The sequence below is a fragment of the Bos grunniens genome, chromosome 12 (assembly GCF_055505025.1).
Source record: "Bos grunniens cultivar Pamir isolate PY7600 chromosome 12, Bosgru_T2T1.0, whole genome shotgun sequence".
Lineage (NCBI taxonomy): Eukaryota > Metazoa > Chordata > Mammalia > Artiodactyla > Bovidae > Bos > Bos grunniens.
The window spans coordinates 20,102,703-20,630,698 of record NC_141176.1 but is presented as its reverse complement, the minus strand read 5'-3'; the positions used below and the strand labels follow the sequence as shown (position 1 = coordinate 20,630,698).

Below are 527,996 nucleotides of genomic sequence, written 5' to 3'. Positions count from 1 at the left end.
ACACCTATGGAAAAAAGGGCAAGCGTAATTGGACGAACCTTATCATCAGTCAGATGGCATCTGTGGAGCTTTGACCTGGAGCTTAGAGCCCTTCTGAGTGGTTGGTTCTTCTTTAGATTTTCACTGCACCTGAGCCCTATTTCAAGAAAAATAGCAAAAATCATGTAAACAGCTAATTTGGCTGATATAAAAAATTCAGACTTCTTAAATATAGAATTTCAAGTTTTATTCCAAATCCCCAGCATAATGCATACGTTACGCTCCCAGGCCATTGGGGAAGGGCACTGGGGTTGCCCTGGAAAGCTGCATGTCTGCCTCAGGCAGAGCCCTGAACTGAGGGCAGGGATGTGAGGTCAGTCCCAGCTCTGGTTTTCCTCAGCTGTTCTCCTGAGTCTGGCCCCTTCCTCAGTCCAGGTTTCTTCTAAAATTGAGGGATGTGGAGATAGATAAACTAAGAAAGTGGGTTTTAGCACAAATGAATAAAAAATACATTTATTTATGTAACAAGTGTTCTAGCTGGAGCCTGTGTGCTGTGCTCACTCAGTCATGTCCGACTCTTTACAATCTTACGGACTGTAGCCCTCCAGGCTCCTCTGTCCAGGGGATTCTATAGGCAAGAATACTGGATTGGGTTGGAATGCCCTCCTCCAGGGGATCTTCCTGACCTAAGGATTAAACCCAAGTTTCCAGCATTGCAGGAGGATTCTTTACTGTCTGAGCCACCCCTTCCTCATTCCAGGTTTCATCTAAAATTGAGGGGTGTGAAGATAAACTAAGAAAGTGGGTTTTAGCAAGGAGATCAAATCAGTTCTAAAGGAAATCAGTCCTGAATATTCACTGGCAGGACTGGTGCTGAAGCTGAAAGTCCAATATTTTGTCCACCTGATGCAAAGAACTGAGTCATTAGAAAAGACCCTGATGCTGGGAAAGATTGAAGGCGTGAGGAAAATGGGACAACAGGATTAGATGGTTGGATGGCATCACTGACTCAATGGACATGAGTTTGAGTAAACTCTGGGAGTTGGTGATGGACAGGGAGGCCTGGCGTGCTGCAGTCCATGGGGTCGCAAAGAGTCAGACACTGAGCGACTGAACTGAACTGAATAAAAAATACATGCATTTATGTAACAAAGGTTCTAGTTTGAGCCTAGCCTGATATATTTTACGGCATACCTGAACATACTTGGCAGGCGGGTAGGAAGAGTCTAGTTGCATGAGGATAGAACTCTCTTGGGAGATAAACCCATTTTAGAAAGCCAAGCACATGCTTGGTTCACAACCAGATCTCTAGCCCTGGAGAACAGAGAAGGCATGGAGCACACACTACCGTTCACAGCATCTTGGCCCAGCCCTCATGAACTGGAGGTTGAATTCTAGGAAAAATTCAGAGACATTGGAATACAAACTTCTCAGAAGACCCCTTAAATCAGTTAAGTATTTTCAACTACAGGGAATTAAAATCCCTGACTCAGGTTGGCATAAACACTAAGAAAATTTCTTTGTATAACTAGATCCCAAAGGCAGGACTTCCTTGGTGGCTCAGACAGTAAAGAATCTGCCTGCAATGCAGAAGACCCAGGTTCCATCCCTGGGTCAAGAAGATCCCCTGGAGAAGGGAATGGCAACCCACCCCAGTATTCTTGCTTGGAGCATTCCATGGACAGAGGCAGGTTACAGTCCATGGGGTCACAAAAGAGTCAATACGACTGGGCGACTGACACTTTCACAAAGGTAAAGCATAATCACTTTCATCCTAGGACTGGTTCTCTCCGTGCTCACAATTTGGCTGCCAGTGGCAGTGGGAGCTATGCACTTCCTGGTTTAGACTGAAGCATGAAATATTAATAGGAGTCCTTCTTTCTTCCTTGCCTATATCACCTCAGATCATATGCCCATCCTTGGCCCAGTGACAGTGGCTGGGGGACTGCCATTGACTTGAATGAATCTGGGTTTATCCTTGGTGATCTAGGTGGTCATTAAATCCCGAGATGTGTGAAAGGGAGAGTGTTTTGGTTCTTTAAGGTACTAATGAATATTCTGCAGGCAGTGGACATTTTGCGTGACTCTGATCCAGTGTCTGGGGAGATGGAGCACAGAGAACAACTCCTAAGTGGGTGAAAAAACTTACTGTTAGGGTCCCAGAACACAAGGGTGTTGACAAGTGTGGGTGTCTGTGATAGCTTTGTAAGACTCGAAAGGCCATATCTTCCTCAAATGTCCATATGTAGTTTTGGGAATTTTGGGTGGTTAACATTCTTTAATATGAATCGACTTTCTCATTCACTGCTATTTATTTGGGCAGAAATTACGTGTTCCATGCAGCTGGAAGGAAGGTGCCTACATGAAGTTATCAACTATCCATGAAGACTGGAGACTATACCAAAATGTACAAATGATGGCTGGAATTTGAGATGAGTGAAAATTCAAGAAGTACATTTGGACAGGCCTCTGGGGAACTGGCTAAAGCAAAGAATGGAAGATATTTATAACAACAGTTCTTCCTTGATTCATAGTATAATTATACTTCACATCATGAATCCAGCTTATTTCTTGATAGGTGGATTTGAACTACAGAAATTCTAGCTCAGCTTTAACCTCTGCTGATGGCATCATTTTAATGTTAATGCCTATTGTTATATCTTCTTTTCTTTACCAGCAAGACCTCCTTGAGCTTATTAGAAGAGCTGTGTTCTCTACCTCTTTCAAAGCATCTACTTTGCATGTAAACAGGGAGCTTGGCTGTGGTGTAACTGAATTTCTAGGCACAGAAGTGTGGTTTCCTGATAAAGAAAACGAAACTCTGTCTTGAGTCCTTATGAATCCGACATGCACGCTAACTTCTTTTTTAAACTGTACATCAGACACACACCGAACAATCCTATTCTATTCCAAAGGGAAAAAGAGTTGAACTTATGCTACATGCCTGTAAGGCATTTTAAAGTTAATCGGGCCCTTTGGGTCTAATTTAATTTGTGTAAGATTGCTGTTGATGATTAGAATAGCTATTTAAGATTTTTGTTAACATTCTATTACGTGGACTTAATGGAAATACTCCAAAGGCAGTCTGTTCGCTTTCCCCTGTCAAATTCAGGTTACAGAGCCTTCACAGATGTTGTAAGTAGACATCAATATGAAAAGGGGATAGAATACAAATTAAAATCACAAGTGTACTTAAACTGCCAACGTTGAGCTTTGGTTAAAAACATCTGTCACATAAAAGCAAACATTCAGAGCTATTGTGTCTTGTAACAATTGTCTTTATTTTTCATATCTTTGGCATTTTCACCATTTAGTGTTACTGCTCCCTTTGGAATTTTTCTTATGAATGATGGCTTTCTTTAACATCACTGATTTCTCTACACAAACAGCATTTGTAAGGCTTTGGTACCAAAACTACAAGGCGAGTGAATCCTAAGTATGGCTGGAATCCCCAGGGTCTCATAGAATCGAAAAAGTCCATGGACTGCTGCAAAGCCCTTGAATAAAGTGGGTGTATTTAGCTTGTTCGGGCCATATTAAACCAAAGGAGCGCTTTGATTTCCCCTACAAAATTGTTTTTCATCATTTACATTTACATCATGTACATCATGTACACCTACCATTCTTACAGACATTAAATGACCACGAGAAACACTTCAGTCCAGTTCTCCCTTTAGTACAATCAAGGACACTTCAGGATGTTCTTAAGACTCCTGTTGCTTGTTATCATCAAACATTTTTTTTTTCAGATTAAAGATTTCATTTCTCATATTCCTTTGTCCCATAGCCTTAAGTTTTTTATTCTGTTTGCATTTTCTGTTATTTAGGCCTTGTGTTTGAAAACCACAGCCCTTCTAATTCATCTTCTATTCTTGCTTTTCTCTTTCGTCTCCTAGACTTCCTCTCCCCTCCTTTACTCTTTCTCCTTTTATAGAATAAGAGATACTAAGAAGGGGGATACGTGTCACATGAACTGCCTCTGAGCATCCACTTACCATCAGGAAGAGCAGGAGACTGTGAGCAAATCCCCAGCACCTCTTCCACTGTCCAGGAACACTCCTGGCTTCTCCAGTGGTGGGTGAGGCTGGGTGCTGTGCAGGGCAGCACAGATGCCAAAGACTGCAGGAAAATAATTTGAAAATAACTGTCACTCATTGAGTGAGGAGCGGTTGTACCAAGATGCTAATCTTTACTTATTTTTGATTTAAGCTTAATGATGATAGGCTATAATATTTCAATCTATACATTACAGTCAGGTGTATCTGCCTGCTCTAACGATTAAGGACTTTAAAACCTTTGTGGAAAGCATTACCTTGATAGGTATTTGGCTGTAGGCTTACCCTAAGTACTCTTATCCTAAAATGATTTTTTTAAAGTGTATTTATTCATAAGGTAGAACATAACATTAAGAGTATCCCTACACCTTATTTTAGAAAAGGAATCTCTGTTTTATAGTATTTTATTAAATGGATAATTGACACTCAGATGTGGAACTGCCAGGTTGTAGGTTACGTGTGCCTTCAAATTTATTGTTGTAGTTGTTGTTTAGTCGCTAAGTCATGTCTGACTCTTTGTGACCCCATGGACTGTGGCCTACCGGGCTCCTCTGTCCGTGGGATTCTCTAGGCAAGAGTACAGAGTGGGTTGCCAGTTCCTTCTCCAGGGATTGAACCCATGTCTCCTGGAGTGGCAGGGCAATTTTTAGTTACTGAGCCACTGGCAGCAGTAAATTTTTCAAAGTTAATCACTTTGCAATTCACTCTTTTTAAGAGTTCTTTTTCTCTCATGTCCTTATCAACATTCTGTGTAGTTAGATTCAAATATTTTCCTTGCCAAGCCAGTGAGTGTAAGGGACCGTCTCAATATTTCTTCATTTTTAAGTTCTCTGATTATTGGTGAGACTAACTATCTTTTCACATGCTTACTGGCTATTCAAGTTTATTCTTCTATAAATTGCCTATTCACATTCTTTGCCCAGTTTTTCTATTTTCACTTTTAATTATGGATTTCTTGGAATTCTTTACATAACAGTAGTTGTCTGCTGTGTGCTATGCAAATATCCTTCCATGTGTGTGGCTTTTCTACTTTGTATAAGGTATTGTATGAGGATTTTTTAAAGTTTAAGATATTTAAGTTTATTTTTTTTATAGTTTATGTTATTGAATCTTATATAGTAATAACTATATTACAATACCATAAAGATATTATTTTCTATTTTTTTCCAAACTTTTACAATATTGCATTTTTTTTTAATTTAGGTTTTTCATCTATCTGAGCCGCCAAATTTCCCAAGACTACTAATTATAATGCTGCTTCTGTCATATGCCAAATGTCTACATCTAAGTTAAGTTAGTAGGCTTCTCTTTCCTTGGTATCCTGAGGTTTCACGGTGATGTGTCTAACTATGGTCCTCCGACTTTCATTCAAGAGTGAGGGCAAAATAGACTTTCAGAGCAACAAAGCCTGAGAAATCGACTAGGTCCTTGTTGTAAGAGCTACTGAATTATGTTCTTCAGGAAGCAGAATACTGAAACCAGATGAGAGAATTGGGAGGTAAGAAGCAATACATCTTTGCTTTATTTGGCAAAGGTGCAAATAAAACAAAACAAGCTCTGACTACCAAACAGTAATCATTATACATGTTGGCTATTCTAAGGGTTATTTAACAGCCAGTTTCTTCTTAACTGTATCATAAAAGGGAAGAAAGGGAAAGGCAGAGAAAAATCACAAAAACAGTATATAGAAGATGGAAGAGTTTTGAGATATCTGTGCAGTTAAGAACAGTTTTATGCTTTCCTCTCTTTTTTACACTACGTTAATTAGTGAAAAAATCATGTATTTTTGAAAATGTTGATAATTTGCAGATTTTTTAGTTTGAAATAGTAGGTACAATAGTACTTGAATAGTACTTAGTTTGAAAAGCATCTTACAATGTTATTTTAAGCTTTAGAAAGTAAGTAAATTTCCAAAAGCTAGGAGAAACACAAGTATCCATCAATGGGTGAATGGATAAACAAAATATGGTATATACACATAATAGAGTATTTTTCAGTTTTTAAAAAGGAAATTCTGACATATGTTACAACATGGATAAACTTTGAGGACATTATGCCAAGTAAAATAAGCCACTCCTTAAAAGACAAATACTGTGTAATTCCACTTGCGCAAGGTACCTAGAGTAATCAAATCCATAGAGACAGAACGTAAGTGGTGTTGCCAGCGATGCAGGGGGAGGAAACGGGAGTTTTGTTTAATAAATACAGACTTCCAGTTTCACAAAAGATGAAACAGTTCTGGAAATGGGTGGTAATGATGGTTGCGCAACAACATAAATGTACTTAATGCCACTGAAATGTACACTTGAAACTGGTGACGACGGTAACATTTATATGTGTATTTTAAGACAAAAAATAATGCAAAGAAACAAGTAAAATTATCTATCTGTTTTATATGTGTTCAGGGGTGATAGTATTTCTGAGACAGGAGTCAATTGCTTTTTCAAGCTTCTAACACACCAAGTTCAGTCTGGTGGGGTCATGGGTCATACCTTATTCACCTCTCACAGTGCCAAATCTGATCAGTCCCTACTCAATTGTTAGGAATCAATTTTCCTAACACCTCAAGAATCTTTTCCCCTCTCTCAATTAGCACTCCAAGACTCAGGTCAAGACCTATCATTTCTTACTTAAATTAACACAATAAAATTGTAACCAGTCTGCCTGTTACCATCTATTTTCCATATTTCAAGCTGAGGGATTTTCCAAAAGTATGTATCTGTTTAAAAAAAGAAGGAGGGGAAAAAAAAATAATGGATGAGGAGAAGACAGTGATTAAACAATGTGACATAAGGCAGAAACCTTGAAAAAAGTAAGAATATACAGCCTGAGAAACAGCTGACAGGAGAGAGAGAATAAGTTGTGGAGACAGAAGCCTTATGACCAGAGGTTAAGAATAAAATGAAGAAAGTAAAATGAAATTACCTGTCTGCCTAGAATTCTCTCTATCTGTCTGCCTGGCAGACATTTAGTCTTTGAAGACCAAATAAACGACATCTCTTCTGCAAAGCCTTCCTTAACAGCTTCAGGAAAAGTTTCGAGTTTCTCTTTCCCCACATCAGAGTCCCTTGTCCATGCTTTTACTACGGATTGTGCTTGCTCAGTCAGTCAGTCGTGTCCAGCTCTTTGTGACCCCCATAGGCTTAGCCAGTCTCCTCTGTCTATGAACATTTCCAGGCAAGAATACTGGAGAGGGTAACCATTTTCTTTCACAGGGATCTTCCCGACCCAGAGATCAAACCCGCATCTCCTGCATTGCAGGCAGATTCTTTATCACTGGGCTACCGGGTATGAGATTTATTAAATCCTTTTAATTATTTTTTCATCACTTTCTATAACTAGACTGAGCCCTTGGAAATAGATATTATTTTCTATTTATCTTTGTATTCCCAGATCCTAGCAAGATATGAACAACATAGTGTGGGATGAATGAATGAGTGGTGTTGAAAACATCTATAACTTAAATGATCTTAATCTAATTAATTCTTCTCCCACTCAGTGGAAAGCTACTGAGTCCACTGAGAATCTATCTCCCTGACCACCCTGAGGAAAATGGTCATGATGTATTGATATAATACCCACGCATAAGTCTCATCTTGTATTTGCATGATAGTCATAATTAATGCCCCCACTCCAGTACTCTTGCCTGGAAAATCCGATGGACAGAGGAGCCTGGTAGGCTGCAGTCCATGGGGTCGCTAAGAGTTGGACACGACTGGGCGACTTCACTTTCACTTTTCACTTTCCTGCATTGGAGAAGGAAACGGCAACCCACTCCAGTGTTCTTGCCTGGAGAATCCCAGGGACGGGGGAGCCTGGTGGGCTGCCATCTATGGGGTCGCACAGAGTCGGACACGACTGAAGTGACTTAGCAGCAGCTGCAGCAGCATAATTAATGCATAACACACAGCCTGTAGCCAGCTGTAGATCAACTAATTCTGCCCGGAGCCAGCCATAGATCAACACATTTTGTGCACAACTTATAATTTCTTGTCGAGAGTCTAATTTCAGCTCCTCTGCTCCCACCTTTTTATTCAAGCCAAACTCAACTGGCTACCTGTTCTTGTAAATAAAGTTTTACTAAAACACAGCCATGCTCACTTATTTACCTATTGTTTATGGCTATTTTCAGGCTGCAAAGGCAGAGTTGTTGGGTAGTTGCAGCAAAAATTGGATAGTCTGCTTAGTCTAAAACATTCACAGTCTGGACTTTTAGGGAAAACATTTGCCAACACTGATTTAGTTGATAGGCTAAAAATGTAAGTAAACATGATTTCATGTCTTATGTTAGGTGACTGGTATAATCTTTTGGTTTAAGCTCTTATTATTTATGCAAATTGTCTCTACCATGACATACATTTTTCCACTTTTCATAGTCTCAACTATTTAAGTAAAAGAAATGAATGCACTAACACACAATTCAGGATGTTTCTATTTTTAGGTTAGCTCTTCACCCACTGTTCTTCTCTATCATACACACATGATGCTCTGAAAATTGTAGATGAAAATTCATTTTAACTTGAATTACTAACTTCTGTTAAATTATACTGTACTGCTATATTAAGTGAGCATTATTATCCACATTAAATCTGTCACCAGTGAAAAAATTACACACAGAGAAGACTGTAATCCCCTTATTAGACTGAGGCCCCAGGGTGAGCCTGAAAATGCATAGAGGCCCTGAATACTTGGCTTTCCTTGTGGAGCTCTGACTCTGCTGAAAGATGTCTAGAAACTGATGTAGTCAGGCGGTTCGCTGTTGGCTACACATCTGTACAGAACTCAGAAGCATTGTTTATTCCAGCAGAGATCTGGAATAAATTATCCTTAATAATTTGGCTCCTGAAATAGCTGTTTCAAATGTTAGACTATGTGAACTTGAATATCATGGGAGTGCTCACATCTAAATTATGATCCTTCTATTGTTCCCAAAGTCTGCTAGGATCTTAACTGTCTTGGGACTTTTATCCCTGTATCACAAGGCCCTGATATATATCTCAGCAGTGTTTAATGGTTTTAACAATATTGTGTGTGTGTGTGCACTGCTGATATACATATTAATAATGTCTGTAAGCTTCAGCAATGTTTAGGATAGATAGATTAATATAGATATAGATACATACTGAAACCATGTTGATAGATGAAAGATTCAATATTAAGATGTCAGCTGTCTCCAACTGATCTATAGATTCATGACAATCTCAGTAGAAGCCTCAAAAGGGCTTTCTGTAGGAAATAAGAATCTAAAATAATCAAATTAAATGTGATAAATACGAACAAAGTTGGAAGATTAACACTACCTAATTTCAAAACCGAGTATAAAGCTCCATTAATCAAAATGATACAGTTTTGGCATAAAGATAGACAAAGAGATGATAACACAGATTAGATACTCCAATAATAGACTCTCACATAGATGAACAACTGAGTTTTAGCAGAGGTGCAAAAGCAATTCAGTGGAGAAAGGATAGTATCTGCAACAATAGTGGAACAGGGCTGGAACAATCAGACATCTGTATTTTTTAAAAAAGAACTTTGATTCACACCTCACATCATATATACAAATTAACTCAAAATGAATCACATACATAAATGTAAAATTATAAATCTTCTGGGAAAAAAATAGGAGAAAATCTTTGTTACCTGTTACATTACATCAGCATTTACAAAGATCTTAGCTGCAATACCAAAAGCATAATGCAAAAAAATTTAAAAATTGTAAGTTGCACTACATCAAAACAAAAAACTTCTGCTCCTGGAGAGACACTGTTAAGCCACAGACTAGGAAAAAATATAAAGTGTATATCTGATAAAGGACTTGTATCCAGAATATATACAAAACTTTTAAAACACAGTGGTAAGGGCAGAAACAATCCAATTAAAAACTGAGCAAAATATTTGAACACTTTACCAAAGAACATACACATATGGCAAATAAGCACATGAAAAGATGTTTTTACATCTTCTGGAAACACAAATTAAAACCATAGTGAAGTAACAATTATTAGAACGGCTAAAATTAAAAAGACTGATTGTACCAGTGTTGGAAAGGATGTGGAAAAAGTGCAACTACTCATATATTGCTGGTAGGAAAGGAAAATGGCCCAATCACGGCAGAAAACTTCTCATGGTTTCTTAAAAATGTAAAACATACATTTACCTTATGACTCATTCATTCTACTCTGTGATGGTTAACTTTATGTGTCAACTTGATAGGGTCACTGGGAGCCCAGATATTTGGTCAAATATTATTCTGGGTGTATCGGTGAAGGTGTTTCTGGATGAGATAAATGTTTGAATCAGTACAGTAAAGCAGATTGCCCTCTCTGTTAAGGGTAGGCCTCACCCAATCAGTTGAGGACCTGAATAGAACTAAACGACGGAGGAAGGATGAATTCACTCTCTCTGTCTAGCTGTCTTTGAGCTAGAACATTAGTCTTCTCCTGCCCTTAGACTTGGACTCAGACTGGAATTTACACCATAGGCTCTTCTGGTTCTCAGACTTTTGAACTCACACTGAAACTATACCAATAGTTCTTTTGGGTCTCCAGCTGACTAACTGCAGATTTTAGGAATTCTCAGCCCTCACAGTCAAGGAAGCCAATTCCTTATAGTAAATCCTTTCTGTCTCTCTATCTACCTCTATATATATCTATCTATGTAATATCTATATAGATATTTATTACATATATTCTCTTGGTTCCTTTTCTCCAGAGAACCCAGACTAATACACACTCCCAGGTGTTTAGCCAAGAAAAATGAAAATGTTATGTCTACACAAATACTATGTACAAATGATAAAAGCAGATTTATCTGTAATAGTAAAAAAAACTAGAAATAAGTCAAATATTTTCAGGTGAATATATAAACAGCATTTCTTATATATATGCAATTAAATACTACAGCAGTAAAAAAGGAACTCTTTCTATACACACCACATGGATGAATCTCAAAACCATATTGATAAGCAAAATAAGCAAAAGACTAAAGACTAAATACTATATAATTCCATTTACATAAAGTCCTAAAATAAGATAACAAAAATTGACTAATGGAGGGAGTGTTGAACTGTAAAGTGACATGACCAAACTTCTGCGGGTGATGGGAATGTCTTATGTTCTGATTATGGTGCCAGTTTAACAGAGAGGTGCATCTGTCAAATTCATTAAACTGTACATTTCAAATGGATGTAGTTTACTGTATCAGATCAGATCAGATCAGATCAGTCGCTCAGTTGTGTCCAACTCTTTGCGACCCCATCAATCGCAGCACACCAGGCCTCCCTGTCCATCACCAACTCCCAGAGTTCACTGTGACTCACGTCCATCGAGTCAGTGATGACATCCAGCCATCTCATCCTCTGTCGTCCCCTTCTCCTCCTGCCCCCAATCCCTCCCAGCATCAGAGTCTTTTCCAATGAGTCAACTCTTCGCATGAGATGGCCAAAGTACTGGAGTTTCAGCTTTAGCATCATTCCTTCCAAAGAACACCCAGGGCTGATCTCCTTCAGAATGGGCTGGTTGGATCTCCTTGCAGTCCAAGGGACTCTCAAGAGTCTTCTCCAACACCACAGTTCAAAAGCATCAATTCTTTGATGCTCAGCTTTCTTCACAGTCCAACTCTCACATCCATACATGACCACAGGAAAAACCATAGCCTTGACTAGACGGACCTTTGTTGGCAAAGTAATGTCTCTGCTTTTGAATATGTTATCTAGGTTGGTCATAACTTTCCTTCCAAGGAGTAAGCATCTTTTAATTTCATGGCTGCAGTCACCATCTGCAGTGATTTTGGAGCCCAGAAAAATAAAGTCGGACACTGTTTCCACTGTTTCCCCATCTATTTCCCATGAAGTGATGGGACCGGATGCCATGATCTTTGTTTTCTGAATATTGAGCTTTAAGCCAACTTTTTCACTCTCCTCTTTCACTTTCATCAAGAGGCTTTTGAGTTCCTCTTCACTTTCTGCCATAAGGGTGGTGTCATCTGCATATCTGAGGTTATTGAGATTTCTCCTGGCAATCTTGATTCCAGCTTGTGTTTCTTCCAGTCCAGCGTTTCTCATGATGTATTCTGCATATAAGTTAAATAACCAGAGTTACAATATACAGCCTTGACGTACTCCTTTTCATATTTGGAACCAGTCTGTTGTTCCATGTCCAGTTCTAACTGTTGCTTCCTGACCTGCATACAAATTTCTCAAGAGGCAGATCAGGTGGTCTGGTATTCCCATCTCTTTCAGAATTTTCCACAGTTTATTGTGATCCAACAGTCAAAGGCTTTGGCATAGTCAATAAAGCAGAAATAGATGTTTTTCTAGAACTCTCTTACTTTTTCCATGATCCAGCAGATGTTGGCAATTTGATCTCTGATTCCTCTGCCTTTTCTAAAACCAGCTTGAACATCAGGAGGTTCACAGTTCACATATTGCTGAAGCCTGGCTTGGAGAATTTTGAGCATTACTTTACTAGCATGTGAGATGAGTGCAATTGTGTGGTAGTTTGAGCATTCTTTGGCATTGCCTTTCTTTGGGATTGGAATGAAAACTGACCTTTTCCAGTCCTGTGGCCACTGCTGAGTTTCTCAAATTTGCTGGCATATTGAGTGCAGCACTTTCACAGCATCATCTTTCAGGATTTTGAATAGCTCAACTGAAATTCTATCACCTCCACTAGCTTTGTTCATAGTGATGCTAAGGCCCACTTGACTTCACATTCCAGGATGTCTGGCTATAGGTTAGTGATCACACCATCGTGATTATCTGAGTCGTGAAGATCTTTTTTGTATAGTTCTTCTGTGTATTCTTGCCATCCCTTCTTAATATCTTCTGCTTCTGTTAGGTGCATACCATTTCTGTTCTTTATTGAGCCCATCTTTGCATGAAATGTTCCTTTGGTATCTCTGATTTTCTTTTTTTTTTTTTCTCTTACTTTCTTTTTTTTTTTTTATTTTATTTTTAAACTTTACAAATTGTATTAGTTTTGCCAAATATCAGAATGAATCTGACACAGGTATACATGTGTTCCCCATCCTGAACCCTCTTCCCTCCTCCCTCCCCATACCATCCCTCTGGGTCATCCCAGTGCACTAGCCCCAAGCATCCAGTATCGTGCATCAAACCTGGACTGGCAACTCGTTTCATAGATGATATTATACATGTTTCAATGCCATTCTCCCAAATCTTCCACCCTCTCCCTCTGCAACAGAGTCCATAAGACTGTTCTATACATCAGTGTCTCTTTTGCTGTCTCGTACACAGGGTTATTGTTAGCATCTTTCTAAATTCCTTATATATGCGTTAGTATACTGTATTGGTGTTTTTCTTTCTGTCTTATTTCACTCTGTATAACAGGCTCCAGTTTCATCCACCTCATTAGAACTGATCCAAATGTATTCTTTTTAATGGCTGAGTAATACTCCATTCTGTATATGTACCACAGCTTTCTTATCCATTCATCTGCTGATGGACATCTAGGTTGCTTCCATGTCCTGGCTATTATAAACAGTGCTGCGATGAACATTGGGGTACATGTGTCTCTTTCCCTTCTGATTTCCTCAGTGTGTATGCCCAGCAGTGGGATTGCTGGATCATAAGGCAGTTCTATTTCCAGTTTTTCAAGGAATGTCCATACTGTTCTCCATAGTGGGTGTACTAGTTTGCATTCCCACCAGCAGTGTAAGAGGGTTCCCTTTTCTCCACACCCTCTCCAGCATTTATTGCTTGTAGACTTTTGGACGCAGCCATTCTGACTGGTGTGAAATGGTACCTCATAGTGGTTTTGATTTGCATTTCTCTGATAATGAGTGATGTTGAGCATCTTTTCATGTGTTTGTTAGCCATCTGTATGTCTTCTTTGGAGAAATGTGTATTTAGTTCTTTGGCCCATTTTTTGATTGGGTCATTTATTTTTCTGGAGTTGAGCTGTAGGAGTTGCTTGTATATTTTTGAGATTAGTTGTTTGTCAGTTGCTTCATTTGCTATTATTTTCTCCCATTCTGAAGGCTGCCTTTTCACCTTGCTAATAGTTTCCTTTGATGTGCAGAAGCTTTTAAGGTTAATTAGGTCCCATTTGTTTATTTTTGCTTTTATTTCCAATATTTTGGGAGGTGGGTCATAGAGGATCCTGCTGTGATGTATGTCAGAGAGTGTTTTGCCTATGTTCTCCTCTAGGAGTTTTATAGTTTCTGGTCTTACGTTTAGATCTTTAATCCATTTTGAGTTTATTTTTGTATATGGTGTTAGAAAGTGGTCTAGTTTCATTCTTTTACAAGTGGTTGACCAGATTTCCCAGCACCACTTGTTAAAGAGATTGTCTTTAATCCATTGTATATTCTTGCCTCCTTTGTCAAAGATAAGGTGTCCATAGGTGCCTGGATTTATCTCTGGGCTTTCTATTTTGTTCCATTGATCTATATTTCTGTCTTTGTGCCAGTACCATACTGTCTTGATAACTGTGGCTTTGTAGTAGAGCCTGAAGTCAGGTAGGTTGATTCCTCCAGTTCCATTCTTCTTTCTCAAGATCGCTTTGGCTATTCGAGGTTTTTTGTATTTCCATACAAATTGTGAAATTATTTGTTCTAGCTCTGTGAAGAATACCGTTGGTAGCTTGATAGGGATTGCATTGAATCTATAAATTGCTTTGGGTAGTATACTCATTTTCACTATATTGATTCTTCCAATCCATGAACATGGTATATTTCTCCATCTATTAGTGTCCTCTTTGATTTCTTTCACCAGTGTTTTATAGTTTTCTATGTATAGGTCTTTAGTTTCTTTAGGTAGATATATTCCTAAGTATTTTATTTTTTCCGTTGCAATGGTGAATGGAATTGTTTCCTTAATTTCTCTTTCAGTTTTCTCATTATTAGTGTATAGGAATGCAAGGGATTTCTGTGTGTTGATTTTATATCCTGCAACTTTACTATAATCATTGATTAGTTCTAGTAATTTTCTGGTGGAGTCTTTAGGGTTTTCTATGTAGAGGATCATGTCATCTGCAAATAGTGAGAGTTTTACTTCTTCTTTTCCAATTTGGATTCCTTTTATTTCTTTTTCTGCTCTGATCGCTGTGGCCAAAACTTCCAAAACTATGTTGAACAGTAATGGTGAAAATGGGCACCCTTGTCTTGTTCCTGACTTTAGAGGGAATGCTTTCAGTGTTTCACCATTGAGGATAATATTTGCTGTGGGTTTGTCATATATAGCTTTTATTATGTTGAGGTATGTTCCTTCTATTCCTGCTTTCTGGAGAGTTTTTATCATAAATGGATGTTGAATTTTGTCAAAGGCTTTCTCTGCATCTATTGAGATAATCATATGGTTTTTATTTTTCAATTTGTTAATGTGGTGTACTACATTGATTGATTTGTGGATATTGAAGAATCCTTGCATCCCTGGGATAAAGCCCACTTGGTCATGGTGTATGATCTTTTTAATGTGTTGTTGGATTCTGATTGCTAGAATTTTGTTAAGGATTTTTGCATCTATGTTCATCAGTGATATTGGCCTGTAGTTTTCTTTTTTTGTGGGATCTTTGTCAGGTTTTGGTATTAGGGTGATGGTGGCCTCATAGAATGAGTTTGGAAGTTTACCTTCCTCTGCAATTTTCTGGAAGAGTTTGAGCAGGATAGGTGTTAGCTCTTCTCTAAATTTTTGGTAGAATTCAGCTGTGAAGCCGTCTGGACCTAGGCTTTTGTTTGCTGGAAGATTTTTGATTACAGTTTCAATTTCCGTGCTTGTGATGGGTCTGTTAAGATTTTCTATTTCTTCCTGGTCCAGTTTTGGAAAGTTGTACTTTTCTAAGAATTTGTCCATTTCTTCCACGTTGTCCATTTTCTTGGCATATAATTGTTGATAGTAGTCTCTTATGATCCTTTGTATTTCTGTGTTGTCTGTTGTGATCTCTCCATTTTCATTTATAATTTTATTGATTTGATTTTTCTCCCTTTGTTTCTTGATGAGTCTGGCTAATGGTTTGTCAATTTTATTTATCCTTTCAAAGAACCAGCTTTTGGCTTTGTTGATTTTTGCTATGGTCTCTTTTGTTTCTTTTGCATTTATTTCTGCTCTAATTTTTAAGATTTCTTTCCTTCTACTAACCCTGGAGTTCTTCATTTCTTCCTTTTCTAGTTGCTTTAGGTGTAGAGTTAGGTTATTTATTTGACTTTTTTCTTGTTTCTTGAGGTATGCCTGTATTGCTATGAACTTTCCCCTTAGGACTGCTTTTACAGTGTCCCACAGGTTTTGGGTTGTTGTGTTTTCATTTTCATTAGTTTCTATGCAAATTTTGATTTCTTTTTTGATTTCTTCTGTGATTTGTTGGTTATTCAGCAGCATGTTGTTCAGCCTCCATATGTTGGAATTTTTAATAGTTTTTCTCCTGTAATTGAGATCTAATCTTACTGCATTGTGGTCAGAAAAGATGCTTGGAATGATTTCTATGTTTTTGAATTTACCAAGGCTAGCTTTATGGCCCAGGATGTGATCTATCCTGGAGAAGGTTTCATGTGCACCTGAGAAAAAGGTGAAATTCATTGTTTTGGGATGAAATGTCCTATAGATATCAATTAGGTCTAACTGGTCTATTGTATCATTTAAAGTTTGTGTTTCCTTGTTAATTTTCTGTTTAGTTAATCTATCCATAGGTGTGAGTGGGGTATTAAAGTCTCCCACTATTATTGTGTTATTGTTAATTTCTCCTTTCATACTTGTTAGCATTTGTCTTACATACTGTGGTGCTCCCGTGTTGGGTACATATATATTTATAATTGTTATATCTTCTTCTTGGATTGATCCTTTGATCATTATGTAGTGACCATCTTTGTCTCTTTTCACAGCCTTTGTTTTAAAGTCTATTTTATCTGATATGAGTATTGCTACTCCTGCTTTCTTTTGGTCCCTATTTGCATGGAAAATCTTTTTCCAGCCCTTCACTTTCAGTCTGTATGTGTCCCCTGTTTTGAGGTGGGTCTCTTATAGACAACATATGTAGGGGTCTTGTTTTTGTATCCATTCAGCCAGTCTTTGTCTTTTGGTTGGGGCATTCAACCCATTTACGTTTAAGGTAATTACTGATAAGTATGACCCCTTTGCCATTTACTTTATTGTTTTGGGTTTGAATTTATACACCGTTTTTGTGTTTCCTGTCTAGAGAATATTCTTTAGTATTTGTTGGAGAGCTGGTTTGGTGGTGCAGAATTCTCTCAGCTTTTGCTTGTCTGAAAAGCTTTTGATTTCTCCTTCATACTTGAATGAGATCCTTGCTGGGTACAATAATCTGGGCTGTAGGTTATTTTCTTTCATCATTTTAAGTATGTCTTGCCATTCCCTCTTGGCTTGAAGAGTTTCTATTGAAAGATCAGCTGTTATCCTTATGGGAATTCCCTTGTGTGTTATTTGTTGTTTTTCCCTTGCTGCTTTTAATCTTTGTTCTTTGTGTTTGATCTTTGTTAATTTGATTAACATGTGTCTTGGGGTGTTTTGCCTTGGGTTTATCCTGTTTGGGACTCTCTAGGTTTCTTGGACTTGGGTGATTATTTCCTTCCCCATTTTAGGGAAGTTTTCAACTATTATCTCCTCAAGTATTTTCTCATGGTCTTTCTTTTTGTCTTCTTCTTCTGGGACCCCTATGATTCGAATGTTGTAGTGTTTAATATTGTCCTGGAGGTCTCTGAGATTGTCCTCATTTCTTTTAATTCGTTTTTCTTTTATCCTCTCTGATTCATTTATTTCTGCCATTCTATCTTCTAATTCACTAATCCTATCTTCTGCCTCTGTTATTCTACTATTTGTTGCCTCCAGAGTGTTTTTAATTTCATTTATTGCATTATTCATTATATATTGACTCTTTTTTATTTCTTCTAGGTCCTTGTTAAACCTTTCTTGCATCTTCTCAATCCTTGTCTCCAGGCTATTTATCTGTGATTCCATTTTGATTTCAAGATTTTGGATCAATTTCACTATCATTATTCAGAATTCTTTATCAGGTAGATTCCCTATCTCTTCCTCTTTTGTTTGGTTTGGTGGGCATTTATCCTGTTCCTTTATCTGCTGGGTATTCCTCTGTCTCTTCATCTTGTTTAAATTGCTGATTTTGGGGTGTCCTTTCTGTATTCTGGCAGTTTGTGGAGTTCTCTTTATTGTGGCGTTTCCTCGCTGTGTGTGGGTTTGTACAGGTGGCTTGTCAAGGTTTCCTGGTTAGGGAAGCTTGTGTTGGTGTTCTGGTGGTGGAGCTGTATTTTTTCTCTCTGGAGTGCAATGAAGTGTCCAGTAATGAGTTATGAGATGTCTATGGTTTTGGGGTGACTTTGGTAGCCTGTGTCTTTAAGCTCAGGGCTGTGTTCCTTTGTTGCTGGAGAATTTGCTTGGTATGTTTTGCCCTGGAACTTGTTGGCCCTTGTATGGTGCTTGGTTTCAGTGTCGGTATGGAGGCGTTTGATGAGCTCCTGTCAATTAATGTTCCTTGGTATCAGGAGTTCCCTGGAGTCAGGGTTTGGATTTAAGCCTCCTGCTTCCAGTTATTGGTCTTATTTTTACAGTAGTTTCAAAACTTCTCCTTCTATACAGCACCATTGATAAAACATCTACGTTAAAGATGAAAAGTTTCTCTACTGTGAGGGTCACCCAGAGAGGTTCACAGTGTTACATGGAGAAGAGAAGAGGGAGGAGGGAGTTAGAGGTGACCCGAATGAGATGAGGTGGAATCAACAGTGGAGAGAGTGGGCTAGCCAGTAATCACTTCCTTATGTGCACTCCACAACTGGACCACTCAGAGATGTTCACGGAGTTATACAGAGAAGAGAAGAAGGAGGAAGGAGACAGAGGTGGCCAGAAGGATAAAAGGGGGGAATGAAAAGGAGGAAGACAGATCCAGCCAGTAATCAGTTCCCTAAGTGTTCTCCACCGTCTGGAACACACAGAAATTCACAGAGTTGGGTAGAATAGAGAGGGGTTATGGAGGAGACACATGCGACCTGGTGGAGAAAAAGGAGAGTCCAAAGGGAGAGAGAGCAATTAAGCCAGTAATCTCGTTCCCTAGTGAAAAATGGGTACTGAAGATTGGGTTCTTAAAGGTACAAAATTGGTAACAAATACATAAAAGCAAAAATTAAAAATCTAGAGTTTGGAATTTTAAAAATACGATGTTAAAGAAAAGAAGAAGGAAAAGAAAGAGAAAAAACAAACAAACAAAAACAAACAAGGTCACGAAAATTATAAAGAAAATATAGGTACAAAATTGAGAACTAATACCAAAAAGCAAAAGTCAAAAATCTAGAGTAGAGTTTGGAATTTCAAAAATACAGTGTTAAAAAAAAGAAGAAAAAAAGAAAGAGAGAAAAAACAAAAACAAACAATGTCACAAAAATTATAAAGAAAATACAGGTACAAAATTGATATCAAATACCAAAAAGCATAAATTAAAAATCTAGAGTAGAGTTTGGAATTTCACATATACAATGTTATATAAAAGAAGAAGAGAAAGAAACAGAGAAAAAAAAAGTCACAGAAATTATAAAAAAACTATAGGTACAAAATTGATAACAAATACCAAAAAGCTAAAATTAAAAATCTAGAGTAGAGTTTGGAATTTCAAAAGTACAATGTTAAAGAAAAGAAGAAGAAAAAAAAAAAAGGTCAAAAAATTATAAAATATATATATATATATGAAGTTTGCTGAAGAAAAAAAAATAGTTTTTTTTTTTTTGCAAAGCAATAGGTTATAAAAGTGAAAATTAAAGGAATAATAGAGGACTTAAATTTTTTTAAAAAAATTAAAAAAAAAAAAGAATGATCGTAAAAATAGTAAAAATATATCGAGGACTTTCTCTGGCTTTGTTGTGACTATTGTGGGTTCAGCTCATTTTTGGCTAGTTCCTTGGTCCGACTTTTATTTCTCAAGATCTATAGGCCCCTTCCTATGTAGTCGGTAGTAATCACAGGGTTTTAATCTATTGCCTGTAGCTTCCAAGGCGGTTCCCTCTGTTATAGCTTCTTCTGTTTGCTGGTCTCTTCAGTGTCTGGTTTGCACCCTGACACAAAGGGGACGGTGGAGGACACTTTTTTTTTTTTCTTTGTAGGCTCACTTGTTCAGTCGCGCTGTGGGGAGGGAGGGAGGGATGCTGCAAACAAGTAACGCTGGCGTGTGCTCGCAGTGCCTCAGCCACACTGGGTCTGCCCCCGCTCATGGGGCATGTAGCCTCCCTGCCCACACTGCTCAGGCTCTAGGTTGCTTCACTGGGAACCATCCGTGGCCGGCCCTGGGCTGCCTGCACCTCCCATGTCCAAGCCGCTCAGGTTCAGGCACTCGGGTAGTCCTCAGAGGCGCACACTCGGTTGGGCCTGCGTTTTGTGCCCTTCCCAGGTCCGAGCAGCTCAGGTGATGAGGTGTTTAGCGAGCGCGATTGCTGCGACTTATCGCCTCCCTGCCGCTGGGTTATCTAGGTGTACAACCAGCGCACCTTCTCAGGCAGATGTTGACCATCCAGACCCCCAAGAAGTTTTAGTTAGTAAAGAAGCCTGCTTACAGTTTTATAGATAATGTCTCTCTGGGGCTGCAATTGCCCTCTTCCGGCTCTGGCTGCGTGTCACCGGAGGGGGAAGGTCTGCAGCCGGCTATCTCTGTTCAGTCCTTTGTTCCATGCGCGGGCCTGGAGGTGTCTTAGGTTAGGGCTGACTTTTCGCGTGATAGATATCCCACAGTCTGGTTTGCTAGCCCAGATTATTTCGCTCAGATAGTGCTCAGGGTATTCAGGCCAGGTCCTTACTCTAAGCGATGCAGCCCCCGCTTGCTAATGGCGTGTGCAGGCGTCTGCGCTGCTTCTCCGCTGGGGGAGTTACCGTAGGGCTCGCAATCTGTGAGTTTTAATTGTTTATTTATTTTTTCTCCCTGTTATGTTGCCCTCTGTGCTTCCAAAGCTCGGCACAGATTCGGCAGTGAGAAGGTTTCCTGATGTTTGGAAACTTCTCTCTTTTTAAGACTCCCTTCCCGGGATGGAACTCTGTCCCTCCCTCTTTTGTCTCTTTTTTTTGTCTTTTATATTTTTTCCTACCTCCTTTCGAAGACTTGGGTTGCTTTTCTGGGTGCCTGATGTCCTCTGCCGGCATTCAAAAGTTGTTTTGTGGAATTTACTCGGCTTTTAAATGCTCTTTTGATGAATTTGTGGGGGAGAAAGTGTTCTCCCCGTCCTACTCCTCTGCCATCTTGGCTCCTCCCCCACTGGTATCTCTGATTTTCTTGAAGAGATCTCTAGTCTTTCCCATTCTGTTGTTTTAGTAACTTAATTTTCAATGAAGTCATTTTTAATTTGGATAATGCTTTTATCATTATGCAAGGGCATAGAAAATGGTTTGGACATTTGTATAGGAAAACAGACTGGGCACTTTACCTTTTTACTCTATACAGTTTCAGATTTTAAAAATGTACTATAAAATATATTTATTATAAGTATTAAAATATAAAATAAGAATGAATAGTTTTATAACAAAATTGGGGGAAGTACAGAAAACTTAAAAAAAATTACAGATTATCCATAATCTCATCACTCAGAAAGAGCCTTCTTAACATTTTGGTTCAATTTAAACTAGAATCATGTGTGTATATTCTTGGGAGCATGGCTGCACAGATGCACATAAAATTGAGCTCATTCTGCATGTAATTTTTGCATTCTCCTTTTTTTATTGAATATTATATCATAAGCATTTCCAAATGTCTTTAACTATTGTTTGAAAACATCATTTTTATGGAAGCGGAGTGTTCCACTATATGGAAGCACCATAATTTATTTAACCAATTCCTTATTGTTGAGTATGTGGATTATTTCTCATTTTATTATAAATAATGCCCCATAAATATATGTTAATCTGTTAGGCATCTCTGTTTATTGTCTCAAAATAGATTCATGGAGGCAGAATTATTATATCTAAAGCCATAAAGACACTCCTTACTTTGCATGGTTCTGCTATGAATGAGTTTCAGTTAAACATGGCACCATGCAAGGAGACGGCTGCCTATACTTGTAAGGGTACTGATGCACAAAGCCACATCACTTTTCCAAAAATTCTACCAGTTTACATTTCTACCATCAACCCATGTTATGACCCAGGCAAACCTGGATAACACCACTTATATAAATCTTTGGTAATTTGAGAAGCAAAAGCGTAGTATCTAATTTGTAATTTCTTTTTCTTTCATTATTGGAATGGCTTAACTTCTGTCATATGCTTATTAATCATTTGTATTTCTCCTTTTGTGAACTGCTTTAAATTTGGAAGCAAAATGCTCTGCAAGGGCAAAATGAAATTTTAAAATAAATTTTATATCTCTATAATAATCCCTCTACTCTCTATAAAACCTTCAAATCTTCATACTCACCATAGCATAATATTAAAAACATATCTTGTATGGTATCAACAAGAATTAAAGCAGGGACTAAATAATCCAAAGCAAACAAATACTGCCATAATAGAAATAAGTGAAAAAGAAATGTAAATCTCAATATCTTCCTTCAGTTTAATCTCAAAGCTTTCAACTCCATAAGGTTTGGGTGGACTCAGAATTCTAAATCAAACTATTCCTTAGACATAATTTTCCATTTCCTATGAAAATAAGCTACACTGTGTTTCATGCTATAGTTGTTGGAAATACACGTTTTAGGCTAATCAGTTCAGTTCAGTTAGTTCAGTCGCTCAGTCATGTCTGACTCTTTGTGACCCCATGAATCGCAGCACGCCAGGCCTCCCTGTCCATCACCAACTCCCGGAGTTCACTCAGACTCACGTTCATAGAGTCAGTGATGCCATCCAGCCATCTCATCCTCTGTCGTCCCCTTCTCCTCCTGCCCCCAATCCCTCCCAGCTTCAGAGTCTTTTCCAATGAGTCAACTCTTCGCATGAGGTGGCCAAAGTATTGGAGTTTCACCTTTAGCATCATTCCTTCCAAAGAAATCCCAGGGCTGATCTCCTTCAAATGGACTGGTTGGAGCTCCTTGCAGTCCAAGGGACTCTCAAGAGTCTTCTCCAACACCACAGTTCAAAGGCATCAGTTCTTCGGCGCTCAGCCTTCTTCACAGTCCAACTCTCACATCCATACATGACCACAGGAAAAACCATAGCCTTGACTAGACGGACCTTTGTTGGCAAAGTAATGTCTCTGCTTTTGAATATGCTATCTAGGTTGGTCATAACTTTCCTTCCAAGGAGTAAGCGTCTTTTAATTTCATGGCTGCAGTCACCATCTGCAGTGATTTTGGAGCCCAGAAAAATAAAGTCTGACACTGTTTCCCCATCTATTTCCCATGAAGTGATGGGACAGGATGCCATGATCTTCGTTTTCTGAATGTTGAGCTTTAAGCCAACTTTTTCACTCTCCTCTTTCACTTTCATCAAGAGGCTTTTGAGTTCCTCTTCACTTTCTGCCATAAGGGTGGTGTCATCTGCATATCTGAGGTTATTGAGATTTCTCCTGGCAATCTTGATTCCAGCTTGTGTTTCTTCCAGTCCAGCGTTTCTCATGATGTATTCTGCATATAAGTTAAATAACCAGGGTGACAATATACAGCCTTGACGTACTCCTTTTCCTATTTGGAACCAGTCTGTTTTTCCATGTCCAGTTCTAACTGTTGCTTCCTGACCTGCATACAGATTTCTCAAGAGGCAGGTCAGGTGGTCTGGTATTTCCATCTCTCAGAATTTTCCACAGTTTATTGTGATCCACACAGTCAAAGGCTTTGGCATAGTCAATAAAGCAGAAATAGATGTTTTTCTGGAACTCTCTTACTTTTTCCATGATCCAGTGGATGCTAGCAATTTGATCTCTGCCTTTTCTAAAACCAGCTTGAACATCTGGAAGTTCACGGTTCACGTATTGCTGAAGCCTGGCTTGGAGAATTTTGAGCATTACTTTACTAGCATGTGAGATGAGTGCAATTGTGCAGTAGTTTGAGCATTCTTTGGCATTGCCTTTCTTTGGGATTGGAATGAAAACTGACCTTTTCCAGTCCTGTGGCCACTGCGGAGTCTTCCAAATTTGCTGGCATATTGAGTGCAGCACTTTCACAGCATCATCTTTCAGGATTAGGCTAATAGTGTAACTATTAAATAGTCAGTCCTCCTTCCTAGGTGGCGCTAGTGGTAAAGAATCCGCCTGTCAATGCAGGAGATGGGGTTGGGGGGAGGGGGTTTTGGTTTGAACCTTGGGCTGAGAAGATCTCCTGGAGGAGGAAATGGCAACACACTCCAGTATTCTTGCCTGGAGAATTCCATGGACAGAGGAGCCTGGTGGGCTACAGTCCATGGGATTGCAGAGTCAGACATAACTGAAGTGACGTAGCAGCAGCAGCAAGACGAGTAAGAGGGAACCCTTAAAACTGCTGGCTTTGGGGATGGGATGCAATTATGATACCGTCAATGCTCCTTATCTGTGGGTTCTTCATCTACAGATTCAACCAACTATAGGTCAAAAATATCTAGAAAAAAAATTCCAGAAAGTTCCAAAAAGCAAAACTTGAATTTGCCACACTCTGGCAACTATTCACATGGCATCTACATTGTATTTACAATTATTTATATAGCATTTACATGGTAGTAGGTATTTTACATAATCTAGAGATGATTTAAGATATATGAGAGGGTGTGTGTACATTATATGCAAATACCACACCACTGTACATGGAGCATCTGTGGACAACTGCATGTAACTTTTCACTGTTAATGTAATAAAGGCCTGTTTGAACTTGTGAAATTTGTCATTAAGGAAGCATCTGAAGCACATCTGTCAAGATAATAAACAGATAAAATCAAGACAAAATGGTCTTCCAGCATGAGGGGTCAGCACAGGGTCAGGTGTGCAGTAGATAAGACACTTAATTCATTACATTAAGAGTAAATGCTGACCAAATAAATACTATTCCCACTTTGTTAGGATTTCTTTTTCATTTACAAAGCGACAAATTTACATATAATGCACAGGACTCCAATGTTCAGTTGAATAAGTTCTGACAATTACTTACTCCTGTGTTATCACCATCTGAAACAAATTGTAGAATATTACTATCACCCCAGACAGTGCTGACCCTCTCCAATTAATCATCCATCCCAAATCCAGAGGCAACCAATTCCTGGTTCTAATCACCATAGTTACTTATTTATTTATTTATTTACTGTTCACCAGCTTCATATAAATGGAATCAACAGTGTGCATTCTTTTGTACAGAAATTATTTTGTTCAATATAATATTTTTAAGATTCACTCATGTTTCTATGAGTATCATTCATTACTTTTTTTTGCTGAGTATACATTGTATTGGGCATCTCTGTGGCTCAGTGGCAAAGAATCTGCTAGCCAAACAGGAGACACAGGTTCGATCCCTGGCTTGGGAAGATTCCCTGAAGAAGGAAATGGCAACCCACTCCAGTATTCTTGCTTGGGAAATTCCATGGACAGAGGCGCCTAGTGGGCTATAGTCTATGGGGTCACAAAAAGAATCAGACACAATTTAGCAACTGAACAACAACAATATACTGTATTACTGTAGGGATATACTGCAATTTGTTTTTCCATTCTCCTCTTGACAGACATTAGGTTATTTTTCCAACTAGGGCCATCACGGATAAGGCTGCTATGAACATTATTGCACAAGTCTTTTTGTAAACCTAGTTTTCATTTTTCTTAGGTAAACTCCTACAAGTGGAATTGCTGGGTTATGGTGAAAATGTAAGTTTAACTTTATAAGAAGTTTCCAAACACATCTCCAAGCTGGTTATGCCATTTTATACCCACACCAGAAGTACATGAGAGTTCTTGTTGCTTCACAGTCTAGCCAACACTTACTGTCAGTCCTTTTTATTTTTGCCAGACTAGTGGGCATATAGGGTGTCTCACTGTGTTTGTTTGTGTTTGATGGGGATATAAAGTGTACTTAATTTTGATGATTTTATAAACAATGTAATCACCATGTATAACAACATATAAAACATTTCTATTAACCCCAGAAATTTCCCTGTACCCCTTTCAATTAGTTCTCTCCTTTCACACAGATAACTATTTTCTGACTTCTATTATCACAGCTTAGTTTTGGCTGTGCTAATAATTGACATTCAAGCTAGGCTTCAACAGTACGTGAACTGAGAACTTCCAGATGTACAACCTGGATTTAGAAAAGGCAGAGGAACCAGAGATCAAACTGCCAATAGCCGCTGGATCACAGAAAAAGCAAGAGAATTCCAGAAAAACATCTACTTCTGCTTCATTGACTACGCTAAAGCCTTTGTTTGGATCACAACAAACTGGAAAATTCTTATAAGAGATGGGAATAACAGACCACTTACTGCCTCCTGAGAAACCTGTATGCAGGTCAAGAAGCAACAGTTAGAATGGACATGAAACACAGGACTGGTTCAAAATTGGGAAAGGAATAAATCAAGGCTGTATATTGTCATCCTGCTTATTTAACTTATATGCCGAGTACATCATGGGAAATGCCAGCCTGGATGAAGCACAAGCTGGAATCAAGATTGCTGGGAGAAATATCAACAACCTCAGATATGACCAAATACCAACAACCACATATGACACCACCCTAATGGCAGAAAGCAAAGAGGAAATAAAGAACCTCTTGAGGAAGGTGGAAGAGGAGAGTGAAAAAGTTGGCTTAAGACTCAGTATTCAAAAAACTAAGATCATGGTATCCAGTCCCATTGCTTCATGGTAAATGAGGAAAAAAATGGAAACAATGACAGATTTTCTTTTCTTGGGCTCCAAAATCACTGCAGATGGTGACTGCAGCCAAGATATTAAAAGATGTTTGCTCCTTGGAAGAAAAGCTATGACAAACCTAGACAGCATATTAAAAAGCAGAGACATCACTTTGCCAACAAAAGTCCATATAGTCAAAGCAATGGTTTTTCCAGTAGTCATGTACAGATTTGAGTTGGACCATAAAGAAGGCTGAGTACTGAAGAATTGTGATTTTGAATTGTGGTGCTGGAAAAGACTCTCGAGAGTCCCTTGGACAGAGAGGAGATCAAATCAGTAATCGTAAAGGAAATCAACCCTGACTATTCATTGGAAGGACTGATGCTAAAGCTGAAGCTCCAATACTTTGACCACCAATGTGAAGAGCCGATTCGTTGGAAAAGATCCTGATGCTGGGAAAGAGTGAGGGCAGGAGGAGAAGGGGATGACAGAGGATGAGGTGGTTGGATGGCATCACTGACTCAATGGACATGAGTTTGAGCAAGCTCTGAGAGATGGTGAAGGACAGGGGAGTCTGGCGTGCTGCAGTCCACTGGGTCGCAAAGAGTTGCACATGACTTAGAGACTGAACTGAATGATTAAAATGAATGGAATCATATAGTGTATTATCTATTTCTGTGTAAAACATTGCCACAAACTTAGCAGCCTAAATGCCACATCTTTATTTTCTCGAAGTTTCTATAGATCAGAAATCCGGCACGGCATGGCTTAATTCTCTGCCCGTGATCTCACAAGGCCAAAATCAAGCATTGGCTGAGGGGAGGGTCTCAGCTGGGGTTTCAAGGTCATCTTCTAAGCACTAATTGTTGGAAGAATCCATTTCTTTCTCACACATTCCACATGGCCTTCTCCAGATCCTCAAACTAATGTGAGTTCTTCTCAAGCTTCAGTAACTCTCACTTCCCCTTCAGCCTCTGCTTTCAAGGATTCACATGATTAAGTGGAGCCCCCACCCCCCAGAATAATCCTGAATAATCTATTTTAACTGACAACCTCCATCACATCTTCAAAGTCTCTTTTGCTATGTCATGTAACATATTTACAGGAATAACAGCATGACCAAAGTCATGAGGCCAAAATTTTGCTACCTGCAGTAAAGATTCTTTTTCTTTTTTCATTCACTTAATGCAGTCTATTTAGTATCTGTAAGTTTCAGGCTTGTTTTGCTATTATCAATCATTTTAAGTGTTTTTCTTGGAAAACACTCTACTCTATGAATATATGATCATTTGTTTATCTACTTTCCTATTTGACTGACATGTGTGTTTTTCCAGTTTTCGGCTATTCTGAGTAAGAATCGTATGCATATTGTTTTGCAAGTCCTTTAGTTAACATATGTTCGAACGTCTCTTGCTAAGTACCTAGGAATGTAATTGCTGAGTCATAGGGGACATGTATGTTTAATTTTATAAGAAGCTGCCAAATACTTCTCCACGTTGCCTGTGCCCCGCCAGCGACGTGTGAGTTTCAATTGCTCCACGTCCTCCCTACATTTCTTGTCATCAGTCTTCTTTTTTTAAAGCCACTCTACTGACTGAAATTGCAGCACACTGTGGTTTTAATTCGTCTCTTCAGATAACTAATGATGTGCAGCTACTTTTCCTGTTTGTTGACTATTCATATGCCTTCTTTTGTGAAATGTCTATACAAATTTTGTGCTCATTTAAAACCAGGATTTTTTTTTCAATTATCAATTTGTGTATATTAAGATATAGTCTTTGTCAGATGTTAATATTTATTGCAAATATTTTCTCCAGTTTGTGATTTGGCAAATCATTTTCTCAATAAAATTACATTTATTAAAAAGATTTCCATTTCCCCCATTCATTGATTTTTGGCAAAAATTATCTGGATAGATCAGTTCAGTTCAGTTTAGTCACTCAGTTGTGTCCGACTCTTTGCGACCCATGGACTGCAGCACGCTAGGCCTCCCTGTCCATCACCAACTCCCAGAGTTTACTCAAACTCATGTCCATTGAGTCGGTGATGTCATCCCACCATCTCATCCTCTGTTGTCCCCTTCTCCTCCTGCCTTCAGTCTTGCCCAGCATCAGGGTCTTTTCAAATGAGTCAGCTCTTCGCATCAGGTGGCCCAAGTATTGGAGTTTCAGCTTCAACATCAGTCCTTCCAATGAATATTAGGACTGATTTCCTTTAGGATAGACTGGTTGGATCTCCTTGCATCCAAGGGACTCTCAAGAGTCGTCTCCAATACCACAGTTCAAAAGCATCAAATCTTTTGCACTCAGCTTTCTTTATAGTCCAACTCTCACATCCATACATGACTACTGGAAAAACCATAGCCTTGACTAGACAGACCTTATCTGGATAGATAGATAGATAAAGTCCTTTAGCTCCATTCTTCTTTTTCAGAATAACTCTCATTATTCTAAATCTTTTACAAGTATTCTACCACCATTTGTTGAAATGATTTTCTTTTCCTATTAAATTGCCTTATCATTTTCTTCAAAAATTGATTGACATTTCTGGACTCTGTTTCATTGATCTATTTGTTTTGCTTATTCCAGCAACAGACTATCTTGATTACTATGGTTTATAAAAAGTCTTGAAACCAACTTTGTTCTCCTTCAAGTTCTTTTGACTATTTTCGGCCTTTGCATTTCCATATGAATTTTATTGTCAGTTTGTCATCTTACACCAAAAAGCCTTCTGAAATTCTGAATGAGATAACGTTGAATCTGTATATCCATTTAGGAAGAATTGACATCTTAAAATTGAATGTGTCTAATCAATGAACATGGAGTATCTCTGTATTTATTTCAATCTTTAATTTCTCTCAGCAATTTCTTATTATTTTCAGCATACAAGTATTGTGCATATTTTGTCATATGTATCCCTATTTCTTACATTTTGATGTGTTATAAATGGAACTTCTTTAAAGTTTCAATTTCGAATTTTTTTGTTTTTTAATATTGAGCTCCTGCAAACATGCTATGTTTGTTAGTTCCAGTGATTTTCTAAAATAAATTCTCATTGGATTTTCTACATAAATAATCACGTTGAATGCAGAAAAAGGTAGTTTTTCTTTTCCATCTGGATGCCTAATTTATTTTTCTTTTCTTTTTTCCACTGGCTAGAATCTGCTAGAACAAAGTTGAATAAAAATGGTGATGGTGAATATTCTTTCCTTGTCCTAAATCTCAGGAGAAAAGCATTCAGTCTTTTACCGTTTGTATGGTATAGCTGTATGGTTTCCAAAGTTGTGCATTTCCAGATCGGGGAAGTTTCTTTCCATTTCTAGTTTGCAGCAAGTTTTTATGAGGAAGAGATGCTGTGTTTTGTCAAATGCCTTTCTGTATCTATAGATATGATGACATCGTTTCTCTTTTTCAGTGTGTTTCACTGATTAATTTTCAAATATTAAATCAATCTTGTATTCCTGAATAAATCTTAATTGACCATGATGTAGTAAATTTTTATATATTGTTGGATTCAATTTGCTAAAATTTTATCAGCATTTTGGGGGCTTGTTTTTGAAGGACACAGGTCTATAGTTTTCCTTTATTGTCTTTTGCAGGTTTTGATGTTAGGATAATACTAACACCACTCTTTTCTCATGTATGTTATCAGAGAATACTGAACAGAGTTCCCTGGGCTCTACAGTAGGTCTTTGCTGGTTCTCTTGTATATAGTAGTGTGTCTTCATCCCAAGTTCCTGATTTATCACTCCCCCTGACTCTTCCCCTTTGGTAACCATAAATTTGTTTTCAATATCTGTAAGTCTGTTTCTGTTTTGCAAATAAGTTAATTTGTATGTCTTTTTAAAAAATTCAATCCCACCTATGATATTCCACCCTTGGCTTTCTCTGTCTTTCACTTCACTTACTATGATCATCTCTAGGTCTATCCATGTTGCTGCAAAGGGCATTATTTCATTCTTCTTTAAGGCCAAGTAATATTCCATATATATATATGTATGACATCCTTTTTTCCATTTCTCTGTTGATGGACATTTAGGTTGCTTCCATGTCTTGGCTATTGTAAACTGTGCTTCAGTGAACACTGGGGTGCATGTATCCTTTCAGATTATGTAATTTTCTCTGGATATATGCTCAGGAGTGGGATTGCTGGATCGTACTGTATTTCTATTTTTAGTTTTTAAGGAAGTCCCATTCTATTCTTCATAGTGGTTGTACCCTGAATGCTGATTTCATCTGCATTTTCCTGATAACCATTGAGGTTCATTATCTTTTCATATATCCATTGGACCATTGATTTTCTGTATATCCTTTGCCTATATTTAATTAAAATCTCTCTTAAAAAAGTTTATAATTATTCTTTATATATTCATATATTAATCCTCTGCCTGTATCTTATGTTTCAAAATATTTTCTGCACTTGTTTTTAAATGTTATTTATGATGTCTTTCATCAAATTTATATTTAATAAATTTAAATATTTAAATTTTTAATATTTCAATATTTTATGTAATAAAATCTATCCAGTTTTTCCTTTATGATGTACACATATCATATTGTGTTTAGAAATGCCTTTCCCACTCAATAAACATTCAAATAGTATTTTCTAACTAAAGCATTTAGCATTTTATTATTTATGCTTGCATATGAAGTTGGAACAGATCTAACTTTGTTTTTATCCAAATGGATGATAGCCAGTTGCATACCATTACCTTCACTGATATGACATAAATGAAATTATACTTATATATAGATTATGCTTCTAGTGTGTATACACACACACACACACACACACACACATACACTGTTTTGACTATTGATCTACATGTCCATTTTCAGTACCGTTATCACACTTTTAAAATTAGTATAGCTTATGCCACATTTTGATATGTGGCAGAGAAAGTTCCTCCTAATTGTTGCCATTTGAAAAATTTCTTGACTATCTTGATGCTTTCTCTTCTAGGTCAACTTGAGAAGATCAATTTGGGAATGAGCTTGCTTAGTTTCATAAAGATTATGTTGAGGTTTTACTGGAATTACATTGGGTTTCTAGATTAACTTAGAGAAAATTGATAGTTTACAAATATGGACTGTTTAATCAGAAAGAGAATATTTTTCGCCATTTATTTACATCTTCTTTTATAGTTTGAGGTAATTTTGTTTTACATGGGGTTTTAATCATAAGTCTTGAAAATGTCTGCTGCTGTTGCTAAGTCGCTTCAGTCGTGTCCGACTCTGTGCGACCCCATAGACGGCAGCCCACCAGGCTCCCCCGTCCCTGGGATTCTCCAGGCAAGAACACTGGAGTGGGTTGCCATTTCCTTCTCCAATGCAGGAAAGTGAAAAGTGAAAGTGACCTTGCTCAGTCGTGTCCGACTCTTAGCAACCCCATGGACTGCAGCCTACCAGGCTCCTCCGTCCATGGGATTTTCCAGGCAAGAGTACTGGAGTGGGTTGCCATTGCCTTCTGTTTAGTATATTTCCAGCTATTTTATATGCTTGTTGTTATTAAGAATTGGGCCATTTTCCCCCTGACATTTCTAATCGTCCATTGTGGTGCATAGGAAAGTGAATCAGGTTTTATATGTTTTCTATATATGTATATAAAGTCAATTCTTCTTTCTTCGTATAGTTTTTCTGTTAATTTTTTAAAATTCTTTAGGTAGATGTTTTTATCATCTATTAGAGCCCAATCTGTTAGCTTCCATACTACATTACTTTCCCTTCCCCTATGAGTGTTAAATTTGGGAATTTAAAATATTAGCATGGACATTTATGGGAGCTAAAAAAGTTTTAATTTAAAACATAGTGTAAATTTCAGTAAATAAGAGATTTTACCCTGATGCTGGGAAAGATTGAGGGCAGGAGGAGAACGGGGTGACAGAGTATGAAATGCTTGGATGGCATCATCGACTCAATGGACATGAGTCTGAGCAAACTCCGGGAGACAGTGAAGGATAGAGAAGCCTGGCGTGCTGCAGTCCATGGGGTCGCAAAGAATCAGACACGACTAAGCAACTGAGCAACAACAACAAGAACAGAGAGATTTCAAGGTATACTTCTTGCCCATTATAGGTATTTTATATTTTACCCTGGCTTTGGAATAACAGTCATTAAACTTAAAAAAAAATAAGGCATTGTTAAACAGAATTGTGTATTAAAATAATATTCACCTAACATTTTAGATTTTATTCTTAGCTAAAAAGTAGGACATTAAGAATTCCTTTAATGTTTCTTTAACAAATTATCTACCATTATCTAAGAAAGAGGCATCAAAGGCTACAATTTAAGCTTCTGAGGAAGCTTAGATATATGAACAGGGCATTAAGGATCCTATTGAATGCGGTTTCAATTTTCAAATGGGAAGCACAGACCAAATAAAATTTACATGTAGTTTTTTTTGAACAAATACTTGGAAATTTGATCACTTCTATGGAATATTTGAACTTTATGTTCAGATTAGCATCTATAAGAGCCCACTTGCTAATTAACAGGGAGCAGTCAGAGAACCATATGATAAGAATTGAAAAACAGTCTTTACACTAAAAGATGTAATGTCATATTTTTATGTAAACATACATCTTAAAAGTATTTTATCTTTTTCCTCCAAGGAAAAATATGGGTCATTTCAATCATGGTCAGCAGGTCTTTGTTTTTAAGTGATTTTTACCTGATTTCAACTTTTCAGACCATTCTCAATAATACTTTGAAACAAAATGATTAAAATAACCAAACAAAGCAAGCAGCTCTGTTGGCCTCTCTTGTTTTCCTAGCACAGACAGCCAGTGTGGGAAGGCACTAATCCAGCTCTCTAAACTGGATTTAGTTCTCCCTTGCTGCACCCAGGGTTTAAGAGCTGGAGACTGAAAAAAAGAGTTGGAGACCAAATTGAATCTCCCAGTATGAAGTTTTGACTTCATGGAAACACAGGCATAGTGATCTTGTAGAGAAAACTAACAAAAAAACATGGGGCTCCGAATCCCCTCTCTCCGTCCCCTTTTTTATTATAATTACTATAGGAAAGGGATCACTGGAAAAATAGAAAGAAGAGAGGAGAAAATGAGAGGGTGGCTAAAACCCCAGTGTCTGTTCAACCATGAAGCCTGACAGAAAAGACATTGGAGTAGATAATTTCTTAGAGAAAAAATGCATAAGGGTATGAGGATGAACGTAAGGAAAGGGATAGGGAAGATTAAATTTTTAAAAATATATCAATTCAAGTCAAGCATTTTTCCCCTCATTGCATTAAAAGGGTACTACCAGAGCTTGAAAATAAGGGTGATCATGAAGAATGATGAGGGTGGTGACATTTTTTTTCCATTAAGATGAAAGAATCTGGAATTAAAAAAAGAACCTAGAATTTAGTCCGATTTAAGCACTCCCCATGTTTATCCCTTCTCGGTTATTACTACTTCTCCCCCAGTTTCAGTATTACAAGTCACATCTACACATATAATTGAAATATTGGGTTGGCCAAAAAGTCTGTTTGAGTTTTTCCATTACATCTTACAGAAAAACCCAAATGAACTTTTTGGCCAAGCCAATAGTTCAGGAACTAAAGCACGTTTTAATTCTTCCCACAAAGAGAAAGGATATTCTTCAGGGGTGACATCTTATAATCAGAAATACAGAGGAAAGCACAGCAGGGTGGTCTTGTTGGAATCAGGTGCAAGCAGCAGGAAAATCCATGATCGTCCTCTTACCCTTAAGCAGGAAACCATCTATTGAAAGCACAAGAATTAAGAAAAGTTATATTGACCCTTTTAAAATCCACTTTTGAATTTATTTTTTGCCAACATCAAGAAATTCTTCCTGGACATAAACTTATTAAGACAGAACCAAGTAAAACAATGTATGTGTCCAGAAGGAATGGCATTCTGTGTTTTCTATATTGAGGAGGTGAATTTCATATCAGATTATGTCAGCACAAGCAGGTGGGGTTCAACATTTTTGACTTCTCTTTTCCCTCCTTTTGCTAGACTTCCCTATTTTTCTACACTTAGTTTTACTAAGCTTCACTTAGTTTCACCAGCTTAACAGGGCCTGGGCAGGTAGCACATATAAGACGTCCTGAAAACACATTGCCCTGTGTAAACAATTGTTTTTGGCAACTCAGAGGTTTCGTGGCAGGACTGCATTTTTTTTTGAAAATCAAATGTTTAGGCCAAAGTTAGAATCGCATGTGCATTTTTATGACTTGGCATATTCAAACATTACAATTGTGTGTTTAAAAAGGGAATTTGATCTTTTTTGCTCTTTCTTCTTTGGGCTCCCATTTTTTCCCTAGTTCCATTGTTTTCTCTTTTATAGTACATTTTCATATCTTGGTATATCGCTAAAGCATCTGTTTCTCCTCAATCATGATTTTCATTCAAGAATAATAACTCTTTGGTCTCTTTTGGACATGTTTTGTTTTGCCCCCACATATGAACTCCACTGGAGTGTGTTGAAGGTTAACGGCCCCATTTCTGGAATTTTCTTGGATCCCTTTTGGAGAAAACTGCCAAAGTATATAAGGAGGGCTCAGATGTATCTGGGCTCTGCCAAGGCCTTTGAGAAAGGCTCCACATAGCTGCACCTTCTTCCAGCTCCCTTCTGTTCTCACTGTGCCTGGCTTCCTCATACTTCCACATAAGGGATCATATCTGTTGTTCATGTGGAAAAAGAACCTTTGTAATAAAATAAGCATCAGAATACTCATTTACCTAACAACCCTTGACCTTGTCTATTAATGGGTAGAAAAATGCTTATTACTTCACTGAGTTTTTCTATTCTGTTCCCTTTTCCATCCCACATTATCGTGAGTCATAAGTGTCTCCACTAGTCATTTTCCAATGCTCTTGTCAGTCTTTAGGAACGACCAGAGTTGTTCAGATTATCTTTTCCCACAACTGTTGAGGTACTAGAGAGATGAGGTAAATGAATCAGCATTGCTGGAAATGGCTGGAGGGAGCTTTTAGCAGGGTTTTGCCCAAGAAACACTGGATCCTAGGATCACTCCATAATATAGTTCAAGCAGTTTGCTTCAGTTGTGACTTTCTGCTGCAAGAGGCAGTAAACTCAATCTAAAGCAAATTAAAGCAAAAAGAGATTTCAGTGGTTTGTATAACTGAAAAAAAAGTGCTGGGGCATGTAGCTGCAATCTAATTAAACATTGCTTCTTCCCATCTCCTCCCCCACCCCCGCCCCCCGCTGCTAAGTCGTTTCAATCATGTCGGACTCTGTGCCACCCCATGGACTATAGCCCGCCAGGCTCCTCTGTCCATGGGATTTTCCAGGCAAGAATACTGGAGTGCGTTGCCATGCCCTTCTCCAGGGGATCTTCCCAACCCAGAGATTGAACCCATGTCTCTTATGTCTCCTGCATTGGCAGGAGGGCCTTGTTTTTTTTTTTTTTTTTTTACCACTAGTGCCACCTGGGAAGCCTCCCATGAAATTAAAAGACACTTGCTCCTTGGGAGAAAAGCTATGACAAATCTAGACAGCACAGATATTAAAAAGCAGAGACATTACTTTGCCGACAGAGGTCCCTATAGTCAAAGCCAAGGTTTTTCCAGTAATCATATATGGATGTGTGAGTTGGACCATAAAGAAGGCTGAGTGCCAAAGAATTAATGCTTTTAAACTGTGGCGTTGGAGAAGACTCTTGAGAGTTCCTCGGACTGTAAGGAGACCCAACCAGTCCATCCTAAAGGACTGAATATTCACTGGAAGGGCTAATGCTGAAGCTGAAGCTCTAATACTTTGGCTACCTGATGCGAAGAGACAACTCATTAAAAAAGACCCTGATGCTGGGCAAGATTGAAGGCAGGAGGAGAAGGGGATGACAGTGGTTGAGATTGTTGGATGGTATCACTGGCTTAATGGACAAGAGTCTGAGGAAGTTCCAGTAGATGGTAAAGGACAGGGAAGTCTGGTGTTTTGCAGTCCATGGGTTTGCAAAGAGTTGGACATGACTGAGCAACACAACAATTAACTGAAAAGCTCAGAGATGGGCCTCTCTTCTTATGCAGCACAATATGGGGCTCAGATGGTGTTATAAGACCACAAGTCTCTCTCTCCAGATCTCTTGACTTTGCTCTCTTTAGTGTTGCTCATTCACAGGCAGACTCTCTCCTCAGACTCACAAGATGGTTGCAGAAGCTCCACAAATTACATCTTGGCTTCACATCCGCAAGGGGTCACTGCAGTCAGCCACTTGATATTAGGAGTGCCAGCCTCATAAAGCTGGATTTCCAGAGTTTCGGGAAAGAGGAGGACCCCTGGATATCTGACACGAAGATTACTCAACCCTGGAGCCATCCTATCTTAAGACTTGTGATCTGAGACAGTAACTTATGGATTAAACTATTTTATATGGAGCTTTCTTATTGCAGGGGGATTCATCTTTTTTGCTGTTTCATCGTTTGGCCTGGACTTTATTCTAGTTTCATTACTCTCTCTCATGTGGTCCATTCAGCTAAAAGCATTCTAAATGATACCGTCATTGGCTCCTGTCACGTCATGTGCCCAGTCCGGACCATTCACAGTGGGGACTCGGACTGATGTGTGATTGGCCTCCGCCTAGATGCTCCAGCCCACTTGTATGGAATGGGTTCATCCCACCTGATGACATGGACTGAACCTAGAGGAGAAAGACTAGCCACTGGGAAATTAGGGTATGGCTTATATAAAACAGTGAAGTAGATACTGTGAAGCAAAAATACCAGGTGTCCAGTCCTTCATCCTTTTGGATGTGACTTTTATTGTCCAGTGGCCTTAACTTGTTTGAACAGTGAGTAGGGACTGTGTAATTAGATACCTGGTCTGGTAGCCCAGCATATATAACTTTGGAAGTGTTTTAGATCAAAGGTAGATCTGCTCTGCTATGGACTCACCTCAATAGTTTATGGATCCTTTTCCTCAGTTGGGGCCTCATATCATCAGCCATTTCAAGGTCATGGCAAAGGAAAAGGTGTCATGGCCTTTTCCTTTCCAAAGACAGACAAAGCTTTGAATTTCTAGATAATCCAGTGCTCTCTAATGGATACCGGAAAACATCGGCAGCTCATGAAGCCTCATGTATCATCCTATGCCAGGCCCATGGTTTTCTGGTCCCATCTCTCTTAGCTCTGGCAGTTCCGTTGGTGTTATGGCTCTCAGAGTCAGCCTGGTATCTTGAACGGTGGGGCCTCAGGTCAGTCTCCACTGGGTGATTTCAATTCTGCAGTTGGCTGGAATTCCATCTGTCAAGAAGCTTTCACAGTCAGTCATTTGATAGTGGAACAGTGGGATTTCTTGCGTATCTGGAAAGAGGAGCACCCCTGGAGACCTGACATGCTCTGTGAAAATTAGGGGTTAGTTTTTGCTATTCCCAGTTAGTCTCTGGGAACTAATGTAGTTCAATGTTAGAGGATTAAAAAAAAACACAAAAAACATAAAGAATTTCTCTCTTTTTCATTGTGAACTTAAGTAACTTCAAGAGAATCTAATCAATTTTAAACTATTTACCTCCCTCTAAAGTAATTTCCTCTCTGTCAATGCACAGACATGCATTTTCACTGAGTTATAATTAGTGTGAACATACTTGTTTTTGTTTAAGAAAGGTTTTCTTTACCTTGGCATTCAGATTTGTTTTCATAGGCGAAGAAAATACTGAGAATGAGAAGGAACCTTAACTGGAGAGTTGGGAGGATTATATGGGGTCATATTATCCCAGAGTTAAAGAGACCTTCAAGGACCCCCAATCCCTCCCTGTATCTCTGATGACCACACTTCTAGATTAATGGACTCCCTGGAGAAACTTTCCCATACAAGGGCCTCCCCGGATCTTACTTCACAGCCTCAAAGATGGACTTTCCCTTCTAAAGGAAGAATGAAACCCCATCCTTTGGGTCTGCTAGGGTCTACTTGTCTGCCATGAGCCTGCACCCTTGTCCCATTTTACTTGGTTGTGGGGTTATCTAAAATTTAGATTCTAAACTGTTTCCCATGCAAGAAAAGAGTGGAAACCACTCTGCTCTGCGACAGTCCTCCCTACCAGTCCCTTCAAATGTCTTTTTTTTTTTTAAAGTGTAATCACACACCAATAGTTTCCAATTTATCAAAGCATAAATTTGCCAGTCCTTTTTCCTAAGTCAAGGAAGTAGCTGAAGTTAGGTTTAATTAAAACCAGCAACTATTTGTACAGCTGTCCCGGGTTCATGGCTGGTAAAAGGATTTAGCTCCAAACTCTGCTGCCTAAGTCCTTCGGGAGTTTCACAAAAAAACATTGAGGCTCCTCATCTAGGCAGTGCCAAGCCCTTGCTTCCCCAGTTGCTATGCGAGCAGGCCTGGCTGCGCCCTGAGGCAACTTTGCCCTTGGCAGTCAGGCCCTCCCAGCACAAGGGGCCTGAGAAGATACACAGTCCCTTTCTTCTGTGTTTGGGGATAGGGGCCTTGAAGGCCACTCCACGAAGTCCCTGAAAATTCCCCTAGGGTTGTGAAAGGGCGGGAGGGGGATCACGCACCGTCTTGGTTTCGTGAGCTTTTCTCTGGTCCTGCACACTTTTCGTTTTCTGGTGGGTCTTTAACTCGTGCACCCCAATCCCAGCCCCAAAAGGATCTCAGGTAGGCCTTCTTCAAAGGAGACGGGGGCAGGATATCCCTGGATAGATGCCTCCGCATAAAACGGCAGGTTGTCCCAGCCAAGCCCTGGAGAGGAGGCGGAACCAGCGCGCAGCATCTGGCCGGTTTTCAAGTGCACGGTGGTGGGGAGCAGGACTTCAGGCAGTCTCGAGTCAGAACAAGCCCATTAGGACTCGAACCGAATGCTGGGGCCAGCGCGGGTCGCTGACCTCGGGCGCGAGGTGGGGCCGGCCCCACATGCCGAGAGGCCGGGAGGCGGAGGAGCGGCGGGCTGGGAAAATGACCCTAGCGACCCCACGCGCCCCCGCCTCCATCGCTCGCGGCTGCACCTGCCCGGGTGGAGCTCAACGAGCAGGCGGCAGAGGCGAGGGCCTGCCCCGCGCCCTTAGAGGCTTCCACCGGCCATCAGATGGTGGCTCTGCACACCCTTCAGCTGCTGCAGCAGGAGTAGGGCTCGGGGGACCGTCCGGGCGCCCCCGGGAGCCCGCATGACCTAGACCACGTGCCCACCGCCCCAGCGTGTTGTTCAGGCCCAGGGCTGGCAGGGCCCAGGAGAGGGCGCGAAGAGGAGGGCGGGAGCCGGGGGATCAGGAATCTGGGGTCCGAGGACGCAGGCGAGCTCCGCCGAGGTGGAAGCTGTGCGAGGTGCCGAAGGGGGCGCGGAACTGCTGCCCTTCCCCGGGGGCCGCGGGCCCTGCACTCTGGCTCGGATGGCGACGTGCAGCGCGCTGGCCCTCGGAGCTGGTCAGAGTGGAGCAGACAGAGGCTCCTGGGCCCCCTCCAGCAGGAGCGGTCCTTCCCTATCCGCCTGAAGGTGAGCCTGGCTTCCGGCATCCATCCCCCTGCGGCGGCTCAGGGTGGAGAGGGGATTGGCGGACACGAGGCTGGGCCACAGGATCCAGAGTGGAGCCTCCCTCAGTGATCCAGCCCTCGGAGTGGGAAGGAGGAAGGTGGTGCTCGGGGGAGTGGGCAATCGGGGCCCACCTGACTGCAGCACGGAGACACCGAAAGGCTTTGCCAAAACCTTCCTCTGGGACGCCTCCCTCGCTCACATGAATCAGCTTCCAGCTCCAGTTCGAGGCCCTTTTCACACGTGCAGTGGAGGACGGCTCCTCCTGCTCTCTTTCCAAATTAATAACCGCTCCCCTACAGCCTCAAATACACGTATTCCGTTCCCTCTGCCGTTTGTATGACGAAATCACCTACATGTATTTGAAGTTCCTTCACACTTATGAATCGCAGTTATTTTTGCATAAATCCAATTGCTCAGGGGGCCTTACAGAGTCAACCTAAATTCTCATAAAGTAGCACCAGAGTGGCGTGGGTGCTGGGTGTTGAAGCGTGAATACTCAGGCTAAACTCCTGCTAAGTCGCGCTGCTCATATTTGAAGGGCACAGGTTTCCTCTTAAGGTACCAAACTGTGTTAGCCAACTTAGGCAGAGAGCAGAGTGGCCTGCCTCCCAGGCTGCGTGGGAGCGGGGAAATCTAGGGGTCTGGAATCCAGTCTTGGCCTTGCTGTTAACTCTCCTAATTTGTTTAAGGTCACAGATCTCTTTTAGACCCTCTGGCCTTCCAGTTTTGATCCCTAATATTGCTTCATTCATTCTCTGGGGAGTCTAGTGGAGGGACATGGGGGAGGGGTGATGAAGAAAGGGCATTTTTCAAGAGTTGATGTTCTTGCTCTACATGCCAACGTTTGGAAAACATTGATATACATTAGGTTGAACTTTATGCTCTTAGAAGATTGATTTAAAATCAAATATAATAAAGCATAGCATATACCCGAATAAATATTGTCACCCTAGACTAGGGTTTCTCAACTTTCACACTGCTAACGTTTTGGACAGGATGATTCTTTGTATGTGTGTTTGGGGGTGGAGGGGGGGTGTCCTGGGCATTCTCTGCCTCTACCCAGTAGATACCAGCAGCATACCCTCCCCACCAGTGGACAGAACCAAATATTGCTGAAGTGTGTGTGCTGGGAGGGAAAACGAGATCACCTCCATATGCAAATCACTGCTTCATTCTAAAAAGTTTTTAAAAACGAAGCTGCATTTCACCAATGCTCTTGAGGTAAGATGCACCTTTTTTGGTACCACTGAGAAATAACAATAATAATAATAAAAACCCTACCAATTAAACTGGGACACACTATCAAATATAAGACATATCCTCACTTCAGAGATTTTTGAAATGTGAAAAAACATGCATCTTAGAATTAATGAAACATGAAGTACTCTGTCATGCCGGGAACCTATACAGGGCACAGGTGGGTTGACAAAAGGAAAAGCTGAGTGATCAGTTTTACATTAGGTGATCCAGGAAGGCTTCTTGGAGGAGGTAACCATTTTTTTTTTTTTTTTAAAGAATGTTTACTCTCCAAGCATTAAAGGGAAAAAACATTTCTGAGGAGCTGTGGGGTTTCAGGCCCAGAAGCAATGAAAGGACCTAGGGCTTTGGGGGAACTAAAATTAGTTCAGTATGGCAGAAGGCAAAAAAAAAAAAAAGGTTGCTGGAGAGTTAGGGGTCAGATGCAAAAGGCCTCTGGGTCACGCTGAGGACCTTGAATTATCTTGCAGGCAAAAAGGCAGCTGTTGAAATGACTGAAGTGAGGACCCTGATAAATCACAGAGGCAAGGTCAGGCCAGAAACCATTGTCGGAGGACCTGACCCAGCTTAACAGCAAGGCCGCCCTCTGCTCTGGACTACAGCTCATGCCACTTGAGGTTAACACAGCTGCCACTTCTACTTGGTAATCCTTTTAACCCTCTCTACTTGACTTTTTGTCCTAAACATTTTCTATTCTCTGCAAACTTTCTTCATCCAAACCCCAGCCCTCTCACTCCTTTTCTGAGAAAATTGAGGCCATCTGACACAAATATCTTTCATTTTACCTAAAAGATTTCATTTCCAATTATCTTCTTTTTTGCCTCTAATAAAGAAAAACTGTGTGGTTCCCACCCTTCCCCACCCCCCAAATAAATTCTTTCTCTTAAGTGCTGGAGCAAATCTTTCCTCTACCCCTGGAGTTTTTTCTTTCAATTCTCTCCTCTCACCTTGTATTTTCCAATGCATTCCCTCTGCCAGTTCTCTTGATCCATAAATATGCTCAAATCTTCCCTCACTCACCCAACCCCTGGAGTCCTGGTCCCTTTCTTCTCCATCGCAAGCAAACATGCAGACTTCTGGGTTCATGCTGCCAGTGTTTTTAGAGGCATCCAGAGTCCTCATTAGGAACAAGGGATCTCAACTTGCTTGCAAACTGGACTCTGCTGTTCACATTCAGGGGAATAATGAGTTTCAGGGCTCCTGAGAACAGCCAGTGCTTTCAGAAGAGAGAGAAGTGGTTTCTCTGGATGATTTGTCTCCTGGCTAGCATCTTGCTTGGTTTATTGTTGGAGAGAAGGCGGTATCTCAGTTTGGATTGTAGGGTAACGATTACAAAGCACTTAGACTCAAGGACATAGCAGTCTGTCTTTCCGGGGGGGCTGGTTATACAGACTTGGCATCATCATTGCTAGTGTTGACTCAAGTGATTTGGATGCCTGTCTTCTATATTTTTAAATTAAGACCATGCAGGTTGATTCTGTACACCAGAATGGCTTCAGGAGGATTTGTGCTAAAGGAAACAACACTTGTGTGTCACTTAAAAGTGTGTGGAAATTTCCCCAACATCAGATCCATCCCACAGTGTTACTTGCCACAGAGAGGAGGAGGATGAACAGCACAGTGATCTGGTCCCATGGAGCATTTCAGATCTGCTCTGCTGCTTCCTGCTGTAGACTCTTGGCCAAGTCATTTAGCCTTCTTGTGCTTCAGTCTCCTCACCTGTAAAGTGGGAACAGTGGTATTTGACCTATAAAGATTATTGAGATAATGCATATAAAGTCTTAGCTACTGGCTGCTCATGGTAAACTGCGATACTTTTGAACTTTTACTAGTGTTATTATTGACAGACTGATGCCTCAATCTTCTTTAGTAGTCTTTATTGACTATTGATTATTGTATTTCATTCTTGATATTGATGGATCTGACTTATAAACTCTGTATTTACTTTTCTGAGGTTGTTGACAAAAACAGTTAGAATGACCCAAAGACATTTCTAGGAAGTGACTTTCCAGAGGTCAGCATTAGTCCATGGCCAATGACTGACTGAGAGGTGTGACCACCGGGTAACTCGCCTATCAAACCACCAGAATTAAGGGACTGAAATTTCCAGGCATGAAAGGAGAGAAACCCGCACCACAATAATAATACATATCCTTATAGTAGTTTACTCTTTTCTTAGAGAAGCCAGCACTTCATATTCCTTTTGAGTATTTTGTTGTTGTTGTTTAGTCACTAAGTCATGTCCAACTCTTTGCAACCCCATGGACTGTATAGTCCAACAGGCTCCTCTGTCCATGGGATTCTCCAGGCAAGAATACTGGAGTGGGTTGCCATTTCCTCCTCTGGGGGGATTCTCCCGATCCAGGGAGCGAACCTACATCTCCTGCATTGGCAGGTGGATTCTTTACTGCTGAGAGACCAGGGAAGAAATCATCAAACTCATGTGAAAAAACAAAACAAAACATGAAGTGAGTCTTTTCATGGTGGATGAAAAAATGCTTAACAAAACTGAGTCTTGTTAAATTTGGTGGAGAAGATGGAGTTAACCAGTTTAATAAAAATTTACTATGGAAAAAAAAATTTACTATGGGAGGAAACTGAGGCTCAGAGGAATTTAGAGCTTTGCTCAAGAAGTGGTAGCCCATGATTCAAACGTGGCTTTGTCTGACTCTTTCGATTGATACCAGTCACAGTGCTGGACTTCCCTGGTGGCTCAGATTATGAAGTGTGTGCCTGCAATTCGAGAGACCCGGCTTCAATCCCTGGGTCAGGAAGATCTCCTGAAGAAGGAAATGGCAACCCACTCCAGTATTCTTGCCTGGAAAATCCCATGGATGGAGGAGCCTGGTAGGCAGTCTGTGGGGTCGCAAAGAGTTGGACATGACTGAGCGACTTCACTCTCACTTTCTTTTCACAGTGCTAGCTCATGGGGGTGTGGTGAACATCACACAGAAATCAAGTACATGAGTGTGCACAGTTGAGAGGGCATGGTCGTACCTGCCGTGCATCTGCACACAGCTTGGGTCACAACAGTCAGGCTGTAACTAAGTATCTTAGCTTGGGTTGCCATAACAAAATGCCACAGACTGGGTGGCTTAAACTATAGCCATTTATTTTCTCACTGTTCTGGAGGTTGGGAAGTTTAAGAGCAAGTTTGGTTTCAGGGACGTTTCTCTTCCTGGCTTGTAGATGGCCACCTTCTCACTGTGTCGTCGTGTGGTCTTTCCTCTGGGCGAAGGGCAAGATATCTCGTATGTCTCTTCCTATCCTTGTAAGGACACTAATCCTACTGGAGAAGGGGTATGGCCTAGTTTAACTTTAATTATCTTCCTAAAGATCTTATCTCTGAATAGAGTCAAACTGCAAGTTAGTTTTTCAACACATGAATTTTGGTGAAATACAGTTCAGTCCATAACACTGAATGACTTGTGTCTCCTTAAATCATGGTCACCTTTGTTGTTGTTTGGTCACTAAGTCGTGTCTGACTCTTTGGAACCCCATGGACTGTAGCCCACCAGGCTCCTCTGTCTGTAGGATTCTCCAGGAGAGAATACTAGAGCAGGCTGCCGTTTCCTTCTCCAGGGGATCTTCCCAGACCAGGGATCGAACCTGTGTTTCCTGCATTGCAGAAGGATTCTTTACCACTGAGCCACTAGGGAAGTTCTCATGGTTACCTTACATAGTGACAAAAAGCCCAGAGAATTGTGGGAAATCATTATCAAACTAGTAATACTAGCAAAGAGGCTTTAATACTGTCCATCCAAAGGGAGCATAGAAATGTGTGGAGCACCAGAAGGAAGCCAGTCTAGGATTTTAAAAACTGCTAAAAGTGACCAACCCATAGAGACCGTTAACTCAGCCAATCATGAAATCACTCTAATTGAGTTTTGTCTATCTTCCTTTGATAGTTGAAGACATTTATGGTTTCCAAGAGTTCTGTTCTGAAGCAAGTTTCATGGAAACTATGGTTGATGCCAGCTTTTGGAGGCAGAAAAACTTCCCTGCCTGCCTTTGCTCACTTGCCTATGAGCTCAACTTGCCTATGAATTCAACTAATTCTGGTACCAATAATTTCATCACGTTCAGTGGTTTGAGCTGGTTTTCTCATTCCACAGAGCAAGAGTAGTGGTTGTAAAACCGTTGGCTTTGGCTTCACAGTAATTGCTAAGGCTCTTTGCAAATTCTGTGTGAATATTGAGTTACTCAGAGGAAGACATTGATGATGAATGCTTTTTTCCCCTGTAAATATTGGTTAATAAAGCCAGTTTCTGCAAATTTGAGAATGGCGTCTTTACAAATTTCTAATATTCCAATTGAATAAGTAAATTCTCATGGTTATATTATTAGTAGCCATGGCCAGGGGAGTGCTCTTTATTTGGGACAAAATTGCATGTCTATGTCAGGAAAGGCTCAGTAGCAGCCCTAGAAGTAGCTTTGTTGTGGCTTTGTCTTTCCTTATAAGGTGAATGATGTGAAAACCAGGATGTAAAATCTTTCCGAAATCAACATTTGGGGAAAGATATTGCAAGATGGCCCTAAAACAAAACTAAATGCTTAAATGTGTAATGTCGTGTGGAAATGCGGCTGTGCTTCATTTTACGATTTTGGGGTTTGCCTTGTGAGCACACTTGAATCGAGTGCTTGTATCCATCACAAAGTGCTTTTCACTGGACTTTCCTAATGAAAATGGTACTGTACCCAAAGCAAATGCATAAGGAACCATAGTCACTTGTGAGCGTTTACACTGGGTACACCACAAGTAAAAATGTTTAATTTCCTGAGGACGATAGACTTTTTATGGTGACTGGCAGATACCGTGGTTCTTCATTGGGTGTTTTATTAATACGCAGTTCGTATCTACTTGAGATTGACCTTGAGTTTAGGCAACTGGTGACTGTTCTGGGCCCTGTGAATTTGTGGTTTAAAGCCAGATACCAATGAACGAGGAGCAGCTGGGGCAATTTGTAGTATACTGTTCCTGATAGTGTGGTTTTCATAACATCCCTCTAAAATAGAGAAACAACAGTCCCATTTTACATGCGTATCCAATGTGGAGTACTCTGATGGGTCCAGGGGAGGGGTCCGTGTTCCCCTGTAGGGCCAGCCCCTGGGCAGCTTTAGTGGAGAGTGGTCGGCTGTCCAGGCCAAAGTTCACTAAGGTCAGGCCTTATCACAGACAGCTGGGGAGAAGCTCTTTCATTAATACTCTTTGCAGAAGATGCTAGGCATTGGGGAGAGTGGGAGGGAGAATGTGAGAAGAAACAAGCTTGTGGAGACCATTATAAGAGCAAGTAGCTCAAGACAGGACTGTTTTGGAAAGAACCAACTTATCTTAAAGCCAGAGGTGAAGGGAATATGAATTGATTTATAGTTTATGAAGATCTAGACATGATTTTGAAGGTGATGTGGTGGGGGGGTAAAAAAACCTTTGTGTATTGTTTAAAAGTTATCTGTATTATAGAACCTATAAAGTCATTTTTTATTTTTGACTTTATTATCCATTGGTGTTGGTTTCAGAAAACAAGCTTTGAAACTGACTCCTGTTGCCAGATTCCTTTTGCTTTCAAGCCTTTGGTTTTGATGGGAGTGTTTATTTTCAGTAAAAAGCTAAAAAGGAGCTTAGCTTTTCTTCCCTTTCTGGACTTTGCAGGTGCATTTTCAGTTGTTCAAAGGTTCCAGACGTGTGCATTCTTAATAAACACAGTGTATGATGCAGAGAAGCACACGTGGGGTGGATTTTGTAAGAGACCTCCCTGACACTGGGTGGGAGAGAACAGAGCAGAGGAAGGGAGAGCTCTGGCCAGGAGGTCTCTGATTAGCTAGGAGTTGGCTTTACATGGGCCGTGGAAGCTTCCATGCCTTGAATCCTTTCCAGATAACCAAGCCGTCTCAAATATGTTGCAGAGAAGAGGGCAGGACCAACGGGACAGTCTTCAGTTTGGATATGAGCACCGCCAATTTGAGCTTCGTAACGCTTAGTTAACCTTAAGAAAAACAGCATGAATATAGCCAGAAAAGAAACATGTAACAGTTCACAAGGAGACATTTTTGTTCCTCCCTTAAAGCTAGTTGGGTGCTCTTAGCTGGCTTCCACGGTGTCCCTGTTCACCCCACAGTGGCATCTGCAGCTCTGTCCCTCCCATTCACTGGTCCGTCTCCAGCACTGGATGGCGAGCTCTGCTCTCTGTCGCCCTGGCATCTGGCCCAGGCTCTGATGTGGGGTGAGTCTTTGATGAACACTTGAGTTTTGAGAGAGAGGTAAATTTCAGCTCTGCCACTTAGTTGCTGTGTGATTTAGGGATGTCATTTAATTTCTCCAAGCAGCATTTCTTTTCATCTCTAATTCCTGGATGATTGTGAGGGCTGAGTGAAATATGGCGTATAAGGAGCCTCACTTGGAGCCTGGCGCCTAATAGGTGCTCAGGCTCATAGGCTTGACCAGTGTTCTTCAAATGCTGGTTTGCCATGCTCAGAAGTTCCAGGGACTTGACTGGCATTCAAGGCTTTCTGCACCAGCTTATTCTGAATAGGTAACATGATGCTCTGTTGTTTTTTCAGACTGATCTCCTCCCAGTCCCAGGCCCAACTTGGCTCCAGGTTTTCGCTGCTATTGAAACTGAGCAGGACACTACAGTCCTTGCCTCCACCCCCCACCGGCCCCTGACCTATGTTTGCCTTTTGTCTATGGAAAATTTTAGTCAAAGAATAAATTTAATCAGAGAAATGAGAAACATGGAAACAAAGAAAAAAGAGTCAAAAAAAAAAAAAAAGAAAAAAGAGTCAAAGGAGACTAAATGATAATAATGTAGTTATTAACAATAGTCAAGGACCTTTAGTTCTTTCTCAAGGGCTATAGATAATATTCTGAGCCATATCCTGTGAGCTGTCTCATAGATACTAAAACACGAGGTGGACAAGTTAACTACATGATGACCAGACTGTACTCAGGACATGAGCTGCCACAATTCCGAGAACTGACTGCAAAAAATGGGAACAAGTGGACTCTGGAACTGAAGAATAACTGTACCTAGATAACCAACATAATGCTGGTCAGACCCCTGATGACCAATTTGAAGATGACTGTCAGAGCTGACTGTGCTGTTCCTGCATGTAGCCCCCTCCCCACTTCTATCTATAAAAGCTGCACGCTGGTTGCCAATGCGGAGGGGTGGCGGAGGGGGAGTCGACCTTCCAGATGTCTGCCACCCTCCCCACCCCAGTTGCCGGCCTCTGAAATAAAGCAGACTTTCCTTCCCACCAGTCTGGCCTGTTTATTGGCTTTTGAGCAGTAAGCAGCCAGACCACACACCTTTCAGTAACAGTATCATTCATTCTAATTCTGGCCATGTCTTTCCTCTATGAGTCAAATACTGCTTTCCCCAACACCGTCTCTCTTATAGCAACTGTACAGTCCTTCTCACCTACCATTTCGCTGATACCTCATCCAAATTTCCACTCCCTTCTACAAAGGCTGGCAGTAACCTGATAGTCTCAACCACTATTTTTTTTTTAATTGTAGTAGGAAGAAAAAAAAACAAAGCGAAATTTACTGTTTTAAGGGTAGTGTTAAGTACATTCACATTTTTGTTCAGACAATCTTCATAGCTTTTTCGTCTTGCGCATCTTGCAAATTTTGGGCAATCACACATCAGGTATGCTATTGAAAGCATTTCCCCACAGAATGAACTGTGTACAATGTTTAGATCATGAGTCTATAAATGTCTGTTCTTCTGTAGGACTGGGTTTTTATGTGTTTTTTTTTTTTTTTTTTTACCATATCCCTCACTCATCACATTTCATTGGACACTGGGAGATATGCCGTATGTGTGTGATTCCTTCTACTAAGTTATAAGCTCTTTAGAGGTCAAGTGCCGTGTCTTATTGCCTTTTATCCAGTGTAGTAATAAGTCATGTATTAGAGGCTAGGTACACATTTGAAATAAATTTAACAGATTTATTAACAGGCAAACAGACTGAGGCCATTGTCCCAGTAGATTAGTTGAGTCATGAGAGATTATCTCAACTCATTTTAAAATGTAAGTGCTGGCCATCGATTTGGACCACTGTAGCAATCAATACATTTCATATCCAAAATCTGAGATTACACAAGGCTTTAGATGTTCCAAAACCTGCTTTTTGATTGCTCAGCCACCATCGTGTTCTAATTCTGGCAAAGTACTCAAAGCACCGTGTAGGATATTACGTCATTTCTGGAAGCACCTGGGACTTGCTAAATAAAAGCTGCTGGGAGGATGCCTTCTGTCATTGAGTGGAAAGCACCATAAGTGAAATCATCACCGATATTGATCATGTGAGTTTCTACTGAAAACCCATGTGCCATTTTATATGCTGTGTCTTTAAGGCTGTCACTGGTGCCCCTGCCTTCTGCAGGAGAGGTTGGGTTGGAGGTCATGGTTGTTGGATCCATAGTTGGCCTTCAGACCTTCCAGAAAGGAAGGGAAGCAACCACCTGTTTTATTTTTCCCTTCCTTGGCTTAAGAGTCCCATGGAAAGCCTATTCCTATTAATTTGTTTTCTTTGACTGTTAATATATTTGAGAAAGGATTAAATGGAAATACTGTACTAAAATAGTAAAATAAAGAGACTTTGCAAAGCTCGCCAGAGATCTGAAGTTTACCTAGGGCCTCAGGGACCAGTATAGCTCAGCAGTGGAATTTTATTGTATGTATAATTTTCCCTAAAGATGCCTTCTTTGATTCTTTACAGTAAATGTGAAATTGGCTTCAGATTTTCAGCCTACAAATATGTTTTTAAAGGCATTTTAATCTTCTCTGGGTGATGAATGCCTTTGCAGACTGGGTAATAGGCACACGTCAGCACACATTTTGGTGGTTCCTTTTATTTTAAATTTCCTTTTGCACGTTGTCTTTGATCCTTCCACTTTGTACTTAGAGTTGGATTACTTCTATAAAGCAACTGGACAATTTCCCTTGATGTGGATCTTGGGAAAGCAGTCCAGAGTCATTTTTTCCCTCTGCTTTCTCATTTCCAAGCAACATGCTCCAGCAATATAGGTTACTCCAAAACCTGTGGGACAGATTATCTACAGGGCCCCTTAATACCTTCTGAGCAGAAAATAAATAAGCAACACACAAAGGCAGGGAAACAAGAATGCTTTAAGGAGAAAAGCATTCTAGAAGGGTGGTAACCTGTGAATACTCCTGAAGGTGACTATGCTGTGTTAGCCCACACGGAGTCCTGCTGCTGTTGTCTGCTGAATGGAATGAATGGACGTTTGTTTTGTTTCTTGGAGAATGTTTTCTAGTAAACACTTTGCCAGAAACCCAGGTTCTTCTCACCCAACAGAAAGAGTTTTTATTAGGGAGAAGAATAGCTTCCCTTTTCACACAGAATTAGGGGGAAAAAAAAAAAAAACTAGCTCCTTGTCAAACTTTGTTCAACTTTTAGGTTTTTTTTTTTTTTTTCATTATCTGTTTCTCTTAAGTTATTGCCTTGAATGCATAGCTCATGGATTTTCATTGGTTAAGTGGTTATTCTTTACTTCTGTAAGCATTTAAGTCTATGCTTTTATCATCAGAGCTACATCCCACAAATTGTAATATGTTATTTCCATAATTGTTCAGTATGAAAAGGAGTAAATCAAGGCTATATATTATCAACCTGCTTATTTAACTTTTATGTAGAGTACATCACGCTAATTGCTGGGCTAGATGACTCACAAGCTGGAATCAAGATTGCCAGAAGAAATATCAACAACCTCAGATACGCAGATGATACCACTATAATGGCAGGAAGCAATGAGGAACTAAACTGCCTCTTGATGAAGGTGAAAGAGCAGAGTGAAAAAGCTGGCTTAACACTCAACATTCAAGAAACTAAGATCATGGCATTTGGTCCCATCACTTCATGACAAATAAATGGGGAAACAATGGAAACAGTGACAGACTATTTTCTTTGGCTCCAAAATCACTGCGGATGGTGACTGCAGCCATGAAATTAGAAGACACTTGCTCCTTGGAAGAAAAGCTATGACCAACCTAGATTGCACATTAAGAAACAGAGACATCACTTTACCAACAAAGGTCCATCTAGTCAAAACTATGGTTTTTCCAATAATCATGTACAGATGTGAGAGCAGAACTATAAAGGAGGCTGAAGGCCCAAGACTTGATGTTTTGAACTGTGGTGCTGGAGAAGACTCCTGAGAGTCCCTTGGACAGCAAGGAGATCAAACCAGTCAATCCTAAAGGAAATCAACCCTGAATATTCATTGGAAAGATTGATGCTGAAGCTTCAATATTTTGGCCATCGATGTGAAGAGCCAATTCAATGGAAAAGACTCTGATGCTGGGAAAAATTGAGGGCAAGAGGAGAAGTGGGCAACAGAGGATGAGATGGTTGGTTGGCATCACTGACTCAATGCACGTGAGTTTGTGCAAGACTCTGGGAGACAGTGAAGGACAGGGAAGCCTGGCATGCTGAAGTGCATGGGGTTGCAAAGAATTGGACAGGACTTAGCAACTGAAGAACAACAACAAATAGAGCATTTTAAAGTTTCAATTATTTTTTTCACTGACCCATGAGTTATTTAGAAGTGGATTTTTAAGTCATACTTGTTTGGGGAAGGTTATCTATATTATTGGTTTCTCATTTTTTTCCTTTCTGATTTGAATGATATAACCTTTGATATTAATTGAGATTTTTTTGTGTGTGGCATTACCATAAAGTCATAGGGCTTCTCTCATAGCTCAGTTGGTAAAGAATCTGCCTGCAATGCAGGAAACCCTGGTTCAATTCCTGGATTGGGAAGATCCCTTGGAGAAGAGAAAGGCTACCCACTCCAGTAGCTCAGATGGTGGCTCAGATGGTAAAGCGTCTGTCTACAATGTGAGAGACCTGGGTTCGATCCCTGGGTTGGGAAGATTCCCTGGAGAAGGAAATGGCAACCCACTCCAGTACTCTTGCCCTGAAAATCCCATGGATGGAGGAGCTTGAAGCAGGCTACTATCCATGGGGTCGCAAAGAGCTGGGCACGACTGAGTGACTTCACTTTCACCCACTCCAGTCTTCTGGCCTGGAGAATTCCATGGACTGTATAGTCCATGGGGTCTCAAAGAGTCGGACACAACTGAGCGACTTTCACTTTCATCTTTCATAAGTAATCCATAGATGTTTGAGAATAACATATATTTGCTTGTCTCCATTAGACCAAGCTTATGATTAGAAAAGATTTTCAGTCTTTTCTCTCTAGGCTGATTGTCCTGTTGTCTGATCAGTTTCTGAGAAAGATGAGTTAAAATTAGTCTTTATGTCTGTGGATTGAGTGTAAGGTGAGGTTATCATATTAGACACACACAAATACAAAACTGTCTTCTTGGGCAATAGTCCATGTTGCAGTTTATTTTATCCCTAAAAATGATTTTTCCGGATTTATTTTTACTTTGCTTGATATATATTTAGTATCCCTTTCAATCTTGGATGTTTTTAGTTTTAAATGTTTTGCTTGTAGCATTCAGATAAAATTTGAATATCCAACCTGGGAACCACTGTATTTCAAAAAGTGACTTATTTGGTGCTTTTTCATTTGGAGTATAGGTGATTTGCTGTGTTGCTCCAATCTCTGCTGTACAGCAAAACGACTCCATTTTACACATACATACATTCTTTTCTATATTCTTTTCCATTATGGTTTATCACAGGATGTTGAATGCAGTTCCCTGAGCTCTACAGTAGGACCTTGTTGTTTATCCATCCTATATATAATGGTTTGCGTCTACCTACCCCAAACCCCCAGACCATCATTCTACCCTGCCGCCCACAACCCTGGCAGCCATGAGTCTCTTCCCTACGTCTGAGTCTGCTTCTGTTTTGTAGATAGGTTTATTTGTGCCACATTTTAGTTTCTATTCATCTTGCTTTATGTTTGAATCCTTTATTTCTCCGTTTTTACCTTCTATCAGTAGGATCAATAAAGTTTCGATATATCTTTTCCCTCTGCTGACTCTGAAATATTATGTACTATTTCTATACTTGAAAAAAATTTGTATACCACAGAAGGTTTCCCATGGACAGAAACTCCAGCACTGTTATCTTCTGGACATGGTTGAAGTCTGCTGCAGCCACAGGAAAGGGGCCTCAAAGCCTGGGATGCTTTACTCGGTCTGGGAAGGGGCATCTGAACACTACTGCTCCATCCTGCGTGGCACCACTTTTCTGGCCTCGTATTTCTCTCCTTTTAACAATGATCCTTACATTTCTCACAGGCATACTTAACAAGCCTAAAACTGATCACCTTTGCCACTTTTGTCTTCAATGATGCAATGCCTTAGAACGCCACCGCATCCTACATGGGACTGCACCTCAGTGTTTTACAACCGTCTTGCTTTCGTGAAACCCAAGTTGTTAAAATTTTTGTTTTGATTAACCAAATCTTTAGATTTATGCTGTGTTTGTAAGTTTCTTTGTTCACTGTTGCGCCTTACATCTCTTTCTCTGAATTTCCTCTTTCTGAATTATATCTTTAAGAAGACCTGACAGTGAATGTCTACTGTGATAATTCCTTTTGTGCTTTGAAATGAATGCACGTTTATTTTGCCTTGAGATTTAAATGGTAGTTCAGTGGAATTAAAAAAAAATCTTGGTGGACAGTTATTTGAAGATTTGTTATCTTCAATTGTTGTGGCTTAGAAGTTGGCTGGAACTTAGCTGTTTGGTTATCCAGACTGAGTGCCATCTTTTTCCTATATGGTTGCTTTTAAGAGCAGTTTTACCTTAATGAGTTTAGATTTGCATCTCATTTACCTTTTTCTGCTCAAAGCTTGTTTTGTTTCCCGAATCTTAGGATTCACATTTTGAATCAATTTGGGATAATTTTTATCCATTATTCTCTTTGACCACTGCTTCTCTCTCGTTCTTTCTTCTCTCTCCTGAAAATGTATTTGTCATACTTTGTCATTCTGTCATCTATGTCAGTTAACTTCTCATATTTCCCAAGTCTTTATTTTGTATTCTGGATAATTTTCTCAAACTTATCATCCACTTTACTAATCTTCTCCTCAGCTGTGTTTATTAATGTGTTTCCCATTGAGTTTTTTAATTTGTCGTGATAGTTGTCATTTCCAGAAGTGGGATTAGTTTCTTTTTCAACCTTGTTTTTTTCTTGGGAGTTTTTTCTGACTTTTTTCTTTTATATCTTTAACCGTGATACATATATTTTGTAATTTATACCTGAAATTCTTGGAGTCTAATTCTGCCCTGCATTATATATACTATATCAGGGTGGACTGTACTTTAAATTTCATATTCTAAGTTTGTCTTCAATAGATTTTCTGGCAGTACTATTGTGGGGCATGGGTTGTGAACAGGTTTCTGTGGAATAGGCTTTTGTTTGCTTTTGCCATGTGTCCATGGATATTTCAGACCAGTTCCAATTTTTAAATTAACTTCTTGGCATGAGTGCTCTACGAACATGTATATGGTATAGAGGGCAACTCCAAACGGGAACTACTGTGTGTACAGGTCTGCCGTTGCACATTCATAAGGACAACTTTACCTTCTACCCCAAACCCAGCTCAAGAGAGACCAACTTTCTCTTCTTGATAGGTATTGGCATGCAGCTAAAGTAATTTGCCTTTCTTTTATAATTGGCCCTTGGAAGTTTCCATTACTCCCTTGCAAGCTCAGAAAGGATGTTTGTTCTACTGCTTAGAATTTAGTAGCAAGACCGTATAGGGAAACTGTATGTGCCAAGTGACAGAACCAGAAGTCTGGGCGGAGTCGTTTTCATGTACATTTGAATCTTGAAGGATAGGGTTAGAGGTGCTCGCCCTCCAAGCAGTCAGAAATCTGTGTATAATTTTATAGCTGGCCCTCCAGCTCCAGGGTTCCAAATCCATGGGTTCAACTAACTATGGATAGTGTGAAAGTGTTAGTCGCTCAGCCATGGCAACCCCATGGACTGTGGCCTGCCAGGCTTCTCTGTCCATGGAATTCTCCAGGCAAGAATACTAGAGTGGGTAGCCATTCCCTTCTCCAGAGGCCCTTTCTGACCCAGGGTCGAATGTGGGTCTCCTGCATTACAGGCAGACTTTTACTGTCTGAACCTCTAGTACTGTAGTTCATATTTATTGGAAAAAATCTGCATATAAATGTATCTGTGCAGTTCAATCTTGTGCTGTTTGAGTCAACTGTATTTAAAATAAAACATATAGTCAACATTATCTCTGATGGGGAATAATTTCCGTGTACCGTTTACATGCAATGGATTTTAGAATGTGAAATATTTGAAAATTAAAGATCTATTTAATTAGTTCATTCTTTAAAACTACTTGTGAACTCTTTCTAGATTTGCATCAAATATTTCTTGGGACCATGTTCATTAAATACCAAATCCTGTTTTTGGAATCTTGAAGATAATAATTGTGGAATAAAAGGAACAGAGTCTATCTGTGTATTCATCAAAGCTCTTTTAAGAACAAATAAGAGAAATTCACTCCAGTATTCTTGCCTGGAGAATCCCATGGACAGAGGAGCCTGGCAGGCTACAGTCCAGAGAGTTGCAAAGAGTTGGACATGACTAAAGCAACTTAGCACACATGAGAAATTCAACTCCAAATGGCTTAAGTAGAAAGAAATATTTATTGATTCAGATAGCTAAAAAATCCTGGGATTTATTGTCCAAGCACAGATAGATTGACATGCTCAGAAAATGTAATTGAAGTCAGTCTCTTTTAATCTCTTGTTTCTACTTTTTTTTTTTAATGTGTTGGCTTTATTTTCATTTGAATTCTCTCCTTATGGTAGCAAGATGTTTTCCAACAGCTCCAGTTAAATAGAAATTCTCTTTCCCAGTTGAGCAATCTCCTGGGACTGTGGCTTGCTGATCCATCTTAGGTCATCTGCCCATCCCTGGTCAATCGAAGTGGCTGAGGGATGATGTGCTCTGATTGACCTTGCCCCTGGAGTTGTGGAGTAGGGTTAGCTTTGGTCAAACTATGTGGGCTGAGAATGGAGGAAAATGATGCTCTGAGAAGAAAATTGAGATTCTGTTATCAGAAAAGATGGGAGTGAAAACTGTCCTCTGTAACCTAATTGCTTGTTTGTGTTTGCTCTTCACTTCAGGACAGTGTTGAGTTTAGAAACATCTGCAGTCATTTGGCTGTACAAACTGAAGGACAGCAGTTTGACAGAGATTTGAATGCTGCCCATCAGTGTTTGAAAACAATAATCAAGAAGCTGACTCAGTCACTTGCTAATATTCCTTATGATGCCCACATGGTAGCCTGTGCTTCCTGGAGACAGATCTTACAGAATCTCCCCAACATATGAGTGTTCAAGATGCTGGAATTAAAACAACAGTGAGCACTGCTTAGAGAACTGGATACCTTAGTTCCCGAGTAAATCAGCAGACAGTGGATGCTTTTATTCCAGTGAGGAGACACTTGATAGCATACATAGCAATCTGACCAGCGGCATTTGTGCCCTTTGGAATTACTGCATGTTGGTGAAAATTTTTTAAAGCAGTAGTTCACATTTTTAAGTGTGCTAACACGTGTGCTGACTTTTTGATTGAAATACATTCCACTTTGTGGAGCTAATTAGATTATATATGTATATACACTTATGAATCTATATTAAATATTAATTTTAATTGAATGACATCTTTAATCTATATTCGTATTAATGGAGGCCTATGAGGTTTAATGGGGCTTCCCTGATAGCTCAGTGGTAAAGAATTCACCTGCAATGCAGGAGACGCAGTACACACAGGTTCGATCCCTGGGTCAGGAAGATCCCTGGAGAAGGAAATGTCAACCCACTCCAGTATTCTTGCCTGAAGAATCCCAAGGACAGAGGAGCCTGGCAGGCTATAGTCCATGGGGTCCCAAAGAGTTGGACACGACTGAAGTGACTGAGCACACATGGGGTTTAATATAGTTATTTGTATGATTAAAGCGCCATGGTTCTTAACATTATTTTGAATAAACTGAATGTTTGATAATTGATATGTCCTACTTACTGAACACTTCATTTTATGTTATGAAAATGATCTTTGAAAGTTGTAGGACTACAAACACATGTGTCAGTAATTGAGTTCCAATCCTGGCATGAATAACTTGCTGTCGGGCAGGGGAGAGCTGCTTCTAAAACTTGTGCTTTCATATACTGGTTTCTAAATTTGAAACGATAATGAGCTATGACGTACCGAGACGATATAGCATGTAAATACAAAGTACAGTATTATTAAAGTCTCATGTGAAAACATCTAGCTCCTCGTGCTCTTCCTAAACATTCCCATTGAAGCAGGAAATTCTGGTGAAAAAAAGGAGGGAGTGGATATACTAGCAAGTTTCCCTAAACATTTAGACCTAGGAAAAAAGAGTGACTTTTTTTGCAACAACAATGATCTGTACATGTGTTGCCGTTGCTGTTTAGTCGCTCAGTCGTGTCCGACTCTTTGCGACCCCGTGGACCGTAGCCCTCAGGCTCCTCTGTCCGTGGGATTCCCCAGGCAAGAGTACTGGAGTGGGTTGCCATTTCGTTCTCCAGGGATCTTCCCAACCCAGGGATGGAACCAGCATCTCCTGCTTGGCGTTGAGTCACCTGGGAAGCCCCCTGCATGTGCTTAGGGAAAACTAAGTTTTCCATTTTTTAATGGTGACTGTATTGAGAACAAAAGTAAATTGAAATGCTGCTTTTCTCTTCAAGTTTTAGCAGAAACGGCTTTAGATTAAAAAAAAAAAGAGTGTAATGTATACATGTAACTTATTTTCTGAAGGAATTGTAAACTGGGTTTGTATGGTAAGACTATATCTAGCCCCTCTGCCCGTGGTGTTTCTCAGGCAAGAATACTGGAGTGGGTTGTCATTTCCTTCTCCAGGGGATCTTCCCAACCCAGGGATCAAACCTGGGTCTCCTGCATTGCTGGCAGATTCTTTACCGTCTGAGCCACTAGGGAAGCCCCGTTTAAAAAATTAGGTGATAGTAATAATCAGAGCCTTCACAGGGTGAGCTGCCGGTTGACATCTGGGTTTTGGACTCCTCGTCCCCAGAACTGTGAGAATACAGTTTTGCTGCTCTAAAGCTCCCAGTTTGTAATAACTTGTTGCAGCAGTCATAAGAAATGAATACACCTGCCTTTCTCCACTGGCGTATAAGCGCCTGGATGTCGTGCATGGCGATATCTCCAGTGCTGCACAAGCCTGGTACGGAGCAGCAGCCCCGTAAATGTCTGATGAATGAAGACATACAAGTCACGTGGTTAGTCCTCTCAGCTGCTTTGTTTGTGCTTTCATGGAGGAGTTTGATTTCTCCAGAAATCCCCCAAGTCTTATGCATCTTTTGGTAAATATCTAAATTCAAAGAAAAAAGTTAAAATGAGGTGAAAGTTGCTCAGTCGTGTCTGACTCTTTGTGACCCCATAGACTGTAGCCCACCACACTCCTCTGTCCATGGAATTCTCCAGGCAAGAATACTGGAGTGGAAAGCCATTCCCTTCTCCAGGGGATTTTCCCCACCCAGGGATTGAACCCAGGCAGATTCCTTACTATCTGAGAAAAAAGTTAAAAGGACAGTATTAACGGTTAAAACAATCAGCACATTTTGATCAGGTGTTGAGTTTAAAAATTATGCAGCTATCATTAAATAAATGGTTAATAACTATGATGATCACCATTAATAACTATGATGGCATCACGGATTCAATGGACATGAACTTGGGCAAACTCTGGAAGATAGTGAAGGACAGGGAAGCCTGGAGTGCTGCAGTCCATAAGGTTGTGAAGAGTCAGACATGACGTGGTGACTGAACAACAAAAGAACAACCAGGATGATCATCTTAATAGTGACTGGGCCAGCCTAGGACACTCAGAAGAGTAGGGTCTTTACCCTAAAGCTGCATAAAAGTGCCTTTAAAGGCACATTTTAAAACTTTATTATTGTGGACTATTTTCTTCTACAGCCATGGCACCATCATCATGCTTAATAGAAGTTTCTACATTTTTGTGGTTCCGGCAAAATTTGGGGGACACTTGGCCATCTTGGAGCCAGGCTCTGTGTGTGTGTGTGTGTGTGTGTGTGTGTGTCTCATTTCATACCATATAGCACCTTGAACAAGAGTGACACTTGCATCAGGACTGTTTGAGGGTATCTTCATAATACTGAGAAAAATTTGAGTCATCTGATAATTTCTTTGTTGGATTTCCTTAGATACTGAACCCTCCCATTCCCCTGGACTCTTATGTTTGTATGCTCTTTAGCAATAGATTTCTGGAAGCATATTTGCTTGTGGAATAATAATAGGGGCCATGTTGAGGACTTTAAGCAGAGCTGGGCAGACAAGTGACAAGGTCATACCTGCAATGCTTTCTCTTGTCCCTAGATACTCTCCTCACTCTTTTCTTTGCTTTTCTGGAAGCTCTGCCAGGTACCAGATTGGCCTGATCCTACAGCGTTTTGACCACACGCCTTATGCTCGTACAGAAGCTATCTTCATGTTCCTCTGGCTGTGTTTTTTTTCTTTGGCCTCCTCAGGATCAGTTCTCTTCTCTCATTTAACTGCTCTTACTCTTCTTATAGCTTCTCCCCAAAGTGGGTTAGTTTCCTTGGTTTAAATGAAGGCCACTAAAGAGTAGGAAATCATTCAGTTACTTGCTCTGTGCAGAACGCAAGACTATAAGAATCACATCTTTCACGTCCAAAGAGTCTCTGAAACAGTTGGCCCCATTCTCCATTGTTCCTCATGTTCTGATTCCAGATACTTATGCAGTAAATCTATGTCAGAGGAGTGTCAGTTCTGTGGATTCACGAGTTCCAAGACACATTAAATTCAGCATAACTTTGAATAAGAGGTATTCTGCATAATCTGGGTATCCGCATCAAGGATCCCAGTGTTCCTTTCTACAGCCAAAAAATTACCACCGTCCTGGTTTCACTTAGCTCACATCAGAACCGAAAGTCGAGGCTGTTGAAGTCCTGGTGTATGTTACCAGAGAGCTTGCTTCTATCTGATGCCTTCTGTGCTGCTGCGCTCAATGGAAGTGATATTTAAAGTTGAGCCCTGGTTTATAAATTTCTATTCTTATAGACAAGTTCATACTTACTCCACACTTACAGTCATAAATCAGGAGACACTTTCAAGGTTGACAGGAATCTTTCCCAGGACAGAAGTAACACTAATTTGTTCCTCTTGCCTGGATAAAGACTTCGTTATCATTATGGCTTCATTTTCTTTTTCCTTAAGGAAGCATTATGAAATGTCTGTGGAGTGTAGAGGGTATCTGATGGAAAAATAAATTCACAGGGATCTGAGAAACATGTGGCCAAAGACAGTGTTGGCTTAAGTTGTTACAGAGAGAAGAGATGAGGTTACATAAATGCCCTTCCCTTTCCTGCCTGTGTAATCTAGTTCTAGATGTAATGGAGGCATATAGGGGCGCAGCACATGCTTAGAACGTGTGTGTGTGTGTGTGTGTGTGTGTGTGTGTGTGTCTGGGCCAGAGGAAGGGAGGTCAGGGGAGGAAGAATACCTGGGCCTGGTGTTATAAGCCTAAACACAAAGAAATCAGTGGGGTAATTTGGAAGATGAAGAAGTCATCAAATGAATTTGATTGGTTTATTGATTTGATCAAATCCCTTTCGTGCCGTTTGATTATCTGCATATAGTTGATGTGACAGCTATTTTATACACAGTCTCACTGTCCTCAAAATCTGTCTCCATCTCCTCTCACCTCTCAGCCTCTCGCTAGGTCTTGGACCATCATGCATAGATTTTGAGGTCAAAGGAACTCATAAAGTTATTAACTGTATAATGTTTTGTATCTAAACATTCTCATATATAACTAAAGTTAAGAGCTATTGGTCTTTGATTCTTGTCTCTCGATTTTTCTTGGGTTTCCTTGCCTCTCTTAGAGTCCCAGTTAAATAATTGTTAGACATCTATTTCCTGTGTAACTCAGAATTGAACTAAATGTGTATATAGTAGGAAGACTGTTTACACTCACATAGGGTGAATAGTCATACTTAGAATGTGAATAAAGCTCTTCTATCCATTTTCCTGTCTGCTGGCAATTTTGATCGTAGGACAAAAAGAATAAGATAAACCTTGTTGATGCAATTTTCTTCACACTTTTGTTTGATTAAAATTAAATAGTTGATACAATACCTATACTACCCTATATTATGAAATTCTATGCTTTTTTTGGTAGCTTCAAGAATATTTCCTGTTTTGAAATTAAATTTTTGAATTTTCCATTAAAAAGGTAGCTTTGCTGTTTTTCAAGTATCAGGAGTGCTTAAGTTAATAGGGCTGGAATTACTGCCATGAGAATGTTGTTCTGCTCCTGTTCCCAGGTCTTGCTTCTTCTGGAAGAAATATTGCAATGTCAAGTCACAAACATTCACAAACTTAGGTGCAGCCTAAGGAAATGGCAACCCACTCCAGTATTCTTGCCTGGAGTATCCCATGGATGGAGGAGCCTTGTGGGCTACAGTCCATGGGGTCGCAAAGGGTCGGACACAACTGAGCGACTTCACTTTCTCTTTCTAAGTGGGTCCATGGGCTTATTTACTTCAAATTTAGCCAAAGGATCAATAAATATACATTCTTATCTAACTTGGGCCTAACTCTAGTGCAAATCACCATCTAGTCTAGATGCAAGAGACAATGGGTCCATTGTTTCCAGGTGTTTTGATGACTGAACGGCTCAATAGTTGATCTAATTAGTATGGAAATTATAGGAAGAGAGTTGACAACAAATCCAATCAATTTAGCAGGAGTGTGTGTGTGCGTGTGTGTGTGCGTGATTTCCTGTATCAATAAACATGTGATTTCCAAGTGTCCCCTCACACTTTTCTTTACCCATTTCAGTAGTTTAATATCAATAGGTTGAAAAGATCTTTGAGTGGAGGTATTTTTCTATTAACAATGCGTGCAGGCTAAGTTGCTTCACTCGTGTCCGACTCTTCACAACCATATGGACTGTAGTGCGCCAGGATCCTTTGTCCCTGGGATTCTTCAGGCAAGAATAGTGGAGTGGGTTACCATACCCTCCTCCAGGTGACCTTCCCGACCCAGGGATTGAACCCATATCTCTTGTGGCTCCTGCAGTTCAGGTGGATTCTTTACCACTGAGCCACCAGGGAAGCCCTCTATTAATAATGAGAGTGAAAGTGAAGTCGCTCAGTTGTGTTGACTCTTTGCGACCCCATGGACTGTAGCCTACCACGTTCCTCCGTCCATGGGATTTTTCAGGCAAGGGTACTACAGTGGGTATCCATAAAAACAAGAAATTCCAGGATGACACCCACTGAAAGTAATGATTACATACCTAACATGTTCCTAAATGGGATTTTTGAGTACTAGTTATCACATCATAATTTTCCAGAGGTCTTTTCATTAAAGGTTTTAAAACTGTTCATTGCAAATAAATGAGTTTCTGGGAAAATGAAGGTGGGCCTTGGTAAAGCAGTAAAACTAGTGAAGAATAGAGTTTGCCAAGTAAAATGCTCAGGGGCTTTTATATGTATCCCAATAACTTGTTACATATGCATCTACTTATTTTTAACCTTTTATTTTAAAATAATTATAAATTAATATATTATTCAAAGACTGTAGATTCATATAGGAAGTTGCTAAATATATTGCACGGGGTCTCATAAACTCTTCACTCAGTTTTCCCCATGGTGAAATCTTATATGACTATAGAAAAACTATGTCATGCTATAATTCCAGATTTTGTGATGCTTACAATGTTTTCCAATTTTTTGGTAACATTCTTAACATTCTCTCTTCCTAAATAATACTTTTTGGCTTAAAAAAATAGCAAAAGCAGGAAACTGACATTGGTACTGTAACCAGTACCAGATTACAAACATTATTCAGTTTTTATCAGTCTCTACATGTACTGTCGTGTCCAGTAGTAGTTAGTAGTCCTATGGAATTTGATTCTAAGTAGAGATTTCTGTAACCACTACAGTCAAAACAGAACTGTTCCAAGACCTGTACTCTGAAAACTATAAGACACTGTAAGAGGAAAGAAATCATGACACAAACATATGGAAAGATATATCATGTTCTTAGATCGTAAGAATCAATATTGTCAAAATGATTATACTACCCAAGGTGATCAACAGATTCAATGCAATCCCTATCAAATTACCAATGCCATTTTCTGCAGATCTAGAACAAAAATCTTCAAGTTTGTGTGGAAACATAAAAGATCCCAAATAGCCAAAGCTATCTCGAGAAACAAAAATGGAGCTCTAGGAATCAGGCTCCCTGATTTCAGACTATACTATAAGGCATAGTAATCAAAACGATGTTGCACTGGCACAAAGATGGACTTACAGTGGAATAGGACAGAAAGCTCAGAAATAAACCCCTGAGCCTATGGTCAATTATGGCATCCAGTCCCATCACTTCATGGCAAACAGAAGGGGGAAAAGTGGGAATAGTGACAGATTTTATTTCCTTGGGCTCCAAAATCACTGTGGATGGTGACTGCAGCCAAAAAATTAAAAGACACTTGCTCCTTGGAAGAAAAGCTATGACAAACCTAGACAATGTATTAAAAAACAGAGACATTACTTTGCCAACAAAGGTCTGTATAGTCAAAGCTACAGTTTTTCCACTAGTCATGTATGGATGTGAGAGTTGGAGCATAAAGAAGGCTGAGCATCAAAGAATTGATGTTTTTGAACTGTGTAGTTGAAGAAGACTCCTGAGAGTCCCTTGGACAGCAAGGAGATCAAACCAATCAATCCTAAAGGAAATCAACCCTGAATATTCATTGGAAGGACTGATGCTGAAGCAGAAGCTCCAATATTTTGTCCACCTGATGCAAAGAGCTGACTCTGGAAAAGACCCAGATGCTGGGGAAAATTGAGAGTGACAGGAAAAGGGGGCAACAGATGATGAGATGGTTGGATGGCATCATTGACTCAATGGACATGAGTTTGAGCAAACTCACAGAGATAGTGAAGGACAGGAAAGCCTCACATGCTGCAGTCCATTGGGTTGCAAAGAGTTGGACATGAGCAACTGAACAACAATGGTCATTCATTTCATGACAAAGGAGGCAAGAATATACAATGGAAAAAAAAGCAGTCTCTTCGATAAGTCATGCTGGGAAAACTGGACAGCTGCATGTACAAGAAAGAAATGAGAATTCTCTAATACCATGCACAAAAATAAATGCAAAATGGACTAAAGACCTAAATGTAAGACTGGATACTATAAAACATAAATTGCAGCAATATCTTTTTGGATCTTAGAGTAATAAAAATAAAAACAAAAATAAACAAATGGGACCTCGTTAAACTTATAAGCTTTTGCACAGCAAAGGAAACTATAAACAAAATGAAAAGATAACCCACAGAATGGGGAAAACATTTGCAAACAATGCAAGGGATTAATCTCCAAAATGTGCAATCAGCTCATGCAACTCTAAAGCAAAAAACAACCCAATCAAAAAATGAACAGAAGATCTAAGCAGACATTTCTCCAAAGAAGACATACAGACGGTCAAAAAACACATGAAAAGATGTTCAGTGTCACTACTGTTAGAGAAATGCAAACCCAAACTACAAGGGGGTATCATTTCACACTGCTCAGAATGGCCATCATCAAAAAGTCTATAAAGAATAAATGCTGGAGAGGGTGCGGAGAAAAGGGAACCCTCCTACACTGTTGGTGGGGATGTAAATTGACACAGCCAGTATGGAGAACAGTATGGAGGCTCCTTAAAAACTAAAAACAGATCTACCATGTGATCCAGCAATCCCACTCCTGGGCATGTATCTGGAGAAAATTACCCTCAGAAAATATACATGCACCCCAATGTTTATTGCACCACTGTTTACAATAGCCAAGACATGGAAGCAACCTAAATGCCTGTTGACAGAGGAACAGATAAAGAAAATGTGATACATATATACAGTGGAATATTACTCAGTCATAAAAAGAATGAATAATGCCATTTGTAGCAACATGAGTGGGCCTAGAGGTTTTTGTACTAAGTGAAGTTAAGTCAGAGGAAGATAAATATCATATGTTATCACTTGTATGTGGAATCTAGAGAAATGATACAAATGAACGTATTTACAAAATAGAGTCACAGACTTAAAAAACAAACTATGGTTACCAAAAGGGAGTTTGGGATTAATATATATACACTACTGAACTGAACTGAACTATATACAAAATAATCAGCAAGGACATTTCGTTTAGTACAGGGAATTATACTTAATGTTCTGTAATAACCTATATGGGAAAATGATCTGAAAAAAATAGACTTAAGTCATAAATCACTTTCCTGTACATCTAAAACTAACACAACATTGTAAATCAAATGTACTCCAATAAAAAAAGACAAACCGTTGCATTACTCCAATGAACATGCCAATAAACATTCACTTATATGAAAAAAATAACATAATTTATATGACTAAATTAAAGTTCAATTTACTTGCAGGAACTATATTAGTTCTCAAAAATATATATATGGATGGACAGATGGATGGATAGATGGTCTGGTTGCTTGGCGCTCCACTAATATTGGTCTGTTTAACCAAAGACTAGATTGGTTTGTAGAGGAGAGCTAAGGACTCATGGAGTCAACTTCTATTTGTTTCTTTTTCTTGTCTTCAAAATTCATTTTCTAAATAAAAGAGTTTTGTGAAACCCATTCAATGTTCATATCTGGACATTCTGCCAAGTTGATAAGCTCTTGGTGACAAAAATGACCGCCATGAAAATCTTCATCAAAATCATCAAAGTAAGAGCATTCTCTTACTTTGGGTTGACAGAATGAAATTTCCACATGTGAACTCTTTTCTTAAATCCATATGACAAAATCAAGAGGTAAATATTTCCAAATGCGCCTCTGTCCCTTTAAATGAATGCATTTATTTTCACTTCACAACAGACCCCTTCAAATATTATAGTGGTGACAGTGACCTCACTCAAATAGATGCAGAGCCAGTCTTCTCCCTTTCTAATGCATTTTTCTGTATCTTAAACTAGACTGTAAAATATTGCTCATTTGGTCTTCTATCAGGTGTAGATGTTTGCTAATTTAAAAACTTTCCATGTTGAAGTTTAATTTAAATATATATTGCTTAAAATGTCACTTTTGTGTTCTTTTTGTCATTCTAGACATTAAATATAGAAGTTCAAGGTCTTTAATATAAACTGTTCATTTCAAAGATCAAAATATGACATTTGCTATTTCATTTTAAAATTGGTAAGAACACATTTATAGAAAGAAATATCTCCTAGAAATTCTATTTCAAGCTAATTAGAGAGAAAATTGGTATTATTCATATAAAAAAAGTAAATCATGGAAAATAAATAGAACTTATACAAAGTAATGCATATCTCATAAGATGGCTGAGCCATAAAACACAGCACTTCTTTGTTTTACCATGTAATTTCAGGATCTCGTCAATATTTAAATTAAGACCTCTATCATTTACCCCAAAGTGTTTATATATTCTTATGCTGGATAAAAATTATGGAGACTTTTCAGTTGTTAACGTGGATAAAGAAATGGCCAGCCACTCTAGTATTATTCCCTGGAGAATTCCATGGAGAGAGGAGCCTGGTGGGCTATAAGTCCATAGGGTTGTAAAGAGTCAGAGACTATTGACTAACTAACAGTTGTTAAAGGGAATATATTTAAACTCAGAGTTATCCTCCTTTCCAAGGCTTGCAGCAATTTTGGTCAAACTCAGACGTATCAGTATAAGTACATTTCACATGACATAGCTATCATACCACCGATCTGAAGAGTTCTGATAGCTGTAGATTACTCTGAGAATAAAAGAGTTCATTTAGTTTTTCATCTTTTAGAGAATTTGGCTTGTCACTTGCAATAGGTTGAATCAAACTTTGAACAGAAGTTTTAAGGTATATATATATATATATTTTCTCATTCATTCTACAGCTTTTGCTATGTTCAAGATTTTTCTCCATTACTTTAAATATCTACTTATCTATGAACTAGAGTTACACATGTAAAACTACATACAACTATTCACGTATATCAACAAGCCACATACACCCTCAATCCCAACTGTGACTGATGGAAAAGCATTTGTTTTTAATTCTGCAGGCTGAAGTTTATGCCTTTCTGCTGAACTGGCTGATTGCAGTGTCCTGTAATAGACCTTAGGTCCTTCATAACTGCTTTTCTTGTGCTCAGAAGTAAACTGTTTATCTCACCATGGCCTTTCTTGTTCTTTACCCTACATCTTTTGTTTTTTTTTATTTAGTCATTAAGTCGTGTCTGACTCTTTTGTGACCCCACAGACTGTAGCCCAACATGTTGGCTCCTCTGTCCATGGGATTCTCCAGGTGAAAATACTGGAGTGGATTGCCATTTCCTGATCCAAGGATTAAACCCATGTCTCCTGTGTCTCCTGCATTGGCAGGTGGATTCTTTACCACTGCGCCACCTACATCTCTATGTACAGACAAAAACTCATCTTTGAAAACATCATCTATGTGTATACACCCAAATAGATTTTCTAGAGTTCTAGCATAGAGTCAGTAGCTGTGAGGGGCAGGAAGGATGTTGAACCCCACTATCCTGTGGCTTCACCAGGAGCTTCTCAGAGCAGGTGGGCCCATCCAGCCCAAGGGGTGTGCCTCAGGCCTGAGTTCCTGCAACCCGCTAACCCCTGCCCTCCTCCAGATCATCAGGCCAGTTTCACATTCATTTATTTACATCAATTTTCAAATGGCAATTCTATTGAAAATAGGGTTCCACTACTGAAAACAAAAGTGAAAAAACAACAACACACAAATACCGTAAAGAAATGAATAAAAAGCAAACCAAAAAACAGATAAACACCATTGTTTTTTGATCTTACAGATTTTTTAAACACAAGGCCAGAGAATCTGGGCAACTCTTCTGCAGGTACAGAGACCAATCCAGTTCTCCCGACTCTTCATTCAGCCTTCCTGCTGTTAAGCCTCATGGCTAAAACACAGGCTGTTGGAGAAGCTAGTCTTTCTCTACTTGGCTTGGGGCTACCAGGCCCTGTGGCTCAGATGAAGGGCTGATGAAAGGTGAGAGGGGCATTAACGCTCAGCTCCCTGGAGGGGGTCCATTTTCTCCATGGGCCTGACCACAGAGATGCCTGCCAGGAGCTTTTCACAGGTGAGCAGATTTCCCTCTCAGAAATGCCAGTTGTTACAATCCTTTCTGGGATAGAAGATTCCAGCCAATGATAAGCATTGCTGTTAAAGAGGAAGGAGTCTACAGAAAAGAGAGAGGTTATGAGGCTCCAGTCAGGACCACCATGGGTCCATAGAGGCCCAAGGACACTCTGTTAGAGGTCTGATAGGGCCACTCCCTCCCTCGATGGTCTTCCTCCGGGAACCTCTCTGGTTGCTTCCCTTTCTAAATGCTTTCTCTGGGTTCTTGACATTCAGTTTCTGCCTGCATTCTTCTATTAATAAGCTGCTTTTTTTCCTGTTTAGAAGCCCCCTATAAAGCACTGATGGAGAAGGCAATGGCACCCCACTCCAGTACTCTTGCCTGGAGAATCCCATGGACAGAGGAGCCTGGTAGGCTGTAGGTCCATGGGGTCGCTAAGAGTCGGACACGACTGAGCGATTTCACTTTCACTTTCATGCACTGGAGAAGTAAATGGCAACCCACTCCAGTGTTCTTGCCCGGAGAATCCCAAGGACGGAGGAGCCTTGTGGGCTGCTGTCTATGGGGTCACACAGAGTCGGACACGACTGAGCGACTTAGCAGCAGCAGCAGCATAAAGCACCGAAATTGCAGAATTTGTTTATTGGGGTCACAGCAAGTTTCTGGGGCCCTGACAAATAAAAGCACGGCTCTTCCTGGAAGGTGTTTCCAGCTTGCACACCAGTCACAGACACACACACACACACACACACACACACACACACGTATACATTTTCCTGCATGAAACCACCAGGAAGTCTATGTGTTTTCATTGGTACTGCACGATGTCTTGAAAATTTTCAGAACCCTTTCTATAATACAGTAACACTACTTTAAAAAAATTAATTTCTAGGGTCAAGGTCATTAAAAAGAAAACATCATTAAGCTCTTTGAAACTCCACAGGGCTTTAAAGATTTAAGACTCTTGCGGTGTTTAATGTAAGTTTTGCCAAACTTTTAAATAAACTAAAAAATTCACAACAGTTGATTCCCCCCCAGGCCCCTTTAGAACACTTACAGATTGCTGAGATATAGGTCGTGATGGATGACTGTGAAGGGCTATGCACAGACAGCGTGCAACCAGACACCTCCTCTTTCTACAGTTCTTGGCACCAGAAGTTCTCTGTGGTCTTTTCCCTAATGGAGTGATTTCCAAATGCCAGTTGTGGGCCAGGGCCAGTTGTTGACATAGTCTTCAACTTCGGTAGTGAGACAAGAAGGACCAAGAAAAGAGACTGAACTGTCTCATATAGCTAAATGTATGGCTGGCTCTGTCTTCTATTTTCAGATTTTTATTTTTGCTTTTCTTGCCTCTCTCTTTTTTCTAAATGTTCATTTTTTACAAAAAGTGAGGCCCATGGATGACAGACATATTCTGTTTGGTTTAAAGGACCTTTCTCTTTATAAAATTAAAAGATGGAAACTCTGTATTGGTTTTAAAACCAATTTTACCTCTCCGAGAAATTTAAAGTCAGGAAAACATTGCTGTAAGGCTGGGTCAGACCCTAAGACGAGGAGTGAATGCCTGCAACCACTGAAATTCTTCAAAGAATGTGAATTTTATTTTATTTTTTTGAAGAACGTCTTTTCCAGAAAGTATAGAGAATAAGGATGGTAAATGGTCCCTCACCCTCTTTTCCCAGCACTTAAAGCAATTTAGATGGTCTGAATGCAGGATCGTTCTGAAATGTGAGACATGAAAGCTGCCTCCGTTGAACTGTTCTAGTGCCTGCTGTCTCAAAGGACCAGGCAGGATGACACCGTGTCACTAACAGAGTCCCCGATGTGCTTACTTTATCCTGACAAATATGAGACATTTTCTTCTTGTAGCGAACAAACATTGTTTATGCAGCTGTGATTCCTTAAATGAAAACGGACTTTCAAGCCTGATGTATCTTTGTTTCGAAGACATTTTTAAAGGAGAGCTCTTTCCTGCATTTGTGGAGGGAGTACTTTTCGAGGCAGACTCTGCCTAATTAGGAACAATCTCATGCATTCGATCGGAAAGGAAGAAAGAAAAAAAAAAAGTCTGGCCCTGTTAAGTGTTTCCATCTTGGGTTAGAGGCCTCGTGTAAAGCAGCTTCTTCCCTGGCCCGAATGGCCTTCGCTGTGGAGACTGAAGGTAAGACCAAATGCCTGCCCAATAGATCTAGAACAAACTCTCAGGAAATCTCAGCCCCTCAGGCAGTTGAATTCCTACTCCTCTGAGACCGGCTGAGATTATTTTCTGACTTCATTTAACTAGCCAGATGATAGCTTGACTGATAGGGTCATTATGTCCAGAGCAAAGTAATTTTAGAACGAAAATTATGCAATAGGTTAGACCACAGCTCAATTTTTATCACCCCAAATGCATACAGTGTCCCCATATGATTGCCTCTGGGCTAAGGCTGAAAGAACTGTTTAGTCCCAAGGCAGCTATAATTTCTGGAATAGATTGAGTGAAACCTCTCTCTCTGTCTCTCTCTTTTTTTTCCTACTTAAACACATGGAAATGAATTTCTTAGGTTTTAGTTTTTAAATATCTGGTACAAGGTAAAAACTGCAGTGATTAATATTTCCTATGGGGCCAGTGGTTGGTGAGGAAAAGTCGCCAAGCTTTATCTGACAGTTCATCAAGTTGCTATTATCATTTTCATGGTTGGGTCAGTCACGTAGACAAGCTTCATAACAGTAAATTGCCTGGGAAACTGGGAATTGATCCAATTTTTAAAAAGTCTTCAACACAAAGATTTTTGCTAAAGTGCCTTCTAATTTAAAATGTACCCCAGGACACCACAGTAGTTCCCTTTATGGCTTCTTTATTCCTCTGGTTATTGCCCTTGACTTTTCTATTTTTCTTTGGAAATGAAGAAAGATTTTTAATTCCATGATTTTATAGAAAAAGTGCAATTTGCAAGAATATCAACAATTTCTCATTTGAAGATGTAATGCTATTCCTGGTTGCTGGAGCTTAACTTTTGATTCCTAAACCCAGTTTTTAAATCAGTCATCCTTTTCACCCTTACCTACACCGAGACTGACTCCCCTTCCTGGAGTTCCTGTCTCACTTTTTGGTTCTCTACCTAGTCAACAGCAAGAGAACAGAAGAAACCTTGCATCAGGGTCTCCTGTCCATTCATCACTCTACACATGAATAGTGGGTGTCTACTATATGCCACACATTGCTTTAGGTATTGGAGACACAGTCGGGTACAAGATAGATATGGAACTGTTTTCACAGCAATTACATGCAAGTGCGTTTCTTCCAAAAGACTCTCTCCTTGCATGAATTCCCCATGAAGTATCATTAATAAATACTTCATTAAAGTTTGCAGAGGGGCTTCCCTGGTGGCTCACTGGTAAGCAATCCGCCTACCAATGCAGGAGACGTGGGTTCAGTCCCTGGGTTGGGAAGATCCCCTGGAGAACGAAACAGGAACCCACTTCAGTATTCTTGCTTGGGAAACGGGGACAGAGGAGCCTCGTGGGCTGAAGTCCATGGGGTCACGAAAGAGTCAGATGTGGCTCAGAGATTAAACAATAGCAACAACAAAGTCTGCCGAAACAGACTACTCTTAAAAATAAAAGGCAGAGAAGCAGACAGAAATAAAATACTGAATAGTATTTTATTTGAAAAAGTTTTTGTCTCTCTGTCCATGGGATTTCCCCAGGTAAGAATACTGGAGTGGGTAGTCTTTCCTTTCTCCAGGGGGTTTTCCCGACCCAGGAAATGAACCCAGGTCTCCTGCATTGCAGGCAGATTCTTTACCATCTGAGCCACCAGAGAAGCTTCCTATTGAATTGTATAAATGTAACTAAAATTTCACTTCATTTTAAAAATTAAATTTATAAGTAAAAATGAAATTAAATTTAGGGAAGATATTTGGACACAATGGCTTTGGAAAATATGCAAATATATTAAAGTTCTAAAAAATTGTTATAATTTAAAAATAAGCCCAGTATGTAACTAAATAAGACTTAGATAGCAGTAAAATTTGAGGGTGAAGTTGGGAAGTGTTTTAAAGCATATTATTTCCATCTCTTTTTTAATATATTTATAGCAGGTTTTTAAACTTCCGAAGTTTATCACTTTGAACTGTCCCATATGAGTCAGGATTTAGGACAACAGAAAATATAAAATTATAAAATTTCTCTTACATATTTATATATTTAAAGATTTTAAATATGTGTTTATGTTTTCCACTGAGAACTAAATCATACCTAAAGAGAATTATAAAACTCATACAAACAATTAAAAAGAAAATGTCTAGATGTATTTAGGACAAAGACAACTAGTAAGCTAGGATCTCTCTTCAATGACCAAAACAGCCAGCCAAAGAGGCAAACGAAAAACAATTTCTTGGAATACCATCTGAGGAATTCTAATTTTAATATGCAGAGCAAATTCAGCATTTTCTCATTCACTTCTCAGGAAAACCACCCCAAAACAGAAAGGAAAACAGGGAAAATAGTAATACAAAGCTTATCCTTTGTAAAACTAGGAAATAACAGAGACCCCAAAACGAAAAATGAGAAAGTCGTCTTCCAAAATCAGAGAGGGTCAAACAAGGACACAAGAGGCCCCACAAAGAAGATGCCCGTGGGCGCTGAGATGAGAAAAAGTTGTAAGAGTCTTCAGTGACACATATTGAAATGTAAACCCAACTTTTTACAACGAGAGCCAGCGAACTTTTTCTTAAACAGCCAGATTGTAAATATTTTAGGTTTTGTAGACAATACGGTCTCTCTTGAAGCTACTCAACTCTGCCATCATAAAGCAATATGTGAACAAATGAACATGGCTGTGTTTTAGCAAAACTTTATTTATTAAAACAAGGAGCTGTCCTGTAGTTTATTGATCCTTATAGTAGGATTTCCTATACAGATCCTATAGACAGAATTTCCTCCTATATAGTCATATGGAGAAGGAATTGACAACCTACTCCAGTATTCTTGCCTGGACATCCCATGGACAGATGAGCCTGGTGGGCTACAGTCCATAGGGTTGCCAAGAGTTGGACACGCCAAAGCAACTGAGTACCCATGGACGCTCAATATATTACCTACTCAAAATTTATATGAAATATTTAAATATATTAAAGGGCATTGAAGCAACAACGATATCCATTGAGACTATTTCACTCAACTTTTTATATCTATTGCAAATGTATCTTTTAAAACTTCTGCTTAAAATTCATCTTGACATAGTGGTGTTAAGGCAACATCCTGTTCCAAATGCAGGCACCAACCCAAGTAACACAGGTTTGCTCTCCTAAAGTTTTGGTTTTGGCTCTGGTTTTCTTAGCAGTCAGGAACACCTGTTATATTATTTGCTTAGACCTTTCTGACCTCTGTTCAGTGGGACCAAATGGCAGTTATTTCCAAATCAGATTCTCCTCTTCCAATTGCTCCCTTACTGTAAGCTCCTGAGTGGGAGGCCTCCGTTAGCCTTCCATCAGCATCAGCAAGAGCCTCAGTGTCTGAGGGGCTGCTCTGAACTTAAAGGATGTACTATAAATATTTCCAGACATATTTCCAGGAAAAATAGTGGGCTTGCACGTTTTCAGGGTCTAGAGATCCCCTTGTTGACTTTGCCTTCCATCTTTCCAGAAAACCATGGCTGGCTGGTTCCAAACCCTGATGACCCCCGTGAGGAGAATTACAGCCCAAACTTGGGGGCACTGATCTCACTGCATCCTGGCAGATAATGAAGGCATTGATAACATGGTACCTGGCACAAGGTGAGTCTAGGTAAGTTTATTGTACTATCGAAAATGGGGTACCAATGCCAAAGTGAGTTTATAGCATTTAAAAGATAATAATAAATGAGTTGGAAACTCTGTGTGTGAGTATGCTTAGCTGTGTTCAACTCTTGGCGACCCCAAGGACTGTAGCCTACCAAGCTCCTCTGTCCATGGGATTTTCCAGGCAAGAATTCTGGAGCGAGTTGCCATTTCCTTCTCCAGGGGCTCTTCTCAACTCAAGGATTGAATTGGCTTCTCTTGGGTCTCCTGCACTGGCAGATGGATTCTTTACCACTGAGCCACCTGCAAAGCCCATACTGGAAACTGAGAAGTTATTAGTATCACCAGGGGAATAGATGGATCTAGATTTCTCGGATCGCTGTGAACGGAACCTTGACCGTCCACATCTGGCAAGCAAAACAGTGCGGCATCCTGCTTGGTGTGTGGCAGTGCAGGGGCCTCGAGGCAATTCAAGGTCTGTGGTCCCAAGATTCAATGTTGTTGGGCCAGAAGTTTTCAGAATTTGCACATGTAACCCCATGAGGTAGGTCCATACTCATTGAAAATTTCAATCACCATTGAAACGCTAGCATATGCAAGCGAGGGCCAGAGGGCCCAACCTGTGAAAATGTGCAAGGCCTGGAGAGAAAGGGATTAGGTATTTCTACGCCAACCAGTGGAGGTCAGTGTTGAGTCACTGATCTCCCGTGCTAACTGCATACAGAAGTTACCACAGTAGACAAGCAGAAGTTACCTTGCTCCTAGAAGAAAGAGAAAGGACACTCCAAGATGAAAACTGTGGGGCCGAGACACGTTGAAGTGTAAAGAGCAGCTCTGTGCTGCTGAAGGACGATTGCCGGGCGTAGCCTCACGCTTGGGAGCTGCCTAGTGACAAGCTGTGTGGAGGGCTGAGCGTGTACCCAGAGCTGGCCCTGTCTTTTAAACTGACTGCTTCCTGGAAGCTCTCTCAGCTGAGACATTCTGGGATCCCAAGAGAGTATGCTGATCTCTTCATTATCTCAGTAAGTTTTTAAAAACTAGGAGAGGCTGGAAGTTGCTTCCCAAGGGTAAACTTGCAGGCAACATGTTTCTTAGGGTCATGATCCTTATTTCTGTAGTTTAAAAAGCCTTCTCAAACATTCCTGCCAAACAGGGAGTCCAGCCCATTGCTGGCTCGCTCGTGGTCACTCTCTGGGTGGGCCACCCTGATTAATCTCTAGACATTGCCCAAGGAGAAATTGAGAGTATGAGGGAGGAGCCTGGGGTGGTGTGCTCCAAAACGAATCCACTAACCTCGGAGGCGAGGTTGGGGGGGGGTGGCAAAAAACTCCAAGAGGCCACTGATACTCTTGTGTCTCTTCACCTCACCTCTCTTAATGGCCGCGCGTTTTATCCCCATCATTTGAGAATTTGAGGAACTGAGTGGAGTATTTATTCAAATCAAATACTCAAGCCCTTGGAGTTTCATTCAGCACAATCATTTTGGTTGTCATTATTAAAGTGATTGGCTGCACTGGAGGCCAGGCAGAAGTTTCGGTGTGCAGGAAAGCCCCTTTATGTGGGTTTAACATCCATGTAGGTAGTGGGTATACCTTCAGATGCTTCTTTTTCTTCATCAAAGGGCCGCTAAGGACGATGGACAGAAGCTCTCTCTGTTCATGCCTGGGGTGTTGTAGCAATGAGTTACTCACAGTTCCCTATCTGGGTGCTCTTTATTCCTCGGAGAGGGTGATTCCTGCACAAAGGTCCGACAAGCAAAGGGCAGTTTTTGAAATGGCAGCGGAAGGAGTGCTTTTTCTGATTTGGTATCCTTCTTTACATGCCTGTATTTTTATTTTTAAAGACTTTCAGTTTCTTTTTTTACGGCCAACCAGGGCTGAACACTGGTGATAGATATTTCTCTTCTGATGTCGTTTCCATGTCCTTTAATCAGCAGAAGCTGCCCCTGTTCTTTTCCCACCGCAGTCTTCCAAGCGCCTACGCCTTTGTTCCTGCTACTTTCTGTCTGCCGCACTCCTTGGTTTGTGTTCTCTGCCACCTACAGCCCCCAAGGTAGCCAGCCATCTCTCCAGAACGGTGAAATTCCATTCATTCTTCAGACCTTCAAATGTCACCTCTTGCATAAGGCCTTCACTGTCCCTGCCCAGCCTTTTTTTTTCCCTCCAGGTAAAATTAAATCATTCCCTGCTCATCCTCCCCCTCAAAGAGTGTTAGGGGCATTTTGATAGTGTATACACACATATGTGTGGACAAACAGCTAAATAAAAAAAACTTAAGCAATGCAGGAGAGAGATCATCAAACCCCCCTGTTGCTGCCATTGGGAGAATGAAGACAATGCAGCACAGGCAGTAATCACAGAGTCAAAGTGAAAGTCGCTCAGTCGTGTCCAACTCTTTGTGACCCCATGGACTATACAGTCCCTGGAATTCTCCCGACCAGAATACTGGAGTGGGTAGCCTCATCTCCAGGGGATCTTTCCAACCCAGGGATCAAACCTAGGTCTCCCGCATTGCAGGCAGATTCTTTACCAGCTGAGCTGCAAGGGAAGAGGAAATGACTCCAAAGAAGTGGAGAAATGAGGAGACAGTTTTTCTAGATCGTTTCTAAACAGAATTTTCAACTGCTGTCCCCAAACCAGCGGGGCCTATAATACCACTCCCCTCCATAATAGTGCAGAGAAGATGAGACAGTTTGGAGTAGTCATTTTATGGAGCCCATTTTAGAGGAGACCAAAATCATCTTAAGTTTCTGCCTTTGCCCAGATGTGTGCAGTTTCAACCAGGAACGGGAATAGCCAGCGCTACAGAAATGTAGTTGTTAAAGAATCTCATGTTTGGAATCTAAACTGTCACGTCAGAACAGCTTTTTAAAATTGCAGACAGAGTTCTCTGTAGTTAATAAAATCACTCTGGGAGTAACTAATCTGACCAGTCTTCCAGGTTAAGCTGGGACACAGACAAAGTGAAATAGAGAAGAGCATCAGCAAACAGCACAGAACCGTGAAACTGAATACACGAATCCAGACAGGGACAAGGTGTGTTACCCAGCCGTTTGCGGTGCAGATTTTATCAGTGCATTAGAGAAGAGGGGCATTGAGTGAATCCAGGCAGCAGTTATCTCTGTGTAATTTGGAGGCTGGAGGACACGTATGTGTGCGTGCAGAATAGAACAGTATCGTTACATCTTGGCCCATCTGCTGCCTCACTCCCAACCAGACAAAGCTCATTGTTTGTGGTTTTACTGACTCAGGGAGAGGATGTGTTAACCAAAAGCAGAGAAAGGGAAGCCTCGTCTGGCTTTTGAGTTTCCAAAACCAAAGCCCGGGAAAAAAAAAAGCAGCGAAGGTGAAAAGTAGAGCTTCTGACTTCCTCAGCTTGGGTGAAAGAGAAGAGTTGGAGGGGAAATAGAGCGCTTCCACAAGGGGTGTGTTTTTCTGCAGGCGTGGGTAAGGTCGGACAGATGCCCACGCAGGTGTGTGGGATCATGAGTAAGGGCTTTCCCAGCGTCCTGGCAGCAGGAAGACTCCAGAGAAGCAACAGTGGGGCTTTGACAGTCCCAGGGAGTCACTAGTACTCTCATGTAGGGAATGACTGGTAACACTGTCCTGCTTACAAGTTCTGTCATGACTTGGAGGAGAGATGGGACCTAGAGAGCCTCAGAGTTTTTCATGCCTTGGTGCAGCCTGGGAGCTGCTGAATAATTTCTCAGGGGCTCAAGAATGGCCCACACCTACATAAGGAGGCTCCAGGCTGGATGAAGCCCTGCACGCATGATTGAGGGGCTGTGGGCTGAGACCCTGATAGATGGTGGCTATCACAGCGGAAGCCAGCATTATCAGGGGATGATGAAGAACCAGACATCCTCTGAGAGTCCTGGCATTGCCTGGGACCCCTTCGCCCACTCCACCCTGTCTCAAACTTAGGTGGAATCAGGATTTCCCAGGTTTCAGTTTATGCCCAATTTGGCCAAAAGGGCACTCAATTTTAAAACTAAGGTGAGTAATCCATTTATTTTTGGCACAGAGGTTGCAGTGAGTTTTGTGAATTTTGGTGTTTCAGACAATTCCTTCATTCTTCGCCCACCCCTCTGTTACACCATGAACTCCATGAACACCATGAAGTCATCGTCATTTTCCAAAGCCGAAAACAGCGTGACCCAGAAGTGGGGCTGGGACACAGGAGGCTCTCCTAGGCAGGAATAAACACTCACGAAACATTGACCAAATGAGTTCAAGAATGTTCCCAATGGGAGGGGACCGTGGTTCATTCTTACAACTCTCTTGTGTGCCCCCCTTAGATTCTGGCAGATTTGGGGGTACAATCAGGGTTCATTCAGTGAGGGAATGAAATAGTAATAACAACAAAACAGTAATAACAAGAAAGAAAAATGTGCCATCAGAGGGATGTTCAGTGTCCTCGGCATTTTCCAAACGGAAGTGAATTTGCATCTCTGACTGTTTTCCATAGTTATGTGTCTAGAGATCTGAGCAAGACAAACCCCTTAAATCTTTTCATTATCTTTTCCTGCCCTGAGAGTAAATAATTGCTACTGAATCCAAGTCCTAAGAAAACACACAAATGCTTTTTAGATATGACTAAGAAGAAAGGAACACCTACTCTTTTTCCATCGCCCATTCCTACTTCAAAATGCTTTCTGATTCTCTTATTAAAATGCAAAAACTTGCAAAGAAAAAACTGTTTCTTTAAGTATCGCTCAGTGAGTAAAGCCTTAAAAGCATGATACAAAGTCCCTGTGTCTGGAGCCTGTATTATATTAGCATACTTCAGAAAAGGATTAGATGTCTCTCAGTATTGACTTTGGCTGAGTTTCCTCCCTCATGGTCCCCCCGCTACCATGACCGAGTTTCCTGCCCTGGACTCCTGGTGGGGATTCTAACCACGGAGCCCCAGTTCCTGGGAGGAGGATTTGAACGCCAACTGCTTCTCTGGGGCTGAACCCAGAATCTAAACCTACTCTCTGGACCCACATCGCCACCTGCTTGTCCCAGAACAACCAACTCCATCCAGTGAACTCCATGTGCAAGTCCTACATCCTCTCAAACCTGATCACGAACCAAGTCTATTTCAAAACCCTTAACGGATCCCCATTTTCAACTGCAGAACTCTCCTTCTGCTTGTCTGAAGCACATTCTGTCTAGAGTGTTAGTCAGGCTGAGCTAACTGCTTTAACAACCCATCCCGAATTTGTAGCTACTTAACGTGCAGGATTCTGCTTCTTGCTCACAACACAGTTCAATGCATGCCAGAAGGGGTGTGGGGGCTCTCCTCCAGGTAGTCTCTCAGGGACCTGTTTTCCTTCTGTCTGGTGACTGCTCTGCTCTTTATAGACGTCATCATCCAACCAGAGGATGGTGGAAGGGCAAGGATTGGACATAGGAGGTTCTCCTAGGCAGATACTTCTCACTTCTGCTCAGTCTACCGACCAGAACTCGGTTATATAACCACCCACAAATGGAAGGTGTGACTGATTAACTTCCACCACCAAAGATACATAATTCCTAAAACTTTTAGGTCAAAAGTGTCTATTTATGCATAAGACAGATTGCTGTTGTTGTTCAGTCACTAAGTCATGTCTGACTCTTTGTGACCCCATCCACTATAGCCTACCAGGCTCCTCCGTCCATGGAGTCAGTTGCCATTTCCTTCTCCAGGAAGGCAAATTATACCACCCTAAGTAGATCGGACTTTATTTTGTTGGGCTCCAAAGTCACTGCAGATGGTGACTGCAGCCATGAAATTAAAAGATGCTTACTCCTTGGAAGAAAAGTTATGACCAACCTAGATAGCATATTGAAAAGCAGAGACATTATTTTGCCAACAAAGGTCCGTCTAGTCAAGGCTATGGTTTTTCCAGTGGTCATGTATGGATGTGAGAGTTGGACTGTGAAGAAGGCTGAGCGCTGAAGAATTGATGCTTTTGAACTGTGGTGTTGGAGAAGACTCTTGAGAGTCCCTTGGACTGCAAGGAGATCCAACCAGTCCATTCTGAAGGAGATCAGCCCTGGGATTTCTTTGGAAGGAATGATGCTAAAGCTGAAACTCCAGTACTTTGGCCACCTCATGCGAAGAGTTGACTCATTGGAAAAGACTCTGATGCTGGGAGGGATTGGGGGCAGGAGGAGAAGGGGACGACAGAGGATGAGATGGCTGGATGGCATCACTGACTCAATGGACATGAGTCTGAGTGAACTCCAGGAGATGGTGATGGACAGGGAGGCCTGGTGTGCTGTGATTCATGGGGTCACAAAGAGTCGGACACGACTGAGCAACTTAACTGAACTGAACTGAACTGAAGTAGATCAGGCAAAAGTGATCTAGCCCCACTCTTATTTGCAGTCATATTTTTTTCTAAATACAAGAACTGAAATACAAGTGAACAGAGATCAATCGATTTCCAGCTTATGTACCTGATCTCAATTCTGTAGACTGCTTTAAAATAATTTCATTTTTTGTGAGGGTTAACATGGCACCCCACTCCAGTACTTTTGCCTGGAAAATCCCATGGATGGAGGAGCCTGGAAGGCTGCAGTCCATGGGATCGCTGAGGGTCAGATATGACTGAACGTCTTCACTTTCACTTTTTACTTGCATGCATTGGAGAAGGAAATGGCAACCCACTCCAGTGTTCTTGCCTGGAGAATCCCAGGGACGGGGGAGCCTGGTGGGCTGCCGTCCGTGGGGTCACACAGAGTTGGACACGACTGAAGTGACTTAGCAGCAGCAGAAACATTTTAGATTGCTGATAGAAACTTTTAAACTGCTGAAAGAATATTTAAATAACATTTGCTATCTATTAATGAATTCAGTAGGAACCCAAATATGTGTAACACACATGTAGTATTGAATGGTTCAGAAAGGAGACTATAAATACTTTATCATTTGAGTTGAAAAATACTGAACAGGACAAATGCCATGTTCCTTCCCAATCTAGCCTGAGCTCACTCCTTCAGCATCATTTTTATCGTTCTCTTCTAAGGAATCGAACTGAGAACTGGAACAAGGATAACAGAGGTGAGGGGCCACATTCCACTCTCCATTTCCTGTGAAGCTGCATTTGTTGACTGAGACAGCAGGCAAGCGCCTGGCCAGCAGTGAATGACCATGGTGGCATAGCCTGGCTTCAAGGTAAATTTGCTTCTTTGAAGTTACTGTGGGCCCTAGTCTCACAGCCAGGGACTACAGAGAGAAGGACACTAAATGCCAGGAGGATCTGTTTGGTTTAAGAAATGTAGAACCCATTGACCACAGGCTGATTTGCTTAGGTCAGCTTCCTCTAGGAAAGCATGTGTAGATCTCCTGTAGATGATACAAGCTAGCCCATCTCTAGCTTTTGGTTAATCTTTTAGCTAATGGTGAGTCACAAAGCAAGCCAAGGACATCACAGCTTGGGACCATTTTGCATGGTCTATTTTTTTTTTTTTTTATAAAAGCACGAAAGATCAGATTTGTTTTTAATAAAAGAAGAATTAAGTTAGGCAGTGATCACACATTCCCAGTGCTCTGGGTTTGATCTGACAGTTATCTATGAAGAGATCAAATTAATGGAACAAAGTAAGATCTTCCAAGGTTAGTAAGAAATTCCCAGATAAATTCTGTTCCCTCATATGGGAATCAGTGTGGCAAAAGAACAAGAGTCTTCTTGTCCATTCCAGACAAACTCTGGTGTTTTCTATTTTGGGATCTCCTTTGAAACAGGAAGACCCTTCACCTGGATATAGAAACTTCATTTCCTCATGCTGTGGGAGTGGCTCAGATTCCAGCCAAAGTGTGTCCTATAACCTGAGATCCATTCCTCTCTGCCAGTGTCTACCTCTCTGCTGTGGTATAAATAAAATTCCTACATAAGGGAAGCCTTAAGAAATTAAGAAATACCAAGATGACATTTCTTCAAGGATGTTTCAAAAAAACAACAGAAAAAAGTCCCGAGATTTAAATGGCTACGTTATTTCCTGATTCTGTTCTTCACTGCCTGGAATCTTCATTTAAGGAGGTGACAAAAATCTGATGCAGGTCACTGGCATTATATAAGCAAAAATAACTGGATTTTTTTTTCACTTGAAGTGAGCTACAGCACTCGCTCCCCCAAACCTCCTTTGTGGGAAGAGTCTGGAACCTTTTACATAAATAACGATCAATTTCAGTGCTACCTTTTGTTCTCAGAGCTCTCCACCCTTAAGGCCAGGCTAGGAAATTGTCAATTGCTCCTAAAAGAGCTGACCACGTAATCAGACTGTATCTGGAGAAAATATGAAGGCCAATCTCTTTATGGCTAGATTCACATCTCTTTCAAAATTTTCCACAGTTTATTGTGATCCACACAGTCAAAGGCTTTGGCATAGTCAATATTAGGGTTAAATAGCACAGGTGTAAGCTGTAGTAGAGGGTCTATGTAGTTGTGACAAACTTCTAGAATGTTAACACATACTAGAAGAGAAAGTAATAGGATGGTTTAATACTGAAGCCAGATTGTGGGTGACAGAATACTTGTCAGAGATCATGTCAGCCTAGCTTTCATCAAATAGTTTTACTGTGTTTCATAAGAAGTGTTGGCATTAGATTCTGCTTGTTGATAAACTGTCTTCCGTTATTAGAACCCGGGTGGAACTACTGTTTAAACAGGATCTACAACTTCTAGGGCCCAGGAAGAAATGTGAGCTTCGTTTCAGGAAGGCTGCCTCCAACCCTCCCTTCCTTCCTTTGGGTTGCCTGTATTGACTACGTGATGCATTACCCAAAGGTACCTGCTCCATCGCTTATACTAGCTACATGCCAGCCAGGGGAGGGTTCCCCAGGAAGCCAGGGGAGCTTGTGGTTTAGGACTCTCCCATATAAGGGGCATCCCACTCCAGTATTCTTGCCTTGAAAATTCCATAGACAGAGGAGGCTGGCAGGTTGCAGTCCATGGGGTTGCAAAGAGTTGAACATGACTCAGCACAAGCTCTAGCACCAAGACCCTGGGAGGAGAAATGTGTTCACATGGTCCATATGTTTCAGTAAAATTTGCAAAAGACACATATTTTATTGCAACCAGTTAAGACTGCTGTCTGTTTCTGATCTCACTTCTCCCTATTGTCCAGTTGTGTTAGAGTGTCTGAGGACATTTTAGGGAATAAAGGGCACCTGCATTGGGAATTTCTTTATTTTGGGTTTAATGAGGTATATACATGACATACAGTCATTTCTTCGTATAATTATTGGGCTAATACATTTTGTGTGTAGAGATATCTTCCAGAAACAGAAATACAGGCATATCTCAAAGCTATTTCAGGCTTGGGTCCAAGCCACTGCAATGTTTTGATGTGTGTGTGTGTGTGTGTGTGTGTGTGTGTACGTGTGCTCAGTTGCTGATGCTATCTAACCATCTCATCCTCTGATGCCCTCTTCTCCTTTGGTGCATATATAAGTCATATTCACACTATACTTTAGTCTATTAAATGTCTAGTAGCAAGGCAATGGCACCCCACTCCAGTACTCTTGCCTGGAAAATCCCATGGACGGAGGAGCCTGGTAGGCTGCAGTCCATGGGGTCACTGAGGGTCGGACACGACTGAGCGACTTCACTTTCACTTTTCACTTTCATGCATTGGAGAAGGAAATGGCAACCCACTCCAGTGTTCTTGCCTGGAGAATCCCAGGGACGGGGGAGCCTGGTGGGCTGCCGTCTATGGGGTCGCACAGAGTCGGACATGACTAAAGTGACTTAGCAGCAGCAGCAGCAGCATGTCTAAAAAGCACTGGTACCTACTTTAGTTAAAAAATACTTTATTGCTAGACAGTGCTAATTATCATTTGAACCTTCAAAGAGCCATAGTAGTAATAGCAAAGGTCACTGATCACATATCACCATAACAAATATAACAATAATGAAAAGGTTTGAAATATTGCCAGAATTATCTACTGTGACACAGAGACACACAGTGAGCAAATGCTGTTGAAAAAATGGCACCAAAAGACTTGCTCAATGCAGGGTTGCCACAAACCTTCAGTTTATAGAAAACACAATATTTGCAAATTTTAATAAAGTAGAGTTTAATAAAATGAGGTATGCCTGTAATAGGCAGATTCTTGGATTACTTGATAAGTCAATGAAAAAAGTAAATCATTCATATGATTTATTGAACACACTGAAAAATGTTTTCATTTCCTGCTGATCTAACATAAAATATTGACTTCAATGAAGAAAACAGGAAACTCATATTCACCACTACAATATACGATATATGATTCTCTGGCTAATGAATGTTATCAGTTTAAAGAATATCTAGGATTAGTCATTGTGCTAGAAAAGTCAAAATAACCTTAAATCCTGCAGCTCATATATGAAAGAAACTTGATAGAGATTTCCCCACATTTGACAACAGTTCTAAAAAGACAAGATGTAAAACATTGCCAATGAGAAATTGTGAAGCTGAAAGTTTTCAGCTAGAAAGCAGAGATTGAAATTGAATCTTCTGTCCATTCTCTCTGCAGAAAATGGTAATACAATATCATCGTCAGAAGAAAAGTGGGTCAAAGACCAGCCAAGAAAATGTGAAAAACATGTAAAGGTGTCAGGCTATTAATGAATCAAAACATGTTTCTAGACTTTGCAATGTTTCTGACACTTGTCAGATCTTTAAAATTGTCATTTGCTGTAGTTTCTTTTCTCATTCTAAATAAATATTTTTTTCACACAAAATGGTATTCATAATTTTGTAATTATTTTTCATAAAGAGAGCCCTCCAATTGTGTAAACTTTCAGCTCTACAAAACTTGAATCCACCCCTGCAACTGGCCTGTGGGGAGATGATAGGGAGTGTCAGATGTTCCTGGAGTCGAGTGTTCCTGGAATTCTAAGAACAAGTACACACACTCACTGGCACACACACATGTATCTTACTTCACCCTGTCCAACCACTCCCCAGGTAGCCCTGGAGTTGCCTCTTCTGGAGATGCAGGGCTCACTGCCCACATCCCCTGACCCCATGTGGTCACCTCCTCTGGGGCTTGGAGTGGCGTCAGAGCCCTGGGCAGGTGCTGAATGTGTCAGTGGGAGACAGTGTAGGTGGTCCCGGGTGTAGGCACAGCCCTGCCTGGCCCTTCAAATGATTCAGGAAGAGCCCAGCCACGCCCAGGGCTGTATCTAGGCAACAGTGCGTGCGTGCGTGCTCAGGCGTTGAGTCCTGCCGATTCTTTGCGACCCCATGGGCTGCAGCAGGAAATCTCCGCAATCCTGACGGCAGCATGCTGCTGCTGCTGCTAAGTCGCTTCAGTCGTATCCGACTCTGTGCGACCCCATAGACGGCAGCCCATCAGGTTGCTCTGTCCCTGGGATTCTCCAGGCAAGAATACTGGAATGGGTTGCCATTTCCTTCTCCTGACGGCACTCATAGGCTGATTTAATAAGGAGTGTGATTCATGGAATCCAGGTTGGGTACAGTTATGGTGAATTTTACCCCGAAACCCCAGAATCTCTCATCGACTCTCCTTTCGTGTCCTTACATGTCCCTCCCCTCTCCCACTCCTCTCCCCGTCACAGGCACTGTCCAGAGTCACCATTTCAGATGGAGGAGGGGTAGTCCTGGTTGTTCCTTCCAGAATGCCAGGGAACCTAGAGACAAAATCCATGGCTGACCTCTACAGGGAGCCTCTCTAGCTGCTACGGCCTCCTCCGTAAAGGGGGTTAATGATAGTGTCCATCTCTCTGGCAGAGTCCTCTCCATCCCCTCACTAGCAAGCCTGTGACCCCGGGCCAACCACACCAGCCTAACCATCATGGCCTGGCCATCCACACTCCCTGCCATTCCAAATTTCCCTGAAATGAGCTTCCTCCTCACTCGTGTTTGGGAGACCAGGAATTTCTCCAAGCTCTCTCTGAACACCAAGATGGTGAGACTTCATGGTAAATACCTCGTAGATAACAAGAAAAAGCAAGTGTCTTCTTAAACAGGGAGCCTTATTTTGGTTCACACTAGATCCTTGTGGGTCTAAGAGGGAATCTCAAAGTCCACATTGTGTCATGAAAACAATAAGAAAAGATCTGAAAGAAAAAAAAAAAACTTCCCTCCCTCACAACTCCTACTCTTTCCCCTCTTCAGATCTTGTCTTTTTTTTTCCCCCAAGAAAACAAGGTAGAAGGTATTAATGGTAATGGACACACAAATAGTCATGCGAATAGATAACTTTGGGAAACAGAGATTTGTGGAAATACTTGCTGTTTCGTTCTGAGATGTCTCAATTTAACTGATCTGTACTTTAACATTATGAAAAATTTTACACAGGTGACATATTTTGAAATATCAGAAATGGCCAGTAATTTATCTCAGTGGGTTTCAGTTTTCTCAGCTATAATATGGAGAGATAGAACAAAATGATCTCCAAGATCATTGTTTAGGGCTAACATACTATGTGTTAAGGACACTGTTGGTCGCTCAGTCGTGTCCGACTCTTTGACCCCATGGACTGTAGCCTGCCAGGTTCCTATGTCTGTGAAATTCTCCAGGCGAGAACACCGGGGTGGGTAGCCATCCCTTCCTCCAGGGCGTATGTCCGACGCAGGGACTGAACTCAGGTCCCCTGCGTTGCAGGCAGATTCTTTACCACCCGAGCCACCAGGATTCCATACTAATGATGCTAGCAGTATTTTGCTATATAGTTAACACTTCTTTTGCTTTATATTTGGTAAGTGCTGTGGGCTCAGCAGGCATTGATTTAAGCAGCAACAGGGCATGTAATTCAGAAAAGCACTCTTCTGTGAGAAACAACTGTTTCTTGAAAGTGTGAATGAAAGTATATTTTTAAATGAATCAACGTCTATTTTATATGTATACCATGGAGTTTTCTGCCTTCAGGAACCTCATGATGAAGCTCTTAGCAGACCTTATTTATCTAGTATGTCAAGTTTAATTTTCTTAAAGAAGGAATAGGCACACTGGGAGTTTGCCCTACGCCGAATCTCCCTTTCCAAGGGTTGCATTGAGGCACAAAGAGGTTAAATGGGGTTGCTATGAAGTAAAGGCAGCGGCGGGACCAAGGCAAGAATTCTGAACACCCTAGGTTCCCACACCTGACCCCAGCATCACAAGTGTCATTCTCGGGTTAATTCTTTCCAAGAATGAATGGGTTAACGTGCGACCCATGATGGCCAACCACTGATCGCGCTGAGCTCCGAGACACCGAGCACCCTCTGGGCAACATTTCACGGAAAGCAGACAGCCTTCTGGATGCTGTTGTCATATTGTGACGAGGCTCTGTCTGTTTGGCAATACATCGACACTCCAGATGTATGTTTCCCCAAATTAAAACCATTTATTTACAGACATACAAAGGAAAAATAAGCCTCACTCTGCCGCAGACTTCTGAGTAGCTAGCTACTCTCTTCTTTGATACACCCCAGGCTCTCCTTCTCTATTTACGGCTGGAAATAAGGCCCAGTTGGCGGAGTGGCTGTCTCCACAAATCCCGGGAGTGTTTGGTGGAGGGTGTCCCCCAGGACGCAGGACATCTGCTTCCTCATCTTCTTCCCTGTGCTTTGACCTTCAGCGAAAACCCTAATGAACAGCATCAGATCGCCCTTCTTCACATGACTTGCACCAGGAACAGGAGGCGAGTCTGTAGTATGACTAGGAGTCTGCACCCAGTGTTTCTTATCATGCCCATGTGTCATTTCCACATCTGAAAACCCATGCTAGGGTTCTTCACCTTACTTTCCTCTCAGGAAGTAGGTCTTCCCTTATAATATGTTCACTTCCCGACCCCTTGGAAAATGATACAGTTCTGCTCTGGCTTTCACTCCAGGAAACAGAACAGCATGGTAGGTCGTAGTCCTGAGTCCTAAGCAATGTGTTAGAGCTGAAGAGGGGAAAGCAGACGGACAGTGGAGTCTCAAGATTTGAAGAGTGTACTTGACAATGAAAGTCTATCAAATGCTTAAATGCTAGGAGTTGCTTTTCTTGCCTTTATGTTTTTTCTTTCTCAGCTCTAGTATTATTTTTCATTGCTTTCTCTCTCTCTCACACACACAAACAGGAAGGGCCTCGGGCTCTAGTATATATGGGAGATGTCCTGGGCTAGCCTGAAATTATGCACACAGCCTGGGATTGATCAAGAAGTGTAGACTCTGCACCTTGATAGAAGGGGAAATAGGTTTTCTAAGCATCCAGTGAGGCTCTGCCCCAGGAAAAGTGTTGGAGTCTCGGCAGATGAATATTTACTACCAGAGACGGTGTGTGCACTGGACCAGAGGCGGGAAGTAAGAGGTGAAGTCAAATAGTTGAGAGGCCTCTAAGGATGTGACACATCCTGGCAGGGAGTCCCTGTGAGTCCTGAGAATGGCGCAAGGGTAGAGGTGGGGCGGGGGCTGTCCTCTGAGCTTTGGGAAGGTTTCACAGCAGAGATTGCTCTGAGTGTGTCTGTGAAGGGTGGCTCCGGCTTTGTGAGGGCGAGCAGGAGCAGTGGGTGTGGGTGGTGGAGGGGGGCCAGGCGGTCCCTTGTCAACAGGGTATGAGGGTTACAGAGCCAGGTGGGGGACACGGGGGTGGAGATGGTCTGCTGAGAACAGATGGTGGGAAGTCACCCAGGGAGCAGATCACTGCTAAAGGTTGAGGGGCAGGGGAGTGACAGGATTGGACCCATGTTCTAGGCAGCAGGTTCTGGTGGCGGCTGTACAGGATGAAGGGAGGGCAGAGAAACAGCAGGAGGGAGAAGCCCCGTGAGGAACCTGCTTCGACACTCTGCACACCAGACGTCAGAGTGAATGGTGAGGAGGTGGCCGTTTCCAGGCTTCTCGAGGGATCTGATGGCCCTGTGGATGTGGCAGCTGAGGGCTTGGCCTTTGAGTCTCTGTTTGCGCCCCCCTCCATGCTCCATTTCACTCCCACCCCTAGTGCTAATTTTCAGTGTTAATTACAACAGCTATTGCTATTCATTTCTCTTCTGCTCTAACAGTGGGAAGTCTCTCCTGGTGAAGGGAGGGTAATGCTGTTAGGAGTAGCATTTTTGATTTTTGCTCTAAATGCTTTCTGGGTATTATTATTAAGTGGACCTGACTTAACTGTGCAAACTCAGAGTCAAATCTATTTTAATAGCATTTGCAAAGTAAAGGCCAGGTGCTGTTTTAAGGACTTCACATGTATTAACTCATCTAATCTTCACAACAATCCAATAACACAAGTAATGTCGGAAAAATTATCCAAAATTTAGCATGAAGGCAAGAAAGTGGATGACACATCCTTTCAGTGTAAGAGGGTGAAGGCCACCCAAGGATTTTCTCAAGGAATGTCTTTGGTTTGCCTTGCTGCTTAATCCTAAATCAAGTTCTCAGACTTAAGGAAGCCACCTGTTAATTTGAAGACTTTGATTAAGAGATTTAAAAATAATTTCTCATTAGGGAAACACATAACCCCAATAATTTATGGTATGTTGAATATTAACCAGGTGATATCTAACCCAACAATCTTATTCTCTAATGCATTTTCAGTTGCTCAGCCATGTCCGACTCTTTGAGACTCATGGACTGTAGCCCACCAGGTTCCTCTGTCCATGGGATTCTCCAGGAAAGCATACTGGAGTGGGCTGCCATCTCCTTCTCCAGGGGATCTTTCCCACCGAGGGTTCAAACCTGTTTCTTCAGCTGGTTTTCTTCCAGAACTCTGGGCCATGGAATTCATATTTGTAAATCTGGACATGCAAATATGTTATATGAAGGTTCCCTTCTGCCAAATTTTCATCATCCACGGTCTGATTCAAAATCACCTCATGGCTTCCTTTAGTTTCCACACCCTGTTCTCATCTTAACACGGATTCTTTATGCTAGAATCTTTCCAAGCAATTATAACAGGTGGTTTCCTTCCATTTTGGCTGTCAGTATGTTCTACAGCTGTTCTACCCGCGTCTCTTCCTTTATATGACAAAATCATAGAATAAAAGGACCATGATAACTTTGGCACACCTGTAATACTGACTCTCTGTTCCATGAGAAATTCAGCAAGTACTAAATGTTGCTGATAAATGTTCTGCTCTTGAAGAAAAAAACTTCTTCCCTCTGCATTTGGTAGTATTAAGCCAGAAAATTCACCTGCATCCCAGAAAGGAAGGAAGTGATACTCTAGGCATGTTCCCCAGAAAGTCTGCCTATCAGTGATGAAGTTGCCTCATTTGCCATTTAATTTTGCAGCCTCTCAATCCTTTAAGCTGCCTTACGTGATTGTTTCTATAGTTGGCAGTGGGGCTGTGATGACAATTCCCTGCCCCAATTTCTGCATTCCAGTTTCCAGTGGGTTATGTTAATTCCAGCATCTATTACCATATTTGGCTTCTAAAACAGCAAAACTCTGCGAAGAAGAAACTTTTCTCATCTCCTCCGCATCCCCCCCCCAAAAAAAAAACCCCAATAAAATTTAAGGAAATGATAACATTATGCTAGCTGCTATTATTATTAACTGTCACATCTTCTGATTTGAGCTAAAATGCTTCAAGATGTTAAATGACTGAAATACTGGTGAGTGTCCAGCCTCATTCCTGGTTCCTGGTGCATCCATCTCTGGATCTCACTTATTTAACTCAAGGTGCCTGTTGAATTTGGGTTTCCTCCAAATGACTCAGTATCATGGTTATGCGACTCTTCAGCTTGAATCAGCGAGGAGGAATGTTGACACAGGCCACCTGGTAGGGGACCCCGGGCAAACGTAAGAGTCACGGCACTTGTGCAGCGAACAACATAAACTGAGGGGTCATTCCTGTTACTCCTATACCTGGCCCGAGCAGAAGCACAATCACGTTTAATCTGGAGAACAAGGAGTCCTCCACTAGGGAAGTGCTAATTTGTGCATCTGGATACTGCCAGTTTCAGGTTGGTGACTGACAGCTCTAGGGAGGAACAGTTTACCTGGATCTGAGGGACAGGTAGGAATCTGAATCGCTTACTTTCACAAAATGCTTAACTGTTTACACAGACCCAGAGCGGGGATAACTTGGCAGGGATCCAGGGAAGGAGGCTGAAGGGCTAGACTGATCCCTACTACTACTGCAGATCAGAGAAAGGAGACCCCGACAATTCAAATGGCTTGTCTGAGGTCATTTCGAGGGAGAGGTGGCAGATCAGGGATGGGGGTCCAGGCTGTCACGTGCAATAGTGATGTCATATCCTTGTAAGCATCTCCAGGGCTGGCTGCCATTTGTGCCTATAGGAATATGTGCTTGACAATAAATGCTGGAGAGGGTGTGGAGAAAAGGGAACCCTCTTACACTGTTGGTGGGAATACAAACTAGTACAGCCACTATGGAGAACAGTGTGGAGATTCCTTAAAAAACTGGAAATAAGAACTGCCATATGACCTAGCAATCCCACTGCTGGGCATACACACCAAGGAAACCAGAATTGAAAGAGTCACATGTACCCCAATGTTCATCGCAGCACTGTTTATAATAGCCAGGACATGGAAGCAACCTAGATGTCCATCAGCAAACCAATGGATAAGAAAGTTGTGGTACATATACACAATGGAGTATTACTCAGCCATTAAAGATAATACATTTGAATCAGTTCTAATGAGGTGGATGAAACTGGAGCTGATTATACAGAGTGAAGTAAACCAGAAAGAAAAACACCAATACAGTATAATAATGCATATATATGGAATTTAGAAAGATGGTAATGATAGCCCTGTATGCGAGACAGCAAAAGAGACACAGATGTATAGAACAGTCTTTTGGACCCTGTGGGAGACGGCGAGGGTGGGATGATTTGGGAGAATGGCATTGAAACATGTATATTATCATATGTGAAATGAATCGCCAGTCCAGGTTTGATGCATGATACAGGATGCTCAGGGCTGGTGCACTGGGATGACCCAGAGGGATGGGATAGGGAGGGAGGAGGGAGGGGGGTTCAGGATGGGGAACACATGTATACCCGTGTCAGATTCATGTCAATGTATGGCAAAACCAATACAATATTGTAAAGTAATTCGCCTCCAATTAAAATAAATAAATTTATATTAAAAATAATAAAAAATAAATATTCTGGCAAGGAGAGTATATATGAAAAAAAAAAAAAGGGAATATGTGCTTGAACACTCCTCCATAGTGAAAAATGCTTCATGGAAGGAAATGCCCATTACTTAGTGGGGGCACGAATGTCTGTCTTGAAGAAAATGTGCTTCCAAATTCCCATCTCATCTCCTCCTTTGAGATGGAAACAATTTGAGGGAGACGTGTGAAGGTGTGAAGTGGGCTCCCCAGGAGAATCAATAACAGCTGAATTAAGGCAGTATGCAATTGGAATTCCAGTATGTTTGACTTCCATGCGCAATGCCTGGCTGCATTTTTCCATCACTCCTCAGGGGCCTCTGAGGAGCTGTGAAAAGCACCTGGTCTCTAGGGACCAATATCCTGAAGTCAGCAGTAAGGAAAAATCCTTCTTTAATGTGTCTTGAAATGAACTCATGATTGGACCAGAAATATACCTTCACTCAACATGAGTACATCAATAACCCAAAAACCAGAGGTGCTTCCAAAGCACTTCAAGTGGGTGTTTGATTAACATCTCATAACCCATGGCAGCTCCGGAGCACACTTGGAAATTCTCTGCATCCTAGTTGAACAGAAACCCGTGAGCAAAAAGGAATGGCTTTCTGAAGCTGAAGCTGGAGCTTATGGCTTTGCAGACAGTCTTTACAGCAGGGGGTGGCAACTTCTGAAAAACGGTGGGTGGTAGTTTTACGGTCCTTTTTCTGGCAGAAGCGGTCCCAGCACAGGCGTAGGGGTCCTGGCATGTCTGCACACATGCTCACTTGCACACAGGATGGGCCAGCATTGGGAGGGCCCTATGGCGGGGGTCAGGGAGGCGGCCAGAAGGGATGGATTTGGGTCTGTGGGCACCTACCAAGTGTCTGCTACTGGAGTATATGTCAGATTACTCCCTACAGCTCACCAGTACTTCTCCAGCATTTTTTGGTAGAGTTTGGCACGCACCTATTTTCTTTCTTACCTTCCTGTCGCCTGTTTGTGGCAGACACTATTGGCTGTCAGTCCATCAGCTGAACCATTTTCTTTTGCTTCCGTGCTAAGTTGTTTCGGTTGTGTCCAACTCTTTGTGAGCCCAAGACTGAAGCCCATCAGGCTCCTCTGTCAATGGGATTCTCCAGGCAAGAATACTTGAATGGGTCTCCATGCCCTTCTCCAGGGGATCTTCCCAACGCAGGGATCGAACCTGTGTCTCTTACATCTCCTTCACTGGCAGGTGGGTTTTTTACCACTCGCACCATCTGAGAAGCCCTACAGTGTAGTCCCCTTCCCCTAAGAGGCTTCCATTAAGGTAGGTGAGGCCCTTCACTACACCAGGGAGAGAAACTTTATTGGTCTAAATGAATCATAGTGATCTCACTCCATTACTACTGCATGAAAAGGCACAGTGACTATGACTTAGAGTGCAGTGGTGTGGGCACCAGTGAGGCCAGAGGGTGGGGTACGTGTAACGAAGAGATGACATAGCTTGGAAAGATAGATTATCATCAAGTTATGGGGTGCTTTGAACGACAGGCCAAGAAGTTTAAATTTTGTTCAGTGTCATTGTTTGAGTTCAGATAGTTTATTTGGGAGGTGATCATAGAGGGTCACAATGGAAGAAGTGAGGGAATGAGACAGGGAAAGGAGAGAAGCCAATGAAACATTTGTTCAGTTTAGTCACTCAGTTGTGTCCGACTCTTTGCGACCCCATGAATCGCAGCACGCCAGGCCTCTCTGTCCATCACCAACTCCCGGAGTTTACCCAGACTCACGTCCATTGAGTCAGTGATGCCATCCAGCCATCTCATCTTCTGTTGTCCCCTTCTCCCTCTGCCCCCAATCCTTCCCAGCATCAGGGTCTTTTCCAATGAGTCAACTCTTCGCATGAGGTGGCCATGTATTGGAGTTTCAGCTTTAGCATCATTTCTTCCAAAGAAATCCCAGGGCTGATCTCCTTCACAATGGACTGGTTGGATCTCCTTGTAGTCCAAGGGACTCTCAAGAGTCTTCTCCAACACCACAGTTCAAAAGCATCAATTCTTCGGCGCTCAGCCTTCTTCACAGTCCAACTCTCACATCCATACAGACCACAGGAAAAACCATAGCCTTGACTAGACGAACCTTTGTTGGCAAAGTAATGTCTCTGCTTTTGAATATGCTATCTAGGTTGGTCATAACTTTCCTTCCAAGGAGTAAGCGTCTTTTAATTTCATGGCTGCGATCACCATCTGCAGTGATTTTGGAGTCCAAAAAAATAAAGTCTGACACTGTTTCCACTGTTTCCCCATCTATTTCCCATGAAGTGATGGGACCGGATGCCATGATCTTCGTTTTCTGAATGTTGAGCTTTAAGCCAACTTTTTCACTCTCCTCTTTCACTTTCATCAAGAGGCTTTTGAGTTCCTCTTCACTTTCTGCCATAAGGGTGGTGTCATCTGCATATCTGAGGTTATTGAGATTTCTCCCGGCAATCTTGATTCCAGCTTGTGTTTCTTCCAGTCCAGCGTTTCTCATGATGTACTCTGCATATAAGTTAAATAAGCAGGGTGACAATATACAGTCTTGACGTACTCCTTTTCCTATTTGGAACCAGTCTGTTGTTCATGTCCAGTTCTAACTGTTGCTTCCTGACCTGCATACAAATTTCTCAAGAGGCAGATCAGGTGGTCTGGTATGCCCATTTCTTTCAGAATTTTCCACAGTTTATTGTGATCCACACAGTCAAAGGCTTTGGCATAGTCAATAAAGCAGAAATAGATGTTTTTCTGGAACTCTCTTGCTTTTTCCATGATCCAGCGGATGTTGGCAATTTGATCTCTGGTTCCTCTGCCTTTTCTAAAACCAGCTTGAACATCAGGAAGTTTATGGTTCAACTATTGCTGAAGCCTGGCTTGGAGAATTTTGAGCATTACTTTACTAGCGTGTGAGATGAGTGCAATCGTGCGGTAGTTTGAGCATTCTTTGGCATTGCCTTTCTTAGGGATTGGAATGAAAACTGACCTTTTCCAGTCCTGTGGCCACTGCTGAGTTTTCCAAATTCGCTGGCATATTGACTGCAGCACTTTCACAGCATCATCTTTCAGGATTTGAAATAGCTCAACTGGAATTCCTTCACCTCCACTAGCTTTGTTCGTAGTGATGCTTTCTAAGGCCCACTTGACTTCACATTCCAGGATGTCTGGCTGTAGGTGAGTGATCACACCATCGTGATTATCTGGGTCATGAAGATCTTTTTTGTACAGTTCTTCTGTGTATTCTTGCCACCTCTTCTTAATATCTTCTGCTTCTGTTAGGTCCATACCATTTCTGTCCTTTATCGAGCCCATCTTTGCATGAAATGTTCCCTTGGTATCTCTCATTTTCTTGAAGAGATCTCTAGTCTTTCCCATTCTGTTGTTTTCCTCTATTTCTTTGCATTGATCGCTGAAGAAGGCTTTCTTATCGCTTCTTGCTATTCTTTGGAACTCTGCATTCAGATGCTTATATCTTTCCTTTGCTCCTTTGCTTTTTGCTTCTCTTCTTTTCACAGCTATTTGTAAGGCCTCCCCAGACAGCCATTTTGCTTTTTTGCATTTCTTTTCTATGGGAATGGTCTTGATCCCTGTCTCCTGTACAATGTCATGAACCTCATTCCATAGTTCATCAGGCACTCTATCAATCAGATCTAGGCCCTTAAATCTATTTCTCACTTCCACTGTATAATCATAAGGGATTTGATTTGGGTCATACCTGAATGGTCTAGTGGTTTTCCCTACTTTCTTCAATTTAAGTCTGAATTTGGCAACAAGGAATTCATGATCTGAGCCACAGTCGGCTCCTGGTCTTGTTTTTGCTGACTGTATAGAGCTTCTCCATCTTTAGCTGCAAAGAATATAATCAATCTGATTTTGGTGTTGACCATCTGGTGATGTCCATGGGTAGAGTCTTCTCTTGTGTTGTTGGAAGAGGGTGTTTGTTATGACCAGTGCATTTTCTTGGCAAAACTCTATTAGTCTTTGCCCTGCTTCATTCCGTATTCCAAGGCCAAATTTGCCTGTTACTCCAGGTGTTTCTTGATTTCCTACTTTTGCATTCCAGTCCCCTGTAATAAAAAGGACATCTTTTTTGGGTGTTAGTTCTAAAAGGTCTTGTAGATCTTCATAGAACCGTTCAACTTCAGCTTCTTCAGCGTTACTGGTTGGGGCATAGACTTGGATTACCGTGATATTGAATGGTTTGCCTTGGAAACGAACAGAGATCATTCTGTCGTTTTTGAGATTGCATCCAAGTACTGCATTTCGGACTCTTTTGTTGACCATGATGGCTACTCCATTTCTTCTGAGGGATTCCTGCCCGCAGTAGTAGATATAATGGTCATCTGAGTTAAATTCACCCATTCCAGTCCATTTCAGTTCGCTGAGTCCTAGAATGTCGACATTCACTCTTGCCATGTCTTGTTTGACCACTTCCAATTTGTCTTGATTCATGGACCTGACATTCCAGGTTCCTATGCAATATTGCTCTTTACAGCATCGGACCTTGCTTCTATCACCAGTCACATCCACAGCTGGGTATTGTTTTTGCTTTGGCTCCATCCCTTCATTCTTTCTGGAGTTATTTCTCCACTGATCTCCAGTAGCATATTGGGCACCTACTGACCTGGGGAGTTTCTCTTTCAGTATCCTATCATTTTGCCTTTTCATACTGTTCATGGGGTTCTCAAAGCAAGAATACTGAAGTGGTTTGCCATTCCCTTCTCCAGTGGACCACATTCTGTCAGATCTCTCCACCATGACCCGCTCATCTTGGGTTGCCCCACAGGCATGGCTTAGTTTCACTGAGTTAGACAAGGCTGTGGTCCTAGTGTGATTAGATTGACTAGTTTTCTGTGATTATGGTTTCAGTGTGTCTGGCCTCTGATGCCCTCTTGCAACACCTTCCATCTTACTTGGGTTTCTCTTATCTTGGGCGTGGGGTTAGTGAGTGATTTACCACTGTGGGCACTGGGCTCTCTGAGAAACTGAGCCCTACTAAAGAGAGAGAAGACTGAGGCATTCAGCCAATAGCTCCCAAATCACATTGGTGAGAGTTGCCTTCAAGGGTTTTGACTTTTCTCAGCTTCTAGATTATACCTTTAGTAGAACAAGCTCCTGTAATGGTGGAAACACTTCTAGGAAGAAAAGAGGATGCTGAGGACTCTGAGGTGAAAAACTGTCTTGGGACTGTACTCCAGAGTTGCACGTAGACTTGGGAGGTGAGGAGACGTGGGCCTGGGGAACGAATGGCATCCTTTACACCTGGTAACTCATGGGAAACAGAAAAGTTTTTGAATTGGCAAGGGACATGATTAGAAGTTGCTTTGAAAATATTTTTTTCTGGATACAGTATATATAACAGGTGGGAGTTCACATTTTATTAAAAAAAAAAAAAACAGTTTTCGAATCCTGTGCAATATGCCAGGAGTATACTGCTACTGCTAAGTCGCTTCAGTCGTGTTCGACTCTGTGCGACCCCACAGACGGCAGCCCACCAGGCTCCCCCGTCCCTGGGATTCTCCAGGCAAGAACACTGGAGTGGGTTGCCATTTCCTTCTCCAATGCATGAAAGTGAAAAGTGAAAGTGAAGTCGCTCAGTCCTGTCCGACCCTCAGCGATCCCATGGACTGCAGCCCACCAGGCTCCTCCATCCATGGGATTTTCCAGGCAAGAGTGGGTTGCCATTGCCTTCTCTGGCCAGGAGTATGGTAAGGGCTAAATCTTTTGCCCTCTAGAGGCTCCCTGTCTGGAAATCAGTGCTATTGCTGTCAGAAGATGAGGAAGCTGTACTCAAGTGAGATAATGCAGAAGTTAATTAAATCTGTGGCAGGAAATGATAGAAAGGAGACAGTGGATATGAGAGACACTGCAGAAATAAAGAGGACTCAGTAGCTAGTTGGTGAAAAGAATTGAGAGTGAGAAAGGATTCATGGATACATGGAGTTTTGACACCTATGACAGAATTTTGGACGTTAGGGAGAAGAGCCATTTTGGAAGATAGCATGGAAGCTGGGAAAAGGATTACCATGGGCAGTATATATACAGGCCTGATTTCCATTAACCATTAATTAATAAGTATTTTTAGAGAATCTACTGAATCTCAGGAACCTCACTGGTCACTATAGTGAAATCTAGTTACAAAGACCTGTGAAACGTGATTTATGTCTTCAATGGGCTTATAGGTTCTTTGTGAAGAAAATGAACATTCAGGTATGCAAAGAGCTCATGGGAACATCTCTCAGAGGAGGGAAAGAGTGGTAAGGAAGGTATAAGATGATATTTGAATAAAGTTTAAAAAAATTATAGATGATATGCTTTTATTCTAGAAGGCAAACCCTATGTATATAAATACAACCATAGTTTGGATGTATATGTAAAAGGACTTACCAAAAGTTAAAAAAGAGTACTAATATCTAAAAGAGCCTTAAAGTGTAATGGACACCAGGCATCAAATTTTAAAATTTTCTGACCCCTAATATAAAATCTTTACATCCAATCCATTATTTATCCTCAAAATATCTGTATGTATAGAGATTCCTTAAAAAACTAGTAATAAAACTACTGTATGACCCAGCAATCCTATTACTTGGCATATACTCTAAGAAAACCACAATTTAAAAAGACATACATACCCCAATGTCCATTGCAGTGCAATTTACAATAGCCAGGACATGGAAGTAACCTAGATGTCCATTGACTGATAAATGCATAAAGAAGTTGTAGTACCTATTTACAATGGAATATTACTCAGCGGAACCAATTTAGTGAGATGGATAAACCTACAGCCTGTCATACAAAGTGAAGTAAGTCAGAAAAAGAAAAACAAATATTGTATATTAATACATATATATGGAATCTAGAAAAAACAGTACTGATGAACCTGTTTGCAGGGCAGGAATAGCATGCAGATGTAGGGAATGCACTTGTGGACGCAGAGGGGGAAGGAGAGGGTGGGATGAATCGAGAGTAGCATCGATATATAAAACTACCATGTGTAAGATAGTTAGTGGAACCTGCTGTAAGCACGGGGAGCTCAGCTCTGCTCTGTGATGACCCCGAGGGGTGGGATGGTGGGTGGTGGGAAGGAGGTTTAAGAAGGAGAGGCTATATGCATACATATGGCTGATTCACATTGTAAAGCAATTATCCTCCAACTAAAAATAAAATTTTTTAAAATCTATTCATGTGGTGGAGGCCAATACAATATTGTGAAACAGTTATCCTCCAATTAAAAAAATTTAACTCTATACATAAAAGAATTTTGTACAATTTTTCACTTATTCTATTTTAACCTAGGCAAATGTGTTAAAATTATCACAATGTCCTAGTTATATGAGCTGAGACTAAAGGACGAATAGGTGTTTTTCGGGTAAGGCTCGGTATGACCCAGATCATGGCTGCTGTTGTGTGCCATTTATACTTTATCCTACTGGTCATGAGAAGTTACAGAAAGGGCTCTAAGTAGAAGAACGTCCCAATCAAATGTGTGTCTAGGAAGATTGGTGAGGCAGTGATGGTGGGATCAGGGATCCAGGGAAGGAGGCAGGAAGACCATTTGAAGATGCTCTAGGGCAGTGATTTTCAAGATGTCTGGGAATCCTGGAAGTCCCAAGACCTCCCTGGAAGTCGGGGAGGTCCTCGTGGCAATATTAAGGTGGCATTTCCTGATGGTCCAGTGGTTAAGAATCCGCCTTGCAATGAAAGGGACATTGATTTGATCCCTAGTCTAGGAAGATCCCACGTGCCACTGGGCAACTAAGCCATGAGGTACAGCTACCGACCCTGGCATGCCTGGAGCCCTTGCTCCGCAACCAGAAGCCACAACAATGAGAAGCCCACGAACTGCAGCTAGAGAGTAGTCCCTGCTCGTTGCAACTAGAGAAAGCCTGCACACAGCGAGGAAGACACAGAGCAGCCAAAAATAAAAAAATAAACACATAGATAAAAATCGTTTAAAAAGATGGTATTTGTCTTGATTTTCGTTCTGTCACTGCTGCACAGAGGAGTTGTCCAGAAGCTAAATGATGTGTGATGACAATTTCTTCGCAATTGCTAAGATACGCTTTTTCATTCTGGTGTTTTAAACACTTGTTTCTTATTTTTAATTAATTTCTAAAGTGGCTTATAGACAACATTGTAAATATTGTTCAGTATACTCCATGTAAACAAAACTTTGAGATCCTCAAAGTTTTAAGGACCACTGCTTTATAGATATTTATTGATTTGATTTGGAAAAATTGCCAAGGGGTTTTCAGTAAGGAATACAGGAAGAATTGCCCCAATAATATGGGTGAGAAAACTAAGGCAGATAAGCCAGAGAATTGACAAAACCAAGGAACAGCCAGAAAGGGGGATGGGCTAAGAACATATTTGAAGAAAGCCAGTTTTGGGTGCTGTATGAGTCAGGGTTCTCCATAGAAATGGAACCAAGAGAATGAGAGGGGGTCGGGAGAATTCTCCCTTACTCAAGTCTTTATGATTTACTCAAGTCTTCCTCAGATTGGGCAAGGCCCACCCCCACCGGGGAGACAAATGTGCTTTACTCAGTCACTGATTCACATGTTCATCTTATCTAGAAATATCCTCACAGACACACACAGAATAATGTTTAACCAAGTGTGGGGACACTCTGTGGCCCAGGCAAGTTGACACATAAAATTAACCATCATAGGTGCTAACCCTGGGTAGGAGAAATGAGGACCCATCAGTAAGAAAACGAAAGATTGGAGTGGAGAGGAAGACAAGGCACTGTGTTTACTGACTCCCTGGCTAGTCTCTGCTTGGCCATAAACTCTCACTGCTCCTTCTGCAGACCCACAGATTCCACTTTCATGAGATCAACCAGACGTCTTCTTGTCCTCCCTCTGCTCTGTGGCTCATCCCATTGCTGCAAGAATCCTTTGGCAAAAGGACCCATGCTAATTTCTACCTTCTGCACAGAGTTTACTCATCTCGGCCATCATGAAGAATCAAGATGGTATTCTCTGCTGACCCCAAACCCACATAAGACCTGTAACTGCATCCTTAACAGATGCAAGGAACACACATATTTCTCCAGAAATGTAGTAAATCTCAAAGCTTGTTTTATGAGGGAATCCTAAATGGTAATCCAATTCCCACATGATAATGTGTTGCAAATTACTAGTAAATGCTCTTTTTGGTAATCTGCAAACAAATGCTTGCTCTCAACAAGTGAGTCACTAGTGAGAAGAGAAAATGACCCTTCACATTTGAGAATGTTGTCAAATACAGGTTTTAAATCAAAAGGTCGTTGATGCAATCCATTTGGTGGGCTCAGTTCACTGGTCCACACGGAGCAAATATCTGTGGGGTACAGACACTGCTACCCGAGGGTGATGCCAACAGAGTGATTCTTTATCCCCAAGATTTACGACTAGGTCATCCTCTCCTGAGAGGCCCAGAGAGGCTCTGGGTCTCCACTAGGGCTGTACACCCAAGTCTGTCATCTTGAAGACCCTGACTCCTAACCCCTCTCCTATCTGTCCATCAAAATTTGCCAAGACCTTGGGCTTTTGCAGGGAAGGGCTTGCTACCATAAACACACACTCATGTTTTATATACAAATGGCATACTGTAGTAATCGTCAAATTGTGTTCTATAGAACATACTAGTTCCAAAAGATTAGGAAAAAATATTTCCTGGTAACATAACTTTATGGCAAAAACCACCACAATATTGTAAAGTAATTAGCCTCCAATTAAAATTAAAAAAAAAAGATACACATGCAAATAAATGGATAGACTAGAAAGCTAAACAAACAAACAAACAAACCCTCTCTTAGAATAACGTTAGCATTTTAAAAGCTCTGAAAAAACTTTCCACTAAGACAGCAGTTCAGCTTAAACTAATTCAAGCTGGCAGATACTGTGGGTTGACTCACTCACCTCCTGTCCCCACCATTCCAACTTCCCTTATGGTGTGTGCACCTCCCTCTTCTGAAAATTATACTTCCCAGAACACTTTTGGAGGTTGGATGCAGGCACATGACCTAGATGGGGCCAGTCAGATGTGTGCCCAGGGCTACCTCCTAGAGGAAGTCAGTACATTAGGGGAACACTGCGTCTCTTGACAAGAACAGTGCTGTGGGCATCTAGTATTCCCGAGGGGATGTGGTGGTGGGCCCGGTGTCCACTCTCAGGCAGTGGTTTTTCTTCCAGAAAGGTGCTGTGGTGAGGTCGGACATTGTTCTTTGCCTATTGCTGGCCCTAGCTGTGTTATTTTTGGCTGAGTAACATACAAGTCTGGCCTCCCAGAGTATACTACTACTACTACTACTACTACTAACAACAACCATAATAGCAATAACTTGCTACTTAAGCTAGCTAGAGTGAATCCAGGTTGCAATTAAACTCTGACTCCTACAACCACAAACACTAATGACTACTTAAGGATATCCATTAAAACTAGTGGTTCAAGGAAAACAAGTTTGGAGATGCTATTCTTCAAACTGAAATTCTAAGCCTCACTTTAAGTGAATAAGAAACGCTAAGGGTGGGGATTTCAGGTGCTTTGCCTGGCAACGTCTGTCATAAGGATGGGGAATGGTGGCTCCATATGGGACCACGTTATCTGCCGTCTCTGGACAAGAAGCTCAGGAGGGACTTGAAGCTCACGAGGTACTTCCTAAACCTACAATTTCATGAAAACATTGGCCAGACTAAGCATATGTTCTTTATCTGACATCCTGCTAGGTCCTTATGTGGAAATACACATCAGTAAATGGCTTGATTTCCCAGGGGACTAACAAGAGGCTAGAGATTTATGTGTGAAATCATTAGGGGCCATAAAATGATATAAAATTAAGTGCAACTTTTGAGGTTTACTATATCCAACTTATTAAAGGCATAAATCTTAAAACAATTTTTCCATTATTTTTAGAATTTCCTCCTCTAAATTAGTGGCTCATAAGCCAAATTTCGTCCATAGGTATGTTTTCTTTTGCCCACACAAGCCTTTGTTTAAATGAATTAGTTGACAGCATTTGCAAAAGTAGGAGATTTTTACCTTAAAAGTTAAAAGAAGTGGCAACTAAGAGCAGAGATAATTATGCTATTCTCTGATATGTGTGTGTGTGCACTCAGTCGCTCAGTCATGCCCAACTCTTTGCAACCCCATGGGCTGCAGCTTGCCAGGTTCCTTGGTCCTTGGAATTTTCCAGGCGAGAGGACTGGAGTGGGTGGCCATTTCCTATGCCAGGAGATCTTCCCGACCCAGGGATGGAACCTGTGTCTCCTGTGTCTCCTGCACTGGCAGGTGGACTCTTTACCACGAGCACAGCCATGAAGACTAATTTCTGTTTGTTTTTTAATTCCTAAAATTATTCTTCACAAGGGACATTGGCTATCTAGTTAGTTTTTCTAATATTTTAAGTTCTCCCAAAGCAACTGTGCCCTTGAAAGAAGCACATTAGATTAAGAGCAGATGATCCATTGTTAGCTTAATAGACACGTGATCCATCATATTTATGGGATATAAAATGAGGAAGCAGCAGCAGATAGATGAAGAAATCAGAGATGGAGGTTAAGAATTTAGACGTCACTTGGTCTTTCTGGAAGGGATGTGCCCAGCTAGCAAAAGGCAGGTCTGGATGTAGAATGCCTGTGTTGTGACTGCAGGCACAGTGTTCTGTATACATTATCCTGTTCCTTCTAGTCAAAGCGAACACGTGGGATGGAGAAGACTAGAAGGGTGAAGGTAGGTCTATGCAGATGAGAGATGCTGCACAGACTAAAGATCCCTCCTTGCCCAAAACTTCATGCCACCTCATTGCTTCTTAGGGACACCTTCAATCAAACGTCTAATTCTTTCCTGCCATAAGAGGAAGAGACTACTGTAAAGAGAGGGTTATGTGCTTGAATTTAAAAAGGCTCCCTACAAGAAGAAATTGTTTGCACATAAAAACCTGATAGAGTCCTGTTAGTCCCACAGTTGCAAACTTTAATATTTTTTTGTACTTGCGAAAGTAAAACAGGTCAGTTTTAGATCTCAGGTGTGGCAAGCTCCAGAGCATTTATTCCATCTCAAAGGGGAGTCAGTACTTAGCGGGACCTTCCATTTCCAGGTGAGAATGTGGCCCAGTAATGGACAAGCTTCACAATTTTCAAGAGAATGTGGGAATCTGACTTTTTGGTGAGATGTCCCAACTGAAAAACAAACAAGAAAATTTGTAAGTCACCAGTTTGCAACCTCTGTTTAGGATCTTCACTTGATGAGGTTATTTATGAAAAAATAGAGAAATAATACAAACTCTTCTTTAACAAAACAGCTTAAATAAAATGCTAAAAGTCGTGTTTAAATACATAGTTAACCTCTTTAAAGAGTAAGATAAATCCCTAAAGTAGTGAGGCTCAGAAGGGAAAGAATCTGCCAGCAAGGCAGGGGATCCAGGTTCAGTCTCGGGATCAGGAAGATCCTCTGGAGGAGGGAATGGCAACCGACTCCAGTATTCTTGCCTGGAGAATCCCATGGACAGAGGAGTTTGGTGGGTTACAGTCCATGGGGTCACAAAGAGTGGGATACGACTGAGTGGCCAGCAGTTCACTTCTAGAGTACTGAGCCTGTGAGCTGACAGTGTACCTCCCCTGGGTCTGGGGATACTTCTCAGTCTTAGGAACTAAGGTGATTGAGTTTTATTTTATTTTATTCTTTACTGGGGAAAACAGAAATAACATAAAATTTACCATCTTAACCATCTTTTAAGTGCACAATTCAACAGCGTTAAGTACATTCACACTTTGTGCATCCACCACCATCATCCATTTCTAGAACTTTTTCATCCCAAACTGAGACTCTGCACTCCCCACACCTCCCTCCCTCAAGGCCCTGGCAACCACCATTCTACTTTCTGACTCTATAAGTCTGAGTACTCTGCATACCTCATGTAAGTGGAATCATACAATATTTGTTCTTTTGTGACTGGCTTATTTCACTTAGTATAACATCTTTAGGGTTCATCTGTATTACAGCATGTATCAGAGTTTTATCCCCTTTTTTGAGACTGAATAATATTATATATTTACATGAATTTATTTTCTATATAATAATCCCATTTTATTTATAGTTTATATGTAAGTATACTTATATACATATAAAACCACATTTTGTTAACCCACACACTCACTCATCAATGGACATTTGGATTGTTTCCACATTTTGGTTATTGTGAATATTGTTGCTATGAATGAATATGAGTGTACAAGTTTTACCTCAATTCCCTGCTTTCAATTCTTTGGGGTATATACCCAGCATCGGGATTGCTTGGTCAAATAGTAAGCCTGTTTTTAATTTCTGAGGAAATGCCATCCTATTTCCCACAGTGGCTGCACAATTTTATATTCCCACCAGCAGTGCATAAGAGTCCCAGTTCCTCCACATGCATGTGAACACCTTCGTATTCTGTTTTTTTTTTTTTTTTTTTTAAATTATAGCTACTGTCATGGATGTGAAATGAAGGGGCTTGAGTTTTGTGGAGAACTATAAACATATCATAGGTCTGTCTAGTCAAGGCTATGGTTTTTCCAGTGGTCATGTATGGATGTGAGAGTTGGACTGTGAAGAAATCTGAGTGCTGAAGAATTGATGCTTTTGAACTGTGGTGTTGGAGAAGACTCCTAAGAGTCCCTTGGACTGCAAGGAGATCCAACCAGTCCATTCTAAAGGAGATCAGCCCTGGGTGTTCACTGGAAGGAATGATGCTGAAGCTGAAACTCCAGTACTTTGGCCACTTCATGAGAAGAGTTGACTCATTGGAAAAGACCCTGATGCTGGGAGGGATTGCGGGCAGGAGAAGGGGACGACAGAGGATGAGATAGCTGGATGGCAACACTGACTCAATGGACGTGAGTTTGAGTGAACTCTGGGAGTTGGTGATGGACAGGGAGGCCTGGCGTGCTGCAGTTCATGGGGTTGCAAAGAATCGGACACGACTGAGCGATTGAACTGAACTGATAAACATATCTGGGGCTTCCCTGGTGGCTCAGCGTAAAGAATCTGCCTGCCAATGCAGAAGACACAGATTCAATCCCTGGGTCGGGAAGATCCCCTGAAGAAGAAAATGGCAACCCACCCTAGTACTCTTGCCTGGGAAATCCCATGGACAGAGGAGCCCAGTGGGCTAGAGTCCATGGGGTCGAAAACAGCTGGACACGACTGAGCGACTGGGCATCAGCACAGATAAATATACCTACCCATCAGCATAAGGAGTTGTCAAGGAAAATTATCTATTTCAATCTGGACTCTGGTTGGAAAAAAGTTTGCCAAGGTACAGGAACCGTGACATTAAGAAATTAGCTGAAAACTGTATCCAGGCCCCTAATAGAACCAGAAGATCTGGCAATTCAATGTAAAACCTCTCGGCAGGGCTATACCCTTCACCAAGGATCACAGATCATCTCCACAGCTAAAACTCGGCTGAACATAAACTTGAAATCCAAATATGAGTCAAAAACTCAAATATATAATGATACAATCCACCATGAGTAGAAGTCAATTGACCAAATAAGTAATTTGATTTGATCCTGCAGAATATAGAGATAATACAGTTCTCAGATAGAGGCTATAAAGTAAGTATGGTTGAAATGACAAGGAACTTAAGAAGGAATTAAAAACATAAGAAAAGAACAGAGCCCTTGGGGAAAAAAATAGGCTGATGTGAAAAAGATAAAATTTCTATAAATGAAAAACACAGTCACTGAAATTAAAATCTCAATTGACAGATTAAATAGCCACTGAAACAAAGCCAGAGAGAAATTTAATGCATGGAAAGATATATGTGATGAAATTATCCAGACCATAACACAAAGGGGAAACAGATGAAAATTACGAAAAAAAAAGAGTAATGGCACAGTGGAATGTTTGGCTCCTCTCCTGCCAATAACAATTATAAAAGTGGGGGGCGGGGAGAACAAACAACTGGGAGTTAAACAAAAGCTGGCAGAAACTGGAGCGGATTCGATCCTCACTGAGTGAGATCAACATTTCCCTGCTTTTTCGCCCTACCTAAGGGTACCCCCTGGAGAAGGAAATGGCAACCCACTCCGGTATTCTTGCCTGGAGAATCCTGTGGACAGAGGAGCCTGGTGGGCTGCCGTCTATGGGGTCGCACTGAGTTGGACACGACTGAAACGACTTAGCAGCAGCAGCAGCAGCAAGGGTACTCCCAGGTCCATCAGTGGGGCAGGTGAAGCTGAAGCACAGTGGCAGGCTTTCAGCCATAGAACATAGGACTGAGGAATGAGGAGGAGTTCGGGACTGCCAGAGAGGCTTAAAATTGAGAAGGGTGGGGAATTCTAGGGAAGCCCCCAAGTCTGTGTAGACACTCAAGTCACACCTTCAGAGGATTCCTAAACTGCATATGCATGGGATGAGTCTCCAAGATGCTCTGGGAGAAACAACAGCAAGAAAGTTGAAAAAACTGAGCAGAGGTTTCAGCAGCTGCCTGTTACAGACACTGGAATTCAAATCCCGCCAAGTTAAGCAGATCTGAAAAATATGCCTCAAGCTTTTAAAATTTAAAACCCAAAGGCATACCCTAGGACTTGGGACTAAATAATTCACCCTATGGCAGTCACAAAACTGAAACAGAATCACCCTTACAAAGCCTAAATGCAAACTCCAAAAATCAAGGTTCTCTGCCAGTAATTTAACTGCCTTCTAAAACAAGTCAACATTCTTCAGAAAGAAAAGAATTCAAAGTATCTACAAAGTTTCACCCACAATGTCTCAAAGTGAAAAGTGTTAGTTGCTCAGTGGTTTCTGACTCTGCAACCCCCTGGACTCTAGCCCGTCAGGCTTCTCTGTCAATGGAATTCCCCAGGCAAGAATACTGGAGTGGGTTGCCATTTGCTTCTCCAGGGAATCTTCCCAACCCAGGGATCAAACCTGGGTTGCCCGCATTTCAGGCAGATTTTTTTTACCATCTGAGCCACCATACATATTATAAAATAGGGATGGGGGAGCCTGGTGGGCTACTGTCTATGGGGTCACACAGAGTCAGACATGACTGAAGCGACTTAGCAGCAGCAGCAGCAGCATGGAAAGATACTGGAAAATATGACACATAGTCAAGAGAAAAGTCAATTATAGAAAGAGACCCATAGGCCAACCAGATGTTGAAATTAACAGATAAGGATTTTAACATAATTATGGTAAATATGTTAATGAATTTATAGGAATGCATGGGTATGATGGATGAAAAGGTAGGGAATTGTCAGGTTTGATATGTAAATTGAAAAAAGAATCAAATTTAAATCCAGGAACTGAAAAACCCAGTATCTGGAAATATTCATTTCCCATGACTGACGGGAGAATAAACACAGCCAGTGAAAGGAGCAGTGACAGTCAGTAGGTCACCAGAAATGGAAAATAGGTCACTAGGCAGGCCAATGGAAGTTAGCTAAGCTGAAAGTCAGAGAGAAAAAGACTTTTTGACACTGAGCTGTAGGACTGTCACTAGAAGACTAAGATGTATGTAAGGAGAGGAGAGAGTAAATGGAGCAGGAAATATTGCAACTATATTATTGAAATCATTCTAAATTTGATTCAAAACAGTAGTCCTGACATTTATGAAGCTCAACAAACCCCAAGTAGGATAAGTGCAAATAAAGACATAACTAATCGCATTACAGTCAAACTGTGGAAAACCAAAGACTAAGAGAAAATATTAAAAGCATCTGAAGAAAGAAGACATACTACATAAGGGAGAATAATTCTATGAATTATGCCTACTTCTCATAAGAAAAAAAAAAGAGCTAGAAGACATGGTATAATCAACATGATAAAAAAAACACACTGCTGACTCAAAATTCTATACATAGAACAAAAAAGAAAAAAAATTCATGCAAGTGAAATAAAGAGATTTTTATGTGAATCAAAGCGGAAAGAATTTGTCGCCAGCAGACCCATAGTGTAAGAAATCCTCAAAGATGTTCTTCTTCCAGTTGAAGAAAACTACTAATAGGCAGAAATTCACATATATTGGAGGAAATGAAGAACATTAAAATGATAAACACTTGAGCAAATCTACTCTAGTGGTAAAGAGCCCGCCTGCCAGTGCAAGAGACATAGGAGATGTGGGTTCAGTCCCTGGGTTGGGAAGGTTCCCCTGAGGAGGGCATTGGCAACCTACTCCAGTATTTTGGCCTGGAGCATCCCATGGATGGAGGAAACTGGTGGGCTTGAGTCAATAGGGTCTTAAAGAGAGAGACACTACTGAAGTGACTTAGCACGCAAAAGAGACACAGGGCTTTGTCAACATGAACATCTGTCCTTCAAAACACACCATTAGGAAAATAAAAGCAAGTTGCAGAAAGGCAGAAAGCATTTACCCCCACGGCACCTGCACACACAGTCCTTGCTTCCACCTCTGGAAGGATAGCTTGGAGCCAGGGTCTCGGGAACGGGCAGGGGAGAAACAACAGGAGGTCTTCTTGCAGGAGCTCCCTCTCCCACTCTTCAAGCCAGACAGCAAAGAGATCAAACCTGTTAATCCTAAAGGAAATCAACCCTGAATATTCATTGGAAGGATTGATGCTGAAGCAGAAATTCCAATAATTTGGCCACCTGATGCAGAGTCAACCCTTAGGAAAAGACCCCGATGCTGGGAAAGATTGAAGGTAGGAGGAGAAAGGGACGGCAGAGGATGAGATGGTTGGACTTCATCATTAACTCAATGGACATGAGTTTGAGCAAACTCTAGGAGATAATAAAGGACAGGGAAGCCTGGCATGCTGCAGTCCATGGGGTCAAAAAGAGTCAGACATGACTGAGTGACTGAACAACAAAGCCAGAGTCAAGGGTGTGCCTTCTGTACATTTGGTTCCCGCTTCTGGCTTTCAGGCTGTCTTGTATCCAGGTTAGTGGACACGGGAGGAAAAATGGGAAGCTCATCACCAGTTCAGGGGTACATATATTGAATTCTCTGGTCTTCTATCCTAGCCTGCCTGGCGTTTTTCAGAGTCCTCAAATACCTGGTCCGGGTTTTAGAGCTGCATTCAGAGAGTCAGAGGGGCGGAGAGTGCTTACCCATCTTATCCAGAATCAACACTCATGACTTAAGTTCTGAGCATGTTAAACTGAGGTAGTTGTGGGATAGTTCCAGGTGGATGTCACTGTCTGGAGCTTTGAAGCAAGATCCGGACTAAAGACATTGCAGTCCTCAGTCTGACTCCCAGTCACACCAATCAGAGAGGGTGTGTAGGATTAGAGCCTTCTGAGAAAGCCTGGGAATCTTCCTGATTCCAGAAAGAGGAGCCAATGCAAAGAGTCAGACAGATCAGAGGAAATGCAGGATGTGGGTGTCAGGTCTCCACTCAACTCTCTCTTGAGCTGCGCATGCCGGCCGTGCTGGTCACACGTTTCTGGTGCTTTGTCTATCTGTGTCAGAATCACCTGACATGGAAGGGGTAGGAGTGGGTTGGGGCTAAAAGCGTTGATTTCCAGACCACACTCCTTCACATTTATTTCATTGAAATTATAGATGTTGGGGGGCTTTGCAGGTGGTGCTAGTGGTAAAGAAACCACTTGCCAACCCGGGAGATGTAAGAGACTCAGATTTGATTCCTGGGTCGAGAAGATCCCCTGGAGAAGGGAATACCCACTCTAGTATTCTTGCCTGGAGGATCCCATGGACAGAGGGGCCTGGTGGGCTACGGTTTATAGGGTCGCTGCAAAGAGTCAGACACGACTGCAGTGACTTAGCACACATGCATAGATATTGGGGCTTGCCTGCCTGAGTTTTTAACCAGCTTTCCAGGGATTTCTCAGGAACAGAGACTCACTGTCCTAGACCTAAAGAGTGTGTGAACCCCTTCACTCATCACCAGCATAGGAGAGGGTGCTAAAAATGTGGAAAGCTGTGAGCAAAGAAGGAAACAGTAATGAGAAAGGAAAAGAGAGATTCCCCAAGTCTGGGAAGTGATATGAGAAGAAAAGGAGGAGGAGATTGTCCTTTTATTTTCATTATTCCAGACCCAAGGCTGAAATCCTTGGAGCAGTTGAGTGGGGTTCATCTTGAGAGTTTCATGTTTAAAGCCCATTAAAAGCCCAGCACAGGCCTGCAGGGCTCCAGGCAGACAGAGGGGACCTCGAGCCGTCCAGCTGCTCAGAATATGCTGGTGACCATGACAAGCAATGAGCAATTTGGCTGACACTGTGCTTTTTTAAACAGCATCCAGCCATAATGCGACTAGTCTTGTTACTTTTGCAGGATTCAATCAGCGAAGGTTAACTGGTCCATTTTATGCCAAATCCAGTAGTCACGTTTTATGCTGTGCTGCTCTCGCCAGACAACATCTGTCTGGATGGGGGAACGAAACTCGCTGAGATGTAGACTCACACCTCTCCCCGCTTCTCCCCCAGCCTCCCTGCTAAACAGTACATTTAAGAAATCTTTTAGAAAAGTCTGAAAGCTAATGTCAATAGAAACCACATTAGAAGAAAGGGAATTCATCACAATAAGCGCTTAGAAAAAAAGCACTTGACCCCTTTTGAGCCTCCTAATAGTCAATGCAATGCCAGGTTTTCTTGGCCTTCTCATGGTTTCTTCCCAACCTTGACTCTTGCCTGTGAGAGCCTCAGCCATCATGACCAGGTCTCTGCCTTTGTTCCTTTAACACACCTCATCCTTCCGTATTCCTAAGTAGTGAATGCATTAACTTTAGGAAGAATATTGCATCCCATCCACTTTGCATCCCATCCACTTAGGTAGACCACTTTGGGAGACTGTCTCATGCCCTGAGGGCTGAAGAGATTTGACCAAAGTCCCCTCCGAAAGCAACATTTGCCAGATCTCCTATGGAACAATGAGCAAACGTTATAGATAACAACTGTGCCCCAAATTACTGAGGTTTTAAATTCACATACATGTATTTCCAGTAACACATGAAGCCACTTGATTTACTTGAATCCATTATTTTTTGACTCACTGCACTCTCATCACCAGTTCACATGTTTCTGAATAATCTAGCCCCTCCGGCCATCCGGAGATTTCACTGATTGATAGTTCACCACTCCTGGCACTAGAAGGGAGAGGACAAAATTCAGGCTGGCATTATTTTCCCTTCTGAAAGCAGCTCTCGTAAAAGCTGAGCTTCTCCTGAAACTATATTACTTTTCAGGAAGAAAGAAAGTAGGAGAAGGAAACCAACATTTTCAATCCCCTTCTGTATACTACCCAGCTTCTGTTAACTCATTCAGTTCTCATAAAAACACTGTACGGGGGACTTCCCTGGTGATCCAGTGGCTAAGATTCCACACCCCCAATGCAGGGGGCCCGGGTTTGATCCCTGGCTGGGGAACTGTGCCGCAATTAAGAGTTTGCATGCCATAACTAAAGATCCTGCGTACCGCAGCTAAGACCTGGTGCAGTCAAGTAAATAAATAAAAATAAATATTTAAAAAAACCCACTGTAAGCGAGGAGATATTATCTTATACTACAGATAAAGTAATGAGGGCTCAGAGATGTTAGGTAACTTGTTGACACCCACACAGTTAGCCAGTGGTGATGTTAGGATTCAAACTGAAGGCTTGCCAAGTCCACGTGCTTTCCAGCACACGACTCTGTTTACAGAGCTTGACTCTCACTGCGGGACTGTGAGCGCAGTCTGCACTGAATTCTGTATATAGTGACCAGTCCCAGACAACGCTCCATCCACTTTCGCCTCTCTCCTCTGGCGTTCCAGCCTTACCATTCCTCCCTTTCTTATTTGGCTGTCAGCAGCAACACCTCACACTGGTACAACGCTTTACAGACATTTATCAGGTACTTGCACACACATCATCTCAAGTCCTCACAGCAACCCCAGGAAGCAGTATTATTGCTCACGGTTTATAGATGTGAAATCTGGGCTCTGGAGTAGTGATGGGAGTGTCTCTTTGTCAGAAAGCAAGCAAATGTCAGCTGGTTCCAGAAGAAATGTGGGCCATGGGCCAGGTTACTGGGCAGCCCGTAGGGCAGATTAGGGAGTTCAGATTGCTGAAAGGCAGGGAAAAGGGAATGGGGCTGGGAGGGTAGAATGGCCAGTTGAGCATTTCAGTACAGAGGGTGAATTCTGTTCTCTGGGAATTGCAGGTCTATTTCTCATTTTGCTGTTTAGGGCCCTCATATAATTCTCTAGCTCCTGACTCTGGAAATTCTTCCTTTACTCAAAGAATTGCTTTTCTTTTGATGTTTATCTCCTGAAAGCAGAACTCATTTTCTTCTTCCATCTGCACATGTATAATTTCTTATGCAGGCCCTCACCATGTCTTACATAAATAAATGCAACCGCCTTCTGACTTGTCTCCCTGTTTTCAGCCAGCTCCCTCTACCTACCGGTTTACACTAGACTGATTTTCCTTACATGAAATTTTAGTCATGTTATTTATCTACTTAACATCTGTCAGTGCCTCCCAATTAGCTCTCGGACTAAATCCAGAATCCTAATGGCTTCTCATCCTTCCCAGACCATTTCACAGCAGTACTGAACTGCTGTTTGCTCTCAGGCTTCTTGGCATCTTTACCCATCATTGTCCTGCCTGCAGGCAGCTCTCTCTTCTCTCCCCAGTTAACTACCACAAATACGGATGCCTCCTCACCTTCCCTGGTGGTTCAGTGGGTAAAGAATCTACCTGCAATGTGGGAGACCAGTGTTCAATCCATGGGTTGGGAAGATCCCCTGGAGAAGGGAACAGCTACCCACACTCCAGTATTCTGGCCTGGAGAATTCCATGGACTGTACAGACACGACTGAACAACTTTCACTTTCCCACCTCCCTAGCAGCGTCTTCTGTCCTGCTTCCCAGGCTCCCATGAGTGTGTGCTTGTTGGCTGTAGGTCCCTCTTGCCCCACCAGACTAAGACATATTTGTGGGAGGGTCTTTACCTTTTCGCCTATGATTCTATTGCCAAACCGAATGTCCCATCCTGGTTGGGATCTTTCCAAGTATATGGAAAGATATATATATCTGTAACGATGGGGAGGCAGCTGATGTGTTTTTTTTTTTTTTTTTTAGCACATAAAATACATAGGACCAAGCTCTGTAGTGTGAGAATGTTTTTATTTGCTTGTTTGTTTTTTGGGTGGTAGGCAGAAGGGTTCCGTTCTTAAACCATCTTGGTAGCATCTTCCATCTTTATCCCCTACCTTCAAGATAAATGGGGCTCCTCTGGTGGCTCAGAGGGTAAAGAATCTGCCTGCAATGTGGGAGACCCAGGTTCAATCCCTGGGTTGGGAAGATCCCCTGGAGAAGGACATGGCAACCAACTCCAGTATTTTTGCCTGGAGAATCCCATGGACAGAAGAGCCTAATGGGCTACAGTCCATGGGGTTGCAAAGAATCAGACACAACTGAGCAGCTCACATTTTCCCTTTCAAGATGAATACACCTTATTACACTTCTGTTTAACACTGTAATACTCATAAATCTTTATGAAAAGAATGCAGGTTTACATCAAGTTCAAAGGTATTTGAATTAGATGAAGACATTTGTGTGTCTTAAGAGTCAAAGAGATGCAAATTAGGGCTTCCTTGGTGGCTCAGTGGTAAAGAATCCACCTGCCAATGCAGGAGTCGCAGGTTCAATCCCTGATCCGGGAAGATCCAACATGCCTCAGAGCAGCTAAGCACGGTTGCCACAACTATTAAGCCTGTGCTTTAGAGCCTGGGGAGCCGCAAGTACTGAGCCCTCTTGCCTCAACTGTTGAAGCCCATGTACCTAGAACCTATCTTCCACAATAAGAGAAATCACCACAATGAGAAGCTTGTGCATTGCAACCAGAGAAAAGCCCACTCAGCAACGAAGACAGCACAGCCAAATACATAAACAAAATTACTTTTTAAAAAAAAGAAATGTAAATTCTAAATAGGTAACTGAGCAGTCAGGACAGGCAACAATCCATCTCTGCCCTACTCCATGAATGCTCTGTGGACATGGGCATGGATGGATATGGCTGTATGGACAGCATGGACACAGGCTATGTGGGTTTTGAGGGTGACAGGACTGTTTTTTCATTATAATGCTCCAATTACAGGCATGAATTCATAAACTAAGCATCCTTGCTAAAACCGCCAGTTGTGATTCAGTCTCAGAAAGTAAATCCCCAAATACCTTTTATTGCACAGCCAGAAAGAAGCCCCTGGGAAGACACAGAACTAAGTATAGGAATCTTTTAAAGAATTAAAATTGTATCATTCATATTTTCACATTAAGAAATCTCTATTTAATATTTATGTCAGATAGGAGTGGCCAGAGTAGGGCTGTTTCCTCCATTCTTCGTTTTCTTGTGAAGGTGCCCTGGAAGCAGATGGCCTGGCTGGTGTAGCTCCTAGATCGGGGCGGGCTCCGCTCTCCACCCGAAGGGGAAGTATCTGGACTGTGTTGTGAGAGACCATAGAAGAGAGATGGTTTTTCACTGTGACTCTCACATATCTTTGCTCCCAATAGATATGCCCCCTCAGCCCCTTCTAGCACATGTTAATCTTCACCCCTTTTGATAAAATATCCAAATGCCCAAACCATGGCTGTTAATATACATACGCAGAAGAGAGAATAAAATTCTCTCTTCTGAAAACTCTCCTTGATACAACTATTCCTGAAACTGACTGAATAGTGGCAGATCGCTTCTTGCTAAAGCCTGTGAAACATTTTGCCCTCCTTCTCTAAGTTAGAAATCCCATTTGGAAAATCCTGTGTGCTTGGATTTTTGAATAAAGACTTCTGCTGGAATTTCTCTGGTGGTCCAGTGGTTAAGACTCTATGCTTCTAACGCAGGGATACAGGGGGGCATGGGTTCGATCTCTGGTCAGGGAACTAAGATCCCACACTCTGGGTGGTGAAGGCCAAAAAAACAAATCTGCTAATGGTGTCTGGTTGATTTTTTTCTCATTGTGTTATCCACCAAGATCTCACATTTCATTTGTTATCATAGCCTAACATATACTAACATGTTTACTGAACCTATAAAAAATATTGGAACATTTTATTGAACTTAATATTGATCACATTTTAAAACTTGCTTGATTAGATTCATGGGAAATACGTAGATGCATGAAGACGTTTGTCATCAGACATTTCAAGTATACTTAAAAATACATACATTAATAAACAAAAACATTCAAAGGTGTTTAATTACTTTGGTTTATAAAATGAGACCATGTATTAATCAAGGGAACCTTAACAATCATTGTTAAAACCTGTAGTCTTACAAATAAAATAATGTGATTTATATAGGATGTATCCAAAAGCTTAAAGAGGAATTGTATTTTTAATATAACTTTAATAAATCTAATATTGCTTTTTGGAAACCAGCCTAAACTCTGAAAGGCCTTTTCTGTGTATAAGATGTATACTTGAGGATACTGAAAAGGCTTCATACTTTTGCTGTGATTTGCTGTGGGAGAAGGTGGAGTTGACACCGACTGACGTCCCACATTGCAGTCACCACCCAAGCGATAGTGAGATCTCAGAGAGAAAGTGTCCAAGGGACAGAAAGCAGAGTAAAGAGACAGTGCAGGAAACAGAGAACCTGCAGGAGAGGCTCCAGGAGAGAGGCTCTTGCTTTGGATGAAGCACCAGAGAGACTCAAAGAGAAATCATGGGAAGCTAGACTGTCAGAGAGCCCTCCTAAGCGCCCAGCACACCGTGACTGTGTTACAGTGAAACTTCAGTGTGAAGGGCACAGGCCACCTGTTTTCCCCTCTTACTTCCTTACAGATGCTGACGTTTCCCCACTGTGAAAAAAATGGACACACGGAGAGACACCCGAGACGAGCTGACGGGCTGCAGGCTATTTTCATTACCTTCTGTCCTGTCCTGATCCTTTTAAGATAAAGGCTACATAACAATAAGACTTACATGTGCATGGCACTTTACAATGTACATAGTGCTTTATAAAATCCCCAGACCTCATCCCTTTAACCTTCACTGTAGACCTCTGAGGGTTTCCCAGATGGCGCAGTGATAAAGTATCTGCCTGCCAATGCAGGAGATGTAAGAGACTTGGGTTTGATCCCTGGGTCGGGAAGATCCCCTGGAGGAGGGCATGGCAACCCACTCCAGTATTCTTGCCTGGAAAATCCCATGGACAGAGGAGCCTTGTGGACTGCAGTGCACGGGGTTGCAAAGAGCTGGACACAACTGAAGTGACTTAGTGCGTAAATACAACAGAGTATAATGGAGATTAAGTTATAAGAAGACTATGGTATCTGTCCTGAACATTCTCTCCTGCTCACCCTCATCACTCACTCTGCAGGAAGCTAGCTGCCATGTTTTTAGTCAGCCCTGTGGAGAGGTTTGTGTGGCAGGGAACTAACGGAGATCTTTAACTAATGGCCAGTAGGAAAGAGACCTAACTGCCTACACGCAATTGAGGCCTGACAACCACCAGACAAGTGGGCTTGGAACTTGACCCTCTCCAGTGGGGTCTGCAGATGAGACCCCAGCCTCAGTGACAGCCTGAATGCAGCCTCATGAAAGCACTTGAACCAAAGGCTCCCTGACTCTCAGAACTGTGAAAAAATAAGAGTTGTTTTAAACTGCTGAGTTTGGGGCAATTTGTTATGCTGCAATACAAGGGTGAAATAAGGATAAAAGAAATCATAGTTAGCTGCTTAGTTTCTCACTTTGACCAATGTGTATTACAGTGTTGAAGATGAACCTTGGAAAGATTCCCCTGCCTCGCCCCCACCACTGGAATAATATTTATTTATTTTTACTTGGCAAAAAGTCAAGTACTACATTTTAAAACACAAAATCTAAAATAATCAAACACATTACCCATCACAGAAGAGAGTCCAGCAACAGCACAAAATAGCCTACTTAAGAATTTCTTTTTTAAAAAAAATAAAGTGGGTCTAAAATGAGTCCTGTGAGAACTAAGAAATCTACAGCTTGTAGTTTTATAACAGAAAAAAAAATAAAACAATTGAAAGATTGGTTGCATCCGGCATTTTGCTTAATTCCCTTGATGTCTTCCCTCCGCATCAGCCCCCATCACAACGGAGAAGACACTTGTATTCAGTCTCCTCACTTACACCCAGAACAGAGGGGGACAACTAGGATTTTATCTTTTATCGCCATTAACAATAGGGTTGCAAGTCACAAACTTGAAAAACTTCATTTATCCCCTTAAATGTGTTGCTCATCCCTAACTGTGGTTAAGAATACATCTTGATAATGAGGAAAAACACTTGAGAACCAAGCCAGGCATAAATTACTTCAGCAACTTATCCTATTTGGGTGCAAAGTCTAGAACTGTTTGAAGGCATGGTGAGATTGGTATTTTTCCATGTGAACCACTGTCTGGGCCAGGGTACCACTGTTCTTTCCAGGGGATCATCCCCCACATCGGTCAGACCTCAAGGAGCTCCTGTACTTTTGCTGACATCACATTGTTTATTTGAAGGGATAGGCTCTGCACAAGGCATGAAAGTTCCTGTTTTATAATCATTTCTAGAAAGAGAAATACTTCCATGTTCTACCTCCCACCCACCCAGCCTGTGATCAAGTTCAACCTGAAAGATGGAGGTTTAGAGGAAAATGGAAGTTGCCTCCTGTGTGACAAGAATAGCAAACTGCAGCCAGAAGGAAACAGAGCTGCCCTAAAGGCTGAGTTTAGAAAGTAAAGTTCTGTGGAGGTTTTGCAGGTGGGGAAATTCCAAAGTGTCATGAAGCCTAAATAAGAGAGCTGTGATCAAGCTGCATGTCTATCAATGAACGCCATATCTATCAATGAATGTCATATTAAACAAGAAGACATCATGAGAAGCTGTGACCAATGCAGGTTCATTGAATTGAAGGTTCTTAGGTGGCTCAGATGGTAAAGAATCTCCTGCAATTTGAGAGGCCTGGATTCGATCCTGGGGTTGGGAAGTTCTCCTGGAGAAGGGAATGGCCACCCACTCCAGTATTTTTCTCTGGAGAATTCAGTGGACAGAGGAGCCTGGTGAAGTACAGTCCATGGGGCCCCAAAGAGTCAGACATGACTCAGCAACTAACACTTTTATGACTAAAGCACAGCTCGTCTTTATCTGGGTGCTGGGTTAGAAATCCAATGAGTCCCTCCACCCCTGCTTTTTATGTTGCTAATTTCTTTTAAGACAAGCATTTAGATGGACGTGCCTGAATAAATGAGACTTTCAGAGCCTCAAAAAGCATGCACAATCAGCATACTGAGGTATTTCTCAATATCTCCTTTTTTCCTTTCTTCTTTTTCTCTCTTCTCTCTCTTTTTCTCCTTCACTTCCTCCTCCCATTCCTTCTTCTTTTTGCCTTCTATTTCTCTCCCCTCCATTTTCCCCTTCAAAACATTTACTACTGCCCGGCACCAGCCTTCTTTTGTTTTATGGGGATGCAAACAAAAGATGAGGGTGGAGCCCAGAGGAGGGACGGTCACAAGAGAACACTGCCTCTCTTGTGAGTCCTTCGTCTTTCATTGCACTAAAAACCACACTTATCCTACTTTTTTAATGTAGAGGCTCATTATTTCTAGACATGGACTTCAACATTTATTTTCTCCTCTAATAGTGTCAAACAATAGACTCATGTCCCTTTGTCATCAAGGAGAGAACATGTACATTTTCCAAAAGTATAACTTGGTTATGATCCAGGGTGGCTTTTAAATATAGAAGTGCTATCGGGGTCCTGTTGTGTAAAAAGAGATTTCAAGAGAACTGTCCTGGCCAGCTATGAAATGTGTGATCGATTTCTGAAAAACCTATACAAAAAAAAGTTGAAGGAGACCATGTAAGAGGTAAAAGAAATAAATTGAATACACATGTGCAATCATTATTCATATGAGCATTCTCTGTATGACTTCATAACACAGCTGTATACACACAAAAAAATTCTTTGCCTCTTCCTATTGGAGTCTTATTAATTTCTGTTTAATGAAATACAAATGTTTGCATGCTTCATTTTGAGGAGCACGGTCTAGTTGGGTGTTTGTTAGGCGCTGGCCAGAGTGGCTGTGCCCACCTAATACAAATGTCTGTAGGCCTTTCAAAGCCTTTTGACAGAGCATCTTTTGAGCATGCCAGTTGCCATGGTCACCAGTGTGCTGATTTGCAAGGAAAATTGGAAGCCATGCTCATTACGTCAAAAACGACATTGGGGGATAAAGGGAGCATGTTTGCCTCAAGAGTTGGCAATTGGGGTTTGTTAGCTTCCCCGCCCACACACTTCCATCAAACAATGTCTCATTCAACTGCATAAGTCAAAGTTTACAACTCTCATCTTTCCAACTGGAACAGGCCTGGGAAGTGCGAACGGAAAATTATTGCTCACAGAATCACAGCACAGGCTTGCAGGCTGAGTGGTAATGGGGACTTACAAGGACAGTAGAAAGGGAGATGGATGGGTGGCGGAGGGGGAGGTGAGGACAAGCTGTGTTCAGTGACCCGCCGGCACCAACTAGATGCTTGACCTGACTTGTGACATACTGAGGTTTTCTTCATCTGTAAAATGAAGTGGGCGAGAGAGCGCTTCCAGCGGGTGCTTCTCAGCCTCCAGATTGTGATTCTAAAACGCACTCTCAATACACTCATGTGGTATGCCCAGGCATATACATACAGCTGTATTTATTTCTTAATGTTTGTTGGTTGAGAGCATAAACGGATGCCTCACATCCCTATGTGAGGTGTATAGACAAAACCAACCTTATCCCTTAATGCAATAGCCCAACCTGCCAACAGACAGCATAACTACAGTCGTTGGAGAATTAACCGCAGAAAGCATTAATCATCATGATTACTTTTCTTTTTTCTTAGAAACAACAACTGTCACTCAGTTTGGAATAATCGAAATGCCATCTATAATGTATTCTGATTTTTATTATCATTTTCTTTGGGCTACATTACTTGAACACTTATGTCTGGGGGCAGTTGTAAGGTTTATATTCCACAAGTAGATGCTTACATATATTACACATAAACACTTAATGTAAATATTATTAAATATTTAATGTAAATATTTGTATTTATATTGCTGAGTATCCATTGTGCTGAATGCTTTCATGTCAGAACAGGCTAGGTAATTCTCCTAATGTCTTGCAGCTAAGTGGCAAATCTATAGATCCTTTTGAAGTCAAAATTCATTCTTTTCCTGTCTACTAGGTGCCCTTTTCTTTTTCCTGCCAATCATCACTGGAAGGTCCTTGAAATCAGGGTGGAAGCAGACAGATTTACTTGTAAAGGGATAAATCCAGTGGAAAATTTGGTGGGCCTAAATAGAATTTTTCTAGAAAAAGTAAAATTACACTGATTAAAGTGCTATATGTATCTATGTGTGTAATACTGAAAAGTGACTAATACCTCGAGAGGGAAGGACATGAGAAAAGGCTAATACTTTTTCTATTTCATTAACTAAGTGAATTATTTAAATAAAACTACTGAATTTTCTAAAGCTTGCACATTGTATCAGGAAGCCAAATTTATCCACTGACCGCATGATGGAAGAATAAAGCCACATTATATTAATAGCTGATTTGCAGGCAAAAGAAGGCAAGGTGAGGTGAACAGAGTCTCTGCTTGACCTGAGCTGTGTGACTATTATTTGAGCCTTTGGAGAGTTAATTTTCTTTCATTGTGGGATTATTTAAGCATCAAATGAGTTAATGGATATGAAACTGGATTGTAAAATGAAATAATCAGTGTTAACTGCTATTAAATAAACAAATATTCACTTTTCTGTTTTAATAAACACTTACAGAGCTGTGTGTGCCAGGTACTAGTCCAAGGGCCTGAATCTCCTACAGACCTTCAGAGGCATCTGCTGTTACAGTCTATGCTGTACAAACAAGGAAAATGAAGCCTGCAGATCACTTTATGGAGCATAGTTCTCTATGGCCTTGGTATAGAAGACTGTTACTAAGCTGTACACTACTGGCAAAGGGGAGAAGTGGTTTCCAGAATGTTACCTTCAGGGTCACTAAGTGGAGGACGGAAGGGTGGGTTTACAGCCCAAAGACAATACTTTAACAACAAGTCAGCTATTAGGCTACGTGGCCTTTTCAAGCCACAAGGCTCTTTCAACTTTCTATTGTCAGAAGTGAAGAACCTTGCTCATTTTCGTAGCCCCAGAAACTACCACAGCACCAAGAACACAGTAAGCGATGAGAAACATCTGCTGTAATGGAAAACGAATGAACCTAGAGAAGAGAATCCTAGAAGAGAAGAGCTATGCTTGTGTTTACTGCTTTGTTTTCCACTCACCTGGGATGCTAATTCCATTTTAATTTTAGTTGCTCTCAATATGAATTTCCTGCTCAAAACCTCATTCATTAGAGTTGTTTCCATTTACCAGGCACTTGTGTTAAGGGTTCAACATACTTTTTATTCTTTACAGACATGCTGCAAATTAAAGTATCCTTATTCCCATGTTACAGATGAGAAGACTGAGGCTTGGAGGTTAAGAAATAAGCTCAAGGTCAGACAGCCGGTAAATAGTAGAACCAGGATTTAAAACTTAGATCCGTTTCAAGAAGCCCCGCTCTCAACCACAAATCTCAGTTTTTCATGCGGGATGTCCACTGTTTTAAAAGACCCTCACTGGGCCTCTCTCAGCCTTCTTTTCTGTCTTACCTGCCCTGTCAGCAAACCTTCTCGGGCCTCAAGGGTCTGTCCAGTAGAATCTGTCAATTTCCTTGCATAACCCAGTTTTCCTTTGTACTAACTTCCTGTCCTTTCTCTTCCCTCCTTCTCTCTTTTAAACACATTTCAGCCATAGAAACATTTAAAAGGGAAGAAATAATTAGACCCTATGGAAAACAACTGAACTGGTTACTTTGTGGCCCTTTAGGCGGGAAATCTTTGCTACCTTTGACGCAATGGAGGGGCGCATCCTTGACGACTCTGAACCTCCAAACACAGGTTCTGCCTGCGCTGGGGTTCTTCTCACCCCAGAAGGCTTTCACGGTCTCAACTGACGGTTGGCAAACTGGAGCCCATGTGTTGCCTGTTTCTATAGGAACTAGTTCATCAGGACACAGCTTGATTCATTCTTTCACCTACCATCTGTGGCTGCTTTCACACACAGCAGAGGTGACTCGTTGCAATCTGTCAATGACCCACAAAGTCCGGTATTTCCTCTATGGCCCTTTACAGAAAGTTTACTGGCCCCTGGTCCATACAGACCAGTGACTAAATTATCTCCTGCCCACCTCATCAGGGTTTGCGGCTGCTCCATCTCTGTGCCTTGGGGTTGGGAGTTTCTATTCAGTCATCACCACGTACGGAAAATAGGCTGCAAAACCATACTAAATACGAACTCTAGACTTTGAATCCTGAGTGTGGCTTCCTGTGTTAGCCTTAAAATGGTGTTCCCTTCTCCAAGAAATACATATTCCTTGGGCAGGCTGAAAGTGTTGTCTGATCTTTAAAGGACCTGGGGTGATTATTTAAGTCATTTTAGGGTTTCTTTAAACTTTAAAAAGAAAAAAAAAACCCAAAAACCAGCCAGGGCCAAAGTCTTCAGTTTCAAAGAGAACAATAAACTTTCCACCAAATGCTTTTACACACACACAAAGGGCAACTCATTTTTAATCTAGCTCTTTAATCTTGCTCTTCTATCTACTGTTGTATTTTTTCCCAGATGATCTAAAAATACAAATATATCTATATACTACTATTTGTGTTCTAAAATTTTAAAAATCCATTGTACTTTAAATTGGAGAAGGCAGTGGCACCCCACTCCAGTACTCTTGCCTGGAAAAATCCCATGGACAGAGGAGCCTGGTAGGCTGTAGTCCTTGGGGTCGCTAAGAGTCGGACACGACTGAGCGACTTCACTTTCCCTTTTCACTTTCATGCATTGGAGAAGGAAATGGCAACCCACTTCAGTGTTCTTGCCTGGAGAATCCCAGGGACGGGGGAGCCTGGTAGGCTGCCGTGTATGGGGTCGCACAGAGTCGGACACGACTGAAGCGACTTAGCAGCAGCAACAGCAGGACTTTAAATTCCCTAACTATCTCACAAAAGGATAAGCATTGTTTTTACCCATTTTACCAATGGAGAAAATTGAGATTCTGAGAAAATAAGTATATTTTAAGTATTAATATATACTTATTAGTATACTTCTTTGAACATCAAAGACAAAGTAAATATTCCTTAAATTCACTTAACTAACTGGATGTTCTCATGAAATTGTGTGGAAAGTAAACAACTGTATGTGAGATCCTGATTTCTATAGGAAGCCTAAGAGATGTCCTAGTTCTCAGGCAGCAAATAAATTTCAACCCATGTGTAGTCTCCAGTTAATTGGTAGTGACTGCCTGGTACACTGAGTTGCAAAGGATTCTGTGCGTCATTATCAATGTCTGTTCTGTCTGTGAAGGGAGCAGCCAAAACTCTATTAGTCAAATAACATAACTTTGCACACACAAGGGATTTAAAATTCAGATTTACTCCCAGAAAAATCTCAGAGAAGATTGAGAAAAATAAGTCCATGGTTTGTAAATCTTTGTGCGGACATGGATTTGAAATAACTTCTTTAATTCCTTTATAGGAATATTGCCTTCAGGATTCCAGATGCTGAGAGAAGGGTTTACCATTACATTATTATGGTTTGAGGTTGTTGTATGAACTGCTCTAGAGTCCATCCTTTCCCTATCCGTGCATCATTAAAATGGAACGTACCAAGGGATCAATAAATGGAAGCCTAAATAGTGCAGGAAAAATTGTGTGAGCACCTTTGGGAATAAAGATCTTTGTACATTTTTAAGCTCTTTTAGGAACATTTAAATTGCTAAGTGCATCTTTGTGTTCCAGCCAGGACTAAAAAAACGGTGCAGAAATCAACAAGAAATCAGTGTGGTCTCAATAACAAGGCAGAATTCACCTCCCTACACTTTCTCTCTCAACTCATGCTCCACATTCGCCACTTGCTGATTTAATAAGGCATTTAGAATCATTTCTTTGGGAAGCTTCACATGCCCTGAAGAAAGAGTCTAGTGTCACTATGTATCTAAGCATTTGGCCAAAAAAGACTAGGTGGGATTGGGTTACACTAATGAGCGGGAATTCCCAGGGACCTGATCATATCTCAGTTTTGATCTTTTTGGAGTTGTGAGATACAGTAGAAAAGAAACAATTCCCAGAAACTCTAATTAGAGACAGGGCTGGTGAGACGTTTTCAGGTTTTCCCCCAAATGCCTCTAAATCTACCTGCTTTGTACAAAATGTAATTTATGTCTGGTTCCTAGTCAGAACAAGCACAGGAACTTCTTGAGGATTGACTTTTTAAAATTCCCTTTTAAAACAACCTCAGAAAGTACCCAACACCCAGGTCTTGGCATCTCTTCTCATTCCGTCTCATTCTGGAATTTGGCTCAAGGTTCTACCTCTCTTTGTATGTTATTTCCCTCCATCTCCGTTCCATCACTTGGTGCTAAAGTCCTACCTTTCATTTATTCATAGAGTCACCTAATGAGTCATTCAATTCTATTCACTCAACAAAGATTTGTTGGAACAAGTCAAATATGGTTCCAAACCACACTATCTGAGAATCTAGAACACATTCAAATTTACATAAGACATGGTGTAATTACAGCTGTGTTCTGTATCTTACAGGAGAAAGGCAGGCCACTCAGCCTGTGAGATCAGGGAAGGCTTAGTGGAGACAGCAACCTTTTATCTTAGCCCTGAAGAATGAAGAGAATTGGTCTAGGTGAAGTTGGAAGTGGGAGGAAGCGAGGAAAAAAGGGAAGAGCATTCCATGAAGAAGGCACTGCCTAGGTAAGACCACAAGGCCAGGAGGGACATGATGCAGAAGAAGAGCAGGCCAGTGAAGCCAGAGTCTTATAGAGTGTGTTATCTTTGGAGGCAGGCTTACTGGGCCATGCCCAAGATGAGGAGAGAAAAGGAGAAAGGGCCCAGATCATGGAGGATCTTTGTAGGTCATGTTAAGGATTTTGGACTTGAGTTTATGAACTATGGAAGGACGCCAAATGAGTTTAAAGAGGGAGCAAAGTACACCTCAGACCCTACTTCTAAGAAGCTTTCCCATTTTCCTCCAGCAACTGTATTAGAAACATCTAAGTGTGGATCTGTCTCCACTACACTATGATCGCCTTGTAGGCCAGAATTACGACTTTCTCATTCTTGTATAATTTGCAGTGTAACTAGCAAGATAATGTGAAAAGAGTTTGCTGGCGTGGAAGGAGCTTTGGAATCAGGCAGATCTGGCTCTGATCCCTGTCACTGTGCTTTTCCAACTGTGTGACACTAACCATGTACCCGGGACGTACGCGGGGGAGGACCCACAATGGGTACAGGCAGTAAGGGGGTGCTTTGCTGTCGAGAATTTAAAAACAATAATAAACCCAACTGAAAGTCAATCTGCTTTTTATTACCACCATGTGCTGGCAATCCTAAACAATGTCAGTGATAAAATATTCCTCCCTGGAAGAATCTTTTGTAGGCCTAGGTTCTAAACAATTGCTGCGGTTACCATGATCATGAGGCTTTTGATTCCCAACATTTTATTATGAAAAATGTTAGATATATAGAAAAGTTGAAATAATTTTACAGAGAAAATTCACCGTTTAGATTCTAAAATTAATGTGTTACATCACTTCATCTATCTACCTATCAATCCTTCTATTTATCAATCAATTCTTGGATACATTTCAGTGTAAGATGCATTCCTGAGTACATTACCCGCTAAATATTTCAGTATGAGCATCATAAACCAGAGTTATTACATATTTAAAAGAGTTTACCATTTGTTTAAAGCTATTTTTTTTCTAGAGGTAAAATTCACATAGCATAAAATCCATAAATCCTAAAGGTGCTATTTGATGAGTTTTGACAAATGTATACACCCATGTAACCCAAACCGCCAACAAGATACAGAAAATGATTATTATCCCAACCATTCTGTTATGCCTCTTCCCAGGAAACCCTTCCCCATCTCTCCAGAGGAAACCTCTGTTCTGATTTTCTTCACGACGGATTAGTTTTGCCTATTACAGAACTCCATACAAATGGAATCATAAAGAGCTACTCTTGTCCAAGGCTTCTTTCTCTCACCACAACGTTTCAAATTCAACCGCCTTATTGCATTTACCTGTAGTTTTTCTGGTATCTGTTGTTTTTCTGAGCGACCCATTCAGTAACGTTTCTTTGTATGGATATTCCACAGTTTATTCTCCTGTGTATGGACGCCGAGGTTGTTTCCTGGGTTATGGCTGTTAGAAGCAAAAGTTGCCATTCATTTTTGTGTACAAGTTGTTTTAGGGATTCATATTTTCATCTTTCTTGGAAAATGCCCACTAGTAGTGTAAACATGTTTTGGTTTATTAGAAATGGCAAGACCTTTGTCCAAAGTGGCTGTGCCCTTTGTACCTCTTCACTGTCTCATGTCTCGCCGACAGGCTACAGGAATGCTTGCTGCTCCATATGCTTGCCAACATTTGCTGTTTTCAGAAGTGTTGCTGATTTTAGTTTCTAATGAGTTAGCAGAAGTATTGTGGCTCTAATGTGAATCTACCTTATGATTAATGATGCTTAATATGTTTTCATGTGCTTATTGGGTCTTCATATATCTTCCGTGAGGTGCCTAGGCACATCCTTTACCCATTTTAATGGGGTTGTTTGTCTATTTTATTACCATGGAGAAGATAAATATCCTTCCTGTACATTAATACTTTCTCAGACGTACATTAGAAAATATTTTCTACTAGTCTGTGGCAGGCCTATTCATTTTCACTCTTTAAAATAATATATTATTTATATATATTATATTAATATAGTATAACTATATTATGGATATATTATAATATAATTAATATAATAATTAATGTATTGATAATTATATTATATATATTTCCTTCTGTATATTATATTTATCTGGCTGTGCCAGGTCTTAGCTGTGGCACGCAGGATCTTTCATGTTTGTTGTGGCATGTGAGGACCTTAGTTCCCTGACCAGGGATAAAACCTGAGCCCCCTGCATCAGAAGGTGGGGTCTTAATCACTTATGCCTCAGGGAACTCCCCTTCCTTCATTTTTGATATTAATAATTTGTGTTCTCTGCCTCTCACTTTCCGCCTCTCTCTCTCGCCCCTCCTCAGCTACTAATCAATTTTGTTGGTATTTTCCAATTTTTGGCTTTGTTAAATTTCACTGTTGTCTGTTTTTTTAATGTTCTGGTTTCTGCTTTTATCTTTATTATTTTCTTTCTTCTTTTGGGTTTATTCTGCTCTTATTTTCTCTTTTTGTGAAGTAGAATCTTAGGCGACCATTAGCCTTTTTATCCAACCAATATTAGACCACTCTTCTTTGGTAACATAAATATTTAAAGCTATGAATTTTCCTCTAAAAACTGCTTTAGATGCATTTCACAATTTCAACACATCTTTATCATTCAGATGTAGGTATTTCCTAATTTTTCCTACAATTTATTTTCTGATTCATAAATCAACTTCCAATAATTTGGGGGTTTTCAAGAAATATCATTGTTATTGACCTCTAATTTCTAATTTTAATTCCATAGTAATAAAAAACATATTCTACATGATTTGAAAATATTTACCTCATTGAGACTTGTTTTATGGCCAAAGAGATGGTCTCTCTTGGTAAACATGTGCCCTTGAAAGAAATGTCTATTCTATTTTAAATAATGTGCTCTATAAATATCAATTAGGTCAAGATGATAATGTTATTCATATCTTTTATGTCTTCACTGAACTATTTTGTCTAACTAGTCTATCAATGTCTGGGAAAAGCATGTTAAACTCTGCAACTATTCTTGTGGGGTTGTCTCATTTTTCCTTTGAATTCTGTCGTTGTTTGTTCCATGTATTTTGAAGCTCTGTTTTCAGACACAGGCATACACATATCTAAACATCCTACAGATCAGCTGGATAGTTTGCATTATGAAACATCCCTCTTTACTTTCGTAACTCTTTTTCTTGAAATCTACTTTACATAGCTACTTCAGCTACTTAGTAACTTTAGCATAGCCATCTAGCTTTCCTAGGCTTACTGTTTGCATGGAATTTGTTTTCCTATCTACTTACTTTCAGTCTACCTGTGTCTTTAGATGATGTAAATTTTATCTCTTATAGATAGAGTTGTCATATTCTTTGTATTTATCCTGGTTAGAGTTTATTGAACTTCTTCAATTTGTAAAATTCTCTTTCACAAAGGTTTAGCATTTTTGCACATTGTTTTTTCAGATAACTGTTTTATCCCCTTATTTTCTATCTTTCTGGAGTTCCAATGATATGTCATTGGAACTTTTAATTTGGACCACACGTTCCTGAGACATTGTTGCTTTTGTTTTGCTGTTCATCTTTTTCTTTCTCTTCTTTTATCTTTTCCGTTCTTTAGGTCAGGGGAACCCCAACCTTTGGGCTGAGGAGCAGTACCTCTTGTCAGATCAGCAGTGACATTAGGTTAGAAATAAAGTGTGCAATAAACATAATGCACTTGAATCATCCGGAAACCATCACCCCCCTTCCTTGTCCATGGAAAAATTGTCTTCCATGAAAACTGTCTCTGGTGCCAAAGAGGTTGAGGACTGCTGCTTTAGACTGAATAATTTTGATCTATCTTCAGGTTCACAGATTTGTTTTAAATGTGAAGTTTTTTTTCCCCATAAATAGACCATATTTTGGGTATGTTTTGGTTACCAAAGGAAATGAAGTGACTGGCTTTTATTTATTTTTGACAGAGCCTAGAAAATAGAACTGGAGAAGGCAGTGGCACTCCACTCCAGAACTCTTGCCTGGAAAATCCCATGGACAGAGGAGCCTGGTAGCCTGCAGTCCATGGGGTCGCTAAGAGTCGGACACGACTGAGCGACTCACTTTCACTTTTCACTTTCATGCATTGGAGAAGGAAATGGAAACCCACTCCAGTGTTCTTGCCTGGAGAATCCCAGGGACGGGGGAGCCTAGTCGGCTGCCGTCTATGGGGTCGCACAGAGTCCGACACGACTGAAGTGACTTAGCAGCAGCAGAAAATATAACTGGCGATTAAATTTGTGGGACCTAGTGTAAAATGAAAATGTGAATAATTTCCTGGCTCAAAAATTATTAAGAATTTCAAGACAGTCACAGAGAGCACTAAACTGAGCATGACCCTCCCGGAGCATAGCGCTCTGTGTAACTGTCCGAGTTACATGTCAGGGAGGCTGGTGTGTAGGGAGGCTTGTATGGTAATGGTAGAGTTCAGAACGTCTAGCCAGATATTTCAGAATCTGATCCTGACACCCACTACTTGCTACCTTGTTGATTTTGAGCAGGGTACGTTTTCTCTCCAAGCTTTAGTGTTTTCATCTGCAGAAGGATTTTTCCTACGTTTGCTGTCAGGCATAAATGATAGCTATGTATTATGCTTAGTACAATGTATGATATTATATATAATAAGGTCAAAAAAGAAGTTATTATTATTGTTTTGTCCTGTGGGCCTTATTGGAAGAATAATGTGGAAGGAAAGTTGCTACATAAGAAAGAGAATGCCTTTATTGTTATCAGCTGAAGACTGGAAGACACAAAATGTGTGCTTGAGTGCAGGGAAACGGGATGGAGTTGAGGTGGGTGTGCACCCCTTAGTGAGTGGGAAGGAGCAGGTGGGGAGATAAATTCCCTGTACCAGTCTCTGGGTGGCACTATTAGCCAGGAGAACTTGGTATATTCTAAGTGCACAGGTGAGGTGGGTGTTTTAAAGGATGGGGCAAAGGAAGGCTGGAGCAGAGAAAACAAAGTGCAAGTACATGTTCATGCGCAGCAGAACTTCTGAAACTCTCCAGAACACTAAAGAGTACACTGAGCGCCTCCCAACTTCCTAGGTAGAGATATGAGGACGTTTCCTTTATCGAGGTAGAAATATGAGGACATTTGGTTGATGTCTAATAAGCTAAAACTTTGGTTCACAATCTGGCTATAAATTAGAATCAGCTGTGGTACTTTAAAGACTTTTGATGCTCTGACTCCATCCAGGAGATTCTGCTTTATTCGTTCTAGGGTGAGGCCTGGGCATCATCAGTGTCTTTTAAAAGCTTCTCAGATGATGCAAATGTGCAGACATGGTTGAACCACTAATCTAAAACAAGGCATGCTGTTAAGATCTTGCCTTTGTATTTCTCCATGGGGAAAGGAGAGGATGGCCATTTTCTGTGTGTGTGTGTGTGTGTGTGTGTGTGTGTGTGTGTGTACGTGTGTGTGTGTGATGGGTAACCAGGTGATTAAACAGCAGTGACGCACACACAAGTGGAAACCATTCTACATGACTTGTGGGTGATGCTTTCCACACTCAAGCGAGTGACACTTTCATCTGCTCCACAGCTGTATCTGCACTGGAAGTTTCATCTGCCACCCTCTGAGGCCTTTACATAAGTTACTGTGCATAACTTGGTTAAACAATGTCTGGCAAGTGCTAAGAGCTCAGAAAGTGTTAGCTATGGCTGTCACTGAAACTATTTTGTTAGGTCAACTAATCAAATTAAGTTGAAATTAATGAAAAGGAGTCAGAGACATTTAACAGAGTGTAATCATCTTTACTTTAGGTGGTTCAACCTCATTTTTCAAGTTTTGTATGTCATTGTAAACACCTTTTTTTTTTAAAGGCAGTACAATAAGGGGTCACATCATAGAGATCACTAAACCCATGAAAGATGAATTACGAAAAGGAAAGTCCATCCTACTGTTGTAGAAATGGGTACCTGAGGTATGGAATAACATTTCCGGTGATGGTATCACATCTGGGTTTAAAAATGACTGTGCTGTCAAACTTGGGGGGGCAGAGAGACAGCATGTTTGGGAAAATTGTTGAAAAACTAAAAGAGATTTCTAGTGACAGCACACTCACTGACAGCCAAGATACACATGACACATTTGAATCAAACTGCTTCATGAAGTGTCAGCTGCTGCTGCTAAGTTGCTTTAGTTGTGTCCAACTCTTTGCGATTCCATGGACTGTAGCCCATCAGGCTCCTCTGTCCATGGGATTCTCTTGGCAAGAAAACTGGAGTGGGTTGCCATGTACTCCTCCAGGGGACCTTCCTGACCCAGGTGTTAGGGGAAGCACACTGATTGAAATCTTCCACCCTGGCCAGGCACCATAGTAACTATTTGCATAAGTTGTTTTACGACAGGAGGTCCTGGTAAGGAACATGGAACTAATAAGCCTCCACCAACCAGAGGAGTTCGGGAAAGGTCAAAAGGAGACACCACCTGTCCGACCACCTCCCAGAATCCTTCTCTCTGGCATCCATCTTGGCTGAACAAGGCGTGCACCACCAGGAAGGACTCTGAGTCAGAATGATTGGCTAAAGACAACCCGGAAACTAATCCCATCACTATAAAACCCGAGACTGCAAGCCATGTGACAGAGGCATTCTCCTGGGTTCCCTTACCCTACTGCTCTCCACCCGGGTGCCCTTTCCCAATAAAATCTCTTGCTTTGTCAGCACATGTGTCTCCTCGGACAATTCATTTCCGAGTGTTAGACAAGAGCCCAGTTTCGGGCCCTGGAAGGGGTCTCCCTTCCTGCAACACAGGGATTGAACTCAAGTCTCCTCTGGCTCCTGCATCGAAGGCAAATTCTTTACCACTGAGCCACCAGGGAAGCCATGAAATGCCAGAGTAGAGCAGTATTTCCAGATCAGAGTGAATATTATTTTCTCTTTAGTTTTATGCCATTCATATACATATATGGAAATTAATAAATTAAATATTGTAAGTAGATTTTTAAGTATTTCACTTAGATGCCTAAAAGTTTATATGTTCAAGTTGGCAGACATTTTTCCCCTTAATTTTGGAAAATGGACATTGGCTTTGTAATTGGAAATAAGTTGTGTTTAGATATGCAGACAATTTGGGAAAGGGCAGCCTGCAATGCTGGAGCCCCTGCTTCGATCCCTAGATCAGGAAGATCTGAGAAGGAAATGACAACCTGCTGTGGTATTCTTGCCTGGGAAATCCCACGGATAGAGGAGCCTGGTGGGCTACAGTCCACAGGGTCGCAAAGAGTTGGACATGACTTAGTGACTAAACCAGAAACATTATGTGAGGAAAGCCCAAGTAGGTAGATGAGGCAAGCACAAATAACTTCCCCTTCTTCTATTTATGATTCTCAGCAATTATCACTGCACTATTTTAGGATAAGAAAGTGCTCATAAGCCGCTGAATTGTGAACTTGCCCAGGCTTGTTCTTGGGCTAGTGAGGTTTTTAGAGGAAAGTGGAGGTATTGCAGTTGCCACAGCAACCCCAACAATACAGGCTCTGATATGTCCAACACCTCCCCGGGGCGGGGGAGGAAAATGCTATCACGGTAGAGGGAGATTTTGCACTTTTACTATTTTTAAGTACAATATTATTGTTTTATTTAATTTGTAAATTGACCCATCTCCAATTCCAGCTACCTACTACTGCCTCAGACACACACAGCCCTCTTCATTGCTTCATCCCGTCAATCTAATTTTCCCCAAAGACGATTAAAAGAATTTTGGTTGAGGACGCAGCTATTACATGAACCAGATGCCCTTTCTGCATCCTGGTTTGTGGCCATAACCGTGTAAAATGCTTCTCCAGCCTGCTTGCAACAGAAACACAGAACTTCCAAATGCCTCCTTCACTTTCAGAGAGTATCTTAACTTTTATGTGCAACTAAATACTTGCCAGGATGCAGACCCCTCAGCAAAATCTGGCGGAGGCATGGTCCTTCCAGTCTGCTGCTGCTGCTAAGTCACTTCAGTCGTGTCCAACTCTTTGCAACCCCATTGACGGCAGCCCACCAGGCTCCCCCATCCCTGGGATTCTCCAGGCAAGAATATGGAGTGGGTTGCCATTTCCTTCTCCAATGCATGAAAGTGAAAAGTGAAAGTGAAGTCGCTCAGTCGAGTCCGACTCTTAGCAACCCCATGGACTGCAGCCTACCAGGCTCCTCCCTCCATGGAATTTTCCAGGCAAGAGTACTGGAGTGGGGTGCCATTGCCTTCTCCGCCTTCCAGTCTACTTATCCTATATTTTCCTGTTACCCGTTCAGACAAACTCCTAAAGCTCAAGGAGAAATTCTGAAGCGTATTCAAACATGTTTAACCAAATCAAGCCCTCTCAGCTTTCCAAATTACAGATGAAAGGACTGTCCTCCTCTTCTCATTTTAAATACTCTCCCTCCTACAGCTCCTCCCCCAATTCTTCTGTTAGGGGAAGCACACTGACTGAAACCGCCCGCCCTGGCCAGGCACCATAATAACCATTTGCATGAGTTGTTTTAGGACGGATGTCCTAATGTCCTAATGAACGTGGAGCTAATAAGCCACCACCAACCAGAAGAGTTTGGGAAAGGTCAAAAGGAGACACCACCTGTCCGACCACCTCCCAGAATCCTTCTCTCTGGCATCCATCTTGGCTGAACAAGGCGTGCACCACCAAGAAGGACTCTGGGTCAGAATGATTGGCTAAAGACAACCTGAAAACTAATCTCATTACCTTAAAACCCAAGACTGCAAGCTATGTGGCAAAGCAGTTCTCCTGGGTTCCCTTACCCTACTGCTCTCCACCCAGGAACTCCTTTCCCAATAAAATCTCTTGTTTTGTTAGCACACGTGTCTCCTCGGACAATTCATTTCTGAGTGTTAGACAAGGGCCCACTGTCGGGCCCTAAAAGGGGCCCCTTCCTGCAACACTTCTGTTAGTAGTAAGGAGAGGAAAGAGTGCAGAAGGGGTACCTTTCAGTCTTGATAGAACGTGGAGATGAACAGATGTCATGATTTTTACATTTTAGCCATAGCACTTATAAGAAGTACCTGACATTTGTGAAAAAAATTAAATAACAGATGTTTATGGATTCGTGAATGTACTAAACAATGACAAAGTTATTAGCAAATGAATCTGAGAAAACAAACACTTTTCCATTTTGTAATCTCTGGGGCAGGCAAAGGAAGAAGTGGGAAGGTCGATACAGTTGATTCTGGGTATGCGCTTATGTTACCCTTTCCCAAAGAGAATTCCATGGAGATTTAGTACTGTTTAGCCTCCTTAAAAAAAAAAAAAAACACACACAAAACTTAAGGATTTTCTTAGAAAATACTTTTGGAGAATGTTGCAGGCTTTATGTCCTTCTTGGACAGCTACTACGCACATCAACTTATAAAAGCCTCTGAAAAGTTCTGTGGTAAGAAAACCTATTAAACTTTGTTTAACCCCGTGTTTACATTCTAGATTCTAGAACTCATTTGAGCATAGAAACCTCTTTTGCACACAACTCCTGTTAACATCCCACAGGACCAATATTTCCTAGAATATACCTAGGGAACTGCAATTTTAGTCTATTACATTTCTCATTTCTCTTTAAAATAACTAGTTTCTTATCTGTAATTGGAAAAAGATGCATTTTCCTGTTTTTTTTTTTTTTCCTCCCAAAGCCCAGGCTAATGTGATTCCTTTCCAGTTCAAGGACTGGCTTCTTCCCATCTCCTGAGAAGGATGCCTTTTTGTGGCCAGATCTACTTAAAGGTTGATGATATGGCCCTGCCATGGGCTTGCCAGGTGGCACTAGTGGTAAAGAACCCGCCTGCCAACACAGGAGATGTAGAAGATGCAGGTTTGATCCCTGCATCGGGAAGATCCCCTGAAGGAGGGCCTGGCAACCCACTCCAGTATTCTTACTGGGAGAATCCCACAGAGGAGCCTTGTGGTCTGTAGTCCACGGGGTCACAAAGAGTTGGACATGACTGAGAGACTTAGCATGATGCATGGCCCGGCCAGGTACCAACGGGTGCAGCCTCAGGTACACTTTGAAGACCCACTCTTAAAGCAGGTCCCAGGCCATATATGCATGCATCTCACTTGGGAGCTTGTTAGAAATGCAGAACCTCAGGCTCCACAACAGACCTACAGAAAGAGAATCTTCATTTTAACAAGATTCCCAAGTGATTACTAGCACCTTAAAGTTTAAAGAGCTTGGTGCAAAGCACACGGCAGTGAGCAAAGCTCAGAGGGCTTGAAGCTGGGAGAAGAGCCCTGGTCCTGGAAGAAAGTGGACCAGAGCCAGCTTTGACACTGAGTTAATTAACTGGACCCTAAGGTAGAGGATCACTCTACACATTTTCAGGGTAGGGTTGCTGTAGGGGTGAAACTGGAGAAAAGTCAAGGGAGTCACTTCAAATGTTTTCAGATAAGTGAAAGGAGAATTGGCTGAGGGAATTGAGGCCAGCAGACACAGGAGTCCTGGGGGGTGCTGGGAGCCCAAGCCTCACAAGGGAGTCTGCCAAGAACATCGAAACAGCTCTTCATGGTGTGGAACCCCAGAACAGTTGGGCATTAGTGTCTCTAATGCCCACTTCTAAAAGTGCTCTAATGGGCACTTCTCCCAGGTGAACAACTCAGTGGAAAAGAAAATACTGACTCCATGCAGATGCGAATTCAGGCCTCATCCCAGCCTACCTCCAAATTGACTCAGTATCTAGGTGAAGCTTTCGTTGGGGCTCTCCAGGCGGTGCTAGCGGTAAAGAATCTGCCTGCCAGTGCAGGTAGACGTAAGAGATGTGGATCCCTGGGTCAGGAAGATCCCCCGGAGGAGGGCTCAGCGACCCAATCCAGTATTCTTGCCTGGAGAATCCCATGGACAGAGGAGCCTGGCGGGCTGCCATCCACAGGGTTGCAAAGAGTCCAACACAACTGAAACAGCTGAGCACAACACAGAGAGTTAGGAAACAAGTTCAAGGTCACAGCCCTCTCTAGGAACTGCTGCCTAGACTCACAGGTACTCAGCCCACCCCGTGGCTCACCACCCCTGCCTGGAGAAATAAAAGGCCCAGTCAGAAGACTTGGAACGATGACATCCACACACGAAAGGGCCTCACATGTGATCCATGAATCTAACCACAGATGGGAAAACCTGAAGCTTTAAGAAAGCCTCTTGACCTATTTTTTCAAACATTTTGGATTTGGGCAAAAACTTTTGTGATTCAAAAATGCAATTTTTACCCTTAATTTAAACCCTTGTGTATTTTCAAGGGAAATTTAAGTAAAAAAACATGTCTTTCTAATGGAAGCCTCTGCTGTATACAAAGAGGGAGGAGGAGGCTGGCTGATTCCCAGATAGATTCGGGAAAAGCTGTTGGAGAGGTGATTGTCTTTGGATGAGAAGGTGGGTGGGGGTGTGAGGAGAGTAGGAAAAGGGATGGGAACCTTGCCCAGGGGAATGGTAAAAGGAGGCAAATAAGAGAGTGCTGAGCTGGGGAAGGTGAGCTGGGCTGGGACCTCACAAGTTTAAAATACCTATAGCTGATTCATGTTGATGTATGGCAGAAGCCAACACAATATTGTAAAGCAATTATCCTTCAATTGAAAGTAAATACATTTTTTTAGAAAAACACCTCAGAGGCCAGCACGGCCACGTCACCTAATCGCAGGTCACAGGACAGGAGTGAGGCGCGTGCTGGCCATCAGGCTGCTTGCTGACTGTTTTTCGGTTCCCTCTCCTACAAGACAATGGGATCACACAGTGTTGATCTTTCTGTCTTCTGTTTGTTGTTTTTACTTGCTGTTAATTCTTCCTCCCTTCATATTTGTCTTAAACCCACTGTGATGAGGCTTCTTTCCCCACCACTGCACTAAACCTGCTCTTTCAAAGACTTCTACTTAGTCCAAGCCAGTGCTCAAGTCCGGGCCCTCATCTTACCTGAGCAATCAGCAGCTTTTGGCATAATTGCTCATTCCCTCTGTCTCAAAACTCCTTTTTTTTTTTTGCCTTGGAAATACCATTCTCTCTTGGTTTTCCTTCTCTGGCTAGATCTACCTTCACTCTTGACTCTCTTGATTGGTCCTTTCCCGTCTTCTCAGTTACGTGCTCCTTATATTCCTAACTTGTAGGAAGCCTCAGTGCTCCAGTGCCCACTAGTTCAGACCTTGAATTTCCCCTCACTCTCGAAGAAGATTACCCAGTGCCATGGCTCAAAATAAACACCATGTGCTGATGAGCACGTTGATTTGTCTCGTCCCGACCCATCTTCTGAACCCCAGACTGCCTGCACAGCATCTCTTCTCAGATGCCTGAAGGCATCTCAAACTCAGGAAGACCCAGCTCCCGATTCTGCATCCCACAAGCACAACCACAGCTATCATAATACAGACGCTAGGCACTCCTCCCATAGTCTTCCTATTTGAATATGTGGCAACTCCATCCTTCCAGTTGTTCAGGTCCCAAATAAATTATGATTATCCTCAGCTCTAGTCTTTCTCCCACATCACATCCAGTTCATCTTCAAGCCCTACAGGCCCAACCTTTAAAATGTATCTAGAATCTGACTTCTTACCTCCTTCACCCCCTCCATCCCTTTATTTACTATGATCTTTTGCTGGATTATGTCAATAGTCTCCAAACCAATAGTCTTCTTGTCCTTTCTCCCGCCACAAAATGCTGTCTCATGCAGGAGTCAGAGATCCTTGTTAAACACAAATCAAAGTCTATCATTTTCCTCCTTGAAACTCTGAATGTTTCTGGTATCGTCATAAAAGTCAAATTCTTTATTATGGCCTCCAAAGCTGCACATGACCTGGCCCTTGGCTGCTTCTCTGACTTTATTTCCTCCCACTCTTTCCCACATATTGTGACTTCAGTGACCAGGGCCTCTTTACTGTTCTTGGATAATCCAAACACTCACCCTGCTCAGAGTCTTTGCACCTGCTATTCCTTCTGCCTGAACTGTTCTTCCCTTAGAAAATGGATTGGTAAGCTCCCCACCTCCTTGGGTCTCTTCTTCTTCTTGGAAAAGGCCTCTCACAATCACAGCACAGAAAATAGGAACCCTTGTTTCTTTCTTTAACCAGCCTTGTTAACCAACTGACAGGATCTGTTAGTTTTCTGTCTCCTCCCTCTCAGCTATAAGTACTTCCTTTTTTTCTCTCTCTCTCTTTAATTACAGCGTTGTCTTGAATAAGCTCACTCTACTGTGCCTTGTCTTACTCTCATTTTGGGTCTCCTTTGCTGTGCTGGGTCAGTCCCATCCGGCTCATGCTACTGGGTGGCAGGGCTTAGGGCATATTCTGCATTGTCACGCAGTAAAGGGCGAGTGACGTGCTCTTTGCTGGAAGCATGGTAATGCACAGAAATGAAGAATGAAAGAGAAAGAAAGGCTTAGGTCCTGCTGGCTTTCCCCCTTCACCCACTGATCTCCCTGGGTTACGGATCTGTCTTCTTGCAGTAGGACAATTTTATTTGTTACTTTATCTGGAAGACTCAGAAGAGTGTCAAGAGTATAGTTGAGGTTCCTGGTGTATGTTTGGTGAATGAACAAATGCTGAAGAGTGAGTGTATTTTAAGCCTTTTCCATCTGATATTAATCTCTTTCAAAATTTGTGTTTCTTTTCTAGTGGTTTTGGAAACAGTGACCGTACTATTGGATACTGCATTCTTCTTGTAAATTATGGTGCCTCCCACACTAGTTGGTACTTCCCATCCCTGAACTTCCTAGTGTTGCTTTGCAGGGATTGGCTCACATCTCGTTTCCTTTGCAGATACTTGGTGCTCAGATTGGTCAGCTCTGCTGATTTGTCCATCAGCTCTCCATCTTTCAAAAATTTGCTGCTATTCCTTGTCTGCTCTTGTCTCTTCTTTCATTCTCTTTGTGATTTTATATTGCTTTTATTCCTTTCATTTCATTTTAGTGACATCTTGGCAATAACATAAATAACATGTATACAGTAAATAAATAACATAATTTTATCTGTCCATATGAGTTACAAATATTATTATTTTCCCAGTGTATAACTTGCATTTTGCTTTCTCCTATGGTGGTCTTTAATGGTCTGTATAGTCAAAGCTATGTTTTTTTTCCTGTAGTCATGTATTGATGTGGGAGTTGGACCATGAAGAAGGCTGAACGCTGAAGAATTGATGCTTTCAAACTGTGGTGCTGGAGAAGACTCTTGAGAGTCCCTTGGACAGCAAGGAGATCAAACCCATCAATCTTAAAGGAAATAAACCCTGAATATTCACTGGAAGGACTGATACTGAAGCTAAAGCGTCAATACTTTGGCCACCTGATGTGAAGAACTGACTCATTGAAAAAGCCCCTGATGCTGGGAAAGATAGAAGGCCAGAGGAGAAGGGGACGACAGACGATGAGATGGTTGGATGGCATTACTGGCTCAATGGACATGAGTTTGAGCAAGCTCCGGGAGATAGTGAATGACAGGGAAGGCTGCCATGAAGCAGTTCATGATGTTGCAAAGAGCTGAACATGATTTAGTGACTGAACAACATGGTGGTCTTTAATACACAAAAGTGCAAAATTTATATACAGCCAATCTATGAAGTTTTTCTTTCAAAGTTCCTGCCTTTGGTATTATGTTACTTAGAAAAGGCTTCCCTATCCTGATTCATACAGTAATTTGCTCTTTCCTCCCCCCCCCCCCCGCCCCCAACTACCCCCCACCTTTTTAGGGAGTTACTTTTCATAATTTTAAAAAACTCCTCCTGTCAAATCAAGGTGTCTCTAGATAGGACTGCAACCAGCTCGTCTCCTTCTTTGTTAACAAATGAGTGTGGGAATAGCTCTATATGATTAAAGGTGAATTCGTTTAGGGCAGATATGGAAACAGAATTTATTTTAAACATCAAAACTTTCTAATGATCCAGGATGACCTGGTGCCGGACCCATAACGATAACGGCGTGTACCTCCGCACAGCTCGCCCGCCGCACTGCAGTGGCGCCCTCACACTCACCATCACAGTCGGTTCCCACAGTCCCGAGACGTCAGGCGCCAGAAGACAAAGCACCGGACCTGACTCACTCCAAGGATCTTTCCAGGCTAATTTTTTCCTGATTTCATCAAGTTTGCCAAAGTCCCAATTTTAATGACCTTACCAAGTCTGGCTGACTTACAAAGAAGGAAAGGAAGAAAGGAAAACAGAAAAACACACAGAAAGATGTTTGAGGCTAAACGCTCTGAATTGTGCCTACTGCACGAAGTGAGAATGAGAAGAATTTAATTTTCTGGTCTGCTTGTTCTAGCATGCTTCTCTAGGTTTGTCATCAACTCTGAGGGGACACAGAGAATATAAAAGATATTCTAATTCAAGTGACTGTGTTCAGTTCATTCCATTCTCCTTATAAAACTGTCTGCTGTAAAGTCCTTTCTAATGTGGAAGAGTTTTAACTTGCTAAATAAACCACATATTAATTCCCATTAACGCTGAACCATGGTAGCATGTTCGCCCGATCCTTGTAACACATGGAAACCCACAAGCATGACTCAAAACTGAGAGGACTTCACCTAGATTCGCACACTTAACAGATCTTAAACGTTGCTTTCTGTTCAAGCTAGGACCCAAATAATCACCCACACATATCAGCTGCTACGTTATTCTCTAAACTTGCCCACACAGAACTCTCTTTTATCTAGTTAATGTACCTTTAAAGTTACCCCATTAAGAAAGAGTATCTGAATTTTTGTTGATTGAACCCTTACTGAAAATCCCTATAGTTCAAAGCTGGAGAAGACTTTCCACTTCTGCCAACTGAAAATTTATTCAAGAGGTCAAGACTTTGGCTACATGCAGGTAAATTTCCACTATCAGAAATGTCATCTGTTGTAATAAATCCCTTAAATCACCAAAAATAAAACATAAAGCTGGCTAGTGTCCCGACAGTCTGGTTTATCACATAGGGACTTTCCAAGAGAAATGATTCATTCTAATAGATAACATTATAACTTGGTCCCCTACAGTAAGAAAGATGAGGGTCTTCCACACTGGAAGTGATATTTCAGAAGCTTTTCCACTAATTTATTATTATAAGAGTCAAAGTAAAAGTCACCAGCTGGTTGCTGATGTCTATTATTTCCGCAGTTTGTTGGCAAGGGGACGGGTCTGAGCATTCCCAAGTATATATGCTCATTCCTATTTCCTTTCACTAAATTCTTTAATGGGAAGAGCTCACAGTGAGGCAGTAAAAATTTCTCTTAATTTTGCGCACATTTTTGCCCCCCGTTCTCCTCCTTCCCATCCAGCCTGGGAACCTTCACTTGGGTGTGCAGTGGATTCTTATTCACAGTCACACTCACGGTAAGTTCTTGAGTTATTTTCCAATCAAAATCATAAATGGGAAATTTTTAAAATATCTTTTTAATTTTTTAATTGAAGTTTAATTGCTTTACAGAATTTTGTGGCTTTCTGTCATACATCAACAAGAATCAACCATAGGTACATCCATGTCCCCTCCCTCCCAGACCTCCCTCCCATTTCCTTCCCCATCCCACCCTTCGGGCCATCACAGAGCCCCTGTTTGAGTCATATATGGGAAATTTTATACACCAATTAAGTTATTAAGTTTCTTTGCTTTTGCTGAAATTATAGCAACCCTAGCGGGAACACGCATTATCTCACAGTAGCACTTTTATGAATAAAAGAGAGGAAAATATTCTTACATATGAATGGAGGGTGAAAGAGGAAGCCTTTCAAATAAAGCATCATAGAGAACAAATGTATGGACACCAAGGGGGGAGTGTGGGGGTTTAAACTGGGAGATTGGGACTGACATACATACACTACTATGTATAAGATAGAGAACACATGAGAACCTACTGTGTAGCACAGGGAACTCTACTCAGTGCTCTGTGGTGACCTGAACGAGAAGGAAATCCAAAAAGAGGGGATAATGTATACACACAGCGGATTCACCCTGCTGTACAGGGGGGACTAACACAACATCGTAAAGCAGCTATGAAAAGTGAAAGTGCTGGTTGCTGAGTCGTGTCCGACTCTTTGCGACCCCATGGACTGTAGCCCTCCAGGCTCCCCTGTCCATGGAAGTCTCCAGGCAAGAATACTGGAGTGGGTTGCCATTCCTTTCTTCAGGGGGTCTTCCCGACCCAGGAATTAAACCCAGAAATTAATCTTCTGCACTGTAGGTGGATTCTCTACCGTCTGAGTTAACTATCTCCAATACAAATTTAAAAAAATCAAGTATCCATTTGGGAAGACAGAAAGCAGCAGAAGCAATGCTTAGTGTCAAACAGAATCACGGATTCAAAGAACAATCTTGTAAAAAATATGTCCCAGATCCTAAATGTCCTTGGTTGTAAATGCAAGCTTTGTTTCATTGGCATCTCACTAGTTAGTAGATTATCTTCTTCAGTGAAAAGCCTCCTCGTTCTCTTATCCACCAGTCTGCAGAGACTGGACTCTACATTCAATCCTTTGCCAGACTTACAGCCTTCATCTTTGAGCTTGTTGTTTTCTATCTATTTTCTTCTTTCAGTTCCCATGGCCATCAGATGATTCCACTGTCCCAAAGCCTTTCCTTGGAAAGTGCCTCTGTATTAAATTTTTGACTGAATTTATTTACTAATTATTTATTCTCATGGGACAATCCAAAATTGACCATTTTTCCTCACTGAGATAAAATGAATGTTGTCTTTAAATTAGGACCTTTTTTTTTTTTAAAGCTAAAATATATGCTACATTTAAATTGGGCTTCACTGGTGGCGCAGGGGTAAAGAATCTGCCTGCCAATGCAGGAGATGCAAGAGATGCAGGTTCGATCCCTGGGTTGGGAGGATCCCCTGGAGAAGGGAACGGCAACTCACTCCAGTATTCTTGCCTGGGAAATCCCATGGGCAGAGGAGCCTGGTGGGCTAGAGTCCCTGGGGTCACAAAGAGTCAGACACGACTGAGAGACTGAGCAAGAATGCATGCACACCTAAATTGATGCTTCTCAAATTTTCACGTTCCAGACTTGTGGACATGGGGTGGGGGCAAGGGGGGCTGGGATGAATTGAGAGAGGAGCACTGACATATATAAATAGCTAGTGGGAGCCTTCTGTAGAGCACAGGGAGCTCAGCTCAGGGCTCTGTGACCACCAAGGCGGGGGGAATGGGGGGCATGGTGGGAGGGAGGTTCAAGGGGAAGGGCATACATGTACACATATAGTTGATCATGTTGTGGTAGAACAGAAACTAACAGAGCATTGTAAAGCAATCAACTCTAATTAAGAAATAAATTAAAGAAAATTTCATGTTTATAGAAATCACCTGGGGATCTTGTGAAACTAGAGTTTTTGATTTGGAAGGTCCTGGGAGAGGGCCTGGGAGTCTGCACTGAGAATGAGCTCCCTGATTTTGCTGTCTGGGAACCACACTCTGAGGATCTAGCTTCTAAATGGTCCCATAGTCCCCACAACAGCATCAATAACTCCTTAACATCACTGGCAATTTCTCTATGGGATAATTTTTCTAAGTTTTGTTTTCATTTTGCCTGCTTCCTAAGTGTCATTCTGGGTGCTTAATTTATAATAGAATAGGGGAATTGATGCAGCTACATTAAAACAAAAAGGGAGACATACTGTCTGCCTGCCTTGGGCATTCCTGTTAGCAGGAGTCTTCATGTTTAACAGCTTCACTATCAGGTTCTCAGTCTTGGCGTTAGGGCTAGGTGTTACAGCTTCCCATAAAGCATTCTGCTTTGTGGACTCACTGCTCCTCATCATAAAATGAGGAGTATTAATAAATTCAAAAAGAAAGGTCCATAGTCTAATGAGATTTCAAGCTATTTGTTATTCAATGAACTTAATACCATGAAGATTAGAATAACTCCAATCTGCAAAATGCACTTAATAGTCTGGGAACATCAGCAACTGCAAAGCAGGTTACATGATATAATGAGTGCAGTTGCCTTTTTCCAGATCTGTTTGTTTCCTTGCCCTCTCTGGTCTGCTTCTGGCTCCACTCACCTTTTCCACTGGTTTACCAGATGATTCATCAGCTTTCTGGCATTCCTACTTAGCATTTGTGTCCAACATCCTAGCAAAATCCAATAAAGTTTCTAATATCCAGTATCCCGTTAGCTATGTCCTTGTGTATAGCTAATTCACCAGAGGTTACTGGTCATAAGGATGACCTCAAGAGAAAGGGCATTACCACTTTCTGAACACTACTATGTGCCAAGTTCTGTGCTGATTGTATTTAATCCTGAAGCATTACAGAGCCGAAAAAGTCCTTTACAGAAAGATTAGATTATACCCCATTTGTTATTAAGAATAAACATATCTCCTTTCTTAAGTTCCTCAAATTATTGTTAAATTTTGTTTCAATGCATGATGTATACATATGGTATTGATTCAAAAGATATAAAAAAGGAATAGAGTGAAAAATAAGTCTCTCTCTTCCCCACCACTCAAGTCTCTACCTGAAGGCAACTACTGTTACAAGTTTCTTATGTGTCCTTCCAGAAACAGTCCATTAAGCATAGACTATTATACAATGGATTATTAATAGTCCATTTAGCAATCTTCAGTTCAGTTCAGTCACTCAGTCGTGTCTGACTCTTTGCAACCCCATGAATCGCAGCACGCCAGGCCTCCCTGTCCATCACCAACTCCCGGAGTTCACTCAGACTCACGTCCATCGAGTCAGTGAGGTCATCCAGCCATCTCATCCTCTGTCATCCCCTTCTCCTCCTTCCCACAATCCCTCCCAGCATCAGAGTCTTTTCCAATGAGTCAACTCTTCACATGAGGTGGCCAAAGTACTGGAGTTTCAGCTTTAGCATCATTCCTTCCAAAGAAATCCCAGGGCTGATCTCCTTTAGGATGGACTGGTTGGATCTCCTTGCAGTCCAAGGGACTCTCAAGAGTCTTCTCCAACAACACAGTTCAAAAGCATCAATTCTTTGGTGCTCAGCTTTCTTCACAGTCCAACTCTCACATCCATACAGACCACTGGAAAAACCATAGCCTTGACTAGACGGACCTTTGTTGGCAAAGTAATGTCTCTGCTTTTGAATATGCTATCTAGGTTGGTCATAACTTTCCTTCCAAGGAGTAAGCATCTTTTAATTTCATGGCTTAGCAATCTTAGATTTCCTTAAAAAGGTATTACCTATTATGGCATATATAGAAATCCTATAGATTAAAATTTAGAAATGTGCTTTCATGGCATTATGACATTTAATTCTCCTTAAAATACCATGAGATGGGCAGTCAAACATTCCTGTTAAACAATTTACACAGAAAGAAACTGAAGCTCACAGAGGTGAAATGATCTGCCCATGTGTATATAGTTAGTAAAAGACCTAATTCTAGAACAATTAGTCTAATGCTTGTTCCATTACACCACAGAAAAAGTAGCCAAAGGATCACAGATCAAAAAATAGCCTTCTTGACTAATTAAAATACTCTGTCATTTCTCAGAGAATTTATTATGTTTAGTACAGTAGCAACAAAGTATTATTTCACATAAATAATATATCACATAAAAACTCAGTATTTTGGCTTTGCAATTGAAATTGATAAAGTATAACCAAAGATTTTAATTCAACAAGGGTCTGAGTTCCTGTTAATGGAGATATGTGGTTCTTCCCTTGAGATGGCTTTAAAGCAGACCTTAAAGGTTGCTAGAGAAGGGCTGGGTAATTTATGTAACTATCTGTTAAACAAGAGCAAGCAGAAAGCAACATTATTCTTTGCTGCAACTGACTGATGAAACTGTTTTCCGTTTTGGGGATCCTAGGCAGATCCATAACTTTTATGTGACTATCAGGTATTAACAAATACTTTTGTGTTTTGAGATGCTGAAATTTCAGTCCAGTCTGATAGACAAGCTTCAATTGCTTACTCAGTTTGAAGTGTCCTCCCTCCTCCAGCTCAGCCCTGCCTTAGGAGACCACTGTGGATGAAGGGGGCATGGGCAGGCGCACGTCTCCCCACTCCTTGCTTTCCCACTCCTCTTGATTCTTTTGCTGCTTTTGGATCCTCCAGTACTGTAACCAAGAACTTCCAGATGTACAAGCTGGGTTTAGAAAAGGCACAGGAACCAGAGATCAAATTGCCAACATCCACTGGATCATAGAAAAAGCAAGAGAATTCCAGGAAAACATCTACTTCTGCTTCATTGACTATACTAAAGCCTTTGACCATGTGGATCACAACAAACTGTGGGAAATTCTTAAAGAGATGGGAATCCCAGACCACCTTACCTGCCTCCTGAGAAATCTGTATGCAGATCAAGATGCAACAGTTAGAACTGGAAATGGAAAAATAGACTGGTTCCAAACTGGAAAAGGAATATGTTAAGGCTGTATATTGTCACCCTGCTTATTTAACTTGTATGCAGAGTACATCATGCGAAATGCCGCTGAATGAAGCACAAGCTGGAATCAAGATTGCTGGGAGAAATATCAATAACCTCATATATACAGACAACACCACCCTTATGGGAGAAAGAGAAGAGGAACTAAAGAACCTCTTGATGAAGGCGAAAGAGGAGAGTGAAAAAGCTGGCTTAAAACTCAACATTCAGAAAACGAAGATCATGGCATCTAGTCCCATCACTTCATGGCAAATAGATGGGGAAACAATGGAAATAGTAACAAACTTTATTTTCTTGGGCTCCAAAATCACTGCAGATGGTGACTGCAGCCTTGAAATTAAAAGATGCTTACTCCTTGGAAGAAAATTTATGACAAACCTAGACAGCATATTAAAAAGCAGAGACATACTTTGCTGACAAAGGTCATCTAATCAAAGCTATGGTTTTTTCAGTAGTCATGCATGGATGTGAGAGTTCAACCATAAAGAAGGCTGAATGCTGAAGAATTGATGCTTTCAAACTGTGGTGTTAGAGACGACTCTTCAGAGTCCCTTGAACTGCAAGGAGATCAAACCAGTCAATCCTAAAGGAAATCAATCCTGAATATTCATTGGCAGGTCTGATGCTGAAATGGAAGCTCCGATACTTCGGCCACTTGATGCGAAGAGCTGACTCATTAGAAAAGACCCTGATTCTTAGAAAGATTGAAGGCAGGAGGAGAAGGGGACGACAGAGGACGAGATGGTTGGGTTACATCACTGACATGAATTTAAACAAGCTCCAGGAGATGGTGAAGGACAGGGAAGCCTGGCATGCTGCAGTCCATGGGGTTGCAAAGAGTTAGACACAACTGAGTGACTGAACAACAAGCATTGGAACAACAGTGGGAAGGAAAGGCAAGGTTTTCATCTGAGGGAGTTTTCTGGATGTGGCTTTATCTGAAGGCTGGTGCTTTCTCTAATAAGGCACCTTTAGCATTCCTCAGAAACATCTCCACTGGGCCCTGGGGAACTCCCAGCATGGTTTCCTAGTACATGTGTCTTCTCTGGGTTTCCCAGGTGGCTCTAGTAGTAAAGAACCTGCCTGCCAATGCAAGAGACAAAAGAGACATTGTTTTGATCCCTGGGTCGGGAAGATCCCCTGAAGGAGGGCATGGCAACCCACTCCAGTATTCTTGCCTAGAGAATCCCATGGACAGAGGAGCCAGATGGGCTACAGTCCATGGGGTCACAAAGAGTTGGACACGACTGAGTGACTTAGCAGGCACACACACGTGTCTTCTCCAACTGGCTGCTGTTACTTCCCCTTAGCCCCTGGCTTCCTGTGATTCACCTCTAACTTCATTCTGCTGGGTACCTGTGGCTCCTGATGGTTCTCTTGGGGAATGCTCCAGTTCAAGGTTACCAAGTCCAGATCTCTTCCCCGGAGGCTTCACAGGGCACAAGCCATATGACCAGCAGATATGCAACAGCGGAAGTACAGTTGACTCCATCAATTGGTCCCTTTCTCACTCGGCTGCCACATGCTGCTCTGTTTAGCTTCTGAGCCTCTGAGTTTTTCAGGTCCCACTCTCTATGTCATAGGCGGAATAATATCCCCCCGAAAGATGTCCAAACCCTAATCCCCAAAACCTGTGAATAGTTTACACTATGTGGCAATGGGGATTCTGCAGATGTGATTAAGGTTATGAATTTTAAGATGAGATTATCCTGGATTATCAGAGGGGCTCAGTATTATTACATGAGCTTTTAAAAGCAGAGAACATTTCCTGGCTGAAGTCAGAGAGATATGGCACCATGAGGAGGATTCCATGTGTTCTGGCTGGCTCTGTGATATAGGGGCCCTTGTGCAAGTGTTCTTGCCTGGAGAATCCCAGGGACGGGGAAGCCTGGTGGGCTGCCATCTATGGGGTCACACAGGGCCGGACACGACTGAAGCAACTTAGCAGCAGCAGCAGCAGCAGTGCAAGAACCAGAGAGCAGCCCTGGGAGCCAAGGGTGGTCCCCAGCTGACAACCAGCAAGGAAACAGGGACCTAAGTCCAGCAGCCGAATGGAACTAAATTTGGCCAACAATCTGAATGAGCCTGGACACAGATTCTCCCCTAGAGCCTCCTGAAGAGAAGACAGTGCAGCCAACACCTTGACTTCAGCCTGTGCATGCTTGCGTGCATGCTAAGTTGCTCCAGTTGTGTCTGACTCTATGAGACCCCGTGGACTGCAGCCCACCAGGCTCCTCTGTCCATGGGGATTCTCTAGGCAAGAATACTGGTGTAGGTTGCTATGCCCTCCTCCAGGGGACCTTACTGACCCCAGGGATTGAATCTGCATCTCTTAAGTCTCCTGAATTGGCAGGGTTCTTTACCACAGCAGCACCTGGGAAGCCCTGATTTTAGCCTAGTAAGGCACAGAGCAGACAATCCAGCCGAGTCCTCTGAACTTCTGACCTACAGAACTGTGAGACAATAAATGTGTGTATTAGTCACTCAGCAGTGTCTGACTCTTTGTGACCCCATGAACTGTAGCCCGCCAGGCTCCTCTGTCCATGAGATTCTCCAGGCAAGAATTCTAGAGTGGGTTGTCATTTCCTCTTCCAGGGGATTTTCCTGACTCAGGGATTGAACCCAGGTCTCCTGCATTGCAGGCAGATTCTTTACCATCGGAGCCACCAGGGGTTCTATTGTTGTGTTGTGTTAAGCTGTTAAATTTGTGATAATTTGTTATAGCAGCCATAGGAAATGAATACACCCTAGGTAGATCCATTCTTCGAGTTTCTGAAGTCCCCTCTCACTTGCTTAAGATGAAAAACACCAGGAAAATAGAGGAAACATTTCAGCAACCTAAAAATTGTCTCTGATGAAATCCATGCTTTCCATATTAATTCATAGGCCTCTCCTTAAATATACATACTTGAGGTTATGGGACAGGCTAAGTGTTCCTGGACCCATTTTCGGTCACCCCTGCACAAGTTACGTCTCTTCAGAATAGATGGGTATTTAACAATATTCATTCTTAGCTCTAGGGCCTCAGCTAACACTGAGACAACAGGAAAGTTTTGTTTTAGCATCATGTTACATGTATATATCAGGAGAGTTGCCTTCCTCCTCAGGTTCAATGGTCTTGAAACATGTTGGATAGACTGGGGTTGCTCTGATAAAGACGAATAACAGGAGAGGGAGATGAGATCCCAGAGAGGTCACTGTCAAGATGGGATGAGAGACAAGAAAAAAAAGAACCAACGTTGCCCAACATGTGAGTTAGTGTGGAGGAAACAAGGCTTCTAGCCCTAGACTTGGGGATTGGTGAAACCCTAGGTAGATGCAGCAGTCGGAGGAGACGGGGGAGGGCTTGGTGATTCTGGATGAGGGATGGCTCCCAGGTAAGCACCATTTCTATGTCTTCCCACAGGAGTCTCTGCCAGAATGGAATGAACTGGGGCTATGTAACTGAGCGTGTAGTGCTAAGTTGCCTCAGTCATGTCCAACTCTTTGTGACCCCACGGACTGCAGCCCACCAGGCTCCTCTGTCTGTGAGATTCTCCAGGCACGAACACTGAAGTGGGTTGCCATTCTCTTCTCCAGGGGATCGTCCCGAACCAGGGACTGAACCTGAATCTGTTACTTGTCCCGCACTGGCAGGCAGGTTCTGCACCACGAGTACCGCCTGTAGCTTGAGTTAGTACAAGTTGACCCTTTCTTTCCTCTCTGAGTTTTGTGACTGCACAGCTTGAATGTCCAGCAGAACATGGGGAGGAGGGAAGCGGGGGACAGAGTGGCAGTTCTGTGACAGAACCCATGGTCTGCTTGTGGGCAGGGGGGTAGGACCCTGCTGTCCAGAACTAAAGACCGTGCACTGAGAACAAGCTGAGTTGTTTCACATCTGCAGATAGATGTGTATCTGAGGAGGAGGACAACAATCTCATAGTTTCTGTCCCGTTCCACTGCCCTTAAAAATCATTTTGGAGCTTTGATTTCGCAGACTCTAACCATCTAGTCAAGCGTCCTCTGTTTGGCCAATTGATACCTTTTCATTGAATGTGCTAGGCTCTGGCCTCAACTCTGGAAGTTGGCTATGTTTGCAATGCTGCTGCTGTTTAGGAACTGGGAGATCATGGATAGACCCCTCTTCCTAACAAGAACTCGCTTATTCTATATAGAGTGAAGGTCAACTGTAGGGTAATTTCTAGCATCCTATTTCCTTTCCATACTAATTTCAGGAAGAAAAAGATGAATATAAAGTATAAGAAAAAAGGTTAACATATAGAAAAGTCTTCCTTGTGGGTTGTTTCAGCTGAAACACCTCGAAGTAGGACCATACTGTGTATATTTTATGTTTCTCATTTAATTATCTATAATGGACAGCCAAGAGATGCTTATGATCCATAACCCCAGCACCCAAAGCCATTCTTGACATATAGTGTTGTTGCTGCTGCTACTGCTAAGTCGCTTCAGTCATGTCCAATTCTGTGCGACCCCATAGAGGGCAGCCCACTAGGCTCCTCTGTTCCTGGGATTCTCCAGGCAAGAATACTGGAGTGGGTTGCCATTTCCTTCTCCAATGCATGAAAGTGAAAAGTGAAAGTGAAGTCGCTCAGTCGTATCCGACTCTTAGCGACCCCATGGACAGCAGCCCACCAGGCTCCTCCGTCCATGGGATTTTCCAGGCCAGAGTACTGGAGTGGGGTGCCATTGTCTTCTCCGGACATATAGTGTACTGCCTAATAAATATTTGTTGAATCAATGAATATGGAAAAATGCAAACCAAGCATTTGAAATATTGTGCTACATTTCTTTTAGCTCCACCTCCACACCAATGAGTGCGGGAGGTCACTGGAAGAGTGTTAGGGTCATCATGAGTTTCATGTTTCAACAGCCAGTGCCAAATTCTTAAGGCCAGATGGGACGAGATGAGATGTTAAAACCGCTTCTTATTACCACTCTGTTGGCCTCGATTGCCTCAGTATTATTCTCCAACTGCTTTGTCTCTGTGGATCTCTGACTCCTTATTACCTCCAATTGGAACACACCACAAATCACTCTGCCTTCTTTATCCTCTCTCACCTCCAAGTAATCTTGTCATCTTGCTCCAGTTAGAGCTGCTTGCATTAAGAAGATCATGGCAAATTCTCTCTCTACCCCTGTTTGTCCTTCAGGAAAATTATCCTGTGGATAAGTGGATGTTACAGACACTTTTCAGAACGTATTTTGTCTGAATTTTTTTCTGTCTTTCCACATTCTTCTAAGCCAGTTACCTTTACATTGGAGTGGAATTAAATTCAAGGAGATAGAGGTTCTGAGTTTCCTCCTTTGACCAGATGGAAATCGTTACATTAGAATGCTGATGACTGCAAAACCTTGGACATATTGTTTTCACAATTAGGAAATGGCAAACACGAAGCGCTCCAGCCCAGAGCCAGCATGCAAGTTCAGCTTCCATTTGCTGCTATAAATTTTGTTCTTGTTGCTGCCAGTGAACACCAACTGTTCAAGAGAAATAGTAAATCCAAATGTGCCTTTGGATGAGAGTAAAAAAAAAAAAAAATAGATGCTGCATAAATGCTGATGCAAAAGGATTTTTTTTTTTTTTTAACACACTAAACCAGGGAAGGGAAAGAAATGGGGAGAGAAAGTTGAACTGAAAGTGCTAAAAAAGATCTTGAGGAAATGTTGATTCCACATATGGTTTAAACTTCAAGGAGAAAAATGCAGAAGGAGCATATCAACCTTCGGGTGGGCATGTCAACCTTTGAGCACTATAGGTATCCCACAAAAGGCATACACAAGTTGTGTAAATCAAGGGGAAGAAAAACCCCCAAATTTACTCAAGGCTGAACCAGCACATGCCCCCTTTGTTACTTGCTAATGATCAATCTAACAGTTAAAAGCCAAAGCCAGAAGCAAGTGCAGTCTGTTATGCAAGAACTTCAGCGACTTCCTATCGCACAGATTTACTTTAAGGCTAATCGACAGATGTCTGTACTCAGGTCTCCCTCCAGTTTAACTTAATATGCAACTGAATTATGACTCAAAGAGATAGTTTCAGAGATTTGATTTTCTGAATTTTAACCTTTTTTTAATGTTTAATGTTATGATTTTTATTTTTTATTTATTATTGTTTTTTATATAGATTTATTTATTTTAATTGGAGGCTAATTACTTTACAATGTTGTATTGGTTTTGCCATACATCAACATGAATCCGCCATGGGTGTCCACATGTTCCCCATCCTGAACCCCCCTCCCACCTCCCTCCCCATACCATCCCTCTGGATCATCCCAGTGCACCAGCCCCAAGCGTCCTGTATCATGCATTGAACCTGGACTGGCGATTCGTTTCATATATGATACTATATATGTTTCAATGCCATTCTCACAAATCATCCCACCCTCTCCTTCTCCCACAGAATCCAAAAGACTCTTGTATACATCTGTGTCTCTTTTGCTGTCTCGCAGAATTTTAACTTTGGATTACCTAAATTTATGACGGGTTTCTCGTCTCCTTTGCCCCACCATTTTTCTGTGATGCTGAAGAAAATGTGTGAACTTTGGAGTTAGCTGACTTGAGTCCTTGATACTAGGTCTGATCCTTACATACCCTGACCCTACTTTCTCACGTGCAAAACAGTGCTCGCAACCACTGGGTCGCTGTGAAGATTAAATGAGATGCTACATGTTAAATGCCTGGCACAAGCCTTGACCATAAAAGATCCTTAATAACGACACCAGTTCCATACCCCAGATTAGACTTTGCAAACAAACAATTTGAAAAACAGAGCATTAAAACAAATTCCGTAGCATGATGAGGCTCCAGGCCAAGAACCAAGCAGTAAAGATGTTCCAAACCAGAACATTTCAGCATCGGAGAATGGCTAGAAGGGCTTATCTTCATGGCTAAAACAAGCAGTTTAATGTAAAACAGTCTTTCTTTCTTTTTTTTTTAATTCTTCATATTCTTATGGAAGGAAAAGCATTTCCGAATAATGGTTAAAATCTGTCCTTTGTAGATCTGAAAACGTGGACAAGTTTCATACTGAGGTCAAGTTCTACTGAAAGTGTTAGATGGCTATAGGAGGACCAGAAGCAGCTGTCAAAAATAAAGTGGACGATGGTATCTTGAATGCCTTCATGTGAGGCCAAAGCTAAGTGAGAGTTTGACTTATTTTTGTCATTGAATTAATTTATGTATCTGGTTTAACTGGTCAAATTATTTTTGCTTAAATGTTCACATATTTCAGTGTTGTATTGATACAGTTACTGCTTTCAAGAGTGAAGAAAATGCCAACAGTGGCAAATACATGTGTTCAGAGGAAGAGAAATTGTTCATTTCCAAACCTCAGATTTAGAGCAATTTTTATATACATAGGAAAGTGTTGGTTTCTCCTTATGGCTACTTCTGAACATGTGTAAATTATCAGAGTCTGTGTGCATTTATTTCCATTAAAAAAAAAATAATAATACCAGCAGAGACACAGCTAAGCCAAGTTGAGCCTTGCTGGTTAGGTTTGTGGAAACATAGGCCAACTCAGGGCAAGGCAAGCTCATGAGATAGGAAGTATAAAATAGTAATAAATAGCTTTGGAAACCTTTTACTTTGGAAGAGACATCCCAATAACATCCTGCATTAACAGATGAGAAGAGACACACATGTGTGCTGTGAACGACACAGTAAGTAAAACCAAAAGGCTCACTCTGAGGGTCAAATTCAACTTGGGTTGCAACTTTAATGAAGGAAACAGTGGTTTTGATTCAGAAAAGCCCAGGGTTGGAAGGGAGATATTAAGCCTAACATCTCATCCGTCTGATGCCTGGATCTCCTTTACTCTGTTCTGGCAGAAAGATCATACAGTTGATACTGGAAATGAGCAGCTTGCTCCGTTAGAGTTGGCTCTTGTATCTTTGAATTAAAGTCCCGTTTCTATCTTTGAATAAGAAAATGTTTTCTTCTTTTGGATCAAGGCCTGTTTCTATGAAATTTCCACTCATTCTTCCTATTTCTGTCACTCAGGGTCACACCCAAGCAGAATCCCACTTGCAGAGGCAAACGTTGCAAACATTCCATTACAAACATTAAGGCAAGAGTCACAGATTAGCCTGCAGGGTAATTTTAAATAATTAGAAATCAGCTTTTGATATTTAAAACTTGGAAAATTACCTATCAAAATCCTTTGATTTTGGGAGCTCCTTTGAAACTTTGGGAGCTCCGGAAGCAATGAGCACACATGATAATGGACTGAATTGAGTAGCTCGTAGTGCTGCCTTTAGACAGGGGATGTGCTGGCCTGTTCACTACAGGCTTCATCACTCCCTACTGTCTTGCACTGAGCCTGCTTTCCTCATTTTATGATGCTTGCCTGGCCCCTGAGACCAGTCAAGATTGTAGTTCATACTCTGTCCTCTATAACCAGCGTCCCTCACCTCCCAGATGTATCTGATGCCTGATGATCTGAGGAGGAGCTGATGAAATAACAGAAATAAAGCGCAAACTTAATGTAATGCACTTGAATCTTCCCAAAGCCATCCCCGCCAACGCCCAATATATGGAAATATAGTCTTCCATGAAACTGGCCCTTGGTGACTAATAAGTTGGGGACCACTGCCTTATAAGCCTTCTTGGCTTCAAAAGATTTATCTTCAGTTCTCTCTTTTTTCGCTTTGCAGGAGGAACTTCAGGCATGCTTGAAACATAAGCCTGCTGAGTGTTGCCACATGGAAAATTGACATTTGATTTGTCCAGTCTCACAATCAATCGTCAGTAATGAGCCAGTAACATAGCTAGAAACCTTCAAATCATGTAGGTAAGGTACGAATGGGAGGTGGAGGGAAGAGATTCCGAAAAAGGCTAGAGAATGTGGAGTACAGCCCGTCACGCCGGCTGGAGCCCTAACTCTAGCTGGTGTTCTTTCCTGCTGTGATTCCTCGTGAGAACTCAGGCACTCTGGACACCAGTACATACAATCAAGACCACGCTGTGTGGTTTTCTGTTTTGTTCAACTGCCTCTATGCTGTTCTGTCAACAGCATCACAATCCTCCGTGTTCTGGAAAGGCGAAGAGCGCTTCGTTTTGAATCCCAGCGCCTCCAACAACTACCTGAGAGACCTTGGGAAAGTGACTTAACATCTCTTGAGTTTCCGTTTCTCCACCTGGAAAATAAGGCTAGTAATAGGTTGATCCTACTTATAGAAGTATTGTGAGAAATGCCAGAGACAAAGTACATACAGCGCATATACGGAAGTCCCCTGGGTCACATTTATCAGTCAATAAATGTTGGCTACTAATTGCTCTTCAGATATCATTCCTCCAGGTTGTAGCAGACTGCTCCCGTAGCTCCACAACCTCTCCCACGTGTGTGCATGCTGCATCAGCTTCGAGTAATTGCTAGCATTTGTGATTCTTGCCTGAGGGTTCTCTCTGACACTCATTTTTTTCTGTCCCTATGCATCCATGGCAAGCTGGCAGTGCTAGGGAGTTAACAGCCCTTCTCTCTCCCAATAATAGATGGGAGTTGGTGGACCAATACCCCAGCTTCCTCATCATTCAGAAGGCATAAACCTCAGTAGTGGGTCCTGTGTGGTCTATCAGAGTTCCTTCAGTGGATTTAGCTCCAGTTGCTCTAGTTATTATAACTTGTTTGACGATGTTGGCAGCCTTGCTGTGCCTGTCTCATCTCTCCACTTTCTTACCAATACTTCCTGGGGTCAACTCCATGCTAAACTACTTGTGTTCAGAAACTTATTTCAGCATTTGCTTCTCGGGGAACACGAGCTTAGGTCATTGGTATGAGCAGAGGTCCCAAGGAGCAGGTCATGAGGCTGGATTCTGGAACCACCTCATTTAAACGGATCCCAGTGCTGGTGGTAAATGGTGTGCTGATAAGCCCCAGTATACAGTAGCATTAAGGATACATTTGGATGGGCTACAGATGGAAGGAGGGCTCCCCTGGTGGCTCAGGTGGTAAAGAATCTGCCTGCCCATGCAAGGGATGTGAGTTCGTTCCTTGGATGAGGAAGATCCCCTGGAGGAGGAAACGGCAACCCACTCCGGTATTCTTACCTGGAGAATCCCGTGGACAGGGGAGCCTGGCGGGCTGCAGTCCATGGGATCACAAAGAGTCGGACACAACTTAGCGACTGAACAACAACAGATGGACAGTGATAACTCTCATGTACAGTAGTAGCAATGATGGATCTGAATGGGTTAGAGATGAACCGGCTTGTGTAACATCAAGGGCATTTAAAGATATTCGAGCGCTTACAGAGTGTCTGATTTGCATAGTACTCCTATGATGAGTCCAATGGACTCATTTCCCAGGGAAAGAATTATAACATCTGGTACATCATGGTATCAGCTGGTTCTGTATACACAATATCACTTCAATACAGCCAGTCTGATAGGAATTGGAACGCCTTTTTTAAGAGCTTCTCTGGTGGCTCAGACGGCTGTAATGCGGGAGGCCCAGATTCGATCCCTGGGTTGGAAAGATCCCCTGGAGAAGGAAATGACAATCCACTCCAGTATTCTTGCCTGGGAAATCCCATGGATGGAGAAGCCTGGTAGGCTACAGTCCATGTAATTGCAAAGAGTCGGACATGACTGAGCGACTTCACTTTCACTTTCTTTACACTTTTTAAGGGTGCAACTCAGGTACCAGCCTGAGGATGGTGCCTGTAGGATGTGAGTATGCTGTTTGAAATGTAGTACATAGCGTGAGTCAACAAACCCTCAACAGGAAGAATCTGTGGGGCTGGGAACCAAGAGGTGGAAGTAGGGCATGGCTCCTGATACTACCCTTCTTTGATCCTCTTGGGGAATTTTGCTTTATGACCCACAATGTTAGGGTCCGCTGGGCGAGAGCTTCTGGTTTCCAGTGGGACTTGGCAAGTCTTCTGCCAGGACACAGTATTTGGGGGGGCATTATGTTAACCCTGGGCTTCCCTGATGGCTCAAGTGGTAAAGAATCCGCCTGCAGTCCAGGAGACACAGAAGACACGGTTTCAATCCCTGGGTTGGGAGGATTTCCTGGAGGGGCCCTAAAATGATGGCTGTCGTTTGTATTCTGAGTTCCTCATGCCGGTAGAGAGTAGCAAGCAAAGAAAGAAGCTACCTTGTTACCATGATGAGATAGGCCTCTTGCTATACCATGAAGGCACAAGGGAGGCATCCCTGGATCTTAGCGGGATTTACTGGTGCTGCCATACCCAGTAATAACTGAATGGGCAAATGCAGAAAGCTTGTGCTGGTTGTTTTAGAATAAGATTCGGATTGTCTCTTTGGGTCCTTGAGGTGAGGTAATTCAAGGGTCTCAGGCTCTACAGATGTGAATGTCTTGGATCATGACTATCACTTATGACCTAAGGACCAGCTGTTGTGTAGGGGCTACAGCTTAGCTCACTAACCCCTCTGTTGTAATTCTCTTCCCTTTTGCTTTTATCTTTTTGACGCTCTGCACAGCTTGTGGGATCTTAGTTTCCCAACCAGAGATTGGATCCGGGCTTTATTCTAAGTGTTTTGTGCATAGTAACTGATTAAGTACTTCCAACTGCCTCACAATGTAGCGTTACTGCTGTCCCTCCCGTACAAAGGAGGAAACCGAGGCACAGAGAGCCTTGAATTACGTGGCATCCCAGTGGTCTCACTCCAGGTCCTGTGACTTTCTTCTTTTCTACTATTTACTTCTGACAACAACTCTAACTGGAGAAGGATTGACTTGAATTGCTTAAATTGCAATGTATTATATTCTTCTCCATGTGTCATGTGTATGTGTTGTATCCGTGTATTTCTTAGGGAAATTCTTAAGCAAAAGACTTCAGTTTGGTCTGGAGCTGGCTTGCTGTAGTAGGGCACACAACCAGATATCAGGAGGCTTAATGAATAGCAACACTTGCTATTTCCTGGCTTTATCACTTCGAGAAAAGCCAGCTTTGAGGGTTTATTTACTCATCTGTGAAAGAAGTCAGTTGGCCGGTCACCTTTGGCTTTCTTTCTCCTTTTCTTTCTTCCCTGGACAGTATATGGTTCTGTGATTTCCAAAACTTTTAAAAGGTCCTCAGAAAACAACCATTATAAATCTTGACCTTCCTTTACAGTGAAATAAACCTTGACCTTCCTTTACAGTAAGGAGGCGTTCAGGATTGATAGAAACACAGCGGTTTTACCTTCCAATGGGACTGAAGCTTTAGAAAGAAAGGCACCCCACCAACCCACAAACACACACGCCTAGTACGAGCGCCAGTATCTGCCATAAAGCCAAGTCTCAACTGAGGGTAAATTCTTGGTTGTTAAGCGGGGCGTGGGTATCTAGACTAGACCCCTGATCGCTCTCCACGGGTATCTGGGAGAGGTCATGGCTTCCTTCGGGCTGTTCCTGTGTGGTGAGTTAGCAATCACACATGCATGCGTGCTCAGTCACTTCAGTCGTGTCTGACTCTTTGCAAACTATGGACTGTAGGCCTTCAGGCTCCTCTGTCTATGGGATTCTCCAGGCAAGAATGCCGGAGCGGGTTGCCATGCCCTCCTCCAGGGGATCTTCCCAACCCAGGGATTGAACCCACATCCCTTATGTCTCCTGCATTGGAAGGTGGGTTCTTTACCACCAGTGCCACCTGGGAAGCCCAGTAATCATACTGAGTGGCTTTTAAGCAATGAGAAAAATTTGTTTTGATAATTTCTGAAAGTTAACCACTCCTTTATTTAGTACGTGACTTGTTTTGACCAAAAGTTCCCCAAAGGCAGCCTTCTAAGCTGCCATTGACCTCTGAGGGGACAGCCAGAGAGACAGCCTGTATGTGCAGGCCCAGGCAGTCTATTCAGTCTGATGTTGATCATCTTATAATCATCCCCCTGATAATCAATTCTCCTATCAATTCAGAGATTCTGACTCCAGGCGGGGGGCTTGGAATACTCAGCCTGAGGCCAATCAACTCAGAGAAACTGCTTCCTGAAAATATCTTTTTTCATAGGAAACAGGAGGTTAGATGCACGACCTGGTTACTCAAAGAGTAAGTCTTTGCTACCCTTGCTGATGTAGAGAGTGGCAGTGGAGGCATCCTCAGCACTTAACATCTACAAATTATAAAAAAAAATCATCAAAAAATCAATTGCTGTTTCTAGAAGTCTCCAAACAGTGCTTTATATGTCTCACAAGCCTGAAGACGACACGAACTGTATACCTTCTGCTATTTTCTTCCAGCAGCCCTTGCTCATAACCATAGCTTGTATAGCTTCAGATGTGGTGAAACTGTTGGCTGTGTTGATGGGACCATCTAGAATATACTAATGTTCATACAGGGCTACTCTCTCCAAGAGCCCAAATCCACTGGTCCTCAGGGAGCCAGAGGAGTGCTGGTTCCCTGGAGGGTGGGAGAAGTGCCTCTCTGCCCAGCACTGCCCTTGATTACAAGGACCCCACAGTAGGACCAGGGAGCCCGAGGACCTCCAAGCCTCTCATGAGGAAACCTCAGTCACTTTCCAGCCTCAACTGTTCTCTCGGCAATCATCAACTGAATACAAGGGATCCTGGGGGAAATAGATAACTTGCTCTTTCCATTCACTCAGTTTCTCCTTCCCATCGTAGAAAATAAAAAACAGGAATAATCTCCTTCTTCCTGCAGTCAAAACAGGCTTCAATGCCATGAACTTATGCAAATAGATAAGGAATGGTGAAATCCATCCTGGTCTGGGTTCAACCACCCCACCCCCAAATCCCAGAAAATTGGAAGAGAGTGGATTTTCAGAGACTTCCTAGTTCAGGTAAAACCCAGAGAGGAAAGACTCCTGTCTACCATCACACAGGTCTTGCTCACAAACATAATATTGTCATAACAGATCAGTGCTGGATTTTAAAAAGCTAGTTTATCAGCCCGCTATCCCAACTGAAATCTTTTTCGTTCATGAACACATCTCTTTGCACCTGGTTCTCTCTCATTAGGACTTAACATTTTTTGTGGACAGGAGAAGACCTAAGGCAGGGCTCCAAGATTCTTAAAAAGGTCAAATGCTTCCTTCCTCTCAGGGGGTCAGCTAACATGTAGGGTTCAGTTGTTTGACTGGACTCAATGAAAACTAAACAAATTTTTAGGACATCCAGGAGGAGCAAGTAAGTGTAGTGAAATTCACTTGGCTTAATCTACAAATGCCTTTTTAAAAATAACATGAGGTTATTTTGCTTCTTAGTATGAAAGAAATACATATTCATCAGAAGAGACTTAGAAAATGTAGAAAAAAAATATTCACAAATCCATTACCAAGAGGCAATAATTGTTAGCATTTGGGCATATTGACCCTTCCAGTCTCTCTCTCCATATATTTCCAAAGGGGGATCCAAGTTCAATGCTTGAAACAGGGCACTCAAAGCTGGTGCACTGGGACAACCCTGAGGGATGGGATGGGGAGGGAAGTGGTAGGGGGGTTCAGCATGGGAGACCCATGTACACCCATGGCTGATTCATGTCAATGTATGGCAAAAACCACCACAATATTGTAAAGTAATTAGCCTCCAATTAAAATAAATTAATTAATTTAAAAAATAAAAAATAATATGGGAATTAAAAAAAAAGAGGGATCATGCCATACTCTTTTTGTTATCTGACTTAAAAAAAAAACCTTACTACATGGATATATTCCCAGAGCATTAAATATTCTTTCATAGATGGATAATATTCCATTGCATGGATGCACCAAGGCTTATTTAATATTTCCACACTCAGTCCTTCCACTGCCAGAAGTCTTGGTGGGCATTAGGTTATTTCCAACTTCTTTGAATTTTGTGGCTGATAATTCTCTTTGAGGAAAATCATTTATGATTCTTTCCTTAGGATAAATTCCTAGAAATGATGCTGGGTCAAGGAGTACTAAAATGTGTAAAGCTTTTGGCTCCAAATGTCTCTTCTGACAATAGTCTTAACTGAAAAGACTAATAAAAGATGAGCCCACTTGGCCTGGCCTCTCTTGGTGGTCAGATCCAAGGCTTTAACCACACACCTACTGATTTATGATGTAAAAGATTCTGTACTTTGCTTTCCTAGCTCCCTCTTTTTTTTTTTTATTGGAGAATAGTTGCTTTACAATGTTGTGCTAGTTTCTGCTGTACAGCAAAGTGAATCTTATATATATATATCTCCCCTCCGTTTTGGATTTCCTTCCCATTTAGGTCACCACAGAGCACTGAATTCCCTGTGCTACACAGTAGGTTCTCATTAGCTAACTCTTTTATACATAGTAATGAATATATGTCAGTCCCAATCTCCCGATTCATCCCACCTTCCCTTCCACATTTGGTGTCCACATGTTTGCCCTCCATGTCTGTGTTTCTACTTCTGCTTTGCAAATAGGTTCATCTGTACTATTCCTCTAGATTCTGCATAAACGCATTGATATACAATATTTCTTTTTCTCTTTCTGACTTAATTCACTGTGTATGAGTCTCCAGATCCATCCATGTCTTTGCAAATGAAACAATTTTGTTCCTTTTTATGGCTGAGTAATATTCCATCGTATATATGTGCCATATCTTCTTCATCCATTCCTGTTGATGGACATTTAGGTTGCTTCCATGTCCTGGCTACTGTTAGTAGTGCTGTAGTGAATATTGGGGTGCGTGTATCTTTTGGAATTATGGTTTTTCTGCTGGTTTATGATCCAGGAGTGGGATTGATGAGTCATGTGGCAGTTCTGGGCTTCCCAAGTGGCACTAGTGGTAAAGAACCTGCTGCCAATTCAGACCACAGGGTCGCAAAGAGTCAGACATGACTGAGTGACTGAACTGAACTGAAGAGACTCAGGTTCAATCCCTGAGTCGGGAAGATCCCCTGGAGGAGGGCATGGCAACCCACTCCAGCCTTCTTGCCTGGAGAATCCCATGGACAGAGGAGCCTGGCGGGCTACAGTCCACGGGGTCACACAAAGTCAGACCTGACTGAAGCGGCTGAGCACACACTCACACATGGTAGTTCTATTTTCAGTTTTTTAAGGAGCCTCCACACTGTTCTCCCACTGGCTGTGTCAATTTACATTCTCACCAGTGTGTTAAGACAGCTCCCTCTCTTCATGCCCTCTCCAGCATTTATTGTTTGTAGATTTTTTGATTACTGCCGTTCTGAGCTTGGTGAGGTGATACCTCATTGTAGTTTTGATTTGCGTTTCTCTCCCTCTTTTTTTAAGTCAGATTTTGTGTGTGTGTGGTATAATTTACATACAGCAAAATTCACTCTGTTTTTGGTGCAGTTTTATGAATTCTGAAAAACACATACAGTTGTATAAGCACCAGCACAATCAAGACACAGAACATTTCATCACCCAAAAGTTCCCTCTTGGACCTTCGTGTTCACTCCTTTGTATGGTTCACACCTTACCCCTAGCTCCTGGCAACCACTCCCCTGTCCCCATAGTTTTTCTTTTTCCGGCATGTTAAGTGGAATTACAGAGCAGGTAGCTTTGTAATTCTAATTTTTTCGCTTGGCGTAATGCACTTGAATATCCACGTTCTCTATCGCTAGCTCTTTTCTTTCTATTCCACTGGACCTACATTTCAGTTGTTTATATATTCACCAGGTGGTGGTGATTTGGATTCTTTCTAGTTTTTGGAGATTATGAAAAAAGTTGATAGAAACATTCACATATAGCTTTTGGTGTGGGCATGTATTTTTATTTATCTTGGGTGAACACCCAAATGCTCAGTCCCATAAGTGACATTTAACTGTACAAGGCACTACTAAGCAGTTTTCCAAAGAGGCTGCACTGTTTTGTATGAGTGCTCCCGTTGCTCCATATTCTCATCAGTTCTCAGTCTTGGTTTTTAAATTTTCGTGGTCAAATAGAAGTGTGTTAGAACCTTATTGCAGTTTTAAAATCTCATTTCCCCAATGAATAATAATGTTGAGTATATTTTCATTCATTCCTTTGCTATCTTTTTTAACGTCTTTGGAGAAATGCCCAAATCTTTTCCCATTTTTTGCTGGAGTTGTTTCTTATTATTGTTTGTCAGAATTTTCAATATATTCTGGATACAAGTCTTTTGTAATAAATTTACTTTGCAAATATTTTCCCCCAGTCTTTGGCTTGCTTATTCATTTCCTTTTCTTAACAGTGTCTTTCAGAGTTTTTAATTTTGACAAAGTGCTGCCTATTTTGTTTCTTTCATACTTCATCATTCTGTGTCACAGCTGAGAAATCTTTCCCTTATCTTTGGTTGCAAAGACATTTTTCCTCTATTTTCCTCTAGAACTTTCATATTGTTAGGTTTTATATGTGGGTATATGTTTCATTTTGAATTGACTTTTGCATATATAATTTTTGAAAGGTATGGATCATGGAACATAATTTTACACATGGATGTCCAAATTGCAGCACAATCTGTTGAAAAACTATATCTATTGAATTCCTTGGTTCTTTTGTTTTTGAAGATTATGAACAGACTTGCATGTATTTGTATATTTGCTAAGGATTTTATTTTATCCCATTGGTTTACATGTTATCCTTTCATTGATACACACACTTGATTACTGTAGGTTTATTTAAGTCTTGAATTCAATTTTGTTTTTTTTCAAAATTGTTTTCATGGCAGTTTCCTTTGCTTTCCTTTATAAATTTTAGCATTATCTTGGGGATTTCTATAAAAACACCTTGCTGGATTTTTGATGAGATTACACTGAATCTACAGATCAGTTTGAGAAGGGTTGACATTTTAAGAACGTTGAATCTTTCTGGCCATCTTTTGACGCCAAATCATTTCTTCTACCTTGAATTATGAGACCAGCCTCCCAAATCATACTTTTCTTGTAAAATTTGGCCTCATGATTGGATCTGCACTGGATATTAGCTATTGGAAGACTATTCATAGTGACTTTAACCCTATAGGGCATAGAACTACCTGCTATATTGAAATTATGGATCAAAGTTTTTACCCCTTTAATCAAGTTGTCCCAGTCATTCTAGTAAAGAGCATCCTAGATCATCTGACAGCAAACCGACCCCTAGATAAGTGAACATTCACATCTAAGATCAGAATAACCAACTCTCTAGTCAACCACTCCAAATGTAGGAGCTATAAATTCTTATTTTATGCCATTGAAATTTTGTTTTTGTTTATTACACAGCATCATTGTGGCAGCAGACAGTTGACACATCTGAAAAATGTACAGGTTCGTTAAACTCTTTACAAACAGCATCATGCAATAACTTACCAGGGTTGGGACATTAATCAAATGTAGCTAGTTTCATGGGTTAATCATGAAACTTGCCTTTTCACCTTCATTCTCAATACCAAGTATTAAAAAACAACAAAAAATTATCACAAGAGAAATTCTGATAAGTCCTTATCACCACTTCCAACCCCTGAGTCAAGTAAAACTATGAGACTATGGAGAATTCACTTTGTCTTTATTTTTAATTATAAGGAGTTTATTATTATTTTAACCTTTTTAGTAAATGATTGAGCACCCTGACTGTGATGTGGAGATGAATCTAAAGGAACCAGTCAGAAGAAAGATAAGCATCCAAAAATGATTAATCAACTTTTTTTTTTAAAATCAAAGTTCTTAGAACTATTTGCTGAATTGTGTGTTTTATTTTTAATAGTTATTCTTTGAGGTAGGAATGCCATGGCATAGAGATAAGAGCCATAACATTTAAGACATGTTTATGAAGTTAAAACCACTAACTTGGCTGCAGTTGAAATGCATTCAGCTCCTTCCCACTGTGCTCGGAGTCTTCCCAAAGGCTGGGCTGGCAAGGGTTCCTGCTACTGCTGCCTCTTCCCCAGCTGGCACTGTGGGCTGTGAGACAAATGTAGGCATTTAACCCACATTAAAGTGCATTTAGAAGTACTAGAATTCGTGTTTATCAGGGCTTTGACATCAAACACATTTCTAACCAGTGGGGTGTGTTTAGATCTTGACAACAGAATGACCTTGTGCAGCTTCAATTCCAGGGTCTTTTGGTAGTGCCAAAGAGAAGACAGACACCCACAGTCATGCTGCTGTCAACGGCAATATCCTTGTAAGGGGGGCCGCCAGGGCCCTAGGAAAGAACCTTGCCTCAGCCTATCCGCCCTTGGGAAAGCTCAAGGTGGGCTGGGGTACTTTAGACTTGGGCCCCTAGAAGCGTCTCATTTGCTTTATTTTTTGTTCATTCACCCCTACTTGGTATCCTTGATGGCTTTGTTATTTACCTAAAAATTGCATTGCCACTTTATAAATGAAATAGACTTTGAGAAAATCAAATTTGTTTTAAATTAAGTTCTCTGGGGGAAAAATAGGAAGCACTAGTTTCTGAAGCCAGTCTGGGCTATGCTCATAATTCAAAGGAGGTAGGCAAAATGTCAGAGCTTGGGAAGTATTCTTAAAAGTAGGACATGTCTAGGTTGATAATATCTACTAGTGTGTTTACATGAAATGGATAAATCAAAGCACATTCAGTAAAAATGCTAGGAAACAGATGGTGCAATGGAGTCATATACACTTGGGTTCAAATCTCTTCTTTACCCCCAACCAGCTGTGGAATGGAGTCTCAGTTTCCTCAAGTCTAAAATGGAGATAGAAAAATGGTACTAATAACCCTATTTGCAGGGCAGGAATAGAGATGCAGACAGAGAGCAGACTTGTGGACGTGGCGACTGGGGAAGAAAGGGTGGGACAAACCGAGAGAGTGCACTGACGTATATACACCACTGTGTGTAAACGAGAGGGCACGGCCGCAAAGAACCCACCTGCCATGCAAGCAGACGCGAGAATCACGGGTTTGATCCCTGGGTGGGGAAGATCCCCTGGAGAAGGAAATGGCAACCCACTCCATATTCTTGCCTGAAAATTCCATGGACAGAGGAGCCCAGTGGGCTACAGTCCACAGGGTCACAAAGAGTCAGACGAAACGGAGCGGCTGAGCACACACAGGATGTAAACTGGAATAGCTAATGGGATCCTACTGTGCAGCGCAGGGATTTCAGCTCAGTGCTCTGTGATGACCCAAAGGAGTGGGACACGCAGCTGGGTGGGAGGGAGGCTCCAGAGCAGAGGATACATGTATGCACACAGCTGATTCCCGTTGTCATACAGCAGAAACTAACACAACATTATAAAGCAGTTGTCCTCCAATTAAAAAATAAACAACAAACTAATTAATTAAAAAAGGAAATTGGGATATAAAAGAACTTATTTCAAAGGGTTGTAATAAATTTTAAAATAGTGTAAAGAGAGTGGTTGCCGCTAGCTGCAATTAGTGCTCAAAAAACTCAGTAAACTGTATTAACAGTACTGTTAGTATTTTGCCATTATTTCTAGTGAAAATGATTATTGTGCAATATTGTATCAAAAATAACCAGACTAAAAATTTAGATCTGCAGTATAATTGATACTATGCTAAAAATAATAGGAAAAACGTTGGAAATACACCAAAATGTTATTGTATGAATTAGGATAGTGGGATGATCGGTGGTTTCCTTTCCTATTTTGTAATTTTTCTGCTATATATTTATATTACATATGATTAAAAATACTTAAAAATAATAAGGATTATTTCACTGATGCACAATATCACTTATGTATTATTCTTTTAAGTATGAGCTTCCCTGGTAGCTCAGATAATAAACAACCTGCCTGCAATGCTGGATACCTGGGTTCAATCCCTGGATTGGGAAGATCCCCTGGAGAAGGGAATGGCAACTCACTCCAGTATTCTTGCCTGGAGAATCCCATGGACGGAGGAGCCTGATGGGCTACAGTCCACGGAGTCCCAAAAAGTTGGACACGACTGAGCGACTAACACACACACATGAAGTAGTTTAAGCTGACCTCAATCATGAAGAAACAAGTATACAAAATAGGACAGTGGGATATTCTGGAAGACAAATTCCTTGAAATATTCAGAAAAATATAAGTCATTAAAAAAAAAAAAAAAAAAACAAAGGCAAGACAAATGAGAAACAAAATGTGTGAATCTTGACTGGATCCCGGATCCAATATGAAAGTCAGTTTGGGAAAAAATGGGAAATTTAAATAAGGCTTGCATCAATTCAGTTCAGTTTAGTTCAGTTGCTCAGTTGTGTCTGACTCTTTGCGACCCCATGAATCACAGCATGCCAGGCCCCCCTGTCCATCACCAACTCCCGGAATTTACCCAAACTCACGTCCATTGAGTCGGTGATGCCATCCAGCCATCTCATCCTCTGTCATCCCTTTTTCCTCCTGCCCCCAATCCCTCCCAGCATCAGAGTCTTTTCCAATGAGTCAGCTCTTCGCATGAGGTGGCCAAAGTATTGGAGTTTCAGCTTTAGCATCAGTCCTTCCAATGAACACCCAGGACTGATCTCCTTTAGGATGGACTGGTTGGATCTCCTTGCAGTCCAAGGGACTCTCAAGAGTCTTCTCCAACACCACAGTTCAAAAGCATCAATTCTTTGGTGCTCAGCTTTCTTCACAGTCCAACTCTCACATTCATACATGACCACTGGAAAAACCATAGCCTTGACTAGACGGACCTTTGTTGGCAAAGTAATGTCTCTGCTTTTCAATATGCTATCTAGATTGGACATAACTTTTCTTCCAAGGAGTAAGTGTCTTTTAATTTCATGGCTGCAGTCACCATCTGCAGTGATTTTGGAGCCCAGAAAAATAAAGTCTGACACTGTTTCCACTGTTTCCCCATCTATTTCCCATGAAGTGATGGGACCAGATGCCATGATCTTTGTTTTCTGAATGTTTAGCTTTAAGCCAACATTTTTACTCTCCTCTTTCACTTTCATCAAGAGGCTTTTGAGTTCCTCTTCACTTTCTGCCATAAGGGTGGTGTCACCTGCATATCTGAGGTTATTGATATTTCTCCCAGCAATCTTGATTCCAGCTTGTGTTTCTTCCAGCCCAGTGTTTCTCATGATGTACTCTGCATATAAGTTAAATAAGCAGGGTGACAATATACAGCCTTGACGTACTCCTTTTCCTATTTGGAACCAGTCTGTTGTTCCATGTCCAGTTCTAACTGTTGCTTCCTGACCTGCATATAGGTTTCTCAAGAGGCAGGTCAGGTGGTCTGGCATTCCCATCTGTTTCAGAATTTTCCACAGTTTATTGTGATCCACACAGTCAAGGGCTTTGGCATAGTCAATAAAGCAGAAATAGGTGTTTTTCTGGAACTTTCTTGCTTTTTTGATGATGCAGCAGATGTTGGCAATTTGATCTTTGGTTCCTCTGCCTTTTCTAAAACCAGCTTGAACATCTGGAAGTTCATGGTTCATATATTGCTGAAGCCTGGCTTGGAGAATTTTGAGCATTACTTTACTAGTGTGTGAGATGAGTGCAATTGTGCGGTAGTTTGAGCATTCTTTGGCATTGCCTTTCTTTGGGATTGGAATGAAAACTGACCTTTTCTATAGTAAACTATATATGCTAATGTTTCTTGACTGTAATAAAGAAACTGTCTTTATGTTGTAGAATACCCTTATTCCTAGGAAAGCCATGCAGAAGTGTTTATGAGTGACATTATAATATTGTATTTGCACATCTATGAATCTTTCTATGAGAGAAATAAAGCAAATACCAAAAAAGTAAATTATAATACTAGTATTTCAAAGCTACAAGAAAACATGGGGTTTAATCTAAATTATATATAGAGAAATCAATAAGTTAAAGGTTGGGATGAACAAGATTAAACCCACAGACAGACAGAATAGCCTAAATATCATTAACCAAGTTGTATATTTTCCAAATATATAGAACAGGCTTATGGACTCTGTGGGAGAGGGAGAGGGTGGGAAGATTTGGGAGAATGGCATTGAAACATGTTAAATGTCATGTATGAAACGAGATGCCAGTCCAGGTTCAATGCACGATGCTGGATGCTTGGGGCTGGTGCACTGGGACGACCCAGAGGGATGGTATGGGGAGGGAGGAGGGAGGAGGGTTCAGGATGGGGAACACACGTATAATTTTTTAAAATTAAAATTGAAAAAAAAAAAAAAAAAGTTCTACTGCCTGAAGTCTCCTGTCATTGAGAGAAATAGGATGAGGTTTTTAGACATTATATTATTATTGCATTCGCTCAGTCGTGTCCAATTCTTTGCGACCCCATGGACTGTAGACTATCAGGCTCCTTCGTCCATGGGATTTTCCAGGCAAGAGTGCTGGAGTGGATTGCCATTTCCTTCTCCAGGGGATCTTCCCGACCCAGGAATCAAACCTGGGTCTCCCACATTGCAGGCAGACGCTTTACCGTCTGAGCCACCAGGGAAGGTAGAACTATTAATAATATTAACTACGGCCTAAAAGTTTGTAAGTGATTTTACTTCTGTTAAGTGCTTTGGGTCTCATAAGAAGTCAATTGGAAATGACTGTGTAGTCTTATGATATACTGTCACTGATTTATTTTACACAGATTTATTTCCTGCTTCTGCAAGTAATTCCCAGAGGACCAAAACAATGTCATTCAAATATATATGTATCTATACTTATATATTTTATTCCCTGGTTGCCTGAAATGCTTATCACTGAGTTCTGATTTTGGACACTTCTCTCTGTTGCTTATTTGTTCTTTCTTTTAAAAGAAATTTTATTGACATAAAATTAATTCATATCCTGTTAATTTCTGCCATGCAGCAAAATGGTTCAGCTCTACATATGTGTTCTTTCTCATATTCTTCTCTGTTATGGTTTATCTCAGGGTTTTGAACATAGTCCCCTGTCCTGTACATAGAACCTTGTTTTCACTATTGCTTCTTTGACTGAGCAGGTAACACAAAGATGCTAAGATGAGGTCCAGCTCTAAGAAATGTGCAGTCTCTTGGGAGACTAACCTGTACCTGAGCAATTAGGATTACTTGTTATGATGGAGATTAGCACAGAGTGCAAGAGGTGTCTAATACCAGGGTAGGGACCGGAAAGGGACAAAGAGGGCTTCCCTGGTAGCTCAGATAGTAAAGAATCTACCTGCAATGCACCCGGATTCAATCCCTGAATTGGGAAGATTCCCTGGAGAAGGAAATGGCAACCCACTCCAGTATTCTCGCCTGGGAAATCCCATAGATAGAGGAGACTGGCGGGCTATAGTCTATGGGGTCACAAAGAGTTGGACATGACTGAGCAACTAACACTTCCACTTCCAAGAGGACAAAGAACTGCAGTCTGAGGGCATGACCTCTTCCCTGGAGCTGAGTGGGCTCCTGAAAAAAGTGGCTGCCATTCCTGAATCAGGAAACACGGGTGGAGAAGCGCCCTTCCCTCATTACCTTGGTGTCCCAGTGAGGTGACCGCGTGCACAGCAGCCACCGGACTTGCAGTCCCCTAGATTTTCCTGTCAGCTCCCAAGGTCATTTGTGCAGACAGGATGGGAGTGCCAATACACGTATCCCTAAGTAGTAATTAATGTCTTAGAAGGACCAACAAGGACAGGAAATTGCTTGAGCTACAAGCAAGAATAAGAAGAGAAGGATTGGGAAGACTTCCTCTCCACCCCCCATTCCCAACAGCTGGTATAGGGTGAAAAATTAGAATGAAACCGCTGAAATATCCTTCCAGTTATCCCCCACCTCATAGCATTCCACAGGAGGAATGGCTGAAGAATTTCAAAGGATCAATGTGGGCACTCCAAACAATTCAATGATTTTATCATTTCAGAGCAAAGTGCCCGTTTTGAATATGCTTATTATGAATTGTTTATAGACCATTTCCAGCAATTATCCTTCAGTGGGCTTTCAGCTCCACGGCCTGAGTACATCGTAAACACTCCAGCATGTTTCTAACGTCGGTATCTGTATACTCCAGACTTCAAAGAACTGAGCATTGTTGACCTGGGGCTGCTCTGTTCAGTTTCTTTATAACATGCGAAATCATTCTGAGCCCACCCAGACTGAAAGAGCCACTTGGTAGAATTCTGATGTTTGAACCTAATGAACAAAAATAGTGATATACAGGGACAAGTATCCGTTTACCATAGGAATTCATAATGAGAATGAAAGTCACAATGATTGCTTACAATCTACACTTGTTTACAAATTTTACAGTTCTCCAAAACCAACTGATATCACCTACAGATGCTGACATATACTGTTTCCAGTGGATGACAAGAGCAGACACCAAAAAGCCTGTCCTATGCACGTGTCTAGGAAATGAAAACACCATCTGATTTGCCAGCAAAAGAGGGTTTACCCTTCCCACTCTGGCATGCACGCCAATGGTGTCTCCCATCCGAGGAAGGACCTGGTGCAGAATGGACTTAGGGAGGATTTGGAATAAAGCAAAATTCATTAAACATGTGCCCTTGCCAGTGGAACTGCAAAATGCAGACATGAAGAGTCTGTGACAAATCTCTGAAATAGATGACAAAACCTTGAGTCGCTCTTTGGAAAATCATTTTGGTAAATAACAAAATCTTGGAGGGGAGTGGGTCAATTAGGCAAATGATTTAAAATCATTTTGAAGATAGGGCTGGTGAGTAAGATTAACATAAACGTGGAAGAAGGCATATTCTAGGCCAGAAATGAAATGTACTGGGAGGTATGTGTGTGTGTGTGCATGAGAGAGAGAGAATGAAACTGTGAAAGCATGAGAAAATGGAAAGTGAGCCCCCTACACAACCCTATAATCCCATCTTGACTCTAAATTCAATGCTGGAAAAAGGAGTGCTAAAAATACTTGGAGTAATGATGGTATCAGAAAAAAGATCTTAAATCTTCAAAGAGATAACTCAGAAGAATTACAGGCAGTGCTAGTTAGATGCGCAGATTCTGGGCTATTTGTTTAAATAATGAATCTTCATATGTCTATTATAGATCTGTGGAAATAAACAAAGACTACCCAAAGGGGAACACACTGGCTATTTATTCAGCTTTTTACAGACGGAGCCAGCCCTCATCACTAGCCTTTGGCAGAGATTCATAGGCAGGCAGAGGAGTTGGAAAGCTTTAGTGAAAAAAAAGAGAAGGTTTCAGGCATGCTGATTGGAGGTTGCTGGGGAACCTGGAGGTGGGCTTACTAGAAGCAGGGCATATTACAGGATGCGTTTTGGGAACATGTTAGATTTTCTCTGATTGGTTGTTATTTGTAAATGAATGACAAAAAATAGGGAAGCTGACGGTCATTGGCCAGGTTCTTCATTTTGAGCCAACTGCTGCAGAGTTGGTGGGTCAGAGTTCTTCTGGGCATGTGTGGGTTGCACGGTCTATTTGCATGTTCCCTGGGCTGAGGCAGATCTCCAAAATCGGTTTTGGGGGCCTGGAGATGTCCGTTTTCCTTAAATTCTTCCATTACTCACCCATTTATGCTTGAAGCAGTGGGTATCACCTGAAAAGCCTTTGGAGGGTACACCATAGTCTAGGGAATTTCAACAGCTAGTCCTTCCACGGGAGAAGGCAATGGCACCCCACTCCAGTACTCTTGCCTGGAAAATCCCATATACGGAGGAGCCTGGTAGGCTGCAGTCCATGGGGTTGCAAAGAGTCGGACAGGACTGAGCGACTTCACTTTCACTTTTCACTTTCATGCATTGGAGAAGGAAATGGCAACCCACTCCAGTGTTCTTGCCTGGAGAATCCCAGGGACTGGGGAGCCTGGTGGGCTGCCGTGTATGGGGTCGCACAGAGTTGGACACGACTGAAGCGACTTAGCAGCAGCAGCAGCAGCAGCAGTCTTTCCACTCTGTTCACCTTATGCTTTGACCTCATAGCTGCCTGTTCTGGGCTAATCCTCTTGATTGCCCTGTCAAAGTCTCCTGACTAGGAGCCTTGATTCTGACATGGTCAGAGGAAACATGGGGTAGATTTTTTCACCCCCAGCTCCCATCTCTGACCAGGCTTGGACTAGCCCTCCAGAAGCTCACCCAATGGATTTCCCAACCCATCCGTCCAGGAGGAACATCAGATAGGGATGTTTCATAAAGCAAAATGAAAACCCTACGGCTATCCAGACTGTTACTTAAGATACAGTACATGATTGAAAAATCAACTTTTAAAATATAAAGTCCACGGAGATAAAAACTGGGAGCCCACTTACAAAAAGCAAAGAAGGAAATGAACTGGAGTCTGGGGGACCATTCAGGACCACCACAGAACTGCCTTTTGGCTGTGGCCATCAGAAACATCAACTCCACGCTTTGTCTGTTTTCTCTAATGCCAGCAAACTCAAATCCGTAGAGCACTTGTAACTGTTTTTAAGTCACATGTAAACTTCCTAATCAAAAGCCAGTCTGCCAAACCCAGGAGTGGAGATTCCCAAGGCTGGGATGAGAAAAAGGAATGTGGTTCTTGAGGCTTCCCTGTTCGGGGCCCCATCGGTCCTTCTCTCCACTCAGCTCTCGGATGTTACACTGCTTCCCTTCGAAGTTTCATATTGTTTTTTAAAATGGTTATCACTTACAAGCAAGTCCCCATGCTGTCTGGGGCCCAGCTACTCTCAAGACTTGTTGACATCTCATTCCCTGTGATAAACTCTCCCACGGAGGATGGAAAGGTAATTTTGCTTTTCCTTTCAAAAGGAATAAACAGAACAAAGGAGAAGAGGAAAAGGAAGACAGGACTGAGCGAGCCCCCTTTGCAGAGTGCTTAGTCATCAGAATGCCTCCAGCCAGATGACTCCATTAACGGCCCCAAATTCCTAGTATTCTTGGGAGTCATTTTACAGCTGAATTCTGTCTTCTCCTTCTTTGCAGAAACCTAGTTCCTGGATGGTTTTACAACTGAGGGCAATGTTAATCCATGCTCTAGTTTCTCCCATGATAGTTTACAGAGAAAATGGATCTACACGGGGCTTGTGAAGGTCTCTCCTCACCAGAGGCTTCTGCGGAGCCCAGACTGTGGATCTGCCATCTGAGGAAAGTGACAAGGAGCAAAGGGGCCTAGAAGAGTCACTGACATTGACTGCTTCTTTAAAAAAAAAAATAAGTAGAATCTGAATCAAATTGTCTAAGAGTGAAAGGAGAAGTAGAAGTGAAAACAGGGCAAGCTAGGAAAATAAAGTTCTGTATAAAGCTGTTTTCACTGGGGCTTCCTAGGTAGCGCTAGTAGTAAAGAACCTGCATGCCAATGCAGGAGACGTAAGAGACTCGGGTTTGAGCCCTGTGTCGGGAAGATCCCCCGGAGTGGGCATGGCAACCCGCTCGGGTATTCTTGCCCAAAGAATCCCATAGACAGAGGAGCCTGGCGGGCTACAGTCCACGGGGGTTGCAAAGAGTTAGACATGACTGAAGTGACTTAGCCCGCACGCATAACGTTGTTTTCATTAGTGAATATAACTCACGGGTAAGCTCCATTTGAAGGTCCAAGGTTGCAGGCTGCTGCACACACACAGCACAGAGCTCTCCGCACAGCGATGCTGCGTGTCGAAGGCCTGGTCCTGCATGAGCACTGAGGCCCTGGGTTTGGGGTCTGCGGTGCAGTGGGGTGGGGTGGGAAGGCTCATGCAGGAGCACATGCCTCCTTCTGGCACTGCTCTTGTCCCGAGGCTCCTGACACAGCAAAGGAACGGGATAAAATAATTGAGTTTTTAACATTTATCTGTCTATATCACTAGTAAAAACTCTGTAAATAGATTTCTTTAGCTCTGCTCAGCTATCGACTTCCCAGGCATTTCTCACCTCCCAGTTCTACCACCAACTGATGATTCATACTGGGATCAGTTGTTCCAATAGGGGCTGTAAAATGGTGATTCTTTAAAAAGGCTGATCCTATCATTCCTCCATCTAAATGGTAATCTTCTATAAAAATTGTTTTTTCCTTTCTAAAAAACTATTTTTAACATGGGTTTCCTTCGTGACTTTCAGGTCATCTTGGGCTATTTTTTTTTTTTTTTAACCATTTGCCACGAGATAGTAAAATAAAAATTTTAACATGCTACACATTCAAGTCAATGTTTCTACCTATCCCTATCTCTTCACATCTTTTTACTTTTTCTTTTTCTTTTTAATCTAAGGCACAGTGCTGGTTGCTTTCATGGTGTTATAATTTAATACTCATTCATCAAACGCATATTTATTTAGTGTTTACTATGTGTGTTGAAATGCAGCAGTGAACAGATAAAAACCCTGACCTCATAAGCTTTATTCAGGAGGAGAAAAGCAGATAAGAAAAAATGAGTACAATATATGTATGTTAAGCTGTGATAAGAGGTATGGAGAAAAATAAAGTAGGGAAGGAGAAAAGAAGTTAAGCCAGGGAAGGAGGAGAGTTTGAAATTGTGAATAGAATTGATAGGATCTCTGAGAAGAAGATATTTGAGTAAGACCCTAAGAGTTAAGGACCCAACCCATGCCAGCATCTGAGGACGAGCACTCCAGGTAGGAGAAACAGCATATACAAAGGCCCTGGGGCCAGCATGGGCCTAGCCTGCTGCTGCTGCTGCTAAGTCGCTTCAGTTGTGTCCAACTCTGCACAACCCCATAGACAGAAGCCCACCAGGCTCCCCCGTCTCTGGGATTCTCCAGGCAAGAATACTGGAGTGGGTTGCCATTTCCTTCTCCAGTGCATAAAAGTGAAAAGTGAAAGTGAAGTCGCTCAGTCGTGTCCGAGTCTTAGCGACCCCATGGACTGCAGCCTACCAGGCTCCTGCGTCCATGGGATTTGCCAGGCAAGAGTGCTGGAGTGGGGTGCCATTGCCTCCTCCTATGTAAGCAATAATGAGAAGGCCAGCATGGCTAGTGGGGAGCTTGATAGGGAAAGAGATCACAGAGGAGGATGGAGCAGAAGACACTGTAAGATCTTTTTTTTTTTTTTTTAAACTTTACATAATTGTATTAGTTTTGCCAAATATCAAAATGAATCCATCACAGGTATACATGTGCTCCCCATCCTGAACCCTCCTCCCTCCTCCCTCCCCATACCATCCCTCTGGGTCGTCCCAGTGTACTAGCCCCAAGCATCCAGTATCATGCATTGAACCTGGACTGGCATCTCGTTTCATACATGATATTTTACATGTTTCAATGCCATTCTTCCAAATCTTCCCACCCTCTCCCTCTCCCACAGAGTCCATAAGACTGTTCCATAGATCTTTCTTATGGGACACTGTCAGGATTCTAGGCTTCACTTGGAGTGATATGGGCAGCCTTTGGAGGATTTTGAGTAGATGAGTGACATCATGTGACTTAGCTGTCAAATATCCCAAGACTCAAAGAGAAGCCTGTTACTACCCTCTTGTTAAACAAGAAGGAATCAAGACTCACGGAGGTTGATAAGTGATATGCTCCTGGTCACCTAATAAGGAGTAAAACCATGATTCAATCTGGACGTTCACGATCAGTTTATAAAATAAAGCAGAGCAACAGACTTTATTATTAAAGAGCGTATTGGGATTGGGGGGCTGTTATCTGTGCTGAGGGATGGCACAGCTCCCCAGCCTGTGGGCCTCTGAAGACTTATTCTGCATTCTCTTCTCCGTTTGGCAACAAATGCTAAGATGCTTAGCATCAGGGCAAAGCTCCGCTATTAATCTCGCCTTTTCTCACTGAGGCTTCTCATGTTTCCAAAACATGACATTTCTAAAATCGTGAGGGCAATAAACTTACGGCCATAGAACATGTCTCTTAAGAAGACAGTTTCATGAGCTGCAAAAAGTAATCATGGTTTGTCAAGTCAGCAAATCTCTCCCCTTAGACCTTCCAATAGCCACTAATGCCTTTTTTGGAGAAAGCATGCTTTTGTTCTTTTCCTTCTCAAAGCTGTTGATGGCAGAGAACTATTTTTTTACCAGAGGATCCTGCATGTCAGCCCTGACCACTTGGGGTGAAAGGAGAATTTTTCTCAACAATTTCTTCTTGGCCTCTCACTTGAGAAGTGGGAAGCTATTGACCAAAGAATTGTTACAGCAGTTGGAAGATGGTAAATTCCATAGAATAATCCAAGGATAGTCCAGTTTTCCCAATAATCAAGTGACAATCTTGGTTAAAGAAATTTCTTTTTTGCAATTTTTTCTGCATTGTACTAGTTGAGAAGAATCAGCTTGCTGGCATAATTAATACAAAGATAATCATGTTCCTCTGCTCTCTTTTTAAAAGAAGAATTACATAAATACATATGTGTGTGTCAGCTGCTTCAGTTGTAACCAACTCTTTGCCACCACATGGACTGTAGCCTACCAAGGTTGTCCATCCATGGAATTCTCCAGGCAAGAATACTGGAGTGGGCTGCCATTCCCTTCTCCAGGGGATATATAAGCAATGCCATATTTAACAGTGTACTGAAAACGTAAGCATACTTTTTGTACTCAAATTATATAAATCTGAACGTAATTTGTATCCATTATTGAATCTTCAGTGCTGAGTGTTTTGGCTGGAGCAAGAATCCTTTATAAGCAGGGGAAGGGTCATGTTCTGTCATTTAGGTATATAATAAGAGATTATGGATCCCAGCTGCCTGCTTTGCCAAAATACCCATTTGGATGAGGGGCATGACCACGTGGCTCATGCCAGCATAGCCTGTTCCATACTCAGAGCCAAGATTATGAATTGTGCTCACACAAGATCTTACTGGAGGCTCATAATGAGCTCAGGGAGTGGCCATGATACCTTCTTTCTTACAAGCAGGGAAACGGGCTCAGAAAAGTAAGTGTCTTCTCTGAGGATGCTTAGCAGATAAAAGGTAGACTTGGGATTTCAACCCAGGGCTTCCAAGTCTAAAGCCCAAGGACTTTGGATATCATGCAGTGTCCGTGTGGCATTGCTACAGCTCTGGTCTAAAAAGCAAACTCCCACCATACCCTATGATCCTTTTCAGGATCTTATGGTTATTGATGATGACCAAGCACCAGCTGTGGATTCAGTAGCCTGCCCAAATACTTCACATGCCTGGAATGGTGTCCAGGGCTAACTCCCTGAAGAGACTAGCGAATTGAAAGTATCAGTTGGAGTCTATTTAAGGGACTCTAAGAGGTTTCAGTCTTAATGACTTAACCATTCTTTCAGTGATAAAGGTTTTCTATCAAGCTGCTTCTGTGCAGCAGAGCTTTAATCATTTTCTTGAAGTATTCTAGGAGGCAAAAAGGGTTCAGTGATCAAAAGAGTTTATTTTACATTCCCTATTATATTCTAATCTTGAAAATTCACAATGTACCTGGCAATACTCTGGGAATTCTACAGTAATAAACAGACAAAATTTTAATTTTGTTTAGCACACAATTTCCTCACCATCTTTGAACATAGTTTTTGTTTGACTATAATCTGTTAATATTTCAGAAAAATCTAGTTTCATGGAATATGTTTTATATAGTCTTCCAGAGTTCCCCCACTAGAATACAGCAACTTTAGAGGTTTGTTTGTTTTTTCTTATTTACTGCTTGAGTGCTAAACTTCTAGAATAGTGCCTGCCATATAGAAAATGATCATTAAATATCATTTGAGTAAATTTATAGATCCTTTTCCTTAATTTTAGCTTTAGTCTTCTAATGTTCTAAATAAACTCACTATATGAAAATATTTCATAATTAATCATGTAATGTCAATTGATCAAAGACCACACTGATGAAAACATTTATGCCAAATGAAATCTCTAAAAGTGTCTATGTGAAATGAATGAAGTGTCTAAATTGTTTTCTATATTGCTTATAATATTAAGATCATTAGTAGCTCAGTTGTTTCTGACTCTTTTGCAACCCCATGGACTGTAGCCTGCCAGGCTCCTCTGTCCATGGAATTCTCCAGGCAACAATATTGGAGTGGGTTGCCATTTCCTTCTACAGGGGATCTTCCTGACCCGGGGATCAAACCAGGGTTTCCCACGTTGCAGGCAGATTCTTTACTGTCTGAGCCACCAAAACGTAATGGCCATAGTATACTAGCTATAGATCAAGTTAAAATACTAAGCTAAGTATTTTTCATGTGGTAAGTTGACAAGACACCGATATTTTTGGAAGAAAAGTAAAAACTTTTATCATTCTGATACCCAGAACACAGACGCCAAGTATCTTTATATTGAAAACAGCTGTTTGACTGGCTATTTTTCATACATCTTCCAAATACTGGGTGCAGGGAGGACTCCGTCACTACAGACCTTTCAGGGAAAGGAAAATGGTAATAAGTTTCCCCTTCCTTGAATGGGTGTTGTGAGAATTCAGACTGTTTTCAGAGAAAATAGCTTAGACTACACAGTACCAAAATCTGGTTGATTCAACCTCATAAGCAAGGGGTATTTTTAAGTCAGTGATATTTTAGAATTTTAGAGTAAACGCAGACCTCAGACATTATTCAGCTCAATGCCTTCATTTGATGAATGAGTAAAGAGACTCAACATAATTGAGTGACTTTTCCCGACTTATGTAGCTTGAATGAATGGTGCTGGCAATTACTACATTCTGTAGTAGGTTCCAAGACGTTTTTCTCCACAATACTGCAGTCTTTCTTACTGAGGCCTTTCTGAAAACTGTCATGCAGATTAGCCCCCAAGTATTAAGAAAGTGCTTGAGATGAGAGATTCAAAAATGAGAGAATCCTAAAGACTATGTGATGTCACTCTCTTATTTTCCAGTTGAAAAACTGCAGAGATCAAGTATGGACAGCTGGAATAATTACCCAGTGAATTTAGGATTCTTTAGAGCAGCACTTTCTAGAAGAACTTTTTTGCAATGACAAAAATGTCTAAAATGGTAGCTTGAAATATGGCTTGTGCAACTCAAAACTTGAGTTGTCAATTTTAATTTTAATATAAGTACAGATGGCTAGTGGGTGCCACGTTGGACAGCTCGGCTTTAGAAGGCTAGTCTAGATAAACTAAATTCACGGGGCTTGTTGAATCATCCTCCACTAGGATTTGGTCACACTTGCACTACCAAAATATATCACTTGCTATAGCATTGTGTTATATACATTCTGTAAATACCAGGGGTTCAACATGAGAAACTGAAAAGAAAAAGCACCTCCATTTTTGATTATACAAGTAACACTAGATCCAACAGAAAAGTTATCACAAACAGTCCTGTTGCTTTGTATAACCTATCTGTTCTGTAATCCTGGTAAGGAAGGTAAAACATGAGAATGTATACTTGCTATCTATAATACTCCTGTGTCTTTTTATTTTTGAACTGTTCAGATAATTTCTAAAATGAATACAAATTATTTACTGCTGAGGATAACCTCTAAATAATCTGTGAAGGCCAATCTCTTGGCTCCTTTCTTGTGGAGACATGCACTAATTACATCATTAAGAAAATAGGCCAGGGAGTTTTGCTTTCTTCTGCCATGTATTGTCTTAGATGCTAACTGAAACATCTCAACTTGCCCACCAGCTAGCTGTGCCCTGCATCCAATAAGTTTCAATCAGCTATCAGAAAAAGAGGAGCATTGTTGAACAAAAAGCTGTATGCGATATTTAGATTTACAAATTAATAGAGTATAAAGGTCTCCTCAGAAGCTTTCATGCTTCTGTCTGAAAGACTGGCTCCTTCAAATGATACCATTGATTACCAACATCAGACAGAGGGCCAAAAAGAAGTCAGGCAGTAGACACTCAGAAAACTAATTCAAAGAGGGGGTGGTGCTAACTCCATGGCCTGTTAGTGCGTAATGGGCTCAAAAGGCTAACACTCGGTCTCCTCATACGCTTTACCAGACAATTAGGCTTTTTTGTCCTGTTGAAGTCTGGCCTCGAAGACTTGTTTTTCGACATCTGTCTTCCAAGAGAAAACAAAAAAGTTTTAACCAGATGAAATTGGCCTACGTGAATATTTCTCCAGTTTTGGAGTAGCTGAATCCTCTCTTTGAAAAATAGCCTTCGTGCCTGCAGAAGCCAAGTCCTTCACTTGCCACATTGATAGCAAGAGAAAGTCAGTACAGATGGAACCTGGAATTTCAAGATTTGTCCTATTGTGCAATTTTGTCTAAGACTCTCTGCTTAGAGAAGGCCACAAGCTTGGAATCAGAAAGGAAGCTGCAGACTTTATCTCTAGAGAATTTGCAGTGAAAACTGTCTGGGTAGAACTCTGACCACAAAGAAGATGAGGAGACCAGATGAGTCCCCTGGGCCCCCTGAGCACGGAAAAATGTTTATGGACACTTTTTTTATTTTTTTGATATACATGAAAGACACCAAAGCAAATTGTAACACAGCTTTTAAAAGTTGAGACACTCTTTGATGTGACTCATTCATTCAAGGAAAAGAGAAAATCTTACCATACAGAAATTATAAAAAAAAAAAAATCTTTGTCACATTAATTTTGATTCAAATCAAGATCCCTAATGTTAAGATAAATATTTTGTGTTTGCGTGTGTCAGCTGTATTTTAAATCAGTAGATTAATATGAATATCTGAAAACTAACATGTTAAATCTTTCAGTTCAGATCTCCAGGTATTCCAGCAGAGTATTATTTTCCCTAATGAAGCAAAGGAGAAGATACATACTTGACTATTTTACTGACTTGTGAATACGGATCATTACTTCTAACGATCAGGCAGAAAATAGCATCTTGGTTCAATGTAATGCCACATGGTATACAATAACAAGCTGCTTTGAAATGTAATTACTTTTATAGAAATATAATCCTTTCACATTTTGTTTTGTTGACAAATATACAAGGCAGCTGCCAGAGGAGTGTCGATGGAACACGTCTCTCAGAAGCATATGCTTCACTTCAGCCAAAAAGAAAAAACTTGATCAATGTGTATGTGTGTATCATGAAACACTTAATCAGAAAGATATACAGATCTTTCTTTTCCATAATCACGAGACCTGAGATTTTCTCGAGGGAAATGTTCCAACATGAGAAAGAAAATACAGAGTTCAAAAAGCCCATGTTTTCAATTTGCTGCCACATGGTTTAAATTATCTATGTATTTATTAAGGGTGCTAAATAGGCAGCTTAATTTAGGGAGAGGGGTCATTCAAGTTGAGAAAAATCATGTTTAATCCCTTAGCTCACTACAGGTTGATTATGTTTTTTAATGCATACAGTCTCAGCTAACAAAATTCCCCATGATAAGAAGGTCCCCTGTCTGCTTCTAAATTTGTCGGCTGCCAATAACAATGGAAACTTGTTAAGCTCCTGGCTCAAGGCCCAGCCTCTCTGGGTATCTTTCAGAATTAGGGATTCGTCAGTTACTTTCTCTTTATGTTGCCAATGCGCTTGCCTTCAATTTTGGGGTCGCCCTCTCTGCTTCCAGCACACCGTGCGTTTGTTGCATTACTACAGTGGGAACAAATGGGCCAGGGCATCACGGTTCCTTTCCTTGTGGGCTAAGTCTGCTTTCCAGGAGGAAAGTTAGATGTCAGGGGCTGGAAAGGTGAACACTACCGGATATCTGATGACCTTACACAGTCCTAATGTTTTTAGGCACCACAATGGAATAGTTATGGTTTTCAGAAAGCATCCTTATGTTTTAGAAATACAACACAAAACATTTTAGATGAAATTACATAATGTCTGTAATTTGTTTCCAAATAATGTGGGATGAGAAAGGAGTTGGGGATACAAATGAAATAAGACTGGCCATGAGTTGATAATTGTTGAAAGCAGTTGATGGGTACATAGAAGTTCATTAGATCATTATGTTATTTTGTATGTGTGGTTGATACTCTCCATAGTACAAACTAAAACAAAACAGCAGAAAAGAAAAAAGTGAAGGGAAAAAAAAAAAAGATCCTCAAATAGCCCCTTTCTGGACTCTCAACAAATCTTAAGAAAACAAGGTGAGAATTAAAGAAGGCTTGAAAACCTGACTTTCCACCTTTGTTCAGCATTCATGAAATGGATTTGCTGCTCTGTGCTTTGCCCTAAGTGTTCAATGATTCAGTGCTTTGCACTATATGATTCTCTCTCTTCTATCAAATATTGCTGGGGAGGACCCAAAGGCTGAGAAATTCTCTAAAAGGCTTGGAGCATGGCTAGCTGAGAAATTCTTCTCTAAAAGGCTTGGAGCATGGCTGGGGTTTATCAACCTCGCTCCTTGGATCTCTGACCTCCACATCCTATATTCACAGTGCTGAAACGCCCTGGGTCGTTTCGCCTTGGCCCCCAAACACAGCACAGACTCCCTGTGTGGATCTGGCTCCAGATGCACACAGCCAGCCTTCAAGCTCCACCTATTTTTATTTTCAAGCCGTGAGGCCAGACAATGGCAGGAAGCGTTTCTCCCACTGACCCCGCAGCTGCCTTCCTTCCTCCTCGGCTTGTTTGCTGTAGCTTTGGTTGTTGTATTCCTCCCCATGTACTAAAAGCAGCCCCTTTCTCACTTCCTGAGACTCTGGGCCATGTCCTTCCCTGCCTTGAGTGGTTACTTTGACCACCAGAGCATGGACCCCATTTAACCAGTGTCAGACCTGGGTGACAGCCCTAGGCATGCGCTTAGTGGTCTTGGGCCCCATTCCAAAGGCAAGAGGCACTCTACCTTCCTTAGGGCAGCTCCTGCAAGCCTCATCTTGGCGAATTATTCCTCCTCTTAGGGGATATTGTGGACTTCAGATTTTGACATTAAAAGTTCCTACAAAGTGTTCTGCATCCCAGTGCAACACCCTCCTCCTTGGTTTTGCCTGTGGCACCTCTTCCCAGGTGGTGCTAGTGATAAAGAACCTGCCTGCCAATACGGGAGACATAAGAGATGTGGGCTCAATCCTTTGGTTGGGAAGATCCCCCGGAGGAGGGTATGGCAAACTACCCCAGTATGCTTGCCTGGGAAATCCCATGGACAGAGGAGCCTGGTGGGCTACAGTCCATGGGGTCCCACAGAGTCAGACACAACTGAAGTGACTTAGCAAGCATGCACCTCTACCCAACCACCTCCAACAGAGGTTCCTGGGGAAAACTGAAGAGAAATATAAGAACAAATCATTACGAAGGATCAACAGACAAAACAGTAGATCAAGCCTCAGCAGAGGAAATCACTCATGTCCTGTACCAGAATCTCCTGTGCTCAAGCACTTCTTATATTTGACATTACATTTCACTTTGTTCTTGAGGGTACTAAGAGGTTGAATATGAAAAAAACTGGTCTGGGAATAATGACACTTGACTTAGCCCTAAACAGCCACTAGCCAGCATCCTGCCAGCTATCTGACTTTGGATGTGCTTTATTTCATTCATTTATCCAACATCAAGCACCTACTATGAGCCAACCTGAGCTTTCCTGGTGGCTTAGTCAGTAAAGAATCTGCCTGCAATGCAGGAGACCTGGGTATGATTCCTGGGTTGAGCAGATCCCTTGGAGGAGGGCGTGGCAACCCACTCCAGTGTTCTTGCCTGGAGAATTTCATGGAGAGAGGAGCCTGGTGGGCTGCAGTCCATGGGGTCGCAGAGAGTCGGACACCACTGAGCGACTAAGCACAGTACATGAGCCAGCTAAGGACTAGGCACTGTAGAGCAACACAGACAGGTAAGAAATGAGCTCTGTTTTTAAGAAGTCGATGGGAAATCAGACCCATAAATAAAATATTATAAGACACACAAGAGTAGACGTACAGAGTGCAAGGGTGTAAGGCTTCCCTGGTGGCTCAGACAGTAAAGAATCTGCTTCCAATGCAGGAGACCCAGGTTTGATCCCAGAGTCAGGAAGATCCCCTGGAAAAGGGAATGGCTACCCACTCTCTTGCCTGGAGAATTCCAGGGACAGAGGAGCCTGGTTCGGGCTACAGTCCATGGGGTCGCAAAGAGTCGACATGACTGAGTGAACAAGGTCCAGGGGTCTCCAAGAAGGGAATGGTCTACTTTACCTGGATCATAGAGGGGAGGATGATCAGCAAGGACTTCCTGAACCTCAGTCTTCCTGTTATCATAAGAAAGCGGGACTAGAGTATCTTTAATCATTCTAAAACTGTAAGTATCTCTGAATTTATGTAACTGGGGGAACGAGGTGCAGAAGCATTGGTGACTTGCCCATAGTCCTACAAAGCGTTTGTGGCTAGGCCAAGGATAGGACAGGAGCTTTAAGATTGCTGGCTCAGTGCTCCTTCTTCTAGGCACTAAGTCTCCGTGCTGAGTTGCCTTGCAACGTTAATTAATTCAAATATGTCTGCTTATTTCATCCAAAACAAGACTTGAAAAATTACCAGTGGTTCTCAGCTTGAACCTGATTTTGAATGAAGGGAAAGAACTGTTCTGCAAACTCTCCATTTTCCTTGTAACACATGACAAGCACTCGGGCTCTTTGCAGAGGTCCCTCATGGTAAAAACAAAACAAAACGTAGTGCTCATTCCAATAAACTTGCAGTCAACCCTAGCCCAGAAGCAAAATCCCATGCAGAGAATATAACCCCTTGTTCCTCACAAATCTAAAAGAGAGAGAGATTTGTGAGTAGCACTTTCAGCTGTGCGAATAGACCATTGTTCGTGAGGCTTCTCGTTGAAAATTCTGCTTTAGAACTTTTTTTTTCCCCCACTGACACCCTAAATTTTTTCCTTGTGTACCTATCAATAGCAGAAAGGAGGGTTCAAAAACAGAAAGGAAATGCAGAGAATGAGAGGCACAGAGTGGCAAAGTCAGGGAGAGGGGGAGAAAGAGAGAGGAAAAATGCACCGTGAAGTTCAAATGAACCTGGAGCTAATGACATCTGCACTTTGCCAACTCCAGTTCGTTCATACTCTATAAAAATGCCACATTTAGGAGTGTAATGAACCTTGATTCCTTGTCAGATTAGCAAAGGTTTCGCTATCTGACTCTCACGTTTCTAATGCTTACATCTTGAAGGCTCAGAGTTGAGCAAGACAGGGATCGTAGACGAAAGGCCCCAGGACACAAACCCTTCTGGATTGCTTTTCTGGATTCTAAGACCCCAGGTGGAAGTGCGGCTGACTGCTACCTGTGTTTCCAAATCTCTTCTCCCACCTTTAGCTGAGCACTTGGCTATCCAGGCAACGACTTCATTTTCTATCCTTTCTTGCGGCTACATGAAACCGGTGACTGGGTCCGTACAAACAGGATCCGGTCTGAACTGGTGTGCGCCATGCTTGGATCTTGCTTTAAGATAATTAGGTGGGCACGCCCCCAGATGACTTCCTCCTACTCATCCTCTGCAAAACAATGAGAATGGAGTAGTCCCTTCAAATCCAGAAACGGAAGCCATGGGTTAAGAATGTCAGAGTCTCCTCACTGGCCCTGAATCATTCTTGTCTGAGCAATAAAGTGAGAGAGCAATAAATTTCCATCTTATTTACACCACAGTACTGCGGGTCTTCTTTGTTACAGCACCTTACCTCCTCCCTAAGGATCCCACTGTTTGAGATCCAGGACCAGCCTATAGATCTATCTGTGCTTTCTCAGGGACATAGTTCCACTTAGGCATTGAGAGTGGGCAAAGCAGAACCGAGCCAGTTTCAGAGAAGTTACCACATGAAGTATTCATTTTTAGATATCTGCCTAAGGAAATTCCAAAATCAGAAAAAAATCAACATGGCATGTATTCTTTATGAAACTAAGAACTGAACTTGATCACCCTGAACAACAACAGGGCGGTAATGAGTTAAGATATAGGCCATCTACCTAACACTTTATCTTATTCCAGAAAGGACATAAAGTATAACCAGTGAGGAGGGACATGTTTCTGTAGAATGTGCTTGTGTATGTATATGTATGTGGGGGTGGGGGTGGTTCTGTGTGTAGGAGTGTGTGTGTGTGTGTGTGTGTGTGTGTAGGGAGAGACTCTGCATTTTTGTCAAGCTCTCCATTATTTCGATATACAAGCAGGTTTGAGAACCACTATTTTAGACCCACACTTCTATTCTAAAGGCAAGGGAAATGAGGCTTCTATAGAACCCACATTCATCATCTTAGTCTAAGACTGAATATCAGATGTATGCAAGAAAGGCTCACTGAATGAATAAAAAAGATGCATGCCAGTTCTCAGGACTTCTGAATCTTCCCTAATCACTAATGTTGATCATGCAAAATTCCAAAAGTGTTGCTCAAAGTACCTGAGATCTAAACCAGTGGTTTTCAATATACCCAAGAATCGTGTATAGGACTTATTTTTTAAATGCATGCGCCTCCTCCAGAGGGTCCTTTTGAGTAAGTTTAGAGTGGGAAGCAAGAATCTGCATTTTTATCAGCGCTCTGGGCAATTCTCTTCCAGGAACATCTTTTGAGAAACACTGCATCCAAATCATGGGCACAAGGTAACTCGGCACCATTAGTTTGAAAGGAGCTCTACTATCAATCAAAATGGATCACTGACATGGATAGATGTGATCACGTTATTCATTAAAATGTTGTCCAAAACTGAACCAAGAGTAAAGAGTGTACGAAGCCTCCTCAACTGATATTATGGCTGAAGTTTCCAATGGATGCTTGTGCTTCTACCACTCACCATATAGACTCTGTCATTACGGCAGTCAAGGCAGAAGACGTCAATAGAAAATGTAAGTCAAAGCAGGTAGCTCTAGCCAGACATTCTAGTGAAAGGGGAAAATTACCAAATAATTGGTTTTTCAAGGTGAATTTATTCCTGTACCTATCCCGCAAACAGGATGAAGATAGGAAAACATTGATGCAATGGTGGTATAAGATTATGCTGTGTCAAACATGACTCATGCTGGATCAAAAGTCAAAACAGGAAGGAAACAGGAGTAAAAATAAACCTCCGAAATAAAGTAAGTTCATAGTAAGAGTCAGTGTTCTTAGTAACAAAGAAATCAAATGTTTAGATGTAATGTTGTCACTCCGTTCTGGTTTTCTTATATGTATCTGCTTGAAAATCTTTATAAACTTAGAAAAAGAGGCTTTTTGTTTCTTGCTGTCTGCTGGCATGAAAAATATAGGTGTTTTTTCCCCATATAACAGGAAAATGAGCTACTGACTCTGATTCCAGGTCTTATCTGACATTCGTATCACAAACCACAGGGGGAGTCAGCGAGGACTGGGGGTGTCAGCACTCCACAGACAGCGCCATCCGTGGCCCCGAGGGGCCTTCACAGTGATTAGTCTGCAGGGGTGACGAGAAGCGGTACCACCACCCGAATCCTGTGGCAGGGCCAGCGGCCCACAAGGAGCACAGCCACGTCCAGACGTGTGTGTCGTGTGCACTGTGGGCCTTAAGGTTGCCGGAGATCCCTGTCAGAGTATTGGGAAACTTCTCCCCAGGGGTCAGAGCCACGAGTGATATTTCCAAGAGACACTCATAGTTTTCAGTTTCTGCTGAATCTATCTTGCATTTCATGTAGTAGGCGGTCCTGCCTCACACCTGGACTGAACTCTGCCAGAATTCTTGGAAAAGAATACTCCTCAACCAACATTGCTGAGATTGGCACCATGATCTATAATACAGAAGGAGGAAGCAGTTTCTTTTCACTGTCTCCTGTGGTGGCTTGTCTACCGCCTCGTCTCCCAGCTCCACCATCCCCATAGGTCACCCGTGGGCCTGTCCATCAAACCATGGGGTGGGCAGTCCGGAGGGGGCTGGGCCCTGCCACTTCTCCTTCTTCCTTCTCACAATGCTGAGCCCCATCCTCCTTCCCTACACACCACGAAAATCAAAGGAATGGAACGAAAGCAGGTGACACACCCAAGGCAGATGTGATGAACTCACGTTCTGGAGTCACACGGCCCTGAATTCCAGTCCCAGGGATTGGAACTGCCAGTCCCTGGATTGCCACTCCCTGAGCAGCTTATTTTAACTCGATGAGCATCAGTTTCCTCACAAACCCCGAGATTAAAGCAAGCCAATGCCCTCAAGGCATTCAGTAAGGTTCTAGCAAGCTCTCAAGGCTGAACTCTCAGGAAAAGGGAGTAACAGCAACAATCACGGGACTAGCTCTCAAGATGGATGTGGATGAAGTGTGTTATCGTGTCATCTCTCAGGCTTTCCGCAAAGGAAAGAGCATGGGAAATTCTTATTCCCTGGGGCTGTATATCAAACCAGTGCTTGGTAAGCAGAATTCTAGATACTTACAGACCCACTGGGCCTACAGAACAGACCCCTGGCTTTGTTGTAGCACCTCGTTGTCTTTCAGACTCTTCCACTGCAATGACGGCTCTCTGCAGAATGATGCATTATTTGTGTTTTTGTTTGTTTTTAAATTTATTTTTAATTGAAGGATAATCGCTTTACAATATCGCTTTGGTTTCTGCCATACATCAACACCATTATTCAGTTTTTAACATTGTCTATGTAGTCACTCGTTTAAGGGGGCAAAGACCAGCCGGCAGTCCTGGACTTTCCTGCAAGGCCCCACGAGGCTCTCTGTCCCCTGGCCATCTAAGGAGTCACCAGTGACGTCAGCCGGAGAGCTGCCACCGCTCACAACCCCAGGCTGCTGAAATGAAGTGTCTCCATTTTCTCCGCCTTGGCTGCAGTTGGAAAATTTGGAGTCTCTGGGGGTGGGGAGTGTAGGGGAAGGACACAGTGGAGAATGGGAGCCTTTGGAAGGTGGGGGCCATGGCACCAGCGATTCATGTCTCTTCGACTTGCTGTAGACACTGCGGGCATTGTTTGAAATCACATAGAAATTGTCCTACACGGCCCTCCATCTTACTAGCTGCTCAGCCACTTTGTCACATTAATCATTCAAACTGACGTGAGTAAATAATACCACATGTGGCCGTGATGACAGTCGTCTTCATAATGTATTCATCTCAAGGTACTCATGGGTTTTGCTAAAACAGTGTCAGTGAATGTCTTTAGAAAACTGCCCTCAGAATAGCCAGCTGTCTTTATGCCGTGTGACATCTTGGAGACTTACGTTGGGACAGGCTGAGAGCTGGTGAGATGGGTGAGTTGCACTCTCAGCCTCGTGATGACATCGGGCTCTGATAAGACACAGATTAACATTTGTAACACCTGGAGTCCCCAAACTGTATGCATTTCACACACACAGACATACACACACACACGCTGCCCCAATCCCAACTGCGTCTCGTCACTAGGATTTTTGTACAACTTATCGAGAAATCTTTGTTGACATTAGACGTGATCTTCCGAACGAGCATATCCTTCTTTCTCATCCTTTCCCTCTTAAGATATTGAGCACACGGTTTGTGTCTAGCTTCGTGCTAGATGTGAAAGATTCCACAAAGGAAGGCACAGTCCTGGCCCTTGGGAACTAGAGGTCAGCAGGGTCTGCAGGGATGACACACGGAGAGAGCAGAGCCACACCGTGCAACAAGCACATTAGGTTCAAAGCCCAGACGAACATCATGTGCGAATAGCTGAAAATGTTTAGCTGTCTTTATGGGGCAGGGTCATAATGCCCATGGAAATAAGTAGTCTCAAAAGATGTAGGTTATAGAAAGCAGGGGGAAGTGTGGCTGGGATCAAAGAGTGCTGGCTATCAGATGCAACGAAGGCACAACGCCAGTGGCCAGTGGGTCTGGGACCCTGAGCAGAAGACAAAGGCAGCTCAGGGTTGGGCAAACACATGCATCAGAATAAGAACATCCCACAGAAATCAACAGGTTTGATACATTTAAGGTCAAAATAATCCTACCCAGCTGAATCCTCAGGAATTTGGTTGGGGCAAAGTTTAGGAAAGTATTCCCAAATCTTGACTGACAGAATCACCTGGAAACATTTTCTATTTTTTAACATTCTATAACATTTTCATACCTCAGATCTGCTGAATCAGTATCACATCAGAGGCCTCGGGAATCTATTTTTTAAAAGCCAGAAATTTACCTTGAAGCCACGCTGCAGAGTGACCACGCTGACTCTCCTGAGACATCGAGCTATCCTGTAAGAGCTGACTGGGGGAGGAGTGAGCTGCAGCCCAGCCAAGCTTCAGCCCAGGCATGCCTACTGTCAGAAGAGAAAAGCCTTTGAGGCATTAACACTCTGGTGAGAATCGTTCCTGTCTGCTCCCTCAAGAGTAATATGAGAAAGAGAGAGACCTGGCCTCAGCAGTGGTGGACAGTCAGGCACTGAGTCATATAGGCAAAGGGGATGGTATAAGTTTGAAAGTACAAGTGTTAGTTGCCCAGTCGTGGCTGACTCTTTGTGACCCCATGTAGCCCGTCAGGCTCCACCGTCCATGGAATTCTCCAGGCAAGAATACTAGAGTGGGTAGCCATTCTCTTCTCCAGAGGATCTTCCTGATCCAGGAATCGAACCCAGATCTCCTGCATTGCAGGAGGATTCCTTTCCATCTGAACCATCAGGGAAGCCCACCGTAGGTTTAAGGACTCTCCAAGTTGGAAGAGGCCATCTAGGTTATGCCCCCAGTGAAAGTCCACTCAACAACAAACCTGCTCCATAACCGCTCAGTCTTTGTTCAAACACTTCCAGAGACAGGAAGCTCACTACCTACAGAGGAAGCTTGTTCCATTGTGTTACAGTTCTTGCTGATTCAGAGGAAAACAGGAAGAACTCATCGAACATTTTGCAACTTCTCCCTGCTCTTCCTGCTGGTAGTTTGAAGAACATACCTAATTTCTCTTCAAATATTTGAAATCTCCTATTGGACACCCCAAACCTTTTTTCTCAAGCCAAACTCCCAGACCTTTCTACCACTCCTTTTATAACAGGTTTTGAGATCTTTCTGGAGCTTTCTAGATGCCATGACGTTCTAAAACCAGCTCATTCTCTCTATCAGTTCAGTTCAGTTCAGTCGCTCAGTCGTGTCCAACTCTTTTCAACCCCATGAATCCCAGCACGCCAGGCCTCCCTGTCCATCACCAACTCCCGGAGTTCACTCAGACTCACGTCCATCGAGTCAGTGATGCCATCCAGCCATCTCATCCTCTGTCGTCCCCTTCTCCTCTTGCCCCCAATCCCTCCCAGCATCAGAGTCTTTTCCAATGAGTCAATTCTTCCCATGAGGTGGCCAAAGTACTGGAGTTTCAGCTTTAGCATCATTCCTTCCAAAGAAATCCCAGGGATGATCTCCTTCAGAATGGACTGGTTAGATCTCCTTGCAGTCCAAGGGACTCTCAAGAGTCTTCTCCAATACCACAGTTCAAAAGCATCAATTCTTTGGTGCTCAGCCTTCTTCACAGTCCAACTCTCACATCCATACATGACCACAGGAAAAACTATAGCCTTGACTAGATGGACCTTCGTTGGCAAAGTAATGTCTCTGCTTTTGAATATGCTATCTAGGTTGGTCATAACTTTCCTTCCAAGGAGTAAGCGTCTTTTAATTTCATGGCTGCAGTCACCATCTGCAGTGATTTTGGAGCCCCAAAATATAAAGTTTGACACTGTTTTCACTGTTTCCCCATCTATTTCCCATGAAATGGTGGGACCGGATGCCATGATTTTCGTTTTCTGAATGTTGAGCTTTAAGCCAACTTTTTCACTCTCCACTTTCACTTTCATCAAGAGGCTTTTTAGTTCCTCTTCACTTTCTGCCATAAGGGTGGTGTCATCTGAATATCTGAGGTTATTGATATTTCTCCCGGCAATCTTGATTCCAGCTTGTGTAACCAACACATGCACAGGGCCTCTCTTGCCCATACCCAGCCCTTGATTGCAAAGACCAGAACGTCTCCCAGGGTAACCTGGGCAACGCCTCTCAGGTGGTGGAGAAACTCCCATCCCCCTCCTCAATCTTGTCCAGATCCTTTGGGGGAGGGGCCTGAGTTCTTGGTGCCTCCTGCCATCATGATTACAGCAGATGCGTGGCATAAACCTCTCTTTCTCCCCAGAAGGGCTGTGAGCCTTTTCTTACCAGAGTGCTGAAGGGATCAGACTCTGTTTCTCAGTCCAGGATTGTGGCCGTTCGGAAAAGAAAAAGGAGCCGGATAAATAAATCTAGTGACTGCTTTCCTACTCTGGGCTCTGCAGCAAGCATTAGGGTTTGGAATCCTCCACCAGCAGCACTCTGAGTCTGTATGCTGCCCACTCCCTGGTGACCCTCAGTTGTGCACGCAGGGCGGAGCTGCAGGACAGGGCTTGGCTTCAGAGCTGGAACAGGGCGGTGACTGGCAGTGACATGGGAGTGAGCAAAGACATCGTCATGAGCCACAGCCCAGGTTCCTGACACTGGCTTTCTGAAAACAAGGAGCTGGACCCATCTCTCTCTTGTCCCTTTCCTCACTCCCTGGCCCCCAAGCAGCATCAGACCTATTTGAACACAGAATCTGAGGGGACTCAGACTTAACAGCATGCTTTTTGCACATGGCACAATGAATCTGTATCACTCCAGAGGCAGGGACCCTGATCGGCTAGTCACACAGATCACCACGTCAAGGGTAAGAGCATTCCAAGACAGAGAACAAACAAGTGCAAAGGCTGTGGAGCAAGAGAATTCATGGTTTGTTTCAGGAACGATGCCGAGGCCAGGAGAGAGTGAACAAAGAGTACTGTGATGAAGCAGAGAGAAACAAAGAGCTGTGATATGAGGATCTTCTGGATCATCACAAGGACTTTGGCTGCCATCTGGGTAAAGCAGGAGCCACTGGAGAGTTTAAGAAAGGGGTGACACCCTCTGACTTATGTTTAATGAGCTTCCTCTGGCTGCCACCTTGAGATGGGGGCAGAAGCAAGAAGGCTTCTGAAATGATCTATGGAGAAACAATGGCAGCCTGGACTGGAGTAGCAATGGGAAGTGGTGGAGAGCAGTGGGGTCCTGGGATAGCAGATGGCAAAGCCCTCGGGATTTGCTAATGGAGTGAATGTGGAATGATGGCTTTGCTGACAGAGTGAAGGTGGAGGGTGTCAGAGGAGGGAAGGGGGACTCAGAGGTTTGGCCCTGAGCAAATGGGAGGGGGAGCTGCCGTGGACAGAGTGTGAGAGGGCTGACAGCAAGAGGAGCGGGTCTGCAGGGTGGGAGGTCAGGCACTTGGCAGTCCAGCTGGTTCCGGCTCCGTCATGGACAGACCCCAGGTAGAGGACGCGCTCTGCCGTCCCTGAGCCTGAGTTTCTTCTCTGCCTCCTTCCCGGCTTAATCTCCTCCACGTTCATATCCCTAGGGCCAGCTGGTGATGCTGGGGATTCTAAAAGCACTGAAATCAAGACCCTGCTCTATCCTTGATGTGCTACTTCACAAGGCAAGAAATTGGGCCAAGCGAACATTTTAGCAATGTTTTCAATTAAAAGAATGGAAAAGCTTCTGTTTGTTTAAGATTTCACAATGAGGCCCTGTTTCATAAGTCTAAAAACTCAATTCAAGGACTCTGTTTTTTCCCGTCAGCCACTAGCTGGGCATGGATGACCACTCCTCTCACTTGGGTTGCCTTTATAGTTACTGAGCATCTTCACACTGCCTTCATCTAAAACATTATTTGATTTTCAACCAAATATCTAATTTATGGTTGAGGAAACTGAGGCTTGCAGAACTCAGGCCACTCAAAGAAAGTCACTTAGTCAGAAATTCAGCACAGGCAGAATTTTAATTCAAATATTCAGACTCCAAATGTAATTTCTCATATTCTATTGTACACACTATCCTTTTTTTCCATATGTCCTGAGTTCAGTTGGATTTGTGAAGTAGCAGTAAGACTTTTAAGACAGAACTTTATACAATTCCTCATGTGGAGGGGTACCTTTGCTTATGTCAGCTGTACCCCCAAAGCCTCAGGTTTTCTGTGACTCCAGCCAGAAACTGTGATTCACCTGGTTCAAAGGAACGTGGATTGATTCCCGTGAATAAAAGAGAGATTAAAAACGCAACCTAAATAATCTCCTTTGTAAGGAGCCTTTGTGCTATATCTTAACAAGACTCACCAAACTTGTGATGAAGAATCATGACTGGTCAGAACAGTATTGAGTAGAGTTCCTTGTGCTATTCAGTAGGTTCTTATTAGTTATCTATTTTATGCATAGCAGTTTGTATATGTCAATCCCAATCTCCAAATTAATCCCTCCTCCCTTTGAGCTTTATGGGGAAATAATCTTTAAAAGGGTGGATATATGCATATGTATGACATTACTTTGCTGACAAAGGTCTGTCTATGGATTTTCAAAGCTATGGTTTTTCCAGTAGTCAAATGTGGATGTGAGAGTTGGACTATAAAGAAAGCTGAGGGGGGATGATTTGGGAGAATGGCATTAAAACATGTATAATATCATAAATAAAATAAAAAGTGAAAGTGGAAAAAAAAATAAAGAAAGCTGAGTGCCAAAGAATTGATGCTTTTGAACTGTGATGTTGGAGAAGACTCTTGAGAATCCCTTGGACTGCAAGAAGATCCAACCAGTCCATCCTAAAGGAAATCAGTCCTGAATATTCATTGGAAGGACTGATGCTGAAGCTGAAACTTTAATACTTTGGCCACCTCATCCAAAGAACTGACTCACTGGAAGAGACCCTGACGCTGGGAACGATTGAAGGTGGGAGGAGAACGAGACAACAGAGGATGAGATGGGTGGATGGCAACACTGACTCAATGGACATGAGTTTGAGTAAACTCTGGGAGTTGGTGATGGTCAGGGAGGCCTGGCATGCTGCAGTCCATGGGGTCGCAAAGAGTCGGACATGACTGAGCGACTGAACTGATATGTATATGTATAACAGATTCACTTTGCTGAACAGCAGAAGCTAATACAACATTGTAAATCAACTATACTCCAATAAAAATTAGTTTAAAAAGAGAATCATGGCTGGGAGCCCTTCTCCCCAAAACCTTCCTGCCATCTCCTAGAACTCTCTTCCATTTCCATGTGACCAAAGCGGAACAAATCCCCCCTTCTCTTCTTCTTTTCAGGATTCTCTTCTGTTCTCCACATATTGGTGGGATGGGGGAATAATGTCCTCTTATGAAAAATTGGTGTTCAGTGGAGAAAAACAAAGTTGGCCAAGTGTGACAATGAAAGGAAAGGAGGCTCCCACTTTTGTCCCCTCCTGATTGGGTAAGACGCCCTCACCACAAATTGCCTGGTTCACTTTCTTTTTTGTCTTTTCCAGAGATCTTGAACTCACACCTTTTGGGCAAACCCTAGATAGCCTTGGGAAGCATCCTGAGTGTTGGTGACATGGGAGAGGCAGGCTGTGAGCCCTCTACCCGTGGTGTGACTGTGCCCAGGCCCCGCCAGGCAGTTTTTGTAAAGGCACTTTTGCTCAAAACGTACTGCTGCTGCTGCTGCTGCTGCGTCACTTCAGTCGTGTCCGACTCTGTGCGACCCCATAGACGGCAGCCCACCAGGCTCCCCCGTCCCTGGGATTCTCCAGGCAAGAACACTGGAGTGGGTTGCCATTTCCTTTTCCACAAAACGTACTACGAATGTTTAAAAAACAACGAGGGTTAGAAATAACAAAAGGCAGATGTTGGCTTGTTTTGTGCGAAACAGAATTAGAAAAATAAGATGCTCATGGGCCCTGCAAGTGTAATTTAAGACAGAAATACCAAAGGTTGGCTTCCAGCCCTGTTGGTACCCAAGACACCCCCTGGACTTGGATCAGGAGCCATGCGATGCAAAACACTGCACCAGTCAACCCATCTGGGGGCACGGGAGGGAGCAAATTAATACTTCTCCAAATTTATTCCATGGTAGTCACATCTGCAGGAACTGTGGGACACAGGGATCATTTTGAAGATGAAATCAACTTAACAACTGTTTTCTTCTGTTGTCTAATGGACAAATTATACCTGTGGGGAAAGTTCCAGGCTTCCCCTTTCCCCTTAGCAGTCTCCTCCTGGGCAGGGTAATATAGCAGAAAATAACACTGAACATGGGGTCAGAACCTGCCCCTGCTCCCTCCTTGCTAGCTGTTGATACTGGAGAAGCATCTTGGCAACATCTGTGGGGAATGGGGAAATTGGGAAACTGATCACTAAAAACTCATTTAATTTCCACCAACTCCATGCTTCTCACTTCTTCCCAGGTCATTTCATCTGCCTTTATTTATTTTGCTAAGGTTTTCTTTCTCCTCCATGAGAAGGATAGACAAAAGAAAATGGGAGAAAACCTTGTAATTGTTCAGTTTTGAATTGTCTCATGTTAAGCACTCAGATTTCTCAGGACGCTTTTGTAAAAAGCAATTTAGCAAACTTCCTTGGGATTCAACATGGTGTTTTCTACTTATTGAGATAAAGAAAAAAATTTTCTTGACCTGACCTCTTGCACATTGATAGATACATATAATTTAGTAGGACTACATTGGAAAATTGTATGAATTGGTATCAAATTACATCTTCTCTTGGTTATCTAGGATGTGGAGCTAATCTCAATACTAATTTCCCTCAATATTCTGGAATCTGTAGCATTATATTCAATCCCTCTAAGCAACTGACACTTTGAGGCTCTGCCTCCCTCGGTCAACGATGGTTAGTCCTAGGAAAGAGCTACTTTTCGCCTTTAAAATTGGAAACAAACTGCAGTTGGCAAGAGCACCGGGGCAGGTGGGCACTAGTTCCCTTTACTTCATCTTCACCCCAAGGGAAAATGGGAAAATTCATGAGACAAGTTATGTTATTTATTTGCTTAAGAACTTCCCTTCTGCCATTCCCTCCATATGGTTTACGTTTTCCCTCTGAATTGGTGCTTTCACAGTACAAAACGGTCTTTGTTGAGAGGCAGTAACAGGTGTGTTGTGAGACAGGGAGCGAGTGAGAGAATGGGAGAAAATGTGCATCTGTGTGTGAGAACACGGAGGGCTGAGTGTGAGTTTTGTGTGTGCAGGTGTCCACGCAGTCTAAGGCACGGAGACCCAGTGTGCTCAGGGAATTCCTTTGGAGAATAGAGTCACGTAATATTTAAGAGCTCTTGGCTGAGATATCTATGCACCATCTGTGAACATCCCTTCCAGAGAGATGCTGTAAAACCACCTTGGATTCTTAAGACAGACGAAGCAAATGCATTTCAGCAAAAGTTCTGATGAAACTAGCTCAGCGATACTCACCCTGTCTTGCTCTTCTCTCTAAACAGCATCATAGACAACATGTGGGCTTCAGGCCAGACAGACTGGATTAGCGTTTCAGCCAGGTATTCCTCAGTGTGGGGATGTTGGGGGATTTACTAAACTTCCCCAAGTTCCTTTTTAAAAAAAGAAAAAAAACACAACAACACATAAATATTGGATCACAATGCCCAAAGTCCTGGTGTAGCTGAGGGAATTCAGTGCCTGGACATGGTGGTCACTCAGTAAATGTTGGTTCTTTTCCCATAAACACAATTCTCAACTCAGATTGAACAGAGATGGGAAAAATGCTTCCCATATGTTCAGGTAGGTCACTGACAAGGTCCAAATTGCCTTCTAATTTGCCAACCAAGGTTTTGACCTCTTGTCCTTTGGCATGATAAAGATGCGTGAGATGTTGCAGCTGCACGCTTCTGCTTTAAGCTCATCTTCTCCACAGAACACTGGAGTGACTGTGCACTGCCTTTAAGACACAAAAGCTCGCCTCCTGCCCTGCTTTCAGCGGACCCTGACCTCCAAGCTGTTTCCATGGGGATGGCATTGGAGCTGTGGCCAGCCTCTCAGGTCTATCTGGACTGACTCCCATCATGTCCAGTGGCACATGAATGGACTGCTGCCCAGGAGATGCTCCATGCAGTGGGACCTCACATGACAGACACAGCTTTTGGGGAAATATAAAACCATGACCCTTTGTTTCATCAGCCCCATAGAGCAAGCAGCTCAGTTAGACTGGTTGAGAAGGAAGACTGACTTGCTCCCTGCTTTTCACCAGACACCACAGTATTGAGGAAAGAGAATGGACTTAGGAGTCAGAGGAAAGTTCAAATCCCACAGCTGCCACTGTGACACGAAAGCAAAACAAAATAACACAAAACACCAATTTAACTCCCCAGTTTCTGTTTCCAGTTTTCTACACGGTGATCTCCAACACATCAAATCGCTATTCCTGAATCCATCCGGAAGTCACCTTAGGCCATGGCTGGCACAAAGTAAATCATCAGTGAATATCAAATGTCCTTCACAAAGCTTTCAAGCCCACGTGACAGAGAATTGTTCTACGCACATATTTGAACAATTTGTTACTTGCCTTTTGGCAGTGATTAGCCAGCTCCAAAGGAGAAACCAGTCTGTGTTGACAATTAGGGGAGCAAAGATGTTGAGGTAGAAGCAAGTTTTCTCTCTGCTCCAAGAAATAATAATTATCAGCCATCACATGCTGGACAGCTTCTAAGATGTATCCGTGTTGGATACTGCAAATCAGTTCCTCTGCACAGTTCACCCCAATCTGGGCATGACTTCCAGTAGTTTAGTGCTTGCAAGGCTAGCTACTCCTTTCCCCAGGTCCCTTACAGTTAGCACTTCACATGTAATGTAGACGGCAGGAATAGATGCACCACATCTTAGATTTTATATCAAGTTTATGGTATCTTAGACTTGACTTCCTGAAAACTGATTCCTGTGCAAAGAATGGGCTTCCCTGATGGCCCAGGTGGTAAAGCATCTGCCTGAAATGCGGGAGACCTGGGTTCAACCCCTGGGTTTGGGAAGATGCCCTGGAGGAGGGCATGGCAACCCACTCCAGTATTCTTGCCTGGAGAATCCATGGACAGAGGAGCCTGGCAGGCTACAGCCCATGAGGTTGCAAAGAGTCAGACATGACTGAGTGCCTAAGCACACAGGCAAAGATCTGCATACAGAAGATTTATTAGGGACTGTCTTTGGGAACAACACCTAGAAGGAAAAGAGGGAAGCAGGAACAGACTGAGTTTAGAGAAACTGAACTGCGATGTAGTTGCAAAGCAGACTTCAGTCAACCCCACGAGTGCTCCGCACTGGGAAGGCCATTCAGAGGTGTCCTCAGCTGAGGTGGAAGAGACTAGTATGCTGTATCCTGCATCTATCTTAAAACACGTTCATTTATTTGGTTGCATCTGGTCTCAGCTGCGGCACTCGGGATCTTCATTGCAGCACGTGGGATCTTTTGTTGTGGCACATATGACTCTCCAGTTGTGGTGTAGGGGCTCAGCTGCCCTACGGCATGTGGGATCTTAGTTCCCCAACCAGGGATCAAACCCAAGTACCCTGCATTGCAAGGCAGAGTCTTAACTGCTAGAGCACCAGGGAAGGCTATACCCTGTATATATTAGTCAATGGACATAGGCTGCCCTTTCCCCTCCCCTCAACCCAGGGACAAGGCATACCTGGGGCAAGGTGGCTCCTAATGGTCAGGAGTGATTTTCAAAGATGGGCATAGTCATCAGCAGTCAACTCTCTGGACTGCTGGGAGAATGAGCGCCTAGGTCCTGAAGAGGAAATATGGACAGCCCAGCACAGACCCCTAATGTTCACTACTGAGCACCCACTGCACTGCTCAGACCGACTTGCTTATACTACATCTACCTCATCTGCAAACAGCTTCTTGGGAATTTTGGCTGGCATCATTTTCAGGGAAAACTTATGAAACAGCTTGATCTAATGAACTACAGTCTTCATGAATGCAGCTGGTTTTAAGGTCACAGCAGATGCTCATGGTCTTCTTCTCTATTGCTCCTTCTATATTCCCTTTCCTCCTAGCTATCATGTCCACTGCTCTAGAAGCTTCACTGGTATGGTGACCAGATCCCACCGCCCCCCCCACCCCGCCCCCGTGAAGGTCTGGGTCCCTGGTCAGCATATTCTTTTCAGGCTGTGACTACCGCACTTGTCATCAAAATTGCACAGGGTCAAACAAAAACATGCCAACTCCAGTTAATCATCAGGACGCCAGAACTGCAGTGTGTTGCGTTTTGTGTGTAACAGCTGCCTATCTTTTCCCGGTGATCAAGGCCAATTGTTCCTACCTGCGTGATGACTCCTTTCCTTGAAATGCTGGTCTTTGGGCACAATGAGCCATAGTGCTTAAAGGTGAAGGGATAGAAAGCACAGATTCCCCCAAATGGGTCCCTGGGGGTGTGAAAATTTGGGCTACTCGTATTTCTACCACTTAGTTCCTAGGCACGTGCATTCTGCCTTCTGGGGGCACAGCCCTGTATATTGTTGGTTGGTTCTGAGAATATTCTGTCCTCATCTGAGACAGCATCTCACCTGTGGATGAAGTCTGGCCTTTCCCTCTTCTGTCAGCTGGCAGGAGGGGACTTACCATGTGGCCCTGTGTGTGCTCCAAGAGACACCAGAGCAAGAGGGGTGGATGACACACGGACTGGGTCACTCACTTGTGCAACTAACCTGTGCCAGCCCCAGGTGCCCCGCTTCTATCTTACGATAGATTACTGTTGGGCCACCAACCGTATAACTCGGTGGATCTGATAGATGGACAGCTCTGCTCGGATGACCACTTCACTCCCATGGTGAGGGCCAAGTCGTTTTTCAAATGAAATATAATTTTATGCTGCAGATATCAAGTGCCTTGCTAGGTGCCTGTGTTATGATTCCTCGTAAGGACGAATTTGCCATCAACTCCACAGGACATCTGTTTTTCTACCACAGATGTCTCTATTGGGGTACCCTAGCGATTTCACTTTCACTTTTCACTTTCCTGCATTGGAGAAGGAAATGGCAACCCACTCCAGTATTCTTGCCTGGAGAATCCCAGGGACAGAGGAGCCTAGTGGGCTGCCGTCTATGGGGTCGCACAGAGTCGGACACGACTGAAGCGACTTAGCAGCAGCAGCAGTATCGCCAAGGGGGTTGGGCTGCTTGTCCAGAAGCCTGGGCCTGCTGCACATCCCTCTACTGTTCTGCCCTTCCTGCTCCTTCTCTACCTGTCCCAGCAAGAAGGGCCTACTTGTCACCTGATGCACAGCCTGGAAAAATATTCCCAAGTGTGGAATTTGCTGTACTCAGAACCCGAAGAGGTCTATCACACTTATATATCCTTCTTAGTGAGGGGAAGTACAAGATATAATACCCATCATCTACTTTGGAATCGATGCCCTGGCATGCCCAGGCCCTAAAAACTATACTGATATGGGGCCTCTGAACTTCAAAGGGTTACCTCCTATCCCCTGAAGCTCATAGACCAACCAAAACTCCCAAAGCATTTCTGTTGGCATTTATCTCTGTCACTGGCCCCAAGATGTGATGTTATTTTTTAATTTACAAACTTGGCAGGAAGAGGGAGACAGTTTCAAAGCCTCCATTTGTCATTCCCCACTCTGGTAGCTCTAAACTCCAGGCCAAGAAACCAGTGTGGAAGATTTGCCAACTGCTATGTATGTCCATGTCCACTAGTTCTCAAAATATTTGAGTAATTTCCTTTCCCTAGTGGATAGTCACCCAAACATGTGGCTATAGATCCCTTTGGGGAGGAGCTGGGAGAATCATTACCATATACAAGTACCTTGGTGCTCTGGGATCCTTTGTACTAGTGACCCAGCTTCTCCCAGTCAGTGGATTCCAGATACGAGGATCAGCTCAGTCTGCTGCTGCTGCTAAGTCACTTCAGTTGTGCCCGACTCTGTGTGACCCCATAGATGGCAGCCCACCAGGCTCCCTGTCCCTGGGATTCTCCAGGCAAGAACACTGGAGTGGGTTGCCATTGCCTTCTCCACAGCTCAGTCTAGGAACTACCTATTGGGGGTTGCTGCTCTTAGTCTCCTAACCATTCTTTTTTTTTTTTTTTTTTAATTTCTTTTGATTGATAGATTGAGAAATACCCTCTTCAGCTGCCTATCTATCTCTCTTGTCCCAGGAATGCCATGTTCTAGTCATCATTCCCATGGCTCTCTAGGAGTCAGGGTCTCTGGCTGCCACTTAGACCTTGTTTTTCATTGTGCAATAATTGTACCCGATTATTGTAATGAACAATAATTTAATAATTTTGATGGGAAGAAGAAGCTACATTGAGATACAAAAGCAAAAGAGACGTCTGCTGATTCTATAAGATGCTCTGTAACCAGGATGACTCTTCAGAGTTGTCCCTAACTGAAGCGAGGAAGCTGGGTCTTTGCAGCCCTGCAGCAACCATTCAATGGCGTGGAAAGCATTCCTCCGGCTAGGCGTGGTTTTTATGGCCAAGGGAAATTCTTAGTGGTGAGTTGCAGCCAACATTCCTGGCGTATCCAGGGCTATGCTTCAGGACCACACCTTAGAGCTTAAAGGTGTTTGAGTGGCACTATAGTATTCTCTACACTAGGGAGAGATGTAGATGACAAAGCATCTATTTTGCTTGTGTGGACCATGGTGACAGCTGTATGATTCTGGAGCCGGGAGTTATAGTAGCAGTTGGCTGACTCTTCAGCTTTTGATCATGTCAGAGGTGGCAGCTCCCTTGACTTTCTAGTTCTGCAACGTTGTTTTGAGACACATCCTGGAAATTGTGACCAAAGTCTATTTCTTCAGCCCTCACACTGAGTATGTGAACTTTCAGCACCTCTAAATAAATTTCTTCCAGCTTAAACTAGTTAGAATAGATTGTATGTTCTCAACTAAGAACCCTGAACAAAGTTGGTATTTGATAGCCAGCATCCGTTCTGGTTAGATGGTGCCATGATGTATTGGTCATTGTATAAACTGAAAATTACATAAAACTTCACCAGGAGAGTCAGGTTTCTAGATTAAAGGCAAAGTAGCTAACATATGCTGTGTGCTGAACTTCCCAAGACCTACAGCTCTCTGTGGCTGTTGACTGACATAAGGTCAGTGCTCAGTTGCAGACATTGTGTGCTTATATTACTTTGCTAGTTAGGCCTGCAAGAAAGGGACATGAACAGATGACTTTGGGGAAAAGCCTCTATGTTGAGGTTTTATGGAATTGTGGTATAATAAGTGATGACTCTCAGTAGCTACAGGTGCTCAGGGTCTTGGTGCTTCAGGAAACAAGGACAGTTGGCCAGTGTCATTCAGTATGCAGTCTGAACTTGAAAGTCTTGGCTATCTCATACCTTGGCATTTACTCTTTTCCAAAAGGCGTTTTTGTTGGATTGGTATACCTCCATCCCAACAGCAACTGGTATTATTGGAGAAAATTTCTCACCAAGCCTTTGTAAAGGCAGCTGTCTTCTCACACGCCTAGTACACATAGGTTTACTCTTGGTTTCTCTATTGATTCCTGGTTCAGCCCGCTAGAGACAGGGTATCGAGTCATTCATAGAAAAAACGGAGTGCTACTTCACTTTAAAATGTAGCAATCCTTAAGGGGGTTGGTAAGTGGGGTTTTGTTCAGCCCTAATGCAGCTATTCCAGTGCTGAATCCTCCCAGAATATGACTTACGAGACTTTGAGCTCCAAAGGAAAGCTGCTGCTTTCCTTTCCTTCTCTACAGCCCTTTGTATAAATCCGTCCCTTTTCTGATAGCCTTAGATAAACTTAGAGTAAAGTACTTTGTGCTTCCACGATGGCTCAGCAGTAAAGAATCTGCCTGCAATGCAGGAGACTTGCAGGAGACATGGGTTCGATCCCTGGGTTGGGAAGACCCACTGTGGTAGGAAATAGCAACCCACTCCAGTATTCTTGCCTGGAACATCCCATAGATAGAGGAACCTGGTGGGCTACAGTCCAATGGGTGGCAAAGAGTTGGACATGACTGAGCAACTAAAACAACACAAATGTGTTTATAGACAGGCAGATTGATAAACATGCACACGTTCGAAGGTATAGCCTGCAGAGTTCTGCATACATACCTACTGAAGCACAAGAGGATAAAACGCATCCATTTTCTCAAATAATAAAAGCTCATATAACACTTGTAACAGTGTTTTCCAAATGTACCCAAGGGTAAGTTTGAAAAGTTACCTTGATTTTTTGTTAGACTTTCAAGTGCTCAGATCCACTGAATCAGAGTTGCTAGGACCAAGTCCTGAAAAGCTGTGCATTCAATAAGTGCCCAAGGTGATTCTTATCAGAAAAGACTTAGGAAGCCAATCTCTTCACTATCGCCGCTTCTCTGGCCGGTCCTATAAATGGCCTGCAGTTGTCGTCACCCACCTCAGGGTAACAGATGGACCCCTTGCATGGGTGAACCAATTGGATGTGCAGAAAGCAATTGTTAAACAGATCTTGATATTCAAAACAACCAAGGGAACTAATATCAATGTGGTCTTTTTTTAAAAAAAATAAAGTGATGAGATAACCCTAGGCAAACAGACCAAAGGCAAGTGTGCTGAAATCTGACCACTTTATGAAATAATATACTGAACAGAATTAATCTATTATGTTTTCCTTTCATCCAGGATTCTTAGAAATCTGTCTTTTTTTTTTTTCCCCCAATAAGAAATAATCCTGTAGAACATGCACTAAATTCTGGGCTGTGTTCTTTGTTGTAAACTCAGAGAGAAGTGTAGCTGGGCAGCAATGAAGACTATATTACACAATTACTTAAATATGAGTCTTCAGCAAAGATGAAATGACTTGAGGCTTTTCAATGAACACAGCTTTAAGCTCAGTAAATAGTGGCTTATATCAAATTTGTTTATTACCATGGGTAATTTGTTCTTAACATAGACATATTTTACACTTGAAGTAATGTTTCACTAGAACTCCATAAAGCAACTGTGTAATTGATAATAAATATGTCACTACTGGTAAGTAATTAATTCATATGAAGTTAGTTAAAACCATGCGAGCACTGCCTAGAGTACAGAAAAAGAATGCATAACTAAAGTAGTTATAGTCAAATAACAGATGGTATAAAGAAGTCAATAAAAACAAATAAAGATGTGGACAAAGTGTGTGCTTGTGTGTATGTGTGTGTGTGTAATCATGCTTAGCAAGCACTTGTAACACACCTGATATCATGCCTGACCCTTCTCTCAGAACTTTTCAGGGAAGTATTGAATTCAGTTATTATAGATGAGGAAACTGGAGATCTGAAATTTTAAGTCGTTTGTTGTATGATATACAGTGAAATAGCAATGGAAACGAGGTACTGTTAATTAGCGATGAAAAAGAGTGCAGAAAGCAATTGTAGGTGTACAGGCATGCTTTTTCTACCTCTGTTTAGTGTAGTGTTACTCAAGCATGAGTTTCAGGATTAGATATACCTTGTTTGGGGCTTCCCCAGTGGCTCGGCAGTAAAGAATATGTCTGCAATGCAGGAGCCACAGGAGATGTGGGTTCAATCCCTGGGTCAGGAAGATCCCAGGGAGGAGGGCATGGCAACCCACTCCAGTATTCTTGCTTGGAGAATCCCATGGACAGAGGCGCCTGGAGGGTTACATTCCATAGGATCACAAAGAGCTGGACATGACTGAGCACAGGCACATACATTCTTTGTGTCCTGGATGAGCAAACCTCTAGGTATATGACCTTGGTAAGATGACCTGGTATCTCTTGGTCTTAAAAACAATAGCATCTACTACATAGAACTATTGTGAGGATTAAATGGGAAAACACATGGGTAAAGATAGTATCATGCCTGGCACATATCAAGCTCTAAGCAAAATTAGTTAATTATATGATATCGCCAGGAAAATCAGCACAGAGTAAATAATTACTCAACAGAGTAGGAACTGAACATTATTTTCATTTACAGTGAGACAGATATTTTCTCTATATTATTCAGCTATGTATGGACTGAATTTAATCAAAACTAACTGAACACAGACTTCAGATTTCTGAGGCAGTCTTATTTTCATGAAATTTGACTTTTGAAAACTATGTTTCATTTAATTTAACTCAATAACCATTATTTAAGCACCTGTGTCAGTTCCTTTCTTCAGTGACCTCACAGTCCTAATGACTGGCTATAAGATGGTAGAAGGACAGAAGAGCAAGAAATGGGAGGTTTATTGAAGGAGAAAAAGTGGAACTTCAGACTGACAGAATATCTCAGAAGACCTAGTCCTACCTTTAAAACAGCAAACAGCTCCTAGTGAGCCTTACAAACTGATGGAAGAGACAGATAACAGGCAGATTGTTGTATGAATCTGCCTGCCAATGCAGGAGACACAAGAGACACAAGTTGAATCCCTGGGTCGGGAAGAGACCCTGGAGGAGGAAATGGCAGCCCACTCCAGTATTCTTGCCTGGAAAACCTCACGGACAGAGGAGTCTAGTGGGCTACAGTCCATGGGGTCCCAAAGAGTCAGATATTACTGAGCACACGCACAGCAGCACTCTATGAGGTCAGGGATGTAACCTGTTTAACTTGCTGTATGATGAGCATCTTACGTGTGCTATTTGATTATGACAGTATGTCTGCGTAACAAGTATATGAAGAGGTAACACTTAAAACAAGATACAAAGGGTGAATAAAGGAGTGGGTCAAGGAATGGTGATAAACACAAGAGCTGAATGTAAGAGAGAACACTGGTCTGGCTCCATCAGGCTGGTTGGTATATGGGCTTGGGGGCCAGTAGGTAGGCCACACAGATTTGAAGGAATCAATTCACGAAGAATGTTGCATGCACTTAATGCTCTGTGCTGTGGTATGTTACTGCAGCTGCCCATCAGAATAATCTGGGAAGTTTTTCGAAATGACTGATGGAGTACTGCATACCAATTAGCCTGTTTAGGTCCCACCCTTTTATTGAGAAAATACAAAACTGAACAAAATGTATTTTAAAAATGTGTTTAAACATCTGAAACTACCAAGAGGGTAAGAATTTGGAGGGCCAAGATCCAGATGAGAAGGAAATCCAGGAGTCATGATCAGACATTTGGGGCAATTTTTTCCCTCAAGAGGATTGACTGCCAGTTTCAAAATCAGTGCCCGAGAGATTGAAAAGTTAGGGGGTTTCCAGTAGTTTCACAGGGCTGGGGGTTGGGGGTGGTGAAAATTGGAGTTTGAAGCCCACCAAGATGGAGTATAGCTGGTATATACCCTTGGATTTCATTTGGGACCCTCAAAATTGACACACTAAGAATAAGGATGGCCTGGAAATAAATCAGACCTCATAAGAATTGGAGCTTCAATTTGATCATCTCATTCCTTAATTGGACAATGGTGAGCTTATCCTAGCTTGCTGCTGCTGCTGCTGCTAAGTCACTTCAGTCGCGTTCAACTCTGTGCGACCCCAGAGACAGCAGCCCACCAGGCTCCCCCATCCCTGGGATTCTCCAGGCAAAAACACTGGAGTGGGTTGTCATTTCCTTCTCCAATGCATGAAAGTGAAAAGTGAAAGTGAAGTCGCTCAGTCGTGTCCGACTCTTCGTGACCCCATGGACTGCAGCCTACCAGGCTCCTCCGTCCACGGAATTTTCCAGGCAGGAGTACTGGAGTGGGGTGCCGTTGCCTTCTCTGTATCCTAGCCTAGTTGTCTCTTAAAAACAAAAGGAAATTCTCTCTGGTCAAAATAACATTAGAATATAATCCAGGAACTTATATAACATCTACAGTGCCCCACACACAATGTCCAACATGCGATCAAAAGTAACAAGGCTTCCAAAAAATGAAAATCTGGACTGAACATCATGAAAAAAATCAGCCACTATAAACAGATTCACAAAAAATAGCTATTATAAAGTCATGTTTGAAATAGAGATAGACTTTTAATAACCACAGTTAATATTTTTGAGGAATTAAATAAGAGGGAGAATTTCAGCCAGAATGGAAGTTGTAACAAATATGAAAATGAAAAAAAATAAACAACAACTGCAATTAAGATATCAATTAACAGACTTAACAGAAGAGTCAAAACACAGATAATGAAAAATAGGAGAAAATATCTAGCTGGGCGTGTAGAGAAACAGAAGTAGACGAAATAGATAAAAGAACCTAATACAAGGTTAACAAGTCTAAAATTCAATTAACTTGAACCCCAGAAGTAGAAAAGAAAAAGTCTTAGAAGAAGTGATATTTGAGGAGATAATGGTTGTGAATTTTTTTCTTAAATGATCAAAGACACCAAGCCACTGAACCATATATGAAGTTCAGCTAACCCCAGAAAGGATAAACACACAAGCAAATCATATATAAGCACATAATAATAAAACTTCCGAAAACCAAAGACAAAAGAAACAAACTCTTAAAGAGGTACGAGAAAAATGACGTATTACCTTCAAAGGCTCAATAATAAGACTGCTGACTTCTCACAACGTGAAGATTATAAACCAAAACCCAGCAGAACATCTTCAAAGTTCTTAAAAGAGCAGTTTATAAATTATATATTTTGTGAAAATATTCTTCAAAAATTAAAGGATTATATTGAGTTGGCCAAAAAGTTAGTTCAGATATCTCCATGACATCACATGGAAAAACTCAAGCAAACTCTTTTGGTCAAGCCAATACTTGTAAGAACCTTGTAATATGTTATGTTAGATCAATGCTCCAGCGACAATGAGATGCCACTATGAACATACTGCTGCTGCTGCTGCTAAGTCGCTTCAGTCGTGTCCGACTCTGTGCGACCCCATAGACGGCATCCGACTAGGCTCCCCGCCCCTGGGATTCTCCAGGCAGGAACACTGGAGTGGGTTGCCATTTCCTTTTCCAATGCATGAAAGTGAAAAGTGAAAGTGAAGTCGCTCAGTCGTGTCCAACTCTTAGCGACCCCACGGACTGCAGCCTACCAGGCTCCTCCGCCCATGGGATTTTCCAGGCAAGAGTACTGGAGTGGGGTGCCATTGCCTTCTCTGATGAACACACTAGAACATCTAAAATTTAAAAGCTGACCAAAATGAATGTTAGCAAGGATGAAGAGTAACTAGAACGTCTATATATTACTTGTCAGGATGCAAAAAAATTGCCACTTTAAAACAATTGACAATTTCTTATAAAGTATAACATACTTCTTGTGTGAACCAATAATCTCACTCCTAGGTTTGTACCCAAGACAAAGAAAAACTAATATTCATATAAAAAATCTATATGTTAATATTTATAATGACTTTATTCATAATCACCCCAAACAGAAAAAAGCTCAAATGTCAATCAACAGGTGAATGGATAAACAAAGGGTGGCGTATGCATTCATACAAGAGAATATTACTTAGGAATGAAAAGGAACTGCTGATACGACACAGACTGATCTCAGATGCATTATGTTCAGTGAAAGAGACTAAACTCAAAAGACTACAATCTACATTCAGAAACAGACAATACTATAGGAGCAGAAAACTTATCAGTCACTGCCAGGGTCTGGCAGTGGCATAAAAGGGTGCAAACATAGTAGGCAGGTAATGGTCAAGCTGTCCAAATAAAAACTCTGATTTGTAGCATTTGCCAATTACTCTGGTGGAAATATTCCCACTATTGCCAACTTTAACCTCCCAAAGTGATGACAAAGTGATGAACGTGGAGTTAGGAAGAGATGCAAAAGAACACAGTATTATACGGTATTTCCACCACACAGATAAAACAGATATAAACAACTTCAGTCACAGGTAATAGTACAATGTCAAATAACTAGGAATCAACAAGTTTTTAGGCTCCCTGGTAGCTCAGACAGTAAAGAATCTACCTGCAATGCAGGTGACCAGGGTTTGATCTCTGGGTTGGGAAGATCCCCTGGAGAAGGGAATGGCAACCCACTCCAGTATTCTTGCCTGGAGAATTCCATGGACAGAGGAGCCTGGCTGGCTATAGTCTATGGCGTCACAAAGAGTCGGACACTACTGAGCGACTACACACACACGAGCTTTTAGTACTTACTACCTTCTAAAAAGTATAATTATATCAGTTATAAGTATATGTAATTTAATTTTAAATAATAGCTGTTTTTAACTAAGGCTTCAAAAATTCCTTAAAGTTTAACAGTCTTCTGGCTTCAACACATCACGAGGCACAAGGGAAGTGTCTGAGGTGACAGAAGTATTCTGTACCTTGATTTTGGTGGTGGTGTACAACTGTAGGCATCTGTCAAAACCTACAGACCTATATACTTAAAAGCTTTCATTTTATTGTGTATAAATTGTAGCTCAAAAAAAAACCTAGTCACAAAATTTGCATATCTCCTTTGACTGATCAATATCAGTTCTGGATATCTATCCCTAGTTATATTCCAACATGTCCACCACTGATTTTAATAACAAAAATTGGAATTAACCTGAAATTTACAGTTGGATAATGAATAACAGTGTCATATATCCAGCAAGATATTTCATATTTCAAGAGATATTACATGAGAATTTCCCTAGCAGCTAGAAAATGTGAGGCACAAAAAAGTAGTTGCTTCTGGAAAGTGGCTGAGGGATAGAAGTTAACCGAGACTTACCTATGTGCACACCTTGTAAAATTTTCTGTGTGCATATATTCCTTTTTCAAGAGATAAAGGGACCCTAAGTTGGTTTAATCAGAATGAAATTCAGATATTTTCAAACAAACAAACTAGATAATTTACAACCGACACAGCTTTGCTAATATTTAAATGCCTTCAGATATAGCCTCAAGCTTTGCTCCCCACTGTGTGGATGGAGAAGTGGAGGCCCAGAGACTGAAAATTTTTCTCAAAGGCACACAATAGTAGAAAATGCACACTTTAGCTTTGCTACACTACTTTTCTGGCAAGTTCAGGGAGGGCCTGGGATTTCTCTGCAGAGCAGGGGGTATACCTGAAGTCGAGGTAAGCTAGCACTTCCCTGAGAGGGAGCTTGTAAACAAGAAAAACAAAGAGTCAAGGATAGAACCCTGGAGATGTTGATACTTAGGAAGAGAAAGAGGAGGCTGACAAGAACACAGAGGAGAAATGATCAGAAAGAGACCATATAACTTAATGTGATCTATTGTGAAAAATTGGGCTTTTGCTTAAAAATGTGGGCTATTGCTTAACATTGTTTCAAAGAGGGTGGCAGAGGATGAGATGGTTAGATGGCATCACCGACTCAATGGACATGAACTTGAGCAAACTCTGGGAGTAGTGGAGGACAGGGAAGCCTGGCGTGCTGCAGTCCGTGGGGTCACAAAGAGTCTGGTGCAACTTAGCAATTGAACAACAGTTGCTTAAAATGGAAGAAAACACATTTGTGAGGGAAAAGTCACTAAATTTATTCTCTGTTCCTTGAACTATATTTTTCAGACCTTGCCCTGATTTTTAAAGAGAAAAGATGTTCACCATGCCAGTGGGCACATGCATGTTGGAGTGTGTTGACCAAATACCATGCTTAGGATTCTGGCTTGTCTATGCTCTTCTATTGAACAGTTAGAACTGTCCTGTCCCCTTCTTGTCTTTCAGCCAGCAGAACAATTCCCCGTTGTGTGGGGACTTAATTTCCTTGGACACTTTGGACTGGAGTTGTGAAGAAATGGGTTTAAACCATTGCCTCTTCTTCTCTCTGTTCAGTGGTGGGAAAGAAAGAAAAGCGATAGTACCTCCCTGACCCCCAAATAAAAGGAAACCAGTAATACGGTGCGCGGAAGGAAGCCGGAGCACGGAAATCAGGAACAGGTGGGCCTAACGCGGTACGATTACACGTGTTCTTTCAGAAGGACAAATCAGAACCGTTCAAGAGAAGGCCGCAGCGACGCACAAACTCCCAAACCTCTGGACTTGCCAGCTGGAGAAACAGATTGCGCTGGGAGAACTTAAGAGTCACTGGAGAGTGTTTAGTTCTCCAAGTGAGTAGCAGAACTGTGCTAATGAGGTCTTTAACACCTGTACTCCAACCAGCCGCGGAGTCTAAGCAGAACCAGGTGGGACAGCCAACAGCTTAGAGGTGGCCAAGGGGAACTCAGAAACTGAAAAAAACCCCACTCTTCCTGGCTGGTAGGATGCCGATGACATTTGTTGTCCTTTTTTATGCTTTGTTTTTTTCTCTTTTCCACATATCCCTCAAATGAGGAAAAGAATGTTACTTTGTAAAACAAAACATGGCTTTCAATTTATCTTTCCCAGTTATGCATTCCCTCCTGGCTTGATTTTGTCTAGAGCATGTAGCGGTTCAGGCACTATAGATGCAGCTCTGATTCTGCCACTTGTCAACTCCAGGAAGTCTTCATACAGACAGCGGCAGGTGGCTAGTGCAGAGGAGATGGGATGGGGAAGGAGAAAATATCCTTCCAGGATGTCCCTCTTTGGCATGCTTTGTCGTTTTCTGGGCTCTGTGGGCTTGAAGAAGACTTCTTTTAAGTACTCTACATCCTTCCCTCTCCTCCCCTGCAAACACTCCCTGTCTGTTCTTGCCTTTCTTCCCCACTCAGGTTTTGACAACACAAACCATGCTAATTGGGAAAATGAGACACAAAATATAAACTTCTTAATCTGGGTAAGTAGCTGAAAACTAGAAAAGACAAGACTTCAGATAAACTGGTTAGGAAAATCAAACTTAGAACCAAAGCAAATGTGAGGCTTACCGCCTTGAATCTAAACCTTGCATTCTGTACCGTGTGGGTCCTACAGGGAGAGGCAGGGAAGAACCATGCCAGTCCCTGTGGAGCAGCCTTGGGGGCTAATGACCCACCTGGGCACAGGTAGAACGGCAGGAGGGTGGACATTGCAGGCCATGCCCTCTGCAAATGTGGTCTGATCAGTTTCAAACTCTGACCAATCAGATCAGTGACTCCTGTAATGGCCAGTGTCAAGAGGTCACCAAGTGGGTATAGCCTGAGTGCCTTTTCATGGGCTTTGGCTGGTGGGCAGGGGGTGAAGAATGAGGAAAGCGATTTTCTTGCCTTCTTTTCTCCTTTCCCAATAAAGACTGGAATCCATTTAGAGTCCCCTATCACTGGATTCTTTAGCCCAGTTGGTTAAAATTTTTTCTCAAATCAAATCATTTTAATTAAAAAAATATAGATGATGCAGATCTTTATGAAACTTCTGCACTCCTTTCAGCTCCAAATCTATTGAAACCTGCTGTACACTGTGTTCTATCTGCCACTTTTCAACAAAATAGGAAAGGTATCTCATGGTATGATTACATTTGGTAAGAGCTGTGCATGGTGAGGAAGACAAAGTGAAGGTGAAGTCGCTCAGTCGTGTCCGACTCTTTACGACCCCATGGACTGTATCCTACCAGGCTCCTCCGTCCATGGGATTTTCCAGGCAAGAGTGCTGGAGTGGATTGCCATTTCCTTCTCCAGGGTATCTTCCTGACCCAGGAATCAAACCCGGGTCTCCCGCATTACAGGCAGACACTTTACCGTCTGAGCCACCAGGGAAGCCTGGTGTAACTTGAGTATAACAGGTTACAATTCTTTGGGTTATTGGAAGTTTAATCAAGACTCCCAGATGTTATGGTAAATTAATAACTTATGATTAAGTTTCTCTTGGCAATTAATGTCAGCTTTTAAATCAGTGTTTGTTACATTCATGTCACATTTACATTAAGTAATGAAATATTTGTTTATTGCACAATGTTCTTATGAATGCTCACAGCACCCTCATTAATTATAAAGCATTGCTCTGGAATACGGAGATACGTGTGTTCACGGTGCAAGTCTGCAATGCCTGTCTGGCCAAATGTTCACACACAGTGCACACTAGAAAAGCAGGTGCGGAGGGCACAGCATTGCACGCACTCTAATTGAGCAGAGGTGGTTTTCACCCTCAAACGAATTGGACTGATGAACTCACAGGAAACACTGATTAGTTGGAACTGGGGGAATTTTTTTCCTAGTTATTCCTGGGATTTGTTCCATGAAAGTATTTTTTGGAATTGGCAGAAAAACCAATTCGTACAAAAATAAATGTCCTTTCTTTAACTGAAAGAACTAGGAAACTTCTTAATGCCTAATGTTAAAAAAGCATAAGAAAGCAAGAAGGTGTTATGTTTCTTCCACACTGAACTAAGTAATTTCAGCTGTGGTTTGAGATGAGCCACCAAGGCCATTATGATATTGAGATAATTGAAATAACAGCAAACCTTCTGCTGAGGACAAAGTGAACCTGCGGTGTTTAGATGATCTTTGTGATGGATATACTGCTCGAGACTTTAAAAATCTACTATCTTGCCCCCAATACATGATCTTTTCCCTAATTCTGAAGAAAGTGACACACAAAAGCAGAGTGTCCCTCAGTGAATGAGCGACAGAACTCAGTCTAGTACGGGGCTCTTCACTCTTGGACAAAGGCTCTGCTGCACTAAGCCGGTGGTTTACAAAATCTTTGGGGCCACAGAAATCTGTCTTCAATGACATCTCATCAGGAAGCCTAATATTTAAAACAGAGTGCAGCTGGTGGATAATTCCAAGCCAGTTTCAGTGCCTCCATCAATTTTCAAAGTTCTTGCCAGGTTGCAAGAATTTCTAAGAAAACTGATATTTCCCTACTTCATCTCCAAGAAATGGAATTCAAAGGACTTCTGAAAGCATCTTCATCTAATGGTTTCATCACTACTGATGGACAGAACCATCACCAGGCAGGTAAACACCACATACACTTCAGCAGAACCTGAACAAGGGGAGCTAGTACTGATACACACAACACACTGATGCTAGTGAATGGTAACAACTTCCATGCAGCCTGTATTACCTTCTACCTGGACACGTCCATCCATTTCTCTAAGTACTGGCCTTGCATTCTGGACCATGCAGGAAAATATCCAAAGGGAAGCCTAGTGGAATCCCTCAAGATTCCCATCTCCTGATAGTTAACACATCCTTTCTCAGACTCAAGAAAAGAAGAAATCCAGTATATACCAGCAGCTACTGAGGGCAAGGCATTTTTACCCAGATGATTTTCGTATTTCACTTGACCTTGTGAGACATGTAATTTTGTTCTCATTTTACCAAGGAGGAAATCAAGACTCAGAGCAGCTTCACAAACTGCTCAGACAACTCTGTTGAGAGTTGGGATTTTTTTTTTTTAATTTTTTTTAATTTTATTTATTTTTTTTATTATTTTTTTTTCTAATTTTATTTTATTTTTAAACTTTACATAATTGTATTAGTTTTGCCAAATATCAAAATGAATCCGCCACAGGTATACATGTGTTCCCCATCCCGAACCCTCCTCCCTCCTCCCTCCCCATACCATCCCTCTGGGCCGTCCCAGTGAGAGTTGGGATTTAGATCTGGATGAATCAAATTCCAAAGCCCATGTTCCTCCCACCACCCCATCTCTGAGTCTCTCATTGCTGATGTCTCTGATCAAGTCCAGAAACAATACGCTGCTGGGCACGGGCTTTGTATTACTAGGTACCCTTTTTATTATAAAAGCCAGATCTCCTCAGTTAGCAGACTACATGCATTTTGAGAATATAGCATAGAGAAGAGATTCCTCGGTCTAATTCCCTCCTTCCAAATGATAACACTGCAAAACATTTCAACCTATATTTATGGGACATGTTATAGTATTTATCAACTTGAGAGACACTGAAGGGCAGCACTAACAACCAAAGCTTTCTAAAACATCTCTTTCTATTCTATTACAGGATGGTCTGTATTCATAAGATCTATGGGTCTGTTAGCTCGAATTTTGTTTGCTTAGAAGAAACAGTTACTCAGGTTGATAACACAACTGCCATTCATGTACAGAGTGATTCTTTGACAGAAGAGGAGTACACATTTCTAAATACACTCATTGACTTTGCTATTCTTGAGTTTTCATGGCTATGGATGATTCTCTGCAAACATACCAGAGCTGTAATTTCTGAATGCACCAATGATGAATATCCCCTTACTGAATAACTCTTCCTGGAAGAGTTCCTAGAATTATATATCATTCAGTATTACAATATGAAGGGCAGTTGCCCATACAAAAAGAGATACAATCATCTTTTTTCATTACCTGTAATTCTTTTGATCCATTTTCTTCTCTGCTCCCTCCTCTGTAAGTAATCTTAAGAGACAGGAAATCTGGGCTATTTTTTAGAGAATAATCACTTTTCCCCTCCAAGTTTTAACTTGCACTTGGCATTAAGTGACAATAGAGGATTGGTATCAAATAATAAGCCTGGAGAATATCTATACACACACACACAGAGAAGTTTGAATTTTAAAACAGATAATTTCCTCTTTATCTGAAAGCAGAGTTTCTTTAGTTGGAAGAAAAAAATCTGAATTTGCTCCACTCAACATTTTCTCCTCCTGTCTTAGCTCCAGCTACTGTAACAAATTACCCCATGCTTTAAACAATAAATATTTATTTCTTACCGTTCTGGAGGCTGGGAAATCTGAGATCAAGGTGGTAGCAGATTCCGTGTCTGGTGAGAGCGCTCTTCTTGGTTTGTGCATATCTTTCTCCTTGCTGTATCTGCTGGAGAGAAGGGGAGGACTCTGGTCTCTTCTTCTTCTTTAAGGACATCAATCCCATCATGGGGGCTCAACCCTTATGACCTCATCTTACCCGAATTACTCCCAAAGGCCCTACCTCCAAGGCTCATCATACTGTGGGGGGAGTGTGTGTGTGTGTGTGTTAAAGCTTCAGCATATGAACTGGGGGGATCAAACATTCAATCCATAGCATCTCCCTTCTCCCTCTCCACTTTTCACCTCATGCCCACACCGGACTCTGCAAAGCCAAATATAGAAGCCTCTATCTGCCCCGCTGACGCTTCTTTCTTGAGGACACTCCCTGTATAACAAGGTAATTTCCCCTTTTCCGTTTGTTCTCTACACATAGCTTTGATGAACCAAACCAACCACCCCCACACCCCACACCAAGCTCTAGAACAGTTCCCCTTCAAGACAATTGAATTCTGTAGGTCCCCCAGTGGCCAGGGGAGGGGAGAGAAGAAAATTTGTAATAACAACAGATTTTTCATTTTTGAAAGGCCCCTTTTAGTTGCTAAAATATTTTATATTCCCTGTAAGGAAAAAAATAGTTCAGTGAACATTCTCACTAAATTGGAAAATAATTTTCAACATTACAAATGAATTTGTGTTCATTTAACTTAAATTCAGTTCAGTTCAGTCACTCAGTCATGTCCAACTCTTTGCGACCCCATGAATCCCAGCATGCCAGGCCTCCCTGTCCATCACCATCTCCTGGAGTTCACTCAAACTCATGTCCATCGAGTCGGTGATGCCATCCAGCCATCTCATCCTCTGTCGTCCCCTTCTCCTCCTGCCCCCAATCCCTCCCAGCATCAGAGTCTTTTCCAATGAGTCAACTCTTCACATGAGGTGGCCAAAGTACTGGAGTTTCAGCTTTAGCATCATTCCTTCCAAAGAACACCCAGGACTGATCTCCTTTAGGATGGACTGGTTGGATCTCCTTGTAGTCCAAGGGACTCTCAAGAGTCTTCTCCAACACCACAGTTCAAAAGCATCAATTCTTTGGTGCTCAGCTTTCTTCACAGTCCAACTCTCACATCCATACATGACCACTGGAAAAACCATAGCCTTGACTAGATGGACCTTTGTTGGCAAAGTAATGTCTCTGCTTTTGAATATGCTATCTAGGTTGGTCATAACTTTCCTTCCAAGGAGTAAGTGTCTTTTAATTTCACGGCTGCAATCACCATCTGCAGTGATTTTGGAGCCCCCCAAAATAAGGTTTGCCACTGTTTCCACTGTTTCCCCATCTATTCATTTAATGTAGGACCAATAAATTAAGGATATGTTTCTGAAACAAACTTTGGCTTTTAAAAGCTTGTAAAAGCCTAATTATTTGGGGATGCCAGTGCAGAGACGTGGGTTTGATCCCTGGGTCGGGAAGATCCCCTGGAGGAGGAAATGGCAATCCGCTCCACTATTCTTGCCTGAAGAATTCCATGGACAGAGGAGCCTGGAGGGCTACAGTCCATGGGGTCACCAAGAATTGGACACGACTGAGCACACACAAAACAAGCTGCAACTCTACAGCCAGAGATTGCTAATTCGAATGTCTTGTGATATTTCAGAAAAGGGCTGTGCTTTGAAGACCATCAGCAACAGAAAAAGTAAAAAACAAAACAAAAACCACTGGCTAGATCAGAATGATGAGCAGCCACCTGCATGAAGGTCACTTAAAGCAACAAGGTCTGACTCAAAGTATAGGAGGGTGTTTCCAGGTCCTACACGAGTCTTCCCCTCTCTGTAGCTCCAGCCCTTAAGCAAGTCTGCCAGACCTGGAGCTGTCCAGAGGGAAGGCTGTCCCTGTCTGCTTGGACCCTGGACACTCAGAGGACAGACAACCTCTTTGAGGCCTCCAATCTGTATAGTGGCAGATTACACAGCTGATCTCAGGGGGGATGTTTGTAACAAGCAAACTGTTACTAAAAATAGTTAGAAGATACCAAATTTTTCAATGATAAACATAAAAACAGTAAGACTTCATCCCAAGTTACCCCTCCTAAAACACTTTGGTCCACTTGCACTCTAAGACACTCTCCTGAGCAGGGGAGAATGTGGTGGGGCTTCAGCAGAGCTTCAGCAGACCTGCAGAGCTGCACTTCACTCCTGGTCTGTTTTATCGATGCAGCAGCCTGCAGTCTGCACCCGTGGGAGTAAGTCATTCCCCATCACAGGTGGTGGCAGAAGAAAAGATGGAAACTGCCAGGTGATAAGACGCCCAGATGTCTGCCCTCTCTCCACACGGTGACTCTGCATGGCTGAGGTTTCTGCTATGAGGCCACAAATACTTGTGTGGTAAGAAGCAGCTAAAACCCAAGGAAAGTTTACCCCCTAACTTCTACCACTTAATTCCCCTAGAGAGTTTTAGTGGAAATGTAATCAGATTAAGCTGAGGTTCTAAAGGAAATTATAGGTGGCCATGTTGCCAACTGGGAATTTACACACCAGTTTGGAGTGGCCTTTTGGATCTGTCCCTGAGCTATTTTTCTACTGAATACTCTTGTTATAGGAACAGCTCACCTTATCTGAAGAAGAAATGATAGTGTATTATTGTCCTGACAGAGAATAGCTACTTAAAGTCTCTTATAGCCACTCTTCTTGTAAAACAAGTAATTCTATACTGCTTTAACCTTTCTATTTGTTTATTGATTTGGAATATCGTGCATTTCATTGGCTTAAAGCAGAGCATCTCCATATTGTAAACCAACCCATGAAATCTACAGTTTATTGCACATTTTGTAAGAAGTGAAAATTTTCATGCCCTTTACTCAATGAGATGAACATGTCTTCATTTGAAATAAACACCGAATCTAAGGCAAAAATGAGACTGAAGATGATGGACCTGGACATCTAGCCTGATCTTTGTTTTGTCGTAGAGGAGTGGCTGCGGGAGAAGGTCTCACTGGTGCTGACTCAGAGAGTTTTGACACCTCCAGTGGTATGACTGCAGTTCATGTGGAAATCCATTTGCAGGTAGATCCTGCTTCACTCCACAAAGACGGCATTCTCTGCCCCAAAAAGCAGCTTCCCCTCTGGTGGTCATGGAAGCCTCTACAAACACACGTTGCTGACCAGAAGTTTCGTCCTGCAGGGTGAAGCTAGCCCCACTTATAGCTGCTGAGTCCTGGGACCTACTCCACGGGCAGGAAGATTGATCATGAGGTAGTTTATTTAGTCAGAGAATCACGGGTGAGTCAGGAGACAAGGAAATTCAGAAACCAAAGTCAGAAGTGATTGTGCATAGAAGAGGAAACCAGCTGCACCTGGCAGTCTGCTACCAAATCAGAAAGGGCTGTAATGGAAAACGGATGCGTTTATAGAAAATCCGTCTCCCGTCCTCCCCTGGCCAGAGCTGCTGCCCTCTTCACAGGGAGTCAGCGTATTAAGTTTGGCAGCTCTAGTAGAGCTTGCCATGCCAGGGAGGTTATTAAAACTGAACTGAAATGGTTTCATAACTCGGACTGGAAACAAGAGTGAGGAAAATGCTAACACCAAAGTGACAGACCAGAACGAAATGGAGCTAGATTCGTAGGCTCTCTGGCTTATGTTTCAGGAGGCTCCACGTGTTAAAATAGGCTGAAAAGTTAGCTAAATAAAACAAAGTGCCAAGCGAGACATTTAACACCCTTGAGAGGGGGCTTACCAATGAGAGAATTCCATGATTTGCTATGTTGACCGAGAACTGTACTGATGGGAGTCTGAAGACAAGAATAATTATAACCACATCCCCTAAAATATCTGTCACATGTGAGGGACTTCTCCCTTCCCCAGTGCGCCTCACTGATTTGAAGGATCTCAAAGATATTTTCTGGTTCTCAGGGATAGAGAGTACCAGAGATTGAAAAAGCAGATGAGTGATGTGTTTTACCGTCACATATTACAGTCATTAAGAGTGTAGGCCAACAACTTCTTGGAAGGACATACTAATTTCAGAATTATACAATTTAAAACACTTGCTAAAATTGTGGAGGGTCTGATGTTAGCAGAGTCGTAGTTCAGGAGAGCCATCAATGGGCTATACTTATTTTTCCAGGTGGTCTTATGTGTGTCCAAATAAAAGTTATTTCTGAAAAAATATCAGCTATCATTTCTGGGAGGACCTAAGTTGAGGAGCAGCAAACAGCTTTCATGTTTGAAGCCAAAAGAATGTTTTTAGGCCCATTGAAAAGGCTGGTTACAGGCTTTATCCATAAGAATATATGGTAAGACCAACTCATGCCAGTGCAATTCAGAGGAGTGAAAAGCCTGGGTCTATAATACCAGTGCCCATGACCAAAAATGGTGGAAAGAATTTTAATGAAGAAGATAGGGAATGTCAGAACAAATGGTTAAACTCTAATTTTCCTTGGGGCTTTTAGGACATTTCCGTGACTATTTTTGTTCATTTCAAAAATAGGCATTTCTTATATTGACTTCCTTTTCCATGAGTTTTTATTTGCCTCTCATTCAATAGCAAATTGGTGGCTCCACCTTCAAAATATATCCAGATTCAAATATTTATCAGCACAACAACCCTATGGTGGTCAAGTACGATCACATCTCACCTGGATTATTGGAGTAGTCCCTTATCAGGTCTCCCTTTACCCACCCTGTCCTCCCTGTGGTCATTTCTTAATGCAGCATCCAGAGTGATTCACAGACATAGAGGAGCTCTGTTCAAAAACTCACCAATGGGAGAGGATTTGGGGAAGATGGTAGAGTAGGAATCACCAAAAATCTGTTTCCCTATCTAGACAACAATTGCAGTGGAAGAACTTGTCTGATGTAACTATTTTGTAACCCTGGAGTCTATTTAAGTCTTTCAACTTCCATGGGAAGGCTTGAACAGTAAATTATGGTTAATTCTGATCAGCTTCAGTTCATGCTACAGTACCATCCTCCCCTGCCCACAGCTGTATGACAGGCAGCTGTGCATGGGTTTCTGGAGCAGCTTGCACACAGCTTGTAGGAGCCAGGGTGGGCAAAATGCATCCTGTCTGCCAAATATCAAGCATCTGTTCTCTAATTGCTGTTTCTGATCACAGAGATGCAAAGAGGAGAGATCCGTTGTTGCTATATCTCAAGAGGGTTGCAAGCCCTCTTCCCCTTTGGCTAAAGTAACTTGTAGGGGATTTAAAGGACTGGAACACATCCCCCCTCATTATTCTCTTCTGTTAACTTTTGGAAGTCAAACATTAAGGCTAGGATATTAAAAAACAATATCATATATGGGGAAAATTAGGAAGTAACTATACATAACGAGGGAAAGGCATAGGCTCAGAAAAGACCTGAGATGATCTTAAGTTTATACCAGGATGATCCTTGGCATAGAGACAGACTACAACAGTTGAAAACAAAACAAAACAAAACGAAAAAAACAGAAACCATAGCAAACCCCAGCAAACCCAGGAGAAAGGAGACATTATAGCTTACAGAGTTCCAACATAATTTTATTCAAATGTCTATTTTCCAACAAAAGCTCAAAAAGCATACAAAAACAAGAAAGTATGATCCATTCAAGAGAAAGAAATAAGTCAAGACAAACTGTCCTTGAAACTGATAGCAGTTGTACTAGACAAAGACTTTGAATTAATCATCTTAAGGATGTTCAAAGGTTGAAAGGGAGATGTAGAGAAAGTCAAGAAAAGGATGTGTGAAAAATGAAATATCAGTAAAGAGGTAGAAAACCTAAAAATAAACCAAAAAGAAAACTGGAACTGTAAAGTACAATACCTGAAACAAAACTTTCATTAGAGGGATTCAAAAGCAGATTTAATCAGTCAGAAGAAAGAATGGGTGAAGTTGAAGATAGGACAAGCAAGGAGAAGAAAACTGTTGAGTCTGAAGAGTAGAAAGAAAAGGGAGTGAAAAAACAGTGAACAGAGCCCAGGGGATCTGTGGAACTCTATCATGTGGACCTAAATGTGCCCTCTAGGAGTCCCAGAAGGAGAAGAGAGAGGGTAAAGTGCAGAGAATATTGGAAAAAAGAATAGCTAAAAACTTCCCAAATTTAATTAAAGACGTGAATTTAAACGCTACAGGAATTTGATGAACTTCAGGTAAGATGAACTCGAAGAAATCCACAGAGACACATTATAATCAAATAGAGAGAATTTTGAAGGCAGCAAGAGAGAAGCAACTCATCACATGAAGTGATCCTCAGTAAGATAATCAGGTTTCTCATCAGAAACTTTGGAGGAAGGCAGTAGGCTGATACATTAAAAATATCAAAGCAAAAAAGCTCTCAACCAAGAATCCTATATCCAGCAAAACTGCCCTTAAAGAGCAGAGGAACGAACATATTCCCAGATAAATAAAAGCTGATAAAGTTCATTACCAGTAGACCTGCCCTGAAGGAAATGCTCAAGGGAATCCTGCAGGGTTAAACAAAAGGACATTAGAAAGACTAGAAACTGTATGAAGAAATAAATGTCTCCATAATGAAAATAATTGTAAACACATGAGTAATTACAAAAGCTGATATTACTGTAACCACTGTAACAATGGTGTGTGCGAAGTCCATTTTATGTTTTCTACATGATTCAAGAGACTTGGATTTTTAAAAAAATTATTAGTCTAAAAACTAGTACTATTGAACATTGATTTGTAACCCCACATTTTGTTCTCTACGTAATTTTAGACATTAATGCATTTAAAAGATTTATTAAATTATGTTTTGTGCATACATATATAAAGATGTAATCTTGTGACACCAACAACTGAAAGGAGTGGGGACACAGTTGTAAAGGAGTAGGGGTATTGCATGTTAAAAATTATTAAACTATTAAACTATTACTGTGTTAAAAAACTATTGTTGAAGTTAAGCTGGTATAAATTCAAATTGGAGTGTTATAACTTTAGGATGTTAAATGTATTCCCCAAACTGAACAGAAAATAGCTGTGTATATACAGAAAAGGAAGAAAGGAATTATTTCACTATAAAAAAAATCAAGTAAATCCAAAAGAAGACAGTAATGCAGAAAATGAGGGAAAAAAGCTAGAAGGCAAGTAGCAAATGACAGAAGTGAGGGTTTCCTTATCAGTAATTAATTTACATGGAAATAGATTAAACTCTTCAGTTAGAAAATAGAGATTGGCAGAATGGATAAAAAAATATGATTCAACTATGTTCTGTCTGCAGGAGTTTCAGCTTAAATACAAAAACACAAATTAGATTGAAAGTGAGAGGACAGAAAAAGATATTCCATGCAAATAGTAACCAAAAGACAGCAGGAGTGGCTATACTAATGTCAGATAAAATAGACCTTAACCGAAAAAGTTTTCAAAAAACAAAAATATAGATCAATGGAACAAAATAGAAAGCCCAGAGATAAATCCATGCACATATGGACACCTTATCTTTGACAAAGGAGGCAAGAATATACAATGGATTAAAGACAATCTCTTTAACAAGTGGTGCTGGGAAATCTGGTCAACCACTTGTAAAAGAATGAAACTAGAACACTTTCTAACACCATACACAAAAATAAACTCAAAATGGATTAAAGATCTAAACGTAAGACCAGAAACTATAAAACTCCTAGAGGAGAACATAGGCAAAACACTCTCTGACATACATCACAGCAGGATCCTCTATGACCCACCTCCCAGAATATCGGAAATAAAAGCAAAAATAAACAAATGGGACCTAATTAACCTTAAAAGCTTCTGCACATCAAAGGAAACTATTAGCAAGGTGAAAAGGCAGCCTTCAGAATGGGAGAAAATAATAGCAAATGAAGCAACTGACAAACAACTTATCTCAAAAATATACAAGCAACTCCTACAGCTCAACTCCAGAAAAATAAATGACCCAATCAAAAAATGGGCCAAAGAACTAAATAGACATTTCTCCAAAGAAGACATACAGATGGCTAACAAACACATGAAAAGATGCTCAACATCACTCATTATCAGAGAAATGCAAATCAAAACCACTATGAGGTACCATTTCACACCAGTCAGAATGGCTGCGATCCAAAAGTCTACAAATAATAAATGCTGGAGAGGGTGTGGAGAAAAGGGAACCCTCTTACACTGTTGGTGGGAATGCAAACTAGTACAGCCACTATGGAGAACAGTGTGGAGATTCCTTAAAAAACTGGAAATAGAACTGCCTTATGATCCAGCAATCCCACTGCTGGGCATACACACTGAGGAAACCAGAAGGGAAAGAGACACGTGTACCCCAATGTTCATCGCAGCACTGTTTATAATAGCCAGGACATGGAAGCAACCTAGATGTCCATCAGCAGATGAATGGATAAGAAAGCAGTGGTACATATACACAATGGAGTATTACTCAGCCATTAAAAAGAATACATTTGAATCAGTTCTAATGAGGTGGATGAAACTGGAGCCTATTATACAGAGTGAAGTAAGGCAGAAAGAAAAACACCAACACAGTATACTAACGCATATATATGGAATTTAGAAAGATGGTAACAATAACCCTGTGTACGAGACAGCAAAAGAGACACTGATGTATAGAACAGTCTTATGGACTCTGTGGGAGAGGGAGAGGGTGGGAAGATTTGGGAGAATGGCATTGAAACATGTAAAATATCATGTATGAAATGAGATGCCAGTCCAGGATCGATGCAGGATACTGGATGCTTGGGGCTAGTGCACTGGGACGACCCAGAGGGATGGTATGGGGAGGGAGGAGGGAGGAGGGTTCAGGATGGGGAACACACGTATACCTGAGGCGGATTCATTTTGATATTTGACAAAACTAATACAATTATGTAAAGTTTAAAAATAAAAAAAATTTAAAAAATGACATTTTTATATTAATAAAAGTTTCAGTACAACAAAAAATGACAATTGCAAACACTTACGCATCTAATAACAGACTAGCAAAATATATGAAGTGAAAACTGAAAGAATGAAAGGAGAAATATCACTACAATAATAGTTGGGGACTTACCCTACTTTCAACAATGGATAGAAAAACTAGACAGAAAATAGTTATCTTTAACTATTACCAATAAACCAACTAGATCTAACAGGCATATACAGAATACTCTATCCAATAACAACAGCATACCCTTTCTTCTCAAGGGACATGGGACATTTTCCAGGACAGACCATAGGTTAGGCCACACATTAAGTCTCAACAGGTTTACAAAGACAAATATGTGAACTTTCCAGTTGTACTTCTTCTGTTGTTCATTTCAAACTTCATCCCATTGTGGTCAAAGAAGATACTTTATATATCTGTCTTAGGGTTAGGGTAGAACTTTTGGCCAACCCAATACTTAGGAATTGACTTAACCAAGGAGGTGAAAGACTCATATAACAAACTACAAAACATTTCTGAAAAAAATTAAAGACATAAATAACTGGAGACATATTCTATGTTTATGGATTGAAAGACAGTATTGTTAAGATTTCAATACTACCCAAAGTCAGATACAGATTCAGTGAAATCCCTATCAAAATCCCAATGATATTTTTGCAGAAATTGAAAAACCCATCCTAACATTCATATGGAATCTCAATAGCCAAAATAAACTTGAGAAAGAACAAAGCTGGAGAACTCACACTTCCTCTTTTCAAAACTTACTACAAAGCTCAAGTAAGCAAAACAATGTGGTACTGGCATAAAGACACACATAAATATCAATTAAACAGAATAGAGAGCTCTCACTTGTATTGTCAAATGATTTCCGATAAGGCTGCCAAGACTATTCAATGCGGAAAGGACAGTCTTTTCAACAAAAGGCACTGGGAAAACTGGATATCCACATACCAGAAAATGAAGTTGGATCCTTATCTAACACCAGTATACAAAAAATTACTCAAAGTTGATCAAAGACTTAAGTGGAAATCCTAAACGATAAAACTCTTAGAAGAAAACATATAGCAAAACTTAAAGACACTGAACTTGGAAATGATGTCTTAGACGTGACACCAAAAGCAAGATGACAAAAGAAAAAGCGGACTTCATGAATATTAAAAAATATTGTGCACCAAAAGACACTATTAGAAACTTTCCTGGTGGTCCAGTGGTTAAGAATCTGTCTTGCAATGCAGGAGACATGGATTCGATCTCTGGTTGGTGAACTGAGATGCCACATGCTTTGGGGCAACTGAGAGCACATACCAGTAGAGAGCCAGTGCAGCACAATGAAGAGCCTGCATGCCACAACTAAGATCCGATGCAGCCAAACAAATGTTTTACAAAGACACTATTAACAAAGTAAAAAGGCAACCCACAAGATGTGAGAAAATACTTGCAAATCATATATCTGATAAGGGACTAATATCCAGAATATACAGAAAACCCAAAAACTGAACAATAACAAAAATTTCAAGAATAGGAAAAGATAAAGACTTGAATAGACAGATACTCTTTGAAGAAAAAAGATATACAAATGACCAATAAGAGTATGAATAGCCTCTCAGCATCAGCAATGCTGCTGCTGCTGCTAAGTCGCTTCAGTCGTGTCCAACCCTGTGCGACCCCATAGACGGCAGCCCAGCAGGCTCCCCTGTCCCTGGGATTCTCCAGGCAAGAACACTGGAGTGGGTTGCCATTTCCTTCTCCAATGCATGAAAGTGAACAGTGAAAGTGAAGTAGCTCAGTCGTGTCCGACTCTTAGCGACCCCATGGACTGCAGCCTACCAGGCTCCTCCATCCATGGGATTTTCCAGGCAAGAGTACTGGAGTGGGGTGCCATCGCCTTCTCCAATGCTTAGGGAAACGCAAACCTAAAGTACAATGAGATACCACCTCACATTCATTATGATGGTTTCTATCAAAAACAGAAAATAACAAATGCTGGTGAGAATATGGAGAATTTGCAGCCCTTTGCACTATTGGTGGTACAGACACGATGGAAAACAATATGGCTATTCCTCAAAAATTAAAAATAGAATTACCATATGTTGCAGCAATTTTGGGTATATGCCCAAAATAATCGAAAGTAGAGTCTGTACACGCATGTACACCCATATTCATAGCAGCATTACTCACAATAGTGGAAGCAACTCTGGAGTCCATAGACAGATGACTAGATATCTGATATATACATACAATGGAATATTGCTTAAAGAGGTAGGAAGTTCTGACGCGTGCTACCATATGGATGAACCTTAAGTATATTATGCTACATGAAATAAGCCAGTCACAGAAAGACAAATACTGTATATTTCCACTTACAGGAGATACTTAGACTAGTCAAAGTCATAGAAACAGAAAGTACAGTGGTGGTGTCAGGAGTCTGAGGCGGGAGGAGAACGAGGAGTCAGTGTTTAGTGGGTACAGAGTTTCAGTTTTACAATATGAAAAGCGTTACAGAGATGGATTGTGGTTTTAGTCGTACAATATGATGAATGTATTTAATACCGCTGAACTGTACGTTTAAAATTTGTTAAGATGGTAGATGTTAAATGATATGTATTTACCACAATAAAAATTACTTTTAGAAGCTTCTCTGTTGACTATACTTCACTCAGGGTAAAAGTCATCAAGACCCCACATCAGCGAGTCTCATCTCACATGGGTATCTAAGTCATCTAAGGAACTTTAAATTCTACACGTGCCTGTGCTACCTCTAACAGTTACGTGTGAATTGGTCCAGGGTAGGATCCAGGCAGAATCCGGTTCCTGTCCAACCTCGTTTCCTACTACTTTCCCTCTCTCACTGCAGGTGCACTAGCCTCTGAACGCACTTCCTCCTGCAGCCTCACGTGTCTCTCACATGCCTTTCCTCCTGTGTCACTCCTCCTTGAGCTGACACTCAGTAAGTATCTGTTAAATGAATACATTATTCTAATTCATGCAACATGGTAAGGTGTGACTGATTTTGGATGTCTGCCCCACTGATATATATACTCTTTCCCTTGGGCATTTAAAAATTTTCAGCCTTTTTTAGAAATGGATCCACTGCCTAAATTGAGAGAATTGGAATGAATACTGCCCTGTCCTCACCATTTTTATTTATTTTATTTTTATTTTTATTTTTTTTTATAAATTTTAATTTTTATTTAATTAGTATACATGTGTCCTCACCATTTTTAGAGTTGAAGAGACCCTGCTAGGCTATTTCTACCCAGTGCATTGTTTTAGAAACCATGATGAGAGGAAAGAGCAACCTCATGACAGCTGACCACAGCTAGGGATTTTCTTTAGGGTCTCATTCATATTGATTTTCCACTGTATCCCATAAGATGTCCGTGAATGATAAATATAGAAAAGTTTTCTTTAAAATGTTTATTGGAGTATAATTGATTTACAACATTGTGTTAGAAAAGTTTTAAATCACAGACCTTGGAAACACGCATCCTGATTCCCATAGCCCGGAGAACCCTCAGCAGCTACGTACTCCAATGGCAAGGGTTCCCTAGACTGAGAAGCATTGTATTACCTACTTCCCTAATTGAACCTGAAAGCACGTAAGACCCAAAGGGCCAATGATTTAATTAAGATCGCACAGTTAAATCCTGGAATTAAAACTGGAATTTGGCCCCCAGCCTTTGGGTGCAAGGCTTTCCCTGTGTGCCTATTCTCTGTCCACAAGCACATGCAAAGTCCTTATCCCATTAAATACTCCACACCACCTCCCAATGTCTGATTTCACATTATTGCATGAAATCAACAGCAAGGAGGGTGACACTAAGGAAATTACCTATAAGCTTTTCAAGCAAATATGCATTTGCTGATGATGTGTTGGAATTTCTGTAGAAACATTCAGCAAGAAATCAAGTTATCTATTAATAAAATGCTCAGTAGGGTGACAGTCATGAAGTAGGGCTTGTCAACCAACAGTGGACACACTGGAGGCAAAATTCTGATCTTCAATGGGAGAATGAGAAATATTGTGGCAATATTTGAATCAAGGACTCTTTTGCTGCATTTAAATCAGTGAAGGAGCACTTGATTGATTTCAGAAGAGAGCTGTCCATAGTTCATGATAAGGGAGAAAAGCAAGTGGAGTCATGTACGTAGTATACCAACTTTAATTAATCAAGTAACAACCCTCTGTGTATATTTACGTGAGTGTGGAAAAAGTTATGGGGATATACACAGCAACTGCTAACACCGGTTTTCATAGGCATATGGAAATGAAGGAAGCCCAGGGAAGGTTATTCACTTTCTCTTAAGGCAAGGTCTAGGCCCCTTTCTCCTCAAGCAAGTTATTCTATTTTGAGTTCCAAAAAGTTGGGTGAAAATCATCCATCAGTGAAAAATCAAAGCATTTTAGCTGCTTGTTTTGAAGAAGAACAGTAATTTCATTAGGTGGACAGAGATACAAAGAAAAAGTCAAGAAGATATTAATTGTCATGAATGAAGAGATCTAAATCCCCACCTGCTGACGGAGTCAGCTCCCACTGAGAGAAATTGGTGGTGGTGGCGGGGAGAGGAACAGAAAAACACAGAGCCAATGGGGAGTTAACAAGACTCTATCCAGAAAGAAAAGTAATTCAGGTAAAATCAAATGAGAACCCTAACTGCAATTTAGAGATGGCAGTGCAATAGTGCGTCCAAATTTAAGGACTAGATGAGATGATTTTGAGTGGGAGCTTTCTGTCCAGGCCCACAAACACCCACAGACAACAGTGACTTGGAAAAATCTCAAAGAAACAGGTCTGACAATGACTATGAATAAACAGCGGGGGAGAAACACTGTCTTATCTTCTGAAGGGATGTGTCAAAGCTACCTTCAGGTTTTCTAAGAAAATGTATAAAAGTTATAATACTGAGGTTAAGATTCTTTCATTCTTTCACAAATATTATTAAACACTGACTAATGACCAGTCAGTATTCCATGCGCAGCGATACAGTGGTGACTAAGACAAAACTCTTGGCTTCCAAGAGTGACCATTCTAGTTCAGGATACTGATAATAAGCAAACAAATAACATGACAGGTGAAAAAAAGAGATGCTATGGGGCACAAAGTCAGGCTAAAGGAATAGTAGTGGATAGGTTCCACTTTAAACAAAATGGCCAGGAAGGATCCTCTGATTAACTTAGAGCAGAGGCATGAATAAACTGAGAAAGTAAGTCATGTGAAGCTTTGGGGAATAGGGTTGAGGGCAAAGGAAACAGGAAGCACAAAGGCCGGAGAGGACCAGATTGGTGTGTGAGGAGTAGCAAGCAGGCTCGTGTGGCTGCAGAAGACTAACCGAGGTGCAGCGTCATAGGAGATTAGGAGTGGCCTCTAGGCCAGAGGAAGGAATTTAGACTTATTTTGAATGTGGTGGGAAGCCACAGGAGGGCTTTGACGAAATAGTAACAGAATGTGAGTTACATTTTAAAAAGATCATTCTGGTTATAGTATGAAGGACAAATTGTAGCGGAATATAAAGGAGCTGGCAGAATTGGTGGGAAGGCTTTTGCTTTGGTTCATAGTGGCTTTAATTAAAGTGGTGAGAGACTGCTCCACTTCTTCCCAGAGCTTTGCATGCTAACAGGTGATAGAAAAGGTTTTGCCACTTTTTTTCTGGAACAGGCAGTGTCTGCTCATTTTATACTTGCTTAACCAAGGGGTATTCACCCAGAGACTCCATGAAGAAAAAAGCAGATTGAACTCAAAGTGATTTTTTCTTACTTTTCCTAGATTGGAAAGCAGCCAGCAACTTCACTGTCGAAACATTTCTTTACTCGGGCTTCAAAATCACTGCAAATGGTGACTGCAACCATGAAATTAAAAGACACTGGCTCCTTGGAAGAAAAGCTATGACAAACTTAGACAGCATATTAAAAAGCAGAGACATCACTTTGCTGACAAAGGTTCATACTGCCAAAGCTATAGTTTTTCTGATGGTCATGTATGGATGTGAGAGTTGGACCATAAGGAAGGTTGAACGATGAAGAATTGATGCTTTTGGACTGTGGTGCTGGAGAAGATTCTTGAGCGTCCTTTGGACAGCAAGGATATCAAGTCAGTCAATCCTAAAGGAAATCGACTCTGGACATTCATTGGAAGGACTGATGCTGAAGCTGAAGCTCCAATACTTTGGCCACCTAATGCGAAGAACTGACTCATTGGAAAAGACCACGATCCTCAGAAAGATTGAGAGCAGGAGGAAAAGGGGCGACAGAGGATGAGATGGTTGGATAGCATCACCAACTCAATGTACATGAGTTTGAGCAAGCTCCAGGAGATAGTGTGACGGACAGGGAAGCCTGATGTGCTGCAGTCGAAAAGAGTCAGACCTGACTTAGTGACTGAACAACAAAAACACAGACTCACGCAGTGCCACATCACACTCACACAGTGTCCATCACACACTCTAGAGCCAGCTGGAAGGGAAACCCAGAAAGAGGACAGCAGGAGGCAGAGAGAGGTGCTGGGTCCCCCTCATCCCCAGATTGTAAAACTGCAAGACTTCTGTGCAGTCTTAATTCTTAGAGAATTGACATTTCATTTTATTAAGAGGTTATGGTACAGCTTACATATCTTTTTTCAGAAATGAGAGAAGAGCATTAATTTTACTCCTTACCCTTGCCTTGTTTTCTCCAAATACACCTGTATAGTTAGTGAATTGCAAAATAATCACATAGACCCAATAGGGAATTGAAGTCATAAAAGAATAATTTAGAAAATAATTATATTTGCACTGTAATTTTTTCCAAATTCTTCTTATTCTGATTTCGCCAATATATCTAGAGTTGTACTGTTTTAATTAGGCAATAGGATCCATCCTAGGTGATTGATCTAGGAAGTGGATTGTGAATCTGTCTTTTTTTAAGTAGCACATTTATTGTATTACACCTGCCAGGTTAAAAGTTCAGAGGGGTAACCTTACAACAGAGGGACCCCTGAGCTGGGAGTGTGGGTCATAAACCCAGTCCTACAACTGGGAAAAGTACTTTAAACTCTTTCCCACTTGCTCATCTATAAATTAGAATAACAATCTGTCCTACCTACTCCACAGAGTTGGATAAATTTTCTGACCGCAAGTCAAGATGGAAACTCCTAGATGAGGGAGAGAAAGGAAAGTGCTAAAGGGGAATTTTCTGCAATTCCAGAAAATGAGCGAGGCTAAGTGCGTAAAAAGTTGAATGGAAGTGATGAAGACACTAGAAATACTGCTGGAGAAGTAGGACACCCAATGGGCAGGACAACAAGACACTTGTTTTTTAAGACAGAATATGCTCAGAGGTTAAAGCATCTGCCTGCAATGCGGGAGACCTGGGTTCGATCCCTGGGTTGGGAAGATCCCCTGGAGAAGGAAATGGCAATCCACTCCAGTATTCTTGCCTGGAGAATCCCATGGATGGAGGAGCCTGGTGGGCTACAGTCCACAGGGTTGCAAAGAGTCGGACGCGACTGAGTGACTTCACTTTCAGTTTCATGCTTCTTTTTGGTCCTAACTGGCTGTTTCAACTTCATCAGAATAAAAAACAAAAAGTCTCAAACTCTTAGAAACTCCAACAGTTCATAAACTCTGTCCCATATGGTCCTACATCCTTCTCCAGAGATTATCACTGGTATCTGTTTGGGACGATCCTTCTAGAATATCCCTAGGCAGTTACAATAGTATGTGTATGTATAACTAAATTAAACATCTTAAACTTTACTGCAGGAATACAGACATTTTAAGTAAATTGTTTTAATAATCTAAAACCACACTAAGATTTCTGGGATATCCTAAATCTTTTAAAACGATTTTAACTCTGAATTTTGGTTATTTCCATGGCAACCGACTCCAGTATGCTTGCCCGGAGAATTCTGTGGACAGAGGAGCTTGGCGGGGTACGGTCCATGGGGTTGTGAACAGTCAGACACAACTAAGCGACTAACACTTTCACTTTCCATCATTTTAATTATAAGAACATATTAAGTACATATTCATGACCATCAACATTTTAATTATAATTTTCCTCAAGTTGATTATTTTCTCTAACTTGAATTCTATTACCTATTTTTAATATATGATAAATTGTCTATACAATGCAGTTATATTTTCATATTTTGCATTTATGTTAGAAAGTTACTGGGATCTGCTGCTGCTGCTAAGTCGCTTCGGTCGTGTCCGACTCTGTGCGACCCCATAGATGGCAGCCCACCAGGCCCCCCCCCCCCACCCCCCCATCCTGGGATTCTCCAGGCAAGAACACTGGAGTGGGTTGCCATTTCAGAGTTAATTACTTTCCTTTTGCCTTTTTACCTTTTCAAGGTTTTGTTCATTGATTACTTTTTGATCTATTGTATTTAATATTTTTGACAAAGTGAATTTTGTTCTGTATCTTTATTTTTATAAAATCCAACTTTCCTGTGTCAAGCTTTGCATATCCAAAATTTACCAAGATTTTACTTTTCCTATCCATATTTGGCAACAAAAAATTTCATGTCATGCAATTTTGACCTTTGTCAATGCTGTTCTCTATTGATTCTTTTCATCAGCAATGTTTGTTATGAATTGAATGATTACTGACTGCGTTTGATTTTCAGATCATCCATAAGTGTAAGCAATTCCCTCTCCCTCGAGTTTCAGAATGGCTCAGTTGCTTGAATTATTCTGTTGTGTAGCTCATCCTATCTTACTTTTCATCTCCTTGCATACCATTGTGGGCCACAGAGCAAGCAGTGAAGTTACAAAGACATTTGAAATGCCCTGAGCTGCTACAGGAAAGAAGCAGCAGCAATGACCTGAATGCATGCATAAAAAGAAATAACTGGGCATCTCTACATGCTGGCTGGTTGGTATATGAGGCTACAGTGAATCCAGAACCGTCCTATCTACTGCCATCTCCCCTGGAGGCACTAACGTGAAGTTTAGGCTGGCATCTGGGACCAACTTATCCATCAGACACAGCAGTCTCTGTGCTAAGGCCGCAATACTTTAAGGACCTAGAAGAATGCTTTAAATTCTTTTACAATCCGATGGGAGAAATAAACTTTTAGGTTGAACAAAAGGTTGATATATAGTACTGATATATTCTTCTTTATACCAATGCAGTGATAAAATATAAATCTTAAAAAATAAATTTAAAACATACTTTAAAAATATAATTTAAATTTAATGGAAGGGAGAAAGAAACCTGCAAAAATGAAAGCTCCTGGAGCCGAAGTCAAAATGTTGGCCTGCTGGCCTGTGTGCAGCCATGCTAAGTCGCTTCAGTCGTGTCTGACTCTTTGTGACCCTATGGACTGTAACCCTCCAGGCTCCTCTGTCCATGGGATTCTCCAGGCAAGAATGCTGGAGTGGGTTGCCATGCCCTCCTCCAGGGGATCTTCCAGAGAGCGAAACTTAGTCTCTGATGTCTCCTGAATTGGGAGGGAGGTTCTTTACCACTAGGGCCAACTGGGAAGCCTGGCCTCTTGGCATAAGGGCATCAAATTGATACAGCAGAACACACCACCCACCTAAAGAGTATAAGAGGGCTCTTGGGAACAAACATTTTATAATATGATAAAAACAAAGCTTACTTATTTAAAATTACTCAATATTAACATAGCCAGTATTTTCTCATTTCTCTTCCAAGGGAAGAAAGCTCAAGTACTGGACTGGTTTAAGGTCAGATCCCTGGCTCCCCTGGCTCTGGTTGTCCCTACCACAGCTGGTCACTATATCCCATGTGTCTGGGTCTAGCTTTGAACAGAGAAGCCCTAGAAGACCCATGTCTGACCAGCTGGGTCATGCTCAGAGACACCATGGTTTACAGGGATCTATCACTAGGTAGATCCTCTGGGTTCCTTGACTTCACCTTTGTATCTGAGCGCCTGACACACGGACTCAGTCAATACTGAGAGACTCGCCTTCACTGCTCTAGTAGGAGGGGAAGCTGTACACACAGTTAACAGTTGTACCTGGGACTTCTTTGGAGGTCCAGTGGTTAGGACTTCACACTGCCAACGCAGAGGTGATCCCTGGTCAGGAAACGAGATCCCACATGCTGTGCGGTGTGGCCAAGATTAAAAAATCACAAACATAAAAATAGTTGTACCAATTGTTTCAGAAGAAGAATTTTCTCTAATCAAATTCTGGTAAGAATAAAATGTGAGAGAACAAGATGGCGGAGGAGTAGGTGGACATGGAGTACATCTCTCTCCACAGATACATCAGGAATACACCTTCAGACACAGAAGTGCACGCAGAACACCAGCTGAGAGCGGACAGGAGTACCTGACCAGAGGAAAAGACCCACACAAAACTGGGTAGAATGAAGGAACTAGAGGGAAAAACAGGAGTGTTAGTAGGACTGGGCCTGCCCTAGGCAGGTGGGGGAACTGAAGCAGGGGTCCGATCCCCACACTGGGGCAACTGTCTGAGTCAGAGGAGAAACATTTAAGGCTAGTGAAACAGCTGATCTGTGGCAGTCTAAATGGAATGAGACTCAGACAGTCCTTGCTGCAGCCATACATACCCCAGACAGGGAAGTAGATCCCCTGGAAGGCGCAGAGGCTGGGAACTGGAGTTTAGGGATTGTGGAGCAATCCCGGGGTGAGGGCTGCTGTTGACTGAAGAGAGACGGATTGAGGGGATGTGTGGGAGGAGACTGTGGTGGGAAATGCCTGTGGAGGAAAGCCTGGCAGCCATGGAAGCAGGGCCATATTGCTGTCACAGGTACGGGGTGGAGCCATCACCATAGCCTCTCTCCCCCCACACGCCAGAATCCGCAGCTGAACAATAGAGAGGCTGGTCCATCAAATGCCTGATGCACTGAACTACAGACTAGGACCCCACCCAGGGTGCCCCTTTCAGTGCCTGACGCTCAGATCTGTAAAGTAGGACCTCATCCAGGGTGCCCCTTTAAGTGACTGATGCGCCAAAGTACAGAGTAGGACCCCACGCAGGGTGCCTCTTTAAGTGCCTGACGTGCCAAACAACAGAAAAGGACCCCAGGCAAGGGAGCCCTCTAAGTCCCTGAATGGGTGGAGCTACGGAGAAAGACTGGCCAAAGAGGCCTTCTGATCACCAGCTACGAGATGCTTGAAAAAAGACTCTGATAGGGCCATAACTCCTGCGGCAGAGGCAGTCTGTGTCCCTGCACACTTGGTGCCACCAGGGTCTCCACAAGTCAAGCAGCTGCACTACCTTCACCATCAGCTCTCACTGGGGCAGAGCTGCCACAGGCAAAAGAAGTCTTGCGACTTTGCGCGCAGGGTCACTTCAGTAGTGTCTGACTCTCTGGGACCCTGTGGACTGTGGCTTGCCAGGCTTCTCTGTCAGGGAGGGGTTCTCCAGGCAAGAACACTGGAGTGCGTTGGCCAATACTGGTTGCCATACCCTTCTGCTGCTGCTGCTGCTAAGTTGCTTCAGTTGTGTCCAACTCTGTGCAACCCCATAGATGGCAGCTCACCAGGCTTCCCCATCCTGCTGCCTTGGCCACCAACTCCCCTGAGTATCTGGTGCTGCCAGAACCCCTGCGACCCATATACCATCTCCATACCTGGCCCTCACAGGGGCAAACCCAAGTCCTCCAGGGCACCCTCAGGAGTAAACCCCAGTGGACGACCCACATGTAGAGGTGGAAATAAAATCACAATTGAAACCCAGGGGCAGTGTGGCTAAGGAAGAAGACCCAAAACCTTCCCACCAGCAGTACAAGCTGCAGGTTAAATCTACACGATCAACTAGGCAGAATCTGTGTCTATGGAATATATAAAAAGGTCATTGAGAGCTGCCACAAAAGAAAGCACACTAGTTCTAATAGATGTGGGCATTGGAGGCAAGAGCACAGAGGAGTAGGACCTGGGTAGGAAGAATCAATATTGTGAAAATGACTATACTACAAAATGCAATCTACAGATTCAGTGTGATCCCTATCAAATTACCAAAGGCATTTTTCACAGAACTAGAACAAAAAATTTCACAATTCATATGAAAACACAAAAGATCCAGAATAGCCAAAGCAGTCTTGAGAAAGAAAAAAGGAGCTGGAGGAGTCAACCTTCCTGACTTCAGATTATACTACAAAATTACAGTCATCAAGACAGTATGGTGCTGGCACAAAAACAGAAATATAGACCAATGGAACAAGATAGAAAGCCCAGAGATAAACCCATGCACCTATAGGTACCTTATTTTTGACAAAGGAGGCAAGAATATAGGAGAAGGCAGTGGCACCCCACTCCAGCACTCTTGCCTGGAAAATCCCATGGACGGAGGAGCCTGGTGGGCTGCAGTCCACGGGGTCGCTAAGAGTCGGGCAAGACTCAGCGACTTCATTTTCACTTTCACTTTCATGCATTGGAGAAGGAAATGGCAATCCACTCCAGTGTTCTTGCCTAGAGAATCCCAGGGACGGAGGAGCCTCGTGGGCTGCCGTCTATGGGGTCGAACAGAGTCAGACATGACTGAATCGACTTAGCTTAGCAGGCAAGAATATAAGTGGGGGAAAGAGAGTCTCTTCAATAAATGGTGCTGGTAAAACTGGACAGCTACATGTAAAAGAATGAAATTAGAACACTTCCTAACACCACACACAAAGATAACTCAAAATGGATTAAAGACCTAAATGTAAGACCAGAAATTATAAAACTCTTAGAGGAAAACATAGGAAGAACACTTGACATAAATCAAAGCAAGATCTTCTATGACCCACCTCCTACAGTAATGGAAATAAAAACAAAAGTAAACCAGTGGGACCTGATTAAACTTAAAAGAAAGGAAATCATAAGTAAGGTGAAAAGACAACCCTCAGAATGGGAGAAAATAATAGCAAATGAAACAACTGACAAAGGATTAATTTCCAAAATACACAAGCAGCTCATACAACTAAATGCCAGAAAAACAAACAACCCAATCAAAAAGTGGGGAAAAGACCTAAACAGACATTTCTCCAAAGAAGACATACAGATGGCTAACAAACACATGAACAGATGCTCAACATCGCTCATTATTAGAGCAATGCAAATCAAAACCACAATGAGCTATCATCTCACACTGGTCAGAATGGCCATCATCAAAAAGTTTACAAACAATAAATGTTCGAGAGGATGTAGAGAAAAGGGAATGCTCTTGCACTGTTGGTGGGAATGTAAATTGATACAGCCACTATGGAAGCCGGTATGGAGATTCCTTAAAAAACTAGGAATAAAACCACCATATGACCCAGCAATCCCAGTCCTGGCATACACCCTGAGGCAAACAAAATTGAAAAAGACACACATGTGTATCCCATTGTTCATTGCAGCACTATTTACAATAGCTAGAACATGGAAGCAACCTAGATGTCCATCGACAGATGAATGGATAAAAAAGTTGTGGTACATATACAGAATGGAATATACACAATGGAATATTACTCAGCCATAAAAAGGAACTCATTTGAGTCGGTTCCAATGAGGTGGATGAACCTAGAACCTATTATACAGAGTGAAGTGAGTCAGAGAAAGATAAATATCATATCCCAATGCACATGTATGGAATTTAGAAAAATGGTACTGAAGAATTTATTTACAGGGCAGCAATGGAGAAACAGACATAGAGAATAGACTTATGGACATGGGGAGAGGAGAGGAGAGGGTGAGATGTATGGAAAGAGTAATATGGAAACTTACATTACCATATGTAAATTAGACAGCCAACAGGAATTTGCTGTATGGCTCAGGAAACTCAAACAGGGGCTCTGTATCAACCTAGAGGGGTGGGATGGGGAGGGAGATGGGAGGGAGTTTCCAAAGGGAGGAGATATATGTGTACCTATGGCTGACTCATGTTGAGGTTTGACAGAAAACAAAAAAAAAAATTCTGTAAAGCAATTATCCTTCAATAAAAAAAATAAATTAAAAAGAAAAAAAATAAAAATGTGATTTCTTCAGAGGAAATATAAGGTACTTTCCTCTCATTATTTTTCTGTTGTTGGTTCATACCTTCCCTTCCCACCCCCTTTCCTCTCTGGCACTTCTTCTCCCCTTCCATGAAGTCAGGCATCTGGAAACAATTTTTAGGGACATCAGAGCCCAGTGGGAATATGCTCTTTGCCTTCTGGGGTAGGTTATTCCTGTTTCTTATAATTTCTGTCCTAAACCAAAGGATCTGAGGTTGACAATTTCTGCCCATATCTTCCAGCAACAACAGTTCCATTATTCTGCCCCCGCTTTGTTCTCTTCTTTTAAGGGCACAAGCTCTGAGTTCCCACCAATTTCAGGCCTGCTTGGACCTTCTGAGGCGATGGCTAAAAGCAGTCCCCATACAATTAACTTTGCCAACGTACTCGCATTCTTTCCATGACAATGTCATTAAAGACATTCCAACTGCTTAAGACTCCCCTGTTCTTCTAAATAATTTTATAACATAGATGTCACCTCAAAGTTATTCACACTAGTCTTTGACTACATCATGACATGGCAATTTGACCTTTTCTTTCTCTAGTTGGAACTGGGAGCTTTGTCTTGTTCAATAAATAAATATGTAGCTTTCCTTATAGGCAAGTGGTATCGAGACAGGGTGAGAGGGGTTATACTGTGATTATGGAACTGTTTGCTTTTGAATCAAGATCAAATGGCTAATTTGGACGTACTATAGATTTGCAACCTGATACTGAGATACCCACAGAAGTGCTTTGGAGTTTATACATCTGCACTTCTCAACAGAGGATGCGGTTAAACAACACTTCCAAAATAAGACAAAGGGTGCTTTACAGTAAGAACGTGGAGGAATGAAACCCTTGCCCGCAGTCAGTTATAATGAAAACCAGGGCAGCAGGTTTAGAAAATAATATGGGAAGTCCTCAAAAAAAAATTTTTTTAAACCCTAAAACAACTAGGTGATCTAGCAATCCCACTTATGGATATTTATCAAAAAGAGCTGAAATCAGGACACAGGAGTATTAGGACTCCTGTGTTCACTACAGCACTGTTCACAATAACCAGGATGTGGAAACATCCTAATTGCCAGTCAACAGATGAATTTGGTATTTATATACAATGGTATATTACTCAGCCTTAAAAAAAGGAAATCCTGCCAGATATGACAACATGGATGAACCTTGAAGACATAAAATACATGAAATAAACCAGTCACAGAAGGATAAATACGGCATGATTCTACTTATAAAAGGTATTTAAAACAGACAAACTCAGGGAATCAAAGAGTGGAATGGTGGTTGCCAGGGGCTGAGGAGAGGAGGAAATGAGGAGTTACCATGAGGCTCACAAGCCAGAGCATTCAGTTAAGCAAGATAAACAGGCTCCAGAGACCTACTCTAAAACATTGTATCCTGATCAACATGCTGGAGAGTTTGGAGAAAAGGAAACCCTCTTGCCCTGTTGGTGGGACTGTAAATTAATACAGCCACTATGGAGAACAATATGGAGGTTCCTTAAAAAACTAAAATATAACTACCATGTAACCCCAGCAATCCCACTAGTGGGCATGTACCCTGATAAAACCATAATTCAAAAAGACATATGTACCTCAGTGTTCATTGCAGCACTATTTACAGTAGCCAGGACATGGAAATAACCTAAGTGTCCATTGACAGATGAATGGATAAAGATGTGATACATTTATAAATGGAATACTGGCTTGGGACTTACTGGCATTCCAGTGGTTAAGACTCTGAGCTTCCACTGCAGATGAAGTGAAAGTTGCTCAGTCATGTTCGAATCTTTGTGACCCCATGGATTATATGGTCCATGGAATTCTCCAGACCAGAATACTGGACTGGGTATCTCCAGGGGATCTTCCCAACCTAGGGATCGAACTGAGGTCTGAGGTCTCCTGCATTGCAGGCAGATTCTTTACCAGCTAAGCCACAAGGAAGCCCAAGAATCCTGGAGTGGGTAGCCTATCCCTTCTCCAGTGGATCTTCCTGATCCAGGTATTGAACCAGGGTCTCCTGCATTGCAGGCAGATTCTTTACCAACTGAGCTATCAGGGAAGCCCATAGCTTCAGTGAAATCACTGAATTAACTCTCAACTCTTCACATCAAAACATTAAAATCAAAGTGTGGTTAACCACTTGACATTTCAGCAATATGATTACACATGCTGACTCGGCCACAAAAAGGAACAAAATTGGGTCATTTGTGGAGATGCGGATGGATCTAGAGTCTGTCATACAGAGTGAAGTAAGTCAGAAAGAGAAAAAACAAATACTCTATATTAATGCACGTATATGGAATCTAGAAAAATAGTACAGATGAACCTAGTCCCAGAGCAGGAATAGAGGGGCAGATATGGAGCACAGATACGTGGACACAAGGTGGGAAGGAGCGAGCAGGCTGAGTTGGGAGATTAGGTTTGACATATACAAACTTGCACGTATAAACTAGATAGGTCGTGGGAACCTGCAGTGTAGTATAGGAGCTCAGCTTGGTGCTCTATGATGACCTAGATGGTGGGATGGTGGGGTGGGATGGGAGGGAGGTCCAAGAGGGAGGGGATATATGTATACATAGAGCTGATTCACTTTGTTGTACAGTAGAAACTAACAGAATTTCGTAAGGCAATTATACTCCAAAATTTAAAATTAAAAAAAAAAAATGGTGTAGTCATAGCAGCTTATACTGGAAAGAACAAACTGAAATCACTTTCCCTCAGAAGTAGCTGTGTAAGAGAAAGCACTCCAGATTTTATGGACTTCTGCTGCAGCCCATTCAGTACAATTACTATCCCCTTGTGACAAGACAGTGTTTTAATGTGTCAACAGCTATGGTCTATTTCGAGTATTCCCTGTTAACCCATGACCCTGCCCCATTTAGCCATATAGATACGGATAATCTATTGCCCACAAAGGTCACAGCTGATTGCAGAAAACAGAAATTAAATGTTAATTCTTAGCTTTTAGCCTCAAAATCTGAGGTCCAGATGTGAGACAAGAGTTGAAAGATTACATGAGCAGACAGAGCAAGTTTTCTGCCCACTGGATACTAGATACAATTTCCTTGGGTGAGAGGAAGAACAAAGAATAAAAGGAAAGCAATACTAAGAGAGTTTAATAAGGGATATTTCATGCAGTCCGTTTTCTCCTGAGGTCAAAATCTACAAGGAGAACATTGGAACTGTTGGCCAATTGGAGGACAGGAGAGTGGAGGACATCTTGTCTTGTTTCTGGAGTGAATCCTAGAAGAGCAGTAGGGTGCAGAGCTCCTCCTCCCCTAGGGGGACAGAGCAGCGCTAGATTAGACTGGGCAGTTCAGTGGGTCTGGGCAGTGGGTGCTCAGACAGCTTTAGTGGTGAAGAAGAGCATCCAAGGGAGCTGGGCTCGGTGAGAGGCAGGGGACCTGAAGGAGCAAGTGAGATGCACAATGATCTGATTGGACTTTGGCCAGAGACCAGATGAGGGACTAGAGCTCTTACATATGTATATCTGCCAATGTCTGGACACCAATATGGCTAAAGCATACAGTAGCAGATTCCCCATGGATAGAAGGCAAACAAGACTAGACACTTCACCTGTGCTCTCCCAATGCCCCGATATCTTAAGGCACCCAGACTTTGAATACAGTTCCAGTGAGAAGGAGGAAAAGAAGTCAACAAGTCTACCATGAATTGACTTAGAAAATCCTTAAATGAAACATAGAAGTGTAAAATGACTGAGATTAAATTTCACCTTTTAGGCAAAGTAAAAGCTTGGGGCTAAATTTCCTTTGAAAATAATTATTGTCTTGTGAGACATTCTTTACCAGGAATGTATGCATCCTCTAGGAAAATGGGATGCTCTTCCTTGGAGAAAGAGGAATTGCAGAAAAAATAAATATAGAAGCATTATTATAGCTCAAACAAAAGATGCAGAAAAACACTCAGTTCTCAAAATTCAGTTCTTAGACTGAAATGAGTATCAATAGAGAGGTCAGAAGTAATAAACTGTTTTTGTGCAGCTCTGTCATTGCTTAATTAATATTCACCCTTAAAGATATTTTTTGAGGTAGTAGAAAATTAAAAAAGTTAAATTCTAGACTAAAATTTTCTTTGTTCAAATCCTGGCTCATCTCCTTTAAATTTATGACATTAAAAACTTAATCTCATCAATAATCTCTCTCTTTTTAGTATGAAAATTTTTTTAAATCTGCAAGAACAGATATAATAGTAGAGGATCCCCATGTACCTCACTTAACTTCAACAATTATTAACTTAGCCAATCTTATTTCATTTATGTTGTAATCCATTCCTCCACCCCACAGCATATTATTTTGAAGCATAGCCTGGAAAACATATCATTTTATTTGAAAATTTCAGTATATATCTTTAAAATATAAAGATTCTTTTAAAACAAATAAAACCAGGCTACTATTATCACATTTAAAAATTTTAAATAATTCTTCAACATCATCAACTATATAATCAGTTTTTAAATTTATAATTATCTCAAAATTTTAATTTTTTTTTGTTTATTGTTTGGAGTCATTTTCCAGATAATGTCCTTACACTGCAATTGGTTATGTATCTCTTAAGTCTCTTTTAATTTTTACATCTGCTTTCAACTTTTTTTTCCCATGCAATTTCTGACTGAAGAAAACTGGACACTTATCCTGTAGAATTTCCCACAGCTTGCATTGTGTTGACTGAATTCTTGGATATTGTTTAACATGGCCCTGTGTCCTCTGGGTTTCCTGTAATTAGATCTAGAATTCTTCTCGGGTGGTGTTAGTGCTTCCAACAGGTTGCATATAATATTTGGTTGTCTCTCTTTCGGTGAAATTAGAAGCTGTTTATGCTCAAGGCCTAAGTTCATTAGGGGTTGCAAATTAGTAATATTCTAATTTTTATCTTCTTCATGTATTAGCAAAGAGTCTGGGACAAAGAAGCTGCTTGTTAAAAGCTACCTTCTGTCACAGCACTTACACAGGCTGTGCTGAGTTAGTTAACTCAGCACAACTCAACATCAACTCAGAGAAATATCCATATACTGGGGGTAAGCCATGTTAAAGAAAGAAAATGGGAGCAGAAATATATTACTTAGGGTTCATGATACAGTGGCTATACACTTCACGGTGTGTGTGCAATTTATTTTTTTCAAATTCAAACCATCAGAACTGTCCAACCTTTCAACAAAAGAAGGCTATGCAGTTGGATGTGAGAACTGTTTCTCGAAACGTCTTGAAATGTTTGGGTTTGGCTCCTGAGAAGCCTTTGTTTACTCTGAGCCTCCTGTCCTATTGCATATTTGTATTGTGGCAAGAGGAAGAAATTTCATACAAAAATTGAAAATGCGTGAAATCTTGTGCATTGAATGGGATCTCCAAGATTCCTGACAAAATGATGTGATCTCTTCTAGAATTCATTAAAGAGCGGGTTACAGAAGAGAGCTACATTAGTCCTCTCAAAGTAGGTATTCATCTGAGTCATCTAGTGTTGATGGCTCTAGTGAGCCCCCATGTTTGTGATGTACATAAAGGAGAAACAGATCAAAGAAGTTTTGCTCTGTGAACCATTGCAAACAACTACAAAGGAATTGATGAGTTCAGTCTTGTCAGTGCCTGCCTTTTGAATGCACAAGTTAATGCTTGACACATGTGAATCTATTTGTACTTCTGGTATCCCCGATACCTGAACAAAAATATCAAGAGCTGCTGCCTTTGTAAAGAAAGTAGACCTTCACCATTATCACACATAATACTGCATGAGGGTGATTTCACTACAAAGAATGTTCCCCCAAATATTGAAGGCTGGTTTGAACATTGCGGTGAACACCATAAATTTCATCAGAGACTATGCTTCAATCTTCTCCCTGACTCCAGGTTTTGACAAAGTAATTGGGACCAAGTACAGTGTGCAGAAATGAGGTGACTTTTCAAGGACCACGTGCTTACTTGATTTTTTCCCCTCAATCAGATATTACTTTCTTACCATTTACTTACATGTAAACACAGATGAAAGGAAACAATATAAAACCTGAGTAGTACGTGCACTGATGCTGGGAAAGACTGAGGGCGGGAGGAGAAAGGGGCGACAGAGGATGAGATGGTCGGATGGCGTCACCAATTCAAGGGACATGACCTTGGGCAAACTCCAGCAGATGGCGAGGGTAGAAAAGCCCAGAGAGCTGCAGACCACGAGGCTGCAGTCGGACATGACTTGGCAACTGAACAACAACAGAAGTGTGTGCGTACGCCAAGATATAAGAAGAGGGTAATTATTCGATACTAGGTGAAGATCCCTGGAAGAGAGAATCTGGACAGTGTCTCCAAGTCACAGCTGGCTTTAGCTCTGCCAGCAAGGCACCCAGTTCCTTCCAGAGAAGTGAGGAGGCAGAGTGTTGAGTGAGTCAGGAAAGCACAGACTCATGACAGCTTATTCATCCAACAGACTGTCATGTGGGTCAAGTGCTAGATATCCAGCAAGAAAATGGGAGGGGGCTATCTGTAGTTTCCAAGCTTCTGTGGTTTCCAAGAGCAGAAACACAGCCTAGAGGTGAGAAGGACAAACAGATACAGGACAGAAGAGGAGGACAGACATTTCATCAGCGCACAGCCAAGGCAGGCCAAGTACAGAAAAGAACCCAGGAGTTCTGACCCCTGATTCCAAAGTTAGTACAATGGTAGGTCCACCTTGCTGATGACAGCCTCACCTTGCCTGCTTCCTAAGTCAGGCTGCTCCAATTGGCTATTGGCAGGGTCTTAATACCTAAGGAAATAAGCCTGCTTGTTTGAAACTGAGGCAGTAATTCAAGTAAAGAATTTTAAAATAGTTTATTCTCTTATAATACATGGTAAGTGCAATTAAATTCTAAATAAATTTCACACACCCAAATAAGGAATTGTGGCTTCTCTGGTGCCTCAGATGGTAAAGAATCTGCTTGCAATGTGGGAGACCCAGGTTCAATCCCTGGGTCAGGAAGATCCCCTGGGGAGGGCATGGCTGCCCACTCCAGTATTCTTGCCTGGAGAATTCCAAGGATAGAGGAGCCTGGTGGGCTACAGTCCATGGGGTGCCAAAGAGTCGGACATGACTGAGTGACTAACACAAATAAAGAACTAGGATGAACACAGTACAGCAGTTGTGCATGCGTATTAGGAAATTTCTAGTTTAGAAAAAGGACATTGACGAGATTAATTTTATTCTTGCTTTTTTTTTTTTTTTGCAGGAAAGAAGAGAAGCTTAGTAAATGAAATAGTAAACCCAGCAGGTGACATAACAACTCACTGACATGAGATGAGTGATGCCTTTATCCATGCTTTGTCCATGGGAGATTCTGCTCTTTCTGTTTGGCTTTTAAATTTCTGGATAGGAGAGTTTATTGGAGAAAGGGAAAGATATACCCAAATGAATGCAGAGTTACAGAGAATAGCAAAGAGAGATAAGAAGGCCTTCTTAAATGAATGATGCAAAGAAATAGATGAAAATAATATAATGGGAAAGACTAGAGATCTCTTCAAGAAAATTGGAGATATCAAGGGAACAGTTCATGCAAGGATGTGCTTGATAAAGGACAGAAACAGGACCTAAGAGAAGCAGAAGAGATTAAGAAGAAGTGGCAAGAATACAAAAAAAAAAAAAAAAAAGTTATACAAGAAATGTCTTAATGACATGGATAATCACAACAGTGTGGTCTCTCACCTAGAACCAGACATCCTGGAGTGAGAAGTCAAGTTGGCCTTAGGAAGCATCACTACAAACAAAGCTAGTGGAGGTGATGGAATTCCAGCTGAGCTCTTTAAAATCCTAAAAGATGATGCTGTTAAAGTGCTGCACTCACTGTGTCAGCAAACTTGGAAAACTCAGCAGTGGCCACAGAACTGGAAAAGGTCAGTGTTCATTCCAATCCCAAAGAAGTGCAATGCCAAAGAATGTTAAAACTACTACACAATTGTGCTCATTTCACACGCTAGCAAGTTTATACTCAAAATCCTTCAGGCTACAATAGTTCATGAATTGAGAACTTCCAGATATTCAATCTGGATTTAGAAAAGGCAGAGGAACCAGAGATAAAATTGCCAACATTCGTTGCATCATGGAGAAAGCAAGGGAATTAAAAAAAAAAATCTACTTCTGCTTCACTGACTATGCTAAAGTGTTTGACTGTGTGGATTACAACAAACTGTGGAAAATTCTTACAGAGCCCATTTTATTTGTGTCCTGAGAAACTTGTGGATCAAGAAGCAACAGTTAGAACTGGACATGGAACAATGGACTGGTTCAAAATTAGGAAAGGAGTACAAGGCTGTATACTGTCACCCTGCTTATTTAATTTCTATGTAGAGTATTTCTTGCAAAATACTGGGCTGGATGAATCACAATCTGGAATGAAGACTGCTGGGAGACATATCAACAACCTCAGATATGCAGATAATACCACTCAAATGGTAAAAGTGAAGAGGACCTAAAGAGTCTTTTGATGAGGGTGAAAGGAGAGAGTGAAAACAGCTGGCTTGAAATTAAACATTAAAAAAACTAAGACCATGGCATCTGGTCCCATCACTTCATGGCAAATAGAAGGGGGAAAAGTGGAAGTAGTGACAGATTTTACTTTATGGGGCTCCAAAATCACTGTAGACAGTTACTGCAGCCATGAAATTAAAAGACACTTGGAAAGAAAGCTATGACAAACCTAGACAGCATATTAAAAAGCAAAGACATCACTCTGGCCACAAAGGTCCATATAGTCAAAGCTATACTGGCTTTTCAAGTAGTCATATACAGATGTGAGTGTTGGACCATAAAGAAGGCTAAGAATTGATGCTTTTGAATTGTGGTACCGGAGAAGACTCTTGAGAGTCCCTTGGACATCAAGGAGATCAAATCAGTCAATCCTAAAGGAAATCAACCCTGCATATTCTTTGGGAGGACTGATGCTGAAGCTCCAGCTCCAGCTCCAGTACTTTGGCCACTTGATGCAAAGAGCCAACTTACTGGAAAAGATCTGATGCTGGGAAAGATCAAAGGCAATAGGAGAAGGCGGTGACAGAGGATGAGATGGTCAGATAGTATCATCAACTCAATGGACATGAGTTTGGGCAAACTCCCAGGAGACAGTGGAGGACAGAGGAGTTTAGCATGCTGCAGTCCATGGGGTTGCAAAGAGTTGGACACAACTTAGTGACTGAACAACAACAGAGTTTATTGTTGCCTATTTTTATCATTAATTTATATTTTTTTACATTAAGCTAGGAGAATATATTCCATTCAACACATTTTCAACATGTGGGATTTATTGAGGATTCCTTTATCATAGTTTCTTTAAATATTGTAGTTAAAAAGAAAATGCATTTTTCATTTTGGTGACATAATTAGAAAAACAGATTGTGTCTACTGCTTACATCTATCTTATTAATTCTGTTGTTTAAGCCCAGTTTATTCTCATTTTTTTTTTCCTATTCTCATGGGATGAGAGAATAAATGCTCCTCTATCAGCAAGTTCTTCCTAAGTTCTCTTTATATTTCCAGTAGCACTTGCTTTATGACTTTTGATGCTTTGATATTTGATACATGAAGATTCATGAAAATTAGAGCTTCATTATGTATTATATCCTTTTTCATTGTAAGATATCCTTCTTTATCTTTAATAATTTTGCATAATTCACCCTGAACTAACACAGTATTAGGAACCCTGCTTCTTTTGCTGCATTTCCCTGGCATGATTTTAGCAGCTTCTGTCTGAGAATAGCATATATTTGGACTGTGCTTTGTAATCTGATTTTAGAATTTTTTCTTTCAATAGGTTTATACTTGATGTGAGAGAAATGTTAGGTTCCATCATCCTTCACTGCATTTTTCCTTTGCAATGTTGCACACACACAAATTAAAGACATGCACATATATATTTTTTCCTACATGGTCCTTGATTTCTTTATTGTGTGCGCATTTTCATTCTGATCATTCTAAAGGTTTATAGTCTGTTCTAAGATCTTTTAGTTGTTACTTTGTAAGTTTACATATTATTATCATATTTTAAAATACTTAAATAGAACCTGATGAGTCACTGCTACAAAAGATGAGACGTGGGACTTTCCTGGTGGACCAGTGGCTAAGATTCTGAGCTTATGCACAGGACCTGGGTTCAATCCCTAGTCAAGGAACTATAAGAATTTCACATGCTGCAATTAAGACCCACTGCAGCCAAATAAAAACTTTTTAAAAAAAAAAATGATGAGACAATTACTACACTTACACCTACTCCATCTTGCCTATCCTACACTGCCCAATTTTGGTTTATTATAATATTATCATCATTAACATTGCTGGCTGTTACCTTTGTACTTTTAAATAATACACTGACACCTGTCACTTGGTTTATCATTTTAAATGGTAAGTTTGGAGACTGCTATAAAAGATGAGGAAACCATGCTTCCACTGCTTTTCCCTCTATCTCTCATTCTTGGTTTGTTTCACAATTACTAGTGCCTTACTGCTATTATCATTATTTCTACATTATACTATATTCTGTAATCATAATTCCTACAGTTGCTTAAACTTATGCCTTTTCCCCCCAATCTTTTATTTTATTGAAGTATGGCTGACTTACAATGTCATGCTAGTTTCAGGTATATATAGCACAGTGATTCAGTTATATATATATATTATATATAAAATATATATATATAAAAATATATTCTTTATATATATTATATATATAATATATATATATATCTTTATATATATTATATATATAAACATATAAATATATATATATTCTTTTTTAGATTACCTTCCTTAATAAATTATTATAAAATATTGAGAATAGTTCCCTGTGCTATACAGTAGGCCTTTGCTGGTTATCTATTTTATATATATTACTGTGTGTGTTCATCTCAGCCTCCTAATTGATCCGTCCTGCCACTCTCCTGTTTGGTAACCATAAGTGTTTTGATGTCTGCGAGTCTATTTCCATTTTGTGAATGAGCTCACTTGTACCTCTTTTTTCTAGATTCCACATATAAATGATATCATACGGTATTTGACATTTGTTTCTGTCTGACTTACTTCGCTTAGTATGATCATCTCTAGGTCCCTCCATGTTGCTGCAAATGGCATTATTTCATTCTTTTTTATGGCTGACTAATATTCCATTGTATATATACTACATCTTCTTTATCCTTTCATCTGTCAATGAACATTAGGGCTGCTTCCATGTCTTCGATTTACTGTTTGCTCTCTTTACCACCGTAGCTATTCCATTCATCTCTTGATTGACATCTTCCAGTAATTTTTTTTTTTAAATAAAGGATACAGAAGTTCTTTTTTCCTGGCCCTTTTGCATGCCTGGAAATATGAAACAACAACTTGACTAGGTAAAAAATTTCTTGGGTCACACATTTTCTGAGAACTTGGCAACATTTTTTCATCACCTTCAAGCAGTTAATATTGCTAAGAAAAATCCTATAACCAAAGTTATATTTTCCCTCTTATTTCTGTTTGATGTTTTTTTAAGGCCTAGATTCTTTCCTTTATCTTTGAAGTCCAGGAGCCTTGCTAAGCCATGTTTCAGTGTTGATTTTGCTGATCCTTCTTTTTTCTTATTTCCTGGAACAGCTGGGCCTATTTCAAACTATGGATTTAGGCCTTACTTATTTAAGGAAATATTTACTCTGTTATATCTGAATATTTTTTCTGTTTCCTTTATTAGAGACAAGATTTGTAGGAAAGTTGAAATTCTTTTTCCTGCTTCCCATATCCATAATTTTCTCAATAATCATTTCAAATATTTAAATATTCTTTCTCATTTATTTTTTTTTCCAAATCTACTCTTTATTTCTTTCTAAGGAGTTTCTCTTTTTAAAAATCACTTCTGTAATTTAACTATTTCTTACTTGAGCCAGTATAGCTCTTCTTTGAATTATTATTCAGAATAGCCATATTTAAACATTTTTAATGGAAAAATGTTCCTCTACCATTTGTATCTATAATTGGTCTAATTTTCTGGAATGTTAACCTGCCTTTTGCCAAATCCCTCTCATCCATTTATTGATTTTTCTCAGTATATTTGTATCATGGGCCATACAAACTTTTTTGCATTAATACTCATATTTCTATGAGATTTCTCATTAATTTATATGGACTATTCTTACACAGGTGAACTATTTTCTAAAATATGATAAGGCAGAGAGTACAGAGAAGTGAGCTAGGTCACTCATCCACTTGGATTTCTCTCTGCCCTGTAGCTTTGCCTCCCACCCAACAGGAAGTAGTAGGCTTGGCTAGCTTGATGGTCAACAGGGAGGCACTCAGCATTCCTCTCCCTTCAGCTGCAAGACCATCGCCCACTCTCCTGTGCTGCCTTTTAGCCAAGATAGCATGTTTCTTCACTTCCTCTTTAAGCTCTGAGTCCTCTCACGTGACGCGGGGACACCTCCAAATTCACCTTCGTAGACACAGATGTCACCCTTCACGGAAACCGATGGTTTCTCTCCTGAGAATTCTTGGCCCACTTCAGGCAGGCTCTGTGTTACCTGAACTCTGAGAGTCCTGCCTTTCCTTTCAGCCTCCGCTCTAAACCAAACCCAACCCGACTGCGTTAATCAGGAGTTGGGCTGTTTTCAAGTTTCATGTATATTTTCCTTTCTAACTTTCAAGAACTATTTGAGTCGTGCTCAGTGGATTTCAAAAAGAAAAGTGGGACCAGACGCCTTGACTCTGCCATCCCACTGAACACCTTGATGTGGCCAAAGAATGGCTTTGGATCTGTTTCTTTGAAAATTAGATTTCACAAATAATATGATCTGATGAAAGATGATCTCATGGAAACATGGGTCATGGCTGAATGCAAATAGAGTTACAGACAATAAAGTTTGAAAATCTCCAATATGTTCAAACCAGTCCCATTTCCACATCTTACAACAGTATCAGAGGGCCCATCTGCTGGTGTGACCTGGGGTTTTTATCGTACCTCTTTATAGACCTTAAAACAAGGCATGTGACTAGAAAGAGCTCCTTATTGCTGAATATCACTGACCAAATCTCTTCTTGGAGAGTCAGTGAGTTAGTAAGCTTTTTAAAGTTTACAGTTGTATAACTGCTTATGCATTCTCAAGCATTTTCTAATGAGTTAATTAAATTGTATTCTTTTTTAGCCTATATTACCTATGGTATTTTTATTGTGATAAAATATACATAGCCTCCACCAGTCTCACTCTTTTTGAGTGTATAATCCAGTGGTATGAAGTATATTCACATTATTGTGTAGTCACTGCCACTATTCATCTCCAGAACTTTCCATCATCCAGAAATGCAACTGAACCCATTAAACACCAACCTCTCCCTCCCCATTCTCCTCCCCTCAAACCCTGGTAACTATTTAATATAGTTTTTAATCGAAAGAACTAACCTTAACAATTGTTCCTCTTGCTATATTATTGAAAATATAAGGGATGCAGACTGTAATAAACATTAAGACTTGCTGTGTTAGGTAGAGGCACGGCACTCAACCTTGGGAGATGACATCTACCGCTTCCTCTGTGTGGCTCACTCAGTCTCTCTGTAAGTATGCTCTAGAGCAGCAGCAGCAGCAGAGAAGTATTACTCTTTTTTTGAGTTTGCAAATTCTCTCTCTTTTTTTTCAAATTGCAGCATAATTCCTTTACAATGCTGTGTTAGTTTCTGCTGTACCACAAAGTGAATCAACTGTATGTATACACATATCTCCTTCCTCTTGAGCTTGCTCTCACTCCCCCATCCCACCTCTCTAGGTCATCACAGGTCGCTGAGCTGAGCTCCCTGTGCTACACCACAGCTTCCCACTAGCTAGCTACTTTACGAGTGGTAGCGTATGTATGTCCCACCTTCTCCTTCCCTCCCTGCATCCACAAATCTATTCTCTGCATCTGCATCTCTGTTCCTGCAAATAGGTTCATCAGTACCATTTTCTAGACTCCATATACATGCATTAATAGATGATGTTTGTTTTCCTCTTTCTGACTTACTTCACTCTGTATGACAGACTCTATGTTCATCCATATCACTACAAATGACCCATTTTCATTCCTTTTTATGGCTGAGTAATATTCCATTGCATACATGTACCACATCTTCTTTATCCATTCATCTGTTGATGGACATTGCATTATCCTCAGTTTACAGATGAGAAAACTGAGGTAGCGCAAGATTAGGTGACTTGTCCAAAGTAACGACGTGTCTGGGCCTGGAATCTAGGCACTAGGATCACAAAGGCAAAGCCTACACAAAACAAGCCAAGAGGGTTTAAGCGCTAAACACTATGGTCCTGAATTTAGGCATTGTCTTGCCTTGGCCATTTTTCGGAAAATGTTCTCTTCAAGATCACTCCATGAACAATCAGTGACCAAAATCCACGGGCCTCCCTAGGCTCTCATTTTCCTCTGTCTCTCTGATGCTTTTGAAACTCTTAAGCAAACCTTCTTTCTTCAAATTCTCTCCTCACTCAGCACCAGCAGAGTAAGTTGAGAAGCATCATTGCAGTAGAGAAACTTGAAACATGCAGTGGGTGATAAGAAAAACCGGAGAGCCCTGAGCAAGGGAGCAACAGGCTGAAAGTGGTCCCTTAGGAAGGTCAGCCTGTAGGGCCTTCACCAGGGAGGCTTGGCTGGGTGAGATGAGGAGCTGCTCTAGGAAAGATCAACGAGGCAGCTGTTATAGAGATCTGGACATGGTCATGACTGAACTCCAAGAAATGTTTATGCTCTAAGGGAGTTGATTCTAGACTGTACCATTAGAATACTCAGGATGTGATTTTAAAAAATCCTCATGAAACTCATTGCTCTTGTATTTCAGGGGAACGTGGAGGTCTATGGAGAACATGGTTTTTCTGATTACTCAATGTTCCTTTGTCCGGTTCCACAGGAAAATGCCTCTCAACTCTTGCTTGTCCTAAGCAATTTTATTGTGAGCTATCAACTCTGAGTCCCACAAATGTGAATGTGTCTTCTTTATAATGTCTGCTAGAAAACGCAAAAGGAAACGGGAGGCTCATGAAACTTCACAGCAGGTGTTCTGCGTCCTCACCCAGTCTTGGCTCCATCTGTCTTTTCTACTTGTATTCACCCTTTTGCCATATTTTCTCACTTATTGTGGAATTAATTTGTTTCACTGTCCCTATGTATTTTTGAAAGATCCTCTCTCTAAGTGGTTTCTAGAATAAGGAAGGGGAGAAAAAACAAGAGAAATGAAATTTAAAAAGAAAGAATATAATCCAAGCAAGTCAACGCTAAGAAGACAAATGAAATTTAAAAGGAAAGAATGTAACCCAAGCAAGTCAACTCTAAGAAGACATTTTTGAGACAAGTGAGAAAACTGGAAAATAAATGGGTATTAGATTATTAAAGTTGCTTCAGTTGTGTCTGACTCCTTGTGACCCTGTGGACTGTACCCTGCAAGGCTCCTCTGTTCATGGGATTCTCCAGGCAGGAATACCGGAGTGGGTTGCCATGCCCTCCTCCAGGGGATCTTCCCAACCCAGGATGGAACTCGTGTCTCCTGCACAGCAGGCAGATTCTTTAGCCACTGAGCCACCCAGGAAGCCCTAGTAAGGGATTATTATTAATTTTCTTCGTAAGGCATGGTATTGTAGTTATCTTTTTAAAGTCCTTATCTGTAAGTAATTCATAATGAACTATTTATAAGTGGAATATATAAGCATCTAGGATTTGCTTTAAATTACTCCAGGAGGAAAAAAAAGAGTGGATGGGAATCAGGGGAGAAAAATATTTAAACTTTTTTTTTTTAATGTGGGAGACTGCAATACAATGGCACTTCTTACAGCAATGTTTTTGAGAAAAGTCTTGGATATTCTTAGAGAGTCACTGTACACAGCTCGTTACCTGATTTGTGGGGAGGATTTTGCTAAACCTTTCCCAGATGCATGAATGGTCTGTTCACAGTGAAAGCAAATGTGTTTGATTCACATGATGCTTACTGAAGTCAACAGAGGGCCCTAGATTTTAGATTTTAGTGAGAAAAACAGAAAGGAAAGGAATAGATCTTCATTAAACACTTAATTTATTCTAGGTCCCATGCTCAGGGTCTTCACATGCATTATCTCAGTTTTTGCATCAGCCTGGTTGGAGGAGTATTCCCTCCGTCCTCTCTGGGTTTTCTCTGCTCCTCTCTCCTGAATGGATGTGTGGTAACTGGGTGGATCACTGAACTGGGAAATTTATCATCTTGTTTGCAAGGGACATGTAAGGAACTGATTACTGACTCCTGCTTCTGACCTGTTGGAAGCCATCATGGTTGGAAGTTAGGGAGCTCATTTCCCCTCAAACCCAAGAGAAAGACGACACCGCACCTTTGGGGCACAGAGAACAACACCTGAAACTGGGGCTGGCGCTTGAAGCTCATTCTCTCTGCCCCTCACCATAGCCTTAGAAGGAGATACGAATACTCCTCTGTACCTGCGAACAAAGGCCACGGAGGGCACATAACCTGCCCAAGGCACCGCAGCCAGTTAACAGCGCAGCCAGTGCATAAATAAAGCTCTGACGACCCCAAACCTCCTTTCTTTTCAAGATGCAAAGGCTTCTGGAATGTTCATTCTCATCATCTGTAAAATGGGTTGAATAATAACTTCTTTGTCTACCTAATAGGAAGGCAGAGAGTGTCAAGATAAAGCAGCATTTATTATCACTAAAATGACAAGCATAGGGATAAGTGCAGCAATAGTTGTCTAATGCTTCACCTTTTTTCACAGCACTTCTACATGTATCCTCTGTAAGGCAAGACAATGCTCTGTGGCCCACAAAAGGTATCCTACTGGTCACTGTCATTGTGATTCTTATACACCTTTATGTGGGGAGAGAAAATTCCCTCCTGGGCCTTTTAGGGAAGCAATATAATGCGAAGGTCAAGGGCACCAGCTGTGGAGCCAGATTCTGCCCTGACTGCCTGGGTGAATCTGAATATCAGCTACTTAACCTCTCTCTGACAGACAAATATAGAGCCTCCCTTATGGGGTGGTTTGAGATTAAATGAGACATTGCATATGGAGCCCATAGGAAGAACTCAGTAGATGTTAGCAATAATTATGGGGACGCTCAATAGCACTGCTGGGTTTTCCGAGAGGTGAGACATTCATCTCCAGCCATCTCAGTTTCCTCCTCCTTTCTGCTCTTCCCCAACTCCAGCTACAGCTCACAGATCTTGTCTTTGTTCCTTTTCAATTTGGTGGCAATTGCAAGCCAACAGATCGTTTTTGAAAGCGATAACTTAGTGATTACCAAGTAAGAGTTTGCCACTTTCGTATGTTAAGCAGATAGAATTGTTCACCTCCCCTATGTCCATTAAAAAGTGATGTATTTTTATATATTATTTTTCTGGACAGCAAAAATGCACATTTTCCTGTCTGACTCCATCAATCATTTTGTTGCTGAACTGATGAGATCCCCGCTGGGGAGCTGAGTGGTGATTTACTCTGCACCAGTGTATCCAGCTTGGTCTCCAATACGTCTACTGAGGATACTCGTGTCTACTAATCTGGAAAGGGATTTTGGCTCAATTTTGAGGAATTATTATCTATGAGGGATTGAATTAATAGAAGAACAAATTGTGGGGGACTGAGACAAAAATTCCAGAAAGTAAAGCAAGATTCATGGAGTAAATACTTACTAGGTCTTCAGTGCTGACTCTCATGAAGTGTCTCTTGATTGAGAATAGAGCACTGTTCCCTGCTTTTCTCTAGAGAGAGCATGGGGACAAGGTTGAATATTATCTAGAAATAGTTTTTTAAACATGTCAAAGGTTCAGTGAAATCCTCAAATGGGTCAAGGGATACATCTGGCCCAGTGTCCTTTGTGGAAGAACTGAAGGGAGGCCAGTGACCTTGCACAAGAAAATGGGAGATGTTGGGGGGCAGCAGTCAGGCGAGCATTCTCAGCAAATGAGCAAAGAGAAAAATTAAGAGGAGAGGTAAAGGAGCCAAGGGATTTTTATCGCCAGGAATGCCAGTCATTGTTGCAATATAAATCCCCTCCAGTTCCCCAAACATTCAGGAAAGTCTTACATAATGTTCCTAAGTGGGTTTTTGTTTTTGGAGGAAACCATGGGAAAGGATGCATTTAATACTGGAGCCAATGGCAAAGGCAGAGACTAAGCAACAACCATGAGACAGAACAGAAAACAAGATACAGTGAAGACTGGACATAGGAGTTAAGTGTGGTCATGCAATGTACACCCTTTGGACACTTATGTAAACCTTGGTGTGGACGTAGGAGTCTTCACAAGGTTTGAAATAGGGATAATCTACCCTTCAGGAACACACGTCACCAGAAAACGTCAACGTTGTTTTTCAGTCGCTCAGTTGTGTGCAACTCTTTGCGACCCCATGGACTGCAGCATGCAGGCTTCTCTGCCTTTCACTATCTCCCGGAGTTTGCTCAGACTCATGTCCATTGGGTCAGTGATGCCATCCAACCATCTCATCCTCTGTTGCCCCCTTCTCCTCCTGCCCTCCGTTTTTCCCAGCATCGGGGTCTTTTCCAATGAGTCAGCTCTTCGCATCAGATGCAACGTCTATGTCGTAACACCTGAAGTGGAAAAAAACCTGCTTATTGAAAATTTCACTGAAGCTTTGACATTCCTTGTACAACAATTTCCAGATGATGTTCACCCTTTCCCTCCTCACTAGTGGTCACCTAAACCAGCTTGTGCTTTTCCACAATGGGGAAGAAAGTACTCACCCAGTAGTAGCGGGAATGCTGATAATGACTGGAGAGTGTTTACGTAAATCATCAAATGATTTTAGCACTGTTGATTTTTCCATAAGCCTTCTTAATCATAAATAAGAAACCTGAGATGCAAAGAAGAAAAAAAAAATGTCAGATTTACTCTGAAAAGAAACAAAGACACTTCAATAAAAGGAAACAATGGGATTTCTAAAGTAACCTTAGAAACTCACAGAGCTGCCATCAAAAGTCCTTGATGAATTGTTCGAGTTGGATGTGAGTTCTGTGTGGGGAAAGGTCAAAAGGATAGTTTGTGTTAAAGCCTGCCCTGGACTGATTTTGACAGCTGCTGGCAAAGCTCTACGGTCGGCTGGGAGTTAACTCACTGGATCCCACCTGCTGCTGGGGTCCAGTGAGCAATGGAGGAGAAGGCAGGCAGGGATGGACCTCAAACACTAAAGTGCAAAAAGACTCGGTCTCTAACCTGGACACTCTTGGGCTGAGCATGTGATGTGGAGAGAACAAATGACTTTATGCTGCCACAGGTAATGACTACAAAATTTCAGCCCTTGAAAATGGAAAAGTCTATACGATTTCCAAGTATTTTTTAAATTAGATTATTATAACTGGTTAAAGTTATTTTCCATATGGTAATCTTATTAGTTAAAAAAAATCTGGAAAGGTTGTCTTGGGTTTCCTTACACATTACACAGCTTATGTTTTATAGCTGTGAGGTCATAGCTGTGAAATATCCCCCTTTGACAACTTGACTATGATGTATGCTGTTATATTTCAGTAGCTCAGGGTGATTTTTCAGCTGGATGAAAAGTTCATTCCATTCCATCACTGCTGATATCATCTTCATTTCCATTTCACCCATGAAACGCAAAATGCCAGAGATTTGGAGACACCATTTGGGACCAGTTGCAAAAGTAGAGATTGATAAGATGGTAAGAGAAATAAAGAACACAAGCACTCCATATAACCCAATACTAATAATTAAAATGTCTTGCATTAGTTATGGTTGGCTCAACTCTTTGATAGGGTAAGATAAGAATCTCAGTTATATGCAGAACTTGAAGGAGCTGCTGCTGCTATTGGAAATACAAAGGTTGGCTCATATCCCCCCTTCCTCATGCTTTTGCTGCAGCGTCTACAGTACCAGCACAGTTGGCCTCCAATCTTAATTTGCCAAGATATCCACAGAGAATCACAGTGGAGCTTCCTGGCAAGCAGTGAACATTTTAGGAAATATATAAGAGAAGATGGCAGTTGGCAAATACCACTGGAAAATCTGTTCATATTTACGTGTCTAGTGAAATCTATGGCTTGAGGTAACCTCAAATTACTCTTTTGAACCAGAGAAAAAGAAATACATGCACAGATAGTTATTGTGACTTCATTTATAATAGTGAAAAAATGAAGACAGTCCCATGGGGGTTAGATTAAATAAATGGTTAAATACATTATGCTATAGTTATATAATAAACTATTGCACAGCTATAAATGCATGCCTTAGAAGAATATCTACTGAAAAAAGGAAATGCTTGTCATATACTATATTATGTAAGAAAGTTATTGTATTTCATGAAAGTCACTCAATCGTGTCTGGATCTTTGTGAGTCCATGGACTGTAGCCCACCAGGCTCCTCTGTCCATGGGATTCTCCAGGAAAGAATACTGGAATGGGTTGCCATGCCCTCCTCCAGGGGATCTTCCTGACCTAGGGGTCAAACCTGGTCTCCTGCATTGCAGGCAGATTCGTTACAGTCTGAGCCACTGAAAGTTGTTTACAAAACTACATACAATTAAAATCCAAATGTGAGATATACATATATCGATGAAGCTATACTAAAAACAATTCTTTATAATCATCCAAAAGGTTTACAACAAACACTTAAGAAAATGTAAAATGCTAAATGCATAATCTTTCCTTCTGATTTGATGCATTTTAAAATGTATATCAAGTCTGAACTTTCAAGTTTTAGAAAGCTGATCACAAAAGGTGGAATTTTCCTTTAATCAAGATTAACAGAAAATCACCAGGAGAAGAGAAACATTAATCAGCAGCCCTACTGGCCACACTATAACCAAAGAAGCACTCACCACTGGTGTCATTGCCAGTCACATCAAACAATATCTGGGTCTCTCTTTTAAATGGCAGGGGCTTTTGTTTGTTTCTCCCCTTCTTAGAACTCAGGGAATTAAACTTTTTGAGAAAGGCACACATTCTAGAGTACTTTCTATAAATATAAAAATCTAGCTCCAGCAGGAAGGAAATAGGCCCCCCCTTGGCTTAAACCTCTAATTGATTATCATATGTTTCTTGGGAGGTTCTGGTGTTCTGGGTGAGAACTTTCACAACGACGGCATACGAGATTCCAGTTAAGTCAGGCAGCTCATTGACTTGAAGGGTAATTATCCAGCTTCTCCATCATCTCAGGTCTGGCTGCTCTTCGTTCTGCCCCTTCAAGCTACTGGCAAATTTAGCTCCACCACAGGATGGGAACCCAGTGAAAGAAGCCCAGTGACGGTGACGCACGGCAGGCACTAAGGGTCTGAATCAGTCTGTGGTGGTGAGCGTAGACGCTCCCTATGGATTAGGTTAGAAAGGAGTCATGTCTGGATGTGAGAGTTGGACTGGAAAGAAAGCTGAGCGCTGAAGAATTGATGCTTTTGAACTGTGGTGTTGGAGAAGACTCTTGAGAGTCCCTTGGACTGCAAGATCAAACCAGTCCATCCTAAAAGAAATCAGTCCTGAATATTCATTGGAAGGACTGATGCTGAAGCTGAAACTCCAATTCTTTGGCCACCTCATGCGAAGAACTGATTCCTTGGAAAAAAACTCTAATGCTGGGAAAGATTGAAGGCGGGAGGAAAAGGGGACAACAGAAGATGAGATGGCTAGATGGCATCACCGACTCAATGGACATGAGTTTGAGCAAGCTCCGGGAGTTGGTGATGGACAGGGAAGCCTGGCGTGCTGCCGTCCATGGGGTCGCAAAGAGTCAGACACGACTGAGCAACTGAACTGAGTGACTGAAGAAAGGGCTGGACTAAAGAACAACAGGTCCTTCCAAGAAGTCAATCAGGGGTGTTCTCAGACAGAGGAGAAGAATCCCAACAACACTGCCTTCACTTCTGGGGTTTATGCAGGTCCACATGTTCCTCTAATCCTGGAGTCAGGCCTTAGGTATAATTGACGTGAGATGGCCTAATAGATTTAACATTCTTTAATGGAGAGAACTGCTCCAGGCAAAAGGAATAGTTTGCTGACTACGCACTGTGTGCTAGGTGGTAAGGAGCGGACAAGAAAGGTAGTTTTATTGTCCTCATGAGAAGGACAACACAAATCTAGTCTGATCTGCATTTCCATGGGGGCCCTTCCATCTCTTCTGGATCCCCAACTCCCAGGGCTGCCTCTCCAATCTCCCCTCGAGTCTGAACACCGTGAAGTGTGGCCCATGCACCCGAGCTCTCTTCTTTATCTTCCTCCATTAAAAGCTCCAAAGCAGCTTCCTCTGTAGTACTCATGCTGGACGACAAATCTGGGCAACAGTCTGATGACTAAGAGGTATTTAAGAGCTTTTATTGGTGACAAAACAGAAACCCAAAGAGTTTGAACTACTAGCTGGATAGCTCATAATGGCGCAGATGAGACCCCATGACTCTTATTACTTGTGTGGTACTTCTATGGCTTCCCAGGTGGCTCAGCGGTAAAGAATCTGCCTACCAAGCAGGAAACACAGCAGATGCCAGTTCAGTTCCTGGGTTGGGAAGATCCTCTGGAGAAGGGCATGGCAACCCACTCCAGTAGTCTTGCCTGGGAAATCCCATGGACAGAGGAGTCTGGTGAGCTACAGTCCATGGGGTTGCAAAGAGTCGGACACGACTGAAGTGACTAAACCACCACCTCCACCTCTTCTGCCATATGGCCTTAACACAAAGAACTCAATGAAACCCAGAATTTTAGCCCAAAGGAATGAGTTATTTCCTAAGATAAATTCTCAGGCATTTAGATTCCCACATGAAAAAGAGATTTTTGGATTAATGGACTTTCTGGGCTTTTATTACACCATCTAATCCTACCCTACCTATACTTAAGACTAAACTTGGCAAATAAGAATTTAGAATTTGCTTTTAGGCACAAAACCTGTGCATAGTAAATTGAATGACTTATTAATAAAAGAGAGGGAGCATGTGGTGATGAAAGGGAATGGAGCTAACAGTTCAGTCTTCTACTTTCTCCCAACTGTGTGCCTTCGGGCATGAAACCAAGGTAGACTAGCTTTGCTGTGAAAGAAGGAGAGCTAAGGCCAATTTCAAGCACAGAATGTGAATTTTATCCAGTAACACCTTATTGTTCGCACTCAATCAGATGTGAGTACCCAAGGGTGCAGGGTTGGGGCCAGCTCTGCACCTGCAGAGGTAGAAGTCTTGCAGCTCTTAGCACCCTTATTTTCACAGGGAGGCATCTTACAGTACCATCCTCATCCTCATGGGCTCTCCCCTCCCTGGCCTTTCATTCTTTGGATCTGGAAGTTTCTGTCTTTGCCATATATGCAAGTAGCTCAGACTCCTGGTTGAAACCCTTTTCTATTAGACCTAAACATCCACAGATGGGTACAGTAAAACAGTCTGTGTCTGTTCTCCTGTAAGATGTTGGCTTTTACTGATTTTCCACAGCCTCCTTTGGGGGCTTCCCTGGTGGTTCAGATGGTAAAAGAATTCACCTGCAATGCAGGAGACCTGGGTTCGATCCCTAAGTCAGAAAGATCCCCTGGAGAAGGGAATAGCAACCCACTCCAGTACCCTTGCCTGGAAAATTCCATGAACAGAGGAAGCTGGCAGGCTACAGTCCATGGGGTCGCAAAGAGTCGGACACAACTGAGCGACTAAGCATGTACGCATGCAGCCTCCCTTGGTTGGCTTCTACCATTTTGGGTGGATACTATTTATGTACCATTTTATTCCTTTATAAAATACATTGCAGTAAGTCGCTAGAGCTTATTTTTCTGATTAAAAAAGTAATAAACAATAACTACAGGAAAGTTGGAAAACAGAGAAGAGAATGAAGAAAAATAATAATTTCCTATAATTGCATCTTCCAGAGAATACCACGGTTAATCTTCTGCTGTCTTTCTTTTCAGTCTATTTTTCTCTGGATATAGCATACAATTAATTTTAGTTGGAATACACTTTTATACCCATGTTACCACACACGGATTTAGGGACATTCATTCACACAATGTTTTTGGTTACTTTAGACCAATATTTAAAGCTACTGCAGTAATTTCCTGAATATATACAGAGGGGTGTAAAATCAAACTTTGGAAAACAGCATAACCTCCCTGAATCTCAGGTTCTTCATCAATAAACAGAAGGTAAACAATGCTGATCTGCAAGATCCCAAGATGATTCTTTTTTAAAAATAAAATATGAACTTGGAGGAATATCTTCCCTCCCTTGATTCTGCCACAAGAACCACAACCTCAAACACCAAGTTTCTACCAAATGCTTCCAAGAACAACAATTTGGGGCCTATTGTAAATACGGACCCAATGTGACCTAAGAAACCAAAACTGGCACAATTTTGCTCTCAGCAAGTAAAGAATGAGTAGATCCAGACAAGTGAACCATGGTTCTAAAGAAAGTAATTCATGTTAGATGTCATATATTGCATCTTTCTGGGGCATCAATTTCACTTTTTCATTTAAGGACAATAGCTAGAGGGTAGCAGAGCTTAGGTTTCCTTTGAAGGAGGAATTTTCCTCTAGAAGGATGCACTTCCATATTGTCAGTGGTTTTTTGGTTTTTCTGTTTTCCTTACTTCAGTAATCCTTCTTCTGATGACTACCCTTGTTTCAGTTGGATTCCTGACTTTCTGTTCTCCTCATTCAGTATTTTATTATTTTTATTTACACTATCTCCCACCTCAACCTTGCTTTGTCTTTTTGTCTTACTTTAAAAGGGCTTCCCTGGTGGTTTAGATGGTAAAGAATCTGCCTGCAATGGGAGAGACCCAGGTTCAATCCCTGGGTTGGGAAGATCCCCCAGAGAAGGGAATGACAACTCACTCCAGTATTCTTGCCTGGATAATCCCATGGACAGAGGAGCCTGGCGGGCTACAGTCCATGAGGTCGCAAAGAGTTGGACATGACTGAAGTGACTTAGCACACGTGCACGCAGGGGAAGATTATGTGAAAGAAAATGACGGATAGATTCATCTCTAGGTCCCAAGACTGACACTAAATGAAGGTAGATCAGATGGGACCCAAATCTTTCCACCACTAGGAGAATTCTTTGATAAAAAACCATTTGCAAAAACCAAACAAACAAAAAATAAATAAAGCAAGACACAGACTTCATACTCTACACAAGACAGAACTCAAAATTGATCAAATACCTAAATGTAAAATAAAAACCTTTTTTTTAAAATGAGAAGATATGCTCATAATACAAAACTTTTAAATTTCTAAAATAAAACAGGAACAAATCTGCATGGCCTTGGATTTGGTGTTGAGTTTTTGCATATAACACCAAAAACATGAATCATGAAATGAAACATGGATATGTTAGACTTATTGAAATTAAAATCTTTTGCTCTGTAAAAGACACTGTTAGGAAAATCAAAAGTTAAGCCACAGACTGATAAAGGACTTATATCCAAAATACCCAAAGAACTCTTAAAACTCAACAATAGGAAGACAAACAACCCAATTTTAAAATGACCCAAAGATCTGAAACAGATGCTTCACCAAAGCAGACGACAGAGAGTAAACAACGATATGAAAAGAGACCCAACATCATTTGTCTTTCAGTTCAGTTCAGTCGCTCAGTCGTGTCCGACTCTTTGCGACCCCATGAATCGCAGCACGCCAGGCCTCCCCGTCCATCACCAACTCCCGGAGTTCACTCAGACTCACGTCCATCAAGTCGGTGATGCCATCCAGCCATCTCATCCTCTGTCGTCCCCTTCTCCTCCTGCCCCCAATCCCTCCCAACATCAGAGTCTTTTCCAATGAGTTAACTCTTCGCATGAGGTAGCCAAAGTACTGGAGTTTCAGCTTTAGCATCATTCCTTCCAAAGAAATCCCAGGGCTGATCTCCTTCAGAATGGACTGGTTGGATCTCCTTGCAGTCCAAGGGACTCTCAAGAGTCTTCTCCAACACCACAGTTCAAAAGCATCAATTCTTTGGTGTTCAGCCTTCTCCACAGTCCAACTCTCACATCCATACATGACCACAGGAAAAACCATAGCCTTGACTAGACGGACCTTTGTTGGCAAAGTAATGTCTCTGCTTTTGAATATGCTATCTAGGTTGGTCATAACTTTTCTTCCAAGGAGTAAGCGTCTTTTAATTTGTCTTTAGGTAACTGCAATTTAAAACGACCCAGAGGGATGGTATGGGGAGGGAGGAGGGAGGAGGGTTCAGGATGGGGAACACATGTATACCTGTGGCAGATTCATTTTGATATATGGCAAAACCAGTACAATATTGTAAAGTTAAAAAATAAAATAAAATATATAAATAAAAGCAAAAAAAATAAATAAAAATTAAAAAAAATAAAACAACAAGCTACCACTCACATCAGAATGACTAAAATCCAAACAACTGACCATACCAATTGTTGGTGAGAATACTGAGCCATAGAAACTTTGATTCCTTACTGGGGGGAATGCAAACTGTTGTTAACTACTTCAGCAGACAGTTTGGGAGCTTCTCACAAAGGGAACACAGTCTTACCATGTAACCTACCAATGTGCTCCTAAGTATTTACCCAGTGAATCTGAAAGCTTACTTCACACAAAAAGCCTACACACACACACACAAATAAAAAATCACATTTATTTCATGAAACAGGTAACAGATGAGCACATAAGACTACTTTGGGAGCAAAAGAGGGTGAAAGTGAGATAGAGAAGTAGGAAGAGTGGGACTACAGGATCCAGCCCCAGGAAAAGAACTCAGGGCATCACCCGGGGCATGCATGGCCAAGAGGAGAAAACAGGAACAAGCTCCCAGGGTGGTACCAGAAGGGCATGAAGGTACCTGCTAAGGTGAGGAGAAAAAGAGTAGAGAATGAAAAAAAAAAAACGTCCCTCGCTTAGTCTTGTCAGACTCTTTGTGGACTGTAGCCCACTTGACTCCTCTGTCCATGGAAGTCTCCAGTCAAGAATACTGGAGTGGGTAGCCACTCCTTCTCCAGGGGATCTTCCTGACCGAGGGATCAAGCCCAGGTCTCCTACACTGGCAGGCAGATTCTTTATCATCTGAGCCACGTCTCAAAATTCTTCCAGACTGACCTTGTTCTGTGAAATGACCTCTCTTCTTTAGAGCCCGTCTCTGTTATCAAAAGACCAGAAACACTGAGCTCTTTTAAGAAAAATGACCACAGTCACATTTTCTTGGAAACATAGTTTAGATTTGTTCCTTTCAGAGCCAGAATATTGTTTAAACGACAGGATGGGATGTACTTTCACCCCTTTCCTTAATCTATACATTTCTACCTCTTGGGAGCCAGATGCTAAATTGTTTCCAGCCAGTTAATAATGGTTGTGGTAGTGAAATTCCCAGGGGACCCAAAGAAGGAAACCTGCCTGCATTTCCAGGGCTCTGTTCCATGTGTTGGCTGCTAGGTGGATGTGGATTAGTCAAATAAAGGGAGGAAATAAGGCATGGAAGTCAATCAGTTCACTGTATAACCCAAGTGGGCAATCCCCCAGGTTACAACCTCCTCATCAACATGCTTTGCACTTTCCACCATCGTGCCTGTAAATGCTTGCAATTTGCAGTCACTTTTAGTTTAACTGCAAAGGTCAGACTGAGTCAAATGACAAGATGATTGCCTCAAGAGAGCATTCTGTGTAGTACCATTGATTATATTTCTGTTTATTCGGTCATTGAGGCTATCATCAAGCACCCTTCAAGGACCTGGTTGATGGGAAGTGACTGTGCTAGGTACTGCAGAAGGTACAAAGATGAGTTAGTCAACAGTTTGGCCTCAAGGAAGCTCTCAGAATAAGACTTAAGACAAAGAGAACTATTACATGATGTCCCTTATATGTGGAATCTAAAAAAAAATGATACAAATGAACTTACAAAACAGAAACAGACTCACAGACTTAGAGAATGAATTTATGGTTATCAAGGGTGAAGGACAGAGAAGGCAATGGCACCCCACTCCAGTACTCTTGCCTGGAAAATCCCACGGATGGAGGAGCCTAGTAGGCTGCAGTCCATGGGGTTGCTAAGGGTCGGACACGACTGAGCGACTTCACTTGCACTTTTCACTTTCATGCATTGGAGAGGGAAATGGCAACCCACTCCAGTGTTCTTGCCTGGAGAATCCCAGGGACGGGGGAGCCTGGTGGGCTGCCGTCTATGGGGTCGCACAGAGTCAGACACGACTGAAGCAACTTATCAGGGTGAAGGATGGGGGAAAGGGATAGTTAGGGAGTTCGGGATGGACATGTACACACTGCTACATTTAAAACAGACAACAAGGACTTACTGTCTAGCACATGGAACTCCTTGCGCAATGCTACACGGCCACTTGGAGGGAGGGGAGTTCGGGGGAGAATGGATACATGTATACATATGGCTGAGCCCCTCTGCTGTCCGCCTGAAACTGTCACAACAATGTTAACTGGCTGTGCACGCATGTGTGCTAAGTTGCTTCAGTCGTGTCCCATTTTTTGTGACCCTATGGACTGTAATCCCCACCAGGCTCCTCTGTCCATGGGATTCTCTAGGCAAGAACACTTGAATGAGTTGCCATGCCCTCCTCCAGAGGATCCTCCCAACCCAGGGATCGAACCCATGTTTCTTATGTCTCTGTCATTGAGAGGTGAGTTCCTTACTACCAGCGCCACCTGGGAAGCCCTGTTAACCACCTATACTCCATACAAAAGAAAATGTTTCAAAAAAAAAAAAAAAAAACAGATGAGACATGAATATGTATAAATGCAACAACCTAACATATTTCACTTTTAGGTTAGCTGAAAGTGAAAGTCACTCAGTAGTGTCCAATTCTTTGTGACCCCCATGCTCTATCCAGTCCATGGAATTCTCCAGGCCAGAATCCTGGAGTGGGTAGCCTTTCCCTTCTCCAGGGGATCTTCCCAATCCAGGGATCGAACCCAAGTCTCCTGCATTGCAGGCGGATTCTTTACCAGCTGAGCCAGAAGAGGAAGGAGGGGTAGGTAGTAATAATACCTGTCATTTATTGACCCCTCCACCTTGTGCCATGCATTCTTGCTGATCATCCCAACCACCTTGCCAAGCATGTCATACACATTTCATAGAGAGGAAAGCTCAAACTCAGAGAAGTTACCTGCTTAGTAAGAGACAGAGCCAGGTTTTGAACTCTAAAGCATGTGCTCTTAACACAGCAACACAGTGACTCTGAGCCATCTAGCTCCCGTGAGAGGATCAGGTGAAGTTCAAGTGTCATGGGGGACCAAAAGAGGGAGACAGACTCCAGCTGGAGGAAGTGGGAAGATGTGTGTCTAGACTGCGCCTTGAAGGAATGAGATCAAACCAGTCAATCCTAAAGGAAATCAACCCAGAATATTCACTGGAAGGACTGAAGCTGAAGCTGAAGCTCCAAACCTTCAGCCACCTGATGTGAAGAGCTGACTCATTTGAAAATACCCTGATGCTAGGAAAGACTGAAGGCAGGAGAAGGCGGTGGCAGAGAATGAGATGATTGAATAGTATTACTGACTCAGTGGACGTGAGTTTGAGCACACTCCACGAGATAGTGAAGGACAGGGAAGCCTGGCGTGCTGCAGTCCATGGGGTCGAAAAGAGGCAGACACGACTAAATGATGAACTGAACTGAATTGTTTAGTCATTAAGTTGCGCCTTCCTCTTTTCGACTAAACTGAACTGAACTGCAAACGCGGTGGCGGCAGCGGCTGCGATGATGCACAAGTGCAGCCGAGAGGAGCTACCCCACGCCCGAGGTCAGGGGCGGCGGCTGAGGGGAGTGAGAGGAGCGACCCCATGTCCAAGGTAAGGAGCAGCAGCTGCACTTTGCTGGAGCAGCTGTGAAGAGATACCCCATGTCCAAGGTAAGAGAAACCCAAGTAAGATGGTAAGCACTGAGACAGGGCATCAGAGGACAGACAGACTGAAACCACAATCACAGACAATTAGCCAATCAGATCACATGGCCCACAGCCTTGTCTAACTCAATGAAACTAAGCCATGCTGTGTGGGGCCACCCAAGAGGGATGGGTCATGGTGGAGAGGTCTGACAGAATGTGGTCCACTGGAGAAGGCAATGGCAAACCACTTCAGTATTCTTGCCTTGAGAACCCCATGAACAGTATGAAAAGGCAAAATGATAGGATACTGAAAGAGGAACTCCCCAGGTCAGTAGGTGCCCAATATGCTACTGGAGACCAGTGGAGAAATAACTCCAGAAAGAATAAAGGGATGGAGCCAAAGCAAAAACAATACCCAGCTGTGGATGTGACTGGTGATAGAAGCAAGGTCCGATGCTGTAAAGAGCAATATTGCATAGGAGCCTGGAATATCAGGTCCATGAATCAAGGCAAATTGGAAGTAGTCAAACAAGAGATGGCAAGACATCTAGGACTGGAGCTGATTCTAGGAATCAGCTAACTAAAATGGACTGGAATGGGTGAATTTAACTCAGATGACCATTATATCTACTACTGTGGGCAGGAATCCCTTAGAAGAAATGGATAAGCCATCATGATCAACAGAAGAGTCCGAAATGCAGTACTTGGATGCAATCTCAAAAATGACAGAATGATCTCTGTTCATTTCCAAGGCAAACCATTCAATATCATGGTAATCTAAGTCTATGCCCCCAACCAATAACACTGAAGAAGCTGAAGTTGAACAGTTCTATGAAGACCTACAAGACCTTCTAGAACTAACACCCCAAAAAGATGTCCTTTTCATTATAGGGGACTGGAATGCAAAAGTAGGAAGTCAAGAAATACCTGGAGTAACAGGCAAATTTGACCTTGGAGTACAGAATGAAGCAGGGCAAAGGTTAATAGAGTTCTGCCAAGAGAATGCACTGGTCATAGCAAACACCCTCTTCCAACAACACAAGAGAAGACTCTACCCATGGACATCACCAGATGGCCAACACTGAATTCAGGTTGATTATATTCTGTGCAGCCAAAGATGTAGAAGCTCTATACAGTCAGCAAAAACAAGACCAGGAGTTGACTGTGGCTCAGATCATGAACCCCTTATTGCCAAATTCAGACTGAAATTGAAGAAAGTGGAGAAAAACACTAGGCCATTCAGATATGACCTAAATCAAATCCCTTATGACTATACAGTGGAAGTGAGAAATAGATTTAAGGGACTACATATGATAGAGTACCTGATGAACTATGGACAGAGGTTCGTGACATTGTACAGGAGACAAGAATCAAGACCATCCCCAAGAAAAAGAAATGCAAAAAAGGAAAATGGCTGTCTGAGGAGGCCTTACAAATAGCTGTGAAAAGAAGGGAAGCAAAAAGCAAAGGAGAAAAGGAAAGATATACCCATTTGAATGCAGAGTTCCAAAGAACAGCAAGGAGAGATAAGAAAGCCTTCCTCAGCAATCAATGCAAAGAAATAGAGGAAAACAACAGAATGGGAAAGACTAGAGATCTCTTCAAGAAAATTAGAGATACCAAGGGAACAACTCATGGAAAGACTGGCTCAATAAAGGACAGAAATGGTAGGGACCTAACAGAAGCAGAGGATATTAAGAAGAGGTGGCAAGAATATACAGAAGAACTGTACAAAAAAGATCTTCACGACCAAGATAATCACGATGGTGTGATCACTCACCTAGAGCCAGACATCCTGGAATCTGAAGTCAAGTGGGTCTTAGGAAGCATCACTACGAACAAAACTAGTGGAGGTGATGGGATTCCAGTTGAGCTTTTTCAAATCCTGAAAGATGATGCTGTGAAAGTGCTGCACTCAATATGCCAGCGAATTTGGAAAACTCAGCAGTGGCCACAGGACTGGAAAAGGTCAGTTTTCATTCCAATCCCTAAGAAAGGCAATGCCAAAGAATGCTCAAACTACCACACAATTGCACTCATCTCACACGCTAGTAAAGTAATGCTCAAAATTCTCCAAGCCCGGCTTCAGCAATATGTGAACTGTGAACTTCCAGATGTTCAAGCTGGATTTAGAAAAGGCAGAGGAACCAGAGATCAAATTGCCAACATCCGCTGGATCATCGAAAAAGCAAGAGAGTTCCAGAAAAACATCTATTTCTGCTTTACTGACTATGCCAAAACCTTTGACTGTGTGGATCACAATAAACTGTGGAAAATTCTTCAAGAGATGAGAATACCAGACCACCTGACCTGCCTCTTGAGAAATGTGTATGCAGGTCAGGAAGCAACAGTTTGAACCGGACATGGAACACCAGACTGGTTTCAAACAGGAAAAGGAGCACGTCAAGGCTGTATATTGTCACCCTGCTTATTTAACTTCTATGCAGAGTACATCATGAGAAACACTGGGCTGGAGGAAGCACATGCTGGAATCAAGATTGCCAGGAGAAATATCAATAACCTCAGATATGCAGATGACATCACCCTTATGGCAGAAAGTGAAGAAGAACTAAAGAGCCTCTTGATGAAAGTGAAAGAGGAGAGTGAAAAAGTTGGCTTAAAGCTCAACATTCAGAAAACTAAGATCATGGCATCCGGTTCCATCACTTCATGGGAAATAAATGGGGAAACAGTGGAAACAGTGTCAGACTTTATTTTTCTGGGCTCCAAAATCACTGCAGATGGTGACTGCAGCCATGAAATTAAAAAATGCTTACTCCTTGGAAGGAAAGTTATGACCAACCTAGACAGCATATTGAAAAGCAGAGACATTACTTTGTCAACAAAGGTCCATCTAGTCAAGGCTATGGTTTTTCCAGTGGTCATGTAGGGATATGAGAGTTGGACTGTAAAGAAAGCTGAGCACAGAAGAATTGATGTTTTTGAACTGTGGTGTTGGAGAAGACTCTTGAGAGTTCCTTGGCCTGCAAGGAGATCCAACCTGTCCATCCTAAAGGAGATCAGTCCTGGATGTTTATTGGAAGGGCTGATGTTGAAGCTGAAACTCCAATACTTTGGCCACTGATGCGAAGACCTGAGTCATTTGAAAAGACCCTGATGCTGGGAAAGATTGAAGGCAGGAGGAGAAAGGGACAGCAGAGGATGAAATGGTTGGATGGCATCACTGACTCAATGGGCGTGGGTTTGGGTGGACTCCAGGAGTTGGTGATGGACAGGGAGGCCTGGTGTGCTGCAGTTCATGGGGTCGGAAAGAGTCAGACACGACTGAGAGACTGAACTGAGGATAAGGGAGAGGGAGTGAACAGATGGGGCAGGAAGATGTGCTGGAGAGAGAGAAGCCTGGAGAAAATTAATCCTTGGGAAAAGCCTAGGACCTGCCTGGGGAGGGAGGGGTTACCTTGGGTACTGGAGGTAGAGTGATGAGGAAGCTGCAGAGGTAAGAGGGGCAAGTGAGGTGAGCCTGGACTAGCAGACCAGGATTTGAGAATACTGAGGGGAAAAAAAGGCAATGAGAAGTCATTGACGATTTTTGAGAAGGGGCGTGACCCAATCGAAGCCAGTTTCAGGAGATGGGGGCCGTGCAAGAGGAGATGGGGAGAGCAGGATGAAGTCACAGCCCCTTTGCAGGGCAGGTAGGTCAGTGCTGCGGAGGGAGGGAATGAGCCGCTGCAAAGGCATTTACGGAACTAGAATCCACTGAAGTCAATCACCAAAACGAGTGGCAACAGGAGGGGATAGAAATCCAACGGCACTTTTGTGTCTGCATAACCCCGAAGATAACAGATACTAAATCGCCTCTAAACTGCATCACTGACACTTTGCTGAAGTGTTGGTTCTCAGATCGTTTTGACATGTGGGCAATTTAAACAGGCCCCAATATGCTATTTAATCTCCATACTCTTGCTTCCTATAAAAAGAAAAAAAAAATTTAACGTGGCTACTTTTATGAGACTTAATGAAAAGACACACACCTCTAAAAAGTTAATTCATGCCCAAAGCCAAGGACTTGGACACTGAAACGCCTTAAATAAAGTAGACAGTGTGCCAGCTAGGGACCACCTGAGAATCCCAGGATGACCCCACAAAAGAGCCCTCGGTATTATTTACCCCAGGGAGTGGAGGTTAGTTACTCTTAACTAGAATCCATTTAATAATTGTGATTGGGCACCACTGTGCACTTCATTCTGTGCTCAAAGCTGAGGACAGCCTTTCCTGACCAATTTTCTCTTCATCTATTTCAGCCCCCCAGCCTTCTCTCTGAAGCCTCCTGCCCCACCTCTTTCCAACACATCTTTCAAATAGGACAGGGACTTCCCTGGTGGTCCAGTGCTTAAGAATCTGCTTCCAATGTAGGAGGAGATGCAGGTTCGACCCCTGGTTGGGGAACTAACATTCCCACATGGTGTGGAGCAACTAAGCCTCTGTGCCAGAACTACTGAAACTGCAAGCTCAACTACCGAGCCCTTGAGCCTCAGTGAAAGATCCTGCATGCTGCACCAAAACCCAATGCAGCCAGATAAGTAAATAAACATTAAAACAAACAAAAATGGGACAAAGTGCCGTTGCCCACTTTATTCAAGCCAAACAGACTTAATCTGGCGAACTCAGGCCTTCACCAACCAATGGCTTCCAGGTATTATTATCTCCCATCCACTCTCTTATGTGTATTTATGACACTGATCTTGGGAGCCCTGTGTTCCTATTTTATGTCTTCCTAGGCTTTCTATTGCCTGCACGAGCCCACAATGTCCACAGTAGAGCCAAGCAGGGCTACAAGTCTGGCAGAACCCCTCACTGGAGTTCAGTTTGTGCAGCCCCGTCCTGATTTAATCTGCAATCCAATTGGCTACTTAGCCTCCCCGAGCCCTTATCAACGTTTTAGATTTCAATGTGCCTTTTCTAGGCTGCATATCTGTGTTTTCAATTATGTCACCCTAGGTGAATTACCCTTCCATTGTTCAAGGTCAAACGTCCAGTTGTTATTTCCTGCCCACGCAGCTAGTCCCTTTCCCCTCCATCCCTTTGGGGCAGTTTCTCAATTGTCACTGCTGTTCCCAGATCCTATCTCTATCAGGTTTCATCTGTAAATTTAATCATGAAGCCATGCCCCATTTGGCTTCTTTCATTCCATGGTACAAGTGTTTATTATGCATCCATGCTCCGCGAGGCACCCTGGGCTCCAAAGATATACTAGACATGCAGTTTTGCAGCTGTATAAAAATGAAGTCCCTCAGAGGAACTAGGTGGGCCTGCGTTCATTCACACTGCTGAGTATCCTCATCTGATCAGTATACCCTCTGAAGATGTACTCAGATTTCTACCCACAGAAGACTATTCCTGTGAGCACAAGCATGTAAGAAATGGTTGTTAAAGTAGAAAGGGGAAGCAGAAGCAGAAAGGCCAAGTCAGAACAGTTCTAGAAAACAGTCACTAACTCAACTCTTTGAAAAGAACCCTCCCCTGCCTCCCCACCCCAGGTTCAGTCAGGGCCCAGACGCACGTTCACCTTTGCAGGTGCAGATTCTGAGCTAGGCTCTGCCGAAGGCATAGCTTTGGCTCCCCTGCTCACACCTGGGGTCCCACTGCCTGAGTTCAGCTTTTCCCCTCTTTTCCCCACACACTGCCTGCCTTACCCCTTCTACAGAGGGGAGCATCCCTAAGTGTATCTTTGGAGGGGGCAAGGCACCTCTCTATCTTGAAACATTCAGAGGCAGCATGCATGTCCAGCCACACAGCTCACCTGTCACTTCTCCCAAACTACTAAAATGAAGCCTTTCCAGACCCTTCCATTTTGACCTTTCCATCTAATTCCAGACAAATTTGAAGGCCCTGGTAACCCTTTGCTTACAGTTTGTGTGTTAGTTGCTCAGTCGTGTCTGACTCTTTGCAACCCCGTGGACTGTAGCCTGCTAGACTCCTCTGTCCATGGGATTTTCCAGGCAAGAATACTGGAATGGGTTACCATTTCCTTCTCCAGGAGACCTTCCTGACTCAGGAATTAAACCCAGGTCTCCTGCATCACAGGCAAATTTTTTACCATCTGAGCCACCAGGGAAGCCCCTTGCTTATCACTTAATTCATGCAGGCTGTCTGCCTGTCCAGCTGTCTGCCTTGTGGGCAGAAAGTGGGAGCAGGACCTACTTGTATATTAGTTATCTTTGTGTCTTCTCCTTACCCAGCACATTCAAGTGTTTACTAAATGACTCCTCAAACAAACAAATATTAAAGAATATAAATGATCTTTTCAGACAAAGTTTTTGTCTCATTAACCAATTCCTTTCACTGAGTCACTGGCTTTCAATCTGTTTTTAATGAGCAGATTTCAAATGAAGTCTTGTTTGGAAGACCCAGCTCCCCCGTATATGAAGTGCTAACAGTGGAGCTCTTCTTGTTCACATAAAATGGAGAACCCCACCCCAACCCCTGGGAGGCCTCACACCACCTATTTCCCCACCAAGCTAAAATTTTCATTCCTCTTCTCTCCACGTATATACATTTTTCACTTCTTTCAAGGCCCAGGCCAAGTCTTTCTTCCCTCATGAGGACTTCTTTCTGATCATCTTATCTGTGGTGGGTGTTGCTTGTTTCTGAACTCCTGGGGGCTCTATTGTCTGTCCCACTCTTCTGGCATGTATTTAGTTTGTACCAATGAACATTCACTGGGGCTTGCTCAAGGTCAAGGGAGGTACTTTAAATACATTATCCCATTTAATCCTCGGGGCAACCCTGTGAGGTAGATGCTAAAATTATCCCCAATTTACTGATGATCTAACACTTGTCGGCTCATAGAAAAAGCAAAAGAGTTCCAGAAAAACATCTACTTCTGCTTTATTGACTATGCCAAAGCCTTGGACTGTGTGGATCACAACAAACTGTGGAAAATTCCCAAAGACACAGGAATACTAGACCACTTGACCTTCCTCCTGAGAAATCTGTATGCAGGTCAAGAAGCAACAGTTAGAACTGAACATGGAGCTACAGACTGGTTCCAAATCCAGAAAGGAGTATGTCAAGGCTGTATATTGTAACCCTGTTTATTTAACTTGTATGCAGAGTACATCACGAGAAATGCTGGGCTGGATGAAGCACAAGCTGGAATCAGGATTGCCAGGAGAAATATCAACAGTCTCAGATATGCAGATGACACTAACCTTATGGCAGAAAGCGAAGAACTAAAGAGCCTCTTGATGAAAGTGAAAGAGGAGAGAGAAAAAGTTGGCTTAAAACTCAACATTCAGAAAACTAAGATCATGGCATCTGGTCCCATCACTTCATGGCAAATAGATGGGGAAACAGTGGAAACAGAGACAGACTTTATTTTGGGGGGCTCCAAAATCACTGCAGATGGTGACTGCAGCCATGAAATTCAAAGACGCTTGCTAGATAGCATATTAAAAAGCAGAGACATTACTTTGCCAACAAAAGTCCATTTAGTTCAAAGCTATGGTTTTTCCAGTAGTCATGTATGAATGTGAGAGTTGGACTATGAAGAAAGCTGAGCGCCAAGGAATTTTGAACTGTGGTGTTGGAGAAGACTCTTGAGAGTTCCCTGGACTGCAAGGGTATCCAACCAGTCAATCCTAAAGGAAATCAGTACTGAATATTCATTGGAAGGACTGATGCTGAAGCGGAAACTCCAATACTTTGGCCACCTGATGTGAAGACCTGACTCACTTGAAAAGACTTCCCTGGTGGCTCAGATGGTAAAGCATCTGCCTACAATGCAGGAGACATGGGATCAATCCCTAGGTCAGGAAGATCCCCTGGAGAAGGAAATGGCAACCCACTCCAGTACTCTTGCCTGGAAAATCCCATGGACGGAGGAATGTGGTAGGCTACAGTCCATGGCGTAATAAAGAGTCAGACACGACTGAGAGACTTCACTTTCTTTTTTTTTCTTTGACGCTGGGAAAGACTGAAGGCAGGAGGAGAAGGGGATGACAGAGGATGAGATGGTTGGATGGCACCACCAACTCAATGGACATGAGTTTGAGCAAGTTCTGGGAGTTGGTGATGGACAGGGAAGCCTGGTGTGCTGCAGTACATGGGGTCACAAAGAGTCGGACACAACTGAGCTACTGAACTGAACTACTGATGAGGAAATAGGAGCTCAGAGAAGTTTAACAGTCTGCCAAAGTCACACAGCTATTCACTAGCAGAGCTAGGATTTAAACCATGAGCTACCTGATTTACTGTTTACCGTTTTCATGTGCCATTATTTTCCCTCTCCAGCTAGGTTGTAAGCCGAAGTGTATCTCTACTTCTTTCTCTCCCTGCCCCATCCTTAACATAGTGTTTTGCCCAGAGGAAGAGTGTACTTAATAAATGTTCAGGGCTTTCTTTGTTTCCCACTATACACTGCATAGTTCTTCACCTCTTCCTCCTCTTCAATCCGTCTGGGTAGAGGCCAGCTTCAGAACAGGCTACGGTCTTCATTCCTAAAGGGACCTTCTATTTCTGAAGACAGGTTTTCACTGCTGAAAATATTAGCCATGTCTTCCAAAGGCTGGAAGCTAAGCGAGAATTTCACAGGAGGAGAAAAACAACAGTGATCTCAAATGGAGTAGGGAGGCTCAAGGAAGGAAGTCAAAGGAACCCTTGAACAGCTCCAGGGAGAGGGGAAGGTGGAGAGGAGAGAGAGATTATTTAGATTTTTACCACTTGGGATGCTATCCCCAATTTAACTTTTGGACTAAATCTTAAAAACAGCCACGTAGTAAACGCCCTGCTCTCCATGAACTCTAACCTCTCTGCCTGTTTGGATGTCACTGAGAAAGGCTACATTTTGTGCACAGCAGCCCCCAGGGGAGGCCCAGTGGCCCAGGTGGGGTGATTGATTGGGGAAAGCCCCAGGGGCACTCCCTGCCGCCCCCTCCCTGCACCTGGCGGTGAATAAACAGAGGCCTGCCTTCTGCAGGGGCCCCTTCCTGACCGCCCCCAGCCCTTCTCGGGCCTCACCCCTCGGGCCCTCTTACTTGAAAATTAACCACAGGCTTAAAGTGAAAGAGAAAACGATGACTACATGAGCCCAAACCATACAAGTTGAACTACATGATGAGCAGAAAACAAATAGAGCCCTAATGAAATAGGCACCTCTGTAGACTAATATTAGGATCGACTGCCTTTTAATTTCAGTTTTATGTGTTTACTACAGCCTGTGTAACCATATCGTTGAAATGTCAAGTGGTTAACCACATTTTGATTTTAATGTTTTGATTTGAAGAGTTAAAGTCAATGATTTCACTGAAGCCATGGGCTTCCCTCATAGCTCAGTTGGTAAAGAATCCAGCTGCAATGCAGGAGACCCCAGTTCAATTCCTGGGTTGGGAAGATCTGCTGGAGAAGGGATAGGCTACCCACTCCAGTATTCTGGCCTGGAGAATTCCATGGACTGTATAGTCTATGGGATCGCAAACACAAACACACCACATGCATGTATGTATGTATATATGTGTGTGTGTGTATATATATACACACATATATATATAGTGTATAAATGTGTACGTGTATATATATATATATATGGAATGGAATACTACTCAGCCAAAGAAAGGAATGAAACAATGCCATTTCCAGCAACTTGGATGAACTAGACATTATCATTCTAACTGAAGTAAGTCAGACAGAGAAAGACAAATATCATGATATTGCTTAAATGTGGAATATAAAAAAATGATGCAAATGAACTTATTTACAAAACAGAAATAGACTCAGACATAGAAAACAAATTTATGGTACCAAAGGGAAAGTGAGGGAGGGATAAATTAGAGTTTGGGATTAAAATATATATTATACTATATGTAAAATAGACAACCAACAAGGACCTACTGTATAGGACACAGAACTATACTCAATATCTTGTAATAACCTATAATGGAAGAGAATGTAAAACAGAGAATATATAAATATTTGTCTTTGTGTATAACAATCACTTTGCTGTATACCTGAAGGTAACACAGCATTGTAAATCAACTATATTCCAAAATTATTAAAAAATTTTAATTTGTGAAATTGTGAATTGTATCAGAAAGTGTTCATTTTCTTTATATATATAAAAAACCCAACAACTCAATAAGAAAAATTCCAATAATCCAACATAAAAAATTGAGCATAACAGATGGATAGTTCATAAGAAAGGAACTAAATATGGCTCTATGTATTTAGTATGCAATATTTACTGTTATTCAAATGAGAAAAAATGAAAAAGAATAATTCTATGTTGGGGAAGATGGGAAACTAGGCTGATGGAGGTAAAAGGTATATAACCTCTATGGAGGACAACTTAACCACATCTGTCAAAACTGCACATGCGTTTATTCTTTGACCCAGCAATCACAATTCTAAGAATTTCTCCTACATATATTACTTTACACATGTGAAATGACATATGTACAAAGTTATTTACTGTAACACTGTAATAGCAAAAAGTATTTTAAAAATCTGAGTGGCGGGCAACAGGGGACCAGTTAAATGAATTATGGTACAGCTCCACAATTCTTTATCTGAAACCCTAGGGTTTGATGTGGTTTGCATGTCTGAATGTTTTGAAATTCAGAAAGCTAATACAGTGTGGGTACAGTGTAGCTATATATTATGTAACACTCTAGAGGGTTCTAAGGCAACACTCAGTAATCAAATCCATTAATATTTCTGTGGAGAAACTATGAATATTCATACAAAGTGGGAGAAATACAACTCATGTCAACTCAAGTTATGTTTCTCCACCAAATGAGTTTGCCACAATCTTAGGAAAACTTTTGGCTTCAAGCTTTTTTTTAAGTTAGAAATTACAGATAGGAGATTGTAAGCATGCTATCCATACAATGGAATACCATAAAGTTGAAGATAAATGAAAACACAGTTTCTGCATTCAATAATCTCTATATACTAAGTCAAAATAAATAAATTAATTAATAACCCATGGTGTACCAAACGGAGGGACAGAGTAAAAAATACACAGGAGTTTCCCCTTAGCTGTAGGGAATATGTTCCAAGACCCCCAGTGGATGCTTGAAACTGCAGAATGCAAAATCCTATATATACTGTTTTTCTCTATACACGCACACCTATGAAAACGTTTAATTTGTAAATTGGGTATAGTAAGAGATTAACAATAACTAATAATAAAAATAGAACAATTATAAGAATCAGATCAGATCAGTCGCTCAGTCGTGTCCGACTCTTTGCGACCCCATGAATCGCAGCTTGCCAGGCCTCCCTGTCCACACCAACTCCCGGAGTTCATTCAGACTCACGTCCATCGAGTCAGTGATGCCATCCAGCCATCTCATCCTCTGTCGTCCCCTTCTCCTCCTGCCCCCAAGCCCTCCCAGCATCAGAGTCTTTTCCAATGAGTCAACTCTTCGCATGAGGTGGCCAAAGTACTGGAGTTTCAGCTTTAGCATCATTACTTCCAAAGAAATCCCTAAATCTCCTTTAGAATGGACTGGTTGGAAAGTTATGTGAATGAGGTCACTATGTGTCTCAAAACATCGTATTGCACAAATGTAATGCCTTTTCCATCTAACTAAGCCCTTCTCACACAGTGTGGCAGCAGTTCTTGCCATCTGAGATGTGGCAGTAAAACTAGCATAAATTTCTTTTCCATTCTTCACTGTTTCAGAAATAGATTTGATCTTAATATAGGTCTAAGCAACCTCAGCATAAGATTTTTTTTTTTCCTTTCCTTAATCAGTCAAGAACTTTCACCTCTGCATTTAAAGGAAGCACTTTACAGCTTCTCTTTGGCATTTCCAAATTTCCAGCATCACTACTCCTGTGCTTTGGGGCTATTATTAAGTGAAATGATGGTTACTTGAACACAAGCATTGTAATACCAAGACAGTTGATTTAATAACCTAGACAGTTACTAAGTGACTAATAGTCAGGATATGCTGGACAAAAGGATGATTCACATCCCAGGTGGGCCAGAGGGTAGGAGCAAGATTTCATCACACCACTCAGAACGGCATGCAATTTAGAACTTAAGAATTGTTCATTTCTGGAATTTTCCATTTAATATTTTCGGACCTCTGTTGACCCTGAGTAATTGAAACCACAGAAAGTGAAACCGCGGATAAGGGGGTCTATTGTATGCACTTGCTTATGTAAGCCAAAGATGGCTCTGAAAAGACTACATTCACTTCTGGAGAGAGAAACCAAGGGGAGTTTAGAAACTATGAGTAGGAGACAGACTTCATCGAGTTTGTTTTACATATCTTTCCTATGTAAATTATTACCAAATCAGAGCAATTAAAAAAGTTACATTTTAATTGCTAAATGTAATGTACACACGGATTACCAATGCACAGTATTACCAAAAGATAAAGACTTTATTCTTGTATGGAAATTCCTCAAGGTATGCCAAGTATTAAGTACCAGGTACGGGTCAGGCACTAAGCTCAGATGGTAAAGAATCCACCTGCAATGCAGGAGACCTGGGTTTGATCCCTGGGTTGGGGAAATCCCCTGGAGGAGGGCATGGCAACCAACTCCAGTATTCTTGCCTGGAGAATCCCCATGGACAGAGGAGCCTGGCAGGCTGCAGTCCATGGGGTTACAAAGAGTCGGACACGACTAAGTGACTAAGCACAGCACAGCACACAGGGGCCAGGCACTAAGCTAGGTGCATTGCCCAGACTATAGCTGGTCCCGTGAGGTAGGCCTGAATATCCTCATTTTAGAGAGAAGGAAACTAAGTTTCAGTTAGCACCATATAACAGTAAGTGGAGAACTGGGACTCATACCCAAAGTGGCCTGAGCCTGAGTTCTATGGTGTAAAAGAACATTGGGAAATGAGAAGTAGATGGCCATCTATTGAGAACACATGTGGAATTTATGACTAGACAATGATTCTTTTCTTCAGCACAATATTTGGGACATTTGAAATCCTGCTCTGTTCTGACTCCTCTGGGCATTGTTAATGATAAGGCACCAATGAAGCCTGCAGAGCAAGGGGTCTGTGCCCTGGGTATGGCTGGGGGAGGGCGACTTCTCCATCATAAAGAGCTAAAGCTCTGTGGGGTCCAGTGTAGACATGTCTGACTACACAGACAAGTTGTCTGGTCAAAGAATGCACTGTTCTTTCTCCAGATTGCTCCTTAGCACTGGCTGGGGATGAAGGGGGCAGAAAGGTGCTATGGACTGAATGTTCTTGTCCCCTCAAATTCAGATGTTGAAATCCCAATGCCCAGCATGATGGTATATGGAGATGGGGTCTGTGAGAGATGATTAGGTTTAGATGAGGTTACGAGAATGAACCACTCACAATGAGATTCACGCCATTATGAGATGAGACGTGAGCTTGTTTCCTCTCCTTGCTCTTCACCATGTGAGGTGAATCAAGAAGATGCCATCTATAAACCAGCTAGTGAGTCCTCACCAGAGACCGGATTTGCTGGCATCTTGACCTTGGACTTCCCAACCTCCAGAACCGTGAGAAATAACTGTTATTTATTTCTGCCTGTTACGGCAGCCCAAGTTGACTCTGTCTCTGGAAAGAATCACTTCTGGTCTCAAGGACTATGTATTTGAAGGCACAGTTCGCTATTCATCAAAACTGATCAATGCCAACTGGATTTATCTTTTCAGTCATTTTTCCCTTTGTTCTGTGATTGAAATAAGCAAAGGAGATAGAACAGTGTAGACACTTTCCTCACGATCAAGTACCTCTGGACCCACTAATGTGAAAAAACTGACAGAACCAGTATCAGCTCCAAAACACGCAGGGTCTCTCTCTCCCCAGGGGACTTTCCTGGTGGCTCAGATGGTAAAGAATACACCCGCAAAGCAAGAGAGCCCGGTTCGATTCCTGGTTGGGAAAGATCCCATGGAGGAGGAAACAGCAACCCATTCTAGTATTCTTTTTTTTTTTTTTTTTTCCATTCTAGTATTCTTGCCCAGAGAATCCCATGGATAGAGGAATCTGGTGGGCTACAGTCCATGGGGTTGCAAAGAATCTGCAACTAACACTTTCATTTTCTCCCTTCCCAGAACCTCAACATACCCTGTATATCTCCCCATCTCGTGTCCCCACCCTTCAGGAACAGGAACCAGGTGGGAAAATTAAGCTGACCACTAGTCAATGACTGCAAAAGAATTAAAGAAGTAGTGAAATGTAACAACTGACATTTCTTTGATGCTGGACTTCTCTGGTGACCAACCATCCCTGTTCTGGGACTGTCTCAGTTTTAGTACTGAAAGTTCTAAGTCCTGGAAGACCCATCAGTACTGGGCAAATCAGGATCACCGCTCACCTTGCCTAGGTTTCAATCCCAGTTCTACCACTTCTTAGCTATGTGACCTTGAGCAAGGTACTTAGTTACTCTGTGTTTCGGTTTTTCCCTGCTGAAGATGCAGAGAATAATAGTACACGCCCCAAAGGATTGCTATGAAGATTAAATGGATATTTATAAGGTGCTTAGAACAGTGCCTGGTAAGAGCTGTGTGTTTGTTAAACAAAAGAAAAGTATGTCTTTTGTGACATGAGATGGGGAGATATACAGGGTGTGTTGAGGTTCTGGGAAGGGAGAAAATGAAAGTGTTAGTTGCAGACTCTTTGCAACCCCATGAACTGTAACCCACCAGGTTCCTCTATCCATGGGATTCGCTGTGTAAGAATGCTAGAGTGGGTTGCCATTTCCTTTGTTGAGATTCTTTGTCACTGTTCTCAACCAGAGTATGCAACAGGCATTGAGCACACTTAAACTACATGAATGTGTTGGTAAACAGAAGCAAGAGGATTCAAAAACTTTCACCAAGACAGTTACTAGGTGAGTGAATATGTTCTAAAGCCAGGACAAGAGACCAGCATTCCCTCTGCCCCAACTCAGCCCACCCTTCTGATCCTTGTGGTTCCCACCTTTTTGCTTCACTGATTGCACATAGTAGGCTCATAGTAAATACTTACTACGTGAATGCACTCAGACAGACCTATCCAGGGTCACTGGAAGGAGTTTGTATTTTCACTTTCTCTTATTTATTTACAGAGTAGTTTAGCTAATGCTAAGGTTGCCAGCATACTGCTTACCTGTGATGAGATTTCCTGACACTATAAAATGAATCAGTTACTTCAAAGAGAGAAGGGTCTTCTTTGGCAGTGACTTATGGTCCTGAATCTGTGGGTAGCCTGAACACAAAAATGCATGCATAAAAGGGTGAGCGCTCTGGACACTTGAAGACTTGAGAGTCTATAGCATGGCTTGGAAGGCTGCTTCTGAGAAGTTTCCGCAGGGCATGCACACATACGCTCAGTCACTTCCTTGCATGCCTGTGCAAACCTGCCTGCCTTCTGGGGGCCTACCAGGACATGTGGGTTCCACTCCAGCTGAGTCTCGAGTTGACAGCACGGCCCGTGGCCGAACCACAGACCTCAAGACGCACAAACTGTGAAAGTCTCCACTCCTGCACTGCTTAACCAGCAGCATATGTTTTTTTGGCTAAAAGGTGTTTAAATGAAATCATTTTTTCCATATTACTTTGAAAAGTTTATTTCATCAGCATGAAGATGTTTAATAATTCTATTTGGGGGTTTTACAAAAAAAAGAAAGAAATCATCATTTTGAAGATGTGGCTTTTTGATTCAATTTTAGAGAAAAGAGGATAGTGATATTTAACCCTTTCTTAGAAGGATGCAAATGACTTGGACTTTAGGTGAACAATGCTTTGGGAATCAAACAGCCCCAATGTCTGTGCCAAACAGAGAAAGGAACCCTGGTTCCATACAGACCTGTACTGGTGTAAAGTGACATGTTTGGTTCAGTCTGAGTGATGACTGTAATAAAATAGAGCAGCCCACCAGCCCACCACCCTATCATCCGTCAGCTTTGCAAGATGACTCATGTGCCTGCCACCAGGAGAGTGTGTGCCAATGACATCTCCCCACGGCTGGCAGATTCTGGAACTATCACAGCTCTTTCCCCAAAAAGCTACATTCCCTTGAAGTGGCAAATACTTGGATGGAAATGTTCTAGGAAGCCCTGGAAGGCTGGGCTGGGGAATTCAGCCCCTAACCTCACTTTTTATTCAACAGAAAGCAACTCTCTCTGACAGTTTCCAGCACGAGCAACAAAATCAGACCACTCCGAGCTGCCATCCTGAACAGGCCTGCTCTTGACACATGTTGTAGCAGGCGCAGGACAGGGAATATTAAAGGAGGCTTGCTCCGTATGGGTCTAGATATTTAAAAGTGATACGTGCTCTTCTTTATGGGATCTTCCCAACCCAGGGTTCAAACCCAGGTCTCCCACATTGCAGGCAGATTCTTTACCATCTGAGCCACCAGGGAAGCCCACAGCAAGCACACAAACTGTTAAAATGTGTCTACTCCTCCATCTTAATAAATAGACCTAGAAGACCTAGTACACATTTGAATTCAGAGTCCCCAGGACACAGGCGCTTAGGGAAAGCTGGACCCTGTCACCCAGCTCCCAGCCTGTGACCCAACCTACTGCCCTTTCCTGGCCTGGTTCTGCTCAACATCACAGAGAGCTGACAGCCCAGCCCTTGCCTCCAAGCTCTGCCCTCAGTGCTCACACAGCCCCCCACCTCAAGGCCAGGTAACAGATTGCACACTGGCCCTGGAAGGATGCTTGGGCGGTTGCGCAGCCATCAGGGGTCCCGGATCCCAGTTCTCTAGGGGCTGTCTAGAAGATGGGGTGCAGGCTCTGAACAGACTCATGGGCCCCATGTCTGGAGGGCAGTTGTGGGCAGAGGAGAGCCCAGAGGAGCCCTCTCAAGACCAGGGCCCAGGCCTCATCATCCCTGAAGAGCAGATAGATGGCACATCAGGGTAACAGGCAGGAAAAATGAAGTACCAGGCCAGGACCGCTCAGTGCCTTGATGCAGGAGCAACTTCTGATTCCATGAACTGGGGGGAGGTGGGGCTGTGGGGGGAAAGGGGCACCAAAGGGTCTGAGTGATGCTCCACTCCAGGGGTGTGGGTGAAAGAAGGGGAACGTTTCACTCTCACAAGATGAATCAGGGTCAACAGTTTAGGACTTGGCATGGGCTGAATGTTTTTTAATCTCTGGAGATATCCCCTGTCTTTCACAAGCGTGATGTCAAAGCAAGGTCAGACATTAAAGTAACCACAAGGATCCTAAAAATATGTTCTTCATAGCTGCAGGACTTTGAAGAGCTTTTCTTTTTAAATGAAGGAGTAGGGGTGGGGGTGGCATCTTAATCAAGCGGTCTCTACAAGTCTTAATGGTTTTCAGGTTTTCTCAAGATCTTTCTATAAAACCAAAGGGCAAAGATGAATTTTAAAAAATTTAAGCACATATGGGAGAAAAACAGTGCAAGAATCCTGAGGTTTGGTTAAGGAAAAAGAAAAAAAAATCAAGAACAGAGACGCAGAAAATCAAGCTGATGACAGCAAATGAAGCACTGACTGAACCGATGCAGAAAAGGTGAGCTTGTGTGCGGCCTCTTGAGATTGTGCACTGCGAGGCAACCGCTGTCTTTAGTCCACACTTTTGTTTCAAGAAATTCAAATTCTAACAGCATCAAATTCTGTTTGCCAACATCAGACTCTGCCTGTGTTCTACACGGCAACTTGTATTTCTTCACAACTTCTTCCCTTCGTGGGAGAATCACAAAAGACCTGTCCTTTTTCTTTTCTCTGTGTGCTTCATCTTGTTCCCATATTCAAAAGGGTCATAAGACTGTGGGGGACAGGTTACTCTGAAAATGAGGTACCTCCAGACGTGGATGTAGAGGTTAACACAGTATGAAAAGGAACTCAGTGGCCAAGAATTGAGGGAAGAAGTAAAAATTGCTTTTGTCACCAGTAAGAAATTTTAGACTTCTAGAGGTTTAATAACACGTCATAAAACAAGAGCGGAAGCCAGAAAGAGCTGCAGACCCCCAAGTACCCAAAACTGCTCCAGGCACCAGGGTTCAAGCGCAACTCCACTACCATTATCCCTGCACAGAGCAGAACCCCGAAGCACAAGAAGACAATGATACACAAAGGAACTATGAAGAGAGGCATGAAAATAATTACGGGTTGGAAGGCTTTACTCCAAAGGCTTAACTCTATATAACCTGGCCAAGAGATCACACTGCTAAACGGAAATATGATAGTGGTGGATATGAAACAAGCATTCAAAGGGCATAAACAAAGGCTTAGGCTACTCCAAGGAAAATATAAATCCAGTGATGTGATGGAAAATAGAGGCTCACTTTGAGGGCAATTACTATATTGGGAAGATCTATTAATCTGCTGACAGTTTCTCAAAGAAAGTGATGGCAGTCTGCTAATTTGCCTCATTTGAAACCAGTCTGTACGAGGAGCTGGAAAATATATCTCAAGGAGCAGCACTGTGTAGCAGGGAAGGGGTGGGTTGCCTTCATAAATCTTGTTCATTTTTCATCTTGATAATTTTTCTCTCCAGTTCGCTCCCTTTCTTTTCTCCATTCTTTTGCCAAGCCCCCCTCAGATCCCATAAAATCCTCTTCTATGGAAAACTCTTTCTAGGATAAGGGAGGAAGGTGCTGACTGATGGCTTAGGAGTATGAGTGGGGACAACTGTTCTGCATCTCCCAGGGACTTATTAAGCCAATCAGAGGGGTTTTCATCCCAGGTTGCCCTTTGCAGACCTGGCTTCCCTGCAACCTCACTGCGTGGTTCGTGTGTGCGTGCTATGTCACTTCAGTCATGCCTGACTCTCTGTGACATCATGGACTGTAGCCCACCAGGCTCCTCTGTCCATGGGATTCTCCAGGCAAGAAAACTGGAGTGGGTTGGCACGCCCTCCTCCGGGGAATCTTCCTGACCCAAGGATAGAACCCGAGTCTTGTCTTTTAAGTTTCCTGCATTGCAAGGTGGGTTCTTTACTACTACTGCTACCTGACTAAGCCCTAAAGATGCCAACTCTTAAAATCAGGAGTTCAGGCCCCAGTTCAAAGGGTGGCGATGACCCAGGTGAGCTGAGAGACTTTTCCAGCTCCAGTAAGGAGACTAAGCAAGTCTCTCACCCCTTTCCAGCAGGAGAATGGCAATTTCCTTAATGCTTTTTCAAGGGCTTTCATTTCTATCCAAATAGCTTCTCATGCTGCCAAGTGAAAGGAGAGGTGTCACTATGGTCCAAACTGTAACCAAGCAGTATAGTCTTATGTGAATCCAAATGAAAGAGAACTTTGCTGCAAAGTCCCACTAGCAAGCCACTTTTTCCAGATGTCAGAAAACCTGAGGTCTATGTGAAGAAAAACTCTGTGTTCTGGACCTTTCCTCTGCTATATCTGTGGAAGGAGGCAGATGAAGTTCCCATAAGAAAATGTTTGCTCCAGCTCATCAACTCATGCTGCTCTGGGCTCTAAGGATGTCCCCAGCAGCCCTTGATTTAGTATTTTAGAAACACACTATTGTGTGAGAGGTGAAATTGTCCTGGGGAAAACAGGACTTGGACCCTGGGTTTTATTTACTGAAATAAAGATTGCAGAAATAGATAGGGATGGAGAAAAATGGTTTTGAAGTATGTTCCTCATTATAACCGTGTTCAGTTCAGTTCAGTTCAGTCGCTCAGTCGTGTCCAACTCTTTGCGACCCCATGAATCGCAGCACGCCAGGCCCCCCGTCCATCACCAACTCCCGGAGTTCACTCAAACTCATGTCCGTTGAGTCAGTGATGCCATCCAGCCATCTCATCCTCTGTGGTCCCCTTCTCCTCCTGCCCCCAAATCCCTCCCAGCATCAGAGTCTTTTCCAATGAGTCAGCTCTTCACATGAGGTGGCCAAAGTATTGGAGTTTCAGCTTTAGCATCAGTCCTTCCAAAGAATACCCAGGACTGATCTCCTTTAAAATGGACTGGTTGGATCTCCTTGCAATCCAAGGGACTCTCAAGAGTCTTCTCCAACACCACAGTTCAAAAGCATCAATTCTTTGGCGCTCAGCTTTCTTCACAGTCCAACTCTCACATTCATACATGACCAATGGAAAAACCATAGCCTTGAGTAGATGGACCTTTGTTGACAAAGTAACGTCTCTGCTTTTCAATATGCTGTCTAGGTTGGTCATAACTTTCCTTCCAAGGAGTAAGCATCTTTAATTTCATGGCTGCAGTCACCATCTGCACTGATTTTGGAGCCCAGAAAAATAAAGTCTGACACTGTTTCCACTGTTTCCCCATCTACTTCCCATGAAGTGATGGGACCAGATGCCATGACCTTCGTTTTCTGAACGTTGAGCTTTATGCCAACTTTTTCACTCTCCACTTTCACTTTCATCAAGAGGCTTTTTAGTTCTTCTTCACTTTCTGCCATAAGGGTGGTGTCATCTGCATATCTGAGGTTATTGATATTTCTCCTGGCAATCTTGATTCCAGCTTGTGTTTCTTCCAATCCAGTGTTTCTCATGATGTACTCTGCATAGAAGTTAAATAAGCAGGGTGACAATATACATCCTTGACGTACTCCTTTTCCTATTTGGAACCAGTCTGGTGTTCCATGTCCAGTTCTCACTGTTGCTTCCTGACCTGCATATAGGTTTCTCAAGCGGCAGGTCAGGTGGTCTGGTATGCCCATCTCTTTCAGAATTTTCCACAGTTTATTGTGATCCACACAGTCAAAGGCTTTGGCATAGTCAATAAGGCAGAAATAGATGTTTTTCTGGAACTCTCTTGCTTTTTTGATGATCCAGCGGATGTTGGCAATTTGATCTCTGGTTCCTCTGCCTTTTCTAAAACCAGCTTGAACATCTGAAGTTCACGGTTCACGTATTGCTGAAGCCTGGTTTGGAGAATTTTGAGGATTACTTTACTAGCATGTGAGATGAGTGCAATAACCCTGTTGCCAGCACTTAAAATAAAGTAAAGTGAAGTGAAGTGAAGTCGCACAGTCATGTCCAACTCTTTGCGACCCCATGGACTGTAGCCTACCAGGCTCCTCCATCCACGGGATTTTCCAGGCAAGAATACTGGAGTGGGTTACCATTTCCATCTCCAGGAGATCTTCCTGACCCAGGGATTGAACCTGGGTCTCCTGCACTGTAGGCAGATGCTTTACTGTCTGAGCCACCAGAGAAGTCACCTAAATAAAAGGGGGAGTTTAAAGAAGAAAAGCCCTGCTCTGAGTCCCAGGGGAGCAATACTGTCTTCGGGATATCTGCTGATGCAGCTAATGCAGACTCAAGTCGAAGTGAGTGCTCTGTGGCTTCACAGAAGCAGAAGCAATCTTTCAACTAAGGAACAGTCACACTGTGTGCAAATAAAACCACATTAGGCTGTGCTGACGTTTACTTCTGAAGAATCTAGCTTAGTTTTTCCCACATTGAGGAAGCTCCTAATATAAATGAAGAAAACTCAAGGAATGAATTCCATGCTTGCCATCCTTCTGGAGTTCTGAAGTCTTCCAATAGACTGTGTGTGTGCACGGGTACCGTCACGTCCAGCTCTTTGTGGTCCCATGGGCTGTAGCCCGCCAGGCTCCTCTGTCCATGGGGATTTCCCAGGCAAGAATACTGACGTGCGTTGCCATTTCCTTCTTCAGGGGATCTTCTTGACCCAGGGATCAAGCTCACATCTCTTGTGTCTCCTGCGTTGGCAGGCAGGTTCTTTACCAGCTGAACCACAAGGGGAGCCCTCAAACAGATTAGGGGCACCCTGTTTTTTAGAAATAAACTAGCTTATGGATAATCTAGCTTCCTCTGTGATATCTCTGAAGATTCAGGGGTAGGGAGCTTGGGTCTTGGTGCAACTTCCAGCTTGGATTTTCTGCTCCTGAATTCCCTCTCTCTTGTCTGTTTCTTACCCCTGAAGTGGGCTGGCCCTTTTCTGCATGACATACCCCTATATTGGACATCCTCCCCTTTCATCTCTCCCCAGAGAGGCAGACTCTTACTGAAAGTTTGGGTTTATGAGGACAGATGATGAGCAACTGCAACAAAAAATACTGTACAGAAAACAATTTAAAATTAGACATCCTGAAATCAAGGTGTCAGCAACTGCAAGGTTGGAAGGGGTCTTAAAGACTATTTAGTCCAGTGGTCCTCAACTCTTAATAGAACAAATGCCTTATTTTTAAACAAATGTTTTCTAACCTCTCATTTAATATTCTAAAATTAACTCCATAGATAACATAATTTACCTGCACACATAATTTTAAAATAATTAATATCTTTCTATAATTATAATATAAAGTAAAATTAAAAGAAAATAATTTATAGTTTTAAAAGACACACAATTTACTACATAAATTTACTACCTAGAAGACAAAGTCAGATGACTACATCAGGAAAAAATGAGGTTTTGAAACTGGCAAAAACAGTGTGTAGATTACTAACTGCCTTAGCACACTTTCTGGGATATATCTATCTTTCAGCCATTGCCTTTGAGCTAACAACTCTGTACACTAATAAATAAATGGCAACACTGCACATGGTTCTTGTCCCTAGAAAGGTAAAATGTGTCTAGTAGAGTGCAACTGATTATTTCCCTTGGATACTGATCAGGTTGTACCTATTTGTCTTTTTATAAATTTATCTCAGCATTCTATTATGGCTCAGACAGTAGAGAATCTGCCTGCAATACAGGGGGCCCAGGTTTGATCCCAAGGTCGGGAAGATTCCCTCAAGAAGGGGATGGCAACCCACTCCAGTATTCTTGCCTGGAGAATTCCAAGGACAGAGGAGCTTGGCAGGCTACAGTCCATGGGGACTCAAAGAGTCAGACACAGTTGAATGACTTTCATTTTCAGCATTCTATTAATTGATACGTTAAATAAGAATCTTTGACACAGGCTGGGTTAATCAGAGTTCTCCAGAGAACAGAACTAATAGGATATATATATAAATATATATGAGAGACTTATTATAGGAATTGGCTCACATGATCATGGAAACCAACAGTCCCTGGATCTGAAGCTGGAGAACTAAGAAGGCTGGTGAACCGTGAAAGTTGGTAGTATAGTTCAGTCCAAGTCCAAAGATCTGAGAATGGTGGGGGTGTAGGGGGTGAGGTGGGGATCTGAGAATGGTCGGGGTGTAGGGGGTGAGGTGGGGATCTGAGAATGGTGGGGGTGTAGGGGGTGAGGTGGGGATCTGAGAATGGTGGGGGTGTGGGGGGTGAGGTGGGGATCTGAGAATGGTGGGGGTGTGGGGGGTGAGGTGGGGATCTGAGAATGGTGGGGGTGTGGGGGGTGAGGTGGGGATCTGAGAATGGTGGGGGTGTGGGGGGTGAGGTGGGGATCTGAGAATGGTGGGGGTGTAGGGGGTGAGGTGGGGATCTGAGAATGGTGGGGGTGTGGGGGGTGAGGTGGGGATCTGAGAATGGTGGGGGTGTGGGGGTGAGGTGGGGATCTGAGAATGGTGGGGGTGTGGGGGGTGAGGTGGGGATCTGAGAATGGTGGGGGTGTGGGGGGTGAGGTGGGGATCTGAGAATGGTGGGGGTGTGGGGGTGAGGTGGGGATCTGAGAATGGTGGGAGTGTGGGGGTGAGGTGGGGTGAGCAAAGTCCTAGTCTATGTCCATGCCCAAATGCCTAAGACTCAGAAGTAGTAATGTTCCAGAGTTCCCAGGGCAGGGGAAGCTGGATGTGCCAGTTCAAGCAGAGGAAGCATATTTGCCATTCCTCATATTCTATTTAGACTCGCAGTCATTGGACTGAATGATACTCTCCTGCATTGTGAGAGTGATCTTTTTCACTCATTTCACAAGTTCAAATCTTGTGCTAATCTCCTCCCCAAACACCCTCAACAGACACATCCAGAAATAATGTTTTACCAGTTATCTGGACATCCCTTACCCTAGCCAAGGTTAAATTAACCATCACACAGGCTCATTTTACAGCTGAATGAAAGTCACAGTTATGAGCACTTTCAAAAATTATCCTTCAACATAACTATATCTAGAATGACTACAAATATGGCAGTTAGAAAATCAGACTGGTTGATGAAGACTGAAATACAAGGTTAAATATTACCATCGGTGGTGCCATTTTCCAAAATAGTGAACATAACGAGTGCTGAATGAAACAAAGCACTGTCTTCCCTCAATAAGGACCATTCTTGGAAAAGTCTTATTTTCACTGAAACTATGAAGAAGTATTTGTGTGTGTGTGTGTGTGTGTGTGTACAAATATTTTAGTTTAGGTTCTAAGTTTAGATAATTACATATATTTGAGTTAGATTTTGGATGGATAATTATTAACAGGGTTACCACCTACTTGGTCTAGTGGTTTTCCCTACTTTCTTCAATTTAAGTCAGAATTTGGTAATAAGGAGTTCATGATCTGAACCACAGTCAGCTCCTGGTCTTGTTTTTGTTGACTGTATAGAGCTTCTCCATCTCTGGCTGCAAAGAATATAATCAATCTGATTTCGGTGTTGACCATCTGGTGATGTCCATGTGTAGACTCTTCTCTTGTGTTGTTGGAAGAGGGTGTTTGCTATGACCAGTGCATTTTCTTGACAAAACTCTATTAGTCTTTGCCCTGCTTCATTCCGTATTCCAAGGCCAAATTTGCCTGTTACTCCAGGTGTTTCTTGACTTCCTACTTTTGCATTCCAGTCCCCTGTAATGAAAAGGACATCTTTTGGGGGTGTTAGTTCAGGTATGACCTAAATCAAATCTCTTATGATTATACAGTGGAAGTGAGAAATAGATTTAAGGGCCTAGATCTGATAGATAGAGTGCCTGATGAACTATGGACTGAGGTTCGTGACATTGTACAGGAGACAGGGATCAAGACCATCTCCATGGAAAAGAAATGCCAAAAAGCAAAATGGCTGTCTGGGGAGGCCTTACAAATAGCTGTGAAAAGAAGAGAAGCGAAAAGCAAAGGAGAAAAGGGAAGATATAAGCATCTGAATGCAAAGTTCCAAAGAATAGCAAGAAGAGATAAGAAAGTCTTCCTCAGTGATCAATGCAAAGAAATAGAGGAAAACAACAGAATGGGAAAGACTAGAGATCTCTTCAAGAAAATTAGAAATACCAAGGGAACATTTCATGCAAAGATGGGCTCAATAAAGGACAGAAATGGTATGGACCTAACAGAAGCAGAAGATATTAAGAAGAGGTGGCAAGAATACACAGAAGAACTGTACGAAAAAAGATCTTCACGACCAAGATAATCACAATGGTGTGATCACTCACCTAGAGCCAGACATCCTGGAATGTGAAGTCAAGTGGGCCTTAGAAAGCATCACTACAAACAAAGCTAGTGGAGGTGATGGAATTCCAGTTGAGCTATTTCAAATCCTGAAGGATGATGCTGTGAAAGTGCTGCACTCAATAAGCCAGCAAATTTGAAAAACTCAGCAGTGGCCACAGGACTGGAAAAGTTCAGTTTTCATTCCAATCCCAAAGAAAGGCAATGCCAAAGAATGCTCAAACTACCGCACAATTGTACTTATCTCACACGCTAGTAAGGGAATGCTCAAACTTCTCCAAACCAGGCTTCAGCAATATGTGAACCGTGAAATTCCAGATGTTCAAGCTGGTTTTAGAAAAGGCAGAGGAACCAGAGATCAAATTGCCAACATCTGCTGGATCGTGGAAAAAGCAAGAGAGTTCCAGAAAAACATCTATTTCTGCCTTATTGACTATGCCAAAGCCTTTGACTGTGTGGATCACAATAAACTGGAAAATTCTGAAAGAGATGGGAATACCAGACCACCTGACCTGCCTCTTGAGAAATCTGTATGCAGGTCAGGAAGCAACAGTGAGAACTGGACATGGAACACCAGACTGGTTCCAAATAGGAAAAGGAGTACATCAAGGCTGTATATTGTCACCCTGCTTATTTAACTTCTATGCAGAGTACATCATGAGAAACGCTGGACTGGAAGAAACACAAGCTGGAATCAAGATTGCCAGGAGAAATATCAATAACCTCAGATATGCAGATGACATCACCCTTATGGCAGAAAGTGAAGAAGAACTCAAAAGCCTCTTGATGAAAGTGAAAGAGGAGAGTGAAATAGTTGGCTTAAAGCTCAACATTCAGAAAACGAAGGTCATGGCATCTGGTCCCATCACTTCATGGGAAATAGATGGGGAAACAGTGGAAACAGTGTCAGACTTTATTTTTGGGGGCTCCAAAATCACTGCAGATGGTGACTGCAGCCATGAAATTAAAAGACGCTTACTCCTTGGAAGGAAAGTTATGACCAACCTGGATAGCATATTCAAAAGCAGAGACATAGTCAAGGCTACGGTTTTTCCAGTAGTCATGTATGGATGTGAGAGTTGGACTGTGAAGAAGGCTGAGCACCAAAGAATTGATGCTTTTGAACTGTGGTGTTGGAGAAGACTCTTGAGAGTCCCTTGGACTGCAAGGAGATCCAACCAGTCCATTCTGAAGGAGACCAGCCCTGGGATTTCTTTGTAAAGAATGATGCTAAAGCTGAAACTCCAATACTTTGGCCACCTCATGCGAAGAGTTGACCCATTGGAAAAGACTCTGATGCTGGGAGGGATTAGGGGCAGGAGGAGAAGGGGACGACAGAGGATGAGATGGCTGGATGGCATCACTGACTCGATGGACGTGAGTCTGAGTGAACTCCGGGAGTTGGTGATGGACAGGGGGGCCTGGTGTGCTGCGATTCATGGGGTCGCAAAGAGTCGGACACGACTGAGCGACTGAACTGAACCACCTACTTGAATATCTGAGCTGTTAGGAAGCTGTGTGACCATGAGATCACTTTTCCGTGTGCAGGATTGTTCTGGGTATAACCAGGCCACTTAACCTCCCAGACCTCCACCATGAGCCACTAGTTTACCCCAATTACTGCAACAACCAAAAACACACCCAAAGTTCTAAAATTCATCATAGAGGGTACTGCTCCTGTTAAGAACTACTGCTGCTGCTGCTGCTGCTAAGTTGCTTCAGTCGTGTCCGACTCTGTGCGACCCCACAGACGGCAGCCCATCAGGCTCCTCGGTCCATGGGATTTTCCAGGCAAGAGTACTGGAGTGGGGTGCCATTGCCTTCTCCGTAAGAACTACTAATCTAGTCCAAATACACCTCTCTGGTTCTTAAATCTCTGTATGATCCTAAGCACATGTTCAGTAAATATTTGCTGAATAAATAAAATCTGAATGAAGGAAAGTATGGAATGGTTGAATATTAAAGACTGTGGAGAGTAGTTAATTATGAATAAACAGATACCTTTTATAGAGATAGTTTCTTAAGGCATTCATGCACTTAAAATATTTTTTATGGATTCTTAGAATATTCACTTCTTTCCTGAATTAGCAGAAACTTTACAAGTGAAACAGGGAACTGTTAATACTAAAGAGTTATAACTGCATACCCAAACCTTGAGGGAACATTATTTATCCCTGATTTCTGCCTCTTTCTTTTCAACTGTTTTGGCATAGCCCTCCGTCATAACCTATATTGCGAACTTCCCTGACTTCAGCATTCACTCCTGCAAACAGCACTGAAAATCACCTGTCCCTCTTCTAAAGGATCCCACAAGAATTCCAGCTGCCTTCTGCACAATATTAAAACTCTTCTCACAGCCATCAAGACCTTCCATGAGTGAATTCTTCCCATACAAGCCCTGGCTTCTACTCTGTGCCCTGTTCTGGCAACGTTGGCCACTCTTCTGCCTCTCTGCCATCATGATGTCTTGCTCCCTCCTACATTCAAATTACTGCTTTGAGAAACATCATTTCTATGGATTCTTCCTACATGACACACAAAAGGTCACATATCATATGATTTCATTTATATGAAATAGGAAAAATAGGGAACTCCATGGAGGTACAAAGCAGATTAACAATTGCTGGGGGCTGGCCAGAGGAAAAAAGAGTGACTGCTTAGAGGTTACAAGGTTTCTTTTTGGTGTCATAGAAATAATTTGGACCACCAGGGGCTAAAACTCTGCACTCCCAAAGCAGGGGGCCTGAGTTCCATCCCTGGTCAGGGAACTAGATCTCACGTGTCTCAGCTAAAAATCCTGTGTTAATACCTGGCACAGCCAAATAAATAAATATTTAAAAAATAATAATTTAGAATTAGATATAGGCAATGGTCACACAACACGTGAAGGTACTAAATGCCACTGAATTGTACACCCTAATTATTAATTTTATGTTCATGTGAATTTAATGTTAATTTTTAAATTTACAAAATCATAGATCCATATGAGATACAGTGATTTATCAACACAGATTTGGAATAATGGCTGGAGAAGAGTTATTTATGTACTTGTTTGTTGAATCAGCTCACACGGTATCCAAGTGCCACCTCTTCCTGTTCAAAGTTCAGAAACTATCTTTTTAGGTTTTTTATTGCCAATTATGCCCATACTGCTAACTTCATGTATTCCATCATGAGATTAAAAAAAAAAAAATAGCTGTATTGCTGTTACTTACAAGACCATGGATCTTCAGAGCCTGTATGTACTGAAACATTACAGCTCTTGCCCTTGCATTTATTTGATGCTGATTACATCGTAGCCATGTGAATCCTGGTTTCTAATGACTTTTTTTCCAAGGTTGTTCTTGGCTCATGAATGATGACCACAAATACAAGTCTTACCCAGAATAGGTAGGCTAATGTGGACAATACTTTGTTTTCTGGTTGTATTAAACTTACTGTTCAGAATTTTGTAGAATAAGCATAAAAACCACCCATTTTTAAACCATGTCTTCTGTATTTCTTAACTTGGAATCTCTGCTTTTCTGCAATGTGAACTTTTTCAATGTTGGCTACATCCTGTTTTTCACAGACTATCAATGCTGCTGCTGCTGCTAAGTCACTTCAGTCGTGTCCGACTCTGTGCAACCCCATAGACGGCAGCCCACCAGGCTCCCCTGTCCCTGGGATTCTCCAGGCAAGAACACTGGAGTGGGTTGCCATTTCCTCCTCCAATGCATGAAAGTGAAAAGTGAAAGGGAAGTCGCTCAGTTGTGTCCGACTCTTAGCGACCCCATGGACTACAGCCTACCAGGCTCCTCCATCCATGGGATTCTCCAGGCAAGAGTACTGGAGTGGGGTGCCATTGCCTTCTCCGCACACTATCAATAGTGAGGATAAAAAGAGCCTGTGGGCAGTGTTAATCTCATTTACACAAGACATGTTTGCCTTCTCCCTGGGCACCTAAAGGCTGACCTGGGAGAGTATGCTGTCACTACATCAAGCAGACTCTGGAAGAGAGGACCTTTATTGGTAGGGCCACTTGTCACTGAGGCATGATAGTCTTGGAAGCTTTAAAAGAGAAAGGTTCGGGTGGTTACTTAAGTCTAAGAAGGGGCAGCTATGGGGCAAGTATGGCCCTCTCTGCTCTCTGTGAAGCAGTCTTCTCTGCTTTCCTTATGAAAGGAGGGATCTGCACACATCCACTTCTGTAGCTTAATAGTTTTCTTCCAGAGGAAGAAATGGCAACCCACTCCAGTATTCTTGCTGGGAAAATGCCATGGACAGAGGAGCCTGGCGGGCTACAGTTCATAGGGTTGCGAGAGTCAGACACAACTGAGCAACTAAACACACACACCTGTCTCTTTAAATTGTAAATCCACCAAGCAAGATCAAATTCTGAATTTCTAGAAACACTATCTTGGGGTTCAACCAAATTTGAGTTTTGGTTTTCAAATGAATGCAAGTTTTTGCAAAAAACAAAGTGGCTATTTCCAAAGTGAGAGACCCTGGTGACTAAAGACCTGCTCCCTTCTCATCAAGACAACATTCACACTTGCCTACTGTCTTTCAAACTTAGAAAGAAACAGTAATTTTTTTTTGAACACCTCTAGTGGGATGTGTTCTAAGGAGAACATGAAATGCAAAATATTCTATAACTGTTTGTCATTATTTTTGTTAGGAGTAGAGTCAGTATTATAATTTAGAAACTTGTGTGCAAATCAGTAGCTTTTTAAATGTCTAACAGAAGAGTCTAGCTAAGGAAAAAAGTTTTGGTTGAATATTGGAAAATGTGCTTAAAAGGTGACGTCTAGAATTATCACAATTGCTGTAAAGCATTTAAATTGTCTAAGTAGTATAAGGCATTGCTATCTGAGACATACTAGTGCAGATTATAAAAGGCAAATGTAAGCAAAGTGTATATATTCTTGTGCCCCCAATATTTCCTTCTTTGTATTTCTTAATGGTATAGAGTAAGACTGAGCACAGCCTGAGAGACACAGCCTTGATGACACAGCTAAAATTGCCAAGCCTTGGTATAGTAATCTAGTATTTTTAGCCATGGCCAGTAAGGACCCCATCAGCCACTTGCCTGACGGTAGCTGGCTCACCTGACGCAAGCCTCCTAGAGATCAACCTAGATGATGTATTCAGTTTACCCATTTTCCTAGAGGCTTAACAAGATATCTCTCCCAAACTCAGAGAACAGGAATCCTAAGATGAAACGCCGTCAAAACCGGAACTAGGGCCCGGGACTGGTCGCAGTGCCAGCCTCCTGCTTCCGTCCTCACGCTACAGCATCCACCCAGGAGCACTTCACTGCCTTGCGGAGTGCACACAGCTGCAGCTGCGGAGCACACAGCTTTCTGACTGGAAAACTGATGTTTCAAGTCAACCGGATAGAAACAGAAGTGAAAAACATCTTTCACAACAACATTCTGCTGTCATCTCGGGTGTGGAAAAATGCTTCATCAGAGGCCATAGGGGATGACTAGTTTCTCCCCCACCCACCCCGCCACCCCCGAATGCATAGCATCTCAGCATGAGGCTACACCATGAATATGCTTTCCGGAGGCTCTTCCTGCAGCCCTAAGCATCTTCCTCTCCCCTACACTGGCTGGGAGGAGTTAGAAACGCTTTTCTAGAAAATACAGGGCTAAGACTGGGAGGAGACGCGGAAGGCCACCCTCACCTGACGGAACTAGGAGCAGTTCGTCAGTTTTCTGCCTTTCTTCTTATTGACTTAGGGCTGTTTGAAATGTATTCTGGAAATTTCCTCTTCAATCAGGGGGCAGGGAAGCAGTTTGAGAGATTCCAAGAAAAATGTTCACTTATAGGTTTCACCCACATTAAGAACCAAGAGGCTTGCTGACTGGAAATCAGGGCCATGGGAATGGCCTACACCTTGAACAGCAGCGAAGACTCCATGTGCACGCGTGCTAAGTTGCTTCAGTCATGTCCAACTCTTTGTGACACTATAGACGGTAGCCCATCAGGCTCTTCTATCCGTGGGATTCTCCAGGCAAGAATACTGGGGTGGGTTGCCATGCCCTCCTCCAGGGGATCTTCCCCACCCAGGGATCGAACCTGCATCTCCTGTGACTCCTGCATTAAGGCGCATTCTTTACTGCTGAGCCACCAGGGAAGCCCCAAAGACTCCATAGTCATGGCATTTAAGATATACCCAGTGACCATCATTCTTTGGTTTCTGTGACTCTGACAATCTTCCCCAAGAGTGTTTTCATAAATCTTAATCATGAGGAAATATGAAGACTTGTTGACAAGTGAGAGAAGAGGAATCTCATTTTGACATGGGAATTCCCCTCCAAAAGTATGAACCCAAGGCAGTTGAGTTCCTCTATGTTATAAAACAACTGCAAATAGATGCTATCAGCTGGAAATCCAGAATTTATTTTGGAAAAAACGTATCTTTAGCTTCAGCAGCTCATCTAGAGAATGTCTAGCCTTTGAAAGCTCTGACCTATAAATCTGTGATATATCAAACAATCTTAGTGTGTAAAAAATAAGATTATAATTACAAAATGTAGTAGTCTTTGTGAAGGAGCTGTTCACTCACTCATTTATTCTATCAATGCATTTACTATTAAATTTCTACCATGTGCCAGATACAGGAACAGGAGCTGGAAATATGGTGGTGAAGACAATGGACACAGTCCTTTGTCTTGAGAGAGATATTAAACAAATAATGACACAAGTAACTATAGAATTACAATTGTGAAAAGTCCAAGGAGCTATTTAAAAACTAAAAATAGAGTTACCATATGATTCAGCAATCCACTCCTGGGCATGTATCTGGTGGAGATACACTCAGCCATTAAAAAGAATGGAATAACGCCATTTGTAGTAACATGGATGGACCTGGAGATCATCATGCTAAGTGAAGTAAGTCAGACAGAGAGAGACAGATATCATATGATACTGCTTATATGGAGAATCTAAAACAAATGATACAAATGAACTTATTTATGAAACAGACCTATAAGATACAGAGAACAAATTTATGGTCATTGAGGGTAAAGGTGGTGGGGGAGGGATAAACGGACAGTTTCAGACTGACAGTTTGAGACTGACATTTACACACTGCTATATTTAAAATAAAATGCCTTTACATGAAAAAATAAAATAAGATAAAGTAAAAATAAGATCAGGGACTAACACTCCAGACAAGTTTAGGGAGGCCTTCTGGCAGGGGGAACAGATATTTATAGTTATTTAAGTTGAACCCTTGAAAGATAAGAAAGAGGTAGCTAGCTTCCCCTTAAATATCTGTTTTTTATTTTCTGAGAAGTCTTTGGCATTTATTTTAATGCTATTTTTCCTTTATCTCCACCAAAATAGTCACTCAATTAAAAAGGTCCAAGCTGGCAATTGGTTGAAGGTGGCAAAACTTTTCCTTCGAGCTATCCCATCATGACTCTAAATTATCCAGACCCTAATTCAACTTCCCAAGTCTAAGCTAGTCCCCATTCCATGCTTATTATCATGAAGGAAATGAAACTGACCTCAGAACTCCAGCCACTACTGTTGACTCAAACAGGCTCATTAATCACACTAAGTCACTCACCTGTTTAGAAACCTTTCCAGGCTACTTAGAGTAGCACGTCCCCTATGTCTGTCAGTAATTTTTCAGCTTCACAGTGATTTCAGTGTTCTCCATGAGACACAGTGTGAGAAATAGTTTACTCAAGTATGATTATTTTATTTGGGTAGAGATCAACAAGAGCTAGAAAAAAGACTACTTTACAGTCAATGATGCATGTCTCAAGGTCTAGAGATGGCTCCCTTTTGGGATATATTTTGCAGAGATTTCCATAATGTGCATCATAGATGGTTTTGTCCTCCTTGCCTCTTGTTTATTACTTCTTTGAAGAGATGATGGCACTGTATTATTTCACCAGTCATCTCGAATCTCCAAGTGCCTTGTTTCAATCAGTCAAAAAAAATCAGTTTTGCATAATCAAGTGACACTGTCTATATCGAAGACATTATTTCTAGGCTAGTTTATGGATCTCCTGTGAGTTTCCACATGTGTGTAGATTAGATCTCTATGTGGACTATCGGAGAAAGACTGAATTCATCACCAATGTTCACATGTTAGCTTCAAGTCTGAGAAATTCACAGCAAGCTTCCCCACTTCCTCCATGTAATGGGACTGTTTTGGTCCATTGAGAACACTCTCCCTGTTCATGTGTCCCCAGCATTAATGCAGCAAAATTCACAGTCACACACAAACTCCCATTCTTCTGCACTTTTCTCAGGCTCATGGTCGTAGCAATCCACCCTTCTGAGATTCAAGTCGGAGCCAGGGCAGGGACCAACAGTATAAGGCTCCCCAAATCCTCTAACCCAGTCCTTGAGGTAATAAAAGGAAACACGTCTCCTAACGGGCCAGCTCCAAGGGTCTCTAAGAATATAAAAAGCAAAGAGATTTCTCCATCCTTGCCCCAGGTTGTGCGTCTTTATCACCCTCCCAGTTGTGAGGTTCTAAAGCAGCCTCTTCCATTTTGGTGGTATTTAGTTTACTTTGTCCAGCATTTCAGAGGCGTCTCCCGCCTCTGTCCTCTGTCTGAAGAAGAGAAACTCGGCAGAAATAACAGGATTTATTTGTCCTCGGTTGACCTCCAAGGAAACTGGGACAGTGAGAGGCTAAGAAGGCAAGGTCTCTCAATAGCACACCAGTGGTCAAAGCTGGCTTTCGGTGGCACCTCTCCAAGCAGCCCAAATCAGTGTCAAACCACCAGCACATGCAGCCTTTCCAAGATGCTCTGAGTGTTTATTCAGCCACTAAGTGTTCTGCCCAAAGTGGACTCCACCCAATGGTGAGCTAAGGCAAATCAAACACTCATTCACACAGTGCGGAGTGACATGCCCACCCAGCACAGGCTCTGAGGCCTGCAAAGCCTCACTGCAGCTGGCTCCAGGCTCACAGGTGTCAGGCATCTGGCCAAGCAAGGCAGTAATCTCTGGGGCTGGGCAGGAGGAGATGTTTGCATAGGGCACCCCCTCACCCACCGCCCCCTCCCGCCCCTGCCATCCCCAGAGCAACAGGGAGGGACACTGCGTGTTGTGGGAAGAGGATTGGGTTCAAGTCCCATTGAAAAAACTTTGGACCCCAATTCAGCCTCTTTCTATCTGTGCAACCTTGAGCAAGTTCTTTAACAGAACCAGGACTCAGTTTACCCATCTGTAAAATGAACATAATGATAATACTGTCTCAGAGGGTTATTGTGAGGATCACAGAAGAACCTGGTAGAGTCTGGCCATGTAATAGGCGTGTATGCTAAGTCATATCCAACTCTTTTTCGACTCCATGGATGGTAGCCTGCTAGGCTCCTCCGTCCGTGGAATTTTCCAGGCAAGAATATCAGATTCAGTTGCCATTTTCTCCTCCAGGGCATCTTCCCAACCCAGGGATCAAACCTGCGTTTCTTGCATCTCCCACATTGGCAGGAGGATTCTTTACCACTGGTGCCACCTGGGAAGCCTATATAGTAGGAGGGCAAATAATATGATAGTGAGAAGCAAAAAGGCTCCCCCCAAACAGGGACAAGATTTTGTTTGTACTGGAGCTGGTGTGGTAGGGATTCCTTGGTCTCAGGTTTGATCTTGAGACCCTGGTGGGCTGTACACACAGCCAGATGTATAGTGTTGTAGGAAGGCCAGCCTGGTGGACAGAAGCCCATCTGTCCCATCTCTGTTTGTAATCTGTTCTGTGGCCTTGAATAATTCATCTACTTCTCTGAGTCTCACTTAGTTTTTTATAAAATGGGATTGTGCTGTTAATCTTTAAAGTTTGGGCTTTGAATTATTCCCTTGTCACTTACTAGTTTTGTAACTTTTATTTTTTTAGTTATTTTTTTTCTTTAGTTACTTGGCTATGCTGGGTCTTAGTTGTGGCACTCAGGATCTTTTAAGTTGCCGCGTGCAAACTCTTCACTGTGGCATGTGGGACCTAGTTCCCAGACCAGGGATTGAACCCTGGGACCCCTGCACTGGGAATGTGGAGTCTTAGCCACTGGACCACCAGGAAGTTCCAGTTATGTAACTTTTAGAAATAACTTCCCAAGAGCCTGTTTCTTCTCAAAGTGCCTGTGGCTGAGGGGCTCAGCACAGCCACAGACAGCTACCTAGAATCTTAATCATTATCTCTCGTAAAGGCAACACACAAGTCTTCACGAGAGATTTAGTCCAAAATCCACCATCTATAGGATACCCTCTCCTCTACATTTAAACCAGTTATGATCTCCACTATAGGCACCCAAGGGTGCGAGATCCTTAACTTTGAGCAAAGACTCCATTACAGTGGTAAACAGCATTTACTATGAAGTAAGAAAACTTCTTAGAAATATTTTCAACCCCAAGCATGAAAACAATTAAGAGTTTTCATAATGACAGAGTTAATTAGAAAATCAAATGTTGGAACTTCGCCTTCTCTAGCCTTCCCAGGTGTCCAGAGCTTCAACCGAGCAAACAGCAAGGGCTACCTTCCCCCGTGCTCCTAGGAACTTTTCTATGCTCCCCCACATGAGTAGTACAGCCTAGCAGTCTATTTTATAACTTCCACATTCACAATTCTCATGAAAAACCCCAAAAGGGCCCACGTATGGAGCCAATGGAAGAGCAAAGAAAACTCTTCCAAAAGCCAAGTATTTATGCTACTGAAACTGCTGCTCCAATCTTGGTTTATACTTAAACGTATATGGGAAACATTGAATAACATTATCTTTCCTACAGGACTGTGGCTTCTTCCTACACACTTTTCTGCCACAGAATTCAGCTAAAAACAATACATGATGTCATCTCAATAACTTGCCGATTAAAACCTCCCTTAAAAAAATGACATCCATCACACCCAGGAGGCCACCTACTCAGTCGGTCTCCAAATTAATGTTTATATTTTTATCTTTAGGCATCAGAGAGGCTGAGAACTTTTTCTGCAGTGCTGGCATACTCACCTATATGAGTAGGCATCTCAGCCTGAAGAAAAAAGGCTAATCAAATGCATAAGCATGTTCATATTTGCTGTTTATGCATATATCTAGAAACATCTGGTCCTGCTTTTTCTGAGACATTCTTCTCGGGTGTTAGAATTTGTAGTTATTTTGATAGAGAATCATTGGAATACATACCTCCCTACACATCTTACAGTAAAGTTTTCCATAGAACACCAGGATTAAGTGTCTGTCTTTTGCAGGAAAAGAACATCATGTGTTTACTTTTTTCAATATCCTTTGATGGATGTTTCAACCAGCATCTGTAAAAATTCTCCCTGGTACTTCCTTAGATCACAGAAAGTGTTATTAAAGCTACATATGCTATTCTGCTGTGTATCTCTAATGCCTAGAACTAGTGGGCACTCAATAAACATTTTTTGGATAAGAATGTCGATTATATTATAAAACAGAGAGAAAAGCACAGATGGGGAGCCATTAAGTCATAGATGGGGAAGAGATCGTGAACAGGGAGTGTATAATTTTTCTTTGAGTCATAAGAAAAGAATAAAGACAAGAAGGTAGTCATACATGGGAGTGAAGCAGATCTGCCAAGGAACAAAATGAAATGCTTCTTAATTGTTTGGGGAATACACACATACCACACAGTCAGGCTGGTGAAAAGCCAAGTTCACAGTCAGGGTTTCCCTCATTCCAATATTTCTTCCTAACAGTGTGAGACTCACTGACTTACATAAATCTTCCCATGTTTGTGTCATTACTGAGGACACAGTGAGGACAGGAGGATTATGGGAGCTTATTTTCACATTGTGGTAAAACTTATCTGGACTCAAATGTTCCCTCCCCCATTTCCTTCCCATCTATCCTATCAAATGTCTATTCAATTCTTTCCCCTGATAGTCCTGACCTTTTTTTTTTTCCCTTCCGATGCAGAGCTCTACAAGAAGTATGGAACACACGTACACCGGTGGTGGATTCAGGTCAATGTAAGGCAAAACCAATACAGTATTGTAATTAGCCTCCAATAAAAATAGATAAATTTATATTAATAAAAAGGAAGTATGAGCACTTAGAAATAAAAAGCTTTTAAGATGTATTATTTTCTACCACCTTTTCCCACCTCCACACTTCCATAAGTTTGTGGTTTTTACATGACCTGAAATAAAACTGCACGGCACACTGGAAGGAGAGCGTATGTCTGGTGTTAGGGAGAAACCACAAAATGCTCAGAATTTCAGCGTGATCCAAATCGAATCGTATGTCCCAAATCATGTGCATTCCACAGTCTCTTGAAGTGTAGCAGCCATGGTCAAACAAGGTTCTTTGTTTACCATTCAGGTAACCAGAGCCTGAGAACAGCTTCTCAGATCATTAAAATATATATTGCAGATTTAACATTTTGTATATGTTATATGTCATGTACATTATACACGTGTATACATTCAATACACTCATTCAACAGCATTCGCCCAACACGTATTTATTGGCTGTTCTGTGCCATGTACTGTGATAAGCGGCAGGAAAACCATGGTAAATGAAACAAAGGCTCAGCTCTCACAAAGCATATGGTCTATCAGAGGGCGTATTTGATAAACAAGTAAACACATAAAAAATACATCATATGCCATTTGGCAGTAAATGTCAGGGCTTCCTAGGTGGCACTAGTGGTAAAGAATCTGCCTGCAATGCACGAGAACCAGGTTTGATTCCTGAGTCAGGAAGATCCCCTGGAGGAGGGCATGGCAACCCACTCCAGTATTCCTGCCTGGAGAATCCCATGGATGAGGAGCCTGGTGGGCTACAGTCCATAGGGAAACACAGAGTCAGACATGACTGAAGCAACTTAGCATGCATGCACATGCATGCCTCAAAGAACAGTTAAGAGGGATAAAGAGATAGTGATGACTGTTCTTTTAGGGAAGGAGGTCAGGGAAAGCCTCTATAATGAGGTGACCTTGAACTAGAGGCCTGAATGAATGAGGACTTAAGCTAACAGGTACATAGGGTGGGGGCAGAGGTGGGGGGCAGGGGAGAAAGTTCCAGACAAGAGATCAAGAAATGCACAGGCTATGAAATGCGAGCCAATGTGGGTATTTCAGAAATGACAGGCATGGAGTGTGTGAAGTGGCAGCTAGTGCTGAGCTTGTGAGCACTTGGCCAATTTAAGGTAGGCATGTTTAGTCCATCTTTGGGTGGCTTTCATCACATACAAAAGCAAAGCTAATGTTTTGGACATTAGTTAAGGACTAACGGCAAATGTTTAAAAACTTTAAGAGAAACTGAGAAATTTAGACTTCTGCATGAGATCTAATGCTTTCATGCTGTTTCAAATTTTTGAAATATTCTGTGAGCCAGTATCAATTCATTCAGTTCAGTCACTCAGTCATGTCCAATTCTTTGAGACCCCATAGACTGCAGTACACCAGGCTTCCCTGCCTATCACCAACACCCAGACTTACTCAAACTCATGTCCATTGAGTCAGTGATGCCATCCAACCATCTCATCCTCTGTCGTCCCTATCTCCTCCTGCCTTCAATCATTCCCAGCATCAGGGTCTTTTCAAATGAGTCAGTTCTTCGCATCAGGGGGCCAAAGTATTGGAGTTTCAGCTTCAGCATCAGTCCTTCCAATGAATATCAGGACTGATCTCCTTTAGGATGGACTGGTTGGATCTCCTTGCAGTCCAAGGGACTCTCAAGAGTCTTCTCCAACATCACAGTTCAAAAGCATAAATTCTTTGGCGTTCATCTTTCTTTATAGTCCAACTCTCACATCCATACATGACTACTGGAAAAACCAAAGCTTTGACCAGACGGGCCTTTGTTGACAAAGTAACGTCTCTGCTTTTTAATATGATGAGCCTATATATGTGTGTATGTACACAAGACAAATCTAGTCTACAGACAACAATTTGTGAACTTTGCTTTAGATAAACAGAATTAATTGATGTGTTTAAATGTCAGGTCTTTGTACCCTACTTTTGGCCACCAAATTAAAAAAACAAAATACTGGTGTCAAGTCCAAGCTAGAGCTCTATTTATCATTCTGTTTATATCACCACATTTCACTCTTGTCACATTCTGTTAGAGCTGTGTGGCTCTCCATCTTCCTAACTTAAATTTAAAATTTCCTGAAGATGCTCTCTTATTTGACTTATGGTTCTTAGTACCCAGAAGTTACCTATATTTCAAGTGCTATATAAATGTTTCTACAATGAAGTTACTAAGATAATAAATCTGAATGAATCTTCTGAATGAAGACAATTTGACTGAGATAACTGATAATGCTTATAGTTACAAATATAATAGTCACAAATAGAAAAATAAAGTCAGAAGAGGAAAAATATTTTAAATGCTTCAAAAATCAGTGTAGGAATGTAAGAATTACATTGTAACAATCACAATTAAAATATCAAGAAGATGCAGTACCACTTGATAGAGTATTAGAGTCATGAGCAAGCACTAGAGAATCCCTGAATTATCACTCAATCGTAGCAAGAAGGACACCACCACAAATGATCATAATATATTTATGATGCTTCCTCCACAGAACAGAACAGGGCATGTGTTGACCAATCCAAATTAAGAATGTTTTAAAATAAAGGGGCCTCCGTGGTGGTTCAATGGCTAAGACTTCACACTCCCAATGCAGGAGGTATGGGTTTGATCCCTGGTCAGGAAATTAGCCCGCATTCTGCAACTAAGAGTTTGCATGCTGCAACTAAAGAGCCCACATGTCACAACTAAGATCCAGCACAGACAAATAAATAAATAACTGAAAAAAATAAATAACATAAAATAAAAGGTCTGTTCCTTTTAGGTGTTCTCTCTCCCTATACGGGCTGGTGGAGCATTGTTTCCGTTCAAGACTGAAGCACAGATGCATATGGAAAGCTAATGCAGCCACCATATTGCATTGCATTTGGCAGCTTCCATTCATATATGTGATCTCATTTGAGTCTTTCAATTACCCTTTAAGACCAGACAGATATTACTATTCCCATAAATACAGGAGAAAACAAGCTCAGAGAAACTAACTCATTATTTCATTGTTACCTCATGCCAGAGCCCATACTAGATACAGCCTGTTGTTCAGTTGCTCAGTCGTGTCTGACTCTTTGAGACACCATGGATTGTAGCCCACCAGGTCCCTCTGTCCATGGGATTTTTCAGGCAAGAATACTGAAGTGAATTGCCATTTCCTCCTCCAGGGGATCTTCCTGACCCAGGGATCGAACCTAGGTCTCCAGCATTGCAGGCATTTTCTTTACCACAGAGCCATCGGAGAAGCATTAGATACAGTTAGAACTTTCCAAATCCAGGGCCAGTAGTCTTTCTACTATATCATGTTTCTTTTTTTACGTATTTAAAGGTTAAGAAATAGACATCTCTTCTAATAAAATTTTAAAATTGAGCGTGAGTCATTTTCCACCATTAAAACTCAGCCTCATATTCCCAAATTTTTCCATATTATTAGGGATTTTATAAGTTTGTGACACTCCTGACATCAATATTCTGAGTCAGATAAAATGAAATGCATTCTGATATTTCTCAGAGGAAGGAGAGTGTCTCACATGATTAGGAATTGTATGATAAATTAGGAACTATATCCAAGGCATTGATTTAGTCTTTGCTATTTTAGATTTGGCTGGAAATAGAAGTAGAAAACTAAATGATTCTGGTCATGGTGTTAAACTAAAACATAAGCATCAAATCATGATTCTTTGTAATGAATGACTTGTAATTTTATGCCAAATGCAAAGCACAGTTTATCAAACTATTATAAATTCTAGCTACTATGTATGATAATGCATATAAGCACAGGAAATAAAATTAAGGGCTAAAGAATAAAGAATCTATTTCTTAATGAAAATTGCCTTATCACTGTAACGTCTTAAAACCAAACATGTACCTAGCTTAAAAGTTTCACCTGAAAATATTCTTGACCCTACTAAACTGTAGAAAATTAGGGAGTCATAATGTAAAAGACTGAATATTGTTACCAAATTGTGAGATTATATATAGCACTATTTTAGTAAATATAAATGCAACCTCTATATATTGGTTTAAGAAAAATAAGACTTTAAACCATTAAATCTAGAAAATGGAGAATAACACAGAAGAAAAGCTATAAACAATGTGATGGCATTTTCAAAAATGCTATTGGAAAGAACATCGTATTATTTACCCACATCAGCTTAACCAGAATTATGAGGTTAAGGCTATATATAATTTACCCCTAAGAAAAAGTAATCATATAGTGAAAATGATAGGTATTTTGGTAGCAATTCAAAGTAGGGTAATTGGTACCAAAAATTATATGGTAATTTTAAAATAAGAAAAACTTGTTGGAGTATAGGTAAAGAAGACAAAGGGTGTTTATTTGAATTTGCAGCCAGAAAATATGCTGTCTTGGCAGGCCTTAGAAATAGTTCCCTCCAAAATAACTAGAACACTGGAGAAGCTCTTTCATTCCTACAAGCCTCAGTTTCCATATTTGCAGCCTAAGAACAATAATATAAATCCTAATTATTTCATACGGATTGTATGAGGAGAAAATGAGTTTAAAACTGAATTAATAGGCAAACATGATTGTTATTTTTGTTACTAACTTATGTATCATTAGTAGCATTTGCTAAGATAATGTGGCAGCCATTATGACATTCTTAATAAAATAAAAAAGGAAAATCAGTGTCTACTCCACTGAATATTTTTGGTTGCCATCCAGAATCCATTCGTCTCTTTCCCCATTCATGTAAATACTCTGATTATTTCTCATCATTCTGACCACAATAATTAGCATAAAGATGACTTCATAACTTGAAATACAGATGAGCACAAACAATCAGAATTAATGATATATGATGAGATATTTACTGAGACTTCAGCAGGGGGTTGCAAAGAGTCAGACATGACTGAGCGACTGAACTGAATCTGACAAAAAGAGAAACAAAAACATTTTTGAAACCTTAGTAATTAGAAATCACAAAGCCCTTCCATTTCATCTTTGACTTAGCAGTCAAGTTATCAAAACAAATAATTTAGAAAATAATTTAAGAAATAATCTTAGAAATCAAAACTTAGATATAGCTAAAACTGAAAATAACAAGGAAATCAGTACAAATGGAAGATAAAAAATCAATAAATTAATAACCATGGAAATCTGTTGTTTGAAATCAATACAGAACATAAAATTCTGGCAAATTTTCTAAGAAAACAGAAGTAAACAAATAAATCTGAAGATAATAAAAATACAGAAGAAATTCAACTATGGATTATCTTAATAAACACTTCAGAAAACAAGAAAATTTTATCAGTAGAACAAATATTTTCAGAAGCCCTTTAAACATAGAAAGCACAAAGGAAGGAACTAATGGAAGTAAACCACTCTGTCATTATACATGAGAAGATTTTACATAAGTTGGAAGTGGGTCTAGAAGACTTCAAATGCAGAGCAATGTATGTAAGGAACGGTATCTAGAAGATGAATTTGCTAATCACTACTTCAGCAATACGTGAACCGTGAATTTCCAGATGTTTAAGCTGACTTTAGAAAAGGCAGAGGAACCAGAGATCAAATCGCCAACACCTGCTGGATCATTGAGAAAGCAAGAGAGTTCCAGAAAAACATCTATTTCTGCTTTATTGACTATGCCAAAGCCTTCGACTGTGTGGATCACAATAAACTGTGGAAAATTCTTGGAGAGATGGGAATACCAGAGCACCTGACCTGCCTCTTGAGAAACCTGTATGCAGGTCAGGAAGCAACAGTTAGAACTGGACATGGAACAATAGACTGGTTCCAAATAGGAAAAGGAGTACATCAAGGCTGTATATTGTCACCCTGCTTATTTAACTTCTGTGCAGAGTACATCATGAGAAACACTGGGCTGGAAGAAGCACAAGCTGGAATCAAGACTGCTGGGAGAAATATCAGTAACCTCAGATATGCAGATGACACCACCCTTATGGCAGAAAGTGAAGAGGAACTAAAAAACCTCTTGATGAAAGTGAAAGAGGAGAGTGAAAAAGTTGGCTTAAAGCTCAACATTCAGAAAACGAAGATCATGGCATCTGGTCCCATCACTTCATGGGAAATAGATGGGGAAACAGTGGAAACAGTGTCAGACTTTATTTTTTTGGACTCCAAAATCACTGCAGATGGCGATTGCAGCCATGAAATTAAAAGACACTTACTCCTTGGAAGGAAAGTTATGACCAACCTAGATAGCATATTGAAAAGCAGAGACATTACTTTGCCAACAAAGGTCCGTCTAGTCAAGGCTATGGTTTTTCCTGTGGTCATGTATGGATGTGAGAGTTGACTGTGAAGAAAGCTGAGCGCTGAAGAATTGATGCTTTTGAACTGTGGTGTTGGAGAAGACTCTTGAGAGTCCCTTAGACTGCAAGGAGATCCAACGAGTCCATTCTAAAGGAGATCAGTCCTGGGTGTTCTTTAGAAGGACTGATGCTGAAGGTGAAACTCCAATACTTTAGCCACCTCATGTGAAGAGTTGACTCATTGGAAAAGACTCTGATGCTGGGAGGGATTGGGGGCAGGAAGAGAAGGGGACAAGAGAGGATGAGATGGCTTGACGGCATCACTGACTCTATGGACGTGAGTCTGAGTGAACTCCGGGAGTTGGTGATGGACAGGGAGGCCTGGTGTGCTGTGGTTCATGGGGTCGCAAAGAGTCGGACACGACTGAGCGACTGAACTGAACTGAACTGAATGTCTTAGAGATTAAAAAAATACAGTATTTGAAGTGAGAATTTTACTGAATGAGATAAACAGATAAGACATTACAAAAGAAAAAGTCAATCGACTTAAAGGCACTACAACAGAATTTATCCAAAACAAAACACTAAGAGATATGAGGTTGAAAATAAAATCACTGGAGCTTTAGTGGCCTCTGAAGTAATATCAAGTAGTCTGATATCTTGCAATTGTAGTCTCAGAAAAAATGAAAATAATAATGGCTGAAATTTTTCCAAATTTCACTAAAACTTTAAGCCCCTTGATGCAAGAAACACAATAAATCCCAAATACATACACAGACACATTCATAAGACACTCAAGGCATATAATAGTCAAATTGCTAAAAATCAGTGATAAAGAGAAGGGAGGGGATATATGTATACCTATGGCTGATTCATGTTGAGGTTTGACAAAAAAGAGCAAAATTCTGTAAAGCAATTATCCTTCAGTAAAAAAATTAATTAAGTTTTAAAACAGAGAAAACATCTTAAATGCAAACAAAAAATAAAAATCTTATGCAGAGGAACAAAAATAATACACAAATTCTCATGAGAAACTATGCAAGTCAGAAGACAATGGAATTACATTTTTAAAGAGATGGGGGGAAAGAGCTATACAATTCCAATAATGCTACCAACAGTAAAAAACAGTCTTCAAAATGAAGGTGAAATAAAAACTTTTTGAAACAAAGTTGAGAATGGAAAATTATTAAGCCATAAAAAAGAAGACAAACTTGCCATTTGTGATAGTATGGATAGGCCTTGAAGACATTATGCTAAGTGAAATAAGTCAGAGGAAAATACTATATGATATCACTTATGTGGAATCTGGAAAAAAAGAAAAAAACAGTAACAACAAAAAACCCCAAAATCAAATTCACTGATACAGAAAACAGACTGGTGGTGCCATAAGCAAGGGATGGGAGGCCAGTGAAATGGGTGAAGGCAGCCAAAATATACAGACTCCCAATTATAAAATAAATTATGGAAGTGTAATATATAGCATGGTAACTATATTTAATTATACTCTATTGTATATTTGAAAATTGCTAAGAGAGTAAATCTTAGCATTTATCACAAGAAAAATAATTTGTAATTACATGTAGTGATAGATGTTAACTAGATTTATTGTGGTGATCATTACCCACCATATACAAGTAGTGAATAATATTGTATACCTGAAACTAATATAATGTTTTACATCAATTATATTTTAATTTTATAAAGTTAGTTCCTTGAAAATATGAATTCGATGAGACCCGAGCTAAACTAATCATTATTGACCACAACAAAATGATTGAAGTCACAAAATACCGATATCAGGAATGAGAGCAAAGGCATTACTACAGACCATTCAGACACTAAAAACGAGGTACGTGCACAGTATGAATTACATTAGAACAATAAATTGGACAACTTTAATGAACTTAAGAAATTCCTTGCAAATTACAAATTGCCAAAACTGCCAGAATAAATAGAAAACCACAGTGAGATACCCACTACATACCCATGGGACTAACTAAAATTTTTTTAAAAACTGACAATACCAAATGTTAGAATATTTTGGAGGAACTGGAACTCTTGTATACCTCTGGTATGAAAATCATACAGTTGTTTAGAAAAAATCTTGGCAATTTCTTATAAAATTATATAGACACTTACCACTTATCCAGCAACTCCGTTTCTAAAGTATTTATATAATAGAAATGAAAACACAGGTGCACACAAATAATCATGCAACCTAAATTAATAATTTTCCAAAACTGGAAAGAATACAAACGTCCACCAGCTGAATGAATAAACAAACTATAATTTATACAGATAAAAGAATACTACCCATAAATAAAAGGAATAATCTATGATCCCATTAACAACATGGAAAAATCTTTTTTAAAAAATTTATTATTGGGTGAGAAAAAAATCTGGACACAAAAGAGTACATGCTGTATGAATGCATTTAAATGAAATTCTATAAAAGGCAAATATAATCTACAGTGACAGAAAGCAGATTAGTGGTTGCCTGGGTCAGGAGTGGAGGGATTGACTGGGAAGTGGCACTGGGGAACTTTGGGGCATGTATAAATGTTCTCTACTTCAGTTATGGTGTGGTTTCACAGACATATAAGTTTGTCAAAACTCATCAAAATGAACATTCAAAATGGGTACATTTTATGGTATATAAATTATACCTCAATAAAGTTGATTTTGTAAAAGATTTTAAGATACCCTATTTCCCCTTTCAGAAATAGAATTCGAGCTAAACTCTTTGAGAGAATTATTCATATCAGTTTTCTCTTATTTCCCTCCTTCTATTTCCTTCTATGTCTGCTCGAGTCAGGCTTTTACTTACACCACCCTAATAAAATTGGCTTCCCTAGTAGCTCAGATAGTAACACGTCTGTCTGCAATGCAGGAGACCAGGGTTCAGTCCCTGGGTTGGGAAGATTCCCTGGAGAAGGAAATGGCAACCCACTCCAGTATTCTTGTCTAGAGAATTTCATGGACAGAGGAGCCTAACAGGTTACAGTTCACGGGGTTGCAAAGATTACTCTGATCAGAATCATCAGTAACTTTCCCTTTGTTAAGTCCTTTTGCAAAACCAATTCTTTCTTATATGACCCATCATTCCACATGACTGATCATTCCATCTTCTTGAGAGACTTTATCTTCTAGTATATCACATTTCGAACTTCCCTGGTGACTCAGCGGTAAAGAATCTGCCTGCCAATGCAGGAGAATGGGTACAATCTATAGGGCTGCGAAGAGTCAGACACTATTGAAGCAAGTCAGCACACACACACAACATACTTGAAGAAAAAACCAAAATCTTCTAGCTTTAAGTCCATTTGATTGCAATCACATTGTCAGTTCACAGCAAGTTTCAATCAATGGGTTCTTATCCATCAGTGCATGTCTCTCAATGGACATCTGTTTTTCTTTTTTACCTAAACTTTACCACTGGTGAGTTAAAAACTCAGCTCTGGTGACTGGATTTATAACTATCAACCAGAAAATATCTCTACTGGTTAAATAAAATCTTTCTAAGAAAATACAAGAGCAACAAAAATTGATTAATAAGCACAATTAATCCAAGCTGGTATGAACCTTCCATGAACATAAATCTAAGTTCTGCAAATTATCCCAATGACTCATTTTACAGGAAAATGTGCTGTAGTCTCAGAACCTAAATACTCTTAGACTTTTCCTGAATTAATTTCCCTTTTGTACAAGACAGGCTCAGTTAAAAGTAGCTACAAAAATGTTATTAAATGGCTTGACCAATTATTCTACTTAGATACCCTGAAAAGCCTAGTTCATAAGATATTTTCATTATTGAATAATTTTTTTAGAGTGTTAATGGTTTTGAAAATGTACCATGTAAAAAATAAGGACAGGCCCTTTCAACTCTTGATTACTAAATTTGAGACCCTGTGAAAATGGAACTCAATATGAGCCCTATTTAAAATGTCCATATTTATGGTGTATTTTATCCTGGGAACAAGGCCTAAGCCAGAGACATTTTGAACTCATCAAATATGTAAATTGTTTTTCAAACACTTTGGGGTTACCACAAAACCTAAATTGTTTTTAGCCAACCAAGCACTTTCTCCCTTCAGTTTCAAAAGCCAATTGTATTTTTTTTTATTCAAGAAAATCTAATTCAGATGTTACTGATTCACTTGCACTTAAATAATTAAAATGCTATTTTGCAAGAACTGATTGGTGTGCAAGAAAGCTCTTGAGTCTCTTGTCTAAACCTCTTTGAGTCTGTTTGCTGAAAAACAGGAAATCTTGCTTTGCCAAGAGTAAACCAACTGCAGTGGCACACTTGGGGTGAAAGTCTGATTTCAGTGCAGATCCAAAGCCATCGTTTGGAAATGGGTGGATCACGCTGAAGCATCTCCTTCTGTCCTTTCCATCTCCCAAAGGCTTTGCTGAAAACCAGCTTCTGAGCCCACGTAAATTTCCACCTCTAGATGCTGAGAACAGAGAAGCAAGACCCAGAGGCCTTTATCAGGAACACAGCTAGGAGTTCTAAGGCTTGTAATACTTCTTTTTAAAGCTTGTCTTGCTCTATCTGATTTCCAAATATCATCAGTAAGATAGTTTTTCAAGCTTGGATCTATTGAATGATGAAAGTAAATGTGTGTTTTCCCCAGGAAGCTATAGTTCTCCACCAAGATTTACTTTCTATTTTTGTGGGGGGGTGGAAGTAGTGAGTTACTCCTATCAACATCTTCTTGATCAATGTAAGGATACTGTAGATTATCTGGATGACAACACTGGAGTAAATAACCATTATACATATACAGTTTTGATTGAGATCACTGTCTGATTGTATGAGTTAGTTCTATTACTGTTTCAAACACTCCCTACTCATGAGTAAGCCACTGTTTACCTCCTGCTCTGCGTACCTTCTTTCAATCTGACACTTTGATTGTGAGGATTCACTGAAGTAGAACCCATGATGAGAACCTGGTACACTGGAAGCATTCCATAAATAGTAGGTAATATTACTTTGGAGACTTTCATACAACACGTGAACACGCAACAGAATATAGCTGCTGCCACTTCTTAAAGTGGACCCATTAAAAATAGTCTGTATCGAGTTATTGCACCTAAGTGCAATGTAATAAGCCCAGATCCTATCTGTTTCCTGAGCTGCATTAGCAGGTAATAAGAATGCCTCCCCTTGCCATTTTGGCTACAGAATTCAGAAGGTATCCTGTGGCCCTTAGCAAATTCTCACCTCCATCCAGACTCACAGCTGGTTTAAGGGAAATCCAAACCTACAGCTGCTGGCAATGAATATTACCGGTGTTGATGTGAAAGGGGTGTCACAACACCTGTGCCATAATCCAGAATAATGTTGAGTATTCTGTTTTCAAGGAAAAAACAATCCTCCACTCCTGAAGGTCTCTTTCCAGCTCCTAGGTAAACATGCCAGCCTCAAAGAAGTCTGGGGTTTCATCATTAGGATACTAAGAGAGCACCATTGACCAAGGGCAAGTGGACACAGACAAGAAGAAGCCATTTATCAGGATTCCATCAGTTGATGCAACTGAACAAACATGTGTTGAGTGCCTACTTTGTGCTCACTGGGCTCAGTGCCATTGCAGACAGAAAACAATGCGACCAGACTCTGTACCTGTCTTCAAGTTTAGTGGGCTCAGGAAAGAGCAGATTAGAAAGAAATACAAACAACTGAGAATGCAGGAAGTATATGTAAAAGACGACAAGACACATAAAATGGTCCAAGGTAGCATAAAAGAAAATGGAAGTAAAGAGGAGATGACATTTTAAACGCATATAGAAATGGTAAGATTTAAAGATAACTGTGAAGGATAATGGAGAAGGCAATGGCACCCCACTCCAGTACTCTTGCCTGGAAAATCCCATGGGCGGAGGAGCCTGGTGGGCTGCAGTCCATGGGTTCCCTGAGGGTCGGACACGACTGAGCGACTTCACTTTCACTTTTCACTTTCATGCATTGGAGAAGGAAATGGCAACCCACTCCAGTACTCTTGCCTGGAGAATCCCAGGGACGGGGGAGCCTGGTGAGCTGCCGTCTATGGGGTCGCACAGAGTCGGACACGACTGAAGCGACTTAGCAGCAGCAGCAGTGAAGGATAATGGGGCTTCCCTGGTGGCTCAGCAACAAAGAATCGCCTGCAGTGCAGTAGCTGCAGGAGAGTCATGTTTGATCCCGGGGTCAGGAAGATCCCCTGGAGGAGGGCATGGCAACCCACTGCAGTATTCTTGCCTGGAGAATCCCATGGACAGCGGAGCATGGCGGGCTACAGTCCATAGGGTTGTAAAAAGTTGGAACAACTGAAGCGACTTAGCACACACGCATGCACGTGAAGGATAATACAATTAGTAACAAATTTGTCTGTTTCTTACATCAGTTTCTTTGTTAAGGGTTCAAGCAGCATTTTTGTCTCCTCATCTCTCAGATCCCAGAGCACAATAACACTGATTAATGTTGAATAAGTGATGGAGTAATTAATAGAGTGCTTAAACTTAATTTATACTTGGAAGATGACAATAAAGGTCGAATCACTGAATGAGTCAATGAGTACAACTTTCCAAATTAATTTTGGGGAGAAGATGACACCACCTACATTCCTCATTTACTTGGTAGGAAAACTGAAGTCCAGAGAGCTGCCTGATGGGCCTGGCCCAGCTCACAGGGTTGGACAGAAAAGAGCTAGGTCTGGAACCCAAGTCTTCTGACTTTCAGGGATCTTGCCACTCATTCCAGGAGTTATCACTTTGTATTAATTGAATTCAAATGCATTTCTGCTAAGTAAAGGCTAATTCAAATTTTTATTGTTCTGTCTGGCAAAATGGAGCTTAACTGTGTCAATTCCTTTATGCCCACGGTTGAAGGCAGGTTGGTTTCTCCATAACACCATGGCAGGAGCAATTACTCCTTACAGAAACCAAATCTAGACAAAAGTCCTCCACAACCCATTGCACATCCTGCTGGATCAGGCCTCATCGGAAGAGGCTGGCATTTAGCTTCAGGGCATTGAGGGCACCCTGCCCCTGCTCCACAGAGCCACAGCACAAGAGTGCAGGTTGGAGTGGTGGGGGAGCAGGGGGCGAAGCTCAGGGTCACTGAAAGGTTGTTTTGTGTTATTGCCTTTTATTTCTTTCTTTCTTTTTTTTTTTTTTACAAGGGATATCCACATTTCAAAACAAAAGAATAAGACTTCTGGTAGATTTCCTCAAAGGCAACCACTGAGAGATTTGCCAAAGCCATTGCCCCAGGGGTTAGTTTAGATAAACAAGGGCACTGGGAAGCTGTGTAATCTAAACTTTTCCCTCTGGCCCATGCCAGCATTTTAGCTGCCAAGGAGTAGATGTGCTTTCTGCTTCCAAAAATAAAAAGTGATTATACTCTTGCTACCCAAGCCCACCCTTGGCCACTCCACGGACCATCACAAAGAGATGATGAAGGATGCACTTTGTGGTATTGTTTTTGGAAAGCTCTTGTTCAAAAAACTCTTGAGGGTGTGCTGTCATGGGGGTGCTGGCATCCCTGGGCAGGCAGTGGGCACCTACTGGAGCCCCTGGGAGTGACTCTTCTGCCAGGGACACATGGCTTCCATTAGCCAAGAGCTCACTGGTTTTCTGACCTGGAATTCTCTCTCATTGTTGTTTATATCTGATGCTTCTCTAGGCTGGACATGAAGGTAGGAAAGGAAAACTGGGTAACTTTTTTTTTTTTTTTAATTTACCATGTGTATTTTTCTTTTGTAAATTTGTCAGTTCATTTTTCTACCAGTCCATACATTTTTTTTTGATTCATAACAGTTCTTTACATCTTAAGGATACTGTTGTTATTCTGTAGTCACTAAGTCATGCTCAACTCTTTTGTGACCCCATGGACTGTAGTCTGCAGGCTCCTCTGTCCATGAGATTTCTCAGGCAAGAATACTGGAGTAGGTTGCCATTTCCTTCTGCAGGGGATCTTCCTGACCTAGGAATTGAATCCGAGTCTCCTGCATTGGCAGATGGATCCTTTATTGCTGAGCCATCAGGCAAGTCTCTTAAGGATATTACTTCTTCATCTTACATATATGTTGTAAATATTTTTCCCAGCTTGTAACTTGAAACCTTTGAGTTATATTTTACACAAAATGCATAGATCTTAAGTGTATAAAAATCAGGTAAATATTAAAGAGAAAGTATATCCTAGGTTACTATCATAAAGGACTTAGAAATTTCATCTTTCTTCTGAAATTATTGTATATATGAGCAGATCTGAACCTCATTTCAGGCCATTCTTCGCTCCTCACAGACGTCTACAACCTTCTTCCTACTCAGAGTGAAAAGTGTCCCACTTTGCCTGGAACTTTACTGGTTTTAGAACTGGAAATCCTTCAAAGGCCCACATGTTAGGAATGTCCTCATACTAGTAATGAACATAGACTTGAATGGGAGAAACGGGAATATTAGGCCACCTCTACTCCTGCAGGCATCATTTAGAATTCACCAAGGAGGTAAGAATACCTTCTTCAAGACTGGAAGTTAAAGAATAAGTATAATATGGGGGGGGTCTTAATTAATAGTCTATTGTGAAAAATTTTAAGTAAGAATCTTGCACTTGGTGTGACTCAAGCAATAAATACTTAAATACTTGATTCTTTCTGATTTCTTTTCATCATGACTTTAATGTTTCCAAAGTTAGTTGTGTTCTAATGTAAGGATATCAGTGAAGTGCTACCTAGTCCAGCATCCATTATCCTGTGAAAAAATCAATTTCACTTGAAATCAATGATTATGTTTTATGGAGGACCTTGCCTGAGGGTTTACAATCATATCCCCTGTGAGGGCCAGTGCAAGAAACAAAACATTTAATAAATGTCTGTTGAATCAGTGAATGAATGAGTGAACAAATTAATGCACCAGCAAAATAATTTTTATGTACTTAAGGAACATATATTTATGAGAAGACATGAGAAAAATATGGCATCATATGCAATATAGAGTTTACTTATTTAATTGAAACACCCTTTTACAAGGATATATTATAAATTCTGTGAGCATATATTATAGTCCCCCATATCATAAAAACTGAATTCAGCATATAAATTAATCTATCATTATAAGTAATTATACATACTGCCTTTAAAAATACTGTTTGTTTTTCTAAAACATCAGGACTACCTTTATTGTTTTGACTTCTATAAAACTCCCACTTATTGTGAAAATTCAATTAATACTTTAAGAAAAAGTAGAAAATAAAGTTACTTTCCACCCCTTAGTGGTAGCAATTATTAACAACTCTCACGTGCTCATTGATTTTTCTGTGCACTTATGAACATATGTATATAAAAATACATATCTGTTTAATATGAATGTAATATACCATTATGTATATCTTTCCATGTCAAAACATAGATCTAACATGTCTTTATGGATGACTGCATGATATTCCATTATTAAAAAAGTGATTTTAACATATAGATTTTAGTAAGAATAAAAATTCTCAAAATTTGAAGCTCTAGGGAAAAAGAATTAATAATAACTTTAGAAGATCATTTCTCAGCAAATGAGTTAAAAGCCCCATGATTTGATGACCAGTAATATCGTTCATTTCCAAAAGAAACCAAGCCCTAGTATGGGTTGGGGGCAGTATCTGCAGAGCTAAGCTTGGCAATGCTCTAAAAATGTCCATTGCTTCTAGAATACCAGGAAGGCCTATTGGTCATGATTCATTCCCAATAAGACACAAATGAGAGTGAGACCACATGAGCCTCCATGCCATTCACTGGCCAGATAAAACCAGGTACTCTTATGATTTCTACTTGCTAAGTTGCTGGCATGAATCTACCTGGAAAGGAAGCAAACAGATTCTATTCATCCTCGTCAATAGGTATTTATTTAGCTATACCCCAATGTGCTTCTGGGCCCTGGCACAGTAAATTGAATGAATCAGGTCTTTCTGTTTGCAATTCAATAAACCTGCTTTCTAGGGATCCAAAATGTTGCCATCAAGATTGACTCTATTAACTAGTGGTTACTAGAGGGGAGGTTGGAGAAGGCGATGGCACCCCACTCCAGTACTCTTACCTGGAAAATCCCATGGATGGAGGAGCCTGGTGGGCTGCAGTCCATGGAGTCACGGAGAGTCAGACATGACTGAGCGACTTCACTTTCACTTTTCACTTTCATGCATTGGAGAAGGAAATGGCAACCTACTCCAGTGTTCTTGCCTGGAGAATCCCAGGGATGAGGGAGCCTGGTGGGCTGCCGTCTATGGGGTCGCACAGAGTCAGACATGACTGAAGCGACTTAGCAGCAGCAGCAGCAGAGGGGAGGTAGGGAGGGGCAAAATAAAAGTGAGGGAGTAAGGGTCAAACTATAGATGTAAAAGGCACAAGGATGCATTGTACAACACGATGACTATAGCCAGTATTTTGCAATAATTGAAAATGGAAAGTAACCTTTAAATTGTATAAAAGTAAAACAACTTTTAAAAAAGATTAACTCTATTAATCATGAGTCAAAAACAGGAGTCTCCAAGACGTTCATTGTAACCTGTTCAATAATAATCAGAAACAAAAATGAAAAAAACTTATAAACTTTCAACAGTATGAAATTGGTTAAGTAGCCATCATGTAGTCAATTTAAAAAATTGTTATAGGGTATCTGCTGCTGCTGCTGCTAAGTCACTTCAGTCGTGTCCGATTCTGTGTGACCCCATAGACGGCAGCCCACCAGGCTCCCCCATCCCTGGGATTCTCCAGACAAGAACACTGGAGTGGGTTGCCATTTCCTTCTCCAATGCATGAAAGTGAAAAGTGAAAGTGAAGTTGCTCAGTCGTGTCCAACTCTTTGAGACCCCATGGACTGCAGCCCACCAGGCTCCCCTGTTCATGGGACTTTCCAGGTAAGAGTACTGGAGTGGGGTGCCATTGCCTTCTCCATAGACTATCTAGTGCACGAGAATAATTCAAGATACACCAAATGAAAAGAAGCAATTTTTACAAAACTGCATTTTAGAAAAATATCATTTGAAAAAGGAGATATAGAGTGAAAAGCATACAGTATGAAAACATTATTTAGAGAATATAGAGTAAAAACCATTAAAAATAATATTAAGATGCAAAGGTTAACAGATATTATCTTCTAGAATTATTTTTGATTTAAAATTTTACTTACTTTTCCTTAGCTTTCCTTTCTGACATAAATACATATTATTTTTGTAATAAGAAAAAACTTTTTAGTAAGAAAATATTTCAAGAAAAAGCAATAATTAAACTCAGCATAGTTTTTCAAGTGTCAGAACGTAACCTCTTTCTTTAAAGCGATCAGACACTTATTGACAGTCACGATTCTCCCAAAACAGATTGGCGAGAGGCTCTGTTAGGTAGGAGAGGTATGTTAACAGACTGGCAAGTATATGATATGATTCCGACACCAGGTTTTCATATCATGATTTTCCAAAGAGGAAACAGAAGTTGAGAGAGATTAAGAGACCTGCCCAAGATCATAGCAAGAAGTCTGGGCTCAAATCCACTTCTACTGGATTCCAGGCTCACCCTCCTTTCACTTGCATGTAATACAGGGGTTTGAGAACAGGGACTCTGGGACCAGACTGCCTGGGTTCAAAGCTCAGTGATGCCACTTATAAGACAAGTAACCTCAGGTGGGTTATTTTTAACCTCCACATGCTCCAGAATTTTGCATAAAGTGGTGACATATCTTGGGCTTCCCTGATAGCTCAGTTGGTAAAGAATCTGCCTGCAATGCAGGAAACTCCAGTTCGATCCCTGGGTTGGGAAGATCTGCTGGAGAAGGGATAGGCTACCCACTCCAGTATTCTTGGGCTTCTCTTGTGGCTCAGCTGGTAAAGAATCCACCTGCTATGCGAGAGACCTGGGTTCAGTCCCTGGGTTGGGAAGATCCCCTAAAGAAGGGAAAGGCTACCCACTCCAGTATTCTGGCCTGGAGAAGTTCATGGACTGTATAATTCATGGGGTCGCAAAGAGTTGGACACAACTGAGCGACTTTCATTTCACTTGCAAGATATGTGAAGTGCTTAGAGCAATTCTTAACACAGAGCAAATACTGCATAAATGTTAGCTAATACTGCATACACTACTATACACCTGATCTGTGCCTTAGGCAGTGTTCACTGGTGTAGAGGGTGCTCACCTGACCCTAGAGAGGTCAGTAAGTACCCTACCTGGATTTGAGACAAAGAAGGTTGTGCCATTTGGGACTTTCTCATGGATTCTCATCTTCTTCAGATCTTAAGCACACATCTTAAAAGAGTTTTCGTAGTCTGTGATCAGGCCATTGCTTGGCAAATCCACTGGATCTATACACTAAAGGCCCCCCTGCCACTGCAGATCTATGAAACTTGAGTCAGATCTCTCCAAGGCTTTCAAACACATTTCCCAAGAAGACAAGTGGGAAACTGCCATAGATGCAGAAAGCCTATTCCATCAATTTATTTTCTTATATCCCACATCTAATTCAGGGGATGTCCACAAAGCCCAGCCCCTGGATGATGGAAGCTGGCTCTCCTTTCAATCCAGAGACCAAATGGACATTAGCTTCAGGCCACTCAAGAAGGATATGAGCATCCCCAAGCCCCAGGTGTATCCCAGTGCAGCTTTTTCCCATGCCAGCTCCTCAGAACTCCATTTCTAGGACATGTTTATATTTGTCATATGAAGAAAAAATGTTCTGTAGCCAAATAAATTGGGAAAATTTTGCATTAAACAAAATTATAGACTTTCTCAGGATCATTAATATGCTAATATGAAGCATGAATATGAATCTCTAAGACGTGGATGTGATAAACAACATTTCCTTTCTATATACTCTGTATTCACATATTCAAAGACCAATATGTCATGGGACACATTTCCAGAAATGTCACTCTGGCTCTGTAACCAGAGGTCCTTATTGAACAGTAAAACTGACAAGTTCCTTGGCTGTGCAAGAGTCTAGGCATGGAGGATGGTCGATATAAGAGAGAATACGCAAATCCATAGTCAAGAGGCCTGGAACAGAGATGAAAAACTGGATCAAAGGCAAAAATGAAGATGGTATCAAAGTCAGGGATTCTGCATAGAAGGTGAGGAGACTATGGGAATGTATTTTAATTTTATGCAGATGCTAAAACAAATGATCACAAACCTAATGGTCACAAAATTTGAGAATGCTTGCTCCTTGGAAGAAAAGCTATGAGAAACCTAGATAGCATATTTAAAAGCAGAGACATTACTTTGCCAACAAAGGTCCGTCTAGTCAAAGCTACGGTTTTTCCAGTAGTCATGTACAGATATGAGAGTTGGACCAAAAAGAAGGCGGAGTGCAGAAGAATTGATGCTTTCAAAGTGTGGTGCTGGAAAAGACTCTTGAGAGTCCCTTAGACAGCAAAGAGAACAAACCAGTCCATCCTAAAGGAAATCAACCCTGAATATTCACTGGAAGGACTCATGCTGAAGCTGAAGCTCCCATACTTTGGCCAACTGATTAGAAGAGCCAACTCATTGGAAAGGACTCTAATGAAGAGAAAGATTGAAGGCGTGAGGGAGAAGGGGACAACAGAGGATGAGATGGTTGGATGGTGTCACCAATTCAATGGACATGAGTTTGAGCAAGCTCCAGCAGTTGGTGATGGACAGGGAAGCTTGGTATGCTGCAGTTCACGGGGTTGCAAAGAGTCAGACATGACTTAGCTACTGAACAACAAGTGGCTTAAAGCAGCACAAAGCATTTTCTCTGACAATCCTGGAGGTCAGAAGTCTAAAGGGAGTGTTAAGGGGCTAAAATCCAAGGTTGAGCAGGGCTGGTTCCTTCTGGAGGCTCTCCCGCTCCAGAGGCTGCTCCTTACCTCTCCACCTTCTAGGAACTGTCTTGGCTTCCAGCCCCATCACTCCAATTTTTGCTTCTCTTATCACACTGCCTTCTCCCTGCATTCCTCTTACAGAAGACCCTTGTGATTATGCTTCACCACTTGAAATATCTAGGATAATATTCCCATTTCAGTATTCTCAATCATATACGCAAAGTTCTTTTTGCCATGTAAGGTAATGGAGGGTAGAGGCCAGAGGTGGGAAGTGAGGTAGGGAATGAATTGGAAATCATGGTGAATCAAGACGGCTTGACCCCTTCACTTGTTGTTCAGTCTCTGAGTCGTGTGCAGCTCTTTGTGAACCCATGGACTGCAGCACGTCAGACTCCTTTGTCCCTCACTATTTCTCAGAGTTCACTCAAATTCATGTCTGTTGAGTCAGTGATGCTATCTCACCATCCTCTGCTGCCCTCTTCTCCTCCTGGCCTCAATCCTTCCCAGCATCAGCGTCTTTTCCAAGGAGTCAGCTCTTCACATCAGGTGGCCAAAGCTTCAGCTTCAGCATCAGTCCTTCCAAAGAATATTCAGGGTTGATTTCCTTTCAGACTCACTAGTTTGATCTCCTTGCAATCCAAGGTACTCTCAGGAGTCTTCTCCAGCACCACAATTTGAAAGCATCAATTCTTCAGTGTTCAGCCGTCTTTATGGTCCAACTCTCACATCTGTACCTGACTACTGGAAAGACCATAGCTTTGACTATACGGACCTTCATGAGCAACAGCAAGGATTTCTCTGTGCCGGTTCCACCAGCTAGCCATTCTCCTTTATAGCAGGATGGTTAATGCTACCCATAGACACAATTAAGTGCAGAATTCAAGACAATCGCTCCCTGCCTTACTGGCGGGACCTAAAGCTTCACTGAAACTGCAGCAGACAGCGATGTATCCCTTATAATTTGGATATTAGAAACAAAATTATAAAATAGATGTGTGCAGTAAAGAGGAGAGTTAAATTTGGGGGTTTAAAAATCTGAGCAGGTTGCTGTTTGTCTTTTCACGAGTTGTTATACCTATGTTTATGCATAGGATTTTAGAGCAACTATTTCTTTCTGTTAAGGATCAACACTGAAGAAGAAAATACACATACATGTACACACAAATTATAGAGTAGAACTTGAACCACTAGTGTATTATTTGAATGATACAAATAAGAGTATCCAGAGTTATTTCATATCATAGACAAATACTTGAAGGCACAGTGTACCCAAAGTCTGCTGATGTGAGAACTTTGTTGATGTCTTGCCAGAAAGTCAAATATGCATGTAAAGTGTTAGTCCTTCAGCTGTGTCCAACTCTCTGTGACCCCATGGACTATGCCCTACCAGGCTCCACTGTCCATGTAGTTCTCCAGACATAACTACTGGAGTGGGTAGCCATTCCCTTCTCCAGGGGGTCTTCCCAACCCAGGGATCAAACTAAAGTCTCCTGCGTTGTAGGCAGATTCTTTACTATCTGAGCCACCAGGGAAGTCCATGCACTTAACCCAGAGGTCATTTGACAGTCTGAGGTTGCCTTACCCTCTGCTATCTCTGATAATCTAAGCAGGACTAGACAGTGTCTTGATTTGAGGAATAATGAGGAAGAGGCCTCCATTCTTACAACGCTACATCTTTGCCCAGGAAGAAAAGGATGCTTCAGGTCTGGTTACAAAGATCTTCATACAAGACATATGGTGTGAAGATAAACATAAGCCACACTAACATGTAAGTAGCATTTTTTTCCCTTGAAATTATATTTAAAATCATTTAAAAATCCAATTCCTGCAGTTAATATAAGTGCCAATGTGAGAAAAGCTAAGCTGTCAATTTTCACTTTGCCAATTTCCCAAGAAGAAACAAAGATTTTTTTCATGTGTGTGAGAATTCCCAAATTTAGTCAAGACTGGAATTTCACTGTTTTTATTTTTATAGCAGCAGTGTTTTGCCCATAGGGGGAAAAATAAAGAAACTGGGAAAACAGACAATTTGCCATTGACTGAGAGACAGCACTGGGAGTGAGGGGTGGAAATCATAACAAATTTTCAATATTCATCCTGAGGGATTTGGTCGGTTATTTGGTCAAAACCAGATGAGGATGTCAAATAATGCTGATACAGGGACCTTGAAAAATCACCTTTTGTTTTTGTGGAAAGAAGGAGAGAGGAAATTGAGGTGAAACTGCAAAATGTTCCTTTTTTCTTTTTTTTTTCACGAAACCAGCAAAAGAGAAGGTCCTCTTTAGCCGCCAGTGCAAATGTTTTTGCAAAGTTCAACTGCCAAGTGTCCTTTGATGCCTGCCAGGTTTTATAATTGAAAGATACCTTTTTAAATGAACTTGCTGGCTTTTTATTGGACAAGAGAGGCCTTCCCACAACTGGATGGTTCTCTTCCTTCCAGCAAGACCCAGCTCCTTCAAGGACTTCATTGAAGATCTGTGATGTTGGAAGGCTCATCACCATGGGAACAAAATACTCAGTGGCCTTATTCTAGACCATGTAGATTGTTTAAGACTTCTCATCCTACAAAATCATATGATGCAATGCAAACCATAATCTCTGAGCAGTGTCGGACAATTGGCTCATACATGAGGAGCTTATTGGTCTGCTACTAAAACTAAATCTCATCTTCTTTTGAAAAACTTTGCAAAAAAACCTGAACTGGGAGAATAACCAAATAGGTAGACAGAAAGCAAACACTAACATCTGTGAGAAAACTATTATTTTTGTAGAGGGAAAGACCGCATAAAGACACTGAAAGCGTGTTTCCATTGCACTCCATCAAGACATTTAATAAAACTGCCATTCCCAACACACTACTGGCTACTTTAGAATTGTTTTCCCAGTTACTCAGCAGGAAACTAACATCTGAACCCACCAATCTTTTGAGTTGCAAATTCAATTTTAAACTTTTTATTTAAAAGGCTTCAAGAATATCTATCTCTCCAGGCAGAGGGATGATAATAACATTAAGCTTTATGAATTATTACTTTCCAGTCAAGGGTGACAGACTCGCTTATATGAACAGGGTGAGACTTTTCATAAGCAGGAGAGTTCCATCCAAGTTCTCCTGAGTCTATTTTGCCAAAGAAAGGAAAAGGATATTACATTTTAAAATAAAATTCCTCCAAATAAAATCCTACCAAAGCTTAACGTCTGAGAGTTCTTGTGGTGCCTTTATGTTGTAAATGCTGAGGTTTTATATTACTTATATAAGCTTTAGTCTCCAATAGAGCTGGCAAACAAAACCCAAGAATGCTGAAACAGCTGTAGTACTGTATCTGAGTCATTTGGACCAAAACAGCACGGGGACATGAAACAGGAGTGTTCTCTCCGTCCACGGCAACTCTTCATTTCAACTTCCAGACAAAGAACTAGCAATGGCTGCTAATCTCATGAAAACTCGGTGAGGCATACAAGTTGGATATTAAGGCTGATACTCGCTAATATTTTTAAAGGGTCACTTCAAAGGAAGACTCCAGGTTCTGAGAACTAAATCCAGTTCCTTAGAGGCTTTGATTATATTATCATTACAAAGAGTGAATCTCGCAGATATCCAAACAGCCAATCCTAGTCAACAAGACATGTATTTTAAATAAGAGAGCCTAACAAGGATGACCACCAGGCTCTACATTAAACCATATTACTTCACACTCCCATCAATTCAGAGTCTTCAGGACTGGCTTGAAGCTCCCTAAGCAAATCCTAAGCAAATCAAGGATGTAAAGAACTATAATTTAAATGGCTTGAGATAAACTGTTTCTTAAAGCCTTTTAAAAAATAATCTAGAAGTATTTCTTCCACTATAAATAACCAACACATTAATTATAAATAATGCTTTAAGAGTGACATGCTAATTATAAATAATGCTTATCTGTAGGTCTTCCAAGACCCCCCTGGAGGCAATTGCTCTCTTTTCATACACAGTTTAAGTTACTCAGTGTCTGAGAAGGCAATAAACTCTTCAGCTTTAAATATAGTTTATTAAAAGCGTGTGCCTCACAAATTCAGGTTGCCTTGCCTCCATTAGTCTGAAATAATAAATTTTTATTGCAGTCCTTCAATGCACATTGTTCCCGACCATTAACTCACTATGGAACCTTAGGCAAGTTACTTAACCTCTCTGAGCCTCGGTTTATTCCTCCAGAGAAATAACAGCAACTATTTTAACAATGGTTAATGTATGTGAAGTACTTAGCAGACTGCACGAAACAAAGCAGGCACTCAGTACACAACAGTTATTGTTTACATTAGTTATAGTCTTAAAGAGACAATGCAGGGGCTTGGTTGCCATTTTAAGGTCTTAATTTATAACTTCTCAGATTTGATCACCTTAAATCTAAAATGATCGAGGTGAGTTTAACGAGAGCCCAAGAGGGAGTGTCAGCACCAGTTCAAGGGAGGAAGAAAAACGAAGGATTCGTTCCACAGGCATGCGCGTGTGCTCAGTCCCTTCAGTTGTGTCCAACGCTTTGCAACCCTGTGGACTGTAGCCCTCCAGGCTCCTCTGTCCATGGGATTCTCCAGGCAAGAATTCTGCAGTGTGTTGCCATGCTCTTCTCCAGGGGAATCTTCCCAACCCGGGATCAAACCCAGGTCTCCCACGTTGTAGGCAGATTCTTTACCATCCTGAGCCACAGGGAAACTCCCCATTCAATGGGCATCATATCCCAATAATCTGTCACACAGCTAGTAAACCACCCTCTTTAAGGCCAAAGACTCTTGGCAAACAAGGACTGAGTATCAATGAAGAAAGTCACCTGCATGAGGAAACCCACACACACAGACTCAGACTAATCACTCATATTAAATCACCTTCCACTGTGCCCAGTCCACCTCCTCCTTCTCTGTAGGCTAAGACTTCTGAAAGAGGTTACAGTTTCTTCAAATATCCGTATCCAGAGAATTGTAATTATTTGGCACATCTAGAGGTACCCTGGGAAACCCCGCTTGCAAGAAGACTCTCTTCATTTGACCTGATTCAAAGATCACCTAATGCAGCCTTTTCTTAAGGGATATTTGTCAAAAGCCTTCAGAGGCAAGTGAGGAACACTGGCTGCATTGATTTATATTCCCACCAGCAGTGTTGCTGCTGCTGCTGCTGCTAAGTCGATTCAGTCGTGTCCGACTCTGTGCGACCCCATAGATGGCAGCCCACCAGGCCCTGCCATCCCTGGGATTCTCCAGGCAAGAACACTGGAGTGGGTTGCCATTTCCTCCTCCAATGCATGAAAGTGAAAAGTGAAAGTGAAGTCGCTCAGTCGTGTCCGACTCTTAGTGACCCCATGGACTGCAGCCTACCAGGCTCCTCCGTCCATGGGATTTTCCAGGCAAGAGTACTGGAGTGGGTTGCCATTGCCTTCTCCAACCAGCAGTGTAGGAGGGCTCTAAAAGGAACTATTTTTATAACTGTATGCCAAAAGTTATATAACCTAGCTGAACAGACAAACTTCTAGGAAGACACAAATTATAGAAACTGACTCAGGAAGAAATAGAAAACATAAATAAACCTTTATAAGAAAAGAGACTGAGCTAGTAATCAAAAACTCTCCACAAAAGAAAAGCTCAGGACCAGATGGCTTCAGTGATAAATGCTACCAAGTGTTTAAAGAACACTTAATGCAAATCCTTCATAAATTCTTCCCCAAAATAGAATGGAAGTATATATTTCACAACTCATTCTGTAAGATCATGCTACCTTGATACCAAAACCAAAGAAAACTACAGATCTATATGCCTTACGACTGGAATTTATCCCTGAAATTCAAGGTTGATTTAACACTCCAAAAGTAATCAATATCATGCACCATATTAGTAGAAAAAAAGAACAAATATCCCAGAATAATCTCAATAGACACAGAAAAAGTATTTTACTAAAGCCAAATGATAAATGATAAAAATGTCATGTGAGAATATACAACACACAAATAAAAAGGAGCTTCCTCAACTTAATAAACAGCATCTAAGGAAAACCCACAGTTAAAACCATACTTAATGCTGAAAACCAGAAAGCTTTCCCACTAATATCGGGAAAAGAATGCTGTTTCTAGCCATTCCTACTCAACATTATATTAGATGTTCCAATCAGGACAATTACTGAAGAAAAAGAAATAAAAGGTACCCAGATTAGAAAGGAAGAAATACATCTATTTATATTTGCTGATGACATGATCTTGTAAACAGAAAATTCTAAGGAATCCAGAAATATCTATGAGTGCTAATAAACCAGCTCATCAAACTTACAGGAAATAAGCTCAGTTTAGAAAATGCAGTTGTATTTCTATACACTGGCAATGAACAATCAGAAAATGAGCTTAAGAAAATTTCCTTTACAAGAGTGTTAAAAAGAATAAAATACTTGGGAATAAATTTAACAAAAATGTGTCAGACTTATACAGTGAAAAATACAAAACATCACTGAAAGAAAATTTAAAAGATTTAATAACTAGAAATATATCTAGTGCTCATGGACTAGAAAACTTAAAACTATTTGGATAGAAATACTCACTGGATTAATTTATAGATTTCACACCATCTCTACCAAAATTACAAATGTCTTTTCATGGAAAAAATTGACAAGCTAATCCTAAAGTTCATGTGGAAATTCAAGGGACTGAGAATAACTGAAACAACCTGAAAAGGAAGAACAAACTTGCAAGATCACACTTCCCAATTTTGAAAGCTACAGCACAAAGCTACAGCAATCATGACCATAGCATAAGGATTCATACAGATTAATGGAATAGGGTTGAGAGTATAAAAGTAAACCAATAAATGTATGATCAATTGACTTGTGACAAGAGTATCAAGACAATTCAATGGGGGAAACAATGGTCTTTTAAACAAATGGTGCAAAACAACTGGCTATCCACATGCAAAAGAATAAAATTAGACACTGCCTCACTCTATATACCAAAAAGAAAAGAAATGTCAAAATTCTAAATGCAAAATCCCCAGCTACAAAGCTCTTAGAATGAGCAATAGCTAATATTATACACAACACCAGAAACACAAGCAACAAAAGAAAAAAGTAGATAAACTGGACTTCACCAAAGCAAAAATTTTTTTTTGTTTCAAAGAACACCATCAAGAGAGTAAAAAGTCAACCCATAACATGGGAGAAAATATTTGCAAACCATGTATCTGATAAGGGTCTAATATCCAAAATATATAAAAACTATTATAACCCAACAATAAAAAGACAAATTACTCAGTTAAAAAACAGGAAGACAATTTTAAACACTTATCCAAAGAAGTTATACAAATAGACAGCAAGCACATGAAACAATGTTCAACATCATTAGTTGTTAGAGAAATACGAATCAAAACCACAAGAGATAATATTTCACATCCACCAGGACAGCTTTAACTAGAAAGGCAGTATATACTCATCGGTGAGGATAAGGTGAGACTGGAGCTGTCATTCAGTGTTTGTAGGAATATAAAATGATATAGTCACCTTTAAAATGAGTTGGGCATTTCCTCAAAAAGTTAAATAGTTATATCTCATCAGCTCCACTTCTAACTATACACCCAAGAGAATCAAAAACATATCTCCACAAAAATCTTATACGTCATAGAAGTATTATGATAGCTAAAAAGTGAAAATAATACAAATATCTACTAACTGATGAATAGATAAAATATGGAGTATTCAAAGAATAGAATATTATTCAGTCATAAAAGGAATGAAGTTTTGATATATGCTGCAACATAGATGAACTTTGTAAGCATTATGCTAAGTGAAAGATGCCAGACACGAGATCACATATGGTATGATTCAATTTATATGATAAATCCAAAATAGGCAAATTCGTAGACACTGAAAGTAGCATAGTAGTTACTAGGGACAGGGAAAAGGGAGTGACTGCTAATGAGTATGAGGTTTCTTTTAAAGTGATGAAAATGCTCTGGAATTAGATATTGGTGACAGCTGCACAATATTCTGAATATACTAAAAAAAAACCACTGAACTGTACAGTTTAAATGAATGATTTGTGTATGTGAATTATGTCTCAGATTTTTTTTAAAAAGTCTAGACCTTGACAAATCATTCCAAATATTTAAATTAGTGGAGTCTGCTCCTGAGACTTGTAATAAGAAGTAGAGGGTGGTCATCAAGATCAAGAATAGAGCCTTTTAGAAGATGAGGAAAATGAGAAAGAAGCAGGAGGCCAAGCCTCCATGATTTTTAAGGTGAGCAGCAGGGGGAGCCCTTGATAACAAAGAAAATTACAAAAATAATATTTATGCTTCTAATCATAAAGTTAATACATTCTTTTTGCAGAGTATCTGAAGAAATACCAAATAAACTTAATTTTAAAACCAGTGATAATTCCACTGAAAATCACAATTAATATCATTTGTGCAAATCCTTCCAGTCTTTTTTCAGCATACCTATGCATGTACATGCATATATAACCAAACTCACATATTTTACAAAAGTAGAAGGTGCAATTTTGCATCCTATTTTTCCACTTCATAATATCTTTTTACATTTTTTCCTAAGTCTTCAGTATTTTCGAGAACATGATTTTCAGTGCTTACCAATGTACTATAATTAATTAAACCTATTTTTTAGAATGTTTCCCTGATTAAACAACATTGTGATAATCACCCTTGAATCTAAACCTTTATATTTCTCAAAAAATATTTTCTAAGCACAGGCTCCTAGAAGAGGAATTATTAGGTCAAATACCATTCACAGTTTTAAGTCTTTGAATGCATATTGCCACATTTACAATAAGGAAACTTGAAAAATCTTTATACTTCCCCCAGCACTATACATAATCCTTTTTCCTGAACTTTTCTCCAAATATGTAATTATCTGATTTGTTTGTTTAAAACAGTTGCCAACTTGAGAAACAAAAACTAATCTTCCTTTAATTATTTTTAAATAAATAGTAAGCTTGAAATTTTTTCTGAGTTATTATCTAATTGTAATGTGCTTGTCAGTTCAGTTCAGTCACATCCAACTCTTTGCAGTCCCATAGACAGCAGCACACCAGGCTTCCCTGTCCTTCACCAACTCTCAGAGCTTGCTCAAACTCATGTCCATTGAGTCAATGATGTCATCCAACCATCTCATCCTCTGCCGCCCCCTTCTCCTGCCTTCAACCTTTCCCAGAATCAGGATCTTTTCCAATGAGTTAGTTCTTCACATCAGGTGGCCAAAGTATTGGAGTTTCAGCTTCAGCCTCAGTCCTTCCAATGAATATTCAGGTTTCCTTTTAGGATGGACTGGTTTGATCTTGTAGTCCAAGAGACTCTCAAGAGTCTTCTCCAACACCACAGTTCAAAAGCATCAATTCTTCAGTGCTCAGCTTTCTTTGTAGTCTAACTCTCACATCCATACGTGACTACTGTACATGTATGTACAATTCTGCTCATACAAATTGCCTTTTTGTGAACACTGACAATTTTTTTGTTTAGATTATTTATCTTCTAATTATTGATTTCTAGAAGCTTTTCATGTATCAATTATGTTTATACCTTTGTCTTATATTTTGCCATTTTTCAGGTTTTTCTTTGCTTTATGCTTTTTTGTCATGAGTTTTGATGTATACAAGCTTTTAGTTTTATACCAAAAAAAAATTGATCTTTTCACAAATTCTTCCTCTACCTTTTTGCTTAAGAAGTGCTTCTGTGAAGCAGGAATTGATGAATATTTACCATAATTTTGTTTATTCTTTCGTGTTTTTAAAAATTTATTTAATGTTTATGTATTTAATTCCTCCAGAACTTATTTAGGGATATGGTATGTGTCTCCCTGGCTAGGGCAGGGCATCATCTGATGGCAGAAACCCATCTGGGGTTGGCAACAGCCAAGGGCGGGATGGGTCAGGAGAATGTGGGTCAGCCCTTCCAGAGCAAAAAGGAAGGGGAGGTTGATTTTTAGCAGGATCGATGAGGAAAGTGGTTCTGAAATGTTTTTCACAGAAATAGAAACCAATGAAACAGACGCCGGCACTCTACTGCTTTAGAAAAAGAAAGAGCTGGACAACAGGCAGGCAAGCAATTGGCAGCTACTGCCAACCTCGGAAACTTGTCATATTTAGTTTGTTCCCCTAAAGAGGTATATACCCACACCACCCAAGGATGGTTACGTGGTAACACCCAGATCTGCCAGTTGGTGCTCCAGTCATAGCAGCAAACACCGCTGCATCTCACAACGGCCATGAAACTTGCAAAGCACAATCACACCACTCTCCCCAGGTCCCTGCCCACAAGCCATCCCAGCTGCTGGCAGGGATCAGACAAGCAACTTCTGATCTGGCCTCCAGAACCTGGGAGAGATTGATTTTACCATAAAGCCTTCCTAATGCTCCAGGGATTTGTCCCAGTGAGAGGAGAATGCTTTAGGAGAAGTAGAGCCAGTTTCTCCGGCCCAGGGTGTGTGCCCAGAACTGGGGAGCCAGCCCTACATCTAGGGTAATTGCTGCGGGTAATGGTGTGGTGCTGTACAGACTTCCTAACCAGCTGGAACTTTCTATTTGCCTGACCGTGTTATTACTGGCTCCTGCTAGGTTTTAGGGACATTAACCTGCCCATATGTGTCTGCTAGTGCCTTGCTGGGCGACTCCAGCTTACAGACTTCTTAGGAAAGGGGCTTTGTGAATTTTTCTTCTACAAGTCTTTTCCCTTTTGTTTTTTTCTCTGCAAATTCTTCTCTTTTTCTGCTAGTTGGAGCAGAGGATTTCGGCTTTCTTACGAACAGTGCATGAACCAGCCAGTCATACCATCCGAGAATGTTGTAAGAGCCTGCTTCCAGGTTCCAGATTTGGATCTGTGAAAATGGCCCAGACTCTTCTGAAATTCTGAGCTGACGTTCCAGTATCCAGCCTCCAATTAAGCTCTGCAAGTTGCCACAAATAAGTAGGCCAGCCACCTCATCTTCTCTGTGTCAGCGTCTCACGCCCTAAGGAGTGGCGGCAAAAGGGGGAGCACAGGGGACTTGCCCTCAATCAGTGACATTGGGTCTTATACTTTTTATTTTTTACAGTAAGGCAACACTTCTCTGCAATCATGAGGAATGTTTTCAGCACACTTCCCACCTCTGCACTGGTGGGTGCATGGTTGATGAGCTTGTTGCCCTGTCTGTGGACCCAGCCTGTAGATAAACATAACTAGTTCTAAATGTCCCCACTGACCACCATAAGATGTCCATCTACCACGGCAAGTGGATTCAAGCACAAGATACAATGTGAGCAGCATGTGGATGATCTTCAGCTAGTTTGGGCAGCTGGTTGGCCCACTTCACAGAGCCTTGATATAAGGAACTAGGAGAAGGTTTCATGAGATCTCACAATGAAATTGCCATACGACAGGAAGCTTGCTCTAAGAGGTTATTTCTACCACGGAAAGAACTGGGGATATGGTTGAAATACATTTTGGCTTAGACTCAGAAAGCCAGGTTTTATGCCTAGTCCTTCTTGATCAGTTTTGTGGCCACGGGTATCTGTGAACTATAGCTTTCTGAAGGTCCTGAAGGTGAATAATTACACCTTAAAGAACCATGCTGAGGCTCACATCACATGAGGAAATGTGTGATAAATGTTCTGTAAACTGGAAAAGTGCACCAGTAAAAGAGGCTACTGTTTGTTGTTAGACCTATATTCGAGGTAGGAGAACCAAGGTTCAGAGAGTAAGAGTTGGAAATGGCCCAGACTGAGCTGCTGAGAGAATTACCCAGGACTCTATAGATCCTCCAAGGGCCTTCCTTCTGAATTGTGTGACTGTATCAGGCAGTTTATCAGCTCCCATTAGTGATTAAATGGCCAATTCTACAATTTGTTGTTGTTTTTTATTGTTTTGTCACTCAGTTGTGTCTGATTCTTTGGCGATCCCATGGACTGTAGCCTGTCAGGCTCCTCTGTCCATGGAATTCTCTAGGCAAGAATACTGGAGTGGGTTGCCATTTCCTCCTCCAGGGGATCTTCCCGACCCAGGTATCGAACCCATGTCTACTGCACCGGCAGGCGGATTCTTTACTGCTGAGCCACCAGGAAAGAACGTAATTCCACAATTAGCTGTGATAAAACCCAGCCTAAATTATTTGACTGAAGTCATTTCATTGCTAGCCCTTCAAACTGCCTGAAAGTGAAACTATCAGTCTCTCAGTCACGTACAACTCTTTGCCACCCCATGGACTATAGCCCATCAGGCTTCTCTGTCCATGGAATCCTCTGGGCAAGAATACTGGAGTGGGTAGCCATTCCCTTCTCCATGGAATCTTCCCCACCCAGGGATTGAACCTGGGTCTCTTGCATCGCATGCAGATTCTTTACCATCTGGGCCACCAGAGAAAGTGAAAAAAAGTGAAAGTGAAGTCGCTCAGTTGTGTCTGACTCTTTGCGACCCCGTGGACTGTAGCCTACCAGGCTTCTCCATCCATGGGATTCTCCAGGCAAGAATACTGGAGTGGGTTACCATTTCCTTCTCCAGGGGATCTTCCCGACCCAGGGATCGAACTCAGGTCTCTCGCATTGGAGGCAGACGCTTTAACCTCTGAGCCACCAGAGAAGCCCCCATCAGTTGCCTGGCTAGTCCTCAATTCACTGGAGAGAGAGTGTTAAGATCATGAACCATCTGACCAAACTGCTGGGTGTGAGTTCATCTCTGCATCCCCCTAACTAGGTGGCTTTAAGCAAGTGATATGACCTGTCTTCAGTTTACTCATCTGTAGAATGCAATAAAAATACTACCTTCCTCAAACTGTTGTGAGAATAAAATGAATAAGAAATGTAATTTGAATAATATCTGGTACATAGAAAGCTACTTGTAAGCTATTATTCTTTTCCAGTAGGCCACTCTTTAAAAAAAAAAAATGTATGTTCTAAATTATGGGAAAAGATGGACTTTTTAGGCATAATGGAGAATTGAGCTTTAAGAAATACACTCCCTCTTCCCCTACTCCATTGTGAAGGGTCTGGCATGACAAGATAGGTTAAATGACATGGTTCGGTGGAACCACAATGGTGAGCACATGCATGTGGGTGCCTGGGAATGCAGAATGATGACATCCTCTCTCTGGTGGAGCCCAAGATGGATGGACTGGTAAGTGACCTTGACCTTACGGTAAGTGACCTTGACCTCACTGGTAAGTGACCTTGACCTCACTGGTAAGTGACCAGACCTTACGGACTGGTAAGTGACCTTGCAGCAGGATCTCTTTGTAGCTTTACTTCCAAAATTTTGCAGCAGCAGAACAACAGTTCCTGCCCCACATGGTTATTGCTTAGAACAGAGCAGATACACAGTGAATTTCAGCTATCATTACTATTATGATACCATTTGCCATTCCCCAACTTTGTGATTTGAAATTTTGAGAAACTGCATACATTTTTCAGGTTACAGTAGAAAAGAAAAAGTGTCAGATAAAATAATGTCTTATTTTCTTTTAAAGACAAAAAAAGGAAATGCCACATCATCGCTATCTGTTTGTTCATATACTGTGACAATGGAATTGTCCATTCCTGTCATATTTTAAAATATATTTTTATAAATTAAAAAAAATATTTCACTGTGCTGTGTCTTAATTGTGTGTGGGCTCTCTAGTTGTGGCTCTCAGACTCCAGACTGAACGGACTCAGTAGATGCTCTGCAGCATGTGGGATCTTAGTTCACTGACCAGGGATCAAACTGGCGTCCCCTGCATGGGAAGGTAGATTCTTAACCACTGGACTGCCAGGGAAGTCCTCATGTCAAACTTTTTATGAATTACTGTGAACTGCTTGAGTTTCAAAATATTTCCATACATGAAAGCCCAATCCCCTTTAGACTTCACTCAATTTTCTTTTATAAACTGACCCAGTCGACGTGGGTGATGCCAGTCTCTGGTTTTAACATCACATATGAAAGACAAGGGGTTCCAAACCAATGTCTACTAATTCCAGTCACTCTGAAGTGTCACTTTCAGTTTTGCTATGGTTTGGCACACATATCTTCATGTTTGAAACTGCTCACCAGAATGTTTGAGCAAACGCATAAATAGTAAGAACTGAACATGCCAAGTGACTTTCAATTTTTTAAAATATCTTCACGGGGCTGGTGACCTGAGTCAGGTCGGCTGTCAAGTTTTGGGTTTGGTAATGAAAGCCATAAAGGGAGCCAGTCAACTGACAGTGCCCAGGGGATACGACAGCAGGACTTTTCTCTTGCAGCCTCTTGCAGAGCACAAGCTCCATCCCCACCCCTGCAGACAGGGTGTTGGGTTTCTGACCTGTGGGGAGGGTCCCTGGAGAGTGCTAGAAAGCAGAAGAGGCTGCCGGTCCTACTGGGACCGGTAAAGTTAGCACAAGATTTAATAGCACTGGAACATACCCGCCCATTTTATTTCTCCAGTCTGATAATCTAGGGGAGTTAAGGGAAAGAGCAGAGACTTTGGTGGCTTTTAGCATTTTTTAAAGTTTCATCTGGGCAAACACACAAATGTGGATCAATGTTATCCAGACCTTACCACTGTTTGTTTTTCAGACTCCAAGATTAAACTAAGGACTGGCCAAGCTGAGCAGATATGTTTGCCTTTGTCTGAGAGAAGACAGAACTTGGAAAAAGAAGGGTGTTCAGAGAGACTGGGTTTCCTGGAGTATCTAAGGGTAGCCAAACAACGGCAGACAGGACTCAACCCTGGCGTGCTGAACAGGGCTATCTCCTTCATAATGAACGGCATGCTCATTTAAATGGGGCAAATTTGCAAATATTTTATATCTTACTAAGGAAACTATTTAAGCGTAGGAAATATGTGGGTTAAATGCCTTGCTTTCATAAACATACTACGATGGAGGAGATGATTTTAGATATTCTGTGGAAAAATGTAGGGGAAAAAAGTGCTGAATTAGCCCATTCCGTTCCATTGAATTGTTCAGCAATTATGGTCATCCCCCGTGCCCTAGAAAATTAAAGTACAAGATGAAATCCCAATCTAAGCCTGTCGGCTGCTAAGTGACTGCTATGTTACTAAATAAACGACACATCCCATTATCAGTTCAGCTCAGTTCAGTCGCTCAGTCGTGTCTGACTCTTTGTGACCCCATGAATCACAGCACGCCAGCATCCCATTATAAAAGCATTTAAAACTTATCCAAAGAGGTTTGCTGAATGGGGACTATAATTTTAAAATCATTTGTTGCTAGACTGTACACTTAAATTTTAACCTGAAGCTAAATGTTGCAAAGTTAAATCAATTTTATTTGAACACACAGGGGAATTTACACTCTTCATTTGGGGTGGATGGAACCCTTGACACAGTCTAGAATTTATTAAGACTCCTGTCCCATAGGAACAGTTAACTCTTTGATCCTAGCACTCTCTCTCCTCCTAGAAGAATTATTTAAATGTTACACATCCCTTTTTTTTTTATTATTACCCCAAGCCCAGCAGTCACAGAGACAATTCCCTTTCTATCTCCCACACCCCTTTTCTTTTCTCTCTTTCTTTCTCTGACTTTCTCTCCTTCCCTGAAGTTTATAAAGCATTTCTTCAGCTTTGGTTTTCCTTTTCGACATTTAAAAATGTGGCTTCTGCCTATAAAACTTCTCCTCTACCCTGAGCAGCCCCATTCCCCTGGGGCTGTTATTGGCATGATCTATAAATTAACTGGAGTCACTTCGAGCCCTCAGTTAGCTTTTAATCAAACATTAGCAGCAGTGTTTATTCTTGTGTAATCTTTGGTTGTTACTTAATTTAATGCCCGTCAGCATTAAAAAAAAAAAAAAAAAAACCATGTTCAGCAAATCCTTGGCGCACACTGTTCAGTTTCTTTCCTCTTCCCCTCCCCCACCTTGACCCAAATCAAGCTTCATTTAATCTGGTAAAGGCTTTCTAATAATTTTAATGTGCTAGTGCAGCTTGCTCTCTTAAGGAAATAAGAGTTTGCTCTCTATGGCAATCAACCCAGAGGCCTTTGCTTTCTGATCCCCATCCCACATCACATCAAAGAGGCTAAACTGTAAATTGTATAGTTTTTGTTTCTTGTTGCTCTGGCAGTTATTTGTGAGTGATGTAAGATGGGAAGCATCTTCAGACTCACATTTGGAAGATGCTGGTGTGGGCCCTTGAGAAAAACCCACTGGAAACTGACTTTGAAGGTCTGCCCGGTGGTGAGCTAAAAGCGAACATATCACATCATAATTCATACACAACTTTGTGTCTTTTGAACCTTCCTCCCCAGCTGCCACCACCTCTAAAATAAATAAATAGTGCCCTGGCCATTCTACGGTGTGCTGGAGTGGCTTTCCTCTCTTCTTTCATAATGTGAAATCCATCTATAGTCTTGCAGGAGAACTTCCCTAAGGCTGTCCTAAAGACTGGAGGAAATACTGACTTCAGATGGAATAGGAAGGCTCAGCTTCAGCGCACAAAGCACATTATTAAGGGAAAAAGAATGTAGGGGGAAATTATGAGTGTACTCTTAAAAGATGCAAAAAGCAGCTCTCCTACCTTGCGCCTCCCCGTTTCTGTGCACTCTGTATAACAGAACATCCTCCTTAGTCCGGGGCTTTGATTAATAGCATCACACTCAGGACACCCGGTTTCTGTGCCAAGGAGACAAATGTCACCCTGAAAGTCTCATGCTGTTTCAGGAGATGTGACCGAAACAATGTGGACACCCAAGGAGAAGGAACCCTGAGTCAGAGAGGTCTCAACTGTTCCATCCTTTCCCCCCCAAAACTTGACCTCTTCAAATTTCACTGTGTCTCAGCTGTGCTTCTGCTCCCCATCGATTAGAAATCAGGATTCTCTTCTCTACACCACAAGGGAAAACCCTACTGCTAAGAATCCCGACTATGGCGGGATGTCCCTACTATGTCTCACAGAAGAGCACTCCCTTAGAAGAGCAGTAGGGATTCAAAGGGCAAGAAGAAGAAGAAAAGGAGAGACGCTGGTGACTGAGGTTTCATCCAACTGCTGCAAATGAATAAATGCTGAAAAATGCATTTCTGCTCTCTCAGATAGGAAAGGAGTTTCCTGGACTGAATCCATGCAGAGTTCATGGTTGGATTTCTAGGAAAGCCTCAATAAGGGGCTGAATTATGTGCTATTAACTCGAACTGCAGCTGTCCTGAGGGTCAACAGCTCTGTCTGAGCTCAGGTTACAAGTGCACACTGGTAGCCTGTGCTTGGGGGCTGGTGTCACTGGGAGTCACCCTTGAGATGTGCAAAGCAGCCCAGGAGACACATGCATCCCTGTCACTAACCACCGGGTCCCTGGGCCTGCCCACCTGTGGGGTGTCACCACCCAGGCTCCAAAGTGCAGCTGTTCCACTATGCAACTTTCCTGAACCATCTGGTGGAACGTGCTCAAAACACAGGGCTGCACTGACAAGGACTTAAGGTTTAGGAACTCACTCCCAGATAACAGCTGAGAACAGCAAGAAGTGCCCAGGCCCCTCAGGTGCCCAGGCTGCCCTGGTGATAAAGGGAGCTCTACTGTCGACTCATTGCTCTCCTCACATTCTTATTCCTGATGCTGAGTGACCACCGTCAGCACTTGAGGTTTGTGCTTCCCTTTTCTTTTCAACTCCCTCTTCAATGTCCCTTACCTGCCCATCCTCACCCAACTTGCTCATTTAACAGTGCCAAGTGGTCGGCTCATAGGAAGCGGTGCATGCCTTTAAAGCTCCTTAGAGGAGAGCACGTGACAAATATAAAATGGAAAATGTTTTAGACAAATACGACATTTCATTTGAGGTATCAGCCATAATGATCTATAATCAATAAATTCATTTGTTTTCCATTTTGTTATTGTGTGTGTGTATGTGTGTGTGCAGGCACTATGCTGTGTCCCACTCTTTCCCCAGCATATCCCTGCATGCTTTGTTCACTGTGTGATGTCCAGCTCTCTGGTCTCTTCCAATGGCAGCCTCCATCCACTGGAGCCTGCCTAGGACCCTGCACTGGTCAATGGGAAACCAAACAAATCAGAGGCACTTAGTCGTTTCCACCAGTTCACAAAGGGAAAGCTTCGGCATGTTCCCTGAAGGCCAGACATGCGAGTTAAAGCTGCAGAAGGAAGCTGACTTGTAAACCTTCCCTGACAATCAGGATTTACTGTTTATTCTGTCAACTCTGTTTATTCTTTCAACTCTGGTTTCGCAGCAGAACAGCTCATCACACTACACCCAGATTGTGGGGACACACAGAGAACAGCCAAGAAGAACCAGAGAGAGCTCAATCCTGCTGATTCATTCACTAAGTCATTTGTTAGCAAGCTGGTTTGGGGTTTCTCTTTTCCACAATATTTCAACACTTAGGGAATTAAAATAGCCAGCTGTTCCCATCTTCAAACAACATATCCTGGATAATTGGGAATTTAACATAAGTTTTACTCTTAAAGTCCTCTTCCAAAATACATCTGACCAAAATAGTTCATGAAATAACTTGGAAACCTAGAGCATGCAAGAGAGTTGTGTATGATGCTAAGAGTCACTTGGCACTTGGTAAACATGCACTGATGCAGACCTGGTTTCCTAAGATTTAAAATGTAGAACCAAACAACTCATACTTTCTCAAATATTATGGCGCTAGTGTAAATTTACAAGAGGCTGCTGCTGCTGCTGCTGCTAAGTCGCTTCAGTCGTGTCCGACTCTGTGCGATCCCATAGACGGCAGCCCACTGGCTCCCCCGTCCCTGGGATTCTCCAGATAAGAACACTGGAGTGGGTTGCCATTTCCTTCTCCAATGCATGAAAGTGAAAAGTGAAAGTGAAGTCGCTCAGTCGTGTCCGACTCTTAGCGACTCCATGGACTGCAGCCTACCAGGCTCCTCCGCCCATGGGATTTTCCAGGCAAGAGTACTGGAGTGGGGCACCATCGCCTTCTCCGTTACAAGAGTCTACAAACATCAAACTGGATATGGTGTAGCAGAGAGGCTGTGGAATCAGACAGGCCTGGACTCAAATTGAGTGCCATGCTTGCTGTGCAGCCCAGAACAAATGATACATTCTCACTAAACCTCAGTGTTCTCACCTCTAAAATGGGAATAATAAGAACCATCCCTCAACTCAGTGAATTTGGGGAGGATTAAGATTAGGAGATACATTGTAAAACCGTTTTTGGCTCAGAGCAAGCATTTCATAAATGAAAACTGCTGGATACTCTTGTCTTACAGAGAATGTTTTTGAAAATTGGAAATAATTTTAAAGCTTGGAAAACAATGAAGACCCCTCTGGGGAAATATATAACTTCTAAATCAGATAATGGAACATCTTGGAAACCCAGACTACTCAGAGCATACTTAAGTGCCAGGGACAGGGCTCATACCTAGCTGACACTCAATAAACATTTATTGACACCGACCACGGTTTCTTCAGGTTAAAAATAAAATGTCTGGAAGAATTACAGAATCGCTTGTGGTTATTTCTGAAATATTATGACATCAAAGTAAGAATTTAAAACACCGCCACACACACAAAGAAGCTGGGTACCAGATTTGCTTAAAAGATTGGAAGAACCCAAAACTCAAGTACTGCTTGTAAAGCAGAGGTTCATAAAATTATAAAACCAGAATTAAGAAACATCTCCTAGAAATGGACAGAGCCTCATCAACTTCAGTGGAGAAATTTCTCCATCTATCATCTGCTGACTCCACAGGGTAAAGTCGCTGTGCTGGGGAGGTGTCTGTGTATTCCCAGGGTGAGACCATCAGCTCTTCCATTTAAGTCAAGGGGCTACCAAACTAGAATGGAACACTGGTAGATTTAAAAATTTAGAGTCAAATTCAAACAGATAATCTCACAGAGGAGAGCTCCCACACATCGATAGAGAAAACTGAGGAAGGCTATATTTAAAGTTTTTCTTTTTATCAAGGTAGAGTTTGCACTGTGACGATGATTAAGCTGTAGGGGAGGCTTTTAACAGAATTTACTCTGCACTTGTACTAACTAACTGAAATATATCATTTGCTTTTCTAATCTTCCTTTAATTTTAGTCTAGAAAATACCATTTATCTTTAGTATTCTTTCTCCCATGGGGCAAAAAAAGAAACAAGATTTCAGAATTCCATAAGGCATTGATTAATTCATGCTGGTCTCTCTTCTAGGTACCGGATATTAAAAAGGAAGGCAACCAATATATTACCTCCATCCTTAAGAATAAGCCCCTCCTGATCTTTAGGGATACGTATTTAAAATGGGCCAATTGCTCTTCAGTAAATGTCAAATAAACGGACCTCTGGAACACTTAAAATTTCATGCTGTGCGACTGTATGCTTCAATAACACACACACACACACACACACACACACACACACACACACATGCGTGCATGCACACCTAGGTCGAAAGGAACAGGAATTGACACAGGCTAATTGTGTCTCTGACCTACTTTCCACAGTTATTTGCTCTTTGCTTATGCAGAACAGAAACATAATGGCAAACCCTCTGCAAAAAGATGGCAAGCTATCTCCAAATTAGAGAGGTTTGGCTGCAGGTGGGTATGAGAAGGCAGCACTTACAGAAACTTTCAGTTGGTAAAGAATCCGCCTGCAATGTGGGACACCTGGGCTCAATCCCTGGGTTGGGAAGATCACCTGGAGAAGGGAATGGATACCCATTCCAGTATTCTGGCCTGGTATTCATCTCCAAATTAGGGAGGTTTGGCTGCAGGTAGGTATGAGAATGCAGAGTTTATGGAAACTTCACCTTGTATTTATTATTAATATCTTTGTTGAAACCTATGAGCTTAGCCAGCCCAGCTACTCTGACTTGGGAAACTTTTTTTTTTTAATTGGAGGCTAATTACTTTACAATATTGTAGTGGTTTTTGCCATACATTGACATGAATCAGCCATGGGTGTACATGTGTCCCCCATCCTGAATCCCCCTCCCACCTCCCTCCCCATCCCATCCCTCAGGGTCATCCCAGTGCACCAGCCCTGAGCACCCTGCCTCATGCATCAAACCTGGACTGGCGATCTATTTCACATATGGTAAAATACATGTTTCAATGTTATTCTCTCAAATCATCCCACCCTTGCCTTCTACCACAAGAGTCCAAAAGTCTGTTCTATACACCTGTGTCTCTTTTGCTGTCTTGCATATAGGGTCATTGTTCTTGGGAAACATATCTTGAGGCCTCTTTAGCTTTCTGACTCATGTTGCATAATTGAGTTGGATGGACAAAAGCCTAGTCGTTATTTGCACAAGAGCAACATGTAGGTTTACTTTGTCCTTATATTAAATTAAAACACTTGAGCACTCAAAATGGGGCTCTGTAACAACCTAGAGGGGTAGGAAGGGGTGGGAGGATGGAGGGAAGTTCAAGAGGGAGGGGACATATGTATGCCTATGATTGATTCATGTTGATGTATGGCAGAGACCAACACAACATTGTAAAGCAATTGTCTTTTAATTAAAAATAAATAAATTTAAAAAAAAACACTTGGACAAATAGGCTAAATTTGTTGTTGCATTGCTTGTCAGTATTCTTTAAAAAGAAAAAAAAGTCATTATCTAATTATATTCAGGAGAAAGCCATTAGGGCTCCTCTATAACTTGGTGACAAAAATTTCACTAAAATGAGGAAATGTGGTCATTTACTCTGGCTTCTCTTTTTTTCTCAGGAAAAAAACTGAGTTTGTAAAAATTTTAAGTTACAAATAGCACTCACATATAAATATAACATGAGCATGTTGCGAAGATTCATTTAATATCACTGATATTAAATTTGATATCACTGATATCAGCGGAGAATGAATGTTTGAATAAGACTGCTAGATCAGATAGAACACTGGTTAATGCCACACACAGCAATAACAGGATCATCTTTTACGATCCTTTTATTTAAAAGCAACCTGTAGAATCATCTTTTCTACTGGATATAAGTCACTTGCATTAGTGCTGGACAAAATCTATGAATTAATATTTCATAGAATCTGAGCGTTAATCAACAGCAAATAGTATTATCAAATAAGGTGCATTTCCTTAAAGAATCAGATAGTCCTTAGATGGATCTATTAGAAAATGCTCCAGTAAGATAGTGAAAGGACATGCAGCCATTCTTTTGCCTTATTTCAAGTTGAAACTTTGTCTTAATATTAGTAAGTGCTTTTGGGGGAAAGATGTTTCAGACAGAAAGACAATTGAGGCTCTGGGACAGATTATTGCATAAATATTAACAGAACAGCATTGCCATTCAAACTATGTGGAATCCTAAGAAATGCAGAATTGGAGGTAGAGGCAATCCAAGTGTCCACTGAGGTTTGAATGGATAAACAAAATTTGGTATACACCCACAATGGAATACTAGGTAGCTTTAAAAAGAAAGGAAATTCTGACACAAGCTATAACATGGCTGAACCTTGAGAACATTATGCTTTGCAACATAAGCCAGTCATAAAAAGATAAATACTGTATGATTCTACATTTATAAGCTGTCTAGAATACTAAAATTCATAGAAACAGAAAGTAGGATGGTTTTCAGGGACTGCATGGGGAGTTGCTATTTATTAGGTATAAACTTTCAGTTTTGCAAGATGGAAAAGACCTTGAAACTGGTTTCACAAACAATGGGAATAATGCTATTGTACTGTACACTTAGAAATAGTTAAGATGGTAAATTCCATGTTATATATTTTTTACCATAATGAAAAATAATAAAAATTCCAGAGTTAGTTATCACCAATGCAGATTTATGTTATAAAGCAAAGGAAAGACTTCACCAGAGTGAGACCAAGATGCTGAGTGTAAAGCACCATCTGAAGGGCTAGATCATGACCATCTACAAGAGACACACACAAAGTAACTGCAAAGATGCCAACCTAGCTATTGTGGATTTCAGCCCATATCATGGAAACAATCAAGCAATGTAGCAGAGTCGGCTGCCCAAGCAGCCCAGCAACCCGTCATAGTGGTAATGCCAGCAGGAGCTCTGAATGCAGTGCAAAGGTCATGCATGTATCCTCTGTCACTCGGTCCTGTTTGACTCTTTGCGACTCCATGGACTTTAGCCCGCCAGGCTCCTCTGTCCATGGGATTTCCCAGGCAGGAAACTGGAGTGGGTTGCCATTTCCTTCTCCAGGGGATCTTCCTGACCAGGGGATCAAACTCACATCTCCTACATTGGCAGGTGCATTCTTCATCACCGAGCCATCTGGGAATCCCATACAATGGCCATAGTCCAGTGCAAAGTCCAACACCTGCAAAGGATTGTCTGTTCTTTTTTAAAAGAAAGATTTGTTCTTTATTTAAATTTTACCTCTTTTTTTACATCCTTCATAAAAATGTATTCAAAGTGGGTCACAAACCTTTATTCATAAAAATGTGTTCAAAATGGGTCACAGACCTTAAATTTAAGATGCAAAACTATGAAACTTCTGCACGATAACATAAGAGAAAACCTAGGTGATCTTGGGTTTGGCAATGAGGTTTTTTTGTTGGCATTTTCTTTTGTATTTTTAAATTTTCATATCTCTTTTTTCAGCTTTATTGAAATATAATAGACATAAAATTGTTTATATTTAAGGTGCATAACTTGATATATTGATATGTATACATTGTGAAATGATCACCACAGCCTAGCTAATTAACATATCCATCATTTTACATCATTAACATTTTGCTCTCTCTTTCTCTCTCTCTCTTTCTTTCTTTGGTGGTCAGAACACTTAAGTTCACCCATCACAGCAAATTTCAAGTAACAATATAGTATTGTTAAGCATTTTCATCATTCTGTACATTAGATTTCTGGAATTTACTCATCTTACATAACTGAAATTTTAACTGACTACTCAAAGAACTCTCCTTAGTCACCATCACTGTTAATTTTCCTTACCCCTATGTAACAGCTGAATGAGAAAACATTAACCTAATATTCATTAAACCTTGGGAACTAGTTTTCTGATTATCACATTTGCATCTTTTCTTAATTGCCCTCAGTCTTTTGTGTCAGGCTCTAGAAAAATTAAGCCTCTTGCAAAAAGTGCAAAGAAAACTCTTTTTGCTATCCAAGGGCAAAGCTCTCACTCTTGCCTGAAGTGACTTCATCATAACAGGTCTACACCCTCCGGCAGAATGTGAGAACCCTTGCGTAAGAAGCTTTGCCACATATGTACAAGATATTTTTATTCCCTCATAAATTTGATTAATCTTCTCAACAGAGCAATCACATCTCTACTTTCTTTCTCTCTTTTTCCTAACCAGTAGAAACTTTCTTTAATTTTTATGGTGAATTGACATGATGCCATGGAATGCTGATTAAGATGAAATATTAAACCCAACTGCATTTTAAAATCCACATCCTTTATGGAGTCAGAGGAAAACTACGTCTGTCTCCACTAGGCAGTGTCCTTCAAGGCCTTACATAATGCCCACAGTCAGAGTATTTTACCATCTGGTCATTAATTTTTCAGCATTATAAAAATGCAGAAACTTCATTCATTTGCAAAAACATTTAACTGAGCCTAATACTGGACTCTATACTAAAAACAAAAACTAACAATGTCTAGAAACACGTTCTGTTCCATTATATCTTCCATTGTTGAAATAAGCATTTCCTTGGAACAAACTGCTGTTGAAATTCAAATGCTCCTTAGAGCAAAAGAAATCATTCTCCAACATAGGAGCCCTCTCTTGGTATGATTTATTTCACAGCAAATTAATTCAGTGACGATTGTGGAGGCTGTAAACTGGGGTGTCCCTTTCAAAACCCAAACAAATCTCAGATACAAAAACACTGGCAACAGGTAGAGAAAAGAGGCATGTAGCTCACTAAGGTTGGCTGTTTGCAGGCTTTTGTTTTGTTTTTCATGCTTTCCTTATTCTTCTCATAAAGATTGGACTTTGTAGCAGCAGGTATAACCAAACTCAACCCACTCTAAAGTTCAAGTCTTTCTAGTTCATACTGTCTCCTTTCATAGAATGACTTCAGATGGTCCGCCAAGAAAATAAGTAAAGCAAGCTCAGAGAAATTTATAAAATGTTTAAATAGCTAACTAACAAGTTAACCATCAGAGGAAGCATGTAGAATTAAACAGAAAAATTCATCTGGAGAAAGAAAAAAATAATAACAGAATGACAGAAAGAAAGCAAGAGAAAGGAAAGGGAAGGCAGACGAGATGAGAGCCACGAGAGAGAAAGGAGGAGTCCTTTCAAGCAGACGCAGTCTGAAAATGTAGGTGCTACAAACTATTTATTCTTCCTAAGTGCTTTCTCCTCTTTCTCCTCTTTTGCTGGACTGTGCCAGCTCACAGTGGCTTGTAAACTCTTCCATTTTTTAATGGTCTTTTAGGTGCAGATGCTCATCAACTCAAAGGTGAACTACAACTACTTCACAGAAAATAAACTGAGAGTATTTTTATGTGATCCTTGCTCCAAGGCAGCAAGGAAGACAAAAGAACTCAGCGCACTACCGCTTTTAAGGTTTCGATCCCAGCCAGAACTAAACCACATCTGAGCCTCAGCAACACCCCCTTTCTCCCCATCAGAGCATAGTCACTGACACCTCAAAGAGTCTCAAGTCGTTGGCACAGCTTGGCTGGCTCTCCAGCAGTATCAACACTGACCAGCATCTCATCCAGTTTTACTTAACCCTTATTTTTGATCTTTGGGCATTGCAACTATGAAAAAGAGGTTCAAAACCATGCAGTGTACTGGGGCATAAAAATGGCCTATATTCCTACAGAATACCTGGGGTGGGGGCGGGGGGATCCTTTCAGGAATAAAGCAAATGTTTATAGTAGCCCAAAGTGAAACTTAAACGTTTCAGCAGCCCAGCTGCCTGTGAAGCTGATATTGGGGCCGGGGGAGGAAGTAGTGGTTTTCGTTTGAAGCCCGGCTACTACAAGCCCAGGAGTGGCCAAGTTCAAGGCGGAAGCTGCCTCTCAACCCCTGCAGCCTCCTCCAGAGTGGCTGAGACAGATGGGGCTGTTCTCTTGCTTGTTTTAAGAATGCAAAAAAGAAGTAGAAGAAACAAGAAACAAAATGATGAATTGGAAATCTTAAGGCTCTGGATTCAAACATTTTTATGGCAACTAAATTGTAAAAAAATAAAATAAAAATTTGCCCACAGGAACATAGGAGGAACCATGTAGAACACTGAGCAAACCAAGGGGGTTGAAGATGGATTTTTTTATTTTCTGATGTGATAAAAAGAAATTGAGTCCAAGAACTAAAAGAGAATAGATGACCAAGTGTGACAAGCTCTCCAATGGGTTTTTTCACTTTTTGTCTTCAGCAACGGACTGCCTGTGGACCGAGAAAACACCTAGTAATGTGCCTCCCCACTCTGCTAAGCAGCCTCGAATCAAGTAGCTTTTGCCAAACACTGTTGTCTGTCCTACATATCAAAAAAGACCTCCTCCTCCATCCTCTTTTTCAGCTGAAGATTGGCTTCCTACGTCACTAAGAAAACAAAAGAGGAACTTCCATAAATACCCACCTCTCTGCTTCCAGGTCATCACTTCCCTCCTGTTATTCTGTATGAATAATCCACAGCCCCACAGAGAGGAATCCTCTCAACCCCACTCCACCCTCATCTACTACTCTATTTATCTGTATCCCGTTCCAATTAGACTGTTTGAAAGAATTGCTTATATCAGTGCTGTTTAGTAGAAATGTAACAAGGCATATTTGTAATTTTGGCTTTTCCCGTAGCCACATGAAAAAAGTAAAGAGAAACAAATAACATTAATTTTAATAATATATTTTATTTAATCCAACATGTTCAAAATAGTATCATTTCAACATGTAATTGTTATCAAATATTATTAAGATACTAGACTTTCTTTTTATGAATTCTAATGTGATGTACATATTACTCTTAGAGCACATTTCAATTCAGAGTAACCACATTGCAGGTACTCCCATGTCTAGTGTCTTTAGTGAACAGTGCAGTTCTGCACTGTTCTGACTTCTCCTCTCACACTCTCTTGAACCCACTCCTTTCAGGCTTTTGCCTTCACCAGTCCACTGAAATTGCTCTTGTCAAAGTCTCCAGTAATCTCAGTTCTGCCCTATTTAGAGGTCAATGCTCAGCTTGTATCTTGCTTGACCTGCCAGCAACCTCTAACCCAGTTGATCGCTCTTTTCTGCTTGATAAACTTTCTTCGCTTATTTTCCTGAATACCACCTAGATTTCCCCCCACCTCACTGGTTGCCGCCTTCAGCCTCTGTTTGTTTATTCTTATCTCTCTGCCCTCTAAATAATGTCCCAGTGACAGGACTTAGTCTTTCATGCTCTTCACTGCTCTAAGTATCCTGATTCCTTGGTGATCTCATACACCTATTGGTTGACAAATTCCAGCCTGAATCTCTCTCCTGAGTCCTAGCACCTGAATCTCCACTTAGATCCATACATTTCCACTTAGATGTCTCACGGAGTATCAAGCTTAACATATTCGAAAACTGATCTCTTGATCTCTATCTCCCAAACATTCATCTCCTGCTGTCTACCCCATTTCAGTATATGAAAACTCCTTGTTCTGGTGATTCACGGCAAAAGTCTTGGGTTCATCTTTGCTCAATTTTGTTAATACCCTACACCCAGTCGTTCAACAAATCCTCCCAAGTATACCATTACAATATACCCTACCAGAAAAGACAAAAACTCTAATTCAAAACGATACACACACCATAATGTTCATACTTACAATAGCCAAGACAAGAAAGCAATCTAAATGTCCATCAACAGACGAATGCATAAAGAAGATGCAGTGTATATATATGTGTGTATATATATATATATAATGTATATTACACAGCCATAAAAAAGGATGAAATATTGCCATTTGCAGCAACATGGATGGACCTAGAGAAAAACATCATACAAGGTGAAATAAGTCAGACAGAGAAGACAAATACTATATGATATCACTTACATGTGAAATCTAAAAAATAATACAAATGAACTTATTTACAAAACAGAAACAGACTCACAGACATAGAAAACAAATTTATGGTTACCAAAGGGGAAAGGAGTGCTGGGGGGATAAATTAGGATTATGGAATTAACAGGTACAAAGCACTATATATAAAATAAACAAGAATATTCTGTATAGCACAGGAAACTGTATTCAATATTTTGTAATAACTTATAATGGAAAAGGGTCCCCAGGACCTTTGTACATGCCGCTACAGTTGCCAGCTACCTGTGTCTCTCTATATGCCTCTCCCCATCCTTCACCAACTCACCTAGTTCAGAAATTATCGCACTCAGGGAAGACTTTTCAGAACCCCCAAATCATATAACTCTTCATAGTAATTATCTCTGAAATATGTTTATTTTTTACAATAATTTGATTAATAGCTATGTCCCTCCACAAGACAATAAATTCTACTAGAAAAGAAAACAAAAATCCAGTATTATTCCCTGAAGCACAGCCAGTTGCAGGCAAAGCACTGCCTATCTTACTAATGAATAAATAAATGCAGGAATTAACACTAGCAGAGAAGCACCCCTCATCCACCCAACGCCCATAAGTCTTAATTAGAGTCTCTATTTGTAAAGAAGACAAATCTTGGTTTTCCATGGAAGAAGTGGTCATAGCTACATCACTGGTGTTCAGTTTCTAAAATAAACTAGATTATATGCTAAAGGAAGAAGCAAGGCTCGAGATGAAGCGCTGCCTTCTGCTCATCCTCTGACCATCTTGCTAATCTCCCACAGCAGGGAACTCACCACAAGGCAAGGTAGTCATCTCCATTTCTATTATTTTTGGCATGTTCGTTGAGTGACATTTCAATTACAGCCCTCTTGCCCCTGATTGCAGGGGTCATTTGAGCCTAAGAGAACTCACTCTTAATTCTGTCCAAAAAACAGAATATCATATTCCAGTTCGGTGGTTGAGTATACCAGATGAGTACACTTGGTCAAGACATTGCAGGGTTATGAACTCTATGGGGCCTATAAGCTTGCTGAAGAAAACTCTGATTTAAGCTTTTGTACAAGATGCCCTTAGGAGTTTAGTATTTAGATCTACTTTTGTGGGATGTTATTTGCAAGCTGCTTCTTCACCACCAGCACATAATTGACCATTCTGGAAAGAACTTTGATAGGAAAGACAGCTGCTTCTCATTTCCAAGTAGACGCCTTAGAACACCTTGGGTTGAGCTGAACATTAAGTACCTAAAGAATTTTAAAACATTAAATTTAATTGCCACAAATACCAACAACAACAGTAGTAGTAAAAATAGCTACTCATTATGAGCCTTCTTCTAGATGTCTGGTACATCACATGATGTTCAAAATAATACTACGAGAAAGGAAATACCTTTACCATTTTATGTATGAGAAAAATGAACCTTGAAAAGGTAATTTGCCCAAGGTTCCTCAGCTTGTAAGTGAGAAAGCAAGATTTCAAACCAAGATTTGTCTGAATCAAAAACTCAGTTTTTCTAGAGATGACTCTGTGAAGCTACCTGAAGTAATGCAGGGACTATAACTTCCAGAAGGTACTGTATTTCTCCACAGTTGTCTCATCTACCTCCAGGTCTTTCCCTCTTTCATCCCAAATCCATTGTCACTTGACCGCAGAAGGACAAAGGAAGCTCTCCTGGACAGATGATGATTTCTGTGCTATACAGAAAACCTGGGTTTCCTCCAGGACAAATTCCCTGAACTTCACCCTCGTCCACACTGAACTAAAAGTCCTTCTGTTGGGTTTCTAAGCACTTAGCATCTGCTCCTATCGTGATACAAACTAGGTTATCATGTTTACTACCAGCTCGTGGTTCTCTGAGACAGACTTTTGGAATGGGATAAGCCAAGTTGTAGTCATAATTGCAGTCACAATTGTAGTCATAATCTCAAGCTTTCAGGACTGTGTTTGGCATAAAGATGGCGCTCAAACATGTTTTTTGATTTAAACTGCATGAGAACACCTCCTTACTTCTCCCCAGATCTTTAAGAATAACACCATAAAGTAAGAAATCACAAATTAAAGAATATGTAGAAAAAGGTCTGCAGAGATGCAGTTTCCTGCCTGCTGCTGCTGCTGCTGCTAAGTCACTTCAGTCGTGTCCGACTCAGTGCGCTCCCCCGTCCCTGGGATTCTCCAGGCAAGAACACTGGAGTGAGTTGCCATTTCCTTCTCCAATGCATGAAAGAGAAAAGTGAAAGTGAAGTTGCTAGTCGTGTTCGACTCCTAGCGACCCCATGCACTGCAGCCTACCAGGCTCCTCTGTCCATGGGATTTGCCAGGCAAGAGTACTGGAGTGGGGTCCCATTGCCTTCTGCAATATGATTGCTAGTGGAATTCTAAATATATAAACAGTGTCATTTACAGCACCCTCAAAATGCTTAGTTATAAACTTAACAAAATATGTATGGAATATATATGCTATAAACTATAAAACACTGATAGGAAAAAAGCAAATTTTTAGATGAGTAGAGATATACCATGTTATAATTGGAAGACTCAATATTGTTAAGATGTCAATTCTCCTCAAGTGATCTATAGATCCCATGCAAACTTGATCGGTGTTTCAATAGGAATTTTTTTTATAAATATCAACTGAATAGCCAAAACAATTTTGGGATTAATACAAGAACAAAGTTGGAGGAACCACACTATCTATTCTCAAGGTTTGTTATAAAGCTTCTGTAGAAAGAACACATTCTATGTGTGGATAGGCATATAGATTAATGAAACAGAATAGAGTCCAGAAAAAATATATACAAATATAGCCAACTGATATTTGACAAATGTATGGCAAAACAAATACAAGATTGTAAAGTAATAAATAAATAAATAATTTTTTAAAAAGATGATTCCAAGGATAAACAATAGTCTTTTTAACAAACTGAATAAGAATATGTATACACAAAACAACCCTCAACTCATACTTTGCCCTCTATGCAAAAAATAACTCAAAATTTATCATAGACCTAATGTAAAACAAAAAATTAGGAAATTCCTAGAAGAAAACAGGATAAATCTATGTGGCCTCATGCTAACCAATGAATATAACATCAAAGGACAATCTATAAAAGAAAATATTTATTGTATTGTGCTTTATCAAAATTAAAATTTTTTTATTTTGCAAGAGATATCATAAGGAAATCAAAGGACAAGTCAAATATTGAGGGAAAATATTTACAATTAGCATATCTGACAAATGACTGTATTTAGAATACATAAATAACCTTCAATGCTTAACAATTAAAAAAAAAAAAACTCAGTTTAAAAGTGGGTAAAAGATTTGAACAGATATTTCACCAAAAAACATAAACAGATGGCAAATAAGCACATAAAAATATTTTCAAGTTCATTAAACGTTAGAAAAATGCAGATTAGACCTCACTGTGAGTTACTACTACTTAGTAACTACTTACTACTGCTAAGTCGCTTCAGTCGTGTCCAACTCTGTGCGACCCCATAGACAGCAGCCCACCAGGCTCTCCCGTCCCTGGGATTCTCCAGGCAAGAACACTGGAGTGAGTTGCCATTTCCTTCTCCAATGTATGAAAGTGAAAAGTGAAAGTGAAGTCACTCAGTCGTGTCCGACTCCTAGGGACCCCATGGACTGCAGCCCACCAGGCTCCTCCGTCCAATGATTTAAATTAAAGAAACAAACTGACAATGCCAAGAGTTGGTGAGGATGTAGATTATATGGAACCCTCATACTTTGCTGGTGAGAACAAATTGTTACATCCTCTTTAGAAAACAATTTGGCCATTTACTGTCAAGTTAAGCCTATATTTATGACCAAGCAATCTCACTCCCAGGATTCTACTTAAGAGAAGTAAAAACCTATGTCTACACAGAAAGCCTATATGCAAATTTTTATAGCTGCTTAATTCTTAATTACCAAAAACTGGAAACAGTACAAATGTCCCACAAGTGAATAAGCTTTGGTATATCCATACAACTGGGCTTCCCAGGTGGTTCAGTGGTAAAGAATCCATCTGCCACTGCAGGAGATGCAGAAGACATGGGTTCGAGTCCTGGGTTGGGAAGATCTCCTGGAGAAGGAAATGGCACCTCACTCCAATATTCTTGCCTGAAAAAATCCCATGGACAGAGGAGCCTGGTGGGCTACAGTCCATGGGGTCACAAAGAGTCAGACATGACTTACAGTCTAAGCACACACACATCCATACAATGGGATACTACTCAGAAATAAAAATGAACAATCCAGTGATACATGAACAACATGGATGGATCTCAAACGAGTTTTGCTAAGTGACAGAAGTCAGATCCAAAAGATCAGGTACTGATGTTCAGGAAAATCAAAACTTTAAGATGGAGAAATGTCAGTGGTTGCCAGGGATTGGAAGTATGTAGGTAAATTGACTACAGAAGACATTTCTTGACACAATGGAATACTCCATTGATTATGGTGATAGATACACAACTCAATGCTTTTGTCAAAACTGTTCACTACCAAGAGTGAATTTTATAGTATGAAAATTCTAAACTAAAAGAAAAATAAGTGTTTCATTCCAAGAAGAAGACAGAATTAAAGAAAAACTGTCCATTCTCTATAAACCTGGTCACCCTACAGAAGGAATCCTACCTTTTAGAAAAACCACTGCCCTACCAAGTCATCCTAGGCAACCAGGGCCTCAGGTAAACCATTTGGCTCTGCACTTCACAAAGCATTTCGGGGAGGTGGGGGGTGGGCAGTATATTTTAAAATCGAATTATCAAATCAGATATATCCTAGTACCTCCCCTCATCATGTGCCGGGGCCCCGATAACAGACCAGCACTGCAGAATGTTTCAGCAAATGTAACTCTTTTCCTCTTCAACAAACCGAGGGCTGGAAGGCCCATAAATGTGCTATTTCAGCTGTTTTAAGCAGCTTATCATGATTTTCTGAGAGCCTGGCCTCAAGACTCTGGATCCCTTCTTAATAACATTTAATGCTACCATTATGTAATTGAATCCATTTTGTCAGTGTAGTGGGAATATCATTAAACTGTAATTCATTTCACTGTCTTCTAGCTTTCAGACCCTCAAGTCCCAGAGTCCAAAACACCAGGAACTTGAAGCAAGGAGTGATCCTAATCCTTTCCCCTCCCACCCCCTCCTGGGGCAGGCTAAGTTTTTCCACACTGCACTGTTATCCATTCCATTATCACCAAGGCTATAGGATGCTTCAGGCCTTGTGCCCGTCTGACAGTGCCTTAAGCTCCCTGACACTGAGTGACACCCCTTGATTTGCTGAGTCTCAATCTGGGCCCAGAGCACTTTTGGAAATACAATCATATCAGGAGATGGTACTTTTCACATCGGTTGCCTCTCGACATTAAGTACCTGGCACCTTGCCACTTAACGTGCAAGTAGCCACATTATTATTGAAACCACATGTTCATTAGCAAGGTTGGCACCAACTCAACCCCCACTGTCCGAAGTTAACGTTATATTCCATTATAGTCCAGACAAGGGGACAGTGTAGGATACAATTTGGGCATGAGAACAAACAGTCTTGTTTGATGAAATCTGAGTCTTCAACTGTTAGAAATACGATCTGGTTTCTATCTCGACATATGTCTGCACTGATGTTTCAGAGAGGGACATGTTTTGAAAGAAAATATCATTCTTTCAGTGTTATCTTTGCACAATTGTATTTAATTCTTTCCACCACTTGCAGGGACAACCGGAGTCCACCGGCTTCTTGCTGTGCTAATCAGTTCATCCCTGGAGATTCAGGCAAAAGTGTTTCACTTAATATAAAGGAGTGACTCAGAACCATTGCTTTCAATTAAAAAAGCCTGAGAGAGTTCTGGGAACAGTGCTCTCTTCTTTTAGAAGTAGAGAGGAGGAGGGGTGCTGGGACAGGGCGGGAGGGAAGGAAAGAAGAGAGGAGAAAAAAACGTATGCAGAAAAATGACTTGGGCACTCAGAATGAAATCATCATCAGTTCGATGCAGTATTTTCATAAAATTTAATTCAGATCCTACAAGTTCTTGGCCTTTTAGAATTTATTGATGTGCAAAATGTATTTACTCTTTTGCTCCATCTTGATAGAAAGACATGCTGGATTTTAGAGAACTTTTTATTACTATTGTTTATTCTCATGTGTACATCTCACACATGATTTTCCTCTGTCTCTTATTAGAGAAACAAACCCTTTTTTTGCACATGTGCTCAATATTGCCACCAAAAGCATTTGTCCAGACCTATTAGTCACATCGCTTTACAAAAGAGTTTCTTTCAGTATTGCATGTATTCAAGTCCCTTCTTTATATATGGCACTCACAAAGTAGACTTTATAAATTTAGAAACCTATATTGTGAGAGATGGATTAAAATATTTTTATGTTTGCTGCTAAAATAATGGCGTTGAAGTCCAGGGTTTTTCCCACAAGATGATCCATGAGGTCTCATAATACTTTTTGGTATGACTAGGTCTATTATAGTAAAATATTTTCCAGAAATCTGAGGATGATCTAACCTCATCAGTTTCTCCCCTAAGGAGCCATATTCCAACCAAGAGTAAACAGCACTCTTAGATCAGTGCAAAAGTATCAGTCAATAAACTATGCTGGTGAGCAGACCATCCTACCAGGTTTCATGATAAGTAATTATCTGGGCTTCCTGAAAAGATGGATCTGAGCCAGAGCTATATTGCCCCAAAGCAATGCAAGTATGGAGGCCCCAAGAAGCAAGAATACTACATCATGAGACAAAAAAAGACTTTGAAAGAACATGATTTTTTTAAATTATTAATCACATGGAAAAAATCATAATAAAAGTCAGAATATTTTATTTATATCTTCTACTATCTTCTACTTAATTACAGTGCATTGCTACTTCTCTTTTGCATGTGTTGGATGGGCATAATCTTTATAGTGCTAGAGTCCTTTAATAGTTTTCCTGAAGCTCTGGTCTACTTACTGTCCTAATTTAGACCAGACAGGCAAGATCCTGAATGTCCCCGCCAGTGTCCAGGACTCAGGCACCACCTCCACACTGGGTCTTCCCAGGGTTCTAGCATTAAAAAACATCAGTATCTGTTTCAGGGATTCACTTCTGTTTCCAACTTCACATAAATTAAGCTTAAAACCAACTAAAGACAGGCAAACAGTCCCCTTTTTTCTGTGTAAGCAAAGGGTTAACACTGACAAGCAATGTTCTAAATGTGTTCATTTATGCATGTGCTTACGTGTCTAGCTGGAACCACTCTGCCCAAGCTCGTTTTCCATATGACCTTTTACAAGTAGCTAAGAAAGACATCCATTGTTTCCTTGCATTTAGTGGATTTAAAAACGTAGTCGTCACAACTGAAAAGGCGAATCAGAAAAGGAACGCCTAAAGCAAAGATACCACATTTTCCCCCCAAGAAAAGTCACGTATCACATCGGACACAGGATGGTAGCTGCCTTGGATACGGCACCCGTATCTGCGAGATGTGTAGTAGATTGAATAGCTCTAAAATATGACTGTGTGCTTTCTTAAACTCCCATTCAGGTCCTTACACTCTCTTCCCATACTGAGAAATGTTTCCTTTCAAGCAAAAATAGAGCTATGTGTCTTTCACGTGGGCCTACCTGGCTGAGCTGGTATCAAAGAATATTTTTTTTGTATTTATACATATACAATATATACTATATTTTATGGATTATTTTTTGTGTTTTGTATTTTTGTATTTTTTGTATTTATTGTGTTTCATATGTAGAGAGATAGGCTAAGATATACATATCATCCCAGCTGATGGGCGGTAGGCTGTGATAAGCAGGCAGGCTCTAACTTTGCACATAAATTTGGTAGCTAGTTTCCAAAGACGACCTCAAACAGTCCCACTCACCCTTCTATGTACATGCTGCTCCTCCCATCGAGAGATGGAGTATATTTCCTCCTCACCTTGAATCTTGGCTGGTCCATGACTGCTTTGACCAATAGAATGTAGAAGAATGTTCTGGGACTTCTGAGCCCAGACATTAAAAAGGTCTGGCAGATTCTGCTTTTGTTGTTGTTGGTGGTGGTGGTCTCTTTGCTCTATTTTTATGGTCTACACACAACTTAAAAGATAAGCATCTGCTGTTTGTTTTTTGGTTTGGGGTTTTGTTATTGTTTTTGTTTTTTCTGGATGAGTGGAAATTGAACATCAAATAGTTCTGATGCAATAATATTTGAATGAGCTAAGTAGAAACATCTAAATTAAATTTCTGTAAAAATACAAATGATTTGTCAACTAAGAGGGAAAGAATTTGGCATAGTGTTTAGGACTCCAGCTATTTCATAAGTGTTTTAAAGAAGTTCTTCTATGCTTGGTTAACGCTTTCTATACCTAAACTCTTGGAGAAGGCAATGGCACCCCACTCCAGTACTCTTGCCTGGAAAATCCCATGGACGGAGGAGCCTGGTAGGCTGCAGTCCATGGGGTCACTAGGAGTCGGACACGACTGAGCAACTTCACTTTCACTTTTTACTTTCATGCATTGGAGAAGGAAATGGCAACCCACTCCAGTGTTCTTGCCTGGAGAATCCCAGGGACGGGGGAGCCTGGTAGGCTGCAGTCCATGGGGTCACTAGGAGTCGGACACGACTGAGCAACTTCACTTTCACTTTTTACTTTCATGCATTGGAGAAGGAAATGGCAACCCACTCCAGTGTTCTTGCCTGGAAAATCCCATGGATGGAGGAGCCTGGTAGGCTGCAGTCCATGGGGTCACTAGGAGTCGGACACGACTGAGCAACTTCACTTTCACTTTTTACTTTCATGCATTGGAGAAGGAAATGGCAACCCACTCCAGTGTTCTTGCCTGGAGAATCCCAGGGACGGGGGAGCCTGCTGGGCTACTGTCTATGGGGTCGCACAGAGTCGGACATGGCTGAAGCGACTTAGCAGCAGCAGCAGCATACCTAAACTCTAACTTGTGTTTTTTAAAAAAAGGACATTCCCTAATTTTTATAAAACTACTTATCACACAAAATTTCAAACATAGAATAGTATTTTTAAAAATCTCCAAGTATCTAATTCTTAGTTTCAACAACTATCAATTCATTGACAATTTTGTTTCACCTGTACCCCAAGCCATTTCCCTCTCCCGTGATTATTTAAGCACATTCAAGAAAACATCATTTCACCCATAAACATTTCTAAGGATTTTTAGATAAAAAATAAAGATTCTTTTTTAAAACAAAACTGCAGTACAATTATGATACCTTAAAAATGTTTAATAGTGATTTCTCTGTAGTTTCAAATATGTTAATGTTTAGAGGAGTTCTGTTTCATTTTTTTTTTAATTGAGATTCAAATAAGGACCATACATTGTTATTGGTTGACATATGTCTTTAATGTAGGCTTCTCCTCTCCTTTTTTCCCTTGAATTTTTTTTTAGGAATTGGCAACCCACTCCAGTATTCTTGCCTGGAGAATCCCATGGACGGAGGAGCCTGGTGGGCTACAGTCCACAGGGTCGCAAAGAGTCGGACATGAATGAGCGACTTCACTCACTTTTTTTTCTTTTTTTTTTGGCGGGGGATGGAGCGGGGAGGAGGGAGGTTGTTGTTGAGACTATCAGATTGCTTATCATACAGAGTTTTCCTTGATCCAGGTTTTGCTAACTATATCCCCATAGCCTCACTGAATACGTCCTGCTGTTCCTTCTGATCCTATAAAACCATAATTAGATTTTAAATTTAAAGACAATTGGATTCAGGTTCAATTTTTTGGTCAGAATATTTCACAGTGGTAATGTGAAATTTCATCAGAAAGGATATATAATGTCTAATTGTCTCTCTTTTAATGATGTGAACAGCTATCAACAATTATTGCCTAGGTTCATTCATTTATATGGATAGAATTTTTCCTCTAAGTCAGTAAATGATCTTGTTTTACTTATATTAATAATTTCCTAATTATGTTCCAAATTCTTTCTCTTCTAAAAAATTTTTATTGTACATTGGAGTATAATTGAGCAACAACATTATGTTGTTTCAGAGTACAGAAGAGTGATGCATAATCATGTATATGTTGTTTTTCAAATTATTTTCTAGTTTAGGTTATTACAGAGTATTGAGCAGAGTTCCCTGTGCTGTACAATAGTAGGTCCTTCTTGGTTATCTAAATAAATATAGCAGTGTGTACATGTCAGTCCCAAACTCCCAATCTATCCATCTCCTCCACCGAATTCTTTATAATTCTACTTATATACATCGTCAGAGCACATAGCCATTATGCATTATAAAATGTCTTCCTTATGATTATTCAGTTCAGTTCAGTTCAGTCACTCAGTCGTGTCCGACTATTTGCGACCCCATGAATCTCAGCACGCCAGGCCTTCCCGTCCATCACCAACTCCCAGAGTTCACTCAAACTCATGTCCATCAAGTTGGTGATGCCATCCAGCCACCTCATCCTCTGTCGTCCCCTTCTCCTCCTGCCCGCAATCCCTCCCAGCATCAGAGTCTTTTCCAATGAGTCAACTCTTCTCATGAGGTGGCTAAAGTACTGGAGTTTCAGCTTTAGCATCAGTCCTTCCAATGAATACCCAGGACTGATTTCCTTTAGGATGGACTGGTTGGATCTCCTTACAGTCCAAGGGACTCTCAAGAGTCTTCTCCAACACCACAGTTCAAAAGCATCAGTTCTTCTGAGCTCAGCTTTCTTTATAGTCAAACTCTCACATCCATACATGACCACTGGAAAAACCATAGCCTTGACTAGACGGACCTTTGTTGACAAAGTAATGTCTCTGCTTTTCAATATGCTATCTAGGTTGGTAATAACTTTCCTGCCAAGGAGTAAGCGTCTTTTAATTTCATGGCTGCAATCACCATCTGCAGTGATTTTGGAGCCCAAAAATATAAAGTCTGACACTATTTCCACTGTTTCCCCATCTATTTCCCATGAAGTGATGGGACTGGATGCCATGATCTTCGTTTTCTGAATGTTGAGCTTTAAGCCAACTTTTTCACTCTCCACTTTCACTTTCATCAAGAGGCTTTTCAGTTCCTCTTCACTTTCTGCCATAAGGGTGGTGTCATCTGCATATCTGAGGTTATTGATATTTCTCCCGGCAATCTTGATTCCAGCTGTGCTTCTTCCAGCCCAGTGTTTCTCATGATGTACTCTGCATAGAAGTTAAATAACCAGGGTGACAGTATACATCCTTGACGTGCTCCTTTTCCTATTTGGAACCAGTCTGGTGTTCCATGTCCAGTTCTAACTGTTGCTTCCTGACCTGCATACAGATTTCTCAAGAGGCAGGTCAGGTGGTCTGGTATGCCCATCTCTTTCAGAATTTTCCACAGTTTATTGTGATCCACACAGTAAAAGGCTTTGGCATAGTCAATAAAGCAGAAATAGATGTTTTTCTGGAACTCTCTTGCTTTTTCCATGATCCAGTGGATGTTGGCAATTTGATCTCTGGTTCCTCTGCCTTTTCTAAAACCAGCTTGAACATCTGGAAGTTCAAGGTTCACATATTGCTGAAGCCGGGCTTGGAGAATTTTGAGCAGTACTTTACTAGTGTGTGAGATGAATGCAATTGTGCAGTAGTTTGAGCATTCTTTGGCATTGCCTTTCTTTGGGATTGGAATGAAAACTGACCTTTTCCAGTCCTGTGGCCACTGCTGAGTTGTCCAAATTTGCTGGCATATTGAATGCAGCACTTTCACAGCATCATCTTTCAGGATTTGAAATAGCTCAACTGGAATTCCATCACCTCCACTAGCTCTGTTCGTAGTGATGCTTTCTAAGGCCCACTTGACTTCACATTCCAGGATGTCTGGCTCTAAGTGATTGATCACACCATCGTGATTATCTGGATCGTGAAGCTATTTTTGTACAGTTCTTCTGTGTATTTTTGCCACCTCTTCTTAATATCATCTGCTTCTGTTAGGTCCATACCATTTCTGTCCTTTATCGAGCCCATTTTTGCATGAAATATTCCCTTGATATCTCTATATTTCTTGAAGAGATCTCTAGTCTTTCCCATTCTGTTGTTTTCCTCTATTTCTTTGCATTGATCGCTGAGGTAGGCTTTCTTATCTCTCCTTGCTATTCTTTGGAACTCTGATTATTATGTGATCTTAATTCTTCAGATAAATATATATTTAATGCTCTCAATCAGTCCTTCAAGTTATTCTAGTTACTTCAAGTTTATTTTTTGGGAGAGTCTTCATGAAGTCTCAATGAAACAATATTCTAAGAGATTTTGCATCAGTTCAGTTCAGTTCAGTCGATCAGTCGTGTCCGACTCTTTGCGACCACATGAATCACAGCATGCCAGGCCTCCCTGTCCATCACCATCTCCCGGAGTCATTCACACTCACGTCCATCAAGTCGGTGATGCCATCCAGCCATCTCATCCTCTGTCATCCCCTTTTCCTCCGGCCCCCATTCCCTCCCAGCATCAGAGTCTTTTCCAATGAGTCAACTCTTCGCATAAGGTGTCCAAAGTACTGGAGTTTCAGCTTTAGCATCATTCCTTCCAAAGAACACCCAGGGCTGATCTCCTTTATTATCTTTACAGTTAAATGTCAGTTTGACAAATTATACTATCTTTGGCTCATATTTTAATTTTTTTAATGATTTTATTTATTTATGGTTGTGTAGGGTCTTCATGCTGTGTAGGCTTTTCTCTAGTTTGGCAAGCAGGGGCTACTCTCCAGGGGGCGGGGCGTAGGCTTCTTACCGTGGTGGCTCCTCTTGTTGCAGAGCACAGGTTGTGGTGCCCACAGACCTCAGTAGCTGCGGCTCCCAGGCTCCATGAGCCCCGGCCCAGTGGCTGTGATGCACAGGCTTAGCTGCTCTGCCACATTGGGTCTTCCCAGACCAGGGGTGGAACTCGCTTCCCCTGCTTTGGCAGGGGGGTGATTCTTTACCACTGAGCCACCAGGAAAGCCCTCAGGTGTATTATAGATTCTAGTTTTCCACGCTCCTATCTGGTGAGAGAGGCCTGGGAGCTGGGTGTCCTCAGCCACAGTGCTGGCTCTGCCATCAAAAGCTCTGGGGCCTCTAGCGAGCGCCTGCCCCTCTCTCAGCTGTGTCTGACTCTTTGCAACCACACGGACTGTAGCCAGCCCAGCTCCTCTGTCCATGGGATTTCCAAGGCAAGACTACTGGAGTGGGTTGCCATTTCCTTCTCCATTCAATTCTTGATTTTCTTAAATGTCTTGCAACAGAGTTTTGCTATTGGAAAGCCTTATACAATCTGATTTTCTTTCTCTTATCAGTGACTTCATCATTTTACCTGGATGACCTAAGAATTGTTTCATTTTCTTTAAAAACCATAGTTTTAGTAGAATATAGTCAGTTTTCCCAGGTTTGTAGTAACACCTTTCGATGAGTGTTTTCAGGTCAGGAAGTTTTTCTTGAATCATAATTTTGAGAACTTGTTCTTTTCCATTGCTCTGATTCTTTGGGGACTCTTATTATAAATATTTCCTTTGCCTATCATTACAGCTGCTATCTTCTTTTCAATCCTTTAATCTCTTCATTCATTTTTATATTTTTAAGTTTTTCATCTTTCCTTTGTCTAGTTTTCTTAAGGCATTTATTTGTTCTTGAGTTTCTTCTATTGAACTTGATTTTTTAAATTTTGTTTTCAATTCTTCCTAAGTTCTGTCATCCTTTCCTTCCGAATCTTGTTTTTTTCCAATCACCTCATCTCTTGAGTTTTTCTAATTTAGATTTGTGTTTCTCTTTCCTATCTGTTAGTGTTTTCTCAGCTTCTTTTGGCTATCTTGAGATATTAGGTTACAGTATTTATCTGCTTTGGGGGCTTATTTTTCTGAAATGCCTTCATTGCCTATAGAGACATTATTCTATTTATCTTTTTTCTCATAGTAAATGCATATAGGATTTTTCTATAATCCTTCTCTGTTCTTCATGTTTCACTGAAATGAGTGTTTTTTTATACTTTTAGAGCAGAAATGAGGGCTTTAATTTACATTCTAGAGCAACCTCTTCTATTTTTTGTTCACGAAGGATTCCAAAATATAGCCCCATCCTCTCTGAGATCTTCCGCTGCTGCTCCTCTCCCTCATTCTTATTGGAACCTTCTCTTTCCTTGCTCCCATTGTCCCCATCCTGATCAATTTAAGTTCTATTCCCAATAGTCTCTACTCAACGCAGGGCTTTGTTCTGAAAGTGAGCTTACTTGGTTAGTTTCAACAGTTCATAGAGTCAGAGAGCCACAGCATCATCAGATCCTACCATGGCCTCCTTGCACTCACCCATGAATCGGATCCTGTGATGCCCACTCCCAGAATCAGTTGTTCTTCTTAGAGCAGACCACTGAGCCTCCAGTGAGTATCGCTGGTGATGTGGATCTCCCACTCTCAAGTCCATTATAAGTCTCAATCCTTCTCTCAGCTTCTTGCATGGTTTTGGTGATACCACACAAGTCTTTTTGCTGTCAGGGTTTTGTCCCCAAATGCACATTTATTAGGGTTTCTGTTTTGTTCTTTTATTGTAGACTTCATCTTTGCCCATTTGGGTTTTGCTACTCCACCCATGTTGATTAGAAGATTCAGGAAGAGTCTAAACTTACTGCCTCTCTTGCCATCCTCCCAGAATTTTTGTTTCTCTAATTTCTTATAGAACAGAGCTTGAAAATAAATCATTGTTCTTTCTTCTACACAGATCATATCTCACTGCTGCATCTATGGGGCATCTAAGGGATAATAAAAGCTTAGAAGATAGTAAAAATTTAAATAAAATATGCTTTGCACCAGTACCTATAAGGGCTGTCAGTTAATTTTGTAGGCATTTTTAGTATTCTAACTACAGGGACATGCAATTTGGGGCAGGGGGCGGGGCGGGGAGTGGTCGATGAATGCTAATATAATTAAATTCTTTGTTTTCTATATGACCATTCTTTTTAATTGCTCTAGATTTTCTGACTCTGCCATCTTGCCATTTTGTCAGAGAACTGTAACTTTTTCCAGTATACAATGTGATCTAGTCTATCCAATTATTGATAATAGCTTTCCATAAATAGATTTCCTAGATGTGTTGTAGGATTAAATGAGTTAATACGTGTAATGTATTAGAACCCTTAACAGAAGTTACACCTGCACCTGGGAAAGGGAAAGTGAAGTCGCTCAGTCGTGTCTGACTCTTTGCAACCCCATGGACTATAGAGTCCAGGGAATCCTCCAGTCCAGAAGACTGGAGTGGTAGCCTTTCCCTTCTCCAGAGGGTCTTCCCAACCCAGGGATCGAACCCAGGTCTCCTGCATTGTAGGCAGATTCTTTACCAGCTGAACTACAAGGGAAGCCCAGGAATACTGGAGTGGATAGCCTATCCCTTCTCCAGTGGATCTTCTCAACCCAGGAATAGAACTGGGGTCTCCTGCATTGCAGGTAAATTCTTTGCCAACTGAGCTATGAGGGAAGCCCAGTAAATGTTAGGTACTATTTAATAATGTTTCATGTTCAGGATCATGTTTCTTGTTTCTATTGTTTTTATCAAGGGGACACATATTCCAGGCTTCCCGACTTGACCTTCTGCTATAGCATTGGATAAGGGACAGAACTATGTATTAACATAGAACATTATTTCTGTGAAATATTGAAAAACATTGTGTTCAAAACTAGTTCTGGTATCAAAAAATAGAACATTCTAGATTAAGGGAAAATAAGCTTGCCTTACCCACTGTACTTTTCTGATAGTGAGTTCAAAGCACTTCTCTGACACTGCATTCACCCCACACTCTCTTCTGTTCACCTCCCCCCAACCATGATGTCCCAGGAAGTATTAACATTTGGAGTTCACTCTTAGGAATACCATACCCAACCATTATATTCACCTCAGATGCAAACTTAAGCATACTTCTCTGCCTCAAATGAAAGAATGAACAGAAGGAATAGAAGCAGATTTCTGTGTCGAGTTGGTCAAAAAAAAAAATGGAATATACTTGTACCAATGTCTATAATTTACTTCAAAACATTCCATGTAATCAATGTAATAGGATGTTTGACTAGCTAAAGCTTTAATTCTAAAGATGGTTAGCTACTATAGTTTATGGGTAGTCACCTTCATTACATCAGAGAAGGCCATGCTCCAGTGTATACATGACAAGTCCTTTAGCTCCCAGCATCTCAATGAACAAAATTACTTTACTAATTAGCATCCTAATTTTGCTAATTTTACTGCCTAAACTAGTGACTAGCTTTTGAGCATGAAGAATATTAGAAATGAGCTCTCCTTGATGAAATAAATAACAAGATATGTGAACCAGTCAAAACAGTTTAAAAATGCTCTCACATGCACAGAGTTTGAAAATCCAATGAATCCTACAACCTGAATGATTAGAAATGATTCCTGATTCCAGTCATTGGTTTAAGATGATTTCTGATTTCAGGGTGTCTGTTGGAATGAGGACACAAAATCCTGACCCTGGAATATCCTGCCTGCTTGGAGTGAATCTTTGAAACAAGATGTGGTCCCCAAAACAAAAGAGTGCTTAGACTTCATCAAACTTGCATAACAGACCCTTTGAAGTGCTCTGCACTTGCTCGCTAATGAATGACAATGCGATAAATGTCCAGGGGAAGAATCTCTCCTGCGACATTTTGATTACAGCCACGGAGCAAGTTTGTGGGGGGCGTAGCCAACCTTAAACACTTCCAATCTCTTTGGTAGCTACTGCTACCTACCAAAAAATAAAAAGACAAAATACTAAGAGCTGTGCATTAATCAAAGTACCACTTTTGAAACGGTGAGTTGCCTATTATTCAAAGAACTCAAGAAAATGTTAAGTGTTGGCATAATTTTGATCACTAGAAGGTATCAGCTGAACAGATAACAAAGCACCTTTTAAAAATAGACTTCATATTTTAGAGTAGTTTCAGATTTACAGTATAACTACAAGTACTACAGAAAGTGACCACACTCACATCTGGTTCCCCCATTATCAACATCGTACAAGCAATGAACCAATACTGGTACATTATTAATAACTAAATTTCATAGTCTACTGAGATTTCCTTAGTTTTAACCTAGCACCCCTTTTCTATCCCAGGATCCCATTCAGAATACAACAGTCCATTTAGTTGTCTTGTCTCTTTAGGCTCCTCTTTGCTGTGACAGTTTCTCAGAATTCTTGGCTTTTGATGACCTTGACAGTTTTGAGGAGTGCTGGTCAAGTATGTTGTACGATGCCCCAGTACTGGAATTTGTGTGTTGTTTTTCTCAAGATAAGACTCCGGTTATGGGTTCTGAGGAAGAAGAGGCCATCTTCTTCATATATCAAAGGCACATATCATCAGTATGATCTGTGACTCTCAGTGTTGGCCTTGATCATACAGCTGAAAGTAGTATATAGCAAGCTTCTCTACAGTAAAGTTTCTCTTCCTCGCCTTCCAGTCCCTCCCCTGGGCTATTTCCATATTATACACTTTGGAATGGAGTAACGGTGTGCGGGTCATACATTAGGAATGGGAGTTATGCTCCCCACCCTTAAGGCAGAGGAAATATCTACATAAGTTATTTGGGATGAAAGTGCCTTTTACCTTGATGGGTTTTTTTAAAAAAAATATTTATTTTTAATTGAAGGATAATTGCTTTACAATATTGCTCTGGTTTCTGCCATACATCAACATGAATTAGCCACAGGTATACATATGTCCCCTCTACTGAACCTCCCTCCCACCTCCTATCCTTCCCTACCCCTCCAGGTTGTTAACAGAGCCCTGTTACAGAGCCCCAGCAAATTTCCATTGTATCTTGAGTTTTTATGATGCTGTAAATTAGCTTTAGAAATCCCACTCCCTCCACAGATTTCATCCCTAGTTTTAAATGATTTGAAATGTTTTCTAAGTCTTCTAGGCACTTGTCAGTATACACATAGATTTCACACTTCACCAATTACCTCTATTGTCAAACAAAATATTAGAAAGTCAAGGAAATAATAATTTAACATAATAAAGACAATACTCTCTCTATGAGTAATCTCCTGGGTCTGAGGACAGCATCATTCATAAAATATATATATATATATATATATATATGAAATACCCGCCCCCCCAAAGCCAATTTAGTTCCGAGGAAGACAACTCAATAACACTCTTGATTGCTGCTGCAGGCGGTATAAGCCATTCAAAGACACAAAAATAGAAAGAAATCAGCAAGCGGTATTTTCTTTTGTTTTTGTTTTAGAAACAAGAATTCAACGATGATAACTCCATAAATTTCCAGCACTTACGAAAATATAGTAAGCTACTAATTTGGAGGCAGAAACCCAGTATTTAACCATAGAGACACAAGCCTGTACAATATCTTGATGTTCTGTAATTATCTCTGCCTTCATGCAGCCAGGCTGTCAGATGAGGGCTCTTCAGGAGAGCAAGATGGAGAAGGTCAAAGGTCAAGAGTCCAATCATGAATTTTCGAGGAAGAAGACAAAATCCTGGAAGGTCTGGAGTTTCCAGCTGTCTGTTTCACACCAAAACAACATCAGAAGCAAGAGGATGAAGTTTGAATAATCAAAAGGACATTATTCTCAGAGAAATAATTGTTTTAGACCTCAATATTAAATATTCCCATCCCCTGAGAGGAGAGGTTAAAGTTAAAATAATCCTGAATGGTCTCAAAAGTATTTTCTTATACAGATCATGCACTATCAATCATGGGTGGCTGGATAAACATCAGCTAAAGAGATGGTAACTGTGCTTTTCTTCACCTATTTTTAAAGTACCTCTTGTCCTCCTAAACTGAGAGTAGAAAGTTCTACTTATTGTAAAAAAGAAATGGAGTACTATAACCAGAAATGGAAACATTATGGCATATTTAACAATACGTGTGTGTGTGCATGTATTGACAGTAGTGGGCCTTCGTTGTCTCAGTTAACTTCAGGTTTAACAGCAATGGCATCACAGTAGCAACAGTATCTTTATTTGTTCAGTTCGGTTCAGTTCAGTCGCTCAGTCATGTCCGACTCTTTGAGACCCCATGAATCCCAGCATGCCAGGCCTTCCTGTCCATCACCAACTCCCGGAGTTCACTCAGACTCACGTCCATCGAGTCCGTGATGCCATCCAGCCATCTCATCCTCTGTCGTCCCCTTCTCCTCCTGCCCGTAATCCCTCCCAGCATCAGAGTCTTTTCCAATGAGTCAACTCTTCGCATGAGGTGGCCAAAGTACTGGAGTTTCAGGTTCAGCATCATTCCCTCCAAAGAAATCCCAGGGCTGATCTCCTTCAGAATGGACTGGTTGGATCTCCTTGCAGTCCAAGGGACTCTCAAGAGTCTTCTCCAACACCACAGTTCAAAAGCATCAATTCTTCGGCGCTCAGCCTTCTTCACAGTCCAACTCTCACATCCATACATGACCACAGGAAAAACCATAGCCTTGACTAGACGGACCTTTGTTGGCAAAGTAATGTCTCTGCTTTTCAATATGCTATCTAGGTTGGTCATAACTTTCCTTCCAAGGAGTAAGCATCTCTTAACTTCATGGCCGCAGTCACCATCTGCAGTGATTTTGGAGACCAAAAAATGAAGTCTGCCACTGTTTCCACTGTTTCCCCATCTATTTGCCATGAAGTAATGGGACCAGATGCCATGATCTTAGTTTTCTGAATGTTGAGCTTTAAGCCAACTTTTTCACCCTCCTCTTTCACTTTCATCAAGAGGCTTTTTAGTTCCTCTTCACTTTCTGCCATAAGGGTGGTGTCATCTGCATAGCTGAGGTTATTGATATTTCTCCTGGCAATCTTGATTCCAGCTTGTGTTTCTTCCAGTCCAGCGTTTCTCATGATGTACTCTGCATAGAAGTTAAATAAGCAGGGTGATAATATACAGCCTTGACGTGCTCCTTTTCCTATTTGGAAACAGTCTGTTGTTCCATGTCCAGTTCTAACTGTTGCTTCCTGACCTGCATACAGATTTCTCAAGAGGCAGGTCAGGTGGTCTGGTATGCCCATCTCTTTCAGAATTTTCCACAGTTTATTGTGATCCACACAGTCGAAGGCTTTGGCATAGTCAATAAAGCAGAAATAGATGTTTTTCTGGAACTCTCTTGCTTTTTCCATGATCCAGCGGATGTTGGCAATTTGATCTCTGGTTCCTCTGCCATTTCTAAAACCAGCTTGAACATCAGTAAGTTCACGGTTCACGTTTTGCTGAAGCCTGGCTTGGAGAATTTTGAGCATTACTTTACTAGCGTGTGAGATGAGTGCAATTGTGCAGTAGTTTGAGCATTCTTTGGCATTGCCTTTCTTTGGGACTGGAATGAAAACTGACCTTTTCCAGTCCTGTGGCCACTGCTGAGTTCTCCAAATTTGCTGGCATATTGAGTGCAGCACTTTCACAGTATCATCTTTCAGGATTTGAAATAGCTCAACTGGAATTCCATCACCTCCACTAGCTCTGTTTGTAGGGATGCTTTCTAAGGCCCACTTGACTTCACATTCCAGGATGTCTGGCTCTAGGTCAGTGATCACATCATCATGATTATCTGGGTCATGAAGATCTTTTTTGTACAGTTCTTCTCTGTATTCTTGCCACCTCTTCTTAATATCTTCTGCTTCTGTTAGGTCCAGACCATTTCTGTCCTTTATTGAGCCCATCTTTGCATGAAATGTTCCCTTGGTATCTCTAATTTTCTTGAAGAGATCTCTAGTCTTTCCCATTCTGTTGTTTTCCTCTATTTCTTTGCATTGATCGCTGAGGAAGGCTTTCTTATCGCTTCTTGCTATTCTTTGGAATTCTGCATTCAGATGCTTATATCTTTCCTTTTCTCCTTTGCTTTTCACTTCTCTTCTTTTCACAGCCATTTGTAAGGCCTCCCCAGACAGCCATTTTGCTTTTTTGCATTTCTTTTCCATGGGGATGGTCTTGATCCCTGTCTCCTGTACAATGTCACGGACCTCATTCCATAGTTCATCAGGCACTCTATCAGATCTAGGCCCTTAAATCTATTTCTCACTTCCACTGTGTAATCATAAGGGATTTGATTTGGGTCATACCTGAATGGTCTAGTGGTTTTCCCTACTTTCTTCAATTTAAGTCTGAATTTGGCAACAAGGAGTTCATGATCTGAGCCACAGTCGGCTCCTGGTCTTGTTTTTGCTGACTGTATAGAGCTTCTCCATCTTTGGCTGCAAAGAACATAATCAGTCTGATTTCGGTGTTGACCATCTGGTGATGCCCATATGTAGAGTCTTCTCTTGTGTTGTTGGAAGAGGGTGTTTGCTATCGCCAGTGCATTTTCTTGGCAAAACTCTATTAGTCTTTTCCCTGCTTCATTCTGTATTCCAAGGACAAATTTGCCTGTTACTCCAGGTGTTTCTTGACTTCCTACTTTTGCATTCCAGTCCCCTGTAATACAAAGGACATCTTTTTTGGGTGTTATTTCTAAAAGGTCTTGTAGATCTTCATAGAACCGTTCAACTTCAGCTTCTTCAGTGTTACTGGTTGGGGCGTAGACTTGGATTACTGTGATATTGAATGGTTTGCCTTGGAAATGAACAGAGATCATTCTGTTGTTTTGGAGATTGCATCCAAGTACTGCATTTCGGACTCTTTTGTTGACCATGATGGCTACTCCATTTCTTCTGAGGGATTCCTGCCCGCAGTAGTAGATATAATGGTCATCTGAGTTAAATTCACCCACTCCAGTCCATTTCAGTTTGCTGATTCCTAGAATGTCGACGTTCACTCTTGCCATCTGTTGTTTGACCACTTCCAATTTGCCTTGATTCATGGACCTGACATTCCAGGTTCCTATGCAATATTGCTCTTTACAGCATCGGACCTTGCTTCTATCACCAGTCACATCCACAGCTAGGTATTCTTTTTGCTTTGGCTCCATCCCTTCATTCTTTCTGGAGTTATTTCTCCACTGATCTCCAGTAGCATATTGCACACCTACTGACCTGGGGAGTTCCTCTTTCAGTATCCTATCATTTTGCCTTTTCATACTGTTCATGGGGTTCTCAAGGTAAGAATACTGAAGTGGTTTGCCATTCCCTTCTCCAGTGGACCACATTCTGTCAGATCTCCCCACCATGACCGCCCCCGTCTTGGGTTGCCCCACGGGCATGGCTTAGTTTCATTGAGTTGGACAAGGCTGTGGTCCTAGTGTGATTAGATTGACTAGTTTTCTGTGAGTATGGTTTCAGTGTGTCTACCCTCTGATGCCCTCTTGCAACACCTATGGTCTTACTTGGGTTTCTCTTAACTTGGGCATGGGGTATCACCTCATGGCTGCTCCAGCAAAGCGCAGCTGCTGCTCCTTACCTTGGACGAGGGGTATCTCCTCACTGCCGCCCTTCCTGACCTTCAACGTGGGATAGCTCCTCTAGACCCTCCTGCGCCCACGCAGCCACTGCTCCTTGAATGTGGGGTTGGTCCGCCCGGCCGCCGCCCCGGCCTCAGGTGTGGGGGCATGGAGTAGCTCCTCCCGGCTGCTGCCCCTGACTTCGCATTTTGACATTCATTATGTGTCTATTTTAACTCTACAGATCATAAAAGAATGTTTTTATTACTCCCATTTTACAGATGAAGAGAGAGCCTTGATGAGATTGAGTGACTTGCTCCAGGTTTCAGAACTGGAATGGCAGCTCAACAGGAACCCAGCTCTTGAACTTCTGACCCAGAACTTTTCTGCTGCACTACCTTGCTTTTCCTAGTATGTGTGTAAACTGAGATGGTCCCAGTCAGAATGTTTGGTCTTCCTTCTGCTGAGATGTAGAACCCGGTTCATTAAAAGATAAATGTGTGTGTGTGTGTGTGTGTGTGTACTCAAAGGTCTTCCTTTACTATATTAAAGATAAGTATGTGTGTGTATGTGTGTGTGTGTGTGTACACACAAAGGTCTCCCTTTATTCCATCCTCTCCATATCCAGCAAAATTTTTATCATCTTTAAGTAGCTTAAATTAAGAAAATGAAAGTTTTTGGTTATTTTCAAATGTAAATAATATAATTTTGAAAATCTTTGATTGTATTTAATTATTATAAAAAAGGCTTTCTCAAATACACACTTTGCCCCCAACCCCCTATTATTACTTTGTAGGGAATGCTAAACTTCCTCTCCATTACTTCTGCTAATGAACCTAAGTGTCCTCCTCCTGACTAAGAAAAAATAAAATTGAAAGTAGAGACTACTTATCTGAAGATGTACACAGCATCTGTGTTTAGTCTGACACATTAAAAGTGATGCCAAGAAATATCAAAATACATCAAACATTCTTACGAAAGCACATCAAAAACCTCTCAATCCACAAACCTGTTTTCCAAAATACCGAGAAGTCAGAAATGTTTATAACATGCAAAATGGTGGTGGGAATTAAAGTAATTTTCCAGATAATTTAAATTCGAAAGCTTCCTTCCTCTCATTTTGCTGTGGCATTTTGGCCCAAATTAGCCAGGTGGGTGACTCCATCCTGCACTGGACTTTGAAACCTGACAAGTCCTCGCCTTTCAGTGTGATGATGCATGTCAACACCAAGCTCAGAAATCAGCATTTCTGACTAAATCAGCACAGACTTACTTAGCACAAACACTTAAAGTGGTTCCCTCTCAGAAAAGAATAGTCAGTCTCTCCAGCTTTCTAATCAAGTTACCAGAGAAATTCAAGGTGAAAGTACTCTATTAGGTCATATTATCCATAACAATGCAAACATAAGAACACTTGCTGTGGCATACTTCCCTCACATTTTGCCTGAATTTACATGACGTAAATTACAGAAACTCCTCCTCATTCTTGGGGGCTCTGTTCCACAACTTCATATACTTCAATGTCAGTATTTGCTAAGCATGGTTGACATTTTTCTCCATTTTTCATCACGACTTTTAGTTCTAGTCTCCTAAGCATTTTTACTATAATTTGAATTTCATTACTGTCCTCAGGTAACAATAGCCATTTATTATAGCTACCATTTACAAAGTACTTTAAATACACTAATATCTTGATTGGGTGCCTGGGTGTGGTTACTAAACTATTTTACAGACAGTAAAGTTGAGGCACAGGAGGATTAAGGTGGCACAGTTAGTAAGAGGTAGATTCAGGACTTGGAGCCCTACTGCCCAGCTCCAGGGAGCATGTTGTAACCATCCATGCCCCTGAACTGCATCAACAGGCTCATCTAGAAACCATGGGTTTATTTTTTCCTTATAAATGAATGCCTTTACTATTTTCTGTTGCTGAGAGTATAAAGACCATCCTTCAGGACATACCCATGACCAAGTTGGATTCATCAGAGTCACAACGATGGTCTGACATACGCAAATCAACCAATGTGATTATACCACATCAATAAAAGAAAGGACAAAAACCACATGATCATCTCAATAGATGCAGAAAAAGCATTTGATAAGACTCAAAATCCATTCATGATAAAAGTCCTTACAAAGATGGGTGCAGAGGAAACATATCTCAATATAATAAAAGGTATTTATGACAAACCCACAGCCAATATAATACTTAAAAATGAAAAGCCGAAAACCTTCCCAGTAAAATCTGCAACAAGACAAGGATGCCCATTCTCACAACTTCTCTTCAGCACAGTATTGGAAGTCCTAACCACAACAATTAGACAAGGAAAAGAAATAAAATGTATTCAAATTGATAGGGGAGAGATAAAATTGTCATTATATGCATATGATGTGACACCCATGTATAGAAAACCGTAAAGACTCCACACAAAGGGCTTCCTTGGTTTCTCAGTGGTAAAGAATCTGCCTGCTGATAGAGGAGACATGGGTTCAACCCCTGATCCAGGAAGATCCCACATGCTGCAGAACAATTAAGCCCGTGTGTGTGTGTATGTGTGTGTGTGCACGTGCGTGTTAGTAGCTCCAACTCTTTGCAACCCCATGAACTATAGCCCACCAGGCTCTTCTGTTCATGGGATTCTCCAGTCAAGAATACTGGAGTGGACTGCCATTTCCTTTTCCAGGGGATCTTCCCAACCCAGGGATCGAACCTGTGCTCCTATGTCTCCTGCATTGGCAGACAGGTTCTATTACTGCTAGCTCCACCTAGCACCTAGAGCACCACGACTATTGAGCCTGTGCTCTAGAGCCCAGGACCACAACTACTGAGCCCACATGTTGCCACTAGGCCCAGTGCACCCTAGAGTTCATGCTGCACAACAGACAGGCCACCACAATGAGAAGCCAGTGCACTGTGCCTAGAGAGTAGCCCCTATCCCCACAACTAGAGAAAAATCCATGCAGCAACAAAATAAATAAAACTCCACACAAAAACTGCTAGAGCCGATAAACAAATTCAGCAAGGGAGCAGAACACAAGATTAACATAGAGGAACTGGTTTCACTTCTTACACTAACAATGAAATATCAGAAAAGGAGTGTAAACAAACAATCCCTTTTAAAATTGCATCCAAAAAAGTAAAATATTTAGGAATAAACCTCACCAAGGAGGTGAAAGACATATGCTGAGAACCACAAAACAATAATAAAGGAAATTTAATATGATTCAAAGAAATGGAAAACTATCCTATGCTCTTGAATTGGAAGAATTAATATTGTTAAGTGGCAAAACTACTCAAAGCAATCTATAGATTTAATATGATACTGGTCAAATTAGCTATGACATTTTTCACAGAACTAGAACAAACAATCCTAAGATTTATATGGAACCATAAAATACGCAAAATTGCCACAGCAATCCTGAGGAAAAAGAACAAAGAAGGAGGCATCACCCACCAATACTTAAAAGCTACAGTAATCAAAACAGTGTGGTATCACTGAGTCAAGTAAGTTAGACAGAGAAGGAAAAATATGCATCCCTTATATGTGGAATATAAAAAGAAATGATACAAATTAACTTATTTACAAAGCAGAAACACAAATTTAGAGAATGAACTTATCATTCCCAACATGAAGGATAGGAAGAAGGGATAGCTAGGGAGTTTGGGATCAACATGTATACACTGCTGTATTTAAAATGGAATACCAACAAGAACCTGGGCTTCACAGGAGACTCAGCAAGTAAAGAATCCACCTGCAATGCATGAGTTCAGTTCAGTTCAGTCACTCAGTCATGTCTGACTCCTTGTGACCCCATGAACCATAGCACGCCAGGCCTCCCTATCCATCACCAACTCCTGGAGTCCACCAAAACCCATGTCCATTGAGTCGATGACACCATCCAACCATCTCATCCTCTGTCATCTCCTTCTCCTCCCGCCTTCAATCTTTCCCAGCATCAGTGTCTTTTCAAATGAGTCAGCTCTTCACATCAGGTGGCCAAAGTATTGGAGTTTCAGCTTTAGCATCAGTCCTTTCAATGAACATTCAGGACTGATCTCCTTTAGGATGGACTGGTTGGATCTCCTTGCAGTCCAAGGGACTCTCAAGAGTCTTCTCCAACACCGCAGTTCAAAAGCATCAATTCTTCAGCACTCAGCTTTCTTACGGTTTCAATTTCTAGGCCAGGAAGATCCCCTGAAGGAGGGCATGGCAACCCACTTCACTATTCTTGCCTGGAGACAGAGGAGCCTAGCAGGCTAACAGTCCATAGGGTCACAAATAATCGGAACAACTGAAGCAACTGAGCACAGCACAGCAGCAAGGACCTACTGTAGAGCACAGGGAACTCTACTCAATGTTTTGTGGCAGCCTGGATGGAGGGGGAGTTTGGGGGAGAATGGATACATGTGTACATATGACTGAGTCCCTTTGCTGTCCCCCTGAAACTATCACAACATTGTTAATCAGCTAAACTCAAATACAAAATAAAAAGTTAAAAAAACAGTGTGGTATCAGCACAAAAACAGATATATGGATCAATGGAACAGAACCGAGAGCCCAGAAAAAAACTCACACAACTATGGTTAATCTCCAATGAAGGAGGCAAGAATAAAAAATAGGAAAAAGATGGTCTCTTCAGCAAGTGGTGCTGGAAAAGTCAGACAGCTGTGTGTAAATCAATGAAGTTAGAACACACCCTCACATCATGCACAAAAATAAACTCAAAATGGCTTAAAGACTTAAGCATAAGATGTGACACCATAAAACTAGAAGAGATCGTAGGCAAAACATTCTCTGACATAAATATCACTGCTTTTTTCTAAGATCAGTTCCCCAAGGCAATAAAAATATAAACAAAAACAAACCAATGGGACCTAATCAAACTTTAAAACTTTTGCATAGCAAAGGAAACTATAAAAGAAATAAAAAGACAACCTACAGAATGGGAGAAAATTCTTATAAACAATGCAACCAACAAAGGCTTAATTTCTAAAATATACAAACAGTTCACACAATTTGACAACAACAACAACAAAAACAATCCAGCTGAAAAATGGGCAGAACACCTGAATAGACATTTGTCCAAAGAAGACATACAAATGGCCAATAGGCACATGAAAAGATATTGCTGAACAATATCCCTAATTATCCAATAGATGCAAATCAAAACTACAATGAGGTACCATCTCACCACCAGTCAGAATGGCCATCATTAAAAAAACAAATCTATAAATAACAAATGCTGGAGAGGGTATGGAAAAAAAGGGAAATCTCTTACACTGCTGGTGGGAATGTAAATTGGTACATCCACTATGGAAAACAGTGTGGAGATCCCTCAAAAAACTAGAACTAGACGTTCTACATGATCTAGCAATCTCACGCTCAGGCTTTTACCCAGCCAAAATGATAATTCGAAAAGATACCTGCACCCCTATGTTTACAGCAGTACTGTTTAAAATAAGCAACACATGGAAACAAGCTAAATGTCTATCAGTAGATGAAAGGACAAAGAAGGTGCAGCATACAGACACAGTGGAATATTACTCAGCCATCACAAAGAAGGAAACGACGCCAAATGCAACAACCTGGTTGGATCTAGAGATTATCATCCTAAGTGAAGAAAGTCAGAAAGAGAAAAGACAAATACCATATGATGTCACTTATATATGGAATCTAAAATATGATACAAATCAAGATATCTACCAATCAAAAACAGACTCACAGATACGGAGAACAGACTTGTGGTTGCCAATGAGGAGGAATGCGAATCTGGAATTAACAGAGGCAAACTGTTACACACAGGATGGGTAAACAACGAGGTCCTACTCTACAGCACAGGGAATTATATTCAATATCCTGTGACAAACCGTAATGGAAAAGAATGTGAAAAAGAATATATACGTACATTCTTCTGTTCACTTTGCTGAACAGATGAAATTAACACAACATTGTTTTTTTTTAATATAAATTTATTTATTTTAATTGGAGGCTAATTACTTTACAATATTGTATTGGTTTTGCCATACATCAACATGAATCCGCCATGAGTGTACACATGTTCCCAATCCTGAACCCCGCTCCCACCTCCCTCCCCATACCATCCCTCTGGATCATCCCAGTGCACCAGCCCCGAGCATCCTGTATCATGCATCGAACCTGGACTGGCGATTCGTTTCACATATGATATTATACATGTTTCCATGTCATTCTCCCAAATCATCCCACCCTCTCCCTCTCCCACAGAGACCATAAGACTGTTGTATACATCTGTGTCTCTTTTGCTGTCTTGCATACAGGGTTATCATTACCATCTTTCTAAATTCCATATGTATGCGTTAGTATACTGTATTGGTGTTTTTCTTTCTGGCTTACTTCACTCTGTATAATAGGCTCGTTTCATCCACCTCATTAGAACTGATTCAAATATATTCTTTTTAATGGCTGAGTAATATTCCATTGTATATATGTATCACAGCTTTCTTAGCCATTCGTCTGTTGATGGACATCTAGGTTGCTTCCATGTCCTGGCTATTATAAACAGTGCTACGATGAACATTGGGATACATGTGTCTCTTTCAATTCTGGTTTCCTTGGTGTGTATGCCCAGCAGTGGGATTGCTGGGTCATAAGTAAGTTCTATTTCCAGTTTCTTAAGGAATCTCCACACTGTTCTCCATAGTTGCTGAACTAGTTTGCATTCCCACCAACAGTGTAAGAGGGTTCCCTTTTCTCCACACCCTCTCCAGCATTTATTGCTTGTAGACTTTTGGATCGCAGCCATTCTGACTGGTGTGAAATGATACCTCATTGTGGTTTTGATATGCATTTCTCTGATAATGAGTGCTGTTGAGCATCTTTCATGTGTTTGTTAGTCATCTGTATGTCTTCTTTGGAGAAATGTCTATTTAGTTCTTTGGCCCATTTTTTGATTGGGTCGTTTATTTTTCTGGAATTGAGCTGCAGGAGTTGCTTGTATAATTTTGAGATTAATTCTTTGTCAGTTGCTTCATTTGCTATTATTTTCTCCCATTCTGAAGGCTGCCTTTTCACCTTGCTTATAGTTTCCTTTGTTGTGCAGAAGCTTTTAATTTTAATTAGGTCCCATTTGTTTATTTTTGCTTTTATTTCCAATATTCTGGGAGGTGGGTCATAGAGGATCCTGCTGTGATTTATGTAGGAGAGTGTTTTGCCTATGTTCTCCTCTAGGAGTTTTATAGTTTCTGATCTTATGTTTAGATCTTTAATCCATTTTGAGTTTATTTTTGTGTATGGTGTTAGAAAGTATTCTAGTTTCATTCTTTTACCAGTGGTTGACCAGTTTTCCCAGCATCACCTGTTAAAAGAGATTGTCTTTTCTCCATTGTATATTCTTGCCTCCTTTGTCAAAGATAAGGTGTCCATAGGTGTGTGGATTTATCTCTGGGCTTTTTATTTTGTTCCACTGATCTATATTTCTGTCTTTGAAATTAACACAACATTGTAAATCAACTATACATCAACAAAACTTAACCAAAAAAAGAAAAATCATCCTCCAGTATATCCTACTGTCTGATGATTAAAAGGCTGGTCTTGTCAACTGAAGTCTCTTTATCTCTCTCATAAGTTTAAAATCTGGTCTTCTGAGCATAATTTTCAGAAAGATTCCTTTAAAAATAATAACAGCAAAAGAACCATATTTCTCCTCTATCCCAAATCCTCAAGAAAATTACCTGATAGACAACTTGACAACTGTATAATTATTTCCCCAAAGCTTGTCAAGGCTTAAAGATGCCTTTATTTTTCCCACTAAGCTTATTTTTAAGAAATTTATTCCAAGTCATGGTTTTTTTTATCTCCTATCCCATGTTTTTCATATTAATAATAATAGCTAACATCAACTAAAACTTAAAATGTTCCAGGCACTCTTCCAACTGCTTTATAGGAGTTATAAACTCTACATGATATTATTATTATTAATATTATTATCATAAACGTATTTTATATACATGTATGAAAACTGAGGCACAGAAGGCTCAACAAATTGCCAAAAGTCACACAGCTGGCAACAGGCAAATGCCTATCTTCTGTATTAATACTTAGGGCTCTACCAGCATCCTTCTCAGTAACTCCTTGTTTTCTGTGGCAGAGATGGTAGCGCTCACCAAGTATTAAATATACTCCTCTCTACTTCCTAGGTGCCCTGCACGTAGGCAGGACCTTTTGACTAGTTATAATTGATAGAATATGAGAGAAAACACTGTGTGAATATAAACACCATTGTGCTTATGCATCCATGTGTTGAGATGGAGGGAGCCTGGACCCCAGAGCCTCTGCCTGGAGGAGATATGCTTTCTAGGGCTGCCTGAACTGCACAGGACTTTATGTGGTGAGAAATGAGCCTTTATTCTATTAAATCATGGGAATGTAGAATTTATCTAATTAGTGCAATGTAACATAATAACAGAACATTACTCTACTATATTCATCTTCCTCTCCTATTTCTCTGGCTCTAATCTTATATCTGAACTTTTGGTTACCAAATTTTATTGAGAGGGAAGAGACTCAAAGAATTTCTAATTCTACCAGTAACCAATAGGACCACTGAATAAATGCAAATGGAATAAAACTTTTACAATGTTAGTCTTATATATGAATAGAAATACTTCTACAAATATCTAATTCTTATTAATGTTATTTCAATTACCAATTCATAAAAGCCTCCAATATATTAACTTTTAATGTTCAAAACTCCAATATTCTTTTTCAACAAAACATGTTTTAAGTACTGACCAGAGGCATTGAGTTCAAAGTAGAAAGAAAAATTTAAAAACTAGAAAAGCATAGCGTGGCATTTCATTAATTGCATTATAGAAGATAAAAAGTTCTATAAAGCCAGAGTGGAGCGATTCTTGCATGTAGGAAAGGAAATCTGGAAATTTTTCTATAAGCAGTGAGCACTGTTGGAAGTTTTTGAGCCAGAGAGTGTAAGACTGTGCTTCCAAAAAACCTAACCCAACAGCTAAAGCATAATAAATTAGGCAGGGAGACTGGAGGCTGAGAGCTCAATGGAGAAGTTATTGCTAGTCTGAGATCAGGGATAAGGGAGTAGTGAGGGGAGGAAGGGCTTGCAGAGATACTACAGACAATCAACAGGATTTCGCTGCACATTCAGATGTAAGCAAAGTGAAAGAGAAGGAGCAAAGATCCTATTGAGATTTAGAACCTGGAAATCAGATGGGTGTTGGGTCCATGAATACACAAAGGAACACGAGAAAAGAAGCAAGTTTGGAATGAAAAGCCTATATATTAAGTTTTATCATCCTATCAAGTCATTCAAAATATATTTTAACGTGCTACGTCTCACCACAAAGTTAGAAAACTTTCTTTCGAGGTGTCTCCGTTGCATCCTCAGAAGTTATTGTATGTTTTCTCTTTTCCTGGAGTTCACTCTCTCTTGTGCTCTGATAAAACCTCTTATGAGTCAGGGTCTAACTCCAGTGACAACTCCTCCCTGGAACCTAAACTGATCACCCCACATCCCTTCCCTCCACAGCCTCTACATTTACCATCAGGATCCCTGCTGCTGGCACTTCACCATACACAAAAAACACACACCTGGATTCCAAGTCTCTAGAAGACAGAAAAAAGTATGGTTCTTTTTATGTCTTAACTTCATTATAACAGTGTCATGATTATGTGCAGAGAGAGAGAGATAGAGAGAGAGAGAGAGATGAAACTGTTGCTATCATGGGCTGAAGAGTTGCTAAGAAGCAACTCAACTTTATATGAATGCTTATAAAAAGCATTCATATGTTTTATACTATGGCATTCTTATGCCCCATATTTGACAAATATTAAAATTTAAGGACTGTTAATATAGCCACCAGAGAAGGCAATGGCACCCCACTCCAGTACTTTTGCCTGGAAAATCCCATGGGCGGAGGAGCCTGGTAGGCTGAAGTCCATGGGGTCGCTAAGAGTCGGACTCGACTGAGCGACTTCACTTTCACTTTTCACTTTCATGCATTGGAGGAGGAAATGGCAACCCACTCCAGTGTTCTTGCCTGGAGAATCCCAGGGACGGGGAGGCCTGATGGGCTGCCTTCTACGGGGTCACACAGAGTCGGACACGACTGAAGCGACTTAACAGCAGCAGCAATATAGCCATGAAATTAAAAGACGCTTACTCCTTAGAAGAAAAGTTATGACCAACCTAGATAGCATATTCAAAAGCAGAGACATTACTTTGTCAACAAAGGTCCGTCTAGTCAAGGCTATGGTTTTTCCAGTAGTCATGTATGGATGTGAGAGTTGGACTGTGAGGAAGGCTGAGCACCGAAGAATTGATGCTTTCGAACTGTGGTGTTGGAGAAGACTCTTGAGAGTCCCTTGGACTGCAAGGAGATCCAATCAGTCCATTCTAAAGGAGATCAGCCCTGGGTGTTCTTTGGAAGGAATGATGCTAAAGCTGAAACTCCAATACTTTGGCCACCTCATGTGAAGAGCTGATTCATTGGAAAAGACCCTGATGCTGGGAGGAATTGGGGGCAGGAGGAGAAGGGGACGACAGAGGATGAGATGGCTGGATGGCATCACCGACTCGATGACATGAGTCTAAGTGAACTCCGGGAGTTTGTGATGGACAGGGAGGCCTGGCGTGCTGCGATTCATGGGGTCGCAGAGTCGGACACGACTGAGTGACTGAACCAAACCGAACCAAACTGAATATAGCTCTACCACATGTAATTTGCTCCAACTTTTGAAAAATGCCATGTGAATTAATACAAAAGATTGATGTAAAACAGATGGTCTCTCCATTGACCCCACTCATGTATTCCACTTCAACAGGTGAAGACAAGAAATGGTCATCAAAGAACAGGTTTAAGAATTGGCAATATGGACACACAGAGAGAACTTTCCTTGACGCCTCAGCAGTACCAGAAACAAAGTTTCTGCTTCCCATACTCAGATCTGTGGGCCCTTCCTTCTAAACTCTCTAAAATGCTTGTCTTAGCCAAGAGATCATGTGAAACATACATCAAGCAATCTAAAATTCTGGGTAGATAAATTTATCTTCTCTCTCCTAAGCTATATAAATGAAATGCAAAAGTTAAGCAACCCAGTTGCTTTGGAATTCAATGCCAATTTTCCCCTGAGACAAAACTCAGATTCATCCCTTCTCCCCTAAACCACCTAAAATTGGGCTGAGAGCCCACTTCTAAATTCACTCCCAAAAGCCAAAGGGTTAAGAGATGATCTAGGCAGTATAATATAGCTTTACAAATTACTCTATTTCCAACTGAACTGTAATGTTTATTATTTAGAATTCATTTTCCCCCATCCTGTCCTCCTTCTCCCAATTCAAAAGGCATTCTTTTTTTTTTTTAATAAAGAGAAGTAAATTTTATCTTAATTTAATCATGCAACTAGCCTGAAAATTAACACAATGAATAAAGCTGTCAAAAGGATTAAATGATAGGATTCCTTCTTAGCCAAGCTGTCTGTCTAAACTTAGACTGCCTTTCAGGATTTACTGCTGTTATTAAGTGAAAGTCCTTTTGACGATAAAGCAGTGCTTCTTGGATGTAGTGTGCTACAGAAAGTGCTTGGTGATGTACGACTCTGACGGACTCCAGGGATCTAACTGTTTCAGTGCTGTAGTCTGTTCTTGGTTCACCAGACGAAGACGTTGCAGGGGGATGCACAGTTCAAGACCAGCAATGGGAGAAAGAGGAGTTCAAGGACGGAGAGTACCTTGTTCCTGCCATGCTAACATGATGAATTACAGTGTATTAAGAAAGTGTTGACACGGGTGGGAATAAGCTCTTGACAGGAGTGCCAGTAATTAAGGCACATTGTATGTAAAGTCACTACAAAACACTGCCGTCTGGTTCTTTGTTCAGGGTCTTCTGCCAAGTGGTGTTATTCATAAGCTTGATGGAAAATACTTGCATCTACAAAATCTTTGTGATTCACTGCATGACGAGGGCAAGAAGGAAGAGAGACCTGGCTTTATGAAGGCTTAAGTGTTCCTGCAGCTAGATGGGTACAGTAATGATTTTCCTACTGCTCCAGAGGGCTGTACATTTTAAAGATAAATCACCTAAAATGGACAGGGAAGTAACAGGACTTAAGAGAATGTTTGGGAAAGACAGAAAAATTTGTGCTCTCCATTTTTTCCCTCATCATTTATCCTTACTGCCCCCTCCTTTAAAGTTCAATGGAAAAACCAAGAACTGCCTAATAGAGCCCTGTTTCATGTCACACTCCTTAAGGACCCACCTGGCTCCTCTTCCTTGGCTACCGCCAAGAAACTGGGCTTCCTATTTGTGATAATAACCAAGTGTACCTAGAGCAGACAAGACCAAAGCCCATAGCCAGACTTCAGACTGGAGCCAACAGGCTTTGTCCAGGCCCTTCTCACTTGGCCTCCAACCATCTGCACAGTCTCATTCCCCAGCCTAGCACAGACCTCAGGACCCAGCTCCCAGCCAGGAGCTGTAAGAAAAGACATACCCTAAGTTGCCTCTCCTGATGTCCAACAAGATTTAGGACATTTGTGATTTCCAAGGGCTGAACTGTATGTAGTCTGGCACTTTTAAACCTTATTTTCCTAATAAATTGTTTTATTGAGTGATAAGAAATAGAATTGACATCCCTGCCAGGTGTAATGGAAATTCTTGGAACTGTACATCACTAGGAACTAAACTAAACCTCTTGTTCCCTAAGAAGGGTTGAACTGAAGAGTTCATGTAAACAATAGCCTCATAATGAGTAATTTTCACTAGAGAGCTATTATCCCAAATTGTATCTCAGTGAAGGACAGATATTCAGACTGAATACCTGGCAAACACACTGGTGAAGAGCAAGCTCTGCCCCTACACTCAAAGAGCCAAAAAACAGACTGGGAGCGGGATGGGCTTTCACTTGCCTCAGCTTATCCTGCCAGAGGGACCCCTGGCTTCCACTTCCTTGGCTGCTAAAATGAAGCAAAATGTCAGAACATATGCAGTGAGCCTCTGACAATGGTCTAGGCCTGGCTGCCTGTTAGAATCAACTGGGGAGGATTAAAAATATATATACCAGTGCATGGAGATAATTTTCAAAGCTTCCTAGATGATTCTAACATTCAGCCAGGACAAAGAGCCACCAGGTTAGGGGAATCTGAAGACCTGTTAACACTGTGACAAAAGTTGCGCCATGGAGACCTCCTCAATGCAAGGTGGGTATTTGTCACAGGCTTTGCACACCTTGTCCAGGTTTCCTGTCAATCACTCACCATAGTCATATCTACTTTCTTTCTTCAAGAAAGGTTAATGCACAGATTAATTATAAAATTATAAAGACAAAATGATAAAAATATCCCATGTTCAACGTAGAGAATTTGGAAAATAAAATGTGAATAAAAATATAAAACCCCAAATTCCACCAAATAGATATAAATGCCTTTAATGTTTAGAAGTCTTTGTTTTTTTTTCCTACAAATAATAGCATACATATTCATTTTGTTTAAAAAACACTGGACAAATATATGGTTATATGTGTTTAGTTGCTTCAGCCGTGTCCGACTTTTTGTGACCCCATGGACTATAGCCCTTTAGGCTCCTCTGTCCATGGGATACTGCCGGCAAGAATACTGGAGTGGGTTGCCATTTCCTTCAGAGCATCTTCCCAACCCAGGGATCAAACCTGAGTCTCTTGTGTCTCCTGCATTGCAGACAGATTCTTTACCGCTGAGCCTCCGGGAAAGTCCACATGGTTACATGCTGTTGTTGTTCAGTTGCCCAGTCGTGTCCGACTCTTTGCCACCCCATGACTGCAGCACACCTGGCTTCCCTGTCCCTCATCATCTCCTGGAGTTTGCCCATTTTCATGTTCATTGAGTTGGCGATGCTGTCCAGCCATCTCATCCTCTGACGCCCTCTTCTCCTATATGGTTGTATAGGAACAGCTTATTTATATCATTAGAATTATTTCTTTCTTGAATGTTTGAAAGAAGTTATCTGCAGAACCCTATGGTTCTAAAACTTTTTTGGATATACTACTACTACTACTAAGTCACTTCAGTTGTGTCCAACTCTGTGCGACCCCATAGTCGGCAGCCCACAAGGCTCCCCGGTCCCTGGGATTCTCCGGGCAAGAACACTGGAGTGTGTTGCCATTTCCTTCTCCAATGCAGGAAAGTGAAAAGTGAAAGTGAAGTCGCTCAGTCATGTCTGACTCTTAGCGACCCCATGGACTGCAGCCTACCAGGCTCCTCCGTCCATGGGATTTTCCAGGCAAGAGTACTGGAGTGGGGTGCCATTGCCTTCTCTATTTTTGGATATAAATCTTTGACATTAAATTTTTTTCATATTATTTGTCTATATAATATTTTTTAGAGTCAATCTTGATAACTCATAACTTTCTAAGAAAACAATATATTGGAAATTTCCATTTCTTGGCACAGAGTTTAATATTGTTGTTGCTTAGTCACTAAGTCATGTCCAACTCTTTGTGACCCCATGAACTGTAGCCCACCAGCCTCCTCTGCCCATGGGATTTCCCAGGCAAGAATACTGCAGTGGGTTGCCATTTCCTTTTCCAGGGGATCTTCCTGACCTAGGGATCAAACCCACATCTCCTACATTGGTAGGTGAATTCTTTACCACTGAGCCACCAGGGAAGCCCAGAGTAAAACGGAGTATTTCCTTATATCCCTTGCTATGTTATTCTCAAACAGGAGTAGGGCAGGTAGCAATGGGGGGAATAGTGGATCATAATCTCCTAGGGGCATCTTTAGAGCACATGCCCCAACATTCTGCCAAACGTGCCCAGTGCACCCTACTGCCACCACTTTTTGCCCTGCCATTGTTGAGAACCAATGAAGTGAATAACTAGCGAGAATAACTAGTGAGAGGTACAGATTACACACACGAATGGCATGAAGTCATAAAAAAAAAAAAAAACAGTGCTGAGAACCACCATGGGGCACTCTTGCTCCAGACCTCCTTTTTTAGTGGAAGAGCCTGAAACACCGTTGGAACAGCAACACTGTCATCTGGTTTGCCCAATAAGAAGCGTGACGTGAAGTAACACACTTTATTTATGTAGTTACTTGGGGCTAACACTACCTACATTCAGTGTGGAGTAGACCATCCAAACTCATAAATTCTACACATGTTCCTGCTATAAACAATTGGGCTTCACAATTAGATCCAATTACTTTTCACTTCCAAGAACTCAATCACTTCTATCATAAGATGTTCATTACATCTGAATTTTTATTTTTGCTTTTTGGCAATTTACAATCCTTCTTAACATTGGCCCTGAGGAAGACATGGAGAGCTTCCAGACCTGTAAAAAGACTTAGTCGTCTTTCTGGACAACTTGATGAAGATGTATGCTCAATACACAGTGGTAATCCAAAATAAAAAAAAAAAAAGGCAGTAAGAATAAAAGGATTTGGAAAAAATATAGCATGTATTATTCTATTTCATAAGTTATCCGTAACTTATCTTTATCATTTAGGGCCATCTTCTCCCAAAAGGGACAAAAAATCCACAAAAGAGCAATAAAAAAGAAGCAAGGCAGGGTGAGGATTTGCTCATACAGAGGAATAGAAAAGCCTGGAACTTTGTTTTTGGAAAAGGAGGAGTAATTAGAGAAATGTGAAATAATGTGTAAGGAGGAAGAAAATAAGTAAAACAGATGAATGAATGACTGATTCGCTACGTAAATTAACCAATTCTCTTTCATCAAAACCTACATGGCCACAATTGTAACAATAATTCAAAAATGTTAACCCAATTTTTACAGACTGATTAAGAGCACTTATTTAAATTGAATTAAAGGCCATGATTTTTTTATATAAAATCACATAAACTCCAGGTCTTAAAAGACTAGCAAAACAAATTGATTTCCGATTTTTTTTCTGTACTAGCTAATTTAAATGTTATCAGCTATACTTTAATAAATTATGCAAAGAGATCAAATTAAGTAGTTTCAAGTAAAATATAGCCCTACATGAACAAAGGACTGCCATGAAAACGTCATTTTCCTGGAAGACTCTACCGAGCACATAAAGTGAAACTTGAAAATCATACAACAAAAAAAGAACCTTAACACTTCCTAAGAAACACTTAAAGATGATTAACTCTCTACTTAGAACAACTGAGGGAGAAGGCAATGGCACCCCACTCCAGTACTCTTGCCTGGAAAATCCCATGGACCGAGGAGCCTGGAAGGCTGAAGTCCATGGGGTCGCTAAGAGTCGGACACGACTGAGTGACTTCACTTTCACTTTTCACTTTCATGCACTGGAGAAGGAAATGGCAACCCACTCCAGTGTTCTTGCCTGGAGAATCCCAGGGACGGCGGAGCCTGGTGGGCTGCCGTCTATGGGGTCGCACAGAGTTGGACACGACTGAAGCGACTTAGCAGCAGCAGCAGCAGTAGAACAACTGAAGGATGAAAGCTTTGGCACATTTATGAGAGTTAGGAAGAGCAGACTCACATAGATGGAGTACACACAGCACTGTGCATAACGCACCTTTCCTTATTTTAACACTCCACATGCCCTATAAACAAGCTGAAAACAAAACTACACGTATTACAGACACAATGATTTACAAAATTAGGACATCTTTAATAGAAATGCACCAACAGGCAACCATCCTCACCTTTTTTCTTTAAAAGCAAGCAGAATACTTCTTGGGGAAAAACAAAACAAAACATTATGAGGCCTTAGGTTCACCACTTAGTTCTGCAGAACTCCAAAGAGCCAGAGGCCATGGAAAAGCCTGACTTCACTGAATACTGATTCTGGAAATGTCATCTGTGTCCCACAACGCTAGGTCCTTTTTATAGAAAAGCTGTAGCCACAACCTCCCTTACCAGAATATACACACTCAACTGTACAAAGCTTCCAGAAAAGCAGTTTGACAATGTGTTTCAAAAGCCTTAAAAGCATTAATACAATTGCAGAAGAAATTTCACCTCCAGGAATACAGTCTAGAGAAGCAAAACAGAGATGCCACATGCATAGGAATGCTCACTGCACGGAATGTTTTCAAATTTGAACTTGTGGTTTTCAGAGAATTGTAGATTCACATGCAGCTAATTGTATGAAGAAATACAGAGAGATCCTTTGTCCCCTTCCCCCAGTTTTCCCTAATGATAACATCTTACGAAACAATGATACAAAATCAAAATTAGGATAATGACCTTGATAAAGTCGAGATACTGAACATTTCCATCACAAGGATCTCCCACGTTGCCCTTTTATACTCACATCCACTTGTTTCCTATTCTCTCCCATCTCCTCTTTAACCTCTGGCAATCAGTTATATGTTTCCTATTTCTATAATGTTGTCATTTCAAGACTGTTGCATCAGTGGACTCTTACAGTGTGAAATCTGGGAGACTGGCTTTTTACATTCAGCATAATTTCCTGGAGATTCATCCAAGCTGCATGCCTCAAACATTCATTCTTTTTTATTGCTGAGGAGTAGTCCCTGATGTAGATGTGCACCTATTGAAAGATACATGGGTTTTTTCCCAGCTTGAGATTGTTATAAATAAAGCTGCTATGAGCATTTGTGTACAGGTTTTTTGTGAAGTAACTTTTTATTTCTCTGGGAGGAATACCCAATCATTTAACTGCTGGGTCGCATGGTATTTGCATGTTTATTTTTTTAAGAAGCTGCCAAAATGTTTTCAGAGTGTTTGCACTATTATACATTCCCACCAGCAATGTATGAGTAAACCATTGTATTATTTTAAACACTGAAGACAGTAAACCACTTCAATTTCTAGTGGCAAAAACGAGTAATGCTATAGCCTCAGGATGGACTAATATTAGGGCATTTAAAATAGTATTTAATACATCTTTATGGGAAGAAAATGCCATTTAATGCTAAGCTTAAAAATTCAAATATAAGTAGGAATAAATATAACTATATAAATGTATGTTGTATTTATATGTGTACATATGCACTGACACATACACACACATACATACATACACATGCAGAACTAGAAAACTAGCCAAAACATAACTCTAAGAAACGTAAAAGTTTATATTCTTAACACTTATTTTTTTAATTTTCTAGACTTTCTATGTACACTTTTATAATTTAAAAGTGTTTCTTATTAATCAATTAAATTATGATTTTCCCACCAAGTCAGTATCTCTTCTTTAAAATGATCCGTATGAATGTACCATTACTTATCCATTCAATACCCTCATTATACACATTGATGATTTTTCCAGCTTTTTGCCACTTCAAACAATTCTACAGTAAGAATCCTTGAAGAATATGTCATCTTATATTCTAATGACTTCATTTCTGTAGGAGAGAGTCATAAAGGCAAGACCAAAAGTTTTGACTTTAATCTGCCAGATCACTTTCCAAAGAGGACATTTCACATTCCCAAGAGCAATTTATGAGGGCTACTTCCCCACATTCTTTTTACTTCTAGATGTTATGAGTGCTTTACATTATTGCCAGTATAGCATGTGAAAATGACAGCTTGTTGCTACTTCGACTTGCGTTTCCCTGACAACAGGTAGTGTGTGCGTCTTTCCGTTTGTGTGATTATTCATCTGCTTGCCTCTCCCATCTAGCACACCTGTTCATATTCTTTGTCCAGTTTAAAATTGGGTTACTTAGTTTTTCCTTATCAATTTGTAGGATTTTTTAAAATATAATAAGGGCATGAGAACATTAACTCCTTGACTGTTACATGAATTATAAATATTTTCTCCCTACGTGATTTGTTTTCAACTTCGCCTATTTTCTTTTTCCAAGAAAATGTTTATTTACTCTGTGGTTAAAATTTTCAATCTTCTTGGCTTCTAGATTTCTCAAGTTGTTTAGAAGTCTACCTCAATACACACATGCACACACACACACACACCCCCAAGGTTATACACAGGATGTCCTAAGTGTTCTTCTAATATTTTTAATGTTATACTTTTAATTCCTTAAATTCACTTTTATTTCTATATTATCATCTTTATATATGAGACACAGTAAGCGCCTACATAAATGGGAGGATTGGAAATCATTTTGTTAGTAATTTAAAAGGCAAAATTCCCATTTGAATTTAGAATTATTCCTGGACTCCCTATTATGATTTATCTATCTATTTTTGTTTCAATGTCACACAGTTTTGATTAAGTAGCTTTATCATAAATTTTAATATCTGATAAGGCAATTTTCAAAATTGTCTTACTGTTTCAAGCACACATTCTTCTACATGAACTTTAAAATCAGTTATATCCATGATATATTAAATTTAAAAAGGTCAAGCTGCTAAACAGCCTAAATAGTATAATCGTATGGCTTAAGATTAGAAAATTAGAAAGATTAGAAAATTTCTAATTAGAAAATGCTGGGGGTGGAGGAGTGGAGTTCATGCGTGTGTTTTCTTAACTTCGTGTGAGTATAAAGAAAAACCTAGAAATGGAGCACAAACCAATCTGTCAATATCAGTTACCCTAGAAGGACGGAATTAGGAGTAGATATACGACTTTACAACTCCATTATTGTGTTACTTTGTGGTTTAGCTTATTATAGGAACGCTAATTTCAAAGAAAAACCCAATTAAATATTTTAAATAAATAAAATATAATTAAATTATTAGACCTGGAAGAGACCTGAAAATATATCTCTTCCAGCTCCTACTGAAACAGGAATCTCCTTGGCAACATGTCTGCCAGATAGTCCTGTATACTGTTTGAAAACATCCAGAGACAGAATTCTCTTAATTTTGCTCCACTGCCTGCTTTATCACTGGAAAGCCGTAAGTGTTGGAAGGTTCTTTCTTACATTTGTTTAAAATATGTCAGCCTCTAATATCCACTCAGATCCTGGGATCTGTTTTCTGGAGCAATACAGTATGAAGAGAATTTTTTCTTTGGTCCCCTTAAGCATTTAATTGCTTCACAACCAGCTAGGTTAATCCTTCACCTGTACTATTATCCTCGTTAGTGGTGGTGTTGTTAAACACATTTTTAAAGTGTATCATGTATTAAGCACTGTGCAATTAAGCATTTTACATGGATTTACTTATTTAATCCTCACAATAACCCAATGATGTGGTTATAGAAGAAGAAGGTACACCACAGAGGTAAACTTTCTGTCTTACATTATTTAGTTAGTGAATGATAGCACCAGGACTCAAAGCTATGTTTGGCTAGCTCCAAAAACTATATTCTAGCTACAACACTGTGCTTAATTGTCCCCATAATAATATTATGGGGTTTTTATTTCAATGTAGACAATGCTGCAATGAACATCTTTGACCGTGTCTCCTTTGCACATGTGCCAGGAGCAAAAACCCACCTCACAGAAGATGTACACTTTCAGTGCTATAAGATCCTCCAAACTTGGCCTCTACAAAGTAACAGACCAATTTATACTCGTGATCTTAACTTTCTACAGCTGAATACACGTGTTCATGCTCAGTCACTTCAGTTGTGTCCTACTCTTTGTGACCCCATGGACTGTAGCCCGCCAGACTCCTCTGTCCATGGGATTCTCCAGGTAAGAATAATGGAGTGGGTTGCCATTTCCTTCTCCACTGTAGCTGACTAAAGGCCCCAAACGCATCCTGATCCTCATCCCAAGAACCCATGAATGTTACCTTTATGGCAAAAGGGACTTCACAAAAGTATTTAACGTACAAGGAGGCAGAGGAAGATTTGACTACAGAAACTAAAGGAAAAAAATAGCAATGTGATGACAGAAGCAGGGGGAGAAAGATGATGTGATAGGAGGAAGAGATCACAGCCAGGGAAGGCAGGCAACTTTTAAAAACTAGAAACGATAGGGAAATAGTTTCCCCTAAATTGTCCAGAAAGAACTGGATCTGACAACACCTTGGTTTTAGCCCCTTAGAGTTTCTGGCCCTTGGAACTATTAGAAAATAAATTTGTGTTGATATAGCCTACCAAGTTTGCAGCAATTTGTCATGGCAGCCACAGGAAACTGATACCATTTTTAAGACCACTTTTTAAAAATTCTGAATGTACTGAATTTTATTTATTCCTTTTTTTTGTACATCCAATGAGATAGATTTTTGTCCTTTTTAACTTTCTTAAGAGTTTGAATTATATTTATGGGCTCTTTTATATCAAATAATTATTATATTTTGAGGAAAAATTATACCTAGTCATGATGTATTTTTAAAATATGGGCTCCCTCGGTGGCTCAGTGGTACAGAATCCACCTGACAATGCAGGAAACATGGATTTGAACCCTGATCTGGAACGATCCCTTGGAGAAGGAAATGGCAACCCACTCTTGTATTCTTGCCTGGAAATCCCCATGGACAGAGGACCCTGCCATGCTGTAATCCATGGAGTTGCAAAAGAGTCAGACACAACTTAGCAATTGGATAACAGCAATTTTTAAAATATACTGCAGAGTTCACTTTGGTATTTTTGCTTTATTTTTTTGTCTATGTAAAAGTATCCTCTCATTTTCTCCCTTTTACTTTGCAGTCTGATGGGGAGAAAGATACATAATGATAGAAAAATGGAATAAAACTATTTCTTTAGCAGACTATAGAAGGAACATCAAGATTGGAGAGACAAATAACCATGCAAGTAACATACTTCCTGTTTGGCCAAAATTTCTGATCTTTCTATGTCCTTGGTCCTTTACAAGACTGACTCCATCAGTCACATTCCATCCAGGCAATCTCCTAATTTCAGGCAGCCTTCTCTGTCTTCCTTCAGGGACGTGGAGCACATAGTTAATTGATCAAAAGGGTCTTCTCCATCTTCAGCTTGCTTTTTTTTCCCCCCCAGTTCCTAGAACTGAGTGCCCTCCCCTCATCAATCTTCTTAAATAAAGGTGGCTTTTACTTATCATAATCCCAAATAAACATATTCTCAACTTCCAAATAAAGCAGCCCTCTGTTCATTGCCCACACACACACAAATAAAGACTTCAAAACTGTAAAAATCCAAGCTATGCCATAAGTTTATAGGAATGTACATTTATACAGATAGCAAAGTCTTGAAACGGAAGTGAAATCACTCAGTCGTGTCCACTCTTGGTGACCCCGTGGACTGTAGTCTACCAGGCTCCTCTGTCCATGGGATTCTTAGTAGTTGTTAATTGTTTAAGTTGGGCTTTTTGTTGCTATTCTTGTTATAGTTGTTACAACATCTTCCTGACTCCCATTTCATCCTCCACAGAAATGACTTCAAAGCCTCCATTCTCCCCAATCCTACCCTTACTCAGGCTACTATCAGAAAACCAACATGCATGGTAGCTGAACTCATCATACCTCCACTATTTTTCTCTTCCCCAAGACCTGAGCTTTTTCTGTCTTTAGCTTATTATCTACAACAAAAATCCTGTGTCCTCCAGGACTAGTGTTTTCAAAGTTATACTATAACTTATACAAGAAACAAAACCCCTCTGGAGACAATTTGGCATCATGTGTAAAATTATCCATTTGAACTATTTCTAAGAATTTATCTTAAGGAAATAGTTTGAAAGAGTTAAACACAAAGGATGTCCATGCCAGTATTATTTGCAAATTGAAAAAACTAAAAACAGCTTACATCAATAAAGGAATGACTAAATAAATTTCAACATGCGTGTGTAATGGAATATTATACAGTCATTAAAATTGATGAAACAGACAAGTATTGAATAACATCAGTGTCCACGACATGCATAAATGTCCAGGACATATTATTGATTAAAAAGGAAAGCTGCAAAGAGCCGTGTATATTATGATTCAATTTATGTAGAAATTTTGCTTATGTGGTTATCTATATACTTACATGCAGAGAAATTACTTTAAACACATTCAGCAGAATCTTAACTTAGATGGTTATCTCTGAGTGGTGAGATGTGGAGTGATTTTTGCTTTCTCTTTTATCTCCTTCATGTATTTGTTTATGTATTTGTATGTGTGTATACATAATCTCAGTTGATAATAGGCAGCATTTAGTGAAAATATTTTGACAACCAAAACCTTTATCAAATGCCACTGTCTCTAAAGCATAGGACTGGCCATAAGAGGTGAAATTTGTCTAACTGGACATGGATAAAACCCCTAAGACTTACAGACAGATATATTGTTGGAAAAACCTCTATTTTTTATGTAAAATTTGTGTATTTTTCCAAGGTCCAGCTGGATGTGGCTTTCATATGATCCCTCCAGAAATAAACAGACAAGGTTTAGTAATTGTGTCAAAGCATGTCATCTGTTAACTCACAAATGTTGACATTGACAACTGACAGGTAGGAACGTTTATAAGAATTATAGGCATCTCTGAGTGTATATTTACTGAACCTTTAAGAAATTAAACTTAGAATTTGTACCATGTGCAATGTTAAATAAACTGTTTCAAACTTAATATGGTAGATAAACATGTTTATAAGAATTGTATTCATTTCTGAGACATTTCTTTTTAACCCAGTCAAAGAAATGTTGTGGGTTTTGGTGTATGTATTTGTTTAATCAAAGGTTTAAAAGTTTTAAGTATAAAAATGGCTGAACTATGTGAAGGAATCCATGGATGAAATGCTAATGAAACATTGGAGAAGAGGTTCAATAAATACCAGGACTAAAGCAAAATTCTAGGATGATAAAGACAGGGAAAGGACATTTAAGAAAGAGAACAACTTGGAAAGGAGTAGAGGGGAAAAAAAACATAAAAATAATCTAAGAAGAGTACCACATGCAAATCATTAAGTTGGAGACATACTTCAAAGAAAATATATAGGTTAAAATAGCACAAGGCAATGCAGACATTGTCAACTAAAGTTAAACACAGGATAAATACAATCATATTTTGTTAAACCATATTTTGCTAATAACCATTGGCCGATAGACCGAGGTACATTATGTCAGGTATGGCTAGTGTACAACAATGTGAGATGATCACATGCTACTACTTATCAATTTGAGGCTATAAATCACTTCCCCTCCATTAGTAAATTTGTACACCAATTCAGCGGATGTGGCGGTGTCTTCCAGAGTACTAAGAGAGTGGGACGGAGGCACAGACCCAGTCACATAGCATGCTAATAGCAAGCCTGGAAGAAGACCAAAATCATAGCCCATGACCTTCATTCCTACTTTTGGATTCACTTCACCAAACCATACCCTTGAGATGTTAGATTGATTGTCCCTGAGTGGAGCTGCCAACTTTTAACTGTTACTTTTATTTATGCAACCCTCCTGTGCTGCAGAAACTCGAGTTTGAAATGGTCCCTGGCTTTGCCTATTAGCCCACAGAAGATATTGAGTGCTGGAAACTACTACCTTGAGAGTCCCTTGGACTGCAAGAAGAACCAACCAGTCCATCTTAAAGGAAATCAGACCTGAATATTCATCGGAAGGACTGATGCTGAAGCTGAAACTCCAATACTTTGGCCACCTGATGCGAAGAATTGACTCATTGGAAAAGACCCTGATGCTGGGAAAGATTGAAGGCAGAAGGAGAAGGGGACGACAGAGGATGAGATGGTTGGATGGCATCACCGACATGATGGACATGGGTTTGAGTAAGTTCCGGGAGTTCATGATGGACAGGGAAGCCTGGGGTGGCAAAGAGTCGGACATGACTGATGACTGAACTGAACTGAACTACTACCTTCATCCATTTTTTGATTCGATTTATTCAGGCTCTTTGAGAGACTCACACACCTGTCTCTATGCCTAGAAAGTCAGTCTGATGACCAGAGTCGTGGGAGGGAGGAACCTTGACATTCACAGCCATTCTGTCCTCTTGTGCCAGTCCACCTTATCATCTCCCAAGGAGACTTTCGAGTTGACTCTGTCAAAAGAAAATGCTCCAATAGGAAATGAATGCGTGGAAATATCCCTTACAAGACTTCGACTTTTTAAATAAATTTTGTATGTCATTCAAGAGCTAATGGAATAACAACAAAGTATACCAATCAGCTAAGTCCAAACTTCAGACTAAACATACTATGTCAACTGCTGTTTGCATGGGACTGAGGAACATCACTCTTTAACTGGAGAGCTGAGAAAGGTAACAGTTCCCACAGACATCTGATTCAGAAGAGACGGTGCTCTCCCTTTTAATTTCATTATGTATATAATATGTATGCTAAGTCACTTCAGTCGTGTCCGACTCTGTGCGACCCCATAGACGGCATCCCACCGGGCTCCTCCATCCCTGGGATTCTCCAGGCAAGAACACTGGAGTGGGTTGCCATTTCCTTCTTCAATTCATGAAAGTGAAAAGTGAAAGTAAAGTCGCTCAGTCATGTCCGACTTTTCACGACCCCATGGACTGTAGCCTACCAGGCTCCTCCGTCCATGGGATTTTCCAGGCAAGAGTACTGGAGTGGGGTGCCATTGCCTTCTCCGATATAATATGTGTATATATATATATATATATATATATATATATATATTAATAACTTCATACACATACATACGGGCTTCCCAGGTGGCGCTAATGGTAAAGAATCTGTCTGCCAAAGAAGGAAATGCAAGAGATGCAGGTTCAATCCCTGGATCAGGAAGACTGAGTGACTGAACACGCACACACAAGTATAGTTTCAGCAAGACTGAAAATAGATTGAGGCAATGAAAGAAGATGATCATGAGCATAGGACCCATAATGAAAGTTAATATTAATACAAGGGAAATAATAACAGTTAGCAGGAAACTTGTGTGTGAAAGACACTTATAAACTTGTGTGTGAAAAACACTTATAAAAATAAGGAGAGAGCAAAGACAGAGAAAACATGGAACATGGAAACATCATAAATGTGCATGTGAGAGAGAGACTCGGAGAAACAGACCCAGTGAATGAGATGCATAAGAGCGTGAGCTTGATCTGCAGAGGCAACTTTTTCCTAGAGGTTTATCTGAGTGAAGCAATGAAGCAATTTTCCAGCCCTACTCCTGGAGAACAGGTCTGGAATCTGAGAGGACAGAATATACCAGTGAAAATACACCAGCTAAACTAACAAACTAGAGACTGGGGGCGGGAGGAAAGTCTCAGGGGAATTTGGGCACACATGGAGCAGAGGAAATTCCCTCAGGTCAAGGCACAGTGGACGTTATGGTGACTGACATTAGATCTGAAGAAGACAGATGACCTGAGCTTCCAATTAGGCCATTTTCTTCTCAATTGACTGTGGACACACTTGGCTTGATTCCATGCTCAGCCCAGATATTTCCCTGTTGCTGGTAGTTTTAAGTTTTGGCTCTACATGAGGAAATGATTGGGAAACACAGTGGTTCTATCAATTTAGGCAGCTGGACCATATTGACCTGGTAATCTCATGGGCCCAAGCCACATAAACTGCTCCCTGACACCATGTGGGTATTTGCTCCACACTCAATCACATTTCTGAGTTGTCCCTACAATAAATGGGGCCATGATAGTGTCTGGTGATGACACACAACCTCAGAGTGCCAGAGGATGGTTTGAAGAACGAATTCAAGCTGCAGCCATATCCAAGCGCATAAAGCAAAGAGCAGTACTTGATAAGGAGCTCAAGAGAAACCTGAGACAATTCATTGTCAAAGAGAAGATGAAAGAGGGAAAAGAAACGGAGAACTTTTCTCAGCAGGTTCTTCCGTTACCACTTCACTATCTTCTCAACAGTTACCACAAATTTTTAATTCATAGCTGTGTTTCCTTAAAATATTCCTTATGAGACTTGTGAATTTGCTTTGAATTTAAATTGCTTGCTGTTCCTCCTCGTTGGCTTATGTACCTGGGTTTTGCTGTCCTTTGTTGCATGTCTTTCTTACCTGAGTACTTCACTGCCACCAGAGGACTTTGCCATTTGCTCCTCTCATGGGCAACTTGTTAAAAAAAATATATAGCAACCAATACTAAGCCCTAAGTTCAATGTGAGATAGTAGCATTATTAATTTTTGTATTTTTTCATTTGACTTGGCTTCTGGTCTTCATTTCAACTGTGTGATTTTCCATTTATAATCCAAATATTTGTACATATTATATATATAAGAGAGTTCAGAAAAACATCTATTTCTGCTTTATTGACTACGCCTAAGCCTTTGACTGTGTGGATCACAACAAACTGTGGAAAATTCTGCAAGAGATGGGAATACCAGACCACCTGACCTGCCTCTTGAGAAACCTATATGCAGGTCAGGAAGCAACAGTTAGAACTAGACATGGAACAACAGACTGTTTCCAAATCGGGAAAGGGGTATGTCAAGGCTGTACATTGTCACCCTGCTTATTTAACTTATATGCAGAGTACATCACGAGAAATACTGGGCTGGATGAAGCACAAGCTAGAATCAAGACTGCCGGGAGAAATATCAATAACTTCAGATATGCAGATGACACCATCTTTATGGCAGAAAACAAAGAACTAAGGAGCCTCTTGAGCAAAGTGAAAGAGGAAAGTGAAAAAGTTGGCTTAAAACTCAACATTCAGAAAACGAAGATCATGGCATCTGGTCCCATCACTTCATGGGAAATAGATGGGCAAACAGTGGAAACAGAGACAGACTTTATTTTGGGGGGCTCAAAAATCACTGCAGATGGTGATTGCAGCCATGAAATTAAAAGACGCTTACTCCTTGGAAGAAAAGTTATGACCAACCTAGACATATTAAAGAGCAGAGACATAACTTTGTCAACAAAGGTCCATCTAGTCAAAGCCATGGTTTTTCCAGTAGTCACATATGGATGTGAGAGTTGGACTATAAAGAAAGCTGAGCGCCGAAGAATTGATGCTTTTGAACTGTGGTGTTAGAGAAGATTCTTGAGAGTCCCTTGGACTGCAAGTAGATCCAACCAGTCCATTCTAAAGAAAATCAGTCCTGAATATTCATTGGAAGGACTGATGCTGAAGCTGAAACTCCAATACTTTGGCCACCTGACGCAGAGAACTGACTCATTTGAAAAGACCCTGATGCTGGGAAAGATTGAAGGCAGGATGAGAAGGGGACGACAGAGGATGAGATGGTTGGATGGCATCACTGACTCAATGGACATGAGTTTGAGTAAACTCTAGTAGTTGGTGATGGACAAGGAGACCTGGTGTGCTGTGGTTCATGGGGTCACAAAGAGTCAGACACGACTGAGCGACTAAACTGAAACATATACACACACACACACACACACACTCATATATATGTATATATATGTCTATAATGATGCATTTTCCTGTTCCCTTTTAAAAATTCATTTATCTTTTAAAAATAAGGTTAATATATATGGACAGTAATGTATGTCCTTATGAAGATGAGAGAGAGTAATTTATAAGACTTTCTCAGTTGTTTTGTAAGTTCTTTCAGAAGGAGACTCTTAAATGAATTTTCCAGTCTTTTGTGAAGTTAGGCAACAATTCCAACATTAGGCAACATCCTCTAGAATTCTAGCACCTGCAATAAAAATCCCATGCCTCCCTAGTTGGGCCTTCAACTATGTTTCGATTCCTAAAAATTGTCAGTTAAGCCAAAGAAATTTAAGTACAATTTAAAATTTTCAAACAACATAATTTGTTGTTCAGTTGCTAGCTCACATCTGACTCTTTTTGACCCCATGGATCACAGCACTCCAGGATTCCCTGCCCTTCATTATCTCCTGGGGTTTGGTCAAACTCATATCCATTGAGTTGGTGATGCCATCCAACTATGTCATCCTCTGTCATTCCCTTCTCCTCCTGCCTTCAATCTTTCCCAGCATCAGGGTCTTTTCCAATGAGTCGGCTCTTCACATCAGGTAGCCAAAGTTTTAGAGCTTCAGCATCAGTCTTTCCAATGAATATTCAGGACTGATTTCCTTTAGGATAGACTGGTTGGATCTCCTTGCAGTCCAAGGGACTCTCAGAGTCTTCTCCAACACCACAGTTCAAAAGCATCAGTTCTCCAGCACTCAGTCTTCTTTATGGTCCAACTCTCACATCCATACATAACTACTAGAAAAAGCACAGCTTTGACTATACGGATCTTTGTCAGCAAAGTGATGTCTCTGCTTTTTAATATGCTGTTTAGGGTCAAAGCTTTTCTTCCAAGGAGGAAGCATCTTTTAATTTTGTGGTTGCAATCACTGTCTGCAGTGACTTTGGAGCCCACGAAAATAAAATCGGTCACTGTTTCCACTTTTTCCCCAAGTATTTGCCATGAAGTGATCAGACCAGATGCCATGATCTTAGTTTTTTGAATGTTGAGTTTTAAGTCAGCTTTTTCACTTTTCTCTTTCACCCTCCTCAAGAGGCTCTTTAGTTCCTCTTCACTCTCTGCCATTAGAGTGGTATCATCTGCATATCTGAGGTTGTTGATATTTCTCCCAGTAATCTTGATTCCAGCTTGTGATTCATCCAGCCTGGCATTTCACATGATGTACTCTGCATAGAAGTTAAATAATCAGGGTGACAATATACAGCCTTGACAGGAGTTAAGGAGTACTTTTGCCAATTTTGAACCAGTCAGTTGTTCAATGTAAGGTTCTAACTGTTACTTCTTGACCTGGATACAGGTTTCTTAGGAGACAGGTAAGGTGGTCTGGTATTCCCATCTCTTTAAGAGTTTTCCACAGTTTGTTGTGATCTGTTCAGTCAGAGTAGGTATTTTTCTGAAATTCCCTTTCTTTCTCTATGATCAAACAGATGTTGGCAATTTGATCTCTGGTTTCTCTGCCTTTTCTAAACCCAGCTTATACATCTGAAAGATCTTGGTTCACATACTGCTGTAGCATAGCTTGAAGAATTTTGAGCATTACCTTGCTAGCATGTGAGATGAGTGCAATTGTGCACTAGTTTAAACATTCTTTGGCATTGTCCTTCTTTGGGATTGGAATGAAAACTGACCTTTTCCAGTCCTGTGGCCACTGCTGAGTTTTCCAAATTTGCTGGCATATTGAGTGCAGCACTTTCACATCATCATTTTTTAGGATTTGAAATAGCTCAGCTGGAATTCAATCACCTCCACTAGTTTTGTTCACAGTAATGCTTCCTAAGGCCCACTTGACTTCAAACTCTCGCATGTCTGGCTCAAGGAGTGAAATTCCCGACCAATTAACTAAAGAATTTACCACAGATAATAAACAGTAAATTATTTTTCAGTAAACTGTATATAAAAAGCTCTCTTTGAAACAAACATTTTTTTAAATTAGAAGCTGCTAAAATGAAAGAAGGAAAGGAAATTTCCCATTAACTATAATCTAACTGATTTACTCATTTCAGTAGTCTTCATAATACAGAATTGATCACTGACAAATATTATGTGGTTGAAGCAGATGACTCACAAAAGCAACTGAAGTAAACACTCAGTCAGCTCCACCCGTTAACTTCCTACAGAGTCAGGGCCTTCAATTTTCTCCTACCTTCCTAATAAAGGCACTGATAATAATAACACCGGTAATAATATTATTATCAGTTCAGCTAACATTTATTGAGTAATTATCATATTAAGCCCTTAATTTGTACAGACATTATCTGTTTCAATGTTCACACATGTTTTATGAGAGAAATATGATAATCCTTCCCATTTTTCAGATGAGAACACTGAAGTAACAGCCCCAGGGTCTCACAGCTGTATGTGTGGGACCATGCATGGGGGCCTGACTTCAAAGGCAGGTTTTATCACCGTATCAGTGGATTTCCAACCTTAGAAGCCATAAAAATCACCTGGAGAACTTGTTCAAATGCCAGATTCTCTAGCTGTGGATTCTGCCAGTCTAAGATAGGGTGAGGAATCCGCATCTTAAAAAGCAACCCGAGGGACTATAATGGAAGTGGTACCCCGACCACACATTGCTATTCTGAATGCAGAAACCAGGGACCACCTTCAAGTCATTCTCTTGACTCCTATGTCTTTAACCTCAGTGGTTCATAAGCTTTGGGGGAGAGGAGGTGGATCCCAGACCATCTGAGAATCCAATGAAAACCACAGACCTTCTCTTGATCAAAATGTACCACAAATTTTTTGCATTTATGTTTTAGGAAATTGAAGCCCATAAACCCCAGAATAAGTGCTCCTGTTGTATGCTCTCTTTCCTTTTTTTTTTTTTCCCTAGTGTCTCAACTCATTCCCATCTCTGAAATAAGGACACACACCCCACTGGCTGCCAACTTTGCAGGCTATTATGAGGATCTCTTTTTAAAATATATGTGTGTGTGTGTGTGTGTGTGTGTGTATACAAGGATTCTAAGATTCAGAAATAGAAACACTATATGTAAACCTCATGCTAATAACACACAGAGAAATAGGGAAAGACAGATTTGAGTAGGAAACTTAAAAACTTGAATGAAAAAGAGAAACTCAGCACAGAGTTAAGGAAACAACTAGCAAATAACCTGAGCATAATCATAAAGGTCATTTGCCATCTGTTGAGTATCTACTATGTGCCAGGAGGCAGTGTGGCTTGCCTTTAAAGCATTTTCAAGTGCTCTCAACAGCTTTTTGATTGTCATATCATCTGTATTCTACAAATGAGGAAACCCAGACTCTGACAGTTTACATAATTTTCCCAATATCAAATATCTAGTCAAATTACTCAAATTCAGGTCTGTGTATGTGCAAAACCCATCCAATTTCCATGATATAAAGATATGGCCAAAACCTCTTTCCAGTCAGGATACCATACACAGACCAGACAGAGTTTCTGAAGCAAGTCCTGGAACTGGAGAGCTAATCTTCCACTTCACCTTCCTCTCAACCATCAATTTACCTCCTAGGATGATAGTCCCAACAGACTTAGTTACTATTATCAACCAGCTAGCTTGTCTTCCCAATGGAAGCAAAACAAAAGAAGGCACTAGAAATGCTTAGGCTCTTGGTGGCAGAGCTGCCGAAGTCAGATCTGCAGCATTATAAAGGTTAATGTCTTTCTGCTTGTTCTGTGGCAAGTTTCTACTATCAAAACCCTTGGGACCAGCTGCATGAGTCATACTTCTAGATGCTGTTCCAACTGGTAGGAAACAGCCTTTCCTTTAAATAAATTTCACTTTCAGAAAAAGCTTTAAAGCACATTACAGATAGGACCATGAAACATTTGGCTACATGTACATCCTTCCACAGCTAAAAAAAAAAAAAAAAAAAACCTCCTCATGTACCAGTAACACTAAAACTAAGTCCAGGAAAGTCTTAGCTAGAAAGGACGAAGAGATATCTGGTGGAAAAGAATGTTTTACTCTCACTCTGTTTCAAACCCACAGGGCCCTTTTGAAGGATTCTCTAATAATAGGAATTAATAGCAAGAACAAAACAAAACAAGAAAGTGTTAACCGAGGCACTAAGCCCAGCAGGTAGTCTGTTCTCCTTCTCCACAAGACGCCCTATGCTCTTCCTCTCCTGCCTCAGCCCAGCCTAATGTCTTTTCCTTAAGGCCGCTTTTCACGTCCTTGTTTGATGGACTAAAGCTATAACCTAAGTTTGCCTCAGCACTCACAGATATTGCAAGGAGACATTTCAGCTTGACTCCTGTCTCTTGCCCTTCACCCCCTAACTCCTGTCAATAACTCAGTCTTTTGCATCCAAAGTGACAGTTTTAAGGGCACCAGCAATGTTATATACCATCCAACGAATCTTTTTTGGTTAATTTTTTAAAAAGAGGAACTAGCTCCTTTAGCTATCCCAGGCTATTCTTGGCTGGTTATTGGCGAAAACCTGTTACATCAGGCAGTTGCTTTTCTTGTCAAAAGTAAGCTCTTCTGATCTGGTATAGGCCTGATTCCACTATTTATTAACTAACCTCGTGATTTTCAACAAATTATCATACATCTCAGAATCTTACTTTTCTTTTTTTGCAATACTTTCCCTTAACCCTGACATAAGGGAAGGATCATTATGTCATTTTCAAAAATCATAATAAAGGTCACAAACATAATGCTTTATTATAAGTCATTGGTATTATTTTTATATTATATGTCATGGAGAGGTTTCTGAGACACCAAGGAGCAACACTAATAACAACAGACAAGGTAATTCTAAGCTCAGGCCCTGGACAGATAAATTAGCAGCTCAACATTTTTCTGAACAAATCAGAATCTAATATATAACAGATTCAGTATTTTAATAAACCCCACAACCTTGGATTTCTAATTGCCTACCACTTACTAGAATACAGTGGACAAACGCACAATAGCTTAGAATTCAGGAATCAAAAGTTACACAGCAATGGTTTTGCACATAATTGTCTAAAACCAAGACAACAGGAATGGGAGAGGGCAACCCTCAATAACACTTAACGCAGAAAGCTTGATTCAGCCTTTCAGTGGTCAGGGTTCCATTGCAGGGAGAAGAACTTCATCTGGCTAGTTGAAGCAGAACTGTGTTTATTTCAGTGTGTTAAATGGTTACAGGGCATCAGGAGGGCTAACGAAACAAACTCTAGGTTCTTCTAGAAACACATCCCAAGCCACATAGTGGAACCGGGCCACCCAGGTTGCTGCCTGCTGGTTGGGAAGCTGGTGTACAAACACATCCCACTGCCATGAAGAAGAGACCTCCACAAGCCCCATCATTGCTGCAGGTTCCAGGACTCCACCAGAAGACCATGTGCACTGGCAATATGGCTGCTTCATGACCTGCCTCTCAACACCGACCACCCTAGGGGCCAGGCCGTGGAGCCTTTAGTATCAGGGCTACAGAGAAACCACAAGGTCCTTAATCATCCCAGTCAGCAGGAGAAATAACTTTGCCTTTCAAATAAGAGGATATGGCTGATTCATGCTGATGCTTGAAAAAAAAACAACAAAATTCTGTAAAGCAATTATCCTTCAATTTAAAAAATTCATTAATTAAAAAAAAAATGACAGCAGCTAAACCCCACCCACCACTCAGGACAAAAGGGTTTCTGGGAAATGTAGTTTTTAGCTTTTCAGCCCTTGCCCCATAGGAGGCACAGTGAAAGGAGACTGAAACATGCTGAGTGACAACCCCTCCTGCTCCACTACGTAAGTCAATGTTAAGAGACTCGTCTTATTCACGACCTTTTCTCTTCCCCACCCACCCACCAAGACTGCTGAGACAGATGTGGAAAAACTAGGTGATAAATGTAGTGAGGATTTGGTTGTACAAATACATGGCTCAGAGTTGGCACAGCTATTTCCACTAGGCTGCTTAGGAGGAGAGGTTACAAGTAGAGGAAGCTTTCTCTCTGTTAGCCAGCAATTGAAGAAAAGGTTTGTCCTCCTTAGCACCCTCAGGGGACACGGAATTGCTTTCCTCCCACTGGTGGTCTGAGCTCATTATGCCACTGTATTATGGGCCCTGCCCACAAGCCAATATAGTGTAACCCGGCATTATTTTAAACCTTCTCTTCTGAATGAGGCAAACAGATTACTCATCTTAGATTCACTTAATTCTATTGGGCAGAACTTCTGGACTCACCAAAGACTCTAACATAAAGTTGTCTATTTGTTAATAAATATCCAGCCAAACTAGCCTTCTTTCTGCAGTTAGAATTGCTATAGTGTTGTTGTTTGCATATATTTTACAAGATCTTTGCTCTCTGTCTTTGCTGTCTGCTGTGATTCAGCACCTTCTGCCAAGGACTCTGAATTCCAAGATCCCAACACACATTGAACAAATTCCTATTAGGTGCTATTATATGTCAAGTACAAGAGACACAGAAATAAATAAGACAGACAAGGTCCCTGCCATTGTAGAGCTTATAGTCTAGTGTGTTAGTCACTCATTTGGGTCCAACTCTATGACCCCATGGACTGTAGCCCATCAGGCTCCTTTGTCTATGTGATTTCCCAGTCAAGAACACTGGAGTGGGTTACCATTTCTACCCCAGAGGATACTCCCAAGCCAGGGGTGGGACCCAGGTCTCCTGCATTGTGGGTAGATTTTTTACCATCTGAGCCATCAGATGGGATGTTTAGCACAAAAACAATATCATTACAGCCCTGAAATCTGAGAATTAATTGAATTCTCAAATTTTAGAATACTCTAAAATATTCTAAATTTAGAATATTCTCAATAGAATTTCTGAGAATTTATTGCTCCAAAGTTAGTCACCTTTGGACTTCTTCCCCATATGTTTGAAGAAGTTTTAGCTAAGCAATAAAATTGTTTCAGTGTTCAAATCTAAAGTGTCTTAGGGAAGAACACACCAGGCAAGGTCAATATAGAAGCCAAGTGCAGTATTCCAGGTCCCAATGCTAATGCAAGAATGGTATTTCCATCCTGAGGAAGGCAGCCTGGAGCTGATATGGGTCATAACTGAAATGTGGGGCTTCTGGTCAAGGTTCTGGTGTAGATATATTGACACAATGGTGGAGAAGCCTCACGAAACTTGATCTCAATGACAATTAAATGGCCACAGGTCACATTTCAGTTATTTGCCTGGGAAACAGGGATAACGAGCAAGCCAAATTAGCTTAGCCATGGTTTCCTTTACTGTCTGAATAGCACCTGCTTCCATTTAGCTAAGGGAAAAAAAATCTTTTAAATTAAATTTCCCTTAAAATGTACATGGGTTTAGAAGGTGTTAAACAAAATAGGGGAAAGCTGTGCCAAAAATATTTTAAAATAGTTCTCTAGAGATTTTACAAAATCCCTCAGGCCGTGAAATTCCCCTCATTCCCAGGTCAATTCCAGTTTGGTTTACATTTAAGCTGGAATTTGGGATGACATTTCATTCTAACAAAACAAGACAGACTAGACATGTTGGGCTTTCCAGGTTCCATTTTGGAAAAGAAACAGCCTAATTCTTGTGAGTGGGACTTTATCCCCACTCCTTTCCGCAGTCTGTATTATGAACCAGGCAATGCTTGATATTAGGAATACAGATGAGTAAGTTATGATCTCTGCCTTCCAGAAAAATAGCCTGTACCTCACAAAAAGAGATAAAGTTCTATCAAAGACACAGGATCTTATCTGAAGTGGTCATACACAAGCAGCCTATCTTGGGCATCAAGCAACTATGGAAATATATGTGTGTATGCATACTAAGTCGCTTCAATAGTGTCTGACTCTTTGCAACTCTATGGACTGTAGCCTGCCAGGCTCCTCAGTCTATGGAATTCTCCAGGCAAGAATAATGGAGTGGGTTGCCATGCCCTCCTCCAGAGGATCTTCCCGATCCAGGGATCAAACCCGCGTCTCTTGCATTTCCTGCACTGGCAGGTGGGTTCTTTGCTGGTAGCACCACCTGGGAAGCCCATGGAAATAAATGAAGACCAAGCAAATGTGAAAAGCAAAGGCTATGTATTCAGAGCTTGCTATAGCAAGGTTGTCAGCACCCATTCACTGGTGTTTCAGCAGAGACTCAATGGCAGGCATAGGAGTGGGAAAGCTTGACTGTGGATTAAACGTAAGCCTCCAGTAAGCACTGGTTGGGGGCTGTTGGCCTGGGTAAGCTGGAGGTGGTTTGACCACATGTGGGGCATCCAGTATGACTGGTCAGGGTGCATGTTTGTCTTTCTTTAGTTGGTCCTAAGTTGGAAGTGGGGACAAAATGTAGGAAGCTGTCAGTTATTAATTATGTCCTTGGTGCTGCTGCTTAGCTTTCTGGACTGTTCACTAGAGATGGCAGTCTGGCTTCCTGCAAGCCTGACGTCTAGCAGGCTGGCTTTCTGGGTTATCTTCTTAGACGAAGCGCTACTATCCTGGACTAGTTGCTGCAGGTTGTGGGTCAGAGTTCTGTTCTTATATATGGTCTAGCAATTGTCCATTTCTATATTTCATCTTTCACAAGCCTAAGATTCGACTGTGTCCTGGCCCTAGGGCTCCGTTTGACATTAGCTTCCCCTTACAGTGGGAGCATCTCTGGAATCTCCCACCTAGACCTCCTTAGTGTCTCCCAACATGCTCAACTTCTGGCCTTCATGACCATACAAGGAGAATGTCTGACAGACTTCCCCCTGGGCAAGACTCTACCTGCCTCTTTGCACCAACTCCATTCTGTGTAAGGTAAGGAGAGCCAGCCTTGCCCACAGCAAATTATATAATATAGCAAGTCCTTGAATCATGCACAATCCTGTAGTAATGGCCTGGTTAAACATCTATGGGCATAAACACCCATCTGCAAGCATAATATTAATAGCAAACTGCTGCTGTTGCACTAAGTCGTGTTTGATTCTTTTGTGGCCTCATAGATCGTGGCTTGCCAAGCTCCCCTGTTCACAGAATTTCCCAAGCAAGAATTCTCTAGTGGGTTGCCATTTCCTTTCCAGGGGATCTTCCCGACAGAGGGGTCGAACCTGCATCTCATGCATTGGCCAGCAAATTCTTTACCACTGAGTCACCAGGGAAGCCCCAAAAGAAAGACTGTATAGCAAAATAGAAAATATAAACATTACTGAGTGAAAAGCCATTAAAAGAACAATAATGTACACCATCTCATTCTAAATCATGTGTATGTGAATGTAGAGAAAAAATAAAAGGGATTAAAAAAAATTAAATAAATCCTCTCTCACTTGTAGAATCAACAGTGGGTTGTTTTTTTTTAATTTTTGTTTATTTGATTTCCTTTTTTTTACAATTACATGCATTTATTTGTAAAATCATAAATAACAGTAAAAATTTTACCATTAAAACCTAGGGTGTATTTGAAAAATAAGACAGCAGCACATCTGATTCATTAAATCATTAACAGTCATCACCTCTGAGCACTTCTATAGTTATCACCCTCATAATAACTATGATCAATCTACAAGGTGAATACTTCTATAGTGTTTTACAGATGAGGGAACCAAAGTGCAGAGAGTAGAGGCTGAAAACCTGCTGGGTCTGTCAGAGCCCTACATGGAGCTCCCAGTCACCATTCTGTTCTTCCTCCCTTTCAGTACACATGCCCTGAAACTCTTCTCAGACCAGGTACGTGATCAAGGATATTCACTTTCCCTCTTTAAAGTGGGGATGATAATCATGCCTGTCTCAAATGGAGGGTTATAAGGACAAAGAGACACGGCACATACAGAGCTAACACAGGGCCCAGCCTTTAGGAAGTGTTCACTGTGTGATTATTGATGTAAGGACCACTGTTTTTAGGGTTTTATGAATGCTCCAGAAAGAGCTTTTATATTTAAGTGAAAATAAACAGCAAGGGGTGACAAGAACCATTGTAACAGAGTGTAATAGAGATTTGTAAGGAGATTGGGCTTTGGAATAAATTAATAGAGTTAAGAATGAGTGTGAAGGATTTTTTAAAATTTATTCTTGGGATCACCTTCTTCATAGTTCAACAAGTATCTATCTTAGAAATTAGTTATGGTTTATTTTGATAAAATAGTAACATAGAACAAAGAAAACTTGAACCTTCCTCGAAAATCCCATGGACGGAGGAGCCTGGTGGGCTATAGTCCATGGGGTCGCGAAGAGTTGGACACGACTGAGCGACTTCCCTTTCACTTCTCACTTTCATACATTGGAGAAGGAAATGGCAACCCACTCCAGCATTCTTGCCTTGAGAATCCCAGGCATGGCGGAGCCTGGTGGGCTGCCGTTTATGGGGTCGCACAGAGTCAGACACGACTAAAGCGACTTAGCAGCAGCAGCAGCAGCAGGTAATCTCAACTGTGGCTAAAGTCAGGTTGCTCTGGGCTTCACACTGAGAGGCTGCACACCCTGGCTTCCAGCTCTGACTCTGATATATAATAAGGTCATCAGGGAGCCTGTAATCCACCCTGATGTCCAAGCTAACCACAGAGGTTTTGATCAAATTGGCCAGGTGGGGCCCTGGCAAAGGTTAGACTTAAGTGTCCCAAATAATGCAATGTATAGTCAGCTAAGAACCACTTGAACCTAAAGCCACAAGAAAATAGACAATTTATTTGTGACTCAAATAGTAACAATCCCATAGGCAAGTGATCTGTCTAAAAGCAAGTTAACATGCATCTTGTTTTGAACACATTTTCATTAATTTTACCTTTAAAGTCCCCATTGATGAAAACTAATATCTAATATTTTATTGAGCACTTATTTTGTGCCAGGCACAATTCCAAGCACTTTTCAAAATGAAACAGATGACACAGGATTTGAACCAAAGGCTCTGCACAGCCAATCCTTATTTCAGAAGTGGTTTGGATGTTGAAAATGAAAATGACTACCTTAAAATCTGTAAAGCTGAAATAAGTTTTTTCCACTTGACCCTGGTTTTGCACAACTAGGCAGTTTATGCTTATGGACTAACCTGTTTTATTTATCTGTTTGAGACAATTGTCATAAAACCTCCCTCTCTGAAACAAGCAGATGCATTTAACAATAATGACAGGGGCAAATCATTCTACCTCAAAAATTCTCACAGTGTTTCATCCAGATTGTTGAGGGCTCAGGGCCCCTCATTTACATGTCCCTATCAAAGCAATTTTTACTTGCAAATTTGTTTTATTTTTTTCTAAAAAGGACACCCTAAAATCATACAAGATTTACTCTCCACCAAGCCTGGATGAGTCCCTGATGAGATAGGTAGAGATGTGATTTGGTTCTCAGTTCAAGACTAACTCTCGGACTAGTGCAAGAGCTTTCTAGCTGATCTCCTCACCTGCAGGCTGTTGGTTCTAATCCTTACCAGAGTCACCATGGAAGACTCCTGTGAATACTACTGTTGTCGTATCATTGCCCTACCCAAATTCAGCGATTCTCATTGCCTATAAAGCCCAGTCATCATTGACTCTTCATAATCTGACTCCCACTTATACCTTGGGTCTTCTATCATTCTTCCATCTTTTACAGTCTGATATCCCCTTTAAAGTTTCAGTGCCATTTTATACCCTTTTCTACCCAATGTAATTGAGTTTGGTTGTTTTTGAGGGTGACTTGTTCTTTCCCATTCTTTGGTCTTGTTCACTCATGTGCCATTTAAAGCAGTCCTTATACCACGGAAACATGTCTGCCTATTGATAATTCCTACCCATCTCTAAGGCCCAATACAAATGCAACTTTCTCCAGAAGCCTCCACTGGCCAGAAAAGATCACCAATTTTGATCTTTGCATTTGTGATCTTTGCAATTGTCTGCATTTTCTATAGGATTCTCATTCTATAACTGCTTGAAATTACAGTTGCTAGCATATGTGCTCATCTCTCCTCCTAAATTTGTAAAATGTGGAATCACTCATATTGTTGAGCAACTGCTACTGCTACTGCTAAGTCACTTCAGTCATGTCCGACTCTGTGTGACCCCATAGACGGCAGCCCACCAGGCTCCCCCGTCCCTGGGACTCTCCAGGTAAGAACACCGGAATGGGTTGCCATTTCTTTCTCCAATGCATGAAAGTGAAAAGTGAAAGTAAAGTCGCTCAGTCGTGTCCGACCCTCAGAGATCCCATGGACCGCAGCCCTCCAGGCTCCCCCGTCCATGGGATTTTCCAGGCAGGAGTACTGGAGTGGGGTGCCATTGCCTTCTCCCATTGTTGAGCAAGGTGCCATGCAAACTATAGGCTTTCAATAAATTTTGAAATATTTATGGCATCTATATATCAAAAAAATTTTAACCTCTGTTTTTGTATAAATGTATTGCCCTCAACTTCATAGATTATTGACAAAAGAAGTGTAGCACAAATAATTTTTCTTTGAGATGATACTGGACAAGGACTTCCTTTTACCTGGTCAACCTCTAGCCACAGAATGATATCCACTGTCAAGGTATGGCAGCCTGTAGACTCTTTTACCTTCTGTTCAACAGACAGGGCATAGTGAAGTGGCATGGACAAGTTAAGAATCTAAGTAGGTCCACACTCTATCAACATAAGCAAGGTAAATATACGACCTTTAGCTGAGAAGGAGAAAAACTGATAGTAACCATTTTTTAAAAAAAGTCAAGTAAAGGGAATTTTAACAGAAAGTTGGCCTGAAGACCCAGCCTTTAGGATCTACCCAGGAAAGGATCTAAGTTCAAAATTAATTCTGATTTGTTTAGCAAAGAGAAATAATTAAAGTCTGGAGGCTACAGTGGGGTTAGATTCTTCTGGAACTGCTATAATCAAACATTATCCTAAAGAGAATGCTGTCTAATTGGACTCTTGTCCTTTTCCCTCCTGAAAAATTAACTCTAAGATCATCCATGGTTTAATGTAGCTATTTTGTTTTTATATTTTTAAATCTGGCAAAGCAATAGTTATTCATGGAAGGGATCTTGTGCCAGACCTACCATGTAGAATTTGTAGCAGTATAATCAAATGCTATGAAAATGGCCGACAAAGAAAATGCAGACTCAAATACAGAATATGCAGAGCTTGTTATAAGGTTTCTGGAGACTGAAAATGTCACACCATCTTAGATTCCAGTCTGTACTAACAAACTTAAATTTAAAACTGCAATTATCGGGTATTTGGTATGCCTTCCCCACCCACTACAAGGCCCTTTCATTTGCATAAACTAAACATAGGAGATAAATGTTTGTATGGAGCTGAAGAAGGGCAGAACCTTAAATCCTCTGGATAGTCATCTGTTTTACTAAAATAAGTCTTAAATTAACTTTGCTTGGTTTCTTCACCCCAAAGAGACCTGAAAGTAATAAAGGAATGAGAAGAGAGGGATTACATTTTCATGTGTTTTCGAGAGAGATGCATCTTTTACCATAGAACATGTCCCCGTTGGGGCTGAAGAATAATTTTCATCATAAACTCCCCTTTGTTGATTGCTTATAACTATATGTACTTTTAAAAAAATTAGTTTCCTTTTAGCTTGAATGTCTCAGTCTTGGTCTGTACTCCCCAAGGTAAATTACTTTGGAGCAATTGAGCAAAACAGCCTAAAGCAAAATGCTATTTTTCACATTAAATGGAAAGCGCCTTTACCCCTAGCGCTCCTCCAAGACGTCTGTGTCCAGGACCTCAGACTTGGCAAACAGACTTAGAAGCACTGATGAAGAGAAACAGACCCAAGCATGACCCTGCTAGCTGAGCGTTTTATTTAAGATGCAAAGGTTTTCATCTAAAGATAAACTGAGCACTGTAATAGGAGTATTTCTGCTGAGCAATGGAGTCTACCAGAAACAAAATCTCAGAGGGAAAGGCTACCAGGTAAACTGAACTCTCTTAAGCTTCCTCCAGACAATAACAGCCAGTGAAGTAAGACAATTGGAATAATTCATCCTCCTGGAGTTCAAAATGCAAGGAGGAATATGCAATGTGATATTAAGACTTTAAAATGAAGAATACAAAAGTGAGGAATATCCTTCCAAAATAAAAGTGTGGGTGGGAATTGATTAAATGTTAGAAGTTGCTCTGATATGTTTTAATCAACCAAAAGAATTTCATCCTGCCAAGATTCAGTGACAAGTAACAACCTTCAATGCTAGTCTCCTTCAAACAAATACACAGGTATGGCAGCAGTTAAAAACAGTTGGCTGTGAGTTACATCCAACTGACTTCATCTTGGACCCCCCCCTTCTTATGCTTTCACTGCTCATCTAGCGCAAGGTCCCTGATATGAGTCTTTTTCCCATGAACTTGGCAGACATAACCTGGCACTTTTATGTCAACCCTTGGCTTAGAGTTTGAGAAAAAGCTTTTCTTCTCCAGCTCCTCTGGTTTTTATCTCTGGTATTTTACATCTGCCAAATCCTTATGCTCTAATTCTATGGACCCATCCTGATATCCACTTAGCTATATTCACTTAACAAGATAATTTCAAAATATATAAACCATAAGTTGATGAAATACAAAGAGAATCTGACAAGTCACATCTACATGAAAGATTTTGACATTCCTAAAATAAATTGGAAAAAAATAAAGTTACGAAAGATTCAAACAACAGAACAAGCTTGATCTATGGTGCATGAGATACCAAAGCTACTATAAAGGTATAGTAATTAAAGCAATATGCAAAAAGACTGACATACCAATGGAAAAGAATGGAGAGCTCAGAAATTAAAACTTGTCGAAAACAATACTTTTATGGCCTTAGGTAGGAAATAGTTTCTTAAATAAGACATAATTAGTTCAAATCATAAAAGAAAAAATTGATACATTCAATTATGTTAAAATATACACTTTCTATTTAATTAGAACATTATTTTTTAGAAGTAAAAAAATCAAGCTACAGACAAGGAGAAGATGGTTACAATCACTACAAATAAATAAAAATTTTATTTCAATAATAAAATTATATAAAGAACTTACATTAAGACAACCAACCCAATAGAAAGTAGACAAAGATGCAAACAGTCAGTTCCCAAGGAACCATGTGCCTGACCAATACACATATGAAAGATTATTAACCTCATGAATTATCAGTGTGTGCATGCTAAGTCACTTCAGTCATGTCTGACTCTTTGGGACCCCATGGACTGTACGCCACCAGGTTCTTCTGTCCATGGGATTCTTCAGGCAGGAATACTGGAGTGGGTTGCCATTCCCTCCTCCAAGGGATCTTCCTGACCCAAGGATCGAACCTGTAGCTCCTGTGTTGCAGACAGATTCCATACCACTTGAGCCACCAGGGAAGCCCCTGAATTATCAGGGACATGTACATTTAAAAATAGCAATAAAATAGTGTTTTATACTCATGAGGTAAACAAAAATTAAGAAGCCTGACAAGAGTTATGAAGGATATGTAAAATTAAAACTCTACTGGTGGAAATTAAAATTTGCATCAACTTTCACTAAGAGCATAAATTGGCAATATCTAATAAAATTGATGGTGTATATACCCTACCACCCAGGAGTTCCAAACCTCTGTATATCCCCTGAAGAGACTCCAGCACATGTGCACTTGGAACCACACACAAGGATACTCAATGCAGCATCACTTATGGCGGTGAAAAAAACGGAAACTACTGTTATTACTTCTGGACAGATAAATCATGATAGATTCGTTCTATAATGCATCAATTAGCAGCTAAAATAAATCAACTAAATCCACAAGCGTCAACATGGATAAATGTCAGAAACAGAATGGTGAGAGAATAAAAGCAAATATCATTCAGATATGAAGCAAATTAGGCTTCCCAAGTGGTGCTAGTAGTAAAGAGCCCACCTGCCAGTGCAGGAGACACAGGTTCAATCCCTGGGTAGGAAGATCCCCTGGAGGGACGGCATGGCAACGCACTCCAGTACTCTTGCCTGCAGAATCCCATGGACAGAGAAGGCTGGTGGGCTACGGTCCACAGGGTCACAATGAGTTGAACACGACTGAAGTGACTTAGCACATGCATGTGCGTGAAGCAAATTATATGTAGTTATATAATGTCTATAGATACAAGCCATGCACATACATTATGAAGCCTCTCTAATTAAAACAGTGCAGTTTGGGCTCTAAAAGATGGATCAGTGGAATAGTCAGAGATAACCCAGAAAGAATGCAAGTACATAAGGCAGTGTAGTCTATGATAAAGCATGGCATGACCTGTTGGCATGGCAAATCTGTAGGTATAAGATAGGCTTCTAAATAAATTTTGAAGAAACGTAATAGCCATTTGGATAAATTTATATGGAGAGAAAAACATGTTCTTGGATTGAAAGATGCAATAACAGTATTTCTAAGATGCCAGTTGCCCCTAAAATCAATGTAGTTTCAATACATTCAAATAAAAGTCCTCACGGAGGAAAAAAATATGTGCGTGTATGTATATAGTAAATGTGTAATGTAAGGAAAGGAACAACACAAGCTAACTTCCAAAAAGTCTACCTGTGAGGAGGAAGAAGGAAGAATGGGGTCAAGGAGGGTAAAATGAGAATTTCAAGCAAGTTCCCAGGTAAGGTTGATGCCACTAGCTGTTATAGGTAGAACTGTGTCTCCCTAAAACTCAAAACATTGAGGCTCTAATCACCAGTGTGGCTGTTTTGAGACAGAGGGCCTCTAAGGAAGCAATGAAGATTCAATGAGCCATAACGTCATGGCCCTGTCCAGTAGAAGTAGTGTCTTTATAAGGAGAGACACCAGAGATCTCACTCTGTCTTCATGCACACAAGTTGAGGAAAGGCCAGGTGAGGCACAGCAAGAAGTCTGCAGGCCAGGAAGAGAGCTCTCACCAGAAACAAACCAACTAGCCTGTTGATCTGGGACTTGTAGCCTTCAGAACTGTGAAAAAATGAATTTCTGTTCTTAAGTCATACGGTCCCCAACCGTTTTGGCACCAGGGATTAGTTTTGAGAAAGACAATTTTTCCACAGACTGGGGGTGGAGGGTGTTTCGGGATGACTCAAGCACATTACCTTTATTGTGCACTTTTTTCTACTATTATTAGATCATCTCCACCTCAGATCATTAGGCATTGGATCCCGGAGGCGGGGGACCCCCGGTACAGTATTCTATTACAGCAACCTCAGCTGACTAACACAATGTCAAAACATTAGCAGTTGTTAAATCTAAATGGTGACTGTATAGGAGTGTGTTATACTAGGCGCTGAGCTTTTTACTTCATTCTAAATATTTCTGTCACATGTGTAGTCATTGTTTAATCTGACAGATGATACAAGGGAACATTAGCCATTTTAGTCATACTAAAAATAATGATACAGAACCAACTCTTCCCAGGAAGTTATAAAATTTTACATGTTGCTGAATTAAGGTTTTGGTGGGGGAAGAGGGACCTTGTGCAACCTGATGAGGTCACACAGGATGCCACTAGGAAGCCGGGGGAACTGGCAGACACTCACGCCCTGCCTCCTACAGGGCCTCCCTTTGCTGTCCAGCCAGTAAAGGCCCAACAGGACTGACACCACCATCAGTTTTCTGTCTCATGCCTTGAGTTTTGGGGAACCTGACGGTGCTGGTCCCAAACACTTCCAATTACAACTTCTTGACAGGAGAGGGAGAAAGTCTTGCCCACACTACCCTTCAAGCAACAAAGAAAGAAATGGTACTTCTGGGTCCTACATTTGCTTGCTATGTCAAACACTGCAATACGAAATGTGCATTAAAGCATGTGCGTACAATGCCTGGCATCTAGGAAGCACTCAACCAGCACTTGTGTTTGTAATATTACCATCTGATTTCAGTTCAGCATTTACAGGTTGCTTAAAACTTACTACGTGAAATAAAATACCAGCTAAACCAAGTATGTTTCAGACTGAAAATCATTAACTTAGAGTGGTGACACTTCTATTCCAAGTGTTCAAACTTTACGAGGCATCAAGATTACTGGGAAAATTCACTGAAACACTGATTGCTGAGCCCCACTTCCTGAGTTTCTAGAGTGGAACTCAGTAACTGATTTTCAAGGAAGTTCCCAGTTGAAGGTGACACCATGGTCTGGAGCCTACATTTTAATAACTATTGGTCTATACCTATAGGGATACCTACCTAGAGAAAGTAAAGTACTATTTTCTCTAATCTAAACCTTTTCTTATTCATATATAGACAATATATACACACACACATGCATGCATTCATATGTTCGATCCCTGTGCCAGTAAGTTTCCCTGGAGAAGAGAATGGTAACCCACTCCAGCATTCTTGCCTGGAGAATTGCATGGACAGAGGAGCCTGACAGGCTATAGCCCATGGGGCTGCAAAGAATCAGACACAACTGAGGGACTAACACACACACACACACATATGTAATAGTATACATACATATAATAAAGTAATTTATGATACTATAAAATAAGGTATGATTATCTTAAAATAAGATATAAATAAAATACAATAATAGATCTATAACAATCTTAGTATTCTCCTTAAATTACAAATTACTAAAACTGAAAAGTAATAATAGCTGCCAACTACTAAATATTTATTATATGCAAGGCACTATACTATAACTGCATAAGACCCATTATTTATTTTACTCTTCCCAACTACTCTGTAAGGTAAGCACTATTACCCCTATTTGACATAGAATAAGTTGAGCCTCAGAGAAGTTAAATGACCCAGCCATTTAGAGAGTGGTGAGACTAGAATCTGTACCCAAGTTGAATTCCAGAGTCTAGGCTCTCAACATTAATTTTATTGATACTTTTATTGCTTTTATTGATACTGAAATAACGGTGGGCTTCCCACCACGGCATCAATCCACAAACCTGACAACTGTTTACACTGCAAAGCACTGACAATCGTAGCCATCAAGTCCTCTAATTCAGGGGACAGGCTCTAAAGGACTTGCTTCCTCTCACCTGAAATTAACCATTCACCCAATAAGAAGACCAGAAGGAACAAATTGAAGACATAACTGAAAGATCCAGGTACTATTTTTCTTCTTGATCTCCCCAAATCACAAAACAAAGATTCCTATGCAATACATTCATTTCCTCCCTCAGTCCCAGTGACATCATTTGCAAACACAATAAAGAAAATGACTAAACTGCACTTTGGGGGGAAATAGCATCCTTTAGTTTGGTTTTTCCTGGAGAGTGAGCAGTTATGGAAACTTTTGAAGTCTTCACATTTAAGGGACGGAAATGAAGACAGTTGGTTTTCAGTTGTCCAGAAAAAGTGTGCTGATGAGCTGATAAAAAAGGAATGAAGTAGCTCCAGTAGCAAGGGTATGAAATGAGATTGGCCCAGTCAAAAAGCCAATAAAATTTTAAAACAAAAAAAATAAAGACTGGAAACATTGGGACAAGCTACTCTTTAAAAGGGAAGAACCAAGTGTCATCTCTCTCTTTAAAGTTAATGGCACACTCATCTTTCATACTTTTATAGTTTTATTTCAGTCTTAAAGAAGGAAGAAGTAAAAATATTAAAATACTAAATGGAGAGCAGAGCTTCTCATTAAAATAAATGCATTTTGTTTTATTGTTTGGAAAAGTCTAACAAGCTGCAGAATACTAACTGAATTCTGTCATATTTTGAAAAAGGAAATTCCCACATATTTCCAGAAGTTAGCTTAAATTAGTCTACTTAATTAATCTTGAATTATAAATTAGAAGAAAATATGCTAACACACTTAAAAAACTACACGCCTTAGATTGCCTGTCTGGTGTGTTCATGCAGAAATTTTCCTCCTTTTTGTCTGAAATGTGAGGCTATTAGCCACATTAACCTAAATGGCACTGTTGCCTCAGTCTACATGGAGATTATTCTGCTGCTTGGCTGAGGATATCAACGTAGTTGGCATTGATCTTATGCGTTTATTTGGAGCTGAGAAACCTGATATCTATTTGGCACCAGCATCCACGCACTACTTAGGATTAAACCTTAAATTCTTCCTTGATGCCTTTTTCTCATATTCTACTTTTAATGGGCAAATCCCATCAGATCTAGCTTCAAAATATAACTCAAATTCAACCCCTTTTCTTCACCTCCACCACTTCCACCACAGTTCAAAGCTACTAGCATCTTTCATTTAGACTGCTGAATAAATCTCTTCCTGCCTCTGAATATTCTGCACAGAGTGATCAAAGTGATTCTTTTAAACTCTGATAGTGTCATGACACTGCACAAACCCTCCAATGGTGGCGCACTTCACTTTGAACAAAATCCAAATTCATTCTGACCCCAACTCATCTCACAGACCACAGTTCTTACCTCTCAAGTCCTCTGTATCTATGGCAGCAAAATGCTACCCAGCAATCACTGGACTCTTCCTTGCTCCATTCCATCCTCTTCTCTTCTAGACAACCACATCACACCTTCTTTCCTCAAAGCTCCAAAAGTCCATTCCCACTCTCAGATGACAGCTTTGCTCCATATTGTATTGAGAAAACAGTAGCAATTAAAAGTCTTGACTCCTAGAATATAAATTAAGATAGCTATCTTATCACAACTGAAAAATACATATTAAAAACCTGAGACACATTTAGGACCCCAAATTCATATTTGTTATTTGTTATTGTTTCATAAACAACATATTCAACAATAAAATAAGCATGCTAAGTTCCCAACGGATTATCCAGAGTTAGATTGGAAAACATGCAGAACCATATCCAGGGCCATGTTGGGAAATACTTAGCTTTCTTACAAAGGGATGCCATTCAAATTAAGTGATTAGCACCTAGGTAACTAAATGGTAAGAAAGAGTTATTCCTACATGGAAGATCAGATGGTCACTGGCCCTCAAGCACTGTCATCCCCACAAGCAGTTTGCTCTTAAATAATTTAGGTCTTCAAATAGACATGGTCATTTTACAGAAACCCAAGTCAGAAATAATTGTTTACTATTATGACAACACAAGCAGCGGGACCATTTCATGCCAAACTAATGACTTCAGGACATGCAAAGCACGACTCCTCTGTATAAATCCACTTCAGAGCAGGGGTCAAAACCATTAAATGAATGTTAAACTGGAGTCCCTGGGCCCAGAGTACCCCATGACTCCAGAGGACTGGGATTTGCAAGAAAAATACTAAACACAGAGACAAGTGTAAACACTCTACGAGATTCTTTATACAAATGACTTTTTGTCCGAAATCAAAACACCCAAAATCAGAACTTTAAGTTGTTACTTTTAAATGAAAAATATCTTTAGAAAGACTTTCAATAATTACTTTTTAAAAAGAAAATCCTCTGAAGATGAAGTATGAAGGTATCACAGTTGACTTTAATAAGTGTTCTGTTTTAAATGATCATTATAAAGACCTACTCCCTCTAAAACATTTTCTTAAAAATTCAAGTTCAGAAATTTCAAGGAGCTTTAGTGTTAGTGTGATGGGTGATCATTTTTATAAGATATGTCCATTTGAAGGCTGAATTAGAGGTGAAAAAGTTGGCTTAAAGCTCAACATTCAGAAAACGAAGATCATGGCATCCAGTCCCATCACTTCATGGCAAACAGATGGGGAAACTGTGGAAACAGTGTCGGACTTTACTTTGGGGGGCTCCAAAATCACTGCAGATGGTGGCTGCGGCCATGAAATTAAAAGACGCTTACTCCTTGGAAGGCAAGTTATGACCAACCTAGATAGCATACTGAAAAGCAGAGACATTACTTTGTCAACAAAGGTCCGTCTAGTCAAGGCTATGGTTTTTCCTGTGGTCATGTATGGATGTGAGAGTTGGACTGTGAAGAAGGCTGAGCACCGAAGAATTGATGCTTTTGAACTGTGGTGTTGGAGAAGACTCTTGAGAGTCCCTTGGACTTCAAGGAGATCCAACCAGTCCATTCTGAAGGAGATCAGCCCTGGGATTTCTTTGGAAGGAATGATGCTAAAGCTGAAACTCCAGTACTTTGGCCACCTCATGCAAAGAGTTGACTCATTGGAAAAGACTCTGATGCTGGGAGGGATTGGGGGCAAGCGAAGAAGGGGACGACAGAGGATGAGATGGCTGGATGGCATCACCGACTGGATGGACATGAGTTTTGAGTGAACTCTGAGAGTCAGTGATGGACAGGGAGGCCTGGTGTGCTGTGATTCATGGGGTCGCAAAGAGTCGGACACGACTGAGCGATTGATCTGATCTGATCTGATCTGACCTAGCTGCATGATGTCAACACACTGCCACAGAAGAAGGGAAAGAGACCAAGGTTCACTGAGCTTTAATTTCAAGTTTAAATACATGGGACACTTTGTAATAAGGAAAGTTACCCTACACAGAAACTAGCTAGCTTTTTACCAAATCTTTTCTGTTCTCATTTGGCACACACTACATTTCCAGCCACCCTAACTGAGCCCTGTTACAGTGGCTAAGTGTAACACAGCCACTGTAATGTGAGCAGAAGTACTGTTTGCCACCCTTAGGCTTTAGTATATAAACATCTCCCCAAGCAATGCCAGCTTGATGTGGATGGGTATGAAGCCTTAGAGGAAAGATGTCAAAGGTGGCAGAGCTCCAGATGGAAGGAGCCCTGGATTATTATTTAAAAGACAGACATCTTTTAAAAGGTAGACAACTTTAGATGATAAAATAAACCATTTTTAAGATTTTTTGTTATAGTAGCTCCTATTGTCTTAATAAACATCCTATCTTAGTTCTGAATGATAAGACTCAATGAATAATTGTTACTAATAACTGTTTAAGGTAAGCAACTGTATACCAATCTCTAACATCCATTATCTTCTGTGTTTAAATCCAACAGTCTTGCAAAAGTTGTAAATGGACTAATACCAGAGTATACTTTTCAATATCTAAAGCTTTCTATGGACTAAACACCAAAGACCTCCATAAATAAGATAAAACAAAGATTTTGGTGGCTATTGCTACCATTGAATAAAAGACTCATGGTCTTTTTTACTCTAATCTAGCTTCACCCTACCTCAACCATGGAGAAGTGCAAAAGGATCAGAAAGAGCAGGAGAAGAAAAGTAAAAGAAAAAAAAATAAGTAAAAGAGCAACAAAGAACATAAAAGGGCCCTTGAACCATGGGTCAGATTTGTGCAGACAGAGGGGAGAAGCTTTAGATTCAACATAAAATTGAAATTCTCGTGTTGCCTAGACAGGACTTTTAAAGCTTGGCAGTATCTTAACAATCAAAATGAGGAAAGGGGAACAAAAAAGATGGAGCAAACAGAAAACAAACAGCAATATAACAGATATACCTCTAACCACAATAATCATATTAAAAGTAAAGAAGTTAAACACCCTTATTAAAAAGCAAAGACTGTCATATTGGACAAAAGAACTCAACTACATACCACTTACAAGAAATATACTTTAGCAAATTAACAATATCAGGAATGAGAAAAGTGACATCATTATAAATTTAACAGCTATTAAAATAATAATAAGGAAATGTTACAAGCAATTTTATGCCATCAAATTCAAAAACATAGGTTAAAAAGGGTAAATTCCATGAAACATACAAATTAGTAAAGTTCACTCAAGGGAAAAAAAAAAAGATAACCTGAATAATCCTATATCTATATCAAAAGTTGAATTTTGTAGTTTAAAAACTAGAAAGTAAACTACTGGCCCAGATGCTTTCACTGGTGAATTCTACAGACATTTAAGAGGAGTGATATAAATTCAACAGAAATTCTTTCAGAAAAGGTATTCAGATTGAAAAGAGAGTAAATCTGATGTTATTTGTAAATAACAAGACCATCTACATAGAAAATCCAATTGAACCTATAAAAAAAAAATCTACTAGAACTAATAAGTAAATTTAGTAAGTCTGTAACAAACAAAGTCAATATACCAAAAAAATAATTTATATTTCTATGTAGCAACAAAAACAAATTTTAATATAACTCATAATGGCATCAAAATATATAAAGTACTTGTATATTCTTCTAACAAATAATATACAAGATTTATACACAGAAAACTATAGAACATTGCTGAGGAAAATTGAAGATAAAAATTATCTACATAATTGGAGAAATATACTATGCCCTTTGTTGGAAGACTCAATATTATGAAGATGTCAATTCTCCCCAAATTGATCTGTATGATCAATGTAATCCCAAACAATTTCCCAATAGACCTTTTTGTTAGAAATTGACAAGTTTTAATTCTAAAAGTCATATCAAAATGCAACTTTTTAAAAGAACAAAATTAGAGAACTAATCTCAAGTTTCATGACTTAATATAATAAGTTCCAGTGAGCAAAACAGGGTGCTTTGGGTACAAAAATAGACCGAGGAATGAAATACAGAAACAGATCCACACATATATGGATGGTTTATTTTTTACAGAAGTACAAAGACAATTCAATAAAGAAACAATAGTCTTTCAATAAATGGTGTTTGTAAGAATTGGATATCCATACACAAGAATAAAATTAAAAAGCTTTCATTTACACCTCAAACCACAAACAAAAAGTAACTCAACTGAATCATGTCCTAAATGTAAAACCTAAAATGAAAACATCACGATGAAAATAGGAGAAAATAAATGATCTTAGGTTGGTATACATTTCTCAGATAAAACACCAAAAGAATGTTTCATGAAACAAAACTCATAAAATGGACTTCATCAAAAATTAAAAACTTCTTTCTTTTCAAAGACACCATTAAGAAAACAGAAGATAACCAAAAGGAAGCTTCAGATAATTGTATATAAACAAAGTATTTAATATTAAAGAGGTACTAGATTATAGACTTGGAGAAGGCAATGGCACCCCACTCCAGTACTCTTGCTTGGAAAATCCCATGGACGGAGGAGCCTGGTAGGCTGCAGTCCATGGGGTCGCTAAGAGTCAGACACGACTGAGCGACTTCACTTTCACCTTTCACTTTCATGCATTGGAGAAGGAAATGGCAACCCACTCCGGTGTTCTTGCCTGGAGAATCCCAGGGATGGCTGAGCCTGGCAGGCTGCCGTCTATGGGGTCACACAGAGTTGGACACGACTGAAGCGACTTAGCAGCAGCAGCAGATTATAGACTAACTTCTCAATAGCTTAAAACTAAGACCCAATAGGAAAGTAAGACCAAATAGGAAAAGGAGTACGTCAAGGCGGTACATTGTCACCCTGCTTATTTAACTTTTATGAAGAGTACTTCATGAGAAACGCTGGGCTGGAAGAAGCACAAGCTGGAATCAAGATTGCGGGGAGAAATATCAATAACCTCAGATATGCAGATGACACCACCCTTATGGCAGGAAGTGAAGAGGAACTAAAAAGCCTCTTTGTTGGGGGCCAGAGTGAGGCACTCTGCCCGTGGAAAAGGTCATGAGGAAGGAGGCTCGACATACGCAAAGGCGGGATCGAGCCTCAGGAGCCCCCCTGGAAATCCTCGAGCATCTACCCCCATAATCACTACTACTTTGTGCTCCCACCTACACCTGACTTTACGGGGGGCTGTCCCCCACCACCTCTTTCGGAGAAGGAGTTAACCTAGAGCTCCAGTTAATAAAAACTCCTGGGCGTGACAAGAGTGTTTTAACCTACAAACTCCTCTGAAGGTTCTCTAGCCTGCCTGACAGGCTTGTCCGGCCACAGGTGATTGCTCACAGCCTCCCAACCGTGAGAGGCACGAGATGCTTTAAACCTTCTAAAAACAGGTTCCTTAGAAAAGTTAGAAAACTATTAGTATAAGTATAATGGGCTGATTAGAAATTGTATTGGTGAAGGGTTTTTCATTTGTTGAGCCAATGTTTGTTGCTAAGTCTCCATATCCCCTGCCCTTACACACATTAATGAATATATAGAAGAAATAAGTATTAACCTTTGATATTCATCATGTTAGACCTTAGGCTAAGTAAATTCTTTCCTTAACTAAAACCCACTACACCCTCACCCTATAGGAATGTAACTTTATTTGGGTGGCGTCTGTTTTAAGAATAATCACCCCTGGAGAAATAAGTGTCCTGGTTGACTGACCGCTGTCACAAGGAAAGGGTCATAAATTGTCAGCAGGCCCCCTGGCCAGAAGATGATGTAACACCCCTAAGACCTCTGTATACATTTGTATGAAGCACCTGACTTTGATAAAAGTCAGGACTGCTGACCCCGCATGACTTTTGCATAACATCTCAGTGTATAAAAGTAGACCATGGAAAATAAAGAATTGGGATCAGTTTCTCGAAATACTGGTCTCCCCATGTCGCTCTCTCTCTCACTCTGGCTGAGTCTCCATTTGGAGCGTGGAACCCGCCATGCTTACTAATTATGCCTGGGCTTCTAAGATCTGACTGGGGAGGCCTCAGTGTCTCCTCTCCTTTGGGAGAACAGAAGGACGCCTGCGGCCTACGTAAGTGGTGCAAACTTCTTGTCTTGAAGTTTTATTGGTCTCCTGCATAAACCAAGCTACTCAGCCTCTTTTCTCCACTGAATTTTCCTACTGAGCTATCCTCATTCTATTACTCTTTACATCTCTAATTAATATATAACTGAAGCTATTGTATCCTGATCCTCGCCGACGCTGTCCCCTCTTCGAATACCCTGGATCAGCCGGGGCTGGACCCCAGCAGGTGGCGCCCGAACAGGGACTTCAAAGGTAGGTCCCCATCCCTTTCCCCCAGTGTTGAATTTTAGGGATGGATAGGACCCCACTCAGGGTGCCGCGGACCCCCCTGTAGGATAGACAGGGCGAGTAGGAATGGGAAGTGTTGAAAGTGTTAAAGAGTTAGAGTTAGAGAGAAAAAACGGTTTCTGAAGTTAAAAGGCCAAAGAAAAGCCTGATCTTTTGAAAGCTAAAAGCTTTATCTTCTATTATATTTAATTTTCTGACATGGATAACACTGAAACTAAGAACGGCAACTCTTTATACAAGTAATCTTGAAAGTTAAAGAGGGTACTGTTAATTTAGATACTTGGGTGAAGGTACAAAAAAAAAAAAAACAACTAAAAACTTATCCTATAAATATGATTAAAAATGTTCTGGACCCTCGTCATGAGGCTGTGGGATAACCTATGGGAGAGGCTATAGCGGTGGATGGTAGTGGGTCTCCACCTTCTGCACAGATCATATTTTCTGCCATTGACGAAGAAAAGGAGGGAGACTGTGCTCTACCTCCCAAGGAGTGAGAGGGTTTACAGGACGCTGTGGCCGGGCACCCTGGCGAGCCCCCTCTCCCTCTACACAAACCTTTAAAAATTTATCCAACAATTTCTGATTTAAGGCGACTACCCCACCTCCGCTTGCACCTCCCAGGGCCTAGGAATTCTCCAGTTTACAGCCAAAGCCTCCCAGAGCATTGCCTAAGGCTGAAAAAGATAAAAAAGTTTTCTTTTTAAAGAAAGGAGCTTTTAAAAAATACACAATATACGGAGCCTGCTCCTTGCAGAAAAACCCCCTCAGAGGGGCTTCACCCAAGCAAAAAAAAAAAAAAAAGAGAGAGAGAAAAAAAGAAAAAGAAAAAGAAAAAAGGAAAGAAAATAGAGAAAGATCTAAAGATAGAAAAAGAACTAAAGAGTGAAAAGGAGAGAGGAATGGAGGAGGAAGGAACCAGGGGACGCAGCAAGATAGAAAAAGGAAGAAAGGAAATTAGAAAAAGAGATAGAGAGAGAAAGAGAGGGAGGAGGAAAAAAAAGAGAGAAAGAGGGTAAATGGAAAGAAACGAAGGAAAGAGAAGGTAGCGAGAAAGGAAGGGGGAGAGAAAAGTGAGAAACTCAGGAAGAGAGGGAGAGAGAGAGAGAGACAGTAAGAAGGAAGAAGGGAGAATGAAGGAGGGAAACAAGAAGGAAATGATAGAAAGTAAAAGAGAAGAGGAAGGAAAAAAGATAGAGTGAGGGACAGAAAACTTGAGAAAGATTTAAAGAGAAGAAGGAAGAAAAAACCAGCAGAGGAGAGAGGAGAGGACTTACAGGACACTGTGGCCAGACGCCCTGGCGAGCTACCTCCCCCTCTGCGCAAACTTTAAAAAAAAAAACTTATCCACCGCTTTCTGATTTGGGGCAATAGCCGCTGCCTCCGTTTGCGCCTTCCAGGGCCCAAAAGTTCCCCACTTTGCCCCCAAAGCCCTTCAAAGTGTTGCTAAGCCTGAAAAAGATAAAAAGTTTTTTAAACAGTGGAGCTTTTAAAACAGACTGGGTACACAATATGCAGAGCATGCTCCTTGGAGAAAACGCCCTCAGCGGGGTCTCACCCAGGCTGAGAAAAGCCTAACAGTAAGAGGATTTAGCAACAATATTAACCCCTGACGAGTCGGTTACTCCAATTCCAACGGGAGTGGCTGGCCCCCTACCTGAGGGCATTGTGGGACTTGTGCAACAATAAGCTCGCTTTCTTAAAAAAAAAAAAGAAAGAAAGGAAAAAAAAAAGAAAAAGAAAATTTCGGTGGTGCATGGTGTAGTAGATTCTGATTATATTGAGAAATTAAAGTTCTGACCTCACCACCTACTAAAACTGTGTAAATTAATAAAGGTCAAAGAGTAACACAGCTTTTGCTTTTACCTTAGTATCAGACAGGAAAAAACTTGACTTCTCAGGCTAGGAGCCACAGAGTATTTGGATTTAGTGATCTAGCCTTTTGGGTGCAGGAAATTACAGCTCCAAGGCCTTTAAAAGATCTTTTACTTGAAGAAAATAAAATGTCAGGGCTACTAGACACAAGAACAGACGTCTCTTAACATTGCTGGGAAAGACTGGCCCAGTTCCTGGCCCACGCATACTACTGAAAATGAGTTGGTGAGATTAGAGAAAGTGGTATGCGGGGTGGGAATGCTGTAGAGAAAAAGGTGAGGGAAAGTTTTCCAAATGAAAGTGAAAGAGGAGAGTGAAAAAGTTGGCTTACAGCTCAACATTCAGAAAACGAAGATCATGGCATCTGGTCCCATTACTTCATGGCAAATAGATGGGGAAACAGTGGAAACAGTGGCAGACTTTATTTTTTTGGGTTCCAAAATCACTGCAGATGGTGACTGCAGCCATGAAATTAAAAGACGCTTACTCCTTGGAAGGAAAGTTATGACCAACCTAGAGAGCATATTCAAAAGCAGGGACATTACTTTGCCAACAAAGGTCCATCTAGTCAAGGCTATGGTTTTTCCAGTAGTCATGTATGGATGTGAGAGTTGGACTGTGAAGAAAGCTGAGCACTGAAGAATTGATGCTTTTGAACTGTGGTGTTGGAGAAGACTCTTGAGAGTCCCTTGGACTACAAGGACATCCAACCAGTCCATTCTAAAGGAGTTCGGTCCTGGGTGTTCTTTGGAAGGAATGATGCTAAAGCTGAAACTCCAGTACTTTGGCCACCTCATGCGAAGAGTTGACTCACTGGAAAAGACCCTGACGTTGGGAGGGATTGGGGGCAGGAGGAGAAGGGGACGACAGAGGATGAGATGGCTGGATGGCATCACCGACTCGATGGACGTGAGTTTGAGTCAACTCCAGGACTTGGTGATGGACAGAGAGGCCTGGCGTGCTGCGATTCACGGGGTCACAAAGAGTCGGACACGACTGAGCGACTGAAGTGAACTGAACTGAAGACCCAATAGAAGCCATAGACCAGTGAAAGGACATATTTGATAAGCTAAAGGAAATTAGCTGACCCAAATCATAAACTTAGTAAAAAATATCTTTCAAAAATAATACTAAAATAGATATTATTGGGTGGGGGGAAGCTAAGAAAGTTTGGTATTATCTAATCTTTACTTATGAAAATTCTAAGAGATGTATTCCAAGCAATAGGAAAGCAATCCTGAGATGCAAGGAAAAATGAAGAGCAGAGAAATTAATATGTGGGTAATTCTAAACAACCATAGAGTATAATACTACTAGTAGCAGTAGTAGTAGTGATAATAACTCAATAGTAATAATATCTTGTGAGGTTTTTCTAATGCAAGATATAATAGAAAATAAAACCATAACCTATAAGTTGAGAGAGGGTATATGGAGTTAACAGGTTTTTGTGTTTCTTGGCAGGAGGGAAAAGGTGTTGATTAATTTTAAACCTTGACAAGTTAAATATGCACATGGTATTTCTAGATAATCACTAAAATAACAGAAAGAGAGTAGTTAACTTGCAAACAACTAGAAGAAAAACAGAATTAGAAAAAACAATTTACCTAAAAGCAGGGATATGGTGAAATGGGAGCAAATAGCAAAGGATATGATGGTAAGATGTAAATTCAACTGTAGAAATAATCACCTAAAATTTAAATTGACTAAATGCTCTATTTTAAAGGACAATATTATCAAACTGGATGATAAAAAATTAACTGTATGACATTTTCAAGAAACACCTAAAATATAAAAAGATAGAAAGACATAAAGTAAAAGAATGAAAAACTGAACACCCTGCAAAACAAAAAGTGAAAGTGAAAGTCACTCAGTCGCGTCTGACTCTTTGCAGTGCCATGGACTGTATAGTCCATAGAATTCTCCAGTCCAGAATACTGGAGTGGGTAGCCTTTCCCTTCTCCAGGGGATCTTCCCAACCCAGGGATCAAACCCAGGTCTCCCACATTGCAGGCGGATTCTTTACCAGCTGAGCTACAAGGGAAGCGCAACAAAAGGAAAGCTGGAGTTTTATATTTAAAAACCTTACTATTTTTAGTTTTTTGAGAAAAGTGTATGCTGTCCTCTATAGTGACTATATCAATTTACATTCCCACCAACAGTGTACTAGAGTTCCCTTTTCTCCACATTCTTGCCAACAAATGCTATTTGTATTCTTTTTTTTTTATAATATTGAGCTGTAAGCATTGCTTATATATGTTGGATATTAATCTCGTATCAGTCATGTCATTTGCTAATACTTTCCTCCATCTAGTAGGTTGTCATTTCATTTTGTTTATGGTTTCCTTTGCTGTGCAAAAGCTTTTAAGTTTAGTTGGGTCCCATTTGTTTATTTTTGCTTTTATTTCCTTTACTTTAGAAGACAGATTAAAAAAATACTGCTGTGATTTATGTCAAAGAGTGTTGTACCTGTTTTCCTCAAGGAATTTTATAGTATCTGGTCTTACATTTAGGTCTTTAATCCATTTTTAAATTTATTTTTATATAAAGGGTTAGTGAGTGTTCTAATTTCATTCCTTTACATAGAGTTGTCCAGTTTTCCCAACACCACTTATTGATGAGATTATCTTTTCTCCATGGTATATTCTGTCCTTCTTTGTCATAGATTAATTGACCATAAGTACATGGGTTTATTTCTGGGCTCCCCATTCTGTTCCATTGATCTACATGTCTGTTTTCATGTCAGAACCATACTGCTTTGACAACTATAGTTTCTTTACATAGTCTGAAGTTGGAGAGACTGATACCTGCAGTTCCATTTTTCTCAAGATTGCTTTGGCTATTTGAGGATTCTTACGTTTTCATGCAAATTAAAAAAAAATTTTGCTCTAGCTCTGTAAAAAAACCATCATGAAAAAAAAAAAAGGCAGTGAAAGTGAAAATCACTCAGTCATGCCCACTCTTTGCAACTCCATGGTCTGTCCATGGTTCTACAGGCAAGAATACTGGAGTGGGTAGCTATTCCCTTCTCCAGTGGATCTTCCTGAACCAGGAATTGAACCGAGATCTCCTGTATTGCAGGCAGATTCTTTACCAGCTAAGCTACCAGAGAAGACCTAAAAAATGGGCAAAAGATATGAACAGACATTTTCCCAAAAAAAAGACATACAGAAGAACAAAAGATAGATGAAAAGATGCTCAATATCATTGATCATCGGGGAAATTCAAATCAAAACAACAATGAGGTATCACCCCATACCTGTTAGAATGGCTATTACCAAAAAGAAAACAAATAACCAGTATTGGTAAGGGTGTGGAGAAAGGGAAACTCTTGTGCACTGTTGGTGGGAATGTAAACTGGTCCAGCCACTATGGAAAACAATACGAAGGTTCCTCAAGAAATTAAAAACAGAAGAACTACCATAAGATCCAAATATTCCACTTCAGGGTATTTATCTGAAGAAAATGAAAACATCAACTCATAAATATACAAGCACCGCCCCCCCCATGTCATTTGCAGCATTATTTACAATAATCAAGATATGGGAATAATCTAAATGTTCATCAATTGACGAATGCATAAAGAAATTGTTGTTTATATATACACTGAACTACTATTCTGCTGTAAAAAGGAATGCTACTTTGCTATTTGTGACAACATGGATGGACGCTGAGGGCATTGTGCTAAGTGAAATAAGTCAGACAAAGAAAGACAATACATACAATCTCAATTATATGTGGAATCTAAAAACCTCAATTTAAAATAAAAGCAAAAAATTAAGAATAAATAAGAAGGTGATCAAAAATGTGTACTAAAAGAAAAGAAATATAAACTGCTAGAAAATCATTGGAGGCAATAAAAAGGAAAACACTTTATAGTAAAACCACCTATAGGACACAAATAAAAGCTATACTCAAGGCAGAATATATAGCTTTAAATGCCTTGAGTTGTTTTAAAAAGCAGAAACTATAAAGGAACTTTGTATTAGTAAATAAGAGAATAAAATTAATAAAAATAAGCTGGGAAGATAGCATTTATAAACATAAAAGGTAAAATTCATAAAACGATAAACAACAAAAAAATAAAAGAAAGGATAATTAAACCCAAAAGTGGATTCATTGAAAAGACCAGTAAAATAAAGAAAATGTTTTCTAAGCCTGATACAGTAAAAAACAAAAAGTACAAAGTAAATACAGTTTAAGAATGAGAAAAGAAACATGACCATTGAGTCAGGAAAGACTGAAGAATGACATAAGAACATTAAATGTAATTCAACATTGTAAATCAACAATACTCCAATAAAATTTTTTAAAATATTTGAAAGCCCAAAAGAATGAATTATTTCCTAGCAGAATATCAATCACAAAACCAACCCAACAGGAAGTAGACAATTTTAGTCAATTACCAAATAATCCATAAGATAGTTAAGAATGTATCATTTAAAAAGACACCAGGACCATATGCTTCATAACTGACTTTAACCTGGCTTTTAAATAACAGAAAATTCCTATATTGTTTAAAATAAGCCATTGAAATATATACAAAGCTCCTTAATGATGTCAACTTTTCATGCCCAAATTTAATAAAAATAGAAGCAAAATATAAAACTGCAAGCCAGTTTGGCTTATTTCTGTAAAAACAGTAACTCTAAATAAAATATTAACAAAGAGAATCGGTCAATATATCAAAGGATGTATATATTTCAAGAATAGAGTGCTTAATATCAGGAAATGTATCCATTGAAACCAGTACAGCAAAAAATGTGAAAGATGTCTTACAACAGATACTTAAAAAGGCATTTGACAAAATTCAATAGTCAGTTCTAATTTAAAAAAGCACTACAAAAAACTTATGAAACCAATAACAATAATTTTTCAAAAACTAGCAGTAAATTCTAAAATCAAAATCAAAGATGACCCATGTCACATTAATGATAACACTTTTATAGTATTATAGTAGATACTGAAGCAAATGAAATATCAGGCAAAAAAACATTGGAAAAAGCAAAAACTATCTCTTTCGCTGATAACTGTGCACTTTTATACGCAGAAAACTCAAAAAATTCTAATACAAAACATTCTAAGGATAATAAAATAGTTTGTTCTAGTTTTTGGATTAAAAAATATTTTTAATTAACAGCCTTTTTCTTTTTTAATATAAATTTATTTAATTGGAGGCTAATTACTTTACAATATTGTATTGGTTTTGCCATACATCAACATGAATCCGCCACGGTGTACACGTGTTCCTAATCCTGAACCCCCCTCCCACCTCCATCCCCATACCATCCTTCTGGGTCATCCCATTGCACCAGCCCCTAGCACCCTGTATCATGCATCGAACCTGGACTGGCGATTTGTTTCACATATGATATTATACATGTTTCAATGCCCTTCTCCCAAATCATCCCACCCTCGCCCTCTCCCACAGAGTCCAAAAGACTGTTCTATACATCTGAGTCTCTTTTGCTGTCTCGCATACAGGGTTATCATTACCATCTTTCTAAATTCCATATATATGCATTAGTATACTGTATTGGTGTTTTTCTTTCTGGCTTACTTCACTCTGTATAATCGGCTCCAGTTTCATCCTCATTAGAATTGATTCAAATGTATTCTTTTTAATGGCTAGTAATACTGAGTAATATGTACCACAGCTTTCTTATCCATTCATCTGCTGATGGACATCTAGGTTGCTTCCATGTCCTGGCTATCATAAACAGTGCTGCGATGAACACTGGGGTACACATGTCTCTTTCAATTCTGGTTTCCTCAGTGTGTATGCCCAGCAGTGGGATTGCTGGGTCATGTGGCAGTTCTATTTCCAGTTTTTTAAGGAATCTCCACACTGTTTTCCATAGTGGCTGAACTAGTTTGCATTCCCAACAACAGTGTAAGAGGGTTCCCTTTTCTCCACACCCTCTCCAGCATTTATTGCTTGCAGACTTTTGGATAGCAGCCATTCTGACCGTTGTGAAATGGTACATCATTGTGGTTTTGATTTGCAATTCTCTGATAATGAGTGATACTGAGCATCTTTTCATGTGTTTGTTAGCCATCTGTATGTCTTCTTTGGAGAAATGTCTGTTTAGTTCTTTGGCCCATTTTTTGATTGGGTCGTTTTTTTTTCTGGAATTGAGCTGCAGGGGTTCCTTGTATATTTTTGAGATTAATTCTTTGTCAGTTGCTCCATTTGCTATTATTTTCTCCCATTCTGAAGGCTGTCTTTTCACCTTGCTTATAGTTTCCTTTGTTGTGCAGAAGCTTTTAATTTTAATTAGATCCCCATTTGTTTATTTTTGCTTTTATTTCCAATATTCTGGGAGGTGGGTCATAGAGGATCCTGCTGTGATTTATGTCACAGAGTGTTTTGCCTATGTTCTCCTCTAGGAGTTTTATAGTTTCTGGTCTTAGGTTTAGATCTTTAATCCATTTTGAGTTTATTTTTGTGTATGGTGTTAGAAAGTGTTCTAGTTTCATTCTTTTACCAGTGGTTGACCAGTTTTCCCAGCACCACTTGTTAAAGAGATTGTCTTTTCTCCATTGTATATTTTTGCCTCCTTTGTCAAAGATAAGGTGACCAAAGGTGCATGGGTTTATCTCCTGGCTTTCTATTTTGTTCCATTGATCTATATTTCTGTCTTTGTGCCAGTACCATACTGTCTTGATGATTGTGGCTTTGTAGTAGAGCCTGAAGTCATGCAGGTTGATTCCTCCAGTTCCATTCTTCTTTCTCAAGATTGCTTTGGCTATTCGAGGTTTTTTGTATTTCCATACAAATTGTGAAATTATTTGTTCTAGCTCTGTGAAAAATACCATTGGTAGCTTGATAGGGATTGCATTAATCTAATAGATTGCTTTGGGTAGTATACTCATTTTCACTATATTGATTCTTCCGATCCATGAACATGGTATATTTCTCCATCTATTAGTGTCCTCTTTGATTTCTTTCACCAGTGTTTTATAGTTTTCTATATATAGGTCTTTAGTTACTTTGAAAGTGAAGTCACTCAGTCGTGTCCTACTCTTTGCGACCCCATGAACTGTAGCCTACCAGGCTCCTCTGTCCATGGAATTTTCCAGGCAATAGTACTGGAGTGGACTGCCATTTCCTTCTCCAGGGCATCTTCCCAACCCAGGGACTGAACCCAGGTCTCTCACATTGTATACAGACGCTTTACCATCTGAGCCACCAGGGAAGTATATTAGTTTCTTTAGGTAGATATATTCCTAAGTATTTTATTCTTTTCATTGCAATGGTGAATGGAATTGTTTCCTTAATTTCTCTTTCTATTTTCTCATTATTAGTGTACAGGAATGCAAGGGATTTCTGTGTGTTGATTTTATATCCTGCAACTTTACTATATTCATTGATTAGCTCTAGTAATTTTCTGGTGGAGTCTTTAGGGTTTTCTATGTAGAGGATCATGTCATCTGCAAACAGTGAGAGTTTTACTTCTTCTTTTCCAATTTGGATTCCTTTTCTTTTTCTCCTCTGATTGCTGTAGCCAAAACTTCCAAAACTATGTTGAATAGTAGTGGTAAAAGTGGGCACCCTTTTCTTATTCCTGACTTTGGCAGAAATGCTTTCAGTTTTTCACCATTGAGGATAATGTTTGCTGTGGGTTTGTCATATGTAGCTTTTATTATGTTGAGGTTATGTTCCTTCTATTCCTGCTTTCTGGAGAGTTTTTATCATAAATGGATGTTGAATTTTGTCAAAGGTTTTCTCTGCAGGAGAAGGAAATGGCAACCCACTCCAGTGTTCTTGCCTGGAGAATCCCAGGGATGGGGGAGCCTGGTGGGCTGCCGTCTATGGGGTTGCACAGAGTCAGACATGACTGAAGCGACTTAGCATTAGCAGTAGCATTGAAATAATCATATGGCTTTTATTTTTTCAATTTGTTAATGTGGTGTATTACACTGATTGATTTGCAGATATTGAAGAATCCTTGCATCCCTGGGATAAAGCCCACTTGATCATGATGTATGATCTTTTGAATGTGTTGTTGGATTCTGATTGCTAGAATTTTGTTAAGGATTTTTGCATCTATGTTCATCAGTGATATTGGCCTGTAGTTTTATTTTTGGGGGGCATCTTGGTCAGGTTTTGGTATTAGGGTGATGGTGGCCTCATAGAATGAGTTTGGAGGTTTACCTTCCTCTGCAGTCTCTGGAAGAGTTTGAGTAGGGTAGGTGTTAGCTCTTCTCTAAATTTTTGGTAGAATTCTAACAGCTTTTTTCTAACAATTAACATCAAGAAATGAAAAGTCCAATCTTTTTACAATAGTGACAAAAACCATAAAATACTTTTAAGTAATTTAATTAAAAAGTCACAGGATAAATAGAATCTTATTAAAATATGTAATTGTGAAAATATGAAGATGCATTCCATCTCTTATAAGGCAATAACAGAAAAATGTGTTATTCTCCAAAAATTAATCTACAAATTAAATGAAATTTCAGTGAGTATCCAAATAAATTTTTAATTAGATACATGATTTTAAAGTTGTATGTGAAAAAATATATACTTAAAAATATGAAAAAATGATATGAGAAGATTTGCCTTAACAATTATCAGAATATATCATAAAGTCATTATAATCCAATAGGAGCAAGTAAATGGAGCAGTAAAACATGGTAGATCTTCAGAAATAAATCCCAGTGTAGATGAGTTAATATAAACCTGGTACATTTTTAATAGAAAAATTTTAGATTGTTTAATGACTGGTATTAATATCCTAATATTAGCATATGAGATACTAATATCTCATACAAAAAGAGATCAGATTTTTAGTTAGTAGAGGCAAGAGTGGGAAGAGGGGGGAATTGGATGAAGGTCAAAAGGTACAAACTTCCAGATATAAAATAAATAATTACTGGCTATGTAATGTACAATACAATTAATATAATTAACACTGATGTATGTCACACATGAAAATTTTTATGAGAGTCAATCCTAAGAGCTCTCATCACAAGGGAGAAGATTATTTTTTCAATTTTATATCTGTATGAGATGATGGATGCTCACTAACTTATTGTGATGGATGTTCACTAACTTATTTCATGGGGTATATAACTCACATCATCATTCTATACCCTTACACAGTGCTGTATGTCTATTACACCTCAATAAAACTGGAAGAAAAATGTTTGGTACTAATATCCTAGATACATATCTAGAAGGAGATAAACATGAAAATCTGAGACTTCACAATTCAGTATTGTCTAGAATTCACGACTCTTAACTCTGACTAGAAATTCAGAAGCTAAAGTGTGATACATTTGACTAAATAAAAATGAAAAGCTTTTGTATAACAATGAATCTCATATACAAATATAATGTACTAAGAATACATGTGGAAAAAATATTTGTAACACAGATGATAAAATTTTAAGTTAATAATATGCAAAAATATTTTACAAATTGACAAGAAAGAGATAGGTAACCAAATAAAATAGTGGGCAAAGATAACTCAGATAAATAAATCCTGTGGTAAGGTACAAATGAAAAGATATACAAATTCACAAGGAGTAACCATGAATATGCAGATTATAGTAACTAAGTGATTATCACTTTATACCCATCAGAGTAACAAAAATTACAAAGAGCCACAATATCTATTGCTGGCTGGGATATAATGAAAAGTATTCTCTCACATATATTGCTGGTGGAAATATGAAGTGTTACATCCTTTGGCAAAAGCAATGTGGCATCATGTATTATAATTAAAACACATACTCACAGACCCACCCAGCAATAATATTCATGGATATTCCAATAAAATAAAAGCATTTCTTTACAAAGATGTATGTAAAAAAATATTGGTTGCAGCATGGTTAGTCATGGTAGGAAAAAAAAAAGAACTAGAAAAAAAAGCAATGTTGACCAATAGGAGAATGACTTTTAAAAAATTCCAGTCGTTAAAAATAATGAGTTGGAGCTCTACCAGATGACTTGGAGGATTTTCAAATGAGATATTGTTGAGTGAGAAAAGCAAGATGTAGAAAAACATATAATATATGATCCTACACCCATAAAAAACACATAAAACATGCCTATGCATGTATATTATATATTACAGAAGATTATATGGAGGATAGATAAAATGTGCAGAAAAGATGCATGTGATGCTGTTTTAGAGGCTACTTGGGAGGTAGAGAGGCTGTTGTGAAAGGAAGCAAGAGGATGAAGCAAAGAAAAAAGAAAAACTTACAGTAAAAGAGCACCTGATAATTTTAAAGGTTTGCATTTGACCAAATTATGTACATGTGGGTACATATAGTTAAGATACATATTATTTAAAATATGTTAGATTTAAAATATTTTAAGGAAAAAGATGAATATACCAATAAAAAAAATATTTTCCTTCTTCAGCTATCAAAGAAATCAAAGCTAAAATAATGATAATCATTTTTCCCTATAAGTCTAGAAAAGATTGATAAAGTTGGTAACTCCTACTGGTTATGTACAGGTGAAGAAATAAACACTTGCAATGCTCAATGCTCTGTGAACATGAACTGTGAGAGCATTTCTGAATGATCCTTTGGCAATATTTAAGAAAAACTTTTAAATAACCACTGCATAATCATACATTCCAGTTGAGCTACTTCAAATCCTAAAAGATGATGCTGTTAAAGTGCTGCACTCAATATGCCAGCAGATTTGGAAAACTCAGCAGTGGCCACAGAACTGGAAAATGTTAGTTTTCATTCCAATCCCAAAGAAAGGCAATGCCAAAGAATGCTCAAGCTACTGCACAATTGCACTCATCTCACATGCTAGTAAAGTAATGCTCAAAATTCTCCAAGCCAGGCTTCAACAATACGTGAACCGTGAACTTCCAGATGTTCAAGCTAGATTTAGAAAAGGCAGAGGAACCAGAGATCAAATTGCCAACATCCATTGGATCATAGAAAAAGCAGAATTCCAGAAAAACTTCTGCTTTATTGACTATGCGAAAGCCTTTGACTGTGTGGATCACAACAAACTGTGGAAAATTCTGAAAGAGATGGGAATACCAGACCATCTTACCTGCCTCCTGAGAAACCTGTATGCAGGTCAAGAAGCAACAGTTAGAACTGGACATGGAACAACAGATCGGTTTTAATTTGGGAAAGGAGTACGTCAAGGCTGTATACTGTCACCCTGCTTATTTAACTTATATGCAGAGTACATCATGCAAAATGCCAGGCTGGATAGAACACAAGCTGGAATCAAGATTGCCAGGAGAAATATCAATAACCTCAGATACGCAGATGACACCACGCTTATGGCAGAAAGCAAAGAAGAACTAAGGAGCCTCTTGATGAAAGTGAAGGAAGAGAGTCAAAAAGTTGGCTTAAAACTCAACATTCAGAAAACTAAGATCATGGCATCTGGTCTCAGCACTTCATGGCAAATAGATGGAGAAACAATGGAAACAGTGAGAGACTTTATTTTTAGGGGCTTCAAAATCATTGCAGATGGTGACTGCAGCCATGAAATTAAGAGACGCTTGCTCCTTGGAAGAAAAGCTATGACCAACTAGACAGCATATTAAAAAGCAGAGACATTACTTTACCAAAAAAGGTCCATCTAGTCAAGGCTATGGTTTTTCCAGTAGTCATATATGGATGTGAGAGTTGGACTACAGAGAAAGCTGAGTGCCGAAGGATTGATGGTTTTGAACTGTGATGTTGGAGAAAACTCTTGAGAGTCCCTTGGACTGGAAGGTGATCCAACCAGTCCATCCTAAAGGAAATCAGTCCTGAATATTCATTGGAAAGACTGATGCTGAAGCTGAAGCTCCAATACTTTGACCACTTGATGCGAAGAACTGACTCATTGGAAAAGACCTGATGCTGGGTAGGATTGAAGGCAGGAAGAGAAGGGGACAACAGAGGATGAGATGGTTGGATGGCATCACTGACTCAATGGACATGAGTTTGAGTAAACTCTGGGAGTTGGTGATGGACAGGGAGGCCTGGCATGTTGCAGTCCATAGGGTCGAAAAGAATTGGACACACTTAAGTGGCTAAACTGAACTGAATCATACAGAAATGTACATAAAAAGTGATCACTGTCAGTAATGTTAAGAAATTGGAAGCAAGTTAAATAAATGAAATAAATACATATGTAAGATAGATAGGTAGTGATAGATAGATAGTGAAGTCGCTCAGTCGTGTCCGACTCTTTGCGACCCCATGGACAATAGCCAACCAGGCTTCTCCGTCTGTGGGATTTTCCAGACAAGAATACTGAAGTGGGTTGCCATTTCCTTCTCCAGGGGATCTTCCCGACCCAAGGATCGAACCCGGGTCTCCCACATAGGCAGACACTTTACCGTCTGAGCCACCAGGAAAGTCCAAATATGTAACACATATGTAATGTACACTTCAAATATCATTAGCACTCAATAAATGTCCTAAGTAAGGAAGATTGGTTAATCAAGTTGTAGTCCAATTCAGAAGAGGAAAGAGATAATGAAATATTTAATAAACACTACTAGCATCCTGGCATGGAAAACAATGTGAGTTTTAAAAATTACAGTGCAGACCCATATTCATGCCATAGAAAGACATTAACACAGCACAAGGTATTATTCAATATTAAAGGTGAAATGAATTTGTAAAGCAGTATCCATCTTTGAAAAGATATTTGTAATTATATTTGTGTACAAAAATGTCTGGAAATAAGCGAAACAAAAGGATAACACTGGTTATCTCTGAACTGTGGAAATGTTTTTTGAGGTTCGTTTTTTAATCCATCTGTGTTTCCTAATTTTTCCACAATGAGAAAGTATTTCTGTATAATTTTTAAACTTTTCAAAAGCATGTAGGGTGGATAAGTATCTGGAGTACGGAATTCCAGCTCCTTATTTTAATAGCAATGTGACATTATGTACTTAACTTTTTAAAAACATGTTTTTTCATCTGCTGATTAATTACATGGAAACAAAATAACCCACCCACTGGTGATTCCAAATCAATAGGTATTTACTCTCCTTAAATCCATGGGCAGGGGTGCAAGAGATGGGGCATGCTGACATTTGCTCACACTAGCAAAATTTTTATGTTGCCCTAGTACATATTCGAAAGACTGGATCAGATACTGAAACTTGTGTGGTTATTTTCAAACATCTCATGACTTAAGAGAACAGGTGTTGGAGGAAACTGTGTCTACATATTTGCTAGGAAAGCATTCTCAGGTTTCTTTCCTAATCATGGAAAAGATGATACATTAATGTGACTATTACCCCTATTTTCTGAAAATAGCCAAGCAACCAGATGCATGAAACCCACATTCAGGAGAAATGAAGTCATTGGTAAGAGTCCCAAGAATTCTAGCAATTAAGCTATTAGAGTTACATAACATACAAGTTCCAACACGTTTTCCCAGGTCCACCATGTACCTAATAAAACTTTTCCAAGTTTTATTGACAATTCCAAATCCATATATCATAACCTTTGGACCAACTTCAACGAAATACAAAATGTCCCTCATGGGACTGTTTATGGATGCAATTGGTGCATGCTCAAAATTACTTCAGAAGACTAATGGAAATTTTTGATTCAAAGATGGAAAGTGAAAAGGAGGAGAGGACATTCAGTTCTGGAACCAAAAACCATGAAAAAAACGAAGAGCAAGAAGAGAAATTGATATCTCCTTTCTCCTCTGGAAGAGCAAAGTGGGGAGGACAGTGAAATGTTGGAGGGAGCATATGTGTACATCCACCAGCCCAGCACCATTCTTGCAAGGGAGATGATGAGGATCACTGATCCCTCAGAGTTTCTTTAATATTGAGAATAAGTGAACTGTTTCATGAATAATAAGAGGGCTGAATGCTCAGGATGAGTTCAGGGTGGAGTCAAATAAAACTGCTGTGAGCCATTTAAAACTGAACTATCATCTTCCATCTGGGTTTTTCCAGTTCACTTCAGTTCAGTTCAGTTGCTCAGTCAGTCAGTTCAGTCAGTTCAGTCGCTCAGTCATGTCCAACTCTTTGCAACCCCATGAATCTCAGCACGCCAGGCCTCCCTGTCCATCACCAACTCCCGGAGTTCACTCAAACTCACGTCCATCAAGTCAGTGATGCCATCCAGCCATCTCATCCTCTGTCGTCCCCTTCTCCTCCTGCCCCCAATCCCTCCCAGCATCAGAGTCTTTTCCAATGAGTCAGCTCTTCACAGGAGGTGGCCAAAGTACTGGAGCTTCAGCTTTAGCATCATTCCCTCCAAAGAACACCCAGGGCTGATCTCCTTCAGAATGGACTGGTTGGATCTCCTTGCAGTCCAAGGGACTCTCAGGAGTCTTCTCCAACACCACAGTTCAGTTGCTCAGTCGTGTCCAACTCCTTGCAACCCCATGGACCACAGCACACCAGGCTTCCCTGCCCATCATCAACTTCTGGACTTCACTCAAACTCATGTCCATCAAGTCAGTGATGCCATCCAACCATCTCATCCTCTGTCATCCCCTTTTTCTTCCATCTTCAATCTTTCCCAGCATCAGGGTCTTTTCCAATGAGTCAGTTCTTTGTATCAGGTGGCCAAAGTATTGGAGTTTCAGCTTCAGCATCAGTCCTTCCAATGAATATTCAGGACTGATTTCCTTTAGGATGGACTGGTTGGACCACCTTCCAGTCCAAGGGACTCTCAAGAGTTTTCCCCAACACCACAGTTCAAAACCATCAATCCCTCGGCACTCAGCTTTCTCTATAGTCCAACTCTCACAACCATACATGACTACTGGAAAAACCATAGCCTTGACTAGATGGACCTTTGTTGGTAAAGTAATGTCTTTGCTTTTTAATATGCTGTCTAATTTGGTCATAGTTTTTCTTCCAAGAAGCAAGCGTCTCTTAATTTCATGGCTGCAGTCACCATCTGCAGTGATTTTGGAGCCCCTAAAAATAAAGTCTGTCTGTGTCCACTGTTTCCCCATCTATTTGCCATGAAGTGATGGGACTGGATGCCATGAAGTGATGGGACTGGATGCCATGATCTTAGTTTTCTGAATGTTGAGTTTTAAGCCAACTTTTTCACTCTCTTTCACCAAGTGGCTCTTTAGTTCTTCTTCGCTTTCTGCCATAAGTGTGGTGTCATCTGCATATCTGAGGTTATTGATATTTCTCCCAGCAATCTTGATTCCAGCTGTGCTTCATCCAGCCCAGTGTGTCTTGTGATGTACTCTGCATATAAGTTAAATAAGCAGGGTGACAATATACAACCTTGACGTACCCCTTTCCCGATTTGGAACCAGTCTGTTGTTCCATGTCTGGTTCTAACTGTTGCTTCTTGACCTGCATACAGATTTCTCAGAAGGCAGGTAAGGTGGTCTGGTATTCCTATCTCTTTCAGAATTTTCCACAGTTTGTTTTGATCCACACAGTCAAAGGCTTTGGCATAATCAATAACGCAGAAGTAGATGTTTTTCTCGAATTCTGTTGCTTTTTTGATGATCCAACGAATTTTGGCAATTTGATCTCTGGTTCCTCTGCCTTTTCTAAATACAGCTTCAACATCTGGACTTTTCCAATGGCCTCCAAATGGGTCTCACTGTTTCCACTCCAGCCTTCCTAAGGTCCATGTTCATATGGCAGGAAGAGTGATCTTTTAAAAACAAAAAAATCAGATCATGTCTCTCCTTAATAGCTTCTCTTTGAACTTGGACTAAAATCCAAAGTCTTCACTGGGGCCAAGAGAGTAATCAAAGGTTTTAGTTTTTTGGTGACAATCCTGGTTTATGGCTAATAAAATGCTCCCCCGTATTCCTAGGGTCCATGCCCTCGCTTGATCCAGGTCTCTGATCAAACATCATCTTCTCAGAGAGATCTTCCTTGATATTGATATTAAAAAAATGACTCTGTCTCCTCTCCCTGCCTTACTTTTTTCTTTCCAAATGCCTTGTCACTACTTAATGTTTATGTCACATTTCAATTCCTCACATGTACTGTCAGGCTGGAATTGTGCTCTGAAAGTGCAGCACTTTGCTGTCTTCACTGACACCGCAACCTCTAACAGTCTTGCCTGGCAGTGGTTTAGCAAAATCCCGATGAATGAGTGAATGAGTCTTAGCCTCTGGCTCACTAATATTTATTCACTCCACATTTGAACATCACTTGAACAAGTGATTTGTAGATGATAACAAGCCTGATGGTAATGAGTACTACTTTTAACCCTGCCAAACCATATTTCCATTTTCTTCTGATTGCTGTCCTACCTTCTAGGTGTATTGAACATTATCAGTGGGCAGTGTCTTGAAGACAAACTCCAAGTATGGATTCTCAACAGTCAAGATTCTCTAGGAAGAACTTCCTCCAGCCTCATGGCATAGACCCGAGGGTCCTTGTCTGCTTTTGAACTTTATCACTGTGTATGTGTAATCAGAGATGATAAAGAGACTAAGAGTAAATGTGATTTTGCACTTTCTATGAAAATGTCCTGAAAAAGCACACAAACACACAAAGAGAAGTCACAGAAATCCCAACATATCTGACTTCTACTGGAGCAAGCCAAGCATTCTCAGCTTTAGGGTGAGGTAATTTCAATATCTTGAGTTTAAGGAACAGGTCTACGTTCATACAACTAAGAAGTGGTAGTACCCAGACTTAGAGATATGATCTCTCTGACACCAAAATCTATGCTACCTTCTTTAAAAACAACAACAACAAAAAGAGGATGCCAGTCTTTAAAGGAAAATGGACTTTCCTATCAACTTTTAAAAAACTTTTATTGGAGTATAATTGTTTTATAATGTTGTTTGAGTTTCTGTTGTACAGCAAAGTGAATCGGCTACATGTATACATATTATCGCCTCTTTTTTGGATTTCCTTCCCATTTAAATCACCACAGAGCACTGAGTAGAGTTCCCTATGCTATGCAGTTAGGTTCTCATTTCTTATCTGTTTTATACACAGTAGGGTATATATATGTATATCAACCCCAATCTCCCAATTCATCCCAACTCTCTCCTCCCCTCTTAGTATCCATATGTTTATTCTCTACATCTGGGTCTCTATTTCTACTTTGCAAGTAGGTTCATCTGTACCTTTTTTCTAGATTCCACATATATGTGTTAATATACAATATACTTTTCATGTATGAGCCCATATCTCAAAGGGGATCCACTTTGCTGAACAAATGACCTGAAAACATATTCTTGACTGGACAGTAAATAGTTGTCAACAAAGGCTCCCAATGACCCAAACTCCAACAAAGCCTATCAACCAGCTCAATTTCCTAAGCTTTGAAAACAGGATGTAAATGGCGATGCTCCAAACACCCAGCAGCCCCAGAAATGAGAGGCAAGCTCTGCCCTTTATACTTTTACCAATAAACGGTGGCTCATGAATAATTACACCAGAGGCAAAATTTGGCCTTGGGTTCAACTCTCAGGGAATCCAACAGCAAGGCACCTGTGGGAAGAAACTCCATTCCTGGGCCTGAGGAGGTGGAGTTAGTGAACTGCTCCCCAAAGTTCCTAGTTCTTCACTCTGTCTCAAAGCAAAGCAGGCATGCAGAATCTGGGATCACGGGATCAGGGCCAGCAGACCCCTGCACCCACAATGGTAAGCCCTGGACTATATTCAGCTTTATGAGACTTTCTGCAGTGGGAGGGAATGTGTTCTACTGTTCTGTGTCTTTCTCTTGAAAAGCATCAAGCTGGGGACTTTACTAACCCTTGTCTGGGGGTGGCTGTGCAAACACTCTGGCTCATGGAGTTCTTCCTGCTCCCACTCTTTTCCTTTGCCTCAGGGCTCCATTCTACCTCCAGTTTTAGGTGTGGTACTGTTCACGGGTCTGAAAAACTACCTCAGGGGGTGGTTCTCTGGAGGGTCTCCATGATATCCTGCAGACCCCTGAGTGGATGGAGGGGGCCGCTCCTGAGAGGATGAACCAGGACATTTGGGACCCTCTCACCCCAGGGCCAACCTGTGTGGAAAGCCCACCCTCTCTGCTGGGGTCTCCAAGGCTTTTCATGCTGTTCTTGGGGATGGGAGGGTGGGTGTTGAGACAGGAAGCGGGTGTTAAAAGAGCTGTTTCCTAGGGCTGAAGTGCGTGTGCCTAGTATCAGGAACTGAGCAGCTCTCGCTGGTGTGTTTCCAGGAGAGGAAACAGCAGAAGCTAAGGAAGTGTCCCCAGGCCTGACCAGGGGTGGCAGGGCTGAGGCCAGCACTTCCTCCAGGTGACTCTCACAGGACCGAAACGACAAGTTGGGACGGAAATCAGTCTACAGAACATTGTGCCATGCACTGAATTGGTTGACCTGAGAATAACCAGAGTCTTTTCTTTGCCATGCCCAATGCTGTGTTCTGACACAGAGGAGACACTGAATAAATATTTATTGAATAAACACAGAATAGGTGAAAGAAGGGTGAGGGTCAGAGTTGGGAACAAGAATTTGAGGGTCTCAGATTTAGGCCTGTGTGGAATCTGCCTGCAGTGCAGAAGACCTGGGTTCAGTCTCTGGGTTGGGAAGATCCTCTGGAGGAGGGCATGGCCACTCTTTCCAGTATTCTTGCCTGGAGAATCCCATGGACAGAGGAGCCTGGTGAGGCTACAGTCCATGGGGTCGCCAAGAGTCGGACACAACTGAGCGACTAACACTTTCACTTCACTTTCAGCTTCAGGCTTGTGTAGGGTGAGGCCTCAGTTCCAACAACCCATCTCTGGACAACTTCAAGCCTTCTCTCAGACCCTGAAAGGCTATTTATTATTAAACCCAAATTCCCCAATTGCTACAGTAAGTTTACAAAATAAAAGGTAACTGAAACAACAGCTAATTGTTAGATTCCTCTGTGTTTAACACCCTTAGGTATTTCCCCTATTTTTGTGGGAGACAAGACAACGACTGAGCCTATGTGCCACTACTGCTTAAGCCCGCACACCCTAGAGCCTCTGCTCCATAACAAGAGAAACCACTGCAACGACAAACCTGCCCACTGAAACTAGAGAGGAGTCCCCGTTCTCTGCAACTGGAGAAGGCCCAAGCAGCACCGAAAACCCAGCACAGCCACAAAATAAACAAACAAATAAATCATTTTTAAAAAGAACAATACAATATTATTAAATATAGTCACCATTAGACCCCCAGAGCTTATTCAACTCATAGCTGAAAGTTTGAACCCTTGTGCCAACATCTTCCCATTTGACACCCCCAGCCCCTGGCAACAACTCTTCTACTCTCTGGTTCTACTTTTGGAGCTTGACTTTTTTTTAGTTCCTCATATTTTTATATTGTATGTACTGATCGAGATTCAACCACTGCGGGCACCAAGGCCAGGTTCTCCCCTGAGCCTTGCCCTTAGGCCTAGCAGCCAGTCCACAAGAGCCTGGGTTCAAGAGGAGAAAATACCCCATTCTTCTTAAATAGGAGAGAGTTAAAGCAGCTTCATGGAGACTCAGGGGAGTAAAATTCCTCACAGACAAACATATCCTCACTGTTCAGAATGATTTCTTGCTTCTTAAAGTGAACATTTCATGTGCCTTAAATTAATTGTGAACAAGGAGCTCAATCCAAAGGCCAGAGGGCTGATCTAATAATGAAAGTAAAGAGTAATTTAACAGCCAACATTAACTTTGTGTTTACTAAGAGCCTGCACTTTGCTAAACACCAGGCATTCGTCATTATTCTTATTATCAATCCCCTCATACACAGTATGATGCAGACTCTCTGTCGCTCCCCTTTTAGAGGTGAGGAAAGAGAGGCATGCTAAATCAAACAGTGGCAACCCAAGGCAACAATCAGAAAGCAATGGCAGGTCCCTTCTCACCGATTCAAAACCCAACTTGAAGAGACAGAGGAGATGACAAGACTAAAACTCCTGTTTGCCGGGCAGGAATAGAGACGCAGACGTAGACAGCGGACAGTGGACACAGAGAGGGGAAGCAAAGGGTGAGACGAGTTCAGAGGGCAGCACTGACAGATACACGCGACCGTGCGCAAAACAGACAGACAGTGCGAAGCTGCTGCACAGCACAGAAGCTCAGCTAGCTGCTCTGGGCTGACCGAGAGGGGTGGGATGGTGGGGGGAGGGGAGATCAAGAGGGAGGGATATATGTTTACATATGGCTGATTCACTTCTTTGTATAGCAGAAACTAACACAACATTATAAACCAATTATACTCCAACAAAAATAAAAAAGGCTGGAACTCCAGCAACGCAGCCACCTCAGAAAGACTTTACTGTATTGATTCAGTTCATCTCAGATGTATAGACCATAGGTCCAAATAGACTCCTATAACTGCATTAGTCACTCTAGACACTTTAATCCATTACTTAATGCATTACTCAGATCCTGGTACCAGGAGGGAATGGCAGGAAGTCAAAGTTAGTTATACATGGGTGAAACAATAATAATCTTAAAAACACCTGCACCTGTGAATAAACAGGCAGAGTTTGGAAACAACTGTCTAAAAGTTTTACAATTTGTCATTTAAAATACTTGCTGTGGATCTTATTTCTACACACATAGTAACTTTGTGTTAGTGATCAGCTTTTAAATAATCATCCTCTAATTAGAGTAACCCCCAATCAAAAATGAGTCACTGACCTTTTCCTCAGTGTTTTATTTCAGTAAGCCAAAATAAACAAGTAGAATTGTTACCATGGAGACCAAAGGTACTGGAGGGACCCAGACTCTCATTAAAAAATTGACACACCAGCAGGAAAAAAAAATGATGGATGTTGTGGTTATTTTAGGGAAAATCATGTCCCAAATGTTGAGGTTAAGTCAGTCACCCTTTTTCCTCCAGAAAAAAAAGAAAAGTTTCCGATGCAAATGGTTTGAATTAATGCCATGGATATTTATAACAACAGTCTGGTTAGGAAACTTATTTGCTATTCATCAAGCAAATGTCCCCTAGGATTAAAGAAGCCCAAAGAAAATATTTTTAAAATAATAAATAAAATGTCTTTTGGGGTGGGAAGCAGTCATATTCGTATTCAAAAGCATGAATGCTGGGTTGAGTCCTCAAAGCCCAAGGCCTCTGGGACCAGACAATTCCTCAATGCTTCTAGAAGAGGTCAGCAGGACACATGTGTCCCAGCTGACATGCCGGCAGGGGAGCCAGTGTTTTCTTAAGCTGACACCCCAAGTAGCACATAAGAAAAAAGAAACCAAGACTGGCCCAATACATAAATCTAAAATTGGAAAGGCACTGACTACCTCTTTTTAAAACAGCTCTATTAGTTGACTTTTGGAGAGAAAAGGTAGAAGAAGTGAAGTGAAAGTCACTCAGTTGTGTTCGAGTCTTTGCAACCCCATGGACTATACAGTCCATGGAATTCTCCAGGCCAGAATACTGGAGTGGGTAGCCTTTCCCTTCTCCAGGGGATCTTCCCAACCCAGGGATAGAACCCAGGTCTCCGGCATTGTGGGCAGATTCTTTACCAGCTGAGCTACAAAGAAGAGGTTAAATTTTTTTAGCATATCACTGGGAAATGCCGTCCTCATTTTTTTAAACAGCACTGAGTGAAGATGTACTGTTTTGGTGATGCCTACAGAAGTACCACCATACAGGCTCTACTCTTTCATGGTGACTCTGTATGGGAGGCTTGTGTATGTACTCCTGTAGAGGGGTGGACTGAGAGGCCAAAATGTTACGAAGGGCCCAAGAAGACCTTGGGAGTAAGGACCAGAGGGGCGGCCATGAGTAGACAGCCAGCATGGGGCTCACCATCCTGTCTCCATCCAGATGACCCAGAACCACATTGATCATGTCTTTATCTTAAACATTGATAATATGTTCAGATGTAGATTTTTCAAAGCTATTTCTGTTAATATTTAATAAATACATAAAAGTATTATTTTCTTGATGATTAAATTCTTTGGTGGGCCCTTAAATTTTGTGCCCCAAGCAAGTGCCTCACTTGCCCTACCCTACTGCCTCACCTATTACTGTGAAGGGCAAGGCGGGTCCATCAGGGTCCCTCAGCAGAAGAGCACCTGCTTTCCAAGCCAGGCGGTAAGAAGAGAGCAGCTCAAGAAAAACGCGTTATCAGGGACAGTGGCATCCTGGGAGAATCTCTAAGAGTAGAGGACTGTTCTTCACTCTCAACAAATCAGTCCAAGCAGAACCAACAAGACATCACTTCTAAACCCCAAGATAAATGGCAAGGCTGCAGTTGTGGCTTTGGATCTCTGGTCTTGGTCCCTTGTCTGCCATTCGATTAGTCAAGCCTCCCAGATTCCCTTTCCTCCTGTGTTCACTGGGCATAATAGAGAAGGCTGCTTCCTAGGACTGCTGTGAGAATTCAGTGGAGGCCATGCCCAGGAAGAACTAAGAAACTCAAAACATGCCGTCAGTGTCAGCCATTGCTCTTGTTCTTTCGCTCTTGGTTCCTCCACGAGGTACTTCACTCCTTGAAGTCTCAGTTTTCTGTTAACATGAGAAATTAACAGTGCTATCTCTCAAGGCTGCTGTAAAGAGTAAATGTTACCAAGTGCCTAGATCACTGTCTGCCTGAGGTGTTAACTACTACTATTGCAACTACTACTATGACCACTATTTCTGCTGTTGTTATCAGACTAGCTTTCTCCTCCTTCTCCTATTCTTCCTATTACTGCTGCTGCTGGCTTTCTGGAAGTTGGCTAGTTAACACAGCTGCAAGAAAACCTAGAAACAATTTCTTCCACTGAGCAAAGGATCCTTAGGCTGTGTTTAACATTCAAATCAATTTACTATATGCTGTGCTTTTTAAAATGTTTTAAGCTATTCAAACATTTTTATTTTCTGCATGTAATGCTAAATAACCTGTTGAACTGATTTTCTCATTTTTTTAGCTTGGTTGTTTGGGTATGCTGCAGACAGAACCCAAGGCAACAGAAGAGTTAGTGTACTTTGATTGTTTATAAAGGAGCGGCATAAAAATAATCTTTAAAGCTAAGGGAATGTTAATATTTAGATCCGTCTAAGGGAAAATAATAACAGTTTGTGATTTCCTCCCTCCTCACTCACAGGGCAAACATTTTTGAGGGAGGATTTTATTTTGTAACATAAATTGTTTTCTATATAACCCCAAAGACATGAGTGTTTAATAGTGAGCTATAGAAAGAGATGCCCATAATTAGCAGCTTGGGTACAGTCAGATATAAACATATATTTTGTTTATGAAACATGTATCTTGAAAAAAAATCACATATTGCTAGATGTCAAAATAGGGTCAAGATGAAAATAAAAAAGCCATTAGAACAAAAAATTTTAAATAAAATTCAAATCAGATATCATATATATGTGCATACCTACACCACACAATCCTGAAACAAAATTTTATCCAGGTTCATTCCTTCATCATCATCAATATCATTGTAACTGTCATTGTTAGATTATCAATTTTGATATAAAACTATGATTCTGATTTTAATTTTAACTCCACAGACCTTAACCAAACACATACTAATTACCTTGAATGCAGGTGTTTATCATATAATGTGTCAACATTTCATGACTGTATAATTTATATGGTTTATAATCACTAATAATAGAATTGATGGTATCTGGAACTCATAGGGTATTTATGAAGCACCAGATACCAGCCTGAATTCCTTAAATGAACTGGATCTTGTAGTCCTTATAAGAACCCCTTTAGGATAAAAATGATCATTCCCATTTTATTAACGAAGACACCAAGACTTGGAGAAATCAAGTAATTTTACCAGTACTGCATTTTATAAGCAGAGTTGAGATTTGAATGCAGTCTGTTGGACATCAAAGAACATCCTCTAAACCACTGTACTAACCAGGAACAACCCAAGTTGACAAGATAACCTCTTTCTGATCACCATGAACATCTGATATGGCATCCCTGCCCTTGATGCTCTGAATGTGGCTTGTGATTCTTCACTAATAGCCAGCCAGTGATTGGACCAACGGTAGACACCTGATTAAGGAGAGTCAATCAGATTCTTGCTGCGCAGACACTGAACTGTGAACTCCTTAGTAGGTAACTTAGTAAGAGATCTGGGATGGGGCCAACACAGACTGTCCAGGTTAGGGGGTGGGGGGCATGGCATGCAAAGCAAGAAATTAAAAGAGAGGGGAAGGGCACTCAGGGAGACATGAAAGCCCTCATGTAGCCACTTAGAGACAGTTAAAAAAAAACACACACACACTTCATTTTCCACTTTCCAAGGACCCAGCTATACTTCTTTGCCCTTGGTTTCTAAGAGATTTTTGTATATCCTTTCAACAAACCCTTCTTTGTATTGGCTTGAGTTTAAGTGCATTCTGATCTTTGCAGGACAGAGAAGTGCCCATTCTTGACTAGACATTATCAAATGGAATTTTTCCTTTTTATACAAAAAGCAGGGTTTAATTCTGATCCCCAGATTCATGTGTGTAAGAAATGTGACTTTATTTTTCTACACACAACTGAATTTCTGTGTTTTTTTAAAAATACAAATTTATTTAAATTGGAGGTTAATTACTTTACAATATTGTATTGGTTTTGCCATACATCAACATGAATCCGCCACAGGTATACACGTGTTCCCCATCCCAAACCCCCCTCCCTCCTCCCTCCCCGTACCATCCCTCTGGGTCGTCTCAGTGCACCAGCCCCAAGCATCCAGTATCGTGCATCGAACCTGGACTGGCAATTCGTTTCTTATATGATATTATACATGTTTCAATGCCCTTCTCCCAAATCATCCCACCCTCGCCCTCTCCCACAGAGTCCAAAAGACTGTTTTATACATCTGTGTCTCTTTTGCTGTCTCACACACAGGGTTATCATTACCATCTTTCTAAATTCCATATATATGCGTTAGTATACTGTATTGGTGTTTTTCTTTCTGGCTTACTTCACTCTGTATAATAGGCTCCAGTTTCATCCTCATTAGAACTGATTCAAATGTATTCTTTTTAATGGTTGTGTAATACTCCATTGTGTATATGTACCACAGCTTTCTTATCCGTTCGTCTGCTGATGGACATCTGGGTTGCTTCCATGTCCTGGTTATTATAAACAGTGCTGCGATGAACATTGGGGTACACGTGTCTTTCAATTCTGCTTTCCTCAGTGTATATGCCCAGCAATGGGATTGCTGGGTCATAAGGCAGTTGTATTTCCAGCTTGTTAAGGAATCTCCACACTGAATTTCTGTTTTGAGAGCCCTTGCTGAAGGGGTGGCAGAAGCTCAGTCCACACATTTCAGAATTCTAGGGGGTGCTGAGTAGTAACGAGGAGACAAGGGAAGCAGGTGGTGGACCTTGAGTTCCGGTCACCATCATTAGCTATCCACAGTGGCATCTCTGAGATGCCTGGCCCTGGGTATCATTCAACAAGCTCACTGCTTCCCAGCCCACATTCCCATCTATGCTTCTCCTTTTGCTTCTCCTGTGCTCCTCTCTTGTGCCCAGGGATTCACTTACCACTCCATGCCATGCTGGGCAGAGAAACACTGTGAGGTCATCCAAGAACCCATCCACTTGGCTCAGAGAATCATTCTTCTCATCATCCTGGGCCATAGGAAGCTAATGCTCAGGTGCTTCCTCCCACACATTCAATTCTCCTCTGAGCACCACCAGCAAAGTGCACATCCTGTGTGCAGCTAGTTCCCACAGATCTATCTTGAGGCTCTGTAGTCACCCCTTCCCAGGGCTTGACCTGAGTAATGGCTGGATACCGGTCTTCTTTCTCAGGAGTTTTCCACACCAAAGATTTCAAATGCCACCCCACCCCCACAACTCCCTAATGCTTCCTGATCCATGGACTCCTGTCCCCCTCCAAGTGTGCAGCTGACCCTCAGTCCCGTGATATTCTAGCTCATCAACTACTCATGCCCTGAGGTTCTTCTCTCTTCCGAGGGAGCTAGGATTTTAGAACCCAAAAACTGAGATTGACTTCATAACTTGTGCTTACCCTATGACCTAACTTCCCTAAGGCAATAAAACTAGACCAGCTTAGTTACTAAATGGAAGCCAAAGCCAAGCAACCTCAGGAAAAACTAGAAAAATCCTCAGTTGATATTTTAAAATATTGCCCTGCCACAATGCACGAGAACCCTACAGCCACAGAAAGCTTTCTTCTGGCCATAGGCCTTGATTTCACTATCCATTTCCCCTAGATGATGCTGGCCAAGCTGCAGTGGTATACTTCATCTTCAGCTAAATTGATGGCTCTGTGATTCTGCCATTTCGCATGTGAAAATAGTGATGATGTGTGATGAACCACTTATCCAGCTTTAAGATTTGTCTTTAGGGGCTTCTTTGGTGGTACAGTGGTAAAGAATCTGCCTGCCAAGCAGGAGACACAGGCATGCCAAAGAACAACTGAGTCCGTGTGCCACAGCTATTTAGCTTGTGTTCTAGAACCCAGAAGCCACAGCTACTGAGCCACATGCCCCAACTACTGAAGCCTGCACACCCTAGAACCCACGCTCCAGAGCAAGAGAAGCTGCCACAATGAGAAACCCATGCACCACAAATAGAGAAAATCCCACGCAGTAATGAAGACCCAGTACAGTCAAAAGTAAATAATAAATAATTAAATAAGTTAATTACATTTTAAAAAGACATTTGTCTTTAGAGTGAGTCTCACATTGTGAAATCTGGGAGAAAGTAAATTGTAAATGAAGATGTGCCCTCTTTCCTTGTTTCACCTTTTCTATAAAAGTTGTGATAAACATTAAGAAAACTTGTCTTTTTACCTGCTTAAATAACTGTCCAGTCCCTACCAAAAGTCTCATAACTTATCCTCCTTAAGATACTTCTCCATCTTTGTAAAAATATCAAATAACACTTTCCCTTTTATATTTTATTGTCTCATAATAATAGGAAAAACATTTTAATGTAGACAAAAGAACTAATTGGTGGTTTACAGAAAATACATCTGCATGGAATACCACATTTAATAAAAATTAAGAAAACAAATAGTCATACTGCTTTATCAGAATCAATATCAGAAGTTAAGAGTTATGTCTAAACCTGACTTAGGTATTTTATTTTTCTTATTTTCTAGTCTCAAAGAATATCACCTTTTCTAACTTTCCCTAAGAGGCTCATACCTTAACTAAACAACATTTCTTAACAAACAAGTACTGTACCTCACTCTTCTCTTGACTCCTTTAACACAGATTTATTTTAATTCTACTGTGTACTGGGCATGGGATGCTGCAAAATAACTGATACAAGGAGGTCACAGGTCAGTGGAGGAGATGGAAATTACAGTGCAAAGTAAGTTCTTATGACATAGAACTTACTAGGACTAGGTTCAGTTTTCTGCATTGTGTCCCAGTGTGGGATCTACCACCATTCCAGCCTACACACTAGCACCAGTTCCCTTCTTTCAGTGCATTCCAGATTAAATCCCCCTCCTGCTAAAAAAGTCTCAGTGGCTCCCCAGTGTAATTTCCCAGTCTAAGTTGGGGGATATTAGTTTCAGGTATACCAATCTGAGAAGGTATTACACAAAAAGGGGACCTTGTGGTAACATAAAAGGGAAACAACAGTTAAAACAGAGTTAGACCATTTGGTTGCGTTGCTTTCTCAGGAATTCTCAGAGCTTGTTATTCAAGCATATCTAGCTTTCAGCAATGCTAAAATGCATTAGTGTAAGGAAAATATTGTGCATATCCAAGAGGAAAGATATTTGAGGTCACTGATATTTTCTCAATATCAATAACCTCAGATATGCAGATGACACCACCCTTATGGCAGAAAGTGAAGAAGAACTAAAGAGCCTCTTGATGAAAGTGAAAGAGGAGAGTGGAAAAGTTGGCTTAAAACTCAACATTCAAAAAACTAAGATCATGGCATCTGGCCCCATCACTTCATGGCAAATAGATGGGGAAACAGTGGAAGCAGTGAGGGACTTTATTTTCTTGGGCTCCAAAATCACTGCAGATGGTGACTGCAGCCATGAAATCAAAAGACGCTTGCTCCTTGGAAGAAAAGCTATGACCAACCTAGACAGTATATTAAAAAGCAGAGACATCACTTTGCCGACAAAGGTCCGTCTAGTCAAAGCTATGTTTTTCCAGTAGTAATATATGGATGTGAGAGTCGGACCATAAAGAAAGCTGAGTGCTGAGGAACTGATATTTTTGAACTGTGGTGTTGGAGAAGACTCTTGAGAGTCCCTTGGACTGTAAGGAGATCAAACCAGTCAATCTTCAAGGAAACCAGTCCTGAATATTCATTGGAAGGACTGATCCTGAAGTTGAAACTCCAATACTTTGGCCCACCTGATGCAAAGAACTGACTCATTGGAAAAGACCCTGATGCTGGGAAAGACTGAAGGCAGGAGGACAAGGGGGCAACAGATGGTTGGATGGCATCACCGACTTGATGGACATGAGTTTGAGCAAGCTCCAGGACTTGGTGATGGATAGGGAGGTCTGGCGTGCTGCAGTCCATGGGGTCGCAAAGAGTCAAACAGGACTGAGCAACTGAACTGACTGAAGAGAAAGGATGCATATTTATAGCATCTCTTCCAAAGTTAAGACCAGGGAACCCTTTTCTTCCAAGGCATCTTGCACAACTAGCATTGAGAAAGAGAGAGAGAGAACCCCACCTAATAAACAAAACCAAACAAACAAAAAACCTGAAAAACCACTAGTCTAAGGAACAAAGTTCAAACTTACCAGCACCGTACTTACAGTTGTTGCCATTTGTCTCTAATTTATTCCTACAGCCCATTTCCTATCATTCCTTCCTTCCTGTACATCTTGTACAACCCTTGTTGCCTTGCTGTTAGTTCTCTACGTAGATGGTACACTTTAACATGCTTCAGTTTTAATTTGTGTATTTCTCCAGTTATGTTGCTCCCCACCATTCTCCTTTACTTCATCTCTCTTCACCTGGACTCCTATTAATACTGAAAAACCCACTCAACTGTCATCTTATCAATAGTGCCTTCCCTGATCTACCCAGACTGTGTGACTCACTCTTCTTCTATTAATATATTTCTACCACTCTGTACTACAGCACCAATCACTCTGTATATATATTTCTCTGCCTCTCTCAATAGAAAACAAGTTTTTTGGACTTCCTCTTTTTACCCCCAACATTTAGCCAATCTTCCATCACATAAATGATTGCATATACACTGCAAATTTCATATCATCTTCAAACACTTGATGAAATTCCTTCATTTTCTTTCAAACCACCAGAAAAATACAGGTGTGAATTCAGTGTGACCCTTTCTCTTTAATTTAGATTCCCCATTTGAAACAGGGTTCTTACCAATAGTCTTACCATGACTACTACAAAGGGACCCTTAGATCACCCATTATGTCTTAGATTCTTTTTCTTCTGCCCAATTATAAAATCATATGTCATAATCATTTTTAAATTTGTACAAAATACTGCCCTGTATCTTTCTATAAACAGAAAACAGGAGCTTTGTGCTATAGTGCCTGGCCACACAAAAAATATTTGTTGGAAACATATAGAAAGTTATATTCTCTCAGAGAGAAAATAAGCTCCTCCCAAATGCCAGTTCTCCTCCAAGTCCACAGAGCAGACCCACACACTCCCTGCTGTTCCCTGGGCTCATCAGCCTTTCCCCCTGGATTTTCTTTCTTTCATATTAATATTTTTGTCTGCCTCCTAGTGTTCAGGCATCCCCAGGACATCAGAAGAACTGCCCAGACCAGGGTGGTCTGCACTCCTGTCCTCCTTCTTGGGCCCACTTGCCCCTTCTCCAGTTTCCTCCTTCTCCCACTGAGACTTGAAGAAAATTTGTTCACGTTGCCAACAATTCTCAGATACTTTCAATTCAGCAAAGAGGCTGACTTATTTTATTCCCTGGTTGGGGGCGGGGGGCGGAAAGTGACATTCTCTTCAAATTGTTAAACACTACTTGTTTTCTTGATGCAAAGCGAAATTTTAACATTGTACAATCCCCAAATGCTGAAGTTTTTAGTTAAATGGCATTTTCCTCCACATTTTAAAACCTTCTCTAGCATGAAAATGTGCACACACACAGTTTCTTAGAAGGGTCTAAACACCTCCAATTTGTATCCAGGGTCCTTTTTCATCTGCTCCCATCCTACACCTTTCCTGCATGCCCACTGCACCCTAGCTCTACAGCGATCTGATAAGGCTTGTCAACACCATGACAAGCTCATCCCCTAAATACTTTTGTATCCATGATTTCCACCCTCATCTTTCCAGGCTTCCAATCACAACTCAGATGATCCTCCAGGAAGCTTTCACTGACTATGGGGTTCACAGTGATCCTTCTCTAATCCACATGGTATTTTATTTCTATAGCATCTTTATTAGCCTTATTCAAAATTTTTCTAGCCTGGTATTCATTGTTATGTCTTGACTCTTTAACCAGCCAGCCAGTAACCTAGAAGGAAGGTGTGGGCTCTAAAGTCCAGCATCCTCTGGCTCAGGAGCTTAATTTTTGAGCTCAGAGAGGTCTAGATTTTTGTTTTCTTTTTTTTTAAATTCTGGTGTGGGATCTTCTAGATCAGGGATTGAGCCCATGTCTTCTGCATTGGCAGGTGGATACTTTACCACTGAGCCACCAGGGAAGCCCAAGGTCTAGTTATATTATTTGTAAAATGAAGAAATAAACAGCCCCAGCAACGTTGAAGGTTGGTGGCAGTTTAGTCACTAAGTTGTGCCGTACTCTTCCAACTCCATGGACTTCAGCCTGCTAGGCTCCTCTGTCCATGGGGTTTCTCAGACAAAAATACTGGAGTGGGTTGCCATTTCCTTCCCCAGGGGATCTTCCTCACCTGGGGATCAAACCTGGGTCTCCTGCATAGCAGGTGAATTCTTTACCGACTGAGCCACCAGGGGAGCCCAAAGTTGAGGGTTGCCATGCGTTAAATGAGGTCTCCAATGTGAAGCGCTCTGCCTTCCTGATCTTCATGAACCCTCTTAGGGCTTTCCTGAGGGCAGGACCAAGTCCTACACCAGTTCCCAGATCTACTGGTTGCCTAGCACAGTGACTAGGGGTGTGTGTGTGTGTGTGTGTGTGTGTGTGTGCATTCAGCTGTGATTGACTCTCTGTGACTCCTTGGACTGTAACCCACCAGGCTCCTCTGTCCATGGGATTTTCCAAGCAAGAATACTGAAGTGGGTTGCCATTTCCTCCTCCAGGGCATCTTCCCAACCCAGGGATCAAAGTTGCACCTCCTATGTCTCCTACATTGGCAGGTGGATTCTTTACCAACTGTGCCAGGCACTAGGGGTCTTATCAGTAGCAATTGTTGAAATGCCTAGAATTAAGAAAAAGCTGGAAACATAATCTCAGTTGGTGAGGAAATAAGACATACCTCTAGATTGAACTGGAAAATGAGAAAGCATAAAATAGCAGATCAGTCACAATGCACAGACCATTTCCATATAAGAAAGATAATTTATAGGACACAGATGGAAAATTAAATGTCCTGTCTCTAACACCTTGAACAAGGGCTGCCTTGAGTCTTGTAGGGATATGCAACAAACAGATGTCCCCTTCAGCCTTTCTAACTAACCAAGTGCTGATTAGGTCCTATCACACATTCAATCACAAGACAGGATCTAAAATACTATCATAAGATAGGAAGAACATTTCTTTAGTCTGTTTGTGAGCTCAAAAGTGCTACATAGTTAGAGCTTCCCCAGTTGCTCAGCAATAAAAAATCCACCTGCAATGCAGGAGACGCAGGTTCAGTCCCTGGGTCAGGAAGATCCCCTGGGGTAGGAAATGGCACCCCACTCCAGTATTCTTGCCTGGAAAATTCCATGGACAGGGGTCACAAATGAGCAGAACACGAATTAGCAACTAACCAACAACAGCCACACTGCTGGTAAAGTCTCACTGTTGACTACAGGAGTCAGAACAAAACAATTTGAGTCCTACCAATTACACAATGGGTGTAAGGAGAGTGAGTATTTCCATTTTACATGATTTCTATCATTTCCCATCACTAAATGGGGAAAAAAAATGCCATCCATTCACACAAGGAGTTCCACTGAAAAGCCAAGTACTTCTTTCTGTTTACTTAAACACGGATCTAGAATATGGAGACGCACAATAAATTCTAAACATGGTGCACATCTGGTCCCCAAAACCACAATTAATTTATTGCTGCATCTGAAACATTTTCAGCGACTGTCATATAATATATTTTCACACATTTCTAACAAGAAGTTTTCTTGGAACCAAAAAGACAGGTATATCTGTCAGTTCAATTCTTGCAAACGAAAGAGAAAAATGTTTGGCTCAGATTCCTGTACTGTCTTTGGAGCCGTGTAACTATTACATGAGAAGGGTATTAGTCAAAGATGCCAGAAGCTCTGCAATTACTTCCAAAGAGTGAAATTACTGGCTGCACAGAAAAATAAAAAGATACATGCATGTGTGTAGGCACCCTCCCTTTCTTCCCATTCCAACAGAACCATTTATTGCACTTATTTGAAGAGATGTACCACAGGCTTGTTAAACCCATCTATCTCCCAGTACTATAATGTCGGACTCCCTATTAAATGGAATCTTTTGATCCCTGTGGCTCTGAAAGCAGAACTTTATTAAAAGTTTTATTAAAAATTAAAAAGCAATTGAAATCACATTCAAATGCTCAAAGGCTCTATATTTTCACCCTAACCCCCTCACAGGCATTTGAAAGGAGAGTCACAAAGGCATCGGACAGCCAAAGAGCCCCAAGCCTAATAAAGAGGGCTGCCAAAATGTCCCAGAATTGGCCCCAGTGAAACCTTTTACTGGCTGACTGTTGGCTGCAAAATCTGCCTTTAAGCACTTTCTCCTCTGCAAAAACCCAGGGCTCCTTTAAGAGCTTTGTCTTAGCACACAAAACTTTCAAGTGATTCACCCAGCTCTACCCCAGTCCCTCACATTGGCTATAAAGGCTTTGACCTCTCATGATAACCCACTAAAAGCACATTCTGCTCTCAGGGCTGGCAAGAAATGCAGAAAGGCAAGACTATTTTGATGTTGGACAAGGTTCATAAACAGCTCGGACATCATCAATTTTCTTTCACACTTCTTTCTGAGCCTTTGCTTGTGCTGCTCCTTCCACCATGAAGGCCCTGGCTGACTGCCTGGTGAACACCTCATCATGCTTCAGAACTCAGTTCAACGAGGACTTTTGGGTAACACTTTCCCTAACACCCCAACCCTTGCTGAATTAGACTGTCTAGTCTCTGTGTGGAATGGAACATCCCATACAACCCTCCTCCAACTCCACCCTACCATAAAGGTATTCAACAGAGGGTAGGTTGTGTCATTACGTCTATCTTCCACCCCAGCAGGCAAGCCCCTTCTGGACAGGACCTCTGTATCCCCAGCACCGAAGACACTCTTGCATAAAGAAGTGACTCCAGGGACATCCCTAGTGGTGGTGGTCCAGTGGTTAAGAACTTCTCTTCCAATGCAGGGGACGAGGGTTCGGTTCCCAGGAGGGGAATTAAGATCCCACGTGCTGCAAGGCAACTAAGCCCACATGCTGCAACAAAGACTCAGCACAATCAAAAGTTTTTAAAAATTTAAAAATAAAAAAAAAGGAAGGGAGTCTTTAAATATTTCCTGCATGAAAGAACAATAGCAGAAGGCCACAAAATTCAGCTTCTATTGTTTTTCCATAAGCAAGAAAGAGAATCTCAGGAAAGGGCAAACTCAGGGTCTTCGGGTCTTCAATCAAAGAGCTAACGGTAAGGCAAATCCAAGGGATCACATGGAAATTAAGAAGGGAAACATATGCCTTTACAATCTGCGCCTGCAAGCTAGTTGTTAGAATTAGAGAAATACAAAAAGACATGGAAGAGCAGTCAAGAAAAGGGAATTTAAGGGGTTATAGTAGACAAAACAGTGAGTGCTCTTCACTCTGAGAAAAACAAAAGCTGAAAAGATAGGAGCAAGGTGAGGAACCCAGGAAGGCGGTAAGTAGAATGAGCAAAGATGGGGAGGGATATAAGACTTATAATTCTAGCATCCTAGAACAGCAAAGAGTTTCCTGGATGTGAGAAGGGTCTATTGGTCCAGGAAAAACTTCGAAAGACTGTCCCTATGTTAGTAGATAAAAAAAAGGGGATAGGAGGGTAGATTGCTTGAGGCCGGCAAAACAAAGTGACCCCAACTTGTGCTGAGTTGAGTTGAACAAAGAAAACTGCACTGAATTAATAGGAGGCTGATCCTGTACTTAAGTTGACAATGTAGAAGAGATTCATACAAAACACAGAAAACTTGAGGAGAGCTAGGCGAGGTCAGACAGAGGTGCAACACAGGGCTGGGGGTCCCACGTCCACAGCTCACAGGAACATACAGAGCTCTGCTTGCTCTGATGCAGGTGCATATAGAGAATGCCTAACAGCAGCTGAAATACCCAAAAACAAGGAGGTGAATGGCTGCCCTGGGCCAGTATGGAGACAAATTGGCTGAGTGGAGAGTCCCTCTGCAGAGCTCTCCAACCATTTGAGAATTCTGCCTTCTCTCCTGAGATGCCCTTGAAAAGCCTTTTAAATTTTTATGTGGTTTCTAAGGCATCTTAATTTTTAATAAAAAGTTCTTAATAATATTCTGGATAAAAGACTATGGTACTTACAAGGTCCATTTTATAATGCCAAACCCTTTGTGCAATATATGTATATATTTTTAAAAGACCACGGTTTGGCAAATGTGGACAGCCCTTAACATGTACGATTATTCTCCTTCCATTTACTCGACTGCTTGATCCTGCAGCCAAGGGCAAATCCATCCAGTTCTCTGCTCTGACTTTACTATAAGGGGAGGAGTTTAAAGGGACATGTAACATAGTGTTAATTTCCAGCTGCCTTAGCGCCTTAACCATGTTCATCCAGCTGACGCTGTTGACACTGGCTTCAGACACATGTTCCTGAAGGCCCAAGCATGTCCAGGGGCATGTATCTCAGGCAGGTTTCTAGCAATGATAGCGGTGTGCTCAGTAGTGCAGTCACGTTCAATTCTTTGTGACTCCATGGACTGTAGCCCACCAGGCTCCTCTGTCCATGGGATTCTCCAGGCAAGAACACTGGAGTGGGTTGCCATGCCCTCCTCCAGGGGATCTTCCTGACCTAGGAATTGAACCCATGTCTCTTATGTCTCCTGCACTGGCAGGCAGATTCTTTACCACTGAGCTACCAGTTAAGTCAGGGATGATGGCTATCACAAAGAAATAAGACACCTACCCACAAGTGTAAAGCAGAACCCCTTGAACTCTCCTGTCAATTGGTTAATGCCTTAAAATTTACAAAGTGCCTTCTCTGAGTCTCAGAGAAATGGTACCATTCACCAAGGTTCCATGGCTTAGGGCCAGAACCAGAAGCTTCATAGATATTTTTCCTGCAGGTCCAAGCTCTGGGGGCATTGTGACTGGAACACCGGTGGCCAGAATTGATTCAGTAATGAAGTGCAGTGATTATCAGCCCAGTACTGGAGTCATTCAGAAAAGTGTAGGTGAAGACAACATGACGGGGAAAGGCTGGAGCTGAGATATCAGTCAAGGGTGGATTGAACACCATTTTCAAAGAACTTCCCAGAAAACTTCCTCAATACAGGAGTCAGGTAATACCTGAGCATTGTCAAGAATGAGTTGTGGAAAACCATGATGGAGAAGGCTAGATCTTGTAGGAAGAGAAAATTCCATATCATGTGTCCTAAACTTTAGGAAATCGCCTAGACTTATAAGAGTAGGTGGACTTCAGTCGGTAAAGCCCTGATGACCCAGTCAGTAAAGAATCCGCCTGCAATGCGGGAGACCTGGGCTCTATCCCTGGGTTCAGAAGATCCCCTAGAGGAGGGCATGGCAGCCCACTCCAGTATTCTTGCCTGGAGAATCCCCAAGGACACAGACGCCTGGTGGGCTGCAGTCCATGGAGTCACAAAGAGTTGGACATGACTGAGCGACTAAACATGTAAGAGTAGATAAATGTGTCATTTGCTTAGGAAATGAGTTAGTTGCTTGAATCTCATTATCTCTTATCTGAGAAGGAAATGTAAGGGGTGTTCAGAAAGATAAAGGTCCACAAACACGATGAATTTTTCCAATTTGCTAGTATCCTATTTGTGGAGTTAAATTTTCTTTTAGCTTCATGAGTTAATGCCACAGGTTTCAAAACTGTCTTCTGCACTCAAATTTTGACTTTTCTTCAAAGGACTAAGAAGTCACTAATGTCCTTTAAAGACAGAGAAAACACACCAAACTTGAGAAGACAAGGAAATAGGAATTTTCACACTTATTCACACATATATTTGAGTCATTTTCCAAGTGAACAACACATTGATCCTACTTTATAATTTAATAGGCTTTTTGTGCCTCTTCTCATCTGTAAAGTAGGAAAAACAATAGTACCTGCTCATGGGTTGTCATTAGGATTAAATGAGTCGATGTATATAAAGTACTTGGCATAGTGGCCAGCATAATAAATGACAAATAAAGGTAGCTATTACTCATACTCCAATGAGTTCTTTGGTTTCTATAAATCATAAAAGGTGCTCCTTGAACACACACACACAAGAAGTTTCCAGGGGTTTGCTAGGTCTATGAAATTTGATCTTCCTTGCCTTACCTTGGCAAGAATCTTAACTAGCTAAAGTTATTGATCCAGGTAGCAAGATCCACACCTCTACATAACTGTTTCCACTCAATGCAAATTTCCAGAAAGTAATCGTTTCAGGCTGTAAGTGTCCATGTTTGGTCTCAACCCAGGAGAAACTCACTTGCATTGGAAGATGGGAGCAGAATCCATACCCTGCTTTTGAGCAACTGGGTTGAGGAACAAATAGACTTTTTTTTCCTATCCCCAAATAAGGAGCGTTTAAAAATTACCAAACATTATAAGTTTATAAGCATAAAGAAAGCCCTGTATATAGTAAGTGACCACCTACTCTGAAGTTCCTATTATTTTTAAGATTTTTAAACCTCCTTTGAGACAAAGTAGACCCAAGTTAAAATTTGGGGTATCTTTTTTTTTTTTAATGTCCAAGTTTTTCAGCTAAAATACTCTACATTTTAATAGTTTCTTCTCTGATTTTTCTCTTTTAAATTTCATAACATATTTCACAGTTCTAAGGTGCTGGTAAAATGGTATTAGAAAAGGATTTTAGCATAGATTAAATGCCAAGAGCCATCTACTCTACCCACCAGACATATGCAGCCACAAGTCCTTTCTTCATGATGCCAAGACACTCAGATCTAGTGTTTGGAAACATCAATTTCCCAGTCACCAGACTGAACATGCTCTGCAGTTCATGCCCACCCAGCTCCAAACTCAGTGCCCACCATGACAGATGGCTGATGAGTGAATGAACCAACTGGCGTCATGTGGACCAAACTAGCACACGGTTAACTGAATATCTCACTCACCTGGAAATTTCTTAGAAATATTAAAAGGTCTTTTTTTTAATTACAAATATTCCATTTCCCAACATGAAGGCTTCTTCTCTCTTTGTTCCTATCCACACTAGCCACCAGTGGCCATGTTACAGAATCAGTGGCTACACATGCACAAACCCATGGCCGCTCAGAGCTGTAGTTGTTTTGACTGCACAGCAACCGAGGTCCAATTGTCCCCAAGGAAAGTGACTCTGAAGTGAGACCTTTCTGAACCCCCTTCCCTCTGCTATGCTCCCATAAACTGAGAATTAGTTCAGATATAAATGAGGAAATATTTTGATAGAAAGGGCTGCAGGGAGGGGGACATGTGATAAGGAGAGCAGCACTCAAGCAGTAGCTTCAGACTGCATCAGAGCAGCCTCCAGGCTTTGCAGACTCTCAGAGTCAATGAGAAACGATGGCTCAGAAAACATGCGCTCCGCTCCATTCACAGCCCTGCTTAAACTCTCGAAATGTGAAAACCATGTCATTTACCTCTTTGTATTCTCAGGGGCCAAGGACAGCGGCTGGAATATGGAGGGGGGCAGTTTAAGAATTTTTTGTGAGAGAAAGGAAGGAAGAAAGGGAGGGAGGAAGACAGCCAGTCTCTTTGGAGCCCCTATTTTGCTAAAATATTACTACAGCCTCCTCTGGGGTCCCTGCCAGGCCATTGTAGCTACTACAACTTCCTGTTGCCTTTCATCCAACTCCTTCAGTAATTTGTGCCTGGACTGTTTTCAGTTTTCTGGACAACATGGGCTAGGAGGCAAGTCTGGAGTCTGTACAAATGATAAAGTTTTGAATATCAAGTTGGTGAGTTATCTCACGTCAGCTCTGCATGAGTGGCTTGCTTTAAATTTAGTGTACAGCTGGAGCCAGGAGGCAGGCATAGGATCCTATAAAACATGGAATCACATTATTGAAAATCATCAAAGGCTTTCACTTGAGTTCTTGAGGTTGGCAGGCATGGGAAATTAGAGCCATGGAGGATGCTATCTTGGAACCAGAAGACATGACTCTTTGATTAAGCTTCAGGCTCTTGGAATCTCCTGATTGTTCATCTCATACTAATGATCTGGGAGAAATGCTAGAAGGCAAGTCAATGGTACTCACTGCTGACTCTGAATTGGGAGGAAGCCACCTGAAATATCAGTAATTGTCCAAAGGAAAGAAATAATTACAGGCTGACTAGATTAGAAATCTAATCTCCACAGGACTTTCCCACAGGTAAATGAGATCCAGCTTATAAAACATCATGAAGGAAAACAAGCTATCACACCCTCATCACTGCGTACCTTAGAAATCTGGCTCATCTGGACTCTCACTATGCCCTCCTCAGTTACATGCCAGAGGGCTGGCCCCTCAGACAGAGTGTAGCCTCCAAACAGACCATACTGAAAAATGTAACCCCTTAGCCCTACTCACGAGGACTGGACACTCAGCATGCCTGCCACCCTTCTTGACCCAGTGTACACTGAGCACCCACTGTGCACCATACACACTTGTGCCAGACCCTAAGAACCCAGAGATGAAGAAGATCCCATTTCTGGGCTTAGAGTACAATTGTGAGTGGTCCTTCCTTTGGAAGAAGACAATAGGAACTACATTTCTAACTTGGAACTTCTGCGCCAGCTTTGAACTCCATGCTTAGAAGCCTTGCCTTGGTACAAGTTCCTCTAGCAGAGAAGAAACCACTGTCCTTGGAGTTGGAGAACACTGGTCAGATCTAGAGAGGCTGTGAGCCTCAGAGGGTGAGTGGGCTTGCCCCAGACTATCAAAGTGGGGAACCCACCATCTATCCTTATTGCACCCCATTTTCTTTCTTATTTTTCCCTCCAGTATTTCCAAACAAGCTGCACACCAGAATCAGTGAAGGCACTTTTTAAAAACACAGATTCCTGACCCTACTCCACTCTTGCTGAATTAAATCCTTGGATTTAATTAATTGCTGAACCCAATCCTTGGATTGGGTAGAATTTGCTTTTTAAACAAATCTCTCAAAAAAAAAATTTATGTCAAATTAGAGAACTTTTGGGTAGTAGAAAGAGCATAGGCCGATAAAACAAACAAACAAAAAATTATGTCAAGTTAGAGAACTATTGGATAGTAGAAAGAGCATAGGCCGATGAACCAAGATCTGAAATTCAGTACTGCCACTTAATTAACATAATGAGCCCTGAGGTACCTGGGTTAATTTCTTCTTTATGACCCAGTTTCCTGAGCAGTAAAATGGAACAATTCCCGGTGTTGTTATAGACTTGGAATACAGTATGCAAAATACCCAGCACTAAGCCACTACCATAATCTTTTTCCACTTCCATTAAAAGATGGCTCCCAGGAAAACATCTTATATTTTATAATTTGCTTCAAATTTAAGTTGAATTTCTCCAGGACAGTTGTTTTATGGGTATCTCTCTAGCTGCAGAAAGAAGAGCTTTGTTCACTAATTTTAAAACTTCAAGAATCATGTTGCAATTATCAAAGACACATTTTAGCCAAGGGGATGAACCTATGAGACCCCTTCCCTGGAGAGACAAAGTCAATAACAACCTCAATTACTAGAGGCAAGAGAGAGAAATCTGGTAAAAAGAATGAGAAAGATCCTACTACACTGACTTGTGTGTTCCACATCTTTTCAAAGTACAAAATATTCAATTAACAGTCACACAAATGAAGCAAGAAGGTTCCGTTAGGCATCAGAGCACTGAAGAGCAAGGAAGACCTTCCTGGGAGGGGAGCGCTCAGGAAGCACAGGTCTCAAATAGCTCACAGGAGTCTGATCTTAGACAGTGTTTACCATGAGTTTGCCAACCCTTGACCACCTTAGCATTCAGAGTTGCCTTCAGCCCAGGTTCTCGCATAAAACAGAGGTCGGCTGAATATCCACATGCCACCTGTCCCTAGATGTTCCACTGGCAGGATGCAACCAGAAAACACTTGAACCCAAACTTGGATAGAAAGGAGTTCTATCCAAGACAAAAGGTGACATCAACCCATTTTAGTTTCCAAGAAAGTTTGAAGAACATCCTCAGGGAATGAGAAACCACCCAAGAGGGCCAAGTGAGTACTAGCAGCAGCACAACTACAGCCACCAGTGGCCTAGCAGAGGCTCAGATACACCCCTCCCTGACAAGGGACCATGATTTTGGCAGCAGGTTACCCTGTAGTTGAAGTGACCCTGCTCATGCACAACATGATAGGAACTATTAACAGGATGTTTTGGGAAAGAAGGCAGGAATCAAGCCAGAAAAACCAAAAGAACATTCTACTTCCATAATAATGTATCAAAGTGTTACTCACTCAATCATGTTCAACTCTTTGCAACCCCATGGACAGTAGCCCACCAGGCTCCTCTGTCCATGGGATTCTCCAGCAAGAATACTGGAATGGATAGCCACTCCCTTCTCCAGGAGATCTTCCCAACCCAGATGAACCCACGTTTCCCACATTGTGGGCAGATTCCTTGCTGAGCCACCAGGGAAGCCCCATAAGAATATACAGGCCCTGGCATAACCTTCCTTAACATTGCCTTCTCTACACTTTCTAATGTATCTGCCTTTCCTCCTATCTTCCCTTCTTCCTCTCCTCTCTTAGAGGATGAGATGTCACCTAACCTGAGAGTTTTGCATCGTTCCACTCTGATGCCTCCTGTCTCCTGGATGACCACATAGCACTCTGTTCCGGATGACCACATGCCATCCTCTTCTGGAAGATGTTAGCCCATCCTCTGCTGGGCAACCACATACCACACTCTCCTGAATGACCATACCACCCTGTCCTAAATGATGGCAGAAAAACTGACTCTTATTTTTGCACCTTCCTTATTAGCTTGTCTTCCTCTATATTCCCCTTAAATGTTGGTTTCTCGGAATCCAGCGTGTGCCCTTTAACCTCTTTATTGCACCTTCTCTCCTTGGACAATCTCATCCACACCCAAGGGCCTCCATCACCACCTTCATGTCACAACCTGACAGATCAATATAAGAGTTTCCAAATTTAGTTTAAGGTCCTGACTCAGATCTCAACTGTCCCCAGGTCTCTCATTTAGGACTGAAAAAAATGACCTGAGCTACAAGAAGGAGCTTACAGTAGGATGTTCCTCAGAAGACCTTTTACCTAGGAAGTCATTCTGAGCACACTTCCTGTTTTCCTATTCAAACCACTCCCTCTTCCCAATTTCATGGCTGCTGAAGCAATACAGGATGTGGTACATAGGAATCTGGCACCTAGATTTGAATCCCATTTCCACACTTGAGCGATGTATCTAATCTCTCCAACTCTTAGTTTCATATCTGTGTTGAGGGATTCATAATAATAGTCACATCATTAGGAACATAAATGAGATGATGCCTATAAAGTGTTAGCACAGTGCCCAGCATTTAGAAAGAGCTCAGTTAGCTATTAGTATATGTCTGTGGTTATTATGCAAAAGTGGTTGTTCCCATTCTTCTATCTCAAGATGGGGAAAAAAATGTTTTTAATGCTTTCTAAGTCCTTTAACCCTTTCCTGCCCCACAGCTACAGATAATCCAAATGGTAGATGTCATGTCATGAGGCTGCTGGTGGAAAAGCCTCTTTGAAGAAAATGGGCTTTTTTTCTCTCTCTCTCGAGTTCCCTGGTCTTTTCTGGTGGCTCAGACAGTAAAGAATCTGCCTGTAATGCAGAACACCTGGGTTCGATCCCTGGGTCAGCAAAATCCCCTGGAGAAGGAAATGGCAAACCACTCCAGTATTCTTGCCTGGAAAATCCCATGGGCAGAGGAGCCTGGCAGGCTACAGTCCATGGGACCACAAAGAGTCAGAAATGACTGAGCGACTAACATCTTCATCTAAGTGTAAGATCATCCTATCGACCAGGTTGAGTTCATTTATGCTGAGCACCCTCTAATCCAGGGAAAAGCTGAGAGAGAAGATGCATGTCTGATTTCAAACCACAAGGAATAAAAGAGATGAACATCAAGCAGTCAGGAAAACAGGATGCCAAGTACAGGAAGCATTTTTTTTTAACATAAGAATTAATTTTGTCAAATTTGCTCTGCTTTCAAATTCCATCTTTGCCCTGTAATTAAAATTCTTCTGGTCTCACTCCCATTCAAAAATGGTGAGAAAGAGCATGCTTGAGATCCTATGAGAGACGAGAGACTGAAGAGACAAATTCTTGACCAATTAAAACAATTCTGTTGCTTATATCCCTTTCCCTTGAAAAAAATTCTAAAAAATCTTCCTGCAGCTTTATTCTATGTGGTTTCCTTGGTGTTGTGTGTTTGTTCTCATTACCATTGGGCATATACTTTCCTCCCTGCTGAAATCCCAGCTCTAATTTTTCTTTAGAAAGCAACACTTAGTTCACTGGAGCCCACTGTTTATGAGGGTGCACAGACCCAGATGAATCACAGAAGCAGGCAGATTGCACAAACACAAATCCTCTGCACTGTGTCCACACCCACACCAACCTTCTCACATGGCCTCTCTTCCCAGAATCCCTTCCTGGATTACCTCATCCATACCCAAAGTATAATTACTGCATTCAGGCACTAGAGACAGTTAACAATGCAAGGAGGAGTGCAGCAAACAACCTTCTGATTCCTAGAATCTAGACCCAACACAAAGGCAAAAGAAATTTTCTAGAATGTAAAGGTATCTATGGGCTTCCCAGGTGGCACAGTGGTAAAGAATCCACCTGTCAATGCAGGAGACACGGGAGATGCAAGTTCGATCTCTGGGTCAGGAAGATCCCCTGTAGTAGGAAATGGCAACCCATTCCAGTATTCTTTCCTGGAAAATCCCATGGACAGAGGAGCCTGGCGGGCTACAATCCATGGGGTTGCAAAGAAGGACATGACTGAGCAACTAACACACACTGAATGGCCACCCCGGGTCCAGCCGTACCACTGATAAGAGCCTTTGTTTGGACTGCACTGCCCTTCAACATCTCCTTCTGCCCAGCACCATTCTCATCACTTCTAATAATAAACAGCCTGAGTGCAAAGCTCCATCTCAGTATCTGTTTGCCATGGAGCATGATTTAAAATGATAGTTCAGACAGGCTAACATTTCAAAGCGCAGTGAGTCCAGTATTCCAGAAACTTCACCAAGACTTGAAGCCTTTCTTAAGAGCCGTGGAAATATCATGGAGCAGTCTATGGTATTCCACAGCCAGCTTGTCTCTTGGCTCCACAATAAGATGGATATGCAAGTAGGGCTCTGGGGAATGAAAAGAGCTGGGATTGGAGCCAACACATCTTGGGCTCAGTTCCAGTTCTTCTTCTGTGTACCCTTAAGCAGGTTTTTAGAGCAGTGCTTCTCAAATGAGCAGCGGTGAAAGACCTTTTTCATTTTCAATCTATCACAAACCAACTATATTTTTTATATCACACTCTATATATTTCATATATATCACAAACTATGTTTTTATAAAGCACAATAAAATAAATTACAACTCTCCACTCCCTAAGTGTCGGCTGCCCATAGTGACTTCCTTCAAAAGAGTACATGGAAGGGGATGTGGGAAGACGCTTCACAGTAGAGAACACTGACAGTCACCACCTCAGCCACATGACCAAGCTCAACATAAACAGTAATAAGTCACGTTGATCATATATAGCCTTGATATGATGTGATGAAAATGCCGTTCACCTCTCTGGTATACCTCCCTAAAACCCACACGCTCAGTTGAATCATGAGAACGTATCAGAGAAATCCCAATCAAAGGACACTCCACGAAATTTCTGACCACTACTCCTCAAAGCTGGCAAAGTCACCAAAACCAACAAATGTCTGAGAAACTGTCACAACCAAGAGGAGCTTAAGGAGACATGACAACAAAAGGTAATGTGGGATCTTAGATGGGATCCTGGGATAGAAAAGGGATATTAGGTTTAAAACTGAGGAAGTATAAACAAAATATGAACTTTAGTTAATTATGTGTCAACATGAGTTTGTTAATTGTAATGAATGTACCATACTAATGTAATATATTAAACATATGGGAAATTTGGACAGAGGATATGAAAACCCTCTGTACTATCTTCTCAATATTTCTGTAAGTTTAAAATTGTTATAAAAATAACCTTATCATAAAAAATAAAATGAATTAAATATACATGAATTTTTAAAGAGATATACATAATATAAGCCTAGTTTTTTAAATTATCAGTCTCAATCGACTTAAAATTCTTCTGTCAAATTATTATAAAAGTTTCTAAATGCTTCTTTTTTCCATTTTTCTTTATTTTTGAGGTATGGTCAACTTATAATTTAAATTAATATCAGCTGTACAATGTAACCCAAAATTTTTATAGATTATACTCCATATGTAAAGTTTAAAAAAAAAAAACAGAGTGGGAGAATTATGCAAAAAAATAAATAAATAAAGTTATTATAAAATATCGGCTATACTGCTGTACAATATATCCTTTTACCTTATGTATTTTAACAAAATGCTTTTTACTTTCGCTTCTGTACCCATAGTGCCACCAACCAGTAGTAAGTGGTTCTCAGATGGGCACCAGTATGCCCATTTATTCTTATCAGTAAAATGAGGGTGTGAGATCAGAAGATCCAATTTCCCATCCATGGTCCTTCTGTAGATAGCCCCTGCAATGCTATGATAAGTCATCACCTTCTGCCAAAAACAGCAGATTCACAGAACCAGATGCCCAGAACCAAGCCCTTTCTCCATGACAATGGCACAAGGTACTCATTGTCCAGTTTTGCAAACAACCGTTCTCTCCCAGATTCCCTCATGGTTCAGATGGTAAAGCGTCTGCCTACAATACAGGAGACCAGGGTTCAATCCCTGGGTCAGGAAGATCCCCTAGAGAAGGAAATGGCAACCCACTTCAGTACTCTTGCCTGAAAAATCCCATGGACAGAGGAGCCTGGTAGGCTACAGTCCATAGGGTCACAAAGAGTCGGACACGACTGAGCAACTTGTCAATGTCAATGTTCTCTCCCAAAGCCTCCCAAATGCAAGAAGAACAAAGGGTACTGTCTCCAGGCTTCTTTTTTTCCTAATCCAGAACTAGAAAAGGAAGAAATAAAACATATTAAGTAATATTAAATTAAATAATAATAACATACTAAATAATAAAAGTAATGCCACATGTTCAGGCTGCCACAGATGGTCCTCAAGCCAGGGTAAGTAGGTGTTCCTTTTCTTTCCTCTCATTCAGAAGCCCTAAGAAATGGAGAGAAGCCTCTTGTGCCAGGGGATTAATGGAGTCATGAACCAGCTGTAATTGGCCAGGAACCAGAAGACTGTCAGCAGACCATGAATTGTCATAGTTCAGACAGGACACAGTATGAAAGAAGACACAGCACAGATGTGGAAGTCGGTAAAGTGAGTGCAAGTCAGACCTTCCAATGAGCAAGAAGGAGGGGGTAAAAATGGCAGTTGAAAAACAGATGGTAGCAACCTGTCCCTTTAAATAGGTTTCTGAGATGTGAATGGAAGATTTTAAAACAACCGAGGAAGATAATTAATGCATCTTAGAGGGCCATAAATGACTCAGTTTCTAGTGAGTCTTGGAATACCTAGAGTTGATGCCCATGAGGGAAGCCCCAGGAAACAGGGAGCATACACAGCAAAAGCCAATAGGGTTTTGTGTCCGTGGCTTAACGCAGCCAAAGTGGTTCACTGCAGCTCAGCAGTGAGACCACGGCTTCCGGTGTTTTTCAGAAATCAGGCTCCTCCCAACGTAATGGCTCTAGCACCTTAAACACATACTAGTTCATGGCAATAGGGAGACTGGAGATAGAAAAAGCCGACCCATTCCTGCTTGCCTTGGCCTAGAAGTGACAACACCAGTGTTGCTGAAATCTCATGGGCAAGAACTAGTCACATGACCTCGATAGATACAGGAGGACCAGGAAACACAATCTGACCATGTGCCCAGGACAAAGAAACAGGTTTGGCGAGCATGGGGCCAGTTGCCAAGAGTAATCACATGAAGAACTCACAGAAAGCTGCCCAAACATGTTGGTCTTCAATAGTTTTACATGTCTCAGATAATAACATCCTAGAAAACAGGGGCAGTGTCTGGACAACCTTCTTATTAGCACTTGAGTCAGTGCCTCATCTGTTAAAACTTATTCATAGGATTAAAAATGTGCAGAATTTGATTGCCTTTATTCAAAGCCAGATTCTGTTACTTGCCTCCTATGCAAGGTTATATATCCTCTTGGAACCTCAGTTTCCTCACTTGTAAAATAAGACTATTGGTACTTGTCTCACAGGACTATGAAGTTTAAATGAGATAATTCTTATAAAACATCCAGCATAGAGCCCAGCACAAGATTTCTTGACCTTTGTTAAATAATTCCTATATTCCAGGGAATACAGGGGCTTTCCATTAATAAACTAACAATGCTCACAGCAACACTAGGCAGGAACTTTCTCCACTGTATATACTGATAAACAGTCCAGAGTTGACCCATCCAAAGTCATACAACTAGTAAGTGGAAAAGCTAGAATTGGCACTTTAGGCATTCTGGCTCCAGAACTCAATCTCTCCACTATCACCTCCCGCCTCTCAATAAATATTCCCTATTGTTATTGTTATCTTAACATGTTTGCGGGTGTATAATTGAGCTACTGCACATATTTCAGATGTACAATATGATAAGTTATGACATATTATACACCTGTGAAACTGTCCCCACAACCAAGGAATGGACATATCCATCACCCCCAAGAGCTTCCTGAAGCCCCTTGGTAATCCTTTCCTCCCATCACTACTTCCCATGTTTCTGGGTAACTACCTATCTGCTTTCTGTGACTATGGATCAGTCTGAGTTTTCCAGATTTTTATACAAATAGAATTATACAGTATGGACTCATTTTTATCTGTTACTTCAAATTTCATTCATGACATTGCATGTATCAATAGTTCATTCCTTTCTATTGCTAAGCATTCCCATTGTATAGTAGATACACCATAATTTGTCCATTCATCTACTGATGGACATTTCAGTTGACTTTTGTGTTTTACTCTTATAATAAAGCTGCTATGATTAATCATGTACAAGTGTTTATATAGACAAATACTTTCATTTCTCTTCAGTAAATTTCCAGGAGTAAAATGGCTGGTCATATGGTAGGTATATCCTAGCTTTTAAAGAAACTGCCAAACTATTTTTCAAAATGGTTGTACAATTTACATATTCACCATCAGTGTAAGAAGGCTCCCAGTTGCTCCACATCCTCAACTTGCCATGGTCAGTCTTTATTCTATTAATAATTGGTGTGTAACAGTATCTCATGACGGTTTTAGTTTGCTCAGAACAAATCTTGGTATTGAGCATTTTTAGTATATGCATTTGCCATCTGTATGTTTTCTCTGGTAAAGTGTCAGTTCAAATCTTTTGCTTATTTTTAATTGGACTGCTTTTTCTCTTACTACTTTATGTATTGTTTGCAAATCTTTTATGAGATATGTGATTTGTAAATATTTTCTTCCAATAGCTAAACTTTTTATTCTCCTCACAGTCTTTTTATAAAGAGTAGAGGTTCTTAATTTTGGTGAAGTCCAATTTTTATGTTTTTATTTTATGGATCATGCTTTTGATATGAAATTTAAGAAGTTTTTGCCTACTATCAGATCACTATGGTTTTCTTTTATGTTTCCTTCTAGAAATTCTATTCTTTTAGATTTTACATTTAAGTCTATGATCCTTTTTTGGTTGGTATGTGTTGCAAGATTCAGATCAAAGATTTTTTTTTCTTTTTTTGCACATGGATATCCGATTGTTTCAGCAGCAATTGTTGAAAAGGCTACCCTTTTTCTACCGAATCCTGTGCATCTTTATCAAAAATCAATGGACCATATACACGTGGATTTGTTTTTCCACTATATCCTTTGACACATTTGTCCATCTTGACACCATTACCACTCTATCCAGATCATAGTAGCTTTATAGTAAGTCTTGGAATTAGATAATGTGAGTCCTCCAACTTTGTTCTTTTGCAAAGTTGTTTGACTATTCTGAGTCTCTTGCATTTCTATATGAATTTTAGAATCAGCTTCTTTAATTTATGCTTAAAACAAGTCTGCTTTGAATATATAGATAAATTTTGGGAAAATTAACAACTTAAAAATACTGAGTCTCCCATTCCAGGAATTCAATATATATCCACATTTTCTTAGGTCCTCCCTAATTTCTCTTAGCAAGATTTAGTTGTTTATAGTATATAAATATTGCTATTAGTAAAAACTTCTCTTATACCCATATTATTTCTCTATCTAGATTATATCTAAGAGAATCACATTTCTCTTGAGTCTTCACTGAACTTCCACTTCCTCATCTGCAAAGAGGGAATTTTTAAAAGTCTACTTCACAGTTGGACATAAAATCACACCTGTAAATCACCCAGTATCTGTGCCTGCTGCTGAATCCTACTGGTCTGATTATAGAGTTGTTAACTTTTATTTAATAACAGGATAAAGAGGAAATTAGAAGAGTTGTCAGGATGAGGCCACAAAGTGTGGATGCAAAGCAAAAGACATCTAAACTGATAAGATAGAGACTAAAGAAAGAGCCAAAGACCACAGTAGGTGCTGCACACGAATTACCCCAAGACTCAGATAACTAAATGAGGTGCTGTTATGACAGCATTAACACTCATGGCTACACAGAAAATGCATAGTAAGAAATCTGCTGTGTGCACATATATTAAGAGATTAACTGGTGATGTTCCAGTTAAGGAATAGAACTTAGAAGGGATTAGATAGTCGGCCAGAGAAGAACCCTGAGTGTTTAGCACTGTACATTCTCTGCATATCTGGGCAGGTTATAACCTTCACCAAGCCCTGGTAAGAACTGAACAAAGCTGGACCTGGCATGCTTTTAAAATATCTGAACCTCTATCTGGGCAAGAAAGGCCACACCACAACCACAGGAAAGAGGGTTCCACCTACCCAGAGTGGGCACTCGATAGTGGAACACCTGCCATAATGCTAAGTGCATGTAACCGCAAATACAGTTTTGACTGACCAATCTTTTTCTGAGAATAAACACATTTACAATTAGGATCCTAAAATGTTGACTGATTGGTGGGTGTGGAGAGAGTATATTTCTTAATCAAGGTAATTAGCACTTGCACTCACAACAAATAAACCAGAATCTTAGAAGCTTAGCACAATAAAGGTTGCGTTGATATGTATTGGTAGACCTCTTTCAACTAATTGCTGCACAGTCTCTAACATGTGGCCTCCAAAGTTGCCACACCAAGGCGAGAGCACCATGGAGGAGATACACTGGCTCTTAACTGCTTCACCTCAGAAGATCCACCCACAGTCCATGGAGCAGAACTAATCACACAGCCCAGTCACATGGCCCATGACTAACTGCAAAGATGACCGGGCAATACAGGGGAGCAAGCAATGTAGTGAACATTTACTATATTCATGCACATAAAGCCAGTTCTTTCTCCCACTCCACTCCCTTTCTCCCCTCCAGAACTGGTAGGGAAGTAGGTAGATAAACTATTTAAGCAAGGGGTCTGTTTTGAGGTGTGTTAAGTGGCAGCATGAAAAAAGAGATGGAAATCAGGTCATAGTGATGAGGAAGATGGATCAGTATCTATGGAAGGGATTTCAAAGTAGAATTCTCAATGACAATATTCCTTACCCAAATATCCACAACCAAAAAGCTCTGAAATGTTTCTGTGTTCCAAATGTGTAACAAAGGGGTGAAATCAGAGAGACCCCATTTGATATCACTGCAAATGTCCTTCCCTTCCCCAAAATTCTGGGCTCTGAGAGTTGAAGGTTTCAGCCCTTGAAGAGTACATTCATGTCAGGAGACAAATAGCAGGAGTCCCACTGAACTAACAGTTCTGACTACTGAAAGGCACTGTGGCCTCCGAGAGCCCAGCAGCGCAAAGGAAGACAGTAGTCAGCATATTGTCTTATTATTATATCTCCACGGGATCTGCAATTACATTCTCTTTTTCATTCCTGATATTGGTAATTTGTGTTCTTTTTTTCTTAATCACTCTAGCTATGGGTCTATCTATTTTCTTTATCTTTTCAAAAGTTAACTTTAATCTGTCTTTAAAGTGCATCTCTTTATGCACTTTATGAAACCAACATAGCTTCATCGATTGCTTAATCAGTTCCATCTTTTTACTGAATGGGGATTTAATTTGCTCTATCTTTCTAAATTTCTAAGGTACCTTGTACTAAGTCACTTCAATCATGTCTGACTCTTTGCAACCCTATGGACTGTAGCCCTCTAGGCTTCTCGGTCCAGGGGGATTCTCCAGACAAGAATACTGGAGTGGGTTGCCATTTCCTTCTCCAGGGGATTTTCCCAACCCAGGGATCGAACCAGAGTCTCTTACATCTCCTGCATTGGCAGGCAGGTTCTTTACAACTAGTGCCACCTGCTGCTGCTGCTGCTGAGTCGCTTCAGTCGTGTCTGACTCTGTTCGACCCCATAGACGGCAGCCCACCAGGCTCCCCCATCCCTGGGATTCTCCAGGCAAGAATACTGGAGTGGGTTGCCATTTCCTTCTCCAGTGCATGAAGGTGAAAAGTGAAAGTGAAGTCACTCAGTCCTGTCTGACTCTGAGCGACCCCATGGACTGCAGCCTACCGGGCTCCTCCGTCCATGGGATTTTCTAGGCAAGAGAACTGGAGTGGGGTGCCATCGCCTTCTCCATGCCACCTAGGAAGTCCATATCCTAGATCATTAATTTATAAGTTTCTTCTTTTCTAATACAGGCCCTTATAGATATAAAATTTCCCCGAGTTATTGTTAGAACAGCTGCTTTAAAATCTATGTCTGATAATTCTAATATCTGAGTTGCCTCAGGATTGATCTATATTGATTATATTTTCTCAATATATTAGAGAATAGGTCAAGAACTTCATTTTTGTTCTTTGTGTGTCAAGCAACTTTGGATGGCTGGAGAAGAAAGTGGCAACCCACTCTAGTATTCTTGCCTGGAAAATCCCATGGACAGAGGAGACTGGCGGGCTATAGTCCAAGGGGTCACAAAGAGACGCACACGACTGAGCGACTAAGCACAGCACAACTTTGGACAGGATCCTGGGCACTGTGGATAACTGTTCATGAGAACTCTGAATTCTATTATACATCTCCCAAAGAGTATGATATCTTTCTTTCAGCAGTACTGCCAAAAAAAAAGTATCCTGTTTCTTGGGCAATATCTCGTATCTTGAGTTTAGTTCATTGACCTTTTCTGAGCTGCTTGTAGTCTGACACATACATTCATGGTTCAAGGATCAGCCAGGAATTGGGGAAGTTTTTACACAAAATTGGGGGCTCTCCTCTCTGACTCTCCTTTTGGAGATTCCCCCCTCACTTTTCAATGTCTGTAGCTGCTCTCAACACTTTTTCCTAGTTCTTTAGGTCAGAAAACCTATGGACATTGTCCACAGACAATTCTTAAGCTAAAAAAAAAAAAATGATAAGGGAAGGAATTCCTTGTTTTGTCCTTTCATCGAATGTCAACCACCCTTCATAATCTCCTTGCATTAGTTCACGTTCCAGGGCCTTCAGGTAGTTCTTTGCATTTTTCATCTGAGGTCAGTCTGGTAGCAACTTAGCTATCCCAGGAGTCAAAATCAGCATGTATTTTAACAAACAACAATTAGGCATAAGACACCTAAGTGTGGGAATTAACTTCTGGTGTTAATTTTTTCACAACAAGATCTAGAGGAATGAAAGAACACGAGACAGCTTGGAAGTGAAGAGTAAACATTTCTAAATGCGGAGAAAATACAGAAGGGGAGGCAGACAACATAATTTTTGCATCACCATTGATTCAACCACACCTGACCAAAGGGATAGAGGTTATTGGTTAACATGTTTGGAAAACCGTGAGGCCGTGCTCCATACCTTCTGCTTACCCAGATCCACTTTCCACTCTTCTCCACCTGCTCTCTGCCCTGGGGGCCGACCTCTTTGGACCACATCAAGAGCTCCCTTCCCTTCCGGCTTCCATTTGGATTCTGCCAGTGTGAGTCCCTGCAAGAGATCAAAGCAAGGGAAAAATGTGAGGTCAGGAAATTTTTTTCCCAGGATCTCTCCCTGGTAGGTTTCTGTGGTTTGACTGCATCCCTCCACCAAAGGCTGCAGTTCTTGCCAGGTGGCTTTCTCCAAAATCTCCAGGCTCTGATAAACACTCCCTCTGCTTGCCTCTTCAAACCTAGCATAGGTAATGGCGCCCCACTGGGGTACCGAGAGGTCCCTTGTCCCTTGGTACTTTTTCTAAATCCAGCACACACCTTTGTAAACAGTTCTTTTATTAAACTCTTCCCAGCATGAATGCACCATCTGTTTCCTGCCAAGCTCCTGACGAATAGAGCACTCCCAGAAAAAAATGACTTTAACAGGTCTTAGAAACAGACGATGGTAAAGTACCAGCCTACAAGTTGTCAAACAGGGAAGGAGACCTTCACTACATCTAAAATAAGTAACCCATAAATTTTACTCACATGCATTGTCTAATTTAATGCTAACAACACTCTGATTTCAAAGGTATTGACATCATTTCCATTAAAAGTGAGAATACTAAGACTCTAAGGAAATGGGGTCACTGGATTCCCTGATTTTCTTTAGACTATAATTCCTATCATCTTCCCCTTACACCCTGACCCTTACCATTCAGATAACACATACACACCAGCAATGCTGAAATTCAGAGTTCTCTAATTTTGAGGGCAGGGAGGACATTTTTAAAGTCCTTGAAGTCCAGGGAAAGGAGGTGGAGAAATAGCACATAACAATTTCAGGTAGTTTGGAGTTTATCAGTTTGTTAGTTTAGTAGTCAGAGACTCCTCTTTCATTTATTTAAAAGAAATTATGATTTAATATTGGAGCTGCAATGTATACAGCACCCTTAAATATGTCTTAAACATTGTCCCATGGCTCCCCAAGAGTTCCCAAATTTCAGCTGTGAAAGTCATGATATAGACTAAGAGTTAGAAGAATAGATTGAGATCTCGGGCTCTGGGGACAGTCAGATCCGAGTTTCCAGTACAATTCTTCCTAGTAGCTGTGTCCTAGGCAAGTTGCTTAACTTTTCTGATTCTCAGTTTTCTCATCTGTAAAAGGCAAGTAATAATGGTACCCACATCATAATGTTAAATTAATTAAATAAGCTAAAGCACTGTAGTATTTAATACAGGGCCTGGCTCACTATAATCATTTAATAAAACATGGCTAATAATACCCAGATTCAAATTCACAATAAAGATTTATTTTGCCACAACATGGCATATAAATATTAAAGGGAAAAACAAACTTAGACACATACTAACACTCCCTAATTAGAAACTCAAAAAGCAATTGAAAAAATAAGCCTTAAGTGTATCTAACATTGTTCCCACTTACATTTCAATAAAAAAAGAGAGAGAAAGAGAGAGACTCTAGAAGTCGCCGGACTTCTAAATAAGCCTGTCATTTCCTAAAGTAAATGCAATGTACCACTGGGTATAAAATGTAACAGAAAGCTGTGTGTTCAATTTATTTTATAGTTTCTTACTTATTGTTTTCCATTTCCTGTTTCAAAAGCTATAAACTTCCCTTAAGCTTCAGCTATTAATAAAATTATTATTGTCATTGAATTACCTGACTTCATACTATAGAGTCTGGACTGGAGGCTACTCCTTCCCACAGCAAACTGCAAACTGGGGCTGTGCAGTTTGCTCCATTTTTTTTTTCTTCTTTTATTATCCAATTGTACTTTTTTCTCTTTTACTATCTAATTGTCAAGTGCATTTTATTTTTTAATTAATTTTATTGGAATATAGTTGCTTTACAATGTTGTGTTAGTTTCTGCTATACAGCAAAGTGAATACATTATACATATACATGCATGCACAGTCACTCAGTTGGATCCAACTGTTTGTGATCCCATGGACAGTAGCCTGCCAAACTCCTTTGTCCATGGGATTTTTCAGCCAAGAATACTGGAGTGGGTTGCCATTTCCTCCTCCAGGGTATCTTCTTGACCCAGGGATTGAACCTGAGTCTCTTGCATCTCCCGCATTGGCAGGCGAATTTCGTCACTTGGGAAACCCCTATGCATATATAGATATCCAGTCTTTTTTATATTTCTTTCCCATTTAGGTCACCACAGAGCACCGTGTTCCCTGTGCTATGTATATATGTCAGTCCCAATCTCCTACCTCATCCCACCCTTACTCCCTCCCTCTTGGTAATCACAAGCTTGTTTCCTACATCTGTGGCAGCCTGCTTGTGTATATGGTTACGACCTTGCCATGTGACATAGATGAGTTCTTTCTGTAGGTAAAATTGTTCTAATGAGCAATTCTGGATCCAGATTTTGATCATGGAAGGCCTGTTATATTTTTGGGGGGATTGATTAACTTACCAGAAACGGGAATATTTTAATATGGATTTGGTCATCTTCCACAGAAAGACCAGAAATTCCTCCCTTATAAAGGCTTTTTAACCTTTTAAATATTTTATCCCAAAATTCTATAAAGTGTTCAGGAGAAGGGCATGAGCAAGGTCAGGATCACTGAGCCTGATCTCCAAGCTCTGCCCATGGAGAGTTTCAGAAAAACCTACCCTGAGTTGTTGGCTGTCAAGAGTCAAGGCACAAGCAAACCTTCCTGGGGGACATCATCTTGCAGAGTTGAGTTCAAAGCCAAAGACTTGTCTGTTCCACAGTTAGGACCTAGTTAATGTGTGCGAGAGTCAGATATAACTGAGTGACTTTCACACATCACTCACAATGTCTCACACACTTTCATTGACATGATCACAAAATTAATATTTTAATCAAATATCTGGTTGGACCAACTGGACCATTTGGTGCACTCTCTTGGGATGGCCTCCTGGGTCCATGAAATGAGTGGGTGTGGGGGGCTGCAGCGATGCAGAGATGGGTTGAATCTAGACATCTTCCTCTTGCACCCTGAGAGGCACAAAATGCCAGGCACAAGAACCATTCTGTCAACAAGAAAGACAGGGACTGCTGGGCTATAGGGGAAATGCCCCCACACAGAGCTGGCAAGTGGATTACATTGGAACAATGCCAGTGGCCTTGGGAGCTATAAATGGGTCCCACCAGGAAGAGACCCTTTACTCTGGAGTGAGCTCTGCCTACCAGGCAGTAGAGGCAAATGCTCAAAATACTATTAAAGTACTGAAATGGAAAATATATACATATATATATCTGGTTGGGTTTTTTGTTTGGTTGGTTTTCTGAGTTGATTTTTTTCTTTCTTTCCTCCATTTTTTTCCCTTCTCCTTCTTCATAATCAATTTCTGTTCTGAAAAATCAAAAAGTAGGTACTTTTGTGTATTGGGGTATAGTGTGCAATATGGCTGAAACCCTTCAATTTATCTATCCTAATCCAAACCCCCCACTTCCCTCCCCTTGGGTGCCCCAGACAAGCACAAACTTCTGATTTATGCTACGGCCTTTCAGACAGACAGCAAGATCCCACAACTCAAGATTCTGTACACTTGTGACTGTTTGTTTGTGTCCATCATAAACAGGTATCATCTAAACGGCAATGACTTCTGGCATCCTCGAACTGGGACCAAAAAAGTTTATACATCTCTGGGTAAGAAAGTATTGGGTTTCTAACTTAAAATGTTATAAGAACTCAGTGACTCTGAAGACAGATATTTAATCTTTCCTTGCAGTACAACTAACTGGCTGATTAGATGGACAAGACTCCTCACATTACTGATATAAAAGTCACTAAATTGTCTGTCTTCAGCTAAAAAGGAAAAAAAAATGAATTTCAGTTTTCAGTAACCCAAAATAGCACATCACTGTGGCTACTATTATCTTAGGTATTTCAACCACTGGTTAGGGTATCATTAAAAATTGGAAGCTACTGAACTCAGAGGTGCTGCCTCAGGCTCTGTGAACCATCAACCTTCCTGCCAGGAAGTCTGGATATCATGCAAAGTAGCTGGAAAGCAGGCTACCTGTTGCAAGGTGGTGAGTCAATTGCGTCACTCGCCTTTGCCCCACCCACCACAATCTGCATATCAGCAGATGGAATGAACACAGTGCCAGCTGCCACTGCTGAAATGGCTACAAATGTCTCCATCATCAGACACGTCCCTGGCCCTGGCTGCCGGAAGGTGGTCAGGAGGCCAGGTGGGACTGTTTCCATCCTGAGGCAGTATCCTTCAGTTCTCCAAACACAGGAGGCTCTTTCAGCTTCGGCTCTCATTTGCCTGGAAAACCACCACTGGAGACTGGAAAAATCAAAAGTTCGCAGCAATGATAAGCGCACTGAGAAGCAGCCGACTTCCTGAGCCTTGAAAGGAAAGGTCACTGGAAGATATTTTTTCTCACCGCTGTCTGTGTTTTCTTAGGCCCAGCTGTAATTCAAAGCCAGTCTCTCCCCGTCTTAGGTACTCAGGCCTTTTGGTGACGGAGAGCAGGCAGCTGCAGAAAATGTGCGGCTGTGGGAAAAGGATACGAAACCCTCAGGAAGGTGTGTAATATTTTTGTTGAATCAATCATGATTTTGCAAGGGGAAAAAAGGACACACATAAAAGTCCGTTTAATGTTGGGCAAAAAAGGGAGGAAAAAAAAAAACAAAAAAACAAAAAAAGAGCTTTCTGTGTTTAATGCAAACTCACTTCAAGGGAGCTGTAGATCAGATTACCAGCCTGTGACATGTGGAGATGGGCTGGGCAGACTAACGGTAACTCAAATACCAGCGCTTCTGGACCATTCCTGAGCCCATAAACTATACAGAAAATGATGCTAGTTGCTGAATTATTTTCAGTTGTAACAGCTGCTATAACAACTCAGAATTTTAATATGCATATACAGGCCTAGTGTGTAACAACTTCAAATATTCTGTGATGGGGAGTCTATCTTTCCTTTCAGTCCTTTTAGCTATGGGTAGTAGTAGAGCTGCTTTGAGGGATCCAAAAGAACAAGGGAGCATGTTCAAGGGGCTGACACAAGGAATAGAATCAGAACCAGAATTCTAAGTGGAGGATTCGCAGGAGGGGAAAATGTATCTTTGAACAATAAACATATACCCTTGCATTACTTTTATAATTTTAAAATATACAAACAGTTCATGAAGTTCAGTATCAAAAAACAATTGAATCAAAAAATGGGCAGAATATCTAGATAGATATTTCCCCAAAGAAGACATACAGATGGCCAAAAAGCACATGAAAAGATGCTCAACATCATTAACTATTAGAGAACTGCAAATCAAAATTACAATGAGGTATCACCTCATACCAATCAGCATGGTCATCATCAAAAAGTCTACAAACAATAAATGCTGAAATGAGTATGGAGAAAAGGAAATCCTCCTACTTTGCTGGTGGGAATGTAAGCTGGTACAGCTACTATGGAAAACAGTATGGAGATTCCTCAGAAAACTAAAAATAGAATTAACATATGATCCAGCAATCCCACTCCTGAGAATATACAGACAAAACGATAATTCAAAAAGATACATGCACCCCTATGTTCACAGCAGCACTGTTCACAATAACCAAGACATGGAAATGACCTACATGTCCATCAACAGATGAATGAACAAGATCAGATCAGATCAGATCAGATCAGTCGCTCAGTTGTGTCCGACTCTTTGCAACCCCATGAATCACAGCATGCCAGGCCTCCCTGTCCATCACCAACTCCCGGAGTTCACTCAGACTCATGTCCATCGAGTCAGTGATGCCATCCAGCCATCTCATCTTCTGTCATCCCCTTCTCCTATTGCCCCCAATCCCTCCCAGCATCGGGGTCTTTTCCAATGAGTCAACTCTTCACATGAGGTGGCCAAAGTACAGGAGTTTCAGCTTTAGCATCATTCCTTCCAAAGAACACCCAGGACTGATCTCCTTTAGAATGGACTGGTTGGATCTCCTTGCAGTCCAAGGGACTCTCAAGAGTCTTCTCCAACACCACAATTCAAAAGCATCAATTCTTCAGTGCTCAGCCTTCTTCACAGTCCAACTCTCACATCCATACATGACCACTGGAAAAACCATAGCCTTGAGTAGATGGACCTTTGTTGGCAAATGTCCCTGCTTTTGAATATGCTATCTAGGTTGGTCATAACTTTCCTTCCAAGGAGTAAGCGTCTTTTAATTTCATGGCTGCAGTCACCATCTGCAGTGATTTTGGAGCCCAGAAAAATAAAGTCTGACACTATTTCCACTGTTTCCCCATCTATTTCCCATGAAGCGATGGGACCGGATGCCATGATCTTTGTTTTCTGAATGTTGAGCTTTAAGCCAACTTTTTCACTCTCCACTTTCACCTTCATCAAGAGGCTTTCTAGTTCCTCTTCACTTTCTGCCATAAGGGTGGTGTCATCTGCATATCTGAGGTTATTGATATTTCTCCCGGCAATCTTGATTCCAGCTTGTGTTTCTTCCAGTCCAGCGTTTCTCATGATGTACTCTGCGTAGAAGTTAAATAAAGAGGGTGACAATATACAGCCTTGACGTACTCCTTTTCCTATTTGGAACCAATCTGTTGTTCCATGTCCAGTTCTAACTGTTGCTTCCTGACCTGCATACAAATTTCTCAAGAGGCAGATCAGGTGGTCTGGTATTCCCATCTCTTTCAGAATTTTCCACAGTTTATTGTGATCCACACAGTCAAAGGCTTTGGCATAGTCAATAAAGCAGAAATAGAACAAGAAGATACAGCAGTTATATACAATGGAGTATTACTCTGTTATCTGTCAGTTCAGTTCAGTCACTCAGTCATGTCCAACTCTTTGCGACCCCATGGACTGCAGTACACTAGGCTTCCCTGTCCACCACTAACTCCCAGAGTTTACTCAAATTCATGTCTATTGAGTTGGTGATGCCATCCAACCATCTCATCCTCTGTTGACCCCTTCTCCTCCCGCCTTCAATCTTTCCCAGCATCAGGGTCTTTTCCAATGAGTCAGTTCTTTGCATCAGGTGGCCAAAGTATTAGTTTCAGCTCCAGCATCAGTCCTTCCAAAGAATATTCAGGACTGATCTCCTTTAGGATGGACTGGCTGGATCTCCTTGCAGGCCAAGGGACTCTCAAGAGTCTTCTCCAACACCACAGTTCAAAAGCATCAATTCTTCTGTGCTCAGCTTTCTTTATAGTCCAGCTCTCACATCCATACATGACTACTGGAAAAACCACAGCTTTGACTAGACACACCTTTGTTGGCAGAGAAATGTCTCTACCTTTTATATGCTATCTAGGTTGGTCATAGCTTTTCTTCCAAGGAACAAGCATCTTTTAATTTCATGGTTGTAGTCACCATCTGCAGTGATTTTGGAGCCCAAAAAGACAAAGTCTGTCACTATTTCCACTGTTTCCCCATATATTTGCCATGAAGTGATGGGACCAGATGCAATAATCTTAGCTTTCTGAATGTTGAGTTTTAAGCCAGCTTTTTCACTTTCCTCTCTCACTTTCATCAAGAGGCTCTTTAGTTCTTCTTCACTTTCTGCCATAAGGGTAGTGTCATCTGCATATCTGAGGTTATTTATATTTCTCCTGGAAATGTTGATTCCAGCTTGTGCTTAATCCAGCCCAGCATTTCTCATGATGTACTCTGCATAGAAGTTAAATAAGCAGGGTGACAATGTACAGCCTTGACGTACTCCTTTCCCTATTTGGAACCAGTCTGTTGTTCCATGTCCAGTTCTAACTGTTGCTTCCTGACCTGCATACAAATTTCTCAGGAGGCAGGTCAGGTGATCTGGTATTCCCATCTCTTTCAGAATTTTCCACAGTTTGTTGTGATCCACACAGTCAAAGGCTTTGGTGTAGTCAATAAAGAAGAAGTAGATGTTTTTCTCGAATTCTCTCACTTTTTCAATGATCCAGCAGATGTTGGCAATTTGATCTCTGGTTCCTCTGCCTTTTCTAAATCCAGCTTGAACATATGGAAGTTCATGGTTCATGTACTGTGGAACCCTGGCTTGGAGAATTTTGAACATTACTTTACAATTGTGTGGTAGTTTGAGCATTTTTTGGCATTGCCTTTCTTTGGGATTAGAATGAAAACTGACTTTTTCCAGCCACTGCTGAGTTTTCCAAATTTGCTGGCATATTAAGTGCAGCACTTTCACAGAATCATCTTTTAGGATTTGAAAAAGCTCAACTGGAATTCCATCACCTCCACTAGCTTTGTTCGTAGTAATGCTTCCTAAGACCCACTTGACTTCGCATTCCAGGATGTCTGGCTCTAGGTGAGTGATCATACCATCATGATTATCTGGGTCATGAAGATCTTTTTTGTACAGGTCTTCTGTGTATTCTTGCCACCTCTTCTTAATATCTTCTGCTTCTGTTAGGTCCATAGCATTTCTGTCCTTTATTGTGCCCATCTTTGCATGAAATGTTCCCTTGGTATCTCTAATTTTCTTGAGAAAGAATAAAATAATGCCATTTGCAGTACCATGGATGCAACTAGAAATTATCATACTAAGTGAAGTCAGTCAGAGAAAGACAAATATGATATCACTTATATGTGGAATCTAAAATATCACACCAATGAACCTATCTACAAGACAGAAACAGACTCATAGATGTAGAGAACAGACTTGTGGCCGTTCCGAAGGAGAGAGAGGGATGGACTTGGAGTTTAGAGTTGGCAGACACAAGCCATTACATTTACAACGGATAAACAACAAGGTATAGCAAGGGCCGACCCCTGGGTCAGGAAGGTCCCCTGGGGAAGGAAATGGCAATTCACTCCACTATTCTTGCCTGGGAAATCCCATGGAGAGAGGAGCCTGGTGGGCTACAGTCCATGGGGTCGCAAACAGTTGGACAGGACTTAGTGACTAAACAATAACAACAATGTAGAGCACAGGGAACTATACATAATACCCTGTGACAAACCATAATGGGAAATAAGATAAAAAAGAATGTCTGTATGTGTATAACTGAGTCACTTTGTTGTACATCAGAGACTGGCACAACACTGTAAATCAACCATAATTTAAAAAAAAAAAAGAGAGAATAAAACAAAAAAGAGAGAGAAAAAATAAGGGAGTGTGGCCCCAGTAAATGATATTTAAGATTAACCAATAAGTTTCCAGAAAAAATCTACTTCATGCCACAGTCTTATATTAGCTGTGTTTGGGGCAAATAAAGGAAAAGAGATGATACGCAGTATGGAGGAAGGCCACGCAAACATAAGAATGCTCCTCGTGAAGTAGGAGAGACCATGGAGCTAAGTGACAGCAAAGACATGGTTGCAGTATGAGTCCCCATGCTTCCATCCTCACAAAAAACCCTCTTGGGAATACTGGGTGAGGTTCTGATCTTTCTATCACATATAAGAGTAGGACTCTTGTCTTTTTACTTAATCAAAGAGCACTCTCTCCAACCCTTTTCTTCCTCAAGTCTTTTGCCCAAGGAAAGAGCGAGTGAATAAATAAATGTATGAAAAATGCAGTTTATTCTCAACGGCATGGACCGAGTTGGTCAGGGAGAACATACATAGCTAAAAATGGTAATCCACAAAAGCCAATGTACACATTTTAATAGGTAGCCTCAAACTTCTCAAAGTTTTCTTAAGTTCCTACAATAGAGACAAACAGGCAGGAAAAATAGCTATCCCTTCAGCCTGCCTTTGCCTTTGCCTGTAAGAACTGCCAAGAAACAGCAAAATTCCCCAAATGCCCTTTGCTGGGGTCCAGCCCTGGCTGATCCAGTGTAGTCGAAGGGGAGACAGCGTCAGCGACTTAATTTAAACATTCATTAAAGATATAAAGAGTAATAGAATGAGGATAGCTCAGCAGGAAAATTCAGTGGAGAAAAGAGGCTGAGTAGCTTGGTTTACGCGGGAAACCAATAAAACTTCAAGACAAGAAGCTTGCACCACTTACATAGGCCGCAGGCGTCCTTCCATTCTCCCAAAGGAGAGGAGACTTTGAGGCCTCCCCGGTCGGATTTTAGAAGCCCAGGCATAATTAGTAAGCATGGCGGGCTCCGCGCTCCAGACGGAGACTCAGCCAGAGTTTGAGAGAGAGAGAGAGATGGGGAGACCAGTATTTCGAGGAACTGATCCCAATTCTTTATTTTCCATGGTCTACTTTTATACACTGAGATGTTATGCAAAAGTCACGTGGGGTCAGCAGTCCTAACTTTTATCAAAGTCAGGTGCTTCATACAAATGTATACAGAGGTCTTAGGGGTGTTACATCATCTTCTGGCCAGGGGGGCCTTCTGACAATTTATGACCCTCTCCTTGTCACAGTGGTCAGTCAACCAGAACACTTATTTCTCCAGGGGTGATTTTTTTTGAAACAGACGCCACCTTCCGAAGGTACCAGATACAGTTACATTCCTATAGGGTGAGGGTGTAGTGGGTTTTAATTAAGGAAGGAATTTACTTAGCCTAAGGTCTAATGTGATTAATATAAAAAGTTAATACTTATTTCTTCTATATATTCATTAATGTGTGTAAGGGCAGGGGATGTGGTGACTTAGCAGTAAGCATTGGCTCAACAAATGAAAAACCCTTCACCAATACAATTTCTAATCAGCCCATTATACTTATACTAATAATTTTCTAACTTCTCTAAAGAACCTGTTTTTAGAAGGTTTAAAGCATCTCGTGCCTCTCATGGTTGGGAGGCTGTGAGCAATCACATGTGGCTGGACAAGCCTGTCAGGCAGGCTAGAGAACCTTCAGAGGAGTTTGTAGGTTGAAACACTCCTATCACGCCCAGGAATTATTACTAACTGGAGCTCTAGGTTAACTCCTTCTCCGAAAGAGGTGGTGGGGGACAGCCCCCCGTAAAGTCAGAGGTGTAGGTGAGAGCACAAAGTAGTAAAGTAGGCAGGCTCTGGTTATGGGGGTAGATGCTCGAGGATTTCCAGGGGGACTCCTGAGGCTCAATCCCGCCTTTGCGTATGTCGAGCCTCCTTCCTCATGACCTTTGCCACGGGCAGAGTGCCTCACGCTGGCCCCCAACAGCCCTTTTGATCACCAAGAGCACAGAAAGAGTCTCAGCCCATAAACAGGAGTCTCAGTCCCTGTTCCCCCAAAACACTTAAGATGAAAAGTTACAGAATAAAAAGCAGCACTGATGTTTCTATTCCCCTCTGTTACTGTCTCACGGAGTATTTGTCACAACCATCTTTGATTGTTGACTAGGGCCACAGGTGGTTGACCCTAGCTAGTATATCCCGGGGCTTCCCTGGTGACTATATTAGGAATGTAATCAGAGTTGTTATTGTCTTTAAACACACTTGAGCAATGAGAGATTATATGAACCATAAGCATCCGTGTAATACCAAGCAGCAAGTTGTGGGCATTCTTTGGGTTTATGCTCTTAATTTTCTTGCCACTAATGGGCTCCTTGAACTTCGTGGGTCTTTCATTTCCCAGTGGAAAGCAAATCTTGCAAGGCTTGAGTTTAATTTGCTGCTACTGCTGCCTCCCATAGGCTGGATAGGATGTAAACAAATAAACAAAAAACATATCGGGCTCATTTTTCTTCCCCTCTACTGCTCAATAGACAATTCAATCGAGGGAGATCCAAAGGCAGAAAAAGAAAGGGGAGATTGAGGCAGTATTCTGAGACAAAATGGCCAGGGCCAGCACTGACAAACTTAGGACAAGCAATTTTGAGGCAGAAGCAGTGAAAAACTCCCAGAGAGAAGCCACAGAAAAGAGAGACTAACTGTCAGAGACTGTTGGTTTGATATGCACAAATTTTCTGGAAGGTAATTTGTCCCTAAGAATCAAACTCCTCAAAAAGGTGCTTACACTTTGATCCAATAACTCCAGTTCTAAAACTTCACCTGAGAGATAATCACACATGTGTGCAAAAATTTAGCTACAAAGTTGTTTATCACAGAAGTACTTATAGTGGTGAAAAACGTAAGCAACCAAAATGTCCAACACTGGTGATTAATTATACACACAATAGAAATATAGTTTAATCATTAAATTTGTTGAGATAAAATGGGAAAGGTATTTACAACAATTAAGCAAAAATAACTCACAAAATTGCATAACAGGGTACTCCCACTTTTGTAAAAAGAGAGAGTGCTACATGGATATACATCAAAATTTAATAGTGATTATCCAAGTGGGGGGATTACCAGTAATTTTTATTTTCTGCTTTGTGCTTAATTGAGTTTTTAATTTTTCTATGCATCAATTTTGCTGGGAGAAATAAAACTATTTTTTATAGGAAAAAAGTAGCCTTTGGAATAAAGCAGAAGAGCATATTGGACTTTTTTAGGATGGAAGGTGCAGAGTGGTCAGTTTACTTCAAATTAGGATGGAATTTCTTATGAGAATGCACTGGATAACGAGGAGGCTTACAAACAGTGGAAGTCACAGGAAACAGGTCCAGGACTATCTTGAGGAGCCCAGGAAGGGGCACAGCCCAGTCTAGCCAAAGCAATTGGAAGGTCCCACGTTGCTGTAGGGGTGAGGTTATTCACCAAAAATAATTCAGTTAATTAAGATGCCTTTACATTCATCATAAATTACTTGGTTAATTAAGATCTTCATTAGAAGAATTACCATGAAAATATTTGACAAGCCTAGATTCATTTCTACCATAAAAATCAGGAGTATTTACAAATTAGTAAAATAAAAGAAGCTTTCAATTACTAAGGTTCTCTTCGTGTGGGTGGCCAGTCGCTCAGTCATGTCTGACTCTTTGGGATCCCATGGACTATAGCCTGCCAGGCTCCTCTGTCCATGGAATTTTCCAGGCAAGAATACTGCAGTGGATTGCCATTTCCTCCTCCAGGGGATCTTCCCAACTCAGGGATTGAACCCACATCTACTGCATTGTAGGTGGATGTTTTTACCCATGAGCCACCAGGAGAAATTCTTAATCAAACAAATAAATAATCAACCTTGGAAATACACTTGTAAACATAATGTAATGCAATGCATGAGTTTGCTGACTCTTCTGCCCCCGTGGATGGTCCATAATGTTATTTAAGATTGAGAGTGATTTGAGTGGCCGAGGTCTACAGTTAGAAAGGAATGCAAAGAAACAGACTCATAAACAGCAGGTCACTTTGGTACAATTCTGAAGTGGTTGGCAGCTGGCTGCTTTGTGCTGTAGGTTGTTTTTGTCTGTCTGTTTGTTTGTGTGTTCACACCAGCTCACCATGACTTTGGCCTGGACTCTGTGCTGCCCCAACTCAAATCCTTCTGACTCAGCTCAGTCCCAGGTTTCTCTGGAAACTCTGGTCATCAGAGTCACTGTGGTTAGAACACTTAGGGTGTGCTGAGAAAAAAGGGCATGGAAATCTAAGACAAGTAAAATGCCTGCTGCTTGCTTTACTATTTTTGTTTTGGTTTTTATATTCTTTAAGCAAAGCCCTTGTACCCTATATAAGTAGATGAAGCTTAAAGAGCCTGTTTAGTAACTCAACCAAAGGTGACTGCTCACATCACTTTTTACATGCAAGGATTTTAAGGTCGGGAGGGAAAGGTACAGAAAGGAAGGAAAGAAAAGAAATGGAGTAGTAATAGAGCCAAATCAATATCAACTCAAAGACTTCCAATGGTGACATAATATTACAATTAAAGTATCTGATTGTCTTTTACCTATAAAAACAAAAATTTCATACAACTCAATCTAATAATTAAAAATAGCCACTGTTACTGCATGCTTACTGTACCCTAGCACTATACACAGTTTATGCACAGTTTGCCCATTACAGCCTTTTATTTTTATTACACTTCATTTGTAGTTCATAAATTTAAAAGTTCTGAACACTCAAAGTGTTTTCTAAGTCTAGAGCAAACTGACTCAGCAGCAACAACTGACATAACCTAATGTGAGGCAGCTTATAGTCTTCAACCCATTTGGTACACATTGCATTACAGAAATATTAATGCATTTCATGAAGGAACAGCTCCCCAGACCCTCTCAGGGTCCTTATACAAATGGTATGTTTACTTTGGGCTCCCCAGGTAGTACAGTGGTAAAGAACCCACCTGCCAATGCAGGAGACGCAGGAGACGCAAGTTGGATCCTGGGTAGAGAAGATCCCCTGGAGGAAGAAATGGCAACCCATTCCAATATTCTTGTCTGGAAAATCCCATGGACAGAGGAGCCTGATGGACCACAGTCCATAGCATCGCAAACAGTCAGACACGACTGAGCGACTGAGCATGCATGCACGTTTATAACTTTTATAGAATATTAAATATACTGAACTCTGAAACTCATCTGGTTCCAAGAATTTTATATTTTTTCTCCCTGTTTTATGGATAAGGAAACTGAGATCTATTTGTCTTCGTGCAGTTATCCTGGTATTTCATTTGAGGTCTTTGAGACTTTGCTTTTTTGTTTATTTTTTTCTCTACCCTATTTCAGTTCATATCAATATATGCACTAATAGGAGTTTAGCAAGTTCTCCTACAGAAAAGTTTTTAAAGACATCTTTTTTCCCCTAAATGGAAAGTGCTGACATTCTCAGAAAATTTTTTGAACCCAGATGAACTTGTTTTTAATTCCCCCACCCTTCATTTTCAGATTACTCAGTGTATTTAATGCTACCCTTCCTCAATTCCACCCAAAGCTCACGTGGCGATGTTAAGGGCATTGGTTAAGGACCCGTCGAGGAGTCTGAGTGGGCCCGAGACGCTGCTGAGCACTCTGACATGTGTGGTTAGAGTGTCTACACGAAGATTACCCACACTGGGCTCCAGTGCTTCAATCGCAACCCCAGAATGAGTTCTTGGTCACTCTGTGGTCTAAACTCTGAAAAAGGCGAGTATTTTATCCTACACTGCATTTCATAAACAATGATTTGATACATTGAAGAAACCATAAATATTATTTATCTTACCATAGGCCTCAGAATGTCCAAATACCACAGCTAATTAGGGCTCAATAATAGAGTCAATAAGCCAAAGCCTGTTTTTCTGGTTGATCATAACAAGCAGAGCAATAGCCATTACTTTCTAATTTGTAACTCCTGTGTTTGATGGTTCTGCGTGGGAAGGACGCAGCATCACTTGTCCTATAGGAGGCCTTGCCACCATCTAAAGTCAGCACTAAGCTACATCTGTTGTCATTTACGACACTTTTTCCATTTGTTGAAGCACATTATTTGTTATAACCATAAGAGTACATTCAAATACAGATGGAGCTTTTGGTAGAAAATAGAAACGTACTTTTTTTCCTTCCAACCAGCAAAAAGAAAAAAAAAAAAAGGATCTGGTTAAAAGAAACTAATGAGAATTTCTTGTTCAATTGTTCTCTGCCCAGCAGCTGAGCCTGTGAAGAACTTAGCTGATATGATGCATATAAAAATAGACACTTTAAAGTACTGGTAATACACACTAGACAGGGATCAAGACCATCCCCATGGAAAAGAAATGCAAAAAAGCAAAATGGCTGTTTGGGGAGGCCTTACAAATAGCTGTGAAAAGAAGAGAAGCAAAAAGCAAAGGAGAAAAGGAAAGATATAAGCATCTGAATGCAGAGTTCCAAAGAATAGCAAGGAGAGATAAGAAAGCCTTCCTCAGTGATCAATGCAAAGAAACAGGGGAAAACAACAGAATGGGAAAGACTAGAGATCTCGTCAAGAAAATTAGAGATACCAAGGGAACATTTCATGCAAAGACGGGATTGATAAAGGACAGAAATGGTATGGACCTAACAGAAACTGAAGATATTAAGAAGAGGTGGCAAGAATACACAGAAGACCTGTACAAAAAAGATCTTCATGACCAAGATAATCATGATGGTGTGATCACTCACCTAGAGCCAGACATCCTGGAATGTGAAGTCAAGTGGGCCTTAGAAAGCATCACTACGAACAAAGCTAGTGGAGGTGATGGAATTCCAGTTGAGCTATTTCAATCCTGAAAGATGATGCTGTGAAAGTGCCAGCAAATTTGGAAAAGGTCAATTTTCATTCCAATCCCAAAGAAAGGCAATGCCAAAGAATGCTCAAACTACTGCACAATTGCACTCATCTCACACGCTAGTAAAGTAATGCTCAAAATTCTCCAAGCCAGGCTTCAGCAATATGTGAACCGTGAACTTCGTGATGTTCAAGCTGGTTTTAGAAAAGGCAGAGGAACCAGAGATCAAATTGCCAACATCTGCTGGATCATCGAAAAAGCGAGAGAGTTCCAAAAAAACATCTATTTCTGCTTTATTGACTATGCCAAAGCCTTTGACTGTGTGGATCACAATAAACTGTGGAAAATTCTGAAAGAGATGGGAATACCAGACCACCTGATCTGCCGCTTGAGAAACCTATATGCAGGTCAGGAAGCAACAGTTAGAACTGGACATGGAACAACAGACTGGTTCCAAATAGGAAAAGGAGTACGTCAAGGCTGTATATTGTCACCCTGCTTATTTAACTTATATGCAGAGTACATCATGAGAAACACTGGGCTGGAAGAAGCACAAGCTGGAATCAAGATTGCCGGGAGAAATACCAAAAACCTCAGATATGCAGATGACACCACCCTTAAGGCAGAAAGTGAAGAGGAACTAAAAAGCCTCTTGATGAAAATGAAAGAGGAGGGTGAAAAAGTTGGCTTAAAGCTCAACATTCAGAAAACGAAGATCATGGCATCTGGTCCCATCACTTCATGGGAAATAGATGGGGAAACAGTGGAAACAGTTTCAGACTTTATTTTTCTGGGCTCCAAAATCACTGCAGATGGTGACTGCAGCCATGAAGTTAAGAGATGCTTACTCCTTGGAAGGAAAGTTATGACCAACCTAGATAGCATATTCAAAAGCAGGGACATTACTTTGCCAACAAAGGTCCGTCTACTCAAGGATATGGTTTTTCCAGTAATCATGTATGGATGTGAAAGTTGGACAGTGAAGAAAGCTGAGTGCTGAAGAATCGATGCTTTTGAACTGTGGTGTTGGAGAAGACTCTTGAGAGTCCCTTGGACTGCAAGGAGATCCAACCAGTCCATTCTAAAGGAGATCAGTCCTGGGTGTTCTTTGGAAGGAATGATGCTAAAGCTGAAACTCCAGTACTTTGGCCACCTCATGCAAAGAGTTGACTCATTGGAAAAGACTCTGATGCTGGGAGGGATTACAGGCAGGAGGAGAAGGGGACAACAGAGGATGAGATGGCTGGATAGCATCACCAACTCGATGGATATGAGTTTGAGTGAACTCCGGGAGTTGGTGATGGACAGGGAGGCCTGGCATGCTGCAATTCATGGCATCGCAAAGAGTCGGACACAACTGAGTGACTGAACTGAACTGAATACACACTAGTATATTTCACCATTTCAGAGTAGCCCACTTGAAATCTTTTACTCAAAGCCCACTAAACCAAGGTTTCACAACCTCAGCACCATAAATTTTGGAGGGTAGATAATTCTTTGTTATGGGGGATGTCCTTGTGCATTGTAAGATGTTAGCAACATTCCTGGCTGATACCCATTAAATGCAGTAGCATCTCCTTTCCAGTCACAATAACCAAAAATGTCTCCAGATCCTGGGGAGGCAAAGTCATCCCCAGCTGAGAACCTTGACACTCTTCCATTCCTTGCATGTGACACATCTATTATTTCCGAGGAGGTGAGTTTCTAACATTCAAAACCTTGCTCTAAAACAATTACATACAGATGTGTACACCCGTATTTTTTAATAAATAGGGCATTTGTTTTAAACTATAATATGTTATTTACACCATTCTAGTCTTACATTTTTTACTTAATTACATAGCTTGGAGATCATTGCATAAAGGGCCACCTAATAATTTTTAATATTAGTTACAAATGATGATGTTATATTGTTAATTAATTACAAAGCTACATTATAATATTAGCTGTTTAGTATTTCCTTGAATGGATGTGCCATAATTTCTTCAAAATCCCCTAGCAAACAACATTTAGTTTTTTTCCAATCTTCTGCTACTGAAACAGTGCTTCTTAAACTTGTGTAAATCACCAGACCATCCAGGCATTCTCCTGCCTTGAGGCCTTGACTCTGGCTGTTCCCATCTTCCTAAAATGCCCTTCCCTGAGATATACACATGGCTAACTCCCTCATCTCCTGAATTCATGAGGGTTGGCTAGACTGCAATTACAAACAAACCTCAAAATCTCAGTGGTTTAAACACATAAAATTTCTATGTAGACTGTTCATAAAGATGGCATTCTTTCAAGTGGTAGCCAAAGAGTTGGGGCTGCTTCATCTTAGGGTTCTGCTATCGTCATTTGAGGCTTCTGCAGTTGCCACAGCAGGGAATAAAAGGGGTGTCATTTACCAACTCTCAAGTATTTCTGCCCAAATCATCCCCAATCATCATCAACAGTCCATTGATCAAAATTAGTCCCAGGGCACTGCCTAATTGCAGGGGGCTGGGAAACATAGATAAGCACAATATTCTGTAGTCACTAAATATCTCTGCTGGATCTCCTTCAAGTTGTTGATCACAAGTCTCCTCAATGAAGCCAGCCCAAACCATACATTTGAAATTGCAACCCAAGAGTGGCCAATAATGCAGAATAGGAAGACCCAGAGGTTACCTCCTCCCGTGGGCACACCAAAATTACAACCGTTTACAGAGAAACTATTAATGGAAAAAAACCACAAGACTAGCAGCAAAGGACCAACCCTATCAACCAGTTGCAGGCAGCCTCCATACAAGGCAGGGCCTGGCAACCAACCAAGTGGAGCATCATCCACACCTGCCAGACTGCCCACAGTAGGCAGCCTGCTACAACAGAAGGACCCATGCAGCCCACATGGAGTGCACCCCTATCATATACAGCTCTGGTGATGAGAGAGGGGTCCACCGCTGGGACACAGAAGACATCTCCTACAAAAGGCCACTTCTCCAAGGAAACACAGAAGACATCTACAAAAGGCCACTTCTCTCAGGAAACATAACTAACTTCCCAAATACACAGAAATAGAAATAGCAAATTAGGCCAAATGAGAGGACAAAGGAATATGTTCCAAACAGAAGAACTAAAAGAAGAGGAGACAGGCAATTTATCTGAGTTCTAGATAATGAATGTAAATATGTTTAAAGAACCGAGGAGAGGAATGAATGAACAGAGTAGGAAGTCAGAATTTTTTAACAAGCAAAAAATATAAAGAACAAAACAGAAGTGAAGAATACAATAACTGAAATAAAAAATAAACTAGAAGGGATCAACAGTAGATTACGTGATAAAGAGAAACAAATCAGCAAGCTGGAAGACTGAGTAGTGGAAATCACTGAAGCTGAAAATAAAAAAGAATAAAAAGAAATGAGAACCATTTAAGAACCTCTGAGACAACATAAAGCATAATAACATTCTCATTTTAGGAGGTCCCAGAAGGAGAAGAGAGAGAGAGAAAGAGGGAGAGAACATATTGGAGACCATAATAGCTGAAAACTTCTTTAACCTTGAAAAGGAAACAGATATCAACAAGTTACATACAAGGGAACTCCTATAAGGATATCAGCTGATTTTTCAGCAGACACTCTGAAGGCCAGAAGGAAATGGCACAATACATTTAAAGTGATGAAAGGGAAGAGTGGGATTAACATATACACACTACTATAGTAAAATAGATAAGTAATAAGAACCTACTGTATAGCATAGGGAACTCAATACTCTGTAACAACCTATAAGGAAATAGAATCTAAAAAAGAACGGATATATGTGTATGTATAACTGATTCACTGGGCTGTACAACAGAAATTAACACAACATTGTAAATCAACTATACTCCAAAAAAATTAATTTAAAATAAATAAAGTAATGAAAAAGAAAAACCTACAACCAAGAATACTCTTCCCAGCAAGGCTTTCACTCAGATTTAATGGAGAGAACAAAAGTTTTACAGACAAGTAAAAGCGGAAAGAGTTCAGCACCACCAAACCAGTTTTACAAGAAATGTTAAAGGGACTTGTCTAAGTGAAAAAGAAAAGGACACAACTAGAAACATGAATATTATAAAAGTAAAAATTTCACTGGTAAAGACAAACACACAGTAAAGGTAGTGAAACAACCACGTATAAAGCTAGTAGGAAGGTTGAAAGGCAAAAGGAACAAAATCATCTATATCCACATTAGACAGTTGAGACATAAAACAAAAAGATGTAAAATATGATGTCAAGAACGGTAAAAATGCGAGGAGGGGAGTAAAAAGTCAGAGTCGTTAAAATGCATTTGGACTTAAGAGATCAGCAACTTAAAATAATCACATATATATAGATTGCTATATATAAACCCCATGGTAACCACAGACCAAAAACCTATAATAAATACACACACAAAAAAAGAGAAATGAATCCAAACATAGCACTAAAGATAGTCATCAAATCACAAGGGAAGACACTGAAAGAAGAAGGAACAAAAAAGAACTACACAAAAGAACCCAAAAACAACTTAAAAAATGGTAACAGTACACATCTATCAATAATCAATGTAAATGGACTAAATGCTCCAGTCAAAAGACACAGAGCAGCTGAATGGATACAAAAGACTTACACATATGCTGCCTATATATATATATATATACACACACATATAAATATATATACACACATATGTATAAAGAATGAAATTTATACTCAGCAATAGGAAAAAATGAAATCTTGCCATTTGTTGGACTAGAGGATATTATGGACTAGAGGGTATTATGTTAAGTGAAATAAGTCAGACAGAGAAAGACAAATATTGTATGATTTTACTTATATGTGGAATCTAAGAATATAAAACAAATGAACAAACTTAATGGAACAGAAACAGACTCAAGAGAAAAAAATGAGGTGGCTGTCAGAGGGGAGGAGGTCAGGAGAAGGAAAGGATTAGGCGAAAGAGACAAAGAGGCACAGACTTCCAGTTGCAAAATAAATGAGTCATGGGTATGAAATGTACAGTGTGAGGAAAAAGTCAACAACTATATAATAGCTTTGTGTGGTAACATATTGCAATTAGACTTGCAGTGAGCAATTTGAAATATATAGAAATATCAAATTACTATGTTGTATAACAGGAACTAACACAGTGTCATAGGACAATTATACTTCAAAAACAAACTCGTATAAAAAGACATTAGATATGTGGCTATCAGTTTGCTATGATCCACAGAGTCAAAGGCTTTAGGGTCATCACTGAAGCTAAGACAGGTGTTTGGAGGTGTTGGTGGGAGGGAAAACTGGATGAAGGCAATCAAAAGGCACAAAATTCCAATTATAAGATAAATAAGTGCTAGGCATGTAATGTACAACATGAGAAATATAATTAACACTGCTATTTGATATATATATGGATATATATACATGCTCGATGATATATGGATGATATATCAGTTCAGTCACTCAATCGTGTCCGACTCCTTGTGACCCCAAGGACGGCAGCACACCAGGTCTCCCTGTCCACCTCCAACTCCCGAAGTTTACTCAAACTCATGTCCATTGAGTTGGTGATGCCATCCAACCATTTCATCCTCTGTCAGCCTCTTTTCCTCCTGGCCTTCAATCTTTCCCAGCATCAGGCTCTTTTCCAATAAGTCAGTTCTTCACATCAGATGGCCAAAGTATTAAGAGCTTCAGCTCTAGCATCAGTCCTTCCAATGAATATTCAGGACTGATTTCCTCTAGGATTGACTGGTTGGATCTCCTCACTGTCCAAGGGACTCTCAAGAGTCTTCTCCAATACCACTGTTCAAAAGCATCAATTCTTTGGTGCTCAGCTTTCTTTATAGTCCAACTCTCACATCCATACATGATTACTGGAAAACCATAGCTTTGACTAGATGGACCTTTGTTGGCAAAGTAATGTTTCTGCTTTTTAATATGCTATCTAGGTTGGTCATTACTTTCCTTCCAACAAGCAAGCATCTTTTAATTTCATGGCTGCGGTCACCATCTGCAGTGATTCTGGAGCCCCAAAAGATAGTCTGTCACTGTTTCCCCATCTCTTTGCCAAGAAGTGATGGGACCAAATGCCATAATCTTAGTTTTCTGAATGTTGAATTTTAAGCCAATTTTTTCACTCTCCTCTTTCACTTTCATCAAGAGGCTCTTTAGTTCTTCTTCGCTTTCTGCCATAAGGGTGCTGTCATCTGCATATCTGAGGTTATTTATATTTCTCCGAGAAATCTTGATTACAGCTTGTGCTTCATCCAGCCCAGCATTTCTCATGATGTATTCTGCATATAAGTTAAATAAGCAGGATGACAATATACAGCTTTGACATACCCCTTTCCCGATTTGGAACCAGTCTGTTGTTCCATGTCCAGTTCTAACTGTTGCTTCCTGACCTGCATGTAGGTTTCCCAAGAGGCAGGTCAGGTGGTCTGGCATTCCCATTTCTTTCAGAATTTTCCACAGTTTGTTGTGGTCCACACAGTCAAAGACTTTGGCATAGTCAATAAAGCGGAAGTAGATGTTTTTCTGGAACACTCTTGCTTTTTCGATGATGCAGCAGATGTTGGCAATTCGATCTCTGTTTCCTTTTCCTTTTCTAAATCCAGTTTGAACATCTGGAAGTTCACAGTTCACATACTGTTGAAGCCTGGCTTGGAGAATTTTGAGCATTACTTTGCTAGCGTGTGAGATGAGTACAATTATGCAGTAGTTTGAACATTCTTTGGCATGGCCTTTCTTTGGGATTGGAATGAAAACTGACCTTTTCCTGTCTGTGGCCACTGCTAAGTTTTCCAAATTTGCTGGCATATTAAGTGCAGCACTTTCACAGAATCATCTTTTAGGATTTGAAAAAGCTCAACTGAAATTCCATCACCTCCACTAGCTTTGTTCATAGTGATGCTTCCTAAGGCCCACTTGACTTCACATTCCAGGATGTCTGGCTCTAGGTGAGTGATCATACCATCATGATTATCTGGGTCATGAAGATCTTTTTTGTACAGGTCTTCTGTGTATTCTTGCCACCTCTTCTTAATATCTTCTGCTTCTGTTAGGTCCATAGCATTTCTGTCCTTTATTGTGCCCATCTTTGAATGAAATGTTCCCTTGGTATCTCTAATTTTCTTGAAGAAATCTCTAGGCTTTCCCATTCTACTGTTTTCCTCTGTTTCTTTGCATTGATCACTGAGGAAGACTTTCTTATCTCTCCTTGCTATACTTATATGCTGATATATATATATATATATATATATATATATACACACACACTCTATGATATACACAATGGAAACAGTGACAGACTATTTTCTTGGGCTCCAAAATCACTGCAGCTGGTGACTTCAGCCATGAAATTAAAAGAAACTTGCTCCTTGAAAGAAAAGCTATGACGAACCTAGACAGCATATTAAGAAGCAGAGACATTACTTTGCCAACAAAGATCCATCTAGTCAAAGCTATGGTTTTTCCAGTGGTCATGTACAGATGTGAGAGTTGGACCATAAAGAAGGCTGAGCACTGAAGAATTGATGCTTTTGAACTATGGTGTTGGAGAAGACTCTTGAGAGTCCCTTGGACCTCAAGGAGATCAAACCAGTCAATCCTACAGGGAATCAATCCTTAATATTCATTGGAAGGACTGATGCTGAAGCTGAAGCTCCAATACTTTGGCCACCTAATGTGAAGAGCTGACTCATTAGAAAAGACCCTGATGCTGGGAAAGTTTGAAGACGGGAGGAGAAGGGGACTACAGAGGATGAAATGGTTGGATGGCATCACCAACTCAATGGTCCTGAGTTTGAGCAAGGTCCAGGAGATGGTGAAGGACAGGAAAGCCTTGTGTGCTGCAGTCCATGGGCTCGAAGAGAATCAGACACAACTGAGTGACTGAACAACAACAATGATATATATGAAAGCTGTTAAGGGAGTAAATCCTAAGGGTTTTCATCACAAAGAAAAAAAGTTTCTTGCTATTTCTTTTGTATCTATATGAGATGATGTGTGTTCCCTAAACTTACTGTGATAATCACTTCATGATGCATGTAGGTTAAATCAGGTACACCTAAAACTTACACAATGCTAAATGGCAGTTATACCTCAACAAAACTGGAAGAAAAAAAATAAATTGCAACCCATACCCACCTCCAGCACACGAAATCTCCTTTACCTTGCTCTTTGTCCAAAACACCTATCATTTTCTATGTATTTTATCATGTATTTATTTTGTCTACTATAGATTGTCTTTCTCCCCTTATTAGAATATAATTTCCACTAGGGCAGGGATCTTTGTTTTATGCATAGTGTATCCCAAGCAGCCAGAACAGACACTAGCACATAAATTACTTATTAAGTGAATTAACAAATGTCACACATATATATCTATTGAAAAGTTTCCTAAAGTTAGAATTGCTGAGTCAAAGAGCATTGGCATTAAAATTTTCCACAGATATTGTTAAGTTGTTCTTCAGGTGGCTTTATTAACTTACATCCCCATCAACAATGTACAAAGCTATCTGTTTCCTCAAACACCAAATATGTTGTCAAGACTTTTTGTTCTTGGCAAATTGGGTACATGAAAAAATGATACTATCATAATTTTATTTTTTATATTTCATAGTATCAGTAAAGTTAAGTGTATCTTCATGTTACAGAGCCATTTGTTCTTATTTTTCTGTGAACTACCTATTCGTGTTCTTTGCCAATTCCTTGGGGCTGCTAACCCTTTAATTATTGATATATACATTATATATTTACATATACTATATGTCTATATAAAATAATACAAGCACCCTGGAAATGTTTGTCAGTTTCTTATAAAAGTAAACATGTTTTGCCATATAATCCAGCAATTGCGCTCCTGGACAGACAGGCTTATGTTCGCATAAAATCCGCACATTAATTGTTTGTAACAGCTTTATTTGTAATCACCAAAAATGAAAACAACCTAGATGTCTTTCAATGGGTGAATGATTTTCACCCTAAAAACTATGGCACATCTATACCATGGACTACTACTCAGGAATGAAAAGGAACACACTGTTGCTACATGCAACAGCCTGAATGAACAAATCTCGGGAGAACCGAGTGAGTAAAAGAAGCCAAACCCAAAAGGTGACAGTATGATTCCATGTAAGGGACATTCATTAAATGACAACATGATAGAAATGAAGAACAGATTAGTGGTTACCTGGGCTCTGAGTTGGGGAAAGTGGGGCAAGAGGGAGGTAGATGTGAGTATGAAACAATAACATGAGAGTCCCTTGTGGTGCTGAGATTGCTCTATGTCTTGATCCTGGTCATATATACACAAAACACAAAATGCGCGGTAATACTCTATGTTAGTAAACACACACACAATACAAACTCGTAAGATATTTAAAAATAAGACAGAACAAAATTAAAACCCTGGCGATTTTAGACACATAGGTATCTTGTACTACCATGTAAGATCAAAGTAGTAATGCCTCCTCTACGTCTTACATTGCAAATACATTTGCCAGCTTGCTGTTTGTCTTATAACTTTGTGGTGTTTTAATGACAAAAAAGTTATTTTTGTCTGCTTATTTTATTAATCTTTCCTTGAGCAGCTTTAGATGTTTCTGCCAAGCTTAGAAAGGCCTTTCTGTGTTAAATTGTTTTAAAATATTACCATGTTTTCCTGTAGCACTTTTATGACATCAGTTGTCATATATTTAAATCTTGAATGCATCTGATGCACAAAATGAAGCAGGGTTGTGACTGTACGCAGTGTGTGTATACGTATGTGTGTGTGTATGTGTTAACAAATGGCTACTCAATTATCTTATTGTTATTTATACAATAAACAACCATTGCCCATCAGATATAATGTACATCTGTATAATATACTACATTCTTACCACATAAGTATCAAACATTTCCAGACTTACTCTCTGTTCTGTATCACTAATTTATTTATTCATAGAACCAACATCCTAATGTCTAAATTATTATAATTTTATGTAATGCTTTAATGTTTAATAGTTCTCTTCCCTTCTCTTTGTACTTCTTTTTCAGAATTTTCAGAATATTTTAATATGAACTTTAAAATCTAGTCCTTGCCACTAAAAAAAAATTTTTCAAGAAAGGGAGAGGACAATCAGCAGCATCAATTTATACTATTTTCATAATTAATAATCCCAGGATTTACTGAGATCATGTTAAATTTAGAGAATACCTGCTCTACTATCTACCAGCTTAGGCAAATTACTTACTCTGCTGGGTAGTCTCAGTTTCTTTATCAGTAAAAATGAAGACAATGATAGTGACCATCACAGGGCTTTGGGATAATACATTACAGAGCACTAAGCACTGTGTCTGGCATAAAAGTGTTCAGTGGGTGTTTGTGGTTATTAGTCCTCCTTGTTCCCAGGGGCTTTTGTAAATCTCTTCACCTGAAAACCTTCCCACACAAATTGTTGCTTGCCTATTTGGCTGTGAACACACAAGGACAGGAACCACGTTTCATTCCCCTTTCACACTGTTTAGAATGTAGTCCCTGCTGTGTTCCCTCATGGACTCTCACTCTCCATCACGGCTCTTTTCAATCTCTGCTCCTTCCCAGTGGCTTCATATCTATCCTGATGTTCCATGTTGCCCTCTCACTGTTCAGACCCCCTCTCTTGCCTGCATCTGACCTGCTTAAATTGGTCTTTGAAGCTCACAGCTTCAAAAACCCTTCCATCCCCTCATCCTACTCCCTCCTTCTCTGCCCAATCAAGTCTGTTCCCTGAGTTGAGGATCCCAGTTGACTTTCCTGGCTACATAGTCACAAATGATGTGATGGTGCTTAGGTACAATGCTGTAATCCACAAGCAGCTTAAATCAAATGTATTTCTGATTGATAAAATGTACCTACCAATTTTCTGAAGTCATCTTATTTTTTCTATTAGAATATAATTGCTTCACAATATTGTATTAGTTTCTACTACACAATGAAACAGAGAAGGGAATGGCACCCCACTCCAGTACTCTTGCCTGGAAAATCCCATGGGCGGAGGAGCTGGTAGTCTGCAATCCATGAGGTCACTAAGAGTCGGACACGACTGAACGACTTCACTTTCACTTTTCACTTTCATGCATTGGAGAAGGAAATGGCAACCCAATCCATTGTTCTTGCCTGGAGAATCCCAGGGACGGGGGAGCCTGGTAGGCTGCCGTCTATGGGGTCGCACAGAGTCGGACACAACTGAAGTGACTTAGCAGCAGCACACAATGAAATCAATCAGTGATATGTATACATTTAGCTAAAACTCTTGTAGCTAAAATTCTTGAGCTCCAACTGACCTGCCACCCAACCCACCTACTAATTCCTTTTTACTCCTCATCCTCTTTAAGTACTTTTTCTGGAAGTTGAAATGCATTCCGTCATATATCTTTCTCTTCCTCTTTTCAAAGAGATCGTTACCACTTGCCTGAAGGGTTTTTGATGAGCACTCCAATTAAAACTATATAAGGGAAACTCTTCAACTCTTAGGGAGCTGTATGCTTAAAGTCCAGTTCTAACAAAAAGATAAGCTTGGGTTTTGCAGGTTAAGACACTTACCTGGGTTCCTGATATCCAGATATAGCTTCTAAAGTGGGACAGCATTCAGAGGCTTCCGGAATTGTTAATATTTTTCCGGATCCAAGCCAGAGTCCAAAGTTGAGATGCCCACCTCTGTCCTCAAATACTGCAGCCCCCACAGTAATTCCTGCTGACAGAGCTACTCCTGTGGGGGACCCAGCTCTATTCTGCAAGCCATCTTCACAAATTTTATTTTCCAACTCCCTTGTTGTGTCATAAGAGAGGAATTTCAGGGAGGGGAGTGACAGCAGTGTCAGTGTCTTAAGCTCACACCTTACCTCACTTCCTGGTCACATCTGAATAACTCACTGCAGGAAAGAAATGCCTTGGCTCTCAGGAGTATGATATGGAGTTCCTTACTCTCCATCCCCCAGTTCTCCTTCTCATGGGTGAGCCTCTCTCCAACATCATGTCCTCTACGCTCCTCACCTCACACCTCAGTTCCTAGAACAGCCTCCTCACTGCCTTTCCGCCATCCTTCCCATGTGACTCCATCCCACACACAGCTGTCAGAATCATCTTCCAAGAAACCCAATTACATCATAAAATGAACTGAATTACTCCTGCTCCTCTCTCCCTCCCAACACTCCAGGCTCAGTCTGAGTTCCATCTCCTCCCTGAAATGGTGGCCTCATCCCTTGCTCTTCAAAGCTCCCATAACCAGGACTGATATTCCTGGTCACAGGCTGTTCACTCCTAGAGTATGCTCTGATTGGGTCCCATCCCTTCTCAGCCCTTCTGATACCTGTGCAGTAGCATTCGTGTCTATAGCATTTATTGCTTCTATCATTCAGCTGGGTACTTTATCATAAACTGTATACTGTTCTTATTTAACTATTCACAATGAGCATACATTTTGACTGTTTTACTAGATTATGTACTCCCTGAGGGGAATCACTCTAGCTCAATCACCATGAACTAGCCCAGAGGCACATGCAAAAGTGGCCCTTAGAGAACACTTGCTGAAGGAGTCAGTGGATGAGGTAAATAATTAACAGTAAAAACACTGCCCCTATCCATCATCATGTCGCCTAGCAGTTTTAGATCCCCTTGCCCTGCCGAAGGGGCTTCCTAGGTGGCTCAGATGGTAAAGTATCTGCCTGCAATGGGGTAGACTTGGGTTCAATCCATAGGTCAGTAAGATCCCCTGGAGAAGGGAATGGCAACCCACTCCAGTATTCTTGCCTGGAGAATCCCATGACAGAGGAGCCTGGCGGGCTACAGTCCATGGGGTCGAAAAGAGTCGGACACGATTGAGCAGCCTAGGGCTACCCAGCCTGCCAAGTCACTTCACCTCTGTTCCTATATAAAGTTTATAATCTTAACTGCTCTTAAGTGTACAGTGCAGTAGTATTAAGAGTATTTACATTGTGGTGCAACCAGCCATGCACAGAACTCATTTCATCTTCACCACCTGAAACTCTGTACCCACAACTCCCCTTTCTCTCTTCCCTCCATCCCCTGGCAACTACCATTCTACCTTCAGTCCCTGTGGATTTGACCACTCTAGACACCTCATATAAGGGGAATGATGAGTTTGAGTGAACTCTAGGAGTTGGTGATAGACAGGGAGCCCTGGTGTGCTGCAATTCATGAGGTCACAAAGAGTCGGACACAACTGAGTGACTGAACTGAACTGACTAGTGTATGTCTTTCTGTGACTGGTCTATTTCACTTAGCATAATATCTTCAAGGTACATCCATGTTGTAGCTTGTGTCAGAATTTCCTTCCTTTTTTAAGCTAAATAGTATTCCATTGAATACATAGACTACATTTTGTTTATCCAGTCGTGCATCAATGGACAACGCATGAGGTGCTTCTACCTTTGGGCTATTGTGACTAATGCTGCTATGAACACGGCTGCACAAATATCATTTTGAGATCCTTCTTTCAATTCTTTTGGGTACGTACCCAGAAGCAGAATTGCTGAATCATATGCTAATTGAAAAGATATATATTTCCAGGTAATATATAAAAGGAAAACTGACACATGGGGAGTTTTTGGGGTGGTTAACACCAATGCTATGGTTATATGGTTATGGTTATATATGGTTAACACCAGGCTTTGGTCATTTAGGGCTTCCCTTGTGGCTCAGCTGGTAAAGAATCCACCTGCAATGCGGGAGACCTGGGTTCGATCCCTGGGTTGGGAAGATCCCCTGGAGAAAGGAAAGGCTACCCACTCCAGTATTCTGGCCTAGAGAATTCCATGGACAGTATAGTCCATGGGTGGCAAAGAGTCGGACACGACTGAGCAACTTCCACAATTCAATATATATCTTTTCCGTTTTTTTGCTTGTTTATCCATCTTCTCTACCAGAAATGTGAGCTCCAAGTGAGCAAGATCCTTATCTGTTTACTCGAAGGCCCAGAACTAACACAATAAAGGCTTCAATAAATATTTTTGAGTGAACAAATTCTTAGTTACTGTTATTGATAGTTACTAATCACCTTCTATAAGCACTGCACTCACTACTGCCCATCCTGATATAAATATGACATACTTTCTTCTCTCACAGTTTAAGTGGGAGATGGTTTATAAGCAAATCATTAAATACGGTGTGAGTTGCAGAATAAATAAGTATGTAAAAATAATACATAGAAAGAAGTTATTCTAAGGTTTTGAAGGTTAACTGGAATTTCCCTAGAAGAAAAAGAAGGAAATGACATTGTATGTTTAGAGGATAGCAGGCTAATGCCACCAAGGCAGGACACATAAGGATGTACTGTGGAAACGACAATTAATTTTGTGAAGCTAGATGTAAATTAAAGGGAGAGGATGGCAGGAGAGGAGACTAGCGCAGGGACAGATCATAGAGGCTTATCAAAACATCTGGCTTCTATTTGATCCACAGGCAGTCAGAGCTACCAAAAGGCTGTACACAGAAAGGGACATGGGGAGATCATCATTTTAGAGAGTGGACATGGCTCTGGTTAGTAGGAAGCTGGCCAGGAGAATCAGAGCTTCCTGGAGCCCCCAGCATGGGCATGGAACCAAGCAAGCTGCATTCACATTTACAAAGGCTTTAATGGGCTGCTAGACTGGCACTGGATCCAAATTTGCACTAATTCACACATTCAGAGTCTGAATCTCTGTTCTAGCACTTTAAAAGGAATTTCGTCAGGGTTCTAGTCATTCGGGTTTTAGAACAGCTACTTGGGTTAGGACAGTTATATTTGACGCAGAATAATTAGCCATTGGATTCTTGGTTTTCACATTCTACATCCCAAATTCCTTTTTATCTATGTCATTAGGCTACCCTATACTTTTGTTGGCCGACTCGTAATAAAGAGGGTGTCTATTAAGCTGGGGCTAGTTCATGTGATTCGAATGAGTATATTCTGTGTGGTTGGAGGAGAATTGGCCACTTGAGCCCAGATCGCAGACTGCCTTCTCTTGGGTCCAGACTGCATGTGTGTGTCTGTGCGTTCTGTCACTCAAGCACGTCCAAATCTGTGCGACCCCAGGGACTGCAGCACGCCAGACTCCCCTGTCCTTCACTGTCCCTCGTGTCCAGAATGCACAGGGGGAAAACAAAGTCACTTTAAATAGTTTGAGGATTTACATGATGACACCCTGAAACCAGCTTAAAATTTGCCTCCTCTAGTAACTCAGTCTCCACGGGGCCTCTGTCCTTCCGACACGTCATCCTTACTCTACATAGATCCACCATCAGGTCCCATGTTGCCTAAGAACACAACGTATTTTACACTGTAGCAGTTTCTTAGGGCAGCTGGAACAAAGTGCCACAAACCAAGTTACTTAAAACAACAGAAATGTACTGTCTACAGTTCTGGAGGCTGACCCTGAAGTGTCACCAGGGCCACATTACTGAAAAATGTGGTTTTTCACATTACTGCTGAAACCTGCAGGTAAGAAATTTTGTTTGTGTCTCTCCTGGCTTCTGGTGGTTTTGGGGCAATTGTTGGCAGTTTGGCTTGCTGTTGCTGTTGTTGTTTAGTCGCTCAGTTGTGTCAATGTCTTTGCGACCCCATGGACTGCAGCCCACGAGGCTCCTCTCTCTGTCCATGGAATTTCCCAGGCAAGAATCCTGGAGCAGGTTGCCATTTTCCTCCTCTGGGGTTGGTGGCGGGGGGCAGTCTTCCCAACCAGGGATCGAACTCACATCTCCACATCTCCAAAACTGAAGGCAGATTCTTTACCGCTGAGCCACAGGCAACTGTGTAACTCCAACCTCTGCCTCCATTGTTACGTGGCATCCTCCATGTGTATCTCTGTTTTCATGCAGCCAGAAAGGCACAGTCACATTGGATTTGGAGGTTACTCTACTCCAGTGTCACTCCATCTTAACTAATTAATCTGCAGTGACCTTATTTCCAAATAAGATCACATTCTGAGGTACTGGGGGATAGGATTCCAAAATATCTTTGGGGGGAGAGGAGGGGACACAATTCACTTCTAACACTGCCTCTTCCCTTGGCTGCTGACCTACAGTGTTTAGTCCAGAGCTGAGAATGTGACAGTGAACGCTATTTACCAATGTGAATTAAGTCACCAGGACATCTGCCCATCTGCAAAAGAGCACGGTAGCACTGTGACTACTTTGTGCCAACACACCAAACAGCTTTGCTTTCAAGATGACTAAGGAAAATGCTGAGTGGGATTTGATCAAAGTTGTGGTCATCCTGACTGTTTAAAAAAATTGCAGTGAGAATGTTTCAGGGTCACTTCTGACATGAATGCAACATTGAACCTTAACAAAATATAGATTTGTGGGGATGTCCTTACGTGAGTCTGTGCTGCCATGTCATTTTAGGCCATTCAAAAGCAGAGTATGACTTTCAATCATGGCATCACCATAATTAGTCATGGCAACATTTCCTTCAAGTTGCCCTTGAGGGCTGTAGAATCTCAGGCTGCCACCACTGCAATTAGACTAACAGCTGGCAAAAGAGCCAAATGAGGGAGGTGGGGGAGAATTATACTACCAAATCAAATATGGGTTTGTTTTGAATTAAGCATTCAAACTTCTGGTAGAGAAATCTGCTCTGATTACACCCTGCCATTTTTATAAGTAAAATATGTTAAAAGACAAATATATATTGAAGACCCTTTCAGCCTTTAACAGATGTCAGAATTCTTTCTCAATAAATAGGGTCTTTCCGTGGGATCCATTGGACTCAATGATTGAGGGTGCTGACTTTGTGACAGAGAAGGGTCCCTGAGAGCAACCAGGAAGACAAGGTTTGTGTGCCCCTCATTTCATTCCGTCCAAGCAAACAGTTGGCAAGAGGAGACATTTCCTATTGCCTGGGCAACGTTTTAAACACTGTTTAAATATTTGCCATCCTGTCTTTGTTTTGGTTAGAATTGCAGAGTTAATGCAATACAGATTTGTACCTTCTGCTGAGTGAAATATAGATTTCATCTTATGAACTAGAGCTATGTTCATTGGAAATAGCTTCCCCTGCCCTACCTCCGCTACCTGTCTTTCATTTTATGCATCAGATTAATCATTTTATATCTGCACAACGCCTTCAGGTTAGCAACAAATTGCCACATTAAGTCTCAGCAAACCTGGCCCTACGTATGATTCGTTGCAAAATGTAAGGACCTCAAGTCAATCTCTCTGAGTACCAGCCCAGAAAAATATGAGTCCCAGGCAAGAGCCACACCATCTGATGGACATTCTGGGATCAAGGTAAAATGAGTTTCTGGCCTCAGGATAGTTTCTGATGGACAATTGGTTTGTGCCAAGGACTCTTTACTAACGAAGCGCCATAAAGTTTCAGCTGGCTCCAGGCTAACCTGGCCCCTGTGTAACTTGATTTCTTCAAACCTCACTAGCCAGGGTGTTCTTAAAGGGGCAAATTAACAGTAATAACTCAAATTTCACTGGTTCCTGCTCCCAGCTGCTGATGGAGGGCCCCTGGCTCCTTTTTTATTTTTGGCAGAATATCGAGTAAAAGTACCCTTTCTGTTTTAACATACAGTCAACTCTCTCTAGGCAACTCTTTATAAATCCAGTGGGAGCTGGACAAAAAGGGGTATGAATGACTGACATCATACTCACCCCTCCTCTTCTTTGATAACCTAGATTCAGTTCTTGGGTGAAATTCATTTGTCTGGCTCCTTCTCCCTTCAGGATCAGCACCCTCTCAAATGTCTCCTCAATCCTAACCAGAGAAGAGGCTCTTCCACAAGAACTGTCAGACATGCTGGATTCCCAGCTTTGAATCTCACTCAGACTCTACCTGGGACCCCACCAGACCAGAATAACCACTTACTTCTCTGGGAAAAACTTGATGGAAATTGAAAGGTTTGGGGTTTCTTATTCCAACAGTTGCAGACAGTAATTACTACCAAATCTTTTGCAAAAGGATACTAGAAAAATTAGATTAAAAGTATAAAAAAAATATGTTTGATGGCATTAGGAAGTTAAAATGATGGCAATTAATTATCAGGACAGAACCCAGGAGAAAGCACAAGATAGAAGATGAAAGAGGAGAGCCCTATAACAGTGCCAGTTTACTGCCATGGCATGGTTTCCAGGCCCTGACAGAGGAAGCAGGATGTAGTCTAACAGACTCCCTATGGTGAAGAGATGCAGCTAAGAGTTTCCAAAGACCAACATGGCTAAAGTTGGCTGGCTAGTAGGAGAAGAAAGAGCTGCAGGGCAAGAAAACTGGACATCCACAGCGAGTCCCCCTTGAGGATTCAGCAGAATACTAATCAGTGCGTACATGGGAAGAAACTAGCAGAGGCCAGAGAATCACAAAGAACAGTTTCTGGAGCTCATGAAAGGACAGGAAAAGTAATCCCCCCACCAGACTGAAAAACCTCATAATTCACAGAGAACTGAATAATCAGAAAGTTCTTGCTTCAGTGTGTGTTAGTTGCTCAGTTGTGTCCGACTCTTTGTGACCCCAAGGACTGTAGCCCCCCAGACTCCTCTGTCCATGAAATTCTCCAGGCAAGAATACTGGAGTGGGCAGCCATTCCCTTCTCCAGGGGATCTTCCCGACCCAGGGATCGAGCCCAGGTCTCCTGCATTGCAGGCAGATTCTTTACCATCTGAGCCTTCAGGGAAGCCCTTCTTGCTGCAGTAGTGGGAAACAATAGCCCCCAGACTAAGCAGTTTTTTACTCCCACCTCACAAATATTAAAGGTAAGATTTCAAAGGATCAAACGATTCTTAAGTAACTTAACTACATCTAAGCCCGGAACAGAGTTCAAGATATTTATAAGAATAAAAATAACCAGAACTCAACAGATGAGTTCTACATGAATATGTAGAATTTATAAAGCTGTCACTCTATCAAAAATTACTGGACATGCAAAGAAACAGGAAAATATTGAGGAGAAAAAATCAACCAATCAAAACCAACCCAAAACACACAGATGTTAAAATTAACAGACAAGAGCATTTTAAAAGATATTTTAATTGTATTCCATATATTCAGAATGTTGAGAGGGGGTAATATATTACCAAAAAAAAAAAAAAAGACTCAAACCAAACTTCTAGAGATGAAAACACCACTGTAGGAAAGAAACAGCAGAAAAGACATTGCAGGAAAAAAAAAAATCACTAAAATAAGTAAAACACAAAGAGGAAAAAGACTAAAACACAATTAACAGAGTGTTAGCTATAGTACAACTTCAAACAGTCTAATATACCTGTACAATATAAAACTGGAGTCCCCACTACATTCAGAGATTTCAAAGCCTCTCTTAATAATTGATTTAATAATTATAGAGAAAATCAGTAAGGATATAGAAATTTGAAAAATACTGTCAACCATCTTGATCTAACTGATATTTATGGAACACTCCATTCAATAACAGAAAATACACTTTTTCTTCAGCCTCACACTGACCATTACCAAGATAAACCATATTCCTGGCTATAAAAGAAGTCTCACACTGATGTATAGAACAGTCTTATGGACTCTGTTGGAGAGGGAGAAGGTGGGAAGATTTGGGAGAACGGCATTGAAACATGTATAATATCTTGTATGAAACGAGTTGCCAGTCCAGGTTCGATGCACGATACTGGATGCTTGGGGCTGGTGCACTGGGACGACCCAGAGGGATGGTATGGGAGGGAGGAGGGAGGAGGGTTCAGGATGGGGAACACATGTATACCTGTGGCGGATTCATTTCGATATTTGGCAAAACTAATACAATATTGTAAAGTTTAAAAACAAAATAAAATTAAAATATCAAAAAAAAAAATAAAACAGAAGTCTCAATACATTTAAAAAGATGCAGGTCATACAAAATATGTTCTTTGACCACCATGGAATTAAATTAGAAATCAATAGAAGAATTCTCTCTGGAAAAATCTCCCAAATATTTAGAAACTAAATAAAGTGCTTTTAAATAACCCATAAATCAAAACATAATCAAAAGGGAAATTAGAAGGTACACTAAATGAATGAAAATGAATATGAATATGCAATATATCAAAATCTGTGAGACACTCCTAAAGCAACAATTTAAAGGAAAATATATAGTTCTAATGCCTACATTAAAAAGGGACTAAATCAATAGCATAAAGCTTCCAATTAAAGAAACTAGCAAAGTAAACAAGTTAAAAAAAAAAATTAGAGGAGAAATCAATGAAATAGTAAAAAGAAAAATATAGAGAAAATTAATGAAACCAAAAGAAGGCAAAAAATTGTCATGAAATTGACAAACCTCTACCAAGATTAGTAAGAAAAAAAGAGAAGATTCTTTTTATGATTATCATCAAGGAGAGAAGCAAAATCATTATTGATTCTACAGATATTAAAAGGAAAAGAACAAAATATTGTTAAAAACCTTATGACAATAAATCTGATAACTTAAGTGAAATGGAAAAATCCCTTGAAAGACACAAATTACCACAACTCACACAAAATAAATAGGTTACTTAGTCCTTTATTTCTAAAAATGTTAAATTCATAATTAAAACTCTTCCTACAAAGACAATTCCAGACCCAAAGACTTCAGCAGTGAAAGTGAAAGTCACTCAGTAATGTCCAGCTGTTTGTGACCCCATGGACTATACAGTCAATGGAATTCTCCAGGCCAGAATATTGCATTGGGTAGCCTTTCCTTTCTCCAGGGGATCTTCCCAATCCAGGGATCAAACCCAGGTCTCCCGCATTGCAGGCAGATTCTTTACCAACTGAGCCACAAGGGAAGCCCAAGAATACTGACAGGGTAGCCTATGCCTTCTCCAGAGGATCTTCCCAACCCAGGAATCCAATCAGGGTCTTCTGCATTGCTGGCGAATTCTTTACCAACTGAGCTATGAGAGAACTAAACATATAAGGGAGAAACAATACAATTTTTACACAAACTCTTCCAGAAGATTAAAGAGGAGGAACTATTTTCCAATTCATTCTGCAAGGCTATCATTACACTAGTAACAAAAAAACTAAAGACATTACAAGAAAAGAAAACTACAGTCCAATATTTCTCATAAATATAGATGCAAAAATTCAAAACACAATTTTAGCAAATCAGATTCAACAATATATAAAAATGATAAGACATCATAACCAAGTGCAATTTGTCCCAGGGATGCAAGGCTGATTTAACCTTCAAAAATCAATCAACTTAATTCACAATATTAACAAACAAAAAGAAAAGCCATTTATCACTTCAATGTATGTATAAAAAGGATATGCCAAAATCCAACCTACATTCTGATTAAAAAAAAAAAAAAAACTTAGCAAACTAGGAATAGAAGGGAACTTCTTCAAATGGACAAAGGATATCTACAAAAAAAAAACCTAGAGTCAACATCACACTTCCTCTAACATCAAGAACAAGACAAAAATGTCTATTTTTACTGCTTTTATTCAACACTATAATGAAGGATATAACCAGTACAATAAGGTAAGAAATAAAAATTAGATATATAAATATTAGAAAGCAAGAAGTAAAAGGAAGAAGATGACATGATTATCTGTGTGGAAAATCTGATGGAATATACAAAGAAGCTACTAAAAAGAACTAAAAAGTGAGCTAACACAGCAAGGTTGTGGCATTATAATACAATGTACAAAAAATAATTGTATTTCTACATACAAGCAATAAACAATCAATATAAATTAAAAAAAAAACACCATGCATAACAACATCAAAAAATACAGAATACTTAGGAAAATAAGAAAATATTACTGACAGAATTTAAGATCAAAATAAATGAAGAGCTGTATCTTGTTCATGGATTGGATGAGAATGTTAAAGGGAGAAAAAAAATCATCTGAGAAGCCAGCTCTATGGAATACACCTCCCTGAATTCCTTAACAGAAAAGTTAAACAGCAGACCAACAAACTGCTAGATTACGATCCCCCATTTTGGAGAAAACCGCAAATCCCCATCCTTAGATTTAACCTTTTTTGGAAGCCCACTCCATGACCACACTATTAAAATATGTCAAATGGAAGAAAAGTAGGTGGATTTGTAAACATATGTCAAGATCAGATCAGATCAGATCAGTTCAGTCGCTCAGTCGTGTCCAACTCTTTGCGACCCCATGAATCGCAGCACGCCAGGCCTCCCTGTCCATCACCAACTCCCGGAGTTCACTCAGACTCACGTCCATCGAGTCAGTGATGCCATCCAGCCATCTCATCCTCTGTCATCCCCTTCTCCTCTTGCCCCCAATCCCTCCTAGCATCAGAGTCTTTTCCAATGAGTCAACTCTTCGCATGAGGTGGCCAAAGTATTGGAGTTTCAGCTTTAGCATCATTCCTTCCAAAGAAATCCCAGGGCTGATCTCCTTCAGAATGAACTGGTTGGATCTCCTTGCAGTCTAAGGGACTCTCAAGAGTCTTCTCCAACACCACAGTTCAAAAGCATCAATTCTTCGGTGCTCAGCCTTCTTCACAGTCCAACTCTCACATCCATACATGACCACAGGAAAAACCATAGCCTTGACTAGACGAACCTTTGTTGGCAACGTAATGTCTCTGCTTTTGAATATGCTATCTAGGTTGGTCATAACTTTCCTTCCAAGGAGTAAGCGTCTTTTAATTTCATGGCTGCAGTCACCATTTGTAGTGATTTTGGAGCCCAGAAAAATAAAGTCTGACACTGTTTCCACTGTTTCCCCATCTATTTCCCATGAGGTGATGGGACCGGATGCCACGATCTTCGTTTTCTGAATGTTGAGCTTTAAGCCAACTTTTTCACTCTCCACTTTTACTTTCATCAAGAGGCTTTTGAGTTCCTCTTCACTTTCTGCCATAAGGGTGGTGTCATCTGCACATCTGAGGTTATTGATATTTCTCCCGGCAATCTTGATTCCAGCTTGTGCTTCCTCCAGTCCAGTGTTTCTCATGATGTACTCTGCATATAAGTTAAATAAACAGGGTGACAATATACAGCCTTGACATACTCCTTTTCCTATTTGGAACCAGTCTGTTGTTCCATGTCCAGTTCTAACTGTTGCTTCCTGAACTACATGTTTTGTACACTTTGGATCACTGAAACTTAATGTTTTATCTATAGATTGCTTTTGTGTTCAGGGTTTATTTCAGTCAGCAAATTTTTTATTGATTTCAACAGATCAACTCATCAAGCAGTTCACCAGTGCCTGTGCATGCCAGACTCTGCTCTAGACACAGGAAACAAAGATGAAGGTGTCATATTGAGACATGAGTGCCCCAGCATTCACGGAGCCAAACCCTGTGGTGACAACTGTGGCTAAATGAGGACCTCCTGAGGTGGTCCTGGTGGGAACTTCTCATCAGATCACAAACTCAAAGGAACTTGTCGGGGGGGGGGGCGGGGCAGGTCAGGAAATGCACGTGCACACGTTGTCAGAAGTCCCTCAGCTGGCTTCTAGACAGGGTGCGTGTGCTAGGTGTGCTCAGTTGCCAGTCATGTCCGACTCCTTGCAACCCCATGGCCCGCCAGGCTCCTCTGTCTATGGGATTTCCCAGGCAAGAATACTGGAGTGGGATGCCATTTCCTTCTCCAGGAGACCTTCCCAGCCCAGGGATCGAACCCACGTATCCTGCATTGCAGGGGGATTCTTAACCCTGAGCCACTGGAGAAAGTCAAAGTGAAAGTGAAGTCCCTCAGTTGTGTCCGACTCTTTGCAACCCCATGGACGGTTGCCTACTAGGCTTCTCCGTCCATGCGATTTTCCACGCAAGAGTACTGGAGTGGGTTGCCATTTCCTTCTCCAGAGTATCTTCCCCACCCAGGGATTGAACCCAGGTCTCCCGCATTGTAGGCAAATGCTTTACCGTCTGAGCCACTGGAGAAGCCCCAAAAAAACCAATACCTATCATCAGCTACATATGTGTTTATAATCCTGTGGGCTGCAGGCACTGATAGCTCCAGCAGGAACTTCTTCCCTTCTGAACCAGAGTCCCAGGACTAATGATAAATATGGGGCTACAGTTCTCTCTCAGGGTTAGACCGAGAGGAGATGGCAGAGTTTCAGTGAAAAATCTGCTGATGTGAGTGTGCCGATCACACACTTTGATGGATGTGCACGTGCACATCAGCCTTTTAGGGATAGGTTCCCTCTCTTCTATACCTCCAGCTACCAGCATCATCCCAAGTCTGCATCAAACTGATGGTGGTGCTGCTGCAGAGCATGGCATGAACCTAATCCAAGCAAAATACTCCAAGAGGGAGGTAGGGAGTGGAAGGCTTTCCCCCTGGGGTGCAGGAGTTAATGAAACAGTGGAGTCAAACGCTATGCAGTCAACCTCTGATCCCAGACTGGGAGGAAGTATGCCCCTGTAGTGACTCAGCAATCCCATCCTGAGGACGAGTACTCAGCACACAGACGGCAGGGCGTGCTCATCAATGAGCCCACTAGTTTGCAAGATTGGTGGTTTATGTCATCACCAGAGTAATGACACTATGAGAAAACTACCTAGGTTGATACTGTCAGCCTTTCCTCTCCAACTGCAAAAGCAGACATCTCTCAATCTCCTCAGAAACAGAAAGAAAGCATCCCTGCCCCAAGAACACCCAGTAGTGCATATGGGAACGATACAAGGCTCAGCTTCTCCAGGGCTCTTCATTACACCCCACCCATGCCCTCCCACCTGAATAGGCAAACACCTACCTCTACTTTCATCCCCAAATTAGACTACAGCCCAATCGCCCATGTGAAGCATCTCACTGCTAGGAAAGTAGAGTTCCTGCAGTTCTCTCAGGCTTTACCTTCTTATTCTCCAGAAGCTTGCAGGGAGCAGGAAACTGGGAGAGCTCAATACCTCAGGAGTACCTACTTGCAGGGAAGGGAGCGAACATGGGCACGTATAAAGCATATGCACATATAAACTGTGTGCCTGTAAAACCGTCATGCTGTTAGAAGAGACCAAGTCAGAATTTGGGCACAAAACACGAATTTTTAAACCTCACTTATTTTCATTAGGTTTCTGGGCTTTTCTTTATTCCTTTTTTCTCTATTTTCTTCTCTAAATGAACCAAGAAAGAATGGCATTGAAAATGTGTTTGTAAAGAGGCTTCTCTAATATTTGCACCTCCTTGGAGATGAAGCAGGAGAAGGAAGGAAGTTGGCTTACTTCATACCAGACCTTTAAAAAGTCCAATATCTTCGTACGTCGTGAGCAGATGTGAACGGTAATGGTGCCAGCATCCTGGACTAAGATACCACAAGTTTCCTCTGATGCAGTCAATCTCCCACCCCACCCCCACCCTCAACTAAAACAGACCTGAAACTCAGAAAGCCTAATTATCCCTGCGTTTAAAATTTTATTGGCAAGTCATCCAGGGGCTTTATTTCCTTCCTCAAAAAAAAAAAAAAAAGCCTCTGATTTTATTTTGTGAAAAAATAAAGTATCTTTTCAGTATCCCTGTAGTCTGTAGATGACTCCCAAACCAAATTGAGGCAGTCATTACCATTGGAAAACAGCACTGTGACGCCTGTAAGGGTGAATTCACGTCTTTCTTTCCCTTCAATATGAAATGAAGATAAATAGTGGCAGTGGCATTGTATTGGCTTGTTTAAACACTAGGCTCTCCTCTTAAAAACACTATGTTACTATGAAATATTTCTGACGTGATTTTAAACCCCAGTGCGTACCCTGCTAGCTCTGAACACCAGAAGGTACTGTTGACTGCCAAGAGCCATTAATCAGAAGAAGAAATGGATGCACAGGGCTGAAA

At 41.0% G+C, this 527,996-nt stretch overlaps 2 protein-coding genes and 2 long non-coding RNA genes across 11 annotated transcripts; 2 read left to right on the top strand and 2 right to left on the bottom strand.

The window, feature by feature from the left end:
• The first annotated feature begins 33,888 nt into the window (after nucleotides 1-33,888).
• DLEU7 (deleted in lymphocytic leukemia 7) lies at nucleotides 33,889-56,749 on the top strand. The gene is given in 6 exon segments (XM_086330774.1): nucleotides 33,889-33,894; nucleotides 39,620-39,934; nucleotides 39,936-40,063; nucleotides 40,065-40,095; nucleotides 40,097-40,144; nucleotides 56,543-56,749. Coding segments are annotated over 6 exon segments (735 nt in total).
• Nucleotides 46,602-48,695, top strand: LOC147361483 (uncharacterized). Of its 5 annotated transcripts, none has more exons than XR_015137989.1 (3): nucleotides 46,602-46,784; nucleotides 47,506-47,661; nucleotides 47,999-48,695. It is a non-coding gene; the product is annotated as an uncharacterized LOC147361483 (long non-coding RNA). The 5 variants fall into 5 exon arrangements; XR_015137986.1 differs by having other exon boundaries at nucleotides 47,345-47,661; XR_015137988.1 differs by having other exon boundaries at nucleotides 46,602-46,840; nucleotides 47,510-47,661.
• A 47,556-nt stretch (nucleotides 56,750-104,305) lies between the features above and the next one.
• LOC147361481 (uncharacterized) lies at nucleotides 104,306-134,193 on the bottom strand. The gene is made up of 3 exons (XR_015137984.1): nucleotides 133,988-134,193; nucleotides 127,428-127,548; nucleotides 104,306-104,532 (listed from the first exon to the last, which is right to left on the bottom strand). It is a non-coding gene; the product is annotated as an uncharacterized LOC147361481 (long non-coding RNA).
• Nucleotides 134,194-189,695: 55,502 nt separating this feature from the next.
• Nucleotides 189,696-517,018, bottom strand: LOC147361480 (uncharacterized). 4 transcript variants are annotated; one of them, XR_015137982.1, is made up of 8 exons: nucleotides 513,858-517,018; nucleotides 486,361-486,489; nucleotides 426,013-426,215; nucleotides 259,447-259,556; nucleotides 258,377-259,293; nucleotides 217,912-218,014; nucleotides 198,990-199,123; nucleotides 189,696-191,022 (listed from the first exon to the last, which is right to left on the bottom strand). XR_015137982.1 is itself a non-coding variant. In XM_086329148.1 (6 exons), exons 1-4 carry the CDS (start codon nucleotides 513,900-513,902, stop codon nucleotides 426,200-426,202), a joined length of 300 nt encoding a protein of 99 aa, XP_086185274.1. In that variant the 5' UTR covers nucleotides 513,903-517,018; the 3' UTR covers nucleotides 252,525-259,293; nucleotides 259,447-259,556; nucleotides 426,013-426,199. The 4 variants fall into 4 exon arrangements, 2 of the variants coding, with proteins under 2 accessions (XP_086185274.1, XP_086185273.1); XR_015137983.1 differs by having other exon boundaries at nucleotides 486,372-486,489; XM_086329148.1 differs by lacking the exons at nucleotides 189,696-191,022; nucleotides 198,990-199,123; nucleotides 217,912-218,014 and adding an exon at nucleotides 490,814-490,923 and having other exon boundaries at nucleotides 252,525-259,293.
• Between the last annotated feature and the right edge of the window lie 10,978 nt (nucleotides 517,019-527,996).

What these genes read in the sequence shown, in the direction of transcription:
- LOC147361480 (XM_086329147.1), bottom strand. Translation starts at nt 513,902, where the DNA reads ATGCTGTCCCACTTTAGAAGCTATATCTGGATATCAGGAACCCAG. An exon ending in TCTGGATATCAGGAACCCAG is followed by an intron (nt 490,924 to 513,857) that starts GTAAGTGTCTTA and finishes CTTTTCCCACAG; the next exon opens with CCGCACATTTTCTGCAGCTG. An exon ending in AGAGTGGAAAGTGGATCTGG is followed by an intron (nt 426,216 to 486,371) that starts GTAAGCAGAAGG and finishes TTTATATTCTAG; the next exon opens with GAGTCAAGACTTTTAATTGC.